The 459428-nt window shown below is 40.5% G+C and overlaps 4 protein-coding genes, 1 long non-coding RNA gene and 2 pseudogenes across 18 annotated transcripts in view; 3 read left to right on the top strand and 4 right to left on the bottom strand.

Annotated features, from left to right (window-relative positions):
- Positions 1-19745: 19745 nt before the first annotated feature.
- On the bottom strand, positions 19746-291980 carry TMCC3 (transmembrane and coiled-coil domain family 3). Of its 8 annotated transcripts, XR_012078510.1 has the most exons (5): positions 125263-125495; positions 70801-71717; positions 68595-68730; positions 32526-32683; positions 19746-19775 (listed from the first exon to the last, which is right to left on the bottom strand). XR_012078510.1 is itself a non-coding variant. In XM_031683257.2 (4 exons), the coding sequence occupies exons 1-4, from the start codon at positions 291893-291895 to the stop codon at positions 63393-63395; spliced, it is 1365 nt and encodes a 454-aa protein (XP_031539117.1). In that variant the 5' UTR covers positions 291896-291980; the 3' UTR covers positions 59229-63392. The 8 variants fall into 8 exon arrangements, 7 of the variants coding, with proteins under 7 accessions (XP_031539117.1, XP_072829313.1, XP_031539119.2 ...); XM_031683257.2 differs by lacking the exons at positions 19746-19775; positions 32526-32683; positions 125263-125495 and adding exons at positions 59229-63695; positions 291887-291980; XM_072973212.1 differs by lacking the exons at positions 19746-19775; positions 32526-32683; positions 125263-125495 and adding exons at positions 59229-63695; positions 149110-149178.
- Positions 110548-118638, top strand: LOC140700198 (uncharacterized). Of its 2 annotated transcripts, XR_012078512.1 has the most exons (4): positions 110548-111418; positions 111516-111630; positions 118369-118457; positions 118561-118638. It is a non-coding gene; the product is annotated as an uncharacterized lncRNA (long non-coding RNA). The 2 variants fall into 2 exon arrangements; XR_012078511.1 differs by lacking the exons at positions 118369-118457; positions 118561-118638 and adding an exon at positions 116242-116518.
- Positions 291981-334137: 42157 nt separating the features above from the next.
- On the top strand, positions 334138-334608 carry LOC116282577 (large ribosomal subunit protein uL23 pseudogene; annotated as a pseudogene).
- A 27879-nt stretch (positions 334609-362487) lies between these two features.
- Positions 362488-385207, bottom strand: NDUFA12 (NADH:ubiquinone oxidoreductase subunit A12). Its single transcript, XM_006197906.3, has 4 exons — positions 385037-385207; positions 384081-384163; positions 379972-380059; positions 362488-362770 (listed from the first exon to the last, which is right to left on the bottom strand). The coding sequence occupies exons 1-4, from the start codon at positions 385120-385122 to the stop codon at positions 362590-362592; spliced, it is 438 nt and encodes a 145-aa protein (XP_006197968.1). The 5' UTR covers positions 385123-385207; the 3' UTR covers positions 362488-362589.
- Positions 385208-389482: 4275 nt separating this feature from the next.
- NR2C1 (nuclear receptor subfamily 2 group C member 1) lies at positions 389483-424939 on the bottom strand. 4 transcript variants are annotated; one of them, XM_015248324.3, is made up of 14 exons: positions 424687-424939; positions 414093-414166; positions 410800-411030; positions 407640-407718; positions 406266-406445; positions 405062-405209; positions 404872-404962; positions 401685-401869; positions 400312-400465; positions 398024-398145; positions 395941-396080; positions 394197-394334; positions 391883-391988; positions 389483-389991 (listed from the first exon to the last, which is right to left on the bottom strand). In XM_015248324.3, the coding sequence occupies exons 2-14, from the start codon at positions 414144-414146 to the stop codon at positions 389817-389819; spliced, it is 1803 nt and encodes a 600-aa protein (XP_015103810.1). In that variant the 5' UTR covers positions 414147-414166; positions 424687-424939; the 3' UTR covers positions 389483-389816. The 4 variants fall into 4 exon arrangements, with proteins under 4 accessions (XP_015103810.1, XP_015103794.1, XP_006197970.1 ...); XM_015248308.3 differs by having other exon boundaries at positions 400300-400465; positions 424676-424938; XM_006197908.4 differs by having other exon boundaries at positions 400300-400465; positions 424687-424938.
- Positions 414368-416006, top strand: LOC116282670 (gametocyte-specific factor 1-like; annotated as a pseudogene).
- A 4718-nt stretch (positions 424940-429657) lies between the features above and the next one.
- FGD6 (FYVE, RhoGEF and PH domain containing 6) overlaps positions 429658-459428 on the bottom strand; it is a 96196-nt gene continuing 66425 nt past the window's right edge. For 2 of the 3 annotated variants that reach the window (XM_006197909.4, XM_015248294.3), the window contains exons 9-21: positions 452360-452410; positions 449359-449417; positions 449204-449275; positions 448424-448492; positions 447803-447886; positions 446949-447028; positions 440958-441060; positions 440332-440478; positions 439383-439485; positions 437512-437639; positions 433471-433599; positions 432363-432511; positions 429658-430265 (exon numbers count right to left, since the gene is read on the bottom strand). In XM_006197909.4, the coding sequence (XP_006197971.2) occupies positions 430229-430265; positions 432363-432511; positions 433471-433599; positions 437512-437639; positions 439383-439485; positions 440332-440478; positions 440958-441060; positions 446949-447028; positions 447803-447886; positions 448424-448492; positions 449204-449275; positions 449359-449417; positions 452360-452410 (1211 nt within the window). In that variant the 3' untranslated portion in view covers positions 429658-430228. Of the gene's footprint in view, positions 430266-432362; positions 432512-433470; positions 433600-437511; positions 437640-439382; positions 439486-440331; positions 440479-440957; positions 441061-446948; positions 447029-447802; positions 447887-448423; positions 448493-449203; positions 449276-449358; positions 449418-452359; positions 452411-459428 lie in introns of those variants that run through there. The other variant, XR_012078509.1, reaches the window with a different exon arrangement.

Here is a 459428-nt window from a genome sequence, read left to right as displayed (position 1 = left end):
TTTATAAAGTAAAGGAACTAAATTGAGCACTTACATTGTCTTTCCTATTATTTCTTATCAAATACTTGAACTGAGAAAGTTTTAATTTCAGGTAATAAACGTGAAAAAAATTAAAAATTAGGTATTACCATTTTGCACCTCTTGATGAAATAATGGACAGAGGCAGTGATCATCAGTGGCTGCTAAGAAAGCTGCTGGGAAGCACTGGTACAGGGTAGATCACGCTGTCAACATTTGAGCTCACTAATCAACCTTTATATCAGAAAAAGAGCAACAGCCAGATATCGATGTGCTTTCTGCTGTGATGCAGTGAGAAGGGCATAGTACCACCTGTGGAATACTCCTGACGAAAGATCAAACCTGACTATGATCAAGCCTCTAGATCTAACAGCCGGATTACAGTAAATACGGAGCTAAATGAAACATGACAGACAAAATGACAACATGGGGACACAATCAGCAAACTCCTGAATGTGGGAAACTATGTGTCAAATGATCCAGTTTCTTTAACAAATAAATGACAGGAAATAGAAAAATCATTATAGATTAACAGATTTAAGAGACATATCAACCTAAGGCAGTGTTCGAACTGATAAATAAATCAAGTGTAAAAAGACACGAAAATCTGAGAAAATGTAAAACAGTATTTGCTGATACTCAGGAATTATAGTTAACTTTTGTTAGCTGATATAGTAGTATGTGATTATGGGTTTTCAAATTAAAATATTTTTTTATGAATGAAATAAATCTGAATGTTATCTGGGATTTGCCTTAAATAATCTGAGAAAATGGGGATGTTATACAGATCTGTGGTTCTCAAACCCTAGTGGACCTACAGATCAGCTGGAGAGACTGTTAAAACACAAATTCCTTGGGCCCTTCCTCAGAGATTCTGATTCAGCGGTCTAGGGAGAGGCCAATAAATTAGCATTTCTAACAATCTCCTAGGTGAGAGAGATTGCTACTGATCCAGGGACTACGTTTTAAGAAGCATTGGTAAGGATGAAAAAAATTGGCTCTTTGTAATTGATCACTGTTAAAGATGGGTTCTGATAAGTACACAGTAGTTCACTATACTTAATATTGATTCTGAACCCAATTTAAAAGTGTGTATGGTGGTAGGGGAATGGGGTCCCCACACCACCAAGCAACTTCCCAGCTACTAGCTGAGTGGCCTACAATTCAGCTCGGTTCCGACACTCTCTACCCAGAGACAGCATCAGATTCCACAGGTTAAGGACTCAGTCCCACAAGACGGCACAAACTCCCTTCAGATGCCAACCACAAGCCCAGGTTACCACCTGTACTTCTGACTGAGTGGCTAGAGATTGGAGGTTGCCAGGACCCCTTCATCTGGTTCGATTACTTTGCTAAAGAGGCTTACAGAACTCAGAGAAACATTTTACTTACTAAATTACTGGTTTATTATAAAAGGATGTAGCTCAAGAACAGCCAGATGGAAAAGATGCAAAGGGCAAGGTATGAGGAAAGGGCGAGGAGCTTCCTTGCCCTCTGAGTGCATGACTCTCCCCAAATCTCCCTGTGTTCACCAACCCAGAAGCTCTCTGAACCCCATCCTTTTGGGTTTTTATGGAGGCCTCATTTCATAGGCATGACTGATCATTGGCCATTGGCCGCTGATTCAACCTCCAGCCCCTTTGTCCTGCCTGGAGGTGGGGGGAGGGGTCGGGCTGAAAGTTCCTACCCTCTAATTCCCTGTAGTTCACCTGGTGACCAGCCTCTGTCCTTAGGTGCTTTCCCAAAGTTACCTCATTAACATAATAAAAGACACCTTTGCTGCTTTGGGTTTTAGGAGTTCTATGCCAGAAATTGGACCAAGATCAAATATGTTTTTTTTTTCTTTTTTCCTTTTTATTTATTTTTTAAACTTTTTTTTATTGAGTTATAGTCATTTTACAATGTTTTGTCAAATTTGTGTACAGCACAATTTTTCAGTTATACATGCACATACATATATTCGTTGTCACATTTTTTTCACTGTGAGCTACCACAAGATCTTGTATATATTTCCCTGTGCTATACAGTATAATCTTGTTTATCTATTCTACATATGCCTGTCAGTATCTACAAATTTTGAACTCCTAGTCTATCCCTTTCCACCACCCTCCCGCTTGGCAACCACAAGTTTGTATTCTATATCTATGAGTCTGTTTCTGTTTTGTATTAATGTTCTTTTTTTTTTTCTTAGAATTCCACATATAAGTGATCTCCTATGGTATTTTTTATTATAAATCACAATATCACAATATTATTGTCCCTACTTTAGCATATATGTGAAATTTTTCATAATAAAATTTTTTCTATAAAATTCATATACCAACACCTGACAACTTCTATTATATATGCCAATTTTCCTCAAGTGTTTATAAATTGTAATATGTATTTTTATTATAAATTAACCCCATCTTATTTATCCTTTATAATACAGTTAGTGCATTATATTGATTTTTAAATGATGTATGTAGGTAGGTTGCATCATTTATGTATCTCATTTGAGAAAGGTTAAAAATAATTATTATAAAACAGGAATGTTGAGTCTAATAAGGGCAGCAGCTGCTAATCTAAGACAGTCTGGAGAAATGAAGGCTATGGAGAAAAGCAAGCTGGCAGCTGAATCAGGGGCTTCAGTGGTAACCAAAGCAGGTATCTCATCAGACCTGCGAGGATTTCCACTTTCCTAAAAGAGAGATTTAACTAATCCAAAGTGTTCCTGAGTCCTCCTAGGAAATTTTCTTGTTCACCATTTGGGATTTCCTAACTATTCAAGATAGGAAAATGATCCTGAAAGACAAATTGATTTCTCTCCAACCAACAGCAGGCTAGTTATTAACACTCCAGGAACTTGTCAGAGAGCTCCATTTTAAATAGATGACTATCCAGCACTAGACAAGAAAGAGCTAACAGTTTGAGACAGAGAGCCTAAGGCACTGGCTGCACTCTGGCAACATCAGGGGAACTTAAAAACATACTGATAGCTGGGTCCCACCCTTGTGATATAAATGATCGAGAGTAAGTAGGCATTCATCTTTTAAAAGTTCACAAACAATAAATATAGAAGAGGGTGTGGAGAAAAGGGAATGCACCTACACTTTGATGGAAATGTAGTTTGGTGCAGCCATTATGGAAAACAGTATGGAGATTCCTCAAAAAACTAAAAATAGACCTACCATATGATCTAGCAATCCCACTGCTGGGCATATACCTAGAGGGAACTCTAATCCGAAAAGATACATGTACCCCCAATGTTCATAGCAGCACTATTTACAAGTCATGGAAACAACCTAAATGTACATCGACAGATGACTGGATAAAGCAGCTGTGGCATATTTATACAATAGAATAGTACTCAGCCATAAAAAAGAATAAAAGAATGCCATTTGCAGCAATATGGATGGACCCAGAGATCGTCATTCTAAGTGAAGTAAGCCAGAAAGAAAAAGAAAAATACAGTACAATATCACTCATATGTGGAATCTAAAAAAGAAAAAAAAGACACTAATGAACTTATCTACAAAACAGAAACAGACTCAGACATAGTAAACAAACTTATGGTTACCAGAGGAAAGAGACTGGGAAGGAGTAAATTGGGAGTTTGAGATTTGCAAATATTAACTACTATATATAAAATAGATAACAAGTTTCTTTCATATAGCACAGGGAACTATATTCAATATCTTGTAGTAACCTATAATGAAAAAGAATATGAAAACGAATATATGTATATATATATGTATGACTGAAACATGCTGTACACCAGAAATTGACACACTGTAGCTGACTATACTTCAATTAAAATTTAAAAAAGTACTAGGTATTGGAGATTTTAAGCTACCCAGTTGATTCTAAATGGGCAACCAAGATTAAGAACCACTGCAAGAAGACTGAAGCAGTGGTTCTCAAACTTCAGAGGGAATCCAAATCACCTGGAGGGTTGTAAAACACTGTAGGTCTGGAGCGGGGCCCAATAATTTGTGATTTTGAACAGGTTCCCAGGTGGTGCTGAGGCTGCTGGTTTGGAGACCACACTCTGGGAACATAAAGCACTCTGCTGCATACCCTAAGCACAGTGGCTGTCTCAAGGAAGGGTACTTGTGCAAGTGAGTTGCTGAACTTGACATTTTTTAATAGAACACCATTTTGATTCAAAAGAATTCTGACACAATGGTTGTTCAGACTCGGGTATTTGGGAGACATTTTATCAAAAATAAAGTGTGCCAGTCACTTTAAGAAAAATAAGTGATGGCATTTGTTACCAATGACAAAATTTGAGCTTTCAAGTGAAAACTAGAAATTTGGAAAACTTGCATCTAGCATCATGAGCCTGACTGCATACCAATACTTAAGGATTGCTGTGGTAAGATTCGTGGTGATGTTAATGAATGTAACTTTTTTGGATATTATATAATGAAATGTGTTAACAATTGGAAAATCTGCATAACTCAGTGAACAGCATTTTCCAAATAAATAGTGCATGATGTCATAAAATCTTGTATGGACGACAGAGCCATTCAAAGAAGTTAGACTGATTTTAATGTCACAGAATATGATATAGTTTTAGATTCCACATTGCAACTAACATTTTAAAACTACTACCCGTGGAGGTCTGGCGTAGTACAAAAAATACCCAGTTACCTGCAAAGGTCACTAAAATACTCCTGCCCCTTTTCCAACTACATGTCTGTGTGGGATCAGGTTTTCTTCATGTATCCTCTGGGAGCAAAAACTTTTCCCTTCGTCCATTCTAAATTCTTTGGCTGGCCTAATATTAAACTGACATAAGACAGATTAACAGGAGAAAAACAAATTTAATTTTGTACATACAGGAGCCCACAAAGACTTGAGAGACTCTCCAGCAGCCAGGTAATTAAGGCTTACATACTATCCTGAGCTAAGGAGAAGAGGACAGCGTTGTAGGATCTCAAAGGGAAGGAAGATGATTCACAGGAAGATAAGAAGAGCAGACGTTTGGTAAACAAATGTTTCCCATGCCATGAAGATAAGTCTTTAGGATATAAGAAGTTATTTTTGGTAATAGCTCTCTTCTTGGTATAGGTCTCCTATATAAATTCTTTTAGGCAGTTCAAGAGGAAGTAAAAAGCTCTTCCTGAGTCTGCCAGGCCTTAATTGTCTTCAGTTCTAAATAATCCACATGCCAAAGTGACATATTCTGGGACAGCCTGCTCTAAATCCCCTCAAACCAAAGTAACATATCACAACAGACTGAACGCAGAATCAGATGTGAGACTCCCATTGTCTTCTATTAAACTGGACATTGAAGAGACTTGAAAAAAACATTGTGACATAATGTCACTTCTACTTTTTTTTTCTTCTGGCAAATATTTAATATTTAATTTTTCTGGCAAATATTTAAAGTTTAGTTTAGCAGGCAGTAACTTACTATTGTCATTTTAAAGTAAACTAATATTTTTGTAAACTCTCAGTTTTAATTTCTAATAATATAAATATTACCAAACATAGGGCATATAAATGTAAGCTCATTGAGGTCCTCAATAATTTCTAAAAGCATTAAGACCAAAAATGGAACTGCTGTTCTAGAATTCCAAGAGTGTTCTGTTTCTTGACTACTGTGGCCACATGGATATTTGTTTTACAGTTATTTCTTAAAATAGGTATACATATTTTATGTACTTCTATGAATATTACATTTCACAATGTTTTTTTAGTTGCAATTAAGGAATTTGCCTCTAAGTATAGTAGAAAAAACAAGGTTTTAGAAATAAAAGATTTATGATTCAATTTCTCTATGTATGTTAACCTGTTGCTGTAATAACATCTTCTGTAAAGCATGAAAGTGCTTTATAAACTGTAAAGTCGTATGCAAATATTGGCCACTATTATTATCGTAGAACATAAACATATATATTAATTTAAAAATTTTCTCCTAATGAACCTGCCTGTGGCCTTTAAGCAGACTTTTGAGAATTCCTTAAACCATCATGTTTTCCATTTTTATTTGACTTCCAAAATACTTGGAGGTAAATTCGTTGCACAGTGTTAATAACACTATTGTAGGTTTGTTAGATTACTTCTCCAAATAATATGTATTCTTGATTTACCTTTTTTAAACTGCCTCAACTGATATGTCTCAATATTGTCAGTGACCTCAAATACTTTATGAAAGAAGAGAGTATATCTTACATACATTACAAAGGATACTGACAGCATGAGAGCGAAGATGGCCCTTGCATGTCGTCTTTTTAGAGGTTATGAGGAAACGTTTGTGGCAATCTCGTTTCCTTCTTTCTGCAGCACATCACCCTCAGATAAATAAATAAAGCACAGTACTTTCATTTCCAGGCAGTTGTCATAGCAACTTTTGACTATCCAGAGCAGAAGGAATTCTCGTATCTTAAGCCCTGACTCCAGAAGAGCTAAAAAGACACAAAGACTAAAAGGAACATTAAAGAATGATTTGCAAGATGTAATGAAACTGGATATCTGTTATTCAGAATTTTCCAAGTGTATATACTTTTTCCTCTGACATATATTTCCCCTTATAGCTTTCAAAACTCAATAGATACCATTTATCACTTATTACATGCCAGACACACAGAACATTACATACATTGCTTTTTTAAAAATACTCCCAACAACACTGTAAGTGTGGTGCTATTTTTGTCCACATTTTACTCACGAGGAAATTGAGTTTGGCTAGATAGATGAAGCAATTTACCCCAAGCCACACAGAAAGTGCTCAGCCTTTCAGCCTTCAACACAGTTGATCACTTCTTAAAACATTCTCAAGTTTTCTAAATTTCCTCCTGCTTTACTGACCAGACACTTTGTTTCTGCCTGACCTTTAAATGTTAGCAAGCCCAAGACTCAGACCTGAGTGCTCTTCTCTGTCTAGATGATCTCTCCAGTCCTGTGGTTTTAAATGCCTTCTATGTGTTGATGATTCCCAAACGTGTATCTCCCACCCCAGATATCTCACGTGCATTCAGACATGTATGCAACTGCTTGCTTGACACAGGTATCTAACAGATATTTCAAAAATAATAAATCTTAAACAGCTCCTGTCCTTCAGTCTTCCCTGTCTCAATAAATGGCATCATTGTCTAACCCAAGTGCTCAAGCCCAAATCTGAGCCATTCTTGACTTCCCCCTTTCCCATACACCCCACTGCTAATGTATAAACAAGTTGTACCAGTTTCATACCCAAAACCTATCTTAAATCTACCTCTCTTGGTCCCCATGGCCATCACTTTAATGAAGGTCACTGTCTTTTCCCTTATATGCATTTTGAAATGGTCACCACAGTAAGCCTAGTTACCACCTGTCACCATACAAAGTTGTTAAAATAAACCTGACCATATTCCCTGAGCTGTACATTACAGCCCCATGGCTCATTTATTTTCTTCCTGGAAGTTTGTGCCTATTAATGACCTTCACCTATTCTGCCCTCCACCCCAAGCCCCCTCCCCTCTGGGCAGCCACGTGTTTGCTCTCTGTATCTATGAATCTGTTCCTGTTTCATTTTGTTTTATTTTTCATTTATTCTGTTTTTTAGATTCCACATGTAAGTGAAATCATATGGTAGTTGTTTTTCTCTGACTTATTTCACTTAGAATACCCTCTAGGTCCATCCATGTTGTTCCAAATGGCAAGAATTCTTTCTTTTTTATGGAGTGTGATACCTCCAGCTTTAAGATTATCTATCTATCTATCTATCTATCTATCTATCTATCTATCTATCTATCTCACATCTTCTTTATCCATTCATCTATCAATAGACAGGTTGCTTCCGTATCTTGGCTTATTGTAAATAATGCTGCAGTGAACGTATGAATATAGGGTGCATATATCTATTCAAGTTAGTACCTTTGTTTTCTTCAGATAAACACCCCGACGTGGAATTGCTGGACCATGTGGTAATTCTATTTTTAAATTTTTTGAGGAACTTCCAAATGTTTTCCACAGTGGCCATACCAGTTTACATTCCCAACAACAGTGCCTGAGGGTTCCATTTTCTCCACATCCTCACCAACACTTAATTGTTGTCCTTTTGATAACTGCCTCTCTGACAGGTGTGAGGTGATATCTCATTGTGGTTTTGATGTGCATTTCCCTAATAATTAGTGATGTTGAGCTTCTTTTCATTTGTCTGTTGGCCATGTCTGTGTCTTCTTTGGAAAAATGTCTATTCAGTCTTCTGCACATTTTTAAATCAAATTGTCTTTTTAATATTCAGTTGTATAAGTTCTTTATACATTTTGGATATTAACCCCTTATTGGATGTATAATTTACCAACACGTCCCATTCAGTAGGTTGTCTTTTCATTTTGTTGATGATTTCCATTACTGTGCGAAAGCTTTTTAGTTTGAGGTATTTAGTCCAATTTGTTTATTTTTGCTGTTGTTGCCCTTGTCTGAGCAGACAGATCCAAAAATATATCATTAAGAATGATGCTAAAGAGTTTACTGCCTATGTTTTCTTCTAAAAGTTTTATGGTTTCAGGTCTTACATTCAAGTCTTTAATCCATTTTAAAATTTATTTTTGTATATGGTATAAGACAGTGGTCCAGTTTCATTCTTTTGCACATGGCTGTCCAGTTTTCCCAACACCACTTATTGAAAAGATGCTTTTTTCTCCATTGTATATTCTTGCCTTTGTTGTAATAGATTAATTGACCATATATGTGTGGGTTTATTTCTGGGGTCTCTATTCTGTTCCATTGTTCTGTCTCTGTTTTCAGGCCAGTACTATACTCTTTTGGTTACTATAGCTTTGCAGTGTAGTTTGAAATCAGGGAGTGTGATACCTCCAGCTTTGTTCTTTTTTCTCAAGACCGTTTAAGCTATTCAAGATTTTTCGTTGTGCTGTACAAATTTTAGGATTATTAGTTCTATTTCTGCAAAAAATGCCACTGGTATTTTGACAGGGATTGAATTGAACTTTTAGACTGCTTTACATAGTATAGATTAACAGTATTCTTTCAATCCACGAGCATAATATATATTTCCCTTTATTTATATCATCTTCAATTTCTTTCACCAATGTCTCATAGTTTTCAGAGTGCAAATCTTTCACCCTCTTGACTAAATTTATTCCTAGATATTTTATTCTTTTTGATGTAATTGTAAATGGAATTTTTCCCCCTCAATTTCTCTTTCTGATAACTCATTATTAGTGTAGAGAAACAAAATTGATTTCTGTATATTAATTTTGTATCTTGCAACTTTGCTCAATTCATTTACTAGTTCTAAAGTTTTTGGTGCAGTATATATATATATATATATATATATATATATATATATATATAATATATATAAAATCATGTTATCTACAAATATTGACAGTTTTATTTTTCCTTTCCAATTTGAATTCCTTTTATTTCTTTTCCTTGCCTAATTGTTGTGGCTAGGACTTCCAATACTATGTTAAATAAAAGTGATCATAGTGGGCATCCTTCTCTTGTTCCTGATCTTAGAGGAAAAGATTTCAGCTTTTCATTGTTGAGTATGTTAGCCATGGGTTTGTTAATTATGGCTTTTATTATGTTGAGGTACGTTTCCTCTATACCAAATTCATTGAGAGTTTTTATCATAAACAAATGTTGAATTTTGTCAAATGTTTCTTCGGCATCTACTGAGATGATCAAATGATTTTTATCCTTTGTTTTGTTAATGTGAGGGTATCATGCTGATTGATTTGCAGGTGTTGAACCATCCTCGCATCCGTGAAATAAACCCCACTTGATCATGTTGTATGATCCTTTTATATTGTATTGTTGAATTCAGTTTGCTAATACTTCATTGAGGGTTTCCTTCCTATTTTTAGCTCTTCAGGATAATTTCTAGTTATATAATTTTTCTCTAACTCAAGACTAATGCCTGAATCCTCTAAAACCCTAAGTTTGAGATGACGGTGAAAGGAGATAGGCTGTGACAGAATGGAATTGGAAGGGTTCCCAAACAACTGCAAACCCACCTTATCCTACTGCAAATTCTTTTAGCTTTGTGGGGAAAGATGAAAGATAGAGGACACTACAGCACAATGTTTACTCCCTCAGAAATGAGGGTTAAATTCCTTGAAAGAAGAAAACATAGTCTCTGTCACGTCCTTCCCCACCAAATTCCCAAGGTGTTTAGGAAGTTGTTGTCAAGCAAAGAACATTATTCCAAAAATGTTAACTCTGGGTATAGAATTGACAACCATACCAGATTATGGCCTCTTATTTTCACTCATCAATTCTTGGCACTAAAATTATATCTAAACAATTTAGGAGGAAGGAAGAAGGAAGGCAGGGGACACCAAAACCTGAAGCATTAGGAGGCAAAGGGCAGCATGAGGAAATCACTGGATGTAGGAGAGGAAAAACGTTTTCCTCTACCCTTCTAAGTTCTAGGCTGGGGGCACCGTAACGAAAAAACAAACTAACAAGAGAAAAGCATACAAATTTAGTTAATATAAGGTTTACACAGCATGGGAGCCTTCATAAGGAAGTGAAGACTTGACCTAGTGGTTAAACCTGAGTATTTTTATGTTAGGTTTGAGGAAGTGTGGAAAGCCATGAAAAAAAAAAAAAAAGAACAAAGCCATGAAAAAAAAAAGATAGAACAAAGTGTGTGTGCAAAGCATAGTAAACTAGAGGTGACTTAGCAAGGCCTGCTCCTTCAGATTCTTCTCTGTGTCCTTTGTCTTCAGAGATCAGAATGCTCCTTTCCCCCAAGTTTGCGGAGGTCACCTCTTCTATGAGGGTTATGTGATCTGCTTCAGAGGAAGGTCAGAAAGTTCTTCCTGCACAGCCTGTTTCTCAAATTCCTTCAGCTTACAATAGTCAACGTGCTAAGACACCATATTTTATGCTAGGGTGTTCTCAACCATATCATGGATGTTTCTCACAGCTGATCCCTCTGTACCGACCTAAAATTGGTGTTAAAGTCTAACCACTTCCTAGAGGAAGGAATAGGAAAAATGATGCAAGGATATTCTTTCATGCAGAATATAGTTCTAATTTATACAATTTTCCAAGGAGTTTAAATCTCAAATATCTCACTCTACTTTTGGCATCAAAAAGAAGCATGCCAAGGCCTGAGAGAAACAAATTGTTATAATTTGCATGTTAGTTGGCTTTCAGTAAGCTTGGCTCCTGAGCCTTTCAAATGTCAAGGATTTTAGCATTAAAACACTTAAGCTTTCAACACTTTAGAAACTCTCAATGCTAATGTTTTTGTTTTGTGTATTAACTAACAATTCTCTGGCTGAAGTCTTTCATCTTCAAAACACTTAAATTCCTGATACATAAAACCTTGCAAGGGGTTTGAAGAGTTTAGACCGACCATAATAATATACTGAAAATGATTTTTACTCTTGACTTTGGTATTGATTTGCTGTGACTGTGCAAAGATCATTTATCTTCCTGCAGTTTCAGTTTTTTCAATTATTAAACATTTAAAATAATATGGGTACTATTTTGAAATCATTGGAGAAAATGGACAAGTCTAGGTTATTTGTAGATGTACTTATATGTAATCCAATTATGTAAATGCTATTTTAAAATATCTTTCTAATTCTATACTATATGATTTATAAGTTCCATACAGTGAAAACAGAATTTAATTTGATAGTCTGTCAAAGTCTCGTATCTCTGGTTTCCTTTCAATTAGGGTAAAAGAGCTGTACTAACATCGAAATAATAAAATCTCAAGAGTTGTCTTTTCTTCTGCTGCACAGAACCGTGCCTCTTGACTCTGTAAAAAGTTTTTATTACTTAATGCTCCACTCTCATACCCCTGACCTTGGATCTACAAACACCACAATTTTATATGAAAACACATTTTATATATGAAGAAATGAAGACTTTCAAAAACATTAAAATCCTAGTAACCAAAGAATGTAAACTAAAATTAGATAATTTTTTTTTCACCTAGCTACTTGGCAAACACTAAAATTAAAATTGGCGGATATTAAAGAATCATAGTTTTCAGTATTGCCTAAGATGTAAGGAAAGAGATTTTCATATAACGTTAGTGAAAGTATGTATTGGTAAGACCTTTTTGAGGGGCAATTTGGTAATATCTACCATAAGTTTCTAATTTTACTTTGATTAGCATGATAGTACACAAAGATATAAAAATAAAATATCAAGTGTTAGTGGGAACGTGAAGTCATTGCAACACTTTTACACTGCTGGTGGGAATGTAAGCTGGCAGGACCCGTTTGGAAAACAATTTGACGTTATCTGATGAGGCTGAAGATGTGCATATCTTATGACCCAGCAGTTCCACCCCTGGGCATGTAGTCAAGAGAAACTCTTGCATATGTGTTCATATCTACACTGTAAGACCAAGAAAATAGAAACAATCCCAATTGTCAATCAACAGTGCAAAAGATAAATAAACAGCAGTGAAAATGGATGACCTCAGGAAGAGTTGCGAGGAAACAGCAAGTTGCAGCATAATGTTTACAGTATGATTCTTTTTATGTAAAGTTCCAAAAAATGCAAAGCTAATTCACACATTGTTTAGAGAAACAAGTATTTGTGGTAAAACTAAAAACAAGGTAACAATAGACATAAATTCAGGACAGAGGTTACCTCTGAGGGAGAGGAAGGAGGTCAAGGTTGGAGAGAGGCAAGAGGCATACCTGAGACTTTAAAGGTAACAAAAATATTGATGGCAAAACTTGGTGGTAATTAAGGGTGTTTGGTGACAAATGTGCTTCTTTATCTTCATAAGTAATTTGTGTATACAGTCAATAGTTAATAAAACCAATTTAAAGAACTTAAATATCCATAAACCAATTATTAGTCAACATGAATACAATGATTTTGTTGATATAAAACTGTATCTACTAGGTATATAAACTGCATAAAAGATGTCTGCGAGGACACACTCTAATGTATTAATCACTGCTATCACCTAGGGATTGAATTTGGGCTAATTTTGCTCTCATTGTTTTCTTTTACTATGCTGTTTATTTTGTTTTATAAAGGACATGTGTTCTTTTTTATAAAGACACTAAAGCTATTTTTTAAAAAGCTACAACTATTAGGATGTTCATCATAGTATTATATATATATCACATACTGAGTAGTAAAAAGTTAACTTTATCCAAAGAGAGGTCTGGCCTTTGCTCTCAGCTTCTGTGAGGTAATCTCTAAGCCCTTGGAATGTCCTGCCTGGTAAGAGTGCCTTTGTTTACCTGGGAACTTTGGGCCACACCAGATTGTCTGTGCTAACAAGGAACTGACGGTGGGGGCCTCGAGCCACATGGTATCAGCTCAGCTCCTGCAGGAGCTGGAGACTAGGGTCAGCCACGCAGGCAGCCAACCACACCTCTGTGGCCAAGCCCCAGGAAAAACTCTGGACACCAAGCTCAGGTGAGCTTCCCTGGCTGGCAGTGCTCCGCGTGCACTGCCGTGTGCATTGTTTCTGAGGGGACTTCGGGCTGCCCACAGCTCCGCTGGGAGAAGACGCCTGGAAGCTTCCTGCTTGGAACTCCTGGATTCTGTCTCATGTGCCTCTTTCCATGGTTGACTTTAATCTGTATCCTACTGTAATAAACCATAACCATGAGTACATCCTTCAATGAGTTCTGTCAGTCCTTCCAGCAAATTACTGAACATGAGAGGGGTTTTGGGACCCCCAAACTTGCATTTGGTATCAGAAGTGAGGGTGGTCTTGAGGAGTCCCAAATTTTTTATATATATATATATTTTTTATATTTATATATATTATATATATGTATATAATAAACTATAAGCAAAACAAACAAACCCTTGAAAGCCACCTAAATGTCTACCAACAGAAAATTAGTTAAATATATTTTGGTATACCCATAGCTTAGAATACTATTGTCACTAAAATCCTATAAAAGAGGGTTAAAGTGATATATTAAGAAACAAGCATTAAGATAATAAGATTCCTTTTTTAGTAAAATTGTGTAATTCTGTGAGGATGAATCAGACACAGATTCTGCCTTAAATAGAGTCCAATAACAGAGATTTTTTTTAAAAAAAGCACACATATTCATCCAAAATCCTCTCCTGAGATCCCCACGTCAGTGAATGGCACCCACTTCTTTAGTGAACTTCTCTCCCTTTTACACCAACTCTGTGTTTCCATCTATACTACCAAGTTCTTAATGGTCCCGTACCCCTGACCTTAGCCAGTTACTGTGGAGTGGGCACCTGATGTAAGCTGGGCCTGTCATGGGGCCCTGCCCCACTAGCCACACTTGACTGGCTGAGGAATCATTCAGCAAGAGTTCTGTCATAGAACTTATTTTTTAAAAAAGAGTTGCAAAAAACTGAAGATAGGGGGAAAAAAAACAGTTGTCCCTACAGTTTGAAATTTAGGAGCTGCCAGTGGTAGTAAAGTTATGGAAACAAATTGACAGTGAGAGAAAATACAGTCAATCCTCAAAAAGACACAGAGTGAAGGGAAGTATAGAGTCATGGTCATGTTTGAGAACTGATCCAGTTTTCCTGAGACCCAACTGCTTCCTGTCTCCTTTTGCCCTTTGGTTATACAACCTTTCAATTACCTGATCTACCCCAATTTCTTTTCAATAAGTTTTCCTGTTGCTTAGGCTTTTGAGATAGAGCTTGCATTTAAGAATATTAATTAACCAGCACACTGGCCAAGTCAGAAACGTAGTTTATCTTTTTTTACTTTAAATTTTTTTTGTGGGGGGGAAGAGAGGTAATTAGATTTATTTATCTACTTTTAATGGAGGTACTGGGGATTGAACCCAGACCTTATGCCTGCTAGGTACACACTCTACCACTGAGCTATACCCTCCCTACAACATGGTTTATCTTTGACTTTCTCTTATTTCCCACATACAAGCAATCACTAAGTTTTGTTTATACTCCCACGTACTACCTCTCCAACCCAGTCGCTTCATCCACTTCTCTCCATCTTTACTGCCATTGGCTTAGTTCAGGTCACTATCCTTCCTGCCCTCCTTCTCCCACTTTTTATTGCAACAGCCTCCCATCTCCTTATTCATTAATTCATTTATTCAATAAATATGTATTGAGTGCCCAGTAAATACCAAGTACTTTTATAGGTACTGAAGAGATAAGTAATAAAAATAAACACACACCAAATCCCTGCCTTCACAAGGACTCCATCCTTCTCATGGAGAAGATACAGTTAACTGATGAACAAATACACAGTGTAATATCTAATGGTGATAAGTGCTATGAAGGATCTACTGTTCAATGTTGCAGTCATGGTCCCCAATCATGCCTCCCGGGATCCACACCCTTGGGTGTTTTCCTCCCACAATGACTCTGGCTCAACTATATGACATGTTTTAGCCAATATGACATTGCCAAATGTCAAACAGGATACTGAAAAGTACTTGTGGAGTGGACTTGCTTTCTCTTGCTTCTGAAAATTCTTCAGCCACCATGTGAGCAAGACGCAACTGTCCCAGCCATTTAAACTGTACCAACTAAGATCCTACACATGTGAAAGTGGCCATCTAGACCACCTGGCCACAGCCAAACCAGCCTAGGCCAGAAGAACTGCCCAACCAACTCACAGAATGTCAAAAATTAATAAATGTCAGTGTCCTAAGACACTAGGTTTGGGTATGGTTTGCTACACAGCAAAAGCTAACAGAGCCTTATAATGGAGCAGTGATGAGCAGCTGCTACTTAAATGGGGTAGTCAGAGAAGGCCTTTTTGAAGAGATGACATTTGAACAGAATTAACGAAGAGAAGGACTGAACCATTTAGCTGTCTGAGGGAACAACATTTCAGGTAGAGAGAACAGTACTCCAGGCAGAGGAAAAAGCATGTGAATAGCTCTGAAGCGGGAGCAATGCTTGGCATGTTAGAAATAGTAGATCTGTCAGAGTAGTTGAGTTTAGTGTTCGAAGGAAAAGAGTAATAAGAAATCAGATAAAAGAGGTGGCTGGGGGTCACTCATATCTTGCTATTGCAAACAATGTTGAAATTAATAAATTTTTATAGATGTTCTGCCTAAGTGACAATATGGCTCTAAGGTAAATTCATATAATTAAATGGCTATGTCAAAAGGTTTGTGCTTTGGTATTTTGACAAGTGTTGCTAGATTGCTTTCCATTAAGGTTGTAACCATGCCACTGGCAATATGTTACTTGCCATTATCAAACAGGGTATTATCAAACTCGTTGGTCTTTGCCAATCCGATAGGTGGAAAAATGGTTTTCATTTGCATGTTTCTTATGAATGAAGCTGAGCAATTAATTATTCATGTATTTCCCAGACATTAGTATTTTTTTTTCTATGAATTGCCCATTTTTCTACTGGATTGTCAATCTTTTTGTAGTCCTTCACATACTAGGAAAATTAGGCTTGGTCTGTGACTCAGTCCCATTTTGAAACAATCTGGCTGCTGTGAAGAGCAGACTGAGGGGGCAGGCATGGCAGCCAGCACACCTGTTAGGAGGCAACTCTGATGCTCCAGGTAAAAGCTGATGGTGGCTGGGGCCAGAAATGCAGAGGCAGGGGCGGTGAGAAGTGGTCAGACTCAGCAGACTACTGTAATCATGTCTAACGTTTGTATTGAGCACTGTGATAATGACCCTATGAGCATTTTCTCACTCTACTTTCCCAATAATTCTACAAGGGAAGTGCTCTTTTCTTCCATTTACAGAAGCAGGTTAAGTGGGTTTGACTCCAAAGCCCAAGTTCTCACCTGGGATGGGAGACCCTCCGTGGCCTCCTGCAGCCTGTGGTCCTACGGTCCATCCTCTCTACAGCCAAAGTGATCTTTCCAAAACGCAAATCTGTTCTCATCACTCTTCTGCTTAAACACCCTAAAGTGGGTCCCCCAGCCTTAGGTATCCGAAGTCTACAGAGGTGTCAGATCTGCCCCCGTTAACTGCTGCAGCCGCCCCCTCCTACCCTGCTCCTTCACCCCCTGACCTGGAAGTGCTCAGAGTTTGGAGCCCAGGACACTCCACCCCACCTTCAGGCCTAGGCTGGGGCCTCCATCAACGCCATCCTTCCCAACCCTAGACTCTCCCAGACTAGTGTCCATAAAACGGTCACACCCCTCCCGACTGGACTACAAACAAAACAGAGACAGAAGCAATATTTGTTTTTTTTTTCTTATATATTTCTATACAATGATTTCAAAAGCTAAAAAGATTTAGGTTTAGGTAAAAAGATTTACACTGCTTACACATCGGAGTACAAACTGGTATAGTTGTCCCTCACTATCAACGAGGGAATGGTTCTAGGACACCACCCCCCACATCCTCCACCTGACAGCTACCAAAATCTGAGGATGCTCAGTTCCCTCATATAAAAGGACACAGTAGCTGCATATAATCTATGCACAGACTCCTGTGTACTTTACATCATCTCTAGATTACTTCTAATACCTAAATACAATGTAAATGCTATGTACATAGTTGCCAGTGTGTGGTAAATCCAACTTTTGCTTTTGCGAACTTTCTGAATTTTTATTCTAAATATTTTCTATTCATGATTGGTTGAACCCTGAGATAATATGGAGGGCTAACTGTACAGCAAAAAGTCTCTGTTCCCTCCCCTCACCATTCCCCATTCACTTAGTTTTCTTCCTTTACAAGTAGTTATTATAGTTTCTGTTTATCCTCCTGAAAATGTTTCAATGCATAATTCAAGACTATGTGTGTGTGTGCATGCATGTATTTATTTCTCCCGCAAACATTCCACACAAATGGTAGCATACTACACATATTTTTTTCTGCAATTTTTTAAACTTATAATATACTGGGGGATCTTTCCACTTCAATAAATAAGGAGCCTCTTCTGTGTGTGCATGCATGTGTGGGGAGAGCATGAGCCACATTTTGTTCATTGTTACATTCCTCACTGTCTCAGCACAAGGTCTGGCACATGATAGGGACTGTGCTGTTGAACTGAAATAAACTGAATTGGATAACAACACAGGAAGTTAATAATAGTAAGTGCAAGCATATCAAAATGACTCATAAGCACATAAACACATGCTCATCACCATTATTCAGCAGGGACATGCAGATTGAAAGCACAGTGAGATTTTACTACCCACCCCCCCAGAATGGCTAAAATAAGTAAAATGAAACATCTGGCAACAGCAAGTGTTGGAGAAGACGTGACGTAAATGGAGTGCTCATACTACTGGTGAGAATGTAACTTGATATAGCCACTTTGGAAAACTTGATAATAACCACTAACGCTGAACATATACACATAAGTTATGACCCAGCAACTCTATTCCTCGGTATATGTCCAACAGAAATGCTACATATAGTCACCAAAAGAGACATGCAAGGAAGTGCGCAATAATGGATTAACCTTGCCCAAAGAAAGGTTAGGTCTTTAAGGAGCTTCTAGGCGGTAACCACAAAGCCCTATGGAACGTCTTATCTAATAAGAGTTTCTTTGTTTACCTGGGGGCTTTGGGACATACCAGATCATCTATGCTAACAATGCAGTTTATGGTCAGGGCCTCAGGGCCTCAGGGCCTCCCCCCCACCCCCCACCCCCCACCCCCGCCCCCGTATCAGCTTGATCTCTGGAGGAGCCGGAGACTAAGGACACTCAGGTGGGCAGTTACCACATCTACATGACCTATCCCCAGTAAAACCCCTGGACACCAAGGCTGGGGTGAGCTTTCCTGCTTGGCAGTAATCCACACACCCTGCCACACATCACTGCTGGGAGAAGGAAGTGCTGTCTGTCCCTGGGAGAGGACAACAGAAGCTCACACCGTGAGCTCTCCTGGACTCTGCCCTGTGAACCTTTTCCCATCGGTGATTTCAGGCTGTATTCTTTCACTGCAATAAGCCATTACTGAGTATAACAGTTTTCTTTCCAAGTTCTATGAGTCCTTCCAGTGAATTATAGAACCTGATGGCAACTTGGATACCTCCCAAACGGTAACAAGAATGTTCACAGAAGCATCATTCATAGAAGACAAAAACTGGAAACCACCCAGGTGACTAACAACAGTAGACTAGTTAAATAAATTGTGGTATGTTTATATAATGAAGTGTTCCACAGCAAGAAAATAAACTGTAACTACACGCAACAATAAGCATGAACCTCTCAAACATAATATCCAGTGAAGGAAGCCACACAAAGGAGTACATAGTGTATGATTTTACTTACAGAAGGTCCAAAAACTAATCTATGGTGATAGAGGTCAGAATAAGGTTGCCTTTGGAATGCAGCAGAGAGAGAGAAAGCAAGCTCTCTAGTGCCTCTTCTTATAAGGGCACTAATCCCATTCATGAAGGCTCCATTCTCATGACCTAATCACCTCCCCAAGGCCCCACCTCCTAATACCACCACACTGGAGGTTAGAATTTCAACATATGAATGGAGGGGGGCAGCATTTGGCCCACAACCCAGGGAGAGGGCACAGGGGTGTTCGTGGGGTACTGGTAATGCGCTGGTATCTGATTTGGATGGTGGTCACAAGGGTACATTCACTTTGTCAAAGTGAATCAAGCCTGACACAGGATTTGTGCACTTTTCTATATGCATATGACATGAGACTTCAACAAAAAAAGTTTACTCCCCTACACACCTATTACAATGCCAGTGAAAGGAAAAAAGAAAGGTAGAAAGGGAGACAGAGAAGTAGAAAGGAGGGAAGGGAGGAAGGACACCAACCATACTGAGTGCTGGCAAGGATGCAAAGTAACTGGAATTCTCTGCTGGAATTCTCACTTTGGAAAAGAATCTGACAGTTTCTCACAAAATTAAACATACACTTACCATGTGACCCAGCAATCTCAGTCCAAAGAATCACCTAAGAGAAAGGAAAACTTATATTCACACAAAAACTTGTATATAAACAAGCAGCTTTACTTACTGTCTTAAAAAACGAAGAGCACATTCTCTTGACACATCCACATAACTGGATACTGTTACTCTGCTCAGCACTGAAAAGGAGTAACTGTTGATCCACACACTGACCTGGATGAATCCCACACAAGTGAAAGAAGTCAGACTCAAAAGGCAACACATGGTATGATTCAAAATATATAACATTCTAGGAAAGGCAAAACTTTAGGAACAGAAAACAGACCAGGTTGCCCAGGTTTTGTGGGAGGGGTTGACTCCAAAGGGGCACAAGGGAATGATTTGGGGTTAGACAGGTTATACAACTTCATTATGAGGCTGGTGGTTACACAACTAAATGTGTTTTTCAAAAGTCAGCACTGTTCACAAAAAATTAGGCTGTTTTACTGTACGCAAAGTGTATCTCAATACATCTGACTAAAAGATATATAAAAATGTTCAATGCTTACTTTAAAAAGGTAATAACAGATGCCACAGGAGATGTAAGGACAAAGCACAGAATATGAAGAATCTATTTCCAAGTGAGAATCAGGAAGTGCTTATGGAAATGTTCATATTTAAGCTGTTCCTGGAATGTAAACAGTATCTGGGCAGTTACTGCCTTTGAAGGACTAAGTTCCAAGCTTGAATTTATAGGAGAAAGTATCAGAGAGGATCTCATCTCTGCACTTTTGCCATGAGTACAGAGACACAGTCCCACAGCGACACAAACTGGAACCTAAGAGTCCCTCGGCCCAATCAGCCATCACATGACAGTCCCACTGCCTCGGCTTAATAAATAGTTCAGGGCCTTAGAAAAGAAGAGTCTTCAGGTCTTCCGCGGACTTCCTCCACAATGCCTGTCCCTTCAGAGTAAGGAGGAATGACCCACTAATAATAGAAGCTAACAATGTACATAACACTTACTGTGTGCTGGGTCTTGTTTATGATGTATATAAATATATACATAACATTACGTATAATATATAAAGTATGTGTACAAAATATTATATAATATATAAAATTTCGTATATATGTGTTACATATATGATATATGTGTGTATATATTTATATAACATATAAATATATATTTAACATAAATAGATACATATTTTATTAATATAGTTAATACATACAAGTACATATAATAATAAACACATAGTATATACATTTTAACGTGTGTGTATGTATATCCATGTACAACGTCTGTAAATCAAGTCTCACAACAACACTGTGAGGTAGGTAACTTTATGACCAACCTCGTTCACAGACAGGGACCTGGAGAACGGTGGGGTTAGTAAGTGGTGGAGCCGGAGCTGGGACCTGAGCAGCCTGGCTCCAGCACCCCCGCCCTGACCCCCCTGTTCCAGCCCCTCCACACGTAAGCGTGTGCTGGGGTGAGATCTGTTGGGAAGCCCTAGCGCTGTGTCTGGAAGGAGGCGCTCACTTGCTGGCTGCCCTCCCACAGCCGTAAGTTTAGAGGGCAAAGCAGGAGGTGATGCTCATTTCTGCACGGAAATACAGCTGCCCCCAGTGACCAGAGAGTCTCTGGCAAGTGACAGGGAAGCCAGCATCACCAAGCTGGAAGCAGTACATCAGAAAGGCTCAGGAGTGACAGCCCTCCTTCATCCCCTGGTTTCCCCCTCAGTCCCTCAAGGACTTGGAGCAAGTGACTTCTTAACCTCTCCATGCTTGGGCTTCTTTATCTGTAACGTAAGAAAAATAAGACTACCTGCCAAGTGAAGTAACACAAGTAAAACTTAGAACGGAGCCTGGCACAGTCAGGGCTTTGAAAATGCTATTATAATAAATCTGCTGCTTGTGGCAAACATTCCCCCCTCTGGTCCTGATGTTGTGAAGGCCATCCTCCCCCCCCCCAACTTCAGTGAGCTATCCTTGACATATAACACTGCATAAGTGTAATGTGTACAACTTACACATTTGATACAATTAATTTGATACAATTGTTGATTTGATACAATTATATATCTTGCACAATGATTACTATCATAGTTTGAGCTAACACCTCCATTCCATCACATAATTATCGTTTCTTTTTTGTGGTGAGAACACTTAAGATCTACTTTCTTAGCAACTTTGAAGTACGTAATACAGTATTATTAGCTAGAATCACCATGCTTCACGTTAGATCAGCAGAACTCATTAATCTTTTAACTGGAAGCTTCTACCCTTTTCCCCGGCACCCCCAGCCCCGGGTAACCACCACTCTACTCTCTGTGGCTCTGACTTTGGGTTTTATAAGATTCCACATACAAGGGAGTGAAGGTCTCCCTTGCCCTGTGGACTGCTGTCTCTTGCTTCCTCTGATGAAGGTCTTCTTCTGCCCTGCTGTTCTGTGTCCCTAGGAACAGGGGACTAGGCTCAACTGTAGGCTGGGATAAGGGAGAGGAAAATGAATTCTTTTGTGGTAACATTTTACTCAAAGCTGTTTTTCAGGAGGGGAAGCCTGCACTTTCTGCTCCCTGCGGCTTTATGTCGTGGCTGTGATTTCGGGCCTTTTTAAGACTGCAAATAGGCCTGACCCATCGGCATATCTCAAAGTCAACTTTCCTGTGCACCACTGCTCCGAGCTGGAGTTATTGAAATTCAGCTTTCTCCCTGACCTGGAGGAGAACAAACATCCCAGTGTTGCTCTAAGTGTTCAAACTGAGACCTCGCTGCTACTGATGAGAACGGGTAAGCAGGAGGGGACAGGAGAGGAGGGCAGGCTCCCTGGGCCCCTGGCACATTGTGTAATGTACCAGAAGAATGAATCTGGAAGAAACCTTTGAACCTGAAAGAACATCCCTAAAGTCAGTCTAGATTTTTAAAACCTCTATTAATGCCTCCTCCTCCTCCTCCTCATTTAAAATTTCACTTCTCTGTGAGGCAGATAAAATCCCTTAGCCATCCCTGTTCCTCCTCTTTCCTTCCATGTCATCAAAATTGAATTATAGGTCCACGGAGTCTGAAAAGGCCATATATTTGCTTCCTCAGCCTGTCTGGCAGCCCAGCATGGGCACGCGACCTAATTCCAGGCAACGGAATCTAAGAAAGATTTCTTTCCTAAGAAATAAGAGGCACATGGAGAGAAAGGGCCTCCCCTCTTGTTTGCTGGACGTATGTCTGCTTGTGTGTGATGTCCTGTCTTTATCCTTTCTCTTAAATGCAGGGCCCGTCCCCTGGGGTCAGGTTTGGCCCTGTGCCCATTCTTAGAAATCTCAATCACACGTGACTTCACCTCTTACTTCTCTCACTTACATCAGTAATTCAACAAATATTTATTAAACATTTGCCTTGTGCCATGTTCTAGAAGCTAGAACCATACAGACAAGATCTCTACTCCGGAGAAACTTGTCTAGTGGACTCCTCCTAACACAATCTCTTCAATTGTCTCCACCAGACATTTCTGTATGGTGGTCCCATCATCCCTGACACAGCACTCCTAAAGTCAAATTCACTCTCTTTTTTCCAAAACTGATTTTCCTAGCATACCCCATTTCTATTACGTCATTAAGTCCACGCCTACTGATTGCCAGAAGCTGCAGCTACACAGATAGGTAACAGTCTCTGATGCACATACACAATAACCACAATCCAGTGTCAGATGTGCCACAGTAGAGGTATGTCCAAGACAGGTGGGAGGAGTGTCTGAATTCTTCTGAGGGAGGCAAGGAAGGAGAAAGTGGGGAGAGTAAGAAGAGACTGAGCTGAAAACTGAACCTTGGACAATACTAATAGCGAGAGGGCAGAACAGTACCAAAGGCAGCAGAGAAGTCAGAGCATGGTAAGGCCCTAAAAGGTCTTCTGGCTTAGTAAACAGGAAGTGATCTTGGTGAGAATATTTCAGTGAAGTGGTGGGTTAGCGTGTGGTAGATGATAGAATAAATGGAAGGTGGTGAGGAGGGCTGGTTTGACATTCCCAGCCTCCCTTCCGGTAACATCATCTTGATTTTCCTTTGGGGCCCCCCTCCCCCACCAGTAGTTGGATGGAGTTGGCCCCACCCACAGATCCAGAACCTAGCCAATCAGATCACCACATATCCATTGCCATGGAGATATGCCCAGAGGTGGGCTTATGATTAAACCTGGGCCAGTGAGAAATCAGCTGGTGGAAGTCTCAGGAAAGAAGTGTTCTTTCCTACACCAGTTGGAAGCCCAAGCTCTTATCTTGTCAGAGCTGCACTACTGCACTAGCATTTCCACTGGCCCCGTTGACTCCTAATTCTTCATACTGACCAAAGCTTCCAAGCTGTTCTTCTCTGCACTGCTTTCATGTTATTCAAAAACTCCTGAGCAGCCACCATTAAATTCCTTGCACCTAATGCTTCACATTCATACTCCACAATCTGCATCAAATTTACCTTTCCTTTCACCTTCCTGTCATCAAGGCTTCACTTATCTTCCCTCCTCCTGGGCTGCCCACCCCTTTCCTTTCTATTATTCAAATCCTCTTATCTCTCAAAGTCCCAGCTTAAATACTGTCTTCTCTGACTCCCATTTAATATCAATATGAATTGATGGCAATTTTTTGGAAAACATGATTTATTGTCTAGGTTTATTACCTCTCACTTTACATATTAGTTTTCTTTTCTCTCCCAAATTACCTCAGAGGGAAGCTGAAGACAAAGACTGTGTCAAATTATTGGTATACTCTGTAGCATTTATGACAAGGCTTTGCATAGTCAACACTCAAAAATTTTCACAATGATTAATAGACATTTCCCAGTTTGGCACCAGGTAGCAGGAAATGGAGCTGAATGTAGAGCTGCAATTTACATGATGAGAAGAGATGTGGTGAGCAGGCATGAGGGGAAAAACTTAATGGATGCTGCGAATAGTATGGTCAAGAAGACAAAGCTGGGAGCCTGATAAATGGAAAGTTCTTGTATAAAGTCAGACTTGACAAGGCAGAAATAACCCCCAAACACAGGATGGGGACCATGGGACCAGCTCTGAAAACAGTGGACAAGCTGTGATCCAAAGGGCGATGGGAAGCCCAAGGAAAAGCTAAGAGACTTAGTTGAAGGATTAAGGCAGGGACTTTAGCAGCAGGTCTCAGGTGACTCAGAGGGTAGAGGATGCATCTACTTGGAAGGAGCCCTCATTGGATTTAGGGCACTTTCTCACTCTCTCCGACTCCCTCCCTTTAGAAGAATGAAGGAAGGCTCTTAGAACTGGCTTCCCAATTTCTGTGGAATAGTGATGAGGAGCCAGCCTCGAGAAGCTCCCAGGAGACCTCCCCATTGTCATTCTCGTAGTCGTTTCCAATCTTCCCTTACTTGATGACGACTCCTGAAATATCCTCTTCAGTTACCCTCTTTTTCAGGGTTATGCTCCTAATGGACTGGCCCTTCCCTCCCAATCTCATTGGCTGGGTCATCTCCATCTCCTGGCCTCTAAGAATCAGTGCCCCAAGCCTTCCTTAGACCTCTTCTTGTCTAGATTTGTGCTTAGGTCGCAGGGGACCTCATCCAGATCGAGGGCTTTAAATCCAGGGTTCTCATGAGCTGATGACATCAAATTTTGTATCTCAAGCCCTAATTTCTCTCCTCTCTCTTAAACTCCAGACTTGTGAATCCACTGCCCTGGAAACTCTGTTTCCACTTAGAGTTCTAATAATCATTCCAAAATCTGATATGTTCAGAATTAAACTTTAACACACACACACACAGTGCCAAATCCTACTTCACCTGCATTTTTGGCCATTTCTGTAAATGACTACTTCACTCTATAAGTTGTCAGACACAGCTCCTTACATCATCCTTGCCTGTACTCTTTCTCATACCTGACATCAAATCCATCAGCAAATTTGGTCAGCTCTGCCTGCCTTCAGAATACATCTTGATTCTGAAATGACTCATCATTTCCACCACTGCCGCCCTAGGCCAGGCCACCATCATTTCTCATCCGGACTTGCACTGGCCTTGTGATTGGTCTCTGCATTTCTACCTTTGTTGCCTACACTTCCATCTCACAAAGCATCCCTAGCAATCTTGCTGAAATGCAAGGAAAGTCTTTCACTCCTCAGCTTAAAAGCCTCCAGTGAGATTCTGATCCATGCTACAACACAGATGAAACTTAAGGACATTATGCTAAGTGAAATAAGCTAGACAAGAAAGGATAAATACTGTACGAATTCACTTACATGAAGTACCTAAAATAGTCAAATTCATAGATACAGAGAGTAGACTGGATTTACCAGGGGCCAGAAGAAGACAGAAATGGGGAGTTATTTAATGGGTACAAAGTTTCAGTTTAGGATGAAAATATTCTGGAGAGGAATAGTGATAATGGTTGTACAACACTGTGAATATACTTAATGCCACTGAACTGTACACTTAAGATGGTTAAAATGATCAATTTTATCCCCCCACCTCCAAATTTTTTAACCTTCCAATAGCTTCCCATCCCACTGAAGGTCAAATCCAAAGTCCTTACCAAGGCCTATAGGGTCCTACATCTCTGGGTCCCTGCTACCTCTCTAACCTCCTCTGCTACCACTCTCTACCCCATCCCTCTGCTCTGGCTGCACTGACCTCCTTGCGACTCCTCAAATAAGCCATAGACCTTCCCACTCAAACATGCCAAGCCCTGTCCTCCCTCAGGGCATGTCTTGGTGAGGATGTGGAGAAAAGGGAGCTCTCATGCACTGTTGATGGGATTATAAATTGGTGCAGCCACTATGGAAAACAGTATAGCGAGCCCTCAAAAAATTAACAATAGAACTACTGTATGATCCAGCATTTCCACTCCCGGGTATTTATCCAAAGAAAGCAAAAACATTAATTAGAAATGGTATATGTACCCTTACGTTCATTGCAGCATTATTTATAGTAGCCAAGATACAGAAGCAACCTAAGTGCCCATCAATAGATGCCTATGGTTGGGCTCAGTTCTGCTCTATGTGTGGTCATTTTTGTTTATTTTTGTTTTCATTTTTTATTATAAAATAAAATACAAATTTTTAAAATGCAAAACAAATATATATCTTAATGAATTATTATAAGATAAACACTCTTGTAACTACCACCCAGGTTAAGAAATAGAAGTTTATCAGAACTCTTCCTGTATGACCCGTCCCAAATATAGCCCTCTCTTTCCCCACAAATAATCACCATTCTGATTCTTACAGTAATCACTTCCTTGCATTTGTTTATGGCTTAATCATTTATGTACACATCCATATACCCTATGATTTAGTATTTTAAAAAATTGACATGTCATTTAAATCCCTTTTAATCTACATTTTCCTTCTCTATACCTTTCTTTTCCTACACTTTATCTGTTTAAGAACCTGGGCTTACTGATCTATAGAATTTCCCACAGTCTGAGTTTTACTGGTTGCATATTCATGGTACAACTCACCACGTTCCTTTGTCCTCTGTATTTCCTGCAAATAGGCAGCTGGATGTAGAGGCTTGAATAGAATCAGGTTTAACCTGCATCTACTTTATGGCGAGTCTACAGGTAATATCTGGTTTTCACTGCTTTTTGTTGTTGTTGTTGTTAGCAGCCATTAATGCTCATTGTCTAGATTCATTAATTCATTTAAATTGCAAAATAATAATAATATGTCCATCATTTCATCTTATTTATTAAATAAATTTTTAAAAGAACACAACCTCTCATCTACTAATGGTCACCCAGTGGTAGAGCCTATATAGGAAAGGCAGGATAGTGCTTTATTCTTTTCCTTTATTTATCCAGTTTTCAAAAGAATGAATTAATTCCCCATTATCCTCTAAAGGTGACTGATTAGTTTATTATCCATGAATTTAAATATATTATATATGTGTGTATATACATATATATACATATATATGTGTGTGTGTGTATATATATATATATATATATAAACTGAATCACTATGCTATACACCAGAAATTAACACAGCATTACAAACCAAATATACTTTAATTTCTAAAAATAAATAAAGGCTATCAGGAGGCAAGTAAATAAATAAATACATTCCATGTGTTTTGATCCACTGCAATTCTTATCCTTATTGCAGCTTAAATGTTCTTATCTTTGACCCCTGGGAGCCTCTTTACATTGGTTTCTGAGTCACTTTGACATGACTCTAATTGTTTTTGATAGATTCCTTGCTCTCTGGTATAACAAAATATTCCAAGATAATTTTTGCCACAGGTTTGGAGTCAGTCATTATACAAGTCCTGGTTTTCTTTTAGTGGAAAATGGCACTTCATAACCATAGTCTCTTATGCTATTGGATGAGTTGGTCAATATTTCTGGTCTTTTACAGTGAACAGAACTAGGAAATAGATTCTTTAAGATAAAACATTCATGGGTTCATGGTGATATTTCCAATTCAAATTCAGGACTATGGGGCTACTCTTTAATCTCTTTCATTTTACCCCTGAATCTCCTTTGTCCACACCAAGAATTCTGGTGTGGTTCTCAAAGACATGAGGAATGCCAAGCTATCCCACAACTGCTCATTTACTTTATCCTACATTATATACAGAAAAATTTTAAAGACAATAATACTCAGAAGAACCACCACCAATTATGTAACTAAAAACAATTTTTAAAAATCTTGCACACCCTATCTCCATTCTCACTAATTTTTCTTTTAGCTGTACTACATCCACATTGTCAAAACATAAAATCATCACATACCATCTGCTCTTTTCTACTCTTATTTGGTCTTCATATAGCTATGTATGTGATGCTTACCATAATTTCTTATATCAAAGTCTCTCTAGTCACTTTGGTTGCCTAAAGCTTGTTCTCTAACAGATTCCTGAGAAAGCACTCAGAGGAAGAATATTCCTTTAGTTCCTGCGCATTCATAACAGCTAGTATGTGTCTTTTATACTTGAAAGTCTCATTTTCCTTCCTTGGATATCATAGTATATGATTCCATTTTCTCCTATCATAAAGTGCTACAATCAAAAATTCTAACAATAATCCTCCTTCCCTAATACGCCACATGTTCATTTGGCCTAGATGCCTAAAGAGGTTTTTTGGTTTTTTTTTTCCTTTTTTCTTTAAAATTCATAAATTTCACTAGAATATGTCTTAGTGTTGGTCATTCAGCTCAATCCACATAGTGTGCCTTTTAATATGTAGTTTCAAATTTATTTTATTTCAGAAAATTTTTCTTGAGTTATAGTGTTTAGTATTTGTTCAGTTTTCTTGTTTTTCTTCTTCAGGAATTTCTTTTCAGCATATATTGGATCTTCTTTGCCCATACTTATTCAATAGTTGCATTGTTTCTCAATCTTTATCTTTTTTTTTTAAATCTTTTAATTGAGTTATAGTCATTTTACAATGTAAGGTCAAATTCCAGAGTAGAGCACAATTTTTCAGTTATACATGAAATCTTTACCTTTTTAATTTATTGTTCTTTATTTTAAAAAATTCCCTCCTTTTCACCTTCTATTTCTCTTAAGGCATTATCTATGTATTTATTCACTGGATTCCTTGCAGTTTAACCTTCATTTATTTTATATCTATATTTCTCTTGATGTCTGTCACTTCATTTCTGAGTTTTTCTATTTCTCAATAATTTAGTCTTTCATGTTATGTATCATTTTCTTAATGTCTTTTAGCTCATTCTGAAATAGTAGATTATATTTTGCTTCTTCTTTTTTTCTTTTTTTAAGCAAATGTATCTGGCCTGCTTTCATCACCTGTAAGGATTTTATTCTGCTCCTCATTCTCATTTTTCTTAGAATAGCTTTGTATGAGATTTGACCTCAATACTTTCCTGTTGATCATTTTTGTATGAATTTAGTTTTTCCTAAACTTTTATAAAGAGGCTTTGTTCAGGATAACTTTTTTAACTTCACAAAGTTACCCTTTCTGTCGTGTTTCATGTAGTACAAAAAATATAACAGCTTTGCCTATGTTTTCTTCTAGGAGGTTTATTGTATCTTGTCTTATGTTTAAGTCTTTGATTCATTTAGAGTTTATTTTTGTGTATGGTATAAGGGAGTGTTCTAGCTTCATTGATTTACATGCTGCTGTCCAGTTTTCCCAACACCATTTGCTGAAGATATTGTCTTTATTCCATTGTATGTTCTTGCCTCCTTTGTCGAAGATTAATTGACCAAAAGTTTGTGGCTTCATTTCTGGGCTCTCTACTCTGTTCCATTGGTCCATATGTCTCATTATCTCTCATACATCTCAGCAGTGTCCTCCTAGGGCAGTCTACCCAAGCAATAGAAATAAAAGCAAGAATAAACAAATGGGACCTAATTAAACTTACAAGCTTTTGCCTAGCAAAGGAAACCATCAGCAAAACAAAAAAACAACCTATGGAATGGGAGAAAATTTTTGCAAAAGATGAAACTGACAAAGGCTTGATCTCCAGAATATATAAGCAGCTCATACGACTCAACAAGAAAAAAATAAACAACCCAATTCAAAAATATGCAGAAGACCTAAACAAGTAATTCTCCAATGAAGACATTCAAATGGCCAATAGGCACATGAAAAAATGCTCAATATCACTAATTATCAGAGAAATGCAAATTAAAACTACAATGAGGTATCACCTCACACCAGTCAGAATGGCCATCATTCAAAAGTCCACAAATGATAAATGTTGGAGAGGCTGTGGAGAAAAGGGAGCCCTCCTACGCTGCTGGTGGGAATGCAATTTGGTGCAGCCATTGTGGAAAACAGTATGGAGGTTCCTCAAAAAACTAAAAATAGACTTACCATATGACCCAGGAATCCCACTCCTGGGCATATATCCAGAAGGCACCCTACTTCAGAAAGACACCTGCACCCCAATGTTCATAGCAGCACTATTTACAATAGCCAAGACATGGAAACAGCCTAAATGTCTGTCGACAGATGACTGGATAAAGAAATTGTGGTATATTTATACAATGGAATACTATTCAGCCACAAAAAACAACAACATAATGCCATTTGCAGCATGGATGTCCCTGGAGGATGTCATTCTAAGTAAAGTAAGCCAGAAAGAGAAAGAAAAATACCGTATGATATTGCTCATATGTGCAATCTAATAAAAAGAAAAAAGATGATGACAAATGAATTTAAATATAAAACAGAAACAGACTCATAGACAGAATACAAAATTGTGGTTACTAGGTGGGAGGCAGGTGGGAAGGGACAGACTGAGAGTTCAAAATCTGTAGATACTGACAGGTATATATAGAATAGATAAACAAGTTTATACTGTATAGCACAGGGAAATACACACAAGATCTTATGGTAGCTCACAGAGAAAAAAATGTGACAATGAATATATGTATGTTCATGTATGACTGAAAAATTGTGCTTTATATTGGAAATTGACACAACACTGTAAACTGAATATAACTCAATAAAATAAATAAATATATATGTGTGTGTGTATATATATATATATGTAATAGCTTACTTTGTAAGATTTCCTGAATATGTTCCCCTCACCCACCTTTATCTGGACTTTCTTTCCTTCATCTCTGTAGTGCCTATTCTGCTCAATTTTAATTCCACTCCCAGCAGTATCTTCAGGCAAAGGGCACCCAGGCTGGTGAGTTTTGAGAGTTTACAGGGGCTGGACTGCTCCACACCTTTCAGGTCTTACTGTGGGCCTGTGCACTCACCTGCTAATTGGAGTTGTCACAATAGTTTCAGCTGTTGTTGTAAAATTAGCTTGCTGAGCTTTCCAGTGAATACCTGTTGGATATTTTAGGGGTTTCTTGTTCTCAGGTTTGTCAGATGCCCCACTGCTTTTTCCTGCACAGATGATAATACTTTACAAGTCTTGTGACTATCAATGATTTATCCTCACCAGCTTGTGTTTCAGAGTCCACAGGGATACCTTCTCACACCTGGTTTTATTGGAAAAATTTGTGGGGTTTTGGTTTTGCTACCTAACTGTTCTGTCTGTTTTTTTGTAGCAATCAGGCAAGTTCCAAACGCAATTCTTCCACTACCATTTCCATCTTCCCAGATCCATGTGTTCACTCTGAGGCCCAGACTGAAGGGACAGGAGTAAACAGGGGAAGCTCTTCTTGTGATAAAGGAAAGATGCAAGGGAACAAGCTTGAAACCAGAGCATGCCTAAACCTCTGCTTGCAGTACACATTTGTGAACGCTCCATTGGCCAAAACACCCACAAGGCCAAGCACAACATCCAATCTACAAGAAAGTAATACTTTGCTTCCAGGAGAAAGAACTACCAACTTACACAAAGAGCACAATGAGGAATTGAGAACAATAATGTAATGTTCCACATCAACCAACTGCATCTGCCCCGAAGGCTTTCCCTCAATCTCGCTAAAATGCTTTCAAAAAATGGTTTGCTAATTGTACTTCTATCTGTAGATATGAGAGTGTCCATTACACGACTGCGCTCAGTACTGAATATTTTTACATTGTTGTTAATTTAATAAGTAAAACCTACGTGTGGTTTAATGTTTAGATTGCACTTCTGTTGTTTTTGTGAGGTTTAATCTTTTTTTTTATTAGTTTATTAAGCCATTTCTGTTTCTTCCTTAAGAACTTGTCTCCTCACGTCCTGTATCCATTTCTCTATGGTAGATGTTGCTTTTCTTACTGATTTATAAGACCTCATTTCATATTAAAGATTTTAATCTTTATCTTTCATATTTCTTGTACAGATTTGTTCCAATTTGTCATTTTCCTTTTGTATCATTTATCTAATTCTGCATAACAAATCACCTTAAAACTTAGTGTTCTAAGCCACAAAACATTTATGGTTACTTACAAATCTATGCGTCAGCAGGATGTATCTGATGACCTGGACCAGGCGTGGCTGATGTCGGCTGGGCTCATTCATGCATCTACTGTCAGCTGGTGGCCTGGCTAGGGAACAGATGGTCCAGGATGGTCTCACTCACGTATTGGCTGTTGGCTTGCTGTCAGCTGGTGCAATAGGGATTAATGGGCCATGTTACTACCATACTTTTAAACTGCATTTATATAATTTAAATATTAAAAGTGCACATATTTTAAATTTTATATATTCAAAGTTATCATTTTTTCTTATGCGATTTCTTTATTGTTATTATGTTTGTAAAGTTCTTTCTCAATCCCAAGGTTTCATAAATACTTAGGTTTTCTTTCACATTTTTATTTTTATTTATTACATCTAAGTCTTTAATCCATTGGAAATTGATTGGTTATGAAGTGAGAATTTAAACGGTTGTTTTTCCACATGTGGTTAACCAATTATCCAAGCACGATTTATGGATTATTCTTTCCCCCTCCCATGGATTGGTGACATCATCTTTTATCACAGAGGGTATTATGATATGGTCCTTGGGTCTGTTTAGGGGCTCTGGCCTTTCTTCCGCTGATGTCTGTCTATGGGTTCTTGTACTGCCCAAATCTCATACAGTCAAGGGGTGGAAGGAACTCACAGTTGGGGTGAGATGATCATCATTATTTCCGCAAATTAAGTTCATACTGTATTAACCATTCTGAAGCCTAGGGCTCAGGATGAGCTATGAAAGTTCAGGAGGGAGATGGGGGCATCAATCCAGACCTCTCGAAGGGCAGAAGTCTTTGAGCAGAGGGAGAGTGCTTAAGAAGATGACTATCCTAACCCAGCATTTGTTGTGGAAAGCAGAAGATCTATAATTACAATCTGGACAAGAAGAGAAACCCTTGGCTTTTTTTACCATTATCTGAGGTGCCCAAGACACTCTGGCCAGACCGAAGCCCCGCAGAGCTGCACCACTAACGCAGGCACAGGGTGTCACTGCGCAGCGAGGACCGGCGGGCAGCAGCCCCTTTGCCTGCAGCAGAATAGATAATATTTATTGATTTTCCTTTGAGTAGCAGGTTTAGTGAAGACTGCCAATTCTCCGGGGGGATAAACACGAAATGGATTATCCCTCCCCCAAATCTATCAGTTCTGCTCTGTGGCACCTCCTTTTCCCACTGGGTAGCAGGCTCCATTAGCTATGTATACACCCGTCTGATTCTATAACTTTTCATCATTTCAGTTATCAAAACGGTTTCTCTCCAGTTATTAAGTTTCAGCGCTGTTCAGTTTAAAATTTCAATTTTATATTTGATCCAAAGCTTTCCTCTTAGCCTCCAATGCAGACTAGGCCACAGGCTTTAGAAGATTTGAGAGTGGGGGAGGGGAGTGGAGACGTGGCCTACTCTCTCTCTCCCCCACTCCTCGCCCTCCCTATGCGTCCCTTTCTGACTTTGGGCGAAGAGGAAGAAAAGTCAAAGCTGAATATGCTTTTTTGTGATTGCCAGTGGCAGGACTGTTGGTCCCCATGGCTGACCAAGTAGCCCTGGGGCCTGCCCTAGCACTCAGGGCCAGGCAGCTTCTGGTGGGCCCTTGAGAAACATGTGGCTTCCTCTTCCAGCCAACCCCCAGGTGACAGCATTTCTCCAATGCACACGTCTCTCTGCCCAACATGCAGCCATCCTCCTGCAAGTCGACAGCCCCCAGACTACAGGGCCTGTGAGCAGGAGAGGCATCCATCCGTGTTCTTAAACCAGGAGGTTAAGAGGATAATCCTACTCACCTCACACCAGTCTGTTACATTTCCAGCCCATGAAAACTTCCTTCTTATGACCCCTGCACCAGGTTCCCGCAGATCTCAAGGCTGGTGATAGCCCTGGACTCTGTGTTAATCTGGGCTCCTGATGCCCCAAATCTCTGACATAGAGGTTATGTTATATTTATGTTAACTACTTCAGTTATTAAGTGTTTGCCTCATTATAAGATCTAAGATTCAACAGAGAGGAGGAATCACTTTTCTAAGACTACTCACCAAATCAGCACCATGCTCAGATTAGAATGGAAAGTGTCAGGGAAGAACCAACCTCCTAGCTGGGTAATCTTGGACAACTTACTTAACCTCTCTTAGTTTCAATTTCCTCAACTGTAAAATAAACATAGTAATAATAGTATCTATCTTATAGAGTTTCATTGCTTAAATAAGATCCTACACAAAAACCCCAGTGCCTAGTACCTAAAGAGTTCTCATTTATGGTAGTTACTATTATATTTGTTTGTTTGGTTTTTTCCATTTTTTAAATTGAGGTATAAGTGACATATAACATTATATTAGTTTCAGGTGTGTGACATACGGATTCACTATGTGTATATATTGTGCAATGATCACCACAATAAGTCTGGTTAACATTGATCACCTTGCATACTAGCAAGCATTTTTTACCCCGTGACGTGGACTTTGGAGATTTACCTTCTTAGCAACTATCACATATGCAATACAGTGTTGTTAGTTCTAGTCTTATGATAGTTACTGTTGTTCTAAACAAGAGACTCTCCTCAGGCCCCTGTAAATTCAAATATGTCCAAGCGTCGCTGCCTTGCAGACAGCCAAGGCGTGAGTTTTTGGGAGTAACTCCCAAGCAAGGGATCAGCGTGCAGCTGCTGACCTTCCACCTCTGCAGTGACTGCTCCATTCACATGGTGAGACAGCCTGGGAGCGGGGTGAGAGGGAGTGTTTGTGGGTCTGTTTGTGCATACCATCACATGAATTTGCATACATATATATTTTAACATTTTCCAGCTGCAGGGATAATGTTCTAGAAAACTCTAAAAGAATTTGGTGTTTCTCAGTACTGAGACCTACTGCTCTATAACAAACTGCCAGCTAGTGGTCAGGAGTCAATTCACATTAAAGAATAAAGATTAGGAGATAACTGACCCTTTGAAAAGTCATTCATGGGATGTTCGTAATTCACATTGCATCTGCTCTCAACTCACCCCCTGGGTTTCTTATTTTATACTTATTTCCAGATTAATAGCCCAATTAGAAACCTATGGACTAAAGCCGTACCAAAGGCAATGACCCTTCTTCCTGCTACCAGCTCGCCCTTTAAAAATCGTCCTGAAATCCAAAGAAAAGCAGCAGGGCTCTTCCATTCCTGGACGAACTCTGCCCTCTAGTGTTCATTCGCACGCGTGTGCACCAGCACTCGAGCGTCTCCTTTGTTATCTTTTTCCTCAAGGGAGGTGAACAGAAGAGGCCTGCCACCCCCTCATCCCTAACTCCCATCAGTCTGCTCTGTGTAGATAATCCACCAAAAGGCTCAGATGTTTCTGTCCCATGTGTTCGAAATTAATTTAGCCCATCAATCTCGCTCTGTGGGAAGAAGCGTCCCTCAGCAGACTTGTAAGGATAAATTTCGGTGCAGAAAGCAGAGGGGATGTCTGAGCTCTCCAGGACCTTCCGAGGGAGGGGGGTTAACTTGTGCCCAGGAAGTGGAGCCTTGGCAGGGCCACGTGACCAATCCTGGACCTTGATGTCCTCGCTGTGAGAGGAGCGGAGCAGGCTCCACAACCTTGCCTCCACTGTACAGGAGGGGAACCGGATGCCTGTGATGCAGTGGAAAGGACACTAGGTGTGGGGACAGGGGGTCTGGCCTTCAATTCCAGCTTGAGCTGAGGGACCTTGGACTAGAAATTAATTTTTCTCAGCCTTGAATGTCTCATCTTATTAAATGGGAACAAGGACTTGGTGCTGCCAATGGCATCATTTTCTTATAAAAAGCAAGCAAAAGAGGGCAGGAGGGGCAACGCAAGGCTCCCCAAGTGCAGCAGAGTCGCAGAGAGTTGTACACGGTGCAGATTCCAGGGCTCCAGCCCCTGAAGATGGAATCAGAAGGGGAGGCAAAATAATGAACCCCCAAAGATGGCCACGTTCAATCTGCAGTACCTGTGAACATGTAACCTTACATGGCAAAAGGGACTTTGCAGATGTGACTAGATTTAGGATCTTGAGATGGGAGATTATCCTGGACTACTTGGAGGGGCCCCACGTAATCACAATGGTCCTTAGAAAGGAAAGAGGGAGGCAGGAGAGGCAGAGGTGGGGACAGAAGCACAGAGCCAGGCGCTGCAGCCGTGAGCTCAGGAAAGCCGGCGGCCTCGAGAGGCCGGAAAAGACAAAGAACAGACTTGCCCCGAGCGCCTCCAGAAGAAACAGCTCTGCCAACATCTTGCTTTTAGTACCTCAAGACCCACTTTAGGACTTCTGACCTCCAGAGCTGTAGATAATAAACGTGTATTGTTTGAAGCCATGAACTATGTGGTAATTTGTTACAGCAGGCTTAGGACACTAATACAGGTGTTGTGGGGGATAATCAATGATCACAAATCTGCATTTTTGACAGACTCCCTGGTGAGATCCTTATGCAACACTAAATTTAGAAGCCAGGGGTGTAGGGGAAAGAGACGGGACCATGAATTCTATGTTGGATCTAGCTCTGGCACCATTAGCTGTGTGACTTTGGCAAAGTCACTCACCTTGCTGGGCCTTGGTTCCCCCATGTGTAAAAGGAGGCAGTTTGGAGGGTGCTGTCTAAGGATTTTCTTGGCAGGAGCATTCTGAGAGTCTGAAAGAAAATAGAGAAGCTCTTTGAAAAGAGTCAATTCTGCCCAGTGTGGGTCCTACTCCTGGAATCTCCTAGAAGAGATACTGTTAAATATTGGAACAGTTAATTTTTATACAGCACTTCCTCTGTGTCAGGTCTTGGTCTAAGCTCTTCACTCAAAGGAACAGCTATCTATGGGGTTATCTTGGCGCAGCGATGATTAATGTGCAATTAATAATTAAATGCTTTGGAGGGATGATTTCTAATCAGGAGTCTGATCAATAAGCCAGTAAAGGAGGGGTGGGCACCATCTTCAGCTAATTAAGGGGGCGACTCTGTCTCTGCTATGAAAAGAAAAATGTCACCAAACATTACAAGCAGCCCGAGGGGTCTGGATAGAAGGGGGAGGGGGTTTCTGTTGCCAGGCAACGAGCTCCTCATCACTAATCATGTGCATAAAGCGCTGGGTCCTGTTCTCAGCACAGCCAGGGGGCCTCCATCCTTCTCCCACCCCCCTGCCCCCGACAGCTGGCCTTTGGGCTCCGGTTCCAGACACCTGGACCCTGAAACAGGCTTAGGACCCCTCAGTATTCCAGGGTCAGTTCTGCTGCTAAAAAGCAAAATGACAGAGAAAAGATGCTTTATGTCCATCTCAGATGAGCTGAGCCTTGGCACTGATATTCCAGAACACCCTTTCCTACACTGCAGCCTTTTGAATGAGCCATCACCCCTGCGGCTGGCTTAGATTTGAGAAAATCCCTTTGTGACCCCTACATTCAAGGGAGGCTCTTACTATTTGCCATGTGGATGCTGAGCAAACATGTGGGCCCCTGGGCTGGTTTTCAATGTGCTATGCAAACACTTCTCTCTGGATATAGCCAACTGTCCAATTACACGAGATGCAGCCCCCTTCCTCTGGGGATTTGTTGTCTTAAAGTGCGAGGACCCAGTGTGATCGGGGAGTTTACATAGCACATGTCATACAGAGAATATGCACCCACTGGGGAAGCTGCGGTCCCCCGGGGGCCCAGCCATCTTTTGGAAGAGAAGCGCAGAAGGCGGTTTCGTCTGTGACTCCTTCTGGAACTCACAGGCTCAGGATTAGCCAAAAATGGAAGAGGTGTTTATATCTGTTTCCTTCCAAGACACACAGGCTCTCCAGGAGAATGGAGAGCTGCTTTTGAGCTGTGGGGCCAAATGCTACGTTTGGGATGTGGTACTGGAGTTATCTAAGGGATGCCTCGGTCCTGGAAGATTATTTCAGAGAAAAGTCATTCCAAGCATTGGCTAAAAAGATAGACGTGACTCCAGAATGTGGAAATGTACCAATCTGTTTACCCTCCACAGTTCTAAAGCAGGAGCTGTCCTGTTCCAAAGTCAGAAAGGGGGCTGGTCTTCCCTGGGGAACCCTGAGGGGCTGGCGCCATCCCCTAGTGACCAGGCAGGCTGCATAGCTGTGAAATGGGGGGCACATCTCCGCCACCTGTCATGCCCCCCCCCACTGAGCCCCACTGGCCTCTGTGCTACCCACTCAAAACTACCCACTTGAGGCCTTTGCACAGGGCCCCAGATGCTCCACATGACATCTGGGTGACAAGAGACCTTCTTTTTCATCACCCTGTCTATAAGAATAGATCTGCCACCAGCATTTACTCTCCACCAAACATTTTAAATTTTCTTCAAAGTACTTCATTCTCTTTCTCCCTTTCCATGTGTCTGTCCATCTATGTTTTATTTGCTCATTGCCTGTTTCATTCACTGGGGTGTAAGCTCTGTGTCTGTTTTACTAACTGCTGTGTCCCTGGCACCTGCCACCATGCCTGCCATAGGCCAGCCCTCAATTCACATTTGCTGAGTGGGTCCCAATTCCTGTGATTCCACTCTTTTTCAGGAAGGCATGAGGCTCTTAACCCACTTCTTCATCCCCCAGGCACACACAGCTCCTCTCTGGAGGCAATGGATGTATGAGCTTCCAGTGTATCTTTACCAGTACGTTATACTTATTCAAACAATACACACGTGGCTACATTCCTCCCACCTGTCCTTTTTAAAACAGTTATAATAGAGTACTTTATTTCTTCTATATTGTGCTTTTTTCACTTTATATATCTTGAAGATCATTTCATATCAGTTCATGGAATAACCTTATTTTTTTCTACAGCTGAGTAATATTCCAAGGTATGGACGTAAAGTAATTTATTTTTCTGGTCTCTTCTAGATGGACCTGTGGGTTGTCTCCCATCTTTTGTTATTGCAAATAGTGTTGCCAGTCATCTTATATCTTCTCACATTGTGGTATGTGACCACATAAATTCTACTGCAAAAATTCTTAGAAGTCAGATTGCTGAGTCAGTGGATATATATGTGCCCTTAATTTGGAGAGACGTTGCCAGAGTGCTCTCCACAGAAGTCGCATCTGCATTCCTACCGACAGTTTCTGAGAAAGCTTGTTTCCTCACATCTTTACAGGCTTTCTTTTACCTCTGCCAATTTGATGGTGGAAAAGTGATACTGCAACGGTATCGTATTTTGCATTTGCTCGTTGTGAATAAGGTTTAATGTCTCTCTGTATTTCTAAGAGGCATTTGTATTTCCTTTCTCATGAACTGCCTATTTTTCTATTAGGCTGCTGGTCTTTTTGAAAAATCGACTTGTAGGAACTCCAATATATTAGGACAATTAATCTTCAGCTGTGATATGAGTTACAAATATTTCCCCTTATATCCTTTGTCTTTGGATACAAACCATTGTATGTTTTCTGCTTTTTTAGATTTTCAGTCTACTTTATGCATCTGTGTATGGATGTGTGTGACTGCCACCTTTTAATTTGCTTTTTAAGCATTTTATCATATGTCATTATATGTTTAGCAGAATTCTTGGAAATCACATCTTTTTCAGTTAAAGTTAAATTGGTGCTTCCCTGATGGGGGTTTAGGATCTGTTCTCAACTTCCGATGAGAGTCTACTCGATTCCTTGAGGAATCCTGAGAGATTTGGAAAGCACTGAAACTGTGAGAATCCTCATCTGTTTGATGTCGGCTCTTAGAACTGTTTCAGAGAGTGACACTTTTGACTCTCAGGATTCCAGAACGTACCACCCATCTTAGTCTTTAATCAACTCTCCCCTCAGCACAGGGACAGGAGGTGGAAGCAGCTGGAAAGCATCAGTTCCCAGAGAAAAGGAGCCTTTCTCACATGTCACTCGCCAGGACCAGAATCGTCCGGGCACCATCCACCTGAACGGACCCGCCCTCCCCTCACAGCGTTCACCTCCCCCACATCCCTCCTGCCGCTTCGTCCCGAGGGCCCAGTTCTCGGCCTCTGCTCGGCCAGCCATGCCCACCTCCGCACTGTAGCCAAAGCACTGGGGCTCCTCCAGGTTTTCTGGGCCTGAACGGTGTTCATGCTTTTAAAGAACATGATTGCAGAATGGCAAGTATGAAATTAAATACGAAAGTGAATAGAAGGGGGAAATAAATCATAACCAATTACAAAGTTGGGAAACTGACACAAAAAACACAATATATAGAAAAATAATCTATGAATTTCTGTTCATTGGTTGTCTGACATACTTCTAAAATTCTATTTTCCTTAATTTTGGGCTGCACAGTCTGTGACTGTCTCTTCATGTGACAGTAAGTTGGAAACATCATTGTCCACAGAGGGAACAGAGATTTCAGGTGTTCGTCTAGCATGGTTGATCAGTTAGAAAAGTTTACTTTAGCTTTACAACCTGTAATTGGTAATGTCTTGCTAAGACATAGTCTGATACATTAGGAGCCATGAATCATGTGACTTTACACACAGACATCCTCACTACTGATTAATCCTACGTGATTAAATCCACAAGAATTCTGATAAATTCCATTTTGCAAAATTTCCATCAAAAAAGGAAAAAAATGTATAGTATGTTTATATAGCTTTTATCCAGTATATTCCCATAGGGGAGAAGTTAAATTTTGACCAAAAGTCAAGAATTCCATCTTCCATCTTATAATTTTACATATCTGATAACTGGAGGAATTTTTCAACAAGGCCAATCTTTGGCTCTGTACGTTTCCAACTCGTTTCTCCTCCACTCTCCACATATTTCTGGAGGTAAGAAGCATGGGCCACAGTTGTATCATGAAATGACCACTAGCCCTGCCCCTTCTTGTCACCAGGCCGACAAGTCAGGACAGTGGGAATATTCCTAAAAACCATTCTTCCACCCAACCAACAAGCAAGCTTAAAACAATTGGAAGTCATGTAAAAATACCCCATTTTACACACAGTAAATGTATCCTCCACTCAATTTCTCTCTAGTTGGTTTTCCAAAAATGCCTTTAGTCATGTCAAAACCAGGAAGAGGAAGGATTTAACAGAGGGGAGGTTGAAATGGAAAGAGACTGATGTGGTCTTGATAATTGCAGCTAATGCATCGCCTAAAAATTTTGCAAAAACATGAACGTGACTCCCACCCTGGGCTGTGGAGAGATTCGTGTGAGTGAGTGGCCTTGAAGCTTAAGCCTCATAAGCCTCTAGACAGGTCCACCTCTGAGCCTGTGTCTCCCCACCCTTCCCCACTGCCGGGCCTTCATTCAGAATTGCCTCTGTACATGTCAAGATGATCTTGATCTCCAGGGACAAACCCAACTGAAACAAACTGATGGAGGACGTACTGATTTCCAACCTGCTAGGCTCAGAACAACCGGAACCAGGGATGGAAACACTGCCAGGACTTTCCATCTGTCCTCTTCACACCTCGGTTTCCAGCTTTACAAATGTAACTAAAACTTCGACGTTGTACGTGGCTTGATCTCCGCCAACTCCACGCTCACACTGCATTGTTTTGCCCCTCGAGAGGGAAATCCCTCAGAAAACTTGGACTGGGCAGCTGGGGTCATGCAACCATACTGGTGGGGCACTAGGATGGATAGCTCCCTGCGAGATCTTCAAGGTTGGAGCAGGGAAGAATGGAGGGGTGCTGTGGTAGACGAAACGATAGCCTCCACAAAGATGTCCATGTCCCAATCCCTGGGACTGTGACTATGTTACCCTACACGGCAAAAGGACTTTGCAGGTGTGATTAGGTTAAGAATCTCAAGATGGGGAGATTATCCTGGCTTAACTGGGCAGGCCCAATGCAATCACAAGGTCCCTATAGGAAGGAGGCAGGGAACTCAGAGACAGAGGAGATGTGAATGACAGAAGCAGAGGAATGGGGGCCATGAGCCAAGGAACGCAGGCAGCCTCTATAAACTGGGGAAAGCCAGGGGATGGAGTCTCACATATTGCCTGTGCAAGGACTGGAGCTTTGCCAAGGCTTGATTTTAGGACTTCCAGAACTGCAAGGAAGTGAATGTGCATTGTTTAAGCTAATCAAGTTGTGCCAATTTATTACACTAGCAACAGGAAACAATACAGGTGCCAAGATGATAACAAATGCAAGCCCACCGTGCCTTTTCTCTCTTCCTTCCTAGTCTACCCATGTGCTACAGGCTGAACTCTTCCTCCCCAGACTCACGTGTGAAGTCCTAATGCCCCCATATCCCAGAGTGTTTGGAGACAGGGTCTTTAAAGAAGCACTTAGGTAAAATGAGGTGATATGAGTGAGTCCGGGTCCAACATGACCTATGAGAAAAGGAAACTAGGGGCACAGGTGCACACAAAGGGATGATGCAGAGACATGGGGCCGAACACCACCTCCACCCAAGGAGAGAGGCTTCAGAAGACACAGACACCTTGATCTCTGACTCCCAGAATCTAGAATTGTAAGAAACTACATTTCTGTTGTTTAAGTCACCCAGTCTGTGGTACTTTGTGACAGTTGCCCTAGCAAGTTAATATACTGTCCTTCCAGGCAGAGGTAAAATTCTACCCCGCCTTTTCAGACTGTCTTTGATTAGCCCAGCTCACACTGCAACTGTCGTTTCGGGGAACCTAGTGGCTAAGAAGGCTATCCTGCCATTTGTGACACTGCGGAGGGACCTCAGGCACATCGTGCCAAGTGAGGTAAGTCAGAGAAAGCCAAGTAGTGTAAGGTTTCACTTACATGTAGAATCTGCAAAAGTCAAACTTGTAAAAATGGAAAGCAAAACGGTGGTTACCAGGCGATGGGGAGTCGGGGGATAGGACAAACGATGTTTAAGGATACAAACTTACAACCAGTAGTAAATAGAGAGCTCATGCACAGTGTGGTGACTACAGACAAGAGTACAGTATCACAGCCATCAAACTTGCTAAGAGACGAGAACTTAGTTTATTCCAACCACTAAAAAGAAAGGATGATCATGTAACATCGGAGAGGCATTAACTATCGCTACAATGGCAATCACATTACAATATATTAAGGTATCAAATTTTAAAAGAAAACAGCCTAGTGGCTGAAAGAGACCTCAGTTTAATGAAAGGGTCACAAACCCAAATGCCTACAAGGGCCGGGAAGAGAACCAACTTGAGGGATTTGGAGAAACTGGAGTCCTGTGCACTGTGGGTGGGACAAAGAGACAAATACTGCATGATTTAATTTACATATGAGGTACCCAGAGTTGCCAAACCATACAGACAGAATAGAATGGTGGTTGCCAGGGGCTGGAGGTGGGAAGGGGAACAAGAAGTTAATGTTTCATGGGGACAGAGCTTCAGTTTTGCAAGATGAAAAGGGTTCTGGAGATGGATGGTGTTGATGGTTGCACAACGGTATGAAGGTACTGAACTGTACACATAAAAATGATTAAGACAGTAAATTTTATGTTGGGTGCATTTGCCGCAATAAAAAAATTGGGGGGTAAAAACCCTGTGGGGCTAAAATTGTTCTTGCCAAACAAGACACACTTAAGGGCTCCATTCAGCCCACAGGCCACCAGCTTGCAACCTCTGGTTTAACATAATTTTTTCTAGCTGTTTTATGTGTTTGTCTTATTCACCTAGAAGGTAAAATGCTATGAACGTGGGATCTGTGTCTTAACCTCTGGTGTCCTGCAGGCAGGAGCTCAGGGCTCTGCAGTGGGCAAATCACAGGTGCCCTAACAAGTATCTGATGATGCACACACTACACACGCACGCACACTCACACACTCATATCACAACTAATTATTAGAAAGTCGTGCAGTACATGGAGCTGTGACCAGAGAGGGCTGTGTCGTAGAAACTGAGGGGTAAGAGGGAGCACCGCATTCAGAGCACAGAAAGGACGTCACCAACTAGAAGGTGCAGATGCTGTGTCAGGAGACAGGCTGCGGGCAGGCGAGTCAGGAAAGTGGGCTTCATAAGCCACACTTTTGGCATTTCACCTTCGTCTCAGTGGTGACTGGAAAGTGCTGCAGGCTCTTAAGCATGCAGTGACAAGACTGGAGCTGATTTTCAGATAAATGCTAAAGACCAGAGCCTGGAAAACCCTGGCTGACAGACTCAGGAAAAAGCTGCATAACGCACCCCACCCCCTCCAACCCCCAGCATTGCTCCCCGGGGCCTCACAGGCCTGTGTGGGAAGAATGAGGAGCCTGGGACCCAGGAAAGCAGTGAGCGAGCTCGGGGGGGCTTCAACGAGAAGGGTGATGACCTGAATGTGTGCCCCACTCAGGGCAAACTGCCGTGTGTACACGTGTGTGCTCGCACCTACAGCTGGAATAATTCTTAGGTGGATCCTGCCTAGCTGACTGTCCACAGGTTCAACTTGTTTTTCGCTGTCGGGGAAGAAGTTTTCCTCTACTCTTCTAGGTTCTTCTAGCTGGTCTAAGAATTACATTGACATAAAACAGACTAACAGGAGGAAATTAAACAAAACTTTAATAACATGTATACGCAGGAGAGACCCAGGAGAACTAAGTAACTCACACAAATGGCTGAAACCCTCACCTTAAACGTCATCTTCAGCTGAACACAAAATTGGATGTAGTGGGTAGTGGTTGGGACCTCAAAGGGGACACAGGCAATTGATACAGAGATAGAAAAACAAATGCTTGGTAAACACTGTTTGCTGGGCAGGCAGAGACAGTGAGACACAGAGAGGAATCTGAACAAACAGACTTTCTAGGTGCCTCCCTTATCCACCCCTGGTTCGTACTATGGTATTTATGGTGACGCTCCCTTCCTGGACAGGTCCTCCAGCTACACTCTTTGAACAGTTAGGGGGAAGGTCAAGGTTTCTCCCTGAGTCTTTTGGGTCATGATTATTTTCAGCTCATGGTAATCTGCTCGAAACAAACCAGTTCCAGGTCCTGGTCAGCAAAGGGAGGTGGTCCTGAGGTCCAGCCATTACATCATCTTTGCCAACCCCCCTTTCCCGCTCCTCCCTTTGCCAGCACCTGGAGGAAATACTGAGCACTCTCCCTACACTGATCCCAGACACAGTCCCAAGCACTCAGTAACCCGTGGCAACCCCTAGAGGTTGCTACAACCTCAGCAATGAGGAGGACTGTACCCAGGGAACTTACTGGCTCCCCAGGCACAGAAATGGCTGAGCCTTGGTGACCACAGGACATGACCACCAACAGTACATGCATGCATGGAATTCTCGTGCTGACAAGGTCTGAGAACGAAATGCCCACTCTCCTAACAGGCATTCTTTTTCTCTGAGGAGAAAAAGGATCTTAGAAGAAATGATATGAACAAAAGAAGATACTTCTCTGGTGGCCAACAGTGACTGAATGTTTATTAAGTGTGTTTCTCTCATTTTGCTCAAATACAGTTCTTTAATACTGGGACTTGAAACAATTTTTTTCAGAGATAATGAACCAGCCACAATTAATGGTGCCCCGTAAAGCCTGGAAAATACCGTGGTCAGAAGAGCCACACTGAAGGGGCAGTCTGGGGAGGTGTAAGGTGTGGGGATGGGACCACTGTCGTCAGAGGTCCAGCTGTTAAGAACCAGGTGACGGTTCTGGGACTGCACTGCTGGGCTTAGTAATCGGGACTTAATTCTTCATTCCCAATCGTGGCCAATGGTAAGGATGTCAGGATGACCATGATCCATCAGGTGATCATCATCAACACGTACTCCAATCAATGTGCACATCTGACTACCAATGGGGATGCTCCCAGAGGGGCCACAGTTGTGCATGGTCCCCATCAGCCTCTGGGCTTCCGGCTCCCAGATTTCATCTTTACACCCCCTCTGCCGCTGGCACAGCAGGGACTCTGCCTGGTGCTTCCCCTCAGTGGCCAGAGCAGCCACTAGGAGCACTGATGGTGTCAAGGTAAGGACCTCAGCCCTCGCCTCCAACCAGATCACCACTCCCACTCCCCCGATGGACTCTGGACCTCAGTGCAGGAGGTGGCCATGATCCCTGTGTGACACAGGGGCAGCCAGGTGATGGGCTTTACATGGGTGACCCGAGAGAGGTCACCCAGAGGTACACTGAGAGCAAAGAGGCTGGTTGCGAAGGAGGCCAAGACTGTCCCAGTTAAACAGTGGCCCTCAAGTTGGAAAATAAAGTTCCCATCTTTCCTAAGCCCTGCCTTTTACATATTTTGCTCCCATCCTACCCTCAATTCACCCGTCCTCTGAGTTCAGTCGGACCTCACGTTGCCCTACCCGTTCTCCAGGCTCCAGGCATTCACTACACACTCAGCCCAACTGGACTGCTTGCTGCAGCCTTAACCTCCTCCACATATTCCTGCCTCCACGTCTTTACCCAGAATACACACTTGATATAGGCCTATTTCCTGGGACCATTCTGACCCAGGAGATGTATGATGTGACTGTTTAAAAACACCTTCTGCAAAATTATTCAAAACACAGTTTCACCTTAAAAACTAAAAGCAGTCCTAAGTAAAAGGAAACAAAGGATCAGGTGAGAGTTGACACAGTGAGATGCAAGTGATGTATGTGGAACACATGACTCAGAAACATCAAAAGAAAACTAAATATTTAGTCACGTTGACACTGTTTCTTCCATCTTCCCACTGCCTGTGTCCAGTAGGGATGCCTTATGCTATAATTAGCAGCCACCAACAGGCACTCAAACAGGACAGACTTTTATGACCTCACATCACAAGAAGTCCGCAGGCAAATGATTCTTGGCATTGACTCAGCTAGTCAACAGAGCTGACAGCGACCCAACCTCTTTCCCTGTTTCTGCTGCCATCCTTAACATGTTGGCTGTTCATTCTCATTCTTGTCACCTCATGGTCACAAGATGGCTGCCACGGTTCTGGACATCCTATCCTCATATGAGGGGGGAATAAAGCCAAAGGGGCAGTAGTTAAGAAGCTGTTACAACTGTCCTGTGAAGAAGTGAGCCAGAATCAATCTAGTGGCAGCTGAGACAGAAAGATGACAAATTTGAGATATACTTAGAAGGTAGAATTGACACGACTCTATGGTGGCAATGATGAGGAAGACAGCTGTGAGGTTTCTAGTTTGGGTGACTAGGTAGGTGGTGGCAGTGGTGACTTCAATGGAAGCAAAGAGTACACAGAGAACAGATCTGGGGTAGGGGAAAAACAATAACCTGGGTATTTTAGTTTGAGGTGCTCTAGGGACAGCCGCGTACACATATTTTATAGGAAACTTACAATTGGATCCATGGCTCAGAAGAGAGCTAGGCACTAACTATGTAATTGGGGTAGTGTTTGCCACACAGGGGAAGCTGAAACCACAGTGAGCGTGTAGGAAGGAGGTGGAATGGAGATAATGGAGCCACAGAACTGAAGAGTGGTGAAAAGGAGAAGGAGACATTACTGTATACAAAATACACTATACACACTACTATATATAAAATAGATAAACAACAAGGACCTACTGTACAGCACAGGGAACTATATTCAATTTCTTGTAATAACCTATAATGGAAAAGAATCTGAAAAGGAATAGATATATGTATGTATGTATATGAATAAATGAATCACTTTGCTGTACACCTGAAACACATTGTAAATCAACTACACTTCAATTAAAAAAAAGCAATTCAAGAATACTCTCTCTCCCCTCTCTCAATTCTTTTATGTTCTTGACTCAGTGAGGGGTTCAAGAGCACAAGGAGAGGGTCCCAATCACTCCCTTTGGAAGTTCTGCACAGAATGATCTAGCTTTGGAATTTTATCTTTTGTACTCTGGAGTCTTGCTCAAAACTTTGGTTGAGCTGCCCACCTCTGAAATGCTTGCTAGTGAGAAAAATAAACCTCCATTGTTTTAGCTCAGTGGTCTATTACCAGGCACGGAAAGCAGCTGAACTGCTCCACCAGACTGAGCAGGCTTCACGACTCTCCCGGCGCGATAAAGTCAAAGCTGGTCATTTATAATAATAAAGAAATAGAAATGTCCAACTACAAATTAAACAAATGAAACACATATATGATGGGAAATTAGGCAGCCTTTGAAAATGATACTTTGGAAGAATCCACATATAGGAATGTAGGAAAATGTTCATATTTTGTTAAATTATATACATGTATATACATATGCAGAGGAGAAAGATTAACAGGAAATATGTCAGAAAGGTTAAAGTCCAATTTGGTTGAAAAAAATGTAACATACGTATATATGCGCAGAAAATAGCTGGGTGGGTCCAGGAGACACAGATATCAGCAGCCGCCTCCGGGGAGGGGCCCTGGTGGTGCAGGAGGAGGGAGGGGTGTGACTTGGGAAGTTTTCAGCCATAGGCATGTCTTCCTTTTTCAACTAAGGAAACTCACATTGTTTTTTTAAAGTTTGACACTTTTAGTGGGAAAAGGATAATGATGGTTTTCTGTGGATGGAAGAATTAATCGAGATTTCTAAAATCTTTGTTCCTTCTGTATCCCCAAATCATGTGTTACTGAAATCATCAGAAAACACACACACACAAACACACAAATACACACACACAGAGAAAAACTGCTCTCCCTCTCCCTGCTGCCTCCCTTCCCTCCCTGAAGATTCTGGTTCCAAGGCCAGGAGTGATGAGTGGGTCACAGAAGGGGGGAACCCATGTGAGAGGCTGGCAGAGCTCAAGCAGGGAGACAGGACACTGGTGGGGGTGGCCTGGCAGAGGAAACCAGAACTCAGGAGGGATGAAGCGGGCTTCCTTGTGCGTGAAAGCTGGACTGGGGTGAGTTGGGCACCCACGGGCTGGGGCGACCCAGCCAGAGCGCCCGAGACTGCAGGAGGGTGAGCAGAGCAAGCCTGGCATCAAGGTCAGCGCCCCAAATCCACCCAGTGGAGGAGGGGTGGGCAGCAGAATGGGGAGTTGGCTACCTGGGGGGTTGGGCAAATAAATAAGTGTAGGTGAGACAATGGAAGCCAGTGTTTCATTGCTGGAGGAGGGAGAGCAAACAGAGGAAGGAGGAAAACGTGAATGAATTCATGGGGCTGGACTGGGGTCCGGAGCACCGGAGCACCGGAGCACCGACAACTCATGGTTGTCAGTATACAGACGCAGAGATAAGCAGAGAGCTAATGTATAGCTGTGTGAGTATATGTATAAGCAAGTACAGATGCCGTCTTAGTTGGCTCAGGCTGCTGCAATAAAATACCATAAACTGAGTGACTTACACAGTAGGGTTTTTTTTGTTTGTTTTCACAGCTCTGGAAACTAGGAAGTCCAGGCTCAAGGATGACGGATTTGATTCCTGGTGAAGGCCCTCTTCCTGGCTTGCAGATGGCCACCACCTCACTGTGTGCTCACCTGGCCTTTCCTCGGTGCACACCTGTGTGGAGACAGAGCTCTCCCTCTTCCTCTTCTCATAAAGCCACTCATTCCATTGTGAAGAAACCACTGTAATGACCTCATCTTACCCTTAGTATCTCCCAAAGGCCCCAAATCCAAATACCATCACACTGGGTTAGGGGTTCGACACATGACTCTGGGGGACAGAGACATTCAGTCCATGACAGGTATATATGCAGGTACATATGTCCTACTACACGTTACACACACACACACACACACACACACACACACAGAGCCATACACAAATGCTGCATGTATTTCCAACCTCTGTCCACCGAGAGGGTCTGGGGGTGGTGACACCCCGAGAGCAAAGAGCAAAGATCCTGGCTTTCAAAGACTATTTTCCACTAAAAGGAATCCAGATTCCTTGCAAAATCAGCTGGTTCCAGGTCTTGGGTAGGGAAAGCACAAGATGAACCTGAAACATCTTGTGCCAAAAAGGAAAGGAGCTCAAAGATGGTGAGGGCGTGTCACGAGGACACCAAAGACAGCTTGCACAAGTTCCCACTGGTCAAACAGAGGACAATATGTCATTAAAATGAATAATGATCATCATGGTTTACTACCCTTTGAATGAAACAGGAAGCCATGATCCCATCTGATAGAAGTAAATATAGGAGGAAATTGAAAGTTTGCTGTGGAGCAGGAGGCACAGAGTATCTTCCTACAAAATACTTATTACCAAGGGGGAAAACTGTCTTTACAGTGAAGGAGCCTGGCAGACACCACTTTAATCGAGTGTTCAAAGCAAAAGCATCAGTAATGAGACACAACAAAACCTGAGCCCATCTGATAAGGCACAGTGAGAACACGGCGTCACTTCTGTGATATTCCTGACAAAGATGGATAAGCTGAATCTAATCATAAGGAAACACCAGCTTGAGAGACATTATACAAATAACTGTAATCTTCAAAAGGGCCAGGATCGCGAAAGTCGAGGAAAGACAGAGGAACTGTTTCAGACAGAAAGAGAAGAAAGAGATAACTAAATGCAACCGTACTATGGTCACTACTGGGACAACTGATGGAACCTGAACGGGGTCTGAGGATCAGATGTCAGCAACACCTCTATTTGATTTCCTGATTTTGATGCCTATGTTGTGGTTATGTAGGAAAATGTCCCTACTTTAAGGAATCACACAGGAAAGTATTTGTAGGTGACTGGGCATCAGGTTGACAAGTTATTCTCAAATGGTTCAGGAAAAATATTAACCTTTGCATTGAATATCCAACTTTTCTCTAAGTTTGTGATCATTTCAAAATTAAAAATAAGTTAAAAAACAATAAATTCTATTTTCATATATGAACTAAATATCCCTTAATATACAGTAAGTGTGGTTATATGCTACATGTTTATTTGACGTGTGCACTAATAGAGCACAAATAGACTATACATATGAATACACAGCACCAGGACCTGGAAGCACGCCTAGACCTCCTTGTGCCGATCGGGGGCTGCAGGTTCCGGAGAGGTGGGCCAGCCTCTGGAGGGCTGCCCGGTTGTAGCTGGAAACTGGCCTCTCCCTGTAACATCTAGCCCCCATATTCTGAGATAATGGCTTCCCAACATCCTACAAAATTCAGAAATCTGCAATTCAAAATTTCCGTCCTCAGAAACCATTCAAATCCCCACATTCTCCTATTTGATTCCCCAGGGCACAACCCAGACAGCCTTGTGCCCCTGACGGTGGCACCCATCACGGCCTGACAGTTCAGAGTCAGACAGAGGAGGGTTTGCACTCCAGCCCCACCCTGTCTGTGCCTCCTTTCCTCCACGGGTAAGGCGGGATGAGGGCATAGCGTCCTCCCAGGGCTGGGGAGGGGGCACGGGTGACATATCTGTAAACCCCCCACACCCTGTGCCTGATAAATGACACGGTCAGTGGACAGGAACTGTTTTTCTTTTCTTTATCAGCTAAAAGTGTGTGTTTCCTTGTCTGGATTCCAGAAATGTGGTCACCATTTCGATAAAAGTACCAAAAGCCAGTTGGGCAGGGCTCAGAGGTGTGTTCTGGTTTTAGCCACATGGAGTTCGAACCCCCGTGAGGTTTTATGAGATCTGCTTTATGGCCCCGGACTTCCTTCTGAAACTTCCTTCTGGGGCAAGAGGGAAAAGGCAGGTTGAGGTGAAGGTCGGATCAGGGTAAGCCAAGCCGAAGGGAAGGTTTTCAGAAGGAGACTTGTTCTGGTTAGATGTCCTCATGCCTCTGCGCTGGGAGGGGTTTCTGGTAGAAAGTTTGAGTAAACCCGAGTCCAGACTCAGTAATATGTACTGGGAATGGCACATAAGCAAGAAGCGGGTGCGGTCCCAGCCTGCCAAGCGCTCACAGTCCAGTGGGGAAGGGAGGCAGCCCCACAGGCGATTTCACTCTCACACTATCTGGCTTCTTTGCTTATTGCGTCTGAAGATCACCACCCACGTGCCCAGCACTCAGGAAGGGCCTGGGGGAGAACCAGATGAGTAGGCTATGGCTCGAGCCACAAGGAACTCACTGTCTACTACAGGGAACAGACATAAACCAACCACTGCCCCCCATCACTAGGATAAAGAGAGTACAGCAGGGCATTCCTTTACAGAACACAGAGTAGGGGAGGGGGAACGCACATGAAGTCTTCACAAAGCAGACACGTGAAAGGGTCTTGAAGAATGACAGGAAGAAGAAATGTGATCACGGGCAGAAGCAAGCACCAGCACATTGCCCAAGGGTGTAAAATAGCAAAGTGGGTTCAGGGATGGCTGTGTGGAGCCGGGCAGGAGGCCAGGGACTTGGGCTGGCTCCAGTACATCGAGGACCTCGTGGGCTTCACTCAGAAATTCAGCCTTGACTGTGGGCAGTGGGGGCTGTGGAAGGGTTTAAGCACTAGGACTAGATGACCTTATTTGTGTATTAGAGAGATCATACTGGCAGTCACATGGGGGATGGGCCGGAAATCAGAGACTGGGGGACCTTTTAAGAGGCTGTTACAACTGTCCCAGGGACAAATAAGAGCGCCCTGAACGATGGTAGTTGTGGGTGGGATAAAATGAGGTGAACAACATGTGGGTTTACTGAGAAGCTGGAATTGACGTGAGTTGGTGGCACTAGTGAGGAAGAGAATGGCTCTGGGGTTTCTAGTCTGGGTGGTGGTAACTTTATGAAATGAGGAAGCACAGAAAGAGCAGGTTTGGTACAAGGGCAAAACAGCACTAGTGAGGAAGAGAATGGCTCTGGGGTTTCTAGTCTGGGTGGTGGTACCTTTATGAAATGAGGAAGCACAGAAAGAGCAGGTTTGGTACAAGGGCAAAACACTGAGCTTGTTTTTATAAACTGAGGTACCCTAAGGATATCTTTGTAGAGGTGAAGGGTGAATAATTGGAAACAGGGGTCTGTGGCTGAAAAAAGAGGCAGGTATTCACTACATAGAAATAGTAGTCATTAGTCATAGAGATGATGGTTGAATCATGGAGAATCTGTACAAAGCACATGAAATGTAATGCAGCCAAAGAAGACTGGAGAACAGTCAGTTGTCACAGGAGAACCAGAAGACGGGTGGCAAGGAAACACCCAATGGGAGTAAAACACTTCGGCCAAGAGGGAGTGTTACAGTGGCAAACAATGGAGAACTTAAGTAAAGACACAGGCTGCCGACTATGCATCAGATAGGAAACCAGTCAATAGTGACCCCACTGACGGAAGTTTTAGGTGAGTTTTGGGGCTGATAGTAGTTTTTAGTGGATTAAGAAATCTGGGGAGAAGGGAGGACTATTCCTTTAAGAAACACTGTCTAGGGGAGGAAAAGGAGTAGTGAGCTGAGGAAAGGCAGGATCCAAAAAGTGGGTTCAGGATAGCAGCAGTGTGGACAGTTGTGTAGGTTGAAATGCATCCATGGAAAAACAGGCCTGTATGGCACAGGACTTGATGACGGAGGAGCCAGCTCCCAGGAGCAGCAGGGTGGGGAGGAGGTGGGCACAGGTGGGAGGGTTGTCTGGAACAGGGGGATGGAGAGGAGGGAAGAAGGGTAAGAGGAGAGAGCCACTGACAGTTTAGACGATGAGCAGGGGTCCCAGGGCTCTGAGGAGGGGGAACTGCCGGGGAAGGGAGTGTTTCCTTGGTACTTGCTGCAGGCAGGGACACCTCGGTTTCATCAGCCCCTCCCTGGCAGCAGGTACAGCAAGCAGCTGGCCTGACCCAGGGTTGTGACTGGGCAGGGTGGCATGGGCCAGAGGTCAGGGTGCAGAGGCTGCCTGTGAGAAGCATCTCAGGGATTCGGAGGAGCCAGCAGGGAGCTGTGTGTACACACTCAGGGCTCAGCATCCTGTGGAGGGGTTACTCACACCGCTGACTCAGACCCAGGTGCTCATTTGCATGTTATTCATTTCAAGCCAAAAAAAAAAAAAAGAAAAAGAAAAAAAGGCAAAGCAGGAATACCAGGAGCATCTCATCCCCTTTCCATACAGAACCACCCAGCCCTTCCCAGCGCTCCTGCTGTCGTGATGAGTCTCTCCCACCTAGAAGTCTTTCCACTTTCGAGGGCTCTCCTCAGTCATGCCCACATAGCTGCCTGTGAAATTCAGCTGGGGAAAAAAAGCCACTCAGAAAGTTCATTTCCTCTCTAAGAATTTCAAGGTAAGTTTTAATTTTGGGTTAAATGCTCAAAGCATGGCCCTTACCGCTACCAAATATTATAGTTTTGTTTATCATCGTCTCCCCCCACCAGAAGGTAACCCCCACGAGGAGAGGAGCACTATTTCGCATCCCTGGGCCTAGGACAGTGCCTGACGCATAGTAGGTGCTCAGTGAACATTTAAAAGACTGAAGCACTCCATCTAACCCTCCCACCCTAGGCATGTTCCAGTTTAGGAAAGGGCTTCAGAGAGGTTAAGCATTCTCCCCAGGTTAATCAGATCAGGTAAGAAGAAAGCCCCCAGCTTCAGTCTGGCCTGCCCACATGTCAGGCAATAATTCAGAATCTACTAGGTTAGTTTATTAGGTGACCACTTCTGGGAAACTGATTCATGCTAAGCCACTTCTGATGAGAACATCTCCAACAAAAGAAGACAAATGTCCTGATTTACATTCAAGTATAAATTACTACCAAGGAGCTGAAATGCTCTGACCGGCTGAAGGGCTCAGTCCATCCCAGTAGGACAGAACTGTGACTGAGGAAGCCAGAGAAACATCCCCCAGCCTTGTTAGAGCCTGAGCGGAGTCTAGTTCTCTTGGGGAGACCATAAGCCAGCACTGGGAACTGGATACTGCATGCCCCACTGCGCTGGCCAGTCAGGATCCCACCTCCAAAAGGGCTAGTGACATGGGCTGCCTGCTCTCCAGTTCACCAGAAGAACCAGCAACTAGCCTTCAGCCTCCATGTATCCTTTCAGTTTCTCCTTTGAGGAGAAATGCTTGTTGAACGACTGATGGACCTCCTTCCTTCCAACTCCACATCCCGTTTTCATGACTTTTAAGTGGTCACTTCTTGTTGACGAGGGAAAACCCTACGCACGGCAGGAAGCCACCTTGCAACAGTTCCAACTGTGGTGTCCGGGGAAGACCACCCCTCTGTGAATACAGGTCTGTATTTAGGTCCTTGCTGGTTTGAGCCACTGGTGGTCTTTATGTTCTGCCTGTGGCCTGAGTTTTGGGGGCCTGTCTTCTCTGTTCCCTGCAGCTAAGAGGGCCTGTGCTTCAAACCACAGGGGAAATACGGTGAGCGAATAGCAGTCTAGAACACTCTGGGGAGGAAACAGCCATTGGAAGCTTGGTCAGCATAAATGCTTGTGATGTGGACAGTCCAAGAATCAGAGAAGAATCCAGTTTCTTTGGCAAGTGGAGTACAGACCAAGCCAAGACTTTGCTTCTTTTCTACTATTCAGCAGCTTAATTTTAAACAGAACAGAAAAAAAATCCAATTCCCAATACCTGGACGGGAGCAGAGTAACCACCAACAAAACAGCTGTTAGCATGGCTGGCGCTCGTCCCTGTGAACTGCTTCAGTCAAGCTAAAGGCCTGGCAGGGGAGAAATTCTGGCTGGCTTAGCAAGGAGAGGAAGTTTGAAGGTAGCCATCACAGATGGTAGCAGATGCCACGGAGCAGAGCAGAAGCCACCAGGGACGTCACTGTCTCAGAGCTAAGTGAAAAAGATGATATGTACTCGGCCAAGCCAACTGCCAGTTATACACCCCAAGAAGCTCAGGAAGCCGGGGAGGGCGTACAAGTTTCTTTAGTTGAAAATTTTCCATTCTCTTCATTCACCAATCTGCGAGCCCATGTCTTTTCAACGACCTAGGTTGTCGGCTTCAGGTAACTGCTCTCACGATAGCACGCCTGCAGAGCAAAGGTGGATGTGCACAATTTGCAACTGTGGTACTGACTGCTCCCCTTCTGGGGTTAAGGGACCCCTCCTAGGGTTCCAGGAGAGTCATGTGCTTCGCAGGAGCTGGGAGCTACTGAGTCACTCGAAGACAATCAATCACTCAGACCCTTCTATACAGAGCAGGGGAGTGGTTACAGTGTGAGCTCCAGAGTCTGCACAAGCTTGGGGCTGAAAAAGCAGCTCCACCATTACCTGCTGCAGGATGCTGCTAGTCATTTAGCCACTTTGAACCTCAGTTTCCTCATCTGTTAAGCAGCGATAACAGTGCCTATCTCACTGGGTGTTGTAAGAATTATGGGTTTTTTTTTTTTGAAGAAAGTTGTAAAACTTTCTTCAGAGACGGTTAACAGTCAAATTTCCAACATAAGGACAGCATGCTTGGTTTCAGTTGGTTTAAATCTGTGATTTTTCTCCACCTGCTTCTGGTATTTTAATGGGCTCTAAACTTGCTAGGATCTCCTCCTTGATATCAGGACCATCTCCAGGCTCATCTACCGCCTCCAGCAGAGCCAGTTTCTGTTGATCAGCTTCCATATCAGGCCCTTGAGCTACAGGTGCTCCTTCACCTTCAATGTCCCAAGCAGGTACAATATCCTGACTCTCAGTTGGTGGCTGCTCTAGTTGAGGTTGTTTATCCCTGGGCTGCTGAGCAACCAGAAGGCCATCCGGCTGGGAAGACTCTCCATCCTCTTTCCTTCCTGCAGATTTGGATCTTGTTCTTACATGCCCACTTGTATTTCCCAACTTAACTGCCAGGAAGTCCTCTATGAGGATCTACCGGCTGAGTTTCAGTCAGCGAGGAAGAGTCAAGATGGCAGGGAAACAATTACGTTTGACAGTGAATGCAAAGCATTTCGCCCAAAGCACTGTACAGAGCAAATGCTCAAAGGATGTGAGCTGTCACCCCGCAGCTATCAAAGCCCAGCAGGTGCAGTTTGGCATTGCCACGGTCCTTCTGCGTCCTATAAACTTCTACATCTCATGGTCATAACTATCAGAAAGTAACTCTGTACATAGGGCTGCAGAAAACCTGCAAACTCATGATTGCAAATTTTAAAAAGCCATTATTATGAGCTGCTATTAAGGTTTTAATTCACTGGGTCAAGTGGTGACTATGGATATTCCCAGGTGTCCACGAGCCAGCATGTTACTAAAGATCAGAAAGCACTGCTTTATTCTGTAGTAATATCTTTCATTAATAGCTAGAATCCAACTTATCAAACTCCTCTCCATCTCTTTTTTTAAGGAAATACAGACTTGGTGTTTTACCTAAAGCAACACTTGGGAATATGCTGGGCTGGTTACACTTTTAATGCGGTCACTTCCATTGAATCACATATTCAGACACCAAATAATAGTGGGTGTGCAAAAGAACCAGAGGGTCCCATAATATTTCCAAAGATTCAAATATACAAATAGCCAGGGCAGGGAATGAGCTGATGTACTTACGAATGTGTCTGTCATCTTAGCGTTCTAGTGATTTTGTTTGTACAGCATGGGTGGGAGCTGGAAGACCAGAGAAGAGTGCTCAGGACACCAAGCTGAGCGGAAGCAGGTAAAAAGGCAGGATAAGGCAACGGCAAAGAGAGCCCTGGCTCCCTCCTTCGCCAGCCGTGACCTTGGGAAAAGCGCATGTGTCTGGGCTTCAATTCCATCCATACAACAAGGATAACGATGCCTACAGCACAGAACTGGCTCGGACGAGTTACCGCACTAGGAAAACAGTGCTCTGTGAGCACCAAAGCACCACATACAAGAGAAACGCTGCTCAACAGGCTGCTGCTGTCAGAGGGTCCGCTCACTCCTGCGCCCACACCTGTCCTGCTGTTGTCCACCTTGTCTTCTTCACTCCGGTTCATGATGGCTTCTGCCTTGTCCTCAGCATCCTACCAAGTCTTCCTACAACTCCAGGACACACCTCCTAGAATTCCAGGTACCGTGACAAACCATCCTTCCCCCTCCCCCCCGGGGCTCAAGGAATAGGCATACTGACAACTTTCTACAGAACAGACTTGAAATTAGTTTAAAAACTGATCAGGCGGCAGGTGGGGGAAGTGCGGGAGAGGGAGGGATGATTAGCAAGTGGGATTTTAGGGCAGTGAAACGATTCCGTATGACACTATAAAGGTGGATACATGTCATTATACCCTTGTCCAAAGCCACAGAATGTAAAGCAATGGTGGACCCTAATGTCAGCTGTGGGCTTAGGGTGATAATGCCATGTCAATGTAGGTTCCTCACTTGTCACAAATGTACCTTTGGTGGGGGATGTTGACAGCAGAGGAGGCTGTGCATGTGTAGATGTTAGAGCATGTGTGGATATAAGCAGAGAAAGGGGGACACAAACCAAGTGGCAGAAATTGTGCAAAAAGGAGGGCCACAGGCCGAATGCAAGAAACCATGCATTATGTAAGCACCAGGGGTCCCTGAGCAGAGAAAGAAAAGCAGGAACCTCTGGGCTGATAGGTGGCCACAACTTTGGGGGTGATAAGCGGCCCGGAGGCCAACAAAGAAAGGTGAGAAAAGGCAGGAACCTCCAGTGTCCAAATGTAACCTTCTGCTCATTATGCCCTCATTACAATAAAATTAGCCTTGCAGATTAGAAATACCCATCATGCATTGACGCCATGACACTTCTGATCCAGACTAAATAAGGACAAAAATCCCTCCTCCCTTTGGGAAGGTGGAGTTGGAATGAAAATCAGGGAATGCAACCCCAGACATTTCCCTCCCTAAAGAATATTCCGCCCATTCATTTTTACACCCTATGTAACCAACTTGTCAAAAACACTCTGGCAGCCACTCACCTGAGCCTGCCTGCTCTCCCCTTGAGAGTGTACCATCCTTCAATGAATCTCAATTTACTTTTTTTAACCACTGTGTCTTGTCTCTGAATTCTTTCTGGGATGGGACAAGAACCTGGAACACCGGTTACATCTACCGGCAACACAGGGACAGAAAGTGTTTGGGAAATCCCTCTACCTTCCAATCAAGTTTTCCGTGAACCTAAAACTGCTCTGAAAGTCTATTTAAAAAATTGATTACACACACACACACACACACACACACACAAACAAGTCAGCTACTGAGATGACATCTGACAAATGTGAAAATTTAAGAAATCTAGCTCTTTATTTGACATCAAAGCTCACATCAAGTGTTAATTTAAAAAATAATGGCACCTGCTTTGAATGGGGGTGAAGATCTACATAGAATTTACAATTTTAGGCTGACATGAAACTATATAATATCTCACAAAACAGAAATTCTCACAATAAACATTTCCAGTTTCTACTTTCATAGCTGCTAACTACTGTGTAAATGTGTCGTAAACAGAGAGCACGTTTTGTTGAAAGATTTCTCTAAGGACAAACACAGCAGACATGCTTTAAATAAATCAAAATGGCAACACACAGATCATTCCTGAAACAATCAAAGTACATTACTGTCCAGCTTCTTATAAAGAGAATTGTACTGACTTTAGAAAATCATAGGTTAGTTCTGCTTTATATTTTCTGGGTTAACATTCTTGTTAAATGTACTTTTTTTTTAAAGCTTCTTAACTACTTTTAATATAAATAGGCCAATATCATTCTTTTTGGTGATTATCTTTTTAGACCAACTTCCTACTCTTAGCACATGTGCTAAGCTTCTTGAAACACTTCTCTCCAGATAAAGCCCTGAATTTCAAATAATGCCATTTAATCCTACCCCCTCGTTCCTTGAAACTAAAGAAAGATGCCAACTAGGTTGTTTAATCACACATGTTCATATTAATAAGCATATTTAAATTTTTTCCAAACCAATACAACTATATTTGGATTCAATGCAAAAATGTTCCCATTTGATGCAAAATAATTTGGTAAAATCCAAAGAAAAAGGACAAAGGGAAGCTAGTTCTCCTTACTATGATTGAATCCACAATTAAACCTGACATGCTAGAAAAATGACAGGGCAGGGAACACACATAGTGGGGAAATATTTAAATGGAAACACGAGTGATGAAGCAGGACCAGGGCTAAAACTGCATGGACGCTGCCTCACTGAGAGGGACAACAGCTTCAAGGGCTGGGATGAAAAGCGAAGTTTCAGAAGATTTCAGTTCACCAACAGATCACAGCAATCATGTAAGCAAAACAACTAACTGTGCATGCCAGAAACTTGGGACTAATCCTACTTTCACTGTCCAAAATCAGCAGTGGAATAATTTTATTTGCTGCCTCATCATGGGTTTACTTTTTTTTTTGGCAGTAGGGGATGGGGGTGGGGGATGTTTTGTTCTGGCTTAATCATACCGCAAATATTGGAATAACCAATTGAGAACCCACAAGAGAGTATTTATAGGTTTTCATTTTGTCCTCAGCAAACTATCATTATCCTGGTGATCATGAAAATAATACATCACCAAAAAACCCAGTGCTAGAATCCAACGTCCAGCATCTTCGATCCCTTAGTAAGTTCACTGAGGGAGCAGGTGCTTGCTTTCATCTGAAGGTATGCACAAGATGCCGACTGCCAATGAAAGGCGGGGGAAAAGATTAATATAAATGTAAAATGAATAGCCAATTCCAGGATACGTCATAGCTAGATCACTATTTTTAATTGTATACTTATAGTATTTTATCTAATCCCCTTAGGCAGTGACAAAAGGAAGCAGGGGGAGAGTTTATTCCTTAAGAAGAGAATAATAAACTGCAAAGAGTAAAAAATCTCCTTGGAGTATACCCTCTTACTAAAAAGCTTCATGAACTTTCAACAAGACTCTAAAATAAATATGCTGTGTAAGTTGAGCATATTCAAGTGAAAGCCAGATTTCTGACATCTAATGAGAATCACCAGAAATATGAATTCTTTAAAAAAAGATTCATGATCAGGTGGGATGATTTAGACCCTACGGTATTTCAGAAGAGAGGCAGTTTCGAGTAGCTTCTGTTAACGGTGCCAGGCTGGAGGGGGTGAGTCGTGTTGCTTTCTGTTTCCTTCCCCACTTCTCTCCCCAGGGAGGAGACAGAGTGATCGCAGGTCTGGGAGGTGTCAAAACAAACTTGCTAGGCTGAGTGATGAGTGGAGCACGGGGTGTGAGGAGGAACTGAGCCTTCCTGGATCCTCCCAGAGCCCTTACTGCGAGGGCCAGGGATCTCACTCATCCTCTCTAAACAGCAGCATCGACACCCACCCTAACCCCTGGCACGTCCGAAGTGCCTCAGAAAGGTTCACAGAAATCAAGAGGAGCCCATTCAGGACCCAGCCCTCAGCCCACGCGGAGACTGATGCCCACAGACAACCGGGAACGCTGGCCACTACCACAGAAAGGCACAGCATCCCCCCTCCTGCCCCTCCCTGGATCTGGGCCTGCTTCTCTCCCCTGGATTGGATGGACCACAGCGTATTCAAAGCCAGCTTGGGAGACTAGGGGAGAGTCTGGCAGCGAAAGGGGACACAGCCATGAGATGGGGTGGGACTGTAACTCCCTCTTCCCTGAATCCAAGATACTTTATAGCCAAAGGTTTTGTGAAATGATGTTTATTGTTTTAAAAAGCTTGAGTCTGGAATTAGATACTGGTGATAGTTGCATAAGTGTGAATTGGTTTTAATCAGTGGATTGTAAACTTGAAAAAAGAAAAAGAAAGCAAGCTTGAGTTGTATGAGCCTCACCCACACTGGACCTGTACCAAGCGCTCGACTATTTCAACCCCTCAAACAACGGCACACTGTCACATGTTTTCAGGAGATTTCCCTAAGAGCAGCTGTTTGCAAAATATTGCACTTCATTTAAATCCAGGCGTTTTGATGTTTTCTGGAAGGAAATGTACACTAACATGCATCTTTGTGTCTTCACATAACAAAACAGTTGGTGGGAGAAGGGGCTGAACAACAGTTTTCATTAAAATCTTCCAGGTCTTCCTTTTTGTTGTACAAACAGAGAAACAGATGTAATGGAAAATATTCTCTGGGCTCAAGATAGTGAACAGCATCCCTCAAAGAGGCCAAAAATGACTTCTGAATGCTTTCACCTCAATGGAAGTGTGGTCACTCCACTACCTTGCAACTTATTTTCAGCAAGATCCTAAGAGACAGATGGGCAACCTTGGCTCAGACACTGGATCTAATTTACTCTATTCCTACTGGTCTTTCAGGATCCAAAGATGATCCGCTCAAGGTTCAACCAGGCAAACTGCGCCCACTGATCAAGCTAACGTCCTATTTTCTTCCCCCTTTGCAGTGTTCTGACCTCAGGGCACTTGAGCTTTATAAGCTATGATCCTGTTGTCCTTCTTGACAGCAAGAGGAGAACCCCCCACACCACGAACATCATTTGTTTTCACTGACTGAGTGAGCGCTGTCTTCCCTCCCAGACCTGTGAATAAGGTGAGTCACAGGAAGTGAGTCACGTCCTCAGAGGGGGTTTATCACAATAAAGATTTGCCGAAACACAGACCTCTTGAGTAGTGCTTACCGGACTCTAAATCAGTGTTACATCCACAGTACGAAGAGGGATTTGGATGCATTTCTATATGCCTTGAAGGTGAGGCATCTGATAGCCAGTTATGGGGAAATCAGGTAGGTGAGCAGCTCCCCGGGCAGAAGGCGGCAAAGGTCCATTCATAAATCCTTGCATCTTATCATTTAAAGAGCAACCGAACACTTAAGCTAGACTTCAGATGGACAAACAGGTGGGTTACAAGATTTCTATGTCACGGAGCATCACACACAGTTGACCGCTGTGGATACTGGGCACACATGGGGCCTACGGTCATCAGTGGACAGAGGGACGGATTACACAGGATTTACTGTACTTGCATTGGCTCCAAGTGTTCACACGGCCAACGCCTGAGCAGCATCCCTTCCCCAAGTCAGGCCACATTCTCGCTGCTTTCTCGGGGAAGATGCAACCACCAGCAACAGTGATGCTCAATTTTGAAAGAGGTTTACGAGAGAGTGAGATTTAAAATCCTTTTTCTTCTGGGTCATTAATTATGCCAAGTGCTCAATAACCAGAGGTTGACCATGCTGGGCTGGTCAGGTGGGCAGGGAATCTGGTCTCATTAAGGCAGTGAGCAACGTGGGGAGAGCCTGGAAAGAGATTCACGTTAACCAACAGGGACCGAGCTGGCAATGGCCACCCGGGTAAGAGAACTGTCACTATTTACAATGCACAGCCCTGGTCCTCGTCATCTTCCACCGGCACCACTGTTCGTTTTAAAATTTGGTAGTATGCACAGTTTCTTTAAAATAAAAACTTGAAAGAAGGTGAGGACAGAAACCAGCGGCCTCATCTTGGTATTATGATCCTTTCTATGGCGCACAGAATATGGTCCCAGTTTTTACAAAATATTGCAAGGAGAGTCACAGCAAAGAAGGTGCCAAGAATGTGGAAGCGGCTCTTCATCATGGGCGAGATGAACTTGGCGATGGTGGACACGCACACCAAGATGACGGTCATGAAGGCCAAGATCACGTTGATGCACTTCCCCAGGAGGACCTTGGCGTTCACCGTGTCGGTCTGCAGGGCCTGCTGCTCTTGCTGGTGGAGCTCCAGCTTAGAAATGCGAGTCTGGCAGGACTCCAAGGCTTCCTGTGGGTGAGAGGGAGAGCGAGGATCAAACGCTGCTGAGATCACGGGCACCGCGGGAGCCCCGGGCTCCTGACGCCTGCTGCCCAGGCAGCTCCAAACAGCCGAACTGACGATGATGACGGTGGTGATGACAGACAGAGAAGCACAACAAGAATCCCCAGGCTCACGTTATCCTGTTACTCATGGACAGAATGAGCATGGATATACAGCCATAAATGCCCTGAATGAGGAGTCATGGTTAAGTATTTTGACTCCACCTACACTTAACGTGCATAGAATATTGGCATCTGGTGGTACCATCAGAGACAAATCAGAGGAGGGGTGGGGCTTCATTTTGTGACAGTTGACTACCTCCAGCCATGGAGTAGGTGACATCTTCAATCGCTAGTTCTTACTCCCACTGCTCAGAGTCCATGTGCATCCGTTACAGACCAGTGGAGGGATGGGGACAGGTTGCCCTTGGGGCCACTCTGCTTATGCCTGCTCTTTGAACGCTGTGTTACCAGGACACTATGTGAGGCTATGTGTGCTCCCTAGATCTCGCTCTTTCCGGGGCTTTGATTACTAGACACAGGTGACTCCAAGCGTATCTCCAGCCCAGCTGTCTCTTTTGAGATTGACTCGTATCTATATGCATCCTTGACATCTCCATTTGAACTTCTTAAAAGCATTTCAAATGCAACATGTCTGGTTGTAGATTCATGCCTGCACCTTACCCACACCTGCCATCAACGCTGTTTCCCTTCCAGTTTCTTTTCTCAGAAAATGGCACCTGATTCACCAAGTTCCTCATATGTGAAGTGTGAGAGGCATTCCCTGACACTCTCTCATCTAATTCAACACCCGGCCCCATCAATGCAACATCAAGTATTTATCTTAACTGGTCCATTTCTCTCCCCTCCCACAGTCACCCCCCTCCCCAGCTAAGTCACCAGGACCTCTGCCTGTAATGACTTTACACTCATTTCTCCAACTAACATGCTCTTTGTCTTCACTTCATGAATCTACTCTCCATATAGCAGCCCAAGTGCTCTTCAAAAGATGAATATCTCATATCCCTCCTTTCTGTAAAATCTTTTAAATCTGTAACACGGCCCAGACCACACTACTCTCTCCTGTCTCACTTAATAGCAGCCCCCTGACTCCCCTCACTGTGCTCTGGCCACACTGGCTTTTCAAAGTTCTGAAAAGGAGCATGTTCAGGGCCTTTGCACAAGCAGTATGCTGTGCCTAAAAGGTCTGCCTCCCCACGCACCACCCCCTTCAGCTGTGGGTCTCCCGTTCATCTTTCAGGACCCACATTGATGATCACATCCTGAAAGGAGCCTTCCTGGCCCCACCAGGCTGTGTCAAGCTACCCCACGCCGTACTCCCTAACCAAGAGACCACACCGGCAGGAGGACGGTCACCAGGACCCAGGGCAGAGTCAAGGGCAGGCTGGAGCAGGTGCGTGCTGGCTGAGTGCTCTGGAGACTGGATGCCAATAATGGGACAGGAGGCTTGAGAGAGAACCACCTCACCCGTCTCGGGAGAAAAGGACCTAAGGAGAGCTGCTTTTAACTCACTAGCCTATTTTCTAACTCATTTACCGATACATGTGCGCTCAACTGAACTACAGTCATCTTTTCAGAAAACCAAGCACGGTGGATCCAACTTCGATTTGCTTTTCTCCGGCTGAACATACTCTCTGGGCCAAAGAACAGGGTTCTCTGTTACTATAGTGACTTCCATTACACGGGCTATCAACAAAAAAGTTAACACTTCTTCAGATCTTCACATTCTAAAAAGCACTGGCTTTCTACAAAGCAGGCAACTGCCCCCAAAACCATGCATTCTTTTCAAACTCTTGGGCCCAAGCTTCCCTCCATTTTAGACATGGCATGGAAAAGGCAACAGAACGGGACAGAAGATGAGTATTTTAGGCAAGCTTCATTCATCTGTGATTGGATAGATGGTAGTATATATGTATTAGATATATAAATAATTTATCCTAGGATTGCCTTAGAACTGCTGTCAATTTTTTTTACCAAAAGAAAAATCCAAGAAAATTAAGCAGTAAATTGTAAGGAATTTTTGTCACAACACCTACTAAGAGATACTCAGGCCCATAATCTTTAGCATTTCCTTGAGTCCAGTATTTAACTTACTGGGGATAAGGACAGAGGACAGGATTATCTTTAGATTCTTTTAATTGGGAATTTACAGTTAAAAAACTCTTTTGTTTATTAAAGCAACAAAACCCTTGCAGCCATATTGGCAAGGACTCTCCTCACCCTGATTAACCCCGCCTGTGAGAACAAAAGAAGCTCTGAGAAATACGACTACGCCCACATAATAAATATAAAGTTGTCCAGCGTTTATCTCTTGTCTGCTTATTATGTGTCAGGTAAAGATTTAAATACTTTCATATCTTATCCCATTTAATCCTCCTGACAGCCTTTGAGGTAGAGCTCATTAATATTTCCATTTTATAGATGAGGAAACTGAGGCACCAGGCAAAGATGTGCAGGGTCACAGTAAGAGGCATAACTATCTTCTAACTATCCTAACAGGAAAGGCCCTCGAGTCACTCACATGGATGTCCTCTTGGCACTTCTGAGCTAGAGATGAACCAGAAAATGTTGGAATGAATTCTTCGGAATTTTTAAGCTCCCTCTGTGAAGTAAGTCTCTCCCTGTATCTTACCCCTCCATCTCTAAAGTATGTTTCTTTAAAAAAAAAAAAAAGGAATAACAATATTAACACAAACAATCCCCTAAATAAGAAAACCACAATTTAGAAATGATTGAGTGGCATCCCAGACATGTTCTAAAACAGAAGCTCTAATAAAACTGACTGCACTCTTCACCTGGCGACACTTCATAGTTAAATCAGTTCACGTTTTTTTGAACCAGTTAGCAGTGAAGTTAAGTCTCTCAACCCCGAGCAGAGGCAGAAATCCCCCGAGTGTCCTCCATACCACCATCCTCAGAGGCAAACATGTCTGATGCTTTGGCTCCCAGAATTGTCCAAGTAGACGTCTGCGATCAGCACAGCTCAGCCCGCGACACAGACGGGAATGAAACGCAGGCAGCTGAAACTGCAGCTCACACGCTGTGGGAGAAACCTCCCCACTGTAAAGTGGGGCTGGGGAAAATAACTACTGTCTACAAGGAAAATTTGTAAAACTGAAGCTGAGCAACACTTCAAGAGTACTCTTTTTTTGTTTTTTGTTTTTTTTAAAAAGGCGGTCAATGGGAATGTAAATTAGTGCAGCCACTATGGAAAACAGTATGCGGGTCCTCAAAAAAGTAAGAACAGAGCTACCATATGATCCAGCAAGTTCACTTTTGGGTATATACCTGAGGAAAATGAAATCAGTATCTAGAAGATACCCGCACCCTCCCCCCTGTTCATTACAACTTTACTGACAACAGCCAAGACACAGAAACAACCTAAGTGTCCACTGATGGATGAATAAAGAAAATGTGGTACACGCGCACACACACACACAAATATTATGCAGCCGTGAGAAAGAAGGAAATCCTGCCATTTGCAACAACACAGATGGACCTAGAGGGTATTATGCAAAGTGAAATTAGTCAGACAGAGAAAAATAAATACCATATGATCTCACTTATAATGTGGCATCTCAACAGGGAGGTGACATGGGTAAGGGGGGTCAAAAGGCACAAACTTCAAGTTATAAGACAAATAAGCCCTGGGGATGTAAAGTACAGCTTGGTGACTATGATTAACAACACTGTATTGTGTATTTGAAAGCTGTGAAGAGAGTAGACCTTAGAAGTTCTCATCATAAGAAAACAAATTTATAACCATACGAAGTGATGGATGTTACCTAAACTTACTGTGATAATCATTTTGCCATATATTCAAATCATTTGTGTTGTATACCTTAAACTAATACAAAGTTGTATGTCAGTTATATCTGAATAAAAACTGGGGGACAAAGAGATCCTCTGGTACCAAAAAAAAAAAAAAGGCACCCAAGAAGCCTAGGGTTGCTTCACGTGGCACCAGTGTTAGTGCCACGTTAGTACCGGAACATGCCTTGTTTATACTGATTCACTTACCCCTTCCCTTTATCCATCGGGACCCCACCCACCCCTTCATGTTCCACTTTCTCCAGGACATTCATTCACGTTCACTGTTCAAGGACTATTTGCAAGGCTTTGTTCAAGACACTTAACCTCTCTGTGCCTCGATCTCCACATCTGAGAAATGGGGAGAATGATAAGAACTACCTCAAAGGGTTGTTGTGAGGAGTAAATGGGAAAGAAAGACATGCAAAGTGCTTTGATAGGGATTGACACACAGTGTGCACTCAAGTGCTTGAAATTCTTATAAATATGAAAGCTATTATTTTTCACATGAGCAAATAAACTTAAGGACCACACAGCTGGTAAATGGTAGACGTGGGACTGAAATCCAGTGTCTAACTACAAAGTAATGACCTGCCCCACTAGTCCATAGCTTGCTAGGCACTACCCGTCTCAATGTCTGTGGCTTTCAGAGCCTGTGCCATGGAATTTGGCCCCTGTTCACTGTGTCTCAAGCCGTTTGGCAGCTGAGTTACTTCTGATCCACTACCTAGGCAGTAAGCTTATTGAAGGCAAGGTTTGTCTCACAAATTTTAAAATTTGTGAAAACTGCGGTGGTGATTGTGGTGGTGGTAGGGAGAGGAGGGTACAGGTGAGGTGATTGGAGTAAATAAACTTTTTTAAACTAATTTAGGCAGAAAGTAAACAGAATATAGCTTAATGTCTATAACATGAGCTAATGGGGTTAATAAGGTGGAGAATAAATGTCTGCTCCATGTGCCAGAAACTCTTTTGGGCTTAGAGGTAATGCACTTAGTTTGTGAAATGAATTAAAGGCTGATGATGGAAGGCGAGGTACCTGGATGTCCCGCGACCGCTCATGGGCCTGGTAGGCCACCTTCTCCTCGATGCTGGCCAGCTCTTGCTTCAGGTTGGCGGTCTCATGCTGATGCAGGTCAGTGAGGTCATGGAGCTGGTCTTCCAGTCGCTCATACCTTTGCAAAGAGAGGAGCAGATGTTGAGTGTGACACTTCAAAGGGGTTCCGACAGCACATTCAGAATGACGTCCTTCGGGTCTCGCCACCGCCAGTGCCCCTTGGCCTATTTTCATCCCCAGCAAGTGCTGGGGGATGTGCTTCAGAAGGAATCAGTCTAGCTGTGGGGAACACACTTTGGACAATGCTGAATTCTAGCTCCAGAGAAGACTGGTCTCTGCAGTCCTAACTCTGTCCTCACTGCTGAGGTTTCATGCAAACCAATCCTGGTTTTTCTCCCCACATCAGACTAGCACTGAGGCAGGCAGTGAGGAAGACAGGACAGACCTCGTTGGCCAGTCTGGAGACAGGGCTGTCCGGGGTCCTGCTCAAGGTGAGGACCCGCTGGCATCCTGGTGCTTTTCCCTCTTCTGCCCCCACAGCGCCCAGCGTCAAAGCCACAGTTTGCCTGCGCCATGGAGGCTATGAGGAAAGAACCAATTTCTACGCCGGAAACCATTCCACTTACTTCCCACTGCATACACAGGGATTCTGAAGATAACTTGAAACTTAAATGCCAATTAAAAAAAAAATCACGCTCATTACAAATTAAAGATAGCTTATCAGGTGGCATTTTCAAAAGCCCAAATCTAAAGTCACAGAAGCACAAAGATTCCCAATCCCATTCCCCAGTCCCCTCAGAGAAGAGAAATTTTGTCTTATATTTGAAACCTTACAATGTTTATTTTGAAATAGGAAGCACTACTAGGAGAAGATGTGTTAGCCCAGAATGACTTCAATCAATGTCAATTTTAGATGCTTATATAAGTCACTTGACAGAATCATTAAAAAAAAAAAAAACCTTAGGACAGATTTAATGATTATTCGCAGGTAGGACTTCACAAGTGCCCAATGTTGACGTTGTAAACTAACCTGTTAAAGTAAGCAATATAGTGAGCGACTAAATCAGTGAGATCACAAACATAGCTGTTCAACAAAGGAGAACCAAAACTGTCCTAAATTTACGTAAATGGTTAATTGTCACTTGAAATAAAATTTGGATCCAAAGGGTGCTGTATCCAAAATTATCTGAATGGAATTAAAGTCCATATTATCTCAGAAAACTGTGACTCAAAAACAGTTCTTATGTGACAAAGAATATAAAGTCAAAGATGTATGAGGAAAGTTTTAAAAAAAAATCGTTTCATAAAATATGAGAGCCAAAAAAAGCCACTTCTCTAAATTAACACATATATAAAATCACATATCAGACAGAAAACAATGTGTCAGCTAAATTTAAAATTTAAATCTTACAAAATGTACTAGGCATTCCTTTTTTAATCTATATTTTTATAAGTTAACATATTCATTTGACAAAAAAAAACTTGGGATATTTTTATTGGAGAGCAGTGAAACATCACCTCATATTTGGCATATACCCTTTTTAAGTTATAAGCACATAAAAGCAGCCTACAAAATACCTGACTTTAAAAATTAACTAATCTAATCCACAAGATTTGAATTATACTCTAATCTTAAGATTCTTTTCGAAAGCTCTTTAGGATGAAAAGCTGAATAAGCAGAATACAGTATCATGAAAAAATACATTATATTATATAGAGACCTCATGACTGATGTACCAAATAAAAGTTACCTCACTTGTGAACCTGAAACTGGTCTAAAAGAATGAAGTCTCTCAAACAAACAAAGTAACCTTGCTGGACAACACATTAGTTTTTGACCTGACAGTTATTAGGGAGGGAAATCAAATACAGATTATGAGTTGGTGTCCTGAGACTTCCTATCAGAAGTTTCCTGAATCAGGAGCTTAATATGTATGAGTCATCGACTACAGAGTAGTATTTTAACAGACATATGTGTGAAATGTATGTCTCTAAGCTGTCAAGGTTTAAGTCACAAATTACAAAACTTGGAATCATGAAGTGCGGAACTGCTGGTTCCTAAATGCCTTTGGACCCGTATCCATGTTTACAGAGAATACAGCCGTGAGCGCATCGCTCTCAAGCCCTGTGTCTGCAGCCGGTAGACCTGGGCGCACCTAGAGAGGCGTGAGGGAAGAGTCGGAGATACCTGTATCTCTCCTCCTGCAGGGTCTGAGAGATGAAGCCGTACTCCCTCTTGAACTGCACCTTCAGCGCCTCGATGTCCTCGGCCAGCTGGGCCTGGGTCTCCTTGATGTCCCGCAGCTCCTCCAGGATGGCGCTGAGCTTCCCCTGGCTGCCCAGCGCGCCCGCACCGCCCGCCCCGAACGACTGGTTCCCGTTGCTGTCGGCGGAGCCTGACGTGCCACTCGAGCACTCGTCGTCGCTGCCGTACTTGGGCTTGTTCACGATGGTGGCGCTGCCCCCGTAGGCCCTGGCACCCGCCTCTGGCCTAAACTCCTCCAAGGAATTTTTCAAGTGAGCGATGTTGTCGGCGCTGCCAAACTTGTTCCGGATCAGGTTGGCAAACTCTCTGGACTTGTTGAAGACGAACACGGGCGGAGTGAGGGACACCCCCGGCATGCCCGACTTACCACCCTCCAGGCCATGGGGAGCGGTGCGGGCCTTGGCCTGGGCATCTTTCAGGGAGTGCTGGATGTCCTTCAGGTTGTCCTTGGCGACGTCCTTTGAGCTCCTGGGGGCTCCATTCTGCTCGAGCTCCCTGAGCTTTCTGTGATACTGATCTAACTTCTTCTGCAGCTGGGCGATGGAGTGAGCTGACTTCTGATTTTTCTTCTCAAAGACTTGTTTGATGCGGCCAGCCTGCTGCTTGTCCGCACTGCTGACCAGTTTCAGGTACTCTGCCACGTTCCCATCACGGGACGTCTGCTCGATTTTTATCTGCTCTGTTACCTTCAGAATTTTCTGTTTCAGGCTGTCCGCACTGAGCTTGACCTTGTGGAAGTCCAGGATGCCATCAGGTACATCGAAGTTGAGGTTGGTGTCTGACCCTCCTCGGCGTATGTTCAGGGGCAGGCTTAGGGTATTCATGTCATTACGTTCTACCTGAAAGAGACAGGGAAGGAGCACTTTGAGACTGGAAGTCGGAGCCAGCTGCTCAGATAGAATCTGTGCATACATCACAGGCATCTTTTATGTCCCAGATTTTCAAATTTCAAGTATTCACAAGATAAAAACTCTCTACTAGCCTCTCAAGTTGAATACAGGACAATCCTACTTCTTTCCTGTACCATGTATACGAACGATGAGATTCAACTTTCCCAGGGTCTCTGATTTTCTGTCTGATTAGGTGGTAACTGCTGGTTGCCAGGAAAGAAAATGCATAATGGGATGAGGTTATCAGTCAGTTGTGGTTTCCCCCAGTGTCAGATTATGGGACACCTGCCATATCCCACAGAAGACTTCACCACTGTGGGACATGCACCCAATTCAGAACTCCATCATTTAACAGAAGGAGAATGAAAGGGAGGGAGGGAGGGGAGGAGGGAGGAAGAGAGAGAGAAACAGAAAGGAAGGAAGGAAAGAAAGAGAAAAAGAAAGAGAAAGAAAGAACAGTTTCAGTAGGTACATTTGTCAAGATAAGAAATTGTTTTCTTAATGAAATCATTAAACATGTGATGAAATAACATGGTATGAGATTAATTTTAATAATTAACACAACAGCAGTATTTAGATATGGAAGCAAATAACCCAAACCACAACCAAAGTGATTAAAAACAACAACTGTGATAATACTTCAGACCATATGAAATAGCATTCTCGCTCACAGGCCACCTGGGGAAAAACAGCAAAGCACCACTGAGCATCCTGGCAAGGGGGGTAGCTAGACCATGCTCTAAGGGGAAAGGCAAACACGGTCTGTGTGCCAGGCACTGGATGCCCACAGGCCTTGCCTTGTTTGAGCCTCAGCACCACACCAGGCAAAGAATGTGTTACATCCACATAACACACAAAAACTTAAGAGTTAGGATTTGAATCCAAGTCACCCTAACTCTGGTCCTCCTCCCATGTCACGGCACGCTACGACTGCTCTTGTCCCCAGAAGACTAAGAACAGGTCTTTATAGAGTCTGACCACAATCTCTAAACAAAGATTTATAAGATCTAAACTGAAGCAACATGTTTGTCAAGTTATCAACCCTTTGATTAGAATAGTGCCTTGATAAGAGTCTCCACAGAAACTGAACGGGAGACAATGTTCAGCTCCAGTTAGCTTTTTTCCAGGAGACAACAGGCTAACATAGCAAAAAATTACTAAGATAATAACTTAACAGGCCTCATACTGCCCACATGACCCAGGCTGCAATGTGGACTGTCTCCAACAATGGGCATTACGAACACTTTGCCATATGCGAAAGCCCACCCAGTGCTTCTTCCCAAAGGAGGGAGCCTAGTGACACAGGGGAGCACAATCCCAGGTCGGTGGGGCAGCCTCCTTCACAACTTACATTCCGCTAACATTATTTCCCGGCCCCTCTCCTCCCACACGCAGCTCTGCCGTGAGGAAGGGACCTCTGGTTGCTTTATCTGGCAGAAGAGCATCACATAGGAAAAGCTGGAAGGAAACAAACGCTTAATCACTCAGACTAGAAAAAAGAATAAAGGAATTGTGACTTCACCTGCTCAAGAGGGAAGGATGGGTGTAGGGACTAAAGAAAGTACATAATAATAATCATCGTCAGGTCCTAGAGAGACGACCACAGGAAGTTCAAGGAAGCCACACATCTAAGGCCCACTAGTGGATCTAAACAAGGCCTAAAGTACAGTATCAAAAAAAATGTACTAAATCAAGGACAGGTTTCTCTGGGACAGACAGGGTCATAAATGATAATGGTATAGTCAAGAGGCTGGGAATTTGATTTCATTGGAGAGATCCAATCTGATCACACGACTCTACTTCTCAGAAAAGAAGAGAAGTAGTTTGGCTCCCTAATGCCTCCTAAATTTTAGAATACAACCTGGCCACTGCTGTGACCCCGGCTTAACCTCTGAGGCCTCACCTTGCACCTGATGGATGCCAATAATCTCTAGCAAACCATACAACCCAGAGTTCCCAGAACGTGTGCGAATTTTCTATGGATTGCCTTGGACATATGATACTCACGATGCCTGCCATCCACCCACTTCTTATCAAAATCCAACATACTCTTCACGATCCATTCCAAAGGCCACTTTTCCCACAAAGCTCTTCCTAGTCCTGCCCGAAAGCTGCCTTTCCTTTCTGAGCCCCTCAGTGACACTCCACTCCTACTTGGCCACTCCTTTAGGGGAGAGGGGGTGTCACACCTGTGCCCAGCTGTAGAGCTGGCACTGCCCCATATTCACAGGAGGCTGTCTGTTAAATGTCTGCTGAACTAAAGTGATGACATATTTTTATTTCAGGAGAATCAACACTGAAATCATTTAAAATACCTTTGAATGGAATACAAAAATGACTTTAGTAGTTCCGCCCAGACAGACCTGGCAATTGCAGGTCAAGATATTTTCTTAATACCTAGGTAATCAGTTCTACATCATTTGAAACTGATTTAACTAAATAGAGATTTTTCTGAGTACCAATGTGCAACATGATACGCAAATAAAAGTAAAAAATAAGAACTTTTAATCTTTAATTGAACTACAATTTACATGCAGAAAACAGCACATCGAACAAGAATAAAACTCAAATTTTCACAAACTGGGGAACCAGTGTAACTAGGACCCAGTTAAAAAACCAGAACAGAAGTTGGCTTTGTGCCCCCTTCAGTCACAATCACATCACCCCCACCTCCAGAGGTAACCAGGAACCTGACTTCTAACAGCATACGTTAGTTCTGACTAATATATCATGTACTCTTCTTGTCTTTTTTCACTCTACATTATTTGTGAGAGTCAATAAGAAGGGATCAGATAAGATCACATTAAGTTACTTAAAAAAAAAAAACTCTCCTCGACATTCTCTATTAAGAAGTCCACCACACATTTTAAGATACAGAGGTTTTTACACCTTGCCTTACCGAACACAGCAAGAAGTCATCACCTGTTCCTCTCCCTTTGTCAGCCCTGCCGCAGCTGGCCACCCTACGCGGGCGTCTCAGGGCAACGGCCAGGTTCTCTTACAGACTGCGGGGCCAGCACAGCCCTACACACAGGAATGTTTACGCACAGACGTCTGGCTGACTCCTGGCTCACTTTAAAGTTACAACAATGCTTGGCATGTCCTCGAGCGTCCAGGTGGAGGAAAGCAACAGCGTTTATAGCGCAAATCAATCAATCTTACAGCTCGTTGGCAAATTTCAGTTAAAAACGTCTGATGAGGGTGGAAAGCTGGCAATGCTTCAGGGCTGTACGCTTCAGCCCTTTACAGCCCTAGCTCTTGCAGGGTAATGAAGAGCCAGCTCACACATACCGTGCACGCATACAGCTGGACCCCCGTACATTCCCTGCACACACTGAGACTTCAGGTACACGCTGGGAAGAAAGCTGTCAGAGCCCTCCATCCTCCATTTCATCTGGATGCAGCACTGAGGGCAACTGTTCAATGCAGCTGTTTCAGGGCTGGGGCACGGGGAACAGGACAAAGGTCCAGAGATCACCCAGGGTTAACGAGCACGCGAACCGTGTGGATCAGGGACAGGTGTTCTGGTTTCGGTATGTGTTCTCGGGCAAATCTAATCATATCTGTGGTCTTCAATTTCCTAATCTATAGAACGAGGAGATAGAACCAGACAGCTTGGAGCTAACGCTGCAAAATTCTATGAAAGGTAATCCAAGCTATCTTCGCTGTGAAATAGTATCACGGGATGGTCAAAACCCTAGACTCTGGGGGCAGACTGCTTTGGTTTCCATCTAAGCATCACTCTTACAGGCTGAGTGACCTTGGCAAAATGACTTAGCCTCTCTGTGCTTGTTTTCTCTTCATTAAAAGAGATAATGATTCTTCGAAGAGTTGTGAGGAATAAATGAGATAATGTGCATAAAGTACTTAAAGATTTCCTGGCACAGAAAATAGTTTAAATAAAGGTTTGCTATTGTTTATCATCCCAATTTCATTTTAAAATGTACCTGTTTATAAAAACTAACAGAAAAAGAAGCTCTAAAGTGTTAATGATGGTTATTTTTCCACTCTGGGATTATAAGGAGTCATTCTTTTTATTATGTTGTATTTTCCAATTTTTTAAAAAATAAGTAAACTGAATTACCATTTTGGCAGAAAAGATGCTTTTTTTTTTTTTTTTAAAAAAGACTGCTCACCTCCTTCAGTTCTTTCGAAATTATTTGTCTATTATTATCTTACATGACAAGCAGACCACCAGCATCCTAGTGAAAAGCCATTTCTAATAATGTTTTCCTTCCGGCAGCAGCAAAGCTGTCCCCTCAATGTTCTGGAACAAAGGCTAAGGAAACACTTTAAGCCCTGGACAGACGTCAAACACTGACGCTGAGTCATCTCTGCTACAATCCAAGCCTCCAGCTCAACGCCCCCAGGAGCTCACCTTACTCACTGGGATGCCAGACACAACTTGGTCGTTACCAGTGCTGCTCAAACCAACCATGCAGCCTTTGAAAGAGGGCTGTCCCCTATGACATTTCAAGTTTACCCCCTAAAGCTCCAGAGAGACATGAACAAAAAGGGAAGCACAGCCAATGCAGAGGCACACCACCCAAACCAGAACTGGAAAGGGGAAGCAGGCACCTGTGACGCCTGCAGGGCGTGGGCTGAGGCAGGAGAGCCCTGAGGCTCTGGGGGTCACAGAGTGGCCACAGGGTGAAGGGACAGAGAGATCAGAATGAGGGGGAGAGGAGACAGATAACAACCACCTGCTTAGTCTCCAGGCCAGATATGGTGACCCTTTGCTTAAAGAAAAGCTGCCTGAGCTCAATCACATAGGGAAAGGGTCAGGTCCGTCATACTGGCGGTCACTGCCCAGGCAACAGGTATTTCAGGGCGCACATGAGGGTGGTTTTACAGGCAGGCCCACAAAGGAGCTGTGGGTTCAGGATCCAAATGCTTTTGCAGGTCTCTGTGGCCTTGGTGTCCAATACGACACAGCTGACATTCTGTACACTCACTCATTTTAGCTGAAATCTAACTTCAAAGTGTAGTATCAAGGCTGTTCGTAGGGTGTGCAGGTCAGAATGCACTTGGCTTTGCCTTGGTAACAACCCATGTCAAAATCCCAGGGCCTTAAAATAGGGGAAAGGTTAATCTCTTGCTCAGGCTAACAAGTCTGCCTCAAGTCAGCTGAGACATCCAGGTTGTGACAGAGCCTCTACCATCAGGAATGTCGCTGGTGGTCATGGCGGGGCAGGGAACTCAGTGACTTGTCCGCTGGGTCCTAAAGATGTCCCCAGAAGAGACATCTGGATTTCCTGCGCTCATTGCATTGGCTCTACCTAACTTTAATCCCACCACATGCCCTGGAGGAAAAATATCATGTCAGGGACAGGGGCCATATCCTATTGGTTAAAAACACTGAAATAGATTCTACTATTATTACCATTTTACAAATGAAAACAGTAGGCACAGAGAAGTCAAGTGAACTGCTTCATGAACAGCAGAGCTAGGACTGAAATCCAGGCCATCCGTCTCCAGAGCCTGCTTCCCTGACAACGGCCGAGGACTTCTATTATGAAGCAGGCATTATTTTAAATATTTTTATGTACTCATACATTTAGCACAACAGCCCTATTTTATGGGACAAACAAAGCTTAAAAAGAATATATATGTTTCTTGAAATCCACAGAAAATAAACATCTTAGCTGGGGCTCAACTCAATCATATGAAGTATGCAAGATTCCACAAGATATGTACGAGCCACCAACCCCTGGAGAACCCATTCCACAGTGTGCCTCATATGGTCATCCAGCCTTGGGTGGGACACTCTGGGTTTGGCTGAGACCACCCTTATAGAAAATTCTCCCTCGGGTGGAACTTGAACTCAACACCCATAGGACTTCCTACTGTGGCCACACCCATCTCAGCCTGGAAAGTCCATTCTTCAACCATGCTCTAAAAGAGAAACAGTGACTTCAGCAAGATAATTTTATGAGGATAAAAAAGCCATTGCTTTTTATCAGAATCATGCCCAAGCATTTACAACCACAAAGAGAAGGAGAAGGAGAGAAACAGAAGGTAAAAATCAGGAAAGTAAGCCAGGTAAGGGACCTACAGAGAGGATGCTAGGGCCTCACCAGAGAGGGGCTGATGTCTGGACGCTTGTGCAAACAGGCACTCAGCGGATAAGCTATGGATCTGCCTGGAGAGAAGGGAAGACGGCCTTCCCCAGGCTGGGTGACAGAGTGGAGAACACACAGCCCTGCTCAGCATGCCTTGAAGGGGGGACCTTATGATGTTCCATCAGAAGAACATGAGGTTTAGATGACTCTCCTATTGGTAATACATATACTACAACCAAGCCATCTTCTCTCCTTGCTCACTTGATAAGCATTTGCAAAATGTCTAGCTACTCAGTGAATATGGAACCTAAGGAAGTTAACCAAATTACTGGACCAGAACATCAAACACTTGTTTTTCTTGCTAACTGAGCCAATCCGTCCTGCAAAAATAAATCTGAAGGTTCAGTAAGCACTTTATCAAGATGTAATTATTATCTATATTCATGGGGTTACCTATACAGAATATTCAAGACCTATATTCGAGAAGAAAGCCACTATCCCCCACTACACCCTAGACGTGAAAAACCTTGAAGATCTTCATGTGGCATCCAAAAGGATGTGTTCTGAGTAAAGTGTCTTAGTATAATGTTTGTTCTAATTTGTTTATACAAAGAACACTTCCTTTCGTAGTTCAAGTCTGACAATGGCACATTCTGAACTTCAAATAAGTTCATGGTGTACAGAACGGGAATTGAGTCACTAGTTGTACCAGAAAGGTTTTATTTCTCCCCACCTCTTCCTCTCAGTATCACTGACAGAAGAAAACCTGTAGCATCAAAAGTTCTATTTCTTGACTGCAGGTAAAGCAAATCTGGAATCAAGGATCATGTGGAACAGGGGCTGGAATACACGTACTTGTGATGGCCCAACCCTTTATCCACAGACACTGCTGAGTAACAGTGTGACGGAGACCAGGCAAAGCGTTCAAGGTTCCCAAAAACAAATCCTTCAAATATCTTCAAGCACTTACAAACACTTGATACTGTAATTAGAAATAATTATCTTCTCACTAAGCCTCTACAAGGCAACAATGGTAGGTAACCTACTTTGAGTTACATACACCACAAAAATACATATTGCTTCAAAAGAGCTTCCAATTAATGCAAATTAACCCCTTACAACATTAGTCTTACCTGGTAAAGATTTACTGTATAATTCATAATTTATATAAGAATTAAATTAAAGGGAGAGTGGAAAGGCCCAATTAAAACAGACTGGCCTTGAAAAGCAGAAGGGGAAGTCTATGCTAATGAAAAACCTATCTCTGTTGGGTACCACCACTTGCAGCTAACGGACAGCCACAGTCCCCCAGCAAGGGAACCGCAGAGGCATGTTAAGTGACACCCAGAGAGGGTGCTGCTAAGAAGAGGAGGGGGCCTCTAGGGATCCTATGTACCTCGAAAACACGCAAGTTTACAAAAGGGAAGTGAGCACTAAACACCAACCCCTCACCCCTACCAAAAACTCAGGCTTCTCGAAGGAAGGGTTCAGAGTTCCTCCTTGTGGAGAGATGTGGGATGGTGAGTTCTGCAGAAGAGGAAACAGGAAGCCCTGATTTTAAGACTAAATGCAGAATAAATGTCATTGAGGCTTTTAGTTCCTATATTCAGAACAAACTGAGGGAAGGGATGAGTGAGAACCCCTGGACACCAACCTAACAGCTTCTGAGGAGTTCTCGAATCTTTCCCACCCATAGGTATTCCCCACCAGTTGCTGGCAGTGTCTGTCAGCAACATCTTCCCTGAAAGGGACCTGACCACCTGCCTTGAGGGCCAAGGGAGAGACAGGGAGTTGGGAGGACCCCATTCTGCTCCAAGAGAACCAACCCAAGGAACTGATGGAGTAGAGGCAGCTCTAAAGGACAAAAAATGGATCTCCAAGGACTTCGCCAGTGGGCAGAGAAGAACGGCCGGTCCTGGCAGCCTGGCCTGTGGGTCTGTCTCCATCCCAGGGCTAGGGCCCAGCCTTCTTCTTCTCCCAGAGCATTTATTCACCGCCTCTCCTACTCCCAAACACAGTGGGTGGGTGTTCTTGGGAGGGCCATGTGTTTAAATTAAGCTAAGCTTCTGAAGGATAGCAAATCCAGGTCTATCCTGCTGTCTTTCGGCATCTCCAATCTGAACGAGGTCTTTGAGGGGCACAGAGTGCCTCTCGGACACATAGCGATGGATAACTCTGTATGAAAGGCCATGACCTGCAACAGAAGTTACTTTCAGATGTGTAAGACTCCTTGGAGATCTCACTTGGCCCTATGCCTGTTTTTAAAAGCAACAGCCTAAATACATACCCAAGTTAACTTTTCATTTCAATTCATGCTTTGTTCATTATAGGTGCCCTACACAAAAGGGAAAGTATTTGTCTGCTAAAGTATAGCTTCTTGGATCAATACATAAAGTGGCTATAATAGTGACTATGATAGGGCTGTCTACTAGATATCAACAATTCTGTTTCCCTTTTTGCCTTGGACACTAGGAAGTTCAGAACCCAAACTTAGAGTAACTGTTAGGCTTGGTGATGAGCTTTTTTTGCCTTTCCCTCCTTTTTTTTTTTTTCCCCAGACTTTTGGGTATTATTGCTACTCCACCTATATTTTCCATGCCCCTATCATAACGTGACTCTTAACAAAAAGAGATAGGTGATCTTTAATCTAAAGATGGTAGATGTGTCATCCTGCCTGGAGATGAACACTAGACTCACTCCCACGTGTAACTGGAGGCATGTTGTCAAATACACCGAGTTCATAAACTGGCACAGCTGCTTCTATCCCCCTTTCCCAGGGCACCCAGAGGAAGCTACACAAGGGTCACAACCTGGCCTGTGCCCTTTGAAAAGATGCTATGTAAGACTGAGCCAGGAAATACCATTTGGTACTCGAGCCCTAAAGTACATTCCCAAAGCAAACCTAAGCCTCATAATTTGTTCTCTGCAGGCCAGGGCTTTGTTTTTGGTACTGTAACAAAGAAGGAGGAGGGGGGGACCAGGGGTGGGGGCCATATGTACTGGATGATCTGTAGTACAGAATTTTGTTGTAAATGGATCAGAACACTACTAGCCATCAGACAGGGCTCAGAAATAACACACCTAAGTTTTGAAGGAGTAAAGGAAAACTGATCTATTTTCCTTCTTGCAGTACTGAAGTTATTTCCTTTGAGCAATTTTATTTTTTGCTAATATAATCCAGCAGTATCATCACCCAATAGCAATTAGAAATAAAAAGCTGCTTATAGTTCTACAAAAATTCCAAACAGCATTTTATTTAAAGAAAAAAACTTTTAACATCCATGAAAAGAGCCTTCAGTCAACGTTTTGGTGTTTATTCCTAGTATGGAAAAACTACCTTACTTTGAAGTCGTTTTGGACCTTCAGCTGAGGACAATCAATATAAAAACTCTGACTTCCTTGTGTCAAATAAAATTATCTTTTTAAGAGATTAAATCATAAAAATAGATTAAAACAAAGCAAGTTTCTTCTGTATAGCACAGGAAACTATATTCAGTATCTTTTTTTTCATATGTTCAATATCTTGTAATAACCTTTAACAAAAAAATATGAAAATGAATATATATGTATGTATATTCATGACTGGGACATTGTGCTGTAGACCAGAAATTGACACATTGTAACTGATAGTACTTCAATTTAAAAAAAAAACAAGATAAATCAAATCATGTCCTGTTCTTTCTTAAAAACCTTTAAAGTTCCGTAAAGTGTGAAATCCTTAGCAAGGAATTTAAAATTCTCTTGATCCTATCTGAGCCGTATACCCGTAGACTCACCCATGGTGCTACTTCGAGCACATCCACGCACCAGCCCAGGAGTAAGCCTGGAGCTGTACGTCCACTCTCGTCTAACCCCCTAGATCCATGAAGTAGGCGTCATTAGCTATGCTTTATAGGTTCTGATGTGAGGAGGCAGCCAATCACTTGTGGTTACAGCTAATAAGTCACGAACCAAGATTTGTACTGAGGTCTAAAGTTCTTAACTTCACTGACTCCGATTAGTCCAATACGCTCCTGAATGCTTCACATATTAAATACCTGCTAGTTCCTCATCCTAGTATGTCCTCTCACACCTCCATCCCAATATCCCTTTCAAGGACCAATCCAAACACTGTCTCTTCCACAAAGCCTCCCCCATTCCCATGCCCAGCTTCCTTTGTACTCTCTCCCAAACCTGCATTTCCGTCTTGTCTAGGTATGGTGAGTGCATGCAGAACATTTGTTCCCCCCTTGTCTTAAAGCCTGAGGGGAGGGAATGTTTCATAAACCACCTGTGTCCTGCCCCACATTCCTTTCTCAAAGGACCTTGTTATCTGTTGCACGAATCAGTGGTTGACAGACAGCCAACTGGGGCAGCCAGTTGTCCCACATGTTTATATCCTCAGCTGCTTGCATTGCAACGACATGGAGAAGAACTTGCAGCTGAGGTGGTCCTGGACTGCTTTCAAGACAGACTGGACTGTAACTGTTAAAGGCTTTTGATTCATGCAAGAGATCAAATATTCAGGAGAGTAATAAACCACATGGCACTTTGCTGCTCCAAATGGAATGCAGGTGACCAATTACCACATAATAGATGCTAAGACCCACAACGTCCCCCTTGCAGTTGTTCCCCCTTGCTCCCTAAGTGACATCTCTCCCCATGATTACCATCCTAACTGTTGCAGAGAACTAGGCGCCTGCTCCTTCCTACACACCCATGTTTTAACTTAATGCATTATTTGCGATGGCATATAAGGAAGCAGTCTTGCACTGCATTAAATAAAAAACTTAAAAAAATAATTTATCCAATGCACCAGCAAGATTATCAAGAATACAGGTGAACCTTGAACAACACAGGTTGGAACTGGGCAAGTCCATTTACATGAGGATTTTTCTCAATCAATACTACAGTATTACACAACCCGTGGCTGACTGAATCTGCAGATTTCGGGACAGACTATGGACTTGAGTATCTAAGGTGGGTCCTGAAACTAATGCCCCACGGATACGGAGGGACAACTGTAGTCCCTTAACCCTTAGGAAATAACAATTCAATAGAACAGAAACACAAAAATAAAGAAGCCCTTCTATCCTCCAAAGGCTAAGAAGGCAGTGACTTGTTTAAAGGGCAAAGCAGGCCTCAGTAAGAACGGTCCAAGAGAGGACAGGATCTTGGCAAGATAGTTCAAATTTATTTTAAAAAGAGAAGCTACCAGTTATTAGGGACTTAGTGAGCATCGCATATATTTTCAAAATGCTTCACATACATTATTTTATTTTTCCTTTCAAGAATCTGAGATGAAAACAATTATTCCCATTTTACAGATGGGAAGTTAAGTTAAGTGACCTGTCTGAAATCATAAAAGCTAGCATGTAGAAGAACTGTGATTCCAGCTGGATCCAAGGTCTGGGCTCTAATAACATGCCCACGCCTTTTACTGAGAGCCTACTGCACATACCAGACCCTTTCCTGGACATGAACATGTCTCCTATAACCCCAACAGCCCCTAAAATTTAGTTTACTTAAAGCACTGTGCTACCATTAAATATTGCGAAGTAAAAAGTACTTTGTGGTAGAGAACCCAGAAAAGCGAATCCTAACAGACAGCTTCAGACAGTTCTTGATGCCACAAGGCAATTACTGGAGACGTTCCCAATTTGACATTTAATAAGTAAGACAAGAAACTAGCTTAAATCCCAAGATATCTTGCGTAATTAAAAAAAAATGTAGGTTGCTTCTGCTTTAACCACCAAAAATGATTCTCAATGCAGTGAAACATGCTGGCATGAACAGAAACTCCCTCTTCTGGCGAACGCCCTAGTGCCTAATCATTAAGGGCTCAGCTACCAAGATGCAGATAAGAGGCGGCTTCCTTCTCCCACAGCCACCGCACAAGCACCCAAGAGTCGTGCTTCAGACAGATGACAGTCCTCGAGGAACCTATTGTTTTGTAATCTGGGAGGAAGGAAACTGAAAAGAAACAAACTCTGGGTTGTGATTTTTACGATAAACATTATACCATGACCCTTCTTGGAATCCAAGTCTATATTTGGGTTGATTCTATTTCCAAACAGAGGGAACAGCCTTCTGGGGCCACTCATAACACCTGCAGCCACTAGTCAGCTCAGATTCACAGGAAAGCCCTGATTCCAAAGCCACGTATTCTAACAGAGGTTAACTATGTCACAGCGGTAACATAACTTAGTGATTCCAAAGCACAGACTCAGAGCCAGGCCACGTAGGTTCAAATTCCAGCTCTGCCACCTTAATCGCATCACCTTGGGCAAGCAGTTCTTTACTCTCTCTATGCCTCAGTTTCCTCATCTGTAAAGAGCGGGGTGGGCATCAACTTCACAGGGTGACTCTGAGGATTAGATGAATTAGTATCTGTGATGTGCCTGGGACATGGCCTCGCATAGAGTAAGTGCTCTGAGTATAAGCTACTGTTTATTATCCACAGCACACACTCAATAGGTGGGAACTTTAGAAAAGTCTAGAACCACGAACAATGGTGCAGTTGTTGTCATGACTGAGCTCTTCCAGTAGAAGCTGACAATTGCTCCCTGCCCCCTCCCTAAGCCCCCCTGCCCATGAAATCTGCTTGTAGAAGCACCTGCATCTAGCTGCAGAGAGGCAGGAGAAAAAAAAGACAAGCAGAATCTCAAACTCACACCAGGAATTTCCATTAAATATCAAGGTTCAATGAACCTGAACAGTAAAGCTAATAATTTTTTAAAAGATGCCCACCACCTCAAAAGCAGACAAGGCAACCTAGTATTTGAGTGATGCAGTCTAACTTTTAAAAAGGTATAGTACCTCAAATGGCTAAAATTTTCGATCTCTATATCTGGTCCTTAATTTTTTTTTCTGGCCCCTAATTTTTAAAATAGGTGTTATTAATCTTCTATGTTGCTATTTTCAGTAAAAGCAGAACTCTAAGACAGATGTCTACCATTTCCCACCTCTAAATCTTAAAGCAAAACAAGGGGAAATTGTATTAGAAAAGCTTACCTCATGATTATAACTTGCTACTTTCCCTAAAAAGTCTCCTAAACTACTTCTTGAGAGTATTATGTCCTGAAAGCTTGTCTTTATAGATAACGTGTGGGATTTTTTTAAGTTGGGCTATAGCTAATTTTATGACCTTATCCATCAGTGGCTTCATTCTCTAATTTTAGTTCTCTCTCCTTCATCTCTTATTCAAACTGCCACCAAATTCTTTTTTTTTTTTTTGGTTCAGCAATTTCTGTCTAGATTGACACTCTCCCTTGCTATTTCCATTCCAGGCCCACCTGCCAGAATCCAGCCTCTCACCTCCTACCTCACCTATACAAAGGGCAATGATTTAACCAGGTTTCATCACTTGCAACATTTTACTTCTTCAGTCCAGTCCATAGAGAGTCGTTACACTAATCTTCCAAACTTCCGCTTTCATCACGTTACACGTTCCTTTAACACGCTGATCGCTCACTGTGGATCGGGCGCCCCTGAGGAAACCCAATCTAGGTGACAGTGGTGTTCAATGTGTTAATAAAAGAACGTGTTCTTCTTCCTGCTGGTACTTAATCTGAGTGAATTTTCCCATTCCAACTCTCCAGTGTCTTCCTCCTTTCTTCCAACTACCCACGAGACAGATCTCAGCACTGCACACGGAAAATATTTCTGAACTTTTTTTTTAACTCCCTCTGGACACCCATTTCCAAGGCCTCTGTTTTATTCAAATCCTACCATCACTTCAAGATCTCTTCCATGAGGCCCATTATTACTTCCTGATCCACCCTGGCTTTTATTCATACTGCTAAGTGGGTCCGTACTTGTTTCATCTTCCTTGTTGGATATTAAGGTTATTGAAAGTATTCACTTTTTAGATGCCATCCAACACTCATCACAGAACTAGCAGCATAACTGGGGACCAAATCCTTACTTATAATCAACTTCTCTCAGGATATTCCAAACTCTGAATGAGACCCACAGTAAGAAATATGTTATGTACCAATACATACATTGTACATGTGTGCATATACACGCACACATAACTGAAACAAGTTTTATGAAACGTTTATCTTTACTACATACAATGCGTAAATGTATTTTTTATTTTATTTTTTATTGAAGTACACTTGATTTACAATGTTTCAGGTGTACAGCAAAGCACTTCAGTTATACATATACAAACACTTTTTTTCAATTCTTTTCCATTACATCTTATTACAAGAAATTGGATACAGCTCCCTATGTTATATAGTAGGTCCCTGTTGTTTATCTATTTTATATATAGTAATGGGTATCTGTTAATCCCAAACTCCTAATTTATCTCTCCCCACCCTTTCCCCTTTGGTAACCACAGTGTTTTTTATGTCTGTGAGTCTCTTTTTAGTTTGCAAATAAAATCTGTATCTTTTTTTAGATTCCACATGTAAGTGATATTATATATTTTATGTCTTTCTCTGTCTGACTTACTTCACTTGGCATGATAATCTCTAGGTCCCTCCATGTTGCTGCAAATGGCATTATTTCATTCTTTATGGTAATATTCCATTGTATAAACATACCACACCTTCTTAATCCATTCATCTGTTGATGGACATTTAGGTTGCTTCCATGTCTTGGCTACTGTAAACAGTGCTGCTGTGAACATTGGACTGCATGTGCCTTTTTGAATTAAGAGTTTTCTCCGGATATATGCCCAGGAGTGGGATTGCTGGATCATATGATAAGTCTATTTTTAGTTTTTAAGGAACCTCGATACTGTCCTCCATAGCGGCTGCACCGAACTACATTTCCACCAACAGTGTAGGAGGGTTCCTTTTTTCCCACACCCCCTCCAGTGTTTATTATTTGTAGACTTTTTAATGATAGTAATTTTGACTGGTATGAGGTGATACTGAATTTCTCTAATAATTAGTGATGTTGAGCATATTTTCATTTGCCTCTTGGCTATCTGGATATCTTCTTTGGAGAAATGTTTATTTAGGTATTCTGCTCATTTTTTGATTGGTTTTTTTATATACATAGTAAGTTTTTTATATACATATAAAAAAATTCAACATATTAAGTTGTATGAGCTGTTTGTATATTTTGGAACCAGTCCCTTGCTGGTCACGTCATTTGCAAATACCTTCTCCCATTCCGTACGCTGTCTTTTCGTTTTGTTTATAGTTTCCTTTGGTGTGCAAAAGCTTTTAAATTTAATTAGGTCCCATTTTTTTATTTTTGCTTTTATTCCCAGTACTCTAGGAGCTGGTTCAAAAAAAAATATTGCTGCAATTTATGTCAAAGAGTGTTCTGCCTATGTTTTCCTCTAGGAGTTTTACAGTACCCAGTCTTACATTTAGGTCTTTAATCCGTTTTGAATTCATTTCTGTACATAGTATTAGAGAAATGCAACTGTATTTTAGAAAACAAAGTTAGCTCATTTTTTGAACAACTGCATTTTAGGAAATCGTAATCTTGTGGTATATTAACTTTAATATGTGGAAAAAGTCGTTTTTAGATATGTATCAGAAACAACGTGCCCTGATTACTGCATGTAACTTACTTTGAAAAAAACACGGACGGACCCAAATTTAGACATAAAATAAATGTGAAAAATGTTAATTGTTGAATCTGGATAATATAGATGGGTATTTGCTGTATTCTTCCTTCTGCTTCTCCATCTAAAAACATAAAATGATAGTTGCTATTCATTAAATTTATTTCATAACCAAGTAATGGGTTTCAATGCTGCTTGAAAAATAGTGCTTTATAATTAGGAAAAACATAAGCCACTTATTTCTGCGTTTACTAATTATATGTAAGGAGGCTCTAACATACTGAAGAATGTTCTGTGGATACTCCCTGGCCAGTAGGTCAATAAGGAATTTAATCTTCCACTGCTATGAGTCCACTAATCTGTCCTTTCAAATCCTTTCTATGGAACTTTCTATGAATCTCTGTTACCGTAGCAGGAAGGTATAAGATTAAGGGCTAGTTTTTCACTCGCAGAGACCACAGAATCAGAATTTACCCTAAGACTTCTCATTCTAAGAGTAATCTCTGTGGTCTCCATCTAGGCTTGAAAAGAACAGCATCTGGAACAGCAAAAATTTAAGACAACGCATTGAAAGTGAAATGTCATAATAAACATGCATACTAGTTAAAACGTTCCCCTTCCTTCTCCTTTAAGCACTGGTTCTAATAAAAGAATAAGTTTCACTGACAAAGTAAGCAACACCTCAATTTAACTGACACTAAAAGACAAGTATCATAGACGAAAGAAATTTCCAGATAACTGAAATTCTTACCATTTATGGGTCAACATAGTAAGTGCTGCTGATTATGGATTTTTAAATTAATCAATTCCCAAGACTGCATTCTGTTGACTGGGATCAACCATAGGATCAAGTTTAAATTGTGACACAGCATCCTGACTGCAGGAAGAAACCTGGACTAGATGGATGGGGGACCTGGGGTCTAATTAACTCTTCAGTCTGAGGTCCCTCATTTGAGAAAATGAAGGGGCTGAACTCTGCAACCTCTAAGCCTTTGCACCTCTTCTTCTCGACGATCCAATCACTACTAGGTCTGCACATACCAATGAACACAAATTGAATATTTACACTTCCGTATGATGAATCTCACTCACTAAAATGAAAATTAAGCAAAAAGGCCGTTAAAAATCACATACAGCAAGTTAAAAGAATGACCAACTATCAACGCACGACGCAGGTGAATCTCAAATGGTCACATTTAATGAAAGAAACTACCTAAAGGGATTCCAGTGACGTGGACATCAGAATAGTGGCTACCCTCGCGGGGAGGCAGGAATGAGGAGGATGTTTGGCAGAAGGTGGCACAAGGGAGTGCCGGGGGCTGACAACGCCGACACAGATGCACACACAGGTAAAAACCATCCAACTCTACATTTAAGGTGTATGCATGTTACCGCAAGTTATTCCTCAAGAGTAAAAAATAAAATACAAAAAAACCCCATAGAAAATGAAAACACAGGAGCTGTAAAAATGACTATTTTATCTTTACAGTACCTATAACATTGCAAGTACTCAATAAACCCATGTTGATGAACATACAGAATTGCCCAATTCTAAAAGGAAAAGAACTTTAATTTCAATGCTGTTCATGCTTCACTTTGTCTGCTCTTTAACATTTTCAACGTTTCCTAAACTTTCATGACATTATCTAATAAATATTTCATGATAATATCTAATATTTGTTTTTAATACCAAGATACAGAGGAACAAATGTACAAAATACAGGAAAAGAGTAGAAATCTGTATGGCACATTATCAAGGAACTAATATCTATGGTGTAACTGAATACATCAGATTTAGACACAAAAATACTTAATCTTACATTCTGCAAAATGCAGCAAAATCCTAAATACCATGTTGATGCAGACTGTAAATGACCTGGTTCATTATTATAATAGTTATTGAGAAAGCCAATGTTTTTCAAAAAGCACACAAAGTACAATTAGGGCTTCCTCACTTACTTGGACCAAATTGTTTTCATGACAGTTAATGGAACTGATTAATTTAGGTTGCAAACCACACCCCTAAGATACAGAACTTCTACTTCAGAAATGGTTTTCCGAGCATCTTTTGTGAACCAGGCAGTATGCTAAAAGTACCTGAGTCAGAAAGATGAGTAAGATAAACTGCCCAAGGAGTTCACTGGGAGACACAGAGAACTACACAACTGTGAAAAAAAAATCTAGAAAGTACTAGAGAAAACAAAGAAACAGAAATAAGTAACCAGAAGGCTTCAGTGAGACATCGTCTAAGGAAATATTTGACTTGGACTTAGAAGAGGCTCAAAAATCAGCCAAGAGAGCCTACGAGGGGCACAGGGTGTCAACAGAGGCAAAAGGTAGAATATTTAGGAAACTAAAAGTTTCTTTGGGCATCTAGAACTTAGAATGACTAAATGGGTCATTCAAAATCAGGGTATGATTGAGGACTAGGGCAAAAAAGAGGTGCAGGGCAAGTATTTCTAAAGGGAGGAGGCATGAAGCTCTGAATACTGCAGACAGCCTGTGGCAGGCTCTGTGTAAACCATGCTAGACTTGTCACTTCATCTTACAAGCAAGGGGGAAGCCAGGGACTTTTTTAAGTAGCTGAGAAAATGTTTTAATCATAAAAATAAAATACTAAGAAATAGAGAAGTTGAAATATCAGAGTAGGGGGAAAAAATCAACCATAACCCTCCCTAAATACAAACACTCCTTGTTAATTTTTCACAAACACAGAACTATGACTATATTGTACATAGGGATTTTGGATTTGGTTTATGTACTGTGCAGTCACATAAGGATTAATGAATCTGTAAGATTTCATCACTATATGTCTGTACACTCACAATGCATTGCATACCAACACTAAATGAGCATCTGTCTGGGATGCAGGGATCAGGTAACCAGATCTACTGTTTAAAAAAAAAATCATTTGAAGCTAAGGACAGCTGAATTCTCATCTAAAATCATAAAGTCCATCGCATGACAGAAAATCAGACATTTTGCCTCAGAGACACACGATCAGTGATTTACCCCATCTCGACTCATCTCTTTTCAGGGGACCTGAAATGCTAAACAAACTAATTATCATGGCACCCCGCTCCAACTCCGCGCTTTCTGTCAGAGGCTTAGACAGATTACAAAGAGCAACATTTTTACCCAGGATGAAAGAACAGGCAAGAATTAAAAACAACTTCCCTGAAGGGTACAATTTCTTTTGTCTTTTATTTATGGACTAAAAAGAGAAATTCTTCTTCCCTTTTCGCATGCCACACACAAATCAAATTCCCCTCACTCTAGGCCACAGTCACAGGAAACATCTCAGGTTCTTCTGACTGGAGGACAGCACCACAGGACACCTACTCTACACTGTGTATCTATTACAACTCCAGTTCTGTAGGGAAAAATTAAAAATCCAAATGAGATTAGTTAAAAAAAAAAGGGGGGTGTGAAGGCTAGAAGGTACTCTGAGAAAGTTTCAATGACATGCTTTTTTCCCTTCACTGGGAACTGTCACCAAATCATGGGTCTGTACCTGGCTTAGAGCCCCAACTTCCTAACGAGACTGCAAGAACTCTCAGACAGGGACACCTACTCTGAGCTTATTACAGAACTGCCTGTGTGCAGAATTACCATTGGAAATCATAATAACTGTATGCCCAGATGGAAGAATGCCTTTCCTAAGAGGGTTTACTCATGCTTAGTTCCTTCAGATACACAAATGATGGGACTGTCTTCTGCCTTACACTGGGGGAGCTGGTAAACTTAGTAAGACTCCAAGGGCTGCTAACGACATACTAATATTCCAGTGTGGTGCACTTTTATTAACTTGACTCAGTCCACCTACCTTATTCAGCATTCCAAAATGTTAGAGGACCATCTGTTCACAACTTACCAACTGAGAACATTATGAAACCTCATTTAGTCCAAGACATTATCATGAATTTTATGAACTGAAACTTCCTTGATTTCTACATTTGATAACGTCTCTGGTGTCATTAATTATTGTTGTTATGACTGATGCTTTATTAATAAGTCCACTGTAAATATATCTGTTAAGTATCATAATCCCTGTGTCAGAGAAAGATTTTACTCGAGTGCCTTTCATCCTGGACTAATATGTAGTCAACAATGAGTGAATACATATTTCACACTACAGGACAGACTCAGTGATCACTCATAGCTAATCAGAGGCAGGGCATCTTTATTTTACGAAGGGCTACATCCTTCAAAGAAATCAAATTTTATATATAAACTGTGGGAAAGTGACCAACATAATTAGGCAAGATTTAAATGACAAGCAGATTTGGGCATGATCATTTATTGTCTACTGCTATAGCATCTTTCATCAAAAATGTCAATAAATCTTGCCAAATGTTCTTGCCCCAACCTAGGATATGATTATCTGAAAGTGTTGCAAGTTGGTTCTGAATTTCACACTAGACAACTGACAGGCATTCAGTCTCTGGTACTCAGAGCTAAATGGTTCCTTGCCCTTGCCTCGCACATCACTAAGTTCTCCTTCTTTCTTGATGTTCTCTCCAACACCTAACCCTTCCTTTCTCTCCAGCACCTGATACCTGCCTGGTCTAGGTCTTCTCTACTGCACATCTGGACCACTGCAATGATCTAACTCATCTCACTGTCTCCAGGCTGCCCCTCTCAACGGTCACCATAGGATGTCTGTAGGATAATTCCATTAGTCAATGCCCTCCATGTCTTAACCCAAACCTGTCTCTCTCCAGATTTTGTACACACACTCTCTTACCTAGAACAAATGGCCTGATCCAGGTGAACGCTGACCAGACTGAGAACAACATGCCCAGAGCACTTCTAACTCACCTCACCTTTGCTCATGTCCTCCACTTCCCCACAACATGCAGTTTAACCATCCCCTCCACAATCTAGACTTGGTGCCTGCCACCTGCCCATAAGCATGACAGATGTTTGACATTTTTTTTCTAAACCCCACCCTAATTCTACAAGTTATGTTTAGTCTATCATGATGAGTATCAAAGAAATCAAAGACTGACAAGGTCACAAACTAGTGAGTGGCGAGCCAGAGTTCAAGCTCAGTTCTGATTCTATAGCCTATGTTCTTTCTCAAACCCCAGGCCTCCTGGAACGCCACCCCCACCTCTCTGCTTACCAAAACCCTGGGGTTCCTTCAGAGTCTGGCTCAATTTAACCTCTTCTGCACAAATGTGTTTCTTATCACCTCCAATCCAGTCATCAGTGCTTACTCAGAACCCCTACTGCTCTTACTGTCTGAGTCCCTCCTGTAGCACTAAATCTTATACTGCTTCATATTATTAGCTGCCTTATTCTTTTTTCCCCCTTTTGTGCAGTCCCAGAGCCTCACACTATCTCTTGAACACAGTAGGCACTCAACTGTCTTATAGCTGAGTTGTTCTGTTCTGTGGTATTATTTCCTACCACAGGTAATTTCCTTGGTAAAATTCTTTATCAAGTAGGATAATTTCAGTAACTGAATAAAGTAAGTCCAATAATAAGGTCACTTATGATCTCACAAACTAAGAAGATGAGGGGTCAGAGCTAATTTGGTGACCCAAGCTCTTTTCATTTCTTGATTACACTATCGTCAGGACATTTGCTTCTTCCCTCGTGGAGGCAAGAGAGATATTGAAGTTGCAAGACCAAATGTAGACAATTTCTAGCCTATAGGTGAGTATACTGCTCTTCTTTCTTATTTTATTAGAGAGGAAAACATTTTTCAGAAACTTCTCAGATTTTTCCTTGGGTCCCTTTGGCCAGGACTGAGTCGTATGTCCATGTGCTAGCTGCAAGGGAGGCTGTGCAAGCAATATCTAACATTTTCAGCCTCTACTGTGGGTGCTGGCTCTGCCAGCCAGGTAGAAAGGGAAGGAAAATGGTGTTTGTATAGGCAACTGATGCCGCTAGAGAAATATTAATGCAATGATAAGCTCTGTCCAAAGAAACTCCTACATGTCTGAGTAGATGAATTATCTTAAGAAAGGTTTGCTAATCAGGTTATAACAAATAATCCCATTACAACAGAGTGCTGCTTGCACTAGCAGTAGGGGAAAGAGAACTGGAAGCTCACCATTCTTTAGCCAATACATTGTAAATGAATTCCTTTTCCTCAAATCCTTAAATGTCATAATCTCTTCCACCACCATGACCATCACAAGGAAGGAAAGTCAAGGGGGAAAAACCCTGGTCCTTTGGAGTTTTCATACAGTTCTCCATACACATTTAAACAGGTTAAAAAAATTTCAAGAGATTTAAAGAACAAAATGCAGAACAAAGTATTTACAAGTCTTTGCCTCCTTTTCTCCTACTCTTCTTTGCTTTTTCTAACAGGAGAGTCTGCCTTGTATCACCACCATCTCCACTACCACCACCAATGTCTACTGCTAATTCTGGAATCAGCATAGGCATCCATTAATGGAGAACCACTTTAAAAACTCTAGTACAAGGGAAAACAGCGCAGCCACTAAAAGAGATGGATCTGAATGGGCTACTATCGGAAGCTGTCCAAGCTAAGTTGTGAAGGGAGAAAGACAGAGCTGTATCTATAGTACACACTCATTTGTGCTTTAAAACAGGGGCAGGGGTGCAGTTTATATAAATGTGATCCAAGTGTACTCTACTTGTATGTAAACGTCTAGAAGGATATCTTAGGAGCTGTGGATGGTAATTACCTCTGGGGAATAGGACTGGGAATCTAGGGACAAAATACTTTTTGTTTTATATTCTCTTGTTGGTACAGTTTGGGGGTTTTTAGCTTGTTATTTTCATTAAAAAAAAAAAAAGTCCCCAGTGCCTGCATCCTCAAAGGGGAGAGTAATATGCGAATACCTACAAAATGTCATTAGCACACTCAAGACACTTCCCTGTTTCCTCTTAGAACCTATGATTTTACTAATGACAAAATAACTGGCCTGAGTATTTAGTATAGTAAGCATTTTTATAACTCAAACTAATTTGATTTAGTTTATGCAGTTACTTTTAGAAAGACTCCTTACTGAAAAGAGGGCTTTTAAATCCGATTTCCCAAGGAAGTAAAATCATGTCTTAAAAGGTAGTTCTAAAAAAAAAATCGTTTCTGGCTGGAATTGTCAAGTCACAAATATAAGTTTCCAAATGAAAGTCCCATAAAAAAAATAACGTATACTAATGTTACATCATTTTTCTCTAACTTTTCACAAAATATCAACTCTTCAAAAGACTGATGCTACTGAAACACTTGTACTGAGAGCTCACTTCCTAATGCTCACAACTCCGAATCTATACTTTGTGGGCAACGGTGTTTCCCATACAGGGTCTTCACTGAGAACCCCACTGGTGCAGAGAGCAGCAGTGCATGACAGGCATAAGCAGAAGGCATCCCTCAGTATCGTGGGGGATGGTTCCAGGGGCCCCCGTGGATACCAAACTTCACGGATGCTCAAGTCCCGCATGGACGATGAATACAGTTGGCCCTCGGTATCTGGGAGTTTTACACCCGCGGATTTGGAGGACTGCCTGTACCTGTCATGGTGGCTGCTGAGAGTCACAGAGTTCATCCAGTGACCTCTAAGGACTAAATTGCTTTATTTGTGATTCTCAGATACTAAAGGTTGGTTCGCCCTTCAAAAATGCTTTCTGTAACAACAACAAAAAGCATGAAAGCTATCTCCGTAAGGTTGAAGCTGCTCAGGACCCAAAACAGAACTGGCGGATTTATTTTTAAACAAAGTAATGGCATCAGATTCCAAGATGTATTTGAAATGTTTACATTTACTGAATTCTTAAAACATTAAAAACTACTTGGCATTTGAACAAACACGTGCTCTAGAGACCCAGAAATTCCACGCCTAGAAACAAGTACCCACGTTAGGAAAGTGCATGAAAAATATTCACGGCAGCAAAGTCCACAATGGAAAACAACCACAACAGTAACAACCACCCAGAAGTAACCCAAAGGTCTGCAAAAGAATGGATACATACACACTGTGTGCATCTGTGCAGTGGAATGAAATGAACCATGGCTTCAAGAATTAAGACGGATAAATCTGAAAAGAAACAAGTCAAAGAAGAACATGTGCAGTATGAATTCCACTTTACAAAGGTCAAACACTGGCAAACTCGTGTTTAGGTACAAACACAAAGGTAGTAAAATGGTAGAGAAAAGGCAAGGGACTGTTTAACACAAACTTTGGGACAGCATCACCTCCTGGGTGAGGAGGCTTGTGATAGAGGGATATGAATCAGAGAGAAGGTCAGAGGGTCAAGTTCGATCTCTTATTCTGGGTTTTAGGTTCAGCGGTGTTTCACGTTTTTAAAAAAGGGAATATCTTCTATGTGCAATATTTTCCAATTTTCAAACATTTAAAAGTAAAAACTACGGAACAAATTACAGAATTAAGTAAGCTGAATGTCCGTGTATGTAGGTTATGTGATAAATAACATTCTCTCTTAATTCTTATTGCTCTGTCTCCAGATCTACACTTAAATCTGGGCAAGAATGTTAAAATCTAAATTTGAGGCCCTACTTAAATTGTGACCTGAATTCAAAGGTCCTTAGGCCACCCTCTGCAATAGGTCCTGACTTAGTCTCCCTGGGTCATTATCCTCACAGGTTCACACCCAGGAATGTGAAGGATGTAGTCAGGAAAGAGCCCCAAACTTCCCTCAGGATACAAGGTAACCTCCGGGCAAACTGCAAACAACCCAGGTTTGCACTTTAAGTCACCAGCTCCTCAGTCCCTGGAGGAGGGGGACCAAGAGGAGGAAGAGCCTGGGAGTGGAGGGGACTGGCCAGCATTGAGAGGAATTCTCCAGAAGAGACTGTCGACCAGTGGCTGGTAAGCAGAGACCCATTCTGACAACCCTTTGGACAGCCTTGCACAGAAGGCACTAGAGTTGTTCCACAAGCTGTGCTCCAGCAGTCTGGGTGGCAACTTTCTCCTTTCATTCCACCTGAAACCATGCACGTCAGTCTCTGTCACCATCGCACTCACAATGCTGGGAGGCTATTAAGAGGCTCTGCTGTTAGAACAACTAGTTCTCCAGCTTGTTTTTACAACAGAAATTTAATCTCCAAAATGCAAAGGATCAAATGATAAGCAGCAAACTCCTTTAACTTTCCATACACCTCATCCCACTGAGCTATTTCAGTTTCTAAAGGCTGGGGAGTGTTATCAACAGTAAGCCTGCCCCCGTGACATACTAGACAAACCTTTGACACACTAGACAAACCTTTGACACACTACTAATAGGGGAAAAAAAAATGACCTGAATAAATACGTTTGAATATTTTAAACTCCAAGAAATGAAAGAACAATTAGATTTATTTTGTAGCAATATACTTATGTCTTCTACGACACAGATGCATGCGCGCGCGCACACACACACACACACACAGCTGCAATCTGAATACAGATTTCCCATGAGATCAAGCAGCTCCCACAGGCAGAGTTCAGGTGAAGTGGAACCTTCCCTACCCCACGGGGAGCCTTGCATCCAGCACCCAGGGGTGGCCGAGGACAGTGGAGGTGCCCCGACTCTTCAGATGCACACACGATGCTTCCCCTCTGCTGCTTCCTCTCCCAACTCGAAGCTCCGAGGCCACTGCCACACCACACAGTGTCGCACAGTCAGTTTTATGGAGTCTGATGTTTCCAGGGAAGAATGGCCACTTGTCAAAAGACCGGATGTTAAAGTACGAAGTTAGATTCCAACGCAGTCCTGTTAGACCCAGGATTACTTTCAAACTGACAGGGAGGTAGGAGGAGGGCTGGCTCTTTTCCAGCCAGTAGCCAGCACACTCAGACCTAGGTTACTTGTTCATCTCTTAAATTACACAGGTTGGATTTACATTTTTAAAGGACCAAACGATAAGGCGTTCGGTGGTTCATTAGGAGTTGCGGCAGTTTACGCATCTGGAAACCCACTGACACATGAGGGAAGGATTGGGGCAAGCATAAAGACAACTATTAATAAAAGACCCCAAATAACTTGTGTGTCTTTCAAGGATCTCACAGGCTACAAATACACAAAGCTCTGCATTATCTATTTACACAGTCTGGTTGAAACGGGAGAGTGGTGAAGAGACTTACCAAACGCCGCACCACCCATCAGGGAGCCGACCGCGGTCGGCCACAAGCTCACCCTCCTGCCCGAGAGGCACTTGAGTCTGTGAGGCAGGCAGGCTGGATCTCTAACAGCTGCTTGCATATGACTCACCCTGGCCTTTGGAGATACTGCTCACGTATCTCTGGGTATTCCCGTGTTTGTCTCATAGAAACTCCACGCCCTGCACTGTAACCAATACCACTTACTGCCGGCAATAATACACTGTATTCAACTCACTGCTGACAAACGGGCTCTTTGTGCTGCCAGAAGAAAAGAGACACATTCTGTGTTTTGGTAGAAAGGCAGACCAGCACCGAGTCCCATTATCACACGGCTCTGGGGGCGCGCGAGGCCCTCAGCGGAAGTTCAGTCTGGCACTCCCAGCTTACCGACTAGGAAGCAGGCTCAATTCAACTAACTCTGGTTGGGCAGAGCTGAGGCAAAGCAGTGAAGTGAGCACAGGAAACCGCAAGGAGAACGAAGGCAGGGTGAGCAGCAAGTGGTCGGAGTGTGTTGGGGTCCAGAGACTCTTTCCTCTGTTGCTTCATTCATGAGACAGATGCTCACTGGTGCCTTCGAGTGTCAGGCACAGTGAGGCGTGCTGCAGTTGCAAAGCACCCCCCCACCTCACCCCAGCAAGCGGCAAGGGAAACAATGGCAGTAACAGCCACTGATGAGTGTCATGGAAGGTGTACATGGTGCTACAAGACAGCACTTGGGAGGGACAGCCAAGGGGGAGGCCGGAGGAGGAGGGCAGGGGAGGAGATAAGGCTGGTAAAGGGCAGGAAGAAAAAGACCTGTCAGTCAGAAGGTGCTTCAGGTAATGAGTTCTGAATCATTTATCCAGACAGCAGGTGAAGACTTGATGGCTACCACGCATAGCGGAGAAGGGAGGGGAGGTACTGGCTCAGCAGACGGGGAATCAGAGTTGGAGGGTTCCAGTTAAATCATGCTAAGGTGTTTAGATTTCATCTGAGAGGACAGGTGGCAGCTGCTAAAGGGATTAGGGTGATCAGATCTCTGCTTCAGGCAAGTCCTTCTCAGAAAGCAGGAGAGAAAAATGCATTTCAGTGGGGCAGAATGAAGCCTGCAAAAGGAATCTAAGGCAAGAGGCTGGGGAAGGATTTGGGGTGGCAATGGGGAAGGAGAGGACAGCGTCTGAGATGTACAAAGGAGGCAGCATCAAAAGGACATGATACTAAGTGGATGAGGGGGAGTCACGGAAAACCCCAATTCTGTTTCATTCCTTCTGGAGGCCGATAAGATCATTCACGAGACAGGCAACTGAGGAGAGACAGGAGGAGGAAGAGATTTGGGGCATTGGAGGGTTCAGCATCAGACATAATAAATTTGAGGTTCCTGTGGGACGTGTAAGCACAGAGGTCCAGAGGGACCCTCAGAACTGGAGCCCAAAGGTGACAGTGCCTAGAGGCAGCCCACTCAGAGGATGTGCGTGCCTTCAGGGTCAGGCAGACCTGATTAAATCCCCGCTCTGCCACTCAGTAGCTGTCTGACCTCCAGCAAGTAAATTACCCTTTTGAGACCCTACTTTCATCACAGGAAATTTCTCCTTGAATTTAATGAGATCAGTAAAGGTCCCAATGTCAGGCCAGACGCAAATATTTAATACTTTTCTCTTGCCATTTTGCGATCATATACTGCTTTTTACTGTAATAATTTGAGTCCTAACCTCTGTAACAAATAACAAGTCTTTGAATCCTTTTTGACCTTCCTTGTAAGAAGACATCCTCGAATATCTGAACTGCTGCAAGTCATATGAATACTCCAGCCAGAATGGGTCCGGGGGACCGGAGGTTTCTTACCCCTGACGTTAAATAACTAAAGCAAAGATTTCAAAATGGTTCTGTGGTTTATGTGGTACTGATTTAATTCTGAGTTGTAGGGTGTGATGGGGGACAAAAGGGCAATGGGAGTGTGGAAAAGAAGAAGATTTTTGTCAGTCTAATAAAGCCTTATCAAAGTAACAGAACTTTACTCCTTGTGTAAAACTATACTGTAATATTTAAGAGGAAGAGTGTCTACCGAAGTTAATATTTATATAGCTTCTATCCTCTGGCTCCGTTCAAGTAAAGGTCTTAAATTAAATGTTAAATAACAAATTCTAGCAAATGGATCGTGCCTTAACCCAACATTAAATCAACAGTACACTCTGTATATAAGAAATACATACTTTCTTTGCTAGGCTCGTTTTGCTTTTTCTATTTATATAACTTGTACAATGGACATTTAAAAGCTACAGTAAGATTTAAAAATCAGACTGACCACTAAGGCATATAGAATTCTACTCCATGTAGCCAAGCGTGTTCATTTTTCTCCTGGTTTTGCCTTCAAATTTGGGCTCCAGTTGGTCTTACCCATTTATATGGCTGCCTTCCTAGTCTGAAAACACCTTGGTCATTTGGATATTTTATTTTGTCTCCAACTTACTTGCTACACCACATTCACAGTCACCTCTTCCTTGCTTCCTGATCCTTCCCTGGTAAGCTTCATATACTCCCATTCTTTCATTCACAGGCTAGTTCAGCACATTTACTTCATGTTCTGTCTCAGTCATCAATAGCTCCAAAAGACTCACACATTTCCAACATAAATTTACTTTACAATTGTCTCAAAGCTCTCTAGTTGTTCAGCTCATTTCATTATTCTGATTAAATGTAGAGAAAGATTCAATTCAGAGCTATGGTCCCGGGACGTCTTTAACTCCCGGTGTCGCTCAGGCATGACCAATTTCAGAGGGGACTTTGGTCCCTACGTGCTGAGGAAGAACACGTACCCTCTCCCCATCATGTCCAGCCCTAACCTGAGGTTCTTGCTGCTCTCAGATTTTCTGGACTCTGGATGGTTCCCTTTAAACTCACACAATACACCTGGCCATCCCTCGTTAGCCAATCTCTAAGATTTTGCCACCTCACTGACATACAGACGCCCTCCAAGATACCCTCCAATTCTTCCCAGACTTGAACAGACTCAACAAATTTTCTGTTTGTCCATAAGATCCTCTCCTATCTTGCTGCCACTAGGAGGCAAGATGAAGGCAGACAGAGTCAGCATCTACACTAAACCAGCACATTCCCATGGCACCTGGCTCCTGACCTGCATTAAGCAGACGTACACAGAGCTGAGTGGGAGACTACTGAGACGGAGTTCTTTCAATTTAAACAGTCTCTGAAATACACACCATACATACACACACACAACTACTACCCCATGACTCACATTAGAGGCATTGTTTGAAATGAAGAGCAATTCATGACCATAATGCTTCACCCCAAACCGTTCCACGGCATCTATTAAAGGAGCAGGTCACATCCAGGAAACAGTTTACCGTCATCTAGAGCTTGATTTCCTTACTATTCATGTTCTGCCCCAGGGGTTCCCTTACTTTCTCTTCTGAACCCCATTCAGGTTGTGACCCTATGACCCAAAGCTCCCTCTCTGCAAATTCAGGGTTAGCTACTTGCTTTGCCAAGCCATTCTTTATTCTCTTCTCACTCTGAACACCTTAGATGACTTTGAAATTCTTCTCTTTGTCATGAAATATCTCATTTAATTCCTTTAACCAGAGGCTGTGTAGACTTACGTTTTGAGTAAACCAGGAGAGTTAGCTGCCTACCTGCTACATCAGAATCAACTAGGACAGGAAAGCCTTCAGAAAGTAAAAGATTTCCCCAGTAAACTGGTGCAACCCGTTGGAAGGACGTTTTGTTCCCATCTATCTTTATTTGAAAGACACATAGGTCAAACCCAACAACTTTGCTTTTAGAAGTTTATCCATATATGGTTACCAAAAAAAGATGTACAAAAATATTCAGTACAGTATTACACAGTAAAACAAACATAAGGAAAAAAAATCACCCTAGAAGAAACTTAAATTGAATATCAATAGGAGACTGGTTAAATAATAGATATATAGGTTTTGTGCAGAGGACGTTTCTGTAAAGATAAATAGCAAACTTAACAGAGCTTATCTCTGGGGATAAGGATAAGAAGTTGGAAAGAGACTTCACTTTTCATCATGTGCCCTTTAGTACTATGGGACTTTTTTTTTTCCTATGAACTTGCACTTTTTAAGTACGGCAAGTTAAAAAGAAAAGAGAGTGAATCAAATTTTAGCTTACATGGATGATCTACCAAACACTTCATTTAGTGATGTTATTTAATCTTTATTAAACAGAAAACAGAACAAATAAGGCACAGACAGAAACTCTACGAGGCAGATACACATTACGGTGTGCTTGCTCCAGAAGTCATCGTCACACTTTAGGAACCCTTGTCCTAGAGTCTCAGAAGATGATGCTTTTCCCCTTAAAATGCATGCTGTATATGTTCTAAACTCTTCCACAATGTGTTCCAGACTCTTCCACAATCTAAATGGCTCGATTCAATCCTCTCCCTTGTGCTAAACATGTGTGCTGACATTTAAACTTAGACTTAGTTTTACTCTGGAAATTTGGGTGAGATTAGAAAAGCCCCACAACCTTTGTCAAAACCTGAAAAAGAAAAAAAGAAAAAGAAAAAACACACCCTCAAAACCCTTCAAGTTAAAAAAAAAAAGAAACTCAATGCTCAAGCTTTGGACTTAGTGAGTCTTGGGGTCTGGGAGTCCAACCCTATGTTTTTAAACAAGCTCTCCAGGTCATTTCTATGTTGCTGGTATTTCTCATGCACACCCGAGGTAACTGCACCTGGCAAACACTCTGTCTTATCCAAAGGAAATCACACACCATAGAGCAGAAAATTCTATGAACAAAGGTGTTCACAAATGCATACTCCAAGACTTTTAAACAAATAATTTTTCAAACACTGATATGGAGTTTGGAGCCAGTACTGGCTGTAAGCAGAACCCACCAGGCCCTTCCAGCTTTTGGCTCATCGGAGGTGGGGCGAGGGGCCTTATGTGGAAGAGCCATCTTTGGGGCTGGAAGGAAGCTGGCAAAGTGCAGACCGGTGTTTCTCAAGTTGTGGCTGCAATCACCTGATTGCACAGCCGCCTTTCTCCCTCCCAACCCCACCCCATTCTTAAGTCCAAATAAAGTGTGACAAGTACTGAGCTAGTCTGGTATTTCCTGAACATCTGAGTGTAAGATCATCTGGGGCCCCTGCTCTCCTGGCCCCACCCAAGACCTAGTGAGTCAGAATCTCTAGTAGATGTTCTGGATGTTAAACCAGTGATCCAGGTTATTCTCATAAACAGGGAAGTTTAGGAAACACCAATACATGTCAAACTCATTTTAAGATTAGGAAGCCAAGGCCCAAGCTATTAAGTAATTTTCCCAAAGATCTAACAGCTGACTAATAACAGCTAGGACACCAGAAACCTGGTGAGTTAATTCTTTCTTCTTATACCAGTATTACTTATGATTATGTTTATCATGAGTATCTGTGAAGTTTCTGATTCACCACGATGAGGCCACAGGCAAGTAACTAATTAAGTCTAAAGACAAAAGGCGTGTCACTATGGTCCACTGGTTTACACAGTAACTGACGCTGTGAGGCTGTCCAATGTCTACCTACCTGCCCCTTGGGGCTCTTTCACTTTCAGTATCAGGATGAGGAGAAATCTGATAGAAAAGTAAGTACAGCCCCACACATATAGAACCAGGTGAGGAAGATTCAAAGTCCTCCAATCTCTATTTCTTGGTCAAATATGACAACCTTTAGCAAAAGAATGCTAATAATCACACACTTTCACTTATAGCAACAGCCTACATTTTGCTCTTGGGAAAGAGGAGACTTCCTACAGAGATTCCACAACCTTCTCCTGAAACCAGTATCTCTAAACCCATCAATGAGAAACACTGATGGGAAACGAAACCCTCAGCTTAGAAAGCACCCGGTAAGCTTTAATTCAGGGAGGATTCAATCAAGTTATAATTGCCTCTAATTGTCCCTCCCACATGGTCGCACAATTTACAGCAGTAATAAGTTCCCCGAAGAATGCGCTCAATTTCTTTTCTACCTTTGAAATCATATTCGTTTCCGGTTAGGTTCTTACCATCACTGCTTTAATTCAAAAAAAAAAAAGAAAAGAAAGAAAAGAAAAAAGATATACCAAGATACAGAAAAGGATGAGTGAGTGAATAAAAGACAAACATGCAGACAGACTTCTTTCTGGAAATAAGCACTGATCCCTCTAATGATAACCTAGTGGAGCCGATGCCAATTGGGGAAAACTTTCTGTTCCAGGGCACACAATCCAAAAAGCACATTCATCTGGTCAGACATTTTCCATACTCTGATTTTTATTTTTCTTGGCATGCTCCATTCTCCTCTAATAAAGTCACAACCCTTTGTTGCCATGGAACCCAATCAGACATGGAGCCTGTTACTATGACTTCCCTGCAGGTCTAAAAAAAGACCTAGTGACCAAAAGAACATCTCTTTCTTTAAAAAAATTTTTTTTTTCTAAGGCAAAGAGGCTCCAAAATAGAATCAACCCTTTAAATCCATTAAAGTTTATGCTTTCATGCAGGCTACGTTGCTTTCCGGAGCCAAAGCTAGCCAACATTTCATAAAAATTTGTCAGCTGGGATGTTCCCAAGAAGACGGTTTATAAATAAGTTTAAAAAAAAAAAAAGGGTGGAGGTAAAAATGTTCTTAGGATTTCTTCCTTTTCTTCTCCTTCAAGGCAAGCTTCCTAAAATTTGAGTAGCTGTTTAGCAAACATGCGTCAATCAGCAGCTACCAAATTGCAATTTCATTTCCACCAATACTTAATTTTTGCCAAGAGCTCATGATTTCTCTGCAAAGAAAAGATAAGCTAAACAGTACAATCGACCCTGTGTTCTGTTATATCTGGAGCTGGACTAAACCTGTAGGGAAAAAAAGCCTGAGGATAACAGCAGAGCTACATAAGGAAAGAGAATTAACATCTGTTGAGTGCCTACCCGGAGCTGCTCACTTTTAGGTTATCACGAGAACCCAGGGACAGAGGCATTCCCCTTTCTCTGTCTTGCAGCTAAGGGACCAAGGCTCAGAAAGCTTCAACAGCTTACTCCATGCTGCCATGCTAGAATGCTGCCTGGCTCCCAAAGCCAAAGCTACTCATTCACTCAGCCAACGTTTATTTGTGGCCTCACAGGCGCTTTTGCATTTTGTTAGGTTTCTTGTTCTTTATGATAGAATTTGCAGCCTGTAAAGCCTATCTGCAAAGAGGGCATGAAGTCTCTTTCTGGCACAAGGGGCAAGTTTGGGCTGTACCCACTTATAACCAGCAACACATAGGCACAGCAGCAGCTAACCCTTGCAAGAGTCTTGACTAAATGCCCTGGCCACTTACCCAAGTTGACAGGGGCCACTCACCTACTGACCACATCCCTCAAAAGGCTGGCCGCTGACAAGGCCTTCCAATGCTGGACTCTGGAGCATGGGAAGGACCAGGAAGCTCTATGTACCTGTTCTCATGCAATTTCAGCAACAAAGTAAAAGTCAAGCCATGCAAAAGCATGGCAATTATTCTATCTAACCTTGGTTTTGGATAACTAGTTTCAAGAAATGACTAGTAAGAAGGAATGTGGCAAAGAATGGAAATTAATTTTGAAATTACATTATTAATCATACCAGCCTTTCAGCTAAAGGTATGTTTCCTCATATGATGAATATAACAACTTTCCTTAAAAGAAATTTCAAAAATCAACACAAAACCACAATGAGACACCACTTCACACCAACTAAGACAACTATCAAAAGACATCCAGTAACAAGTGTTAGCAGAGTTATGCAGAAATAAGAACCCTCATCAATTGCTGGTGGGAACATAAAACAGTATAACTGCTACGGGAGAGACTCTGGCAGGTCCTCCAAAGGTGAAACATAGAATTACTGTATGATCCAGCAATTCTGTCCTCAGGTATATACCCAAGAGAAATGAAAACATATGCCTACAAAAAACCCCCAAAAAACCTGTACACAAATGTTTATGGCAGCATTAATCATAATAGCCAAAAAATGAAAACAACCCAAATGTCCATCAACTGATGAGTGGATAAGTAAAATGTGGTATACCCAGGCAATGGAATGTTACTTGGCCATAAAAAGACATGATGCACTGACACACACTACAGCATGGATGAACCTTGACAACATGCCGACTGAAAGAAGCCAGACACAAAGACCACATTATGTCTGATTTCATTTACAGAAAGCGTCCAGAATAGGCAAGTCCATAGAAATAAAAAGTAAATGAGCAGCTGCCTTGGCTGGGGAGTTCTGGGAGGGGGGAAACGGAAAGCGATTGCTCCTGGGTACAGAGTTTCTTTCGGGGGTGATGAAAATGTTCCAAAATTGATTGTGGTGGAGATTGCACAACTCTGAGTGTACAAAAATCATTAAATTGTACATTTTAAAATGGGTGAATTGTATGGTATGTGAATTATATCTCAACCAAGCTGTTACTTAAAAAAACAAATACAACTCACTTTTCAGTTTTCACTTGTCCTACTGAATAAAAAATAACCCAGCTGATGAAACCACCTGATCTTGAACGCATTACCTTGTCTCTGGGGTCTCCGTGTTTTTTTTAAGGAAACAGGCTCACGCCTGAACCAGATGCTCTCTTCCGGCGTCCCAAGCAAAGGAATCTTTGACTTTTTACTTGAGAGGAAAAGCCACTTGGATGAAACCTCTCAGGAAGTGTGCCAACAGGGTAGTCAGACCCTGTCTGCCTGCCGGGCCAGGATCCACCCCACTCTCACTAAACTTCTTTAGATCCCCTCCTTTCTTCCCTTCACCCCAGCTGCCACGCCTCAGCTGATTCCCGAACATCTGCTGGGTGCAAGGTTCAATGCCAGACAGTTGTCATTACCTCTAGTTCTCAGTCCACAATCCACCGGGGAGAGAGGGACGTTTCCACTCTCCTGGTGCAGAACAGACTCGGGAAGACTACGCAAGGGGGTCAGGGTTGCACAGCTACGCGGTGGCAGACATGAGATTTGAACTCAGAACCAAAATCTGCTTCTTATTCCTATATCTGAGTTTTTCAAACTGGGTCCATAGACATATTCTTGGGGATCCATGAGTTTGCTACAACTTAAAAGAACGTGTTTATTTTGATGAAAAAGAATATTAATATAATTTGGAGGATTATAGTAGAGAGGTAATCATCTGCTGACCAAGTCCCTGGAAACCCTGGGGTCTCAAGGCCTTTGTATTTGTACTCATTCTGGAGCTATCTCTTTAGTTGTCGTCGGTCAACAGGAAAGCGTTGGTCAACTGCAGTGGCTTTTCAGGGCTGCCATAATAAAGTACCACAAACTGGGTGGCTTAAAATAATGGAAATATATTGTCTCATGGTTCTGGAGGAATGAAATCAAGGTGTTGGCAAGGCTACACTCCCTCTGAAGGTGTTAGGGGAAGGAACCAGTCCACGCCTCTCTCCTGGCTTCCAGCAGCCTCGGCATTCCTTGACTTGTAGTTTGATTGCACTAATCCTCTGCCTTCACATCATCTTTCCTCTGTGCATGTCTGTCTCCAAACTCCCTCGTTTAATAAGGACACCAGTCATACTCGATTAGGAATCACCCTAATGTGCATGGACGAAGAATGTCACCTGCCATATCAATAAACAAAGGATATTGCAGCCATCAAGCCATCAGCCACTGCAGCTACCCCTACTGTGCACCCTGGGGGACCCAGGATGGAGAAAAGCAGCACACTGGCCCTAGATGGTTAAGGTGCATATCAAAGGAGAGATTTCAATGAGCCCAGACTCTTCCATCTTCCCAAACATAGAAAAGTGCTAAATTCGTTAACTTGAGTTGCCTGGTTTCCTTTAATTAAGAGTAACTTTTAAAAAAAAATTATATTTTATTTATTTATTTATTTATCTATCTATTTATTTATTTATTGAAGTACAGTTGATTTACAATGTTGCAGTAATTTCAGGTGTATAGCAAAGTGATTCAATTATATATGTATATAAATATATATTCTTTTTTAGATTCTTTTCTTTTATAGGTTATTACAAGATATTGAAGATAGCTCCTCATGCTATACAGTAGCTCCTTGTTGGTTATCTATTTTTTATATAGTAGTGTGTATATGTTAATCCCCAGCTCTTAATTTACTCTCCCCAACCTCCACTTTCCCCTTTGGCAATCATAAGTTTCCTTTCTATGTCTGTGAATCTATTTCTATTTTGTAAATAAGTTCATTTGTATCATTTTTTTAGATTCCACATATAAGTGATATCATATGATGTCTTTCTCTGACTTACTTCACTTAGTATGGTAACCTCTAGGTCCATCCATGTTGCTGCCAATGGCATTATTTCATTTCTCTTATGGCTGAGTAATGTCCCACTGTGCCCTCTTTATTCATTTATCTGTGGATAGACATTTAGGTTGCTTTCATGTCTTGGCTACTGATGTTCCGACTACCTGGTTTTTGTTGCAGAAACTCCTATATATCCTGGCTCCTCCCTTACCTCTTTGTAGCAGTCCCTTAGAGCTATCTGAGGGTTGAGTCCTTAGAAAGTCTGCTGAATAAAACATAATTCTCAACTTTTAGATCATGCATTTTTTTTTTTTTTAGTTGACACATGACTACCTCTGTTAAGACCTTATTTCCAAGTAAGGTCATATTCTGAGATACTAGGGGTTAGGACTTTTAAAGAAACGCTCCCTTGTGTCTCCTCTGCTCTCATATTACCAAGTGTGTGTGTGTCGAGTGTGGGTCAGGGGGAGGTTCCCTACACCGAACAGTTCTTCCAAACCAGCAGTGTACTTCATATCAACTCCTTCTGACACTATCTACCTGGAGATGGCATCAGATCCCACAGGTTAAGGGCTCAGTCCCCAAGACTGTCTTCTTCCTGCAACTTTAGACACCAGTCTCCAGTCCACATTGTTACCTACGCTTCTGACTGACTGACTAGAAACTGGAGACTCCCACACCCGCTCCTCAGGTTGATTAACTTGCTAGAGAGGCTCACAGAACTCAGGAAAATATTTACGTCCTAGAACACTAGTTTATCATAAAAGGATATAAGATGGAAGGAATGCATTGGGCAAGGTATGTGGAGAGGACAGGATACTCCTTGCCCTCTCTGGACGCAACTCTCCCAGCCCCTCCACCAACCAGTGGTGGGGGTGGGGGGCTCTCTGAATCCCACCCTTTTGGTTTTTATGGAGACTTCATTACGAATGCATAACAGATTAAATCATTGGTCACAGGTGATTAATTCAAACTCCAGCCCCTCCTTCCTCCCCAGAAGCGGGACTCAAAGTTCCCCTGGCAACCAGCCCACCCCCATCTTTAGGGACTTCCCAGAAGTCATCTCGGTAACATAAATTCAGGTGTAGCTGAAAGAGGTTTGTTATATGAATAACAAATGACACCAATTTCACCTTTATCAATAGTATCACTTAGGAAATTCCTAAGGTTTTAGGAGCTTTGTGCCAGCAATGGGGACTGAGACCAAATACATATATTTCTCATTGTAAATCACAACTATCATAGACTTCAACAAATCTTTTTCAGGGGACACAGTTCAACCTATTAACACTGACTTTAAGTATAAATGATGCCTAAGTCCTAGATAACTGTCAAATGGTCTTACCGAGAAGAAAGGTGTCAGAATTTTTCTGACAGAAAAGTTCCGGTAGGTTTGAGCCTTTTCATATCACGCAGTAGGTAACAGAAGCAGTGAAACTCAAAAAAACACCCTGCCCTGAAGTTTGAATTTACTACTATACCAACATTGTGAGGAGTGATTTAGAGCATCTGTATGTTAAGTTAATGTTAACGTAAGTTGTTACTACCTTTGTATTTTGTGTGGATTTGTTTGAAAAATTTCATAACAAAATGTTGGTGGAAAAATTCCTCAGTCTTGATGAAATCTGCTAACAAAACCTTTATTCTTAAAGAACACCTAAGTAAAAGCACCAATTAGCATCTTCAACAGGCATTTCACACGCCACAAGTGGGGAGAAAATAAATTTTAAAATATGGAAATAAAAGTACACATCTCCCTTAATAAGGCTTACTCGAAGAAGAAACATAGCCAAGGCCTTAACTAATTACTGGACATCCTCAAACACTGAACTCTGAAACAAAAAAGACCTGTCTGTTGGAACGTGTGAACTCAAATAGCACCCGAACATCCATGTGTAAGATTCTTCATTCATTTTTTCCTTCCGTTCTTGCTTCCTTCCATTTCTCTATCCATTCAAACGTTGATTTTGCATTATGTGTGAAGCCCTGGAGATGCAATCCCTGTCTGCTTTCTCGGGGTGGCAGAGACAAGCAAACCACACGTGAGAACACGAAGGCTCACAACAGACTTGGGTAGAGGGTGGGTGGGGAGCACCCATGCTGGGGGTGAGGTGAGAAAGGGAACCAGGAGACCCTTCAGTTGAGTATCTCACAAAAGCCTTCAACATCCTTACAAGGAAAGAATTATACTTAATTTTTACACGAGGAAGCAGATGCTCTGATGGGTTGAGCAAACTGCCTAAGAAGATTAGTTCACACAGCTTAAGTGGCAGAATCAGGTTTACGAACCAGGCCCGGTGTCGGCACAGCCCTGACGCTGTGCTGCCCCTCAGAGCTCTAGCACACACACTAAAGGAGGACTGGAAAACAGCCTGACCACTTCCTATCACCTCCACTGCCAGCGTCCTAGTCCAAGCCACCCTCACCAAGCCCCATCGGTCTCCCCGCACCAGCCCACACCCACCGGCAATCTGTTTTGAATCCAGCAGCCAAGGTGACCCTTGTTAAGTATGTACTGGACCATAAACCGGCCTGTCCACTGCCTCTGCGCATGCTTAGCATGTATGAGGTCGTGGGTTCAATCCCCAGTACCCTTATAAAAAAAAAAAGAAAGAAAAAGAAAAAGACCCAAGCACAAAAAGATCACACAAGGTCAAACAGCATTCAGAGGAAGGGAGAGGGAGAAGCCTGTGCCACAGAATGTATGTCTGTCAAACTCCAAACTCATCCTCAGTCAAATCCCTTGTAAAAATCCTGGCCATGTGGATTAAACTGGGGTGGGGGTGAAGGTGGGGGATGGAACTGGGGGTGACATCATAATGGGAAAGCCATAAGCACCTGATTTCATAAAATTCTAAGGCAAGTAAAAGGTGCCTTTCATCTCTGAAATTCTAGAAAGGAAGCAAAATCACTACAAGATCATTTTCCAAAAAGCAAACAAAACCTCATTGAGAGATGGTACTATAATTTCTTGAGCATGCGTCAGTCTGTTTTTGCAGTTAGAAAAGAGGTGCCTCATTGGAGTTACAAGGGAAGTGTTCCACTATAAAAACCTGCTGGTTGCCATGACAATTAACATCTCTGTTCCTCCCTTTTTTGCAGCATCCTTCTTACATCTGAGTTAAATCAAGGGACCTATCTGTGATGCTCAGGGTTTAGTATTTGCTTTGCATGAGGATATAAAAACCTATACACACATATATAGTCATATACAAACACACCATCAAAGAGGTAAGCAGAGGTGAACCAAAACCTCAAAAATCAGTACCATCTGTCCTCCTCTCCCAACGATGTCCTACAAACACCTAGCAGGAAACACCCCTGCAGGAGGGTCTAAGTATGAAGGCAGGTGGGCCAGGGAGCCTGAACAGCAGACACCTACTCCTTCCTGTCAAGAGCCTCGCAGGGTGGGCTCTGGGCCAGTTCTTTCCAGAAGGGCCCACATGAGGCCAGGGCTCCCTGGAGCACTGTCATTTTCCGTCTGCAAGTCTGTCCTCTTAAGCCCAAGCTCCTCCAGGTCTGTCCGGTCTCAGGGCCCAGCACAGCACTGGGCACACAATGAAGCGCTGAGGACAATGAAGGCAACTCTGGGATAAGGCAGCCTTTCCTTATATTTTCTACTGAGATCTCAAGTTAGAACTTCACCTGCTTCACATCGTCCCTGCCCGAGAAGAAAGCCTGGGAATTCTAGACCCATGTTCAAGGGTGTGCAGCTTGGGACCCGTCGTGTAGCACTGCTGTTGGTTTCCATCACCGTGGTTGTAAGTCTTGACCCCTGACCCTTCCCTAGACCCAGGGCAAAGCAAACAGTAAATGAGAAAGTTATAGCATTGCTTTGATTTATCTTCTCCTTTTCAGGACAAAGGCTTCTCATCATTTAATTGCAAAACATATTTGTTTTAGAAAAGCCATGAAAAATACCAAAAAGGCAATGGAAGAAAAGTAAAGCACCCACCGTTCCACTGACCCAGAGGTAAGGAGCGTCTACATTTAGGTTTCTGCACTGCCATCCTTTCAGCTGCCGATGCAGCTCTGCCTAGTGGTTAGGGGCAGGGCTTGGGAATGCAGACTAACCTGGGTTCAGGGCCTCGAGAGCCTTTCCACTTCTTACTGCTGTGATCGTGCATGAGTCATTTACCCCTGTTTGAGCCTCAGTTTTTCATCCATGAAAGGAGGACAACGGTATCTGCATTTTGGTACTGCTGTAAAAATTGTTGTAACCCAGGCAATGCCCGTGCCACAGTGCTGGCAGAACTCACTTTTGCTACCTTTATTAATGTTCCATATTAACAAAAATGTATCTTCTGTGTATATATTCTGTAAACTTTTTTAATCAACATAAAAGCATGAGCTTTTGACATGACAATGAATACACATCTATAGATTGATGGCTTTAACTCCAAAACAAGAGCTCACATTAAACCAGTGGTTCTTCATCTTTTTAAAAGGTCACCTGCCACCACTGAGAATCGTTCAAAAAAAAAAAAAAAAGCAGCAGCAGCTTTGGAACATCTCCCCTAGAAATACGTACAAAAGACAAAACCCACAGCACACAGCACCTAGGTTAAGACACGAAACACTGGCCCTAATTTCATGTGCTATATATACAATGGTACTTAATCCGTAAAATTTTATATTCTGAAGTAACAAAACATTTAAGAAGTAACAGACTTACAAATTAGTGTACTTACGACTGTGGAAACTGATGCTCTGAACTTTTCATAATGCATGAGAAAAACTGAGATAAACTCAGTCATATGTCACACTTTAGTACTCTTACAGATCTGATAGTGCTTATCATAAAATCACAAAAAAATCACAACTACTTTGTTAGTAAATAATTCTCTAAAATAATTGCTCCTTATTTACTTACACAGTAGCTCAAAATAAGCCTGGGTGTTTTTCTAAGGCAGCTAGCTTATTAAACTCTCAGGGGATTTTAATTTTCTTAAGTTTATGCTTGCCTCAGTTGTTATGATACATGCGCCAACATGAAGGAATCTCAGAATCATTATGCTAAGTGAAAGAAGTCACACTCAGAAAGGCTCCGTACTGTATGGTCCCATTTCTACTGCATTCTGGAAAAGGCAAAACCACAAGGACAGAAGTGGGGTCAATGGCTGCCAGGGACTGAGGACAGCAGAGAGAAGACTGACTACAAAAGGGCAAGAGAGACTGTTTGAGGGTAATGGAAATAGTCTGTATCTTAATCGGGTGATAGTTACAAGGCTGTATGTATTTGTCATAACTCAGAACTGTACTCTTAAAAAGGGGAAGTTTTACTATATGTAAATTATATCTCAATAAATAAAAATCTCAATAAATAAAATATTGAGATGTGAGTAGAGATGCTTAAATGCTTAAATAAATGCTTAAAACTGCCTACTAGCAAATTCAAAATAACTTTGTATTTGCTTTCAGGCAAAATTAAAATGCACACAAACTTTAAACAAATACTATTTAACACCTACCCCAAATCTAACAATATTATAGAAATCCTTTATGACAGATATTAAAACATAACTTTAAAAAAAAAACACTCCCATAAGTACAGTTACTTGACAAAGCTACTTAAGGACAAGATGGTAAAGTTGAAGACACTTTTCCCTCTGCTTCAAGAATGTCACTTCTAAGTATCTTTCCAAGAGAAACCCTCCACTACCCTCTCTGACCTTCTCAGAATCAACTTGCCTGTTCACCATGAAGAGAATGGCTATAAACACACTGTGATTTAAGCATGTACTGAAATAATGCACAACCGTGAAAACAGAAATGAAGGCAGATAAATTTTAAAACACCATGTTTGGAAAAACAGCAAGTTACAAAAGGGATGCCAAGTATATAAATATTTAATACAGGAGACAACAGTTTAAGTTGCTTATGGAATCTTGCAACATACAAAAACCTACAAAGGAATGAAACACAACCACTTGAGGTTACGGAGATCTCTGAGGAAGCAGGAAGGGAGAAGGCAGCCAGATACTGTATCTGGGACCATAAATGTCACCTGTTCTTAAAAACAAGTGACAGAAATCTGATGAAAACACGGCAAAACATTACCAGCTGTTAAATCTAGGAGGTAGGTATAGGAATAGCACACTTTTTTTATTATTCCTTTTATTCTGAATTTTTAAATTGAAGTACAATTGCTGTACTATGTTATCTAAGTTTCAGGTGTACAATATAGTGATTCGCAATTTTTAAAGGCTATATTCCACTTACAGTTATAAAATATTAGCTATATTCCCCGTGTTGTACACCATATCCTTGGCGCTTACTTTATACCTAACAGTTTGTACCTCTTACTCCCCTACCCCTTTATTATCCCTGCCCTTGCCCCCTCCCCTCCGGTAACCACTAGTTTGTTCTCCATATCTCCAAGTCTGCTTCTTTTTTGTTATATTCACTAGTTCGTTGTATTTTTTAGATTCCACATATAAGTGATATCATACAGTACTGTCTTTCTCAGACTTATTTCACTGAGCATACTACTACTTTTCCGAGTATCACATTTTAAAAAATGTTTTTCCCATGTCTGAAGCATTTAGTAATTAAAAATAAATTTGCTGACTAACCAGAACTACTTGGTTAATGATTTGATACAGGCTTTCCTCATGCTCAGAATATTCTTCCCTCTGTGAATCTGGTTTACTTTTAAAATATAGTATAAGTTGCTGTTTCTGATGGGTCATTTCATTACCTTATAATTCTGGAATCTGATGTCACTGCATTTACTTCCATAGAACATTAACTTCAACCTTAAATTAAATTCAACAACCGAGGCAAGCACACACTTAAGAAAATTAAAATCCCCTGAGAGTTTAATAAGCTAGCTGCCCTAGAAAAACACCCAGGCTTATTTTGGGCTGTTGTGTAAATAAAAAAGGAGGAATTATTTTAAAGAACTACTTACTAACAAAGTAGCTGTGATTTTTGAAATGTCCAAAGTATCAGAAAACATAACATAATCTTTGTATACAGATTTAATGTATACATATCTGACAGTATACATACTATTCTTACTTCTTACTCTTACCTGTTACCATTAAAATTACTGCAAATGTGCAACAAATCACTTAAAAAATGAAGGTTGAGAAAGCATCAACATTTAATTTAAAGGAACACATAAATACAAGATTATGTCATTCATCTCTTATTTGCCCAAATAAATAAAGGCCTCAAAAAATATTTGTTGGAATAGTGGGCTCAGTCCCCAAAACCATCCTTAAAAAACACGAGCTCTCCTTTTAATTCTTTCTTTGAAAATAAGAACTTAATTTGAGCTCTAAGTACTTAAAACACTTTCTTGCTGTTAGAGAATCTTAAACAGCCAGAGTGTTAGTGAAATTTCTCCATAGAACTTAACATGCTCCCATTTATCCAAAAATAGGAACATTTCTGGGTACTAGAAACAGAAAAATGATTTAGTATAAATAAGTGCCCTCAGGGGTCGCCGGGTGGTAATAGGACATCAATGCACTGAATGAAAGAAGACTCTCTAATTTTGGTGCCCACATTCCCAACAGATGCCAATTCAGTGAGTACTGCTAAACTGCTCAGTACATGAGGTAAACTTTGGCTTTATACAACAAGTATTACTTGACAATCAGCTTGAGTCAGCAGGTTCTGACAAGCACAGTGCCTTTCTCAAATGAAAGCACATGCAATAAAAGCATATTCATTCCACTATTAACACGCTCTGGGGTCAGGTTATAAAATGTTAAGTGTTAGTTTCTGGGCACAACCAACAGTTTTAACCTCCCTCTGTGTCAGACACAGAGATGAAAAGGCACATGGACCTCTCGATAATTAACATAGGTGCATATAACAACCCCTAAATATCTAGTGATACTTAGCAAGCCACCCTTAGCTCCTAGTGTTTGACATAGGTACGGTGTTCAATTTCACAATATCATAATTTAAAATGCACACACCCTCTGATGAGCAATTCCACTTTTAAGAATTTAGACTATTAACATAGTCTTCACATGTGTGAAAAGCAGCATGCCTAAGGGTAGTCAGTGAGGTGCCTATAATAACCAAAGACTGGAAGCAATATATATATCCTTTAATAAGGAAATGGTTAAATAAATTATGGAACACCCACATAGTGGAGCCCTGAGCAGCAATTAAAACAAGGTCGATTAATCTGCATTGATATGGATCAAGAGAAGAATGTTTTCAAGCTGCTCAAGTCCTGTAGTGCAATTTCACAGCACATCCACATCCACTCATTTGGTCAGTGCTTACAAGCTCCAACTACGTACCAGGCCCCACGTCTGGATAAAAAGAACAAAACCATCCCCACGTGAGAGGATGGAGCTAGAACTCACAGGCAGAGAGGGGAGACATGGGAGCCGACAAAGAAAGGAGACCAGGGCTCAAGGGCTGCGAAGGGGTGGAAGACAAAAGGTCAGGTGAGTGACTGGGTATCAGGCTAAAAAGCTGGAATTCTGTCCTGCTGAAGCATTTACAGCAAGATATTGACAAGACACTACGCAAAGCAAACATTTACTGTAAAAATAAAGGAGTGGTCCAGTTGGAGAAGTTCGTGATCTGGAGACCTCCTCTGATTTCATTCTAGGTGGGTGTCTTAGGACAGCTCAGCTTGAGCACTTGCCGTAGGCTGAGTCACCAGGTACCCCATCACCTCATGCCTGCAGATGTGCTGAGATCCTTATAACCATGAGGACAGCATGAAGTCGTCTTGAAACATGCCATCTTATGGGCTGGATTCAGAGGATATACTTCAGACATTCTCTTTATTTAGAGAAATGTTTACATGTAAATGTCTCAAGCATGTGGACTACATTTCCTCACTAGCTCTTGACTCAACATTTAAGAATGGAATCAAAGCAGCAAACTATTAAACTGCTTTTCTTCAATCCTCGTCTGTCTTCTGTGCTTTTAGTGGCTGAGCATGTGAGCACTTTGCCTGATGCCAATACACAGCCTGAACAGCTCTTACTGAATGGGCCTCATATTTTCAGATAAATTAAAATCTACGCCAACTAGCGATTCAGTCTCAAATCAAGGCCACCTGTTCCAAATAGTGAGATTAAAATAGAACACCGCTGACTATCTGAAGTCACATTCCAAGCCTTCTGGATTATCACAACACCTTTACAAAGACAGGAAAAAAGGGACTTTTGGCCTCACACACACAAGAGTAAATACACTGAGGTGTTGAAGCACAGCTTTCACTAAGGGCAGCCTTTCTTTCTAGACAAGCGCTTATATCAAAATTTCTGGGAAAGGCTGCAGCTTAAGGCATTACCTGATTTCTTTACATCACAACAAGCCTGCACGTACATCTTAATTAATTCAACTTTACCTGAGAAAAACACAGACTTTAAATTTCTTTTCCACCCACTTTTTATTCTTGCCTGAAATTCCCAAAGAATCCACATCTTCTGGATGGTCACTCTTTATCCTAAGCCTTCCCTCGCCTCAGTTTCTCTCAGGTCATCTGAAGACTAGAAGCACAGTCTGGAACAGGCACAACTCTCACCTTCCCAGCCTCTCTCTCCTGCAAGGGTTCCCACCCAGACAAGACTGCCTTCAACTCACCAGGGCACACTTTTGTGCACCCCAAGCCAATGACCCAAACTGTCACAATCCAGGAGAGAAAAAAAAAGTCTAAGGATCTTTTAGGCCAAGGGCCTAAAAGAAGTATTTTTATAAAGGAATGAAGAGAGCTGATACATGAAGGCCAGTGTTTTCCTAAAAATGATTCTGAATCATTTTAGGTGGTAAAAATACGAAAGCATTAAATACGCAGAATAACAGCTAGCGAGTTAGTCCCTTGGAAACAATCCTCAACCCAACGCAGCTGATTCAGTCGAGAAGCCTCTGTTTAGCACTCACCTCTCTCTGACAAAGCTCCCACATTCGCTAATTGTCCTTTTAATCTGGTGCTGCAGGCCCCAGAGGCCCAGACGATATTCAGCTAGAGTAGTAACATGGCCACTTTAAATGTGAGTTTTAAGGAGTGAACTGATTTAGCAATATTAAGTAAACAAGGGTCCAGGTGGTCAGAAGCTCTGTGTAGGAGGCATGGGAATAAGCGAAGTTGGGGAAACTCTGTGGCAGACAGCGAGTGGCTCAACGTGAGGATGGCAAACGCAGTGATGGTGTCCTAGCACCGCTGCTGGTGCTTCACACAGCTGGCAGGTGGAGGAGCTGACATTCCAGTTTGACTCCAGAGTCCAGCTCTGAGCCCTTCACTCCAGCCATCAAATCCAGAAGTAAACTAAGAGAGCGATATTGGGGATAAAGAGGAAATGGTGGTCGAAAAAATTTAAGAAGTAAACTGTTGGATGTGGTGGGTAAGGGGGCTGACTGAGGGAGCTTCCCAGGCATCTGGTTTGGGGACTGGCTGTACATTAAAAGTGTTAACCAGGAATTGGGGGGCATTTGAGAAAATGACTTACATTTGACAGAGACTTTGAGGAGCTGTGGAACATCTGGGTAGAAATGTCTTGTGCTATGTGGTAAAGCCACACCTTACTCCGGGCTGGGCTCTCAAGTTAGCATGTAAAGCAGGAACCAAACACACTTTCACTCAGCAGGGCACTTCCCTGGGGACGGGCACTGAAGGTGCCATCTCTCAAAAGGCCAACGGACCCCACCCCCGTCTTCTCCCCAGTGTTGCAGCAGATGATTGCTTCTTTGGCTAAGAACAAGATGACATTTCTGGTTTGTGTTTAAGGGCCGTGTATGGAAATCATATATACTAAAGACACTTGGGGCTGGAAGATGCTCTCAATGAGAGATGCACAGGAATGGAAAGCTTCAAAGGTAAGAGAAGACTGGTGTTCAATTCTGAGTTAAATACGTGTCTGATACATTCCATGACTTACGCATCTGGCTTATGTCTTTCCCCAATATCCTTTCCCAACAGGTAGAAGGTCAAGACAAAGATGAACTCACGTCTCAAAACTTTATTTTGGAGAAAAAATAAAAAAGACAATAAAAGGGATCTCAGAAAAAGTAATGTTTAAAAAGTGGCAGCAGATCCAGTACAGTTTGATAAGTGAATCATCACCCTTCATTCCAACCCTATCAAAAAATCTGGAAATCAATTCACAAGGATAATGGCCTAACACTAAATCATTTAAATTCAGTTTTTTTCACCTAAAAAACTCACAAAATTTTAAATCTGTTCATCAATTAATCCTCTACTGAAAATAATTTAAAATTCTCATTCAGTTTCATCACATGTAACTTAGTGACTAACTTGATATTAAAAAATATTCAAAGTGGTTTTTTTCTAATTGAAATATAGTCGATTCACAATGTTGTGATAATTTCTAGTGTACAGCATAGTGGTTCATTTATACCTATAAATATTCCTTTACATACTCTTTTTCATTTGAAGCAGTTTTCTTTTAAGGAATTCTCTTTTAAGACAGAAGATGGTATAATGGTTAGATCTAATCAGTCTGTATTCATTATATAATTTCACTGGCTACAGTCTGGCTGGATGTCACGTTTCTACTTCTGCAATGGAATAGTCTGGAGTTAATGTCTGAATTCTCTTCCAGTCCTGACATGGAGAAGCCTTTAAGCCTAACTTTCCAACCCTCTGCCTTATGTATGAGAAGCATGTGCCCTCAGCCCAGTGAAGCCTGGGTCCTACAGGGAGACCCTGTGAGGCCAGACTGTGACTCAACTGTCACAGGGAAGAACCACCTTCATTATGTCCTTCAACTGCTCAGCCTCCAGAGACCAAATACCAGACTGGAAGATGATTCTTTAACAATGATTTTAAAGCATAAACTTATCTAACAGCCTTGAAGACTCCCCAAACTACTGGCAAAATTGTTACATCGTAGGCATTAAAAAAAGTCTGTTAATGATCGCTCTAAGTCATTCATTCATCAAATGCTTACTGGTACACACGACTATATGCAAAGGACTGGCAAACTGCTGTGTCGTAAGAATCCCGATCACACGGCTTGGCGGGGTGCCCTGCAGAAGTGGAGCACGTCCATCTCCCAGCACTCGACAGGTTTCCTCAGACTGAACTGCTCTCCAGCACTCAGTATAGAGGCAGCAGATTGGGAAGTGGTTAAAATGCAAGCTCTGGAATTAGATCTGGGTTCATCAAACCCTAGCTCTGCCACTTCCTAACAGCATCAGAGCCTTGGACAAATTACTCCACCTGCCTGGCCTCTGCTCCCTCATTTATACAATGGTATAAACAGAATATGGCTATAAACAGAATATGGTGAGGATTAAGGAGAAAGTGTATTTGAAGTGCTTAATACTGTAACCTGATGCATAGTAAGGAACTGGTACATGTTGGTTATTATCATAGGTGCTACATTCTTCTCATTTATATTCTTTTTGCCTTCTTACAGAGTAAGAATCACCAAACACACTATGTTTTCCTTCAAGCAGCATTGCCCTCCCCCAAGTCAATAGAAGCAGTTGGTTTATGCATAGATCATATATCCCGACGTCCCCTTCCTGAGGGATGTAAAGTCCTCACCCTGATTCACAGTGCAGCGATTCATGGTTCTCTTCTCCCTCACCAGCCCCCTCCACTGAAACATAAAAACACAATTAAGAAACAGCAGGGCTGAAAGCTGCAGCCTCTCCTAGGTCAAGATCTGGGCAATTTCCACCCAGAAGAGTGAGGCTGATTTCTGACCTTAACAGCAGCCCTAGAAATTCAGGCAGTGGGTCTGAAGCAAACATACCCTGTGATCCAACTTGGGAGCAGCTGTCTCGGTGCTCTCCAGCGGACGTGACAAGCGGGCATGCTGGTGCAGGCTGGCAATTTGTTCTTTAAAGGGAGAACTGGTGAGCCTGCAGCAAAGCATCACTCAAAAAACCCGTCAATCCATCCACGTCACACTTAAGAAAATTCCAACTCAAGAGACTCACCGTTATTCATTATCCCCTAATTAACTCTTTAAAATGAAACAAATTACTGATTAAAAGTGTACTCACAAACCACATACTCAGTTTACCACTTCATCAGGTCAGTGTCACCTACAATAGAGGTCTGTGTCCACTCATTCTGGTTCCTGTCCAGGAAGGAAGCATGCGATCATCAACTTTGCCCAACCATTTCCCTGGTGAGAAGGGCTCTGATATACCCTTCTCCTTGAATGCTTTTGGCCATTACTCATCATGAAATTCTGGATCTATTTCCAGACTTCAGAATGCTGAAAAATGTCCTACAGGTGGCAACCACGCCTGGCACAAGTTTTACTGCAGACACTAGAGACTCTGTACTTATCATCAGACCCTCTTGTAAAAGAGAAGAGTATTTCCTGGGGTCACGAGCAAGGTACATTCACCAGATATTAAGCTCCAGAGAGGCCAGACTATCAATTTTGTTCACCATTATATTTCTGATGCCCAGAATAGCCACAGGCACAGAGAAGGGGCTCAACAAGTATCTGCTGAATAAGGAAGCCCTTGCTCTCAAAATGTCCGTGTCTATAAACATGTAAACAATCAATGTGATGAGGAACATGTGATGGAGGGAGGTACCAAATACTAAAAATGCCAGAAAAGTTTCTATATTGTTCACAAAGGTAGCAGTCTTTCCAGTTTCAAGCTTATGAATACATCTTATATACTCATAACAAAAAAAAATGGCTACCATCTCCTGAGTTCTTTATAGACATTACTCATTTATTCCTCACAACACCTCTGTGGTGTGGAAAAGGAAACTAAGACTTAGGGTGATCATGAGGTCCAAGGTGGCACGGTCAGTGAGCAGCACTAGCACAAGATCCATCTTCTGCGGGCTAGCCTAGGGAAAGTGGTTCTGCAGACGGAACAGACTGGTCTGTGCAGGCAGGATAGGGTAGAAGTTGATGAAGTTACAGAGCAAGGAGGAAGCTAGTGCACCAGTTATCTTCTCCTGAGGTCTTACGTGGCTAAACTAAGGAGGGATGACTGGGGAACGCAGGAGGAAGGAACCAATTACAGAGAAATGCCAAAGACCCCTGGCACGTCTGACAGACTAGAGATGGGTGGAGAACAGGCACACAGAACAACTGGCAGTTCTGAGTAATATCGTACCAATGGAGCAAGAAACAAAACTATCCACCTCATGTGTGGAGAAAACAGTTAATACTTGAGTGCACACAACCACTGTTTTTTACAAATTCTCTTACTGAAGACTCAACAAGCACTCCCCAAGTAGGGACTATTATCACCTTATACAGACGGGGAACTGGAGGCTCAGAGAGGTTACCTCCTGCTCCAGCAGTCACTCAGATGGGAAGGGTCAAGAGCCAGAATATGACCCAAGCTGTCTGCTCCCAGGGCCCCAGCTGTTCAACACGATACCCAAGTGGCTGAAGATGGCATTTTAGAACATTTAAAATTAGAACTGTCTGGCCAAAATTTGATTTAGACATAAGTGATGAATAAAAACCCATTATTGTATAGAAAGCAGACTGCCTATATTCTTAAAAAGATAATAGGCTTTAACTATCTAGGGCATTAAAAAAAAAGTAGGATTCTTATTGTGTACGCTCTTTCTTTTAAATTAGAGAGGTATTATGTGCATTGAGTTTTACCATGCACTATTTCTGAGTTATACTGAGATGAAGTTTAAAAATGTGAATGATCCTGATTTGTCAGCTTAGAGACAAGCATAGAATTCATTAGCTCTATTACATTTTCACTGATGGGGGAGAAATTTAGGTTAATCCACCTGGCTTTAAAAATAGACTTGTACACTGTTAAAATAGTATATTCATTCTTATTCCAGTCACAAAGGCTTAAACTCAGCAAGAGAAACGTCTATTTTCCCTATTACCTTAACCAGGTATCAGTTCTGAACTCAAGAAAATGAGCATTCAGATAAATAACAAGTTCACACTGTATAGCTCAGGGAACTATATTCAACATCTTGTAGTAACTTATGGTGAAAAAGAATATGAAAACAAATATGTATTACTGAACCATTATGCTGTAAACCAGAAATTGACACAACATTGTAAACTGACTGTACTTCCATAAAAATATATATATATATACACACACACACACACACAGACACACACAAAAGACCATTCTGTAACCAAGAACTTGATCTCAGAGAGTCCTAGGCCCTGCCTGGGCGGAGACTGCGGATCTTGGAAGGGCTAATCAAGTCTTCAGATGCACCTCTAGTTCTCATTACAGAGTTTTTAGGGGAAATAATTTACCAAATGAGTCCATAAAAAGATTCTTTTTAAATGCTATATTCAATGGTTTATTGCCAAGGAGAAGATGACATTAAGAAATTAAACCTTAATGCCCCTTGATGTTTTCCCTCAGCATCACATACTTTCTGAGTGTCAAGAAAATACATCTTTATAGCTACATCTAAGTGAGTTCCACCAAACAGAAGCTAGAATCACCTAATGGGATACTTTCTGCACAGGAAAACTGTTGCTGTATTCCTTCATTACAGCAGGCTTACTACTGCCTTCAGGACAGACTCAAAATTACATCAGCCACACTTAAGAAAAGTTTTAATGAGTTTACAAAATGCCCACTAGTTCTCTCTATTCCTTGCTGTCTCAACAATAAACATCCTAAAAGCAGACAACCAAGAAGTTCAAGCAGGGATCTCTGCATCATCAGTGCTGGAGAACTTGGGATTACCGTCCACTAAGTTCTAGTCCTCCTTGCTCTGACTTCTTTCAATCCTCACTAGATTTCATTTGCCCAATAAGCTAATTTAGAATAATCAGTACATATAACGTCTAACTCAGTTTAAATACACGGTTTATTTAAAAACAGGTATCTCCAAGCTAACAAAATAATGCAGTAGTGTAACACTGTCAATAGGGCTTTAAATAAGAAACTCCCTTCACATAACGCTGCGGCTGCAGTACTGTAACAGAAAAGACGGGTGTGGAAATGGAACACCGGCAGATGCAGCAGAGATATAGTCTGCAGTTGACTTGCACATTTGCTTTGCCACTTTCCATCTCAGTAGGTGAGGTAAAAAGAGCGAGTTTTGGAAAGTTCCGTGAGTTTTGCCAAGTTGCTTAAATGGGCTTGCAAAGAGCCATCAACCAATCCTGTTGTTTACATGAAGATTTATCACAGCTGTGACAAGAGAAACCAAGCTTCCACACTTGTTTCAAATCTGAAATTTCTTGTCAACTTCATTGACATTACAAACCCCCACCCGCATTACAAATACATTAGGAAAAGATCTCCACCTTTTTAAACTTCAAGTGAAGTTAACACTGTGTTAATCAGCAGTCATCCCTCCAAAAATTCCTAACTGTAGGTAACCAAAGATATTTCATCAATGTTTTCTTCCAAATAGAGTTTCTAGTTATTTCCTTTACAAACTGTTATAAAACTTTTGAAGAAAGTGCAAAAAAAAAATTCTTTTGGAAGGAGAGGAGAGTGGACTGGATGCAGGAGGGGGTATCCCCCTAAATATATTTAATCTGAAAAAATGTAAATCATCCTGTTGATTAACAGATGTTAAGGGAAAACCGGTGAAAACACCAGGGACTAGTTACTTCACTTCTGGGGTAACTGACTACTGCGAGTTACGATTAAACACGCAAATCCTGCACAAGGGGCCTCACAACATTTCTGTCACTATTGCTACTTTTCCCATCGCGTCGGCCTCTCGATCTTGGAGGTGGCAGGCCAGAGTTCGAGCACGACTCCATGAACTTTATAATGGAGGCCAACACTCAAAAGCTGAGATCGGACAAGTGAGTAGCTGGTAAAGAACACCTCGAGGTATTTCCTGCCCGAACAAAAGCCAGGGTGGAAGAGACACTGTTTTAAACGGCACTAAACTCTGCCAAGATGAGGACGAAGTGTTGAGCCTCACTCCATTAAACACTGCAGGAGAGCAAAGGTATCACTGAGGAGGGCGGAGGCTTCCTCTCCTCCAAAGGACCCCAGCGCAGGCTGAGGCCTCCCTCTATTTTCAAGCACTATACGGCTCGTCTCTGCTGCATACTCCGAAAAGCTATTTTCGCCCACAGCCAAAATCAGCAACAGCAAATTACACTGCAAACAATGGAGAGGGCGCCTGCTCGGCACGGCTAGAAACTCCGGAGAGGCAGCGCGCACACTGACTTTTCACTGGGGCAGAGCCGGGAGGAGTGGCCGCGGGAAACCGGGAAGCCGGTCCGCCGCCTCCCCGCGCTCCGGTGGCGCACGGCGCGCGGGCTCCGGACACCCGCCTCGAGGTGCCCGAAACCCCAAAGGCTGGGGACCCGCGGCAGCATAAGGGGAGGGAGGCAGTACCCCGGGGACAGGGTGCCGGGATCCCCTCGCGTCCCGCACTGCACGGCGGGCGCTCCCTGCTGGAGAGGGCGGCTGAACGCCGGCCGTCGAGGAGACCAGGACGCGCAGGGACCGACGAGCGGCGGAGGGTGGCGGGTAGGTGGTTTTGCGCTGCCCCTGCCCCGGAGGAGCCTTAGGCTGGGCTCTCACGCCCCTCTTCCCAGCTCCTTCAGCTCGGACAGGGAGGGGAAGCCCGCGCCCGGGGCCGCGGGGGTCGGAGTGAGGGAGGCAGGCGGCGAAACGCGCAGAGCGAGGTCGTTCCCGCGGGAGCCCAAGCCCACCCAGTCTCGCCCCTCGGCCCGGCGCCCCCGCCTCTCACCCGTCTCTTGTAGCGGTGGTGCCGGCCCGGGTCGGAGTAGGTGCGGTCCACGGTGAGCGCCGTGTCGCTGCCTGGCATCTCGGTGCTCGCGCCGGGAACTTTCCCGGGGCCCCGGGACGCCGCCGCGAGAGCTGCGGGCCGTGCTCGGGCTCGCTCCGCGGAGCCGCGGGCAGGGGGCGGCGAGGGCTGCTGCAGCTGCGGCTGACACCCGCGCGGCCGCCCTGCGCCGCAGCCGCCGCTGAGTGGGGGGGAAGGCGGGGCAGGGAAGAGAGTCTCCGCCCCCTTCCCCTCCCCGCCGCTCCCCCGCACGCCCCGCGGGGCGGAGACCCCTCGCCAGGTGCGGTTTCTCTGCCTCCCTCCCTTGCTGAAACTTGATTCCACCCCCTCCCACACTGCCCTCTTCTGCGTCAAGAGATGAGCGACATCTCCACTATTTGTTGACTTATCTGTATGTTTATGGTAAAAGATGGATTTTTGGCAAGATGTAGAGGCTTGCCTTAAATGCTTTCTTTCATGTTACTCTTTTATTCAACGTGCACTTACAGGACATCTACTATGTGCCAGGCCCTGGGGTAGAGACCAGAGTTGGTTTTGTTTGGTTTTTTAAAGCCCGTGTTTTTCTTCTAATTCCACTGAGCAAAGAATACACTTCCCCCTAAACATGTATGTATGTGTGGTGCTGCGTATTTCAATTTTACATATTCGGCTCACCTCTATGTTGGAAGCTACTTGAGAGTCAAGACATATCTTTTCATTTTAGTATTTCTACTTCAGTGAATAGTCCCTGCCCACAAGAAATACGGACTCTACAAGAGACATTCAGAACACCTGCTCTGGTGATACAGGTGTTAATAGTGGGAGACTGAAATACTGAAAGTGCAGCGGGTCCCACGAGGAGTTAGAGAGCAATGCGATCAGCCTAGAAGGAAAGAAGGATGTACTCCTCCCCTTCAAAGGGTTGAGGAGGGAGGGAAGTAGGCAGAAGAAAAGTACTGAGCATAAAAACAAAGATACATTTAGTAAACCTCAAGTCATCGGTTTAAGGGTTGTCTTCAGGAACAGAAAGATGATGGTAAAAGGAGGTGGAGACCATGCGGTGACGGGTTCCACTTTCAAGGCTAAGAAGTTCAGCCCTATTCTTGGGTATTGGGCAGCTGCTGGAGGTTTCTGAATGGGGAAATGACAATATCAGGATGGAAATTTAATAAGAAGAAATACCTGATAGTTGTGCGAAGCACTGATTAAAGAAGGGTAAGGGACACAAGTTAGAAGGCCCCTGCAAAAATTGAGAACAACCTAAATGTCCTTCAGAAGGAGACTGAGTAAGCAAATTATGATATGTGCATCCAGTGAAGTGTTCGTAACTGTAATAGAATGGCAGCTCTCTATGTATAGCTACAGAAGTATCTGTAACATACATGGTGGTTAAGTCAAAGAATAGTATATATGATATTCCACCATTTGTGTAAAAACAGAATATGTATATGGGCTTAAATATTAATAGAATATTTCTGGAGGATAAACAAAAAACTAAGGAAATAGACAAGAAACTGACGGCAGAGAAGGGAACTAGGTAGCTAAAAGGAAGGGACAGGGATTTATTTTTCACTGTAAATGCTTTTTAAACTTGAATTCTTGAATTGTGTGCATATATTAACTACTCAAAAAGTAAAATAAAAATATATTTTTTAATAAAGAGGGCAAACTTATTAAGTAACTTAAGAAGAAACAGAAGACCTCACATAGCCCTAAAACCATTCAAGAAATGAAATGAATACTTTAAAATACCTGCCACATATAACACAACTACACCAGGCCCAGAGAATTTTTCAGGTGAGTTATTCTGAAGCAGGGAAGAGAGAGAGCAAATGTTAGTGTGTGTGTGTGTGTGTGTGTGTGTGTGTGATCTTAGCCAGGATGGGCAGAGAAGGCCTCCATCATAAGGTGACACTTGAGTGGAGACCCGAGAAGAAAGGGAGCCAGTCATGTAGATACCTGAACATTTCAGACAGAAGGAATGGAGTGACATGCTTTGCCTTTTCAGTTGTGGGGAAAAAAAAAATGATCCCTACCTCACAGCATACACAAAAATCAATACCAGATAGATTAAAGACTGAAAAGAAAAAACACAACTTTTAAAACTGCCAGAAGAAAATGGGAGAATATCCTTATGATCTTAAGTCATAAAAAGCAGTTCACCAAAAGCAAAAACCATAAAGATTCAGCTACATTAAAATTTTAAAACTTCTGCTTATGAAATGAAATAATAATAAGCTGAAAAAAGAAGCCACAAACAAAACTTGAACTAAAAAAATTAATAGGGATGAATTTCACAAACAATCCTAAGAAACAAAAAAAGCAAAGCACATAAAATTACCTGTTGTGAGATTCTATTCACGTAAAGTTAAAAAACATGAAGAATAAATGACATTTTTAGAAGTAAACAAAGATACATAGTTAAACTATTAAGAAAAGCAAGAGCCCAACAAACACAAATGTCAAGACAGTATTTATCTCTGGTGGGGAACAAAGAGGACTCAGGAGGAGAGGGTGCAAGATTATAAATAATGCCATGTTTAACGAATGACTACTGGTATACTGATGTGTATTTGTTCACACACACATACAAAATATTTCATAATAATTTGAAATTTTAAAGGCAACGAAGACTCGAAGGACAGATGTGATGATCACATCCTTAATCCTAGACTTAAGTCACCAGTAGGGGTATCTACTCAAATACAGAAATGTAATAGCACTTTTACAAATATAAATCTTGACATAAAGGCAAGATGGTCTGTTATTATTAACTTAAGTCCTTGAGTCAATTTAATCTTATAAACACCCATTCTGAAATCTATGAGAGTCTATCTCTGGGTTCCCCCCATCATTTATTTGCTACGTCGTTTTTTCTCAGGCACCTAAGGCTATAGAAAGTATACTGCTCAGTTGTATGTGTGTGTATATAACTGTGTCTGTGTGTAACTTTAGAGAGGTCAGACTTAAAAAGTTTGGGCTTATGGTTGGTGTGACAACAGGCACCGACTTTTCATTTCTATTACTGTCTTGGTGTTGCTGAGAACTCCATCCTGGAAATGCTCACCCTCCATGAAAAGGAAGAATTAAAACTTTATTAGGCTCGCTTCAATTTCAATTAGCAGAGGATGTTCTTTTTTAGATCATTTAGATTTATTTCATAAGCTAGTTGCCCAAAAGCTGCTCTACTGGGCTCTCACACTAAATAATGTTTTTAAAAGCCCAAATTAAATAGCACAAGAGCAAGCTCCCCAGAAAAGAAAGAAAACAAGCAGTGCTGTTCACCATTTGGCTCTCCTATTTGGAATCAGAAACCACGGGGAAAACAGACCATGTGCCCCCATTTGGAGGCAATGCCTAGGGTTTTGTCAGTCCCTGAGAAAGAAAAGAGAAGGAAAGAAAAAAATGCAATTTCTCCTACCAATGTAAGAATTGCCTCTCTCTGCAAAAGTAATGGGGGAAAAATCACACTTTTAAGTTAACAAATGCAGTCAGAACAATAAGGAATACAAAGGTACAAAATCTAAGCTGTGAAATAAGAATTTACTTCCAAAGTGTAAATGGCACAATAAAGGAGCGTATGTTGAGCACCAAAGAAGTGGAATAGGTCATTTGAGCTATAATAGTTTAAAGTTTAGAATGACTAGAAAGGGCTTCATAAAAGAGGTAGGATTATACTTGACTTTTATAGTACATATTCGTTGGTTTTTGCCTGCCCAGCATCCAGTTTCTTATTCTCAAAACAGTGCCTGGATTTTTCTTTTGGGACCTATCGTACCCCAGCCTTCAATCCAAGTGGTTTAGGTGAGGCTGACCATTCCCTACCCCTGGCTCCAGGGAGAAGCATGTGATCCAGACTTGGCCAATCAGAGTCACTGTGCCTTGTGCAGAGACAAGCACATGACCCAGTCTGAGCCAACTAGAGCCACCCCTGAGACTTCTGCTAGAACTGCTGGGAAAGAACTGCGCCTTTCAGCAGGCATGGCTAAGCTGGAAGAATGTAAGCCTGCTGCTGTGGTGGGTGTCCTTGCTGGATGTGGTAGACATACAAAGACGGACTCCTCTGTGAGGAAAACAGAGCCATGGAAGGAGAAAGACTTATTACTGAATTGTTAGAGCACTATATCCAGCTTTTCCCACTATCTGTTGCTGTATGACAAATCACCTTAAACATACTGGCTTACAAGAGCTACCGTTCATTGGCCCATGATCCTGCAATTTGAGCAGACCTCCAAGGGGGTGGGAGTGGCTTTTCTCTGCTCCTCGTAACATTGACTGGGGCTGGAGTATCCAAGATGGCTTCATTCATGTGTCAGCACCTATAGGAATGGGGGTGGCTGGAACGCATGGGGCTAGCCAGGTCTCTGCTCTATATATACTTACATTTTTTAACAAAGTATTTTTATATTTTATAGTCTCTCATCTGCCAGGACTCCCCTATGCCCACCAGAGTAGTTGGACTTCTTTACACAGTGACTTCCAAGAGATCAAAAATAAAAGCTGTCTGACCTCCCGAGGCCCAGCCTGGAGCTGGGAGAATATCACTTCTGTCACTTCTGTTGGTCAAAATGTGGCAAAAGCCCAGCCCAGACTCAAAGGGAGGAGAAACAGTATCCACCTCTTGATGGAAGGAGGAGTGTGCACATATGGGGATGGGAGAAATTGCTGGCTACCATCACAGCAGCAGACCCACCACATCAGATATGGCTAGACTCCCTCTCCAGTAATACGGAGCAAGGTATTCCTCTTTTTGCTTAAACCAGTTTCAAAATTCCTGACTAATACAACATTCAATGCTGGGTATGGGTAGAAAGAGGGCAAAGAGAAGGGTAGCATTTCAAGAGAAAGCAAGAACTGTGGACAGCATGAATAGAGGGTGAATGAACAGAGAATTCTAGTGGGGACCCAGGATTTTCTCAGGCCACTAGCTAGAGAGCCTTCCTTGTTCAGTCTATGCTAGATGACCTCCTGCAGACTGTTTAATTATAGCCTCTATCTCTCAAAATTTATAATATCTTACCATGTTATTTAAGTATTTTATGTGATAATTTATAGGTGCTGTCCCCTGATTAGATTGTAGACTACCTGAAGGGAAAGACTATGCCTTCTAGGTAACTGTGTACAGTCCTGGTTCCTAGCATAGTATCAGGTATTCAGTGCATCCTTGCTGAATGAATGGATGGATTCAACATTTATTAAATGCTTAGTTATGTTCCAAACACTAGGGTTTAAAAAATGAGCAAGGCATAAGCAAAAGGTAGCTTTTGACCTCAAGGGGTTGGAATGAACAATATATAAGGATGAAGATCTGCTGAACGATGAGTGTTACCAATTTTCAGATACTGACTAGTGACTGACGTTTTTCAACTCTGCAGTTCTTTATGGAGCACCTGTAACCTTGAGGTGATGGGCTCTGCTTTTGGTGCGGGGATATAAAAATAAGTTAAGACATGGTCCAGTCCTGAAGGGGCATCCGATTTAGACAGCGAGACAGCCAAAAAAAAAAAGTTGCTACAGATGCAAAGATAGTTATATCCTTGGTACAGAGGTGGGACAAAGGAAAAAAATGGTCTTCTCGTGAACCTCACCTCCTTAGGTGTTCCAGGCTTACCATAACATAGCATGGAGAAGGAAATAAACAGAAAGGAAAGTCTGACTTTAAAGATGAAAATGCAAGCCTCTTATAAAGTAAAGGAAATTCCTTTCATATTCCATTTTTTTGGAGGGGGAGGAAATTAGTTTTATTTATTCATTTATTTTAACGGAGGTACTGGGGGTTGAACCCAGGACCTCGTGCATGCTAAGCACAAGCTCTACCACTGAGCTATATACCCTTGTCCACATACTCCATTTTGATCATAGGAAAGTGTTTCTTCTGGAGGAAAAAATTATGAAACAAAAAGCACAGCAAGCATTTTTTTCCCGAGGGATTTAAGGACAGAGAGAGGAAAGAGAAGACTAAATCAGATTTTAAAGATTTATTCAACTAGCTTGAGGTGAACACATGGTGATATAGACAAGATTTGTTTATACTGCAGCTCAGAAGCTTCCAGGGCTGATGCAAATATGAATCTCTAATTTTAACTGCCTGACTTACAGCCAAGTGGAAATGGCCACTCCTAATGTTTATATTTAATTGTTAACATAGCCTGTTCTATATGACTGTAAGAACACAATCACTGCTACTTACTTAGCATTAGCAATCACCTGGCACATAGAAGCCCCAAACTTCCACTTGGCAAGATTTTGATAAAAACAGGAAAGTAGTCTCAACTCAAACTCTGCAGGCTAGGGAACTTTCCTTCTAAGATTCCTTTTTTCAGAAAATGCAACAATTTCATGCTATTGATTTCTCAAGGGCAATGAATCTTAAAGAGGATTCTACAGGGAGACTTTAAGTGTTCAGAAAACTGGTCTCCTACGTTTATCTTCCCTGCAGATATGAAGTTACATTAAAAAGAACAAAAATGTATTTTATCTCATCAAAATGAAAAACTTTTGCCTTGTGAAAGACCTTGTTAAGAGGATGAAAAGATAAGATACAGATGGGGAGAAATATTTGCAAAACCACATATCCAACAAATTAGTTAGACTGGTATCTAGAATAAAGAACTTGAAAACTCAGTAATGAAAAAATAAACAATCCAACTAAAAAATGGGCAAAAGACATGAATAGACATTGCATCAAAGAAGATATACAGATGAAGAGATGTTTAATGTCACCAGCCATTAGGGAAAAGCAAATTAAAACATCAGTGAAGCATCACCACATACCTATTAGAACCTATCAGAATGGTAAAAATAAAAAATAGTGATAGCACTAAATGCTGGCAAAGATATGGAGAAACTAGATAATTCATACATTTCTGGTGGGAAAGTAAAGTTGTACAGCTTCTCTGAAAAAAAGTTTGGCATTTTCCTATAAAACTAAACATGCAAATACCATATGACTCAGCAATTGCACTCTTGGACATTTATCCCAGAGAAAACACGTTCATATAAAAACCTGCACAAAAATGTTCATAGTAGCTTTATTCATAAAAGCCAAAAGCTGGAAACAGCCCAGATGTCCTTCAACAGGTGAATGGTGAAACAAACTGTGGGACATCCGCACTATGAAATACTGCTCGGTAATAAAATGTACACACTACTGATACACAACAGCTTGGGTGAGTGTTGAGGGGCCTACGTTGTGTTAGGAAAGCTACCAAAGGTTATATACCATATGATTTCATCCATATAGCATTCTTGAAATGACAAAATTATAGAAATGGAGAAGAGATTGGTGGTTTCCAAGGATTAGGAACTGGGCCAGGAGAGAGAGAGGGTTGCAGGAGGAGGTGGCTACGGTTATAGAAGAGCAACACCACGGATCCTGTGGTGATGGAACCCCTCTGTATCTTGACTGTGGTGGATAGCACCCACTCACGTGATAAAACTGCAGAGAACTAAACACACCACACACACACACACACAAACACAGTCATCCCCCGGTACCCACAGGGCACTGGTTTCAGGACCCACTGTGGATACCAAAATCCACAGATGCTCAAGTCCCATAGTCACCCCTCAGTATTAATGGTTCCACATTCTCGGCTTTAACCAACTGCAGATTGTGCAGTACTGAATGCATTTACTAAGAAAAATCTGCTATAAGTGGACCCACGTAGTTCAAACCTGTGTGATGTTGTTTGACAATCAACCATACAAGCAAAACCGAGAGAAATCTGAATAAGATCATGGATCGTGTCAATGTTAATATGATATTTGTACTACTAGTTTTGCAAGATGTTGCCTTTGAGGAAACTAGGCAAAAGGTACATGGGATCTCTCTGTATTATTCCTACAACTGCACATGAGTGTACAATTATCTCAAAATTAGAACTTTAATTTAAAATGTATTTTAAGTTTAAGTGCAACTGTGGTAATTTTCACACGAAAATCTCTGGGTTTGGGATTGGGGGGAATAACCCAGCAAGAAGGAGTGGGTGGTATAGGGAATTTTTTTCTCTAGGGAAGTTGTCCACAGAGCAGAGTTCTTCCAGGTTCTGGCCCTGGCATCAGAGGAGGCGACCAGCTGTAGAAATTGAGGGGCAAGCGACAGACCGTGGGCAGTGCTCAACAATGCGACCACCACCATCGGTATCAGGCTGCAGCTACACTGTGCCTGAAGCTCATAGCTGTCTTAAAGCCAATGATGAAGACTCTGAGGCCAAGGGCAGACAGAGACCTTTATCCTGGGCCCACCAGCGCTGAGCACAGCGTCTACACAAAGTATCATTCTTTAAGGTTTCTGTTGAATAAATGACTGACAATTAAGCCCTGATTTGGTTGGAAGAGTACATCAAAGTTCATAGATTTGGTTCAGGTTCAAAACGACTCATTACACACTGAGTTGTTTAGTAAAAATTTACACTGTAAGTAAAAGGCAAAAATGTACATTCTCTACCTTGAATAGAGAACTCTGCGAATTTGTTTGCTATGTTCTGCTGTGGGGTCCCCGTGTTGGTTTGAGTCTTTGTATTGTATCATGTAACACATAGATTATAACGTGAGTGCTGTGTCACTTCTAACCTCTTGAGTCTACCATTCACTAGGAAACTGTTTCACTGTCTGATCATTGTGTGTGACTCTTGGCTGTCTCCTCCTGCAGTTTTCCCAGAAGTCACAGCAAGGACGGAACACAAACTTAGGTGAAAATGCCTTACTTTGTGCTGGGCACAGAGTGTTCTGCTCGGTTAAGCCCTTAACTGGAGTTGTGATGCTGAGGGTTCCGACTTCACTCCTTCACAGAGGCAGCTGTTCTCTGGAGATCTCGAGCTGACTCCACGCTATGCTTGACCAGCCAAGGAGAATTCTTTCTTATCCAGCACATACCGAACCCGAAGGATGAACTAGCTACACTGCAGGAACACAATGTTTGTGAGTTCACTTTCCATTTTATCGATTCACTTTGCAAGATAAGACTGGTGGCTGATGAAGTTGCCAGAGAAATCTGATGTGATGTCTAAAAACAGCCCAAGTCAGAGTCCAATCAAAAGGGAGGATGCTAACTACAGAAGCCTTCCTCATCTACTTGGGTCCAGACTCATCTCTCTCCTTTCTCTGAATTCTGACAGTTATCTGTTGCTTTTATCAGCCCATAAACATTTAAGTAGAAATGATCTTGTACTGTTACAGGAAGTATGGTATACTGGAAACAGACTGCCTGGATTCAAATCTACCTACAAGCTATAAAACCTTGGTTCTCTCACTCATAAGCAGAGGATAATAATAGAATCTACCTCATTATTGTTGAGAATTAAAGGAGGTAATATATGGAAAGCACTTCCAAATAAGAGCTCAATAAATGTCTACAGAAAACAAAATGTGTCTCATGTGATATATTTTTCTTCTTATCAATAAGACTTCAAAGATTGCTGTTAACCTGGAAAGTGCTCTATCAAGGAAGAGGGTGCCTTCCAATGCCATATCTTATCTTCACAAATTCTCGTAACAGCAGTAGGAAGAAAGTAGGAGCCTCTGGCTAAGATCTGGGCTGAAAAAAGCAAACTTTTTCCCTTTGTACTATTTCAATTCTCTTCATCCCCAAGGCACTTGGTCCACATATAACACTTGTACACTTTGACCAAAGAATTCCACCTCCAGCACTCTATTCTAAAAAAATAATACAATACAAGAAAAGTTTTACAGATGAAGACTGTCCATCACAGTGTTTTATTATGCTGCAAAGTTTGAAACAATCTAAAAGACTATTTATGAAATGGTTGTTTACTGTTTATAAAAAATAGAGGGCTAATTATATAAATCATGATACAGTCATACAAAAAAATATAGTACACCTATTGTAACTTATACTTAGGAAGAATGTGTAATCACATGGGGAGACATTTATGCAATAATATTATACCAAAAAAAGTCAGGATAACCCTAACAGACTGACAGAAATTTTTTAAGTACTACAGTGTTTAACGTTGGCAATGATCTGGAGCAGCAGGAATTCTCACACATTGGAGGTGGGACCACGAACAGGTACAACCCCTCTGAAGCACGATTTGGCATGATCTCATAAAGCTGAAGGCATGCCTACCCTGTGACCCAGCCTCTCCACTCCTCAGTACGTATCCCAGAGGACACAAGTCAACCAGGACACACATACAAGTATGTTCATAGTGGTATGAGCCCTTATATGGAAACAACCCAATTGTCACCAACAACAAATGGATAAATATGTTGCACTACGGTTGTTTCCCAATTAATGTCAGTCATCTGTTACTAAAAATCAAACATTCTGCATGAAAATGCTAAGCAGAGCCTATTTCTCTTAACTCATTGTACAAAGTGAAGTTTTTCTGTTATATGTAGCCAGACCTAATACTGACTGACCCAGAGCCTAACAAAAGCCTGGTATAAAGTATCCAAATGTTGACACTCCCTGTCCCGCCCCACCCCAAACCCCAAATGTTCAGAGCAAAATGGTCAACAGAAGCCTCAAAACATTTTGCCACTGAAGAATAAGAAAACACTTCCTCCATTTCTTCTGTGTCTTCTTACAGAATCTCTACTATATAGCACTCTGTACGGAGTCAGCAAATGACAATAGTTATTTATTTAGCCTACTTCATCTGCACAGAAAGTGTAAATGCATCAATTCTGAGTTACGCCAAACCCCTTTCCTGCCCCCACTTCTGAAATAGTAGGTGCTATTATTTTTTCCATTTTCTGAGTAGATAGTAGTCAATCTATTTCTGAATAGATTAAGTGATTTGACTACGGGTACCCAGTTAATAATTGGCAAAAGTGGAGTCCAAATTCTGGATCTATTTGACACCAAAGCTGATTTACTAGGTATGTATCCTTGGACAATATGTTTAAACTTTATATGCCTCAGTTCCCTCACATGTAGAATGGGGATAATTGCACCCCACTAAACAATAACTGTCTCTTAACCAAAGGCCTATGCTGGCACCACTGAGAACGGGAACAGAGACGAAAACCTCAGTGCATCTGGAAACCCCACTGCTGCGTGGCCCCTCATGTAACTTGTAGCTCATATGAAACTGTCTTGCCCCCACACCCTGCTTGACCTTTTGCTTCTACCAAACAGTCTGATGAACATCAGCATTCCTGATAGCCCCAGGAAGACAATTTCTATAGTCTAAGCCTCTTGTTTCCTATTCTTCATCTGAGAAGGAAAATGAACAGGGCTTTTGAAATTCAAAATTACATCATTAAGACTTTATCATCCATCTGAAGGCTCCTTGTAAATCTTTTTCTTTTTTTAAAAAAAATCATTTCCAAGCACTTCCAGACTTTCAGTTTTGCATTTCAAGTTTCACATAACAAGAACTCAACTCTCATATCACTGTGGAAGTGACGGTGAAATTTCCTACAAGTATATAGAAGTACTCACCCACCTAGCTGACAGCTTTGAAAGGTAGTCTGTAGTTCTATTACTTCTCATTGCTTTTTGCCAGATCAGCTGTGGATGATGCGCACTCAGTGACTATTTCTGACATTCCATTCAAGGAATATCTTTCACAAGAAGAGAGAACTGCTACCCCAGGCACACGATTTATACCCAGTAGACCCTCGCTTACAAGCATGAGCACGGACTTAACACACACATGTTCAGGAATTATCAGAAGTGACTAGGAATCCCACATGTGGGTCTTTCAGAGTTTGGTCATTTGGATTTAAAAACAACAATAATCCTTTCAACTGTGAAAAGGGACACTTGAAGGTAACACACAGTAAGAGGAAAAACAAATAAAAGACATGAGAAGAGACCAGCTTGTAAAGCTTGACTGAGAATTTCTGCTCCATTCAAAGAGGTAGAAAATGCATGAGTTTCACTGTAGCCTCCTGAGACTTGTAATTGCAAAACTATTCTCTAGACAAAGCTCTACTGAGATGAGGTTTTCCCCATCCTTGATTAGTTCCATCTGATCTTTCTACAAATGGAATTGCATTTTTTCAATCCAAAAATATCAGAATATTTTAGATATAACCCATTAGAATATATGTTATTTATAAAACCCCAGCCCAGAAACACCTATTTAAATTACTGTGCCTTAAATATTTCCCCTCCTTTAGATATCAAGGTTGACTGCATAATAAATGATTGTCTGAAGCTGCACTGTCCAATATAGTAGACACTAGCCATGTGTGACCAGTGAACACTTGAAATGTGCCTACTGGAACAGAGGAAATGAATTTTTAATTTAATTTAATTTTAATTAAATTACATTTTGAAGACTTAGCACCAAAAAAAATGCAAAATATTCATTAATTTTTTTTATATTGACTACTTGTCAACGTAAACAACAAAGGTCACTTTTATTTAGCTGCTGAAATGTGAAAACACAGAAGCTGACAAGTATTCTCCACAATTCATTACAGAAATGAAGGTTTTTAAGGACTTATTTTAAAGATGCCCACACAACAGGGTACATAAAACACATTTTTTTTCTTCTTTAATGTACTGAATCAAGCCAGAAGTCACTGTGGCTTTATATGAAGGGAAAAATTTTAGAACTGAGGTGGAGGCCAATAAATCCACAGAAGGACTCAGCTACTGTGCAAACTACTTCTAAAGACTTCTTTGAAGCTAACTCCATAAAGCTGGAACCAAAATCCACCGTGCCCCATGCTATTAAACAGCACCTCTCAACTCACTTCCATCTGAGGTGTTTAACTGAGGCAAAGCTGGGTGGTACCCTCGCTCACCCAGATCTAAGCCGGGCGCGATCATAGTAACCCCGCACACCAGACGTCCAGAACTTCAGTGTGGAGGCAGCACTCTCTGGACACTACAGGGTTTACTTTCTTCTGTAGCTCTGAGCCTGTGAGGGAATCTCTCCCCTGGCTTCAAGGGAGGCCAAAACCCCAAAGCTGGGCTTGGAAAGAAAAAGCGTGTTTCAAACATGTCATATCACCTCTGTTCCAGAGCATCTCTCAGGTGGGTTTATTTCCTGCAGGAGAGTTGTTTCACCCTGTTCTCCAGATCTCCTATGTTGAATTCTCCTGTTTGATTCTCCAGTGACCTCGTGACACAGATGGGGCATTGCTATGACCATGTGTATTAGTTTGTGGGACTGCCGGGACAAAATACCACGGATCCCACAGATCGGGTGGTTTCAATAATAGAAACTTATTTTCTCACGGTTCTGGAGCTGGAGTCCCAGATCATGGGGCCAACAGGGCTGGTGTCTGTCCTCTGAGGCTGCTCTCCTTGGCCTGCAGACGGCAGCCCCTGGCTGCATTGCCTTTTCACGCGGTCATTCCCTTGAGCACTCGCACCCCTGGTGTCTCGATGTGTTTGAACTTCCCCTTCTTATAAGGACACCAGTCAGACTACAGTAGGGCCCAACCCAATGGCCTCATTTTAATTTAATCACCCCATTAAAGACTCTGTCTTCAAACATAGAGTCACATTCTGAAGTACAACAGGTTAGGACTTCAATATGTGGGCTTTAGGGGGACACAATTCCACCCAAAACCCCATTTATGGGACGATTCACTTGGAAATACATGGAAGCAGCCAGAGGAAGAGCATCTGGGAAGGGAAAGAGACGGGATCTCTAAACCTGCAGACAAACTCCACCGCCTGGGGAAATAAAACCCTGATTTCCTTTGTTGAAAACGGCTCATTTTGATTATGTACCCTCTTAAGCTTCACAGAGAGAGAGTTACGCAAAGAATTTCATCAACAGTGATAACCAGAGAGGTAATGGTCCATTAAATATCTTTAACAGCTCCCGCAAAATATCCAGCCCTTTCTCCTCCCAAGCCGCTCCAAGTCTCAACACGCCATCCCGGTGTGTCGGGTCTAGAGATAAATGAGCAGAAAGTGAGAGTGCGGGGAGAGAAACAGGACAGGAGAAAAGGGAAACCAGCGCCTTGAGATGTTAAGGAAAGAAATACAGTGAGAGAAAGAAAACACTATCGAGAGGTAAGGAGGTACCGTACTGCAGTGGCGCCTCTGAACGAAATGTTAGGTCAGCACAGACCAAGTGAATTCCTAATGTGAAAAAAGATGTATCAGGAAGAAAAATAAAAGAAGTAAAAGTTGATATAAGATTCAGCGATTCAGAGGGGAGGGTGTAGCTCAAGTGGTACAGTGCATGCTCAGCACGCTTAGCCTACCTGAGGTTCTGGGTTCAATTCCCAGTACCTCTTCCAAAGGTAAATAACACCCACTGCCCACCCCGCTGCCAAAATAAAATAATTAAATAATACAATAATAAATAAATAAAATTTTTTTAAAAAAGATTCAGTGATTCATTTTTAAAACTAGATGTGATCTACTTAAAAGGACCTGGGAGACAAGGAGATCATGGAGGTACCAGTGGAGACAACACCATAGCAACCACTGGTGAGGGGTGGGGGGTGGAGGCAGAGGAAGTTTCACCATTGCTGACTCAATTGAGGAGTGGGTTCTTCAGGTCAAATAAACAGAACTGAACTTGACGTTGGCAAAGGGTTCTGCAGACTCAGATTCTGGTATTAAACGTCCATACCATGCCTACATAAGTATATTTACAGAGTTGTGGCCAAAGATGGGATTTTATAATTACATATTGATTTATATTGGATTTCTTGGTCTGCTGCAGAGTTTGGAATCTCTCCAGTACTTCCCTGCCAATTTCTAGGTAGTTTATAGCAATTTCAAAGTACCTCCGAATATATTTTCAACAGATGGGATTATTAAATGCCTAGTGCAAACAATGATCCATAGATGTGTTACCACCCACCAGCAGACAAAGCAGATCTTCCCTCTGCTCCACTCTCATTCCAATAAATATTTACATCCTTCCATTTACTCATTTCAAGGCTGTAGGATATGGAATTTCATTGCTCTTTTAGGTGAATGCAAGAAATTATCAGTGGTTTCTGAATTTTCCAATTATCTTGCTCTCCAAAGAATTCATTTTTAGCATAAAAAATAGACACAGTTCAGGGTCTATAGATATTTTCATTTACAGATCAGTCATAATTCTAAGTATAGTATCAACTTTTTTTCCAAGTGGGAACTCTTTTTTTACATATTTATACTTTAAAAGGGAGAACCTTCCAGAACCTTCAAAAGTGTATGGTCCAACTGTCTTTTTTAGATGAGGAAACTGAGGCACAGATATGTAAAATGTAAAATGACTCACTAAACCAGGGGCAGAGCTGGAGGAAGGGGGCGTAGAAGAGGGAGAGAAGAGGCCAAAGTTACTGTGGGCACCTGCTGGGTGGCCCAGTCTGCATCTCTGCACTTTCACACACACACCTCACAGTATCCTTGTCACCATCCTATGACAGTGTGGCTAAGACTGAGCCAGGTTAGGAAACTTGCCCACTGTCACTTGGAGTGACTGATTTAAACCCAGATCTGTCTGATACTACACACCAATCCTCCCCCATCTCCCTACACTTGCAAAGAAAATAAACTGAACCAAGTTATATTAAATACAAAACTGATATTTATAATGGCATTATACAAAATTAAACTCAACAGCGTCTTAAAACCTTGGGTTTACAACCTACTATTCAATCTCCAGATTGTTACTGGTTTCTATTTTGGCAGCATAATTGACATTTACTTAAGAAAGGATGAATGAATACATATTTAGGTATAAATCAAGTGGAATCTTGGTTGTGTGACTTTAATTAATCAGTGATGAAAAAGTCCATAATCTTTTGAAGCATTATTTGAATTATCTGAAAAAAATGCAATGTAGACACTTTAGCTAGTCTTACCTCATCTAAACAATAAGAAATCTATTGAATGTATCCTATATACCCATCACCTAATGTTCACAGTGAGAGGCACATAAAGGTACAAGAATCAGCCAGCCACTGATTTAAACGCAAGACTACCTTCCACCAGAAACCAAGCTAAGGAACACAGAATGTAGTAAATGCGAAAGCTTCGTAGAACTTGGTATTTGTTTCATAGGACTTACAGCCTAGTTGGGAAATGTCTGATCAAACTGAGCACTGGTGCTCAATTTCTGTGATCCTGTTAATTAGAAATAGCTTGATTTGGCAGAGAGAATAAATAATTTACATTTATTTAAAACAATCTGTTGAGGGAAGGGTATAGCTCAGTGGTAGAGTGCATGCTTAGCATGCACAAAGTCCTACGTTCAATCCCCAGCCAATAAACAAACAAACAAACAAACAAACAAACAAAAAAACTAATGAATGAATAAAAAACAAAATCAGCCCCCCAAACAAACAAAAACAGTTTGGTAACTACATATCTGCAAGAAAACACCAGAGGACCACTGTGCTAATGAGACCTGATGCTTCACACCTATGAGCACAAAAGTCATCTTAAATCCCCATATGGTAAGTCTGAATCACATGACTGGTTAAGTAAGAGTGGGACCTATTACCTATTTACTGTAATGAAAACGACTCAAAGGACATGTACTATTACTACTGGGAGGAGCCCTGTGGCACAAAATTAGCTTTCAACAGACAGCAAGTAACACTCATGAACAGGCTTGCCGTGTCCTGCTCGCATTTAATGCATGAGGTTAGAGCCTAAGGTTAAAGCTGTTTTTCCTTAAAGTCCTCAATTTTCTTTCAGATCACTTTGAAATCTAAGTCGGCCCTTGGATCATCCTCAGTAGAATGGAAATTGGGAAGGGAATGAGTGGCTTCTGTTTTTACATCACCACATCCATAATTAGGCAGTGTTTTTAAAAAGAGAAACATCAAAAGTTCCAGGCACCCTATCTGTGTAACCTTGTGCAGTTTTGTAATCCAAAGTGGTATGCTGACAAACCTGGTAATTATTCTTTGTAAATCTCAGAGAGCCTTCTCTCAGTTGCCCGAGGTATACTCAGTAAATCAAATCAACTTCCTTCAGTATTTTAAATCCAATTTGCATCCCTGTAGAAACACATAACTCCTGAAGAAAAGAAGCCATGTCTTTGAAAAGGAAGCTGAAGTCTTTAAGGTTGGATTAAGTCTTTTTAAAATGGAAGACACTTTTGGCAGGATTTGAGTACATCCTACACCAATGGAAATTGGAAACCTGTCCCTTATTTTATGGACATTACTATACAAATTATAAAACATACTGTACAAATAGCCACCAACTCCACAGAGTGTATCTGCAGTTTCTGATAGTAAACTTGGTGGTGCGGGGGGGGGGAGCAAAAGTAACTTTAAAAAAATTGAAGTATAGTTGATGTATAAAACTATATAAGTTACAGGTGTGCAATATAGTGATTCACAATTTTTAAAGGTTATACTCCATTTATACTTATTATAAAATGTTGGCCACAGTCCTCGTGTCATATAATATATCCTTGTAGCTTATTTAATTTATTTTTTTAATGGAGGTACTGGGGATTTAGCCCAGGACCTCGTATATGCTAAGCATGTGCTCTACCACTGAGCTATACGCACCCCCTCTTGTAGCTTATTTGATACACAGCAGTTTGTACCTCATACTCCCCTACCCCTATGCTGCCCCTTCCCCTTTCCCTCTCCAAAAGTAACTTAATTTTGGATTTGGGGGTTTGTGAAGACATTTTCTATCTTCACAATCCCAAACTCCCCTGTCTAGACCTTCAACTCAGGGCAAACACACTATGCATATTCATTCAAGTCTGGATGTGAGGAACCTTATTTCACTGGATCAGGCATAGAAAGTCTTACAGTTTATGAAACAGGACCAAGTGTAATGAAGCCCAAAACAAGGCTGAGAGAACAGCCACAGTCATCCCAGCTCTCCTGCTCTCTCAGTTCACCACCCCCTTGGAAGATCTATTTCCATTTGTTAAAGAGGTACACTTTGTCCAACTACTGTACCTTCTTCCTATTAATAAAATGAATCACCAAATTAGTGGGAGTGCCAAGTGCAATCTTCACTTGGAAATCATTTTGTTTATGAAACAGCCTGGCATTCACAGCAAAACTGGAGCAAACCAGCCAGCTGGTGTCTCCTGAGGGCCCACGCTGTGTCAGGCTTTGGCCAGGCTGCTGGGAGACCGTGGCAGAATGAGACCACCAACAGCACCTGGCTGAACAGAGCAGCACACGGATCCGAGAAGACAGACATTGATCAAGTAAGTACAGTGTGATGCAGGCTCTGGGGAAGAAACAGGTGTGGAGGAGGGGCCTATGACAGGGAGACCTAACCAGATCCAGGAGTTGGGAAAGGATCCCTGATAAAGAGACATTTAAGGTGAAGCCTAAAGGAAGAACAGCTTTTAAGTGGGTGCAGAAGGGGTGGAGAAAGACACCTGAGGAGAGAGTGGTGTATACTTGAGAAATAGAGACAAATCTAAGGCAGGTGGAAAAAAAAAGGGCTAAAGCAGGGGAGAAGGCAAGTACCAGATCATGTAGGGCCTGAGGGGCCAGACGAGGGAACCTAGAATTGAGTGCCGGGGCAATCAGAAACCAAGGATCGGTTCTGAGCAGAGGTGTCCTATGATCGGATAGTTTGTGGTCACTTTAGGTCACTCTGGCCACAGTTGGGGTGGAAGTGGAGAACCTAGTTTCTTTCTTCTGATAAAACTAAAGAAGGAAACATGCATATATACTACACCCACTCCACCCCCTTTATTAGCTAAAAAATTCCCTAATTATGTAGCGAGGTGCTCTGAGTAGCAGGATGTAGGTACAAAACTATTTTTCAAAACCAGACATTAGTGAGCTTCCTGTGGTCAAGGGAAAATGTTACAGTTCATATCTGGGGTTTGCCCAGATATGATAATAAAGAAAAGCATTCTTTATTCTGGGAAGTAGCGTTCTAATCATGCAAATATTAGTGGGATGCCTACTGTCCTTGGGTAGCTCTCCAGTCCAGTAACCTAATCTAAAAGTAAACACTTCAGATGTTAGTAAGTTTCCCTAAGACTGTTCCACTGTGAGAAATGCACATCTTAACAGAAAAATATTTTTTCACTATTCCTCATGGAGTGCTACGTTTTTGTGGAAAATATCACTTAACTGCCCAGTTGTAGCCAGAAGAGTGGAGTAGATATAGTTACAAGTTAGGAGGCTACTGCTCTCTGCTAGACAAACGGTGATGGAGCCTTGGAGTAGAGCAGTGTTGAATCCAGCTGAGAGATGCTGGGGGATAGAAACCACAGGACTTGGTGATTCCCCAGATGGGATGTGCTAAAGGGAGGGGTGCTCCGAGGAAGGCTCCTGAGCAACTGGTGGGTGGTGGTGCCATCTACTGAGATATGAGCCCCAGAGGGGCCAGAGGGGCCATGGAGGAGCATGGGTACATCTGGACGTACTGAGTGGCCACCAAGTGTGTATGGAGGTAAACAGATGGAGAAGTAAGGCTGGAGGTCAGAAGAGAGGTAGGAGCAAGAGAGGTCAGTACGTGAGTTGTTTGGCACATAGATGCTATTTGAAGGCAAGTGTGGTCCAGAAGAGAGAGCAAGATGGCAGGGGAAGGGTCTGGGACAGACCCAGAAAAATGCTGGACTACATCAATAGCCTCCTAGCCAGTCCTCTGCTTTCACCCTTGTCCCCAACAGTCTATTCTCCACACAGAAACCAGGGTGATTATTTTCAACTAAAGTCATTCCTTTGCTTAAGACTCTCCAATGGCCTCTAATTTCACTCAGAGTAAAGCAGAGTCCTTACAGTGCCTGGAAAAAGTCTCAGGATCCACCTTGCCCCTCTCCTAATTGAAGGTTATTTCTCTGACTTCGTCTCCACCTCCACGCCTCTCCTGCTGGGCTCACTCTGCTTCAGGCACAAATGACTTTCTTGCTGTTCCTCAAATGTACCAAGTGTTTCCCCACCTCAGGGCCTTTGCACTTGCTGTTCCCTTTGCCTGAATGGTCTCCTAGATATTCTACATGTATTACTCCCTACTTCCTGAGGTCTCCAATTAAATATCAGCCAATTGGTTAAGACTTTCCTGAGCATCCTATTCTAAATTGCAGCATTCAACCATCCCTCTTTCCCTGCTTTCTAAAACTTATTAACATCTGATATATAACCACTTGACATACAGTTCATTATATATAATATAGTATTTATATGTACTATATATCAATCATCTAGTGTGTTACATATTAATTTTCATAATTTCCCACCCCCACATATAACTCCATAAAGCCAGCCACTTAATTTTGTTCACTGCTGTAGCCCTAGGGTCAAGAAAATTTTCTGGCATGAAATATGCACTTGCTAAATTATTTGTGGAATGAATATGTCTCAACATTTCATGACACAGTGGGAAAGGAGAAGGGACTGAAGGTGTAAGAGGAAAACCAGAAAAGACATTGTCACAAAAACAAGGAAGAGTGTGCAGATAAAAGCAATGCTCATCATTTATTGTTGCTTATCACGGCAGCAGACACCATGCTCACCACTTCCCACCAACTCCCTCATTCACACCTCCCTACTATCCCACGAGAAGTTAAATAACTTTTCTAAGGACATGATTTGCACTAAATCCTGCTAAGAGAGGAACTGAGTCCTAAAAACCGCCCACTGAATTGACTCACATGGAGACCACGGGGGACCATAACATGAAGCTGGGCCTGTCCAGACTGGAGAAGAGTGAGAGGTGAGAGGGAGGGAGGAACGAGCGCAGGGAGGCAGCCAGGTCTCCCCAGGGCTGGCCTGTGAAGAAGGGGATGGAGAGAGAGCGAGGGCTGCAGTTAAAGAGAAGGGGGGCTTTATTTTTTCTTTTCTTTTTAATTGAAATATAGTTGATATACAATATGATGTAGGTTACAGGTGTACAATATGGTGATTCACAATTTTTAAAGGTTATACTCCATTTATAGTTATTATTAAATGCTGGCTGTATTCTCTGTGTTGTACAATATATCCTTGTAGCTCATTTTATACCTAATAGTTTGTACCTCTTATTCCTCTACTCCTGTATTGTCCTACCAGCCCTGCCACTGGTAACCACTAGTTTGTCCTCTGTATCTCTGAGTCTGTATCTTTTTTGTTATACTCACTAGTTTGATGTATCTTTTAGATTCCACATATGATATCATAAAGTATTTGTCTTTCTCTGTCTGACTTATTTCACTGAGCATAATACCCTCCAAGTCCATCCATATTGCTGCAAATGACAAAATTCCATGCTTTTTTATGGCTAAGTGGTATGTATATATATATATATATATATATATATATATATATATATATATATATATATCTCACATCTTCTTTCCATTCATCTGTTGATAGACACCTAGGTTGCTTCCATATCTTGGCAATTGTAAACAATATTGCTATGAACACTGGGGAACATGTATCTTTTCAAGTTAGTGTTTTTGTTTTTTTCAGGTATATACCCAGGAGTGGAACTGCTGGGTCATAAGGTAGCACTATTTTTAGTTTTTTTTGAGAAACCTCCATATTGTTTTCCACAGTGGCTGCACCAATTTATATTCAAAGTAGGTTTTATTTTAGGTAACAACAAAATAATCTGAATTTCTAAAACCCAACCCCTTTCTGAGTTTTTGTTAGCATCTCTATATGAGCAATCAGCAAAGATGAGGTATTTGTTTTCCCTGTTTCCTGCTCCAAAGAAATTCAGACTTTGCTTGTATTTGATTTTAAAAAATCCTTGGCTATGCATAAAAATTGTTTCCCACGTCCTACAGGATGGAGAGATCTACGGAGGGGGGCGGGGAATGTATAATTGGGTCAACATAACAAAGAAACAAAAAGATGACCTACTCCAGTTCTCCAGGGAAGCTGAAAAATCAGGGCTTTAGAAAAATTAATCAAACCATACTATTCTGTGACAGTGTGGAAGAGAGGCCCACACACTGTACCTGGAGGCAGAAAACCTAGCTGGCTGGTCCCTCTGGACTAGCTACTGTTGAACGTTGTCACCTGTGCCATCTGCCCAACTTCAGTGTCAGGATAATATTTATTATGCCTCTCGATTCTGGAAAGAATCAGATGAGGTGGAGCTAGTAAATGTACTTTGTACAAACGCAAGGTGATCCTGGTATTTCTTGTGACTGAAGGTAAGTAAGCATTAAAAGATATGTATTATAACGTACGCAGCCTGGAAGCAACCTGTTTGGATATGTGTCCAAAACTTTCACCAGTTGGTTCAAGGGAACAAAAAAAATTCAGCGATTGCTTAACAATTCCACATGTTGCATCTTGAGAAACACCTGCATGTTTACACTTCATTCCTACAATCGGTGCTGTTGAGGCCGCCTGACTGTGAATCAAGTTGTCAGGCCCAAGCCTGCAGCACTATCTGTCCTCTGAAAATGCTGACTGTCACATACTATCAGTTTGCTCTGGATCTGACAATGTGACAATTCTGTACCCAAATTCCAGCTAATAGTAAATGCTTGTGCAAAGAAAAATCAGAACAGTCAGTTTAATTATAGGCCAGACAAGCTTCAAGACTCTCCCTTAAATACTTCTGAATTGAAGCCTTACTTAGGGCAAGGTCACACACGACTCCAGCCCTGCCCCAGTTCCCCAGCTGTGTCCATTTCTCACGGAGACGTGGATATGGCTATCTCCAATTAGAGGGACAAAGAACAGACCCCTTAGGGTTTTACTTTTAATTTTTAAATATTTAAGATGTCAAGTCCTGCTCTTTAGTGATCACTGTACAATGCAAATACTGAAAATGTTGAGCGGGGGCAGAGGTGGTGGATTAAGTGTTACAGAGACCAAATGCATCAGGCGTTTCACTTATGTAAGGTTCTGGGCTCCAAGAACCTCTGAGTAGGAGAGAATCAATCCCACATCCAAGCAGATAACAGCTAAATCACCCTCTCTACACAATTCTTCCCAACATCCTCCTGTATCTCTGCAAAACGAGATTGGTTCTCCTTCTCCCTGGTCCCCAGGGCCTGGGGTCCCAGGCTTCCCAGTGACAGTAACTCCCAAATGGCACTGTCTTCTGGGCTCTGGTGGCTGTGACAAGGAATGGCTGTGGTGGCTGTGACAAGGAATGGCCAGGGTGGGGCAGAGGTGAGAATACAGTTTCGGCGATGCACTCATAATTTACAAAAGAGTTGCCTCCTAAGGCTGCCAGTGCATTCTCCTTGCCTCCAAGGCAGCCTTAGCTAGGATAATGAGTATTATAAATGGATAGGATATGGTGGGGCAGGGAGGGGCAGAGCCGGGGAAGAGGAGGAGGTGGAAGAGGAAGAGGGAGAAGGTATTGCAATTCTTTACTGGGTGTTTGGCATCAAGACTGAAATTGGATTACGAAATAAATATGACTGAAACTGAGTTCCCCCGAAACCGGGTTCCCTTATCAAGGTTATGATTAATCTCTCTATCCAAAACTTTATTCCCTTTCTTGTCCCCTCTGACCTCACTTCTCTGCTAACTGAACACTAACCAACCAGAATCAGATGACTGAAAATGCTGTTGTCAATAACATGGTTAAGGTGCTAAAACTGCTCTTCTAGATATCATGATCAATCTACGAATTCCAGGGCGAGATGAGCTCACAGACCCCCAAGCCATGCATCACTGGGCCAGAGAACTGTAAACCAGAGAATCCTGACTCCCGAAACTACAATTAAGAGATGTCACAGAAATGTCACAAGATATGATTAACCCCAAGTTCTTTGTTCGGCCCCTTAAGAAACCCCTACCTCAAAGACCGAATTGGAGTGGATCTGAGGCTCATCTCCCACTCCCTGTCTTGGCGCCCTGCTGTAAACCCTGACTTTGCTGCAAACTCTCGCCGTCAGAGTTTGGCTTTCTGTACAGTGGGCACACGAGCCCTTTGCTCCATTACAGCACATCACCATTTGAGACCTTCCACATACAACCTCTGACTAGCTCTCCCTCCCCCTTTCTACAGCCGCCCCGACTCTGTACCTGAGCCATCCTGCTCTGCTCGCCCTTCCCGACACACGCCCTGCTCGTCCCATCGCTGAGCTCTGCCTCTCCGCTGGATGGGCTAACCCTCCTCTCTCACAGAAACTCCTCTCCTCAGGGCCCAGAGTAAACGCTCCTCCTCAGAGGAGTCTTTCTCAATGACTAGAAGCAATATCTCTTTCTTCTTGCCCTAAATAATATTCTGTCTCATGTAGTTTCTCATGTAACAATGAGAAAAGCTGATAATAAAATTACTCACTGGGCACCTACTACACTACAAGAATCTTGTGAAGACTTTTATACATTTTATTCCATTTAATCTCACAATATCCTCCATGAGGACACATTATTATTAGTACTGTTCCTTCTGTAAATGAGAAAACTGAGGTGGAGAAAGGTTAGGGACCTTCACAGGGCAGTGGGGGCACTGGACTCGGACCAGCTTGACTCCAGAGCTCGCGCCCTCTCCTCCATGTTGCCTCAGATTGTAATGATTTGTGCACGTGTCCCATCTGCCCTGGGAATTTCTGAGGTCAAATGTCTGGATATCCCATTTTATTACCTCAGGGCCTGGCTCAAAGTGGGTGCCTGAATTTCAGCAAAAGTAATTTGGGATGGTTTTACACACTTCTAGACAGATCTTTTTTTCCCCAGGTGTGCAATCCCTCTCTACACCATCCACCAATAAGGCTTCAGGACAAGTCAGGAGCAGCAGTTATAACAGGCTGTCAGAAGTCAAGAGTCCCAGATGCAGGGAGACAAGAGAAATCTGACCCTTGAAACTTTCTAGAAGCATTAAAGGGGCTCACAGGACATGGACACCGATGTTTATTAATTTTGGTGACCAGGTTTCTGAGACACAAGAGAATGGCCTCCGTGCGTGTCAGATAGATCTCTTAGGATGGCGAGTTCTGATGGGGTCTTTCTTTTCATGTGAGTTTATTATAAATTTATGTGTGTTGCAGTCAAGGTTTCTTCAGATTCTACTTTTTTTAGCCTCGAGGAGAATACATTCTTTATTTTATTTTATTTATTTATTTTTAACATCTTTAATATGGTATGATTCCCATACAGTAAACTACACATATTCCAGATGTACAACTTGATGAATTTTGGTGTATGTATACACCAATAAAACCACCGGCACAATCAAGATAGCTAACATTTCCATCACTCCCCAAGAGGTGCAAATCTCAAACTCCCAATTTATCCCTTCCCACTCCCTTTACCCCTTGGTAACCATACATTTGTTCTCTGTGTCTGTGAGTCTATGAGAATAATAAATTCTTGCTGAGAGCATAAGGCAGTATGGCTCACAGGTTAAGAGCAAAGAGGCTTTAATGTTAAATGGACTTGGTCTTAGAGTCCGATTGGGGAGGAAAAAGTTTTTTATCAACCCACTTAGGGTCCCTGGCTGGGCCTGAAAAGTAAACTGACAAAGAGAGAGTAACAGGAGAAAGACATACATGTATAATTCATATAAGTTTTATGTGACACAGGAACTTTCAGATGGAAATGAAGACCCCATGAAGTAGTTAAATCTGAGGACTTCTACAGCAGGTTTGAGGAGGACGTCACGTGGTGCAGGAATGTGCTAGGGTAAGGAGTAGGAGGTCATGCAATAAAGTGGAGGAAACAGCAGAGCCTGTTTGTTCAGATTCTTCTTGGAAGTCCCTTTGTCTTTGGAGATAAGGATGCTCCTTTCTTCTGGGTGCAGGGAAGACACCTCTCACTTGAGGGTGTTATGACCTGTGTCAGGGGAGCAGGGAGAGGAAAGGTCAGAGTGACCTCCCTGCTTGTGCTGTTCTCTCAAATTCCTTTAGCTTAAAATATTCAATAAACCTAGTGCCATATTTTGGGGAGCGTGTCCTGGACCCCATCAGTCCCAACTCTGCCCCACCTTTGTGATGCGGGACAAGTTACTTAACATTTGTGCCTCAGTCTCCTTGTCTAATAATGGAGGTATCATCCACACCTGTTCATCCGTAAGGTGACTGGAGGACAGACTGGGATAATGCATTAAATAAAGTGCCCAACACTATGCCTTCAGGAAACACTGGCACTTATTATTCAGCGATGACTATTATTAATTGCTGCTGTTGGAAGTCATGGTTTATAGCTCACAGCAACGCTTTTTTCATCTGAAAAATTCCTCACTGAAGTTTGTTGATTAGTGCTATTTCTTTCTGTCAAGCATTAGCAGTGAATACAGACACCCACACCTCTGAACATAAAAATGAGGAGAGAGAAACTGAAGCAGAATCATCCAACAATTAAAGACGCTTGAAATCTAAGACTGTAAGCCTCCCCTTTTCCTATCCAAGGGAAGATATCGCCTACGGATATTGTCTTTGGTTCAACTTAAGAGCCCTGTGGTCCTCCTTCTAAGAGCTTAGCCACTTTCCCCCAGCCACTTACAATGATGATTCTCAACCTTTAGAGGCCATCAGAATCACTGAGGATGTTTCACAAATGCAGATTCCTGGGCCCACCACAAGGGATGGCAAAGAGCATCCCAGGTGATTCCACTGCCAGTCGCGCTGGGAACCACCCTCTGAAAAATGTGGGCAGTAATTGACACCAGAGAAATACTTAGCCCATGTTAAGTTTATTTCCCGCATCAGAAAAAGATGGAAAAACGTCTTTTAATTTTCTAACTTGATATTTGCATTTCAAAAGACGATGGTTTCTTTTAAGCCTAATCCTTGGATTCTACAATGAGTGTGTCTATTAGTTATGACTTATTCTGGTGAGTAGTTTTTAAGTTTCCCTTAACTTCTTGGTCCTGATGAAACACTGAAGTTACTCTACTGTTCCTTCCCAAAGCTGCAGACTGGTATATTATTTTCTTTAAGACAGGCCAAGATCTTAATATGGTTCTCCTGATTCTGGGACAAGGAAGCCTGAGTCTTATTATTCCTGACAAACTCTGAAGCTTCCTTGCAGGGGGATGTTGGTGATTATGGAAAACATGATGCAGAAATGCCTGCAGTATCTGAAGCAGAGGACTCACAAACCTTTCTAAAACTCAATAACATCTCATACGATATATATCCTTTGCACAAATATTTTATATATGTATAACCAATTCTCAAAGGTCTAGAACAGAGGATGTCAGGAGAGAATGCAGTTGCAAATACTGGATATGTTCCAGGACTAGCCAGTCAGAGCATTTCTTTCCCTTGATTCCAGTGACGTGGGGCAGCAGAGCACTTAAGACCCAAAAGACCTGGAACTCTAGGGGCAGACTGCCAGAGTTTCAAATCCAGCTCCCACACTCCCCACTGTGTGTTCCTGGGCATGTTATCTGACTTTCTGTGTCTTGATTTCTTCATCTATCAAACAGGATGTTGTAAGAATAAAGTTGGTTCATAGTAAGTATTATTATTGGATGTCACTATTATTGGATGAGCATGTGACCCACACCGAGCCAATGACACTCAGTGTCAGGACTTTTGCTGGAGATACTTCTGCTGGAGTTGCTAAATCGGTAAAATTAAAATTGGTGGAGAAAGTCTTCCTGAGACTGAGTGTCACAGTGTGGCAGAGGCAAGAGGGCTGAAAGACAGAGGGGGCAGCTGGGGTTTCATGTTATTGTTTGAGACCAGAAACCTAGTCATGCCTGGACATCTAGTGTGGGTGGGACTTTTCAAAGATATCGGCTATTAACTCTTTTTTTTTTTTTTTTGCTTGAGTCAGTTTGTGTTGGTTCCTATTACCTGCAAACAAAAGAATTCTGACCTAGCTTTACTGAGACATAATTCACATACTATTCGATTCACCTATTAAAAGTATACAATCTGAAGGTTTTTAGTACATTCACAGAGTTTTGCAGCCACCCCTATGATGGAGGAGTTTTAATCCAAACCTTGTCAGAAATGGTTCAGCAGGCATGGGGCATGGATGGGGGTGGGGACGGGCATGTGCAAATCTGCTTCCGAAGCCACCACAATTTTGAAACTATTTTTGAAGTTGGAATCATCGTCTTTTTGATTTGGAAGTGGCTTACAGTTCAGCGCAGTATAATGGAAAAGGAAGTGAACTGGGAATTTGAATCCCTAGTTTCTTCTGAGGCAAATTATAAAATCCCTCTGAGACCATCATACTCTACCTAATTCTACAGTTTTGGTCAAATCCTGTCATTTTTTTCATGGTAAAACTGAGGACCAGAGAGGTTAAGTCAACTGCCCAGGTTGACAGAGGTACTTACTGTTAGTCATTTTCAAGAATACATTTCAGTTTTCTGGACTGTTAGTTTCAAGCAGTTCTTACTTTTTCTGCAGGATTTTATACTCAAAAGATCCAGGTCAATCTCTTGAAATGCTTGGAAGTTAAAAGAGTCTTTGAAATACTAATCAAATATTCCTTCATCCCAGAAATACACTGTGATTAAGGGTGTTCCCCATACTTATGTTCAATTCCAGTGTGTCTCTTTAGATAAGAGTGTTCTACCTACAACGTAGAGAAAAATTAATATACCTTCCTTAAAGCAGCATATGATAGGGAATTGCAAAAGTATTCTATGGTGCTTGGTATGATAGGTAGATAACAGGCTGGTAAGTTTCTACACATATTTGTGCAATAATCTTGGTTTGTAGGACCAGGAGGTTTATTACAAAGAAGTCCTCCTGGGGATGAGGATGGATGATGGTTAAGGGAATAAGTGCACTCGTTATCTAACAAAAACAAAGAGATTTGATAACTAAACTGAAAATTGAGAATAATTTCACTTCTAACAGCCCTTGGGGCTTTAGATGACTTATCAAAGACATAAAGAACACTTCAGCTGTTATTAATTACAAATCTGTGTTTCTAGGCACAAAAGAACTCTCTATCCAGGCTTTGGAAATTTTTAGAAACATACTTCCTGGAAAAACCTGAGAGGTTTGGATCTGGCCAGCAAAATGTAATACGGTCTGGGGCAGGATGCAGTATACTTAGCCATATTCAAGGACAGAAAGGCATTTGTTTTATCTGGGATATCCTGTGAAAACACATTAAGATCACCCAGGGAAATAGCAGCAGCAGGGATATTATTTGTGGTCATCGTTGTTTTTAATGCATGTTTTTTCCTTTGTGAATCTAGACAAAATAAGTTGAACTTTGTAAATGAGTACTGGATGTTTTATTTAAACTACAAGCCAGAAGTGGTAGAATTCTTAAACTGAGTTCAGTGGTGAGATCCTTGGATGGGCTTCAAGAGGAAAAGAGTGGAAAAGAGGAGAAAAACTGCCCATAATTCCCCCACCCTGATACAACTACTTTGAGGACTTTGATGCATTTTCACTTACTTTTCTTTTAAGTACTCACTGTATAGACGTACAATTGAGACGAGAAGAAGCTCTGAGATGTCCTGCCAAGACCTGCCTCTACTGAACTCTCCTCCCTCCCAACACACATATTCTCAGCCTTCAAAACCAACAAGACCCACCCCATCACTTGCGCTAAGGTCGGTCACTACAAGCCCAGGATCTCCAGGTATGCAGGCAAATGAACATCATCACCAGGATGCTACCCCCACACAATTCTGATGGCCGAACACCCCAAACCCCTCCACTCTGTCCTCGAGACCGATGGTCCTTCATCAACAAATTCCTCTCTATCCTTAAACTCTGAACTTTTTTTTTTCACTTTCTCATTCTAATTGAAACCTGGGTCTTCCCTGCAGTCACTGCTCCCTCTCCCACCTCCATTGTGCTACGGCCCCTAGTTGACTCCAGAGTTGGCCTCCTTGCTGCTCTGTGTCAATGATCTTCCTTTCGCTCAATACTCACCACCTTTAAAGAGCTGTCATAGACTAGACCATGGACTGGTCCTCCTTGCTGCAGTAATCAAGAGAAACCTACCCTCCACCCCCATCACTCTCCTCTCATTCCTTAAAGATGTTAGCTCCTGACTCACTGTTGCCTTTGCCAACATTACTTATGTTATAAAATACTTGGTGATTTCAAAATTCACAGGGGAGCCTCCCAATACCCCTGCCCCTGGGTTCCTTGAGCACATTTCCATCAAATGTCTTGTTCTCCACCCTACCTCAGCTTCCCCCACAGTCACACTCTAGACCATGTCATTGCCAAAAACTGCACTGTCTCCCTCATCCATTTCAAGCATCCCAAACACCACTTCCTTGATTTCCGGCTCACTCCCGTTAGTACCCTTCCAATCCAAGGACACCTATGATGCACTGATCCCACCACTTTTTCACTACTGTTAATATTCCCTGCACCTCCACTTAACTTCTTAAGCAGCTTATCATCATTCACTCACTTATACTTCCAACTCCAGTGCCTCTCCTTCCCTCTATTCACCTAGCAAAACACCCACTTTGGTTAACTCTGATTCTCCCCTTACTCTGTGCCTGCACCAGAGCAGCTCAACAAAGCCGGAAAAAACATACCTAAGTGGCTGGGTTCATTTTAGATCCATAACCGGAAACCAGGTGGGCCACCTGGTAATCTGACATTCCCTTTGTTCTCCCTCTCTCCTAGAGGGTTAACTCATACTTCTCTGAAAACAATCGCAGCAATCAGAAGAGAACTTCCACAAATGCCGACCACCACATTGACCTCCACCTGTCTCTGTGCCCCTACACACGCCCCGCGTCCCCTCCTGTCACCCTACATGAGCTGTCTGTGGTCCTGAGGCCAGCCCCTCCCCTCCACTCCACATCCCAACCCCCTTTCCCTATTCAAGGGCATCTTGGCAGCAATTGTCTCTCTTCCCTGCATCACTGTATTTTCTCTTTCCATGGATCATTTCCAACAGCATACAAACATGCTGTTATTTCCCCCAGGCTTAAAAATCTGTCTCTTGACCTCATTAACCCCTGTTAAAACTAAGTCAAATCTTGTCCCTCCAGCTCAAAACTCCTTAAATGGCTCCCATCTCACTCAGAAAGACCAAAACCCAACAGAGACCTTCCTAGCCAGATCTCACTTACTCCTTCCCCCTCCATGCCTCAGCCAGACAGGTGTCTTCATCCTTCCTAGCACACACTCTGGCATGCTTCCTCTGGGCCTTTGCACTTGCTGCTCCCTCTACTGTGTGCTCTCCCTCAGGATATCTGAATAAGCATTCCCTCACTTCACATCTTTAGGCAAATGTCATCTTCTCAGTGAGGGTTTCCTTGGCCTCCTTGTGTGAAATTACTCTGCAGCCACACCTCCAGTACTCCCTCTCTCTTCCCTGCTTTATTTTCTTTCTTGGCTCTTAAGACTTTCTAACACATGATGTACTTACCCGTTAGGTTTATTGACTGCTCCCCCTAGTCTGTATTCACAGAGCTGAAACATGAGCTCCATAAGAACAAGAATTTTTTTGGTCTACTTTATGCCCGAAGTAGTGCTTGGCGCGTGGTAGGTGCTCAGTAACTATCAGCTGAATGAATGAATGGTTAAAATGAAAGACACAGACATAATGTCTAACCATTTTAAAGTTTTCACAATCATGCTTATTTAGGATTCTTCTGTAGCCTCTACATTAAGAGTTCTCTGAATCAAACATAAGGACCTTCGTTTTATCATGTTCTACTATACACATGTCTTTGTCTTTCAAATACAAGTTGATTTCAGAATGAGAAAAGTGAAAATCCTGAAGTGCCAGCAGTAATTCGCTGAGTCTCTTTCCCTGCTTTTATTTTGGTTTATACTGAGTTTGGTTTGGAGGGAGGAGGCCTTGGTGTCAGGCTTGGCAAGGGAGTAGAGAAGATTTTGAGAGGACTTCAGAAAGAATATTTGGCAACAGAAAGGAAAGAAACCCATTCAGAGGATAAGGGGGGAAAGGAGGCACTGGAAAGAAGAGAAGGTGGAGTCAGTCATATCACCTGAAAATACGGTCTCTGCGTCAGAAGGTCACAGTGGCCCAAAGCAGCTTCCAAGGATCAAAGGAAAAGTGGCATTTCCCAACAGAAATAAAGATTTCAGGTGTGATTAAAAGTAAAAATAAAAACAAAACCACAACAGGATAGAGGTTCCAAAACAACAGAGAGGCAACTCTGCAGTTGAAAAGACCTAGGTTTGAGGCTGGCTCCCCGCCTTTCCAGCGCTGGGATGTAGCTCTGGAAGCAAAGCCCCGGGTACGGGTACGGCGGGCAGTGGGCGGGGCCATATGCTGGCTCCTCCCCCAACCCCCACATCGCACCGCGACCCCGGAGCCCGGGTGGAATGTGAATAGCACTTTCAGGAACAAACGCACAACTCAAGAGAAGAAACCGCAGAACTCGAGCTGCCTCTACCTTCGCCTCTACCAGACGTCACAGAATCTGCTTTTTTTTTTCTTCCTGCACCCTCACACCCTTCGTTTAACCCACTCCCGAAATCAGCTTCCCACTTGTGTCCCCACTCCACAACGGAACCGGCGTCTGGCACGTCAGTCTCTCAGCTGCCAACTATTAATTTCCATTTAGAAACAAAGCATTTTAGCAGAGACCCAGGGACCCAGGAGGCACTGTGCAGACTCTGGCCTCCATTTACTACTCCAGGCTGACAGATTTTCCTGCAGGTTCTTGTTTTTCTTCTTTGGAGGAAAGCTTGTTTCCATAGAAGGATTTCCGCCCTTTGTGTTCATTCTTCGTTCATAGTTTTTGTGTTTACTTTTGCTTTTTATCCCTGCATAATCCTTGCTCTTTCAAGCATCTGAGGAGACTCTGGATTGGAATCGCCTACCCTTTCCTGAAAATATCTCTGGTTCCCGCCATTAGGGGTTGACATATTTCCCAGTGTTTCTTTCACAACTTTGCAGTGTGAAAGGATGCTGATAAATCATGTGGAGGAGCCTCAAGATAACCTGGTGTTTGTTTATGGGATATTTTCCAAGTTTTTAGCCAAGGCTCTGTGCAAAAATAAGTTCGTTTCAATGGCGTTCTTGGAAAGAGGGTTCCAGGTCAGTATGAGCTATGTAACCACTGATCTATTTAGAGGTCCAGCAAGCTTGAGGAGGGGGAGAGCCTCTTTGCTTGGAAGGCTGGGAAGCCCACTGCTCAGACATCAGCTGTGCCCGCTTAAGCAAGGCACTGTTCTGTAGGACTAGCTCAGAAGCAGTAGGGGCAGGGGGCTGGAAAACTGCTTGGTAAACACTGGAGCAACAACAAAAAAAGTGGCATCATGAAGACCACCCCCAGCAGAATATAACCTCCATGAATGAAGGCAGAAACTTCTTCATGACTGGTTCGCAGCGTGTCCAGCACCTAGCTGTGTGTGCAAGTTATTATTGGTGTTTAGTAAATATCTGTGGAATGCATGAATGAATGAGGTAAAAGGACAAGGTACCACAAGAATTCTCTTGAATAAAAAGGAGAGTTTGGGAAGGAGTTAAATCCGCTGTTGTCATTTAAGCTTTACTAAAAAATGTCTGTTATTCTACAGAAACCCCAGGCTGGCCTGGCAAGGAGAATGAAATTTAAGTCACCAAAGTATTTTATGCCATCTATGACAAACCAAAAAAGGGGGCTTCAACCGAAAACTATGCGGACTAGTGTGGACCAAATATGGCGCTAAGGCAGGAGATGAAAAACTAAGATAAGGACTCCTGCACACAGAGCTATACCTATGTGGCTTACTACGCATGTGCATATAGAAATATACAGTTACTATTTATCAGCACTTGCCTCATCAGACACTATTTTATACTTCTAGTACCGCTGAGATGTGGTAGCATTATTGTTTTCTTTTACAGATGCAGAAATTGAGGCCAAGAAATTTTTTGAATATAAGGCATCCCTGAAAATAAGGTAATTTTTCCTTTTCCCAATGAAAAAAACTCCCCTCTTCCGAAGATTCTCAGCTAACTTGAATAAAAAAGCTTTTAGAAATAACAGTACCAAGTCTCACTGTTCAAAATAAGGAACCTACCAGAGTCATTGACTTCATCCTTCCTTTGGCCAGAAGAAGAAAAGACAGAAATAGAATGTTGAGCATCTTGAAAAAGCAATCAAAACTTTATATAATCTTGGGGAGTTACAGTTACCAATTTGAATAATGTTACCCCATGAAAATTAATTGGCAAGTAATGTTATTTCCATTGGAGATAATATTAAATTTTAGAAAGTCTGGATGTCTCCAAGTGGGTTTCTTAGAGACAACTCTAAAAAGATATTTAATGGTTACTAAAAACAGAGTAGGATTTTATTATAGGAAGGTTTCAGCTTTCCCTTGCTCTTCTACTGTAGCTTTACTGTTTTAGCTCTCAGTACTTAAATTAACAGCCTCTCTTCAAGACCTAGGGGTTTGGTTTTGTTTTGTTTTGGTGGGGGAAGATAATTAGGTTTATTTATTTATTTAATGGAGGTACTGGGGATTGAACCCAGGACCTCATGCATGCTACGCTTAGCACTCTACCACTGAGTTACCACTACACCCCTCTCCCTCAGGCCCAGAGGTTTTCTTAACCAGCAAGTGCTAAAAAGGAAAACTGCTGAGTTGAGCCACAGACAAGATTTCATTTGCTGAGTCTGGGTCAGAAACATTGACAGCAAATTTAAGACTAAACCAAAGAATATGAGAATAAATAGATCTTGGGAAGGAACATAAGACCTATATTTTCCTTCCAGGGAAGTGAACAGTGTGTACTCTATATCTATTAACATTTCTTAATGTGATTCAATACACATATTTCAAATATCTTCATCACTAGAGTGATTTTTTAGTCAACTAACACAGTTTCCTGGAGTCTTTATGTCTATCTTGTTTTCCCAGTAGAAACACACCTGAATACAAACATGGCCCCTCTCCCCACCATGTTGTTCAAATAGCTGTGTATTGTTATATAACATATTTACCAGTTTCCAAATGCTCAATAGTACAAAGAGCGTTGACATGAACATCCTTATGGATAAACCCATACATATGATCTTAATGATGTTTATAGATCTTGCTAGGTCAGAAAACCAAGCAGGACTCTGTGGGGAGATCCTTTCCCCACAACGGTCCCCAGCTTCTTGCTCATAAAAATCCTTTAGCCTCCTAGACCTTCCCCAAGTTCCAAAGAGCAAATTTAATCAGAAAAGTTTAAAAATGCAGGAATAAGCCAAAGAAAGTTAAACAGGACAAAATTATAATAGTTTAACCATAAAACAAAGTCAAGGATCTTTAGTTCCCCCTGAGGGCCCATAGATAATATTGTGAGCCATATCCTTGAGTTGTTTTATAGAAAACTAAAACTCCCACCAGGTGGGAGAAGTTCACTGCATGCTGACCACTAACTAGCACATAGACCCAGACTGGTTAAAATCAGGTTAATGACTGAGATTTCCAAAACATCACCCTGTTACCTCACTATCAACCAATCAAAGAACTGAATACAAGTTGATCACACACCCTGTGATCCTCTCCCTCACACTGTCTTTAAAAACTCTTCCCTGAAAGCCACTGGAGAGTTTGGGTCTTTTGAGCATGAACTGCCCATCCTCCTTGCTTGGCACCCTACGGTAAACACTGGACTTCCCTTCACCACCACCCAGTGTCAGTAGATTGGCTTTGCTGCAAGTCAGGCCAGCGGATCCTAGTGTGGTTTGGAGACAGTCAAAGGTGTGCTTATTCCTCATGTTTTTAAGCTGCATTGGCAAACTCTCCAGAAAGATTATCTATTTCTACTCCATAGTAAGGTAAAAGTTTCATTGTGTTTTCCTGATATTATTATGGCTACATTTGCCAGAGTTTGGCTATAAAACTCAATACAGCTGTTTTAGAAAAGTTTTTAATTGAAGTATAATATACAATAAGTAAAGTGGGTAAAGTACACAACCTAAAGTATAGTCCAAAGAATGTTTATACAGGTACCCCTGCAGCACCATCCATGTCAAAATATAGAAAATTCCCAGCATAGCAGGTTTCATTAAGACTCTTCCAGATAATACCTCCGGGCCCCCACCCTGGCACGAGGAGTAATTTTTTTTTTCTTTTTTTACTTTCATCACCACCAATTAATCTTACCTGTCTCTGAACTTCATGCAGGCACTCTTTTTGTCCCTGGCTTCTTTTACCCAACATAGTATCTTTCAAATTCATTCATGTTTTTGCGTGTGTCATTGGATCATTTTTTAAAAAATTAGTTCATTATTTTCATTGCTATGAAATATCTCACTATATGGAAGAATCACAATTTATTTTATCTATTTCCCTGTTGATGTCCATTTGGGTTATTAGTTTGGAACTATTAGGAATAAGGCTGCTATAAACACCCTCGTGCATGTCTTTTGGCAGTGAAGGGGAGCAGAATGAGCCACCCCAAAACGTGTCACTTTGGCATGGAGGTTATTGTGAGCTGAAGACAATAAAGACCCAGCAACAGGAAAAGTTTTTGACTTTCCTCTTAACTGCCTGAAAGAATGCAGAAAGGGGGTCTGTACCAGAAAGAGAGCTATTCCCAGAGATAACATTTTCATCTGATTTAATCTGCATGGCAGGGCAAACATCTGTTTAACCAAACACGTGCTCCTCTTAATGTCCTGTGTGCCTTCCTCCCCTTTGATGCCCCAGACCCCCACATCCCTTTCCTCATCTTAGGATGGTGTATAAGCCTAATTGCCTGACTCCCTTTGAGTTTTGTGGCTTGTTGGACTCTTATAGGTATATGTACTTAAATTCATTTTTCTCCCATTAATCTGTCTTTTAATTATTGGGGGGGGGCTCCTCAGCCAAGAACCTAGAAAATTATCTTTCCCTTACCCTCCAGTGGACACAGACACTCATTTCTCTCGTCTGTATATCTAGGAGGGGAATTGCTGTTCAAGGGTTAGGTATATGCACAGCTTTAGTGGAAACTGCCAGTTTTTCAAGATAGCTGAACCAATTTCCATTCCCACAAGTAAGGTGAGAGTTATAGTTATTTGTTATCAATATACTGCCTAAACGTTGAGGTACTTGGTAGACATGATCGGAAAGAGTCTTTACATGTTCTATTTATATTTCAGTAATTTATTCTGGGTTTCACCTGTGGTGTGTAGAGTACAATAATGAAGGAGGGTTTAGACAGTCGATTCAAGTGGTTAATTCTTGGTAGAAACAGTCGCAATTATTATCCTGGTCAACATGCCTGAGATAGCTAAAATGCAGCAAGGTCAGAGAACCCCTATGACCTTCCAAGTCAAATTACTCACCTCCAAGATGAAACTCTAAGATGTAAGAGTCCATAATAAGTCACAGAATCAATACTCTAAAGTCAAGGGCACTTTTATCTCTAATCAAACTTAAGAGATTTATGTCTAATTACTAACACATATGATGCTCATCATAATTAAACTTATCTCCATGAGAAATCTCAAAAAACATACAGACTTTGATGAGCTGAAGCCTCTCATCTGTCTGAGAAGGATGTATTATTATGTTCAGTTTCTAAATAAGTGAACTGAGATTTTTAAGTGTTCTGGCTGAGATGGTGAATCAGCTTCAAAGGCTCTATGGAAGTACCAACGCCAATTCTTTATCCTCCAACTAAATCATTGCCAAGGACTTTTCCACGTGTGCACTTATAAAAAGTAATTTATAACTGTCTACCTGGTGGGTCTAGGCATCTGGTAACAGCTGGAGCCAAGAACGCTGGAATCTGCACAAATGCCAAGAGTGAGGAAGTGAATCTGCCACCCTCCTGACCACTTCCCCATCACGCCCGGGACGGCAGTGGTGCAGAATGTCTCCCAGCTGCCCCTCAGGACCTACACTACTTGTTCTGGGAGTCCAACCTATGTGGCCGGCAGCAAGGGCTTCCACGTGGGCTCACTCCTGGAGAACGCTGGCAGGAAGAGGGAAAGAAGATGGGGGCTGGGGTATTCATCCCCCTGGTTTCTTTCTGTATGGCTTAACGGTAGGTTGGCCACATCCCTTAACCAAAAGTCACAGCTCTGGTCAGGCAGCCCCCTCCACACGGCCTCTTGTCCTCAGGTTCACTCCAGTGTTTCCAGGGCCTAGAACACTGCCTGGTACATAGCAAGCACTCAGGAAATATTTGTTGAATCAATGAATGAATAAAAGCTGTGATCTATAAGAGCCAGTACCATGCCTTCTGGGAATTTACAAAGAATGAAGATGGACAAAAAGAGGAATACACACAACTCTAATGAAAATTAGCCTAACATAAGTATCACAAAAGTGTAACACATTGTGGGTAAATGAGAAAAGACAGTCTGAGTAATTAACACAGCATTTAAAAAGCAACAGGGCATTGCTTTCAAGTAACTTAATCTAGGCTCTCAGCCTTCTCAGCAGACTTCCTAATGGGCCAGCTTTAATAAGCAGATGAAGATAACTTATAATTAGTAACACAATTTGTCTTAAACTGTTTACAATTTAGGTTGATAAATAAATCTCTTTTTCAAGTGAGCAAATGAGACCTTCAACCCAAATTCCGAATGGGTGAGTCTGAATGAATGAGATCTTGAATTATTTGGACATGAGCCCCAAGGGGCCATCACTTGTCCTTTTCCCACTAATAGGGCCCTTGTACAGAGACTTTTTTCCCTTTGACCTGAATATGGACATGTCTTTCATTTCTTTAGTATAAAAGCCACATGTATATAAAATTGTTCTAAAAAGTTCCCTAAATATGAAAGTTTAGAAAGCAGAAAGCAAGCCATTTCCTCTCCCCCAATCATCCAGCTGTCCTCTCCCCCAAATGACAACAACGATCAGCAAACTGGGCCCATGAACCAAACCCCACTTGCTGCTTGTTTTTGTACAGCCTGTGAGCTAAGAAGGGTGTTTACATTTTTAAATGGTTGAAAAAAAATCAACAGAAGGCTGTTTGGTGGCACGTGAAAATTACACGAAATTCAATTTCCAATCTCCACAAGTAAAGTTTTCTTGGCACGTAGCCACGCCCAGTTGTTTACATGCTGTCTGTGGCGATTTTCTCACCAGAGCTGCCGAGTTGAGTAGCATCTGTAAGCTAACAGGACAGATCCTGTCAGCCTTTCTAAAAGATATCTCTCTTTTTTAAAAAGAAATTTGGGGGGGGTCGGTAATTAGGTTTATTTATTTATTTTTGATGAAGGTACTGGGGATTGAATTCAGGACCTCGTGCATACTAGGCACGTGCTCTACCCTAAGCTATATATACCCTCCCCACCAAAAATACCTCTCTTTCTAACTCACTATCTTTTATTCATCCATCAACATATCAGACAAATTGCTTGACACAATAGCTCCTGTTTGCCCACGTGCTTTTCTTCATTTCATTATACATCTTGGCCATTTTATGTTTCCATAGACTCATCAACTTTCTAATAAGTTATTTCAACACCAGCCATAGCCCACAAGGGTCTCACAGGCATCTTACCACTAGCCATGCATTCAAGGGCATTTCTTTCTTTCTTATCTTGTAGGGACTACCAAGCACAGGAAGTACAAGTTGGAAGGGGTTCAGGAGAAATGGGAGTGATAATCCTGTGATTTCCCTTTAAAGTAAACACACCACCCTGGTAATCAATCACTTCCAATTTGGCTGGTGAGGTCCAGTGGAACATACCCTAGGTAACTGTTCTATCTGATCAGAAAAGTATTTGCAAAGCAAATGTGTTGAGTGAGTGGGGAGCCCCAAACAAAAATGTTAGATTTTATTCTTCTGCCCTTTTAGCTAATGTGAGTAACTAACTTTATACTATGTAGTTCTTATACCTAATTTGCAGTGACTCACAGATTCACTTAAGAGTCTGATTTTACATTTAGTTTCCCCAATTACTCTGATGGCACTTAGTTGATATTCCACTAGCAAATGTGTTTTTTCTTAGAAGATTCCAATTTAGTCAGTAAATCTGTACTAATGTACATGGTCTTTGGTATTTGCTTTAGTGAGGATAGAGGGTTAAAAGTTAAAACATTTTAACTATGCAAAAATAATTTCTGGGATGATTTTCAGGGACGTTTGAAGTAAGAGTTTTTTTCTAGAGAAGACTTCTCTTGTAATAGCATTAATATTAAAGAAAATGAAACTTTTTTGACCTTACATTTGAATCTAATTTATGTTGGTTACGCGAAGCTGGCAGGTGCTCCAGTTACCTACTGTTGCACAACATACTGTGCCAAAGTTTAGTGGCTTAAAGCCACACTAGTCATTTATTTTACTGATGAATTCTACAATGTAGGCAGGATTCAATGGGCACATCTCATCTGTGTTCCATGTGGCATTAACTGGGGTCACTCAAGACGTTGGAGGAGCCACCTGAAGATGGCTCACACTCATGTGGTTGGTGAGCAGGTGCGGGCCAGGACTGTAAGCCAGTGTCCTTATTCCTCTCCTTGTGAGCTTCTTGATGGGCTCCTTGGGCTTCCTCACAGCATGGCAACTGGCTTCTACGGGTCAGTGTCCAAAGAAGCCATGGCAGGTGTAGGAAGTCTTCTTATAGTTCACCTCGTATGTCACACAATGTCATGTCCACTTCATCCCACCAATTAAGCAAATCATTAAAGCCAGCTCAGATTCAGTGGGAGGGGAGTTTGATCCCATCTCTCAAGAGAAGTTGCAAGGAATGTATGGCAATCTTTAATCTAGCATAGCACATATGAGAAATTGTATAAACGAGTCTCTGAACATCATGTTTTGGATACTGGAGTGGCAGCCAAGAGAAGCCAAGAACAGAATTAGAGTATCTCATGACTGAACCAACTCTCCTGGGAGGAAGTAAATCCTAGTAGTCAAGAGCACAGGCCACCTGGGTGTGAGTCCCAGCTCTGTCATGTACCTGCTGTATGACCATGGATAAATTGCTTGACCCTTCCATGTCCTCAGAGCCTCGTCCACAAAATGGGGGGAAAATAATTATGTCTACTGCATAGGGTTTGCCTGGGGAAATCAAGATTCTGCTTTTTAATTAATTTTAAAACCTTATTAAAAAACTGATATGTAATGGGCAGAAGACCTAAACAAGCAATTCTCCAATGAAGATACATATGGCTAAGAGGCACATGAAAAACTGCTCAACACCACTAATTATTAGAGAAATGTAAATCAAAACTACAATGAAGTTATCACCTCACACCAGTTAGAATGGCCATCATTCAAAAGTCCATCGACGATAAATGCTGGACAGGATGTGGAGAAAAGGGAACCCTCCTACACTGCTGGTGGGAATGTAGTTTGGTGCAGCCATTATAAAAAACAGTATGGAAGTTCCTCAAAAAACTAAAAATAGACCTACCATATGATCCAGTGATCCCACTCCTGGGCATATATCTGGAGGGAACCCTAATTTGAAAAGATACATGCACCCCAATGTTCATAGCAGCACTATATACAATAGCCAAGACATGGAAACAACCTAAATGTCCATCGACAGATGACTGGATAAAGAAGTTGTGGTATATTTATACAATGGAATACTACTCAGCCATAAAAAAGAATAAATTAATGCTATTTGCAGCAACATGGATGGACCTAGAGATTGTCATTCAAAGTGAAGTAAGCCAGAAAGAGAAAGAAAAATACTGTATGATATCACTTATATGTGGAATCTAAAAAAAAGAAAGAAAAAAGAGGACACTAATAAACTCATCTACAAAACAGAAACAGACTCGCAGACATAGTAAACAATCTTATGGTTACCGGTGGAAAGGAGGTGGGAAGGGATAAATCTGGGAGTTTGAGATTTGCAAATGTTAGCCACTACATATAAAAATAGATTTTTCAGAAGTTTCTTCTGTGTAGCACAGGGAACTATATTCAATATCTTATAATAACCTTTAATGAAAAAGAATATGAAAACAAATATATGTATTTATATACAAGACTGGGACATTGTGCTGTACACCAGAAATTGACACATTGTAACTGACTATTTCAATTAAAAAAACTGGTATATAAAATATGCACAGAAAAACACAAAAAGCCTTCCTGATGCTGGGCAAGACTCAGAGACAAACCAGTCACAAGGCCCAGTGCTCACCCTTCACCTGCACCAGCGATTTCAATCACTAAAGCCCCTTCAGGAGCTCCACTTCCACAACCAATGGTCCTCGATCCTTCTCCCCCACTCTCTTTGCTCCTTTCTGTACAGAGGGGGATTTTTACTTTCCTTTGTTCCCTGTCTTATCTTGCCTTTTTATATGTTGCCCTTCTGTGTTCTCCCTCTTATGAAATGTCTCACAGCATGCATACTGTTGGAAGATTTTGGCACTTCAAATCCTTTTTGGAAAGAGGCAGATACAAATTAGTGAAATGAAGACAAAGTTGTGCTCACAACTCTGTCTATGAAATGTGAGGCATCTGGTAGGTCTCCTTCCCTGGCTGTGGTGCATGGTTTACACAGTGGCTAATGGAATACTGAACCGTAGTGGGAGGAGGCAAAATCTGGGATCATCAACAACGAACTGCATAACTGGCAGATCTGGGGAATGGCTGTGTACGGGATGCAGCTGGTGAATGCAACATCAGGAAAAGGAATGACTTATTCAGAAATATTTAGATCAAACTACCATCTGAATATTATACACATGCCTGCAGCTTACTGAATGAGAGAGTACTCAGTAAGCACTGAACCTCAGTGCTGGGCAAAGAGCGGGTGACCTATTAACCCTCTGCCTTTCCCCACCCCTTTTGCTCTCTTCTATTTCTCTATCAGACTGTATGTGGTTACACGAAGCTTCATCTGCTCAAGAACCCTGCGAGTTACAGTCAACTGTCTCAAGCTTTGTGCCTGACTGACCTGAGTGACACGGCCACGCTGGTTTTCTGCTGACTGGGAAGAAAGAGGATTTTGAATCATTTCATTTATGTGTCACAGGTGAAGTTTCTAGCTCAGAGATCTTGCGTGTCTCTGGATATACATTCTGTTGTTTATAAATCATCATTACCCTGGAGGCAGTACAATGGTACAGCTGCTTTGCTCGTGAGTATCAATGCATTTTCATACTCGGCACATGTTCTATTGAGTGATCTGGGTACTTTACATTTGCAGAGAGGCGAGCTATAAATTAATGAAATCAAAGAGAAGAGGAAAATTGTTCCCTAAAACTTCAAACCTAAGTATAGTGCTTTTTAGTAAGCACTGTCTGGGGATATTTTAACTATTGTAGCATAAATTAAAACTAAGGAATGATAGCTATTTATTGGTTTCTCTTTGCTTAAGATGGCACTAGATTCTTCCCACTGTGAATAAAAATCTTTACCCAATAATTTAGAATGAGCTAGAACTTTTAAGAGAGCCCAGATTATTTTGGAGAGGGAAAGTATGAGTGGGGATGGGAACATGTTATAGCTCCACAAATAATAGTAATTTATGGGACAAGGGCAGTTTACACCACTCAGAATTTAGTACTAGGAGTCTAGATTTTGGTGTAGATTTTAAAACATTTTTATTTTCATCTACATTTTAAAGCTATTTAAAATTTAACATATATTCTCCTAGAAGCACACTGGCACACATACACTTTTATATAAATTGGGCTATGAATTCATTTGGAAATACGTTTTTTTTAAGCTTAATAATGCAAATCTTCCTATTATAGCTACAGTACATCGTCTAAGTTAACCAATGGCCTATTGTTGATATTATGCACAACATTTCATTATTTTAAATGATGCTTATATGATCATTCTTTATATGTATCTTTATATGACTGTCCCATTATTTCCTTAATATAGTCTCCTAGAAGTGAAGCTACTGAAACCAAGAGCATACACATTTTAAAGCCTGGAATACAGATTTCAAACTGCCTTCCCCAATGATCCTATCAATTTACATTCCATCTGCAGTACACTTCCCCAAACCCATGCCAGACCTGAATCCTCGATTTCTTCACTCTCTTTACCCTCTCATGGGCATATATTTAATGACACATCTTTGATGATTTGTGAAGTCTAATGTTTTCATACATGTATTGCCATCTTAATTTCTCCTGTTGTGAACTGCCTGGTCAGGACCCACGCAGGGGTGGGGTCCTGGCTGGTTTTATCACATACATCGTTAATGCACAGCAGACATCACGGGCCTCTAGAGGCCTGTGTGTACTTTGGCTGTAAAATATAAATAGGGTGACAGAAAAAGGAATGACTCAGACAAAGCTCCCATTTCTCGTCTGACGTAAACAAAACACTCTCTCCAGTGTGGGTCAACACAACTAGTACTTCTTGCTAAAGAAAAGGGCTTGTTCTGGCTGCTGAGTCATTTAATGTTCCACTTGGCAACAAGACTTTAATTCCTTTTGCAAATAAAGAGATGCTAATACCTACTCCAAGTGCCAAGCAATGCATTAATGAAAACAGCATAAATATACCCACAAAGGCATATTTATATACATACACACATATATATGCAGGAGTCCAGCTATGTATACAAAGTCCAGTAACCATTTTATTACTTAATCCAGTTAATCGTTCTTAAATTAGGACTTAACCGTCAAATACTGGCTGGAGATCACTTTAAATAAAACATCTGAAATCCAAAATCCCTTTCTGAGTATTTTATCACTTAAAGTGTTAAATGGTACCTCATACTCATGGGTGTGTCCTGGTATTCTGAGTTCATTATTTCCTATTCTAAGCCAAATTTTCCTTTTATATTCATTATTACTGTCCAGTGGCAGGGTTACCGTCCCAGGTACTCAGGCTGAAGACTATGACATAATCTTTATTTCTCTTCCTCCCTTGCCCTCCATACCTGATCAACTGCCAGGTCCTGGAGATTTTTCTTTCTTATGTTTTTAACATAAATAACCTTTTAAAAAAAATTGAAGTACAGTTGATTTACAATGTGTTAGTTTCTGGTGTACAGCATAGTGATTCTGTTATACATATATATCTATTCTTATTCATTATAGGTTATTAATTGAGTATAATTCCCTGTGCTATCCAGTGTAAACTTGTTGTTGACCTTTTTTATACATATTAGTTTGTATCTTCTAATCCCAAACTCCCAATTTATCCCTCACCACCCTCTTTGGGAACCGTAAGTTTGTTTTCTTGTCTGTTAGTCTGTTTCTGTTTTGTAAAGAAGTTCATTTGTGTCATTTTTTTAGGTTCCACACATAAGTTATATTTGTCTTTCTCTGATTTAATTCACTTAGTATGATAATCTCTAGGTCCATTCATGTTGCTGCAAATGGCATTATTTCATTCTTTTCTATGGCTGAGTAGTATTACATTGTTTATATACACCACATCTTTATCCATTCATCTGTCCATGGACGTTTAGATTGCTTCCATGTAATGTAAATAGTGCTGCTATAAATACTGGGGTGCATGTATCTTCTCGAATTGGAAATTTCTCCAGCTATATGCCCAGGAATGGGATTGCTGGATCATATGTTAAGTCTGTTTTTAGTTTTTTAAGGAATCTCCATACTGTTTTCTATAGTGGCTGCACCAAAAATAACCTCTTTATTTTAGAATAGCTTTAGATTTACAACAGAGTTGCAAAGACAGCAGTTCCTATATTCTCCTAACTGAGATCCCCTAATGTTCACAATTCACATTACCATGGGACGTTGGTCACAACTAAAGAAACAACATTGGTCCTGTTAACTAAACCCCACACTTCATTCAGACATCACTGCTTTTCCTCCTCATGTCTTTTCCCTGTCCCAAGACCCCACCTCCAGGATACAGTACATTTTGCTGTCAGGTCTCCTTAGTCTCCTCTGGTCTGTGACAGCTGCTCAGACTTTCTTTGTTTTTAATGACCCAGACAGTTTTAAGGAATAGTGGACAGATATTTTGTAGAATGTCCCTCAATTTGGGTTTGTCAGAGGTTTTTCTCAGGTTTGACAGAGGTTATGAGTTTCCTGGGGGACATGCACAGGGTCGAAGTGCCATTTCCATCACAGATCAAGGGTACGTGCCGTCAGTCAACATGACTTCCTCTGATGAGGTGGCCAGGATCACCTGGCGCGAGGTAGCGTGTGCCAGGTTTCTCCACTCTGAAGTTACTTCCCCCACTTTCCATACTCATTTTGCAGATGAGGAAACTGAGGGTAGAAGTTAAGTGACTATGTCAGGGCAAAAACATAGTAAAAATGAAATTGGAACATAAGGCTTCTCATTCTGCGTTTCTTTCACAAAACCAGAGGTCGGTGAGCTACGATGGTATGTGGGCCACATCCTACTCACTGCCTGTTTTTACAAGCTAAGCATGGCTTTTATATTTTAAACGGTTAAAAAAATCAAAAGAAGAATATTTCCTAACATGTAAAACTTACGTGAAATTCAAATTTCAGTGTCCAAAAAAAAAAAGAAAAGCTTATTACTGGAGCACAGTTCTACTCACTTGCTCATGTGTCGTCTATGCCATTTCCAAAACTGGGCCGAGCTGAGCAGTTATGACAGAGACTGAATGACCCACAAAGCCTAAAATATTTACAGTCTGGCCCTTTACAGACGTCATTTGCTAACCCGGCACTACACCATGATGCTGACTACCCACCCAGCAGCTTCATTTTTGTCGGGGGATGAAGAAAAGAAGCAGCCCTTCATCTTAAGAAGGTTTGTTAATTGCGCAATTTACACACGATGTAGAACAGGACCCTCTGAAACCTTTCTTGAAAGGCCCAGATTTGAGGTTTGCTGAGCTTTCCTGCTCTTGAAGTGATGAAATCATGTAAGTGGGGTGGAGGGTTTGGATGGGAATGAGGCAGAGATGCAGAGAGAGGGACACAGCTGAAAAAGACAGAGAAACACATTATTCTGGACGTTGGAACTGGAGTCGGGGAAATCCCTCAATTAACAAATGGCACATAAAATGAGTGCAAAGAGCCAAAAATCTGTACCCTGGGACACTGTGTGACAGGCCAGGGGTCTTTAAATGCAAGCATTGAGCTCGTCCTCTTCCATGTACAGCAAAGGCATTCTTAGAAATGTTCCCTGCGCATTTCCAAGTCTCAGCTGCTCCAGCATATTCCAGAGAAAGCCCCTCCCAGCCTGCTCCCCAGCTCAGAGCACGACCCCCATCATTCCTCTCCACAAACGACAAGGCTGGCTACTCGCCCAACTCTAAAATTATTCTCTGTTTACTACTAACTCTAGGAAATGACAAAGATGCCTCATGATAACTGTATTCTGGGGTGTTATTTTAGGTATCTGATTTTTATTGTGTATAAAACACAAAATTACTTTTGATTTTTTCTCAATCTTTTATAAACAGTCTTTTTTTTTTCCTTTCTGAGTTCATATCAAATGCCTATGGAATTTTAGTTAGGAGGCCCCTCCTTTTGAAAGCAGACAAGAAGCTGGCATTGATCAAGAACCAGGAAAGCGGGATCATCTCTGGAGACGAAGATGCAACAGTCGCAAAAAGACAGAGGACAAAGGGAGGGCCATTTGTGGATAACTTTATGAAAGCAGAAAATAAGCAAAGCAGCTAGCCTTGGAAAGTTCAAGGTTAAGGGTGTTGCTGCGGCTATGCAGCCGTGTTGACCTGAAGAACCCTACAATTGTTCAACACTTTATACTTTTCTAAATGTGTTTAGCATAGCAATCCTGTGAGGTTAAGAATTAGCCTTGTTTTTCATGTAAAGCCCAGAGAAATGAAATGGTTCATTTAAGTTACCTCCATGAGCTCAGGGCTCAGTATGGTGGGTCCATCACTATATATCCAGAACCTACTCTCATGCCTTGGAACACAGCACGTATTCAATAAAGAGTTGTTGGAAAAATGTCATTTGACCAGCTGGCCAATCCCCAAATCTTGTGTCTCTGGCTATTCACGCTGCTAATGGATGAACATGACCTCTTGTGGCAGTAAATGACCCCCTCCCTTCTTTTCCACCTTCAAAGTGCAATTTGTTGATTCGTGACTTGCCAAATGACTTGGGCGTCATCTAAGGGCAGTTCTGTTACTAAGTGAGTCAGCTGTAGATACAGAGAACCAGGTCAGGGACTCAATCTCCCATTTCTTTTTAAGTTAATTCCAATTCAGGGCATGGATTATATAATCTGGAAAGGCAAATGTGGACAACATAGTAGACAGGATCAGTATTTACAGAGGAGATATTACCTTTTAATAATTAAGTCTTGAAACATGTTTTCCATGCTTACAGTTGGGACTGGCTTTACTTAACTGTTAAGCAATAAGAAAATGAAATGCAAGATGAGAATTCTGCAGAAGTCTCTAGACTGGCCTTCTGATAAAAAACCATATATGTCAAATAGAAGAGCATGAGGATGTACAAAAAAGGCAGAAGAAAAATCCAGCTGTCTTTTTGTTACTTTCTCATAAAAAAAAGCCAAATTCTCAGCTGCAGTACATTTTGTACAATCGATTCACTAACCGCTATTTACATAATGACACGAGTGTTTGAGGCCACAATTTTCCTTACAGAAGGCATGGTTTAAAAGCAGATGCCATCACAGAGGTACAAGGCATGAGGATACCGAGTGGACAGTGTCACAGGCTTGCTGATCCCCTTTTCAAAATGTCCCCTTTCAATCTCTGGAATGAATAGAGACTTTCTGGCAACACCATCTAACTCTGCATTTTAGAGACATCTTGGGGATAACAAGGCATGAAATTGCTTTGCAAAAGAAATCATTTTTCTGATTCAATAAGTGGTGTGGGGGAAGAGGGGGAATCAGTCAATACCTAATCTGAATTAGGGAGTGCAAAGAACATCTTCAGCGCGATTCAAGTTAGTCTTGGACTGAGGGACTGGTTCTGACAGACGATGAGAAAAAATCTAAGGAGCAGGTGGTCCCAAGAGAGACTGATTTTGTTACTCCCAAGAAACCGGTATGTTGTCCCCAGAATTTGCTACCAGGCCACCCGCCTATGATGCGATAACCAGACATATAAAACTCAACGTCTGTCAAGGGCAAATTGGTTCCTCCGGCAAAGCACTGGTAAGTCACTGGCCTGATGGTCGAAACAGCAGCAGTTTTTTCACTAAGACAACAGAACTCACAGTCCCCAGAGGGAAGAGTCACCTTCTTGCCAACCTTGGTCACAAAGACAATTCTTTAGCAACCGTTCAGCAAGGGCTTCCTCTCCCTTCCCCATCAAGAAAGGCAATATAATTTTATTTTTTAAATGAATGACTGTTTTAATAATACTATGTTTTTTGATAAATGTGAACATAAAAATGATTTCTCTTTGCTTTGTGAAGTAACGATACCCTGGAACTGACTGCGTGTGGAGATTTTGTATTTCCTATCCTTCTATGTATGCTAGGAAATTTCACACTTGTTGGACCACAAGGAACTTGGAGAGGTCACTAATCCACAGTATGTCCACTTGCTTCAAAATGTGGTCCTTGGACACATAGCACCAGCCCCATCGTAAAGCCTGTCAGAAAGGCAGATTCTCGGGCCCCATCTCAGATCTAATGAATTAGAATCTGCTTTATTAGAAGGTCCCCAGGTGGTTGGCATGCACATTGGTATCCCCTCTTCTTCAGCTGTAACTCTCCTGACTTTGAGAAGCATTCATCTAGCCTACAGACAGGTCAGTGGTGGTGTGTGAGAATCAGAACTGCTTTGGCCATTGGTAGGATGGGTACCTGGGTACCACGCTCACCCCTGGAGGAAGGCAGGGCCCCCAGTGATGTGAACTGACTGTTGAGGAAGAAAATCAATCAAGGCGCTATCATAAGAACAGGGAATGAATGATGGACAAGCAAATCAAAGATGTTCCCAGAAGTGATCACTTGTCAGGGATGAGCACCTGACCAAGCCAGGTCAGTGAGGCTCACCTGTGGGACTTTTGTGAGACCTACAGAGAACTGGAAGCTCCTGATTCTGAGGTTATAAAGTTGATAAAATAGAAACCTAAAGCTACCAGGGCTAGCCCTGACAATGAAGCAAATCCCAAGAAAACAGGGCTGAGAAGTGGAAAGAGACCAAGTCCTTGTGACTTCAACTGTGCCCCTGGGCATAAGGCCACCAATTCCAGGGGCACCCTCACACTGTTTTCTGAATGTGCCCTCTGGAGTTGTGCAGCATGGCAGCCCTTCTTGGATCCAATTATGTCTGATCCACATGGTCACTCTGGACTTTTGTTATAAATGTGTTAATTTCCCCACTTTGGAAAAAAAAGTTTTGGTTTGAGGTAGGTTTTCTATGATCTGTAACTAGCTGCAAGACTGCTAACACCCATGGGGTGAGTTTTACAAATACTCATGCTTATATACAGCCCCAAACTTTCTCCCCTACAACAGACAGACTGATGTGGTCTAGGTGGGGAAGGAGACCGGGGAAAGGCAATCAGGAGTGTGCACTCTTGTGCATTGCTGGGGAGGTGTAAATGAATAAATCCTGTAAATGAGGGCAATTTGGCAATTTCCATTAATATTAGAAAGGATATACCCTATAAAATAAATGCCATGGGATATAATGTACAGCATGGAAACCACAGTTAATAATACTGCATTTGCACATTTGAAAGTTGCTAAGAGAGTAGATCTTAAGAGTTCTCAATACAAGAAAAAGAATTCTGTAACTATATATGGTGACAGATAGTAACTAGACTTACTGCAGTGATCATTTCATAATATATACAAATATCAAATCATTTTGTTGTATTCCTGAAACAACAAAAGAATACAAACATCCAATACATAGAACAAAACTAAGTAAAAAGGACATACCATTTGGCCTAGTAATTCTACTTCTGCAAACTGATTCTACAGATAAATCAGCACATGTGCCCAAAGCTATATATTCAAGGTTATTCAATTACATATTGTTGGGATAGCAAAAGACTATACAGCCAAAATGTCCAACAAAAAAGGATTGGTTAAGTAAGTAGTTTAGATGGTCCATCTGAACAATGGAACAAACATTCTGTAGCTATTAAAAAAGAATACGGCAGCTCTACATGTGCTATCCCGGAACGAGTCCCAGGATAAGTGAAAAAATAACGTGTGGAATACAGATTATTCCAAAATATGCTACCATCCATGTAAATAAAGAGGATAAATAATTAAATATATGTATGTACATTATGTGTGCATATACATATATGTACAATATGTCCAATATGCATACCTGTTTATACATGTTTGTAGCAGTAGACAAACTTAGTGGTAGTTGTTTCTGGGGATGTTACAGGACTGTGAAAGAGATCTACTTTATATCCTTTAAATTTTGTAATTATCATATGCATCAGTTACACATTTAATGCCTTGGCATTTCAGGAACTCTTCCCTCTTCCTCCTTTTAGAACTGCTGGCCTGGAGAAGCTGAGGGTGCATGTTACAGGCAAAAGGTCTTGAGGCTGAATGATCAGCAGCCCCCTCCTTTCTAATTAGACTAGCAGCTGAGCATATCACAGACATTCAAAAACTCTTGAAAAAAAAAATCACTCTACGAACGGAATGTAATCAGTGAGGGTGGAGCTGCACGAGCAGGAATGAGAGTTATTCTCCCCAGGAGCAGAAGTGTACAAAGATCAGGCTCTGGGAACATCAGTCTTGCTGTCAGCATCCTGCAGGGCAGGAAAGGTTCCCAGCCGCCCAGCTATCAGAGCAAGCCTATCTGTGATTTCTTTCTCTCACGTGGCCTGAATCCTCATTGGCCTCTGGCCTGTCCTATTGACTGTTCAGAATTACTGAGCACTCCTTCAAAATATCACTTTAATTTCTGAAGACCTTCCCCTCTAATACATGTATGGCTGGAAAATTTAAAGCTTCAAGCACAATTTAAATAAAAAGTGTAGGCAATCTACACATTGACTCTGAAGCTCTGACTCTCTTAGTGAACTTATGGTCACCGGCATGAGTCCAGGATGTTCTTCAGAGAACCGTGCGCTCATGGACAGACACACAAACACAGGAACACATCAGGTCACTGAGACACTCATAGCCAAGTCCACCCACACGGTGACAGCTGCTGTTGGAGGGAGCTTGGGGACTGACACTGGAGTTTGCCATCACTTTACTACTTTAAAATGTGCAATGCAAGTGTGATGATGCGTTGTTTCCATTAAGCTGTAACTCACCTACAAATGAAGCTCTGCTGCATTGATTCAGTTAAATGATTTAAAAACAGGTCTCATCCCAACCTGCGGAAATAGAAACTCATTCTCTTTTTCCTTTTTTCCAGCAAAATCCATGCCCCTCACTGCCCCAAATCGCATATTTTTCTGGTTAGCCTTCTGAGACTGACGCGTGTGTATGCATGTAAATGTATGGGACGGCAGGCTGAGTGGGGAAGGTGGCACGTGTTTGCTATCAGAGAACACAGGATTGATTTTAATACTCTCCCTAATGAACACACAGAGTTTTCACTTTGTGCCTTTCCAGGCTTTAGACTTGTCATCTGCCCACCGTCCCCGGGGAATTAGACAGATGCTTTCAGCGTTTCTTGCACTGCACTGTCAGCACCCTGACTAAAAGCACCCAAAGAGGAGGGCTGGCATTTAAAAGACCCAGAGGTGGTGGTGTTGCTGTTGTTGTTTTGATTGTGTTGATAGGTTGGAGCTGACTGTGTTTTGATCTTTCACGCGCCAGTTTTGGCAAATGGCTTATGAAATACTTATTGAGCTGAGCACCCTTTGTCTTCCCCCACAGCTGCCTGAAGAACTGTGTGTGTGTGTTCAGTTTAAATTAAAAAAAAAAGTGTGAAATTTTGCAGAACACACAATTTAAATGTATTCTAAATGGACTACAGTCTATTATTCATGACTGTTGTTCGGTGAGCTGAGAGGAAAATGTGTTTCTTTTCATTCTGAGGGATTTAAAAAACCACACCGGCAGTTCCAGTTCAAACCCACGTGCGTCTTGTGTCTGGGCAGACTGGGATGCAAGGCCAAGAGGACTACATGCTGTGCTTGGTGTCTGGGGAAATGGCTCACTGTGGCTTCACTCTAAGCCTTCCCTGTCCCTCACTCACCCCATAGGACAAGGTGCAAATTCACAACAGGTGCCGATGCCCCATCTGTCCAGAGATTTCTTTACGCAGATCAGTTCTGTTCACATTACATGTGACCACATTAGCTTAGCATGTGGTCAGGTTACACTGGACTACGGACAGCAACCCTAACCAGAAAATGTCTTGACTAGTCTGTGACTGAGTCTGAATTAATGTTATACCTCCAGCAACAATGCCACTGCTTGGGATGTGGTAGCAACCCAATGAAAGTTAGATGTATGAATGAATAAACGAATGAATGAAGGAAGTGAAAAACCAGACTAAGCCCTCTTTAAGGAAACTATTAAACCAAATCGACAGCAGCATCTAATTTTAATTCCAAGAAATGAGTTTCAAAAGCTCACGGCGGGATAGGGTGGGGGTGGAAGAGGATGAGAATACTGGCTAATAATTCCTTACACGTGTACACTACTTACTCAGCACTTTCATTTCCATAATCTCATTTAATCCTAACAGCAAATTTACTGTAACAATTAAACAAGGATTATTATCCTTATGTGACAGATGAGGGAACTCAGGATCAGAGAAATTGTAATTTGTTTAAAATCTTTATCCTAAACAGAGCTAGGATGCAAAGTCTGATGTCTTTCTACTTCACCAGTGCACAGGAAGCTATAGTTACTGTTACTTGCTTTTTAATATTAAACTACATACAAACATAGCCTCCTACAAGCACACAGCACTCTGACATCTTCCCTCATCAATGACTGCCTCAGTGCTTCCACGTAGGAGATCAACTGACTTGGAGGCAGATGAACCTGGGTTTACATCCAGGATTTACGCATAAATAAATCCAGGATTTTATAGCAATACCACTACTATAACTGAAAAAAAAACAATAGTATCACCTTAATATTAGTTTCAAATATCCAGGATTTGTATTTATGTGACTTTCAACAAGTAATTTAATCTGTTTAAGCCTTTGCTTCTGCATCTGTTAAATGTGAATAACAAGATTTACCTCAAAGGGTTATTTTGAAGATTAAATGAGATAATACAAGTAAAGTGCTTAATCCAAAGACTGAGACATAGTCAACATCCAGTGAGTGACAGCTCTCATCATTATTATGATGAAATGAAGGGGAGGAAAGGTAATCGAGGACTATGGGTTCAAACTGAGGGTTATACAGCCCAGCTTGTGGTAACATGTAGTTCTTAGCTTCAGACTGGATTCCCAGTTGAAAGAGTGCAGAATTGCTGAGTACAAACCATACAATCTATGCACAATGGGGAAATACTTTCACACATTAAAGCAAGTTTCATGATGAATGACTGAAAGTTCTAAAATTGACTTAGCCAAAATAACAGCTCAATGGCTTTCCTTCCACCAGAAACAACACTGCAAGTGACAGAATAAGATTCATTCTGATATGACTCTAGACCCACTACGGGTAAAATTTCACCCCCTGAAAGTACCAAAACACACAGTAAAAATCTAATCAATTTTAAGTCTAGAAGTCAGTTCTGATCCCCAATGGCAATATGATATTGTATCTGTAAAAGCTCTTCAATATGATTCACAGCTTGAAAAACCAGCAGACTCCAGGGATACTGACAGCTAACAATAATTAACCATCTTAAAAAAAAAAAAGAAAACCTAGAAACCGCTAATACAACATATCAGTGATCAATAGTTTTCTTAGTAGTAATTCCATAATGAGCCCAGATTCTGGAGTTGGACTGTCTGAGTTTAAATCCAGATTGCACCACTTTTTAGTTGTGTGATTTCTAGTAAATTATTTCATCTTTCTGTGTTTTCGTTTTCTACCTATAAAAGGGAAGTAATAAGAGCACATACTTCATAAGGTTTGCTATGAGTATTAAAGAGATAATTGATACAAAATTCTTAGAAAGGCGCTTCGCACACAGTGATGAACCTACATACACAAAGATGCCATTGAATAACACTCACCACTCTAATCATAGATCCATCCTTCCCCATGCCCAACCTCAGAATTTCCACCCAGACTACAACGATGTGAAAACTGATTTATTCTGCAGTCCCTGTTCCCAAGGCCAGGTACCATGACTGGCACAGAGTAGTTACTCTGAAAATACTCGATAAGAGATGAAATGATGATACCAATATTTTAAAGCACTTTGAAAACATGTCATGAAAAGCATGATTTGTTGTGATCCTCAAGGGTAAAGGAGGAAGGGAAGGTATTCTAGCTTAGACTGCCTTTCTTTCTCGCAGTGGGGTAAGAGGAACGTGTGCAAGGGGCGCTGGGATTAAACTGTGGCCATTTCCCAGCATCATAACAACAGGCAGCTCCATCGTGGAGGCCAGGCTGGGCGCCTACCCATCCACCCTATTCTTTTAAAAAACAAACCATCTCACAGGAATTCTCTCACCAATCGATGTACAAGTTACTAAGAGTTTGCATTATATAAAATCACAAAAAACAACAGGAATTCAACAATGCTTTTTCTAGCTTTCGTAAATGTTTGGCCCCCAAACAGCAGGCATCTGAGAGCTGAGTTTCCAACAGGTTTTACAACTGCTGTCTAACAGCAAAATCCTGAGGAGGAGGTTGGAGTGGATGCCTCATATGGGGCCCCTATGCCAGCACAGTTAAAGCTCCAGTCAAAGTTCATTGGAACTCCAGGCTTCAGAAGCAGGTACCCCCTACAAAAAGCCAAAATCAGCCCCACAGGTGCAGGGGCTACACTGTTACAGAAGCAAAACATTTTGTTCTCTTTCGGGAAAAAGAATCATCAACAGCTCCAATATAAAATTAAATTGTAAACAAATAAACAACAAGATCCTAATGTATAGCACAGGGAACTACATTCAATATCTTGTAATAGCCCACAATAAAAAAGAATATAATATATGTATAAAAAACTGAATCACTATGCTGTACACCAGAAGCTAGCACAACATTGTAAATCCACTAAACTTCAACTTAAAAGAAAAAAAATTAAATAGCAAAGTATCCATGATATATTAAGCCCCCCTCCCCCTCCAAACACCAAAGTTGTAGCCCAACATGTGTGATGAGTCTATTTACTTAAACAAAATCAAAACAAAACCACCTTCTCCACTACCCTCCTTTCTCTCTGCAATTCATATATCTAAAAATTTTCTGGAAAAAATATGTATCTAATCGTTAATACTGATTACCACTAGAAAGGAAGTTAAGGGAATCCTTATATTTTAATTATTTTCATGATAAAAAAATAGGTTAATAACCACTATATACTCATTACTCAGCTTCAGCAATTATCAATTCAGGACCAATTTTGTTTCATCTATATTCCCACTCAAATTCCTCCCTTCTGTATTATTTTGGAGCAAATCCCAGACATATTATTTCATCTGTAAATATCTCACTATTGCTAATAGACATACACTCTGTCTTTAAAAACACAAAAGCAATACCACTACTATAACTGAAAAAAAAACCAATAGTATCACCTTAATGTTAGTTTCAAATATCCAGTGATTAAATTTCTCATAAATCTTAACTTTGGAGGTTTTTATTAACAGTTTGTTTGAATCAGGATTCAAATAAGGTCCACATATAGTGATTGTTTCAGATGCCTTTTAAATCTCTAAATCTGTAGGGCTCCTCCGATCTTATTTTTCTCTTGCAGTTTACTTGTCACTCTTTAAATTTTATGTATCTATCCTTTTAAATCAACTACAAATACGTATTTTTTTGTAAGTCAAGAGGACAGCACTGAGTTCGAGTTCCACTGCTCAAAAAATAAACAAGTATCTCTACTGCTCCCCCCACCGAAAAAGAAAACCAACTAGAGTGGACCAACAAACAAAACAAATGAGTTATCAGCAGTACAATAATTATCAACAGTGCAGGACACCATCAGTGCTCCGTCTGATGCAAAGATAGATTAGCTAAGCTATGGGTCTTGGCTTAGCCCTAGTTAAGAATGTCTGCTTTCTAGATAAATAACTTTCAGACAATGTGGATGCTATGATTAAATGCAGTAATTAGTAGACTGTTTGTTGCTGTTATTTTCTATTATAAAAGTAATCCATCCTAACTATAAATAATTTAGCAACTACAGTTAAATAATTGGTAAAATGAAACCTGTAACTCCACCACCGAAAAGTAACCACCATATTAATCACTAAGGAATCTTTTGGCTCTAAGTCAAAGAAGACCTAAATCAGACTGGTTTAAATGCAAAGGAAAGTTGTATGTTTGCAAAGTCTAGAGGTAGTTTTGGCTCCAGGCAGAGTTTAATCTAGCAGCTAGGTGATGTCACCAGAGACTCAATTTTCTCTGTTTCTCCACTCTGCCTTTCTTGTCAGCTCATTCTCAAACTAGCCTTATCACAGTTGCCAGATAATTACCACCTACAGCTCCCAGGACTCAAGTTTCTTGCTCAAGACAAGCAAGAAAAGTATTTGCTTATAAAGAGTATTTCTTTACCCCAGCCTTCTCAGTGACAATCCAGAAATGCTCTGATTAGTCCAGATTAGGTCCTGTGACTTCTTTTGACCCTACCCGGGGTGGGGTGGGGGGAGGGATATAATGTGCATAAGGGGGACATAATATACAAACTAGCTTAGCCTGACACACACACTACACCCCCTAATCAAGCAATAGTCAGCTTCCCCACAAACTCACAGACTTCCTAAATGGAAACGGGGTTATTAGGAAGATAGAAAGGAGATATGCTGGGGAAGCAACCAGCAAATGTCATCACTGTATACATCTGTTGTGCTGTGACCCTGTTTTCAAATGTGGAAGATGCTGCTGATGCAGAGATGAACTTCCAATATGTAGAAGTTTAGAGCAGAGAAGGGTTTCAACAGACACAGTATAGGTGATGCCTCACATTTGTTAGGTACTAAAAACGTTTGTTGAGTTGAATATGAAATAGCTTTAAAAGGCTTAAAAAAAGAATACCCAATGATGTTTCCCAAAGTACTGGACCAAGAAAAGTCTTACTGGCTCTCCAAGGCACGCCACCTGCATTAAAATCATCGTCCTCATTTACCTAAATGTTTGAATCTCTTGGTTGGTTATGCAAACAAATAGCCCTCTGTTGTCCAAATATTTGTCACAGCTTCTTTCCTTATAATAGAAATCAAACAATCATACCAATTCAGCTTTCTCATACTTTGTGGGGAGAGAGGGGAATAACCCTTCAAAAAGTAAAATCCTATAATGCACCACAACAACTTAATCAAACAAAAGTTGATTCAGGCCTGCTGAATTAAGAGTGGGGGACTTGAAGCCCTCGTACGGACCTAGTCCTATTGCCCACTTAATACCAGTAACCCTTTTACAGCATCAGCTTGAATTCGTCTAGTGACAGGGAGTTTACCATCTCACAAGACATAATCTTATTCTAACTTGGATTCCTGATGCTAAAACAGTTTCTGAGTATTGAACAAAAGTCTGACAGGGAGAGGGTACAGCTCAGTGGTACAGTGCATGCTTAGCATGCACGAGGTCCTGGGTTCAATCCCCTGTACCTTCATGAAAATAAATAAAAATTACCTCCTCCCTCAAAATGACCTAATCACCTACCTCCCCAAATTAAAATAAATAAATCAATAAACCTAATTACCTGCCCCAACAAAAATAAATTAAATAAATAAATAAATAAAATATATTCTTAAAAAAATCTGGTTCCCTGTAATGTCTACTCCGTGGTCCAAAACACCCTTTCACAAGTGTCTTGAGACAGCTCTCACCCCGCTCAGCCATGCAGCCTTCTCTAAGCTGAACAACCTCAGTTCTTTGATTATTCAAGTTCAGTGAGACACAGTCTCTGTTCCTACTTACCTCCTACTGCATGTTCTGCTGGAGCTTTGAGAACACGCCCTTGACCCAGGGAAGTGTGCCAGATGTTTGGTGTCTGTGGAATTTGCTTCTCGACTTTCCACAACACATGCATGTTCTATCTCCATCAGGCAACCCTGTTTCTACCTTTCGGTGTTTGTATCTCAGCAGCGTGACAGGATACTCATCAAAACTCAGCTCTTGACCCTTTGCTCTTCTCCCTGAACTTGAAGTATCTCCTCCCCCCAATACACTGTGTTCTCCCCAGGCTGCTAATGCATGGCACGGGCTTGTGCCTGTGATCTGCTCCAGCAGACGGCAATGCTTGTCTTAACACTGCCACTCTTCCCAGCTCAGCCCGACAGCCTGGGAAAGACTGTGTCTGCTCTCATGTGTATCCCCTTGAAAGGGACTCCAACCTTCCATATGTGCCTTGATCAGCTGAGATCAGGGGGCCTGTGCTTTCCCTGCTCCAGGCAGTGCTTTTAAACAGATGGATGTGTTTGTGGTTTTTCATTCTTAGCAGCTTCCCTTCTCTGTCGACTCCTCTCAAGATTAGTGTTGACTGTCAGTGTCCACCGGCCACAGCTCCACTCAACTGTCTCCAGCAGGGTGGCCACCTGCAGATTTAGTAAGGCTCTGAGCCAGTGACAACAAGGATTGAGGCTATAGTAAGACAATGGCTGTCAATGCTAGCTGCATGCTAGGATCATCTGGAGAGCTTTAAAAATTACTAATGAATCATTCTAATGCCAGAGATTCTGGTTCAATCAAGCTGGGTCTTCTTTTAAAATTCAGTATTTTTTTAAAGCTCCTATGATTCTAATGTACAGCCAGGATTCAAAGTCACTGCAATAGGAAACCCCTCTTAATAGCTAAACATGTTGTGGAATTCGTCTGCATCTCACTATCTATAAACAGAGCCCAAAGTGCCTAACAGGATTTCTGTGGTACAATTTAGGAGCTGCACTAATCATTTAATAAACCACATTAAATTCTCCCAACAACTCTGGGAAACAGATATTATTACCATTCTCATTGAACAGATGCAAAACCCAAGCCTCAGAAATGTCAAGGAACCTGTTCCAGACACCCACAGGAAGAAAGGGAGGATAGAGAATATTTCTGCAGACCCTAAAGACAGTGTCCTTAACGGCACACTTTCCCCAGTGTAGCCCCATTTCTTGGTCTTACTGAAGGGCTTCCCTTCTTCCTGGAGCCCTGAAAGTTGGGCTCCCCTCAGTTCTCAGAGAGGATTAAAGTCCAGTCGTGAACCTGTACGTAATTCCTACCAGCCCTTTTATTGCTTCTGACTTCATTTTCTTCCCCTTGAAGGGAAGCTTGGTTACTTCAAAATCCAGTCATAGGTCACTCCCTTGGGTACAACCCCCTCTGGCCCTTGACCTCCCCTCCCCATCCCGCCCCAGTCCAATCTGTCATTCTCTCCCAGACTCTGCCCACAGGAGGTCCTGGTTTACTCCCAGTTGTCTCCTCTATGTGGCAAGGACTAGCCCATTTTAGCATCAATTAAATCCCTCTGGGCTTTTTCTCACATGAACTGCCACGCAGGTATTCTTCTTTCACCTTGCATGTTTATGATTATTCTTTTAAACCTAAACATAAGACTAAATGCTGCTTTTTAATACAAAAAATTATCTTTAGTTTTATTAGTTTGAGCCCATTTTCCCAGTACTTCCATAAAATTCTGAAACGAAGTTGCCATTTAGCATAATGAAGTATCCTTTTGAGACCTTTACATCATCTGCGAATTTTTTGATGTCTTTTTATTCAAGCTACTGACAAAAATGGTTCTTCACTATTGTCTTTTTTTTCTTGTGACCTAAAACCAACAGAATCAACATTCTCCAGAAAAAAATAAAAAATAAAAAACTCACTGGGCTATCTCCAGCTAACTGTATAATCTTATTTTCAAAAATTTGATAAGAGGGTTTTGTGAGTACTTTCTTGAAATGAAGATTCACTAACTGTACACTGTTCTCTGGGTCAGGTTACCATGATGAATGTTCTCAGCGAGCACTTACTGGCTCCCAGGTATCTCTTTATTATTTTCAAATCACTGTCATCTATTTGAGAACCTAGTCTAAACTTGTCAGAGATTAAGTGAAATGCCAAAGACCATTTGTGAAAAAAATGGAGCAACATTTTCCCATTTTTGGACAATACTCCTATTCTGCTCAACTTCTCAAAATTTGCTAATAGTTGGTCAGCTCCCTTACATCTGGGACGTAATCAGACAGGGCTTTCTTACTATCTTTCCACCTATCCAGGGTTTCAACGTCCTTTAACTCATTTATTTTTAATTTAATTGAAAGTTTTATTGAGATAATTATAGATTCACATTCAGTTGTAAGAAATAATACAAAAAGAATATGAAAATGAATATATGTATGTATATGTATGGCTGAAATTGACACAACATTGTAAATGGACTATACTTCAATAAAAAAGAACACCAAAAAAAGAAAAAATATAATACACAGCAATCCCTGTACACTTTGCCCAGTTTCCCTCAATGGTTTTTCTAAAACCTGAGTATAATATCACAAGGACAGATACGGACATTCATACAACCCCCCATTTTCCTTAGACTGCCTTAGTTTTACCTGCACTCATTTGTGTGTGTGTGTGTGTGTGTGTGTAACTTCTACACAACATCATCACCTGTGTAGAATGTACCCAGTCAAGATACAGAATGAACAGTTCTACCATCACAAGGATCCTTCCTGTTGCCCATCCATAAATATTTTAAATGTGCTTGCTTTATCTGCTCTTTTTTGGTTTCTAGATCACTTGCCATAGAAGAAGAAAGGGATGCAAAATAAGAGTTGAGAACTGCCCTCACTGGGTTAATTTTCAATATTACTGCTTCCTCCTCTTTTTGAGGATGATTTCTTAAAAACGGCATAAACTTGCTTTTTGAATACTACTACTATGCTTTCCCAGAATTAAAAAAAATTGCTTTTATGTCCTTAGGTGTTCTTTATCTGATGCTCACTTTTATAATTTCTTTGGAATGAAGCATGATAAATGTGTGGAGAGGGTTTTTCCCCCTTACTTTTGCAGTGAAAGGAAAGATAGTTTCCAATTATAAGTATTTATGGGACACTTTTCATTTGAGTCTTAAACTAGTAACCAGCAGCTGTAGCTTTTTAAAACATATTAAATTATCATTTCCCCCAGTAATCGCTTTGAGAAAGAGGACCACATCCTATACCTCCTTTGTGTTTAGAGCAGCTGCTGTGCTTGACTCTCCAACGCCCACACATCCCAGATGATTAGTCTAAGCCAGGGATCTGCCGTTTTCCTGTTAAAGGCAGATGGCAGATATTTTAGCCTCTGCCAGAGGATCTCCGTTCCAACTATTCAATCCTGCTGCTGTAGTGTGAGAGCCGCCACAGGCAATATGTAAATGAATGGGTGTGGCTTGTGCCAAAAAGACTTCATTGATAAAATAGGTGGGGAGCAGTAGTTTGCCAACCCCTGGTCTGAGCCAATCATGGTCATTTCCACTTCCTCCGCCAGTGACTGGCTTACAAAAGGACATGTGACCCGACCCCAGTGCACGGGATGTCAGCAAGGTCTGCTGAGGGGCTTATAAGAAAGATTATTTCACATTTAAGACACTCAGTGAAGCTTAGTGGGTAGGTGTCCAGGGAGGGGAGGGTATAGCTCAGTGCTAGAGCTGCATGCTTAGCACGCCCACAGTTCAATCCCCAGTATCTCCATCAAACAAACAAAAAGACACTCAAGGAAGAGAAAGCCTTTCTTTTTCCTTTGGATATTACCAGATTTGGATGTGATGCCTGGTATCAATGCAGCCATTTTGCTCCTGACCTAAAGATGCACCCATCAAAAACAGGAGTGCAGAGCCATGAGGTTCACAGAGGAAAGCAGAAACCTGACATACTGTGCCTGGAGGCTGCCCTACTTCTTATGTAAGACAACAAATTTCCTTATTGCTTAAGCCAATGAGTTGGCCAAAAAGCATCCTAACTACCCCTTTTCAGCGCTTAGCAAAGTACTTCACAGAGGAAGGATGTTCAGGAAACAACACTTTGATTGTTGATTCGGCTCACAAACTGAGCCATAAACTTCTGCAAATCAGAATTCTTCCCATTGTAGGTAACAACCTAGCCCCCTTTACAATACAATTTAACTTTTCTTAAGAAAATAAATAACCATTAACATCAAGAAAAGAGAATAACAGTAAACTTTTTATTATTTAAGATGAAGAGAACCAGTCAGAATGGCCGTCATTCAAAAATCCAAAAATGACAAATGCTGGAGAGGCTGTGGAGAAAGGGGAACCCTCCTACACTGCTGGTGGGAATGCAGTTTGGTGCAGCCACTATGGAAAACAGTGTGGAGATTCCTCAAAAGACTAGGAATAGACTTACCATATGACCCAGGAATCCCACTCCTGGGCTTGTACCCAGAAGGAAATCTACTTCAGGATGACACCTGCACTCCAATGTTCATAGCAGCACTATTTACAATAGCCAAAATATGGAAACAGCCTAAATGTCCATCAACAGGTGACTGGATAAAGAAGATGTGGTATATTTATACAATGGAATACTACTCAGCCATAAAAACCGACAACATAACGCCATTTGCAGCAACATGGATGCTCCTAGAGAATGTCATTCTAAGTGAAGTAAGCCAGAAAGAGAAAGAAAAATACCATATGAGATCGCTCATATGTGGAATCTAAAGACTCATGGACAGAGAATACAGACTTGTGGTTACCAGGGGGGTAGAGGGTAGGAAGGGATAGACTGGGATTTCAAAATTGTAGAATAGATAAACAAGATTACACTGTATAGCACAGGGAAATATACACAAAATGTTATGATAAATCACAGAGAAAAAAATGTGACAATGAGTGTGTATATGTCCATGAATGACTGAAAAATTGTGCTGAACACTGGAATTTGACACAACATTGTAAAATGATTATAAATCAATAAAAAATGTCAAAAAAAAAAGATGAAGAGAAAACCAAAGCATTTGATAATTTTTCACTTTTCTGAAAACAAACGTGTTGCAGGATTACCCACCCGTAACTCCCGGCTCTTCTCTCCCCTGCTGGCCCTAGGGAGGCCTGTGCATGCGCATGTGTGCACCCTCATCAATTTTCTTGGGCATGGTTCCAACTAGCCACCCCATACGAACACAATTAAAAGTTAAACATCAGTTAAAATTCATGAAATCCGTTTAGCTCTCTGAAAAAGCACTAAATAATCATACACAATTGGGGCACAAATTAATCTAAATTGTTTTCTATCGCTCTTTGGTTATCAAACACACTGGGCCTCTTTTTAGACTGTTAATTGCTCATTCAGCTTACACTGACTAGGCAATGAAAAATGAGCCCAGGATAAAAGATAAAAACATAGAACGAAACGCCACAGTGGGTCGCTTAGTCACCCAGCTGATCTGTCAGTGACGGCAAGCACTGGAGACATCCTGTGGGAAGGCAAGCCCTGTCCAGGGCTGAGGGAACGTGCAGATTTCTCCTCTGAGACTTCTGCTGATACATTCACCTGCTTATTCGATATAGATTTGCAAGTCTAATAGGCATCTCAAGTTTTAACAGGTCCAAAACAGAATGCGTAATTTCCCCCCTGAATCTATCCCTTGTCCTGTCTTCTCCATTTCGATAAATAGCACCCAGTGGCATTGCCCAAATTCAGCATCACCCTTGATTTCTTTTTCTCTGTATCCCCACAACCATGCCATCAGCCACTGAGCGATTCTCACTGACTCTGTCACCAAAGTCTGTTCAGTCCTCTGCATCCCGCTGCCACGACCCTAATCCGGGCCTCTCCTGAGATTACTGCCACCATCTCCTAACTGGCCTCCCTGCTGCCCCTCTTACCTCCCAACAACCAATTCTTTTAAAAACTAAATATGACCCCATCACTCCCCTGCTTGAAACTAACTCTCCAGTAGCTTACCACTGCATTTCAGAATTAGGAGCCTGTATTCGTTTCCTATTGTTGCTGTAACAAATCACCACAATTTGGCAGCATAAAACTACACAAATGTATTCTCTTTCGGTTCTGGAGATCAGAAATCTATAATCAAGGTGTCTGCAGGGCTGTGCTCCTTCTGGAGGCTTCAGAGGAGGTTCTGTTTCCTTGCCTTTTTTAGCCTCTCGACCTTCCTGCCTTCCTCAGCTTGGGGCCCCTTCTTCACCCTCTCTGGTCCTCTTGCCTCCCTCTTCAAAGGACGTTTTGTGATTACAGTGGGCTCACCTGGGTCACCCAGGATGCTCACCCCAACACAAGGTCTTTAACTTAATCACACCTGCAAAGTTTCTTTTACCATGTAAGGCAACATATTTACAGGTTCTGGAACTGAGACGTGGATAGTTTAGGAGGGCCCCAAAACAGAACACCTCCTTACCATGCTTTAGTAGCCCACTATGACCCAGCCACGTCTCCTGCGCCCTCTCCTCTCACTGTTACTCTCCCACCCGCGCCTCTGTCTGCTCCGTCAGTGTGCCAAGCTTGCTCTCGCCCTAGTCTTCCCCCCGGCTGTGCCCCCCACTTGGAACGCTCTTCCCCCAGAAGTCCACATGGCTGGGTCATTCCTGAGAGCTCAATTGTCACCTCCTCACTTATCACCATCCGAGGTCACCTCCTTGACTTCCATTCTCCCTGTCGCTAAGTAACCTCCAAGGGGGGAGTCTCTGTTGTGCTCACTGTACCACCCAGAACAGTGACTGACACATGGAGCAACTTAGTCTTTGTCGAAGGAATGAACTGTATGACTTCAAAATGTAAGTGATTTCCCTACAACACGCCTTCACAACCCATTCCGGTTTTATAATCCATAGCTTTATACAAATGCTTTCTAAAATCAACATTTTCATCCTAGATCAGTTCTCAGGATAAGACTAAACAAGAGGAAATGTGATAAAAACAGCTGTAAAGTTTACAGAATATAGGGGGCCGGGTGCAGGTGGAGGTGGAGTGAGTGGATAGGGCTGAAAAAAATACAAATAACATAATACATGAAGAAGACTCAGAGGGAGTAATTACAGATGACTTTTAAATCAATATGACTTGTTATTGTGAAGCTGCTACCAAAAACATGGCCTTCTGTGCAATGGAGATTTTCAAGCAAAAAGAGGAAAACTACTTCTTGAATATACTTTATTACCAAAAACAGCTAGTGTTAACCAAGAGAATAATATGAATAAGACACTGTAGTGAAAGTTTTACATGAAATATCTCATTTAATCCTCAAAATACTGTTACATTTCTCATTTCACAGATAAGAGAAACATTGTTCAAAGAGGTCAGGTAACTGGCCCAAACTGACAGAATGAGAATGTGTTACAGTCGGAATTCATGATTCCAAAGCCTGGTTTCGAAGCTGAATGCTCTACTGCACCAGTTTTTATTGATTACACTGGATGCAACAAAGAGGAAGCTCTTAAGAAGCTGGGGGATTCAGGAATCTGAGCAGTCCTCTGCAGCCTGGTGAAGCTTATGACCCACAAATCAGAAGATGAAGCCCTTAATTAATAACTGCAGAATGTCCACGTGTTGAGTAGCTCCCAAAACGCTATCATCTCCCAGAAATTCGGGCTTCACATTTCAAAAATCATCTGACTCTTCCTTCTGCTTCATACTCATCTCCAATGAGTCATAAAGTCCAGCTATCAATTCTTCTAATATTTATTTTCGTAATTATTGCATTTCAAAAAAAAAACACACCTACTCATGATAAGACAGTCCAATGCCACAAAAAGATAAATAATAAAAAGTAAGTCTGCCTCCCATTCCAGACCCAAAGTGCCCTTTTCTGGAAACAATTGCTGTTAAAAACACACATGGGGGAAGGGAACGACAGTTTTGACAAAGGTATTCACTTGTGTAACCCACGGCCCTGGCACGACACTGTGGCAACCCCACAGAGTTACCCGCTGGCCCTTTTGAGCCAGTCCTCACCTCACCCCCAGAAGCAAACACTGACCGATGTCTATCATCATAGCTTAGTTTTTACGATTTCAATCAATGTAACCTAGTTTTGAGGTAAACTGATAAAGACCAGGAATCAGCCAAATTCAGCCAACTGTCCATTTCTGTATGACCCACAAGCTAAGAATGGTTTTCACATTTTTAAACAGTTGAAAGAAAGATTAAAGAGGAATAACCCTTTGTGACATGAACATTCCATGAACTTCCAACTTCAGTGCCGATGAGAAGCTGCATTGGCGCACGGCCACCCTGCTCTGTTTACCTAGAATCTATCGCTGCGCTTGAACTTCAGCTGCAGAGCTGAGTAGCTGAGATGCCAGACCATACACCCAAAGAGCCTGAAATATTTACTACCTGCCCACCCCTGACTAGGAAATGTGCCTCTATTTCCATCACACATGTGGATCCAAGAGCTACAACCACTGTTGAGAACTAGGTGTTCTGAGAGCTGTTTTAATTACATTCACAGAAGTCATACATAAAAATCAGACATACTCATGAAAAGTCTACAGATTGTCAAAACACACAATGTGGAAAATGAGAGGCTCTCATGAGTCTGGCTCTCAAGAAGAACACTCTACACTAAGAATTCAAAGAAAACCAAAGCTGAGTGACAACTCATGCTTGATTGTTATTGACCTGTATCATTTTCATATGAGAGTCAGCATCGCTAAGATCTGTTATTAACTGAAACAGGAGCAGCAAAGCTTAGATAGGAGCAGGTCAAAATCAGACGACAAAGGCAGGGAGAGTGCCAACATGTCATCTGTAAACTACAAGGAGAGACAGGAAAGAGACCCCCCAGTGCAACCACTGCATTAAATGCCCGATTCCAGGCAGCCTACACTCCAAAGTCCATGGGCACGTCAGGCATCCAAGAGAAAAAGCAGAGGTCCTGCGGCGGGAAGCAGGGGAAGCTGAGCCACCAGACACGGTGCTGGTGGGGCTTGGCCAGAGCATAGGTGTGCAAGGCTGCCTTAGGAGCAGCTTGGGTCTCCTCCTAGAATGCAAAGTTTGCTCCCTCTTGGCTAATAACGTGCAGTGCTATTCCTTCACTGGAAACACCGGTAGCATAAATGATTCCGCCTTCAGGGATAACACCATCTGGAGATATTCTTGAAGTATATGGCTTTGGTCAATAACTCCGACTCTAGAAGCCCAATTCCTGAAACTCTGCCCAACTACTTAAGTCTTCTTTAATGGAAATACTTCCCTTTTTCACAGAATGATTTTTCCCCTAATTAAGAACCATTTCGATACTCTAGAAGGGATGGGGGACTAGAAGGGGATGGTTGATCTGAATATCCACAGGGCTTTGGTTATGTTAAGTGGCAAACGCAAGTAGGGATCAGAGTTAAATTTCTTTTTTTTTTCATTTTCACAGGTAGTTTTGTTTGGTTTTTAGAAAAATATATACAACAACTGGAACTCCAGTTCCCTTAAATAGTTTTAAATTAAAAGTATGCAAGTGAGAGGATGAGTATATTTCCACAGTAAGAACATCAACACTGTTTAATAAGGTGGCAGATCAGAATTTCTGCTGCCAGTCAGAAACACAGGAACGGCTGGAAGTGACAAGAGCAGCTGGACACTGGCAGGTTAGCAGAGTTAAATTTCTTGGGACAACAGTGGAAAAACTGAGCGCCACCTTCTCGTGTCATCCCTAGAAGTAAGTGCTGCACAAGTATTAACAATTATTACTTCAAAGGGAGTCAAATTATAAGCCAGCTGTGGATGTCCACATGGCTCAGCTTTTTTGTTTTTTTGGTATCTCCTGAAACTTACGGATCTTTTCCCCAGAAAAACACACATGTGCACCCCACACACACACACACATTCATGGGGCTTTCGGGTCCTGGTGCATGGCCAGGGATCCCGGGTTTAAAGAACTTAATTACGGGGGATGAGTGTAGCCTGAGGGGTCATAGTAGAGACATTCTAAACTGACACTGTTCTCACAGTCTGACAATCTGTGGAGTTTGTCCCAGATGCACTGGACTGCAGACCATGGCTTTTTTCAGGATAAAATTAATTAACAGGCTTTTAATTTGTAATTTAGCTGGTCTTTGGGAAAAGAATGCAAGTATTTGACTTGAGAGTGAATAAACTGGTATTCTAATGTTGTGAGTGTGCTGTGTGTCGGTGCACGTAGAGGTCCATGGTGTGTGTGCGTGTGTTTACACGATTCCGCCCTTAGAGATGAATCATCCGATCTCTAGGGTACCCAACCCGGGTTTAGCAGAGTGAGATGAACTCACCCAGGTAAAAGCCAGCCACTCGCCCTGGGGGAGCTCTGCTAGGCTCTTCCTATCTACAGCTGCCCACTTTCCACTTTCCTGGCCACCATCGAGTGTAGCCACCGTGGCCCCAGCTGAAGTCTCTCCAGCTGCAGTGAACAGTTCCAATTCCTTCTTATCACAGAGGACTGATCTGCGGCTTACGGCTAAACCGCCTGAAACGGCATCCCACTGTGCGTCCCAAAGGGGATTACCAGCTGTCGTGTAGCTTTTATCTTTCCACCTAGCCAGCATCAGACAGGGGAGCTCAGAATGTGACAGAAATAAGAACTAAGACTAAAGGAACTCCCCAAGGGGGGAGTCTGTGCCTCCCTGAGGCGCTGAAAGCATCCTACACAAAAGTAAAACATGAATCTCGGGTTTTCCTGAATTCTCCTCCGTCTTTTCTTGGTTGAAAGCATGAGACTGATAAGTGTCTGCCAACTGCTAGCTCTGGCCAGCAAAGAAAATCAGATCGGGAAAGGCAGGCCCTGGGCACCAGCCTGCTTGCCGGCAAACACACACGGCCAGACAGGGGAGAAAGGAAAGAAAAGGCCACCACCCTTCCTGAATTTTCAAAGGCAGGCCTACAATTGTTTTTGAGGGTAGTCCAGACAACACAGGAACTCCCGAGAGTTCAAGGGAAGAAAGAGCACATTTCCAGTCCACAGGATCATCAGACCTGGCTCTGTTTCTACGTCCGCAGCAAAGGCCAGTCTGTGACCAGCACTCTGAGTTATCTTCCCGGGGTCTGCCAGTAACCCTTGGGACCAAGAGAATGATCAGCAGAGTAAGAAAAAAAAGAGCTTTCTATTGCGCAAAGCTGCAAATCACCCCCAAGTAACTTTTTACAATGCGCACTGTTTAAAATCTTCTAACGGATTCCTACATCCCTGAGGACAAATTCTCAAATCTAAGTTGGCCCTTAAGTATGATGGACCATATATTTAATGGTCCAAACAGGGATACTTCCGAGAGTGAAAGACAGTGCTGGGACAACTGCCACAAACCAGGACTCTCTCCACTGACAGACCCAACTCCGGGCCTCCCCTGACTTAGGCCCAGGACCCACTCTTTCCTCTTTCACCACCTGACTGCAGGCTCTCTCCTCCAGCCACACTGACTTCTCTGTTTCCTGAGAGGAGCTGGCTTCCCCCGCCTCCTGTCCCCCAGCACGCACTTTCCTCTCTCCGAGCCACACATTTGCAGCTACTTCTCCTGCCTCACTTCTGCTCAGCCTTTCTTCAGTCTCAGTCTGGACGTAACACAGGCAGGGAGGCCTCCTCTGAACCCCGAGATGAGGCTGGCTCCCTCTCACGGACTCCCAGAGCACCCAGAACACCCCTCACCACATCTGTGGTCTCTTATTTAGTGCTACGGCTGCCGTCTGGAATAGACATATCGTTTGGCCTCCAGGCTGGGCCACCTCTGGTTTTATTTGCTGCCTGACCTGCCGTGCCTGATGCCAGGAGGTGCTGGATTCTTCCAGACTCAGCTCAAGCATTCCCTTTAGATGCTGTCCTTAACCCCACCACCTTCCCCATATCGCGTGAGTCAAGGGCCGTCCTGAGTGTTCCCTGGGCCCCAGGCTGCCTGTAACACAAACCTAGTCAGTGTCCTGTGTCCCTTTGAGGCAGAGACTGCAGTCTATTCATACAGGCACAGGGTGGTTGATGCGGATGACGCCAGTAAATGGTAAGAGAGGGCCACGATCCCCTCTGAAACCTAGGGGGCCCAGATGCATTTCAGAATGCAGAATTTTTCACTGAAAAGGATAACATTATGCAACATTGCCAGTGGAGCTGGGGCAGCACCCTGTAATCTGCCACACTGCTATTCCTGCAGCAAAGTGTGTGAATATTCACACTAAGCAGCTCCAGAAGCCTCAAAATATCCTCACAACCTTTCGGGTCAGGCTTTTTGCAAGTCATTAGCTCAGATCATCATTTAGTTCAGATGAGGTCAGAATTTTCTGCCAAAGCTATTAAGAAATTCTGGTTGTCGAGAGCTTTTGGATTTTTTTTCATTGTGGAAAAGGGGCTGTGGACTTGTGACAGCTGACATTTCATTAATACCCATGGTCCAGGCACTGTTCCAAGTTTCTATACAACCATATATAAAGTAACATAGTCTAATATATTATGTTAACATATGTTATAAATAATATATATATGAAATCTCATTTAATCCTCAAAATAATCCTATATAGTAAGTGTGATCACTTTTTTCTTTTTCCAGATAAGGAAACGGAGGTGTAGAGAGGACAAGGAACACACAGAGGGTAGGCAGCCGACCACAAAACTGATACGTGATCTGCAGCTGGTGTTCAGCAACCACTGAGTAAATGAGTACAAGAAAGGCGAGCACGCACGTGTTACACACAGAGAGTTACACAGCAAAACTGCTGGGCGGGCCTTGCCAGTTCCCCAGGTTGTCTGCCTGAAACCTCTTTTCTAGGCATTACTTCTACCACAACTTAAATGCGTACAATATTACAAGCAGCCCACCTTCCTGGACGCAGATGCCTGCCCGGTGCAGGGGTAGGCTCCTGGCCCAGGTTAGGGCCACCACAACAATTCCCTGGGACTTGGGAACCGGCATCACTCAGTCATTCTCTTTCTGGGTGGCTGGACAATGAAACATAAACATGTTTCAGAGGAAAACAGGGAACAACCATACAGAACCTAAATATCCAAATCCAGCCTGACATAACCTAGTGTGGAGCCTATGTTTGTACTTTTTCTTTTTAACTAAAACATTGGCTGGCACACCGGGAGACTGGCCTCTGCTGCTGATACATAGCTGATCACCAGCAAGTCATTTGGCAATTAAATTATTCAACCAAGGCTTACTGCGCACCTACTATGGGCCAGGCACTCTGCCAAGCAGAGGACAAACAAGACAGATGTGGTGAGTGCCCTCCCAGGTCAGAAAACTGCCAGGAAAAGTAAAATAACAACAGTGCCAGTGTCATGATCCAGGGGATATGTGGAGACAGAGAACACACAGCGGTAGGTTTAAATCAATTAGTATTTGGACCTAAAGTGGAACAAAAATTAATTATACTATTTATGAGCTGTTCAAGTTTAATTCCAACAAATTTAGATCATAAAACTAAACGATTGTGAAGAATTACAGATGCAAGCAGTAGAGACATGAACGATGTCTCCACAGGCGCGCTGAGTCATTCTAATGCTCCTGTGTCGAGCGCTGACCGTCCAGACTGTGTTGTTATTAACAGAAGACCAACAAGATTTGCATATATATTACAAACGTCTGATTAAATAGCTCGATAGTGGAAAAACTAATACAATTTGGGAGTAGAGTTTCCAGAAAACACTTAGCCCAACCAGTATCTTTTGCCCATTTAAAGCCAAGCGTATCTCCAGTGTAAACTGCTTTCTGCAGAAAGCACTTTGTAAAAGTATTAGAACACTCCTGAATTTCAAGGGATAAAAAAAAAAAACATTAAAGGGATTGCAGCAAGAGTAAATACGATAAGTAGTTATGGCAATAGGAACACATTTGACGCAGTACACGGCAGACCCTGTTAACTGTAAATGCACTAATCCTTACTCCTTTCTTTTGTGTTAACATAGCTCCAATTTTGTTTAGTACTTTAACATGCCCTGCTAAATATACTCTTTCCCAGCCTCCCTTAAAAGTCACTGAGGGCCATGGATCATGGCTCTGGTGAATAAAACCAAAGTAAAAGTCTGTTTCTAGTTCCTAATAAAAGAAGACAGTTGGCGAAAGGAACTCTTTTCCTGACCTGCTTCTCCCCTGGATGTAGATGTGATATGAGAGCTGCAGCCAGCATGTTGTCACCATGAGGAAGAAAGCCAACATGCCAAGTGACTAACGAGAGACTGAACCAGCCTACCTCTAGACTTCATATTATGTGAGAAAACACGCTCTTTTTTGTTTTAACCACTGCTGTTCAGTTTTTCTGTTCTTTGCAACCAACCATTACTGGCAGACTAGAACAAGAAAGAAAGTCGTTCTTAAAAGTTTGAACCTTGGGCAACGGTAGCTACGAAGACCAAGGATTCTCTGTAATTAGTGACTCGGTGCAGATAGCAGGAAGTAATCAGTCTGGTGTGGAGCAACATAAAATAGTGGTCATCATGGGACACCAAGTCAGGATGTGGCCGAGGCAGTTGGTTGTTTACTCAACATATGTCTCCAACTTTCTTCTCACCAACATGTCCTTTTCCAGCCCCAGAGCAAGTTCTATTTTAGTCCCCTGGGCAAAGCCTAATAGAAGGCAGTCAGCTCAGGGGCCAACTGTGTAGACAGTTAAGCTTCTCCCAGCTTCCACCTTAGACGTAAGAGATGTCGATGTGGAGTGCAGACTTAGCATGGCATGTCTAATTACACTGTCAGAGCCTTCAGGTTTTTCTTGGTTTTTTGGTAGAAGTAGGTTTCTAGGCGCCTGGTATATCCAGTACAGGGTTATTACTATTCCTGGACCCAATGGCAGCTATTTAAACAGACAGCATAGAGGTGGATACATTTCCCTTGAACCTAATGACATCAACTTTCCCCGTTTTAAATTTGAGAAGCAGTCTATGCTTTTTTACTCACTCTTATGTTAATACTTTGTTGGCAAATAATAAAACCTTACCTATTTATTTATTCTTAAAAAAGAAGGCATGGAGGTGAGTTTCAGAGAACACTGCACACTCAGAAACTCTTAAGGCTGGAGAGACCCAGGAGCTGAAGTTTCACAGACAGGCAGCAGGTGAGAGAGTTCTGTGTCTCACACACTGAAGTCTGACTCTTCTTCCAATGGCAATGTGGAGCCACCGAAGGAGTTTAAGCAAAGGCCTGACATAACTAGATTGTTTATTTAGAAAGATCACATGGGCTGCGCTTAGAGAAGCAAATTGCAAGATGGCACAAGGAAGCTGGTCACAAGTCAGTAAGAAATGATGCAGGCCTGAATTAAGGCCATGGCGGAAGACAGATTTGAGAGGTATTAAAGGAAAGGGTTTGATGCCAGATTAGATTTCTGTGGTATGGGAAGAAGGCTTTACAGTGACTCCCAGATTGGACAGGGGTAGTCGGTGATATCATCCCAGAGATAGAGTGGAGGGGGGCAGGTGAAGGGGGGCTTCACGAGGGTTGACAGGCAGATGGTATATGCAGTTTCTGCAAGGTGGGACATCTCTTGGAGACTGACCACTAGACAGCAGAATACGTGGGTCAGGCACTCAGATCTGAACAATAACTAAACCTGAATGTAAATAGATAGCAAATAGATAGCAAGCATGGGACTTGCTGGGATCATCTAGAGTAAATGAGCAAAATGGGAAGACGCATCAGTGAAATCATAAAGAACACTAGTAGCAGGGAAGGCTGAGAGCAGCAACATCCACAGAGAGGAAAAGGGAGAAACAGCCAGCAGGGCAGGAAGAAAACCATGGAGGAGATGGGACAGGGAGCAGCAGAGCAAGCCCAGGGAGGAAGCAGGAAGGACCGAGCGTCTGTGAGGGTCACTACTACAGTGAGTGGAGCTCGCACTGACCGCTCCTGGCTGCTCTTCCCCAGTCTACACGGGCTCTGACCCACCCCAACTGTCCATGTCATCCTGCTCCTCCTGCCACAGCTCACTGGTCAAGAGGTGATCACTGACCCAAGCAGAATAGAAACCAGCCCTGGGAGCCTGCAGTGCCAGCCGCCCGCCCCCACACCCGCCCCGTGGACTAGGAAACAGGAACAGGGAGCGCGGGAGGCGTCCTGGTCCAGGAAGATGCCTCATACTCTGATAAATGACTGTTATGCTAAGGCTGGTTCCAGCTGGTTTCTGTTACTTGGAACTATAAAAAAATCCCAATCTCTATCCAATAAGAGAGGCAGAAATACAAACGGCTGCATTGCCTGACAGAATGAAACACGTGCTAAATGGAGACATAAGAGGGGGCTGTGGGAATTCAGGAGGAGGAGAGATGGATCTGGCTGGGCTTAACACCACATTGTAAATCGACTACACTTCAAGTAAAAGAAGAAAATTTGGCTGGGTTTAGGGAATGCTTCCAGAAGGGAGGTGGCATCTGAGTTGGCACTTTAAGGATTAGGAGGATTGCGGGAGCAGAGAAGGGAGAGAGTGCACTCTAGTGAAGGAGGAGCACCGGCAAATGCAGAGAAGTATGAAAGAAAGGGAGCCTTACTGTAAACAGAGGTGGTGGCCATGCCTCCGCCCGCCTCCTGGTCTAGCTGACTCCAACTCTGGCACATCCTTCAGGAGCCCAGGAAGCCTTCCTGCCCTCCCACAACAGCCCGCTCACCCCATCACAACCCTTCCCAGCGGAGCCCATCGGAACACTCCACCTGCAGGTCTGTGTCCTCACCGGATTGGGGGCACTGCATCCATCTACCTGTACACCCTGCGTCTGGCGTGGAGCCTGGTACAAGTGGGGATTCAATGCAGACTTGGTGACTTCAAGTAACCTCTGCTCAACCAGGGCATTTAGAGCAGAGGAGCCAGGTAAGACTGACAAAGGAGGTTGGGGTCTCAGTCCAAGGATCTGTAGGAGCAGAAAGCCTAATATTCAAGGTGAGCTTGGATGATTCATGGGTGTAGGAACCTTGAAAACAACTTAAGTTTTTCTTTTTTTTTTTAAAGTGTGGTAAACTATATGTAATATAAAAATTTACCATTTTCACCATTTAGAGTGTACAGTTCAGTGGCATTAAGTGCATTTATATTGTACAACAATCATCACTATCTAGCCCCAGAACTTTTCATCATCCCAAACTGAAACCCTGCACCCATTAAACACTGACTCCCATTCCCACCTCCCTCTCGGCAGCAGTAACCACCATGCTCCATCAATTTTATTACTCTAGGTACCTCAGTAAGTGGAATCAGGCAGTATTTGACCTTTTGACACCAACTTACATTAAAATATGGTTTAAACTGTAAACATTTACCAAGTTTTATCACTTCCTCTTCATGAGGCAAGCAGGGTCAGGATTCTGGGTCTGGTTTTGGAGGCTGAGAGAGCTGAGGCTCAGGAAGGTTAAATGATTTGTCCAAGTTGCGACTTCAAGGGATCACAAGTGCCCCACGCTACACCAAATGCCAGGCTGAGCCGACCCGCTCCACACTGCACGCAGGATGTTTCAAAGTGTGGGCTGCTGGAGGGCCACCACCCCACCCACACCCCACACCAGTCAGCCTTCCCTTCCTGTGCCCAAAAGTGGGTGGTCTGAGCACTTCAATACAAATTAGCAATCAGAACAGGAAATAGCTGATGCAGGAGGATGGAGACAACCAGGATTTAACCTTAGGCCAGGGTGTGTCTTTCTATGGTCAGATGCGCCCTGCTCAGGAGGGAGACAGCTCAGAGAGGTCAAAGCCATTGCCAGTGTGAATTATTAACCTGCACGCTTGTTTGGAGTCCACTGGAGTAGGCAGCACAGTGGAGTCGCGGCGGAAAGTGCTAAATGATTAACCTTCCTCCTGCCTGAACCCGGCTCTCTTTCTGCTGAACATCAGGAGGAAGGTCTTGTTTTCCACATTCGAGTCAAAAGGTTTGCTCGCTTTTGTTTTCTGCATGGTAGTGATCAACACTAGTGACCCATCTGCAAACTGCCGAACTGCAAACTGAGACCACAGCGTTTATTTAGGTTGGCTTGTTTTTTTGCTGGAATTAGGAATGGTTCAAATTGTGCTTTCATTATCTTCTGAATCAAAGTAAATAGCTCTTAGTGAGCGTGGAGAAAATGTCTCATGCATTTTGTTCTCATCAATACCTACTAAAATATTTTATATATATATATAAAGACACACATGTAGGGTCTAATAATGTTAAAAGCTGGAAATGTTAAACAATTGTCTAAATATACCTGTACTTTTTTTGCCTCTCAATTTACCTGTAGGAAAGAATAAAAAACTAATTAACTTGACCCTGTGTGTGGCTTAGTTGTGCTCAAGCCCTAAAGAAGACTGTGTCTCAGAATTTAAGAATTTCCCTTTGGGCTGGTTTAAAGACAGAAATCCTGTCTCACCTGAAGACTCCACAGGTGAACTGGAGTGGCAGAGGGACAGGTATGGAGGAGGAACCCAGGAGACTAATGAAGGAGCCAGGAGCTAGAGCAGGAAGACCTAGATTCACAGCCTGCCTCCCACGCTTACATATGCTCTTGGGCAAGTCACCATATCTGAGCCTCAGTTTCCTCATCTGCGAAAAGGGATCATAACTTTATCTACCAAAGAGGAACACTGCACAGATTAAACAGAATAATATTCGTAATAGGAGCAATAATTCACTGAATGCCTACAAGGAGCCAGGCACCATTCTGTGGAAAAATTACTATAAGGCCCTTTACCAACAGTAGTTGCAATAACAATTTTATTACTGTTGTTCTTTACTGACAATTCGTATGATTTCAATAAATTTAGAGACGGGGGAGGGCATAGCTCAAGTGGTAGAGCACATGCTTAGCATGCACAAGATCCTGGGTTCAACTCCTGGTACCACCTCTAAAAATAAATAAACCTAATTACCTCCCCACTGCCAAAATAAAATAATTAAACAATACAATAATTAAAAACACTTTTAAGAATGTGGGCAGGTTTCTTCCACTTTATCCTTGTTTTAGCAGTTTAAAGTCCCATACTGTTTGAGTACCAAGTGTCTTATCTCCCAAATGCCTCTTTGAGCCCATAAGGGGCTTCCTCCCTTCTAGTCTCTCTTCAAAGGAAGAGGGGAGAAGCAGGACCAGAAGGAAAAGGACGGGGAGCTAATATGTGTTAACTGACGTGCCAAGTTTCTGAGGCCAGAAACTCAGCCAAATGCTTGGTATATGAAGATAATAAATAGCAATAACGTTAAAAATCTATCAGCACGCTTTTCGCCCCTTTTGTATTTGGGGGCTGATGGTTTGGCAACGTGCAGGGACTTGGAGGCTAGTAGGGAATGGCCAGCCCACAGTCCACCCTGGCTGTTGCCAACACCCCTCCCTGAGAAGCCAGAAGGCACCAGATGTGTCTCAGCCATGGTCCTGCAGGGAGCAGCCTGGCCTGGGCACAAACAGGGACCCAGAAGACTCAGCATGGAGTAAGACTCGGTTTTCCTCTGCTACCCAGTATGAGGGAGAAGACGGGCTCAAAGGAAGATTGAGTTCTCTATAGAAAAGTTAGTTACACTTTCTTTGCAGATTTATGAGTGCAGTGTGAGTAAATCTTCTGCACTGTTGTAGGACTAATGGTTACTGAGTACTTATGACATGCTGGATCCTTCATCTACGTAGTCTCATTTCATCATCACCACAAACCTGTTAGGAGTCACTATTATTTCCTCATTTAAAGATGAGCAAAGGCACAGACAGGTTTAGGTTAAGCAAATTCTCCAAGGTTACACAGATAGCAGCAGTCTGGGTCCACATAGGCGCTTACAAACAAATGCAGCACCAAACACACAAAGAGCAGGCATTTATGTGCTGAGCACCACTGCAGAGATGTGTGCAGGGAGTTAGGGACCCTAAAGGGAGCCTTAAATCCAGCCTGGACTGGCCGGGGAAAGCTTCCTGAAGGAGGGGATCATGCCCACACCTTTTATTAGTATACAACAAAATGCACAGATATTAAATGTCAGTTTGATAAGCTCTGATAATTGCAACTCATTTGTGTAGTCACTATCAAAAACAACACTTAGAACATTTGCACCATTCCAGAACGTTCCCTTGTTCCCCTTCCCAGTCAACACCCCCCTCCCCCAGTTTCTGATTTCTCTCACCAAAGATTAGTTTTGTATGTTCTTGGACTTTATAAAAACAGAATTGCCTATATGTTGGCTTTGTTATGGTTTCTTTCCCTGAACTGAGTCTTAAATGATGAACAGAACTTTAGCTGAGCAAAGGGCAGTAAAGCAGAAGCAGAGGTGAGAGGCAGAGGGTGATGTGGCCAGAGTCTGGAGTACTGGGCAGGAGGTGATGGGTGGGACAGAAGACAAAAGGAGAGGGCGATCATGAAGGGCCTAGCACCCTAGGGTGTGATCTAAAGGACTTGGATTTTATTTCACAGCAAAGGGCAGTGAATGAAGTCTTCTTATGCAGCTACCAAGAACCTACAAAGCACCAGGTTTTCACACTGCTTTGCACATAACGTTCCAAACTCAATAATCCTAGGAAATGGATATTAACAACTCCCATTTTACAGATGATCAAATTGAGGCTGCGAGAGGTTAAATAAAACTTTCCAAGTGGTAAGTCAGGATTCAAACCCAGACTAATTCCAAATACCCCACATTTTCCACCTGCAGAAAGCTCCTCTGGAGAAGGAAAACAGTTTAAGCTACGAAGAGCCCCACAAGAAAGATGACGAAGAGGTTGGGAGGATTACACGTTGCTCTGTGTACAGTGATGGGGACCAGAAGGAGAGTAGACACCCCAGGGAGGATGAAAGCCTGGGATCCCGACACTTCGCGCCATTCCTTCTTCTCTTCTTCGTGGTGCTGTTAGTTACTCAACTAAACACCCTTGGAGGCCGTAGGGCTGGCTGGCCCAGGTGCAACAGATTTAAAGAGATGCAGCTATCTCTAATTTTTCTGGATTCTCCCAGAAATCCATTTGACATCTGGGTGTATGCCTCCCTTATGTTGGGTATAAACAACATGGTACTGACAAAGTATGTTACGCAACCTTGCAAAAAAATAAAATCAAAGAAACCTAGGACTACTAAAAATTCTTTCGATCTGTATTTACTAAATTTTAAAAAGATAAGAATTTACATTCTTATCCTTCGTGTCTCATTTCTTCATATCATTCCTTCTACAATGAACCTAAGGCAACAGGCACTGAGAGTGAGTTTCTAGAAAATCTCCTCAGAATGACTCCCTTCCCCAATTCCAAACTTAAAATCTGCTCCAAAGTGTGATAAAATGTAATAATGAGAAAATGGAGGGTTGGTGATATTTTTAAACTAAAAATTAGAAAAAAAAATGAATTCACCTACATCACACAATTCAATGACACCCAGTAGATTAACTAAATATTATAAACCCCAAAAGCTGCAAAGAAGTGTGGTCTGGTCATATGGAGTGTGCAAAAAAGAGCTGAAGAAAGTCTGGGACACGCAAAAAACCTTTCTTTTCCAGGAAAAATATGAATATCCTGCAGCCCTCACACATGCTTTGGGAAAGGCTGTAATTATATTCCTCTGCCTGGAAAGCTTCCCCTTCATCTTTTTGCATCCCTCTTCTCAGTTAGTACCTGTTTGTTTTTCAGATCTCTGCTTGGAGTTATTAATAGAGACCTTCTGTGGAATACACCCCCCGCCCGCATATTCCCCAGCCTACACTTATCAAAGCAGGGACCCCTCTGCGCGGTGACTGCTTGCTTACTTGTCTGCCTCCTCAGCCCATGTAAACTTCTCAAGTCAAGGTGCCTACAATGCGAACGTGTGAAGACCAGTTATCTGTCAGGGAACAGCAAGCCCAACACAGAAGGAAGAAGCAGCAGCTGGGATGTGGTTGGCTGGAAAGTTTTAAAAGTCTATGCTCATTTTGAAAAGGGTCCAGAACTAAAGCAATGATGTTTAAAAAAAAAAAAGTATGATGTAAATCCCTGTGCGTGCCCCAGCCAGTGCCTGGCCAAGCGCTGCCTCTAACCGGGTGTGGGGCTTGGGGCAAGCGCTCATCACTTCCTTCTCTACACCTGACATGGAACCCCACCATCAACGTTCTTAAGGTGATGACAGAGAGCTAAACAGAGTGATTTTAACTCTGTTATTGCAGAAAACTTTAAAAATATAAAACAAAAAAAGAATCATTCAGGAGTAAAATTTTGGAGCGTTTCTTTCTGGTTTTCTAGAATTCATGTAATTATCTTTTTCATTTTATATAGTGTAACGGGCCCAATGTCCAGGGACAGCTGCCATCTCCGGGCACCTTGCCTTCCCCTGCCTCATCAGCTCCCATTCCACACAACTCAAGGGCCCAAGGAAGGCCGTGGCATCTGGGGTGGGCTGTCCCTAAAGGTATCAGAGGGTACACTGTCAGGCAGGGCTTTTCACCTTTGTTTCCAGTAAGTATTTTGTTATCAGTCTCTTAAATGTTAAGTTTTCTTTCCTTGTGAGAAGTTTCGAACATAAACAAGGTGAAGGGAATACAAAGAACCCATCACCCTTTTTAGTTCATATCCTCCCACACCTGTGTGTGTGTGTTTAAAGCAAATACCATATTCCGTATCTTAAACACAATTTTTTTAACAGTCCCTATGTCCTGAGGCTGCCTTCAGAAGGGACAGAAGCTCGGAAGGGCACAGGACACAGATAAAGGGTACCACCGGGGAAAGCTGGCTTGCTGATGCCCAGCTCGCAGCGCGGGCTGCTTTTTCCCTCACTGATCTGTGTGAAAGGGAAAGCTTCCAGCTAACTGCTTAAAAACACATTCAGAGTAAACAGAGCCTTTGATTCCTGTGGAAAACTTAGAAAGACCTGGGCAATTTTCCAAAAGCACCAGACTCCAAACAGTAATAAGCCGGGTCAAATGGACATTTCTGCCTGATACCCAGTTATTTCAGTTGTCACCTCTCCGGTTACTTAATTTCCCTGCTTCGTTCCTTCTAGATGGCAGAGGGAGGCTTGTCTGGCACTGCCTTTTCTTTTTCCTCATGTGAACAAAAGGAGAGTATTCATTCCAGGTGTCCCGAGAGCAAGGAAGAGAACAGGTGATTTTGTCTAGACATGGAGGGAGGAACTCTGGGGTCGGTGGGCTGAGCCCTCTGAACACTGACCCAGTCAGGGATGGACACAGAGATGTAACTGATACTTGCTCAAGCCCAGTGCCTGGAACACCACAAGCACTAAATGAACTAATGAGTTAATGAATGGGAACTAACAAAGCTGGAAGCCAGTGGAATGCTGGAACCCTGACCACCCTGGCCATGTATTGGGAGCAACAAGCAACTTAAAGAACACTTACACAGTAACACATTAAAATGAGTTTCAAAAATGTATCAATCACCTCAATACGAGAGTCACTCTCCTTTATTCCACTTAATTTCTAAGTCATCATCCTTTGTAGATTCGTTTTTACATAGCTGAGATCACTGCGCATGGGCAATTTTATACGTGCTCTTCCTCACTGAACGTATCAAACATGGCGAGGGGCTGGGGTGGGTATAGCTCAGTGGGGTAATCTCCATGAAAGGAGGTGTATATATATATATATATATATATATACACACACACACACATACATACACACACATACATACACACACATACATACACACACATACACAAATATATAATACGTATATATATACACACACATACACACACATATAATACATATATATATATTTCAAACATTTCCATGTTGCTAGTCTTCCTCAGAATTGATTTTAAACAGCTGTGTGGTTTGTAGGTACGACTATAGATCCAAACATAATTCTCTGCTTTATTCCTTTCCTTTTCCTTCAGACTTTCATCTTTTTTAGGGCGGTCCAGGAAACTGCTCTTTTGTCTTATCTCCCATTTGCCAAAGAGGCACCCGCCCCCTGAGGTCTCCCTGCCTCTAGGAACTTGCCTGTGCTGTTGCGTCTCTTGCAGCCCGCCCCTACCTGGCCAGTCCTAACTACATTTCAGGACTCTGATTAAGAGACGCTCATTCCAGGAAGCCTTCCCTGACCCTCTCGACTGCCTTAACATCCTGTACTTCAAGAGTCAAGGCACTCATCACACTCTGTATTGTAACTGTCTTATGATCTGTAGGGTCATGAAAACACAAGCAGAAGCCATTCTTCTGAGCCTTATTAGCTGGGTGGTCTGGGTCTCCTTGGAGCCTCAGTTTCCTCATCTGTAAGAGGGGATAGCTATGCATTCTCTCCCACCTACGAACAAAGATGCTGTGAAGATCACACCAGGCAGGACTACAGAGATTCTTGATACGGCATAAAGGGCTATAAAAATATTGATAATGATTTCCTACCTAATTCTAAGAGATAAAAAGCAGTCACATATTTTAATCTTTTGAAGATCACAGACAAATATTGATAAGTGACACTTACTGAATGCTTATGGACACTGTACAAGGCAGTTTTATACGCATTTTCTCATCAAATCCCCGTGCAAATGAATGGGGTAAGAGCCAGTATTGTTCTCATTTTCTAGAGGCTCAGAAAACTAAATCCTTTCCCTGGGGACACACTGCTTTAGAATATGATGCTAAGAACCCAGCACAAGCCTCTCCTCACAAAAAAATACCCAAACCCACATCCATACAAAACAGTGTATACAATTTTAAGAAGTTCATGGCTCCCCTAAAGCCCAGGTTCTTTGGGCCCCTGTTCAAGGCCCTGCATGCAGAAAAGTAAATTCTGCAGGAAAGTTCAAAGATTTACACATCCCTCAGATCTGGGGGATTATGAGAGTAAACCGTGTCAGCAAGAATCCCAGAGCCTGGACACAGGCTGTAAATCCTGAAGTCTCACCAGACGTTTCCTCGGCAATTTACGTCACTGGGATGATCGAAGACTCTTGGCCCAAGAGCCACATGGCATGAATACTGTATTCTGATAAATCAGGTGCTGGGAGAAGCTGATGGTACCAGCTGTCAAACTCCAGCCACCAGCAACCACAGCCAGACACTTCAGGATACAGATAGTTTCTGAAGACACTCATTGCTTGATGGAGTCCACAAACTGGAAACGCAATTGCTAAGCAGAACATAAAAGGCTGCAAGGAACCAAAGTGGGAGCAGGAGCAAGAGTTTGTCAAACCATCTGGCTTTGGCCTGTCCTAATCCCAGAATGGCTTTGGAAACTGTGAGGCATCACTGTGGGTGTAAGAAGTGTGTGTCTCACACTGAGGAGGGTGAGAGACAGCAGACCAGTCACCAGGCGTGGTGCAACCCATCCCTCTGCAGAAGAATCCTTGGGACCATGCCGGAAGCCAAAATAAGCAATTAAAATGTTAAAGCAAGCTCGTTGTTGTAGGCCAGACTGCATTTTTCAGCACTGCACGGTGTGGGCAAAGCCTCAGACCCCCACCTGGGAATAGAATGAGATGAGCCAAAATGGTTGCCATGGTGAAAGCTCCCAAAAGCAAGGAACAAAGGCTTAGGGAGTGTGTGGCTGGGAGAAAGGCAGCCAGCTGGGTAGTGTGAGGTGTGGAGTCCTCACAGAGGCAACTGGCTGTTCAGATTCACTCAGGAGAAAGCAAAGGGAATGTAGCCGGAGGAACTGGATGGGGTGGGGTTCAGGGAGAGCAGCCTGAGAGAACTCTCCACCCCTGAGACCTATCAAGTGTGGAACTAAGCCACCAAGGGGACACACATGGGACTGGTGCTAAGCAGCCCTTAAATGTCAAGGAGGGAGATCCCTCCACAGAAATGAAGTTCAGTTTGCTTTTAACAAAGGCCATGAGGGTCCTCTATCAAGCATCACATTGGTGGTTCCCAAGTTCAACTTCTACCAGTGCAAAGAGGGAGGAAATGATAGGGCCACAATTTCTTATCTGTAATTCTGAAACCCAGAAAGTTCTGAAAAATAAAAGCTTTTTCCTGTGTGCAAGCCATTTGGTAACAAGAATCTAACCTCAAGTGACATATGATTATAGTCTTTCCTTCCTCCAACTAATGTGAATACCAGCAGGTCAGGATGTGGCTATATTAATGTGTCTGACTGTAGAGTGCAACCCCAGTCCTACTGGGGGTCTGAAGCAACATAAGATGTAACAAGCAAAAAATTTCCTTAGAAGTTTCGGATATGCGATTATGGACATATACCTCTTTTTCTACACATCAGTAAAAATGAAAGAAATGTTTGATCATTTGGGATGAGATGAATATAATCAAAAAGAAACCTGCAAGATCTTGTTTAGACTCTTGGTAGGAACATGGCTTTGAGGTGATTTGCATGTCCTCAGGGGGCCCACGGAGGAGCCAAGCCTGATGTTTCTGGTCCTATATAGAGTTTACCTATGATGTTTAAATCTGTTTACCTCTAGCTCTGCACCCATATAATTCCAAGGCAATATCAGGCTTTCCACGCATGCAGCGAAATCTGGAAACCTTTCTACTGCGATGGTGAGAACGGATAAAAAGTCATAGGGTCATACACTCCTCTCCCAAAAGCATGTGAACCAAGGACTTGATCCCTTTCATCTCCAGGGCCTATGGTTTTAGGAGACAGGAATAAAACAAAGTTAAAGATGAGGTGTGTTTTCTTGAGGATTCAAAGAGTGTCTTCAATGAACAAAGGGACCCCAAGCTTTTCTACCAGAGGAACTACTTTTCCTGTTCCACAGAGGAAGGACCATTCTGGGGACTTGGAGACAAGGAAAGGGGATCAAAAAAGGGAGTAAAGATGTTTTATAAACAAAAAGACTCAGATTCAAAGCCACACACTGCCACAAGGTCACAGCTGTGTGACCTTGGAAAGTGTACCTTCCTGAGGCTCAGTATCGCCTGGAACCTGGAGAAAATCAGCACTTTCCTCCCAGGACATTTGTGGGGATTCAACGACATGTAAAACATCTAGTATACGGTGCTGCTATTGTTGCTGAAGTTAGATTCTGGAACTCGCACAGGGCCTGGCCTCACTTCTTCCTCCACCAGATTGCCTGGCTCAGCAGAATGCGGGGGATATCGACTTCGTGAGCGCAGAGCCAGTGGGTAATAAACACACAGTGCAACAAATCACATCCGTAAACCAATCTCTCTCAGCTAACAACTGCTTCCCAGACTCCTGCATTTGCTTTGTTAGACGGACTAAATGGGTCCTGAGGGCTGTGAAACCAAATCTTCTAGAAGAGGGTGAATTTCAGCAGAATTAGAGTTTCTGTTAAGGGCCTGGTACTGCAGGAGAGTCCATTCAAAGCCATCTCTTTTAAAGGAGGCCAAGCGAAAAAATCCATAGGTCACACCAGTATCTGTCAGAGGTGCTTACGTAACTTGGCATGTTTTCTGAGGCTTACCTTACCCCACGCACCGTTCTTTCAGGTGACAAACGTTTACAGAGATGCACTATGTACCATATAAAGTGCTGGGGCACAAAGGTGAGACGACACGGTCCCTTCCCTTCTAGGAACTCAGGCTCGTGGGCGAGACACGTGCGTATCAGTAAGGCACAGGCTGTCAGTGCCAATGAGAGAGGCGGGTGCGAACAGCACAGAAGAGGACTACCTAAAATAGACAAAGACCTTTTGTATTTTGTTAATTAAGGTATTTCCATAACGCTGGAATTTTATATAGCGAACATGGGTTACTTCTAATATCACAAAAAATCTTGACAGGAGAACTAAAGAGCTCAGTGATGGAGTGGTGGAGATCAATGACTGAACAAGCATTCAAATGTGGAATGAGTGCCCAAATTCGGGAACATATCAGTCCTTTAGTGAGGACACTGGAGAAGAAAGGAGGGGCACCCCACGCTGCTTAGAGGTAAAGGTAACAAGTCAGGCTTCTTTAAAAAGGCGACACAAGGTAAGACAAAGACTGAATGATGGTCTGCCAATGACAGTGTAAATTAGTGTAAGTATAGCCTCCTTAGAGAGCAATCTGGGAATATTTACCAGTATTTAAAATGTGCCCAGCCTCTGGCCCACATGTTCCTCTTCTGCTGAGAGGAATGTCAGGAAGCATACACAAAGGTCTGTGTAAAAACATGTTTACTGTGTCACTGTGTATGATAAGACGACACTGGAAACAACTTAAACATCCACCAAGGGGGGATTTTTAAATAAATTATGATGTAGCCATATGCCGGAATATAACCATGAAAAAAATGAACTGAAATGTACATATAGCACATGAAGTTTTAAAAGACAAGTTATAGGATAATGTGATCTTATTTTTGCAGAACTAATTTTATATATATTTTTACACATAAAAATGTTTGTATATGAATAGAGAAAGTCTGAAAAGATACATGACAAGCCATGTCAGGCATATTCCAGCTGGAGGGGCGGGGTGTAGGGATAAGGATGGGGAGAGAGATTTCACTTTCTCATTTTCCCTGTATCACATTTTTAATGATAATATATTCCTTTTATATTTAAAAAAAAATTTCAAAAAGAGTTTATTGATTGGACAGTTATGAGTACAACAGAGATTTTAGAGAATGTATATTCTTGCTTGAATACAGAAGCATACGAGTCCAGGAGATGGGACCGAGGGAAGACTTTAAAGAAGAAGAAGCAGAATGTGGGGTTTGCCTTGGAGGATGTGGGGACAGGGGTGGCGGAAACACAGTGAGAGTGTGGAACAATGAATAAACAGCACAAGTACAAGAACTGAAGGATATTCTTCAAATAGACAAGAACACTTCTTAGAAAAGAGGACCTGGAATTTTCAAGAGTGGAAAGTAGGAAGCATCTGAAGCACAGACATACATTCTTTTAAGGGAGAGTGTCGATTAAAAACATCCAAAAAATTAAAATTTAAAAATTAAAATCAATTTTAAAGGAAAAACATTAAAAACTAAATGTTCATTAAATAACTTCATTCGTTTGGCCAGAGAGAGAAGCAGAGGGAGAGAGAAAATTCTTTTGAGCCACAGAACAAGGTAGATGAAATAATTAAAATGCCAATCCCCTCACAGACTGTTCCATTACAAAAACCAGCGACACAACAGGACAGGCCCCTGAAAAGAACACCTGTCTTCCAAGGCGACCTTTATACCAAACTTCAGTCTCTCCCTGTGAGTCCTCCCTCCTTGGTGGATCTCACTCACCTCATCCCGTTTCTAGAGCCCAATTCTTCCTCAGAAAAATGTAACGCAAGCTGTTTACGCATCAATATGAATTTACGGTTGTTCTTACTTTTCAATGTATTTTAATTTTAGGCTCTAACTCTAAATAAAAATCCTTTATTTAGAGCGCCCATGTTTTTAAAATCAATTTTGAGCATCAGTCAAGGGTGGAGGTGGAGGAGGGAGAAGGTTCCTGGTGGCCATGGGTAGAGGGTCACCTACATTTGGAAGCTAGTCTTCTTTTCATGTGTCTGAACAACATGGAAACCTCGCTCACAGAACTGCTAGCTTGGCCCAGGATCCCTATGTTGAATTCTAAACACTGATGGGGTGGAGGGAGGAGGAAGTTTACCCTCTCCTAGCTCACTTCCTTAAAACATATCAGCAAATGAACTGAAGACACAGCAATTCTCTGGTTAAATTAATCAATTGTAGACAAGAAAACTAGCAGGTTCTGCTGAAAAAGTATCCCTCTGGTGGTTAAACGGCCTCTTGGGCTGTCCACATCCATCAAATTAATCCAATAACTCTAACCTCTCATTTCATATTGTGTTACATGAATATTACCTTGGCAGGTTTAAATGCTGATGACCTAAGCATCTCACCATCGTCCCTGAGTAGTCTGGCAGCTAAACAGAATCTTTCTCCCTTCTTAAAGGAGGGTCTAGAACAATGCCCCAGTGATCCTGGTGGGGAGGACCAGGAATGGCACAGTTGAAACCCTGCCCCACTTGTGAGCAGGGGCTTCAATTAGGAAAAGGTGGTGCTTTAAAATGCTTTAAGTTGACTATGTTTCCCAATACAAAAATAAGTAAATAATTTTAAGGCATCTGTCAATTGATAGGGAGAGTAATGTATGACAGATAATTTTCCTACACTGCCAGTGTTTGGAACAATAATAAAAGGAGAAATTCAAGCAGCAGATATATTTTAAAAGTCCAACCTCACTAATAAGATTAACGAGTGACCATTTTTTACTTAACAGATAGGCAAATTAAAAAAAAAATACTCTTTCCAATGTGGCAGAGTATTGAAGAAAGCCAATGCTGGTGAGAGTATACTTTCTTTCAAAGAGTAATTTGGAATTTTGTTTAAAACATTTTTTTTAATGTGCATACTCTACGATTCAGGAATTCCACTTCTAGGAATTTATCGTAGTAAACAAGTACACAAAGAAAGATATACAAATGTAATCTTTATAGTAATGCCTATAATAGCAAAAAGTTGAAAAATCACCAATTTTCATTGGTAGTGAGCTGAGTAAATTATGTTCCAAAATGGAATGCTATGCAGTCATTAAAAGTAACAATGCAGATATATATATATATATTTATTTGGAAATACATTCATAACATGCTATTAGTGACAGAGGCAGGTTATAACACCATGAATAGCATGTAATTTTACTTTTGTTGAGCAATATGTATACAGGTATAAAGAATATAAATTGAAAAGTCTTAAGCAAATTATACACACACACCCCTACATATAAATTGAAAATGTGTCTCTAATTCTCTTCAAAATACTCTTGCATAAACAGTGTGACATACAGATGTGTGAGTTTTAATTTATATGCTAGGAGTAAGCAGTTACTTAGCATTTGAAAGGATCTAACCAAACATTGACACTCCAGAAGTGGTTATTGTAAGTCTTCAACTACCTCTACCTTTAATCAATACCAGAGGGTTTATTAATAGACATAATGGACATGGGGAATATTCTTTTACTTATAAAAATCCAGGTTCAAAATATATGGATCAGCCTGAAATACTCTACAGTATCTCTGTCCTCTCACGACCAGGGAACAAGAAACAGGCAAGCCCGGCAGCCTAAGTCCCTCCAGCTCCGTATGAAGGTGGGTTCTGTGGCTGGAGCAGTCTATGAGGCCAGCTGAACCCTCCAGCTACAAAACTACCACTGCATATACCCCACGGTCTTCCATGCAGGGTGCTCATGTGAGTGCCTAGGAGGCTGGGAGTCGGGGTCTCCCCAGCAGTTCCCAGCACGGGCTGTGTGCCCGCTGGGTGATGCATGTTTGTCCTCGTAGCAGGATTTGGTTCAGAGAACAGCTTTTGCTTTATCCTTCTACCTCTTCGGGCAGCTGTGGGAGTGAAGACCCACAGTCCTCTGAGGATCTGTAATCACTGGAAGTCACAGATATCTACCAAACATGACCTTATTCACTGTGAACCACTGAGGGGGCTTTGTCAGTGTGCACCAAAGGCTGTCACATGCCAGAACTTTATCAGTGATTTCCCTACAAATGATGGGACCAGTCGATTCCCACCCACCCATCTTCAATGTCCTTTCTAGTTTTTCCTATAATGAGCAGGTAGTATGTGTTTTCTAAATAATAAATAAATAACAGAACAAGCGGCACAGATAGCACTGTCACCACCTGCTGGCAAACACTTAGAAGGACCGCTGGGTTTAATGCAGACTAACAGTAAACAGCAGATCTGCTGTTCTACTCATTGGTTTCAAGTTGTTTTTAATTTAAAAGTGTAACATTTGGATTATATTGGGGAAAGATCAACTCCTGCCATGGTAAACATACTTTAAAGTAGGAAGCTCTCCTTAAGCATGTTACATTAAAAGAATTCAGACTCTTCAAAGAAAAACATAGTTCTTTTGATTATGGTCAAAGTATAGAGAAAATCACATTCTGCTGGATGTAACATTATTCATTTGGTCATCTGTCAAGCAGTCTATATGTTATCAAATGCATCCCCTCGAAAATCAAGGTGTAAGGCAAAGTACAGTCCACCGGAACCTTCTTCGTAAAGTTATCTATTAACTGATGACCGTAAAGCAGGTCTAAATGCTTCTACCAGCTGTCAAGCTGCATTGCCTCTGACTTTCCCCGTCGCCTTTCTACCAACTGTCAATCTGCATTGCCTCTGACTTTCCCTGTCGCCCTGTGGCATTCATATGCTCCCATCTGCACCATCTACTGCCACTACCGTGCAGCACTCTACAAACAGAAAGTATAAAGATACCCCTTATTGATACTATCACCCACGTACTGTGTGATAATCTGGGGGTTACTTCACTTCCCAAACAGAATATTCTCCCATCTCTTTATTCACGCTCTGTCATATCCCTTACCGATACTACGACTATCCCTTACCGATACTATCATCCACGTGCTGTGTGATAATCCGGGGGTTACTTCACACAGCATCACTCCCCAAACAGAATATTCTCCCATCGCTTTACTCATGCTCTGTCATCGCAGGATGGCACATCCTTACCATCTCCCCATCACCCCATTCTATCTTCTCGGGGCCCGTATCAAATGTCAGTAAAGCCACCTAGAAGTAAATGTTCCTTCCTCTGTGGTCCTGGGGTATTTTGTTGATTCCTTTCTTGTAGTCCTTGCTTCACTCTAACTTACATGATACTGTTGCAAACATGAGTTGTATGAAGGGGCAGACACAGACACGTACCACGCACAGAGCACCCCACCACCCACAACCATGATGCCTGGCAGGTGCTCCAGAAATATCCGCTGAGTAGTTGCTGAGTTGAAAGTGCAGACCTTTGATCACATGGCTCAGATTTGAACATCAGCAGGCCCCACTGACTTGGATATGTGTGTGCACACATGTGCACAGACAGGTGTGCACACATATACACCATGGATAACCAGCTTGGATGGTGACAGACGACACTGACCACAGTAAACAATGTCACCAAGGGCAGCCGCTGCAAAGCCAAAACACTGACCAGGGGTTACATCTAGTTTACGTCACTTTAAGGGTCTGGTTCTTTGGATGTTTTTAATCAGGCAGTTGCCAAACCTGACTCAATCAGTAAGGCCATACTCTCTCCGGTCTTCATACCTCTGCTGAATTTCTAACAGGAATATGAGTCTTAGCCCCAGAGTACAGGTTCTGTAAGCAAAGCAAATTCGGCACAGACACAAATGGCAGGAAAAGACAGCAGTTACAACAATGCTACAGCTTCTTTCCCGGCTGCTGCCTGGGTGACAGGGGCCTCCTGGCACGCAGCAGCACCTGACTGTGGATGCTTCCCGAGGTGACAGGCCTATCTCTCCCCTGCCAACCCCACTCCATCTTCTCCCAGCCCCTGACACCTACCTCAGGAAATGGGGGGGTTGCTGCCCTTGGAACATCCATCCTTCCGTATCAGAGCCGACACCCTTGGACCCCCCCACCCCTTTTCTCTCTCCTACAGGAGATGCTGCAGGATCATCCCCCCAACCTCCTCCAACCTGCTCTCTCTCTCCCATTATACCTCTCATACACTACTGATTGTTTCCATAAATTATTTACATATCCTCTTTCATTATAGACATGGTACTTGGAATCCCTACTTGAAATAAATGGAAAACACACAAATCCTTTTAACAGAAAGGATGGTATAATACATCTGTATTTACATTGGCGACTAGGGGGCCATCTGGTTTGCACACGCACGTGCGCGTGCACACACACACACACACACACAATGGCTGTTCTCACAGAGGGCACACAAGATTTTACCTGCAACTACTAAATCTACTCTCTGCACCAGAGGGACCACAAAGGTCCTCTAATACCAGCGAGGCCTGGACCTCTGGATTCCAAGCCAATGAGACTGCCTTCCCCACATCATCCTACCCAATTAAAAGGGAATGAACAATGAACAATATGGGACTGCCAACACTTTATTTTGCCAAGTTGAGAACATTTTTTAAATCACTGTCTATTTTGGAAAAAGACACTTTAATATCAAAAAAGGACATGCTATCAGAATGACAATGATTAAATTGAGCTTTATGAAACTCTGACTTCATGGCATTTACTTGGTCAGGGACCTGAACTGGATTGGGGATGAACTCTTGGGAACCAGAGACCTTCCAGAAGGTTCTAAAATTTCAGATCCTTCAAGAACCAAAATTTCAGTCATTCAAGAACCACCATCATATCGTAACTGTACTATTATTTCCTTAGTATTTTTCTCTAAATAAAGTAATATTTGTACTTAATATAGTTTTATTTTAAAAGAAAACTTTGGATCACTTCCATAAAGGAAAAATCAATATCACTTGCCACAAATAAAAGCAACCAACAAATGAATGCAATAAAAATAAAACATGTTATTAAATTCCAGCTAGACAGTGTTGCTTGCTGAGGCCTGATCTCGCTCTGCACTGGCAGGGGAGATTGGCAAGCGTTGATTAAAGACCGTCATTAAACCGAACTTTTTTCTCTTTGACAAAATCAGAAAAGATGAAAGTAAATTGAAAAGAAATTACTTTCACAAAAGGTGATGCAATATTATTTAGGGCTAGATCCAGGCCCCATCTAACATCATCTCTAGTGGTTCGTGTCCCACTCTTAGAGTCATACTAATCAAGACACTCTGATGGCTGAATCTCATTCATTCACTCATTCAACACATTTATTGAGCACATACTAGGCTCCAGGCACTGTACATAATACAATAGAGGAATGAACAAAACAGACATGGTACCTTTTGCAAAGTTCACCTTCTAGTGGTAAGACATACGTTAAACAAATGGTGACACAAATTACATTTGTATTGTTTTATATAAATGTGTATATGATACATACCTGTGAGATATGTGTGTTATACATGTGATATGTGTGTGTACATACACACTTAAATTTGGTAAGTGCTATAAAGGAAAAATACATATTATTATGGTACAGTTTTAAAAGACCATCTTTAGATAAAGGGGACAGGAAAGACCTATATGAGGATGTAACAATGATGCTGAGAACTACAGGAGAGCAGGAGGCTGAAGTGGGGAGGCTGCATGAGGCATTCCAGGCACAGGCAAGAGTTAAGAAAAGAGCGAGGCTCCTTTAGGGAAATAGAAAAAAGAAGCGTGGCTGGCGTATAGCAAGAGGAAGAGTGAATGAGAAAAGAGGAGACGCAGTCTCCCAGCCTCTACCTGGTGACCAGAAGCTTTCTACTTCTCTCTGCAAAGATCTCTTCCCATCTCTGCACAGCTCCCTGGAAATATCTCCTCAGACTAAAGAGAAATTCGTCTCTCTCCTGTGTTCACACATGAATATAATCAGTTCAACCCCTTTGCACCACACACAGAAAACATTTAATCCCCTTCCACATGGCAGCCCTTTAAATATCTACCGACAGCCAATGTGTTATTCTTGAACTTTCTCTTCCAAGCTGAACAACACACAAGTCCCCGTGCTGCATGTATTCTGTGCCACTCTCCTGGGGAAGGTAGCTTTTCCAAGGCCCATTTCTGTTATGGGATTTGAATTTCCTTCTCCGTATATAATCCAACATTGATTTTCAGTCTTGGATGCTCTTTTACTTTTCTCTGTTTCTAACTGCCTTTTTGGTTAACACCTGAAGAAGTTATGGTCAGGCCTGAATTTCTTAAGAACTAGGAAATCTCAAATGCATGCCATCAGTAATATTTACTTCTTTCATGTCTCTTTCCTGCACCCTGGAAGACAAATTTCCTTTGTGGGACTAAGGGTCTTCTTCAAGTAATCGAATGGCAGCAGACATTTATCTTAGCTCAACTGAAGGATAACACAGATAACACAAACAATGTTTGTGGCAGAAAAAACACACAGTAATTACTGTTCAAGCTGACCATCCAGGGGAACGTTACATTCAGGGAAGGTGAGTATAATGCAAGAAGACTGCTCTTAATTGCTTCAGCCACAGACCCAGATTTCCCTGAAACGAGTGCAAGGTTATAAGGATGGTGTGGGATAAGCAAGGCATTCTGCCAAGCAGGGGTCACGTATCTCCACTTCAAAACTGGAGTAGAAAAATATGCCAAAACTTTTATGAATAAATAAAGCATCCTTGGCTGGCTGGATGAAAGTTAAGTGGCCTTTATTAACATATCTTATCCAAATAAGTTGAAGCCGCTCAGTGTTCCTACCCCTTTCGCCCTGCTCTCCCCTCTTATCAGATTAGGCAGATTCCTAGCAGCTTCCTGTGGCAAGGTGAATTGCCCCCGGGTCCTTTAAGGAAGGCTGGCTTCCAGGTGATCTGTTATTCCTAATGCTTCCTCCACTCGGAGGCTATTAAACTGCTCATCACGCCTGCATCAGATGTGACAGCATGGCCTGAGGAAGAGCAGGAGACACTCCAGTCACACAGGATGCTTCTCCCCGGCAGCACTGGCATGCTCAGGGCAGGCAGGTAAAAAAACTGAGTGTCATGAAGAAAGTCTGTCCTCTCCTCATCAGCCTGCCTACAGGAGCTCTGCTTCTGCTCAGAGTCAGACGAAACGACATTCAGGGAAAATGTCCTCACATATGAGCAAAACTGTATCACAAATGGCATTAAAACAAGGCAGATATAAGTGACAGGTGAAAGGGCTTTCCTGCCTCATGGGAAGAACATATAAAGCTGCAGGGAACAGTATTCCCATTAAACTTCCAACTCCTAGAGGGCAGCGACCACGTTCATTCATCTTTATACTCCTTTGGTGGTCCAGCTGTTCAGTAAAATACGTTATATCAATTTGATTCTTAAGACTAATACCATGTACAGGCATCGAAAGACACTGAATTATCTTGCAGGTGGTCGAACTACAACCATTTTTATGCCTGTTTTTGCCTTTTCCAAGTGCTCCTGATTTTCTCTCATGAATGTGAATGTATTTAGTCAGAGTTATCATTAAAAATTAAGTTTTGGGAATTAAAAGGGACCAGAGAAATTAGCCTTACCTATGGAAACTGAGAAGCTAAATGATGTGTCTGCAGGCACACAGCCTGTTAGTGAAAGCTGAAGTAAGACCGAGGTGAGGTCACTCACGTTTCTCAGCCCAGGGCTCCTCCTCCCACTTTGCCTTCCTCGAAAAGACACTGTCTTGGTGAGGCTAATGTTTTTTAAGTCTCCAACCCAATCTAAAAGCAAACCATGCCATCTGGTGAACCTAATCCCTTGGAAGACATTATTTTTGAAAGTACAAAGCAGAGTGTAGTTTAAAAGTCATTAAGTAAAAGACCCTTTACTGTTGTTACAGCAAAACACTTCACCACTCCTGAGGACAGATGACCCCAAAACAGCCTTTGAAAGGAAACTTAACATCTGTGAGAGGCTGAATAGAGAATGCCACGAAGAAAGGAAGTTTTTTAAGGCATTCATTTGCTTCTCAAGAAGAAAGACATTAAGTTAAGGGATATTTATTTGCTCATCTTCCGCCGAACTTCTATTGGTTGTGAACTTCAAACTTTTTATTGTAGAAATTGCAAACACACAAAAGAGAGAGAACATTAAAGCGAATTCCTGTGTAACCATAATCCAGCTTTAATAATTAGTAATTTATGATTAAACTCCCAGCCACGATCCATAAGCCAAATGGATAATTTTGAAATCAACTCCAAATATCATACTTTATCCATAAATACTTTAGTATGTATTTCTAAAAGATAAAAATTCTTGTTTTTTAAACATAACCACACAACTACTATGACACCTAAAAATTTGACAATAAAGCCTCTCTATAACCAAATATTCTGCTTGTGTTCTAATTTCCTCATTTATCTTGCAAATTTTTTTTAAAGCTGGTTTAATATGTCAAGCACCGTGCATCATCTCAGTTAATCCGTGTGATGGCACATAAGGGAGATGACATGATATTATCCTCATTTTACAGGTGAAACTGAGGCACAGAGAGGTAAAGTGACTTGTTCAAGGTTGCCTAGCAGCAGGTAGCAGTCAGGATTTGAACCCAGATCCACCTGACTGCAGTCCAAACCCTTAACCTCTGCACCACACTATCAGTGTACAACCTTCTTTTGCCAAGTTCACTGATTCCAAAGTACGAGGAAAAGTTAAAAGTCCTTCTGAATTTAGTGTGTGTAGGGAGTGAGGGCAGATGAAAAAAGACATAAGTTAGTCTCCTCCCCAAGGTCTGGGGGAGTCCTCGGGGGCAGGCGGGGACCCAGAGAACAACTGCAGAGGTGCCCACAAGCACATGAGGGCAGACCTCACCTGGAATCACATCACTCATGCCCATTCTGGAAAGTCTATCTAACCACCAAGGCCACTCTGGGCTGTGGACTCAGCCCCTGATCCCCTGTTCAGTCAGAACATCCCTGATCCAACCAGGAAGAAGCTGGATTATCATACAGAGTTTCTGCTACAAAGAGATGGCAAATTCAGACTGAAATCTGAAGTGAGATTAATGAAGAGATTGTTTACAAAGGTGTGGGCAGGGTACTGGGCCAGAACTCATGACCAGGGACAGCCACCACCCCAGGCCTGACAGGGTGAAAGGAAGGGATGCTGACTGGCGCCAGAAGGAGAGAGTAATGTGGAGAGAAGCTCCTTGACACGAGCTGAAACTTGTGGTCAAGGGACTCAGAGGCGGCTTGACAGGGAGAAGCTGGAGAGAAATTTACTCCAACATGACTCTTGTCCCCCGAACACTCTCGACTGGCCAAAGCCAGTGGGAAACCAGGGATAGGGAGCCTGTAACTGGTTCACATAAGTCAGTCTCCCAGGGCTCAGAGCAGGCAGGGAAGGGAGATCTGGGGGTGCCAACGGAAGCCGTCCGGTACACAGGGGCCTGCAGCCACGCTGCTGACCACACCGAGTCATGGCTTAAGTGGACAAATATTTGGCAAAGCCAAGGACTCCAGCTCTCCAAGCATTTCAACGGAAGTAGCCTTCTCTCCACAGCTACCTCTACCGCGGTGGCTCAGAGCAGCCAAAGTGATCCAGCCCTGCTACTCCTCAGTTCCAAATCCTCCAACAGTTTCCATCTCATGTAGAACAAAATCCAAAGTCCTAACATGGCCTGTGCAGCCCTACAAGAGCTGGCTCCTGCCTCCCTCTCTAACCTTATTGCCTGGCTCACACGTGCAAACACGAACTTGCGCTGAATGAATTCATGTACACGTGTGAACATGGGAAACAGAACAGCTTTGTTTCAGCTGAGCTCTACTCCCGAGCTCTCATTTCAGTGCCCAGAGCACTGAGCCAAAGCCCCTAGCCAAGCTGCACTTTTATTGCGTCTATTGGTGATGGGTTTTCATAACTACAAAGGTAAGTAATGTTCACTGTAGAAAATTTGGGAATCCACAAAGAACAAAAATTTTAAGATCAAAATAACTCAGAGATAGCCACTGCCAGCATTGTTTTTATGCATATATTTAGTATGCAAAACTGGAATACTATGATTTTGTGACCTACTATTTTCATTTAACAATGTGGCATTAACATTCCAGAGGTCCCCTAACTCTCCTCCAAAACATACTGTTTCAAGACTGCCCTGTACTTCATTGTATGTCCAGACAAGGTTATAACAAACTAATCCCCTACTGCTGCACATTTCATCTGTTTTCCTTTTTTCCAGCTATCATGAAAAAACAATAATAAACATTCTCTCACATCTATGTACATTTCCATTATTATATGCTCCAGATGGATTTCTGTAAGTGAAACTGCTTGACAATGGAAATGAAAATTAGAGTATTTGTATTTCTAAATTTCTCTCCAGAACAACTGCATCAATTAATACTCCCAGCATCAGCATTTAAGAATATTCATCTCCTTTTTCCTTTACTAACACTGAGGGTTAATTTTTTAAAATATATAATACCCTGTTGTAACTGTCCATTAATCTTCTATGTCTATTAGATCACAGACTTCTTGAGAATAAGAACTATGTCTTTTATTTCTGTTTATTTCTGATATGCAGCAGGTACATGTGGATGAAAGGATGGGTGGACTGGATGCTGGATGGATCGATGGATAGGTGGATGGATTGGATTGATGGATAGATGGATTGGATGAGTGGATTAGACAGATGAATTTGTCAAGGAGTACCAGGAAAGACACTGAGCCAATAAGTTGTCTTATTCCAGTTTCTAGGACTCTCCTGACTGGATTGTGTATTTATGATGGGGACAGTCCCTCCTCCCTGGTTAAATTCTGCTGAGTATCCCTTTGTTTTTGATTCTGAAGCATAAGGCTCATATTCCACCAGATCTGGCTCTTCCTCCCATTTGGCTTCAGCAGAAGAGGTATTAAAATTACTAACTTTGGCTTACATATTTACTGTCTCATGTATAACTATTCAATGTTTTAACAGCAGAGTAACAAGCCCCAGATTTCTTTTAGCAAAGCAAAACTGAAAGCAAACACCATTCTGGATTGCTCCATAGTGTCTAAACCTACCAACTGGAAAGACATAATCACCAGGGGCTCAATCTGACCCAGAATCTGTGCTGAGAGATATTTAACCCAATAATGCCATGAGGGAGAGCTGCCTGGTATCCATTTGCCCCATGTGTAGACCCCAACTTGTCAGTCCTCAGAAGTCACTAAGGGATGGGACTGGGGTCTCATTTGTTCGTAGAGCCCCTGTGCCCAGCATTGTCTGACATATGGTAAATACCTATAAAATGTCAAGTGAATAAGCAGACACCAAAGAGCGGGAATGTGGGATTAGAAGACTCATGGAAGCCTGGTTATACTGAATGGGCTAAAATAGCTCTTAAGTTCTGGAACCCAGACTTGGAACCTAGGTCAAAACAACCCTGTTCACTTTCTCTGTTCTATGCTGCCTTCCAACATTAGAGGAAAATGTTTAATGACCTCTATAAGAAAATCTGTGTTGCAATAAATAACTTGAATCACAATTTGAAATTTAAAATGCCTCGAATAATCACTATATGCTGGCTACCATGAAGAGGTTTGCAAGGCAAACTTCTAATGACCCCTGTATGTTAAAAGGATATGGAAATGAGAACTCTTACCTACCCACAACAGATCAGCACTAAACTCATAGGCTTCTTGGGCTGAGAAGACAGAGAGCAAAATGAACAACAGAGTCTCCAATTTGCTTTTACTTTTTCATATGTACCCTCTTTGGCTGGAGATAAGGGCTAATCATTTAAATGACATCAAGTGCCAATAACAACTTATGTGTAAACACAGCAGAGGAAGCTGCATGACTTATCCATTCATTTATCTGGCATTGGGCACTGTGGAAACAAAGACAGTAGGCTCCTCCCTATCCTGATGAAGGGTATTGTTGTTCAGGGAGATGGATAAGCAATCTATCACAGCACAACATGGTAGGAGCCCACCATGTTACATGAAGTTCTTGACCAGGTTTCTCAAGGACGTAAGAAGTTGTGGCAATAAGAAAAAAGATGGATTTTTTTAAAAAGTAAGAGAAATCAAGATTATATTAGTGGAGAATATATTAATAATACTAGTAGTTACCCACTTATTGCATGTCCTACTATGAACCAGGTACCTATAAAAATGAACTGAGGTAGAATCGATTATTATCCCCACAGCAGAGAGGAAGAAACTGAAGCTTAGAGAGCTTAAATAATATACTCAGCTAGTAAGTTCTTAACCAAAAGGAAAACAAACTGGAAGTAAAGATGTGAAAACTATGTTTAACAATCATTGACCCAAATAGCACTTGGAAATTAGGTGCACACCTAATGATCATCTGTTGCTGCACAACAAGTTCCTTGCAACACTTAGTGGCCTAAGACAACAAACATTTATTATCTCACAGTTTCTGTGGGTCAAGAGTTCAGGAGCAGCTTAGCTGGGTTGTGCAGGCTCACAATCTCTCAAGAGTTTGCAGTCAAGATGGAAACTAGAGAACACTGCTAAAGACTTGTGTCAAATGATGTTTTGCCTATGTTTTCCTCTAGGAAGTTTATAGTGCCTTGCCTTATGTTTATGTCTTTAAGCCATTTTGAGTTTATTTTTGTGTTTGGTGTGAGGGAGTATTCTAACTTCACTGATTTACATGTAGCTGTCCAGTTTTCCCAACACCATTTGCTGAAGAGACTGTCTTTACTCCATTGTACATTCTTGCCTCCTTTGTCAAAGATTAATTGACCAAAGGGTTTAATTTCCAGAATATATAAATGGCTCATACAACTTAATAAAAAAAAAAAAAACCCAATCCAAAAATGGGCAGGAGACCTACACAAGCAATTCTCCAATGAAAACTTACAAATGGTCAAAAGGTACATGAAAAAAGGATCAATATCGCTAATTATCAGAGAAATGCAAATCAAAACTACAATGAGGTATCATCTTGCACCAGTCAGAATGGCTGATTCCAAAGTCCATGAACGATAAATGCTGGACAGGGCGTGGATAAAATGCAACCCTCCTACACTGCCAGTGGGAATGTAGTTTTGTGCAGCCATTATGGAAATCAGTACAGAGATTCCTCAAAAAAACTAAAAATAGATTTACCATATGATCCAGTAATCCCACTCCTGGGCATATATTTGGAGGGAACTCTAATCTGAAAAGATACATGGACCCCAATGTTCATAGCAGCACTATATATAGTAGCCAAGACATGGAAACAACCGAAACAGGTGGACTGTGACTGGATAAAGAAGTTGTGGTATATTTATACAATGGAATACTACTCAGCCATAAAAAAGAATAAAATAAGGCCATTTGCAGCAACATGATGGAACTAGAGATTGTCATTCTAAGTGAAGTAAGCCAGAAAGAGAAAGAAAAATACCATATGATATCACTTATATGTGGAATCTAAAAAAAAAAAAAGACAAATTTATTTACAAAACAGAAACAGACTTACACAGAAAAGAAACTTAGAGTTACCAGTGGAGAAGAGGGTGGGAAGGGATAAATTTGGAGTTCAAGATTTGCAGATACTAACTACTATATATAAAATAGATAAACAACAAGTTTCTACTGTATAGCACAAGGAACTACATTCAATATCTTGTAGTAACTTATGGTGGAAGAGAATATGAAAATGAAAATATGTATGTTCACATAAGACTGAAGCATTAGGCTGTACACTAGAAATTGACACATCGTAAACTGACTCTACTTCAAAAAGATGGCAACTGGGGCTGTGTTCATCTGAAGGCTTGACTGGGGCTGGATGATCTACTTCCAAGATGACGCACTCACATGGCTGCTGGCAGGAAGCCTCCATTTTCTTGCCATGTGAGCCCCTCCATAGGATTCAACATCCTCATGACATGGAATTGGCTTCCCCCAGAACTAGTCATCCAAAGGAGAGAAATATAAAGCCCACAATGTCTCTTATGGCCCAGTCTCCAAAATCTAACATTTTACTTTCTCAACTTTCTATTAATTAGAAGTGACTTGTTAAGCACAGCCCACACTCAAGAGGAAGAAAATTAGTCTCCATCTTTTAATGGAGGAGAATTTATGGACATATTTTTAAACCATCAGTATAGCTCAGACTGGAAACAAGAAATTGATTGCAAGGACCCTATCTTGAGAAAAAGGTTTGTATTTCAGAAAGAAGGAGGTGGCAAATAAACCAGATCCCACGTGCTAGGAAAAGAAGATGGTACCTTACATAGACAGCAAAGGCCTAGGAGATTGTTCACATCTTTTAAGTGCTGAAGGGGCTGAGTAAAATTCATAGTTTTAGAAACAGAAACATGCAGTTAAAAAATACTTCTTTTCTGTCATTAATTTCCTCTGGTTTTCTCTGCTGCTGAGCAAAAGTTATTAGAAAATGTTAATTTACTTCTTAAATGTGCCTCAAAAATGGGATTTGATCTGGAGAGAAACAGGGAAGTTAGGGTCTCTGGTGGGGAGGGGAGTGGCAGCAGGGATCAAAGGGAGGAAGAGCAGCAGCCCCCCCTGGAAGTTGCTCCCACCTGAGTCTCCTCCAGGGCTCTCCTGGGCACAATGCAGACTTCTGAACATTCTGTGCTCTGTTCAAAAGAGAGAGACTCCTCCTTCTCAGAGCATGAAAAAGCTGGATGGAAATGAGTCTCCTAGCACAAAAAGCTGAATGTTAAAAAATCAATTAACATGACTTCACCAATGCAAAATACAGACCATGAAAGGGTCTTAACATAGTGCAGACAGCATCTGCACTGCGTTAGAGAAAAACAGAGGATGCAAAGCCAAGAGAGAGCCTAGCACCGTGGCTAAAGGCATGACTTTGCAGCTGGACCCAGGTTCAAATCCTAGTGCTGTCTCTCACTAGCTGTGACACTGTGGGGAAGTTAATCTTTCTCAGATGTGATTTCCTTATTGTAAAGATGGGCGTACTAGTAATTTCCTCACAGGACGGTGAGGGTTTAGTGAGAGATGGAAGCGCTCAATGAATGTCATGTAATTAATGCATGACAGGGGTAGAGATACGAAGTTGACCTTTAGGACTAAAAACGGAGAGCACTTGTTCATTTTCTGCATCTCACCGCCCAGTGTACGAGACATCCTCTTGAGCACTGTTCAGAGAACAGATGGTGAGTCAGGCACTGTCTCTCCCTCCCTCAGCCTCCCTGACCTCTCGTCACTTTGCTCTCCAGGGCAAGAGGACGGCCCCCACCACTCTCACTGGCAGGAAAACACAAAGAGCTGCTGTTCCCTAAATACCAGCGGCATTTCCAGATGCGGTGAGTTCTGGGAAGGAGCTGGAGCAGTGATTTCCCATGGTTCTTCCATTCTCATCTTCCTGAGACTGTGGGGTTTTGCCCAGCAATAGCCCTTTTATTGAACAGCAGCCTTTTCCCATTCCAGAGATTAGGGACCGGGGTGGCACTGCCGGCCTCCTGGAATTCCGAGGAAAGGGAACCTGGGACAGCTGTAAAGGTAGGTGAGGACCCTCCCTGGAGCACAGGGTGAGAAATCATCCCCACGGGGTTACTATCAGCTCGGCTTCAGGTCACTAGCACGGAGCAGTACAAGCCCATGAGCAGCAGGGCCGTGTGCCTGTGTCCAGCAATGCAGGTCTAAGGCCTTTCTGGAGAAGAAAACAATTACTCAGGTGCTGTCAGGTACAGTTCCAAACAGCTGATGAAAGAATAATTGCCATTTCCCACATGACATGAATGAGTGTCAATAGGTCAGATGAGCACCCTGGTCCCTCACTCCCATTTTCCTGTCAGTAGGAAAAAGATGAGCTCCTGCCCAAGGCTGGCCGAACACGAGGGTGGAAACAGGCTGAAATTCCCTTCCCAGATCTCGTCAGGGAAACGCTCCTTCATCCCCTGAATACCTTTTTAGCCAAACAGGAAACCTAAGGCCCACGCGCCCTTACCCTGTTAATAACTGAAGCACTTTCCTAAAAGCACACAGCCCGACTTGATTAAAAATCCAATCAGCAAATCCAAAACTTTCATAAACGGTTCATGCCTCTCCAGGGCTTAACCTCGACTTCCTGAGAGTGGTGCAAAGGACAGCACTGAGTGACAGCTGCCTGGGAAGTCAATTTATGCTGGATTCCAGGAGGAACAACGGAGTGTGCTGCTATTTACTTTTCATAACAAAACGGCCTAGCCCCTTAAGCCTGTCTCTTAGTCAAAGAAAATTGTTATTGTTATTACAGGGTAAGGCCTGGCTCTAAGGTCTGAGGTCTGCCTTCGCCCACACACACTGCCAGACATGTGTGGGTGGGGAACCTCAGATGGACCCTCCGCAGAATTAGGAAAGACTGACTCCTGGCCCTTGCAAGCAGTAGGAATTTTTTTTAATTAATTTTTTTTTACTGACGTACAGTCTTGTTTACAATGTTGTGTTAGTTTCTGGTGTTCAGCACAGTGATTCAGTTATACACATATATATACACATATATATTCCTTTTCATATTCTTATTCATTATAGGTTATTACAAGGTATTGAATATAGTTCCCTGTGCTACAGTAGGACCCTGCTGTTTATCTATTTTATATATAGTAGTTAGTATCTGCAAAACCCAAACTCCCAATTTATCCCTTCCCACCCCCTTTCCTCTCTGGTGACCACAATTTTGTTTTCTTTGTTTGTGAGTCTGTGTCAGTTTCGTAAATAAGTTCATTTGCCTCATTTTTTAAAGACTGCACATATAAGTGATATCATATAGCATTTTTCTCTTTAAGCAGTAGGAATTTTTAAAGTTCTCTGTGCAATACCTTCCTCAGCTTCAATAATAATAATAATTACAACAACAACAGCCGGAACTTAGTGAGCCCTAAGATGCGGCAGACATGTTGTAAATCTCCATATGTATTCTCTCTCTCTCTCCATTTCACAGCTGCCCTGCGGGGTAGGTTCTACCATCATCCTCACATTTCACAAATGCAGGAAGTGAGGCACAGAGGAGTTAAATAAGGAAGCTGTCCAAGGTCCCGCAGCTGAAATGCGGGTAGAGCTGGGATCCAAACACACAGTCTGGTCCCAAGGCTGTACACTTGCCACTAGGTTCTTCAACCTTGCTTGCTGCATTCTGTGTTTTCCTGTTTTAGTTTAGTTTTGTTTTGTTTTGTTTCTCATGACATTTGAGGATGAAGCCCCTCTCCCTTTCTTGGTACCGTAGAAAAACAGTGGGTGGCATTAGATGGCCATCTCACACTTGTTGCTCACTATCCACACCTCAGCTGTTTCTACACTGAAGACTGCTGTTTCATGCCTTTAAAAACAACAACAACAACAAAAAACCCCAACAATTTAATATTGACTCTTCCAGATTTATTGCCCCAAACGTTATTTTCTTGTGATGATGTAATTTTATTTCTCTTAAGAAGCAGAATAAAATGGTGGAACATGGGTTTTAAAGACAGAGAGGTTCAAATTACCCTTCTGCTACTTCTAGATGAGTGACCCTTGGGCAAGTTGCTTAGTATCTCTGAGTCTTAGATTTTTTGCATATAAAATGCGGTAACCATATTATGAGAAACAACGGATATGAAGTATATAAAGCACCTATTATATGCAATAAAGAGTAACTCCATAAGGCCTTTTCCTGTTCTGAAAGTCTGTGATTATTTAGCTTTATTGCTTGGTATACACTTTCAAGGAAGGAAAGGCTTTGGTTTGCTAGTTTGCTTCATTCTAAAGCATGTCTCCTGGGTGCAGAAAATCAACTAACCACCGCTGAGTATCTTCCAGCTGCCCAGCCCCATGCTAAGACCAAGGGGCTTCCATCCCAGGGAACAGCAAGACACACGTGCAAGGAAGGAGAAACTATCATTCTAAGAAGTAAATGACTGAACAGGAGACTAAGAGAAAGAGAAAACATTTCCCACTGGGCCCTGTGTGAAGTCAGATGAGAAAAATTTTTAGGAAAGAGCAGATTGGGACAGGCAGAAAAGATAAAAAAAAAATTCAGGAAGGGTTCAAAGAGAGAGTGCACAGTGCGGTCTGGAATTAAAGATGGAACATCACCAAATATACCCAGTCAATAGTAAGACAGCTGGCTAGGCAGCAGAGTTAATGGCAGGAAGTCAGGATTAAATAATTAATTGATGGTGGACACATTACTGTTACATTCTGCTTTACCGAATGCATGTGACTCTACTTAATCCTCACAAGGGCTATGCTAAGCTGGCATTGTCTCCATTTTGCAGTTGAGGAAATATACTCAGAGAGACTCAGATTCACATTATTTCCACATCTGACCCTCAATACAGTTCTGAGAGATGGGTAGGGCATTATCTCCATTTTTTATGCTGCTACCTTTACTATCCTGAAATGAAATAAACTCTTGAGTAATGTAATACCTGTAACTGTGACAACTAAAGCTGCAACCCCCTCAAAGTTCCAAAGTGCTGCCTAGGGAACAGGATGCCCTAGGCTAAGACCCACCCAAAGTCAAAGGCAGGACCAGGTCTCAAACTCCGGTCCCCAGACTTTTGGAGCAAACTTCTTTCTGCTTGAAAAGGAGGAACATGGCCAGAGCAGAGTCCTCGGATCACAGAGCTATGAATGGGAAGGCTGAATAGCAGTGAGGGCTGGCCTGCAGCTTCCTGTCCTTCTAACATTGGCCACTGGTATTGGAAAGATGGAGACAGTTACATCAGTCACGTCCATGGCACGTCCTCAGGTCGTTCATCTCTAAAACTCATCTTGCTCTGTTATGGCAAACAGTCCACATCCTACTTCTAAGAAAAATTTTAAAACCACAGGATTTTTCTTGAAAAGAATCTTCAAGGCCAACTCAAAGCAAGTTACAGTACAAAATGGGATATTTGTTTTTAAGTCTGTGCATGGCTCTGGATTAGATTTCTCTTCCTCTTTGTCAAGCCACCTGACAGGATGATGGCTCTGATCAACCCCGTCAACAAAAAGCAAAAAGACATCCAGAGCTCATGTTTCAGAGGCGCTTTTGGCAAATTCCAGACTAACCAATTTTATGCACAGATGGTCAGAAAGAAAAGCTAAACATTATTTCCTTTCTTGCGGTTTAATTCATGTGCATTAACACCACGTTCGCATGCTTGTAAACCTATGTCACGATCAATCAGACAGTAAGCAGTATGCACTTCTCTCCGCTGGCTGTGTAACATTCACTTAGCACACACTAAATGAAAAAAACAAAGGAACTGCTTTCCTGCGGCTCAGGTCCTGAAGTTCTATCTACCCAGAATTATTCATTCAACAAATGATCACCAAGCACCTATGCAGCGCAAGACGCTGTGAGAAGTTTAAAGGATTCCACAATCTGTTTAAGAAAAGGAGCCAGTACCCAGGCAAAAGCCGCTGTGTGAAGGGGGAGCTGGGAGTTTAAAGAGAGTCCAACCAACGTTTGATCACGTAGTAACCAAAGCCAGGAATTATATGGATAAATAAAATCCACAGACAACCCTAGATTTAAATTAATTCAGCAGGTCAACCTTTTCAAAAGATTAATATAAATCTCTCTTAATTAGCCTTAACTATACATACTGGTGCCTAAGACTAGTTTATTTAGACGGAAAAGGGACTGTGGGTTATCAAAGGTCAGTTGAGTGGTAGAGACCAAATACCAACCAAGGGAGAAGAGAATCCTGTGTAAAAAGGAGCTAACTTTAGGTGGGAAGTTCCTGGTGCTTATAGTACAGGATAGGCATACAGTAATGTGGGCACACATCGCCTGGCGTACAAAATCCAAGAAAGACTTACAAAGCAAGAGAAATGCAGAACAAAAATATCAGGTTTGTTAAAGTTCTCTGATGCAAGGCTCAATTTTATTAATTCTGTCCTCACTTGTGAAAGAACAAAATACTACATTTTTAGGAAATGGGTAAATATTGCCAAAATTTGCTTTATTTCTTACCATCTCAGGAAACAAAATATTTTAATTCTCTTGTGTCCTCATATTTTCAATGGCAAATTCCCTAATTTCTTCTCCAAAAGGAGGATAGTATTCTATTTTATGGAGTGTAAAAAAAAAAAGATTGCTTTCATGATATGACATCCTCATCTTGTGGAAGGCTGGGACATTGCTCCTAGTTTTTTTTCTTTTAAACAGCTTCATTGGGTTATTAGTTGTATACTGTAAAGTTTGCCCACTTAAAGTACACAATTCAGTGGGGTTTAGTATATTTAAGATATTGTGACCATCACCATAATCTATTTTAGAAAATCTTCATCATCCCAAAACCAAATCTTACACCCATCAGTAGTGACTCTCTATCCTCCCCTGCCCTCTGGCAACTGTACCTCCTGATGGGGGATTAAATGAGATAAGTATGTAAGGAGAACTCAATAAACACAGCTATTATCATCAAGATGATTTTTTTTAATAGAAAGGAGTATAGTAAGAAAAGAACTGAGAAAACCATTTGATCCTTGCAATTCGCTTTTACTTTGGTCTCAACAACTTTTGGTCTAACTATGAAATATTCATGTCTAATACATGATAATGCCTAAGACTCTTAAATTGTTCATGTAGCCACTTTTATATGGACACATGTGTTATCAGTTAGCATTTAGATTCAGCTGTGAGTAACAGAGACCCAAAATAATGATTTAAACAAAATAAAAATGCATTTCTCTTGTATATGACATTCCAGAGGCAGGCAGCACAGCGCCATGCCTGCTAGTTCTGGTCCATAAAATCCTCACTGATCCAAAAGCCTTCTGGATCACCGTTCCTACATCCTTTGAGTGTGGGCCTTGTTCTCATGATTCAATATGGTGGCTAGAGATCCAGCCATCATAACTGTGTTCCAGGCAGAAAGATGGAAGAAAGGATAAATAAGAAAGAGAGGACAAAGGGCACACATCAGTTTTTCAAAAGGATCCTGGAAGCTACCAAACAACCCTTCTACTCACATTCTATCAGCCAGAACTAGTCACTTGGTCTCCTGTGGTTATACGGGAAGCTGGGATATGTAGCCTTTATTCTGGATGACTTGTACCCAACTAAAAGTTTTGAGTTCTGAATGAATATTATGCATAACTAGCAGCCTCTGCCATAACATTCAATATGCTAGAAATTCAAAAGATTATAAATAGGTATTCTAAAAGGAGGGCATCCCTGACATCACTCTGTGCTAATTATTAGGAATTTGTAGAACTCTAGCTGCAAAGATTACCAAGAACATCAGGAGACCTGGCGCTCAGAGGTGAGTCACAAAGGAGATGAAAAGCTGTTGATAAAGTGCTTGGAGATACTGGTTCATCAATAGGTCTTTTCATCTCCTTTGTGGAGAAGGACATGAAAGAAAGATCATTGATGCTTGAGAAAGTAATACAATGGTTTGGGAGTTTGAGATTTGCAAATGATAACCACTACATATAAAAATAGATTTTAAGAAATTTCTTCTGTATAGCACAGGGAATTATATTCAATATTTTGTTATAACTTTTAATGAAAAGAATATGAAAATGAATATATGTGTGTGTGTATATATATATACATACATATATATACACATGAACTGGGACACTATGCTGTACACCAGAAATTGACACATTATAATAACTGACTATACTTCAATTAAAAAAAAGAAATTAATACAATGGTAAAGGTGAGCAGAATCTTTGATCCAATAAACCCATTTCCTGCACTTTATTCTATAGTGAAACAAACTATATGTACAAGTGAAGAATATTCAATGAGGAAATACTCAGCTGTACAGTAGAATTGAATTACTATATAAAACTCTATAGCACATTATAGTCATTAAAAATGAAAACCATGTACAAACAAAAACTTTATATTATGAAGTAAATAGAAAATTTTTATTAATAATTATTAGAGACACATTAAATGTGTATACTGAGGACATAAATTTAACTTTTTAACATTGACCAACTGGTTAGGGGCTCCAATCTCCATCCCAGGTCATAGCTAGATGGGCTTTACATAAGGCTGGAGTTTTTAAAAGTATAAATAATTCTCTATTCTGTGGTCTTGGAGAATAAAAAATTAAATCAACAGATAACACCAATTTATCTAAAATGACATATCATGTATGACCTTAACCAGAAGTGTAATCAGCTACAAAGCTAACTATTCTGAATTTACCTCCTTTCCCTTCTCTATATCCCTCAATGGCACTAAGAATGATTAGATCACTGACAATGTGGAGACTATGAAGCAAAGGAGTAACTGTAACAGTTAAAGAAATAGAAGAAAGAAGTATGCAAACTGAATGATCAAAATTAAATCATCAGCTCCAGAATAACTACAATTAGAACTGCAATCTTTTAGAAAAGGTTTGCCTCCTCTGAGAAACTTGTATGCTCTCTCCTCTCCAAAAGTGGGAGTTATGTGCCTTATCATGTTTCCCCTTTTGCCATGGCTGCCAGGAGGCTCCATGAGAAATTGATCAAAAGGCCTATTTTAATACTTATGGGTACTATTCTGGCAACCTCTTCTTTTCCTTCGTTTTGATTTTCAATTTATAGATCCACTTTACTAGCTTCATTATTATATATCTGTTGGAAAGTCACTTCAAAGTGTTATAGGAATTAGAGGAAGGAGTGAGGCAAGTCAAATAAACAAACTCCCTGGAATCTTTCATATTCCACCAAAAATAGCATATAGTCTAGCTCTTCCTAAATAGCTCATCAGAACTCTCCACTGCTCTGAGCTCTTACAACAGACTCTGCTTGACTCCTTTGTGCCAGCTGACACCTTCATGATCTCCTCAAGGAGACATGTGGCCTGAAAACACAAACATCACGTTTCATCCTGATGTAGAGCCTGTGGTTAGAAAGTGATTGCTATCATTTTCTATTCATATTTTCTCATCAGAAAAAGAAATACATTCTATTGTAATTCTTCATCACAGATACTGCAGACCATCTAATGTATGCCCTTTGTAACAATGAACTAGCTGCCTTCGCAAAGCCTATAGATTTTTATCCTGCATAAATTAGTTTACAATATAGAGTACAAAGGGGAAAATACCAGGAGAGTCAATAGCTCTGATTTTATTTAAAGGAAAAAAGTATTCTCTTCTCTCTAACAGGAAGTATTGTTTTTCTTGTCTATCCACGCCATTGTTTCATGTTTTGAAAATCATATAAACTACAAACAATCCCAAACCATGCAAAACACAGGAAGGTTCTCATGAAAATTACTTCTTTCAGCACATACAGAGGGTTTCTTACACATCACTTCACGGCAACAGTCATTTATTAACTCTTTCAATAACTATTCACCAAGCACCTATGATGTGCAAGGCGCCTGATTCTGCCTGCCCTTGTCCTAGACAGTATCACTTTGGGGAACACAAAGGGTTTCACTCAAAATTGATTTTCAGCTTGCACGTTGCAGTATGGTTTTGCCAGTTCTTCAAATTTTTATGTTTTCTTGTACCTCAAGCCCCTTCAGGGTCCCCTGCCAACTGGTCTCTTCTCCAGCATCCAGATCTCCTCCATGAATTCATGACTGGCACACGGGAACTTGAGGGCACTGCTCCAGTAATTATGGGGTAGTATTTATTTTGTATCAGTTGATATTTTTAACATGCCCTCGGTTTGGTTTCTCCTTATTTTGGTTTGACTCACAGATCCAACACTACAGCCTCATTCACTCACCTCACCCATCTCTTCCCATCTTCTGTCAGTTCTTCCCCTCGCCTGGACACAGCAAGTCTGCAGAAGGTCAGACTCCCTCTTCCCCTCTCAAGAGGATCAGGGTCTCCATTTCTACATTTTACTGTAAGTGAGTCAGCCTGGCTGGGGCTTTCATCCTTTCCCCAAGAGATGTTCAAGGTATTCACTTTGTCGGTGGCATCAAGCAAGCTCTAGCTTATTATCTTGACAAAGTTGGAATTGTCACAGGGACTCTGCTTAAAACAAAACTGTGCCATGAAAAAAAGCAACTGTGGGTGACTAGACAATCCACACCAGGGTTTGAAAATGATTAAAACCAGTAACTAGAAATTTGCTCAGGCAGAATCCCAAACTAAAGCACTGGAGGGCAAGAGTGACAGATGCAAAATCTGAGCAACAGTTCCAGCAATGATTATGCAAAACACTATTGCCCGTTCATGCTTTGATGGTAATGCACTCATTTCTCCAACTTCCAGCACACTAAATGCGAGTGTTGCTTAATGACAGCAACTGGGTTGAAAGGTAATTGGGAGCTGAAAATAGAGACTTTGCTTCATTATAATAATCCTCTACCAGAAATGTTTGAAAAAGCACTATTCCCTGGGCATCTGTTTAAAGGAATAGCCATTAAAGATTTTAAGGGTGTTACCATTCACAGTGTTTTTAAGCCATGAATGCTAAAAAGCCTATAAAAAATAAATACCTTTCCATCTATTTTTTAAAATTTTTATTTTGATCAAGGGCCCAGGATGGCTGAATCCCATCTCAGGTCAAAAAAATGTGAGAGCAATAAATTCAAACCATGAGCCTAGCCTACTCACCTGACTTCCCCCTAAGGCTGTTTTTTCTTACTCCTCTTTTCCTTTCTACTCCTGACACTCCTCTCCAGTATCAGCCACCCTACCATGCTTTGCACAATCTTTTATAAGAGGCAGAGTGCACTGAGGAAAGGAAGAGACAAAATCTTTCAACATTTCTTCTCTCCTGCCACCACTATAGTCCGACCAGCCCCTGGAGATACCCTGGGGGTGACGGTGATGGTGGCAATGATGGCCACTATGTATCTCCTCTCTTCCAGACATGTTAAAAATATAGTCTCTAATTCTCATGAGAACTCAAAAAGGAATAAATAGTTTTAAATTCATTTTTTGATTGCAAGTAATAGAAAACACAGCTAACTGGCACTTACTAAATTGGGGTCTATTTTTCTTGCATAACAAGAAATCTGGATATACAGTTTCATGGATGCTTAGGAGGCTCTATGATCATAGGACTTGGGATTAGCATCCCTGTGAGTCTCCTGATCATCTCCCACATAGTCATGAAATGGCTGCAGCGGTGCCAAGCATCACACCCTAGCCTGGCTGCATTCAAAACAGGAAGCAGAGAGTAGCACAGGCAGAGGTTCTCCTCCCCCACCTCCCTCTCACCCAGGAAAAAAATCTCCGGAAGACTTCCTCATACATCTCATGGACCTGAAGCTCATGTCCGCCCCTAAAGCCAGGGGCAAGTCCCATCTTTCCAGAGTTTAAGTGACCTCTGTCTGGTTTTGTTAACAAGGAAGGAAAGAGTAATGGCTTCGGGGCAAACAACGAACAGTCTGAAATAGTCCTGTCATCCCTTAACTGTAGATGAGGAGACTGGACCTCAGTGAGGCCACATAACCAGCCAAAGGTCACAGCGAATAGTAAGTGGCAGAACAATGATCCAAAACTGGGGGTCGGGCTGTTCTCTAATCCACTGAGCAACCTCTGACTGCAACAGCCCTTCCTGCTGGGATCTAATCACCTGTCTACAGTGCCCCCTCCTATTTTCTTTCATTATATATATTTTTTCTTAAAATGACCATACTAGGTCTCTGAATTCAACTGAAGATGTATTTAAATTTCATCCAGGACTGTTGAGGCCAGCCCCTTCCCACCCATTCGTAAGAAGTACATCCAAGTCGGTCAGGTCAAGAGCACCTGAGGTACAGTTTCTGCTCTGCAGAAAACAGCTACTCCCTGATGATCCTGTGTCTGGGGCTGGAAACTCGCTCTCCCCAGGGTCACCAGGGGAGCAGCCACCCTGTTAACAGGGCCGAGGGGACTCCCTGGCCACCAAGTCGAATAGGCAAGCAGAGTCTGACAAAGATGTCACCCTCAGGGACACAAAAGGGCGAAAGCCTTCAGAAAACCTGCCAACGTCAGGCACACACCTCCACCTCAGTGCCAGGTGGGGTAGACATGGCATTGACCAAGGTCGGGCCTGGAAGCAGCAGGGGCGGTAGACGATGAGGGGCAGGTTCCCAGTGCAGGCACTTACCCCCGTGCACAATTCCTCACCCTCCAGCTCCACTGTCTTTCACCCTACAATGGAGATAACAATGGACCCTATCTCACAGCACTTATTTGCGAATTGTAAGACGTCATGGATGCGACAGGGTTAACAAAATGTTCACGTGATGAACGTCACTGTATTAGCAGGAGTGGCAGCAGCAGAACTCACAGGGGGAGGACAAAACAAGGCCAAACTGCCTGTCCTGTTCCACTGGTTTTAAAGATTCAAAGGAACTATCAAATTCTCTCCTTGTCTGCTCAGCCCAGAGCTTAGAAGTCTGGCTATCTTCTCCCTAAATTTACTCAACTACGAACAATCATCCAAAACAACACACACAAAGTATACAATTTGCTATCACACAACATCTTGTTTTATTTTATTTTTTTGCTGGGTTTATGTTTTTCATGTGTATTTGTTTTGTTGGGGGGAATATCTCAAGGAATCAAGGGAATGTACATTCAGGTAGGCACATTTTAAATAAAAGAGCAAAGAATCACCCGTGTACCCATCGCACAGTTTAAGAAACAGAATAAAATCATCTTTGAAGCCCTTTGTGTCCTTCTATGACTCCAGGCCTTCCTCGCCACCCCCACCCCACCCTTGCCCCATCCAGAACAGGTAAACATCAATCTGAATTCTGAGTTAATCACTCCTTTGCTTTTCTTTATTGTTTCATCATACACATGAATAAGCAATAAATCACTTAATTTTGCTTTATCAAACTTCACGTAAATGAAATTACACAGTAGGTATTTTTCTGCAACTTGCTTTTTCATTCAGTTTTTATTTTTTGAGCTTTATCCATGTTTTTATTTTTTGAGTTTTATCCACATAATTATACTTCATTCATTTGCACTGCTGTTTAATAGTAGTCCATTGTAGGACTATACCACAATTTACTCACCCATTCTCCAGTTCATGGATATTTGCCTTGTTCCTGGTGTAAAATTCCTAACCTCAAGATAGGCTTACACAGTTTTTAAATATTCAGGGTAACCACATAATTTGTTATCGAAACTGAGACACGTTTGAGAGTGAAAGGAAATGCTATTAATAATTACGCCAGGACAACAGTAATAAACCATTTTATATGCTACCTTATAGATACTGAATATTATTCTAGGATTTCCTAATCAGTCCCCTAAAGTGGAGACTGAGGCATTTAAGTCCAACCCTGCTTAACTAATGGTTCACATTTCAATGCTGTTAGCACCTGCATTCGGAAGTATAACCCTGAAGGAAAGCCCTAACAACTAATTATTTCCTCCATCCTGGGCAGAAGAAAAGCAAATTCTTTAAGAGTTAACATGGAGAAAAGGCACAGCTTCACCACCTCTGCTGTCTCAGACATCCCCAGTTTAATCATCATCCCTTCTGTGTATGACTGTATGTGTGGGGTTTTTCTCTCTGTCTCTGTCTGTCTCTCTCTCACACACTCTTCCAAATTTAATAAAGTTTTATTTTTCAAAATGTATCTGTGTGGGGACCTGCTTCTGCATCTTCACCAGCAGCAGGGGCATCTCTGCCCTTGGTATTTCTGGTGTAAATTACTTGAGTTCTGTGCACTGAAGCCATTTTAATAAGTCCTTTACTAAGGAGCTCCTAAAGCACCACCCTGGCCAGGGAGTAGCTTTTTTTTAAACAAATGTTTTAGACGTGGAAAAATCGAGAACTACAAGACAGCATCCCCTGGGCCTGCAGAACACGTGTGCCTTTTGCTGTACAAAAATGTTCACAGCCATACTATTCAGAAAGAACACGACTGTCCAACAAGAATAAAATGATCAATTGTGGTACAGTCATACAGGAGGAATGCTCTCCAATAATAAAAATGCAAAAATTATTGCTGCCTGCAATAAATTAATCTCACAACCAAAATGTCAAGGTAAAGAAGCAAAAAAAAAAAAAAAGAGGGTTATATACACTATGACTTCATTTATATAAGACTCAAAAATGGGCAAAACTAATCTTCAATGTTAGAAATGAGGAGGAGGTGAAGGATATTGATTAGGTTGACAATGTTCCATTTCTCCATCTGGATGGTAGTTACAGAGGTGGTAACTGTGCTAATTCATCAAGTAATACTACTGAAGATTTGTGCACTTTTCTGTATGTATATTATGCTTGGAAAAAGGTTTGCTTTTAAAAACCTAAAACTAAAGCCTCTTCTTTTTTTTTTGTTTGTTTTGTTTTGGGGGGATAATTAGGTTTATTTATTTACTTATTTATTTTAATGGAGGTACTGGGGATTGAACTCAGGACCTCATGCATGCTAAGCATGCACTCTACCACTGAGCTATACCCCCACCTCCTAAAGCCTCTTTTAATAGAATACTCTGTTACAAATTATCTTCACTGTTAAACTATCGGTGTGACCTTGGGCAAGTCACTTAACTTCTGTGTATCTATTTCTTTATCTGTAATAGCACCTGATGTGTAAAGGAGATGTAAGAAGTACTTGATATAAATATATGAAGCATGATTATTAGCAAGTACTTGGCACACAAGTATGTACTCAAAAATGTTAGCTGTTAGAATTACTGGTATCCCATCTACATCTGCCCTCATCTTTGGGACTTACATCCCCATTTATCATACCCTGTGGACTGAGTGAGAGCATACTGACAGAGACAAGTCTACCTGCCCCTGCTGGGCGGCTATGGAGAGGAATGGGTAAACCCCTTCCAGAGGACAATCTGGCCATATGTGCCAAGAACCACTCCCCCCAAAAATGTTTGTACCCAGTAATTCCGTTCTAGGAATCTATCCTAGAGATGAGACATGCAGACAAGATTTACGTTCTGTAATGCATGTTATTTGTAAAAGTGGAAAACTGGAAACAATTTATTATCTCAAGAAATAGGTAAATAAAATAATGGCGATGAGAAGCTTTAATGACATGAAAAAGTTAAGTATAAAAAAGCAAGAGGTCCCTCTGTACCCATTTAAAAATAATAACAAATACACATGGAGGAAAAGATAAGAAGAAATTAAATCAAAATTTAAGATGGTTATCGCTAGATGACAGTACTACAGGAATTTACATTTTTCTTTCTTATACGTTTCTGGTTTTTTCAATATTCTTCTATGAGTGTATATTACCTTTTATAACCAGAAATATAAATGTGAAACAAAGAATTGTGTCCTCTTCTCCACAGGCCTTTATCTCTGTTGTCAAGATGACAGCCAGTCACAATCCATCTTATTTTTGGAAGGACACCAGCACACAATGGGAGGTGCTGGAAGGAAGGTGACAGCCAGGTTGGCCATGGGCTTCAACAACAAGCCCCTGAGGGATGGCTGAAGAAATGAGGATGTGCACCTGGAGGAGGACTAGTCGACAGGATAGCTGTCTTGGAATATCTTGGTCAGATGGAAGAGGGATTACCTTTGCCCTACTGGGCTCAGAGCCAAAACCAGTGGATTAAAGGTACAGGAAGGGAGAAGAGGAGGGTGAAGATTTAGCTCAGGAAGCAAGCACGCTGTAGAGTCCTTCCTGCCCAACAGTAAGGAGCTCCTCTGGAGGTGGCCAGTGAACTGTCTTGCTAGCATCTGGGCACCCACACAGTACCATCCTGAGCCATCCTCCACGAGCCTCCCAGGCCAGTCCACCCTGTGGACAACCACATGAATTACAGTCTCTGAGGTCTACAGCCAAACATCTGGTACTCCCTCTCTCTTGCCCTATAGAGAGTTCTTTAAACTTTACCCAAACTGGACCACTCTTCTCCATTTTTTCCATTAGATCATTTTAGTCCAAACCGTCATCACCTCTCTCTTCCCTGCACTGCAGTGGCTTCCCCACTGGTTTCTGTCTTCTACTGCTGCCACCCCTGCCCTCCGTCTGTTCACTACACAGAAACTCAAGTAATGGTTTTCTTAGACTAAAGTAAAAACAATCATCAACATGACTATGAAACTCAAAGTGGAGACTCCAGCCTTCAACAGGGACCTTCTCCGTTGCTCCCTGCACTCCAATCAAGCTGGCTATCTTTTAGGTCCCTCATTCACGCTCCGCTCTCTCCACCTCAGGGCACTTGCATGTGCTGAAACACTCTCCATACCCTAACGGCTTGACCCTTTTGCAGCTCGAATCTCAGATGTCATTCCCTAGATTTAGTCCTGTGATTACATCTCAATGCCCTGAGAACCTTCATGTGGTTTATATGATTTCTGTGAGCTAGCCAGAACCAACCAGTCTGGACCCACTGCTTTTGGTCTCTCAACCAAGCAGAATACCCCTGAGTTCCTCTTATGCATAAGCACTCCCTTTGTCCCTCAGTTTTTATGCAAGTTGCTGCCTCTGCCTGGTAAAATCTTGTAGCTAATTCCCATCACCTTCAGGACTCAAGCTGAATGCTCCTCCCTCAGGAAGCCTGCCCTTCCCTCCAGACACGGAGCTAGGTACCTCCTCACTTGTGCCTTCAGTACCTGTAGATATTCCGTCACAGCATTTACTCTACTCAATTGTATGTGTATTTCCTGCCATTTGGTAAACTATATGGGGGCAGGGATTACATCTATACTGCTCAGAATGGTTGACTATATATGACTTTTACCCCATGAAAGAACAAATTAAGGTTAAAAAAATTAGGAAAGTAACAGATCGCAACAGGAAACATTCTAATAAGTGATATTTTCTTCCTAGCATGATGAAGCAAATCTAGACTTCACTCAATTCCCTGTCCTAAGCAAAGGTTCCTGTGTTGTCACTTTTATTTTCACTAGCTGGCATGGTAATTATTCTTTACCAGGACTTGAACGCTCCCGGGCAATCTTCAGTCTGCACACAAAAAGGATCGATAGGTACTAAATAGGCCAAAAAGATGTGTAACACTGAATTCGTAAAATGGCAGGATATGAAAGAAAGGTAAATTGGGAAAACACTGAAGGACCTAAGACTAATCAGCAAAAAATAAATCTTCCATAGTCTGCTTCTCCAGAGGCATAAACAGCTCCTGTTCATTTGATAAAACTGCTTCATGTAAAAGACCTTCAGAAGCCCAAAGCCAGAGCCCTGGTCTGGGCCTCAGAGTGGATTCACAGTAGAAGTAAGCAAACAGAGGCCAATGCCCTGTGTCCCTGTTGCTCAGGACCTCGTGGAGCCATCATACAATTCTGGACTACCTACCTCCAAACTCCTTTACATTCGAGAGAAATACACTTCTACCTCATTTCACATCGGACAGCTTTGTGCAAAAGATTTTCCTGGGCCTTTATCTCAGGTCAGCCTCTTTCAAGGCACCAGTCCTGGCTTTGTCCTCTGAAGCAAGACATTCCAGTTTGGACCCCTTTACATGTCAGCCCTACAAGTGCTGTGGGATTTGGTCTAAGAAAACCTGGATTTCAGTGTGATCTTGGGCAAGTTGCTTAACTGCTCTGAGCCTTGTTCTTTAGCCACAAAGTGAAGACTCCTTCCTTCTTTCTATCTTTCCCTAGAAATACTCTTTAGGGGAAAGAGCACAGGTTTCTGAATCAGACATTCATTCAGATCACTTTAAAGGCTATGTGATCTTGAGTTGAGATGTCAACTGCCTTGCCAAGGTCACACAGCTAGAGAGGCAAGCCCAGGCAGTGTGACAGCAGGATCCCTGCTCTTTACTGCCAAAATACACCATCCCCACATTGCTTGCCAACTGGGGGTAGCATCATGTCTCCCCAAGCACCTGGAGAGCTTCCTCAGGGCATGGCCTGCACTGATGCATCTCAGTGACCTCCATGGCAGCTAGCAGGGACTCTTACCCACCACGAGCCCTCCAAGCACCTGTGATAACTGACTAGCAGACAAGACACAACCAAGCAATTTCCAAAACATGTACTTTGTCAGATGACCTTGAAGCAGGCCATCTGCCTGCTGAACCAAGGTGTGCCTGAAGTGAAACACAGAGGGTCTCTGCCACAGGAATGAATGCTCCTCACCCAAAATACAGCTCTTGGGTTGTCAAAGTCCCATCCCTGAAGCCTTAAAAAACTCTGAGAACAATCTGACCAATGCTTATACAATCCCAGAGTCTGAACTGTCTGAGATTAAGGTCTCTGTGATTAACTCAAATTAAAATACCTGCCAGACAGAATGAAATGTGCCACGGAGTTTGTTGATCTATAAAGAGCTACCATGTCCCTCTCAGCACTGATGGACAACAGAACTCTCATGACAGCACCGTCAGGGACACTTCCTGATTATGTCACTATGCAAATTAGGTGCTAGGGGTGCAGGTGAGAGGACACAAACCTCATTAACACAGACTCCATTAATCTGGACTACGTGAAAATTCTTAGCGTTGAATTTTATCTTTCTGTTATCTCTAAAGGAAAATAATATGTATAATAAATGAATAAACAAGATCAATTCATCCATTCTACTAATATTTATTGTGAATCTCTTAGGTCCTAACACTAAAGTAGTAGTCAGAGACCTTATTTTGTGCAATTTTCACTAAAAGTACACTGCAGGAAGGAATGTCTCCATTTTAAAATACACTAGAAGTCTGGAAAATTAATTATGGTACATCCATACAATGGAATGCTATGTGACCATAATAAAACCAGTGGGGTAGATCAGTGGGTGCCAACATATTAACAAGAGTGATTGCTGAATGAAAAAAGCAAGAGGTGAAACCCTCCTTAAAGCATTCCATTTGTATTAAAAAATAACAAGAAGATAATGAAGAAGATACACACATAAATGAAGAACATGCAGTGAAAGTCTTGGGAAGGAAAGTCAAGGAAATCTGATGGTCTGAGACAGAAAAACCTGCCCACATCATCTACAGAGTCAGGAAAATGGTTCACTGACAAAAAAGAAAAGACAGAAAGAAAGGTTTAGAATTAAGAAATGCTTTACTGCTGTTACTAAAGGTTTGGGGTGGTCAGTAATTTCTTTAAGCAGATGCTAATTCAAGGAAGGCAAATTTATATGAACACATATGTTACCACTTGATTGGTTCTATCAATAAATTTTCAAAGTTCATTTTGAAAAGACTCATTTGAAATCATCTATGTTATTTCTAATAGTAGACAGAAAGATGTTCTAAATAGTGCGAGTAACCCTTAAGGATCTTTAAATTTTTTTTAATTTTATTATTTTTTTATAGAGGTACAGTCAGTTTACAATGCTTTCAGTTTCTGGTATACAGCACAATGTTTCAGTCATACATACATATACATATATTCCTTTTCATACCCTTAAGCATCCTGATGGCCTTTCAACACTAAACTCCCAGACAGAAAGCTCTTAGACAAACCTGACACGTCCAGCCGCCGCCTCCTCTACCATCTCCTTGCACCAGTGACGGGGAGCTGGGGAATTGGAAACTGACAGTTCTGTTTTGTCAGTGCTGATAAAAGGGGAACAAATTACGTATTTTCCCTGAGTGTGCAGTACGTTGTTTGAAATTGTTTTGTTGTAGTTTTCCCCCCAGTAGCAGCAACTAGGCAAGACATCTGGTAACTTCTTCAGGAAAAGTTTGAACAGATTTGTGGGTGTAATTCTACTCAATATGTTTTGTAAATAAACCCTAGGCAATGCCATCAATTAAAAATCTTTTTAAAGATGGTTTTAACAACAGCAATGCCCTGGAAACTAAAGTTCCAACATCCCAATAATCTTAAGACCCACCATGTACGGAAGACTCATCAGGTACTGGCAGGCACTGTGCAAAGCACTCGACAGGCAAGGAACATTTTAATTCTCACAACTCAGTGGGGTGTCTTTATTAACCTCATCTGGCAAGTGAAGAAACAGACTCGCTGAGAAGAATTAACTTGCCCAGAGTCACACAGCTAGCGAGTGGAAGAACTGGGATTCAAACCACGTGTTGGAAGAACTCCAGGGAATCCTGAAGCACAGGGTTCCCTCTAAGCCCAGCAGCTCATCAGAGAGAGAACGGTAAGAATTAGGGGGACAAGGAAGGAACCACTGTCTCTGTGAGCTAGAATTGACTTTCTGCGACTTCTGGCACCTTTCAGCAGAGCATGCCCAGTGTAGCAGACTAAACAACAGGTCTGGCACTTGGAAGTCTGGGTTGTTCTGGTTCCACCATGAGCAAATCTGCCTGCATCACTTACCCTGTCCAAGCCATGCTCTCCACAGCTGTGAGACGGCTGGACCAGAATACCCTTCAGCTCTAGAACTGTGTATCTATGAGGACACATGTACAGGAACCATTTTTTCTGGACAGGAAAGTAGAAAAAAGTCAAATCTAAGCCACAGAGTGTACAACCTAGCACATGAGGCACTCTTTGAAGAGAAAAGCCCTGACAGCACTAACCAGCAGTCAACTTCCAACACAACTGCACTAACGACTTCCAGTGGCCACTACTAAATCCAGTGGTCAGTTTTTGGTCATCCTAATTGCCAATCAGCAGCATTTGACAGAGTTAACGCTCTTCTCTTTGAAACCTTTTCTTCACTTGACTTCCAAGACATCACTCTCTTATAGATTTTCCTCTACCTCATCACCTCCCCAACTCACACAGTGCCTCAGAGTTCAGTCCCAAACCTCACTGTCTACACTGATTCTCTTGGTGCTCTCATTCAGTGTCGTGGATTTAAATGCAAATCCGCACACTGATGACTCCCAAGTGCGTATCTCCGTCCTAGAACTCAAGACTTTTACATTCATTTGCTACTTGGCATGTCTGCTAGGATGTCTAATGGGCATCTCATGCCCTCAGATGAGCTCGTATTTCCCACCTAGCTCTGCCCTTAGTGAAGACCCACTGGAGTAAATGACACTACACCCTTCTGGGTGCCCAGGTCTAGGACTCTGACTCCCATCTCACTGAGGGTTAAAGCCAAAGTCCTTACAATACTTGACAAGTCCTTTCAGGCTCTTATCCTCACTCATCTCCAATGATCTCTCTGAGAGATCTCGTCTCCATTTGGTCTTCCCCACCCCTGTCCACTGCAGCAGCCCCAGCCTAGGCACTTGCTAGTCCCTCCACTTGGAACACTCCCCTTGGTACCCACAGGCTCACTCCCTCACCTTTCTTGGGTATCTTTTCAAATACCACTTTTCCTGATCATTCTAAACTGCAACCTTCCCCTCAAAGCACTCTCTTTCCCTCTCCCCTGCTCTATTTCCCTTCATAAAATTTCACCATCTGGTGTATTTTGTAATATATTCATGTATTTCCTTACTGCCTATATTTCCCAACTAGAATGTAAACTCCAGGGAGGGAAAAGGGTTTGTCTGTCTTGTTCACTGATGTATCGCCAATACCTAGAATACTGCCTGGAACATAGCAGGCATTCTTTGTGGAAAAAAAAAGGATTTAATCTATGTTCACCCATGCACAGCTCACGAAGAGCAGTAGAACAGGTCACCCCAAAATATGCTACTTTAACATAAGGATTACTTTGAGTTGAAGACAATTGAAGGAGCAGATAAAAGAAAAATTCTTGGCTTTCACCCTATTCACCTGAAAGCAGGACATAAACTTGTACAGGTGTCCCCCTCCCTCTCCTCTCTACCAGAAAAGACAGAAGTTAATCACTGAGACACTCTAGACCCTTATCAGCCCAGAGACGGCACCAGAGAACTCTCTATAACTACCCTTGCTACAACTGGCCCTGATCTACCATTAGTTTCCTTATATATTTACCTTCCCACAATCTGCCAACCCTGGAAGCTCAAAGTCCTCTTCCTTTGTCTTGTCACTTCTCTAAAAATTTATTGTTCTTGCTACACAACGCCTTCAGCTATCTCTGAGTGTTCCCGGATGCATGCATGATGCACATGTTAATACACTTGGGTTTGCTTTCCTCTTGTTGATCTGTCTTTTGTCAGTCTAATTTACTGAGCCCAGCTGGGAAACCTAGGAGGGCAGAGGGAAAAAGTTTCCTTCCTCCCTCTACATTTGGTGCACCAGAGCACGCACAGTAGCCATTTTTCTGTGAGAGAGAGGAAAATGATGAAATACTGTCTCAGACACTAGTTTCTTTTCCTCTTGTCTAAAAACAGGGGTCATTTTTGGACTTAAGGAGAAGTGTATATCGTGATGTCTCACTTCGACAGACAGCAACATGTCCAAGGCCCTAGAGCTGGCAAGTGGCAGAGTCAGGGTTGGAACCGAAGCAGCGCAGTTCAGAGCTGGTGCTCATAACCACTAGGGTACACTCTCCCTAATGCATGCGCTCTGCTTTCAGAGAGATGCTGTGCATCGTCACTCCTTTGGGAATTGCTCCTCTCCCTCAACCCTTTGTGATTCTGGAAGGGTTGAATGTGCCCTCTACCTCAGCTACAGGGGTGGATAGGGGCCCCAAAAGGTGCCCCAAAGATACAGAAGGAAGGGAACTTCAGGCTGGTGCTTCTCCCTATGGATGACCCTTCTGCTATAAAGGTCAAGTTTCTCTCATTCAAAAACAAGGCTTTCAGGACACAGCATGAAGCTCCAGGAGTCATCCTTCCACTGAAGCAACCACTGAGGTGGAAGAAGTGATTGGAATCAACTGTTCAGGAATCCTGGAGCCTATCCGGACACTTACAACCACCTGGGGGGTGCTTGGTGAAGAGAGAGGCTGCTGACCTTTCGTAAGTGAGCAGTGTGGGTGAACCAGCTACCACCCGCTTCCCGTCACAGCTGTGGAGAGAGAAGTCCACATTCCTAGAAAGGCTGGCCAGCACCAGAATGGGCAGTGGGGACCTTGTCCTCTAGAAATGTGAGGTCATGTATTCTGGTTGGTCCTGCGGTGCTGAGGAACTGACAAAGATGCCTGCCTTGGTTTTAGCCCTCTTAGCAGCAGCAGCTTCCCCGGTGGCATCCACTGGAAAATTTTAAGAGACAAAAAAAATCCCTCCTTTTTGGAGCAAGACATTTAAGGAAATCTTTGTCAGGCCACAGGCCAACCTCCGAGATAACAACAGAAACTTCAGTGGCCATACACAGCAAGAAATGCATATTTGCAAAAATAGTGTAGAAAAGTCACAAAGTGAACAACACCAGCCCTCAGCAACACCAACACCACCAACAAAAAATATCAGCAAACCCTGAAGAGTGGAAGAATGAGATTTCCAGAGTTATTACACTATAAAACTCAGAATACTGAATTTTCAACAAAAAACAACACAGCATACAAAGAAATAGGAAAATATGGTCATTCACAGGAAAAGAAAAAAGAGAAAGAATGTATCAGAAACCATTCCTGAGGAATGCCAGACACCCTGGAATTACTAGTCAAGATGTTAAATCACTGTGTTAAATCTGTTCAATGAGCTAAAAGAAACCATAAACAAAGAATTTTTTAAAATCAGAAAAATTATGTATGAACAAAATGAAAATATCAACAAAGATAAAAATTATAAGAAGGAAGCAAATTCTGTAGGTTAAAAGTATAATGACTTAAATGAAAAATTCACTAGAGGAGTTTCAACAGCAAATTTGAACAAGCAGAAAAGACAATCAGTAAACTTGAAGGTAGGAAAACTTGAAACTATCAAATCTGAGCAGCAGAAAGAAGGAAGAAAAGTGAACAGAGCCTGAGGAACGTGTGGGACACCATCAGGTAGACCAGCAATCTCAGAAGGAGACAAGAAAGGGACAGAAAGAATATCTAAGGAAATAATGGCCAAATCTTTCCTGAACTTGAAAGACAAGAATATACACATGCAAGAAGCTCAACAAACCCCAAGAAAGATAAAGTCAAAGAGATCCACATGGAGACACATTATAGGTAAGATGACAAAACTTGAAGAAAAAGAGAAAAATCTGAAAGCAGAAAGAAGTGACTCTTCATGTAAAAGGGAGCATCAATAAATTAACACCTTATTTATTATAAGAAGCCATGGAGACTGGAAGAAAGTAGAATAACAGTTAACGTCCTGAAAGAAAAAAGTCAACCAAGAATTCTGCGTCCATCAAAACTACCTGTGAAGAATGAAAGAAAAGCTAAAATTAATTTCTAAATAAACAACAGATGAAGGAGTTCAGTACTTGCAGATCTTCCCTACAAGAAATGATAAAGGATAAAGACATTAAACTTTAACTCAAAGCCATAAGAAGAAATAAACACTGATAAAGGTAATCAAATAAATATGTGAACCAGTATAAGTGTACTTTTAGTTTATAACTCCTCTCTTTTCCTATATGATTTAAAAGGCAAATACTTAAGATAAATCTACATTATTGGGCACACAATGAATACAGTAGTATCTGTGACAGAAACATAAAATGGGAGGAACAGAGATGTACAGGAACAGAATGCATACTACTGAAACTAAGTTGGCATTAGTCAAACTAGGTTATTGTAAGTTTTCTTTCAATCTGAAATGCTAATTTTAAAACAAATTTTATAGGAAATATAGTGTCATTGTGGAAAAACTATAAAATCAAATAAGAATAAAAAACTGAAATCACCTCATGTCATGCCAGCTTTCTCCTGATTGAGCTGAAAAAAATTTTTAATGACTCGATCTTTTTTAGGAGAGCCAGAGTAGAGAAGGCAGCGTTTTAGACAGAGGGGATAATATGAGAGAAGAGTCGCAGAAAAGATTGTTTTTTCCTTTTTCCTAGAAGAGATAGCTTTCCTTTTCCTCAACAAGATTTTTTCAGAGTACTTTGGATATCAAAGGCACTACAGCATAACAGTTAAGACACAGACTCAGGCTAGCCTGCTCAGGTTTGAATTTGGATCAATCACGTACTAGCTGTGTAACTTTGGGCAATCTCTCAACACCTCAGTTTCTTTATCTGTAAAATGGGAATAATAATAGTACCTACTTCATGAGGTTGTTGTGAGGAGTAAATGTTACTACATATAAAGCACTTAGAACAGCTCCTGACACATAGGCAAACCCTAATAAATGTTAACTCTTCGTATAATCATGCAATCATCTAAAAACACCTCGAGAGGCACAAATGAAGTTCTAGCAAGGTCTATAGCTGTAACAATAAATACATTTTAAAATTCTTTACCTTATTCCACAGTCTAATCAATTAACTCATTTCCTATAGATTCAGATAATTCCTACCTAATATTTAGGACAAATAAATGTCTTCCATCAGTGTTGTCAACTAAAGAATGTCACTTGCCATCCAGCTCTATGAGGACTGTGTCATTAGCCACTGCAGGTGCTGACTTTCAGCACATCCTAAAAGGAGTTCAGGGTGGACATCAGGAAGGAGGCGCTGTGTGCTCTGAGAAAACTGGCAGAACAGGCCTTCAGATGGTTAGATAGTTTCAGGAGGACATTTTATGAACCCAATTTCTTGTATCTTCCCATACTCAGAAAAGCACCAGAGCTATTAATTAAGATATCTGTTCCTCATGACTAGCAGCAGCCTTCTACCAAAATGTGTGCTTCAGCGTACCTACCCCTTACCAAAATCACATATGTACTGTTCTCTCCCCCTACCTCTTCAGAGCAGCTCCTCAGAGCTGTGTGAGAGGCTGTCTCCTGGGCTATACTCCTCATTAGTCCGCAATAAAACTGAAACTCACAGCTTTCACGTTGTGCCTTTTATATTTCAGTCGACAGACCACTAACGCAGTTAGTTTTGAAAGCTTTCTTCTAAACCAGAATTGGAACGGCTGTGTCTTTCTGTCACTGCCATTGCCACAATAGGATATAAACCCCCATGCTGCTATCTAGAAAGCTAAAATGGCTAGCCATGTGAGATTTACTCGTTCATTCAGTCACTCGTTCAACAAACACTGAGTACCTTTAATATGCCAGGTACTGGGGATACAGGAATAAACAAAACAGACAAAAATTCAAGTTTTCATTCTGGTAAGCAATCACAGAGGGGGAAGGTGGAAGGCGGCGGTTCCCTGGAGCACGGGGGTTGGGCAGAGGCCGGAGCAGGGTCACTGTTCTTACCTTGAGTCTCTCCAGGTCCCTCTGGTCTGGCACTATATTATACCACAGGTTACTCGTGTTGAGACTCCTGACCTAGAGGTGAAACCCATACAAGTTAATTCCTTAAGTCCCTGGTCACTTCTCACCACCAGCCTACCCAGGTCAGAGACCTAGGAACCAAAAATGACTCCATCTCTTGGTCATATCCAGAGACAAATAATCACATAAGAACCAAACTAGTAAAGATGAACTTTTTGTTTCTTTGTTTAATTAGAGCTATGTACTTCAATGAATTTTTTTTAAAGTATCTTCCATCTTCCCAGGATGATTTAACTAGAGGCAGAAGCCAAACCACTGCTCTCCAAAATCAGACTTCTCAATTTGAGTCTTGGTTTGGACAAGTCATTCAAATAAGAGTTAGTTTCCTCATCTGTTAAGTAGGGAGAGTAACACTGTGGAGAGTACAGGGCTGTGGTGACACTTAAGTGACTTGAGGATGTGAAGAGTGTTTAGACCGCCTGCACAGATGGTGCCCTCGGTACACACTGAAAACAAGAACCTCCCAACATTCAGTGGACCATTTTATCTAGAGAGTATCATATCTGTGAAAAAGTATAACCCAGCAGACAAATGCATATTTAGTTATTGCTGCACACCAAGCAGAGAGGTGGATTTGGGGAGTGGGGAGCCATGTTCCAGGTTACAGTGGAGGCCTGGGTTGGCTGCCAGATTTGACTTGGTTCCAAGAGTTCAGAGCCCTACCTACCAACTTAAAATGGCTTTTTGTGCAGCACTTCCCAGGGAGACTCTGCCTCCTGCTCCCAACAACCACTTGTTTTCCTTTAAAGCTGATTCAACCAAGGAGGCCCGGGCTTCTCAGCCAGGGCCTAACATGGGTAACAAGGCCCTGGCCCGGTGCTTATGAAGCATCAAGAACACCCCAAACTCTGTGTCAAAGGCAGCCCATCAGGACCAAGCACACTGCCAGCCCTTTTCACCGTTCATTACAAGAGAACTCTCCCCGAGGCCTCGGCTCTCCTCTCTTCATTTTCTTTACAAAAAGCACACCTGACCCTGCCCCAGGGAAGACACTTCAGGAGACCACTGAGGGGCCACTGGTATTCTTTTCGCAGCACATGGTTCTCTCTTCCCGATGACCCCTTCCCCAGCATCAGAAGCCTGCATTCAGGGGAGGCAACATGCTACAGCCTGCCAGCCGGGGGTGAAATTGAGCCAGTGCTGTGGAACAACTCAAAAGTCATCTGCTGGACCTCGAGGGCATTACACTAAGTGAAATAAGTCAGACAGAGAAAGACAGACACTGCATGTTCTCACTCATATGTCGAATCTTAAAAAGCCAAACTCATAGAAATAGAGTAGATTGGCGGTTGTCAGAGGCTGAGAGGTGGGGGAAATGGGGAGATGTTGGTCAAAGGGTACAAACTTCCAGCTTTCAGATGACTAAGTTCCAGGGATCTAAGGTACAGCATGGTGACTATAATTAACAGTACTGTATTACATACTTAAAAGTTGTTGAGAGGGTCATTCTTAAATGCTATCACCACCACCAAAAAAAAAAAAAAGATAATTATGAGAGAGGATAGAGCTGCCAACTAACCTTACTTTGGCAATCATTTTGTAATATATACATGTTGCAAATAATCACCTTAAACTTACATATGTTATATGTCAATAATATCTCAATAAAGCTGGAAAAAAAAATCATCCAAGACCCATGGTCTCTACCCAGCTTCCCGTCCTACTGCAGCCAAGAGACTCTTTCTCTTTGACTTTTTAAAATGAAATGCAAGAAATCACATTCCCTGCCATGGCTTCAGAAATGATAACTGGAGGATTATTTCTCTTCCCCATTTGATGACATTTCTATGAGGACAGGGACAGTGGCTCAATCATCTTTGCATTCTTAGCATCAAACATAGAAACTAGCTGAAGAAAGGGTTGTTGAATAAATACAGTAGTAAATTCTACTTTTATAGCATCTACTGATACTTTGAAATTCCAAATTAGAAGTTATAAAACCTATGATAGATATCTTAGGAAGAACAAATCAATTGCAAAGTCAATTATGTACTACATATCACATAGGAGTTTATGAAAATTAGCACTATCTCATAGTTAAAGGAAAGGTACAGTAAAATATGCTTTGTTATTAATTGGTATGAATACAGAACCAATAATTAATTCCAGCCTTCACTGTAATAGGACGCTTATGTTTTTCCATTTATAAAGTGGGAAAAGTAACAGCTGACTCACTGCATTTTTGTGAGGATTAAATGAGCTAATGTATGTACAGTACTTAGGACAGTGCCTGCAGACAGTGACCACACAAGAAATGTCAGCTATTATTATTGTTATTATCAGGCACTATCCTGGCTAAGACTATTAGACCAAGTTAAATAGAAGCTCATTTAGTTAATCTGTCCAGAAAGGTATTAACAGAAGCACATATAATCTATCTCCTTGACAACAAAATTCACCCTCAGCGCTTTAGATGTCTTCCAAAAGCCGCTGATGGATTCTCATCATGTAAGAATTGCCTATAAATGGTTTGTTTCCTCGAATCGGACCATACCTTGAAGCAGAAATATATATTTAGCCAACCCCAAATGTATGCCTGAAAGAAGTGAATTAGCAGCTTCACTAAAAGGGTCCTTTAAAAAAAAAATTCCGAGAGAAATTTTTACCTTCTCTTCAGGCCAGACGATGGTCTTGATTTGGCAAGATTTGGGGCACTTTTATCTGATAAGAACTTCAAATAACTACTGTTTGGGTTAAAAATAATCACCGAGAAACAAAAACTGAGACACAACTGAGAAAGAAAAGCAGAAGTATTTACAAAGCTGCTGCATTTACACTCCCCCACAGTGCGTGTTTTCCTGTTTCTCACGCCACCGTCCTTCAGCCCAGCCATCCCAAAGGATGTCCTGTAGGTTGCTGGTCCCCAAGAGGCTAGGCCACATGAGGGACCAGAGAAATGTCTTCTCCTCCAGGAGAGCCACAGTGCCCATCAGCGTATCAAAGGTCCTGAGCTCCTTCCAGGAAAGAACACTGTTTAGCTGTGCTTCGTCCACTCTTTGACTATGTAAAGAAAAACACGTTGCCTGACATTTCAATTCTAGGGGGGTCAAGCCACTAGCCACTGCAGTCACCCACTGACAGTGCACCTGACGGAAATTCAAGATGGAGAAAAATAGGAAGCATTCTGTGTTTTGGATATACTGGCCCCTAGATAGTTAAGATACATATCGAAGGAGAAATTTCAATGATCCTAGATTCTTGCATCTTCCCATATATAGAAAAATCACAAAAATCATTAATTTGAGGTGTCTGTTCTTTACAATTAGCAGTAATCCATTTATATTTTACTACATGTTTTTTTCCCAGTGAAAAATTCATCTATACCCTGGTTCTTCCCTTACCTCTTCGGAGTAGTTCCTCAGAGCTGTCTGAGAGCCTGTCTCCCAGGATACAGCCCTCAGTAAGGTCCCCGAACAAAACTTAACTCACAAATTTATGATATGCATTCTTCTTTCAGTCAGCAAGAACTCACTTAACCACACACAGGCTTTTTTCCCAAAAACATGTACAAGAATTTAAGTTTTGGAAATACTGAAACAGTCTAAAATTAACCACTTCTTCCCAGTTGGGAATGACTGTAGGCTTAGTCACTTGGCCTGACAAAGCCAACAATTACTTAAAAGCAGGTGGGAAGTAAGGTTAACCCTATGCATTCCCATGGCCCTGCCTTCAATGCAGGCTTTCATATCTTAGATCAAATAGAAAAGAAAGTATCCTCAGCATCACTCTGAAGTGTGTCCTACAGCCAGGCGAGACACTCATGAACTCTAGGAATGGTGCACAGAGGGCGTGATTTCAGAAGATTTGGAAGATATGAGAAAGGGAAAAGAAGATGTAAGAGCAACCCTGTCAACAAAAGGAATTTAACTCTCCTCCTAGGATTTAAGTCCAAGAAATAAAGTAGGTGCCTTACAATCTAAATAGAATATGCCCAAAGTTTTTAGAAAGAAATCCACTGAGGTCAGTTTAATGGGGTCACAAGCAGAGAGGAATGCTCAGGGATTCCTTGTCAAATTATCTCCAAAGACTCCAATCTCTAGAACATTATCTTCATTCTACAACTGGAAAAAATTTCCAGAATTCTGAATAGCTGTTTGCAATACAGTTTTTTTCTAGCACCCGATAACTCACAGAAAATTAGGGATTTGCGGAAGCATCTTGCCTCCCTCCCCTTCAGGTCACTATGATATTCACCAGACCATAATTGTCCAAAGGGGCCTTCTACTGGCCTTGCTAATGACCAAAGTTACTAAAAAAGCACAGCCATCAGCAGACAGCAACATGAAATTTCAGAAATAACAACAATAACAAAAAAAAATAACCATCCTGGGTTGTGTAACTCCATTTCCCAGGATTCGAAAGCACTCAAGGTCCTTGAGCCTGAGAATCCCCGGAGTGGAGCAGGAGAGGTATAGGGAAGGGGCTACTAGCTGAGTGTATAGAAAAGCCTTATCTCCCAGGCTCTGCAGTTGAACAGAAACTCACAGAACACTGCCCATCATTTTACTCCAGCTAATATCCAACAGAACTTTCTGCAATGAAGAAAGTGTTCTGTATAAACACTGTTCAGTATGGTAGCCACTAGCCACATGTGGCCTTTCAGCCTTTGAAATGTGGCTCATACAACTGAGGAACTGATATTTTAACTTCAGTTAATTTTAACTTAGATCACCACATGTGGCCTATGGCTACTGTATTAGATAGTGCAACTCACTAGCTTACATACTCAAAGTTCCTTCAACAGGAATTCCACAAAAATAGAGACAGTCAGGGACCAAGGAAGGTTCTCCTGGGGTTCTGGGAAATGGACTTACTAAAGGAAGCACGGAAGACTCAAGTCCACTGTCTCATGACTCTTCACGTACACACTGACAGGACTAAAGGTGAGCAGCATTCGCATTCTACTAAATGGAGAAACTGAGATATAGATCAATTAACTGATATAAACAATAACTGCTATTTGTGGAAACTCTACATGTGATCTTTACAACAATCCTCCAAGATAAACATTATTATCTTTTTCTCACTGATGTGGAAAGTGAGGGTCAAGGAGTTTAAGCGTCTGTGAAAACACCACACAGTAAGTGGAGCTAACATTGAAACGCAGACCTAGCTTCAAAACCAGAACAAAATACAATTGAGGTCTTAAGCAAAAAAAAAAAATTTCCTTTCTAGATTTACTCAACAAGTGTTTTTTGAGCATCTACTATGTGCACAACACCATGCTAAGTGCCGGGGTGGGCAGGGAGACACAAAGATAAACAAGGAAAACCATCATTACACTGAACTTCAGAGTCACGTGGGCTTGTTACTATTCTCTAACAAAGTACGTTAATTATTCAGTTACTCCCAGCTAGCACTTCTGGTATATTATAGCCAATCATCCCAGAATATAAAATAAGCTCATATTCTTAGTACTTCAAAAACATACAGAACCAAAAGCACAAGTGACAAGAGAAGGGGAGGGTTAAAAAAAAAAGTGACAAAAAAAAATAAATAAGTTAGACTTCATCAAAAGTTAAAACTTTGGGCATCAAAGTAAAAATAGCCATCATCAACAATGTAAAAAGACAAGATGGGAGGAAATATTTGCAAATCATACATTTGACAAGGGACTTGGATCCAAACTACATTTTTTAAAACCTCTTACAACTCAACAATAAGACAACCTATACACATTTTTGTGCGACATATGTTTACATTTCATTTCAGTCTAGGAGTGGAATGCTGGGCCATATGGTCATTCTGTGTTTAGCATTTTGAAGAAGTACAAAACTGTTTTCCAAAGTGCCTGCACCATTTTACAATCCCGAAAGCAGTATATCAGGGTTCAGACTTCCCCACAACCTCATCAACACTTGTTATTGTCTGTCTTTTTTATTTTAACCATTTCTGATGGTGTGAAATGATATCTCATTATGGTTCAATTTGCATTTCCCTAAGGACAAGTGATGCTGAATATTTTTTCATGTGTTTACTGGCCATCTGTATATCTTCTTTGGAGAAATGCCGATTCAAATCCTTTGTTTCTTTTTTGGAGGGGAGATCAAGCCATTTTATAGAGGGGCTTCGGGATAGGGTCGAAGGGCTGAGTAGACAATGAGATCTGACATCCTCGTCCAGGCCAAGACCTCCCCAGCTTCACAGTCGCTGAAAGCCTTGGCCTGTTTTTAAATGGGCTGATCTTACTGTGAAGTTGTAACAGTTCCATATACAGTCTGGATATACTTTCCTTGTCAATACATGATTTGCAGATTTTTTCTCCTATTCTCAATCTGTTCTCATAAGAGTCAAGTCAAGTTCCCCAGCAAACAGCCCCGCTCCTTGCTCAGGAAGGAAAATATCATCTGAAAACATGAATTACAACATTTTTTAAAGACCATCTCACTCGCTTTTTCTTTTTTCTACTCTGCCATCTTGGCAATCTCCCCATCATACTTTCTGACGAGAAGCAGTTGAGAAACCCTCAGTCCACAGCATGGAAGGGCACTGATGACTTGAAAGTAATCATGAAGCCAGCAAGATGGAGACGACTAGGAAAGAAATGTTAGGGGTGAGTTGGTTAACGCACAGGTTTTAAAATGGAAAAACTGCCCATCATTTTTCTTCCTCTATTTTGTTTTAAATCCATCTTTGTCACTATTTTTCTAAATGGCTCTAAGTTCTTCCTAGTCATTACCATGTAAGCCATACAGGGCAATGATACGGATAACTTGACTTAATCTACAAAAGAGCAGAAATGTGTAATGATGAACCATGTTACCCCAGGACCAGGAGGGCCATGGAGGAATACAAGAACATATGTGTACTCCCATATATAAACAGATAAACAGCAATGTCCTGCTGTATAGCACAGAGAACTATATTCAATATCTTACAAGAATCTATAATGGAAAAGAATCTGGAACATATGTGCAGAAGTCCAGGTAGCTTTAATCTCTCCCATTTGGATTTGCCTCCTACACACCTATCATCATTAAGAACTTGCCAAAACCAAAACATATCTAAGAGGACACCCAGATGGGTAGGAACTGGATATGAAAGCTTTTCTCTTAATAGAGGTTTCTGAGGAAAGAAACAAGAAAAGGGAAGAAACAAGATTAAAAGCAATCTCCAAAGGCAAATACTGGGGAAAACCCAACAAGATCAACACGGTAAATTTTCAACAGATGCCAGTTATTAGTGTTATCATTAATATTAAATAACAATATTAACTGTAATGTCCTGAATTATGTTTAAAACGCAACCAGAGTGCCAGACACCTGCACACAAAATTTCAGCAGAGTGCTCACCACAGAATACTGGCAAGAGTACTTAAAGGCTGGGCGCCTTTTGTCCTCAAGGAGGAATAAACACAGGATCAAGGGAGGATGTGAGAGTGGAAAGTGGGGCACCTAAACTAAGAACAAACCAAACAGACAGGCTAAAAGGCACAGCCCAATCACAATCTACAAAAGGAAAAAATAGACAAACTGGACTTCATCAAAATGAAAAACCCTTGCTCTTCAAAAGTCATCATTAAGAAAATGAAAAGATATGCCACAAGTGGGAGAAAATATTTAAAAATCACATCTGATAGGGGACTTGTATCCAGAATATATAAAGAATATATATAAGAACATGAAAAGATGCTCAACATCATTAGTCATTAGGGAGATGCAAATTAAAACCACAATAGATACCCCTACACACCCACTAGGATGGCTAAAATAAAACAGACAGACAATATCTAATGCTGACAGGGTTGTAGAGCAACTAGAACTTCCTTCTTACCCCAGCAGTATAAAGGTAAAACGGTACAGCCACTTTGGAAAACAGTTTATCTGCTTTTTAAAAGGTTCAATATACCTCTACCGTATGTCCCTGCAATTTCACTCCCAGGTGTTGACCAAAGAGAAATAAAAACTTCTGTCCATATAAACATATGCACACAAACGATCGTAGCAGAAACAATGCAAATATCTACCAAATGGTGAATGAACTAACAAAATGTGGTATATTCATGTAATAAAATATTCAGCAATAAGAAGGAATGAACTATTAATATAATATTAATGAATCTCAAAATCATTATGCTATGTGAAAAAATGCCAGACACAAAAGACCATGCATTGAATGAGTCCATTTACATGAAATTCCCAGTAAAGGCAAATCTACTGAGAAAGAAATTGGATTAGTGCTTCCCTGCGTGTGAGGACAGACTGGCTGCCGATGAGTACAAGGTCACTGTCTGTAGTAATGGAAATGCTCTAACATGGATGATGGTGACAGTTGTACAACTCTGTAAATTTACTAGAAGTCCCTGAGTTTAAAATAGATGAATTTTATTACACGTAAAATATACCTCAATAAAACTCTTTTAAAAAAACAAGGCAGCCCTGAGACCCACGAAACAGTAGGCCTGGATCAGGACAGATCTTTTAGCAGTACTCATTAAATATGCCATATTCAAAAAAACATAATGAAGAAGAAGAACAAATTTTCTTTCTCTTCTGTTTTACTTACCAAAAGAAATTTCTTCAGATTTTTCAAAATTTGAAGCTATAGATGCCAGATTCTCTTAGAGCGTGATGTTGGAGGCAGCGTGCCTAGAGGTTAAAGGTGGACACTGCGGGCTTAACCTGTGTCTAAAACCCACTCTCCTACTTTCTGGGTGACCTTGAGCAAATGACTTAACCTGAGCCTCCGTTTCTTGTTCCTATAAAACAAACCTCACACATATCATACTACCTAGCACATGGGAAGTACTTAACAAATGTGATGTTATTATTTTTCTCATCAGCACATCATTATCACCATCGCCACAACCATAGTTCCCTCAGGAAGCATGAAAATGTAACTGATCCGTGCATGTTCTCAGTGTACATGTAGTGTTTCGTCACTGCTCTGTTCAATTTATTTCCGACCCCCACTGCCCAAACATAACCAGGGCTCTTTGTAACCCTCATTCCTTATCCTGGGGATTTAGTCCTGGAAATAAAGTCCTCAAATCATCTCACTGGAGAGAACAAAAGTTGCCCCATCCCCTGGCAAAAGCAAGGTATTTTCCACGTCAACAACAGAAAAATAATTTACTAGATAATGTTTTTCTTGTTTGTTTCTAGGAGAACTGGATGGAGAAGGAAATGTCAGCCTTTCCTCAGAGATGCCTGGCAAACAGGGAGAAATAACATGAGAAAAATAAAGCCATCTGCCAGAGGAGCTGCCACAGTGACATGATTACCAGGCCCTGCCCCAGAAGACGACCACCACCACCCAGAGAGCAAAGAAGGGGCCGTGGTTCGGTGCTGGCTGCTTCCTGGTCTACAGCTGGAATCCAGCCAAGTGCAAAAACCCGTACTTTTTTTTTTTTAAGTGTATATGAAAAGGGAAGGGAAACTGCCCGGGGATGAACTCTATTCTCTAAGACAAGCGTCTTCTGGTTCTCCTTTCCCTTTTACTGGGCAGGGGTTGAGGGACAGGACCTTGGAAAAGTATCTGTGGTACCAGGCAGACCACATCTCATCTCCAATGTCTTAAAGAGTACAGTGGTCACCTCTGGCTCACCTAGCCCACCCCAGCAGCCCACCAGGACACACTGCCCCTGAAGAACCCAAGTCTTTCCATACATCCCTCTAGGCACACACCTCAGAGAACATCTGGAAAGAGACACCAACAATGTGACTGGCACGTGCACCATGAAGTGCACATGGCCTTCAGTCTCCACACTCACTGGTCAGCCACAAAAGCCCCAAGACCTCAAAGTTTCCAAAGGAAGTATGTCATGGGGTTTACCTAACATGAGGACCGCTTTAACTCAGCCCGTAAAATCCAAGGGAGCAATGTGCCTGTCATTCTAGGTCTGCCCTTGAATGCCGCCTGTGTTCAGCTCTTTCCACTACAAAGACACAGAAATTGAGAGCTGAGAAGGCCCACAGGGGCCCAGAGAGGAGAAAGAACTTACCAAAGGTCACAGAGCATGGTCACAAAGGTCACAGTAACCAAGCCAAGACTAACACCCAACTTTGTCCACAAAAGCTGGAAAAGATTGTTGTTCTGGATTACAGTCCACATTCTCCATTAAAGAGCGTGTCCCTGACCCAGAAGAGAAGTGCTCCCCAGGGGAATGACAAAGGAGGTGGGAATATGGATTCCGAGCCAATGACAAGGTTCACATCCAGTTCTGTCTCTTACCAAAGTGTGTGACTTGAGGCAATTTTCTTAACCTCAGCTTCCTCATCTGTCATATGGGGCCAATAAAAGCAACAGCCCTGTAGTCTATTCTGAGAATGAAATGTACCAACGTAGTTTCTAAAATAGTGCCTGTTGTAAGCACTATAAAACTCATCATCATCCCCATCCTAAAACAGAAAAGGAAATGAGAGTGAAAATGGGGATTAAATGAAAAAAGGATGAAAAGGAAAATGAAAAGGATAAAAGTGTGATCATTCAGTAAGTAGAATATCAATTATTTAATTTCAAAAAATTTAAAGACACACCAAGAGTCATGTTAACAGTAGCTAGTGGGAAAGTAAAAGCTAAACAAGAACATGTTATAAAATATTAGGTCCAATATGACTCTGATTATGCTAAATAATCATACCTACACACACAGACATACTTCAAAAAGAGAGTGAAAGAAAATAAATGAAACATTAACAGCCAGTCGCTGGGCAGCGGGATTATGGTTGACTTATTATCTTTTCTATTTCCCAAATCTTAGGCAGCAGACATGTATTATTTCAGAAATCAAAATAAAAGCAAGGTTTAAAGACTGCTTTTAAAGACGAAACCTGACACCAGGCCAGGTCTCAAATGGCTGGAGTGTTATCACAGAGCAGTGACAATGGGGTAGGTGGGACCCCAAGAAGCAGGGCCTGTGTTTGGGCCTGTGTTTGGGAGGGGAGCCCAAGAGATGGAGAACAGGGGGACCCTCAAACCACCAAGCAAAAGTGAAATTCGATGTCTGAAAGTATCAGGTTAGAGAGGGGCAGAGCTTTGTAAATAGGAATGAATTTCAAAAAGAAAAGAAAAGGGGAGGGATGACTTCAGCAGTCCCCAATTTGAATGAGAGAGATTATGAAGGTCTAGAATAAAGGGAATAAGAGAAACCTGGAGAAAGCTAACCAGCTACCCACTTTCTTTCTCTGCCTGAGGCAGATCAGTCATCGAAACGAAAAAGCAAAGTTCAAGATGGCTTAAAAAGGACAGGTAAGCCCCCACTGGGGGAAAGGCCGGGATAAGCCATCTGGGTTTGGTGCTCCCAGCTACTCTCCAAGTCTGGGAACCATCCCCTGATCCCAGCGAGGACCAAGAATTTCCCTCCTTTCAGCATCCAGATGGGAGAAATGGATCTGCTGACTTCGGAGCTGCTGACCCAGACATAAGCCAGAGCCCAGAAAGAACTTCCCGCAGGGTCTAAGAAGATTATTAACCCAGATCTTTCTCTCTACATCTTCCTGGCTTGTCTTCAGGCTCAACTTCTTCCAGCTTGAGTTCCTGTCTAACCTCCTTTGCAGAGACTCCTTGTAGTTCCTATGAAGGGGCAGAGAGATCACAGACAGAATATGCAGAACAGACAGCAGAGGGCAGCACCGGGTCCCCCACCCCACCGGCCCCCAGCTCCCAGTCTCCGGGTACCACTCTCCTCTGAGAAGCAGACTACCCTGTGATCAGCTGACAGGTGCACGTCCCCTCAACCCCAGCACCTCTGCATTTTCCCACCAGCTGCCCTTCCTGAATAGCAACCAAGGGAAACTGCATGTTAAGGTTCATCTAAACCACCCACCTAGTTTCCCTATTTCACAGAGGAGAAAAACGAGGCAGAAAAAGGAGGACTGTGTGCCCGTGTCAATCGAAGTCAGAGGAGATAACACACTACCCTAGGATCATCTGATTCACAGCCTTGCCGGAATCTTCCTAGTGACAGAGCCGGGACGAGAAGGTAGTTACCCTGCTGGCTGCCCCTTCTTCTGGCACGCAGTGCTGCCTGTGAACTGCACACTGTAAAAGCTCCCATCCAATTCCAGGCTCCTTCTGGGTGGAGGTCAACATATAAAATAGTCCAGAAGGCTAAATGAAATCCAGGTGTAAGGGACAGGGGTGACTCTTCACTTCTAACTGGCAATTATAACAGGCAATGTCCCAAACCCAGGAGTGACTCTACAAAGATAGACTGTCACACCTGTGATGACCAATGGATGAAACATTATGGATGTTTACACTGTCTTAAAGTATCTTCCCCCAAATACTAATAAATACGAACAAAAGTATTAATAATTACTGTGCTGGTTTTAAGATATGCTCACAAATTCTTTTGAGACTCCTCCCTCTGAGAGGTGGAGCCTAAATCTCCTCCCTCCCCCTGAGTGTGGTCTGGACTCAGTGATTCTCTTCTAGTGAACAGACTACAGAAAGGGAAAAATAGTAACTTTACAGCAGTGAAACCTGGCAGATACCACCTCATGACCAAGTGATCAGGTTCCCATCACCAGTGCTAAGTCATGTTGATGCCATGTACTTCCTGGTATGATGCAATGACAGGGGCATATCACCTCCACTGTACTCATCCCCCAAATCCATAACCTCAATCTAAGCATAAGGAAACACTAGACAAACCCAAATTAAGGGACAGTCTGAAAAGCACCTGACCACTACTCTTCAAAAGAGTATGACACAAGGGAAGATAAAACTGGAGGAGAACAACCAGACATGACAATTAAATAAATGCAACATGAATTAGATCCTGGAACAGAAAAGAACTTGAGTAGAAAAACTGGGGAAATCTGACATAAGTCTGTAGTTAATAACTAAAGTTAACAATATTGTCCCAATGTCAATTTTGTAGTTTTGACAACAGCACCATGGTTATGTAAAATGTGACTATTAGGTGACAGTAAGTGAAGGATATACAAAAACTCGCTATATTTGCAAACTTTTCTGTAAATCTAAGATGACTGCAAAATAAAAAAGTTTACAAACAAAAACACATGTGATGCTCCAGGAAGATGCACAATGCTTATGCTTAAGGCTTCAAGTCCCCCCAAAACCCCTAAGTGTGTCCCATCATCCCTGGTTTGAGAAGTGTCACAGGATCACTCAGTTATCAACTATTTCCTAATGCCACAGCCGTGATGACCACACATCAAGAAGAAATGGCACACACTGTCTTAATTATTCAGTTGAGTCTTTACACTGAGGACCCTTTCTAAATTCCATTCCTATAGGGAACAGGATGAAAACAGTGATGAGGCTCTGAGCGTGACAAGGCTCCAGTCTGTTGCTTCTGGCTGTGGTCCCATCATCAAGCATTCTGCTAAGTTCTACACAGGCTGAGTTACTGAAACATCCAGAGGGCAAATTCTCAGTGTGCATCGATATTAATTCATTTACAGAGAGGGTTTGCTTCCCTCCTCTCCTTCTAAAAAAGCTTGATTTAAATGCTTAGTGCTGCCTCAAGAGAGAAGCTGTTACTAAACCCTCAACCAGCCACAAGTGAGAAGAAAGATAAAATCTTCCCAATAACTTTGAAAGAAAACATTTAAAAGTCCCCGTCACCTAAATAAATGCCTTTTACTTCATAGTTCATTTCTATAATCTTTGGGTAAGGCTCTTCTTTTTTTTTTCTTTATTTTTAACCTGCAGTGTCAGACTGCTTGCAAAAATGGCCCCAAATTCTCCACCCCTCTTGTATCCACATCCATTATTCAACATGATTGTGTGGCTTCTTCCACGAAGGGTGTGAGGGTGGGAGTGTTATTTCCCTACCCCTTGAAGCTAGGCTGGCCTAGGAACTTGCTTTGGCTAATAAAACGGGCAGAACTGACAGCGTGCCAGTTCTAACCTAGGCCCAAGAGGCTTTGCTCACTTCCATTCACTCTCTTGGAACCCTGCTCAACAGCTGTGAGAACAAGCCAGGGCTAGCCTGCTTTAGGAGGAGAAAACTGTAGCAAGAGGATAGGGTCCCCCAGCTAGCCCCCAGCCCACCCAGGGGCTGACTCAGACACATGAGCAACCCCAGCCCAAATTGTCCACCTACAGAATCACAGGCTAAGTAAACAAATTAAGTCACTAAATTTGGGAACAGTTTGTTACACAACAAAACCTAATCAGTACAATGAAAATGTGTGATTTTAATGCTATTAATTTTTCTGGTCTTAAAAGCTTGGCAAAATACAAAAAAGGAGAAAACTACCCATAATTTAGCCCTAGAAGAAAACCAATACTCTGGTGTATTTCTTCCCAGTCTTCAGTGTGCATGAGTGAAAGAAAATGGGACCAGTCTAGTTATAATTCTGTATCTTGCTTCTCCCCTACAAACATTCTATAGTTTTTTTATGCCATGAAAACATGATTTTTAATGATGTAATATGGTTTATCATAGATATACAATAATTTAAACCCATGCCGTATATTTCTATAGGTTCTGTGACCATATATCTAATAACTAATGAAGTTACTTTTTCATTATTGTAAATAATATTGTTCATTTGAGAACAGAAAGCCAGTTCCCTGCATGTACACACGCACAAACCCCTCCCTTGCTGGCAGAGACCCAACTTGTTCAGTTTGCCATGTGCTCAGAGTAGAAAGAGACTTCTGATTAGTCTAAGCCACAGGCTAAATCCAGCCCACCCCTTGTGATTGTCTGGGCCATTTAATGCCACTCTACTCTGTGAGACATGAGGAGGTCTTTGGGGAAGCTTTGGAAAATATTTTCCTTATAAAAAGATATCTGCAGAAAGGAATGGTTTCTTTTCTCAACTCCAGCTATCAGTGGGTGAGGATGTGCTGTCTGGAACTGATGCAGCCATCCTGTGACTATCAAGAGCCAAGCCTGAGGGAAAGAGCCAAAAGGGTGAAGATAGCAGAGCAGGAAAAGGAAAGAACCTGTGTCCTTTGTGCTTATGCTGAACCACTGAACTCCCTGCAAACACTCCACCTCTGGACAACGAGGCAATAAATTTAAACCTCCTATTGTTTAAACCACTTTAGGCCAGATTTTGTGTCCAAAGGGACAGAGACTCTTTCAAAGATTATAGCAATTGACCTCATCTTCAGCACTCCATGGGCTTACAGAAAATCTATAAAATAACTGGGGGAAAGGACAAATGTAAAATATTCAATATTCTAACACCCAGAAACCTGATACAGTTCTTATTTGTTCAAACGATATATATATGTCTCCTAGAAAATTCTTTTGTTTACCTCAGTACAACAATGGGTTGTCAGAGTTTTTCCATGGATTTTGTGCTTTTTGCTGCTACTGTGAATGGGAGCATTTTCTCCTCACAGCCAACAGATTGTTACTGGTATACAGTATAGTCATTACCTCTCATGTATATACTCACAATATTACTCAGCTCTCATTCATTCTAGGAATGTCACCTTTTGGAGTGTTTTTATTGGTATATAATTACGTTGTTTAGTTTTTTAAAAAAAACTTCTTCTTACTGTCAGCTACACTTTATATATATGTGTCATGCTTTACTACACTGGCAAGCAATGCTGGAACAATAATGAATATCATCTTGGGTTTTTTTTTTTAATGGAAATCTCTAGTGCTTCCTACTAAGAATGGTGTCAGATATTAGTTTAAGATATATGTACATCAGTGGACACACACACACAAATTTTTACTTTTTGGTTTACAAAGAATATCTAAAGAAATATCCTATTTTTCTAAGAATTTTATTTTTTAAGTAAAGAATGGGTGTGCATATGGTTTGTCATACTGGAACAATTGACTATAGGGTCTATTTATAGGCTTCTTGAAAAAACTTCATGTTCCTGGAATAAAAATGTTATGCCAACATCCTGAACGATTCTTCTATTAGAATTTCTTCTGTGACTTTTTCATGTGATTTATCAGCTTTTTAATTCATATGACAAGGGTAGTCCTTCTACTTGAGTGTGATAGAAATTATATCACATGAGAACTGTCTGGTATTTGGAAATTTGAATAAGTTCATAAGTGAAATTGCAATAGGAACGTATTACCTCATGGTAGGGGGGCGGGATCCCAACAGATTAAGTTAAACAGCTCAGAGAGAAGGAAGGAAGGACAGACTTTGAAATGCTAGTATTATAGTATCCTGACATTCCTAGAGCTCCTGCTAGATACAAAACTATACAACACATCCCTGACGCTAGGGCTTAGCCCTGGCTTTCTGTTGTTTTGTTTTGTTCCATTGCACCAGAAACACTTCTCCATGTTTCTGACAGTGTTATATAGAAGGGGAAAGAAAACCTTGGTTTCTCCATGTCTGAACACGTAGCCAAGCACCTGTTCATTTCTCACAATCCCATGAGTATCAGTTACATATTTTCACAATAATACTGCAGAAGAAGCAATCCAAAAGCATCACTGGTATAAACAGTGCTTATAGCTCTTACTGTTAGGTGTGGTGGTCAGTTAGGGGGCTCTGCTGATCTTGGCTGGGATTACTGACCCTTCTATAATTACCACCCTAGACTCCGCTGGTTGTTTGCTGATTTAGGAAGTCCTTGGCTGGGAAAACTAGGGTCACTTGGCTCTGCTCTGAAAATGTTCTCATGGCAATGGTTAGAAGCATAAGAGAGCAGCAGAAACATGCAATGCCTTATGAGGCCTGGACTTGGAACAGGCACACTATTCATCACCACTACAGCACCCCGACGGCCACAGTCAAACTCACAAGGCCAGGTCAGGCTCAAGGGATGAGGAAACAGACTCTGGAACTGAAAAAGGCCCAGTGGGTACAGGGAGAGGGGGACAACTGGCCGTCCTTGCAATCTCCCACACTGTATCTCCTCTGTCTCAGCTCTCTACCCTGCGTGACCCTGCGTCCTTTCCTCTCACATCGTCCAACCACAATGTTTGGCCACAAGTCATCCTTTCCTCCAGGAAAGACAGTGCTGGGTTTTTTTGCCCCAACATGTTAGCTGCCCCAGGAACCCTAGGAAGCAGCTGCGTCTTCTACTCAGGGTAAGGAGCAAGAACTGCTAAGTGAGCTGTTTAAAGATGTCCCAGGGGAGAGGGCAAGGACGGGGAGAACAGAGACTCATGGCAGACCACAGACATGTGGTTAGGTATGGCTCAGGAGGGAGTGACTGCTGGAGACCATGTTCCACATCTCTGGCTTTCAGTGAGTCAGGAATATAGCAAAACAAAGGTTGGGACTATACAGAGTAACCCCTTACAGGTGGGCCTTCTCCAGGTCAGTGGCATGTGTGAAGTTGGGCAAGTCTGAGTTGAAGGTTTTGCCATCACCAGCTGTCCGATCATGGGCAGGCTCTAGACCTCGGAGGACACTGATAACAAACCAATGGGCTGGACGAGCCTCAGTGAATGTTCCAGCACCAACATTCCACGGCTGTGGATTGTGTGTTGTTATCAAGCTAAACTCTCTTCATGTACACTCATTTTTCAGGTCAACCTGTCATATCACTGTTCACAATTTTAAAAATCAGAAGGAACAGTGCCAACAGCATAACCTTAAGCCCCATCTCTCGGGACAGGCATTCTACCACCTTAAATGATCAAAAGTTGCCAAAGGATTATTATTCTGTCAAAGTACCTTCATGTGAAGGGAATCAAATGGGTATATTTTTCAGGGCAGCACAGGTTCACTTATGATTGAAGAAAAACTCATATATTTCAAGCAATAATGTCTGAATTTTCACACACTGAGAACTACTATTATTTCCCCCATTTCAGTTCCTTTTTAAATTTTTAATTTATTTTTAATGGGTGATACATGCACATGGCACTAAAATCATAAGTTACAAAATAACAGAAAGTAAAAAGTAAGTTTCCCTAACATCCCTATTCCTAAGATACTCAATCACCCCTCAGTGACAACCACTGTTAGCAATATTCTATACATATAAAAAGTGCAAGCACTTGTGTACGCATGTGTGCACACACAGCAACACACACACACACACACATACACATACACACATTATTCCTTTTAAAAGCTAATAAGTGGTAACCTATTAAAAATATTGTTTTACCTCTTGCTTTTTTCCCTCTTAATGGCATATCTCAGGCATTACTCAGTATAGAGTTGCCTCATTCTTTTAAAAGACTATATCATATTCTGCTATATGGATATTCTATTACTTAACCAGTTCTCATTAATGAATATTTAGGTTGCTTCCACTATTTTGGCATTTCAAACAAAGTGAGTACTACTCTGAGTAACTTTACACAGGATATTTTGCATAGATGCAAGTGTATCTGTAGGATAAATTCCTCCAAGTGGAACTGCACAGCCTATGGATAAATGTGCATTTGTAACTTGGACAGATAAAGCCAAACCACCTCCCAGATCAGGTGTCGGCAAATTACGATCCACAGGCCAAATCCAGCCCATGAGCTAAAGATGTTTTTACATTTTTCAAGAGTTGTTTTTCAAAACAGGAGGAGGAGGAAGTGGGGGTGGGGGGAATATGTGACAGAGATCTCACATGACATGCAAAGCTTAAAATATTTAATATCTGGTCCTTGATAGGAAAAGTGTGTTGACCTTTCCATTCGGCCAATTTACACTCCCAGGAGCAATGTATGACACAGTGTTTCTCCACTAATTCAGTTCTCAGCTTTGGTCAAATTAAGATTTAAAGTAATGCTGCAGGTTGTCTCAGTTGAAGAAAAAGCTGAAGCATCTACATCCTGCACTGTGATATTTCCAGGAAAAACACAGCTTGTTTCAGGATGCAAACATCAACTGACACTTGAGTTTCTCATATCAAGTGATAAGAAAAGGTTAGACTCCCCAGCTGCTAGAATTGAAAGGAACTTTAAAGGTTATCTGGACTGAGCATTATGGATTTTGTGTACCATTAAAATTTCGAAAATAATTAAAACAATGTTGCCAATTTTTTTTATCTTCCCAAGTCAAGTCTTTAAAAAATTAAAACAATCCAACCACCATCTCCTTTCACCATTGCTTCATAAAAGAAAGGAATTTTACATCAAAAAGTAGGGCACACCCAATCCTATAATAAAGGAGAATCCATTAGATTGAGTACACTTAGCTTCAGGACAAACCAAATAAAGTCATTTTCCTTCTGCCAATTTTGGTTCAGATTGAGGAAAACTCCATGTCAAAGCTCCCTGTTTTCTAAACAAGCTAAAGCCCCCACACCCAAATGACATGTTCCTGATTCAATTCTGGTGACAATGAATTCGTGGCAGATTCAGAACTAGAACCCAGGACTCCTGCCTCCCATCCTCATATATTTCTCTTTAAAGCACAATTCCTCATGTGTCAACTCACGAAACAAATAAATAGCACAACGGGTCCAACCAACACACCAGCTCACCCTCTACCTTCCCCCTCTCAATGACTTGAGGCTTTAGGCCTGATATGTGCATTTCTCATCCAAAATGTGTCTTAGTCCACTTCATTAGGTTGAGGGCAGGGGCGACAGAGAGTGACAAACAACAACAAAATAGAACACTTTCTCTCTTCTAAGTAGCTAGAATTCTTAATTCATGCCAGACCAAACAACAATTATCCATCCAATCTCAATATGTCTTTTTCCAATGAATCCTTATAAATAGCCTCCTCCTTACTCTCTTCCTTTATGCTGCCAGAGCCCGGCCTTTTCTGCAGTGCCCACGGTGGAAAGGGAGAGGGGCTTTGGAAGTACATCCATGAGTTTTTATGGGCATTTTATCAGCTGTGTTGGTTAATTTTATGTGTCAACTTGACTGGGCTAACGGATGCCCAGAGAGCTATTAAAATATTATTTCTGGGTGTGTCTGGGAGGGTGTTTCTGGAAGACATTAGCATTTGAATTGATGAACTAAGTAGAGCAGATGACCCTCCCCAGTGTGAGGGGGGGTACTATCCAATCAGCTGAGGGCCCGAATAGAACTAAAAGGCAGAGGAAAGGCAAATTCCCTCTCTCTGCTTGAGCTGAGACATCCACCTTCTCCTGCTCTTGGCTATCTCATCGGTGCTTCTGATTCTCCAGATTTCAAACTCAGATCAGGATATACGCCATCAGTCAATTTTCAGGCCTTTGGAATCAGATTAAATTACACGACTGGCTTTCTTGGCCCTCCAGCTTACAGATACCAGGTCATGGGACTTCTCAGCCTCCACAACCACGTGAGCTGATTGCTATAATGATTCGCCTCATATATATGTATATTGTTATACCGTAACCTATTGGCCTGTTTCTCTGGAGAACCCTGACTAATATATCGGCTTCCACTGAATTTCAGAGTTAAGTAAACTTCAGTGGCCTTGGATATGAAGCAAAGAAGACCCCTACATCTCTATCAGACCCAAGCCCTCGCCTTCCTCTGCCCTCCTTGGTCCCCTTCCGCTCAGCAGTCATCTTTCTCCTGTGTGTCAGGCACTGTTCGCTTCCCCCCGTGACTGCTCACCCATCTCTTCAAATAGGAGTCAGCCTCATTAAACACCACCTGCCACATGGGCGCAATACTCCTTCTGGCAAAAATATGTCAGCCTTTGCCACTCAGACACCCAGACTCTGGTCTATGCCTGCTGGGCACTGTTGTTTCCAGCTAGCCCTGTGGCTCAGGACTGGAAAGCTCCCTGTAGTCCTTCCAGTATCATTAAAAAGAATGCATTTGAGAGCACTCAGCATTGATAATAGCTTTAATAAATACAGTCCATTCTATTTTCAATTAAGATTTTAGCTTTCACCCAGCAGGGCTTTAACAGAAGTCCTAAGCCGGGAGTAGGTTACTGAGAATGTATATACCTTTTTTAATGAACTAAATAGCAGGACTTTTGCTGCCACTGCAGGTTTTTTTTTTTTTTAAGTCTTCCTGTGTCTCATTATTCTGATACACAGCTTAAGATGATTCTTTCTCCTTGAAACGCCATGTTACTCCCTACTCTCTGTTAATTACTATCTCAGTTTTTCATTCCCTTATAAAGCTTTTTAATAGAACTAGTAATACAAGAGAGAAACTAAGTAGTAAATGGAATTTTTTTGTTCCTTGTAATAGGCTGTGGTCCAAAGCATGCAAACTCTCACCAGGCTACCAAGAAATAAGACACATATCCCAGGAAGATTCAACGCAGGGAAAAGGGATGTGATCTCTCTCCGCCAATACTCCATGCTTCCCTCAAAATGACCTCTTCAGCTTTTGGCAGCAGTCTCTGGACGACATCATGTCTCTATAAATCAGCTTGTCGTGCATATAGGATTTGGTTATTTGTCTCCCAGAACAGCAGGATGTTGGTTGATTTAGATTTGACGTTTGGACATAAATGAGGAGGCCAGCCCTAGGGACTGTCTACCTCCTTGTGGGAGAACAAAGAGACTATCTTGCCTTCTCCACTAAGGTGTTAGCTTTCTGGCTTGTAGAAGACATTTTTGAGGCATCTCCCATTAAAGAGATGAGATGAGGAGATGGCCCTCAGAGCCATGCAGTGGTAGAGCTTGAAGATGCCATGGGGGTTATCAACAAAGGCACTGAGTGAAATGGACACATCAACAAAATGGTGAATCCAATAGGGCAGATATGTACACATAAATGCAGTAAATTCTCATCTGGCCAACTTTGTGGCATGCCACATGGTTAGTGGCCTTTACTCAAAATTTCATTCATTCATCTATTTACTCATTCAACAAACAGTTATTGAGCGCTTACTGGGTATCAGGTATGAGTACTAAGAACCAGGGGAGCGATGGTGAACTAGGTATCTCCTTATGTATCTTCCAGTCCAAGGTTTACAGCTTAGTCAATAAACAAAATTACAACCGCTGCCCACCAAAAAAACCCCCAAAAACAAATTGTTGCGGAAAGAAGGGAGTGGTTTGAACGTATTGACATTGTGGACAATTGAGAATTACAATATACACCATAAATGGATTCTCAATTTACAAATAAACAGACTTACCCATCAGTAGTCCACCTACACCTGAGTAAACCAAAATAACAGTTCTGTTCATTCAGAAAGAAATGTTTACTGAGGATCAGCTATATGCTAGCCACTGAATTAAAAGCTGGGTTGCAGAAATGACTGACCAAATTCCTATCCTTAATGAGCTCACACAATCTAAGTAAGAAGATGAAAAAAAATTAACAAAGAGCTTCAGTATAGATGACAAAGGCTTTAATGAAGGATGGAAAAAATTCCTTAAGAATGAGAGTGAGGGAAGTAATAAGGGCTGGAAGGAGGGCAGCACTTCAGACTTCGAGCTGAGTCTTGAAGAATGATGAGTAAGGCGATGCCAGGCAGGCAAGGGGCTGGGGAGTTCATTTCAAATGGAGGAACGGCACGTACATTCCCAAATGAAAACAGTGCCTTCGGGGTGAACTGAGAGCGCATCTGGGCAGCAGCCAAAGATAAGCCTAGAAAGGGAAACAGAATCCGCGTCTTGAAGGGCTCTGTGTGCCCTGACAACACCGTGGCACTTTATCCTGCTGGCAACAGGAAACCTCTGCTGTGTTTTGAGCATGACTGGATTAAATCATTAGCTTCGCCTGTTGAAGCATTACTCGGGCTGAAGTAGTATGCACTTCACACATTTCTGAAGGTGTAGCTGAAGGTGTAAAGATGAGGAAGGGAGAACGGTCCAGGTGAGCAATGGTGATGCAGTGGCGGAAGGAGTATAACCATCATTTGTTCTTTCCAGTTTTACTCCAAATCAAAGGGAGTGTCACTGAAATTAAAGAAAGATTTCTAAAAAGAGGTCATGCATTACAACTCTGTCTAGACTCTTCATTAAAGCAAAACAAAACAAAAACAAACCAAAAAAGCAACCTAGCATCATATCATATTCCAAGAGGACTAAAACTGCTAATGCCTTTTGATCTAGTAATTCCATGAAGAGATTCCCAAGAGAACAATCTAGATGAGAGAAAAATAACTGTGTTCAAAGATGTTTTTAACTATACCTCTCAAATAGCCAACAAATGAAAATAATCCAAACATCTAAAAATAAGGGACAGTTTAAGCCAAATGCCATCTATCAACACGACTAAATACTACATGAACATTAAAGGAACGACAGCCATAACTATCCCCACACACTATGGGAATGTGTAGGGGGGAGGGGGAGCAGACTTCGAGACAATATATATACAATGACTACAACCATAAGTGCCTACTATGTGTCAGGTCCAATGCTAGGTTCTGGGAACACAAAAATAAGCCAGACAAGGTCCCTGTCCTTCGAGACCTCACAGTCCACCGGGAAAGCCAGACTCAAAACAGTTACAATGCCAGGAGTTCTAGACAAAGCTGGGTATCATAAAAGCCCGAGAGAGGACTTGCCCAACTCAGAGCCAACACACAAACATGGACATTAAAATCAGTGGCAGAATTCAGTTACAAATCAGGATGATCCCAAACATGCACCTGCTGATTTTGTTAGGTTATCCTGGACATGGAAACAGAAATGTGAAACTTACAATGAACAGCACTCAAATCTCCAAGACCCTGGTTTGAGAAACAAACATTTAAAAGTACGAGGGTGGCAGTGGAAGGAAAAGATGACAAAGATATGCCCACCAGGATTTAGCTCCCTATTAGGACTGAGAGCGTCAGAGATGATGTCAAAAGATTGAAGTCTCAGCATCTGGGAGAATGGCAGTGCAGCTCCCTGAAATAAGAAACCCAAGAAGATCAGGTTTTAGAGTAAAAAATAAGTTCCACTTGTTGACATACTGAGTTTAAGAAGCATTTGGGAGAAGAAAGGTAGAGCTATTCAGGACTCTGCTGGAAATTTATCTCTGAACATTTGGAGCCATAGGACACAGACAGACTCAGCACCCAAGTCATCTTCTGGAGACAGCTGAAGCTAGAAGTGAATATGGAACAACAGGTAAGAACACACCTAACTAATACTATTAATATAAAAGATATATCCCTTTTAGTCTTTCAAATATTTAACCATTTACTTACTTTCAAAGTAGTATCTCTATCAAATTAATAAAATAACAATAAATGGAATAAATAATTAAGGATAAAAATAAATTATAATGAACCATGGAATAAAAAAGGATCAGGCTACACATAGAGTAGACACATCAATCTCATTATTTTTCCATGGGGAAAAAAACCTTCACTTTTATAATGAATACACTTTGGTGATATGATTTGATTAATAAAATTAACATGAAAGCTAGCTTATTCTGCAGTGATATATTCATGACCATCCTCCTAACAAGCCTGTGAACTTCTGAGATAAGGACTGTGGGACTATGTCTTACGTAAATTTCTAACAAGGCATCTGAAGAAAAGCAAATGCTTAATATTTGTGGAAGGAATTTTGCAAACAGGGGAACACTCTGTATGGCTCTCCGACGTGAGGAAGTTGCAAAGCACTATAAGAGAACATTTGTGTGTATGTACATACCACTGAGTTCCACTGTCGAAAACAATCTGGGCTGCCAATGTGGAGGTGGGTGCTTTCACTCATTTGAAATCTACAATTACTCATATGTAAATTAGAGGCAATGCAGAAAATGTGAGAAATTCAGAATCAATTTATCTTTTTAGTACGACTGAGATTCTTTTTGTGTTTGTCATCTGCATGTGCCAACACCGCAATTATGTGAGTTCCCAGAAATAATTCAAAAGGACGTTTTCAGTGATGAGCTTTGAGTAGCAAAACTGGAGAGGATACTGTCACTCTGCTGTACGCTCATGGTGCGTCGAATCTCATGCTCTTTCTTTCACACTCCGTGCACAGAAGAAAGTGAAAACAACACCGTAAATCTCAGGGCTGCAGAGGGAGAGCTGAAGGAGGAGAGACACGATTTGGGTTCTTACACTGGGTGGGATATCAAATCACCATTTCTCCTCCTATTTCCACTTGCTGAAACAGACATTCCCAGGAAGATAAAGTGAGGATAATTCTTGTTCTCCCTGACCCTCTATCTTTTGATTCCCTTACGTCTGAGGAGAAAAATGGCATGAACATTTAGGGGGAAAGACCAAGCTAGAATTAAGAGGGAAATTCTGGTTTTCTTAAATCAGTCAACTGAGGCATATGAACAAAATGAAGCTTCTTAAACACATCATAATTGCCTATGGAACCTGTTAAAAATGTAGACTTCTTGGCCCTCTCAGAGAAATTCTGATTCAGGAATTCTGCAGTGAGAGTGGGAATCTGTATTTGCCCAAAGCCCTTCCCTCCCCCACCTACTCCCACAAATGATTCTAATAACCAGCCAGGTTTGGGAACCATGAACAAGAGACTGCACTCCGATTTAGCAAATAACCATAACAGTTCTCATACGGACATCATTTCAGGGTCTACAAAAACCACACTCACATAAACTATTTTATTCCCATTTCACAGATGTGAAAAACAGGGTTCAGAGGGGTCCAAGGTTACAGCCTGTATGTGTAAGACTTCAGTTCAGATGCCACGGTGTAATGCTGTATCTCCACTGTGCACTATTACTCAAGCACCGGATTTCTAAGCACTGGTGAACTCTAACCTGATCTTGGGTCTCATTTCAGAGTATCCATGCACCTGTGGTATGCCTGGACAATTTGTGCACCTGCCCATGGATCAAAAAGACCATCTGCACATCTGCATTCCAAGTAGCCACTTTCACTGTATAAATACTAAAAAAAATCTATTAAATGGAGCTTTAATAAATTTGTAGAATACACAGCTTGTAACATTCTAACTTCCTTTTACAACTTGTAATGAGAAATTATGTGAAGATAAAACAAATGCACCCATTTCTGCAAAGAAAGCAATGTCTACAGCCTCACTACTAACTTCCGCAACATTCCACTGAATGCCAACTGCTTTATTTCTATTTCAACACATATACTAATTCTAAGTTTCTAGATAGTAAAACTTACTAGGATTTCAAAGCATGAGAATAAGATCCCTCACAATTATAAAAGGGTGCCAAGAATATCAAATAAAGGTAGGTGGGTGTGTGTGTGATGGTTGAATGTGTATGTGATGGGTGCGTGGGTATGTGTGAAAATTATGGTCCACAGGGCAAATCTAGTCACGTGGGTTTTGTTTTGTTTTGTTTAATGATCCACAAGAATGGATTTAACATTTTAAAATGATTGAAAAAAATCATTATATTTTATGACGTGTGAAAATTATATGAAATTCAGATTTTAGTGACTATAAAGTTTTATTGGGACACAGCAATACTTATCCATTTCATGTCATTTTCTGTATTGTCTCTGGCTGCTTTCACATTAAAATGGCAGAGTTAAGTGGTGGTGACAAAAGTCCATATGACCCACAAAGCCTAGAATGTTTACTGTCTGGCCCTTCAAAGAAAAAGTCTGTTAATCCCTGCTCTAGGGGAGGTGTTGGATTACTTTCTGAAAAGTGACTCTTATCTAGCCTTCATTTGCTGAATGTGCAATAAAATGCTGAACGTAGAACCATCTCAGATATATTTTCTTTGATACTGACCTAAAAAGCATACCACAGTCTACTTACCTCTGCCTGAGTGTCCCAGTACTGAACAGAGACTATTCCTGTGGTTTCCTAATCCAGAAGTCGGGGCAGGGAAGGGCTGCGGCACATTCAATTCCATTATTAGAATGACAGATGCATACAGAGAGGCAGCCAAGCACACTAATCCAGCAGGGCCCTCTACAAGGGCTGTGTGTGAGCCTTCCTTTTATTGAGGAATGGAGAGCTTTACCCTGTCAACAAATATCCCAAGCATTTTCCCAGTATTAATATTCAAAAATCAGAAACGCAGTGCACAAAGCATCATTTAAAGCAGAACGGCAGGAGCCGCTGTCCTCCCTTCCACTGAGGCAGGAGGGTGGCCGATCAGAGTCCAGCCAGTTCTGGTCCATTATCAGCAGACTAGTTTCTGCCATCTCTGAAGGCAACACAAATTACGTATACACTGTTTGCTATTGTTGCACCAGTCAGCTAATTCAATTGTCATAACATTTCAAACCCCATAACTTAGACTAGATAAAATGGGGAGCCTCATTCCTTTGAGATGCCTGTTTGACTATTCAATGTAACAGCTTGCTTAGGGGTAGGGATAAGAAAATATTCTCCATTAGAAGACTACTGTAAATACCCCAGAAAGCCAAATAATATGCATAATAGTTCAGAAGAAAAGTAACCAAAGTGGTTTATTATTCACATCACAAGTACACATTTTAATTTGTGGCTTTATTACACACATTGATTGTTGTTTCAATTCTTTTTTGTGTGTTTGACTTTGGGTTTTTGTGTGGCTGGTTGTGTATATTGGCTCAATTCTTCAAGTATTTTACTTGCATTTCAAACAACATACCTAATCCAGTCCTCCTTCCCAGAGATTTTTTTTCCTAAACCCACTGTGAACAACACTTTCCAGTTTCATAACACATCTAGTTCCTAGATGCCAAGGTAATAAAGAAGGTGCCATTCGTTATACGGAATGTGAGCTTATTTCCCAGTTGAAAATTTGAATATGCTTTAATGAGCCATTACACAAGTGTGACTCCCAGCTCTGCTAGTTGCTAGCTGGATGTGCGTGGCTATGACACTTCATGTCCTTGAGCCCCAGTTTCCACCTGTTAAGTGGGGTTAATATCACTACTTTAAATGATTTTTGACTCAGGAAAGTTACTATCATTGAATTACACACTCAACATTGGTCAGTTTCATAATATGTAAATCAATCCTTCATAAAATTGTTAAAAAGTTAATTTTTTAAAAATATGGTTAAGGGAGGAAGCCATCCGTGACTAAAGCAAGAAGGGAGACATGCTCCTGAGAAAGAGAGACCAGGGAAGGCTGGAGTAATCAGAGTAACCAAGCTAAAGAGAGGCCTTCAAGAGTTTTTCCAGGGGTTGTGTCCTATTTAAACCTCTCTTCCTAGATTCCCCTGACACCACAACTCCTCTTCTCTGCCCCTCAGAGTTAATCATGCTCTTTTCTAAACTGTATTTTGGATATGCTTTTGTAAATACAATCATCACTCTGTCTGGCAATTATTTCTTTAAAAGTCTGCTCCTCACAAAATTGTGAATTCCTGGAGTTGGAAGTCCTCGTCCCTAATTCAACCCAAAACGGCTCAAGGAAGTTAGATGGAAGAAAGAATGAATAACTAATGCTTACTGCAAACAGTTAAAAAAAAATGATGTCTCTAAAGAGTCAATGAAATATACACATATATGCAAAGAACTTAGCACAATGCTTTGTCCATAATAAGCATTAAGTAAATGATAGTTCTTTTTATTATTATTAACAAAACATGCCAAAAGCCATGCTATAGAAAGAAATCTATTTTGAAGCTACACTAGCATACAAAATAAAGACATCCAAATGCATAGAAGATCTAGTTTTAGATGACCCTCTGTCCTATTTCCAAGGCTTAAGGCCCCAGATATTGGTCAGACTTCAAAAGACCTCACAGAGCGATCTACAATTTGTGATCAGAAGCCTCCAAGGCCACATTAGCAGCAATCCCACTCTCACTAAACCTTGTACTTGCAGGCTGAAGCCATATTGAGTAGCAGTTGTTGGGCTCTCTGAGGATTCATTCTTTAAGACACTGGTCTGAATGAGAAGAGACAAAAGGCAACAGAGAGCAAGGGAGAGCAGAAGCAAGAGACAGTGTTCCCAATCGTCTCCTCTTCCTCTCCCTGAAGGTAAACCAGTGCCCAGCACCTCAGGAACTGCTGGACTATTGATTTAGCTAGAACCAGATGAGATTCCTGCAGTCATTCAACAGACATTTACTGAGCCCCTACTATGGGCCTGCCATTGTTCTAGGCACTAGATACATCAACGAATAAAACATTTAAACTCAAGAACAGTGAGGTAGGGGTGATTCTACTATATGACATCAGGACTTAGTATAAATGAGTAGTAACTAAGATCTGAATAAAGAGCCCACAGACTTATCCACATATGGAAACTTGATATATGCCAAAAGTCACACTGCACATTGGTGGGGAAAGGATGGGTATTTCGCAAGTGTTGATGGAATAACCAATTGTCTACATGGTGGAAAATCTGGCTCCCTACCACACTCAATATATTAAATTTAATTCCCAGTGGATTAATGGTCTAATATTAAAGGCAAACTTAAACGCTCAGTAGAAAACATAAATAACTTTAGTCTGCAGACATAGGATTCCTCATGAAACAAAAAGCACAAACCACAAAGGAATGAATTGTTGACCTCAAATACATTAAAATTCATCAAAATATTCCATTAAAAAAAGACACAAACTGGGAAAATATATTTGCAACTCAGTAAGACAAAGACAATATAAGAGAGAAATGAGCAAAAGGTGTGAACTGATATTTCACAGAAGAGGAAACTTGAATGGCCAATGAATACATAAAAATATGTTCAACCACACTTGTAGTCAGGGAACCACACATTAAAACCACGATGAGATAATATTTCACCCCTGTCTGATTTGCAAAAAGAAAAAAAAAACAGTGAGGTAGGGGTGATTCTACTATATGACATCAGGACTTAGTATAAAAGCTAAAGTCTAACAGTACCAAGTGTTTGGTAAAAATACAGGCCATTCATAAACTGCTGATAAATCCCTCTGGACAGGAGAATGGCAACATCTGGTGAAACGGACAGTATGTTCATGCTGCAGCCTCATCACCCCACCCCCAAATGCCCCGGCACCCACAAATAGTGACACACAAAATGATAGCAGTACTGCTCTGAAACAACCTAAATATATGGCAAAAAGAGAAAGGATAACTTAATTACATAGCATTCTATTTCATGAATATACTTAGCTTTAAAAATGCATGATCAGCTACTGGTATCAAATGGATGAATCTCACATATATAACACAAAAAAGCAAACTACAGAAGAAGACATAATACATTCACAGACACATACAGATGTGTATATTACATGTTGTGAGATATACATATAGTTTAAAGACATGCAAAATAACAGTATATCTTGCTTAAGGATATATGAACATGGAATCAATGTATTAAAGGGCACAGACATGTTAAATTCAGGATAGAAGCTATCTCTGGTTGAAGGAAAGTACTGGGAGAGCTCCATCTCCATTGGTTTATTTAGTTTTGAGGGGGTTAATCTTTTACTGAGGTATAATTTCCATACAGTGGCGCAGCTCTTAAGTGTACAGTCCAGTGAGTTTAACTGACAAAGACACCACATAAACCACACCACTATCAAGAAGCAGAAAATTTCCATCACCCCCATAATTTCCTCATGCCCTTTCCTAGCCCATCCTTACCAGCAACAACTGTTTTGATTCCTATCACGATCGTTCATGTTCTAGAACCCCACATAAATGGAACAACACAGCAGGTACCCTTTGGTGTCTACCTTGAGATTCATTCATGTTCATGCATATATAGTAGCCTGCTCCTTTTTATGGCTGAGTAGTATTCTACTTTATAAATACACTACAGTTTATCTTAGTAAATTTTTACTCATAATTTGTGGTGGATATATAAATGTCAATGTATTAATCTTTACATATTTTTATATATTAAAAATTTCCTTTTTAAAAAAGCATAGGTCATAGACTGCTAGAGACCCTCTAGGACATACACCTAAGGGTAAAATGGCTGGGCTGTAGGTTTTTATCGCCACCTCTAATAGACACTGCAGATCCCAGTTGCTGACCACAGACTTACCAAATCAGCAGCTCAGGAGGAGTGGCCCAGGAAACTGCACATGTAACAACCTCCCCAAGCGACTCTCTGTACAACAGATTTTGTGAACCACTGTTCACCAACATTTTCTGTATGGTGTTCTATAACTCCAATGGCTTCAATTACTATTACCTATATGCCAATAACTCGTAAGTTTATATCTTTAAATAAAATGTTCTTCTAAGCTACACAACTCAATAATCAACTAAGGCTTTCTCTATTCTAAAGGCTCATAGGTACCTGAAACTCAAAGTGCACAAAACAGAAGCAACTTTCCCAAGTCTCACTCCTTGGTTTTTCTACCAGAGTTATGTCTCAGTTCATGGCAGCATCATACACCCAGTTTCACCAATTCAGAAACCTGGGAGTCTGCCATCCTCAACTCCTGTCCCCCCTTATCTTCTGCATCCCATCAGTCATGAAGTCCTACTGATTCTACTCCTAAAATGCCTCTCTTTTTTTCTTGTTTTTTTAAACTGAAGTATAGTTATATTTACAATATTGTGTTAGTTTCATGTGTACAGCCAAATGATTTTGTTATATATATTTTTTCTTTTTTTCAGTTCTTTTCCATTGTAGGTTATTACGAGATACTGAATATAGTTCCCCTTGCTATATGGTAAATCCTTGTTGTTTACCTATTTTATGTATAGTAGTATATATTTGTTAATCATGTATTCTTAATTTATCCCTCCCCCCCTCCCCTTTGGTAACCATAAGTTTGTTGTCTATGTCTGTGACTCTCTTTCTGTTTTGTAAATAATTTATTTGTATAATTTTTTAGATTCCACATATAAGTGATATCACAGGATATTGTCTTTCTCTGACTTACTTCACTGAGTACGATAATCTCTAGGTCCATCTATGTTGCTGCAAATGGCATTATTTCACTCTTTTTTACCACACCTTCTTTCTCCAGACATCTGTTGATAGATACTTAGGTTGCTTCCACGTCTTGGCTATTGTATATAGCGCCACTGTGAACATTAGGGTGCATGAATCTTTTCGAAGTAGAGTTTTCGTCTTCCCTGGATTTATGCCCAGAAACGGGATTGCTGTATCATACAATAACACTATTTTTAGTTTTTTAAGAAACCTCCATACTGTTCTTCATACCTATTTACATTCCCACCAACAGTGTAGGAGGGTTCCCGTTTCTCCACATCCTCTCCAGAATTTATTATCTATAGACTTTCTGATGATGGCCCTTCTGACAGTCTCTCCATTCCCTGTACCATCTCCCTGGTCTGGGTCATCTGGATCAATGACCAAACTATAGTAGCCTCCTAACCAGGCTTCCTACCCCTGGTCTTGACCTTCCAGTCCATTCTCCACCTTCCAGACAAAGGAATCTTCTGAATCAAATGTCTGATTTTCAAAAATCTGCTTAGAATCTCTCACCCCGACTAGGTAAGGAACTCTTACTACAATTCCCACCACCTTCTTCCTTCACAACAGCACACCACAATTCACACAGCTGCTTAACTACCTTCCCAGATTCCAAACTCTCTGAGGAGATGGGGCCATGCAGAGCTCACTCACTCACCACGGAGTCCTAGCACACAGCAGGAGGTTCATTTGAAAGATGTTTGGTGAGTGTTACCACAGTACATTTAGTCTATATACAAACAAAGCTTACGAAACCACCTCTGTTGTTTCCTTCAACTTGAAGATATACACGATTCTAAATTCAGAAAGCTATGTATTATCTTCAGTGTTTATGTTTTATTCTCATGCTGCCTTGGCAAACGTTGTCTGCAACCAGAAAGGCAGTCCATCAAAAGGAGCAAGAGGAGGCAGGACTCAGAACTAGCCAGCTTGATTTTCAAACCTTTTTTAAAAAGCCCCATGCATTTTCAAAGGTCACACCTCAGTTACAAGAGAGGCACAATTCCTGAAATCTTGTTAGGATTACCGTGATTGAAGTGGAAAGGCTTTTGACAAAAGGTTTGAAAGTTTATAATTTTTGTGCTAGGATTTTCGGTCTAAGGCTCAGCTGGGTATACTCAGCGGCTGCCAAGGACGGAGGCTGCATCTGAGTTCACCAGTAGTCTACCTAGAGGTGGATCTCTCAATTTTAAATCCTTGATCTTCCATCCCATTCTCTCTTTTTCTCTTTAGTATAAACATTAAGAACACAGACTCTGGTGCCAGAATGCCTGGTTTAAAATCCCTGCTTCATCATTTATTAGCTGCACTATGCTGGGCAGATTCCTTAGCCATTCAGTGTTGAGCTTCCTCACTTGAACATGGGAATAAACCGGCACTTATTTCAGAGGTTTGTTGTGAAGGTTAAAATGAGCTAATTACAAGTAAGGCACTTAGAGTAAGGGCTCAGTAAACGTCGGACATATCCAAGGGCACAGGAATAGATTTGGAGGAGAAGGGATGTGAAATAGAAGAAGCAGAAATAAAAGAAATCTGCTATGTAATAATAATTGAGTGGGAAAACTCTTTAATGCAGGTTGGCCAATCCAAGTCACACAGCTAGAAATAGCTGCTTTGGATTCGAATCCAGACAGTATCTCTCCAGAGACCGAGTCCTGAGCCACAGAGAAATAATGTCTCCTACCTTCACATCTGACCCCTGGGAAATGGAATTTCTACGTTGTAAAGAAGAAAGTGAAGCAAAAAGATGTGAGAGAAGATAGCGAAAATAGAACAAACAAAATAAGGCCAGACTCCATCTGATTTCTGAATTTAAAAGTGGTAGAGTCCCTTATCACCCCTTCACAAATGGAACAGAGTTCACTGTTTCTGTGGACACTTTATTTTGAATCCAGCAGGCCAGGATAAAATCAAAGTTACTATGAAAGACTGCAACAGAATGACAGATCCTTCTTGACCTCGTAAGACTAAAGATGAAATGGAAATGAGAGAGATGAAATGAGAGGTGGACAGGAGGGCAGTGGACGGGAGCACCAGAGACACAGAAACCAGACTGCTGGAATGGCAAGAAAAGCTGAGGTGCTCAAGAGCCAAGGAATTCACATTCCTGTTTGGCCCATAGCATCAGGAAAAAAACTTGACATCTCTGAGTATCATTTTTTCCATCTGTAAAATGGGAACAAGAACATCTGCCTCTCCATAGATAAGTCACTTTGCTACAGTGTTAGGAAGAAACAGGAAGCCAGCACTTTCACACACTAGTGGAGGTGTAAAGTGCGGGCAATTTGGTTATACCGCTCTTTTTTCTTTTCAGTTTAACAAATTTATACATCACTTACAATGTGCCAGGCACTATACTAGTCACTTCACAATTATTACCTTAATTCAATTTTTGTGGTAGATTGTTTGTAAAAATGGCAGCAATGACTCCTCTCATTGTATCCTTGTCCTTGGAGAGTCCCCTCCCACAGGGACTCTGAGCTGGGCAGGATGCCTGCTTTGGTCAGCGGGACAACAGCAAACGTGACATGAGCAGAGATCTGAAAAATGCTTGTGCTTTAGGGTTTGTCATCTCTTGTTGCTTTTTTGAACTCTGAGACAACCATGTGAAGAAACCTGTGCTCACCAAGTAGAGCCCGAGATATCACATGCTATCCCGAACAAGGTCCCCACAGCCCAACTCACTTGTCAACTGCCAGACACGTAGGTGAGGCCATCCTAGATCCTCCAGCTACCAGCTACCCCACGAGGACCACAGAAGCTTGAGAGAACCCAGCAGGGCTGAGTTGGGCTGCCTCAGACAAGAAGAACCACCCAGCCAACCTACCGACTCATAAGCCAAGTCAAACAGGTACTGACTTAAGTCACTAAGTTTTGGGGTGATTTGTTATGTAACACAAACTAACTGATACAATTTTCATAGTAATCCTAATAGGTAGGTACTATTTTTACTATTTTAAAAGTCAGGCAACAGAGGTAAAAACAGGTTAAGTGACTTGCACAGCGTGTAAACAGCAGAGTCAGGATTCAACCCAGGCAATCCGGCTCCAAGTCTGTGCTATATTTATGTATCTAGATCTGTCTGTCTGTCTGTCACTCTCCTATACTAACTATGCTGCTTCACCTAACAAAAGTAAAGACGGTCACATCAGTTGACCTAGAAATTTATCATATAGATAATACTCACATACATATAAAATCACGTGTGTATAAGATTATTCACTCTGGCACTCCTGACAGTGGCAAAAGACTAGAAACACCAATTCTGGTACATCCATTATAAAGGTATTCCATATGCAGCCATCAAAAGAACCAGAAAGATCTACAAATACTGGTCTTGTGTACAGGGAGAAAAAGGAAAGTGCACTCATGTGCTACCACTTATATTTACATCTGTGTGTTAAAAAGTGGGACGGGGGAGGGGTGGAGAGTGTGACTACATATCTACCTTGTATCTGCACTGATGATTTCTGGAAGGACACAAGAAATGGGTTTAACATCAATTATTCCCAGGGGAAGGCAACCAGCCAGCTGAGCAACAGGACAGGAAAAACAATGTTCACCGTAAACTTTTTCTTATCTTTTAAATTTTATATTGTGTAAATGTACCACCCGTTAATTGTAACTTAAAAGATTGTAATAAACATGAAAGGAAATAGTAGATGCCTGGCACAAAGAAAGCAATCAATAAACAGTGTCTACCATTGTAATTATTTTTCCACAACTGACTCCTCTTTCTAATGCTAATAATTTTTTAAAGTAAGCAATCCTTTGAAACCCTTGGCTCTGCTTTGGAAAGAACTCATTTTGGATGCAAAAATAGAGAACAAAATGTTAATTAGCTACCTGAAAAGGTGAAAGAAGAATCCAGCAAGTGGCTTCTCTGATGGTCACATGAGGTTCAAAGCACCAGGCAGAGTGGTAATGCACCTTAGCAGCCTCTCCTCAAAGAAACCCAGTTACTGGGCATCTTCTGTGCTCCCACTTTGAACATTCCCCATGCACCTTCCCCTTTATTCAGGAACACCAATGAAATTAGTCATTACTTTCGATTCTAGTAGGATGTCTTCCCTCCCTGTGTATTTACTGATCTGCAGCAGTTGAAAGGTTGCCACAGGCATCTTCCCAACAGCTAAATTATCCCTCCAGAACCAGAAGAGGTCTGAGGCAGGAGCAGGCAGCTTGTAGACAGCAGAGCATAGCGGCAAGAGCCAGGGCTCTGGGGTCAGGCAAACGCAGGTACAAGCCCAGCTCTAACACTTAGCTGGGTGGCCAAGAGCAACATACTCAACCTTTCTGAACTTGTTATCACATCTGTAGAATGGTGAGAACAGTTACTATTTCACAGGACTCTTGTTAATACCTGCACCACAGTAAACGTCCGCTGAATGTTAGGTATTTGCATTATCATCAGGCCTTCCAACAAAGGCCCAACCACCTTCTTCTCCCCATCTCTCAAATGCACACACTCACACACAAACGATCAGCAACCTTAGGTGTACATTAGAGGATTCCCACCTCTTCCCTCCTCTCACAGCAGCAAGTTCAGTTGACTCTACCCGCCAAATATGTCCTGTCTCTCCACCTCTCTCCAGCACTCCTGCACTCAAAGGTGGTCTCCCTTTCCCACTACCATCCCCATTCCATAATCCAAACTACATAAAACAGCCAAACCGATCTTCAGACAGGTAACCAGATCACACCATTCTAGTCCACTCGTTAAAATTCCCTAAACAGCATCCCTCTGTATTTAGGTTTAAATCCAAATTTCCTACCATGGCCAATAAGGTCCTATAGGACTTGGTCCCTGCCTATCTCACGTCATTTCATTCCACTCCCCCACTCCCACCCTGTACACACCCTACTCTGCTTCAGGTCTGATGTCTCCTGTTTCTCACACACGCCAAGCCACTTGCTGCCTCAGAGACTGCATTTGCCGTTGCTCGGTCTGGAGCACTGTTTCCCCGAACCTTCCCATCGCTGACTTCTTTTCATCGTGTAATTCCCAGTTCAGACGTCAACTCCTTAAAAACATCTTCCCTGTCCACACAAACTAAAACAGCTTCCCTCCCTGATTCACTCCCCATTCTACAACAGAAAAGAACAAACCTGACTCCATATTGGACCTATACCTTTAGCCCTAACCTTTGTGTTCTGTTGCCTGGGCTTAGTCATGCTGGCTCTGCACCTTTTATAAAAGAATTTGCCTATAGCCTGAAATACACAGGACAGCCCATTCTCAAGGCTCTGACCTTTAAAGGTAAAACACTTTTCCATTCATATAGAGACAAAAAGTTGCAGAACAGAGGATAACATTTGTCTTGTTGGAGGTTTATGGAAACACCGTGACCAGACCTATGTGGACAGTGACAGGAGCAAGAACTAAGGATTCTGGCACCAAAAAGTTTGCAACAACCAGCCACACCTCCTCTCCTTTTAGTATAAAAGAAACCTGAATTCTAACTCAGGTAAGATGGTTGTTCAGAATGCTAGCCCACCATCTTCTCGGTCTGCTGGCTTTCCAAATAAAGTTGCTATTCCTGGCCCCGACAACTCATCTCTCGATTTATTGGCCTGTTTTGCAGTGAGTAGTATGAGTTTAGACTCAGTAACAATTCCATCACCCTGCTTCATTTTCTTCATAGCACTCATCACTATGTAAAAGTATCTGAATATTTGTTTCCTTCTTTATCGTCTAATTTCTCAACTAGAATATAGCCTCCAAGAGAACAGGTTCTTGGTTGTCATCTCCCCTCTTTACTTTTAGAGCTTAGAACAGTGCTTGCACATAGTAGGTGCTTAATACCTATGCCTTATAGTGGTGATGGTGGATATTTAAGATCCAAATTTCTGAGCTCCCATCCTAGAGGTTCTGATATGATAAGACTGAAGGTAGAGCCCAGAAATCTGCATGTCTAGTGAGTGTCCATCTCTTTCACTCTAAAGCAGATGGTATGCAAATCTCATTTTAGAATACTGTGCCTTCCACCTCCAATTCTTCATTCTCCCTCTAACACATCTTTCTTAGGCCTATAGTTCCCATCCCAGCTGCTTTCCTTAAGAACCCCGATGGCACTCAAGGTAAAAGGAGGTTGCTGTCCTGAATTTGCCATTTAAACAAGTAACCCCACCAGTTTCCATTTCTGCTGTTCCACCAATGCCAGGAATGCCAAACTAGCTCGCCAGCCTGGCTGGAATCCTGTTCTCTCCAGAAACACCTGAGCAGGTTTGGACTAACTCCAAAGGTAAGCCAGGTAAATTTCCATGTCAGCTCATTAATAGACTTTCCAGAGGCAGCTGGGGCCAATTCATACTTGCTCTACATACAGTCACATCAAATACCACTCACCCCAGCCCTCCCCCCTCTCCCTACCGCCCCCCACAGAAGAACAGAATACTTAATTCTGGCACCACCCGCAAAATGACAAGCCAGAGTTCCCTTTCAAGCAACAAAGCAGCTGAGGGGAAGACATCTTTGAAAGGGGCCACTCAGATGACCAGAGTAGTGGGCACACACATACCTTAGCAACAAGGCAACCCCAAATTCCAACCCAGAGAAATTCACAGGCTCTGGTGAGAAAGAGTCTTACTCTGTTTTTCTCATTTCCTCTCTCAGCCTTGTCTCTTTAGAAAACACCCAACACCCTTTTTTCGGCACCTAAACTGTCACAAGGGCCGGCCTTAGGAGCTCTGGGGAAATGTCATGGGTATCTGCTTGGATCTCCTTTAAGTTTCCTCCACTCCTCCTTTTACCCTAAAAGTGCCGAGATCCTGTTCTTGATTAAAGTAACCTCTGTCCCAAATGTTAAAATCCAAGTGGTACCTCAGAAAATCACCAGCACCTTGGTGTCAATCAGCTCGCCCAGACAGGAAAGGTCATACTGCAGAGAACCTGTGCGCTGGCTCTCTGGAGCCGACAACAAGCATCACCAATATCCAGGCTGTTCCTTGAGGTGGAATAAAACCTGCAGTTCAGCCTAAAGATTGGAGTTTTTCTACCAAGAGCTCTGGCTGGAGGAGGAAGGGTGTGCGCAGGGTACCCACACCTGCCGTTTGGGAAGCAGCGGCAGCGGAGGGCGCCCCAGCCCTAGCGCACGTGTTGAGCCGGCCTTCTAGACTCCGCGCGGGTTCAGGTCCTTGGCAGCGTCTGGCTCGATCGCACCGAGGGAATGACTCCAGTTTCCACTCCCCCGTGCCTTCCAAAAGCCTAAAGCCAGAGTATTTCTGGAGGCGAGGGGTGAGGACCACTTCCCCGGAACAGACACACAGGCGCCCCGCATTGTCACCCACCGGAATCCGGCTGGGGCCCGCCCCTCCCGAGGGTGTGCGCGGGGGGTGGGGGGGAACCCGACCGGTGCCCGCCGGCAAAGTTTGCGAGGCTCCGAGGAAGGAGCGAGGCGCCGAGCTCAGAACGCGGCGGCGAGCCGAGCGGGCGTGAGGGGAGCCGCGGAAGAGGCGAAGAGGCTCCCTCAAAACCAGAGGAGCGGGGTGCAGGGAATAGCCCACCTCTGCCCCGGGGAGGCGCGGGCAGAGAGCCTCGACGTGCCTGCGCCGCCGCAGGTGCCCGATAAGCCCGGTGCCCTCAGGCAAGGAGAGACCCCCGCCCCTCCCTGTCCCTCGACCCATCGTCCCAGGGGCGCCCTCTGCCCCCGCCCAGGCTAAGGCCGCGGCCCTGCGAGACCCGCCGTGTCCCCAGCCCTTCCCGCCGGGCTTCCTGACGAGGCCCTCCCGCCGTCGCCGGCGGCCCCGAGCTCGGCGGGAGGGACGCGCTCTCACGCTCGTCGGCCCCTTCGCGCCACCGGGGCGACAGCGCACTCACCCTCCTCATGGTGCCGGGACCGTCCGGGCCAGGTTCGGCGGCGCCGGCGCGAGGCTGCAGGACGGGCGCGACGCGCGGTCCGCCAGGGAGTGCCGCGCTGTCCTCCCCCCGCACATGCGTGCGCCGCGCGGCTGGCGGGCGGCGGCCTCGGCGGGGGCGGGGCGGGGGCGCGCGGACCTCCAGGTGCCGGGGTCGGCCCCCAGCGTGCGGGCACTGGGGCCCTCTTCCCCCGTGGCGGCATCCCCACCTTCCTGGGCCGCTTAGCCCCTCTCCTCCTCCTCAAGGTCCTGCCCCACCCGGGGAGGAGCCACCCCATCACTGGGCCCGAGAAGGCTGGAGTTGAACGTGGGGGCCTGACCCTGCAGGGAATCCAGTTTGAGTAGCAAGAGGGGATTGGTGAGAACTGAGGTGGGAACTCTCCCCACTTTGAAAGCACTTCTGTTCTCCCCATTGGATGGGAGGATGGCCCGCTAGTGTCCCATCCTACTCTAGTTTCTGCACTTGTCTTTTGGAAGTCCTGAACATTCGTAAATCTTTTAGGGGGAGAGGTGGGGTTGAGAAGTAAGGGTGAGAAACAGCAGATCAATCAGGGGCTGAAGGAAAGAACCTCATAGAACCGAAATGGTCTAGTTACATCCAGAGTAAGGAGCTCAGCAGGGGGAGGGGTCTGTATCCCCATTACTGAGGAACCCACAGGTCTTCCTCGCAAAACCCAGCCTGTGAAGCTTCCTCTTCACAAAGGCCTCCCAACCCCCACCCCCACTTCTCCAAACAGCAGGGAAAGCAATCCTCAAATGCTGATGCTGCTGGGAAAAGGATGAGGGAGTCAGAATACAGTTCTTCTGATCATGAAAACACTACATCCTGAGCCAAGGAACGCAGGGTCCTCGAGAACAAAAGTGGGATGGAACAAAGTGTGCGGGTCCTCGGGACTAAACCTGGCCTTTCTCTATTCGGCTTCTACTGCTGAACGAAGTATATTAAATAGCACAGAATTCAAGGTAGTCCAAACTCAGTGTAGAAAGAAATACCCCTTGTTTACCAAAAGATCCTTTGAAAAACACAAAAGGACCATTGTGTTTTCAAACCAGGCTGACAGATAAGCAGGCAGACAGCAGTGGGAATGCAAAGGCTTTTGCTGGGTAAACACTTGTGAGAATGTTTCAGCTTTTACATTGCCTGGCTGCCAATTACTCTGGTAGATCACTGCTTACCACTGTCAAAGAAATACTGTTATAATCTTCTAACATTGATAGAGTGTCAGAAGTACTATAGAGACCAAATGCTACTAAAAAAGTACTTTTATGATCAAATGAATACTTTGCCTGGATTTCTCTTCTGTACCTACCAGCACAGATAAGAGGAGGGGTGACTGATGTATTAGGAGAAAAAGTAAAGGAAGGAATTAATGAAATCTGCTAACCCCCACCCCCTTTTTACTTTAATTTATGATCTGCATACAGCGGGGTTTTTTGCTCCCTTGACTTGAATCTCTTCAGATTGGTCATCGATGTTTTGCCTTTGGGGACGTAACAGTTGTAGTAAGTTTACTTCCTTACGTACCACGGACCTTACCTATGTTACCACTTTCAATCCGCACAACCCTGTGAAGTGAGTACTATGATTTCATGGTTTTTCAGAATGAGCTACTAAGGCTCAGACAGGATAAGTTGTTTGCCAAAGGTCACACAGCTTGTTAGTGGCATAGTCAGGATTTGGACTCAAACTCCAGGGCCCACCCACTTAATCCCCATCCTTTACTGCCCTCCTGTGCTCTGTTTCATATAAAAGGTATAGCAGTGAAAAATGTTACTCAAAGTGAAAACAGGAGCTCTTGTCATAGATCAAATTAGTTGCTTCCCATCTCTGGCCCTTGGCTTCTTCATCAGTAAGATGAAAATGTAGACTAAATAGATGTGTTAAGGACCTGCCCAGAAGTAAGGTTCTAGTTTTAGAGTATTACCATGTGAGTATTTTGTGGGAAATTGTAACTTGGAGGTACAGAGTTAGTCAGTTCATTGGTTTGTATATCTCACCACAGCCCCACGGGTTTTACACTGCTTATGCTGCTCTCTACAACACTACCTCTCTCTCCTCCTGCTAATGAATGTTCTTTCCTTTGTGAACACACTATCTAATCCAACTCATGTTATTTGCTTACTAAACTTGAATAAGACCCCTGATGTGAGGGAGGAAGTTGCAGTTAAGTAATTGTCAGGGTGATCTTCAAGCATTAGTTAGCCTGAATAATTTTTAAACTCCCTTCAGAAGCCAACACAATTTTTCAGCTGTATCAAATAAATGACAACACATCAGATGCTAACAGAACATAGTCTTTACTGCTCATCTACAGAAATCCCCATGTTTCCAATACTATCATTAACTTAAAGAACCAATTTAAAAGTGGAGCTAGATTGAATCAGATTTTCTTCTTTTACAGGGGAGGGTGAAGAGGAGGGTCTTTATTTCTTTAATATGTTTAAAGCATCTTCATGGTGTGTTAGCAGTAAGAGTTACAGCTCTAGTTCATATTATCACACCTCCATCAGCCTTCTAAATTCAGATATATTACATTTATTTCCTTGAAAACCACCTAGTATTTGAGAACATAGTGTATTTCCTTTTCCTTTTCTCTTTTTCCTTAATTGTGTAACAACATCCCCACTAGTCACAGTGATCTTTAGCCCTCTTGATCTTCAGGCTGGAGGTCAACTTAGCTTCTTTCATTAGTTATCAACGTAGATAGGCATTTGACATAAAATTAGGCAGCAATGAACCAGCTTACAATTTCACATGAATAGTAAAAGAGAAATTAATAATTTCCTACTTTTTGTAGATAAGAAATGTTACCAGTTAGCGTAACTTCTTACAGTTTGTCATTCTCCATTTCAAAATGCACTAGTAATGGGATATTGTTTTTCTTTGCCATGTTCTTAAGTTAGAATTCTTCAGAAGGCATCTATTAAATACCAACTATGAAGGACATATGTTATTGGTTGAATCAATCCATATTTCCCTGAAACAGATCAAGAATAATTTCAAGGAAAAGAAATGGTCACAACTACATATCTTGAGTTCTTCATATGCCCCAGGCACTATGACAAGCCATTTTACATGTATCAATCTGTCTCATTCTCACCAAACCCTACCAACTAGTTGTCATTATATCCATGGGATAGATTAGGAAATAAAAGTTTAATGAGATTAAGCACTCTTCATAGGTTGTATGGCTAATAAACAGTGAAGCTCTAACCCAAATCTGTCTAACTCCAGAGCCTATGAGATTAACCAATGGCAGGCAGATGGATGCTAATGGATCACAGACTCCTCTCTCTGGAACTTCTTCAAAGCAGTGGAAACGTGAGCCAAGAATTTTATATCTAGTAAAACTGACTTTCAAGTATTTATACCAGAATAGAATGGAGTTAACTAAAAAAGGGTTGTTGAAGAAAATGAGTCCTTATCTTAAGAAAAAGTACAAGATTTGAATTAAAAGAGTGAAGAATATTCTTGATAGGGAACAGCAGAATAATCAACATGGAGGTGGTAACAGTGAAAAGATCAGATCTTCTAGGGACTCCTGGGGCACATGACTGGGGAGTTATGCCTGACAACCAGTTAATAAGAGGCTAGGGATGCTTGTCAGAGTACCATTATACACATTTCCTCCATTTTTAATTGCATAATCCCAGTCATTCAAAAATATTGATTTATTTTGCTGTAGAGGGCCTGCGTGGTTGCTATGCCATTGTTTTTCTTCTTGCTCTTGTCAAGGCCTCTTCTCTGAGCCACAGTCTTGGGATGGACACTCCAGTAATCTTTTTTTTTTTTTTTTTTTTTTGGTGGCCAGAAGATGCAGGGGTGGGTAGCTGTTGACAGAGGAATTTGATTCTGCTCTCCTCTCTGAGGTTCTGTGCAGGATTTATTCCCTAACAGGTATTTTAAAAAAACAAAATTCATCTGCACTCTCACCCTGATACTATTTACATATTTCCATATCCCTTCCTAGTCTCTGTCTAAATGCATATCTGCTTACAAGCTGTTTACATGGCTATCTCTTCTTTAAAGAAGACTCCTGTAAAGAAGGCTCCTTAAAGAAGGGACTGTCTTAATAACTCTTATGTCTCTAAAGCCTATCACAAAGTAGGCTTATAAAATAGGTGCTCAATACATGTTTAAAAAATGAATGAATGATTTTTAAAAAAACATATTGCAGCCTTCTATTTTTCATCAACAAAAGGTTTTTCATGTATATTTTTACACGGCCTTAATAATTACCTTTATTGCTCCTTAATATGCACATCTCATTGATATATTATCATTTAACCATCCCTTTATGTTGCCATTTGAGTTTCTAATCTTTCGAAATTCCTTGTGTGCAAAATTCCTTGTGTGCTTTATTAAGTAGGGACATGACTTGATAAAGACAAAGATTTGGAGGAAGATAATGTGAGTATGGTTGGCCAAATGGTCCAGAGGTAGGGAAGACAGGAGACATCTCAGTCACATAGAATGGATCTGATGAGGTAAATAAGGCCAGGGTTAAGACGGCAGTTGCAGAAATGGAAAGGGAAAAACAGTTTCTACATCTACTGCTAAAGCTGGAAAGATGTAATCATGGATTTACCCCCTATTTGAGGTGAAATATATGACAAATGGGGGGACATTGTCCTATGATGAAGAGCATTGTTTTAGCACCACGGACAGCTCCTGGGCTGTCAGGCAGGGGCTCTGGGTGGTATGGGACCATTATTGCTGTCAGTGATGGCTCCTTTTAATAAAAAGCAATAAACAGTATTTATTGAGCATGTGCCCAATGAAAGCTTTACATGCATTAACCTATTTAATTCTCACAAGGAAACAGGCACAGAAAGGTCCCCCAAAGTCACACAGATAGCAAGTAAGGCAGAGCTAATTTTTGAACTCAAGAAGTCTGGCTCCAAAACCCATTACATGATAATATAAGTTAAGAAGTTTAGACATTTTCCCTAAAAGCTTGAGAAACCATCAAAGAGTCCCAAACAAGATGTAACAAGATAAAATCTGGATCTCAGAAAAAGCATTCTAAGATTTTCCAATACCTAATATAATGAACAAAAACTAGCTCAGAGAGAGGGCAACACATTCATCCTAAATAAGATAGAAATGGCAGAGAGACTACATCAACTATATAACAGTTACCAAAAAGATCTGACTGGAGATGCCCTTATTAAACAAGAGTGAGATGAAAAGAAATTACATGGCAACCATGTAAATGGGGGTAGAGTAAAAGGGAGCACTGGGGAGGAAGTGAACTATGAAGAAACCAGCCTGGAAGAAAACATAATGCCAAGATAAAAGAGATCCCCAGGGAGACCTGTGCACTAAAAAGACCTTAATAAGAAAATGAATCTGAGAAAATAAGACCCCAAAATCAAGATAATAAAATGACAGAGGGAGAGTAAAGACAGTTCAGAGCTAAGGAAATGAATCAAGAACTGAAACAATACTGTTATATATCTAATACATAAATTAGAAGTGACAAATAACAGGAAAGACATGATTGAAAATTGAATTAATGGCATGGAGAAAAAGCTTGAGATAATTATGGCAAATACAAAGGGAAAACGCAGAGGGAGTAAAGCAATTAGGAAGAAGATTATTAAGAGAACCAAGATAATCAAACGTAATGATAACTGGTGTCCCTAATTGGTGTAGAGAATCCAATCAACGCAACAAAATACGCATTCAGAAACACAATATAGAAACATTTTTCCTAAAATGAAGGAAGAACTGAATCTGCAGAGGAAATTTTCCACTGTATGCTGGAAAAGAAACAAACAAGCAAACAAACAAAACACCCATAAGTACTTCTTGAAAAAAAAATCCAACCAATCAGGACTAGGAAATGAATTTAAAAAAAAAAAGAATTCAGGAACAGAAGACACCAAGGCAAGAGGTAAAAATACTGATGAAAGGCAGGGAAGCTGTTTACATAAGAACTAAGACAAAGAACTGATGGAATTCTAGCTGTGGAACAAAATGTAGGTGCTATGAGTCCTGACAAATTAAAAATAATAGAAAGATTTTACAAATCAGGAAGTGGGAGAAGGCAAGAAGGAGGAAATAAAATGCTAATTACCTCATCTTTGACCTGTAGAGAACCAACTACAATCACCTAGAAGGGAAACATAAATCAAGAGAAATATTGTAACTTCAACTTTAATTATTTCCTAAACTTCAACTTCTTAATGATTTCCTAACTTTTTTAACTTCAGGAATGTCTTATAAAAACACTTCTCCCATGGTAGGGAAAAAATTATCTGAATTATTACTTCAGTTTAATTTTAGTTTTTTCTTCTGTAAAAGTAAAACAGATTTGGTTCTTCAATTAAAATAACTCTGGCAAATAATCACAAAATTCCTTCTCTCACTTTCTAACTTTATATAAAATAAGAGACTTCTTGAGTTATGTTACATTTTTCTAGATGGAGAGATGGTTTCCAGTTTCATAGAGATATAATTGACATATAACACTGTATTAGTTTAAGATGTGCAACATATTGATTTGACATATACATACATTACACATGATTTTCACAATAAGTTTAGTTACCATCCATCACCTCACATAGTTACAACGGCAGGATTACTTTCTTTTCTGGGTGGTGAGATTTTGAGGAATGTGCTGCTTTTCTTTTTTGAACTTTCTATATTGCCTGAAATTTTTGGTAAGGAATGGATATTTTTATTTAAAAATAATTACCTCTTTATCATAAATGATTATGGCTGCTCTATATGATTTGACATGGAAAGATTTCAACCATACATCTTGCTGAGTGAAAAGTCTGGTTTCAAAATTGCCTTTGCAGTATATTGTCATTTAGGTAAAACCTACATAACATTCATGTTTACATATGCATTAGAAAGTCTGGAAAGACAAACACCAAAATGATAACAGTATTTATCTCTGAAGTTGGGGTAGAGAATTAAGGGAAGAGCTTATAATTTCAGCATCATTTTTTAAAACCTTTTTATTTAAAAATGAAACAAAGAAACATAGATACAAACACAAACAAAAAACAAATATGTGGCTTTTTAAGTTACTAAGGTGAACATCCTTGGAACCACTATTCAAGTCAACAAATAGAACTTTGTCAGTCACCCAGAAACTCCTCTGGTGCCCTGTTTCTTTTCCTCCCCACAAAAATCAGTATCATCCTGACTTTTAAAGTTTGAATTTCTTTACATTTCTGTATGATTTTATCACTCAAGTACACATGTATTTAAAAATAATTTGATACATTGTTTGTCTCTTGTTTCTTTTCCTGTCTTGGTTGAAGAACCCTGGGCATTTGTCTTGAGTTTCCCACAGTCTGGATTTTGCTGCTTGCACAGTTATGTCGCACTTCAATTTGTTCTCTGTCCTCTGCGTTTCCTACGGAATGGCAGCTGGATTCAGATTGTCTGGCAAGACTACAGGTGCTGTTGCGCTTGTGTCAAGAGGCATCTCGTGTCTGGCTGTCTCTCTTTGGGTGATGTTAGCAGCTATTGAACAACATCTCAATTCATTGACTTTTTAAAGATTGCAAAATAAACATTTCTACATGCCTCAATAAAAATAACAGCTATAAAAAAGATTTCTAATTCTGCATTTCTTTCTCACTCATTAATTAAAATGCTTTTATATAGAGATAATTTCCCCCATTGGTTACCCAGTGTTATAGTTTATACAGAAAAGACAAGATAAATACTTGATTCTCTTTCTTTCTTTACCAGTTTTCAAGATAATGAATTGATTCCCTATCATTTTCTGAAAGTAATAAATTATTTTTAATATTTCTATGAATTTACGGGTTAAACCTATTTGGTGCATTTTAATCAACTGCAATTATTATCCTGTCTGAAAGCTCAAATTGTCTCATCTTCGGCTAATAAGAGCCTCTTCAAATCAGCTTCTGAGGGGTTTTTTTGCCACGTCCCTACAAGTGTTTGCTACCTCCCTCACTATCAAGTATGACAAAATGCTCCAGGTTCATCTGGTATATTGTCTGTCCCAGATAGGAATCAGCTATTTCTCTGAGAATTAAACGTTTCTCCAAGAAGCCCTAATTTAATTTAGTGGTAAATTGTATTTCAAGACCACAATATTAGTACTAAACATGCTCTATGTTTTTGCCTTGGTCACAAATTTAGACCTCTGGATGTATATGATTCATATATAGTCTTACAGCCTTAGCTCTGTCTTCTGAAGAGGCCTAAATTCTGTACATAGTCTATAGACTACAGGCTATATATATGTAAGTCATACGGACTAAAAACTAGACAGACAAGACAGACAGACAGACAAATTATTTCCAGTTTAAATTTGTGTAGTTTTTACTTAACCTCTTCTGTTACATCCACAGTTTTCTTTCTTCCAAATGAAAATCCTGGTTCCTAAGAACACAGGGGATGATAGAATTAGAATATCCATATTTACCTATTTACTTTATCCCCAGACTGTCTCAGAGTAGCAATGCTGATACTACTAAACACTATTACTGAAAACACTGAAGGACATTTTCACATTTACTTTCCCTGTTCTGCCCCCTCATTTTTCAATAGTTGTGCCTTATCTACATTTTCTGGTCATACAGCCATTACATGCTGTGCTCTCCTCCTTTTAACACCCATTTTATCTGAATTTAAAAACAGCCGTACTTTCAACTCTCACCACCTGTCTCTTATCTGAAGTTTGTTCTCCAGTAGAATCCTCTGAAAAGGTTCACGGAACAATATTTCCTGAGTTCCTGAATGTTGATAATAGTTTGCCTACTAATGACAGCTGTCAGGTAAAACACTTACATACCTGACAGTCAGTTTTACTGTACATGGTTCACATTTTCCTACCCTGAGTGTCTTAAATTAGTTAAATACGTGATTCTGTTTTCTTCTGGGGTAAACCGTTGCTTTCATAAAGTCTGACACTAATAAGATAATTTTCTTTTCCTGTTTTGCTTAGATGCTCAAATGATTTTTCTTCTTTAAAAGATAGTAAATTTTCCAGAATGTATCTAAGTATTGGTAGTTTTGGTATCATATTCTCATGTGCAGCATGTTCTTTTCACGTGCAGTTTTGAATTTTTTTTTAATTTTGGGGAAATTTTCTTGAATTAAAATTTTATCATGTGTTCTGTTCCTTTCCTTTAGTTTTTGTCTTCAGGGATTCCTATTGTCTACATGCTGGATCTTACTTTTCTATCTTCAGTATTTGTTACTTTCTCCTGAAATTTTTGTTTCTTTCTTAATTTGTTAAAGAAATATCATTCTTTCCACATCCTGTTTTCCTTAAGGGCCCATCTACTGATTTATTTGTTTTCAGTTTAGTCTTCATTTCTAAAGTTTATTTCTTTATTTCTTCCTAATTCTTTCCTAAGTTCGATCACCTCATTAAAATTTTTTTTTCTAATTTGACTTGTGCTCATATCTTCTATGACTTTCTTAATATCTTCTAGCTGGCTTTTAAATAGAAGGTTATAGTTTTGATCTGTTCTGTGCACATGTATTTCTGGTGTGATTCCACTGTCTAGATAGATGTTCTGTGGTGTACACCTTTTTTTCTAAAAACAACTTTGTGTGGGATTTGATCTTGGTACTTTTTATTACTTTTTTTTTATGGAAAAGTAGCTTTCCTGAAATTTTAGGAAGGAGTGTGGCCCAAAGTAGCTCTAGTAACTTCATGGAACTCCCTTTTCTGATGGTCTAATGAGGATCTAAAAAACATGGCAGCTTGCTCTGAGATTTCTTGGATCTCTTTCCTTCCCCCACTTACCTCTGGCTTTTTTCCCTTCTCTATTGTCTCCTTCCACAGTTTCTTCTCAAGCCAGTATCCTATCCTGGAAAGGGTCCCTGGCTGGTCAGTTGTGAGAGTCTGTAACAGTTAGGCTGCTTCTGCTCCTTCCATTTTTACTGCAAACTCTCCTGCTCTTGGCGTTGGCAGGCTCTTCCCAGTTACAGCTGCTGTTCTCAAATGAGCCTGCCCTGCGTTCCAGTGCGTGCCTGTTGACTGTTCTGGGGTTCTCCCACTCTCCATCCCATCATACGCCCCACTGATTCCCTCTGCTTTCTCTGCACAGATGTTGATACCATGCATGTATCTGGGGACTTGGGGAATATCTTGTCACCCAGTTTTATTGTAAATGTGTTCACGGGTTTTTCGTTTCGCCCTCGTTGCTCTGTCTGTATTTGGCGATTCAGAGAAATTACAAAAGCTATGCCGCAGCTACCAACTTCCCAGCTCATCTAATTTTACCATATTTTTACAACAGCTATGTTTATCAGAGGAAAAAAGCAATGATATTTCCATTTGGGAAAGGAAAAAAAGATAAGTCTGGCTGCATTGTACTGCATGGCTTTGGGGGAATTAAACAGATATGATCAGCTGGTATGCACAAGTACAGCTGTACCTTTGTTAAAATATTTAAATACTTCCATTTCAACTAGTAAGTACCACTGCCGCAGCCCTAGGTTCTCCCTTGAATGTCCCTTCCCTGGATCTGCGGAGTCAACGTCTATCATAGGCAGGGTCCTTCAGGATCCTGTTCCAGCTCAGTGGCTCACTGGTCGGTGCCCCTGTGCACTGTTGGTTTAATAGTCATTGCATATTACCTCTGGACAGATTACACAGGATTTTGAGATTGACAATATGTGAGAGACAGTATGAGAGAGAGGATGACAAAGATGTGTGCCTTCCTGAATGGGCCTCAGTTGAAAAGTTCAACCAGTATTTTTTAAGCATTTGCTGTAAGCATTGCTGGGCACTGTGCTACACCATGAGGGTACAAAGACAATGAGACAAAGTTTGTGCCACTGAGGAGCCCACAATGTAGTGTAACCTGCCTCTGGGGCCACTGGGAGGATACCAATGTTGTCATACTGGGCTACAGAGCTCAGTTTCTGAGAAGAAGTGAGAGCAGAGAGAAAAGTACAAACACAATGACAAAGCTCTTACTTAAGCCATCACTTTAACAAGCTCAAATCTCTCCACTTTTGGAACAGCAACTACCATGAAAGGCCGGGCAGCTAATTAAAACACATGGTAAATAAACCAGGCAAGGAACAGTCTGTCCTTGTACACAGCGAATCAAGTGGTCTTCTTAGACACAAAGGCCTGTATCCTTATCTATAGAGTGAATCAGTTATTTAACAGTTCATGCTCTGTGTCCTAATTGGATTAGCAAAGCTTACTGTGAATACGGAGGAAAAAAAGATCTGGAATAAAAGCAGGCTGGAAGCATAGTTTGTCTAAACAGTAACAACAACATTTTCTCCTAAGAAAGATTTTTACACTCAGGAATGCAGCAATTGAGAAGACACTTTAATTTTTGTTTGCCCAGTTACTGGAAACAGAAAGATTTGGAGGGCAAAAAATTAAATAGGACAAGCTACTGTCAGAGACCAAAAAGCACCATGAGGGGAAATAGATTATCTTGACACCTTTATTCTCCTAAAGTCAATAAATTCCAATTGATCACATGTATTAAACAAATACATATTTAGTACCTACTGTGTGTCAAGTGTCATTCCTTTTATTACCAAATTCCACTTTCCCATTAGGGAAGTTAATATGCAGGAACCACTGGTGTAAGGCCCAGCCTTCCTTCTGTAGAAGAGGTATAGAAATGCAGCGTTTCCCACAGTGGAGGTAATACTTTAACAGGAACCAGATATATATTGTGAGTAGGACATTACTGTTTATACCTTCAGTTAGGCCTTCTGAGAGAATGAACACAGTCATAGAAGTTTGATTAGTCTGTAGGAATTTATGGTGCATTTGGGAACCCCCTGCCTCAGATCCTGTTTCTGAAGCGGAAGAATCAGACCCTGTAAATTATCACCTGACAAAATGAGAATGTTACATTGGCAACTGCTATCATTAACTTCTAGTAATACAGTGGTTTGCAAGATAGGAAGGGGACATACCAAAAATCTTGGTGGGGAGGCAGAGGGAAATAAAAGGAACATTTTCTAATTATACATTCTCTCTTAGTAAGAGATTTTTATATGGAAATGGTTGTGAGCAGAGGCTTTGGGTCAGAATGCTAAAATTCAAACCCTGGCTCTAACACTCATTACTTGTGTGACTCTGGATAAATTATGTAGCCACTATATGGCTCAGTTTTTGCATCTGTAAAATGAGAACGATGTCATTAATGGTATCTGTTCATTCAGCTGTTTTGAGAATTAAATGAGTTAACATCTCTAAAGCACTTAGAAAAGTGTCTCCCTCCTGGATCCCAGTCTGCTGTGTCTTGTTGACCTAAGTGGACCATCCTAGGGAGTGCCCCAAGCCTTAGACCATGGTAGAATCAAGCGGAGGAAGAAATCTGGGGGGCCATCTGCTCTTATCCATTCTGGAATCCTCTCTCTGAAATCTTGGTCAAGTCATCTGGCCCTTACCTGAAATACTGAAAAAACCTGTTCCATCTCTGAGCATTTGAAAGTTCTCCTTTGTATTGAGCTGGAGTCTGTTTCACCATCTCCTCTGGCTGTCGCTGTTTGTTGGAATCAGAAATAACAAGGTTATTAATATTCCTTTAAATACTGGAGGACAGCAAATGGCATACAATTAAGCACACAGGCTCTACAGGCAGACTGCATGGGTTGAATCTCGGCCTCCCCACTTACTGTTTGTGCAAACCTGGACAGCTTAATCTTCTATGCTGCAGATTCCTCATTTGCAAAATGGGCCTAATAATGCCACCAATTTTACCAATTTCTTAAATTTCAAGATCGATTTTATTACAGCCAAAACAGTGGAATTAAATGTACATGATAAACTATTGTGTATGTGTATATGTGTATATATATATATATATATATATATATATATATATACACACACACACACACATTTTAAGTTATAGGGAATATAGTTTATTTTGGCAGAGAGTGTTAAACAAAATTAAAGTTGCATACATTATTAACATAACTTAACATCCTTAATTTGATATAAGTGTGATACGTTTCTTGCATTCCTGATTTCTGCTAAATCACCATAACCTAAACTGCTTTATAAAACTGACATGCTGAAATTTAATTTTACTGTTTTCACTTATGCTCTGATTGGGTTGTTGTGAGGACTGGATAAATATATTTAAGGAACCTGTTCCACAAGATTCAATTAGTATCATCGATGTCATCAAACATACATGGTACCTAAGACTCAATAAACGTCATCAGTAAGTTGATATCCGTGATGCTGTTGATATCCCTCTCGGGCACTTGCTTCTCCAGGCTAAACATCCCAGTTTCCTCCATTTGTTCCTATTACGATTCCCAATACCCTCTCAGCCCTCTCCTCTGAGTGAGCTCCAGTCGCTGGTATTCCTCTCCAGGGTTCCACCTCCGGTATTTCTCTTTAACTGTATCCTCAGTATGGAGCTACGGACTCTGGTGGGTTCTGGTCCACAAAGAGCCATCCTCTCCCTAGTTTGGTTGTTTGTTCATCCACTGATTCATTCACAAATGATTTTAAGCGTCTATATTTTAATAAATGGATCCAAAGAGAGAAATGGCTTTTTTTCAGTGAGCATATCATGCTCTTGAGTCACACTGAATTCACACTGGACTAGACCAAGGGTTGGTAAACTTTTTTTGTAAAGAGCTAAATGGTAAATATTTCCTACTTTGTAACCAATATGGTCTCTTTTGCAATTACTCAACTCTGCTGTTGTAGCATGAAAGCAGCCACAAAAACAGGCAATGGCTGAATTTGGCTGATGAGCTATAGCTTACCAAATTCTGAATGAAAACATATAACATAAATAAGTCTTTTAAAACATATGATCTAGAAATTCCAGTTCTGGGTATCTATCCAAAGAAAATAAAATTACTATCTCAAAAAGATATCTGCACCCCATGCTCACTGCAGCATTATTTACAATTGCCAAGATATGGAAACAACCTACATGTCCATCGATGGATGAATGTATAAACATAATGTGGTATACACACACACACACACACACACACAGTTGTGTTGCTAAGAGAGTAAATCTTAGAAGTTCTCAACAGAAGGAAAAAAAATTATAACTATGTGTGGTGATGGATGTTGTGAGCACCACTAAACTTATTGTGGTGTTCATGTCACAATATATACACAAATCATTATGTTGTACACCTAAAATTAGTACAACATTATGTCAATAACATCTCAACAAAAAATAATTTTAAAATGTCTTTTCCCCACCTCTCACCCCCTGCCCAAACTTGTGCAGCTGGTTGCTTTGTTGTTGCTTTGTTTTGTTTTTTAACACACATGCAAGGCCTTTCATTGACCTCCGCTCTGCTTTATTAGGTTGGACTTGGCTCATCCTACATCCTGCCAAGATCTGTCTGAGCCCTGATTTTGCCACTGTCCAAAGTAAGCACTATTTGTCTTAACTTTATAACATCTGCCAATAGTAAATGTGCCTTTTATATATTCATCCAAGTAACTGGTTAAAATTTTGAACTGGAAAGATCTGGGGACAGAGCCTTGAAGCATGCAATAAGCCACCTATCTCCTTGTTAACTCTGCTGTGTCCTCCAGAATTAAGCCTGGCCTCACCTTGCAGGAAATTATTCTTACAACTTGCCTCCCTTCCCAAGCCTTCCTGCCCAGACTGAGGAGGATGTCTGTATTAGTCGGCTTTCTCCAGAGAAACAGAGCCAAAAGGATATCTATTAATCAATCAATCAATTGATCAAGATTTAGTATAAGGAACTGGCTCTCATGATAATGAAGACTGAGAAGTCCCAGATCTGCAGTGAACAAGCTTGAGACCCAGGGAAGCCCATGGTACAGTTCCACTCTGGATCCAAAGGCCTGAAAACCAAGAAAGCCAATGACGTCAGTTCCAGTCCAAGTCTAAACGCACAAGGCAATGGATACCCAGCTCAAAGACAGTCAGGTAGAGAGAGAATTCTTTCTTACTCAGCCTTTTCTTCTATTCAGGCCTTCAACAGATTGAATTGGATAAAGCTCACTCATAGTGGGAAAGGTCATCTACTTTATTCAGTCTACCCATCCCAATGATAATCTCATCCAGAAACACTCTTACAGACACTCCCAGAACAACGCTTAACCAAACATCTGGGTTCCCCATGGCCCAGTCAAGTGAATACATGAAATTAACCATCATGATGCCCTTTGAATTTGGCCCATAATACCCTAAACACATCTCTGCCATAGCACTAGGGCTGCTCTGTAATTGTGTCTCCTCAACTAGACTACATGCTCTGTCCTAGGGCATGGCCCAGAGTCAATGCTCAATGATTGTTGGCCAAATGAATGAATGAATGAACATGTGGCTTTGTGTATGTGTCTTCCTTAGCTTCTTCCCTTCATCAAAAATTACTTCTCTTATTATCCTCCTATGAAGACCAGCTAAATTCCTGGAATTTGATAAACTATTTTGAGATATGGTATAAGTGAGAGATAACGGCTCAATGTACCATTTCTTCCAGGATTGCTGGAGAGGTGATATTTTAAGAAGGATGTCTAATGTCCTTATTGGAAAGGTCTAAGTAATATGGCAATTTCAGATACCGTGGAAGAAATATTTTTGTAAAAGGATGCAAATGCTTTGTTATCCTCCCCAAATCACACCATGTTACCTTTTCCTTATTATGCCTTTGTATAAGAAAAGCCTAGACACAGGTTCTTTGATGAATACACATAAATGTTTATAGGCTGCAAATAATATTAGTAAATACCATCTGGGGCCCATAGAGTTCTTTCAGACTTGTCCCCAGAGAGTCTGTAACAAAGCAACTCATAGCCTCACTTTGAAACCAATATCATGCTGTTCAATTACCAGAAAATTGCCTGTCTTGAATTTAGTCTCATCTTGAGAATAGACAACAATAAATAAAGATAAAGCTGCTATTATGTTGTTATTATTGATAATAAATTATTGAAAATTATTGAGTAACTCATTTACACTGGTTATGGGGCAGATCAATCCTTTATCCTGAAAGACTTAGAGCAACCTGACTCCTCTTTAGTTAGACATTTGATAAAGCACTTCCTTTGTCACTAACAGTTGAAAACTGAGAGTTAAAACCTGGGATTTGTTTCCCGAACATAGCTCTCTCAGCCTCTTAAAATATATTCACCTTTAAATCAGAGTAAGGGTTGCAAATGGGACCAAATCTAGCTGGCAGAAATGTACGTTATCTTCCTTCCTGCCTTCCCTCCTCCCTCTCTTCCTTTCCTTTTGGTTATAAAGTTTGACTCTCTTTTAGCAGAGCATGCACTCCCCAACCTCAGCAGGGCTCCCTCCATTCCCTATGCTCCACACCAGGTAAATAAGCATTAAATCACCTTCCGGGCCCCTGAGGCATTTGAGGGTTAGACCCCTGCATTTGGGACATTGAGCAATTTGCAAAAGGGAGGGATAATTATAATAGTTATTGTTTTAGAGCATTTCCTATGGACAGGCATTGTGCTGTATGCACTTTCCATATATCCTACAACTTTATGAGGCTAATGAGCCCATAAAGTTTAACCAGCCCAAGGCCACAGAGCTGGGGGCAGGCCTGGTACCCAGACGGCCTCTTCAAAGTAAGTCACCACTACAGTCTATGAAAATAGAACTTCAGATGCTATTGTGAAGCAGTCACATATGATCCTCTTCATTCTTAAAAATTTAAGGAAATACAGAGGCTTTAATCCAGCAGCAAACAGAAGGGGAGAAGAATATGCTACCCTCAAATAGTCTACTTTGGCAAACTGATTATTCTGAATTAAAGTTACTTGAGAAACAGACTGTATAAGAGGGGCACTCTGAACTTGCTTTGTCCCCCTGAAAGCAGAGACAAATCTCCCACCTGAAAGGTACCCTCCCTGTTCCAGGAGAACAGGAGGTATTTTTATCACCAGAAATAGGGAATTCAGGACTGAGAAGGCTATATAAACAAACTTTGTTAGGTCTTCACTAATTTGATCCAAACCCCTTTGTCTTGTCAATTCTTCATAAATTTACTGTTTCTTTGTCTAAAAAGTGTCAAAGTTGCTGGCTTTGGTCACATCTTTGAGTCTCATACTTTCATGGGATTCCCTGTACAAAGAGAATTAAGCTTGTTTTCCTCCTGTTCATCTGTCATATTAATTTCATTATTAGGCCAGTCAAAGATCCTAGCGGGGAAGAAGGGGACATTTTCCTGCCTGTACAAAACTATGACTGCATCTGAAATCCAAAGCCCAGAAAAAGGAATAAGCAGACAAGCCCCAGAACAAAAACTGTAAAAAAAATCCTAGATTTGAAAAGGAAAGCCTAAAAAACCTGGGGATGAAAGTCTTCCTGAGCATATTGTTAAAGTAACTGATCACATGTGCAGGTGTATGTGTACTATATTTTATTTTGTTAAATATGCTTTTATAACACCATCTCCCATGTGTAAAACCTTATTTCTCTGGGGACAGTGCAGGCAGAGCACTAGAGCTGATCATTAGTAACTGTGTCTTCAGAACCAGGAAGAGACAGAGGAAAGGAACAGCAGAAAACTGCCTGCCTCTGAAAAACTCCAGACTAGTCAACCCCCAGTGGCAACAGGGTAAAATACTGAGGCGCAGTCCCCTGCCGTCCTGGAGCTTAGAATCTAGAGGCAATGCCAATTCTTTCCTCTTGAATTCTATTTACCCAGAATTTCAAATATTTCTGGCAATCATTTTCAAGCATAAGATGTTTGTGAAACAGGGATGGATTGTACCTTCTAGAAGTATCTCGATCCCAGGAGGCTGTGGACTGAGTTGTGTCCGTCCCAGATTCACATGTTGAAGTTCTAACCCCATGTGACTGTCCTGGACATAGGATCTTTAAGGAAGATTAAGGTTAAGTGAGGTTGTAAGCCGCCCTTATAAGAAGAGGAAGAGATACTGGAGGTCTCTCTCCATGCGCACGCATTGAGAAAAGGCTGCATGGGCACGCAGCAAGGAGGCCGCCTTCTGCAAGGCAGGAAAAGGGTTCTCACCAGAACTCGCCTGCGCCGGCACCCAGATCTCAGACTTCCAGCCTCCAGAACTGTAAGAAAAGCAATCATTGTTTAAGCCACCCGGCCTGTAGCGTTTTGTTACGGCAGCTCTAGCCACCTAACACAGTGGTGCACATGATACTGCCGTGTTTAGAGTGACGAGGGGTACAACAGCAGCAATATTAAAATGGCATCACTCAGATGCTCCTCATCAGTTCAAGGGCTCACTGGGCATCTGTTATTCTGCCTGCTCTGCTTCCCTGACTTCCTTCGGGGAGCTCCTCATCTCCAGTCCACAGCATTCATAAGGAGCTGTCAGTCACAATTTACTGCCCTACCCTGGCCATGGGCTTGCTCATCATGGTGCCCGATCACCCTGACAACGCTAATTATAACTGGTCCAGCAGTCGGCCACCTCAGACAGGACTTATCAGAGCCCTTCTCCACACTTATAGCCATGCATTACTAACCATGTACATTTAATACACACTGAGAAAATGTGCTGTTTCTGCCAGTCTTGCTGAGCTGGGGTCATAAAGACCTGGCTGAATGCAGGAAGCCTGACTGTAATGGGAGAGAACGAGGCTGACGCACAGAGGAGAGCACAGAAGAGAGTGAATGTTACACAGATGCCTGCTTCCAGCCATGTCTCACACCTACTCCTGGCTCCCCAGTTAGATAAACCAGCATATTTCTCCCCTTTCAGCTTAAGTTAGCTTGAGTTTGATTTCTGTCACTTGCACCCAAGAATCTTGATTTATACAAGCTGCTCATGAGCCCCTGTGGTTTAGCCAGAACCCAGGCTCAGAGTTGCTTTCATCCTCCAACATGGGCTGTGCTGCTGCTCTTCTCTTCAGAACACGGGAATGGCAGGGTTTCTTCTCACCAAACTTCCCTCGGTCCTGACCTACGTTTTCCCTACTCTCCCCTCCAGGCTTTCCCAGCCAAAAACTCCTCCGTTTTCTTATCTTTAAAATGGGAAGAGTGACCTGTAAAAATACTAAATCACTATGCTCTACACCTGAAATTAATATAATATTGTAAGTGAATTATACTTCAATTTTTAAAAATGGGAAGAGTTGCTGTGAAATAATTTCATAAAGTATCTAGCATATTGTTTGCCAGTAGCAGGTATGTGGTGATGTCAGTTCGTATTATGGAAAATGCTCTACATGGTGTTGAGGCTTTCCCTAGGCTGCCATGTAGCAATCTTTTCTTTTTCTCATGAAAAGTAGAAGTAAGGAACCAACTGAGTTCAATATTTATTGTTTTTACAATAAGATCTTAGTCCCCTCCCAGAGAAAGGTTGCCCATTTGCAACAAAGGAGGAGAACATATGTACATCAATGTGCTGCTTAAAATCACACTTTGTTTAGAAATCATTCTTCCTTACTTTTCTTCAGTTCAAGAATGAGAAGAAATCTTTCCTTCAGTGTCCGAAAAGGAGGGTTGGAATTAAATGTCAAGATGGGTGCTTAATTTCTGCTCTGAGGAAACTAACAGAGAGGTTAGCAAGCCTGCTTTCCCAGGCACGGTCACTGGGACGGGCCTGCAAAGGCTTGGTTGGCTCCTGGGCAACTCCTCTGCTGTCTCCATCACCACCAAACGGGAGATACCACCCTCAGAGGGAGGAGAGTTTGGAAAACTGAAGAAGCCCATGTTCAGGCTGCAAGCAGGAGCAGTAGGGCTGTTACCTGGATGGTGCATCTGATATGATAGCAGGTAAGGGAGGTGCAAAACCTTTTGGACTGGTCTTAGCCTCCTGGTATCCTGCAATTTTCATTATTTGAGATAAAAAAAGAACTGAAGTACAAACTGCCTCACAGAGAAGCTTCTGTTATCAGTCACACCTTGCTAAACAACCAACCAGAGCAGGGCCGTGCCTACACATTCTTGACAAACCATTAAACCATCACACTCAGTGGGTCAGCCTCAGCCAGGGCCCTAGCAGGCTTCCCCGCCACGCTCAGAGTTCTGAGTCATATCGCCCCGCAGGAAAAGCATTCCATCACCCCTGAGAGCAACATCACCCCACCTCAGCCTGGTGTGGAGACTTTTCACTTCCCCTCTCCTCCGGCCCCATCAGCTATGGGAAACCGGCGGGCACTACATGTACCAGACACTTGTGTGCACTTATCTGGTTTAGCTCCCACCCTGTGAGGTGGGTACCTATCCCCCTTCTATAGAGGAAGAAACAAGGCTTAGAAATACTCAGGAACCAGTTGGTAAGTGGAAGAACTTGCAAGTTTATGTGACTACAACACCCACGTTCTTCCCCACGGCAAGAAGTAGTTTCCACATTTAAAACTCTCATTCCTAAGGCCTGCGATGAGGGGAATGGGCTGGCACACCCCCAATTAACTTCACCGGCTTCATCTTTCTAATAATCTTCATCTCCTTCACTCTTAAACAGAAAGCTGTCCTATCAGCACCACTGAAAATATTTACTCATCCGATAGAGAAGAGGCTGTTCTCCAGTGTTCCCTCAATCAGCCTCAAGTGAGCCTGGCACACGGCTCCTCAGTCACTGCACGCTGCCTTCATTTGCTTCTGTTCATTCACTGAGCGAGTCAGGACTCTTTTTGCAACGCCCTGCTGTCCTCAGGGTGGCCTGCAGCCCTCCTCATTATTCCTCAGTCCACCGGGCCAGGGACCAAAGCAGATGATCCAGCTCTAGGGCTGGAGACCTCTTCTGGTTTCCCCTCTCAGAGACCAGATAGTCACTCGCCATGGTCCACGCGTCTTGCTCTTCCACACAAATGATACCCAGGTGCACGTTTTATCACGGCGCTTCTTGAGAAACCTCTGGCTGACAAAGTTTTGAAAAGTTTTCAAACAACCATCACGTGTGCTTCCATTCAGTAGCTGGAACCAGCCTGGGAGGACAGGATGCGGGGCGATGTGTGTTGTCCTGTGATTGCTGATTCCAGACATTCCAGATATCACTCCAGATACGGCAGCAGGGTGGGCATTGCTGGTGGGTGTCTGCTGCTTTGTTGGTTTAGGGCCCTCGCTCACCCCACGTCCATTTTCATTCATCAGTAACTGGAAACAGCTGTCTACCAGGGTGTTTGTTTGTTTGTTTTAAATGGTGTTTAATGTCATTTTATTTTCCTAACATGTCAGGTGGATAGCCAAGGAAATTTCTCCCAAGAGTCCTTGGAGGTTGTTTTGAGCTAAAATCACACTACCATGGTCGGCTGAATCCTAAATGAAAAATAGTGCTCTACATCAAATTAATAATTTAGGGGAGAAAATGTACAAACCACACTGGCATGTCCACCAGCATGATCTCCAGCTTTAGACACAAAGGGATGACAGAGAGGCCAGAGTCAGTTAGGGAGCTGAAATCCCGGAGACAGAGAGAATGAATAATGGTGACTGGGTCTCTGTTCATCAACTGTGGCAGATCTGAAGGCAGGAAGAAGAGAAGGCAGGAGGGATGACATTTTTAAATGGATTCATTTTGTGAGAGGACCGCTAGGTGAAAAGCAGTGGGTAAGAGCTTATTAGAAACCACAGCTGATGCCTTAAGAAAAAAAAATAAGACACTGGAGAGGAAGAGTGATGATGAGAGAGAAAGCAACTTGACAAAAGCAGTTTACAAAACTAAATGTACAATATTGTCCAATTTTTGAAAACTACGAGAGAGAGACAGACAACTCTGCATGTGTGTCAGGGTTCTTAAGACTGATTTTGCAATAGAATGTTCTGGAATTCAAAAAAAAATACAGATTCATTGTCCCTACCCCTAGGGGTTCTAATTTTTTAGCCTGGTTTGGAGCCAGGGTGTCTGTATTTTAAAAAGCTTCCCAGGTTGCTCTGATGCCGTGTCAGCATTGAGAACAACTAGTACATGCAGAGAAAAAAAGACCAGAGATAGCTTTATGGAGTATTTTTGATTTAATTTTTTCCTGTAGTTTTTCTGGATTTTTATAAATTGTTCTATGAACATGCATTACATCTACCACCAGAAAAGGTTATTAATAAAAATTAGAACTGAACTTATTAGGAAAAACCATCCCAGGCAACAACAAAAAATAATAGTAATGACTAATGTAGGGCTTAATGCAGGGCTTCCTGAGAGCCAGACAAGGCTTTATTAATGTTGTCACTTTGTCCTTACAGTAACCGTGTGACCGGGGTACTAGTAGTTCAGCTGTTTTATTGGCAAGGAAAGCAGAGGCCCAAGAGGTTCCAGCTCAGACAGCGAGAGCGGACAGACACAGCATGAGCCCACAGACAGCTCCTCGAGAACCTGAGGCTTGCCCTTCCACGCCACACTGTCCCAGGTGGAAGAAGTCCTGTGTGGTCCAAACGTCCACCTGGGCAATCAAGGGCTCCCCTCCAATCCCACCATCACAAGCCCTCTGGATCCTGGGACTCACCTGTGCCTGCTTTGTGCTTCCCAGAGTCATGGGGAGTTTCCTCTCTGCATTCTCATCAGTGTGCTATTTCTTCCAGAAATTTCCCAGAGTTTGCTACTCTTCTGAAAGGATAACTCTGTCACCAAGCAAGCTAGAGAGAGGGAAAAAGAGAGGAGAAACTGAACACCACAGGATACTGGCTGGCTATTAAGACACATTATAAGAATCCTTTTTTAAAAAGTCTTACTTGGTTTTTTGATTGGAGTGAAGAATGAAGTTCTCTGAAGGGCCCCAGGCCATTAAACATGAGGCTACGGATGTGAAATTTAACAGGGCTTTCCCCTGGGGAGAGGACAGAGTGCTCATTGGACTATTTCCCCATTTCACAGATGGTCGTGCCAAGTCATTAAGAAACTTTCTGAAAGGGGAAAAAAAATGAGGCTGATGCCCCAGCCAGAACCAAAGGTCTTTTCTAGTCTACAAGTGGTTTGTAGATTTTAAAGATTTAAAAAAATCAGCAGATATTTAAATTCATCTTCTTTCATGGTACGGTTGTCAGATAAAATACATGTTCAGTTTAGATTTGGATTTCAGATAAATAATTTTTGGGTAAAGGATGTCCCAAATATTACGTGGAACATATTTATACTACAAAAATATTCAGTTTATCTAAAATTCAAAAATATAACTAGGAGTCCAGTACTTTTGTTTGTTAAATATGACAGACCTATTTCATGGGAAACATGATTTTATTTTCTCCTTGGAGACTGTTTTCTCTTCTAAGTGTCATCAGCTCAATGATTTGAAGAAGCATAAATCAGAAAATTAATCTCAGCCCATTTTTTTGTGCCAAACTCCCACCGGGCCAACTCCTTCGGTAGTCACTTAAGTGTTGTATGTTACAAATGTACACACACACACACATATTTTACATACATGCATTCACATCTACCCACACACCTCCAATCGTGCACAGGCACGTATGAGCCCACGTGCACACATGCAGGGCACCAACAGACTCCAGTTTCCCCTAACATTCTAAAATGGAAATCCCTCACTCACTGTTCAGCTTTTCATGGTTTTCCAAACACATAATTTTTTTTTTTTTTGTCAGTTCTTGTCTATTCAAGGAGAAAGTCATGTCTCCAGCTTGCTTTGTATGCCCAGCTACACTGACCGGGCTTCCCACAGAAAAGGTTGGCAATAAGACCTTATCTCTTGTTTTTCAGAAAATTTGACTTTTTCTTTCCTGCCATTGCATTAAACTGCCTATTTTAGTATAAAGGCGATGACCATTGTCTTAGGATCAGATAATGAATGCAACTTTGTAACAAGGAAAAATACAAAACTGCAAATTGAAAACTTGTGCTATGCAATACAAAACAATTAAAAATGAGAAAGAAGAAAAATTTTAAGTAGCCTCGGGAAGTAGTATAGCATAGTGGTTACATGAATAATTCCTAGAGCCAGGCTGCTTGAGTTACTAGCTGGCCAAGTTACTTAACCTTAACTGTAAAGCAGAAATATTAACAGTGTTTGCCTCGTGAGGTTGTTGCGATATTTAAGTAAAAAAAGATGTATGAAGCAGTATAATTTACTATTATAATTACCTCTTATTTGTCACACACAGGGGTAGCCTCTTTACATATATAATTCCATTCCATTGTCAAATGAATGTGAGATGTGGATATAAGGAAATGGAGACTCACAGAGGTTAAGAGACTTCCTCAAGGTCACACAGCTAGCATGTAACAAAGCCAAGATTTAAGTACCAATCTCAGTACAAAGACACTGTTTCCTAGTTACTCAATTTTAAGACAACAGGTAGAAAGTACACAGGTGGCAAGGTGGTAGCTCTTTAGGGAGGAGACAGAATTACCTCCACAGTGATGGTGTCTGTGGAGTGGGGGTGGGGGTGTCAGGAGAGGTTTGGTGCAGTTGGTAGAGAGTATAGGATGCTTTGTTTAATTATAAACCTCACCCAAACATCTGCTAACCAGATTAGGACCTTACTTTCTTGTGACCTCTCCAATACACTCCAGAAGGTGGAAAGACCTGATCCCAGACTCTGCCTGACTCTCCCTCATTAGGGCAACGTAAGACAGGGCAGATCCACCAGCACTGGGTGTGTTCTAGCAGCAGCCCCAGGACTCTATCCTCAACCCTTTTCGCTAGTTACACACTTGCCCTCGATAATTTCATTCAGTCCCTTTAATATCATCTATAGGCTAATGATTTCCAAATTTATGGCCCTAGCCCAGACCTCTCTCCTGAACTCAGTCTCACAACTGTGTACTCAACATCTCCACTTGAATGTTTAATACATATCTCAGACTTAACAAGTCCAAATGGGATTTTACTCAAAAAACAAAACAAAACAAAAGCCTGGCTTTACCTCCAGTGACCCAAGTTCAATAAATGACAGCTCCATTCTTCCAGTTGAGCAGACCTAAAGTCCTTCACGTCTCTTTCTCATGCTCTGATACCTAGTTCATCAGCTCATCCCTCATCCAATCCTGATGGTTCTACCTTCAAAATATATCCAGACTCAGCCTATCTCCCTCCATCTCCCCCCTGGTCCATGCCATCTGGCCTTCGTCAGGACCACTGCAGAGACTCCTAGCTGGTCTTCCTGCTTCCACACTTGCCTCCTGCCATGGTGTAGTCTTCACACAGCAGTCAGAGCACTCATGTCAAACATGACTCAGATCATCTCACTCCTGTGCTCTACTGCCTCCAAAGGAAAGTCAGAGTCCTTACGATGGCCTGAAAATCCCTCCATGATTCATAGCCCTCCCTGGGCTCTCTTGGATCTTACCTCCCATCACTATCCCCTGCTCCAACGGCTTCAGCTCTGAGGCCTCCATTCCAGTTCTTGCCCATGCTGAGCTGGCTCCACATTAGGGCCTTCGCACATGCTCTTCTTTCTGCTGGACATACTCCACCACAATGCCCTCACTCCCTAGTGTCCTTCAAATCTCTATACTGCTCAATCTCCCCCTGCCAGAGGGGGCTACAGCAACATGCCATCCTCACCTGGGCACTCCTTCTCCCTTTACCTGCCTTATTTTTTTTCACACCATTTATCACTTCTTGATGTGATCAGTTCATCTATTTGCTTGCTGTCTCCATTCTCCAGAAGGGAAAATCCATGTGGATAGAGATTGTGCCTGTTTTATTGACTGCTCTTTCTGAATCCTCAGTGCCTAGAAAACTATGTACACCCAGAAGGTGCACAATAAATATCTAGTGAATGAGTGAACAGAAAGAGACTTGTGTCAGCAGAATAGGACCTCTACTGACCACTTCAGCATCCCTACACTAAAATCAGGCTTTTAAAAGACTACATTCTGCACTCTTTTCCAGCTTAGCAATCAAACCTCCAGTGGGGGAATGGTACAGCTCAGTGGGGAGGGAGATAGGTCAGTGGTAGAGTGTGTGCTTAGCATGCACAAGGGCCTGGATTCAATCCCCAGTACTGCCATTAAATAAATAAATAAACTTAATTACCACCCAGCAATAAAAACATAAACAAAAACCAAAAAAACTAGGCAATAAAAAAATTTTTTTTAAACAAAAAACAACAACCTCCTGATGATCCTGAACAAATCTTCTCTGGCTGGCTGGGTCTTGAGTTTTGTAGTTCTGCTTGGTTGGATCGGGTAGAAGAGACTCGTGGGCAAAGCCACGCACAAGTCTCCCTGCATTGTCTCTGGTTACCCACGTGCTCTCAATGGAAATGTGTCTGGAGACACTGTTCTAAAGGCTCCAAACCACCCAGAAAACGATGAAAACTTCATCTCTCAAGTAGAGAAGAAAAGAAATCCATCGCCCTGATGCCCACTTCCATGGAAACTCCGCACTGGTTCGGAAGGCCAGTAGCGACAACACTTTTATCACCCTCTTTTGTCGTTCCAGGGATTGTGTTTGCAGGCACACACTGAGAGGAGGAGGCCTTTCAAATTGAATGCACCAAGCAGGAAGCTTTCCAAAACCCAAATTAATTATTTTCAGCAGTATCTAAACAATTATTATTTTGTATGGAGTTTGCCAGTCAGAGACTTTGGCACATTCATTAGGGACCCTCAAACCACGCCAAGTCCTCAGCCTCTCAGCTGCAGAAATCCCTTCACCCCACAAATAAGCAAAGCTATTACAGAAATGCTTGCTGATTCAGGTAGGAGGCCTCATCCAATCCTCTGGCTTCTGCTGCGACTCCTAACAGCTGAAGTGTTGCCTCCAGAAGCCTCGCATAAACATTAAACACTGCCAGGGTTGAATGCTAGAATATGCAGCATCTAAATGTTTGTGTATCTCTTCCTTAAGGGATTCGGGTATGCTAAATCAGAGCTCTGTTAATTAATCATTTCTCCAGAATTATATTGACAAAACTATCAATAAGTCCAGATACAGAGCATCCACTGTATGTGGTCCTTCCAAGCAGGATCTTGAACCCAAGTCTTGGGACCCTACAGATGGGACCCAGGTTCAAGGATGCACATTCCATTTACATGCAGAGGACGATGCCCAGTGGAACAGCTTGAACTCTGGATTTTCTGATACCTGGATCAGTCATACCCCCTCTAGGATTCCTGAGTATTCAACCAGCACAACTTTCTAGTTCACCTTTTAAGTATATATATGTACATGTACACTATATTTTAATTTGCCATCCATTTTAAGATGCACCATTATTTTATGTAAAGCTAAGAAAGAAAATCATGCTGCCAATTAAATTAGGACAAGCCATTGATTCTAAGTTTTGTCCTGATCAGAGATAAGTTGTAAAAAATGGTGCATCTTACAATTATGTGTGTACACACGTGTGTGTAGGGAGAAAGAGAAAGATGTCATTAGGGAAAAAAACTCATGTAAGTGGTTTGGAGTCCTTTTGATAGTATTTTCACCATTTCTAAGATTAAAGAAAATTACTACATTGCTTTTAAAAATCTATTTAGGAATTTTGATAGAATTTTTTAATTATAAACTGTATGAAATTATTTCTATTTTAGACTTTAGTGAGCAGGCACTGAGTTCTCTAACGTGAAAATGAATTATGTAATTGCTCTTGTTGCCTGCTCTTCTTGCAAAGGGCCAAACCAGGTTAAGTAATGTGGCAAATTAAGTAATGTGGCAAATGGCCATCATTCTAAAATCTTGAATTCACTCATGCACTCATTCATTCTTTCATGACTGCCTTCCAACCTCTTGTCAGTGGCAATTAGGCTAGAACTAGACTTATTTCAAAGCAACCTTTCTGCTTTAACATTCAGCTTATACTAATTCCAGTTTGATTTTTAAAATATAAGAATCAGCTGGCATTTAATGAGCATGTGTGTAAGGCACTATGGTTACTGCTTTCCATTCAATGTTTCATTCAATCCTCCAGGAAGCTCTGTGAGTTAGATGTTACCGTGACCATTTTACAGATGCAAAAGCTGCAAATAAATGCTAAGCAGGGTCTTTACTAATTTACTGATATTTAATTCACATCCCAGACACCTCACCTTTTAAAGTGTAAAATTCAATGGTTTTTAGTATATTCAGAGCCATGTAACCAGCACCATAATCAATATTAGAACCTTTTCATCACCCCAAAAAGACCCTCCACACCCTTCAGGAGTCATTCCCCCATTGTTTACTCTCCCAGCCCCTGGAAACCACTAGTCCACTTTGCGTCTCTACAGAGTTGCCCGTTGAAGATATTTCCTATAAAAGGAATCATACGATGCAGTTGTCCATAGGTATCCACAGGGTACTGGTTCCAGGAGGCCTTATGGAAGCCAACACCCAAGAGTGCTCAAGTCCCTTATATAAAATGACAGAGTACAGTGAATACACTTGGCCCTCCATATCTGCAGCTTTGCATCCATGAATTCAACCCACCACAGATACAGAGCATCCACTGTATGTGGTCCTTTCAAGCAGGATCTTAAACCCAAGTCTTAGACTGCAGTATTATGTACCACACTGCCTCAGTGCTAGGTGTTTTGAAGGACATAGAAAAAGTAGGACGCTAACTTCTGCTCAAGTATGAGTGAGAAAACATATGTTTGAAACAACAGCAAGCAATACATAACAAGAGAGGAGACAAAAGTGTGAAAAGACAGATCTCTCTTGCTTCCCAGTTTTCCTTCTCTTCTGGGTCTACATGCAGATGTTTAGAAGGTGCACAGAGGCATCTGGGTTCCGAGTAGCCACCCACCCCCACTCACTCTTGCGCACTGTTTGCAGCTCGCTCAGCAGCTATAAAACAGAGTGAAGAGAAGAAGCAGGTAACTTTCTTGGCCCTCTCTGGTTAAGGGCGGGGGGCAGACTGTGGTCTTGTTTCTGTACTGAGTCTTAAGCTGACAAAGCATTCCTCCAACATCTCCAAGCCATGCTGGGGGCTCTCCCTTCCTGTACCCTGGCTGGAAGTTTGTCTCTCCTTGAACTGCAGCTGCTGCAAATCCTCTCACCATGAAAGCCAGCCACCTTGCCCTGGTACGCAGGACATAGGGCTTGGTAACACCTGCAGAGGTGACTGTGCTGAATATCCTTTATTTGTCCACACCATCTTCTGTCCTCTTCTACCCACTCTGGGCCCCTGGAAGGCTGGTCTCTGGCACTGCATCACCCAAGCTCCCTTACCCTCGAGTTAGACCCCACATGTGCTTGCAGAAGATAGAAGGGCAGGAAGATGGAGAGGCTGGGGTCTGTAATCTCTGGCCCCTCTCTCTCCCTTTGGGTCTAGGGCTGGTAGCAGCTGTCTTCTGTGGCTAGCTTCTGGATATCTCACCATCCCTTTACAGTTCCCTTAATCTTCCCCAAACCTTTGAAAATAATCTCTTCATTAATTTCTTTTCAGTTAAATTCTTCTGAGTGTATCATCTGTTTCTGCTAGGACAGCTAGCAGCCTTCAAAGCTAGCTACTGACAGCAGCCTTCAAAGATTCATGCCAAAAGCAGGTAGGCAGAGCTTGCTGTCTGCCAACCCCAGTATCCACTTTCCTTCTGCCTTAATAAAGGAACACTTCATTTGTAGCTGGGCACATGGCTACCCTTAGTGAAGATCTATTTTCCCAGCCTCCTTTGCAATTAGCTATGGCCATATGACTTAATTCTGCCCAGTAAGATGTAAACAGAAGTAAAATGTAGCAGCTTCTTGGAAACCTTAAAAGATAACTGAATCATCTGCACTCCTTCCTCTACTCTACCACTTGGAACATGGTTATGACGGTTGGAGTTTCAGCAGCTCTTTTAGACCAGGAGAATGAAGGCTACACCTCAGTGATGGTAGGAAGGGCAGCCTGAAGGATCTTGGGTTCCTGCATGTCTAGAGCCCCCATACCATCCTGGACTGCTACTTCTGATCATCTTTTACAACACACACTTGCTTACCAGCTAGTAATTTTGGCTGTCTGTAATATGCAGCTGAATTCAATCCTGACTAAAACTGGTGAGTTACATTGGAAAAGAAGTGTATTTTAACAGAATGAACCCTAGCCCTAAGGGCAGAAGATGTTGGTTCAACTTACAGCTCTTCTACTAAGAGCTCTGCAACCTTGAGAAAATCACCAGATCTTTCTGAGATTCAATTACCAATCTACTAGGTTGGAAAAATAATATCCACCTCACATAACCCTGGAGAAGATTATGTAAGATAACATTTGTTTCAGTGTCCAGCACACAGCAAGCACATGGTTTGAAGTATATGGTTCTGAGTTAGACTAGGAAATCCTGCCTTCACCGCTTACTAGCTGTGTGCCTTTGGGAAACTCATTTGACCTCTCTGGACCTCAGTTCTTTCATCTTCAAAAGTGTATGATAATAATACATGTTGCATAGGACTTTGAGGATAAAAATTGAAGAATTCATGTAATTCTCTTTCAGAACTAGTAGGGTGTTCTAGAAATCAAGGTTCTGCTCCTTCTCCTGCATTCCCCATCTCAGTCAATATCATCACCATTTAGCCAGTCTTCAAGGCCAGCAACCTGGCAGTCACTTTAGAATTTTCCTTCCTCCCCTCATAGCCAATCTATGTCCAGCTCCTGTGTCTTCTACCTCTTAAATAGTTCTCCAATCCATCCCTCCACTCTGTTCTTGCTCCCAGCAGGACTTCTGAATTGCCTCCCAAGAATATAAATTGCAATAGCATCCTAACTACTCTACTTGTCTGTGGTCTTACCCTTAAATCTGTTTCTGAATACCACCAGCGTGATCTAACTACAATAAAAATGTGTTTGCTCTACTCTGCACTCTTCAGTGACTCTACTATTCACTGCCTTCAGGATTAAGATGTCACTTATTAAAATCAACCTTGATCTGACCTTCTCCCACATCCCAAATCTACATCAAGCCCCTTCCCTATTCCCAAACTTCACCACCACTGATGCTTCAGAAATGGCAAGTTCATTGCACTACCCCAGCAAAGCCCATATACAGAGCCATGCTTTTCTCCTTGTGGAACAGGGATCAGAGAAAGCCAGTCAACTCGAGAGGAAAGGAGATGTGATAGCTTTTCAGTCTCCTAGTTTCTTCTTGAAGCCCAGCTGCAGCCCTGCCATTTCATTTCTCCAGACACTTGGAGCTTTATAATTCAGTTCCTTTATTCACTTTTGCTGGCTCAAGTTAATGTCTGTTATTTGAAACCAAAAGAGTTCCAACAACTGCACTGATGAACTGAGAGAAAAGGCATCTGTTTACATAAGATGATTTGCATGAGAGGAAGGAAAGATTCCCTTCTCAGGAAGAGGGAGAAGACAGGGGAGGTTGGCCCGGCCAGCCCCAGAGATTCATTTCTAAGCAGTGCGGCAAGAGAGGCTGCAACCAGACGATAAAGCCTCTGTTTTACAAAGGCTGCTTCCTGAAGAAGCACAGCATTTGTGACCAAGTGATAAAGTATCACATAGGGCAGAGCCTTCTCCCTCCTCTGGGAGGGATGTAGCCCAGCTGTGGCACATGGAGGCTCCCAGAGAACATGGAACTACTCTGAAATCTCCAGGCTGGCCGTCTAAGGATCACTGAAAGTTGGCATTCTTGGCACGGCCTTCAGTGTTATCCCCATGGACACCAGCAGCATGGGTGTGGAAATGCACCCTCCCCAACTGGCTCAGTGGGCAACAGGTATCACTGAGGGGAGGTGGTCCGAGCACAGGAAGAAGCAGCCATGAATGTCCCTTGGCTACTGTAGTGGACAGACTGGTTTGCAATACACCCACTGGGAATCCCAAGAATAACTGAATAAGACTTAAATGGGGGCACTCGAGGCCCTAAAACTTCAAGCTGTGAGATAAATTCAGCAAAGTGTGGGTTATCACCATTAATGGGGCCCCATTTCAACCCAGAATAAAAAGAGTAAAATAACCTAGGGCAAGATGGAATTACCTGTGGAACTTTCCTTCAAATCCTTCTCTAGAACTGAGAAGATATTTATGAAACGTTATCCACTAAAAGAAGTAGTTTCTAAAACTATGGTTATCAAAGGGAAAGTGGGAGGGAGGAATAAATTAGAAGCTTGGGATTAACAGATACGCACTACTATACATAAAATAGATAAACCACAAGGACCTACTGTACAGCACAGGGAACTATATTCAATTTCTTATAATACATTATAATGGAAAATAATATGAAATATATATATATACACATATATGTATATGTATAACTGAATCGCTTTGCTGTACACCTGAAACTAATGTAAATCAACTTCACTTCAATACAAAATAAAATAAAAATAAATAAATAAAATATGAAAAAGAAACCATTTATAATTTAGTGTGCTGAGACTGCCTATTAATTCAGCAAAAGAGAAAGGGACAACAGAAAGCTTAAATTCCAGGCTCACAGGTCTGAAAGTCACCTTTATAAAATTAGGGTCCCGAGGTAGTTAGCCACAGAGATCTTGCCAGTTATTCTTGAGCTCATTTGGGAAAAAAGTAGACAGATATTTTGATAAGCTTACTTTCAGTTCTGCGTTTCACATAGAGTGCTTGACCCAGTTGTGAAATGACACACTTTCCATAGCCTTGTTAGGATTAACCTGACTGAACTTAAGAGCAAATCAGTTCACCCATGGAATGGGTGTCAACCTAGCCTTACAGAGAAACTGCCTAAAGAAAACTCTGAAGTAAATATAACTTGATACTTATATAGCTTTCATGATCTTCAAGCTCTTTTCCATTCTTATAAGTGATGAGGTACTGAGTTTCATATTGAAGCTGATTAGTTTCAAAAATCTTCTCCTAAAGCATCTTAATTATGTTTACAGATAGAACACTCAGGAGACGTGAAATACAGGATCATTACTTCACCAGAAGATGAAGACTTGGGGAATCAAACTGTTTCTCAAACATAAATATTCAAGTAAACTAAATCCAGAAATCAAACTTCCTATATGATAGGAATTGTTCAAAGCAATTAACAAAACCCTTATGAGGTTGATACAATGTCCCCCCTATTAACAGAAGCTTGGAGAACTTAAGTGACTTGCCTAAAATCCCACAGCTGGGAAGTAGCATGGCAGGGATTTAAGGCAAACTGATTAGAGAGGCCACGTGTGATAACAGATAAATATAGGCCTCCCAGCTTCTACTACCTCCTTGCTTTAGCTAGCATGTGTCTTTGGGTTGTTTGGTACCAACTGTGATCCCATCTATATGTGATCTTATCTTTCAAGTGTCAAACCCCCTCTCTAGAAAGTCTAATGGGCTTAGCTTGGATTAGTGTCTTTGCTGTGTTTTTTTCTACACTACCGATCAATTCCTCAGTTCTCACCGGTCACTGCCTGGATTCTGGGTGTCCTAGAATTTAACTCATTTCTGGAACTATCTACCTGGAGATAGCATCAGATCCCACAGTGTATGGGCTCAGTCCTAAGGACTCCCTCCTCCCCACTGCCCAACTTCAGATGCCAGTCACAAGTCCTGGTTGTCACCTGTGTTTCTGACTGACTATCTAGAGATCGAGGGCTCCCGCAACCAAATCCTTGGGTTCAATTAACTTGCTAGAGCAGCTCATATACATACTTTACCTACTAGATTACTGGCTTATAATAAAAGGATATAACTCAGGAACAGCCAGGTGGAAGAGATTCATAGGACAAGGTGTGAGGAAAGGGGCTCGGTTTTCCATGTTCTCTGGGCACACCACTCTTCAGCACTTTCATGTGTTCACCAACCTGGAAACTCTCCAAATCCCATCCTTTTGGATTTTTATGAAGGCTTCATTATATAAGCATGCTTGATGAAATCATTGGCAAATGATTAAACCTCCAGTCCCTCTCTCCTCCCCAGAAATCAGGCGGTGGGACTGCAAGTTCCAACCCTCTAATTACATGGTCCGTTCCCCCAGCAACCACCCCCCATCCTTAGGTGCTTTCCAGAAGTCACCTCATTAATACAGACTCATGCATGGTTCAAAAGGGTTTGTTATGACTATTAAGACAACTTTATCACTCTCATCACTTAGGAAAATCCAAGAGTTTTAGGAGCTCGGTGCCAGAAATGGGGACAAAGACCAAACATTTATTTCTCATTATAAATCATAACATTACAATCATGTTTAAGTTGTGGGGCCATTCACTGGAAAACCCCTCAAATGCACCTACTACATCTTAGTGAGTTCTCTACAATCAAGAATTGAATAACAACCGTAGGCAATAATATTAGAGAAAGGAGAAGTGGGAGGATTACCAGTATCAGTTACCTACTCTATGCCAAGCACTGTGCTAAGTGTTTTAAATGCTTTACCTCATTTGACTTTATAACAACACAAGAACTACATGAAGTCAGAGACTATCAAAAGGTCAATCAAAACAATCAACAGTGCTAAAGAATAATGACAATACAAGATATTAGAAGACCTCAAACAGCCTAGGAAAAGTGAGAATAAGAAAGATGGCCCAAAGGAAGAGCCTCAAAAAAGTGGATTTAAGTTTTTCATTCATATTTTGAATAGGTATTATACACAAAATTCAGAAGTTACATAAAAGGGTTTTTTGTTCATTTGTTTGTTTCATATAGTCAAAATAGTTTATTGACTGGGACCGTAACCTTTTTTTCATAAGGGTTTCGTTAATGGACGTTTGTTATTTGTGTCTGCCCCAAGTTTTGTCTTTGTAGTTCTTCAATATTGTGGATTCTCTTTTCCACAGATAGACACAAACGAAGACAACACACATCTTAAACCTCTTTGCTGCTGGGATATAGACATTTGACTATCTTCCAACAAACCCTAAACTTAAGCAAGAATTGGGATTAAGGCAAAAAGCTACAGACATTCTGTTCTCCTACTAAGTATGGATATGGGGGATTTGCCTTTCTGCAAAAACTGTAATGGGGGTCCTGGTGGGCAGTTCAGGCTTTATAGATACTGTGCATCACTTCACAGCCACAGCAGGATTTCTGCTGAATATCCCTCTGGTATGTTTGGACTTTTGTGATGCAGTTGGACGTTCTTCCTGGCCGCTTTGCTTCTCACTGAGTGACATGCAGGCTTTGTTCCTTGGCCCTCCCAAAAATTCTGGTTAATACCATGTAATAAATTTCTACTGAAACTAGCAGGAATGGATCCTTTCTCTGAAAAAGACCCCAAGGTACTGGGAATGTGGGATTGACTAGGTGACCTGGTTGGATAAGAATGCAGTAAGGATGAGATGCAGGTAAAACACTGGCACCCAGTGGTAAAGGAGTCACAAAAACAATTGCAATGTAAGTTAGGATGATACTGTTTCTTCCCCAGTTTAGACAGCTGCATCAACAGATTATATATCAGGATGCCAAAATTAGGGTAAGGCCAGCCCACACACTCCAGCCTCCCCACTGCCAGGCAGGATTTATCAGGCATGAAGAAGAACTTGTCCCACATCTCCTGGGCTTTCAGAGAAATCAAGGATGTAAAAAGGGGTCAGAGAGAGCATTTGGAGAAGACGGTTGAGGAGATCTTTCTGAAGATGCTCTTACTCTGCTTTAAGTTCTTTCCCCTTTGGACATGGGTAGGAGGTGGGAGGTGCTGTATCCCCACCTCAAGCCTAGTGAGAGAATTTCCAATAGACCACTGGCTAAGTTTTGAAATGCGTCCCTTGCAGTTGGAAGACACAGAAGACTGGGGCCTGACTAATGATCAAGAAAGCTCCATCAGGTCGTGGACTGCAGTCCAGTTCCTCCTGCAAAATACAGAATGTTAAGAAGGGCTGATTAAGTGCTTTAGAGGTAGAGGAACCAGGGTGTCTGCCATAAGTTGGGATCATCAGGTCCTCCTAGAGTTTGCTGGGGCAAGGGATGAGATTTTCCAGGACCACACGCAGGTTACATAGAAGAAAGCCTTGGATCCTAACAATAGGTCTTTTTAGAAGCATTTCGATTTGAAAAGCTGAGCGTGCATGGGTGGACATCTAGGGGTTGAGGAAAGAGTTGGAAGGAACCACCAAGAATAGATCTGTCCACTTGAATCAAGGGAACTGCAGGAGAGATGGGCCGGAGAGAAGAATCCTATGGGCCCCTGGGGGTCACCAGCTTTAATCACCTGCAAGGCTCAGACAACATGAGGCCATCAGATCCATAATAACTCACTTACTTCCTTCCCTGTCAGCTCACCCTACCTTTGACTGAGGGAAACAGAACTGACAGCTACCAGGTGGAGGTGAAGGTAGTCAGTCGGGGAGAGCAAGAGAAGCCAGAGAAGCTGTCAGAAGTTCACCTGGGGGTAGAGGAAGATCAGCTTCTCCTCCTCCATCCCTGAATGAAGGTTAAAGAGTTGGTGGGAGGTAAATATAAAATTGTATTTTGATTAGATCATGGGTTGTGTTCATATTAGTCCCTGGTGCCCAGCAGCAAAACACCAAAATGATCATCTTTAGTCACACAGAATGAAATGCCAGTGAACGTGAGGCTCTGGCAGGTGAAGGGGGAAGGAACATAAAGGTGTGGAGGTCCATCTAACTGCACGATAACACTTAAGGAAAAAAAATCACAGGCATAGGAATTTAAATTCTCACTTCAAAGCAAGGTCAGTGAATGAGAGTTTCTGTGACTTCCCTAAAATACTCTTTTATCTCATGTAGGCATGGGGCTAATGAAGCCAAAAAGTCAGACAGAGCCTGAAAGATTGATGAATTATTAAGTAGATTGAATCCATAGTCTCACTAGGTCTTTCAGGGCATTTATTGGGAAAAAGTGGTTCTTTCCCTGAATACCGGAATGAACATATTTTGGAGATAATCCCAAGAATCTAAAGCCCCAGAACTCACAGAGCTTGCTGTGCCAACACAAGCAGCCCCTCCTCCCACTCTGATGAGGTTGGCCCTGTCTTGCTTGAAGACATCAGCTCCACTCGTTGGTCACCTTGCCAGGGGGGTGTCCTCATGGCCCACCCCTACCTCTGCGCATTGACTCCAGACCCACAGTGGGAATCGGATTGTAGCAGGCCCTGAGATCACAATCAGACCGGGAAAGAGAAGGCCGACACACCAAAAGCACCTCTGGATCAGGGGAAGTATTCTGAGAGTGTTGGGAAGGGAAGGCCATAATTTTAGATTGGATCAAGTTCATCTTACAGGTGCTCTCATCAAAAATTCTGGATTCAGATTAAACAACTGGAAGAGGCGTCAACCTCTTGCTGAGTTGGCTGAGACTGAGTCTCACTGGTGGCCTGTGCATGTGAAGTTCAGAGGCCATACATTCATTATCCAATTAGTTATACTGACCTAAATGCCGATGGTAGAATTAAAGTGCAGAGTTCATGTAATAATTATTTGTTTAACATCATTCCAATGTGTTTTTTCCACCACCACCAAGTAATTCTCCAGTTCTCAGAGGAGACTACCTGGGTGTCCTACAAATTTAACTCAATTCTGACACTATCTACCTGAAGAGAGTGTCAGATCCCACAGGTTAAGGGCTCAGTCCTGCATGACTGTCCCTGCTCGACACCAATCACGAGTACTTGCTGTCACCTGTGCCTCTGACAGGCTATAAATCAAAGGTTCCCACTACCCCCTCCTCAGGTTTGATTAACTTGCTAGCACAGCTCACAGAACTCAGGGAGACATTTGCTTACATTTATCAGTTTACTAGAAAGGATATTCTAAAGGATACACATGAAGAGGTCCGAGCTCAGGAGCTTCTATTCCCATGGAACTGGAGTGCACCAACCTCCTGGCATGTGGATGTATCCGTCAGCCCAGAAGCTCATTAAATCTTGTGGTTCAACAGTTTTTACAATGCTTAATCAGCACACCCTACCTCCCCTTCCCAGAGGTCAGTTAGTGGAGCTGAAAGTGCCAACCTTCTAATCATGTGGGTTTTCTGGTGACCAGCCAGATCCTGAAGCTATCTAAGGGCCCCACCCTAAGTCACCTCATTCATAAAAATACAGTTGTGCTCAGAAGGTTCTTTATGAAGAACAAAAGACTCTCCTGTCACTCAGGAAATTCCAAGGGTTTAGGAACTCTGTGCCAGGAACCTGGGATGAAGACCAAATGTATATTTCTTAACATCAATCACCATATCACAGTTATCCATTTCATTAGATTGCAAGCCCCATGGAAATAAATTTTCTCTCTTGTTCACCACAGTATCCCCAGAGCAGGCACAAGATTCTGCACATGGGATTCTCTCAGTAAATACTAGAATAAATGATCATTGATTTTCAATATGAAAATAGTATTACTAGTTATCTATTTCTGGATAACAAATTGTTTCAAATTTAGCAGCTTAGAACAACACACACTTGTCTTATGGTTTCTGTGAGCCAGGAGTCCAGGAAAGGCTTTGGTGGGTCTCTTCTCCAGGGTCTCATCTGAAAGCTGCAATCACAGTCTTGGCCAAGGCTGCAGACTTAGCTCAAGGTTTGACTGAGGAAGGATGCACTTATAAGTTCACATGGTTGTTGCAAGAATTCAACTGCTTGAGGGCTGCTGGACTGAGGGCCCCATTTTCTTGCTAGCTCTCATTTGGAGGTTACCCACTGTTTCTCCCATGCAGACCTCTCCTTAGGGGGGTTTGCAACATGGCCATTTGTTTCATCTAAGCCAGCAAGGAAGAGGGTCTGTTAGTATGATGGACATTAAAATCTTATGTAATATACTGATATACATGAATCATATACATCCCATTACCTGTTGATTAGAGGCAAGTCACAAGGCTTACCCACACTCAGAGGGAGAGAATTACACAAGAACATACTAGGAGGCAAAGATCATTGGGGCCATCTTATAGTCTGTCTGCCTCTGTGATTCACCAAGTACCCTTATCAAATCAGCTAAACTACAGTCATTCTCTAAAAAAGGCAGGATAGTTAACGTCTGTGAAATGCCAGAGGGTCCTCATTAGCTCAGCCTTCATTATCTAAGTCCCTGCTATTGTCAGGTTGCATAAGGAAGCAAAGGTCATCTTAAGAGAAAAATATTCACTAATATCAAATTAGTCCCCACTTGAAAAACATTTCTCCTCTTAATGCTAGTATATGTCCTCTTACGACTCATTTTGCCAGAGTGCCTCTTGCTAATTGTGTGAGTCTGCAGTGCAAATACAATCAAACCGGTTGCCCAGGCACTTCAAAAGAAAATTATTTGAATATCAGAGGCTTAGGAAAAGTCCCTTGGGAAACCTGATGAAGCCCTCAAATAATTTTGTAAAAATATTCGTATCTTGATCATGCTGGGAAATTTGAGTATGAAATATTATGTATCCTTATATTTTTTTCAGAAATATTATGGAAAAAAAGTCAGCAAAAGATTTCCTTCTTTTCCTTCTAAGAAAATCGCTTAGATGCAAAATAAGTAACCTAATCTTAAATATAGGAGAAAATAACATAGTTCCATAATTTTATTTCCTTTTTACAATTTACTATAAATGTAGATCTCCTGTGGCCTGAGTTCAAATCCCAGCTATGTCAATTACTAGCTGTGTGATCTTAGACAAGTTAATATTTCTGGCCTCAGACTACACAGCTATAACAAGGAGATGCTCGTAACAATAGTACCTAAATCATCTTCTACTTCATTTGACCCTAACGACAACCCTGGGAGGCCATTGTTAAGGCAGGTGCCCTTGACAGGGTGAATGACCTGTGGTTGGGGTAAGATGATCAGATGTCCCTTTTTTTGGCCTCCAAAATGCAGGGCCTTGGCAGCATAAACCACATCGCCTAGGTAATTAAGGGTGGGGGTATTTGTAAGTTTAGGATAATTTCCTCATCTAACTAGTTTTGGAAAAAGTCCATCTAACATGAATCCACCTAAAACAAAGACCAGATGATATGCTGCATGTCACAAGATACAAGAGCACGTAAGTAACCTTCTGAAGGTCAGTAGATAAAAAGTGGTGGATCCAAAGTCAGGTGTAACTAACTCCAAAGCCCAATTTGTTGCTTTGTTCACACCTTTCTCTTTGCACAGCCCTGTGGATTGGAGGATGAGCAGCAGGGAGGAGAGGTCCAGACTGGGAGAAATGGGAGAAATGCTCAGCACTCAGAAAGTAAGGGCCAGATCCACAGTCAATCCAAGAAACTCACTAGCCTTTCTTCCTGCTCTCTCCACTTCCTCCACTAACCCTTTCATTCCTCAGCTCTCTCCTCCCTCCCCTACTCCGCTTATGTTCCTCCCGGGTGCTGCTTAGGAAGGTTTTGAACAGTACTCTTGAGATCTTAGGAAAAGAGAAACAATCGAAGTCAAAACAGCAAATAAACATTCAACCATCCTCCAGCTGTTCTGTTTGAATAGAGAGAAGAACCCAAAGCAAGGTCCAGGAGTGTTAAGAGTTCATTTTCAAAACACATTACATGCCGTGTTCGTTCTCAATAAACCAGTGGAGTGAGTCAGAACTTCGAAAGACTGAGGGACGGGTCATCGCTTGACAGATTGGTGACACCAGCATAAGCAGCTGAGTCCACACAGACTGAGGGGCTGCCTGGGGCTGGGAAGAATCAACAGCATCTCTGGAAGCTCGGATTCTGAGCATAAAACCTGGGCACTTCCAGCAAGTCACAGCGTCTCTGCTTCTTCAGACATGAGGTAGAGAATAATCAAAATCCTTAGAGGCCATGCTGGGAATGAAAAAGAAAATGAAACTGGGATCCAAGTGTTATTGCCTTGGAAAAAGAACCACTGTGGGGGAAGAGAAGGATTATTCCACAGCTGGTGCTGGGTACCATCTGAAGAATGAAAAGAATTCATGGCACTGTGGAAATATTTTGATTCCTCTTTGAAGCTAAAAGGACTATTGGTAACACAGGGTATTTAACGGGAAGGCTTGAAACGAAAATCTCATGGACAAAAGGACATGAGGAATTCAAAAACCTGGGGTTATGTTACTCTTCTCAGTAAGATGATGAAAGGGGATTAGAGAATATTTACACCCCAGAAACCTCAGAAAAACAAGGAACAATAACTGTCATCCAGGTGGGTCAAGTATCTTAAGTTCAAAAATTCTTATCTCCAATAATCCTGATCACTACAGTTTCAATATTTGAGGGTAAAAACTCTCCAATATAGTTAACAGTTTATTACACATTTTTTTAAACTCTCAAAAATACAATCTTTAATCTTGAATCTATAATGTCTACAAAGTTTGTGAGACATGTTTGTTATACGTATTAGATTATAAATTATGTGTATTAGGATGTTTGGTAAAGGAAATTAGATTTTTCTTACTGTCTCAGATCACATTCTCTTGAAGCAGAGCCTGAGACAGGGATTGGAGTGGTTGTGTTTTCTGGAAGAAGGACCCTCTGGTAAAAGGGAGTGAGGGAGGACAGGTCAGAAGGAGGAGTTAAGCAAAGGGAGGGTCTCAGCTGGGGATGAGCTTCAGGGTGATTCCATGGGGAGCTCCACAGCATAGACCATATCTCAGAGTTGATCTCACCTTGAGCCAAGGGGGCCAACATTTTGTACCTGTGTCAATCAGTCCCTGGCTGCTGGTTATGACCAAGAGTAGGTGTAATTTCCTGGGTGGGGGCAATTCCTTTGGGCTGAGGGCAATGCTTTGGAGAAGGGAGCAGCTGTGAATGCTTAGCAGCCAAAACTCACAGCACCTGGGGGATGGGTGCACGAGCCAGGAGAAGGCACGTGGTCAGTGCACCAGGCGCTGCGAAATAAACTCAACTGCCTGTGATAATCAACCTCCGTCTAGAACCTCAGTAGCCTTGTATTAAGGAATCTTTCTTGGGGGTCAGTCCCATGCATTAGCTTTCTCCAAGCCTGTTTGAAATAAATAGTTTCTCTGGCAGAGTTAAATCTAAATGTAATGAGAGTCTTAATTTTTCCACAGACAAAAGCAATTCAAGATGGATAAAAGTAAATAATAATTTAAAAAAATTAAACATTGAAAAACTGGAAGAAGATCTAGTTAAATATTTATCATCATTCTCAAAGGAGGATGGTTTTTTTAAGCCTGGATGGAAGGAGAAAAAAACCACAAAGGAAAAGATCAGCAGGCTTTACCGCACCAAAATGTAAAACTTCTATCCATCAGGGGAAAAACAAAACCAAGTTGGCATAAACAAAATCAAATGTAAACAACAGTTAGGAAAGAATGTTTCTGCAAGTGTGAAAAAAAAAGAATTCCTTGATGAATGAAGTTTGCTAATTCAGCAAGGGTAACATTTTCACAGCACACTCATTGCCCAGCTTCTGGAGTAAAACTCTCACCCACAAAAGGCATTGAAAAGAGATTAAAATATCCTTTTTCAAGTGCTATCCGTGACCCGCTGTAACCTTGGGCAGCTTACTTCATTGGTCTGTATCTCGGTTTCTTTACCTGTAATACGGGGATAATAGTAGTGCCCACCTCTCTTTTGTTATCATTCTTAGGGCTGCAACAGGTAGATATCCTACCAGCTTAAAATTTTCTAGACTAGATAAACATCAATTTAACAGGACAACATTGTAACTGCTCATATCAATTTTATTTATTTCTAGCTTTTCATGGAGACTCTGCCACAAATGAGGAAGGAAACCCCTGTCCCCTACCCCAAAGCCAAAGCCAAAGCAAACGCATTGAAAAGAAAGCAGTGCTGAAAGGTGTCCACAGCCACACAAAAAAAGATCCACACATCACCCACCTTCTGACAGCCCAAGACACTGCAGCTTTGAAGGCAGCCCAAATACCCTAGGAAGAGCACCCCTAAGAGAAACAAGCTTGACCACTATCTCATTACCAAGTTCCCCCCACCACCAAATCTGCCATGAAGAAGACAGAGGATGCACACTTGTGCTCACTGTGGGTGTCAAGGCCAACAGGCACCAGATCAGACAGGCGGGGAAGAAGCTCTATGACACTGATGAGGCCAACCAAGGTCAACACTGACTGGGCCTGATGGAGCAAAGAGGGCATCTATTTGACTGGCACCTGACTGTGATGCTTCAGATGTTGCCAACAAAATTGAGGTCATGTAAGCTGAGTCCAGCTGGCTAATTCTAAATATACTTTTCACCATAAAAAAAAAGATTGATTCATTGATTGACTGGCTACCATGGTCCAGATGCTGATAAGGGTACCTTAGACATATTATCTGCAATCATTGCAAAAACTCCTGATGTGTCTTACAGAGGGGAAAACTGAGGCTTAGAGAGGTAAGTAATTTGTCTAAGATCATTCAGCTGACAGATAGGGTAGAGAGAGATGTGTCGCGTTTCAAAGCCTCTGTTCTCAATACCACAGCCTCCTGGCGCAAAGAAGGAAGGGCATGGGCAGCGACTGATGGGAAACTAGAGGCTTGCCAGGAGAGGAGGCCATCTGGCTCTGGATCTTGAGGGATAGGTTTCTGTGGTCAAGAATATCAGGAAGCAGACAGTTGGCCCCTGTGTTGTCAATAGTTATACTGGCTGAATATTCCAAGTGTGGGTTGTTGTAAGTACAATAGATAGCCCACAGTGAGTAGCTATGGAATTAATACATTTGCTGACAGGCAGCAATCCAAATACTTTTCATGGACTCTATCACATAATCTTTACAATAACCCTTTGAAGTAATTACTAATATTATTATCTCTAGCTTACAGTTCAGGACCTGAGGCACCGAGAGATTGAACCCAACTTGTCCAAGGTCAAATGGTTTAGAAATGGCAGAGATAATATAATCTCCTCAGGACTCAGAGTTCACTTCTTAATCCTTCACACTATGCTGCTCCCTAAAACAGCAAATGATAAAATTCCACACTGTTATTATTATTCTTGTTATTGTCCTTGTTCATTTCTCCAGAGAACTTATCACAATTTGCAATGATGCATATTTTTATCTTTCTTTCTTGTCTCGTCAACTAAATAGTAAGCACTGTAAGGACAGAACCCATGTCTGTTTTGTCCAACAGGGCCTAGTGCCTCATGCAGTGCCTAGCACCTTGTAGCTATTTGGTAAACATTTGTTGAATGAATTCATGGGTAAATAACATGCTAACAGGGGAACTCAAGAAGGCATAGTATCTGTGCAGTGCAAAGTGGTTCTCTTCCTATTAAAAGACAAAGAAGCAAACAAAAAACAAACCCAAGCTGAAACTATCATGCATTAGTGGTGTGGATGTAAAATGGTGCAGCTACTGTGGAAAACAGTTTGGTGGTTCCTCAAAAACCTAAACATAAAATGACCATATGACCCAGTAGTCCCACTCCTAGGTGTACTCTCAAAAGAACTGAAAGCAGGGACTCACACAGATACTTGAACACCAATGTTCACAGCAATATGATTCACAAGAGCCAAAAGGTGGAAACAACCCAAATGTCCATGGATGGATAAACAAAATGCAGTATATACATAGAGTGGAATATTATTCCACCTTAAATAGGAATGAAATTCTGACACATGCTGATGAACCTTGAAAACATTGTGGTAAGTGAAATAAGCCAGACACGGGACAAATATTGTATGATTCCCCTATAGGAGGTACCTAGAAAAGGCCAATTCATAGAGACAGAAAATAAAATGGAAGTTGCCAGTGGTTAAGGGAGGGTGGATGGGGAGTTAGTTTTTTTAACAGACACAGAAATTTCAGTTTGGAATAATGAAACTATTCTGGAGATGACACATGTGATGGGTGCACAACAATGTGAATGTATTTAATGCCACTGATGGTTAAAATGGTACATTTTATGTTATGCATTTTTTAAAATAATATGAAAGCTTACATTTATGGAGAACTTACTATGTACTGTAAGTACTATAAGAACTTTGTATCTCTAATGTCACCATATCTTTATTAGAGAAATACTTCTTGTTCCCATTTTTTCAGATGGGAAAGTAAGGCTTAGATATATTAGTTTATCCAAAGTCATATAGCTAGCAAATGGTGGAACAAGATTTTAGACCTAAGTAGTCTGACTCAAGGCCCACATTCCTAAGCAGTGAGAAAAGCAGAGATATGGAGATATGTTATATGAATTTTACCAAAGGAAAAAAACCCCAGATAAGTGAAGATGTAAATTTGCTTTTGCCAGGATATCACTCTGAGGTCAGAGAGAGTAGCGGGAGCCCTTGGGGACCATGGGTTTCAGAGAGAACAGCCTTCCTCAGGCCAAAGATGCTGGTGTCTGCACTGCAGAGGCCAAGAGGGCCAGGAGACAAGAATGAATCTCTGACAACACAGTTGATACTGATTCTACTTGAGAGTGCTGCATCCTTTATTTTCATACTGCCACTCCTCTGAGGATCTCTAAGGACTTGGCAGACTCCAGAGGGGAGGGGAAACCTAAACCATTTTTATTTTACCAAGAGGGAAGTTAGGACACAATGAAAAATTAGTAGTTTTTCCAGAAAAAGTCAAGAGAAGTACCAAATTGTCTTCCTTTCCCATAGCCCATCTCTCTGTTGGAACTGCTTCCCTGGACACCAAATGAAAGCAGTGGGCCATCAGGGATCAGGGTCCATAAGGAATGCTTACCAAGGGCTGAGGGGGTCAGGTTTTCAGTCATCACATCTTCTGACACCCTTTCTAACTGCCTCTCCCAAATGATGGCAGTTTCAGCTCAGGAGTCATCTCACCCTGAAACAATTGCCAGGCACTGGGCATACCCAGCCTGTGGTGGTGGACGGAAGGGAGTGACATGCTTCCTCTGATTTAAATCCATCTCTCTGAGGAAACGCTCATTGCTGGGTGATGTTAACCTCTTGTATCTTCTATTTTTGGCCTCCGAGTGAGTGATGAATCTGGTTATAATCTGACAGTGTGCTTAAAGACATATTAAAGTCAAATTAAATTACAGTGCCTCAGACATCACACACATTTCTAAAGAACAGATCCAGAATGCATTATCCCTGCCCAGTTTCAGTCCACATCCATTATAACCTAAATTCTTATTACATATCCCATTATACATCAGAAGGTTAAATGTACTCTAAGATTAAGTTTCCTCCAATTTTAAGCAAGCCTCATATACCCTGGCAGCTCATTCCAAAAGCAGGAAATAGAAATGATTTCTCTTGAATATTATCATTATACTGTGTACTCAGACACTGCAAGCACTGCCAGCAGAATCAATACTCTTCAATCATTCAGAAACATCTGGAGCACCTGACTACACGGCAGGCACTGCCTTTGGCACTGGGGAGACAATGGTGAACAAAAGCAAGACCTAATTCTTATCCTTGTGGAGGAAGTTTAGTAAGGAGCTAGATACTAATCAAGTAATCAAATAAGTAAATGGTTAGGATTGAGTGTTAAAATTATGTTATTTAGTCTCTGATTCTGTTTCTCTCTCCATCTATCTCTCAGTTCTGCTGTTTTCTATTTGGCCTCCTCTTCCAGCATCCTCTCTCTATGTAGCTAAGATGGCCCTTTGCAACTCCTGACTACTCTGGTGCTAATAAATGAGGATCCTGAAGGAACAACTGTCCCCAGAGCTCCAGCAAAGTCCCAGAGAGGATGCTGATTGGCCTGGTTAAGATCACATGCTCCTTTCTGTATTGGTATGGAGACCTGGACTAGGTATATTCTGATTGGCCAGCCCATGTCACATGTGCACTCAGGGTAGGGAAGGGAGGAGTGGTGTTAATCTCCATGGCACCATATTGCTAGGCAGGATTCCTATGGCACAGGAAAGAGTAGTTCCCCAAATGGAAGGATGATGAGCCAATGAATGTTTATCCACTAAAGTGCCCACTAAAGTCAGTCAAGTTAGACAAAAACAACAAACAAACCCCCCAAAAGGCAGGAGGGTATAGCTCAGCAGTAGAATACATGTTTGGCATGCACAAGGTCCTGGGTTCAACGCCCAGTACCTCCACTTAAAAAAAAAATCTTTGTTCACAGATGATATGATTGTCTATGTAGAAAATCTGAAAGAATAGAATAAATAAATAACTAAGTCAAGCAAAAGAAGAAAAGAAGTAGCAATGTAAGTTATGTTTTCTCTGTATTCCTTCTAGCTCCTCTAAGGGCCAGGGACTGAGGCGTGTGGCATGGTAGAAAAAGGCAGGGCTTCAGAACCAAACAGTCGTGGGTCAGATCCTGCCTCCATCTCTTCTCAGTGGCTCTGTGGACTTGGGCAAATCATCTCACCCTCCAAAACAGTTTCTTCACTGGTAGCACGGGGATAATAGGATTGTTGGGAGATCAAATTATATAATGTAAACAAAGAGGTACAGTGATGAGAGCACTGGGCTACTTGATGGATGGTGGGTATTTAGAAATCTCCTCAGGTACCATGTTGTGTAACAAGTACTGTACACAGGGTTCTAACTTAAAAGAATGGAGGCAGAGAATGGTGTTTGGAGACAAGAGGAAGAAATAAAATATAAATAAATAAATAAACAAGCATACACGCATATTTTGAAAACTGCTCTAATGAAAATAAACAAGGTAATTTTTAAAAAGCAAAAACCAAATATGACAGAGTAATAGGGATGGAGACCACCTTTAGATGGATAGGCTAGGAAGGCCTCCTTGAGAAGGTGACATGTGAACTAAGTCCTGAAGGGTGAGAAAGAGTTCAGGGAGAGGGTTCTACACAGAGGGAACAGCAAATGCAAAGGCCCAGAGGTGGGAAAGGGGTGGGTGTATTCAAGGAACAGAAGGAAAGACAGTGGTTGCAATGATGGCATTAAAGAGGAATAGGAAACAGATCATGGTAGGCCTTTCCAGCCATAGTAAGAAGTTCAGGTTCCACATTGACTGGTGTACCTGGTTGAAATTCTAGTAAGAGAATTAGGGTTGTTGGGTGGAAATTGAATGGATAAGGGCATGTGTGGGAAGACCAGTTAGGAGATCACTGCAATTACCTAGGTAATAGTGGGGATCTGGCCTAACGCAGTGATAGGATGGATTAAAGATATATTTTGGTTGTAGGACCAGGAAGATCCAGAGATGATTTGTATGTGGGAGATGAAGGAAATGGAGGAATTAAAGACAAATCTTGTCTCTGCGGGTTGAGCAACTGCTTGGGCAAATGTGTCATTTACTGAGCTGGGGAAGCCTTGGAAAGAGACAGACTTAAGATACTGAGTTTGAGGTGCCTATAGGAACTTGGGTGGCAGACAGATGGACAAGTCTGGGTCTTAAGGGAGAGACCAGGCCTAGGGTACAAATTTGAAGCCGTGGAGCTGGATGCTATCATCCAAAAAGAGGAAGATTAGAAAGGAGAAGAGGAGGGAGAAGGTCCCTGCATGAGTCTTGAGACTCATGGACAAAGAGTCAGCAAGAATGAGAAGCTGTGACCCAGCAGGGAAACCAGAGTCAGAGAGACAGAGGCCAGGAGAGGAAACTATTTCAAAAAGAAGGAAGCAGTCACCTCTGGTGAAAGCAGTTGAGAGATTAGTAAAATGAGGACAAGGAAATGGAGTTTAAATTTGGAAATAAGTATAAACAAAAATCTACCCTTGACAGTGGTGTTCTCAAATTCATCTTTCTAAAACTGATAATGTCACTCCCTTGATTACAAAATTCAGTGGCTCACCACCTTCCCAGCATGGCCCCCATCCTCTCTCTGCCACTCGCCACTCCTTTGCCCGTGCGGACGTGAGCAGCAACCGCAGACAGCCCTGCTTCTCTTAGCATCCTCTGCTCAATGGGTCCGTGCACACAGTTTCTCAGACCAGCTCTGCTCTTCCCTAGCTCCTGGTGGATGCCACACTCCTGATCCAGCCCTGACTCCATCCCCAGACACTACTGTTTGAGCCCCAGATCCCCTCCTTAGATCTCTAATAGAACACTTCTCAGGGTACATTAGAATTGTTTTCCTATCCATGGCACCCATTAGACAGTGAGTGAGATCCCTTGCCATTGGGACTTTGTTTTGTTCATCAATAGTGCTCAGCATAGTACCTCATGTGTAGTTCATGCTGGCTAGGCAGTTCTTGAATAAATTCCCTAAAGACAAATAGAAGTTCTAACTATTCCTTAAAAAAAGCAAAGTTAAAATACATCTTTTGGTTCTGAATATAAATACAAGTCCCCCTCATTCAAAAAATCACCCAAAAGGGTACAAAAATGTGAACATTCTGTTACAGCTTGAATTGTGCCCTCCCCTATCCCGCCCCCTCAAAAGAGTATGCTGAAGTCCTAACTTTCAATACCTCAGAAAGGGACCTAGGTCGGAAATAGGGTTTTTACAGAGGTTAATTAAGTTAAAATGAGGCCAGTAGAGTGGGCCCTAATCCAATATAACTGGTATCCTTATAAAAGGGAATATCTGGACATGGAGACAGACACACAGAGGGAAGACGGTGTGAAGACAGAGGGCTGGAGTGATGCATCTGCAAGCCAGTAAGTGCCTGAGGCCACAGGAATCCTGGAGAGAGACATGGAATAGTCCTTTCCCCAGCACCTTCAGAGGGCACACAGCCCTGCTGACACTTTGCTTTTGGACTTCTGGCCTCCAGATCTGAGAAAATAAATTTCTATCATTTTAAGCCATCCAGTTTTGGGTGCATTGTTTTGGCATCACTAGGAAACGAGTGCATCCCCTGACATGGAGAAAACCCAAAATGTATTTTTTCTTTTGTCACTTTGGCACTCCGTTAAGTTTAACTCAACTCACTATGCTGAAACATTTAAAAACACAGGAAAACAAAACAAAACAAAACAAAACAAAACAAAAAGCACTCTCCTCAATTTTGCCTAGCAGGGAATTAAGAAAAATCCCCAAAGATCTCACTTTAAGCAGGTTTAAATTAATCTACATTTTGTATTTATAGTGAGATTAAATTAACCAAATGCCTTTTTATAATAATAATGTACTCTGAAGGATGGAAATTGGATTATACTAATTTGAGCACTCTATTTTGATTCAGTAAAAGAAATTTATGCATTTTCTCCTGCTCATTTTATAACCCAGGGTGAGCTTCATTATAAAATAAAATAGCCTATTAGTTAAAAAGTACTCTGTGACAAATATAAAGTTCTAGAGTGAAAATGTGAGATGGTGTGATGGTTAATTTTATATGTCAATTTGACTGGGATAAGAAATGCCCCCAAAACCGACAAAGGCTTGATCTCCAAAATATATAAGCAGCTCATACGACTCAATAAGAAAAAAATAAACAACCCAATCCAAAAATGGGCAGAAGACCTAAACAAGCAATTCTCCAAGGAAGACATACAAATGATCAAAAAGCACATGAAAAAATGCTCAATATCACTAATTATCAGAGAAATGCAAATCAAAACTACAATGAGGTATCACCTCACACCAGTCAGAATGGCCGTCATTCAAAAATCCACAAATGACAAATGCTGGAGAGGCTGTGGAGAAAGGGGAACCCTCCTACACTGCTGGTGGGAATGCAGTTTGGTGCAGCCACTATGGAAAACAGTGTGGAGATTCCTCAAAAGACTAGGAATAGACTTACCATCCGGACACAATCCCACTCCTGGGCTTGTATCCAGAAGGAAATCTACTTCAGGATGACACCTGCACTCCAATGTTCATAGCAGCACTATTTACAATAGCCAAAACATGGAAACAGCCTAAATGTCCATCAACAGGTGACTGGATAAAGAAGATGTGGTATATTTATACAATGGAATACTACTCAGCCATAAAAACTGACAACATAACGCCATTTGCAGCAACATGGATGCTCCCAGAGAATGTCATTCTAAGTGAAGTAAGCCAGAAAGAGAAAGAAAAATACCATATGAGATCGCTCATATGTGGAATCTAAAGACTCATGGACAGAGAATACAGACTTGTGGTTACCAGGGGGGTAGAGGGTGGGAAGGGATAGACTGGGATTTCAAAATTGTAGAATAGATAAACAAGATTACACTGTATAGCACAGGGAAATATACACAAAATGTTATGATAAATCACAGAGAAAAAAATGTGACAATGAGTGTGTATATGTCCATGAATGACTGAAAAATTGTGCTGAACACTGGAATTTGACACAACACTGTAAAATGATTATGAATCAATAAAAAATGTTAAAAAAAAAGAAATGCCCCCAATAGCTGGTAAAACAGATAGAACGCTCCCTCACACAATACACAAAAATAAACTCAAAATGGCTTAAAGACTTAAGTATAAGACAAAACACTATAAACCTCTTAGAAGAAAACAGAGGCAAAACATTCTCTGACATAAATGTTCTCCTAGGGCAGTGTACCCAGGCAATAGAAATAAAAGCAAACATAAACAAATGGGACCTAATTAAACTTATAAGCTTTTGCACAGCAAAGAAAACCATAAACAAAACAAAAAGACAACCGACAGAATGGGAGAAAATATTTGCAAAAGATGAGACTGACAAGGGCTGAATTTCTGGAATATATAAACAGCTCGTACAACTTAGTAACAAAAAAAAATAAACAATCCAGTCCAAAAACGGGCGAAGACCTAAAAAAGCAATTCTCCAATGAAGACATACAAATGGCCAGCAGGCACATGAAAAAATGCTCAATATGGCTAATTATCAGAGAACTATCAATCAAAACTACAATGAGTTTTCACCTCACACCATCACCATCATTCAAAAGTTCACAAACAATAAATGCTGGAGAGGCTGTGGAGAAAAGGGAACCCTCCTACACTGTTAGCAGGAATGTAGTTTGTGCAGTCGTTATAGAAAACACTATGGAGATTCCTCAAAAGACTAAAAACAGACTTACCGTATGACCCAGCAATCCCACTCTTGGGCATATACCCAGAGGGAAACTTAATTCAAAAAGATACATGCACCCCAATGTTCATAGCAGCACTATTTACAATAGCCAAGACACGGAAACAACCTAAAAGTCCATCAACAAATGACTGGATAAAGAAGCTGTCGTATATCTATACAACAGAATACTACTCAGCCATAAAAAATAATAAAATAATGCCATCTGCAACAATATGGACGGACCTGGAGATTGTCATTCTAAGTGAAGTAAGCCAGAAAGAGAAAGAAAAATACCATATGATATCACTTACATGTGGAATCAAAAAAAAATACAAACTTATTTATAAAACAGAAATAGCCTCACAGATGTAGAAAACAAATTTATGGTTACTGAGGGGGAAGGTGGTGGGAAGGGATAAATTGGGAGTTTGAGATTTGGCAGACACTAACTAATATACATAAAATAGATAAACAACAAGTTTATACTATATAGCACAGGGAACTATATTCAGTATCTTGTAGTAATTTATGGTGAAAAAAATATGAAAATGAATATATGCATGTTCATGTATGACTGAAGCATGCTGTACACCAGAAATTGACACAACATTGTAAACTGACTATACTTCAATAAATAAATAAATAAATAAATATATAAAAAAACTTTGGCTCTGAATGAGGAAAAAAACTCAAATCTGAGTCCAGCTTGGAGAGTGATGTTTATTCAACATGTCAGATCATGAGATGACTGTTACACATTACACAAAGACAACTTACTGTGAAATCAAAGAAATACCTTGCTTGCATGGGTCCCTTCCAAGGTGCCAAAAGGGGCCTACTAATGTGTTCAGGGTGGTCTCATGTTTTAGCAAAATTTGCATCACACTCCCCTCCTATTGAGTGGGATTGTACTGGTTGTGGGCACTTTGGAGATCTGGTTAAAGGAAAGTGGAAGTGGGTATCAGCCCTGCCTTTGGACCTGAGCTACAGGGGCTCCAGCCTCGGGCCCCACATATTAGAGGGCCTCACTGCAGCTCTCCTCCTGCTACACCCCTTCCCTCTGGATGAGAAGTCTGCAGGGTCCAAGGGCTCACCCACCTGGGATTCACACCCTCCTCTTCTTGCCTGGATACTTTAAGTACCCAGTACTACAAAATTCCCTGTTCAAATGGCCCTTAGCCTGCTCCCAGGATCTACCTGGGCCTCTCCCCTGAGTCCAGACTTCCAATAGTGGACCATGCCACAGGAATGCACACCTCTGGGACCAAGAGGTGGCCAAGGCATGTCAGTTTGCTGGAGGTTATGGACAAAGCTGGGATGTATGGACGAGAGTGTCCACACATGTGAAAGGCCCTGCAGGGTGCAGAATGGAGTTAGGTAGGAACTGGAAGAGAAGGGGAGTCATAAATGAGCAATAAAATCAATAGAAATTATTCTAATGTTGAGAAGCAAATTATAGGCCAAAATTTTTTTTTTCAAATTATATCCAAGTAGTCATTCACAAAGAGGAAGAGATAAGTTTTGAGTAGAAATAAAGAATAAGCTTTTAAATTATTTGCTATCTATCTCTTCTTAATCCTACATGATATCCTGACATCATAATCCACCAGAACAATGGGGTTATCAATGACAAACTGGTTAATGAAGGTCAACAATTCAAAAAGTATTTGAGATTACTCCCTGTGCAAGAAAACTTGAAATACACATGAATTCTTACAGCTCATATATTAAAGAAACTTGTGGTAGGGTCTCCCAAATTTAACAATAATTTTTATAAATTACATGACTTACCAATAACCAGTTCTGAGGCTGAAAAACCTTTTCTAACATATCAATAAAAAAATTTTATTCAACCATACTAGAGGAAAGACTGAATAATCTTTCTATAGAAAACTATATTACAAAACCACTGTCAAAAGAAGTATATAGAGGTATGTCACCAAAAAATAAAGAGAGAATATTAAAGAGATGTGTCAAGCCGCTAAATAATGCAGCTATTATTTTTCTAGATTTTTTAAGTATTTGTCAGCTTTTTAAATTTTGTGACTTGCTGTAATTTCTTTCCCCTTGTTAAGTAAATATTCAATTTCAAACTTAATTGTATGTTCCCAGTTTTACACTCTCTTTCCTGAAGAAGGAGACTACCTCTCTCTAAATCAACACCTGGCTCCTTCCCTGGCATCGCAATTTATTATGTGGGTTGTTTGGGTGTGGAGAGGTGAGGTAAGAGGGGCTTGAGAGCTATGTTTGGAGAAATTTATAGAAAATTATCTGAACGGGCAGTTCACTCTGACCCCCAAGATGTCAAGATGTATTATTTCAAGGTAAATGAGTCAGTAACTAGTGCTTCTCAAATGTCATTTCCAGATGACTGAATTATGTCCTCATTTCTCCTTAGTTTTGTTCTGTTAGTCATGGTGGCAGCTGATGATAGGAGAGTGAACTGGGTGAGGGCAGTCGACTATTTAGCTGTGACTATACAGCCTCTCACATTGGAGAGAGCAAAGAAAGAGAATTTAAAAGGAAAAAAAAGCCCATCAGAACACGCCTTCAGTCCGGACAAAGAGCTCATACCGGTTTGGGAGCCCCAAGGACAGTACCGAAGGAGACAAAGCAGGGCTATCGGTGTATAGGGTCGTAGGAGCCAAAGCAAGCTGGTTTCATCTGTGAGCCTGCAGACAGCAGAACCATGACTATTCTCTCTGAACAAAGCCCAGGGATTAATTCTTTGTTTGCAAATTTATTCCTTTAGAAGGAAGACATTTCACCCTGAAGTGTATTAGGTTTCTGAGTGCTCGCATTTCCTCAAAAATAGTTACCAGGATTTGCAGATGTAATTTCTACGTAAGCTGGTGTAGTTCAGGGACTTGTTAAAGGTGCGCTCTGCCCAGGGCCAGGCTGCTTGTCCATTTTCCAGCAAAAATTTTTTGATTCCTCAAAGATTTTATGGTAAGACTTTATGGTTAAGTAAACTGGGTTGAACATAGGCTTTTTTAAAATCTCTTCTCCCTTTTACAATCCCAGTACCATGACTACAAAAGAATAAAACAGGAAAAATCCACAAGGGCAAAAAGAATGAAAGCTAAGGTGACAGCAGACTAGAGAGTGGACGACTTTTTGGAGACTGTAGTACCGGGAGGTAGGATTAGCAAGACAGAGAAAGCTGGGTCAGAAATACTCACCCTGCCCCATCATTTTTAGGCCAGAACAGAGGAACTTTCACAAAGTAATTCTGAATTTATATATTATGGAGTTATTTTCTTTTATAATATGGATCGTGTAAGGTTATAGAATGGAGGGCTTTCTTTTACTAAATAGGGCCAGTTAATCAGGAGCATGTCAATTGTTACCCCAGATCCACTCTCCATCCCTGACCAAGAAGTTCTCTTTCTGGAGAGATTGAGCCAGCAAGCCCCAGATGCAGGGAGGACCTGGGTGAGACGTCAGACTGAAAGCAGAGGTAAAGGTGGAATTAGCTCTTTCCAAAACATATACATGGAAAGAAGGAAGGGAGGAAGGAAGGAAGGAAGGAGGAAAATTGGGTAATAGTGACAACAGATCTTATATATACTATGTGTGAGGCAGTGTTTTAAATGCTTTATACATATTAACTCAACTAATTCTCACAACAACTGCATGCTAGAGGTACAATTATCATTTTATTTTACATACAAGGAACCCGAGGCACAGAGAGTTAAGTACACTCCAAGGTGGCAGAGCTGGAGGTGAACCCAGGCAGTCTGGCTATATTGAGACAGGACATCGATCCTGGGTGGCAAATCACAAAGGTCTACGACAGGTAAAACCGTGACTAATGCTCCAAAATGTCTATTAGATTGTATGCAGCTTTATCGTATTTCCAACAGTTACAGTGTAGGACAAGCAAATGACATAGTGTCAAGCTCATTCATTTTGAGCAGATCATTTTCTGAAACAGAAGGTCCCCTATAGCTATAGGTCGAGGGTAGCCTGAATAATAACCCCTCAAATGATGTCGTGTCTCAGTCCCTGGAACCTGTTACCTTACGTGGTGAAAGGGACTCTGCAGGTGTGAATAAATTAAGGATCTTGAGATGGGGATCCTCTAGTCCCTGCAGGAGGCTCCAGGCCCCTTTGTACTTTCTCATTTCAGACCAGGAGGTGAGGGGCTCCCAGACTAGACATCTCTCTGCAAATACCACATGTAGCCCACATCACAATTCCAGTCACTGGTAAGAGCCTGCTGACAAAGGTGAGTGGGCTCTCAAGACAGATCTGCCTCTGAGCTGGGATAGTAACTGAAAGTTGGCACTGATTACTACATTGGATACTCATATAAGAAATGGTTTCTAATTACAGAATGAAAAATTCCCCTGGTAAAAATAGGAAATGCCAATACAAGTGGATTTTGTTCAGGAATCAGAATTTCTAGAGTGCCAAAAACTTTGCTGGTTTTGAGGAAAGAATCACAAATAAAGCGTGGCCCAGCTATGTCTATAAAAAAGATGAAACTTTGGTGGGGGGCGGCTATAGCTCAGTGATAGAGTGTGTGCTTAGCATGCATGAGGTCCTGGATTCAATCCCCAGCACCTTCATTAAAAGTAAATAAATAAATGAACCTAATTACCCCCCCAAAAAAACAAAGCTAAAAACAAAAATAAAACAAAACCCCAAAGAAGGATGAAACTTTAATAGTCATAGGTGGTGGTGGAGGTGTGATCAACAGCCCACCTGTTCTCTTGATAAAAATCATGTCTATTCATGTTTAAACTATTTTGATATTGTAAATCTGTAATCCTAAAATGACCTTTGTAGCTGGAGGAAGGAGAGAGTAACACCACTGAGACACCTGAATAAGCCACCAAAGACTTGAACAGATGGAAGGAGCAAATAATATAAGCCAGGAAGGGTGACAAGTCTTTTGTTTTAGGGCATGCCAATCATTTCAGATTTGCAAATGGACTATGAACTCAATGTGTTCCTTAGACAAGAAGCAGAAGCTCACGGGTGCTCCTGTAAGAGTCATGAAGCAGGAAAAGATACATTCAGCTAGGAGCTGCAGGGAGACATCTGGGAGGCTATGGGACTGCTAGGGCTCAGATCTTTTCTCAGAACAGTGATATCAAACACATAAGGTACATGGTCACTCTCCATCCCATGCCCACGGCAGACACTACTAAGTGGTCACTGCACATTTTCTTGCTGAGGCCAGAGGCGGCCTCAGAATCTGTCTCAGCACAGATCTTAGACCTAATAATTATTGATCAGAGTTGACCCACAAGATAAAACCTATTTACTCTCCCCAGATTAGAACAAGAGGTAAAGGAACCAAATGTTAGAATAGAACCTGCATTAATATCTGTCTTAAGAAAGCACTGGGGGCACATTGTGTAGAACAGACAGCTAAGCAAGAGAAAAAGGGAGGACTTCCAGGGCCTGAAGCCAAGGGAACATCCAGGAAGTTGCAGGAGATGACACTAGCCAGACTGAAGTCTAGCTGAAGAACTTAGCAAATACTTCCTCATGTCTCTATGGCCTTTAATGGGGTCATGTGCCCATCCTGAACCAATCACTGTAGTCAGATTTGGGCTTCGCTGATTGATTTAAGTTAATCAGAGCCCACCTGGGGAGCTAAGGGCATTTCCCACCTAAACCTCATGCTTAAGAGTGGGGAAAGGTGGCTCCCCTAAGAAACTAGGGTAATACTACGACAAAGGAAGAGATTTAATGCTGAGGAGTAAACAACAGGTGTTATTTACACTAGGTAGGATTTACAAGGACCAGAGTTGAAGAGCTCTTCTTGAAGGGTAGATGAAGTATCTATAGAGTGGCCAAAAGCCCACAGAAATAACTTCTGGGGATTGGGTAGGAAGTTCTTTCCTCCCCTAAGGAGACCTAACAATCCATACCTGCCACAAAAATGAGGAAGCAAGTTTAATTGCAACTCAGAATGTCCTCAAACCTAGCAAAGGCACCAGCCTGAATTTTCCTGGGCCAAGCACTTTAGACTAACTTTCCAATATCATATGAAGGTGACACCTTGGAACTAGCCAGGAACTAGATCCCACAGCCTGAAGACAATAACAGCAAGTGCTTTCTGCAACCCATCAAACACCCCGTGTTTGTGAATGTTTTGCCTGCAGTGTGTTGCAACAAATTCCTGAGGTCAGAAAGTTCTTATGTGTTTGCCTTCTAGAAAAGGAAAGAAGAAGGAAGCTGGGGGATTGTGTCCTATTTCTTTGTCACTCTTGGAAACAGAAAATTTTCCAGGTCTGGAGAGGGGGATGACAGCTTTGAAAAGAAAGGGAGTTCGGATGCTTGGGACCCACGCAAAAGAGGAAAGGTGCATAAAGGCAGTGATGAGAAGCAGATGTGTGGGCTCAATGAGCAGAAAACCCATGGTTACAGAGGAAGAAGAATTTCTAAATAAGAAGGCCATCAAAGGAAAAAAAGCTGGAAGTCTGCTGCAGTTTCCTCACAAATGGCATCCGTTAGGTTAGGCATCTTTCAGGCATAAGCATCAGAAAAACTTCCCCAAGCTGGCTTAGAAAGAAAAATAATTTATTAGCTCACATGTTTGAAAGGGACAAACGTAGAATGGACTTGAGCAAGATACAATCCAGCAACGCAAGAGGATTTGGTTTCTTCCCATCTCTACTCTGTTCATCCTAAGGCTGGCTCTCCTCAGTGCTGAAAGATGTGCTTCCTTATTAATATCAAACAGAAGAGAAAGGACTCTGCATCCCAGAATCTCTATCAAAGTATCTCTGACTGGACTTGCTTAAGTCCTGTGGTTGTCTTTGAACCAATCACTGTGTCTAGGTGGAGGGAAAGCAGGTTCTAATCTAAGTGATGGTTGTAGAGTCCCTCACACAAATTTTGCATGGCTGAGAATGGTACAAGTGACGGTTTCCTAAAGTAAGTAGGATATTGGTATTATGAAGGAAGGGGAAGAGAGGTTGGACAGCCAGCAACTGATCTCCTTGTATCAGACGTATAGAGAAAGGCAAAATGCTTCTAAATCAAAGATAAAGGCAAATAGCAAAAGTATCTCCTGGAGGTGACTTTTGCTTTAAAAAAAAAAAGGTGATAACTGGAAGAGAAGGCCCCCATGGTGTGACTGTGGCCGTGCTCAGCTGGCTAGCAGCTGCTTCACCAAATGAAATGAGACACAGGATAACAACTCACATGAGTAATCTCTGAAGACAGATCTTGATGCATATACTTAACCCAACGTTCTTAGAAGGACTCATGGGACACACCCCAAAGAGGGAGTTAATGTTCTGCTAAGTTCTTGCTTTATTTATTTACAAGATGGTTTCTTCCCGAAACCCAGCACCTTATTAACATTCTGCAGGTCACTCTCTGGTTCAGGTAAGCCACAGGAAGATGGATCACTGCTCATTCACTGAAGAATTTCCCCAGTTAAAGAAGGCGCATTTAACAATGGTGAAGTAGCCCAGCTAGAATCTCTAACGAGCTACATAACATGGAAGACAGAGAGTGAGGAGAACAGTTATTCTTTTGTGCTTAGAAGAGAATAGTAAAAAAGTTTCAGTAGCACAGTGATTATTCAACAGATTTTTTTTTCCTCTTGGGCTACTCGTTTTGGGTTCAGGCCAAAGTCCATGAGGCTGAGAGACCCAATATATTTATCTGAAGTAGAATTCTCCAACCAGTATGTCAGAATAGGGCAGTTGACTTCAAAGTCTTGCCCGGTAGTAAGGTGCTTGATTAAATAAATTGTAACATATCCCTATAGTGGAATCTTATTCATTCACTTAAAATGATGCTGTAGATAAAAATATATGAACGTTAAATGACGTTCAAAATACATTATTGAGTAAAAAAAGCAGGTTAGAAAACAATATGGAGGTTATAATCATTTTTCCCCCCAAATATTAAAACATTTACATTACTGCACAGAAAGAATGAGAAGATACACTTTAAGGTATTTCTAGTGATTTTCTCTGGGTGGTACAATTATGAATATTCTCTTTGAATCTTTTTTTTTCTTGTTTATATTTTCTAAATTTTCTATGTTTATTTTTAATAAAAATACAGCAGAGATATTCTGAACTAAAAATTATACAGGCTACATCTATTATTCTTTAATTTTCTTATATTTTATTCTTTAAGAATTGTGGTATTCTTGTAAGCAGCCACAAGTCCTCTAGGGAAAGAGGTAAGGGAAGAAATACATGCATGCATGTGTAAATGAGTGAATGAATAAACACAGCATCAATCAGAGCAGGAAAGGAAGCTCTGGGGAATCCCAAGGTTGACCCTCTGTTCTCTCCCTTCGATTTAGTTAACATGTAAATGAGATCCAATTCCAGGAGAATAGTCGCAGCCCCAGCCACGTGGGACATTTTAGTGCTAGGTCTGGAGACAGGGTTTTCTTGCTCCTGGGAGAGGCATCTCAAGAATACAGATTCTCAAACTCTAGTAAGGGATCGGTCACTTCCCCCCTGGACCCCAGGTGGCCTTTTCCTTCCCAGAACTGCTAGATCCTGTCAGCCTCCCAAGGTGGGGCCACATTTGATCTCTGAGGGAATGCCATCACTGCTGAATCTCTGGGGCTCGACCTTCAAGCTCACTCCAGGCTTTCAGGCACCGCTCACTGCTTCAGACACCTCTAGTACTGCCACCCTATGCAGCCCTCGTTACTGGCCACTGTCACTGCAGCCATCATGCTCTAGGTATGTGAGAAGTCCTTCCCCCTCTCTCTAGTCCTGAGCAAAGCTACAAACGCCCTCTCAAGAGCCTCTAGAGTCTAGAATTGCAAAGGTTCCATCACAGGTAGGAAGAAGGTGGACACATCAACTGTCCATCTCAGCCCCACAATACTCCTTCCTCTTTCTGTTCACCAGCCTGCTAGATTAGTGACCAAAATAGAGGTGAAGGAAACTCAAAAGCCTGCAAGTAACATAAACCAGTTATCTACTAGTTGCTGAGCTGCAGTGGATTGTTGCCAAGGGTAATACAGACCCAGGTGTTGATAGGATTATTTTTCAAGAGAAAGTAGGACTCTAGATTATTATGTGCAATCTCCCAATTTTTTAATATTGGATATTCGTCTTATATTTTTAACCCCAAAATATAATATGAATATAATATGTTCAGCTGCTAGTAAGAGATGAGAAATAATATGGCTGATGGTAGAGACGTAGTTTTCTCTCACCTAAAAGAAGTTCAGAGGTCAGCAGTCCAGGGCTGTGGCAGCTCCATGAGGTCATCAGGTTGGAATTACTTGGCTTGGGTTTCTCTATAGTGGTTGCTAGAATACACTGGAACTTGTATTCAAGATCAACTAGCTGAGTGTCCCTGGGCACAGTCATTTATCTTTCCATGTCTGTTTTCTCATTTATAAGATGGACAATAATAGTACCTGCCTCACAGGTTGGTTGTGAGAATCAAATGAGATAATACATGAAAAGAGTCTGGAGCACAGTGAGCCCCATAAATATTGGTGTAAGTCAGAATGAACCCCATCCCCACTCATTGATAACCTGGGCCCTTCTACCCTGTGATGACAAAGCAGTCCTTAGATACACATAAGACAGATGAAAGCTGAACTGTTCTGTATTAAAAATGTGAACAATTCAGTTTCCTATTTTTTTCCCCTTTTCAGTAGGAAATGACTGGAAGAGAGGAGACGCAAGCAACATACGAGAATGGAAAAGGACATTTACAAAGATCTGATACTAGTTTTGACACTGATAGTCTTTTTGAAACATAAGACCATCTGTCACCCCAAACCTTTAAAGTCTGCTAGGCACTAAAATATCTATCGTGAGTAACTTTTAATGGAAATAAGAGAAGGAGATGAGTCCTACGTGTGTGTTGATGTAGAACAGAAATGGACAGCATATATAGGATGATATATTCCAATGAATGAACTAATTCAACAGAAATGGGAATCTGGGGCCAGAGGTTCATCTGTAAGAACATAAACTCTGATTCCCCGAATCCTTTGATAGATTTACTGGACTTTCTCCAAATGTGAAAGAAGGGGTGAGAGTATGAGTTAAATTTTATCTAGATCTAAAAGAGCAGGAAGACCCTAAAGGATACTTGACTTGCAAAGCTGTTACCTACCCTCCCTGAGCCCCAGCCACACTCCTGATGACCCTTCACGAAACTGAATGGTAATCTTCTGACACTGCCTCTGCATTTGCAATACTGTTCTTCAAGTCAGGAAGAGCTTGAGTTGACTGTAATTCTAAAGGACGAATGGATGCCGATGGTGTTTCCTAGCAACAGCTGAAAAGAAATCAACATCAAGTGATACAAGCGCCATGAGCAGAAGCAAAAGATCCGCTGAACATAGTCAGAAGAACATGGACTAGGTGCTGACTGTCAGACCAAAACTGGCAAACGTAAGCTGATCTGCTGTCAGGATGCTGCACAGATGAGGCAGGAGCAAAGCCTGACTTAGGCTAAAGGCCTCATAAAAATGACTCAAAATCACAATCCTCAGTCAAAGTCCAAGTTTGGAGTGACAACCTTAGCCAGAGAAAACCATTCCATCTGTAGAAAACTGAAGGTTACAGAAGGCTGTCAAATAAATCCCTGTAATCTAATTACAATGACATTTATTCCTATAAAGCCACATAGTATTAAATAAGACACTAATAATTATATCTCAGAAGAATAAAAATGACTCTCTTCCACTACTCCATTCGTAAATTTGGAAAGCACTGATTGTTAGCCAAGTACCAGCTGAAGAATACTAATGTCCTACCACATTTGACGGGGGTATTTTTACTGCTAATACAAGACATTCTGCTTGAACTTCACTTGAGCAAAAAGATTTGGGGGAAGGAGCAACTCACGGAATCAAAGAAGATACCTAGGAATCAGGGCAGCTCTGAGGACCTCTTGAACTAGAAACCGGGACTTAACACCCCTGGGACTCTCTTTCTGCTTTTCTGAGGGTGTTACCTTTATTTCCTTGGGCTTTTTTCTGAGGCTGAAAATACAGCCGGCAATAACCCTGGAGCTGTCTATAGCTCTGTGTCCCCGAGAGGAAAGAGCATTTCCTCCACTAGTTTCACTTAGGAAAAATCCCAGGGGAGGATTTGTTACCCTAGGCTGGGCTGCAGGCCTGTCCTGGGCTACTAATTGGGGCCAAAAGGATGGTGCTTGGATTGGCTGAGCCTGGGTCACACGTTCACTCGTGGTATAAGGGCGGGAGGTGGGATACTTTTGGTCAGCAGGGCTGGGATGGGAAGAAGTCCCTCACAGAAAGTGGATGATACTTCCCCAAAGAGAAGAGAACTGGCACTGAGCAGACAACACATGTCCACCACATTAACTGAACCAGCGGTAAGAGTGATTTTCATCATCCTTAGCTTGTCTTAGTTGTCTCAGCAATGGCAAAACATTACAGAATCCACAGCAGTCTGGAATGTGCTATGGAATTAGTTTGACCTTCCTAAATCATTTATAATTAGCCACCATAGGAGGTGGGACATTAGCTGTACATCTCTGAAAATATTAAGTCCCATTTTTCCCATAAATAAAAGTACCAAAAAGATAAAATCTAATATAACAGCTACATTTTGAACTTTGTTTCCAAATAGAATAGTTAACATTTATTAGAGATTTTTAATCAGTAAAATAATTCAAAATTAGTTTTTTTTAAAATTTGAAGGAGTATTACATAAAATAACTTTAAAATTATCTCTCATTCTTGTATAGTGATCAATATTGACATTTAGTATGAGGTTTAGTTGGACTAGTTAGTATTTATGATTCTATTTATTTAAAATAAGTAATACCAAAAAGGCCTAAACTTGATCATACTTTCAAGAATTATAAATCTGTAAACTAAATTATTACTATGAAAAAATTTTTGTTAGGTTTTCAGATATTTTGCCTATGGTTCTACCAAGATAATTAGGTAGCCATTAGTATTATTATCATACCTTATGTCAGATGCTTTACCTAAGAACTCTGTGAGGAGGGTTTAATTATCCCTGTGTTACAGATGAGGAAACTGAGATCCTAGAATTTGTTAGTTGCCCAAAGCTAAAGTTGGTTGGCTCAAGGTCAACTCTAGAGTCAATTAGCTCTCCAATCCAACCTTGCTGCTTCCCTCATGAAGCAGTGCTAGAAAGAACCAAACTGTGTGGGATATTTGTTAAGAAAATAAGAAATAACAATTGAGTGTTCTGAAATGATTATTGAATCTTAAATTGTGTAAGTGTGTTGTATACTTGGGCAAACAAATTAATTTCTTAGATTTCAAAATGTTCTCCAAAAACAGAGTAGATATATTCGCAGTGTGCAAAATGAAACAGTTGCTAATTCTAGGACCCTAAGAGAAATCTCAACATCAAACTCAGTGAGCAAACACTGATCAACAAGAAAAAGAAGGTAAGGCAGCTGTACTCAGTCAAAAGTCCGGGAACAACTCTGCCCCAAAAGACCACGAGAGAAAAATGTAAGATTAAGACCTTAACTCTTCTTCACCACTGGGAAATTAGTTCAGGGTTTTTAATTTAGGATGTGGGGACTGTAAGGGAGCTGGGGAAGCAAGCACAACTAGAGGACAAATTTTATGGCCACCTCAATTCTCAAACTGAAAAATTCAGGTCAGCCTGTAGCAGAAGCTGCTTCTAAATGCAACAACCTTGTTTGAGATGTCCTGGTAAAGCCTACCTAAGCAAGGGAGGTCATCTGAGGTCACAGAGAAGGACATATTTCAAAACAAAGAGAGGTTTGTCAAAACATTGCTACATTTTTGGACAAAGCTGAAGGAGAATGGTATTTTTTCCAGTGTACAGGCCACTTTTCTCCATTGGGGAATATTAATCATGACATCACTGGAGCCGGGTAGGCACCACCAAGCTTGGATTAGGATTCTCCACAACAGACATCATTAATGCTAGCCACATTCCTCCAGCTTTTGTTAACAGAATCTAAATTTTGCTTGCTCTCCATGTCTTTCAACAAGACAAAGTCCTTGTCTAGCCTCTGGGATGACTGTTGATTAATAAACCAAACACGGTTGTCGCATGATCCTTGCCAAGTGACTGGTTTAGACATGGGCATGAGATGTAATTCTGCTGAAAGTTTCTGGGAAGAATTTTGTGCTGTCATAAAAGGGTATATAAGACAGGTGCACCCGCCTCTTCCTGGCTCTGGATGTGATGCCCAGAACTGCAGGAGTCATTTTAGGACTGTGAAAGGAGCCAGACTATAAATCACCATATTTAGGATGGTAGAGCAGACAGACGGGAAAAATCAGATTCCCTGATAATGTTATTGGGCCATTGAACTCAGAGACTACAGTTTCTTCAAGCTTAACTACAGATTCTTTACTAGGTGTGTTGTTAAATGTCTTATTATTGAACGCATTTTTAGATTGATTTTCTATATAGCCAGTTTCCTGAGATTCTCCCCAAGCCAGAGGTATCAAAATCCAATCTCAAGGCATCCTTGTCAATCAACCTTACAGCCCCTCCTTTTACTGTCCACTTTCGTGTTGTCTTACAATGCTCAGGAACTTGGCATCCTCATCCACCCCCGCCCCTCTACACACACAGCCTTACCTTTCGCCCCCACCCCATCCCAGACCTTTAATCCAAACCTCATCCACGCTCAAGCAACACTGCACTCACCTTAAGGTAACAGAATTTGTAGAAACTCAGCTCAATCTATACTAAGCCCAATTACAAAATGGTGGAATAATCATATGGTCCTTGCACAGAGACAGAGTTTAGTTTAGTTTAGTTCTGTTTTTTTATGTTTTTCTTGCTTAAAATTTTTTTAAAATCATTATTTTTTATTTGTGGGGGTAATCAGGTTTATTTATTTTAATGGAGGTACTGAACCCAGGACCTTGTGCATGCTAAGCATGCACTCTACCACTGAGCTATACCCTCCTCCCACAGAGTAGTTTTTAAGAGGATCTAGAGCAGGGTAAATATCATTTTCTTTTAGGCTGAGGACACAGGATTACTCTCAATAACCCACTAGAACTGAGTTTTTTAATTCTTTTTTAAAATTTGAGCTAAAAGTCACATAGCACAAAATTCACCTTAGAAACCATTTTAAAGTATATAATTCAATAGTTTTTAGTATATTTACAATTTTGTACAACCATCATCACTATCTGATTCTAGAACACTATCTGATTCTATCACTTCCCTGTCCTCCCCCAAAATCCCATGCCTGTTAGCGTTTGATTCCAATTCTCAAACCTTTTTAAACTCACATGTTCTAACGGCTGAGAATTTTACTGAGTTTTGTTTCTTGCAGTTTGTATTTGAAAATAATAGGTTGGATTGTTTTATCCACTTTCCCAATGCAAAATTATGTTTTATTGTTGTATATGCTTTTTCAAACTATAGATGCCTCCCAGATTCTGATGAGCAACTCTATCCCGGGTGGGCATCCTCTCTTAGCAACTGGATACAGCTGTATTAGATTAGACGATACTTGCGAGATGTACATATTTTGCGTGCATGGCTTTTACATGGACAACTGCTTCTTCCATGAGTAAGTTTTGTTTCTTCCACCTAGCTCAAGTTTGAGTTAATGGTTCTAGTGATTTAGATGAAACTCTTAACATTACAAATTTATTGATCCTACCTGCAAAAAACTGCTTTTCATAGATGGGAAAATAGTTTTTCATCATAACTTAATTTTTAAATTTTAAATTAGGACACAGGTTTTCAGGCACACATTTTTTTTCTTTCTCTTTCTATAGCTTTGAGAAGAGTATCATAAATCACCTAAAATTGTAGAGTTGATGTTCAGCCTTATTTAGTAACATAAGAATGATAGTCCATTTTTTAGCAATTTTATTGTGGTTCAAAGTTCTAAGTCCAGGCTACATGCAGCCAAATCCGCAGACCCTTCTAATTGGAATCATTTGGTAGCGCCATCACATACAGGAATTTTAAAGACCCAGATATATCCTCACATGCACACGCATATGTTTCTTGGAATGTGTGCATCCACTTTGATGCAAAAATTTAAGTTTTTAAAATAAAAGTTTTTTAAAACTTTGTTTATAGTAACGAAGCCTAACAAACATCACTGTTCTATAATATGCCCATATTTATGAATCAAAAATTCATAGTCAGGGCTAATTCTAGGAAGAAAGATGGCACATAACCAATAACAAATTTTATTACTACAAGGGAGAAGTAATAAAGTCATAAGGATGTTATACAGGTGAGGACATTCAGTTGTAAGTGAAAGAACCTATGTCAATCTAAATTCAGGGGGGGAAAAATGGACATTTATTGGTTCACAGAACTGAAAAGTCTAAGAGAATTCCAGCATCAGGCACATCTAGAGCCAGCTGTTAAACATTGCAATCGGGAATCTATCTCATGCCTTCTCTTGGCTCCACTTTCTCTTGCACTGGCTTCATTTTCAGGCTGCCTTCTTTGATGCATACAGTGCCCTGCAGCCACACCTGGCATCTACCCTCCAAGCTTCAAGTCTCAAGGAATGAGGAATCCTATATTTCAGTATTTCCAACTGAAGTCCTGTAGCTGAGTTTCACTGGTCTGTCTTGGGTCAGTTATTCAATCCTGAGCCAATAGCTGAAGCCAGTGGGATACAATACTCTGAGAATTATTGGAGAGGGGGTACAAATCCAGTGACCCACACAGACTGAAAGTAGGGGAGGGATGGTCCTCGAAATAAGTCAGGATTCTGTGAAGAAGAAAGGAAAAAGGATGCTGGGCAAGCCCAAACAACAGATGTCGAGATATGTGCTTTCCAGAAACTGGATTAACTCCCTGACACATCCTGGTGGGTAACCCAGAACTAGCATGTGGCACAACTCCAAGGGACACCATTCACACTGTATTCATGGAAGTGAAATGTGCAACACAGTGGCCATTGTGTATTCCCTTTGCTCTGGGACAGGAGGGCTGGTTTAATACCAGACATCAGCCTGAGAAACAACTTTTCTGAAGCCAGTTCTGTCCCAAAAGATTTGTTAGACAATCTTCCACTATATGTCCTCTTCTGTGGTTCCATTATTTCCGTAAGTCTTAGGCAGATATTATCTTCCGGGAGCCAGAACTAACATATGTGGCCTGATGATGATGAACCTGTGATACAACTGCATTTCATAGTTGTGGACACTTTGGCACCAGTGCATGAATGAGGATGTTATAAATAGGTTTCTTCTGTAGGCGTATGATTTAAAAGAGGAATGCAGACCTAGAGGTCTTTGCAAACTGATCACACAAGTGATTACAAATCCTTGAAATAATCACCAATCTTTTTGGAAACACAGCATGACATCATGGCAATTAGTGTACTTCTTTCTTTCTCCTGTAAAAACTGCTCAATGAAACATTTTCAGTTTTCTATTTATAACTATTTGCGTGCTTTAATGTTATGCCCCACAAGTGCTTTTACTTCCTAAAATTTCAGAATTTGCTCCTTAGGGCTGCTGCTGTTTAATTTCAGTCATTATCCTACCTCTAGCAAAAATATTAAATCTGATTAATATTATTTTACTTCAGGTGGGTAGTAGGTGTTCGGTAAATGCTGAACACACAGATTATTTACTGGAATAATGTTGTTCATGTCTTTTCTCAAAAAAAAAACCTCAATAGATACTATATAAAATAAAACAAGCAAATTTATATAAATAGAATTTTAAAATAATAGGAGGTCTCAAGGGAGCCACTTTAGATTAGATGGACACAGAACATCTTGCCACGGAAGTGATATCGGTAAAGTGACACGTCAATGATACAAAAGAGGGAGTGACACGAAGATGCTACTTTTCAAGGCAGAAGGAACAGTAAGTGCAAAGGTCCCAAGACAAGAACGAGCCTGGCTCTTTAAAGAATAGAAAGAAGTCTGGTGTGACTGACATATGGCGTGTGACAGAGGGAGAAATGAGAAAGATGGTATCTGAGAGGTAGGAGCATGTCAGGGACACGAGCCAGGGCTCACACAAACACTAGTTCATTGCCTCTTTTCTGTGAAGTGAGTCTCTTGACTAGGGGCACTATTCTGTGTATGGCAAAGCAGAAGGCATTCTAAGCCCATGAATGTTGGTGTTAGTCAAGGTATGATAGAATCCACGTTCAGAAAAACTGGCTATTTCCAAGGAAACAAATCACAGCTCCCTCCAAAATGGAAGAAGTCCAATGAAATGAACTTGTCACCAGGAAGCTGCTGGACTCAGACATGTTTTATGTTGGGTTCCCCCACAGGCTGACACTAAGACAAGGATTTGTGCTCAGGAGGTGACCCCTTTAAGTACTTAGCTGCTTTGTTCTAAATCTTCTTAAGTTCTAGGTCCAATCTTCAAGGTTCATTGGCCAAGTCCTTCCCAAACCTTCACACTAATTATCAACATTGCTTTTTTTTCTCCCAAGTCTCTGACCAGATAGCCAGTGATTGTTTTAGAGCTTGACTCAGCTAATGTTTCCTTCAAGTCAAAGTATGTGACAAAAGGCATTGCTTGAGATCCTGAGATTTGCCCCCTGCTTTCCTTCAAGACAATTGTGAATAGGGGCTGCGGTATACAACGATACACTTCCAGCGAGTAGCGCACATTGCTCAACAACATCTGTAAGCCAGGCTTGAGTTTTTTCCATTCTCAGTTAATTGGCCAACAATTCTCTAAGGGGCAAAGGGATAGATTGGTAGGGCCAAGGTGTGGGAATAGGGTAGTTAAAGGCACAGAGTGGGGAGAAATCTGCTTACACTAAGTATAAGTGCCTTCATGGCTTGCTCTGGCCCCAGCTACTAGGTGATGGGAGTGCTACTGGAAACGGTCAATTTTATGAGTAGCTGGATTAGACAGCACCCGATGTCCCAGAGTCTCCAACAGGCCAGCAGCAATTGGGAACTGTTTCTCAAAAGGAAAATAGTAATCCTCCTGAAGGGGGGGCATAGTCTTACTCCAAAATCCTATGGGCTTCCATTTGACTCTCCTGGAGAGACTTGTTTCTGACTTCAGTGAAGTATCTCAATGTTTCAGACACTCTGAGAGGGCTAAGAAGCAGAGCTGCTTGGACTGAAGCCTTGGCCACCTAAAGAGACTATTTTTGCACTGTCAGCTTTTTAGGTCACCTGGTAAATAAGTGCAAAACACCTGCTTATATGCCGTCTCTAAAATCCAGGGCACTTCAAGTTACTGTGCCTTTCTTAATTGTAGAACAGGCAAGGTATATCAATATATCCTTAATACTTAAAGGGGTTATCTCAACATGTGCTTGCTAGACCACTGAATCCCTGAGAATTTCACCAAGGAGTCAATTCTTTTTTTTTTATAGTAATATTTCTTTTTACTTGAAATATAAATGACATATTATATTGATTTTAGATATACGACATAATGATTTGATAGATGTATATATTGCAAAGTGATCACCATAGTACTTTTAGTCAACATCCATCTCCACAAATGAGTCAATTCTTTATATTGCTATGAGATTCAGATTCCATCCTTTGGCACACGTGTCTTACCAAGGCATTTGGGTATCTTGTATTTCTGCCTATGCATCAACATAGCAACCATCTGACTCCATAATCCTTGCATTCTTCTTCCATCACCAAATTGTTCTATGGTGGCTGTAAATAGTATCCAAGGGCCGTATTCTCAGGAGGCTCATGGATCCTGGTGACAAAGGACAATAATTTGATAGACTGATCACTGAAGTTGCTAGCTGTCTATCCAGAATGCAGAGGGAGGTGGCACTGCCTTTCATGCTATCCGGACATAACCAGTTCCAAAGATCCTTCATTTCCCTAAAGTTCTTTTGCCTACAGTCCATTCTCCGGAACCAGTCTGGATATTAGTTAAAGTTCTTTTGTTTGCAAGCAACAACAACAACAACAAAATCAGTGACCTTAATTAGCTTAAAGAAATTTAAAAAATATATTGCAATGGATCTTGTGATAGTTCACAGATCCAAATAAACTGTGAAAGAACCAAAACTCAAGAAACAGGAAATCTCTGATAACGGTCTCCAAAGAGAGCTACCATAAAAGCCACCCAGCTCTGATGTCTCTTATCCTCTCCATTCAAGTTTCAAATTCCCATGAAAACATATGTTTGGCTCAGTTCAGTGTTAGGTCTTCCCCCATCAATCGGCTATGGCAGTGAGGCAGGGTCACCAAGCACAGACACAACCACGAGGGCGAGGGGGACTGTAAACCAGGCAGCCACCCCAACAGAAATCAACTTTAATTACCCATGTTTGTAAGCTTCTATTTTGCAGTAGATAAATTACAAAGGTAAGGGCAAAAAGGTACAAAAGACATGGCTTAATCAAACAATTTTAATGACGTTAATAGTAAGCAGTAAAAGTACAATTACATGTCAAGCCTCACATTTTACATGTTTAAAATGTTTTTAATTGTCTTTATTTGTAAGGTGTTGAAGGTGGGACCCACTCCTGAATCTTCTTTCTAGTTGTGGAATAAGGTACATATTGTTGTGGAGTGCCAGTCACGTTGAATTTATGGTTTGTCCAAATGAATTTACGAGCAGTAGGTGGTTTTGTTGTCGGAGGATCATCAGTCATGCAGTGAAGCCAACGATGCCTTAAAGAGGGACAAAAGGACAGTTATGAAGAGGCAGCACAGTGTAGTGGGACGAGGGTTAAGAGGGCAACTCTGGAGCTACTATGCTGCTTCAGCTCAAATCTCAGTTCCATCACCAATCAGCTGAACTTTTCTATGCCTTAGTTTTTTTCATCTGAACATTCTTACGAAGGATAGTATAAGGATTAAGTGAGATAATACACGTAAAGCACCTAGAAAAATTCCTATGCATAGTAGGTACTCAACAAATGTTAGTTACTGCTATTATGATTACTATATTTCATCTAATCTAGGACACTGTCAATTTTAAGACACACTGTATTTCTAAGAAAGAAAAACTGCTGTTAATTAAATTCTGAAACTATTGATTATAACATATACATATATATGGCTAGGTAACTGGCTAAAACCAGTAAGAATAGAGATAAAGTACTATTGTTGCTATATTTGTGTCTAAAGATAATCATATCATGATCAGCTAATACAATGAAGAATGAAGAAGTCTGTACCCGCTGGACTGGTTTCTCTCTTACATCCTTCAAAAGAAACTGGGAATTAGTGAAAATAACCTGAAACAATAAACCATGACTATTAATATGAGCTCTGAAACCCGGTGAGACGCTGGTGGTGAGACAGGCTCTACTAGCCACTCGAAGGAAGGATTAGCTGTCAAAATCAAGTCTGTAACTTATCAAGGGGCTTTATGTAAGCTTACGGCATGGCAGAAATATTTAACTTTTATCTTGTTGAGTCAGCTTAAGTAACTAATGAAAATTTTTATTCAAATACTTGCTGCCAAGACTCCTGAAAGTTGCAATGATATTTAAGGAACCATAGTCCAAAGCTCTTATATGCCTATTCAGTAACTTAACTGAGAGCTCATGGAAAAATTAAAATTCTCAAGAAAGCTAAAAGGTATTTTTTACCACAACACATAAAATCTGAACATGTTCCTCCAGTAAGGCTACTGGCTAGAGTCACTAAATGAGTAAATGGTAATTTATGCTCATTATGGTAGAATAAGAAATTATGAGGAACAAGAAAATGTTTATAGTCCTCTAGGCTAATATAATCCTTCTGTTAAAATTATATTATTAAATAAAGGCTAAAGAAACAATACCTTTTAGATTTCCACAACAAAGAGTTTTTGCAAAATAGGTTTTCAGTTGGGTCATTTTTATTCCAATTAACTAAAGATGTCAATGGACTAACTAGTCTAGAAAACTCTATGGGCTGGCATTAGATCCATTTCCATTTTTTATCACTGTTATTATCTTACAGGACAGGATATGAAATTAGTTACACTTGATGATAAAGTCAGTGAAGTCTCACTACAAATAAGGAGACTGGCAGAAAAGCAAAAGTTATAAACACAAAAGAGATAAATATTTACAATGAAAATATATTACACTTCGGGAAAAATTCAGTACTCCAACATATTCTAGTGTGTCAAAATAACTGGAAAGCAAGATATTAAATCACAGTTGCAAATAAATCCCGTAAGTGGAGGATTCAATTTTCAGTTGTATATGAAGAAAAAGTGTGCAAAGGAACAGGGAAAGAAGACTTTCCCCTTATTTGAAAATATACTATTCCGCTTAAGTTTGAGGTTGTCAGCCATTCAAAATACAAAATGGGGGATTTGTGAAGAAAGAATAAAAGAGCACAACAGGAAATTTAAGAAATAAAAATATATACCATATAAAGTAGATTTTAAAAAATCATTGTGAATGAAAACAGTCTTTAAGATAGATATTAATAAGAAAAATTTTAAAGTTTAATTTTCCCTTTCAGAAAATTCCCGGAAATAAAACATTAACAAATAATAGCCAATAATAACAAAAACACAGGCGGTTTTGAATCTTCTCTTTAGACAGTTCACATTATTAATTTTGGGAATCAAGGCAGGCTTCTGACTTAAATGTTCATTTTTCAGGTATTTTCACTTAATAACACTGAGCCTAGAAATGCCAAAGAGTTTTCAAATTTTCAAAAAATAAATATGAAAGACTAAAAAACCCTCCAGATTGTTTTTTGAGGTAAAAATATTCATTATGCTAAAACTATTATTACCCTATCCTACTTTAGTTTATGAAAATATTCTCATGCATATCACTCAGTCACTTATTTAGGACTAATCTAAGTATTCATATTTTTAAAACGAGGAAACAGAATTGAAATGATTTTCCCAAGGTCCCACAGCATGTGAATCACAGAGCTAAGGCTTGAACACAGCTTTCCAATGGCTGAAGAGAAGTTTTCAATCAGAAACATAAATACAATTAATAGATGAAAACTGGGTTGGGATTATGATAGCATCTAAGTATCTGCCAAAATCCTGAGATCCATCTAACCCCAGGATAGGATTGATAAATTTAACAAATTTAAAAAACAAAGACAGTTCATTACAAGATAGCCAATTCAAACTCTGTTAGCTCAGTAATGATTATTTTTAATTAAATGTAATCTGAACCAAAATCCAAATAGGGCTTGACAATTATAATTCTAAGGATCAGATGAAAGTCTATCTTAAGAAAGTCATGAAAACTTACAACTATCAGGAAGACTGGCATTACTAGATATTAAAGCCATAGACATTAGAATGGCATAAAAATTGATACAAAAATTTTGGTACAAAAGCACAATAATAAAACAGAATGAAATTCCCCAGACAAGGATATATAAGGTAAGGCTGGCCTTTTAAACTACTGGGGAAAGTAAACATTTCTTAACAAATTATGCTAAGATAATTAATTTTTTTGAAAAAAATTAGATTTTCCAAGCCATATATCAGAATAATTACAGACAGATTAACAGTGCTCAGATACAAATGGGAGAATATTTATATCCTTAAGATACACTGATATTCACAGACTATGAAGGACTATTTAAGCTTTTAATATCAAAGGCAAAAAGCCATAAAGAAAAAATGATAATTTTACTACATAAAAACTAATTTACGTCCTAAAACTTTGCAAACAAGATTAAAAAATAAAAAAGGGGAAAATACTTGTAACATACAGAAAAGCAGTTTATCTATCATTACAAATCAGAAAGAAAAAAATCAAACACCCAATTGAAAAATAGATAAAAGAAGTTAAAGATAAGTCATAAAAGGAAAAAATAAAAGCAGCAAACAACAAAAAAAAGTTTAATCAAGGAAATGCAAATTAAAACAAGATGTAACATATTACTAGCTAAATTAGCAAAAATTTTTAAAAATAATATAATACCAGTATTGGTGAAGTTATAGAGAAGACAACAGTCACATACAGCTGAATGTATTTATCCTTAGAGTGTAAACTGAGGGCTATTTGACAGTAGGTACCACAGCACGTACACTCCTGGATGCAGCAATTTTACCTGTAGGAATTTGCCCTAAGGAAATAAGATGTGTGGATAAATGCTTACATACAAGGATGCTGACCACAGCTTTATTTATAACAGTGAAAACATGGAAAGAATAAAACCAAGAATAATATAGGGAATAATATAGGGAATACTTACATATCTCAGGGCATATCCATATGACAGAGGACTAAAGCCTCATTAAAAATTATGTTAGAGAATTTTTTATGACTTGAGAAAATGCTCACCATATGTTAAGTTTGAAAAGCAGGTTATGTACTTAATGATACTAGATAGCATTTATAAGTCACAGGCACTGTTCTAAACACTTTACAAATATTAACTCATTTAATCCTTAAAACAACTCTATGAGACAGATGTTATTATCCCAATTTAATAAATGAGGAAACTAGAGCTCCAAGAGTTTAAATAACTTGCCCACCATAGTAAAGCTAGAATTCAAACCCTGGCTACATCTTCAAAAAGTCCACATACATTAAAAACAAAAACAAAGTCTTTAAGCCATTTTGAGTTTATTTTTGTGGATGATGTGAGAGAGTGTTCCAACTTCACTGATTTACATGTGGTTCTCCAGCTTTTCCAACACCACTTGCTGAAGAGATGGTCTTTTCTCCATTTTATATTCTTGCCTCCTTTGTTGAAGATTAATTGACCATAGGTGTGTGGGTTTACTTCTGGGCTCTCTATCCTGTTCCATGGAGCTATATGTCTTTTGTGTGTGTGCCAATACCATGCTGTTTTGATTACTGTAGCTCTGTAGTATTGTCTGAAGTCTGGGAGGGTTAGGCCTCCAATTTTGTTCTTTTTCCTAAGTCTTGCTTTGGCAACTCTGGATCTTTAGTGATTCCATATAAATTTCAAGATTATCTGTTCTAGTTCTGTGAAAAATGTCCTGGGTAATTTGATAGGGATCACATTAAAACTGTAGTAGCTTTGGGCACTATGGCCATTTTAACAATATTAATTCTTCCAATCCAAGAGCATGAGATAGCTTTCCATTTCTTTAAACCATCTTTAATGTCCTTTATCAGTGTTTTATAGTTCTCGGTGTATAAGTCTTTCACATCCTTGGTCAGGTTTATTCTTAAGCATTTTTTTTTTTGATGTGATTTTGAAACGGATTTTTTTTAAACTTTCTTTTTCTGATATTTCATTGTTAATATAAAGATATGCAATGGATTTCTGTATGTTAATCCTGTATCCTGCTACTTTGTTGAATTCATTTATCAGTTCTAGTAGTTTTTGTGTAGAGTCTGTAGAGTTTTCTGTATTTATAGTATCCTATCATCTGCACTTGGTGACAATTTTACCTCTTCCCTTCCAGTATGGATCCCTTTTTTTCTTTTCTGATTGCTGTGGCTAGGACTTTCAATATTATGTTGAACAGAAGTGGTGAGAGTGGATATCACTGTCTTGTTCCAGATTTTAGCAGGAAGGCTTTCAGCTTTTCACTGTTGAGTGTTACGCTGGCTGTGGGTTTGTCATAAATAGTCTTTATTATGCTGAGATATGTTCCCTCTATACTCACTTTAGTAAAATATTCTCTGACAGAAATCATAGCAATGTTTTCTTAGGTCAGTCTCCCAAGGCAACAGAAATAAAAGCAAAAATAAACAAATGGGACCTAATCAAACTTGTATGTTTTTGCACAGTAAAGGAAACCATAAATAAAATGAAAAGACAACCTACGGAATTTGCAAACAATGCAACTGACAAGGGCTTAACTTCCAGAATACACAAACAGCTAATATAACTCAGTAACAAAAAAACAAACAATCCAATCCAAAAAATGGGCAGAATACCTACATTGACCTTTCTCCAAAGATATATAGATGGTCAACAGGCACATGAGAAGATGCTCAATATCATTAATTATCAGAGAAATGCAAACCAAAATTACAATGAGGTATCACCTCACACCAGTCAGAATGGCCAATATAAAAAGCCCACAAACAACAAATGCTGGAGAAGGTGTGGAGAAAACAGAACACTCCTACACTGTTGGTAGGAATGTAATTTAGTGCAACCACCATGGAAAACAGTGTGGCGATTCCTTTAAAAAACTAAAAATAGACTTACCATATGATCTAGCAATCCCACTCCTGGGCATGTATCTGAAGAAAACTATAATTTAAAAAGAAGCATGTACCCCGATATTCATAGCAGCACCACTTACAATATCCAAAACATGAAAACCACCTAAATGTCCATCGGCAGATGACTAGATAAAAGTTGTGGTATATATAATGGAATATTACTCGGCCGTAAAAAAGAATGAAATAATGCTATTTGCAGCAACATGGATGCATACTAAGTGAAGTGAGTCAAAGACAAATATATGATATCACTCATATGTGGAATCTAAAAAAATGATACAAATGAACTTATTTACAAAACAGAAACAGACTCACAGACATAGAAAACAAATTTATGATTACCAAAGGGAAAGCAGGGGAGAGAGAAATCAGGTGTTTGGGATTATCAGATACAAGCTATTATATACAAAATAGATAAACAACAAGGTCCTACTGTATAGCACAGGGAACTATATTCAATATCTTGTAATAACCTATAATGAAAAAGAATATATATATATAACTGAATCACTATGCTGTACACCAGAAATTAACACAACACTGTAAATCAACTATACTTCAATTTAAAAAAAAAAACCCAAAACAAAGTTTACATATGCATAGGAAAAGAGAAGATGGGAAGAATATATAACAAAAACCTAATAGTGGTTTGTCTCTATGTGGCAGGATAATAATCACTTTTATTTGCTTTGTTATTTTCTGTAGTAAACATGTACTTCTATATAAGATGAAAGAAAGCTATTAAAAAGAGAAACCCTTCTAATCTGAAACAACTAGAGATGTTTTTTAAATCCTGCCCTAATCATCTGTCATTTGGGACTAAAAGTAGGTTGTCTATTTCTAACCCCATTTCATCCCACTTTAAGCCATTTCTTAAAAAAAAAAAAAAACCACTCTCTTTAAAGAATTAAATGTTTTAGTGGCAGATAGACTGTTTTTCTTAGTCTACCTTAATGGAATTTTTTCTACGTCAATTCCAAAGCATGTCATTCACTACAGTTACACAGAAAAAGTTCAAACTACTTTTTAATCTAGAAACCTCAAAATTTTCCACATATCACTATCTCTAGCATATACTAGACACTGATAACCTGTCAACATAGTGAAAATTTATTATGGATATTGGGATCAAGAGTAGTTCCTTGATCACCAAGAGTAATACACAGTTTATTTCCACACCATAGGTATGAAATTTTCCAACAACTTATCTTTGCAAAATGTTAGAATCAGAAGCACTGAAAAGTAAATAAAATGTGTTAAACAAATGTTGAATTTTAAAAATCAAAATAATCCTGTCTTCTCCTTAAAATTAACACATTTTTAACAGAGAAAGGTTATAAAGTAACATTCTGTAACATAAGAATATCTACTTAAACATACAGTTTATAGTTTCTTAGAACAGCCTCTTAATACTCTGATTTTCTGGAGCAGAAAATAAACATTAGAAAGGATCTGTGAAACTTGGAACCCACTGTACTGAGTAACAGTCATTTCAATTCAGCTCAAAGAGTATTTTATACAATACCTACTATCTGAAAACGTATAGATTAGGCAGGTACATCAAGAGGAAGAAGACAATCTTCTCTGGTGTTGAGATGGCAATTTATTTAGGAAAATCATATTTTAAAGACTATAACATGATTCAGTGTGACAACACATTTGAAAGTACAAGTAGAAGTTAGAATGGAATTCAGAGGTAAATCTAGCTCAAATTCCTAAAAAGCTATAAAAGGAGTAACAGACAAACCATTTTTGGATCAGCTAGAAGCAGCAAAGAAAATTATTGTAACCCAAAAGCAAAATAACAGTTGTTTCCAGTAAAATAGTATATCCACATTCATTAAACAAATATTTATTGAGCAACTATAATGTGCTAGATGCTGTTTTAGGCATTAGCAACACAATAGTGAACAAAATATTTACCAAGAAGCATGGTAGTTGGAGAAACAATAAATTAAATACGTAACAAATGCAAGGCATAGATAAGCACAACCACGATACAAACTAGAGCAGGGGAAAGGGAAACGGTGTGAGGGAAAAGGGCTCTTATAGCTAGGGCAGTCTGGGGAGCCACTGAAACAGCCACCTGAACAAAGTGATGGCGTGAGCCAGGCAACATCTGGGGAAAACAGCTAGTACAAAGTGTGCTTATTGCTCAAGGAAAAGCAAGAAGGCCAGTGTGGCTACTAAGTCCAGAGTCGGCAGTGCAGTGAACCCAGCAGTGTACAGACCTGGCAGGGCCAGGAGCACATAAGGCCTTGCAGATCATGTAAGGAGTTGGGGTTTTAATTCTCACCATGATGGGAAAGCCAATGGAGAGTTCTGGGCAGGGGTCTGATGTTACCTGAGTTACAGTTTAAAATAATCACTCTAATCACTTACTATGTGGAGAATACTAGTGTACTGCAAGAATGTAAGGAGACCAGTTGGGAGGTTTTAGTAGAAGTCCAGGTAAGAGATTACTGTAATTAGACTGGGGTCACAGAGGTAGTGATCAGATGTGGGATACAGTCATAAAGTAAAGCAGAAAGAGCCTGCTGATAGACTGGTTATTAGAGAAAGAGTTTTAAGAAGGACCCTGAAATTTTTGGCTTGAGTAAATAAGAGTCATTTAAGGGCTTCGGAACATTTTGCTTGATAGGCTTGTTAATCTACCTACATTGGGCATTTGAAGATATTTTTAAAAAATCAAATATATTACATTTATAAATGTGCCCTAAAATGCTTAAAGGGATGCAATTAACTAAACTTGCAAATGGAGATAACTGTTTAGGAGAAGGTAATCCTTACCAAACATTCACCAAAGAACAAGAGAATATAACTGTTCTTTATTTTTATGCAAAATTTACTAATCTTGTTGCCCTATTTATAAATGGAACCTCAAAGCTTAAGAACAACTAAGTTTTAAAATTTGTAACTGTATAAACAGAATATTAATTTTAAACTCAAAATGCCATTAATCTTTTCTACATACAAAGTCCCTCAGACACTAAACAAACTGTCAAGTAGAATATCAAGTGATATGGAGAAAACATCTGTGAGAGTGAGGGGAGTAGGAAAACAAAATACTGTATGTAATAAACAAATACGTACGTATACGCACATATCCACATATAGTTATTTACAATCACAAACCTTCTGTTGAAGGTGCGACCAATAAACTACAACCTGTTCTCCACACTGTGATCCTTTAAAAACATTTCTTCCTCTACTTGAAAGCAGATCTTTAACTATTTGTTGAATCAATGAACAAAATGTTAGTAGTGTCTATTTCTTCTAGGCCAAGGAATTAGAATTTATTTTTGTTTGTACATTGTATTTCTCTGGATTTTCTAAGTTTTCTATAACAATTGTACATTTTTATAATCAGAAAAAATATTTTAATGATTAGGATTGTTTTAATAACATGGCAAATTGCTTATATTATTGAGAGAAAAAACAGGAAGTAAAACTGAATATGATTATGAATACAACTACGTAAAAATTTATCTAAAAGGATCAAGGAAGTATGCCAAATATTGACAGTGGTTGTCTCTTAGGAGGGTATGTGGATTATCCCTGCCCACTGACAGATTCTTTGAAATTTTTCTGATCCCTCCAAATTTTTTTCAAAACTAGATTCCATTTAGATTCAATGAAGTTTGTATCGCCAAGTCAACATGAACGCTTTTCTGTACTCATCTTACTTAACCTCTCAGCAAAAATCAGTACAGCTAGACTTCCCATGTTTGTTGAAATGCTAATCTCTTTTGCCTTTCCTCTTACTTTGCTAGTTACTTCTCATTCTTTGCTGGCTTGACCTCTCCCCTAAGCTCCAGATTCATACATCCTGCTGTTTACTTGACAAATCTGTTCACTAGGATTTCCAACAGGTGTTGCATACTTACTAAACCCAAAGGAGGCTTTTGATTTCTACCTTCCACCCTCACAACCTACCCTTCTCCCAGTCTCCCCATCTGAATGAACGGTATCATCAGCTATCTCAGATCCAAAACCTAAGAATCATCCTTGATTCTTCTTTATCACCTCAGGAAATCACCCTTACCTATCACTTTACTTCTCTACAGAGGCTTCTAGAACATCTTATGTCAACCAAAAAAAAAAAAAAGCTGGCCATAATGATGTTAAGTATTCTAAATATATTAACCTTACAAGAGAAAAACATTTTATTTCACCATGGCACTGGAAAAATCTTCAAGGAGAAAATCATTTTGTTAAAAAAGAAATCTTTTAAACATATGCTATAATTTTTAAGAGTGTATTACTTGAGTAATTTAATCATTATTTTAATAAGAAAAAGCCAATACACAAGGAGGAGAGACCAGTGCATTACAGGGAGGAATAAAAGACATATTACTTAAAATGAACAGACGCTGCCACCAAGTGGGAAAAAAATATATACACAGTAAAGAAAAATCTAGGCAAGCCATGGTTTTTCTCTTTTTTTAAAAACTTGGTTCAAAGGATTTCAGAGTTCTAATACTTCAAACCATAAAAGAAACATCTGTGTCTTCTGATGTAAGTGAAAAGAGTAATTTCATACTATTATGCATAAAATAGCCCAACCTTTCTACCTTTCTACCCATAACAACATTTTATCTTGTCAAATTTCATGCAGATACTGATTACTTACTTGGTTTACTATCATAAAAATGAAAATAAAGATTATTGTGCACTACTGTATAGATGGTGCCAATTAGCTAACATAAAGATAAAACTGAGGGCAATCAAAAGTGGTATAAGACAGTATTTGTAATCTACTGAAATACTTTGAGCATTCCATTCAATCAAGTTAAAGAAAGGAGGGGAGGTACAGCTCAGTGGTAGAATGTGTGCTTAGCACGCAGGGGTCTTGGGTTCAATCTCCAATACCACCATTAAAAAAACAAAACAAAACACCTCATTACCTCCTCCACCCAAAAACAAACAAAAGAACAATCAAGTTAAAGAAGAAATTAAAATCTCAGGAAGGTACCATAACAAAGAAAAATTACAGACTTTAAGTTATAGTGCAGTATTAGTCTACCAGCCAGTATTCATTAAGTGACTATAAACTCCCAAAGAGCAAGGACTAAGTATTTTGTTCACCACTATGAATGTATAAACCAACCATTGCCTGACATACAGTGGGATGCTCAATAACTATTTGCTGAATGAATGAACTATCTATAACCTGGGTACTGTGCTAGGTTCTAGGCAATACATTTATTATTTTCAAGGTATGAGTAGCTCCACGGCCCATCCCAGAATTTGCATCACCATGTATACCTTTTGTCGATCTACTGCTAAACTTAAGAGTTTTACTGACTGCTGATAGATTCAAAGAAAATGAAAGCCTTGCAACAAGACAGGCAAAATGAACTCATTTTCCCACAAGATTTCTAGTGTTCCCACAAGATTAGGGAACATTAAGTGAGCAACAAATGTTTATTAATGATATTCTCTTTTTTTAACATTTTTTATTGATTTATAATCATTTTACAATGTTGTGTCAAATTCCACTGTTGAGCACAATTTTTCAGTCATTCATGGACATTAATGATATTCTTGATTCTATCAAAACCGCTGATGTCTCTGAAGGGAAATCCTTCTCCAGGTGAGACCACATAGTTATAGAACAGACTCACAGACCATCATGGGCCACACTGGGCACCAGACAACTCAGAAGGACAGAGGACAGGAACCACAGCTTGCCAGCTGAGCAGCATCAGGTGTTCCTCTCATCAGGAGTCTCTGCAGTAGTTAGTGCAGGTAACAGCTCACCTAGCCATCCAGGAGCTATTTTCTTTGACTCCCAGGATGACACAGCACAGGCTCAAGGGAGATGCGAGCCATACCAGGCTGGTGGCAGGAGCTGCCCTGACTTAAAAACTTCATGCCCACAAAAGCTAGTATCTCTAATAGCAACAGCTCCATAGGCACAGCTTCAGGATTCCCACTCCCAAAAGGGACATACATTTTAAGAGCAGCAAATCAGGGAAGCCCAAACATAGCTAACTCATCAAGCATTTATAAATCCTCTCAATGTAGATGCAATTCACCAATCAAGGGTCAGTTTTATCCAGCAATATGGTTGATACAATCTAATCTGGTTTCCAGAGTAACAGAGCTAGTTAACTGAAGATCAGATTCTCTTAACCCATTTACCCATAATTAGTGAAACTGCATACTGCACTAGATAATATCACTCGAAGTTCTATTTCCAAGTGCCAACCTCTATTCTGACCTCCAGACTAGTGTTTTCAACCGTCTACCCACCATCCCCACTTGGTTGTCCAACTGGCATCTTGGCTAGAACTCTTGATCACCCTTTTCAACTCTGCTTCCCCTGTCCTACCTGCTTTCTCTTCTCAGTAAACAGACCACTAGTTCAGGCCGAAAATCCTGAAGTCACCTTTTTCTCTCAAAATCCAATCCATCAGCAAATCCTGTTGACTCCATCTTACTCCAAAATATACCCCCTTGGCAGGCAGCCTCTAAAGTGGCCTCCAGCGATCACATCCTCCTAGTATTCACACCCTTGTGTGATCCCGTCTCCCTGAGTGTGGGCTAGTTCTAACCACTCACTCCTAACAAACAGAAAAGAGCAGAAGTGTGGGATGTCACTTCTGAGATTAGGAAGACTGTGGCTCCCATCTAGGGCCTTCTCTTTCATTCGTTCTCAGACTGTAACTCTGGGAAAGCCAGCTGCCATGTCATGAGGTTGCCTTGTGGAAAGGCCCACATGAGTGTGCTCGGAAGCAAATCTGAGGTCTGTCTACAGCCATGTGAATGAGTTTGGCAGCAGATACTTCCTAATTCAAACCCCGAGATGACTACAGCCCCAGACGATATCTTCACTGTAGCCTTGTGAGAAATTCTAAGCCAGAGGCATCCAGCTAAGCTGACTCAAATTCCTTACCTATGGAAATTGTGAGATGACGTTTATTATTTCAAACTAAATTTGCAAAATCTGCTACACAGAGGTAGGTAACTGATACAATTCCAAATCTCACTACCTATACCACTAGCAGCTCATCCAACCTCAATCACCTCCGGCCTAGTCAACTATACGAACAGCTTCCTAAGTGACTGGCCCACTTCCATAAGGCTTCCTTCCTCTATTCACAGAGATGCTTTAAAAATTTAAATCAGAGTCCTAAAGCCATCAGGTGGGGCTAAGCAAGGTAGGCATCCATTTGTGCTTGGCATGGGGATGGGGATGGCAGAGGAGGAGTGTGGCAGCAGCCCAGTAAGGTGTCAGTCTGCACGGGGAGAGCAGGGTGTCCACACAGGGAGGGAGGGTGGCAACCTGGTGTAGGTTGTTGGAGGTAAAGGAGGGTAAGGAGGGAGTCCAGTGGTGGGGAGATGGGAAGACAGCAATGGGAACTCAGTTACGTATAGTGGAATTCATCAAATAAGTAACTCTATTAAAATCAAAACAGATATAAATACGAAAAGGGAGAAAACCAGAATATAACCTGCGGTGTTGGACTGGATTCAGTGGCCTTGCTGTGGACTTACAGTTTTTAATATATAGAGAGAAAAAAAGATAAAAGAGATACAGAAATGTAGACACACACACACATATCCATACACATGAAATCATTAGAGGACTTTCCGAGCTTGTCCACTGAGGTGGCCTTGGAGCACTGACACCCCAACAGCAAGAAGCACATCTTGCACATGGATCTTAGCTTCTAAATACCACTCTCCACTGAAAAACAGCAAGCAAGACAAAAAAAAAAAAACAAAAAAACCCATAGGCCTCCTCAGAAAAATGGCTGTTTCCATGGGTGATCAGGGAAAATATAAGATGAACCTGGAATATCTTTTGTCAGAAAGCAAGAAAAGTGTTCCAAGAATGATGAGAACATTTCAAAAGGACTCCAGATGCAGATGAATGGGTTCCCACTGGTCAAACTGAGTTCAATTTGAGCAATAAAAGGACCGATTAGAGTAATGGTTTATAACCCACTAGTTGAAATAACAGTTCATACTGATAAAAATAAATAAAAGTTTGATAAGTAATTGGGTAGTTACATAACTCAAAGTATCTCCCACAAAATGCTAATTAATTGCAAAGGGAAAATGAATAACTTTAGAATGGAGATATCTGGCAGACACACCCTAATCAAGTGATAGAAGTTTTCAGTAATGAGACAAATCAAGATCAGATGCCATTTAATAGCGTGCAACAGGAAGAATCTGACATTGCTTCTGTGACATTCTTGCCAAAGATGCACAGCCTGAATCTAGTCATGGGGAAACACTGGACAAACCCACAAGGAGGGACATTCTACAACAAAACTGGTCTGTAATTTTCCAAATTGTCAAGATCATAAAAATTGAGGAAAAACTGAGGAACCAATCCAGTGTGAAAGAGACTAGAGAAAAATGAGATCTACATGAAATGCAAGACTAAATTCTCTTGCTATAAAGGACATTATTAGGACAACTGATGAAACTTGAACAGGGTCTGAAGATTATACAGTAGCAGTGTATCATTATTAATTTCCTAACTGACGGCCATATTTTGGTTATGCAGGAGAATGCTGTTATTTATAGGAATTACACACTAAAGTGTTCAGTTGTGATATAACATTGTTTTGGCAATTTACTTTGAACTGATTCAAATACTTGTAACATTTCAGAAAATTTGGGATTGTTCCCAATTTTTGTTTTTAGATGTAAAACGGATCATATCCTACCTTACCTTCCAGTAACTTACAAATTGGAACTTTAGGAAAAAAGTCAAAGGATTTATCCACACCTTACAAGATCTACATGATCAATGCCTTAGCTGTTTCTCCTGCCTCGTTTCCATTTTCTTCTCCTCACCCATTCCATTCCATTCCAGCCAAGCTGGCCATATTGCTATTCTTTGAGTACAAGCAATGCATTTCGAACACAAAGGGCTTTTGCACCTGTGGTTCCTGCTGCCTAGAGCTCCTCACTTCCCACCCCTCACCTTCCCCTTCAAATGTCACTTCCTCAAAGAAGCCTTCCCTGACCCCTGTATAAAACAGCCACCTGACCCTCCCATTACTCTTTACTCCTTTATGAGCGTCAACTTCCTTGCATTTATTGTTGCCTAAAATATATAACATATTTGTTTTTCTGCTTCCTCTCAAGAGAGCAAGGACTTTGTTTTACTCACTTGCCGTATCCCCAGTGCCCACAATAGTTCTTGGCACCTGGTAGGTACGCAACAGTTATTTGAATGAATAAAGATAACAAATTGTAATTCATTACTCTGTATGTAAGATAATACCTGGCTCTCTAACAAAAGATAAGTCAGTCCAACTTCAAATTTATTCATGGATCAAATCAAAGGTAACATTAGAATTCCACAATGTATTGCACTCAGCAAAGGGGGTTCTGAGAAACAAACAGCTGAACTTATCCAAACTATTTCTCCCTACAAAGACTCATCACAAGCTTCCCTTACAAACAAGGGTCATCAAAGGTACTCAGATCTTAGGAGGCTCCACTCCACAAAGAAACTCAGCTTTGTGTTCTCAACTGCCCTCAGGCACCTGCTAGGGTAATGTTATCTTTCACACATTTCAGCTTTTTCATGTGATCTCAGATGTTATATATAAAAGAACTTGCTTGGCCGACTAGTACTTTTATCATTTCAGATTTTTAAAATAAATTCAAATGTGTTTCATTCCACATAATTTAAATTAGTACCCCCTCCCAATCTCCCCCAACAGAGACCTTGAGCACCGATGTTAGATGGGTGCTTTGAAGATGGCCATCAATCTGAACAAGACAGCCTACATGCCTTCCACATCCTCCCCAAACCAACCCCACCTGAAAAAACAACCAAATAAAAACTAGAAGGACACCTCATCTCCTAAAGCAACACTCCACTTTGAGATCTTGGTCTCAAATAGTGCCCCTGACACATAGAACGATCCTTTAGAGAAGGCAAACCTAAAGTTCCAAACCTAAAATCATAGCTCCTTAAACTTTAACAGAACCACAGGTTACTATTTCCCATGAACCAGAGCACAGACATCCAGCCTCAAATGTAGCATCAGTGCTACTTTCTCATGTTAAGAGCCAGTGAGGTTTATTAGAGACATAAATCCAATATCGTGGTCTTCATACCACATCACTGACATGAGTCAATGCTCCTAACTATCCAAGTAGTGGACCAGAGGTTGAAAACTGGATATAGGTGAAATCTTAACAAACATATTTTATTTAGCTCACACGATATTTAAAAAAAAAAAAAAGCTATTCTGTCTAATCAAGTGGCCTCAATTTAAATGAAATAAATGCACTTCCTTAGTTGCATTAGCCACATTTCAAACATGTTCTGGGCCACGTGTGGCTAGTGGCTACCCTATTAGACAGCACAGCTATAGAATATTTCCATTTCCTGGATCGTGCTGTATTTAAATTGACAAATATCTTTAAAATAAACATTTAAAAAATAAGAACTCTCACAAAGAAATACAGATTTCCACTTTCTCTTAAAAAATCATCTAGAAACCCTTGGCTGAATTCTCACCTGATGGAACTGGACAGAGTGAATGCAGCTGCTGCCCTCTTTGACAAGAGTCGGTGCTTTTCAATTCATCATAGTCCCCAATACCCGCAACTGTCCCACATCTGCACTTCACTCACTTATGATACATGCCTGGATTTCTGAGTCTTTAGAATGAGTGAATACTCTGAGATTATCTCAGTTTCTACTCAATAGAGTTCAAAACTATTTCTGATGGCCAAATTCAACTAAAATAAAATATCACAGTTAACCTGCTGGTAATTTTTAGGGTTTTTTTCTGAAAATTTCTAGACCAACTTGTAAGGTATCTCTAGAGTTTAAATGTATAGCAACCAGCAACCTCTGAAATGAATGTAAGTACTTGGTTCTGAAGTATTTTACTCAAAATTTGGCAATTCAAGTAAGAGCATTTAAAATTTCATTTCAAAATAGGCATATTAAAAATCATAGTTTTTAGAGACCTAATGAACTTGGGGTCTCTCATTTTACAGATGAGAAATCCAAGCTCCAGAGAGGTTAATGAATTTGCTTAAAGTCAAACAGCCAAATAAGATTAGAGCCAGAGTTCTTTTTGCCTTTCTCTTCACTATGGCCAGGTGATACTGTAAGCATACTGTTTTTTCCTCAAAGACAGCCACACCATTATATATTCCAACGTATAATATGATGTTGACACGTCTCATCAAGGGACAGTCTATGCCTCTCCTGTTAAACACGGGCAGAGTTTTCTAATTGCCTTGACCAGTGGAATGCAGACTCGATACTAGATGATTTCCAAGACTAAGCTGGATGAGGCAACATGGTTAGCCTGGCACTCTCTCTCAGAGTATTTACCTGAGGAGGCTCAGGTTACCCCAGGGTATTCTAATCCAACACGCCAGCTATGCCCCCAGCTAACAGCCAGCATCAACTGCCAGACCCTGAGTGAACACACCCTCAGCTGATTCCAGTGTCCAGCCTTTGAATCTTCCACTTGAAGCCTTGGACATCCTGAAGCATAGATAAGTCATCCCTACTGTGTCTTGCCTGAACTCCTGACCCACAAAAACTATGAGACAAATACTTGTTGTTTTAAGCTAAGTTTTAGGGTCACTAGGCAAGCAGCCATCGTAACTGGGACAGATGCTTTCAGAAAACCACTGACTGTTTTAAGAATAAATAGACGTTCAACAAATATTTGTGTAATGAAACACATACTGCCAAGTCAAATAAAATAAAATGTTGACTTAGCTTACCATTCAGGGGGCACCATGCTTCCGTCCACATCCCAGAATGTGTTTTTGCCATTCATTTCAGTGGTATATATAACCCATCGGTGACGGCCTGGATGGAGAGATCAACGTCTACTTTAGAAAGATGTGAGGAAACAAAGACAACCTTTTAAAAAAAGCATAACTGCAAATATCAAAGAATACAACCTTTTTATTAAGAAAAGACTTCTTTGTGCTCTTACATAGAGAAATGTTATAGAACTAGAGGCCTGGGTATATTACTGAAGGCAAACTCCAGAGAGTATATGGCACACTTTTATCAACAGCCTGTATGGGGACTGAGGCTCCCTTTGTGGGTAGGGCTCAGCTCAGGCCTTTCCCATAGGAGGACACTTGCTTCTCCCCCAGCTCCCCTGCCAAGAAAGTACTGGGAGGGAAGGAAAGGGGAATGTTCCCAGCCTTTCAGAGTATTCAGGAGAGACAGAGCTCCTCCTGAGACTGGAACAGGAGAAATGTATTCACAGCAATCATACTTGAATTATACGTTTCCATGTAAATATTGTAAAATAACCACCAGAGATCCTTTTGGAAACTGGTGATTATTACATAATAAGAAAAGATTATATATGATGGTAGATAAGTAGAACAGTTCATGCCATCAAAATACTATAGCTGCATTCTTTATTTAACAAATTTCTGTGAAATAGTTAAGACCTTGAGCACAATTTACAAAATTGTTTCTACTGGGTCTTTAAGTTAGGCAAAGACTAGATTCCAATGAAGACTGTCAAATATTACTACGGGATATTAGGCAAGTTTTATGAGCCTCAGTTTCTTTATCTAGTAAAAGTGGATGATTATATTTATATCTTAAAGTTGCTATGAAAATTAAGTATCACACATATACTTAGCTCAGTATCAGTCACATAAATGCATAATAAGCATTAATTCCTCCCATCTCTTCCTCACTGCCCTCACCCCCTAATAGGGAATACTGAATTCATCCCTGTAATGGATTTCAAGCCAATAAGCAAAAAGTAATCTGCATTTCCTTTACAGAGTTTTCCTAGGTAAATATACAATCAACAAATATTGACTACTTAAATATGAATTTATTAAAGAAATATAGATTTCGATCAGGATTTGTTTCTTCTATTAGAGAAATCAATCCTGAGAATAAATAACTAAAAGTAAACTATAATTCTACAAGGCAGGTGAAAATGAAGGCAGATAGAGGAAACTTGGGAAAGGTTTCATAGTTAGGCCGTAACAACAGAGCTGGGCTTTAACAATCTCGCCATATATACATATATATATGAATTTTAAATGTGCATACTCAGACTCAACAATTCCACTTCCAGGAATTTACTCTTAGAATATTTAAACAAGTGAATGTGGATGTAATTACAAGCAAGTTCACTGCAGCATTGTTTCTAGTAGCAAAAAGTTGAAGGCTATGTATGTAAATGTCTATCAAAAGTAGAGTGTCTGACAGACTCACAGACATAGTAAACAAACTTATGGTTACCGGGCGGGAAAGGGGTAGGAAAGGATAAATTGGGAGTTTGAGATTTGCAAGTACTAACTACTATATATAAAATAGATAAACAACAAATTTCTTCTGTATAGCACAGGGAACTACATTCAATATCTTATAGTAACCTATAATGGAAAAGAGTATTTTTTATCTATGTATATGTATGACTGAAACATTATGCTGTACACCAGAAATTGACACACTATAAGCTGACTATACTTCAATTAAAAAAAAAAGTTGGTGTGCTTAAGCAAAAACAAAAAAAGGAGAATGTTTGAAAAAATTATAGTTCTTCCATACTGTGTTGCTATTAAAAAGAATGCTGTGAAAAAAAATGTTTTAAATAAGAAAACACAAACAAATGTTCAAACAAAAAAGAATGCTGTAGATACATCCAACTGGCTAATATGGAAAAATGGCCCACGATTTTTAAGTAAAGATATATCGATTTACAAACAGTATGCATTACATAATTCCTTGAAATAAAAAAAGAATGTTTATAATTCATTAAAGAATATTTAAAATATATTTTAAACTACTAAAAGAGGGGTAGAATTATGAGAGTTGGGAGCTTTCATTTTTCACTTCATACACTAAATTTTAATGTTTTTACAACATATATCTTTTTTTAAAGTTTTTTTGGGGGGTGAGATTAGGTTTGTTTGTTTGTTTGTTTACTTTTAGAGGAGGTTCTGGGGATTGAACCCAGGACTGCATGCATGCTAAGCATGCACCCTACCACTTGAGCTATACCCTTCCCCTCATACATCATTTTTTATATTGGCAAAAAGAAAGATATTTCCAACGTGAGGAAAGAAGGAAAGAAGAAAAAGAAGGGGAGAAAATGAAGAAAGCTTAATGTTATACTAGTTTGTAACAATAAAGTGGTAAGTAGAAAGAATATTGGCCCAGGGCTCTGCCACTACCTAGTTCTGTTACTTAATTAAGTTCCTTTCAGATAAGACATTTTCTTGGGCTTCAGTTTCTTTCTCTATAAAACAAGTTTTTAGATAATCTCTTAAAATCTCTCCCAGGTCTAAAACTCTATGATTTCTGTAGGTATTAAAAAAATATGGTTATAGAGTGTTAAGATATTATTTACCTCTTGTAAACAAACTTGCATCCAATGCAATCACACATGGACACATGGTTTACATATTTCCAAAAAATATTATTAAGCTCAATAACTCAGTTTCTTCATCAGTAAAATGGTGGCGGGGGGAATTAAGTGCCTATCTCCAAAAGATGTTAAATATGAGATAATGTATGTTACACGTGTTTAGCATGCACATAGCACTCATAGGTCATTATTATTTCACATTACACGTTTTTCCCCTGGATGAAGACTCCTTTGTTTCCCCTCTTGGATACTTTTAATCTCAATTGAAAGATTTTTTTTTATTATTATAAAAGTAACAAATGCACATGGTAAAAAAATTCAGCAGTTCAAGAAGGTAACGATAATAACAACAGTGGTACTGATATTTATTAAGTATTTATGTGCCAAGTGTTAGGCCAGTGATTCTCAACATAGGGCAATTTTGCTCCCCAAGGGACATCTGGCAACATTGGGAGACACTTTTGGTTGTCACAACTGCAGAGGTGAGGTGTTTCCGGCAACCGGTGGGGAGATGCCACGGATTTGTAGACTAGCCCCTCTCCACAAAGAATTATCTGGCCCATAGTGTTAACAGAGTCGAGGTTGAGAAGCCCTACATTAGGATAAGCTCCTCCCATTTACTTTTCATCTAGTTTTTATACAACTTTATATGGCAAATATTACTATTATTACACCTACTTTATAGATGAGGAAACTGAGGCTTAGAGATGTTAATTAGGTAAACTTCAAAGTTACAAAGTCATAAAGTAGCAGACAGAATGTTCAACCCCCACCATCTGATACTACCTCTAAGTTTCTTGCAGTTCCTTCCAAAATTTAATATGCACACAAAAAGCATGCATTTTCTCCCTGTAAGGATATCAGACATTGTTCTGCAACTGGAGCTTTTCATGTTACACACATCTTTGATATCTTTCTATATAAAACGTATAGGTTTATATCATTCTTAATAACAACAAAGTATTCTAAAAATGTACAATCAGTGTCCAATACACACTTTTAGAAATTGCTTTTAGAATTTACTACTAAAACAATGCTGCAATGGGTGTCTTTGTTTTGCAAGAATATTTGAAGGTGAGTTCTCAGAAGTGGAAGTGCTAGGACAAAAGATATGTGTAATGTAAACTAACAAAATTTACCAACTGTCCTCCAAAAAGACTGTATTAACCCATATACTACTATAGCACTTCCCACATGATTTATTAGATTGGGAAATACGTCAAAATTTGACAGGTGACAAAAGACAACACTGTTTATTGAGCTGCATTTCTGTAATTACAAGTGAGGATGAGCATCTTTTCAGGCCTTTATTGGTCATTCAGCTTTCTTTTCCTGTGAATTATCTTGTTTTTTTTCCTACTGAGTTCTTCACGTTTTACAAATACTTTATAGAAGTTTCTTGTACACTGTGGAAAACAGTGTCAAATCAAATCCCAATCTCACTCCCATCATTCATACCAAAAATACTGCACTCACCAAAAAACTGCTTGTTGTCTTCATAGTATTTGTTTCCATATTTGTCTTCCCCCACTAATGTACCAACCCTCACATCATTGGCCCTGTGAATGTCGAAAAGAAAACATTTTAGAATTATTCTTTGTTCAAAACACAAACATAAACAGAGAACACCAACTTTCACAAACAAAGGCAGCCTCATCACCTAGAAAAATGAGGAGACGCTGGGTAGTTACTGATTGTATACTTCTAGCCTTCATCCCCAGGTTCACGGAGAATCCCACTGTCGATGAATCAGCTTTCAAGTAAGAGCTCTAGATAATCCCAGTACCATGTCCCAGTACCATGACAGCACGAGAAAACATAAACTGACCCTAATGATGTGCCTAAAGTCCACTAAATATATAGATGCAATATCTTCAAATTACTAGACTACTTTTACCTACTATGCCTAGGCCACGGGGCTCTGGAGTTAGCAAAAACCTTCAGAAAATCTGCAAGCTGAAGTATTTCATCTCCTTAAAATGATACAAATATATCCTGGCTCTTTCATTCGGCTCTGGGTCTCCAACTAGGTTTCTGTGGACGATGCTGCTCGTCCGACTTTCTGAATGTACCATTATGGGACCATTACGATCACTTCGTTCAACGCCTCACTGTACGGGGGGAGGAAAGTGAAGGCCAGCGAAGGGGGAAAAGTTTCCCAAGGTCACACAGTGAATGTTGGGCAATGTACTCTCCAAGAAGTAGGGCAAGGGGACAATCCATGTCACAGCTGACTCTAGCGCCTGCTTTGGTCCTGTCTCCGGGATACCCCTGGCCAGACTTCGGCCCGGAGGAAACTGGGCAGAGACTGGCCGGTCGTCCTTGACAAGAGTTGCGGATTCTCCAAGGTGACCCAAGCCGGGGCCCCTTTCCAAAAACCCAGCCAACGCAAGTCCAGCTCCAGAGGCAAGATCATGGCTCTGACCGCCTACCTGAACAAAATCCGTAGGTAGCCGCGGAGGCCGCCGTGGCCGCTGACCTGCTGCAGCCCGCGCTTCAGGACCTGCAGGAGCTCCATCTTGTCCCGCAGGCTCCGCCTCGCCGGCGCGCAGCGCAAAACCCACCGGGTGGAAGCGGCCACTCAGCGGCAGGGAGCCGACCGTAGAAGGTTCTCACGCAGGCGCGCCATGCGGAAGTGGCCCTGCGCATGCGCTGGCGTGGAGCACCCCACCCCCCACCCCCCACCCCTTTGCGGCCACTTACCCGTTTCCAGAAAAAGTCCGGTTGATTGGTTTCCTTCCAAAAGGATTTTCAGAGATTGCATTTAGAAGGCAGGACATGTAGTGGAAAACTCATCTCAACTTTCCCAGGTGGCGGTTTCTTCTTTGGGGACCTCAGTTTCCTCGTCTAAAATGATTACCTCAGACTATTCCAAAAATCTTTTCTAGAGCCAAGATTGTTTAGAAACAAAATACCATTAAGGAATTCAGTATTAAGCATGTAATGATACTGCACATTCAAAAATAAGTACATTCGATATTAGCGTTATGTAGGTAAGCGATTGAGGAGAAACAGAAAAACGTAAGATTAAGTATCTGCTCCCAAGGATTTAATGATTTAATTCCAAGTTTAAAATTAAAATTTTAAATATTTAAAATGTATTAGAAAAATAATTCATGTATGACATTAGAAATTTTAAATAGTAAAGGATGTTAAATGAGCACTATTATTTCTAATTTTCTGGCAGCTAACTTTATAATTTTAAATGTTTTAAAATTCATATTTGTTGATCCATGAATTTGGAACAGATTGATTCTCAACTATTTGAGATGAGAAATTTAGCATATGTCACTTCTCTCACCTTTTCTCATCCTTCGCTCTTTCAGGCTCTAGTGTACCATTTCTTTAAAAAGGTAAAGGTTTATAAGATTTACATTCTAATCTATAGCTGCAAGTTTTCATAATTGTCTAAAGAACTTTAAAGATTGAAATACAGTATTATTTCTTGAAAATGACCAAGTAATAAGACTGGGCCTGGAGAAGAGGTGTAATTTTATGCTACTAAATCTTCAACCCCAGAAGATAAACTTCCAAACATTAGGATCAAATTTTCTTTTCTTAAACTCTACCAATTGCTCAAAATCATGTCACATTGAAATTTATGTTGAACTGTGACTTCATAGACTTTTTTGGTTCTTGTTTAAAAAAATTCTATCTGAATTATTCCAATATGTCTAAGAATTCTTTTAAAAGCATAATCATTACCATTCTCTCACCTCAAAAAGTTAGTAAATGCTCAATTTCAAATATCCACTGAGGATTCAAATTTCTCCAATTTTTTTGTTTGTTTTTACAATTTGTCCAAATAAGGTCCATATGTTGTACCTGGTTGATTTTCTTTTAATCCATAGTATTCCCCCATTTTCCATCTGCTTCTTTTTTTTTTTTTCATCCTTCCAGTTTATTTGACAAAAATCTGGCAGTTTCTCCTGTAGAGTTTTCCACTGTCTGGATTCTGTTGATTGTGTCCCTGTGTTCCTGTCTATTAGTAATTAAACCTAGGTGCTTGACAAGATTTAGGTTCTTTTTTTGTTAAGTGTATTTCATAGGTGATGATATCCTTCCTTTAAGGAGCACACGTGGTATCTGCTTGTTTCATTAAAAAATGATTTTAGCAGCCATTGATAAGCATTGCCTAAATTTCATTCCTTCAATTGCCAGTGACAAATCTATAAAGACAAACGAATTGACAGTGTAGGGGTAGAAAGCTTTCCCCTTCTTCCGTTCTAGGTTCTTTGATTGGCCTAATATTTAAGTTGACATAAGACAGATGAACAGGAAAGACAAATTTCATATGTACGGGAGCCCCAAAGACACGAGATCTAAAGACAGTCAGGCAATTGAGGCTTACATGCTGTCCTGAGCTAAGGATAAGGAGAAGGGGGCAGAGGTCAAGGGCTTCAAAGGGAAGGAGGACAAATCACAGGAAGACAAGAAGAGCGGATGTTTGGTAAACATGTTTGCCATGCCATGCAGATAAATTTCTGATATGAAAAGTCATCTTTAACAGCTCTCTTCCTGGTAAGGGAAGGTAAACAGCTCTAAGTCTGTTGGGCCTTGATTGTCTTCAATTTGAAATAACCCGCATGCCAAAGTGGCATATTTGGGGTGTCAATATTCTGTACCCTTCTGTCCCAAGCAGGATTCTTATCAAGTCACAACCAAAAGTGAGTGTCTGGAGATCTTTTTTCTGGGCCAATTAGTTTCTTAAAAAAAGAAAAAAATCAATCCTGGTGGAGAAGCGTATACCGAAATACCGAATGGCCAGCATTCTGGGAACGTCTTAGAGAGCCCATATTCAGAATGCATGTTTCCACTTAATCTGTATTTTCAACCCTACATGTTATCCAAGCCTTCTGTTATCCCTGGTATCCTATAAATCTTATGATCTTCTGGTTTAGCTTCTTAAGATTATTAACCTCTGGCATCCTGCTTTTCAAGGTTGAAGGATAAAAAATGGTCATTTGACTTAAGTTAACAGTACAGAAAGATAGTCTATAAACAGACTTGCAACCAATCTCTTTTTATGCCCCCAAGCACCATCTCTGAATATGAGTACCTGGTTTCCCCAGGTACTGAACACTGTTTCCAGACATTGCAAAGCATACTAGCTTCTTTCTCACTGCATTACCTTTTGCAGGCACTCAGATTAGTTTCCTTGTTTCTGGCTCTGCTAAATCAACCTTTACCTGCATTTTGTTTTCCTAAAATTTACTGTACTCTCTTATGCTCTGATTTCTTCTTTCTTGTTTCATTTGTTATAGTGTGGTTACACTTTATTGAGATGTTAGGAGAGGAAGAAAATGAAAATAAATGAATAATTAATCTGTAGTATTTAGTTGGAACCCTTCAAACTGAATTGTAAATAATTCTAAAATACTGAAATATGGAGATGTTTTCCCTTCTTGAAAGTACTTTAATAAATCTTACTAGAGATTTCTTAATAATGAAACAAACAAAAGGATGACCAAACATTGAACAAACAGGCCTTTGAAATCAAATATATTGGCAGGAAACTGAAGTTTGTAATGCAGGTCACATTTTAATACAGTTTTAAAAACACTTCCAAAATATAACTATAAATTTAATCAGGAAAAAATACGTGAAACATGTATCTTAATTAACAGTTAGTACATTATTTTAAATAATTTCTTCCTGAATCTGTAGCTTATTTCATTGGGTTTATAAAGGTATAAACCTACTGATTTTTCCTTTGAGTATTTTGTACTAAATGTATTTTTCTCAGCTGGTAACTATAAATAAACCTGTTGACAAAAATCATGTTTTAAATAGGGAAAAAGTTTTCCCTTAATAAGTTGGGAAAGACTGTAAATTGATACTTCAAAACTTCTGATTTACTATAAAGTAGCAATTAGTAAAATCTATACCCATCCCCAAAATTCTGCTTCTCTTCTATTGTAAAAATCTTTATAAAAAATGTACTGAGTGCAATAAAATCTCTATTTTTGTTTTTTCTTTAAACCAACAAATAGACATACCAAAATAATTCATCATGAAATTATGGCAAAGAAATATTTAACACTATCATGTTTTTCTAAGGAAAACATTACTGTGGAAGACACCCAAGGAGTCTAAAATGCTTTTCTTGTGGTAGCTGATACTCATACCATTGTTAAAACAGCCTTTCCCCCTTTACAGTAAAACATCAGTGCATATTCCTTTATATATTAAAAAAAATCCAGTCTTAAAAAATTATCAGTTGGTTTAAAGTAATTGTCTTACCTTGAAAACACAGATTAGTTATGATAAATCTATTATTTAACAAATTAGGTTATTTCTAATGACTTAAAAGAAATTGGCTAAAACCCATGGAACGGTCAGGAAGCTACAATGCAGGTCAGAAAAGAGGCAGAGAGGTCAGAGGCTTTTTGTGGAATGAAAGAGCAACAATTTTAATATCTACTTTGAAATAATGAAACATCTGAGGCTCAATCAGTTTCTACAACTTGTGTAACGCAATAAACCAAAAATATTAAAACATGAACCCTATCTTATTCTTAGAAACAATTTTCTGCTACATACATAAATAAAAAGTGCTTATAACTAGTAATATGCAACACTAAGAAGATCAGCTCAGGATCATGAATGGCATATGTCTCATTGCCAGCAATGAGAGTGATATATGCTAAGGGTTCCATAATATTTACAGAAGACAAAAAAATACATATATTCAATTATCTCCTATAGTTCTAATGTTATCATATACCACTGAGCATAAAATAGTCTTCTTTTGACAGGTAATTAAAACAAACATTATATTATGGAAGAATAAAATGCAAGAAAATTCTCTTTAGGGATTTATGATGATTAAGTGTTTGTACTAGTTCAAAATGAAGTTAAATACAAATAGAACACAATTCTGGGGGGAAAAAAGAGACTTATTTATTTGTTTTATAAAATAAAATGAGAAAGCTTAGTCAAGAGGCGACAGCTTTAGAGGTGTCATCTTAACCAATAATAAATTCATAGTAATTTTTATTCATTTAAATAAGACAGGAAGGGAAATTCTAATTCCTGCTACCTGACCAGTCACTTCAGAAATTCTTCTTAAGGAAGTTAAAATAAAAACATCTTGGTTTTTGGTTACTCTCTAAAGTAAAACTTTCCAGATGTCCTGGAAGCAATGAGTTCAATTTGGTGTCTTCTTGCGTTCTGGGAAAGAACAATCAGTTTACATTGAGATCTCAGCTTTCAAATGCTGTGACCAATTATTTGTGAGTTATAATCTGCAGGTTCCATTTTTAAAATATGTGGGATGACACTGTCAATTCGTACATTGCCAATGAGACCTTTGAAAAACAATTCTTCGGTGATGGTAGCGTTCATCAATCTCAAAGCTGGCAATCTGAGTAGTAGTCTGGACAACCTCAAAAGAGAAAAGGGGGAAAGAGGAACAAGGCTGTAAATTCGAGTGATTTAGTAGAAAGATATAAGTAATTTCTGCATTAATGCTCTTTGTAGGCTTGTTTAATAAGATCTAATTTTCAAAACTTAAAATAAAACCTGTAGTATTCTCAAGCCTTACAGTGTATGGCAATCACCTGGATATAAATGCAGTCTGACAGACTTCATAGGAAAGCCTTGCAACTTAACTGCTGTGCTGTGTTACCTCCACTTGGTCGTATGGACCATGAAACTAAGTTATTAAACCACTGATCAAGCTATAAATTCAGTGGCTTAGGAACTCATTTGAGGTTGTGAAAGCAGTAATGTTTTGTGTTATAGGATACATGAGGCTCAACAATAATAGCTTTCTTGGTTTTGCTTTGCAAAAAAGTACTAGAAATGGTAAAACAGGCAATAGGTATTATAGGGAAAAGGACAGAGTATGGAATCAAGACCATTAGGTTCAAATCCTGATTCAACTGCTCCCCAGCTCTGTGAATGTGTGTTAAGCCACTACTCCCTGTCTCTTCCACAGTGTTGGGACAATCAACAAAATGTTCCCTGCCAGTTTCTGTGCTAGTCAGGTTCTCAAAGGCAGGACAATATCTTGTATAAAAGTACACTGTAAGTTAAAAACTGCTATCAAATATAATTTATTATTTTAAAATAGCCAGGAACGTAAGAAACTGATGATAGAGTTCCAGAGGTCAGTCAAAACATCTGCAACTTAATGGAACAGAAGTATGCAAACAGCTGTTTGTCAAAAAGAAAAATTTAAATACTGTATTTATTTGTATAATGAGGTGTAAAACAACTTCTGAAACTTTAAAAAAAAGTAACAAAACCAACACCAATAGAGCCAAAAGTTTGTGGCTCACTTATCCTTCCTCTATTCTAAGGCCTTACACTTGAGAATAGATGAAACTAGCAGCCCCAGGATTAAGTAACCTTTCTGTACGTGTACTCTACTGCTCAAATTACTCATTTCCTTTTTGTTTCCACCAGCTGAGCTGTATCCAGACTTGTTAGGAAGCAGGATAGGAAAGCTGGTTAGATAAAATAAGGCTGATTTTCATGATAGAACTGGCATATAAATCTAGTATTCAGTATATGTGAAAGGTTATTATATGTAAAGTGTTTTTACTAGTTTGAAGTATGTTAAATTAATAATATTAGTAAACACATTCATATAGCCCTTACTATGTAACAGGCAGTGTCTAAGCTCTTTGAATATATTAATTGATTTAATCCTTATACTAATTGTAAAATGTGGGTACTATTATTATCTCCATTTTATGGGTAGAGAAACTGAAACTGAATTTAAATAACTTGCTCAAGGTCATACAGCTAGTAAGCAGTAGGTTCAGAAGTCAAACCTAGGTATTCTGGCTCTGACAGCCAAATGTTTACTCAAAAATTTAGTTTATCTTATTAAAGAAAGATTTTTCTTCTGAAGGGACATTGGTTAGAAATACCTTGTTAGAGATGTCATAAGCCAAATTTCAAAATTAATTATGAAATAGTCTAATGGTGTTTTTTATTGATTCATTTTCATCCCCTTTACCAAAAAAATTCATTATTTCATCTGAAGAAAGTAAGAGTTTGTAAGAGTCAGACTACCTAGGTTCACAGGCTCTGCTGTTTTTGTGTGACTTGAGCAAGTTACTTAATGTGTCTGTGCTGAAGTCTCCTTGTATAAAATATTACATATAAAGCACCTGCAACGATGCACTGCCACTTTTAACAGTATGAACTATTTCAAAGGTCAAAGCTGACTAAATTTAATTACCCTTGGAATGGAAAATAATGAAACAGATTCACAAAAAGGTTTTAAAATGAATTTAATTAAATAGTATTTAACTTCTAGATACCTGTAGGTGTCATCTGGATAGGTTTTGGTTATATAATCTTGGAATTCCACATAAGCCTTTTCCTGAAATTTCTCAATCTGTTCCATGTTTTCTAAACCTGGATGATCTGAAACATTAAAGAATATACTGTTACTTTTAGTTCTGAATACTCCTCTCCTAATGCACCAAGACTGGAGATGGAAGGGGGTGCAATTCCATAAATATTATATTTAATGGCCCATCTACTAAACACCAGGCACTCTACTTTAAACCCTTAAAACTATTTTATCTCATATATGTATGCTAACATCTAATAAAAAATGAGACCACTGGGTTCTAATAAAATAAATAACTTTCTCTATTCCAAAAGTGATAGAAGGGATTTTGATCATTTTGCTTTTAACAGAAAAAAAAAAAATGAAATGACTCAGCTTAGTTAAAAGCATTTTTAACCAATGAAATACTTTCAGATTATATTCTTGTAAAATTTTTTTCATGAAAATAAGAATATATTTTTAAACTGAAATATAATTGACACATTATATTTGTTTCAGGAATATAACACAATGAGTTGTATTTAGACATTTGTATAAATTGCAAAATGATCACCACAGTAAGTTTAGCTACCATCTGGCACCAAAGTTACAAAAATCGTTTTCTTGTGATGAGAACTTTTAAGATTCATCTTCTAGCAACTTTCACATTTACAACACAATATAGTAACTATTGTGACCATGCTGTATTACACACCCATGACTCATTTATTTTATAACTGGAAGTTTGTACCTCTTGATTCCCTTTACCCATTTCACCTACTCCTCATGCAGATTATATTCTGTATTTGTTTCATAAGAAAACCTTTTTTACAATCGCTAGATTAAAAAGATACTTATGAAATTATAGAACTATGTATATCAGCTCTATCAGAAAACTTATGATCATACAGAAACATGAAATAACCTGTGTAAGCATTTCCATGGTCACCATAAAATTTCACAAAATGGAGTTATTAGAAGAATGTCATAAAAATTATGCCTAACTTAAGAAATACTTAAAAATATGGACAGTGCTGTCCTGACTGAAGAGAATTAAAAAGGTAGTAAATAGGGAATAGATGGAATACTTAACAAAACAGAATTACATTATAATTCTACTGTCAAATCTATGTTCCTTTAATTTTACAGAAAATGAAGGTGGTAAATTGGTTGTGATAAAAATGGCAATACATGTTATTAACTTATCTGAAACATTATTAGAAATAGGACAAAAAGCTTTATCTTATTGGTATCACTGAGGGTAAGAAGAAAGTTTCCTCAGATAATTTTATGATGATGCACATAATAAAAATACATACCAACATGAAAAATACAGAGCCTAAGAGAACAATTTTTCTTACTCAAAAATTGATTGTTGAGCTTTAGTGTCATTTTACTATACATGAAAAATAGAAACTGGCAGGAAAATAAGAGCCCCATTTTTGTATTTTTGGAAACTCTAATAAAGATGTTTAGAAATCTGACCCATTAACAAAACAGTCCTCATCTCTCATTTGGCCTTTAAATGATGCCTAGCAAAATATACCAAAGCATCCAAGTGGTTTTTAAATTTTTATTTATTTATTTATGAGTATGTGGGAAGGTAATTAGGTTTACTTATTTGTTTTTTTAGAGGAGGTACTGGGGATTGAATCCAGGACCTTGTGGATGCTAAGAAAGCACTCTACTTCCCCCAAAACATCCAAGTATTAATGCACAAGAGAACTTAAGGTCTATGACATCACTGCACTGATTTCTTCATCTTCCCTTTTCATACCCAGATAAATGTCTAACATGTATAAATTCCACCTATTTAAAGTATATAATTCAATGGGTTTTTTTCCAGTATATTCACAGAGTTGTGCAACCATTACCACAATCTAATTTTATAACATTTTTTTCACCCCAAAACAAACTCTGTATACTGTAGTAGTCACTCTCCATTATTCTCTCTCCTTAGTCCCTGGTAGTCACTAATGTCTCTACAAGTTTGCCTATTCTGGACATTACAGATAAATGGAATCATGTAATATGTGGTCTTTTGTGACTGGCTTCTTTCACTTGGATACTGTTTTCAAGGTTCATCCATGGAAGCATATATAAGAATTTTATTCCTTTTTATGGCTGAATGGTACCCCATTGTACCTATAAATTACATTTTGTTTATTCAGTCATTTGTTTTCTGGGCACTTGAGTTATTTCCACTTTGCACCAATGTACATTCCCAATGGCAATGTATAAGAGTTAAATTTCTCCACATCCTCAAACATTGTATTTTAAATGAGAAAATGTTTATATACCTGGACTAAAGAGTACTATTGCCTTCAGGTAGGCATATTCATATCCATCAATGCAGAGTTTAACCATGCTGTTACAAAACTCCTGTAGTTTGAAGATGTGTTCCATCAATAATTTTCTTCTTTCTGTTGACATTTTATCTTTAATTAAAAACAAAGAAACAAGCAAACAAAAGCTTCTAGTTTTCAGCAAAAAATGCATCACTATTTGTATCCAATATATTCCCTCACTAATTTCCAGCTTTGAATATAACCAATCTATAAACTTTTAAAATTCAACACATCTGCAAGTATAAATGAAACAAATTAAAGATCTTGAGACATTGTTCATTCAAGAAAAAAAACAAAACAAGCTGCTAATAAAAAAAAAACAAACCCTAAATGTAGTATTTCCTTTCAAAATATACCTTTGAGAAGATAAGCTGTAAAGACAATCACCTAAAAAACTAGTCAACCAATGAAAGAACAAAAGACTCAAATTTTGGTAACAGGATTTTATTTGTGGTTTTGTTGACTGGAAAAAATGAGCAAAATCATCTAGATTTTTAAAAGTTAACAACATTACTACAACTAAAACAAATATTTAGCCTAAAAATAATGTCAAGACCAAAGAAAAGGTGAGTCAAAAAAATTTTGTAACTTTAAAAATTCATTGTGTTTACGTTTAAAATACATCTGGTTTAGTCAATCATAGCCTTAGTGAAGGTAGGCTATAAAATACTTTACAAATTCATGAGACATGAATCAAGACTAGGAGGCCATAAATAAGATGGGAATGTAGTACTGCCTTCTGGTAGATCTACTATTGATGGGATTTTAAGGTTATTCTCTGCCCTTAAATATGAGGAGGAAGCAGGTATCTTAAAAATAATGTAAAAGAATTGGGTTCAATCCCCAGTATCTCCATTAAAAAAATAATAATGTAAAACAATGGGAAATGGAATATACTAAGGAAATAAAATGTGATTCCCAATTTATAAATTATTCCTCAACTCAAAAAGCAGTTTTTCCCATTTATGGATGGGGCATCCTCTTGGTTAGTCACAAGCCATTCTGAAGCTAAACATTTATAATTTAGTGCCTGCCTGCCTGTCTCCTCAAGTGAATGAGAGCTGTAATCACCTTAGCACCAAGGGAAAAAAAAAAAAAAAAAAAGGAAAAAAACCCCCAAAAAACTAAGGATTGTTCTGTGACTTTACTTTGTACCTTTTAAGAGAGGTAATACACCCTGATAAACTGACTTAAAAAATCAGCTTATCTTGGGATTCAAAGGCAGTTAAAACCTGGTGGGAAGGAGGGAGGGTATAGCTCAAGTGGTAGTGTGCATGCTTAGCATACATAAAGTATTGGGTTCAATCCCCAGAACTTCCTCTAAAGATAAGTAAGTAAACCTAATTAACCCCCCCAACCAAAAAACAAAACAAAAAGTCCACAAAACTGGTGGGAAGTACACATTTATGTTTGATCACTTCTATATAAGCTCACCCCGGATCCTTTGGTATGCATACTGAAGTGCAAAAATTCATGATGCCTTATCAGAAACAGCAGTTAAATATACTTTCAGTTTTGTTGTACTCCTATATAAAATATTTTTGGGTGATTAATGAATAAATGTATCAAAGTGTAAAAATTATCTAAAGTAAAAAGGATGTTGGCAGCTTTTAATATCTAACTTTAAATCATAATACTATAAACTGACACCCCCACCCCATATCCTGGAAAAGGAAATAAATAAGGTGCTTTTTACCTTGTTGAAGGCTACTGTGAAGACAATTGACAAATGTTGCTAATATAGTTGCTACATTCATCACTTGCCAGCACTGGGCAAGACCAAGAGTAAAAAGTTCATTCCAATAGGCTTTCACCAATGATATGCTGTTTTCTTGCCTATAAAAACAAAATAAACAAATACCAAATATTAAAATATATATTATGAAACTTTACAAGTGATTCATATATTTAAAAATAAAATATTACTGAACTAAAATTATTCTAAAAGACCAACTGGGCATGGACTTGATCAATCCTATATTTTGTATAGTTAATTGCAGTGACGAGGAAGGTTTAGAAATTTAAATATTAGCTAACTCATTAATCAATCAGCAGTTTATAAGAATAGTTCCAAGTAATATTTCAAACTAAGGGCATTAATCCCACATTTCATGGAAACAGATGTAATAAAGATTGGTTAAAAAAATTAAAAGCAAAAGCATGTATTTAAAAATCTTTCTAATAAGGGCAATTAGAATTATCCAAATGTAGGTAACAAACCAATTTCTCTGGGAGAAATGGTTTACTCTGTAAGTATGTTTCAGATGCGATATAAACATCCCATAAATGAGATCACAAGGATTTTGCTAGGAGTAACGAAGATAAGAAAGGTCAAGAAGTCTTTTCCTGAGTTTTTGAGTAAGAAATCTCAGCAGCTTGAGAAAATAGAATACTGGAATTAGAGTCAAGACACCAGGGTTTTTAAGATCATCCAGTTATTACCCATTTAAAATTAGGCAAATAAAAGAGTCCTGGGTCTCAACTGTTTGAATCTGGTTTCTTCCACATTTCCAGTATTTCCATAGGAAAATCTCACTTCAATTAATAGAAGTACTTAAGATCAATAACGTTACAACTAATTCAAATCACTTCACCCCACATCCTTCCTTTCCTTGTTTTGCTATCATAATTGAGAGCCTATATAAAAAATATCATCAGGTTACTTTGCAAGGCATATGTATGCCAGTTACAAGCTTAGGGAACCACACTTAATACTTTAAAATACGTAAACTGTTAATATGTAAATTTATATTGTATTTTAATTTTTTCTTAAACAAACTGAAGAGATCCTGAAAGTTAAATGTTTTTTAGAGGACTGACAATCATTTTTAAATTAAATGGTTTTTTAAAATCAGGCTCTTAGTCTAGGTAACTGTATTATTTAAGTACATGATTTAATGTGTGGTATATCCAATAGTGATTAATAAAACCAATTTATAGTGGGGTCCTATGTATGCCTTTTAAAGTCATGATTCAGATATATTTCTTATATTTAAAACATTCTCTAAGAAAAGAGGATGGGCAGCTATTATTCCTATTTGGTGAATGGGAAAACAGATGTACAGGATACGGAAGTGAGCTGTTCATGAGATCATATTGTTGAGTAGGGTCCTATAACTAGAATAATACTTTTCAAACTATGGGCTTACCTTTGTCCATGGCCTCTTTGCTTCTTCATATCAGTTACTATAAAGTAATATAATTAAGTCTGGCAAATTTTAGATAAATTTTGGGTTTCTTACAGTAGATCATTACTTCAAACGGAATACAGATGTGCTCTTTAGTGGTAGGACTAAACTTCATAGTGGTACAATGGAGTTAACATTTTTGGGGGTGGGAGGGCAACCACACGATTGGAAAACAATTATTTAGATTTTCAAACATATTCACTATATGTAAGTTTTAGCTCCTTATTAACAAGCCTGAGACGACACTGAAACAGTGGTGGTAGAGGGAAATCACTATAGCCTCCCCAACTGTAAGGCAATCAAAGCTGGCCTATTACAAATGCTGGCCATGATTTATCAGTTCCATTGCATTTATTTCACTCAATAAAATTGAATAATTTGTTAAACTAGTCATATTATGAAATATGATAATCTTCCACATAAAAATAATATACAGTTAATACTAGCTGCCGTGATTTATCATATAAATGACAAAACTTAAAGTTATAATGTGATACCATCTCTTTCCCTCTAGTCAAATCCTCCCAAAATAAAAGTTCTTGCTTAATGTACATTTGTGCTACAAAATCACATTTATATTGAAGGACTTACCCAAGAGCCTGGAAGGAAGGAATTGAAAGTGCCCAGTGCATTGATAAGAACAGTAGTCTGGAGGCAGACTCCCCAATGTAGTGCACGTTCAGGTACTCAGGCATAGGAGATGGCATGGTGAGCTAATGTGAACAGAGACTGTGGTAAATTATCTTAGGTCTGACAGATCTAAATTATCATTTAAAAAAGTTAAATGTAAACACATCAAATACACTGTACACAAAAAATGCAAGAGAGGAACAAAATGCTAGTTAGTTCAGCCATTACGAGAGGACTGAATTTTTGATTACAGATGTCAGGTCTTAAAACACATGACCATAAAACCTCAATGGGAGAACTAACCATGACTGTTGGGAAGCTACTGAAAAGTAAAACTCTTAATTTCAAGAGGCTGTAAATAAGAATCAGAGTAAGAAGGAGCTGTCTCCTTTTCAACTTTATAGCACTGATTCTGAGGATACTCAGAGTATGGCAAGTTAAGGAACAGAGAAAAGCTGATTCCAGGAAAAAAAAAAAAAGGTAAACTACTTCCACTTTTTATAGAAGTACTCTGTACTCTTCCTAGCAATGAGTTCTCTTCCTACATCTTTTACCCTTCTTTCCTATTTAAATCCAAAGGCAGAAAATAAAACTAAGAAAACATGAGAATGTCTCTTAGAGTAAGAAAGAACAACGGGAAAAACCAGTTTTGCTTTGCTCCACCCTTATCCACAGCTCCTACCATAATTTTAAAGGATTGCACTGATTATTCCCACTGCCTTTTCTTATAGCCCCTATAACAATCTTCTTGTAAAGTACAAATAAAATATTTATATTTTTTCCCATATAAATTATCTTTGGTAAAATTTTACATTAAGACTGGTTTCACTGCTATGTTTTATTGTCTGTATCAAATTATAGCAATTATTATTTAAATTAAGTCACTGTGAATTTTCTCTGGGCCACTTCTATCAAGTCAAATTTTATAAGAACAGAAGTTCTACAAAAAGTTGTAGAAAGGGAGCCCTAAAAAACGTAGCTCTGTGCATGGTCACGCTGAGATTAGATTAAACTTAATTACGTAAATGGATTTTGTTACTAAAAGTTGGCTGGTACAGTACTAGATTTGGTTCCTCTCTGTTAAGAGAACTAGTTTACTTAAAATGCTTCTGATAACAGACTGTGTCAAACTTTTTGGTATTTTTGACAAACTTTCTGTCAAATTCTAATTAAAGTTCTTTTGACTTAAAAAAAATTTTTTTACAAGAAAAAACTGCATCATATGCAGTTTTGTCCAGTGTTACATTTATTTTCTGTTCATTATTTCTACCTAGCACAAATACCTATTTGATAACTGTATGTTTTCATAAGAAATCCATGGAAACTTATAATCTATAAAGTTATGAGAATTACCCTCAGGAATTCCAGGATTGTTATATTGCTAACTGAAACCTCCTAAGTACTTTCAATCACTTGTATATGATTTGCTAACAGGTAAGTACTCAGAGCTGACAGAGCAAAGCTCTCAAAATGGAGAGGTCAAAATAGCAGAGTCTTAATGTAGGGCCTCAATGGTCAGCCTATCTATATACCTTGGTCCAAATGTTATTGGAATGACAATCAAATGCTAGAAAGGTATTTTCTAATATTCTACATGTATTGTTCCTAGTATTCTACATGTATTATTTCCATCATAAATTAATGTATTTAGGGGAGCAAAAAAGAAATTACAAATGTACCTTCTCCAAATGGTTAGGGTAAAAAGTTAAACACCAAAAGTTAAAATTTATTAAGTAACTACTACCTTCTTAAAATGTTGGGAGCTAGCTAACTGGGACAAAACCTAATTACTGGAGTTCTTTGTAGTGACTTGGTAAAAGCAAGAGTACCTGGGTTTTAGTGAGTGGTTTACACTAAAGTAGTAGTAGTGAGACAATAAACAAAACCAGTGCATTCAACACATCATGAATGCCAACACTTAAAAACACCACCATCAACAAAACTATGTCTAATAGAGTCTAAATGAAAAAAATTATGTCTAAATGTTCTAAAAGTTAAGTTTTATGGCCTTAAACACGTTAGTTGATATTATAATTGTGATTTATTTATAAACAGCATGTTTTATTGAGCCATTATTTTATATAGCTTAGATGTATGTTTTAGCTGTTGTTTTGAATTCTATCAGGGATATTTCTGACTTTAAAAGCACAACAAATATACTTTGATTTTTTAAAGGAAGATTAAAATCAAAATGGTAACACAACATAAAAATTATGAAATTATATATATGGAAATACCCTGAAAGCTACATGTGAATCGCTGAGAAGTGGCCCCTCTTTTTCGATGTAATTTATGCTCGAGTCTCCAGCAATTAGGTGTACGTTTCCTTCCATGCCCTCTACTGAGCTCTGACAGGCTGTGCTCTCTCCAGGATTCAATGCTTTTGCAAGAGTGTCAAATGCCCTATAAGGAAACATCAGAAGCTGTGAGCTCGGCCAATCTCCAAAATAAAATGAAAGTTCTTTATGAAATTCTGAAATTAAGATTTAGGCCTTAAAAACTGTTTAGAAAATAGAACTTTGGTGTATCACTGAGCACTCTATTTCAGTGATGTCTACGACTCTCTCTCCCTAAAAGCAACAAATTAAACTTCATTTGTATCGTATGAAAAACTGTGTCATTATGTTAAAGTATTTTACCAGAGAATTAGTCTTTCAGAAAAACTTACATAATTAAGGAGAGAAAAATCCTTATACTTTGGAATGAAAATATGGTTTTACAAGTTATATATTTATTACTACAAGATATCAGCCCACTTACTTTACATACACAAGTTATTTAGAAAGAAAAAAAGCAAGAACTTATGTTGGACTTTACTGTATTCTACACAACACAAAGTTAGGTTTTAATTTTATTTCAAAATTCAGAGAATATTTTAAAACTTGTAGTAACATAGCTATATCTAAACTGTAAGACTGAGATTAGGATAGTAAATAATTAATATTAACAAATAACTAGTCAAAATAGTTCATTATTTTTCAATGAGATGCCCTTCTAGAGTGCCTTAAAATCTCATGTTCAACAGAGTACTAATTCAGATTCTTAAATGCAGTTTCCTCAATATTTCAGAAGATAAACAGTGTGGGAAAAAAAAGCATGAAGAAATCTGGTTTCTACATCTTAAGTATTAATATCAAGAGAATGAAAAATAGAATTCTGATATTAATTTCCTGATGTGTAAACTTAAAATTGCAATTGACTCAACTAAGTTTTTAAAATCTGTTTTCATCATTAGAAATTGGTGGGGAAAATGAAAATGACTGCCTAGTAAGACAAATGTGTAACTCTAAACATACAGAAGATAAAATCTGGCAACTAAAATATCTGAAAAATCTGACCCAAACTATCATCTTCATCAGAAAAAAAAATTCCTGATTTTTGTGACTATATTTCTAATCTTATCATATTCTCTTATTGCTTATTATATACAATGTAATCTGTTGGACAACACTTTATACTGAATGGACATTTTCAGTGAAAACTTTTTTATGCCTTAAATTTTCTAAGTACAATAGAAATATTTATTTTCTGAAACTTCTGTAAACAGTAGTCAACATAAAAATATTTTAAGAAATATCAAAGGACAATTGAGCAAAAGGACACTTATGATGTCAGACCTTACCTTGAAACATCACCATTAGTCTGCATTTCTTGATGAAATTCACACAAAGAGGAATCACCATTGCTTAAGCTTTCAATCATAGACATTTCATTACTATTTTGAGAAAGATCTTTAGTTTTTCCAAGGTTTGCTAATGATGTAACCACACTGGCCAATGTGCTTAAATCTCCCTGACATGATTCAGCCTTAAAAAAAAAAAAAAGGATTAAAATTCTGCAAATTGCTATCAGTAAACTTTTAAATTTGAAATAACCAACTCTGAAATAACCAACTCTAGATTATGAAATGTCAAAAGAAAAGTACTCTAATTAAGATAAATCTTAAAAGTAAAATCAAAGAGCTCTGAGCTTTTAGAACCTCAAGGAAAATTTAAGTTTAAAAACATGAGGTACATTTCCTAGAAAATGTTTATACAAAAATTACTTTAAACTAAAAACTGCACTTAATGGCTAATCTATCCACATAACAGTTGCTTTCTCTGTTAAAGGATATTAAATTAGATGATCTTTCAAGTTCTTTTTAGCTTTATTATACAAATTATTTATATAAACTGTAAAGTTATATAGGATGTAATAAAATTAGTATTTTATTAATGAAAAGGTATATTATTGAACAGACTTCTAGATGCCAACTTTAACCAGACACTGTGTTAAATGCATTAAACATCAGGCACTGTGTAGCTGGAAAATTTCTTTACATATCTAAGATACTGGGCTTTTGTTATACATTGCATATTTTCCCATTTGCTTTCAGCTTTTATTTTTGTTAATGATGTGTATATTCTTTATGTATGAATTAGTTATAGTTCTTTTATGAAAAAGAACTTTCTCTCCTTAACTCTCTGACAACTCAGAAATATAATTTCTACAAGGAAAGGCAGGTAAGTGCTTGAGTATTCTCCCTCTTATTTATCAATTTTTAGAGCAACCAGTCAATGCCCCAGCATTCAGACAAATTCTGAATATCCTTTTAAATTCATAGACTTTTACATATTTACATATTTAATGTTTCAATCCATTAGTCATTCTTTTTTAAAAGTTCAGATTATGCCATCCTAACCTAATGAAAGGCTCTTCAGCTGCCTCCTATGGTCTAACGACAGGATCCCTAAATGACATTTTAATTTTTCATTATTCATTTATGGTTTTTGTTTTTAGTGTTCTTAATCCTAAGAGGATACATATGTTTTCTTGAGTTTCAATTCTTACATCAATTATTTAGTTTATGTGAAACTGACTTTGGTGAATAAGCAAATAATTTTTGTGCTCTCTCCAAATTAATGAATCGTCCCAGAATCATTTACTGAGTAATTCACCAGTTACTGAGTTCTTACATGATTACTACTTATATATGAATTTTACTTAATCGATTCTCACAACAACCCTGTGAAATAGGAATCATCATCTCTTTATTACTGACAAGAAAAATTACCCATTGTCACTCTAGCAGTAAATAATGCAGGCAGGATGGGAAATCAGGTTGGTCTGATGGGAAAGCCTGTGCTGTTAACCACTGTTTCAGCCTTCTTACATATGAGTAAAAGGAGTTAACATTTTCAGGTGTCAATTTTCAACTAAAACTTAAACACTTATATACTCTTTTCTATTTCATACCATGTCTATCTAACTAGATGTTTAATGTGGAAAGACCTCATCTTGTGACCTGACAGTTTTGAGACCACTTGTCAGAAACAAACCACACAAGATTGTTAATACAATTTAATATAAAGACATATAGAAAAGTACAGTGTCTGGGTAAACAGTAATTTCTCAACAAAGCTTAGTTCTCTTCCTTTCCTAAAAGAGTTAATATATCAATGAAATTGCAACTACCATTCTAAGCATGGATCATGTAGCTAAGGCTAAGCAAAATCTTTTATGTAATTTCAAAATATATGGTAAGATAATACCAAATCTCCTCGATTAACAACAGGCTACAGCCCAACCTATAAGGTAGACACTCTTATCCCTATTTTACAGATGCGGAAGGAAACCGTATCTGACCAGAGAGGTCAAATAACTTGCTCACAGTTATGCAGCTAGTAAGTGGCAGATGAAATCTGATTCTAGAGCACAAAAGTGCGTTAAAGTATCAGACAACAAATATATAACAAATCTGGCCATATGTGGAATGAATCATCTTATAAGGTATATAAAATCAGGTCACATAGGCTGAGAGAAACACCAGTCATAGGCTCCGTGAAATTTCTTTCGAGGTATGAGTTTTCAGGAGAAATGTTTGTTTTTGATTCTCAAAAGGGGTTTCTGAACACTACAGAAACTCTATATGCTCGATCTAAGCATATTTTACTTCAGATCTCTTGCTCAAAGAGCTGCTCCAACCTCTAAGAGAAGCCAAATGACTTAGATACATAATTTGAGAGCTCTTGTAATCCTATTCTTACTCAAGTTAATGTTTTGAGAGGTGTGCTAGGAATTTCACTTGAAATATTTTAAGTATTTTAGCACTATAAAATCTGTAGGAAAACATAAAAGTAATATAAGGAATTTTACACTTATTGTAAATTTCTATTTCTGAGGACTTTTACTTCAAGATGAAAGAAACCTGAGAGACTTTCAAATGTCACTTTCACGTTGAAACTATAATTGTTCTAGTGGAATAATGAACACTTCTGATAAAGTTATTTTGTACATCGGGACTCGCAAAATGGAGGGTGTTCCAGTGACCTGGTCCACTTCACAAATCTAAACCTACGTCAGTGTGCACTTGAAGGAAACATCTGTCAGGAAATCTAACACCAATCACAATCCTCCAGTTCAGCTTTAACGAGCTCATTACCCTAGAAAACAGTACCCAATAGCCTTACAGGAAAACCCTAGATCTCCTCGCCATTTAAGCCCTATTTCCTACTGCTGCTTCTAATGCTCTACAAAACTCATTCTTGCTGAAATTCCTCGGGAAGAATGTTTGTTCCACTGCTTGTGAGCACTGTATTCTGCTAATCCATGGATTGTTTTCCCTTGAATAAGGGATATCAAACTCATTACTAAATTCTTTCAGTTTTGTCATGTGACACTACCAAATAGTTGATAATTTGTGTTAAAAAAAAAAAGCAACTTGTAACAGGGAATATTTAAATCAATTAGCCAAAATGATGGGCGAGAAATGGAAAAAATTTTAGAAGCTTAAAAAATTTTAAGCTTTAAATTAATTGTACTAAACACACCTTATCTGGTGTCATCAGCACAGCTGACTCAGTTTTTATTCCAGACTGATGAATATTCACAAACATTCCTGAATCTAACAGTCCTGCTGACCTGCAACAAATAAATACAAATTTAGCCTTAGTTTCACAGGGAAGAAAAATAAATGACCAGTGACTTAAAATATGTGTATTTTTATTGTTTTTACTATACCTTGCAGTTTCACTGTCTGTTACAAAAGTTGGAGTTGCAGCTAATGGACTTCGAAGGTCTTTTCGAATGTAGATTTTTTCTGTTGAAGCAGCACAGTTGGAAGATTTTTCTCTTGATACTTCTATGGGTTTTCTTTCACACTGAACAGCTACAAAAATGCATATAAACTTATGTCACAATGCAGAATTTATAGCAATTATAAATGTAAGCTTTCGGTCAGCAATGCTGTTAATGGAAGACATGGTTACCAATAACTGAACTCTAAAGATAACTATCAATCTTTAGAAATTATTTGCAAATTCAACAAAGTTCCTTCAGAATAGTAAACCTAGCCAATTTGCATCTCTTGTTCTCTTTTCCCTCCCTGCCCCAGCTGTGACAGAAAATAGTAGAACTATTTTTCAAAAGTTCACTGTCAAGAAGGAAAAACTGAAGTTAGGAGTCCCTTATCTATCTAAGAATATTTTAAAAATGAAATAATATTAAACCAATTGAAAACAATAGAGAACCACAAAAGACCCAACTTAGATCTTTTTTCAGTTAAGGGCAGGGAGATTTTTGAGAAGTAATTCACTTGCTTAGTCTTCATTTATAAATATAGGTTAATACATCTAACTTACAGCAATTTTATTTCATGATACTTAGGAGATAGTACACTGTAGTTGTTAAATGTATATTTTCTGAGACAAAACAAAACTGTCAAGATTCAAATCCAAGTTCTGCCACTTATTAGTTGTGTGAACTTGGGCAAGTTACTAAATCTCTGTTCACTCAAATGTAAATGGGTAACAGTAGTACCTACTGAGAATTATGCTGTGAGAATAAGCTAATTCATATGCTATATGCAGAGTAAAGCAAAATGAGAGCTCAATCAGAATTAGCTATTGTCATTACCTTATCAATCATTTAGTAGTTTAATCAAAAACTAAACTGGTATCTAGTTAGTTGTGCTTTTTTTTTTTTTTTTAACCATGTTCAAACCAAAAATACATGCCTGGCATATGGGCATTTAATAAAGATTTGTTGAATGAATAAAAAATATATACATATGCACACATATTTCTATATTTTTAGTGGAAAACTTTAAATTAAAAAGCATATATATCTGACATATTTTAAAATGTTAACTGTGTTAATTTTAACACAGTTCTAAGAGTTTGCCTGAATCCTTAAAAGTATTTTCTCCTTTAAAGCTAATACATACAGTCTTGTTTCATTCCAAACGCAATACATCTTTGTAACCTGCAGTATTGACAGCGATTTCGATGGTGTTTGTTAATAATACAGTCCTTTGATCCTCGACATGAATAAACTAAATTTTTTCGGATACTTCTTTTAAAAAATCCTTTGCAGCCTTCACAAGTTACTGCTCCATAATGACGCCCTAGAGGCAAAACATTTAAGAAAAACAAAAGTCACATATTTTAGAACTGAAATGAAATAAACCTGTATCTTCCCTTTAAATAACAATGTGAGACAAAACTGAGATTTCTGAGTTTATGACATAAAAAATTCTTTTTGGAGTTACCAGAGAATGAAACAACCTTATTCTCTGATAAAATATATTAAATGAGTTAAATTTTGTTAAGCAATCTTAACAATGGCATGGAAGATTTGGGAAAGAGAACAGAAAACACCCATAGTCCCATGATTTAACATACAAACCATTTTCACTTTTGAAATCACTTACAAACTACAGTTCTACTATACACTGTATAAAGTTATTTTATTCTGAAAACTACGCTTCCATAAAAAGGATATAATGTCAGTTAGTATTTGAACTCTAATAATTCCTCCTTGTTGTGGGTTTCAGTTTTTAAAACTTCTGGAGAAATCTATTACACTTTGATAAACCTATCATTTTACAAACCATTTCTTTGACACATCTATTAACAAAATGAACACAGTCTGGGAAAATCTCTAGTTGAGGTCTTTGTAATAAAGCTATGTAAAAAATAAAAAGTATTAAATAAACTGGGTCCTTAAAACTATCCCACTGGCACTTGTGAATATATATGAGCAAATATGGGTGTGTATTTCTGGCATGAAGGAACAACGGCCAGAACTAAAATGGCATAACCCTGAGTACTAGAAACAGGCTTGAAGAAATGCCTGCTCAGCTATGCAGAGCATTACATAAGGTTAACTAGAGCTTCTCCAACTCAATTCATTACTCTGTATTCCTGGAATGAGAAAAGGGCTCAAAAGGTAGTTTAACAACCTAATATTAAATATTACCAAGGATTACAGCTAGTTTTTAAGCAATTCCTTTGACAAAACTGGTTTCACATTCAGAAAAATTTCTACGTTTGGTTTACTTTCAAAAAGTGAACTTTCATAATTCTTTGAAATATGCATTTCATGTCACTGCAGGATCAAATTAAACACAAGTGAAAAAAAACCTTACGTGAATAAAAAGCTATGAGAAAAAAATCAGTTAAATTTCGTAGGCTACAAATATGAACCATAAAAATGACATGTTCCTTTATTTTCCTTTTTACTTTCAGTAGAAGAAACATGGTAGTGTGGTAGTTATTTTAACAACACAACACGTATAGGATGTTATTTTTAATAATACCTGATGCTTTGTCTCCACATACAACGCAAAGATCAAAAACTTTATTTGGTCCTTGTTCTGAGGAAGAATCTGTTAAGAGCTAAAGAAATCCCCCCCAAAACAAAAAAAACAAAATAATTTGTTGTTACTCATTAATACTTTAATGTAAAAATTAAAAGAACAGTCTTATTTTTTGCTTTCTTTCTTGTAAATTATTCTGAAACTTTGAACCCTATGCATATATCAATTAAACTATTCTTAATTTACTTATAGATAAAAAATTCAATGTTCTAAGAAGCAAAGACAGAAAGAATACCTTTTAAATTTGTTCTGTAACAGTTTAGTTAGTGAAGAGTCTTAAACACACAAACATGAGTATTTTTTTTACTGCACCTAGCTCATTAAGTACTTATTATTCATATGGAACACATCAAATTACTGTACTAGTTATCAGTCCTATAATGACATTTGTCCTTGCATAACTCACAACATTTCTAAATGGAATGACATTAAAATAAGCTATAACAGAAGCTAACTCTAAATTTTTTAAACAGAAAAGGAGTTATAAAGAAAAAAACCTGGGGGGAGGGTATAGCTCAGTGGTAGAGTACATGTTTAGCATGCACAAGGTTCTGGGTTTAATCCCCAGTACATTCATTAAAATAAATAAATAAATACCTAACTTACCCCTCCTATTCCTCCCCAAAAAAAGATATATTAAAAAAAAAGAATTAAAAAGAAAGAAATCACAAAGAAAAAAATCTGTTGAAGCATTTACTTACAATTATGGAAATATGACTGGTATACAAAGGTAAAACTTTTTATTGAGTTATCTAAGATTTGGGTTAGCTATGATTGAGAGCATGGACTCAAGTCTGTTAATGATAGCAAGTTAGTGGGGACTAGGTAGGGTGGCCTTGGGCAAATTACTAGATCTCTTTAAATTATATTAAGAATTCATCACTAGGTTACAGTTAAAATAATACTGGCAAAGAAATACTAGTTTCTTCTTTTAGGTTTATCCTTCAAACTTTTTGTCATTTTCTTTCAATCTTTTGAAATGTGAACAAATTAAATTCAATCCAAAAAATGCAATATAGCATTTAGCAAACACGTTTCCCTGCTTTAAAAAAAACCCACAAAGTAGTTCTCTACTTTGACTTATTCTTCTCTTAGAGATATGAATGCCTTTAGGACTAATTCTGATTTTAAAAACTTTAAACAGTTGTCAAAATAGCTGTCCCTTACTATGTTATAGTGGAATCATTTCTTCTTATATCACCATAAAAATCAATCTTCAATGAAAACTTAAAAAAAAAACAATTTCTGTTATTAGATGTCTTTCGAAAACATCTATGATAAGTATCGCTCTTTTCTTTAATAGCATATCTATTGCAAATGGTGCTAATCTTTTACTGCTATTATTCCTAAGGGCTGAAGAGACACTGAGTGGTTAATGGACTTGTCCACAACCCATTTTAGGTCACTAGACCAGAAATCATATCTTCTTGGCCAAGGGGAATTCCACCCTATACCTGTTTCTCTTTTATTGCTCTTAGAGACAATCCATAAAGTAGGCAAAGTACCAATACTATCTTTATTTTTTAAATAGAGAAATTTTTTTAAAAAAAGAGTAACTTCACAGTGGAGAAATCTGACACACATTACATCAGCCAGGTGAAGTCACCAGTTGTAAAACATGATGACAGTAAGTACCCTTGATACGATAAAAATAGCACTTAACCTCTGTGATCCTCCTTCCTAAACCCCATTACCGCAGTCAAACCATGAAAAAAACATCAGCCAAAGTCTCACAGTACAGCAACTTTTAATACACCTGACCAGTACACCTCAAAACTGTCAGAATCATCAAATACAAGGAATGTCTGAGAAACTATCACAGCTAAGAGGAGTCCAAGGAGACGTGAAAACTACATGTAACATGGTATCCTGGAGCAAAAAAGGGTATTAGGTAAAAATTAGGAAAAGCTATGGATTTTAGCTAATAAATACAACTAGTTCATTAATTATAAGAAATGTATCATACTAATTAATGTAAAATGTTAATATGAGAAATTGTGTGCTGGGAAGGGAACTCTATACTAAATGCTCAATATTTCTGTATATATAAAACTGTTCTAAAATATCAAGTCTGTTAATAAAAAATTTTTAATTATGGATAATGTTATACTTTTTTGGGGTGATTTCTGTCTTGTTGATAAAATAACTTTATATATCCTGTCAATTTTCTACCTTAACTGTTTCTAATAATTCAAATTATGTAATTGGAAGAATAACAGAATCTATCAGGATTATAGGCAAAATTTTGCATCTTACAAATTTGGAGTTGTTTAATCCCAAAAGGAATTTTCTTTAATCCGTTTTTCATCACAAAATATGAATCCAATTTTAAGTGGATACTCCCTGCCAAGGTCTCTGGAGGCAAATTTAAAGGTTCATTGTATTTGTATTCAATCATAGCAAACAATGGTAAAAGTAGTTACATAACCATAGGAGTGCAGTGCATAAAAGCCTTAAACTCTGAAAAATAATGTATAACTAGCAAAAATTTAAATGATGTAAAGTTAATCTACACGACTGAGTTCCAATGTTAAAGCAGACCTTTACTGATGCTTGCTACATCAATGAAGATGAAGATGTAGATGACAAAAGAGGAATCAAAAGTGACAAAGCTGGCAGCTATTAACAATTTCTTGATTTGACAGCTGTTTGTTTGAGGCACAGGAAGCTTGGTCTTGAAAACTGCAGCTACAGAATTCTGTATAGATAGATTTAGAAGTTTCCTAACTGTGCAGAAGCATCAGGTCACATAGAAGCAACTTCTGAGGCATGCTCCAGTAGTTATTCTTGGAAAGCTGACCTACAACTATTTCTTCAGCCTTCCTAACAGTTCTATGAGCTCTCTATATTTTTTATTAAATCTTTCTTGGTCAAAAAAGCCAGAGTGGATCTTACTGTATGCAACTAAACTCCACCCCCAAAACACATGGGTGTGAGGAACAGTATTGTGGCCCATACAAGAGGGCAGCACATAATTTTATGCCAAGATTTTTTCCCTACTGAACATGTATGACATAAAGTCTTAGTGTCAGGACTTAAATTTATGACAAACTTTTAATTTTTTTCAAGTGTAAGATAAAAATAAACTCTAGTTATTTACCTGGAGGTGTTGTGCAGACAAATCAGGAGTTGTGAAAAATAACTGGTTGACACCTGCTGCATCTGGGGTTGTGAGGAAAACTTTTCCTGGAGTAGAATCTTGTCTAGCCAGAATGACTTTGCTTGGAGTAGAGCCATCGTGATTTGTCAGAATGAACTGCTTGCCTTGGGTATTATGATCAAGTGCTGTCACAATCTGGATTTTCTGGCCAGTTTGCTGCTCAGTAACAATCTAACACAATCGTGTCATTAGTAATCAATTCAATACTTTTTCTTCCTTAAGGACCCAATTTTCTCATTCTTTCAGACAAAGCCAGAGTCGAAAAGCATACCTTTATATACATATGTTCAATATAATACATGCACACGCACGCACACGTGTACACACACACTCACACACATCTTTTAATCTAGCATGCTATTCTATTTCCATGACATATTATCCTACAGAAATAAATGAATGTACAAATAAAAATATAATAGTAAGAACATTTGGACCTCATTATTTTGGTTCATTCTTTTCTTCCCCTTCCCTTCCATCTTCCATTTAGACAAACATATACTGAGTGTATTCTATTTGCCGAACAGTTTGTTCTGGGTCCCCGGATACAGCAATAAACAAAACAAAATCTTTGTTCTCATAAAGCTTTTAGTGAGGAAAGGCAGATAAAACCCAAATAAGCAATAATATTGCCACATAGTATGAAGTACTACGAAGTAAAATAAAGCAGGAGAAGGTGAGAGTCATTGACGAAATGAGGATGATGAGAAGATGACATTTTTACAAAGACCCTGAGTGAAGTAGCAGACCAAGGCTTAGGATTGGCTAGGGGAAATGCACCCCAGGTAGAGGAAGCCTGTGGTGCAGAAGTATGTTCAACACATCTGAGGCAAGAGGTACAGCAAGAGTTTTGTGAGTGAAAGAGAATGGAAGAGAGGGATCTGTAGTAGGAGGTGGGAGCTGAGAGTCAGCAGGGACCAGACTGAATAGGACTTTGTAGGCCATACAAAGTCTGAATTCCTACTGTGTGACATGGAGATCCACTGGAGTGTTTACAGAGCAGAGGACAGGATCTTTTGCAAAAAGGATCATTCTAGATTTAGTGTCAAGACCAGACTATGAATGTTCAAGAATAGAATTAAGGAAGACCAGAAAGGATGCTATTGCACAGATAACTGGCAGCATTTGGGAACTGTGTATAGGCAGACATATTGGCTGAGATCAGGGTAGTTGCCATGCTAGGGGTGAAAAATTATTTGATTTGGATTATTTTATGAAGGGAGAGGTGACAAGATGTGATGATGAATTCGATATAGAATATGAGGAAAGAAGGGTTGAGGAGGAGTATGAAATTTTGGCCTGAGCAGTTGGGAGGACAGAATTGCCATCTACTGAGATGAAGTAGTCTTGGGAAAAGCAAGTTCATGAATAGGGAGAACTAGCCTAGTATTGAGGGTTTTTGCTGTTGCTGAGCAAACGTTTTACAGAATAAACTCATTAAGCTAGTTAAATTCTTTGATTCAATTTTAAAATGGCAAAGTTGTTTCCTTTCCAACATTTTTCCATTTCTCTGAATTATTTTCATCAAGATTATTTTCTATGCAAAATTTACAGCAAAGTTCTGAATCATTACTTTTTGTCTAGAGCAGACTGTATTGATTATGGCGGCTGCTAATTTGTTTTTCCTTCTTTGACCATTATTTCTACCATGTCCTATTCTTCTGGGTGCAGTTTTAACTGTTGTCAATTTTATTTTGCATAGATTGTATCTACCAAGTCTAGTCTCCAACCTAACAATTTCTGCAGTTTTCAATGACACCTGTAAGATGTGACTTTGAATCAGTTCATCTGTAATTTTACCATGTAAGGTTTAAACTAATGTAATTTTATTTCAGAATATTTCTATCAGTAATATTCACTATGAACTGAATAAAAATCTAATGGTTCACACTTATTTCTTAGAGACAAGAGTATTAGGTGCATGCAGGATCCAACTGTCATCAGGTTGAAGCACTTTGCTTAGATGGGTAAAAGGATGTTTAATGTGGCATAATTATCGTTGAAAACTGAAGCAGTATAAGTGGTCATCAATAAAGAACAGTAAATAGATTATGAAACAGTTCTCAGGTCTCAGGATCCCTCTACACACACACACACACAAATCACTGAGAGCCCAAAGGACTTTAGTTTATGTAGGTTATACCTATTGATATTTATCATATTAGAAATTCAAATAGAAAATTTTTAAAAAATTAATTCATTTAAAAAATAACCCATTTAATGTTAACATAAGTAACATAATATTTATTTAAGGAAAAATAAGTATATTTTCCAAACGAATGAAAGTTTAGTGGGGACAGTGGTACTGATTTACATTTTTGCAAACTGCTTTAATGTCTGGCTTAAGAGAAGCTGGATCCTCATACCTGCCTGAGCATTCAGTCTGGTGTAGTATGTTGTTTTGGTTAAAATATATAAAGAAAATCCAGCCTTATATTTATTGAGTAAAAGGGAAAGCATATCTTAACAGCTTCTTCAAACTGTGTAAACTGTTTTTTGATGTGACACCAAAACTTGACAAGCTTCTTAAAGGTTAGCTGCAATGTGGAATCAGAAACTGTATTAAAAGCCGTTGGTCTATTCTGCATTTGAATCTTTTACTCAACAGTGATTTTGTAACATCATGAGTTGGTCATTTGGGAAACACTGGTTCAATGAGTTATGTACACCTTTTCAATGCTGACATGTTTCATCATATATCACAAGTCATGTAGCCTATGGAAGAATTATACAATACACTTGTGAGAGAATGATAGTGAAAAGGCAAATAACATTCTAGTATTACTATAAGAATGGTTTTGACCTTGCTGACTCTCTGAAAGAGTCCCTAGATGATACTTGGAAAACCTCTGCATTATACTACCTCTTACTAGAACGTAACTGTTTAAAAAATGAAGATCTGTCTATTGATATGGATCTCCTCCCACTGGTCCATTAGGACTAGCCTTAGATTTCACACCCTCCAAGAATATTCCCTGACCATATCCCCACACCCCACCACAACTCTTCATTAAATTTTCTTCTGGGCTCCCATAACACTCTACACAATGATCTATCATAGCATATACCGTATCTATCATGATTGTCTGATTATTCAAGTATCTCTCACTAGGTTAAAGCTAACTTAAAGTCAAGGGTATATTTTATCTCTTATAACTCCAAAACCTAGCATATACTATATTTGATGTAAATAAGTTTGGTGAATCAGTGAATGAAGAATAAACTAGACATACCTCTCCCATCTGCTGTTCAATAATTTGATGTGCAATTTCTTCTATCGTTGCCATGATTTAATTGCCAAAATGTCCTGCCAAAAATAAAAAGATGCTTTTTCACAATTGCACCCATAAAACATAATTATTGAAGAACTTACAAGTGAAAGTATGACTGTTTGGATTTACTTCAAAATAATGCAGTTGTGGCTGCTGGGGTGTGGGTGTGGGTGAAGGCAAATGTGGGGAGAGTATCTTAGCTGAGCCCTTGGATTTGGCTCCTTCACCTCCTTCACATGGAAGAAACTTACATTGATTCCCTGGACTCTGAAAAGCTATTACAATGCCCCTATGATAAAAATCACCAGATCAGGCCTGCAGGTTTCCTCATCATCTTATCAAGTGCAGAAATAATCATCCTGACAGTGCAAACTGGCTAGTTGCCCCTTCAATGCTTGCCATCAGGTTCCTTGGGCAGAAATCAGTCACAGTATCTCAAGTTGTGATGACAAAAGCTGTTTGAGCAGGATGTAGTCAACTAAACCAGGAACCTTGGACAAGAGACTCTGGCTGAGACCACATGACAGTGCCGTCCTTTCAATGAAGACGGAGATAAAAATTTATGGAAACAGACACGCATCCCATTTGTCTGGGACACAGACAACTACAGCCCCGAGAGCAACACAGTTATGGAAATTAAGAGTAACCTGGCTTTACTTCTGGGCATTCCCAAGTCTGCCATATGTTCTGTCATGGAAATGCACAGTAACTGAATACCTATCTCATCAAATGCCAAACCCTAGAAGACTTCTGCTTCTTCCTGCTACAGTGGGTTCTTCATTATTTTTTCCTCCTAGGCTAATTAAAGAAATTTTTCTTAAAAATTCAGTTGTGGAGGTGGGGATGAGAAGGAATAAACAAGACTGGCCATGGCTGACAATTACTGAAGACTGGTAAAATTTATACTAGAGCTCATGAAACTATTCTCTCTGCTTTTACAAATTTTGAAAGTGTCCATTTAAAAAAATATTCAATGCCAAACAATTTCACTTTTCAAAGATACTGAAGCCTAAACAGAACTCTGATAGATTAGGAGTAGTTTATTAATTAAATAAGGGCAACTCTGTAAACACATCACTGTAGCCATTTAACACACTTTTAAATCAACCTACTGTAAAAACTGACAAAATAATTGCATTCATTCAGAAGAACAGAAGATTTCTCTAGAATTTTGTGATTGTTCGTCATCAGTGGCAATTTCTTACATGTTAGGGTTAATTTGAATTTAATGTAAAAGTGTCTTCAAATGGATCTGAGAGCTAGTAAGATTAACGGGTTGACTCTGACTTTTGCTTTTTCTATCAGGTAGTCAAGAATACAAAAATTATTTCTGACTTTACCATATTATATACTATCTGTCATAAACCTACTAATATTCTGTAATTAATATTAATTGTCAAATTATCTGAATTGTTTTTCTTTCAAATAATTTATAAATCTTAAATGGTTCAATTACTTGTACTAAAAGCAATATATAATATTTAGCTTAATTATTCAGTTGTTCTAAGTAGATTGCAAAGTACTGGCCTCAACCTCTCTGGAACCAATTAAGGAGACAGCTGCTCCCCAGGTCTGCATGCTCTGGAATCATGGTGGCAGTGAGGCCCAGCCAAACTCTGACCCAACTTTGGTGGTCATTTTTCCCTTTTCTTGAAGGATAATATGTTCAAAACTGAACAGCTCTACTGGCCCATCCAGCAGAATCCCAGAAGTCCAACAGCCTTCATTCATTTCACCCCATCTGTGTCCCCTTCAGTCCAAGCTCGTAGCATTTCTGCCAGCATAAAATTCACAAAAATCATGTTGCCTCCCATGCAATTCACGGGGGTCCAAGCCATTAGACAAGACAGTACTCTACAAATCTCTCCTGGATAATCCCATCTCTCTTCCTGGCCTCTGTTGAGATGGCTGATTGGATTAATAAATCACATGCCCATAATCTCTTTAGCAAATGGTTGTCCAGGCACACCTTGGGGAGTCTCTCCAGAACAGCTTTCTTTTTTTGCAATATGGATAATAGACTGAGTATTTTCAAAATCTTCATGTTCTGGTTCCATTTTTCTTAACAATTCTTTCTTTCTTTCTTTTTTTTCCCAGAAGGGAGGATTTATTATTTGCAGCAAATACGGAAAACAGTGGGGATCTTTCCAAAGCAATGCCTCCTTAATAATTCCCTTTTCAATTTAATCTCTCTCCTCTTACATTTTTAAGTAGCAAGGAGAAACTATGTCTTCAACATTTTACTTCGAAACTAGGCTATGTCTGAAACACTTTACTTAGAAATAATTTACTCAGATAAATATCCCGGTTCATCACTTACTAGTTCTAACTTTCCACAAAACACTAGAATACAGTGGGGCCAAATCTTTGCTAGTTTGTAACAAACTTTGCCTTTTGTGTAGTTTCCAATAACATGTTCCTCATTTCCATCTGAGATCTCATCAGAAGTACCTTTAATGTTCATATTTCTAACAACATTCTGTTCATGATGACATAAGTGTATCTTTAAGATGACAGCAGCTTTTTCTAAGCTCTCTTCTTTTACTCTGAATCCTCAACAGAATCACCTCTGACATCCACATTTTTATCACCAATCTCTTCAAGGCAATGTGTTTTCCTATAAGCATCTCAAAACTCTTCCAGCCTTCACCCATTTTCCAGTGCCAAATTTTTTAGGTATTTGTTACAGCATACCCCACTTCCCAGGACCAATGACTGGTTTGTTAAGGCTGACATTAAAAGTAGCAAATGGTAGGTAGTTTAAACAACAAAAAAATGCATTTTCGCACAATTCTGGAGGCTGGAAGTGTGAAACAAGCTGTCAGCTAGGTTGATATCTTCAGAGACCTATCTCCTCGGCTTGGAGGTGGCCATCTTTTCTCTATATCTTCACATCTTCTTTTTGTGTCTGTGTTGTAATTTCCTCTTCTTATAGCACAAAAGTCAAATTAGGTTGGGCCGGTACCTCATTTTAACTCAATTACCTCTTTAAGGCCTCATCTGCAAATAGTCACACTGTGAGGTACCAGGGGTCAGGATTTCAACATATAAATTTTGGGTGAAGACAATTCAGCCCATAACACTTAGGCATATATCTAATAAGAAATGTAAAAGATTTATGTAAAGAAAGCTTTCAAATGCCATCTAGAGAGAGGAAAAACTACCTGGAGAACACATAAGAAATTGGTTACAGTGACTACCTTCAGGGAGAAGAACTGGAAGTTTGGGAACAGGGATGAGACAGAGATTTATTTTTCACTGAATAAGTTTTTTTTTTTAATTTAAATAACACATTACTGTAAAAAATTACCTAGAAATAACAAAAAATAGTTTAAAGAAAAGTAATCTTTTCCAGAAACCCCAAAATCATCAAGTGTTATGAACACAAGACTCCAAAAAGCTATTTCATAATGAAAATTTAACCTATTTCTATATATTATTATGGTTTGATTACTTAAAAGCATATAAATAGGAAGGGCCAAATTCAAATCTTGCTACTACTTTACAACCTAACAATTACACTAAGATCAACTATTATTTTTGCCACAGAAGCCAAAAAGTATGAGGGCATGTTTAATTGCATACTTTGACACTAGCAATGCTGCAGGTAACAAAAGGCTAATTTATTTGAATGTTAACATTCACGGAATACTATTCTGTTTCAAGTACTGCATGAATATTCTATTCCATGAGTACTGAATTCAGAGAAATTCAGATCTTCCCCCCCCCCCCATTTAGGAAGAGAAGAGAGAGAAACTACAATGGATTCTTAACCTTTTTTGGAGTTACAGACTCCCTCAAGAATCTGACTAAAGCTACACACCCTCTTTAGAAAAATATGCACATGTATTTGGCGAATTCTACTTTATGATCCAACACATCAAATTTCTATTTCTCCATACAAACTCTATCACTACTGCAGTATTCCAGAGCCCTTGTCTCATATGTTTTACAGGTCCATGTAATCCAGACTGGTTAATATTCACGGCAAGTTTTTAGATTACTCACTTCATTTATCATATATCTCAATTTGTACTGAGCAAAACAGAAACAAGAAGAATCTGGGAAACAAATTTAACTAGAAGGAAGACTAAGAACAACCTTTTCCCTTTGGACCCCTCTCGAATCAAATGTATCTTCCATTGCAACCTCAAACTATCATATTCCACTTGTAAAGCATGTTAGAGTCTGTCAAGCCACCTTATTAACTTACCTTAAGATTCGAGCCTAGGAAGGCAATGATCCAGTGTTACAAAGTCAAATCTATATATAATCCTATTTTCATCACTACTCATTTTTCTCATTAAACTACCCAGGAAAATAATATTAATGTGTAAATAGATCCATGAAATAATTCAAATATATCATGTAATCTTGTTCACTTCAAAAAATTTTACCATTTACAAAAAATAAGGGCAGACTAAATTAATTTCAAATCCTATCCAAGTTTATTAAGCTTTACTAAAATTCAGAAATTTTCAGAGGACAGTATTATTCACTTTGATAGACAAAAATATTAGCAAGGGGGAAATGACAGAAATTGGTGAGAATGAAATAGATATTTGGAATGAAAGCAGGTATTTATGAGAATGCATTAGTCACTCCAGTTGTGATAAAAACTCAACTACTGCTAGTTTAAACACCCCATCCTAAAAGTAGAAAAAAAAAAAGTTGGGGGCTAAGGGGACATAACACACACCGCTAAGACCTTGGGAAAAACTGGAGCTAGGGTTCCTGATGCTGTCAGACATCACCTTATCTCTATCCTGAAGCGTCTCCCTATTTGGCTTGTTATTTTCACCTTTGTAGTAAAGCACCAGGAAAGGAAAAGTAGTCTTCTCTTAATTCCAATTTAAAAATCTTGGTAATGGATTCTGATTGGCCCAGTGTAGGTTATGCAATCATTTCTTGGATTAATCACTGCAGGTGGGTCAGGGAAGAGCAAAAGGAATGCTAACATGAAGGCAGTGTCTGTTTTTGGAAGGCCTATTTACCAAAAGATAGGGACTAGCATAGACATGGCTACTGATGTAATCGTGGGCCAGGCAATCACTTCAATTTGTAAATTGATGCACTACTGATCAATACTGATTACACAAAACTCTTCGATCAGAAGTCCACTCAACACTACTAAGCCAATCAAAACTTTAATTCAGCATTAACTCCAATTTTCTTGTTACCAGTTGGAGAAACCCCTAAAAGAAGTGGGAAAAGCCCTCATTCTGATAAAGTACTATGCCAGGAGGTCTACTTTTTTAGTACTTCCAGATCAAGGTCCTTCTAATTTCTTGCTTTGGGAGTTCTTCAGTAAAGGACAAATTTAGCTTCACAGCTATGTTGTTTTAAATAACTTCCAAAGTTTCTTGAGAATTCACAAAATAAAATGAATTTTGATGAATTTTTTTCAGACACATCAAATGTACCAAAAACTTTTTTTCTGAAAGTTGGTTCAAAAGCATAAAGGCAAGGCAGCCTGGTGATCCTCAATATTAAAAACTGGAGGCCTGGCATCTTAAGGACTGGAGGCTGCTATACTTCCTCATGAAACAAAAGATATTAAGGATAACTAGTTACCCTGAGGTACTGATATACAGAATCTTCTTGATGGGCAGGGACTACTGACAGAGTTTGAAAAGAATCAAATTAGTTTTGGGATACCAGTCCAGATTTTATTCCCAGCTGTTAAGGGAAAATGAGGAGATTCATGAAGGAGAATTCAGTAACAGGGAATGATACACACAGCTTTCTTAAGAAAATTAAATTTAACAGGTATCATTATTTTTAAAGACAATAAGGTATTTAAAAAAAAAACAGGCAAATGAGCACAAAACTACGTACTTTGTATAGACATGTATAACAACGTAGTGTATACAGGTCTCACGGACACTTAAATGTTGTAGTCTTCTGAACAAGGCTTATTTTTTCCCACACCAAAAACTCTTCCAGATTTATTTAAGCCAGTTACATCATAGTTTTTAATGACTTTTGTTGTCATTTATTAACTTCTGTTCCAATATCATTGAAGATTTTGACACTGATTGTTGTCCCTTTCCTGCCATCAACATAGGTGACTTTAGTGTCCATGAAGACAACTCAAACTATAACTAATCTAATCTCCCAGTTTCTTGACCTCAAAGTCCAATAACATTCACCCAATTGCTACTTTAACGTTGTGCTGCCAGACTACTCTAACATATATATTTAATACTATTTTACCTCTTAATATCCTTCAAAGCCTTGCCATTAACTACAGAGTTTGAGGTGTTACTGGTTAAACCTTACATTCTAGCCATATGCACTACCTGCAATTCCTTGAGTTGACCATGTTGATTCATACTTCCATGATTTTACTAATGGTTTCTCCCTCTACCTTGCATACCAAGGAATCACTAGGTCAACCTGTTGTTTTTCAAGACTAAATTTAACTCCAAAAACTGAAGAAAAATAAGCATTTTTTACATATTGTTATTGTAAGTCTAAACTGTTATAATCTTTCAAGAAAAGTAATTTGCCAATGTGTACCAGGAGCCTTAAAAATGTTTATTCTCATGGGGCCAATAATTCATTTGATATTTTCCATTCAACAAATACTTGAGTGCTTGCTATGGGTCAGGTATTATCTAAATGTTAGGGATACAGCAGAGAATACTAAAACAAACTTCCCCTTGTAAAATTTAAATACTTGTTGAGAAGTCACTATGGGTTTGGTATTTTTCTAAGTGTTAAGGATACAGCAAAGAATCCTAAAACTTCCCCTTGTAAAATTTATGTTCTGTTGAGGTAAAACAGACAGCAAACAAAATATACAATATCAACAAATGGTAAAAAGTGGAATGGAGAAAAGCAGAGCAGAGACTAGTGACAGAAAATGCTGGAAGGGGTGCATGTGTGCAGTTTTTAATAAGAAGTCAGAGATGGCCTTACTGTCAAGCAGGCATTTTAGCAAAGACAAAGGACAAAGATTTGTGCAAAAAAAATTCTTGTTAAAATCATGTATAAGAAAATGTTTAACGATGAAGAAAAAATGCTTATGACAAACTAAATGCAAATATGAAGAAAATTACATTTACAACTGATTTTATGCAAAACACGCAAGAATGTTAATTATGACTTTCTAAGTGGTGATTTACGGACCACTTATTTTCTTCTTTATGCTTTCTGAATGGGTATGTCATATTGTTATCAGAAAAGTAAGCATTCTCTCATCTATAGCCTTCTGTATCTTGTGTCCCTTTATTTTCTAAAGCACCCTGCTGTTATCTGCACAGATGACCATCTCCAATAAAAGACTTCTAAGGAAAAAGAACTGTGTAGTTTTTCAGTGAACCTCTAGTGTTTAACAGTGCCTAGTATTGACACCTGAACTCAGGAACTATTTACTGAAACATACTTACCAGGCACTGTGAGACTATGGAACTTGACAGTGAATAAGACAGAAAAGATCTCGGCCTCATGGAGCTTGTATTTTAGTGAGAAAACAGATTTCAGAAAATTACCATGTACTAAATGCTGTGAAGCAAACTAGGAAGGAATGATAAAGAGAAAAATAAAGAACTACAGGGAGAGGTTTATATAGGGAGTAGAGTGTCCCAGACCTCAAGTCAATAAATCAAATTTCCAATCCCATTTTTACTATTTACTAAATGTCTGACTACATGTCAGTCACTTAACCTGACGCTCCATTTGCTCATAAATGAAATGGATTCGATAAAATTTACCTCAAAAAGTTGTTGTAAAAATCAGTTTAAATGAAAATATCTGTATCAATGGATAACAGTCTCTTATAGGTAAGAGGCAGTCCCTGAAAGTTAGCTGAATGAACAAAGTGCTCAATAAATGAGCAAGAAGTCAGAAGAACCACCACACTGGAGAGGGAGGGTCTGAAAGACCTTACAGAAGAGACATGAGTTAAGCATTGAAGTGTAAGTATTTTTACCAACCTGAGGGGCAAAGCAAAAAAGCCTAAGGATGCTACCTTTAATACTCTGGAGCTAATTAACATACAGAGGACACAGTCCTACATTTTTGGCTCTGATTTTTGTTTTACACATTTACCTTGATCTCATTTCTACATTTTTTCCCCACAGGCAAAAAAAGCAGTGTCAACGATGCCATCCTTCCTCCATTCAGATTCAAAAATTAAGTCTGTGCTCTCTACATCAAATGCAGTTCACTTTCTTTCCCCAGCACCTGCTCTGCGCCCTCATTCTTTCCCCACCAGTCCCATTTCCATCAACTAACTGTAGTCTGTTGTCACCCAAAGCAGTGTTTTGCAAACTTCCTGTTGTGAGCCGCCTATGGATGGGTAAATAGAGCAGGTCAGGATTGTTTTTTTAAAAGAGGAAATTAGAATATAAAATACTGCACCAGGTATAGTGAGGGCAAAAACAGTCTTGTGAAGACTTATTTCAATTTAATTTCTCTGTGGGTGTTGAGTAATGATACATAATGTATTTTTTCTGTGAAGCAGTCAAAGAAAACTTGAGAATATGATGTAAAATAATAAATTTTTTTCTGGTGGGGGGGTCAAACATCTGTTTGAAAACCTGATGGAAGTTAAGGTTTCCCTCACCAGAAAACAAGTTCATATTTACTCATGTTATGATGGTATATGAACTTCAAGTTGTTCATAAAACCTCCTGCAGCCAGTTCAAGGCCTTCAAGTTAAGAATTCTTTGGGTGTAACTTCAGATACTGCCAGAATTGAGTTTCCTGGATCTACATTTAATATATGCAACTTTGTGTATATGAAAAGCCCCTAGAAGGCACATTTGCATCAGCACCTTTGACAAATAGCAAGATCTCAAGACGCTTACAGAACTGAAACACATCCTTATTTTCCTGCTTCAGAACCACCAGTCTCTTTAATGGTCAAAAAATAGTTTCAGCCTTCTCCTGCTATTTTTTCCAGTATTTACTCAGCCCCTATAACACACCTACCACTCACTGCAGACACAAAGGAGTGTTCCTTTATACACTGACTTCCTCATCTTCTCATTTTACCACCTATCAGTCCCAGAAGGGCCTCTGTTCAGGACAAACGAAACTGTTCTTTATTCCCCCAATATACCATTACAAGCTCCTCCTCCTTCATTTAAATTCCATTCCAACTTTAAGACTCAGTTCTAATGGGTTTTTGTTTGTTTTTAATCCAATCTTTCTAGATGGGTACAGCATTTGCTGGGTATACTAAGGTTGTTAACTAGGATTCAAGAACAGACTTCTGTGGACTTCTAATATTGTATGCAAGACTTTATGTAAAGGTGCATTTTCCTAGAGACAGGCCATTGCTTTCACAAAAGATTTTAGGAGATTGCAGAGGGTCCTATATGACTCAAAAACGGCAAATAGATACACTATTAATTTTTTATTATATGCTGTTTCTTTCGTCTTTTCTATTTCCCAAAGGCAGGAATTATATTCTTTGTGTAGCAAACAAACAGTAGATATTTGGGTAATGTTTGCTACTTTTGATTTGGGTCTCCCTCAAAACCATTCCTAAAAAAATGACTGAAATGTCGCCTACAAAGAATGATGAACTTAGTTACAGTTCACGTGATCCCTTATTTGTAAGAATAAATAGAAGTATATCTTTAGATCTACCAAACTGACATACAAGCAAGATTTAAATGGTCGGTCATTATGTACCGACCATTCAACCAACCACACAGTAAACTTTGTTTAAAACCCTCAAATGTCGAAGGCCTATTTACAAGTTCGGAGGCACAAAAACCCTACAGGCCTTTATTTCAAGTCTTTTTTTTTTTTTGTCCCCAGTTATTACTATTTTTTTTTTTAAATAGGTCAACCTACTTCGTGAAGGTTACAACTTGGTAACATTTGTCATTCATAAAACTACGGTATCTGCAGGAGTTGGAGGCAGTTTCTTAACAAAAGAGCTACTAGAAGGTTGGAGATACCCAGTACAGTGAGGACCCAGGGCTGTTCCGTTTTATTTCTCAAAAGATGCAGGTCCAAAGGCAGAGCACGCCCACCCCACTCGTTGGGAAAGTTGAAGGCGTTGTTCCGTGGGTCCTGTGTGAGCACGAGAATTAGTTACAGGCCCCGAGGTGAAAGGGATTCAGGCGCGCCGTTCCCCTGTCCCGCCGGCGCCCGAGCCCACGCTGCGCCCCCCGGACCGGTGGCGGCGCCGCGCGACTCCCTGAGGCGCGGAAAGAGGCGGCGGCGCCGAGACGGAAGCTTTTCCTGTAGGTGAAAGGTCAGAGGCGCCGTGGGAGAGGCTGCGGTGCGCGCCCAGCCGCTCGCGGACTCCCTCTCGCGCCCGCTGCCCAGGCCCCTCTCCGGGCTCCTGGCCCCGCTACGGCCTGCGCTTCTGTCAGAGCCCCGCGCAGTGGGCCCGGGCGCTCCGGCCGCTCTCCGAGCTCCCAGCCCACCCGGAGCAGCGCGCCGCCGCACCGCCAGAGTGCGGGTTCTGCCGGCCGAAGCCGCAGGCTGTTGGGAGGGCTGGGGGCGCGCCTGTTGGCAGTTTGGAGGAAAGAAACCCCCCCCGCCCCTGTCCCGGGTGCGGCCGCTTTTTTCCTCACCCGGCTCTTACCGGCGCTTCTCTACCGAGCTACGTTCTGTGCCGGGCGTAGACCGGTCAGTCCCGCTGCGGCGGCTGCTGGGGCGGGGGACTCCGGGAAGAGACACGTTGGAGAAAGCTGAAGCAGGGAGGGTTAAAAAAATGGGGGTAAGGAGCTTTCTGCGTTTGTGTATTTGGGGGGGTCAGAGTTCGTGACCCCTCCCTCAGCTCCTCGGTGCGCGCTCCCGCCGGGGCCTGCGCACTAGTGGAGTAACGAGGCGGCGAGAGCAGGTCGTGACGTTCCTAGTGGAGGGATGAAAGAACTGAGCCCCTGAAAGTCGGCTGCCCCCTATCGTAAAGGAGGGAGACTGCCCCGCCAGAGCCACTCAACCCTCCTGGGAACTTTCAGAAGCCGCCTGCGCTTAGCGTCTTGTTTGCAAAAGGCGGTCCTTAAAACGAAGTTTTGAGACTGTTCAGATTTGAGCAAAAATAGATAACCTTACCAGTTTTAGACAGTTCGGTTTCTAACTTGTGGAAAAGTGGGCTCTGTTATAGGCTCTTACCTTAAACTAAAAGTTTTGTTAGACTAACAAAACGTTAGATCCCAATAAAATATTAAAAAAAACCTTAAATTTAAAAAGCTGGGGCAGAATCTTATATATTAAGGCAAAGTTTAATGAGTCAACTCTCGAGAGTAAATGGGTACAATAGTTAAATGAAGCTAGAATATAATCCCTTAGAATGTAAACTTCCGGAAGACAGGCTTTAGTCTTTTGTTCAGTGGTGTATTCCCAAATTTATAGGACAATGCCTAATGGTCAATAAAGATTTGCAAAATGAAAAGGCACTGACAGAACACCACATTGTGATAGTGGCCACGTGAGGCACTGAAAGAGCTGCCCACTTTGGGCGAAGTACTGTGTGTTTTGGACTTTAAAAGAAGGGGTCCTCAATATGTTTTTTAGTATTAATTGGCACTAGAAAAGCAGTCACCGATTCAGGGCAGAAACCCAAGTCAGGAAAAACAAAGGTGCACTGGTAAGAACATCTCTGCTGTCATTTCTTTCTGGAACCTGGAAAAATAACAGAAAGGGGGCATGCAACAACCCCTAACGAGTGGAAGTATGTTTTATGCCTCATTTTTTAAGTCTTCCTCTTCCTTTTAGTATCGTTTGTTGTGTGGTTGGTGGTTTTAAGGCAGCCCCTCCTCCATCCGCCCAAATTCAGGACCAAATCCTTAAAGTTGGTACCAAAGGTGAAAGCTAAGAAAGTATATTATAGGTCCAGTGGAAAAGGGAAATCTGAGAACTTTTCTCTATTCTCACTGCCCAATATATATGTCTATAATGACACTTGGGGTTACCCCCTTATCCAATTAATTCACTTAAGTCAATAAATTGACTTATTAAAATTTGGAGGTAGAAGCTATTTTGGGAATATCTTTTGTGGGTGAAAAAGAGATTCACCTAATTATGATTCAGGAAAACAGGCCAGTGTGGTTCATCTTTAAATGTAGGACTATAAAAATTTTAAAAGACATCACCACACCAAAAGTAGATTCAGTAAATTTATTTTGTATAAATATAATACATATTAACATTATTTACAATGCTAGTATTTTATTTATAAAGGATCTACATCTCTATATAGACAATAAGATACAAACTATTATCACTTTAAGTGAAAAGTGTTTCTAGAAATTTGTCATTTAAAAAAACAATAGTTTTTTAAGATTGATTTTTAACATGCTGTGACCAACTCACGTAAGAGAAAGCTGCCCCCTTCTATCCCCCTTCCTCCCCCAAAAAGGGAATTTGATGTTGAGGCTTTTTGAAAATTTACTATCTTTATCTTAAAAAAAAAATCCTACTAGATATTTTCCCTTAGGAAGTAACATTAGAAGTAGCATAGGCTCCAAAATATTTGTGTATTAGAAGCACTCAAAAAGAGAGAGAGAGATCTATTTGAATTAATTTAATTATTTAATTCACCAAATACTGAGTGTCCAGTGCAGGCAAGGCACTCTGCCAGATGCTGAGGGAGAATCTCAGATGAACAACATACAGTTGCTGTCCTCAAGGACCGAATGTGACAAGCACCATAAGAAAGTCTGTTTAGGAGCTAAAGGCTATGGGAACATAGAGGAAGGAGAGCATAGATCTAGTCTGGAGGGCAGGGGAGAGACGGACTAGGATTAACTGTTACAGAGAAGTCCTGGATAAATAGGCAGAAATGGAGGTGAGGGAAGAGGTGAGAAAGAAGAAAACTGAACAGAGAAAGGCTGGGTTGGGGTTAGCTGCAGTGTATGATACCTGAGGAAAAGTGTTGCATGCCAAGCCACTGGGAAGCCAATAAAGGTTGTAAAGAGCAGGGATGAAAATAGAACTATGCTTTACAAGATGACTCTGGGAGCATTTAAAATAGGCATTGGAATTAGAAGAAAAGTTATGCCACTCATTAGGAAGAGGTAAGAAGGACTTGATCTAGGTCTGATGCAATAACAGAAGAGCAATGAAGATGGAGAGAATATGAGAATATTTGCAGAGGGTCTTGTTGATACTTGGAGGCAGATTCTGGAGCCTAGAATGGTGTTTTTCCATTGCAGAAGAAAATAAACAGATTTGAACGGAAAGAAACTGAGTTAAATTTCAGTCATGTTAAGTTTAAAATGCTTAAGGATTCATGTAGACATCCAAAAGGTACTTGCAAATCAGCCTTGCAGAATGTTAGAAACAGTAGGTCTAAGATTGAGGTATAATGAGGGCACATTGGGAGCGGGGTTTGAGATGTAGATGGCAAGAATCCTGTCCTTACTTTCCTCAACAAGTATTTTCTCTTAAAAGACTGTCTTAAGGGTAGTATTTTGTGAAAAGCAAATATATATGATATATACTATCTGTCTTTAAGGAGTGTGCAGTATTAAAAGAGAAATAGGATTTACCTCTCTGGAAGTCCCAGTGACTACATTTGACTACAGTGGATCTCAAACTTCAAAAACCGAGTATAATGAAAGCACACTCCAAGTCATATCACCATATACTGTGATAACATTTATGTTTTAACTAAATTACTAAATAGCAGGCCTTCCCTATTTCTGGATATCTTCTACCAACCAAAAAAAATTATACATTTGGCTAACAAAACTACACTCTAAAGTTGTCTTCTTCACTTAGTTGTTTCATTACAGCGTTGCATTAAACAAAGGTTTCTCTGATGATCTCATTTTAAGAAATGCTACCATATAGTCAAAGAATCAAGCTTTTACTTGAAAAAGAGAGAATTAATTATCTTGGGCAAAGAACAATAGGAAAATACTGGGTACATTAGGGAACAGGGGAAAAGAAGTTGGAGGGAGGTTCAGAAACGTGGGATAATGCCAAAGATAACCTTTCTCGTTTTCCTAGACTCTGGAGGGTCCTCTACGTGACATCTGCCACAGATAAAGGGGGAACACTTGTGGGAGACATGTACTAAGAACGCCAGCCTTCCTCTAGTTTAACGTGGCATCTCTTGTCTAGGTTTCTTTCAGCATTCTTTTGGGCTTGGCTTTATAACTGCTCTTCTGACATTGTGTAATATAATACTCGCCATATTTTGTTTTTTAAGAAATAATACATTTATGTTTGTGTTGAACTGGCGGCTTTAAAAAAAATAACTAGCACAATCATACATGAGTTCCACATGTAATTAGTGGAATTACTAGAAGTTTGTGCCGCGTTTCTTGTATTTAAGTATTTAACTGGTTCTTGATTTGGTCAACTGTTGGAAGATAGAACAGCCTCGGCTGATGATTTTTAGATTCTGATTAAACCAAAAACCTTGTAGTCAGAAGGCTGAGAGCTCAAAAACAGGAGGGAAGAATGCCAAAAAACTTCTTTTGTGAAATGCTAGTCCCAAGGAAGTAGAAGGAAACACTTTATATAAAAGGCATAATCTTGGTCTCCAGAAGGGATACACTAAAAACTGGAGGATTTTTAACACGGAAACCTTATTTACGTTATCTTGGTTAAAATTAATAAGCTGCAAAGAAGTGTTAGTTTACCTACAGAGACAGAAAGAATTGGGAGATAGCATGTGAGGATTGTGTGAGGGTTTAAAATGATTCCAAAGCAAACAACAGCCGGAAAAACTATAGCAACCAACTCTAGATCTAGTGGAGACCCTGATGCTGTAACAGACATTCAAAAGGCTTCAGAAGGGCACCCAGGACTGCTCTTGGCAATCATAAATATCATACTGAATTAGGAAAGTCTTTATATAAAAGCAGAAGGGAATTTTCTTGTGCCCTTTGATGAACTATTTTATGGATTATCTGGCCTTTTAAGATAATTTATATTTAGTTTAAGCTCAATCAATAAATGTACATTCTCAACATCAGGAATGACTTTCATCATAGTGTTAATTTCATTTTTCCTCTGCTAATCAACAATTTAATCTACATCGTCCATATGTTAAACAATATGTGCACCAGAATTAGGAATATAAACCCTTCCTAATGAGGTACACTGGCAGTTGGTTAAAGAAAAAAAAACTTTTTTTTAATTACCAGGGAAGACATAACACAAACTAGTATTAAAATGAACAGTACACAATTTCAGCTAATACTGGCTTTAGAATTTGTGCTTTTGTGATATGGTAATTCCAGTTCATTTTTTAAATCACAATATTAGAGGAAACGTAACATTCTTTTTAGATGCAAATACCACCTGACTTGGGCTCAGAATACTTACAGCAGCAAGGGACATTATGTAATATAATGCTTGTCATGTTTTGCTTTTTAAAGAAATAATACATTTATGTTTGTTTTGAACTGGCAGCTTTAAAAAAAAGATCAGACTTAATGTAAAGGCCATAGAGTTGATTATTTGTGTTCCCCTACAGATGAAAACATCCTTTTTCCTGCTCAAAATTCAGTTAAATAAAAACTCAGATTCTATCCCTTTGCTATAATTCCTTGATGATGTGACATTATCTCATGCCAAAAGATACACATAACAGTAGAAATATTTTAGATAATTTACCGGAATTTCACAGTTACTGAGGTAGAAATTGGCCATGTATGTTTCCTTTAAAAGATACAAAACTTCATCTAAATTGACTGATTCAAAGACATGCATTTTTTATCAGCAGTTTTATAATCATAATTTCTAAACCAAACACTGCATGGAAGTTTGCTCCTTGATGTGTGTTTTATATTTACCACTAGTGAGAATATTACAATTTAACACTGTAAAACACACTGAGAAAACAGAACAGACTGTGTCACAAATAGTTAATACAGTATACAGTATTAAGATAAGTTTTCTGTTTTCTAAAGTAAAGGTACTTTAGAATTCAGTGTCACTCTCAGAAATAATTCTGACCATTTAGTAAACATCAAAAGTTTAATAAATAACATATATGAAAAACAGACATTTAAAAAAATACCTTATACCTAACAAAATAATTTCTTTGATGAAGATTTTGGTTGGATTTATCTTGGCACTGTTCATTTATAAAACTTTTGCACTGCATTTACTCTATTCTGATGAAATTTCACCCTTCTGGAATCATACAAGAGATGAGACCAATATAGCTACAATATTGTGCCTTCTTGAAATGCTTCTATCCACCTAGAAGAGAAATTTGTTAATCCGTAAAATGCAATCATCCAATACATGTTAAGACAATATAGGTAATAGCTGTGGCTGTGCATCCAATTACCCTAACATTATATTTAAGGTCTTTTCTAGAGCAAACAAGAATTCTGTATGTATGGAACTACCCTTTATTTGGTAATCTGGACCCAAATTTGGCCTGAAAAGTACATCTCTTATTTCTATGAGGCATGAGGAAGAGGCCATTTCATGTAAGAGCTCTATGAAGTCCTAATGATCCCATTTAATTGATTTTGGAAGTGAAGATAGCTGCAAAGCCCTTTATTTCAACCCGCTTTCTGCCTTTAGGAACACTAGCTCTATCCCCATCTCCTCATCCCTTAATTCTAAGAACCTGAGATTCCTTGGGCATCTATAGTCTAGACCTGTTTTAATATTTTCAATGGAAGGGAATCTAGCATCTAGTGGTGTACGCTCAGTTAATCTAAAGTTTGTTTGCAATATAAAAGTGTCTCAGAGTTTCACAGAAGTCTTTCTAAAATTCTTGTCTCAAAAGTTTTACCTGACAACATACACAGCTACTGTTATTCAAAAAAACATCTGTAGGTAGTTTCTTTGTACCTCCCTAGTACTGTAATTGCTTCTGAACTTACCAGGAACATTTTAAATCACTCACTTTAATTAGTAAAAGTGGCCTATAACAGATTTATCTCAAATTTTTAGGATGGAATTTAAAAAAATTAAATTTAAAATGCAAATGGCATATGTTATACCATAATTATAAGACTGTTAAAGTCAAAAGTTCCCATTAAAATTAACATTTTTTTATTTTGTAATGTTTAAATAGAGCAACCCATATGGTAATAATAATAAGCTCAAAGAGAAACATAATTTAGCCTGTATTAATTCTAAATTACAAATAAGCTGATTCCTTTCACCCAACTACATTCAACTCTGTCTTGAAGGGATTTCTATCTTGTTAATTTAATGATATAAGCAAAAGATGTATATTCAAAAGCTTATCAGCTTGATGGTGAATACAGATGAAGATGATGAGAAATATAGTATCTAATAGAATATTAGGGCAATTACTATTTTATCCAAGTAATTTTAAAGAAAAAAATACTTGTGTCATAATTTTAAAATATTCTTCAGTACCTAAAAGAAATTTTTTTTTTTTTACCTAAAAGAAATTATTTGGAGGAACAGCTAACCATGGCTAGATATCCTAACATAGACCAAAAAAAAAAAAATTTCTTATAGGGTATTTTTGTAACAGTACCTGATTAATATTCAAGAACATACATAATTCTGGCATATTAATTCAACTGCCTGGCTTATTTAAATCAATCTTTTTAATCTACATGCACTTTTTAAGCCTACTGAAATAGAAAACATGAGCACCTCTTAGTGAAAACAAAAACTAACATTTTTATGAGGCCAAAATAAAAATTAGATGGAAGGGAGGTGAACCGAACTGTTTTGTTCAGAAAGGAGCTTGATTTCAGAGATATGCTTCTCTATGTTAAGCCACCTCATGACATCTAAATAAATATTCTTGTTGGAATTTTGAAGAGACTGTTTCAGCCTTTTTCATCTAAAATGATATCCATTTCCTTCTACTCAGTCATTGGGAACAGCATGGGAGCCTCTTAATGTGTTTGACCTTTTCCCCAAAGAAGTAAGTTAGCAAGCAGCTGTTTAAACTCCTGCTGTTCCGTGGCACAATTGAATCACTGGATTGCCAAAGTCCTAGAACGTTTCAAGAGAAGATTCTTAACCTCATTGGAGGAGAGGTCAAATACCTCAGCGTCCCTTCCTTTCAGCAGAGTAGCATCATGCTGCTTCCTCGGAGTCACGTGCACACAAAATATTTTGGACAGAACTACCTATTTTCTTCTCCCCTCTGCCTCCTGAAAGTATTTCAGATACACTCTCCTATCTTTAAAACAATTCTAAAGAGTGTGAATAATACATTAAATCTTTCTAATTTGGATCTCTGATTTAAATTCTTAGTTGTTCTCATGCACAAAAGTAGGTTATTTTAAACATCACTCATTTAAAGTACCAACTTGAAATCTTATGTATGATAAATATGCCTAAATTACTTACTTTTGAGCTGAGTGAGCATCATCTGCTTTGAATACGTAAAATAACATGTTTTTGTGCAGTAGCTGAAACACTCTAGACTCTGAATTCTCATCTTTGACTTGAGTGACAGTGAATCCTAGTAAAGGTTGACTCTCCAATGCTGCCACGTCCTAATTTACAAAGACACAAAGGGAGATGGGTTTTTAAATTCAGATCTGAAAACTCTTGATCTATATAGTCCTAATTTAATTTCATTATACACATAGATAAAACAATAGTAATTCTAGCAACTTATTCATTTTTAATTTCCTCAACAGTATTAATTGAGCTGCCCCACTTCAGCTACCCAATGAGCTAGACACTGTGCTAGATAGTTTTCAATGTGTTCATGTCCATTGAATTTCATATTATTTCCCTATAACCAAGAGAGGTAAGTAATTACATTACTTTCATTTTGTGGATGCAGAAAACATAGCTCTAGAAAGGTGATATCCCCTAGTCCCACTAAATTAGAGCTTGGACCCTAGAGAAGTGGTTTTCATAGGATGCTGGAACAAAGGATGGTCAGGTAGGAGAAAAGGGTAGTATTAGAACCAACAGCCAGAAATTGTTTATAACCCAGAACAAAGTCGATTTATCTATGCTGATACCTGATCAGTACAACCTGGGGATAGTCAAGGGAGTGTCATCCAAGAGAACTTAGCAGAAAGGATAAGAACCTCTGCCTTGGGGAAGGGTACAGCACAGTGGTAGGGCGCATGCTTAGTATTCGCAAGGTCCTGGGTTCAATTCCCAGTACCTCCATCATAAATAAATAAGTAAACCTAATTACCTCCCACTTATCCCCACCAAAAAAAAAAAGAAAAAGAACCTCTGCCTTTAGTAGTCAGTGGTCACATGACACCCCCAAAACGTACATTCTAATACTACGGAAAATTCCTAACATTTTTAAGTAAGAGCTCTTTAGGTACAAAATAAGGACACTGTTCATGTCAAAAATAACAACATCTCCTCCAAAAGCAAAGTGAAATAAAAATCATAGGCAGATTAAGCAAACACTGTAATTACTTCCAAGTAGCATTATAAAACAAGACCCCCAAATTACTCATATTTAAATTTCAGATCTTACCTCACTTGCAGCATATGTATATAGCACTTTATTTTTTATGACAAACCACAAGTGTTTCCAGGGTTTTTTATTGCCCTTTGATCTGTACAAGTAGCCACTCATAGAAGAATCTTCTGTGTTTGCTGATACCTAGATAAGCAAACCCCATACACAGTTTAATGGTTTTCAAACAAAAAATAAATTTTAAATAATAAAATTGCTTTTGATCTTTGGTGCTGAAAGCAATAACCATAATAATAATATCAGGTTTCAGAATGAAACTGTTTATTTTCAAAGTTTGCTACCGTACAAATTGAATACTGCCATTACCATGAGTGTAAAACCTTTCCTTTTAGAAATTCCAGAATTTTACCTGGTTTAACTGTGCTTGTAGGTATGTATTTCTCTGTGGATACACCTGTGTTTTCTGAGTTGCAATGAGATGAATCATAATTTCAAAGGTCAAAAATGCCTTTTGAAAGCTGTATTTTGGGGACTGTATATGTTTATTGCTCCTCTTACTTTGGAGTGTTAGGGAAAATTACTTAAACCTTTAGCTCTGTTCTGAAAATAAATTTTTGGACTTCTAAAAACTATATCAACAGTAAAGTAAATAGAAAATTCTATTATTAATGGTGATGTTAAGGATCAGTTTCTGCTCTCCAAATTTTGTCCTGAAAGAAAAGAAACCTATTTTGTTTCATAAAAGGCTGAAAATGTCTTAATCTCTAGGTAAAAGGTAGTATTCAGTGATTACAATCCAGCAGTTGAAACTTCTTTCTCTTTTTAAATATAGGAAAAATTGAGATGTAAGAGCCAAGTTTAGGAACTGCCTTGTTGGTGACATGACAAACAGACTCCCAGGGTGGCTTCCTGCTGATCATCAGGCTGGTGCACCATCTCCTGTGGGCAGGACCTGTGACTGCCCCTAACCTATGGAATATGGTGAAGGTGATGAGATGTCATTTCCCTGAGTGTGTTAACATTACATCAGACTCCGTCTTGCTAGCAGGCAGGCTCTAGAGCCTTTCTACCATGCCGGCTTTGAAGAAGCAGCCATTTGGGGAGGCCCATGCGGCAAGTTGCTGAGGGCATCCTCGAGGAGCAAGGTAGACCCTTCCCTAGTCAGCCTCCAGATGAGAACTCAACACTGGCCAATACCTTGACTGTGGCCCTGCAGAGATTCCCATCTAAGCTCCCGAGATAATAAATGTGTGTTGTTTCAAGCCACTAGCAATAATTTGTTACACAGCAATAGAAAACTAATAGAGATGGGCTCTGTGAATTTTAAAACTATGTCTTTAATCATGAAGTAATTGTATTAATTTCTTATAAATTTCATGAAAAGGATGATAATTGTTTAGTGGAAAATTTATATCTAATGTTAAATTAGAAATATCTGTCAAGTGCAAGTAAATTTGTATGCAGAAATAACATGCTTGCATAAAACTACCAAGTAATTTAAAAAAAAATGAGAATGTTTACATTCAAAAGAGGTTTCTCCTAAAATGTAGTTATGTTGGGATCCTACTATGTACTTACATTAAGTGTTACTGTCATTGCCCAAAATATTTTGTACATTCTTCTTTTGGAATATTTTATAATTAATTTATTAATCATACATTCACAATACTGAATAGCCATACATAGTCCTCTATCATCTTTTTAAAAAAATTGGTGTTAACCAGCTTAAGTACATGATTCACAAAACTTTCTTTCCAATGATTTCACTATTAAAAAAATAATAAGTCAAATCCAACTCAAAAGACAGCCTGCCATTACTGAGGGTACTGAGGGTACATAATTTCACAAAAGAGGAATTTCTATACTACTGTAACAGAGAACTGTATGCAATGGCTTATAGTAACCTGTAATGAAAAAGAATAATTAAAAAGAATATATATATAATGGAATCACTATGCTGTACACCAGAAACTAATACTACATTGTAAATCAACTATACTTCAATTTTTTTAAATGTTTAAAAAAAAAAGGAATTTCTAAAGATGTATTGAACGTCACTGGAATAAAAACACAACTTCCAAATTCCTCAAAAAGTTAAACACAGAATTACCATATGATCAAGCAATTTCACTCCTAGGTATACAACCAAGACAAATGCAAACATACGTCCACACAGAAATCTGTACACAAATGTTTACAGCAGCGTTATTTGTAGTATCCAAAAGGTGGAAACAACCCAAATGTCCATGGATAGATGAATGGATAAATTGTGGTGTATACATACGATGCAGTATTATTCAGACATAAAAAGAAACAAAGTGCTGACACATGCTATAACTTGGATGAATCTCAAAAACACTGTGCTAAGTGAAAGAAGCCAGACACAAAGGTCACATATTGTATGACTCCTTTTATATGATACATCCAGAAGAGGCAAATACATTGAGCAGATTCGTGGATGCCAGCAGGCAGAGGGAAGGGGGAAAGGGGACGGTTACTTAACAGACACAGGGTGTGTTTATGAGGTAATGAAAAGGTTTTGAAATTAGAGCAATATGCTGGTTACACAACATTGTGAAAACACCAAATACCACTGAATTATATACTTTAAAATGGTTAATTACATGTTACATTAATTTCACCTCAAGTTTTTTTAAAAAGAAGAAAAACAGCTTTCTGAGAACACTTTGACTTTTACAGCACTGAACTGGAAAAATTTACTTCCCCTGTGTAACCACAAATAAGCAAAGCAATGGTTCTTAAACTGTAGTATGCCTACAAGTGAATCACTAAGAATGCTTGTTAGAGTTTCTGATTCCATACAGCTTGGGAGGGGCCCAAGAACCTGCATTTCTGATACGTTCCCAGGTGGTGCTGTTGCTGCTCTGGAGAACACTTTGAGAACCGATGGAGTAAAGGGAGCAGTGGCTGTAGCCAGGAAGCAGAGGTTTGAAAGTGCAAGGCCTGTTTGTGTGGCCGGGTAGAAAGATGTACAAAACAGGACTGGAATTAGGTTGAGTCTAGTCTATAGATCATAGAGAGTTTCTGTAGCCAGTGCTGTGGAGTTCAGACTGAAGCGGGGAGCATGTGTAAGAATTGTATGTATGAACTGTGACCTCAGCATGGAGAGGTGAAAAATTACAGAGAACTGAAACTTATTTCAGTTGGTTAAGAACTTTTAAGTTCCTGAATATGGGTTTAGATTCAGGAACTGAGTCATGGAACAGGTAAACTTTAGAGGTATTCACTCAGCTGGTATAACCAGTTCCACAAGAAACTTGGCAAGAAACATGGCATTGTAAATTGTACTCTTACTATTTCATGTGATTGGCTATAGATCACTTCCTAGTATTTCACTTGCCGAGATGAAATACACTCAACTTTACATAAGAAACATATCTTGGTCAAATTTTTAGAGTTTGCTTCCACTTTCCATGATAGGACACCTCCATAGCACCACTCCTGGACACAAAACTAGCACAGGTGGAACTAATTAATAAACTAAGCAAAATAGGAGTAACCAGAAAGGCAGTACTGTCTGATCTCTTGACATTGGCTGACTGAACACTTGAATTTGAGGAACTGGAATAGGGTATCAATGATGCCTGCAGATTGACACCAGTGGCAGGTCTAACTGCAGGCTACTATCACTTAAAATTTTTCTTTTAAGTTTAAAGGAAGAATAACCCACTATCTGTGATATCAGCTGTATATAACCAACTAATGTCTACAAAAATCAAGCCATACAGATGAGTAAATGCTAATAAAATGCCCCAAATATTCTACAGACCTCTTCCCTCTGGTAAGGGGTCTCCTCAAAGTAATTTTAAAAATTCATGTGTGTCCAAGTTATCTTTACCTTCTATCATTGCTATAAAGTGTTCTGCAAACCTTTCAACAGCCATTTTCTAAATTACTCAGGTCATAAGTGAGACCAAGCAAGGTAGTGAGGCCTCAGCCACATCCATCACCAGTATTAAAATGCATGTCTTAATAGTAGTGGGAAATGACATCTTCCTTTAGAAAGAAAAACAGTGTATTATAAGCATATGAATAATTCAGCCTCTATCAGGTTGCAAGTTTAATGCAAACACTTACTTCTTTGAGAGCAGCTGGGATTTTTTTCTGTTTCCTCCCTGATGGAATACTATGTAAGACTGATGATAAGGCACTTGAAGGAGATTTGTGATTTCCGGGAGATCCAGTCTTAGGAGAGTGCTGGTGGTCTAAAACAAATCAGGTACACTTATGTAACCAGTGGCAAGCATTCTGCAACTCAGTTTAATCCAAATCAATAAACATTGCTGCATAAAATATCCATGGAAGGATACTTAAGAAATTTATGACACTGAGGCTTCTGGGAAAAGAAGATAAATGGTGGGAAGTAGAGTGGGAGGAAGACGATCCACTGTCTATGATTTTATACTTTTTCAATGCAAATCCTATGAAAAGATTGCCTTTTTGTGCCTTTAGAGTTCTGAAACAGGTTAGTGCACTAACAACTTAAAAAAATAAAAATTCCCTCCTGACTTACAAACAAACAAACAACAAAACTAACAATAGCATTTGGTATCCAGATACATGACCAAATATTACAGTGAACAAAGTACTAGAAAAGGGACTATCAGACAAAATGAGGAAGTAATTAATTTTGACTGCAGAGGTTCAGGGAAAGCTGAGAAAAGAATGAGAGGTTTGAGTTGGCCATTGAGGTGTAAGTAGGAGTTTGCCAAGCAAAAAAGAGGAAGAAGAACACTCCATGAAGAAAAGTCAGCATAAGCAAAAGCACAGAGGTATGAAATTAGATCATCTATTTGGAGATGAGGCTGGAGAAAAAAAATAAGAAGGCTGGATCTGAGGACTCTCTTTTAGGCCTTTTAGGCTGGGGAGTAACATGAGCAGACTGAATTTTAAAAAATAAATCTAGCAGTAGGGAAGAGGAAGAATTTTCAGCAGAAAAACCTGTTCAGAAATTAGGACAGTAATTAAGATGGAAGATAATGAAGGCTTTATTAGGACTGAGATGAAGAAATCAAGAGCAAGACAGGTTTTCAAAGATAAATTTGACAAGATTTACTGACCAAGTGGGTGTGGGTGATGAGAGAGGAGAATTCAAAAAAGGAATTTTGAATGTTTGAGCCTGTATTATATATATTCAGAGAACAAAGGTTGGAACATAAGGGTGGCAAATGATTAGATAGGTGTGTCTTCTAGGAAAATGTGTACAGACATTTATTTATTCCTCTATAAGTAGCTAGATTCTGAAATAGCATGCCATCTAGTTTGATTCACTTAGATATTCTCATTTGCTGATGAAAAGCTATCTTCATCTGCATCAAGGATAATTTTTTAAAAATCTAGATCCTACAGGTCTCAGGAAGTTAACTAATGATCTCTTCCCAAAATGTAGACCTGAGCTGCATTCATCTTAACTGCAGGGATGGATATTTGCAGATAATGAACAGGTAGATAAGATTTATCATTTTGTATTTGGTGAAAAGCTGCACATTTAGATGTAAAACAAAACCTTACTAAATCAAAGTGATTAGAATAAGGCTAACAAAGTGCCACCTAGTATATTTCCATAGAGCATTACTTTACTGATAGATTAAAAATGATTTGTAATGAGCACACAGTTGTGAAACTAGAAGCTTCAAAATTACTTGAAAGTTAAAGTTCCTTTGTAACTGTTTTAAGTTTTTCATCCTGTGATTACATTTCTACAATTAGTATTCTTAGCAAAACTGTTTTCAGGGTAAAAATAAGTTTCAGTCCAATCTCTCTTGGAATTACCACAAAACATGAGCTAAGAAAGCTTAACCAAGTTAAGAAAGCAAAACACTTAATATTTTGAGTTAAGTATCCACCAATCATATTGCTAATGTGCCTAAGATGATTCTTTTAGAACATTGTTCGAAAGCATCTAGGGAATTAAGGAATTTTCAGTTAAATCTTTACTTGTATATTACCTAATTTCTGCAGTTCTTGGAAACAATGTTCACATACTCTTGCTGGTTGATTTTTCAGGTAATCTAAGCCATACTTATTTGATGAGCAAGCTTGACATACAATCTGCAAACACATTGGAATTATTTCATTTAGAATAACCTTTGTATCCAAATCATCTGGTATGTTACAGTTTATAGTGCTGTCTACTTTTCAAAACGTTTTCATAGTCACTGAGTCTCAGTAACAACTCAGTGGAGCTCAGACACGTAGTGAACTCACACACAATACCACACTTGAAGATGAAGAGGCCACAGATTATTACCGAGTACTTATTATATAAAATAAAATACTACAGGAGTTCATGTGCACAAAATGTTTAGACCAGTGCCTGGCGTGCAGTAAGTCCTATGTTAGCTGTCTTTATCATCATCGTCTTCATCACCATTGTCATCATCACTGCTGCAACCAGGAACACTTCTGCTGTACCTTTTCTATGTGTCTGGCCTGTACTAAATGCTCTCTAAATAAAACCTGTTAAATATTTACCGCAACTCTCTGATTGTTATTGTCACTATGCTCATTTTACTAATGAGGTCATGAAGATGTAGAAACAACACTAGTGATAACTTCAACACTGAAAGTTCCCTCCTATTAAATACTTAGTACCTAAATAAATGCAGTTTCAATAATTATCTATAAATGTGAGCATCTATTTAACTGTGAATGTGTTAGTTTTTTAAAAGTAAAAATTATCTGTTTTTCACATTCTAAAGTAATCTTGGGGTTGGAGAAGGGTAAGTTCTCTAACAAGATTGCCTCATTCCTAAATATTTAGAGAAGATACCATCCATGATTCAGTATCTCCCCTACCTCCCCTTACAGTGGTTCCAAGGAGAAATGTGCTTCCTTGCTAGGCACAGTGTGGAGCTATTACAGATCACAAGGGAGACAAGTGTTATCCTCTCCAACCTTTCCGCAGGCCCGGCAGTGGTGTCGTCTCCAGGTCAGAGTGAATTCACTTGTGCAGATCATACACATTGTGGCTCTAGTATCAGGAATCCAGATGGGAGCCTTGGACCCAAGAGGACTAACTTCGTCTTTATTTTCTGAGTCTGCCTGTGGAAGAATGACCTCTGATTATCTCTAGGCACACTGACTGCTCCAGCATTAAGCCTTTTTATACTGGTGGTTCATTGCTGATGGTATCACTAAACATGTGGATGATACTTTTCATGTTCTCAGGATGCCAAGCATTGATAGCTACACTCGAAAAATCCTCTAGCGCAAAATTAACTTAAAAAGATGCCTGTGGTTGTGCAATGACAGTTGATTAGTTTCTTCCTTAAACTATATTGTATTTCCTAAATATTCTACAATGAGGTTTTATAACTAGAAAAAATATGACTGCACTATATGCTATCATAGACTTGAAGTTAGACATTAATAGAAGGAATATTTAGCTCTGAAATTGTACACACACCTCAAAAGCCTTCTGTTAAACACATGTTGCTTTTCTAAACCCCTGAGAAAAGTTTCTTTAGGGTAAAAACTGCTTGAAATGCACTGAAAACAAAATAAGAAGGAAAAGACAATACCTCATCGAGACTCCTACTAGGGCAGAATGTGATTCTTTTCTTGGCATACTCTCCTATTGACCTGGAAATCGCTTCTAGCCATTCATCCCTTTCTGGGGCAGAACTGTTGGGGGCAAAAGAAGGTTCCATCAACCAGATGTCAGCTTTTATCCTTGGCCTTTTTCTTACTTCTTTTTCCTTCTGCCATGGCAACAGATTCCTCCACCCTCCAACAATGCCAGTCACAGGCAACAACTCTGAGGTTTATGTGCACAAATAGTCACAGCAAGCATTAGGGAACACATGGCATTTTAGCAAACACAATGCTTTTTTTCTTTCCAAAAGTAATGCTTTCTATTGAATGGCTTTTGAAGTCTCCTAAACTTGGAGGTACTTTTGTTTGATTTAAGGGCTATTCATACAAGTAATAATTATGATTATTTATATAACCAAGGAGTTTCCTGGATATAATCCGAGAATTTAAAAATATTCCAAGGAATCAAGTTTCAAACCCAAATTTAAAGCATAGAATAGTAAATATTTTTAGGTTACTGAGTATTACAAAAATTTTTTGAAAGGGCACTGGAGTAAAGGAAACATATTTCTGGTGTCACAGACAGATGTTTAAGGATAGGTTAATGAGAGAAAGAGCCTTTGATGGTTATTAGGGCTTCTTTTCCTATTCAGCTCGTCACATATTCTGTTCTTACCCTCAGTTCATCAGGAGCTATGTGATTTGATTGTAGATGGAAGTGGGCCAAACAGGGGAAAAGCCTGCTCAGAAAAGGCATTCTTGTGCTGCGTTTTTGTAACCACACCTCGCTCTAAAAAATTCTATGGTAACTCAGTCACTGATATCAGCACATTTTGTTTTGCATGCTCAGGAGTGTGAAGCACATTTTAGGTATTGTGTATATGTGTGCGTGTTTGTACAGAGAGAGACAGATTATTTAATAATCAATTTAAAACTCTTATCATAATAAAATAAAATCATCATAATGTGTGATTGTGTAAGAAAATGTTCTTTTTTTTTTTTAAGAGAAGCATACTAAAGTAGGCTTGAAATGACCTGATATCTGGAATTTGTTTTAAAGTACTTTAGAAAACAGGAAAATTTGTGGCAGAATCTTGTTAAACTTTGAGTCTGGGTAACTGAATACGCAGTTTCACTGTATGATTCATTCTAATTTTAAGTATACTTGAACTTCTTAAATAATGTTTTTAAAATTAAAAATTCCATCATAAATCATGATACAAATAGGCATGTTTTGATGAATCCAGAGGATGTCAAGGACATACTTAAAAAACCACTCACCTTCCCCATAATAATCATTCTCAGAAATGTACCTTCCAACTGAATGGCTTAAGTGCCCTTTAGAATATGGACTCATAAGGATATAAAAGGTAGAAATCCAGTTTACAAATAAAATTTTAAAACTAGTATATTTTTCAAAGTTTCATTATATACCAAAATCAAAATAAAATAGGAACAGCCCTTATCTCTCCAAACCAAACAAAACCTGCCTCAGTTACCTCCACTGTTCTACCATCACTGCCCCAGCTAGCTGCCATTTATTTCACATTTACGACTATCACTGCTTACAGATAAGCAATCTCAGGATTCAAACTGTTAGATTAATTTGCTTTAGAGAACAGACTGTACTAAATGATGACTTGGTATCAGACCCAAGTGTGGCTAAAGGTTGAACCCGTCACTGCCATGTCACCTCCGGCCTCTGTTCCTGTTCTTGGAAGAATTCTGTTATGAGAACATAGGCTCAGGTTCCAAGTAAACATTCATAAAATATTACTGTCCCCCCGCCCTTTCTCCCTCCCCAACTTTTCACTGGAAAAGGGAACAGAAAACAGAGAGGCAGATGGCTAATTTGAGGATTGCTGTCTGATTTTCCTGGAGCCCTGGGAGCATAGGAAATGTGATTTGACTGTGCAAATCATGTCACATATGTTGTTCTTTCATTTAATCATTCCTGGCTCTCTCTTGTGTGGGGTTCTGCCAAAACAATGTTTACCAGCTCTTGATAACACATTTCTCACAGAGCATACACATTTGCCTGCAGCATCGTGTGAAGACAGTCTAGCTCTGCTTTCACGACATGGTTAGCAGAAGAATCAGCATCTTCCTTCTATCAAACACAGATAAACCAAGTATTCTTTTCTTTATGGAATGTGTACACTACCAGAAAGCAAATTTGCATTAAATAAGCACCATTTCTCCACTGATTGCAAAGAATGTCTAAGGGCAAAAGCTCTCCAAAAGAAGGGATTTCTGGTGTGTCAGACTTTGCCACATTATTTACTTCTTGTGTTAACTGCAGGATGTTATGCTGACATCCAAAGGCCATGTCACTTCAGTTCATTTTACTGGGAGCGGTCTATGGGCCAGGTACTGAGCCATGAACTGGGCACATGACACAAAGTACACCTCACTTCTAAGAACTCACATCTAACTGAGGTGAGACATAAAAACAAGTAATTACCATATGATACAACAAATGTAAGGTAGATAAATATCATAGAAGTAGTAAATTACCTTATTTAGGTAGCAGGGGAGGCTTTGCAGAAGTGATGACTAGGGTATGACTGGAAGAATTACAGGAGTTTGAGAGGGAACTCTCCAGTCTCTCTGTGCACCCTCAGTCAGTCTCCTAGCTTTGGTCATCATCTCTAAGCTGATGACTCCCCAGTATATGCCTCTAGTCCAGGCTTCCTTCTGACATCCAGATCCTCACATAAACTGCCTCCTTGACGACCCCATTCTCAAGATTCGCAGGCACCTCACATTCCATATGTACATGTGAACCTAAATTCCCGATTTCTCCCCTACACCTACACCTCTCCCAGTGTCACCTATCACAGTGAATGGCACCACTACCCAAAACACGGTACAAGCTGGAGACTCGTTCTCAACGTCTCTCTCTCTGTTTCTCTCTCTGTCTCTCATTCCCTATAACCAATTACTCATCATCTTCTTCAGTTCCCCTCCCTGACCATTCCCCACACAGCAACCAGATATTCTTTTAAAAATGCCAATATGATCACATCATTCCCTTGTATAAACCTTTCCGTGGTTTCCTGGGGCTCTTAGGCTAGAGACCAAAATCCACAAGATGGTTCTGCATAATCTTTCTCCCTGTCCTTCCAGGCTTACTCGGGTCTCTCTCCCTCTCATTCTCTATGTTCGTGACATGCTGGCCTTCAGTTCTCTGAATATGCCATGTCCCCTTCCACTTCAGGACCTCTGTGCACATGTTCCCAATGGCCAGGAGCCTCTTCCTTTTCTCTCCATCTGGCTATCCAGCTCCTACTTATCCTTCATAACTCAACAGACAAAGGCCTTTGGGAAGCTATCCCTGACTGTCCTTTCTCCACCAAACCTATTCGGGGTCCCTTGTTTCACAGCCTCATAGCACCTGGTAGTTTTCCTGTGTACTACTTAAGGGGTAATCATATTGACAATTGATTGTGTTAAATATTTGCTAAGTGTTATGTCTTTGCTAACGAAATGTAAGCTCAGGGAAAGAAAGGCCCTTTTGATTCTCCACTGTACCCTGATGCCTAGCACAATGCCTGGCCCAGGGGAGAGGCTCCGTATTATTTACTAAATGAAAGAATGGATTCTAGGTAGAGGTAGCTACCCATGCAAGGCAGAAGGCTGTGAAGTAGGCTGGCATGCATGGAGAACCATAAGCAGATCCATGCTGATGGAACATGCCATGCTTTGGTAGGGTTGGTGACAAGGAGAGTGAATGATCAGGCTGGTGAGGCAGATCAGAATCAGATCACAAGAGGCCTCTTAGGCCCTTTTTACATGTTATACAGCACCTGACTCACGGTGGTTGGGGGAATTCAGAAGCAGAGCCTGGCATAAAAGTTGCATTCAGTATGTGTTTGTTCCCTTTCTTCCATGCCACCTTAACACTCCCTTGGAAATTTACTTTTGCTTTATGAAGAACTTTCCAGTTTTATCATTTCTCCTGCATACCCCATGTTCAGTCCATCAGTAATCCTACTGGCTCCACCAGATTCGACCGTTTCTTACCACTCTAGTCCAGACATCATCATCTACAGCCTCCTCCCTGGTCTTCCACTTTCTACTCTAGTCTCTGTAGTTTCTACAAAGTAGACAGTCATTCTTTTAAAAATATAAATTAAATCACCCCAATACTTAGCTTAAAACCTCTCAATGCTTTCCTACATCTAAAAATCCAATAACCTTATTAAGGTCTAGGAAACTGATCTGAAAGAACATGAGACATCCAGACACTTACCTGATAGGCAACCAAAGAAAGAAAGATTTACCATCATTTGCTGAATTGTTTAATCTTTAATAAAATAGAATTTTGTTTTTTTACCAAAGCACATTTTTAGTTAGGAAACTTAAGTGTAATTGAAAACTTAATTTTCCTATAGGCATTTCCTCTTTGGATCTTTGAAAATAACCTTCTTGACTTTAAGAACCAAACTTAAGTCTTTGCCAAGAGCCTGATGTATAGGTTAACTTGATGTTCTTTGCACTTTTGTTCAAACTCAAGAAAAGAAAGAATAGAAAGGGAAAAAAAGGGAACAGTTCCAAGGATTTACTTTTGCTCTGCAAATACTGATCTGGAGGATACTTCAGGTATCCTCCTCTCCCCACTGCCCCAGACGGAACTTTGCTTGCTCTGGCTGGTAGCTGGGAAGCATCTGACAAACCCTGAACATAGGAATTTGTCTTTTCCTGTCAGCCTGAGATTTGATGTCAGGCAGCAGGGGCCATTCCACTTCAAGAAGAGTAACATGAACCAGGGAGCTAGTCTTGTGTTCTGATTTTAGGAAGTCCACACATTTGGTCTGAGTCCTTGACATCCAGGGACACAGGCAACATTGCAATGGTTAAAAGCATGAATTTTAGTGTCAGATTCAAATTTCAGCTCCCCTGGCTCTGCTATTTAATAGCTGTTGGCTTTTCCATCATAAGATGGGTATAGTAGTAGTAAATTACCTTGAAAGGGTGTTGTGAAGATTTGATGAATTAATGCATAGAAAGTGCTTAGGATAGTCCCTGGCACAAAGTAAGCACTACATAAGTGTCTGCTGCTAATTTTAATGCATCAAAGGCTAGGTCTGAGAGCCACCCAGACTCGTTATCCAGATCAAGCTATGGCTGTTGGTGTCTCTCCTTTCACCAGACACATCCTGCCACACATCCACTTTGGCCACCCAGCCAAGAACTCAATAATATATGTGTAAGAGTCACACAGCTTCAGGTTTCTTTGATTTACATTACGGTAATATATTTTGATTTACACTTCCATAAGTCACTGCAGGTTCCAATTTGAGGCAATGTGGTATCATAAATAACAATAGATTTAAAAGCAAAAGATCTTCTATTCTATTCTTGGCTAGCTTTGTATCCTTAAGAAAGCATCTCAGTTTTTCTGTAACTTAGCCTTCCTTATTTTTAATGACACCTACCTCAGGGATTTACTATAACTTTGAATGTTACGTGAAAACTTCCTAGTAAACTACAAAGCACTAGATGTTTTTAAAAACATTATGTATCATTGTAAAAAGAACTGAAATACTCACTTTAAAAAATTGATCAGTGGGTAGGGTATAGCTCAATGGTAGAGTGCATGCTTAGCATGCACGAGGTCATGGGTTCAATCCCCAGTACCTCCATTAAATTAAAAAAATAATAATAATAATAAATAAATAGATAAAGTTAATTACACCTCCCCCCTGCAAAAAAAAAAAAGATCAGCAAAGCACCCTTCTCAGCATTATCATTCTATTCAGGAACATTCTTACCTTTGTGCTTCTAGCACACAATGGCAACGGCTCACAGACATTTTACCTATGTGGCAAATCAAGAGTAAACTGCATGGTATTAGGAAAGAAAAGAAGGAGAAAAAAATAAGTCTGGTAGTTAACCTAAATGTGAAAAATGCTGGAGCTGTCTGACCCTGTAATACTGGCAAATGTTCATCTATGTGTATTTTTAAAATATACCTGGCTGAGAGGATGAAGGAACGTTCTACACTTTCAATCTTCAGTTCATTCTGATATGCTTCTTGGGTGGGTTTTCCAACCTGGAGGAAAGCAAACCAATTTGAGCAGACTTATCCCATTGAAAATTTTATCCCTGAAGCACAGCTCAAGTTGCCCGATGCCTGGCTGCTGACATCACCCCTCATCTTTGGATCCAGTTTGATCCACCATTACTCTTCCTCATCTGCGCTATGCTCCAGACAAATTTAAATACATCCAGACACACAGGCCCAACTTCCCCACCCTTAGGCTTTTGTCAGACTATCTCCTTTACCTGGACTGCCTTTCCCCACACCTCAGCACCGCCATATGTGACCTATTCTGTAAGCCCTTGGCTCTTCCTCCAAAAAGACTTGCTCAATTCTCCCTCTTTCCTAGCTGCCACCAATCCCCATCATGTCCCACCAAAAGCTGCATCTTCTTTATTTTCGGAGTTCCCACAAACCTTAACTGCACTTTTATAGTGATATTTATTACTATCTATTTTATAGGTATTCATGTGTTGCAAATTGGCTTCCCAACTAGTTGCTAAGCTCCTGGGGACACTGCAGCAGAGGTAGAGACAAAAAGAATCACACTTCAACTCATCTTTGTGTTTTTCACCAACTGATAACATGTTTTGTTTATAGTAGTTCTCAGTAAATGTCTCACGACTAAATTAATGTATGAGGGAAAAAATGACCTCAAAAATGAATAAATAAACAGTAACACATGGAAAGAGAAGAGATAAGGATGTGAGAAAGATGATTATCTTAGAGCTCCTTCTCTAAATACATTAGGGTAAAAAGAAAGTATCTTCTAACAGATGCACAGACCTTCATTCCAGCCAATGAGAGCATGTTGTTCAGTTTATACATCCCAGACTGTACTGGTGTTGTATACAACAGGGCATCATTAAACTGAAAGTAGAAACATTTCATAGGACAATGGAAAGAAACAAATTTCAGCTACAAAGGTATTGATAAGACACAGGAATAAAGGAACAATATTACCTCTCTGTTTAAAACACTCTGAATAAAATACTTACGTTACGCTTATAAAACCAGAACCACCTAGAATGCTTTATTAGAGTATTACTAAAAAGTAATTTCTAGAAAATGGTGCTTTCTGTCCAAATTCTGTAACAGATTCAATGTTTTGTGAATTCTAAATCCCACTAAGGTATTACAATATGCTGAAACAAGTAATGGATGGAATAAATTTTTCCAAATTAGAGGTGAAATAAACTAAATTTAAAAAGGAAGTAAATTTCTGGTTATCCATCGTAAGACTTTGTTTCCTATACTTGAAATGCAAATAAGCAATACATCCACTCAGAGACCCCCAATATAACTGCTATTTGAATGTGCTAAGCTTACCTGTCATGAACAAACATCTCCTTTCATTAAACAATTATTCCTGCCTTGGACTCAACAGAAACACACGTGGCCACTTACCAGGAAAAACATCCGGGGCTGCATGACTTTCCGAGATAGTTTCATCAGAGTTCCCTCTTTGAGAAAAACCTGATTCATCCAAAAGAACACATTTAGTACTACCGTCATAATACAACTACAATATATATATAATTTCCTTTTCAACCTCCTTTTCCCAGAATTTATTTTTGTAGGGGATGGGTGGACATAGTTTCCTTGTGACTTTTTAGTGTCATAGTTTCTTTTTAAGCCCTTTAAGTCACTTAGGAATTGGATAAGCCAGCCAAGTTTCATAAATCCAGTACTGAGCCCAGGGGTACCATGTGGTCTGAGATGTAACTGACCGAGTGTGCACTTGATCCTGAGGCACAGCCAACATCCTGACAACTGCAGTTTGTAATTTTCCTGGATTCATCCCCTTGGCCACTTTTGTGCTCTGTGAGGAGCATCAAAATACCAATTTTCTCCCTCCCCTTATAATCCTCTTTTACATTAAAGATTTTAAATGAAACTGTCTTTAAAGCTGTGTGAGGTCAGCTAGTATTACACAATAAAATGATCCTATTTAATCAGATACTCTGTGGGGTCCCTTGCCATTCTCCTAATTGAATTGGACTTCTTTTCATAGTGACTTAAATCATGAATGTTTTGAAAGGATAGAATGAACTGAGTTGATCCAGATTGGGTCACTGAAGAGTAACAATAACAAATAACCTATTTTCATAACTGAAATGGAAATAGCTACAAACAGTGCCTAAATCCACTGTGTTAAGTTTGCAAAAGGCACTCCAAAGCACTTACCCGTCCAGGCTGAACTATTTCATGGTGTCCATTTAAGCTGTACTGAATTTGCATAAGTTTCTGAAAGTTGTCCTACAGAAAGAGAATGTAGAGCATGTGAAGGCACAGGCTCCCGGGCTCAACAGTACAGCAGCCACTGAAATGAATGTACTTACTCCTTGCTTCATGGTGTCATTGGCGTGGTTGGCTACCTCTATAACCACAGCAAGGGCATCTAAAATATGTAGGGACAGAAGGGGCATTTGGTCATCATCATTACCAATGAATTGCAACACTGAGCAACTCCAGACAATAAGATAGCTATCTTGTCACCAACCACCAACCACTGGAGGAGCTCAGTTAACTGCAAGTAGGCAGAAATAGAGACGATAAGGTTGGTTTAAGGAGAGCAAAAGCAAGGTAAAAACAGTACTTATGAAAAATATGAGCTTGGAAGACACTAAAGAGACATTATGGACCATGAGTATCAACAGTATGGGTTGTGTATCAATGATAGGGTTGTTTTCTGCTGAGATTTGATTGTTCTGTTGAAGTTTACAAGGATAAGGATAGGATTTTACCTGGAAGCTAAGGACCATTCCAGGATAAACTGCCTTGGGAGAGAAGGATTCTGGGATAGGAAACCAGAATTCTGAGAAGCAACTATTTAAGAGGATCAGGGCTCAGCTGCTTTTTCTTAGTCTGGTCCGAAAAAGGAAGAAATGCCACATGGAAGCCTACTGGACCTTAGGAAATTATATTACATTATTTTGTGAGCTAGGTTATTTAGCTTCAGCTGTGTTTTATTCTTTTTATTAACCCCTTGCCTTTATTAAATGTTTCTGAATGTTTCAGTCTTATTATCTGTGTGAGTAGATATAAACGAAAAAGTCTATACTTTGTCTCCTTTTGGGCAACAGTTGTTCTCAATCTAAGACAGTAGTGTTCCCCTTGGGACATCGGGACACGTGTAAGGCAACTTTTGGTTGTCACAAACTGGGAAGGTCCACTGGCCTTTAGTGGGTAGGAGCCAGGGATGTTAAAAATCCTGCAATACTAATGAGAAATCCACAAAAAGGTTACTCTATATAATATGACAGTAGCACTTCCAGGGAGAAAAACTGGTAGAGTGTTTAAGAGGGAAGCATGGCCTCCTGAGGCTGGTGGGGCAGTGAGAATAATCGTCAATGAAAGGACTATTTTTTTTAAAGAGATCAATTTCTGGAAAGGGTGTGAGGTTTTTTGGTCCAGCTACTGTAACTGACCAAAGGATACTCTTTCTAGTACCACCCCTGGAGGTTCTTATGTTCCTTAAGTGTATTCTTATCACCATTATTAAAGGAAAGCAGTATTTCCTTTAGAGACCCTGACCACATATCAGAATTTATTGCATCTGGCACCTGTCATGGCAGATATGCAAGAGGTGACCCTGGACACATTCACCACTTTCTGGCTTGCTTGAATTCCCAGTGGACAGGAACAAAAGTTTAAAATTTAATGAATGGATGAAATAATAAAGCTGCTGCTATTTGGTCACCTGGCCACCAAGCTCTGACTTCTTTCATCCATTCTGCAATTCTACTTTACCCATGTCATCTCTTTAAAAGGCCCTGGTGACTGTTCCATTCACTCTTCTGCTTACCTTCAAAGGTATATTGGTCTCATTTTTCCTTGCCCTTGGGCAATCTCATCTACAACCAATCATCTCTTTACTGCATTGCCTCTGGCCACAAAGTATACCTCACTGTTCACTGTTTATTCTAAGCCATGTCTTTGCTGAAGTATGTAATTTTCTTTAAACAAGCTCCTTAACCTCCGGCCCTGTATTTGTCTTATCAGTAAAATGGAGTTAATAACTCGCTATGCTTGAAGGCAGAAGCCCTGGGACGTATGTTTCCTTGAGGCCTTATTTGTTAAGATCTGTCTAAAATGTTTATCTCCGTGAGACAGACTCTGATCTGGAATGTCCACTCTTCCTCTCATCCACCATCTCCAGTCGGCTCCTGTCTGGCCCTACTTCTCTCAAAGCGAAGCTCTGCCTCTTTGAACTTCATGCTTTTCTCCCTCTCCCAAATGATTCTATACTGCTCAGTGCATCCTTACTTAAAAGTTGTCTTCTTTGTTCTTTATCTGATGATGAGTATTACAGACTTTCTTCTTCAACTAAACTATATGTTCACCAAAGACAAGAAGTATGTCATACCCACCACTTCAAACTTTTCCTTTAAAAAGCATATTAAAAAGTGTAACATTTGCAAAGAGAAGATAGAGAAGAAGTAAAATGATTAATAGAATGAGTAAGAATCTCTTATAAAATGGGTTAAGAGCCTTTCAGCTTTGTAATTTGAAAATGTAAAGGATGCACAAGAATGTGGTCAAAATTCGTAAAATCAATGGGGTAGAGATGGACTTGCCTAAGGTGTTTCTAGATTAGAACCAGGGATATACCTATGACATTTGGAAGAGGTAGTTTGGGGATAAATAGAAAGAAACACCACTATCCTGAACAGAATTCATCCTTATGTGTGTGTATGTGTATGTGTGAGAGAGGGAAAGACAGACAGACAGACATACACACACACAGACACAGGATTATCCTGTGACTATCAACAGGTCCTTTGCGTTGTAATGTACGACTTCCTTAAGGACTACTGGGGGTGAGGGGGTGAAAGTATGATAAGGCTAATGCTGATCATTAAACAGTCCCAGCACAACAGGCTATTTCAGACCTTCTCCCTAATTTGTGTAGTTTGGTCACTTCACGGACTCATGATTTTAAAGCCTAAAAGGACCTTGCAGATCAACTGTTTCAGTACCTACTTTTGAAAGCAGTGGACATCTAGAGAAGGTGAATTTACCCCGGTACAGAGAGACAGAGCACAGGAGGATGAAGCTTCCTGACTACAGACTATGCCGGGACCACCCTTTCAGGAGGCTGGCTCCCATGGCTGCCTGGCCACGGGCATCTTTTTGTCCCTATAATTTCACCTCCATCCAGCACCACTCTACCACTTTACTTAGTTCTATTTTAATTTGCCCAAAATAGAGTTTTTAAAAAGACTTGTTACAAATAAAATACAGTTTTGTATATGGGTTCCGTTACATTTTTACTATCTAGGGCCAAATAAATATAATACAAAAACTTCTGTAACACATAAGATCACAAAGGTTATTTACCTTGAGTGTCTCTGTAATCTCCAGAGTCTTCTAAGAGATTTTTCAAATAATCTAGAAAAGGAAAAAAATCATAGTATTTAGTACAATAAATTACTAAGGAAAAAAACATTTGTCTTTCTTATTCAATACTCCAGTCAGTCTTATTGGTTAATACACACTTGTTCGATTTGTGTTAATGTTCTAAAAATGTGAAAGAATTAAGCCCAGGGATCAACTTGAACAAATCAGGACACAGAATCAGAGCTTTAGAGGTTGCACTCGTGATTTTAGAGATGAGGAATCAGGCTACACGGTATTACCCAAGTAATACAATCTCTCTGTGTCACAGTCAGGACTAGAATCCAGGTCTCCTGATGCCAAGTTCAGCTCTTTTACTCTAACACACATGAAATACCTTAATCTCAAGGTTAGATGTATTGTCTAGTACCAAATTTCAAGCATTAATAGATTAGATGCCTAATGAACTCTTAGATTTGTCTATCTTAAGAGGCTAATAATGCCTAGAACACCAGAAAAATGCAATACATGTATCTAGACCATTGGTTCTCAAATGCGGATAAATTTGCCCTCCTGGAGACATTTCTGATTGTCACAACTGGGGGAAAGGGGGTGCTACTGGCATCTAGTGGTTAGTGGCCAGGGATGCTGCTAGATTTCCTACAAATGCACAGGACAGTCCTACAACAAAGAATTATCAATTATCTGACCAAAATGTCAATAGGGCCACATAGAGAAACCCTGGTCTAAATGAAGATGGTCTGTAAATGAACAACATGGTATATAGGAGTTTTTACAATTTTTTTTAAAAAAGGCAATAGGCTGTATTAAATAAATCTTTAATACAAAGATATGTCACAGGATTTCAAGGTAGTATTTCCTTCTCTGTGGAGACATGTGGGATGGCTTGCCATTAACTATCAAATTAAAACAAATTTCATTCCCTGGAATTTAAAGTTCCCACTACAAGTCCCCATTGACTTTTCTGATTTTCTCTCTCGCTACTGTCTAACACAAGCCCTTTATTCTTACCAAAGCTTGATTCTGCACAATTCCTTAAACACTTTCCATGTTTTTCCTGGCTCCATATTTTTTGTCTCTAATGCTCCCTTCTTCTGAATCCTTTCTCTGTCTCTGCATATAAAAATTCTATTCATAATTCTTCAGAACTCAACTCAAATTCCTCCTCTCCTACCAAACTTTCCATTTGAAAGAAATAGTCTTTCCCTTTGAACAATACCTCACTCAGCAGTTAACTCACTTCACACTTCTGATCATTTTCTTTTTCCTTAGACTAAAAGCTCCTTGTGGGCAGGACCCACATCTGATCCATCTTTCTTTCTCTCCTAGCACTTAGCCATGGCCTTTGCATACAGGGGACAAGAAATGCTTAATGGATTAAAGGAAAAAAAATTGTTTTTCAGACAGGATTATGTCCTAGTTTAAGTAAAAGGCAAAAAAAGCTGAAACCAATCCTAATGCAGTAGGAGTTGAGAAAATACAAAGAGGAAAGGCATACGAAAAGACTGAATGCATTTTAAATCACATCTAATCTCAACTGAGCAACATTATTGAACAGATATAATTTTATCCCACAGATTCATGAAGCTATGCTCAAAGGCACAAAGGGAAACCTGGATGTTAATGTCAGCTTTTCTAACTTCATAGTAAACACACACACTCAACTGCTGAAACTGTACATCTTTGAGACAGTGATTCAAGAACCTGTGAGAGTCTAGACATGCACATTATAAATATCCAGCCCTGGCAATAAGCCACAGTGAGATGTTGTGTATGACGAAATTAAGCTTCTGTGCACTAGAGCATAGGTTCTATCCTGCCAGAGACTATCACAAGCAATTTAGATCTGAAAGCAAACTGAACACACAAGTTGGAGAGCATTCTTCCAGTCAAATAAATAAGAAAACCACAAAAATTAACAAAATACACTGATTATACACTATACTCAGCCTCATCTGGAGATGAAAAGTGAACTTAATCTAACTCTGACCCCATTCAGAATACATTCCACATATAAGCCATGTTTGGTGAATCCAAATGCTTAACTTTTCTGTGAAAGCAACAGGGTTTGGAGAAAAACTTATTCTTCTTAGATATTCTCAAGATCCAGGTTACCTCATTAATCAAAAGTGATGTTCCTTAAAGCCTGCGGTCAGCTGAAGAGTGTGGAAATGAAAGTAGGTTTATCTAAGTATCAGATTCATGGCAAGTTCCTATTTTGTCTTCAATTCTTGTTCTTTAAGACAGAAGCATATCCATGCAAACTGGGACATTTCTCTAAACCAAAGAGTTCACAGGAAGATGTCCTTATTAGGAAATCCTGACCTCAGAATTACTGTGCTGAGCCCCATAAACTTGAATCTCATTTTCTTACCTTGTACTCGAGTTCAGCTGCTGCCTGCCAAACTGAACTTTCAAGAATAAAGTAGAAATACACAAACCGGCTGAGCAGAAAAGCCACCATTAAGATGTTGCAAAATCATGCTACTAATCAAGGAGATAGGTTTACTTTCTTGCCAATTAAAAAAAAAATCTTAAAATTCAATTTTCAAAGTTCAGCTTGCTAAAACTAAATTTTAGAATTCAACTTTCCAGTGTATCTATCCATCCATATTTCCAGGGCGTCTTGTAGTACATCCTGCTTTTGAGGACTTTTACCTTTTCTAGGAAGACAAGCCCATGAGTTAAGAATCACTGCTGTAATTACAGAGTAAGAAGAACATGACTGATCACCCTCTGAGTCAGGTGGGAGGAGCAATGAAATCACCAGCTGTTCCAGTGACTGTCATAACCCAGGTGAAACCCAGGAAAGGAGACCAGACAGACACTCCTGTGTTAGTCAAAAGGAATTTACTATATACCATTTACGTCCTTAGTATCCTGTACGAGCCTCATTAAAAAAAAAAGAGACGCAGGACTCATTTCAATTCACCATGTTATACTTACAGTATTCTAGACTATCTTCTCAATTCCAAGGCTTTACTGTTTCCGCCAAGCCAAACTAGGCATTTTTCAAAACTTCACTAATAAAAACACCTCAAACACTACTGAGGTTATTTGTATCAAATCAAAAAAGGTTGGTGCAGCATGCATGGCTACCACAAAATGTATTTTCTGGCCACCAGGTGGCATCATCGATCAATGGAAGCTAATTAACCCCACAGTCACCATCACCCAACATTAGTAGCACAAAACTAGCCGAAACAGCACATGCAGCCTCAAGCGCTATGCAAGTTAACTTTGTCCTCATAATATGAGGCTCAGAGTGAAAGAATGAGAGCTCAATAAATACTATATCTTGTTAGAGGTATAAGTTTTCTATATATAGACTCCTAGTAAGCCTTACCATCCCTTGATTACCTAATCAACAAATCATCAAAGCAGAAAAACTATTCAGAGGTATAGTAACTATTTGCTAAAACTGAGTCATCTGTGGGAATCGGGGACTTTCTAATTCAACAACATCTAGTCAAGTTGCTGGACTGTGTGCTGAGAAACGGTTGCCGGCAGAGTACAGAGGAAATGAGCATATAGGACACTATAGGACACATAACATTTCAAAGTCAAGTGTTTTGAATTTGAGGATGTCTTGCTTTGTATTATCCAGATTTCTTCTCTCCTCCCTAAATATGTAATGAGATCAGCAACAAATACAAAATGATGATGTCTAGATAATAATAAGTCTAGTCAATAAACGCGTCTTTGCCAAAGTTTCAAATATTAAAAGAAGCAGCCTAAAATCCTCTTGAATTGGGAAACAGAGTAGAGATTATTTTAGATACCAAAATAGAGATCAAGCATTAAGTTGTAAGACACACTGCTGCCATGTTCAAGGTGGCTTGGTGAAGAGCTCCTGAGCCCTCCCTGTTGGGAGTGAGAGGAGAGCCAGTCACGTCCAGGAAAACCTGTAATAATGCTCATTCTAAAGTATCATGAAGCATATAGTTTTTAAATTCTAAAATGCATTACAGGAAATTTGGAAAATTATATCATGGAGAAAACTCAAACCATGAACATTTCTCTAAAAAAATTATTATGATTTTAAAGCATTTCCTTCTGTTTTTATAAATGCTTGGCTTTACTTAATTTTAATAATATGTAAGATTTTACAGCCCATTTAAAGTATTCTAACTCATACTTTTTTTTAATACATAGGAGTAGCTGATCTCATCACAGGAATATATCGTACAGTACTTAGTTATTCTATTATTAGACTTAAATGATTTTTAAATTATCTTGTTTTGGCTGTTATAAATTGGATGGCCATACATCCTAATTTGCTCATAATGATTCTACCATATACCTGCTGTCCAGATATTACTATAAATACTGCCACTTGCTCTTTTTTTTTTTGGTGAGGGAGGTAATTAGGTTTATTTATTTATATATATTTTTTAAATGGAGGAACTGGGAATTGAACCCAAGACCTCATGCATGCTAAACATGTGCTCTGTCACTGAGTTACATCCACCCCTGCCTTGCACTCTTGAAAGGTAATGGGTTTGAATAACGAATTGTGTGACCATTTAAATTACAACACTGGTCAATATCTTGATATATTCACCTTTTTCCATAGTTCAGATTTTTGGGTGGGGGTGAAATGAAGAGGATTGAAAAGGTTTTTGTTTTTTTTTTTTAAGTAATTGACATATATCATGAGAAACCTTCCCTAAAAGGATATAACAATTTAAAAATATCATTATAAATACAAGTTTCACTAAATGATTGCCAGTTTCTATAGTTTTTTATTGCTAATGTAGTAGGGGGAACTGATAACTTGTTTTAACTGGTATTTATGATTCAGAGGATGTTAGACATGCCACTGTATTTGTTATGCATACTTTTTCTGAGTGTTTTTGTTCATATTTTTAGTCTAGACATCTTCATAAGTTTTAATATTCATAGTGAAATAGTATTTTTCATATTTTCTACAAATATATTTTCTGATGTACTCTTTATCCTTTTATTTCAACTATATTTTAAACCTTTATAATATTTTTATTAAATAGAATAGTTGAAAGGTGTCAATATTTTCCTTTATAATATCTTTATTCTTCTGGGCTTAGGAAAATAATCTCTCCTCCTCTATCCTAAGAGTTTTAATAAATAACCAATTTTATTTTTTCCTGGTTTTCTTATAGTTTAATGCTTCATATGTAGGTTTTTAAAGTTAAGACTTCATTTTTTTAGACTAGCAGGTTTACGTTTAAAGCAGTTGAGGGGAAGGTACAGAGATCTCCCATATACTTTCTGTTTCACACGTGCACAGCGCCTCCCATTATCAACATCCCCCACCAGAGTGGGGCATTTATTACAACTGATGAACCTACATCAACACATCATTAACATCCAGAGTCCATAGTTTACATTATGGTCCATTCTTGGCGTTCTAGATTCTGTGAGTTTGGACAAATATATAATGGCATATATCCATCATTATGGTATTATACAGAGTATTTTTACTATCCTAAAAATCCTCTGTGCTCTGCCTATTTACATTCAGTTTTGATTTTATTTAGTGTATCCAATGATGCATGAATTTTAATTAATTTTTCAAAATGTAACAGTTATTCAATAAACAATTCTTTTTCTATTGTCTTTCACTTTCTACTTTGTCAACATTAGATTCTTATAAATAAGTCTATTTCAACTTACCTCCCTATTCCAATGACAGAATAATTATTATTATTTTTAATCAACAGGTCTATTCTTGCAAAGATGCTACATATCTTAAACTGTTGACGTTTTAGAGTGTGTATTGACTGATATTACCCTCTCAGAATATTCTTTAATGATGTACTGTTTATTATTATATACAAAATAATTTTGATATGTATTGATAAAATTGCAAAATTCTAAGTTAACCTGAATAAGAATATGGAGTATCAGCAATTAGAAGCTAAGCTAATGGTTCTATAGTGTCAAGTATCCTTTTATACACAAAGGCTGAACTGTGGGCTTCATGAGGACTAGGAGCCTGAATTAATTATCCTTATATCCCCAGCACCAAGAACAAGGTCTGGTGCATATTCAACAAATGTTTCCTGAATTTATGATGGACTAAATGACACCCATTTAGAGTTACCATTTCTTGCTTCATATTTTACTAAGCAGTTGGGATGATACTTTGAGGGTTTAACTGAAAAGTGCTCCAGTCTCTGTTCTAATTCTCCTGCTTCTCAAATATTAGTTCAATTCTGGTCCCTGAATCTGTGGCTCAGGGCTATCTAACTTAGAAAAAGAGACCTTCCTGAGCTCTCAGGCTTGTAGATTCATGGCTTGGAAAGCAGGTGATACCTTTTTGTAAATTAAAAAGACCACTTCTCTTGGGCTGCTGCTGCCCCTCACTGGGGCACACAATATGGTGAGCATAGTGCAAGCTGGACGTGGTGGATCTCAGCCGGGAGCCCATGTTGGGGCACAGCCGTATGAGGCAGCCTTGGCTTATCTTGCCTTTGATCAGTGTGGTCCTGAGGTGGCATGCTCAAAGGGCTCACGAACCAAACCTGACCCCAGGCTCATCTGATGGCAAAATTTTGAAGCAGATCTTACAATGGACAGAATCTCCCTTCGGTCCCTTTTTAGTAGGACAGATTGGTTAGTCATATGGAGAATGCCCTTAAGGGAGTCAAACCCACAGGGAAGTCTCCTAGCAAATGTAAACGTCCATTATTTGACTTCCTTAAGACTGCTTTTCTTTGTGGATATGATTTCCAATTGTTAAGGCTGCCACTTTATCAAGTGGGAATCTTATACGTACAGAAATGGCCTTGATGCAGTCAAGCCCCACTTGGAGAAATCTCAGACCCATAGTTGGTCCTCACCATCCTGATTATCAACAAGGAGCAAATTTAAGTTTAGGGAAATAAAGTGTATTTTACTACCCAAAGAAGAGCCAAGTGAAGAATAAAGCAGATACAGACACCAAAATGAATCCAAGTTTGACAGAATTTCAGTGTTTTCTCCACCTGGAACAGTTCCTCATGTGAGCCCATGATCCTGACAAACGCTAAGCGGGAAATTCTTTAGTAACAGAGTCAGCTTCTAAATC

The sequence above is a fragment of the Vicugna pacos genome, chromosome 12, assembly GCF_048564905.1.
Source record: "Vicugna pacos chromosome 12, VicPac4, whole genome shotgun sequence".
Lineage (NCBI taxonomy): Eukaryota > Metazoa > Chordata > Mammalia > Artiodactyla > Camelidae > Vicugna > Vicugna pacos.
This window is presented reverse-complemented; position numbering and strand designations above follow the sequence as displayed.

What these genes read in the sequence shown, in the direction of transcription:
- NR2C1 (XM_015248308.3), bottom strand. Translation starts at nt 414,146, where the DNA reads ATGGCAACGATAGAAGAAATTGCACATCAAATTATTGAACAGCAGATG. An exon ending in TGTCTGCACAACACCTCCAG is followed by an intron (nt 407,719 to 410,799) that starts GTAAATAACTAG and finishes GGATTTCTTTAG; the next exon opens with CTCTTAACAGATTCTTCCTC. An exon ending in ATTCACATGTAGCTTTCAGG is followed by an intron (nt 398,146 to 400,299) that starts GTATTTCCATAT and finishes TGTTCACATTAG; the next exon opens with CTCACCATGCCATCTCCTAT.
- TMCC3 (XM_031683259.2), bottom strand. Translation starts at nt 125,340, where the DNA reads ATGCCAGGCAGCGACACGGCGCTCACCGTGGACCGCACCTACTCCGAC. An exon ending in ACCACCGCTACAAGAGACGG is followed by an intron (nt 71,718 to 125,262) that starts GTGAGAGGCGGG and finishes TGTCTCTTTCAG; the next exon opens with GTAGAACGTAATGACATGAA. An exon ending in AGCGGTCGCGGGACATCCAG is followed by an intron (nt 63,696 to 68,594) that starts GTACCTCGCCTT and finishes TCTCACCCACAG; the next exon opens with GAAGCCTTGGAGTCCTGCCA.
- NDUFA12 (XM_006197906.3), bottom strand. Translation starts at nt 385,122, where the DNA reads ATGGAGCTCCTGCAGGTCCTGAAGCGCGGGCTGCAGCAGGTCAGCGGC. An exon ending in AGACAACAAGCAGTTTTTTG is followed by an intron (nt 380,060 to 384,080) that starts GTGAGTGCAGTA and finishes CTCTCCATCCAG; the next exon opens with GCCGTCACCGATGGGTTATA. An exon ending in AGCATGGTGCCCCCTGAATG is followed by an intron (nt 362,771 to 379,971) that starts GTAAGCTAAGTC and finishes TCCCTCTTTAAG; the next exon opens with GCATCGTTGGCTTCACTGCA.